This window comes from Halichoerus grypus, chromosome 3 (assembly GCF_964656455.1).
Source record: "Halichoerus grypus chromosome 3, mHalGry1.hap1.1, whole genome shotgun sequence".
NCBI classification, from domain to species: domain Eukaryota; kingdom Metazoa; phylum Chordata; class Mammalia; order Carnivora; family Phocidae; genus Halichoerus; species Halichoerus grypus.
In genome coordinates this window covers 187,825,759-188,402,474 of record NC_135714.1, presented here as the reverse complement: position 1 = coordinate 188,402,474, position 576,716 = coordinate 187,825,759, and the positions used below count along the sequence as shown (strand labels likewise).

Below are 576,716 nucleotides of genomic sequence, written 5' to 3'. Positions count from 1 at the left end.
ATTTGTGAATGAGAAAATGCATATGAAAGTCATTTATAATTTTATAAAGCGTAGCATTGGTAGTTCTGAATGGATCATGGCAGGGAAGAGGGAAGGAAGGATTAGAATCACTGAAGAATACTTTCCCTCAGATTGAGACCACAACACTGCACAAATATTGTATAGTGCTTCATGTTACAAGTATTTTGTATAGTACAGTGGTTATAAGCACAGACTGTAGAGTGAAAGTGACTAAGTTTGAACCTCAGCTCTGCCACTTCCTAGATGTTTGATTTTAGACCAGATTTAGACCTCCCTAAGCCTCCCCTTTTTCATATTTAAAACAAAAGTGACAACACCCACCCCATAAGGCAAGGGTAAGCACTCAAAGAAGTATGGCCTCTTTTTAAAGCACTTAGAACATTACCTGACACGCAGTAAGCCCTTGTTAATTGAATGTTATTATTCTTATCATATTGTACAAATTGTTTTTACCAGACCCATTAACCAAAGATAAAGCTTCCTGGCAATAATAGTCATAAAAGATCTTCGATACCGGGTTATCTATGAACAGAGTTTTGCTCAGTTACAAATGAAAAGAGCCAACAGTCACTTGTAATCTGAAGAGTACCTGGCTCTGCATAAGCATTGAATATGAAAAAGTTCAGGAGTCCAGGGAAAGTCAGGGTCCACTTTAAGCCATTTAGCCTTTTTTATGCTATTTTGAGAAGACCTGTGGGCTGAATTCCTTTCCCACTCCAATGGACAAAAGCAATGAGTCCACCAGGTTTCCAATTATAGAGCTCCCTCTAAAATTCCATTCTAGAATTTGCTCTGTGTGGTCAGAAATAAGTATTTCAGTGTGACATTCCTGCAGATTCTAAAATGGTTCCCTGTAGTCTGGTTCTGCTCTTGGAAGTCAACATGCTTCACACCTGATCTACCTCTCTTTTTCTCCACATGACAACAGAATTGGCTAGAGCACCCTCCCTACCACAGCTAAGGTGCTGCATGTCTGGGGAGAAGTTGTCCCATTGCTCCAAGGCATTCAGTTTGCATAGGCAAGCGTCTCTGATCATATACCCTCAAGGCTAACACTGCATTTTCAGGCTTAATACCTTATTAGAACCAATAGTACAGCTGCTTCCCTGAAAGAAATGATGGGAAAGCCCAATTTATAAAACATGTTTCATTTTGAAGTCTGTGGCTTATGGGCAACAAGGAATTAGCAGAAGCAACTTACAAAGCAATATCAAACTCACTCTGAATCTGGAGTTTCTCTTAAGGATTTCTACCTTTCCAGCATGCTTGAGGAAGTGAAGGACTACTTGTAAAAGTCCGCTACCTACCGGGACAGCAGATGTCAGCACTGTTAGAATTGATACATGCTGCGGGTGCTTTGCCCCCTGTTGCCCTCACACCACATGGATATTGTGCACCTGATCACTTTTAAACCTTTAATAGACACCTAGAATTATACCAACATAACAAGTAGATAAGGGTACAGTCTCTTGAGTTTTCTTACAGAAAGAGAAAATGATTTCCTAGGACTCAGGATTCTGTTTTTCAAAAGCACTCCCATCTGCCAAACTAATTAGCAGAGATCACCCCCATGTGGACCAGATGCACATCCTTTGTTTGCATTACATTCCTAAGATGTTCTTTCAGACAACATGCTTTCCCCTGATACTTAGGCAGAGAAGGCAATAAATAACTAGATGGTAGACAAGTCACATGCACAGCTAAGTGGTACATGCCCGGTCATCCTACACATCCCTCTTGAAAATGCTCCCTCCCTCCACCTTCCACTAACCCCACATTTAATAGGGAAACAATGGAGAGAGTAATTCTTATCCTCTCAATGATATACTCCTGCCTTTACTCAGCAACCCTGCACAGAACATCTAGGGAGCCAATCCATCACTCCTTCAAATACACACAGTTGGAAGTAGATAATAATATATATATCCAGTTTTTAATATTATTTAATAAATTGTGATTATCTTTGAAAATCAAGTTAAAGACTTTCTAATACAGATAATAAAAATAATTTCAGAATGCTGAAAAGTCAGTCAACAAATGCTGAGTTCCTAATATTTGCCAGGCACAGTGCTAGGCAATCGGTGTAAGCTATAAACAAGATGATCAGAATCCCTGCTCACATAAAGTGCATGGTCTACCTGTTGAATTTTCAGATTTTTTAAATGTATAAAAAAATTAAACCACATGCAGTTTCTTTTATTTTCATGTAACTGAGATTCAAAACTGCTTAATATTTGAGAATGTTTTCTTGTTACTTCCTTACATTTAGTGTATTGTGCCTTATAAGATCAATACCTAGAATATAAAAGAATACTTCTTCACCAGAGATGTGTAGTGAGCCATTCTAAATGTGACAGAATATCCCTGAAAATAAGCAGAGGTGACACAAGCAACTGTCCTTAACCCCTCTGATCAGAAATACAGGTCTGATAAAAAGAGGTGATAGAGGGACGCCTGGGTGGCTCAGTCGGTTGGGCGGCTGCCTTAGGCTCGGGTTGTGATTCCAGGCTCCTTGCTCAGCGGGGAGCCTGCTTCTCCCTCTGCCTGCCCCTCCCCATGCTTGTACTCTGACTCTCTCTAGCAAATAAATAAACGAAATCTTTAAACAACAAAAAAAAATTAAAAAATTAAAAAATTAAAAAAAAAAGAGGTGATAGATGGTACAATCTCCAGAAAGAAGGTACACATCTAGGACAGCCTTGTTAAAAATATAGACTTAGAAGTACTGTGATGTACTTTATGAGGCCAGCTCCAAAATAAAATTTTAGGCATGGCGCAGATATATAACATAGCTAACTATAATCACATAGCTACCAGGTCTTTGGGTTTTACAAGTGATGGTATTAAAAGAAAAAAATATATAGTCTTCCAAAGACCATTGGAAAAAGGACATTGTCTGGAAGGTAAGATGCCTCAGAGGCTCCTCAAAGTTTACCAGCTTTTAGCACTAGAGTTAACTCAAAGCAACAAGCCTTCACCTGAGTTTATCAGTAATGAGCACGCTGCATCAGGATATCAAAATGCAGTGATCTGGGTTACCATAGTTAGCCTAGAAGAGAAAATAGGGAGTCTGAGACCTAAGAGATAGACTTTGATTTTTATTCCACATTAACAACATTCAATCATTTATTTAGAAAATATTTAAGCCCTTAGGATGGGCCATGCACTGTGCTGGACACTGGGAATGCAACCCCTAACAAAACAATGTGCTCAAGATCCCTGCCCTGCTCTGTGCACCAACAATTATGGTAAGGCCTGGGATAGAGAAGTATGAAAAATTGTAATTGATAGATCTAATCAGTTAATCCAAAAAACAGCTCTACAGTATGGAGCCTGACTTAAACACCAGCGCAGTGGGCAATTGCTAGGTTTATCCATTCCTTGCTCACATATTACCGAGAGCTTACTAGATAACACACCCTAGATGGTATGATCTGAGGGGCAGCCTGAAACCAGTTAGCTTATAAATCCCAGGCCTAACCCCAGTGCATGAAGGTGTCTGGCTATTATTTCCCAACATTTGGCCTCCATTAGCCACCTCCAGCCACACACACCAGCACTCACATACCCAGCCACCTGCAAATCAGGAAAATATTGCTCTCACTCAGTCCCCCTAAACCAATTTAAAACCTTATACATTTGTCTCCAGCATCAGCCTCAATCAAATTGCTAAATAGGCAACATGGATTGTACTTTCTCATATTTTCCTTCCTCTGCTAGCCTGCCCAGACTCTGCCCCACTCTCCGGCTCCCAAGCTGGCTGCCCAGGCCCGGCGTGTCTACATTCCCTGTGCTCATCCATTTTTGTTAACCTCTTTCCTTCTTTTCCCTTCCTCCTTTCATTCCTTCAGAAACCTGCCCAAGATAATAGCTAGTTAATTTAGATGAAATTAAAGAATTATGCTTGACTTCTCCAGGTCATATATTTGCATTTGTCAAATGCATTCTCAGCAAGCAAACCTCCTCCAGTGTTCCACAGGTATTGCCTGTTTTAGCACACTACAGACAGTAAGAGTTTCCTTTGGGGGTGCCTGGGTGGATCAGTTGAGAATCCAACTCTTGGTTTTGGCTCAGGTCATGATCTCAGGGTCATGAGATCAAGCCCCACTTTGGGCTCCATCCTCAATGCGGAGTCTGCTTGAGATTCTCTCTCCCTCTTCCTCCCCCTCTACCCCTCCCCTCATGCTCAGGCATGCTCTCTCTCTCTCTCTAAAATAAATAAATAAATAAAATCTTTTTTTAAAAAAGTGTCCTTTGAGGGCTAGAAGAGAAAGTAAGTTGGAACAGAGGCAGTCAGGTTAGCAGTTAAGGGGACCCATTCTAGAAGCAGGCGATTGGCATCAGAATCTCTCCTCCAGTGCTCACTAAATTTGCCTGTTTAACCTCTCTGTGTTTAGTTTCTCCTCTGTGAAGTGGGAACCACAACACCTAACTCAGAAGGTTATTATAAATATTTAGTGAGTAAGTCAAAGACCAACACCATATGATTTTACTTATATGTGGAATCTAAAAAACAGAACAAACGAACAAACAAAAAGCAGAATCAGAGCTATAAATACTGAGAACAAGCTGATGATGGAGGGAAGAGAAGTGGGAAGAAGAGCAAAATGAGAGAAGGGGAGTGTGAGATACAGGCTTCCAGTTATGAAATGAATAAAGCACAGAGATCAAAGGTAGAGCCCAGGGGATACAGTCACTGGTATTGTAATAGCACTGCGTGGTGACAGATGGTCACCACACTTGTGGGGAGCAGAGCATAACACATAGAGGTGTGTTGAACCACTATGTCGTACCCCTGAAACCAGTGTAACATTGTGTCAACTATATCCAAATGTAAATAAGTACGTATATAAATAAATGTGAGAGGGTACATATAAGACACTGAAAACAATGCATGATACATAGTAAGAATGCAATAAATGCCAGATATTATGTTACCATTGGCAGGATGCACCATATAATTTGTGGCACCCTGTGCAGAATGAAAATGCAGGGCCCTTGTTCAAAAATTAAGAATTTCAAGACATCGACAGCAAAGCTTTAAATCAAGTGCAAGATCCTTCTAAGCATAGAACGCTGTGCAAGTGTATAGGTCACACACCCACTAAGTCAGCCCTATCAGGTCTAGGGCAAAACCATATTGCTGACCCTTAGATCTAGGAACTTTGTAGGTGAACATTTAGAAAAAGCCCTAGAAATCCAAATTTCTTTGCCCTTAGGAGAGGAGATGCTGGAGAGAAAAATAACTAGCACTTATCAAAAATACAAATAAAATAGCCTAATCCTAAAAAAAAAAAAAAAATCTCCAAGTAAGTTTTGCAATTGGCAATCACTTGAACAACTCTGTGATGAAAGATCTGGGATAAAGATAATTTATTCCGATATTTCATGAAAGCTGTTCTTCAATGGTAAATTCTTACCATAAATCCATGTTGGTCATATACTGTAAACTGCTGCAAACAAAAGCTTTTGCTAAATAAAAGGAACACTAGAACAACAAAGTATGTTTTAAGAAGTTTGAATTTTTCCTGAGAGTTTAAAAAACTGCAGCTCTTTAAATTCATTTATTTCTAAAGCCATATCCTTTACTGTTTAATTTTGTGGTTTAAATTGCCTGTCAAACCATAAGAAAATAGAGCCCAGATCCAGAGCTGAATAAACCAGTTTTACTTTCACATGCAATTATAGTTTTTTTAATCTTTTTCACCAGCTCATTTCCAACATCTTTTTATTTTATCACTTGTAATCAAATTCTCCACAATTTACTATACAAGTGTTATCAAATGCCTTCCATTTATTTTAAAGATCTAAATTCTGATGAAGTAAGACTACACGATCACTGCTGTAAATCACGATATGACAGTATCTTTCTGGAGGCTGAATCATCCTAACTAGTCCACTTTGTTGACTATCAGATTGCAAAATCATCATAAATCATATTCCTTTCTCCTTTTTTCTTCCACTTCACATCTTAGGGAAAACATATTCATTTTCCAAACTCATCATTTCTAGCAGTGTTCATTTTCAACCTTAATTTCCTGGCCAACCCTATTCATTCAGATGCCTTTTTTAGAGGTGGTATTCATCTGAATACACTACAGCCAGAAATTTTTTTAGAGCTCTTCTCATCTGCTATATAACCTCTGACAAAAGGTTAATATATCCTTATATATTCTTTGTTCCAAATCTCTTCCTATTCCATGAGCTTAAAATCATATTAAGGTAAGTTTAGATCACTGGAACTATGACTCTGTGCTATGCCCCTTACCTCTGTCCTTTTTTGGTTGATGCTGATGGTGTTATATTAATTTTCAGTCCCCAGAAATAAAAGTGGCATACTTAAAATTAAAAAAAAAAAAAAAAGAAAATGAAGGCAAAATATATAACTTTTTTAAACAAATAAAAACAGAATTTATTATCACTGGACCAAAATAAATAAATATATAAATAAGTAAATATTGTCAATTATCATATGGTTTCACTTATTTGTGAAACATAAGGAATAGCATGGAGGACATTAGGAGAAGGAAGGGAAAAATGAAGGGGGGGCGAAATCGGAGGGGGAGACAAACCATGAGAGACTATGGACTCCGAGAAACAAACTGAGGGTTTTAGAGCAGGGAGGCGTGAGCCCGGTGATGGGTATTAAAGAGGGCACTTCCTGCATGGAGCACTGGGTGTTATACGAAAACAATGAATCATGGAATGCTACATCAAAAACTAATGATGTACTGTATGGTTACTAACATAATAAAATTAAATTAAATTTTTTTAAAAAGGGGGAGAAACCAGGGATAAGAAGAGGAAAGGCAGAGGAAAGACCAGTCCATATAACCATATTTCATTTAATCCTGGACCAGAGGTGAGCAATTTTTGTTCTGAGCTCTCTAGTGGCCAAGGCAAAGAGAGAAAGCTGGTCAGTTACAGGATTAGTGGTGTCCCTAAAAGGAAAACAGGCCTGTTGTTCACAAGTGATGCATTTGTTTTAAAACTCTTAGCTTCTACAAAAATGTCCCCAGCTGCTATTAACTACTACTACTACTACATGACGGTTCGCATCATCATCATCATCATCGCCATCACCAACTAACATGGTGTTTTTCAAAGTAAATGTGAACTCAAGTTCATGGCCATGGTCAGAAAATTTTTAATAAAATAGTATAAAATAAAGCATAACTGAACAAAAAAAAATTTAAATATGCCTTTTACAGTTTCCTAAAAACTACACTTTGAAAAATGCACTTCTGGAAAAAAACTATTTAAAATTTTTATTTTAAAACAAACTTTTAATACAATTAGTATAGATGACATGATACTTTATGTGGAAAACCCAAAAGATTTCACCCCCAAATTACTACAATTAGTATGGAAACTTAATGTCCCATGGTTTGGGAAAATCCTTTCAGCAAGGTACTTTTATCAATAGACTATTTTGATTAATAATTGGAGGAACACACACACATTTAACTTCTTGGGTGCTATTGCCTTGGATGTTAGAGAAGTAATAATTAGGAGATGGTTTTAAAACCTTCCACTGCAATGTCCTTCTTTTTTCCACATAATTTTGAATGGTAGTGTCAGAGACAGGACTCTGGGGTCCATTAGGAGAACTGAGCCCTGCCCATATTCATACATAATACCCATTGCCCTCTTTCATGCAGTGGTATCACATCAGCTGTGAGATGATTTGTATCCTTGAATTCCAGGCCACAACTAACAGTAAAATGAATGGTTGCCCAGAGCTGGGCAGTAGGGAATGCATGACTTGGAGGAACATTGGCCAAGTAAGGAACTGAGGAATGTTGACCCACTTTCCCAAATATACAACAGAAGAGAAAAGACAGTTTGGGGATTTGAGTGGTTATACGAACATCTCCCACCACAACTCTGGGCTCACTGTGAAAAGGGCCACATCTTAGTCACCCTTAACCCCTAGCAGTTCTGAGCACAGGCTACATCCCATAATGCAAGGTCCAGTTGACCAAAGTAGTCAAGTTGGAAAAAGAATTGCTTCCAGAGTTACCAGTAGCTATGAAATGGTGAAGCATTAAAAGTTTAAACAGTTGCAGCCATAGGGGTATTTAATCATCATATACGGGAAATGCTGGAACATTTTCTGATGGGGCAACCTTTTTAGTTCAGCATTGACCTTGACCTCTGAACTTACCCCTCCCATCAACAACCCACAGAGCTCAGAAAACTGTCAGACTGCTAAAAGAGAACCAAGCAGACAGCCTTGCTCAAGGTATTTTCAAGATAAAGTGGTCAACTGTATTTTGTATGATACATTAAGTGAAATCACCCTCCTTAGAAATATTTAATAAAATATGCTACACAAATGAGTACATAGGGCATGATTCCATTTTGATGAAATTTGAGAACAAGCAAAGCTAATGTATATTGACAGAAGTGACAGTAGGGTTTGGGAGATGGCTGGGAGGGGAAGACACTGACAAGGGGCAAGAGGGAACTTTCTGGGGTTACATAAGTGTTCTACATCTTGGTTATGTTGCATGCATTTATCAAAACCCATCGAACTCTACCCCTAAGATGTATGCCTTTCAGGACGCCTGGGTGGCTCAGTCAGTTAAACATCTGACTCTTGATTTCGGCTCGGGTCATGATCTCAGGGTCATGGGATCAAGTCCCACGTCAGGCTCTGTGCTCAGCACAGAGCTTGCTTGAGATTCTCTCTCTCCCTCTCCCTCTGTCCCTCTCCCCACTCTCTTTCTCTCCCCCTCAGATAATAAATAAATCTTACTTTCATTGTATATAAGTTGTATCTTCATTAACTTGATAAAAAGCAGCTGCCTTTATTTAAATATGAAGTTTGAGAGCTTTCAGAAAACCATAAAATCTATACAATCGGTATCCAATGCTGGGATACACATAGGAGAACTATCCTACCTGGCTCAACACAGTACAAACAGAGGTCATACTGTAACACATAATCTAGATGACAAACTGTCTTTGCCATTCCTGGATCTGATTTTCATTAATTCCAAAGACAAAGGAATTCAAAGTTAACACCATACCCATAATGTAGAGTATATTCATTTAGTTGACTTGTTATGAATTTATGTTTATGTTTCCTGCATTTAAAAAGTATATATTGTTTTCCTTATATATTTTAGGTTCATTCATTCTGTTTCAACTAATCCTTCTACTGCCTTTTATTTTTATTTTTTTTTATTTTTATTTATTATTTATTTTTTGAAGGGGCTAGGGGCAGAGGGAGAAGGAGAGGGAGAGAGAGAACCTTAAGCAGGCTCTACCCTCAATGACCCTGAGACCATGACCTGAGCCAAAATCAAGAATCAGAAGCTCTATTGCCTTTTAAAATATAGAATAAGAACTTACATTATGGATGTCTAGACTAGATGAACTCAACTGACAATGGCATAATACTCTTGATGGTCAGACTAGGTAGATCTGACCAGCAGTACTCCTTAAAGACTGATATCTTGAGAGGTCTTGCCCCTGTTGGGGGATGATGTACTTGACTTCTGGGATAAGCCCAAAGCATCCTAAAACAAACTGCATGAACGGAACTCACTTGTCTCTAGGTAGAAAAAGGTTTTGTTTGTGGTTGTCTTTTTCTTTTAAATATGTCAATTTAATTCAAGCTATGGGCCATTCTTCACTGAGCATAGGACACAAGGAATCTTTCAGACGTAGCACAGTTCAGTGCAAAAGCATTGAGCTGACTGATCATCCAAAGCCTTGGGTTCTAATGCTGGTACCCCTTAACTGAAGACATTGCTTTCAGCAAATCAAGGAACCTCGTGAGGGCTCATCTATTAGGTGAATGGGAAAGGGATACACAAAATACAAAGAAAGATCCATTCTAGCTCTAAAAGTCTGCAATTCCATATGCAAAGCTACCAGAAGGTCCCAGACATCAGCTGGCCTCCGAAAGTTCCTACAGTTACAAAAAGGATCCAAGCCTGTTCAGGTCACATATGGACTCACAACAATAAAGTCCATATTCCTGGCCCTCAGCCGACCCCTGCTTTAAGCAGGACACCTCTAGAGAAAAAGACAACACATATCACAACTGCCTATCTGGAAGGGGATCTTCTGAATGGGTACCTCCTTCAACCATAGACCACATCCATCAGTAAACGTTTTACATAAACCAGCTAAAGGGTAGAACTATAGACCTCTACTGTTTTTCTACAACACATTTTCATGGTACAACCTAGACCATTGTCATCATTTCCACATTAAAAGTAATTATCAGTTTTGCTCAACGCAAGTTTAGGCCTTCATAACATCTGCAGAATTTGGAAAACATGTAACACAACTCGACTATATGGCTCCAGGTTTAAAGGCCATCCACAATATTCCTTAGGGAATCCATCAAGGGGTCATTTTAGCAAAGTGGCATTTCTATATTTGCTTCTCCTCTGTGTATGCTTATTTTCTTCAACACTGTTACAAAGTTTTCTTATGAAATGAGTTTAGCTAGAGTGGGTTGTTCTTTAATGGAGTAGACCTGGAGCTGAATGTCATAGTTGTTACTTCAGTTGTATTCCCTAAGAATTCCTCGGGTGCTAGGGACACACTTATTTGTGACATATTTTGATTTGTAGAATTGTGCCCTCCATAATTTAACGGTCTCAGGGCTTGAGTACAGAGAAAATACTCAGGAAATAGACATCATTTAAAAGGTGAGTTCACAGCCTGCTCTAAGGGTCAATAAGCTGGCCTTCTGCCAGAGCAAGGCAGGTGGAGAATTCCATGATATAGGCCTAGTAAGCCACATTCTAGAAAGAATTTTGAGAATTGTTATCTAGAAAATCCTGAATGACCTTAAATATTTCCTGTAATTAAGCACAAATGACAAGTTTATATTAAGTTTTTAAAGAAAGTACATGTTTTATAATATCTTCAGTGATTGTTTCTGCTATTTACAGAGTACTGACTTTGAACATTGAACTAACTTAGCTTAAATAGTACCTATTATAAGCAACCAGTGAAATATACCAATTGTACTCATATAAGGCACTTCAAATATACTTCAAACTGTGACTTTGAGTGAATGAAGAGTGGTTGCTCTTTGAATACTATGACATTTATAATTAACCTGTCAGAATATCTATATAAGTAAAAATGATTGAAAAAATTTGCCCAATACTCTGGCTCCAATAAAAAAAAAAATTGAAAAATGGATATTTTTATCTTTGTGTCCATCCATCTAATTACAAGTCTTAAAATGTGCTTTCATTCATTGGAAAATATTTATAGCATACCCAATGAGGGTAGCTAGGGAAATAGAGAAGAGTAAAACAGACATGGTTGCTGCCTAATGGAGCATATAGTCTAGTGGGGAAGACAGACATTAAAAAGAAAATCCTACAAATAACAGACACATTCCAGTCACATCTGATAAATGTTAGGAAGAGGGAAAAGTACATGAGAATATATAACGAAGGGACCTAAGCAGATGGCTGCTGGGGGGGAAATATTATGGAAGGAATCTTCGAGGAGTGACTTTTACCAGACATGAAAGATGAGTAATAGTTACCCAAGCAAAACATAGGCAAAAATGTCTCCAAGGCAGAGAGATCAGCATATACAAAATCCCTGAGTCAGACAAGAGCTTGGCTTGTTCAAGGAACCATAACAAGGCCAGTGAAAGTAACAGAGCAACGTGAAGCTAGAAAACTAAAGAGGGAAAGCTCAAAAGGGTGTAACAGACCATACCAAGGATCTTTTATTTTATATTAATTATAAAGGGAAGTGTTCATTCTGCAGTGTCAATCAGCTTGTGTCTAAGCTATATCTCTGAAAATACTTGTTCTCAGTTTTCTCTGGTCTGTTGTCCTAGTATTAACTGGTCCATCTGTTTACCGGTGTATTAGTTTCCCAGGGTGACCATAAAAAACTACCATAAATTGGGTGGCTTAACACAACTGAAATTTATTCTCTCACAGTTCTGGAGGCCAGAAGTCTGAAATCGAGTTGATGGCATGGTTCACCCCTATTTGGGGGCTCCTAGAGAGAAACCATCCTATGTCTTCTTCTAGTTTCTGGCGCTCCCCAGCAATCCTTGTCATTCCTCAGCTTTGGCAACATAATTTCATTCATCACATGGCTTCTCCTTGGGTATCCCTGTCTCTATCTTCAAGTTTCATTCTTACGAAGACACCAATCTGTGGATTAAGGGCCACCCTTATCCAGTATGATCTCATTTTACTTTGATTACATCTGTAAAGTCACAGGTACCAGAGGATATGATTTGACCCACAACTGGAAGGTATTGAAGGATTTTTACTGGAGAAGTGACATGATCATATTTGCATTTTACCATCACCTTGCCTATTGGAGGGAGAATGGATTGGAAGTGGAAGGGGGAGACGAATTAAGAGACCAGTTAAGAGGGTATTGTGTGCTCTGGGGTTTTTTTTTTTATAATAGAGTAGAATAAATGTTCTGAAAAATTTTTATCATATAAACATACAGAAATACCAAAGAAATATTTTAAAAGTATTTTAAATTTACGACTGAGATAGACATAATAATATAATTAACTTTAAAGGGGGTAGGAATGTTTAGGAGCCAAAAAAAATTGAAGCAAGGACTGAAATCCAGTAGTAGTGGTGTGATCAGGCATTTGCGCCAACCTCTGGGCCTGAAGGCTTGAGCTTTGTGTGCTGTATAGCGGACCGCAGGCAAGGCATTGTGTCAGCCCAAAGAGGGAGAAATTAAGATCTATAAGTAAAGCCAGGGTCCACAGAGTTAATTTAAAAAACACGTCCATCGCATTAAGGAGGGCACAAGTTGTGATGAGCACTAGGTGTTACATGTTAAGTGATGAATCCCTAGCAAGACTAAATCAGAGAGGGAGACAAACCATAAGAGACTCTTAATCATAGGAAACAAACTAAGGGTTCCTGGAGGGGAGGGGGTGGGGCATGGGGTCACTGGGTGATGGGCACTGGGGAGGGCACGTGATGTCATGAGCACTGGGTGTTATATAAGACTGATGAATCGCTGCCCTCTACCTCTGAAACTAATAATACATTAGTTATACATGTTAATACATGTATTATTGATTAATTAATTGAATTTAAAAAATTTTAAAAAGTGATGAATCCCTGGGTGGGAGGATGGGTTAGCCTGGTGATGGGTATTGAGGAGGGCACGTTCTTCATGGAGCACTGGGTGTTATGCACAAACAATGAATCATGGAACACTATATCTAAAACTAATGATGTAATGTATGGGGATTAACATAACAATAAAAAAATTAATAAATAATCCATGTTATTTGCTCAAAAAAAAAAAAAAAGTGATGAATCCCTAAATTCTACTCCTGAAACCAATACTACACTATGGGTTAACTAACTTGAATTTAAATAAAATCTGGGGGAGGGTGGAGCACCTGGGTGGCTCAGTCGGTTAAGACTTTGGCTCAAGTCATGATCTCAGGGTCCTGGGATCGAGGCCCACATCAAGCTCCCTGCTCAGCAGGAAGTCTGTTTCTCCCTCAGCCCCTCCCCCTGCTCATGTTCTCTCTCTCTCTCTCTCTCTCAAATAAACAAATAAAATGTTTAATAAATAAATAAAATAAGATCTTGGGGGGGAAAAAATGTCCATCCACTGACAAAAAGAGATGACAAAGAAAAATGTCATTCCTGGTCTGGACTCAGGAAATGAATGAATGAATGAATGAATGAACAGAAGTATTCCATGACAATAACCACAAGGTTGACGACATACTCCAAAGTTTGGGTTTAAAATGATACTACCTAGTAGGTCCAACAAAACTCAAACAAAGAAACTATTTTAAGTCACCCTGGGTTGGTTATACTTTGGAATGTCCAAGAGACACAAACACAAATTCTCTGCAGAAGGATGCACCCTCAACATTAACTTATGCACATAAAGCCCAGTCATTTAAACATGAGCTCAGTCTAAATATAAAAAACTATATATAAGAGTTAGCAGAACAAACAAAAGCAGCATTAAACCACAAAGTACTTCAGATATTAGAAATATAGGATATAAAATAAATATTTTCAATTATTCAAAAAAGAAATTGAAATCATAAAATAGGAACAAAGTACTACTTTTAAAAATCAGGATAATTTGAAAAAGAATCAAAACCTCTCAAATGAAAAATGTGATCACTAAAGTTAAAAATTCTGTAGATCAGATAAATAAACAATCATACAGAGCTGAGGACATAATGATTTTTTTAAAGATTTTATTTATTTATTTGAGAGAGAGAGACAGAGATAGCGACAGAGAGCATGAGTGGGGAGGAGAGAGGGATAAGTAGGCTCCCCACTGAGCAGGGAGCCTGACATGAGGCTCATTCCCAGGGTCCTGGGATCATGACCTGAGCCAATGGCAGACGCTAACCAACTGAGCCACCCAGGTGCCCCAGGATATAAAGACTTATACAGAAATTATTCAGAATGAAGCTCAGAGACATAATGAAATGCAAAATATGAAAGGGAAGTTAGGGGTGCCTGGGTGGTTCAGTCAGTTAAGCACCAGACTCTTGATTTCCGCTCAGGTCATGATCTCAGGGTCCTGAGATTGAGACCTGTGTTTGGGAACGTGTTTAAGATCCTCTCTCCCTCCCCTTGCTCTGAGCTGCTTCTCTGGTGCCACCCTGGGAACCTGATCCCTGAGGCCCTCCGGCTGCTGAGGCTAGGGGACACCCCCACCCCCCACTACCCTGCAACTCAAGCTGGGGAGATAATGGAGCTCTAAGTGCTGGTGGGCAGTATTTCTGCCCACCTTCCTTCTTCCCCACAACAGAGAAGACCAGCATCCCCACTGAGGGACCAGCTGTCCTGAATATTCTCCAGACTAGGCCTCTGGGCCCCAGGACCTACCCTCAACAGAGGACACTGAATCCCACAGAGCCCTGGGGTGGGAGGGGCAGGAGGGACAGGAGCATGGGAAGGGAGGCATTCCCTCAGAACTGAATAAAGATTGATGAGCAAAAAAAAAAAAAAAAAAAAAGATCCCCTCTTCCTCTCTCCCTCTCTCTCTGCCCCTCCCCCCTCCTCCCTACCCCTGTGTAGGGACATCCATGCACATACTTGCTCTCTCTCTCTCTCTCTCTCTAAAAAAGGAAAAAAAAAAAAAAAGAGAAGAAAGGGAAATTAAATTACAAATGAGCAACATGCCCAAGTTTAACAAATGTGTGATTTATTATTCAAAGCAGGGAGTAGAGAAAATAAGGGAAGCCAAAGATTCCCAAGTAGAATAGAGGAAGGAAGGAAGGAAGGAAGGAAGGAAGGAAGGAAGGAAGGAAGGAAGGAAGGAAAGGAGGGAGGGAAGAAGGAAGAAAGTGAGCATATCTAGGCATGTAGTGAAATTGCAAAATACTGAAGAAAAGGAAAAATCTTAAAAATAGCCAGAGAAAAGTTTATCTACAATGGAATAACAGTTATATAGAAAACAGATTTTTTTCAAGAGCAGTAGTGGATCCAGAACACACTGGAACACTATCCTCAAATTGCTAAAAGCAAATAATGACCATCTCAAGTTGTTACTCAGCCGAATTATCACAAAATAATCAGGGCAAAACATATGCATTTTGGGCAAACAAAAATCTGTGTTTAACATAATCAAACCCTCACTAAAGGAATTGCTAAAGAAAATACATCTGTAAGAAGTAAAATAATTCCAGAGAAAAGGTCTGGGATGAAATAAGTGATGGTAAACAAAGAAACTGGTAAATATAAACAAATGTTGAATATATAAAATAACAATTATGTAAATATACGGAAAAAGATGGAATCTAAATAATGCCCAAAATTCTATATAAGACAGGAAGAGAATGATCAGAATTAGGACATTGCTAGGGAGAACAGAGATTAATTTGGGTTTTGTTAAGATTAAGAACAACCAGGCAATAAATAGAAGGGGTTTATAACTTCCAAATCAATTTAGGGGGAAAGAGAAACGTTTTAAATCAAAAGTCAGTCAAAAAAAAAAAGGAAGGATGGGGCACCTGGGTGGCTCAGTTGTTAAGCGTCTGCCTTCGGCTCAGGTCATGATCCCAGGGTCCTGGGATCGAGCCCTGCATCAGGCTCCCTGCTCAGCAGGGAGCCTGCTTCTCCCTCTCCCACTCCCCCTGCTTGTGTTCCCTCTCTCGCTGTCTCTCTCTGTTAAATAAATAAAATCTTTAAAAAAAAAAAAAAGGAAGGAAAGAAAAGAGGAAAACACAGTCAAAGTAGGAAAAATATAAAGCACAAAATCAGATAATAAAATAAATCCAGCAATAAAAGAAATCATATAAAATATAAACAGATTAAAATCACCAATTTAAGAACAAAATTTTAGATCAAATTTTTAATTCAGCTCTAAATTACTTACAAGAGACATATTTAAAACATACAAGTCCCTTCCCCCACCAAAAACACTAAATTAGATGGTAAAAAGCAAGAAAGGGAATGAGCCTTCGTCAAGTAACTACTGTAATAGAGTCTCACATAATTTTGTGTCAGAGTGAGAATTTATTATTTCCATATTACAGAGTGGGGAACTAAGACACAGTGAAGTTAAGTGACATACTCAGAGTCATACTTGGTACTTACTTGTGGAAAAAGAACTTTCAAACCCAGTTCTGTCTATTAGCAAAGACTTGGCTCTAGCTAACTTCAGTACACTGCCATGTGAGACAAAAAGGTTTCCAATTTTCAGGTGGGGAAGGTGGTACTGGGCAAGTCCCCATGAAAATCAAGTAACAAGAAAAAAGAGAGAAAAATCTCTACTGATTGTCCCATTAATTGACTGTCAGTATATCTGGTTTGATTTCTTTGGAGCCGTAAATCCATAGGCTACTGAATACAGAAATTTTTAAACTGTAAATTCCTTTGTTTGTTCTCCATGTATTTATTAATTATGAATTATTACACTTTACAATTTGAAGAGTCTCAGATGATATTTTTTTCATCCTTTTTTTAGAAAGGTTTACATAAGGAGTTCAAGGTGCATGGTAGGAAATGGTCTAGCCCACTGGCTCGTGGCTAAATATTAAAATTGTCCTGGAAAACTGAGAAGAAAGCAACTGATGCTTCTACAGAGAACTTATCACTAAGGAGGAAAGGACACTTTACATCTCCTCCTCACCAATAAGCCATATTGTCTTTAATGGACTAGTATGTTAGCTATGTTTCTTCTAAAAGTCACACACATGTTGGGGCAGTAGGAACAAAGCAGGAGGGGAAAGAAACAGAATATAGCTTGATGCAGCTGGTATTCTCTTTTTTTAAAGATTTTATTTATTTATTTATTTGATAGGGAGAGAGAAAGCATGGGGAGGGCAGAAGGAGAAGCAGACCCCCTGCTGAGCAGGGAGCCCAGTGCGGGGCTTGACCCTGGGACCCTGGGATCATGATTGAGCCGAAGGCAGTGGCTTAACCGACTGAGCCACCCAGGTGCCCCATAGCTGGTATTCTAATTCCATAATGTAAAAAGCTACATTCATGTGATATTTCTGTTTCATAGTTGACACCTTGCATCTTTAACAAGGTTTAATTTGGGGAGGAGGGAAACAAATTATTAAAGTAATATAAAATGTAATACTTCATAAAAAAACATTTATAGTTTATTGCTGAATTTATAAAATTTTATCTTTTGTCTAAATAGTTGGCTAGCTGTCCTTTGTCCTGTGTGTGTGTGTATGTGTATGTGTGTGTGTGTGTCTGTGAGTATGTATATGGACAGAGAGAGAGAGATAGAGAATGATTTGGCATGATGTTCACCTTATGATTATTATTTGGAAGTAGTAGGATTTTAGGTGAAATTTGTTCTCTTCTTAACCTTTCTGTATTACCTGAAATTTTTAAAATGAGAATGTACCTTACTAAAATCTTTTAAAAGAAATTCAGGGTTATTGTAGGACATTTGGAAAATATTAAAAAGTATGAAAGAGAAAAAGAAGTAGCACTCCTAATTCTATTTGTTAACATTTGGTGTGTTTCCATCGCGACTGATTTGAATATTCAATTTGAACTTCTGCTTCTCTACATAAAGTGTTTTCCTGTGTCATTAACTATTTTGGGGTATTGGGGAGGGGATTCTACTCCAGTAGTTCAGATAATACAGAGATGATGGTGATCCGGTCTGGGTGATGAGTTGGAACACAAATAAATGAAGAAATCCAAGAATTATTTAGAGATAAAACTGACAGAACAAAGTGATGGATTTGATGTGTGTTTTGAAAAACTTTCAAGCTATATGTTCTCGTTCCACATACATCAAGGTCTTGCATGATTTTATAATAAATCAGGCAAAGAACACAAGAATAATAACAACTCATTGGAAGTACGTGAAAATTCCTTACAAAGTCATAATTTGAAATGTTGAGTTCATGTGCCAGGATATTTACCTAACAAGTCAAAAGAGCAGGTTTATATGAAGTATATTTTCTAATAATTTTACCCAACGGTCTGGAAGTCTATGTTCCATTCTAAGCATCACTAGAAACAATAGGATCAAAATAATACAAGAGGAAAAGAGACTTCTTTGGCGTATTTCTGTCTTCACTACGTAACAGTGAAGTCTATTAAAAACCTAAAACTAAAGCAAACTCATCTCCTCATGCTGCTCTAATAATTGTGTTTTGAAGGCCATTGGTATGTACTTGAAGTGTACTGTATTTTCAAAGCTAACTGACTGATTTATGAAGAAACACACATGTGGTTTTTTTTTTTTTTTGCTTCACAAAAGCAATCAAAAAGCACGTTTGGATATTATTAAACTGAAAAGATAAAATATTGCACAGGTCTGAAGAATTAATTTTAAAATATTTCTTTAAGATAAACAGCATATCAACTATATCTTAAATGTCATCACTTTGGATGACTGACTACAAAGATTTACAGACAACTGTATGGCTGAAAAGGAATTATTTCAGTCTATCTGTCAAAAGCTATTATGTTCAAAGACATGAGCATCATATCCATCCACTCTGTAAGCAGTGGAACCCCCACTGATAACAAGGGAGAGGTACTCTTCATGCATAATTCTTTGACGTATTTTCTCATCTAAAAATTGGTTCCAAAATGACCTGTTGCAGAGGGGAATAAAATCCTAGCAATCACAAGGAAGAAAGAAGGAACTGTCAGCATTCCACACTCCAGATTGTAATTCAGAGCTGTTATACAAGTCACATGCTGGTCTTACCAAAAATCTGTTCTTCACTTTTCTATACACATTCTAACATATCTTCACATAGTTTGAGTTTTTTGTAATGATATAAGAACTCTAAAATATAACCATTGGTTGCTTGTAGATACGTTATTAACCAAGTCTATGGCATTCAAAAATTAAAATATGTGGGCATGCATGTGATGAGTCTGAGAAAGGCTTCCACACCCTGCCCAGCACCCTGCCCAGCCAACCCTGTGGCACTCTGCTGACTGGCATTTCTCTGCAGGGTTGTTGCAAACACTCCAAGACCTTCTGGATTCCCAACTACAGCTTCTTGAAGAATTGCAGAGTTTGGCACTCTAGGCCACAGAGTTCTGCTCCCTCAGGTACTGAGCCTGGAAAAAGGTGAGGCAAGCTGTTCTTCAAATGAGGGAATAGAAAGGCATCCATGCAACTCATTGATAACCCTTTCTCCCCATGTAGAGGTCATTGGAGATCAAGCTCCAATAAACCCATATCCTACAGTTTTTTTTTTTTTTTATTCTACAAATATTTACTGAGGTTCTACTATCTAACAAACACTATTCTAGATATCAGGATAGAAGAGCAAACAAAAGAAGCAAAGATCTCTTTTTTCATGGAGACCTACATTCCACATTTTGGAAGTCCTCTACTCCCAGAAAGGAGTCGTTCCTTCTGCTTTAGCATCCAAAGAGACACGTGAACCCTTTACAAGAGGTAGGCCCAGAAAGGAAAATCAGAGCTCCTGGTCATAAATGATAACTAATAACGAAAGCTAAAATAGCTGAAAAATTATATTCCTTCTCCAAAGCTAGATTTCTTTAGTTTTAGTACACGTACAGCTGCATTTTTCTTAGGCAAACAAAAAGTATATCAGAGGATGAATAATTTGAACCACTTGGAGTGAAGTGTAAACAGTCTGGTACTTATGCTTAACTCTTCTGTTTCTTAAGAGGAGTTACCTGTGTTCATTACTTTGGAAGGGAAAAAAAAAAGAAAAAAAAAAAAAAAACGCTGTGTCACAGATGTTGGGAAAATAAGTATTATATTAGTAATAGAAAACCACAGTAACGTGAGGAATCATTCTCAGAAAGACTTTAAATCCTCTCTCACCTTCCAGCACATGGGAGGCCTACGGATCTTTAAAAATATCTGAGAGAAGGATGGATAATATCTCCTAGCACCTTCACTCTCCCACAAACTCAGGATAAAAGCTCAATGCTGGGGCTCCATCTTTCAGCAGTTTCTACTCATTTGTAAGAAAACAATGCTTTCTTTCTTATGTAAAGAATAAGCCTTGTATGCACTGTAAGTGAATTAATCTTGACATCTGATGAGGAATGGAAGCTACAGAGGCAAATTTGAAAGAAAGAATATTTTATTTTATAAGCTTGATTTGAATCTAAGCCTTATATTCATGCTAACTAAATCCAAGAATAAGGTTATTCAACCAAAACATAGCAAGGGAGGATCAGTTTTGAGTTTTTTCCTAATTATAAGGCCCAGCAGAATAATAATAGGGGAAATTTTGTCATGGAACTGGATCTTACACAACCTAGAGATAAATATGAAAACTAAGAATTACGATTTACTCCAATTCTTTTTTTAATCCCCTTCTCTTTTTTAACACATCTAGCTGTCTATATTATATATTCTCTCTATATATGTGAGCCATCCTTTTGATATATGTAGCCCAAATATTTATGTTATTTTTTTTCTATACATGCAAAGTGTTATATAAATATAGTGCTTATTTTTGTGGTTAGTAGACCTCAATAGGTCATTAAATTAAATTTTTAGATGACTCATTTGAGATAGCAAAGAAGTCATTCTTCAACACAGAAGCAGATTAAGATCACTTTGCAAACCTGATCAAAGATATCAACATTCAGAAACATTCAGAAACAAGGCTGATTGGGGAAGCAACAGGGATATTTAGTAACTTGACCACAACCCACAATTTGTGGGCCCAGAGCAGAGCCTTAAGGTAATTCACTGGGCCCTATGTAACTAGGATTTAATTCTTATTTGCTCAGAGCCTATAGGTTCATTCTTAAGAACAACACATAACACCCGAAAGAATTCCCTGATTTCTTGACCTTGGCATTGAACTGAAACAGTTATGAAGAAATACAGCATTTGCTTGAGCACCCTGAGAGGAAAAATAGGAGAGCATAGCTTTCCTGGTAAAGGACTCAAGAAGCACTTCTCAACTCTTCCTGTGAGCAAGGAAATCTCCCCAGAATGTCCAGAGCAAGAGTTCTCCCAAACTCTATCAGCTCATCCTAGGAGTTCACTGGATGCCTTCTGCTCAGTGTCATTAAGGTTTCCTCACACTTGGTGGTTCTGGCCCACAAAGATCCAGTATCACATACAACTGCAAGACACTCCATTCTGGGTGCAATCACACCAATCTCTCAATACAACGGGTCAAGAGTAGCAGATCTGCCCATCAATAATTAAGTATAGGGAGTAAATAAAATATATGGAATGGAATTGTCTCATTGTGTTGAAAATACATATAATGGTCTTTTTTAATCCCTTCATTATTTGGAATATAGGAGGTATTCAACAAATATGTTTTGTTAATTGGTGGATACCCAGTGTATCAGATCATATTATGCACAACTGACTTTATGACAAACATAACCAAGTAAATGGGTGCCATATATGCTTACCACTTTGAGTTCTGAACACTTCTTGCTTTTTTCAGAACCAATAAATGAACCACACAAGAAAAGTAAGTCTATCGCTTTACAGTAACCCTTTGTTTTGACCCAACAGAATATGATTCAATCTCATCTACCATTTTATTTACCAGACTTAACTTGATAGGTTTTGATTATTTCACAAAAAACAAACACTTCCCTCCCTTTATGATATCCAAAATAATGTGCCGTAGAGTCCAAAGGCATTTTCAAAAGGAAAATTCAGAGAATGCTTTGAGCTAAGAAACAGTTGGAATAAGTATGTAGCTCTCCAAGGCCACACACACACACACACACACACAAATACACACACACACACACGCACGCAAATGGCAAACCATGACCGAGAATGCAATGCTTAGTGTTTTTACTAGTTGACTTGTTACTTGATTTTATGTATTTAGGCTACATTCTGGATGTGTAGGGAAAGAACTCATCTTTTACAGATTTTAAAACATAATGAATACAGAGTCTGCTCTCTAAATAATCTTGTAACTTTATCATAGTGCCTATTTCACAGTTTTGATTTAAAGTTTCACATATGAGTATGCATATCCTTTAAAATTTTACTGAAAGTACATCCTTATGCATTATTTCCAAATGGCTTATATTACACTGAACCTTTTAAACTAAACTTCCTTCCAAGAAACTCTTTAGATTAAGATATCATTCTCCTTACATCCAAATTATTCAGCTAAAATTTCCAGAGATGTTTTTCCTTTGCAACTATATTCTTACAACCTAATTTTTAAAGTAATTTTCTCTAATTTATTTTTTCAAAAGCAAAAGTCATGATGACATAATATTGATACCAGACAGAGATTTCAAGTCTTTTTTAATTGAAATTTTTACTGAGATAATTATAGATTCACATGCACTTGTAAGAAATAATAGAGAGTCTTTGTTTATTCCAATAGTAACATTTTACAAAACCATAATACAATATCCCAACCAGTAAATTGACATTATATAATCCAGTCATTTCATCCAAATTTTCCCAGTTATACATGTACTCATTTTGTGTGTGTGTGTGTGTATTTATTGTTTGATACAATTCTATCACCTGAGTAGGTTTATGTACCCACCAGCACAGTCTAGAAACTGAATAGTTAGTTCCACCAATACAAAAATCCCTTACAATTTATTATTTTTCATTTAGCAGTCAGCTACACTGTGGTAAATGGAAGACACCAAAGTGTTGCCTGCTTTTTATGTGTTCAGTTATCACCCAAATGGGATTTTTCACAATAAGTGTCCATTTTTCAAACCATTTTTCATAATCTTCCATCTCAGAAGGATCTAGATTACAACTGTAATTTTTTTTAATCAAGTCTTATTTTCAGCAGACCATACTTGGCTGCACATCATCGTCAGAATGGAGAACAGCGACATTTTTAAGAGAGCATAAACTATGAAGTCCCAAGACTGACGAATGGTAGAGTCCCCAGCAAAGTGGATAACCATAATCCATATATTCCTTTGTTTTTGGCCCTGCTGCCATGTCTTCTTCTCTCTACTTCTATAATCTGTGTTATTCTATCCTCATCCTTACTTATTTTTAGGGAGATATTGACAAGTAAAAGAAGTCAAAATTGTTTACTTTGAACTCCTAACATCATAAAAATTTGAAGCCAAGGCCAGGAGTTGATACAGGGTAAAGGATACAGGTAATCAAAAAGAGTAGAAGGAAAGAAGGATGGTGGAAGGAGAATGTTATCAGCGACCATCCAAGTAATTCCACCTTCATGAAACAAGGAAGATTCTGGTACAGCAGTAGTTTTTAAAAGAGAGAGGATGGGGAAAACAGATCAGAACTGAGCATGTATATAAACTAAAACTTAAGAATATGAACAAAAATGTTTGTATGTTGAAGTTAAGCAATGAGCCTACATTGGAGCTCCTCAATCTAACACATTACAGACCACTCCACTGTCACAGGTACAGCTTATCCAGAGAGTGAACTGCACAGTCTCCGCACCAAGGGCATTCCTACAAGGTTCAAGGCCAGGATAGCCAGGTCTGGAAAGCTGCACTACTGGCTTATCTTAGCCAGTGTCCTTGGGAGGCAAAGCCATCTTTAAGTGATTCAGGATTGCATAACACACTTCATTCCTGGGATTTACCAAAAGCACCAACCTAAAGGGTACTTCTTAAAGTTCATTAGAGAGAGATACTCACTTCCCAGTAAGGGAAGGGGCTGCACAGTCCCACCATACATTCTCTGACTTAGACCTCACAAGAGATGCAATCCAGGGACAGATATCTCCTCTCTCTGAGTCATTAAAAATAAACCAAATGAAGTTTACCCTCTGAAATATACATTGTTTAATTGCAATTTCCACTACTGATACCCTTCTGTATCTCCTTAATTCTGTTCACCGACTAGATAAATTTCTACCAAGTACCTACAGTTGTGTAGTGAAGAGAAATCAGTGAATAATATTCAATAGCATTCTTTCTACAGCTTCATGTTGCATTGTATTTATATATGTCTTTTTAATTTTATTATGTTATGTTAATCACCATACATTACATCATTAGTTTTTGATGTAGTGTTCCATGATTCACTGTTGGCGTATAACACCCAGTGCTCCATTCAGTACTTCTTATCACATTTTTATGTGAATTATATAGTGTACCATGTGTTTTCAACACCCATGCTAAAAACTCCCCATGCTTCTTCCTCCTTTGCCTTACAAATTATTTTTTATGCTAACAAATACAACTAAAGTATTAGTCTATGCTAATTAACCCAAGTAAATTAATATTCGATGTTGATTTACCCAACTTTTTTATTCCATTCCAGTCCCATAGGAACTGCTACCTGTTGCAAACAAGATGTGTTCATTATCTAAAGAAGATAGATTGTCCCCCAATGGGTTCCTATCACACTTTGAACCTCCCAAATAATAGCACTGATCATCCTGTACTGAAATTGTCTTTCCACTTGTCAGCTAATTCCAGTATAACATGTCTGCAGAGTAAGAAATGTGTCTATTTTATGCATCATTGCCATCCCACTACCTGGAGTAAATACTCAGCTGTTCAGTGAGTGACCACAGGCCCTGTTCGTTCTTTATGCATGTCGTCTGGTTCAGACTGATGACACCAGTACACAAAATTATCCCTCGCCACTCTGTTGCAGAGAAGCTCAACCGTGCCTTACCACTCTTTGACCCCTTTCAATATCCTTTCCCAACTGCAGTTTTCTACTCCTTGAAAGCATAACGAATCACAGGACCTCTCTTTTTCAGTGAATTCTAAAAAATAATCACCTTACAAGTCATGCCAGGTGAATCTCATTAAGTTCTTTTGATGCAGTTAATACCAATTCATAAAAGAAAATGTCCTAAGTCTTGACTTTAACAATGACGAAAGATCAGGGACTTGTCTAATTCAAATCACAAAACTGGACCCCATCTCTTTTGCCATGAGCATAATGAAAGGGATTCAACTGGCTAAATGAAGGAAAACAAAAGGAAAGTTTAAGTAATGGCATATTAAATTTGTTTGGGGGTGGGGAGACTTTCTAATGCTATAATACAGGGATTACTTTTGAACTGGCTTTTCCCATCCTTATTAATGACTTTGGGGAGGAGAAACAAATAGCATCTTAATAACCTCTGCAGGCAAATGACAACATCCATCTGTGCAGTGTTGTTAACATTCAGAGCTGAGAAATGAAACCAAATAATACAGTCAGATTAGAAATGGAAGCAGGCAATAAAAATAAGATCCAGCCTAGTAAGCTAATATCTCTGTAGGGAATGTTATAAAACGCCTTTCTGTAATGGAAGGAAGGTCCTTGTGAAGGTAGAATAGTAAAAGAGACATAGAACTGTTATAAGAAACTAAAACAAGATTTACAATGAGTAATGACAGATTAAAAAAAAAAAAACCACCAATCAATGACTGAAGTGTGGGTGGTATAAATACAAGCATCTATTCCCACTTAGAAGTGGCATGGTCATCTCAGAAAGGACCCAGTGAATCAGCATCACTGAGTTATGCTTAGTTCTCAGGACTCCTGGTGAGAAAAAGACAGACAAACAAAGTAAATTTAAGAGGCAGAAAATAATGATAAAAAAAAAACCTCAAGGAATAATTTATATGGAAAGATTTGAAAGATCAGATCTGTGTCGTTTGCCTAAATAATATCTTTGGAGAGATAGAACAATCTCCAGATGTCTATAGAGTATACATATTTAAGAAAACATAAAAATTCTTTACAATGCTATAGAAAACATATGAAAATAAAGAAATAGAATGAAATTGAGGGAAAAAATTTATGTCTTTATTTGGATTTGGTAATAGTCTTTAAACAGACATGAAGCAAATTCCACCAGGGGCTAACTCTAAAGTCTTGCATTACATGAGATTTAGGGGTATTTTATGGCACAAAAGAAAATTAAGGATTCTTCCTTTTTCATAAATAACTAAGGGTACATTTCCCCACCTTTTCTTTTTGTACTAAACACCTGCGTTACCTAACCTGTGTTGAAAATGTGTGGAAAATATTTAAACCTCCATCCACACTCTTTTTAAAAAGATTTTACTTATTTATTTGAGAGAGAAAAAGTGAGCCAGAGAAGAGAGAAAGCACAAGCCAGAGTCGGGGGTGGAGAGGTAGAGGGAGAAGCAGACTCCCCGCCAAGCAGGATATCTGACGCAGGGCTCCATCCCAGGACCAGGATGATCATGACCTGAGCTGAAGGCAGCTGCCTAACCAACTGAGCCACCCAGGCACCCCTCCATTCACACTCTTAAAATGGAACATATAACACTTCTGTCTAAATATTTGTCAGTTGGGACCTCTTCAAGTCTTGGTACTAAGGTTGGCATTGATGTTAATGCAACCAATTTCCAACAAGCCAGGGGGTTACTAAGTCAGATAGAGAATTTACTGTATAGAACAAATAAAACTCAGACTAGAGAGGCAAAGAGTACAGGTGAAAATTTCCAGGTTTCTTCATTAAATTCTGCTTTACCCTAACTTTTTGACCCAAAGCCATGCAATGTACAATATGGCCCTAATCTTTAATCACTTGTATGCACTGAAGACATAACTAAAATAGATTCTAATAAAACCAGGTTTAATTTATGTGTCAAAATCTTATTTTTATACCTCCTACAAGTATAGGACCCAGTCCCTATTGTGAAGACATTTGTAGTCTTCTCACCTCTAATGATAGGGTAATATTAAGCAGAATCTTGGAAAAAGAGTGGAAGTGAGGTGATATCTGGTGGAAGAGCATTCCAGGAAAAGGGCACCACAAGTGCAAAGACCCTGAGGCAGACACACATCTTTGGTATCTTTGAGGATTGCAGTGAGAGAGGGGAACATGATTGAACTTGAGATCAGGAAAGTGTCAGGGAACAAGATGATTTAAGGCTCTGTCAGCTGTGGCAAGATATTGGCTTTTACTTTGATCTGGAAAACCACTGGAAGGTTTTAAATAGATGAAAAACATGATCTGTCTTATGTTTTAAAAGTCTTTCTCTAGCTGCTCAGTGAAGAATAAAATGCAGGGGGCAAGAGTGAATAAATGAGAAACCAGTTAAGAAGCTGCTATAAAGGGGCGCCTGGGTGGCTCAGTCGGTTAAGCACCCAACTCTTGATTTCAGCTCAGGTCATAATCTCAGGGTCCTGGGATGGTGCCCTGCATCAGGCTCCACACTCTAGGTGGGGAGTCTGCCTGAGATTCTCTTTCCCTCTCCTTCTGCCCCTCCCCCAGCTCACACACATGCTCTCTCTCTCTCTCTCTCTCTCTCAAATAAATAAATAAATCTAAAAACAAGAAGCTGCTATAATAATGCAGGAAAACAATGATGTAAAATGCAGTACAGTGAACTCAATGGATGTGGTGAGAACATTCTGAATGTAGTTCGACAGTGTTTGTTGACTGGAGTGTAAGAAACAAAGAGGACTCAGGGTGAGTTTTCTGGCCTGGCAACTGGTATCCTGGAGCTGACATTTGCTGAGATGGGGTAAGTGAAGGGCAGCACAGGCGTGAGACCTAGTTTAGGAGTGGCGGACCAAGAATTCTCTCATGGAAGTATAATGTTTGAGTTATCTATTAGTCTTCCAAGTGGTTATAAATAGTAGACAGTTGGAGATATGAGTGTGGAGTTCAAGGGAGCAGTCAGAGCTAGACATCTCCATTTGTGAACCTCCAGTACGTAGGTGATATTTAATGCCATCAGGCTCACCATGGTGGCTGAGGGCTGAGACCTATGATACTCCCATTAAAAGATGAATGAATTTGAATCTATAGAAATGATGATAAAATAGTCAAACACTGAAACTCTGCTCAGTTCACAGTAAAACAAAATTCCTATTTTATCAGGTTACTGAATGGCATTTAAAGTTCGGAATTTTAGCAGGGATCACAAATATCCTAAGAAAGGTTAAAGCCTAAGCTCAGATTGCTGGCCAAGACACTGCCTTTTATAATTTTTTATAATTTTTTATAATTATAAAATATTATAGCAAAAATATTTATGGATCCCTAAGTAATATTGCAACACACTCAATGTAGAGCCATTTTGTCTACTGGACCACTGTCATGGACCTATAGCAACAAAATAGATTAGAAATACAATCTGGGGAGACTGAAAAATAATTGAGAGGATAAGTAGATATGAAGCTTACAAGTAACACAGTCAACCAGAATCTGGCAGATAAGCCTGAGGCAGTCCCAATGGCAGAACAAGGCAGGTAGGCAAAACAAAAATCAGGATTGTACAAATACCAGAAAACACAATGGGTTGGGGTTCCAAAGTTCAATAAAACAGCCAGGTACCAGTCAATCAACTGAAGTTTAAACAAGGAGGAGTTGGCCAAAGGGTAGAGAGAAAGGCGTGGAGGTCTGCAACAGGAAACAGGCTGGTGCAAGTTATTTGATTAGTCTGGAGAGTAAGGTGCTTTTCTGAGGCTAAGAAAATAATTGGGAGCCAGAACATGGAGGACTATCTATACCATATTAAAGAGTTAGCACTTGATTCTGTATGTGCTGAGGACCTGTGCAAGTTTCTTAGCAAGTGAGTGGCATCATCAGGTTGCATCACATTTCAGAAAAAATAAATATAAATTGGTGAGAGACAGAGGCAAGGAGACCAGGTGGAATTCCTTACAAGAAATAATAAGGTTCTAAATTACACAGTGGCCATGGATATGGAAAGAGAGTAGACTTAAAAAGGCAGAACAAACAGAAACTAGAAGGGAGAGATACAGGAGGGGAGATGGAAGGTAGGAGACTCACAGCTTTCTGACCTGAACATCAAGGTAGAAATAATAGGGGCTACAAGAATAAAAGAAATAGTCCCAGGGATGAGGGGTAGGATGAATTGAGTTCCATTTTGCACAGAAGGAGGGGGAGAAAATTCTGGTAATTCATTTTGATCGTTTAAGCAAAAAAAGAAAGTAAAGAAAAAAATGAAGCTGAACATTATCGAAGTGACAAGAGTATTTTACAATGTTGAGGTATAGAAAACAGGCCCAAGAAAGCAAAACATTTCATGTTTCTCTTCTGGTTAACAAAAAAGAAATTTTCTTTTCTGTTAAAGTTTGTGGTAAACTATTGTTTCAATTAATAAAGGTAGGCAGGATAAGTATGGATTTTAAAATACAAATAAAATTAGTTGCCTCTTTGGAAAAGATGAGTCAGTATTTCCTATGGTCTTAAATCATCCCTCAAAATGATGGGCTCTGAGACAAATGCGATCCTATTTATTTATGTAGCCTTTTCCTTGATAGAGTAAAAATTTACACAAAATCTTACATCACAAAGACACTAATACACTCTATTGCTAATCTGCAGTACACTAAACGTACAAATCAAGGGAATTTTAAAACTAGTCATGCTGTTCTAATGGGAAAGATTATTCCAAAATTCTTCTGCATGCTTTAGAAAAATTTCACAATTAAAATCCCCGTATTTTCTAAAATCATCTTCTAATATTTAATAAAGCATATCTATAATACTAACAATTACCTAACAGTTTATAAGGTTTATAACAGTTTATAACATGCCTTCATTACTGCACCACATTTAAGAGAAGTCTGCATAGTCACTATATCCATACATGTGAGAAAACAATAGCTTTGTAGGACTGCATTTGTTAGTGCAAATCACAAAGCTTAGACTATTTCTGACCCCTGCTATAGGTTTAAGCCTGGGAATTGTTATTTGTTATCATTTTGTCCATAAATAAATCACAGAAGGAAAACCATCCCCCCTGGAAGCTTTGGGGTAGCGTAAGGTTCCAGTGCCACAGGCGAAGGGTTGTAATTTAGTTCAATCATGCATTTGTTATGAGAACTCTGACAAGCTTCAGGTCTACAAGTAAACTTGGCAACACAGAGAAATTCTGTGAAAAAAAATACTGCACACAAAAGATCACGCCTCTCTTCTCATTCTGAGATAGAAAATGTGAGTTTCCCAAGAGCTGATCTCTGAAGAGCAAATGAAATAGAAATTCCAAACGAGTACCTAGGAAGAACGTGTAACTAACAAAATGCCTCTTCTGTTGGCCTCATAAAATCAAGGTCTTTAGAGTTTCATAAAATCCAACTCATTCTTTAGGCAAACTCAAACAGCACCGCCTCCATGACACCTTCCCTGTTCCTCCCACCAGATACACTTGCTGACCACATCCCCTCTCCAGAACACATTGTACTTTCTACACTTAGACAGTAACTGAATGCCTATGGCCAGGGATTTTCCAACCCATTTTGTGACACCCACTACAATTTTCCTGCACCAGGCACACAGTAGATGCTCATAAACGTTGGTGGAACACTTTGAAACCCTGGAAAGCTAAGTAGTCATTCCAACATGGCTAATGATTTTTCAAAACATTTTGGAAGTTCTTTTGGAACTGATTTTTCAGATTTTTAAAATATTTCCAGTGATAGCAGGTCTTGCCCTTCAAGTTAGATCTTACTTTATTTTAGAAACTGTCAAAAGTCATGCAAAATCATGTCCACAATAGCCAAACTGTGGAAAGAGCCAAGATGTCCATCCACAGATGAATGGATAAAGAAGATGTGGTATATATATACAATGGAATATTATGCAGCCATCAAAAGGAATGAGATCTTGCCATTTGCAATGACGTGGATGGAACTGGAGGGTATTATGCTGAGCGAAATAAGTCAATCAGAGAAAGACATGTATCATATGACTTCACTGATATGAGGAATTCTTAATCTCAGGAAACAAACTGAGGGTTGCTGGAGTGGGGGGTGGGGTGGGAGGGATGGGGTGACTGGACAATAGACACTGGGGAGCGTATGTGCTCTGGTAAGCGCTGTGAATTGTGCAAGACTGTTGAATCTCAGATCTGTACCTCAGAAACAAATAATGCAATATATGTTAAGAAAAAAAAAAAAGAAGAAGATAGTAGGAGGGGAAGGATGAAGGTGGGGAAATCGGAGGGGGAGACGAACCATGAGAGACGATGGACTCTGAAAAACAAACTGAGGGTTCTAGAGGGGACGGGGGTGAGATGATGGGTTAGCCTGGTGATGGGTATTAGGGAGGGCACGTTCTGCATGGAGCACTGGGTGTTATGCACAAACAATGAATCATGGAACACTACATCTAAAACTAATGATGTAATGTATGGTGATTAACATAACAATAAAAAATTTTTTTAAAAAGTCATGCAAAATCAAGCCTGTAGCTCTGTACATTCTTCTTTCCCCCTTGACGCTAAAGAATAGTCCCTTTCTCTGCCCATTCCACAAACAAATGTGTTGAATGAATGAAAAAGTGAGTAAGTGAAGTAAGTGGGAGATCAAATTGTATAAGGGTATATTTATCCAAAAATAAGAGATGTGATTATCAAACTGCTATAATCAGACTCTATCCTAACCTTGGCAACCCATGGCTTTGACAACGAAGAGGAAAACGGACCAAGTCCCTACCTGCCCCTGGTACTCTAAAACTTTCCCATTTGCCCAAAGAAGATGCCCTTGCAGATGAGAAACTATGGTGCAGAGACCTGATCAGAAATATGGGAAGATGGGATGCCTGGGTGGCTCAGTTGGTTGAGCATCCAACTCTTGGTTTCAGCTCAGGTCATGATCTCTTGGGTCATGGGATAGAGCCCCACATCAGGCTCTGCACTCAGTGAGGAGTATGCCTGGATTCTCTCCCTCTGCCCCCCCCCCCACTCTCTCTCTCTAAAATAAATTAAAAAATCTTTAAAAAGAAAAAAAGTATGGGGAGAATTTGAATTGCCCATGAATTTGACTGGGACAGAAGAAATTAATCTAGGCTTAACAGGAAACAGAAGTTACTGGACTCTTGACAAGGCAGTAACTGCCATCCATCTTTTATATCTGCTATTTCCTCAGGCTCCAAATAACTCAGCACTAGAAACAGAAATACCTTGACCAGAGACCTCAGTCTAATGCCTAAGTGGCCTTCAAAATCATCACTTCCCATCTTCTGATCTACCTCACTTTCCTCCTAGGCCTTACAGGGACCTCCAGCATCATAGTTACCATTCCCTGGTTCCCTAACACCCAAGACTAGCTCCTCATTCTCTAGTAAACATCAAGCTTGACTGTGTCTAACCTCTGAGAGGTCAGACCTCATAGTAAGCCTTGATGAGAAATCAGGGGCAGGGAAGAAGGAAGGAGGGAAAGAATACACTGTACCAGATTCATATACATGACCACATTTCATCCACACAACAACCCTATAAAGTATGTGTTGTTGTACCAGAAAACTGAGGCTCAAGAAGCTTAAATAACTCTTCTAAAATCTTATATCTGCACTGAGAGCAGAGCCTGAATTCTAGACAGTTATGAGATCCTGAAATCCATGTTAGTCCCATGATATGTGACCCTAAAATGCAAACCAGTAAGATCAACTTCATCATTGGACTTATCACTAGCTTTGAAGACCAATTCAATAGAAGAATCATCAAAATACTTTTTGAGCAATTATAGTATCATCAGAATAAGTTGATAAATTTCCAGGGTAACTATTTGAAAGTCATTTGAGTTTTTTCTCTATATATGGAATCTGAGTAAGAAAAAAGGGATCTAAAAGGATGGGGGCACGGGGCTCTAACAGGGCTGAGCCTTACACGTGTCGACCAGAGTAGATAATGTTAGAATTTTCTCTCTCTTTTTCCAGACAAACCCAATAAAGATGTCTGTATCTGTTATCTAAAATCAACTTGGAAAGTTTGCCCCCTCCCACCTTAAGTGACTTTGAATAGAGAACATAATTCAACTTTAGTACTGACAGCAAAGTTATTTCTTTCAATGTTTTTATAATATCATTCAAAGCAAGTTTTTTTTTATTTTATCCTTGGCAACTATAAGCAGAATGTCAACAATGTTCAACATATTAGCTATATTAGAGAGAAAGCACAATGAAACTCTAAAGACCTTGATTATTGGAGCAATGAAAAATTCATGCTCTGCTCTAGTGGAGCAAAGCTTTGGCAGGGTTAGTGAGACGCCTTCAAAGTATACCAATGAATTTTCCAACCTGCTGTTTCAGATAAATGGTTTTCATTTTTCTGTTTGCTTGTGTTTGATAAGGTTACTGGATTGATTCAAGTTGTTTGCAACGCCTTGAAGGCAAAGGATGTTACAGCATCCAGTGTCCTCATGATTCACTATTGCTTTTCTTTCTTTTTTTTTTTTTTGCCTTTATTTCTGTTTTATTTTTGCATTTGGCAAATATATCCTATATAGGTCAAATTTCTACATTTCTGCATCCTGGCTGCCTTAAGGCACATATTGAGATATCAGAAGAAGAAAGGAATGTATAACAAAATGGAATCATGAAATGTTAGAGCTTAAAGGTCACTATGTTCAGCCCTGTCACTTTACTACATCTAAGAGACAAGAAATGACTTGCCTAAGGTCACACAGTGAAATAGTAATTCTTCTACGTCATTATTCTTCCTTGGAAACATTTTGATGTCTTCAGTATTATTGACATTTCCTTGGAAAGAGAATAATTTTTTTAAATGAAATCTTTTCTCCCAAGAGCCAGTGCCATATATCCTAGGCTTCCTGATGGATATGGTAGAAATGACGCAGTGGAGGGAAACCAGAAAAGGAGTATGGGCTCACCATGTGTGTGTGTGCATCAGCACACTACAGATGTGCCATTCAATTAGCTAATCCTATAACAGCAAAGATGCACCTAACCAGGTCAGTTTCTTCAAATTAAATATTGAGTCACTGTCTTCAAATAATTATTTCTTGAGCATCTACTTCATGCCAACAGTGTGCTAGGCTCTGTAAAGAAATAAATTTTTTTAAAAGATGTGTTTATTTATTTTACAGAGAGAGAAGGACAGAGCGGGGAGGAAGAGAGAGTCTTCTGCAGGCTCCACATGGAGCGCAGAGTCCGATGCAGGGCTCGATCTCACGACCCTGAGATCACTATTGCTTTTTCAAGGAAGGTTCTGGTCATAATACCTGAGATAGCAACAGAAAGTATTCCACTTTTTTCCTATATTAATTTTGCTCTGGAATAAGTAAATATAATTACCAAAAATGACCAGTGAGGATTCCATGTTGGTGCTTATGTGTGTTCTTTAACCTGTAAGTCGACCGCAGGAAGATCCCCTTTAATCCATGATTCCAAGGCTCAGGCCACAGCAGGACATGTATCAAAATACTGATTCTCAACTTGGAGCTGAGAATTCTAATAAGAATTCTATTTTCTCCATAATCATAAAATAGTATTATCATGGTCTGAGTTTTACATCCCTCCCCCAAATTTATAAGTTGAAAACCTAATCCCTAATGTGATGGTACTTTGAGGTGGGGCCTTTTGGAGGTGATTAGAACATGAAGGTGGAGACTTCATGAATGGGATTCATGCCCTTATAAAAGAGACCCCAGAGAGCTCAGTTACCACTTTCACTATGTGATGTGAGGACACAGTGAGAATGCAGGCCTTCACCAGACTCTGAATCTGCTGGCACCAGATTCAGAGTTTCCAGCCTCCAGAACTGTTAGAAATAAATATTTATTGTTTATAAACCACCCAGTTTATGGTATTTTTATTACAGCAGCTCAAACAAATTAAGACAAGTACCAAGAAAAATGTTTTGACCTCTTAAAATATAGATCTTTGGAAAGTAAATCCTTCTACTCTTCACATAAACAAATTGAACATTTTGAAGTAAAATTTATCCCTGGAACCTTCACTCTACCTTTATCCAGAGTTGACAGAATGGTGCATGAAGTTTTGTGGCTTTGACGAGTTTAGATACAGACATCTAAACCCATTGTTTCATGCTAATCAGAATACCAGCCATAGAAATCTCAAACGGGAAGACCATTTCTGCAGATATCTGGTCTTCTTCTGGATTGCAAATTTCAACTTTCTCATCACTGTGCCCAAGCTAGGAAAGCTATACTTCTCACACAAAGATGTTTTCTTCTGAATAATGACCTCACTGCTACCCTCCAAAAACAAAACAAAACAAAACAAATGAAAACAAAAAAACAACAGAAAATTGAGAGCATTGCTCCCTTCCTCTCTTTAGGCTGATTTCTGAAAAATGAAAGGTAAGAAATCAGAAAAGGAAATACTTGGCACTCGCATATTCAATATCTAACACTATGCAAACAGAGTAGAAGAGTTACAGAACAATGAAGGGTAAAATGGTTCCTTTGCCTCAGGAGTTTAAAAACCAAAGTCAGAAACTAATATAAAAATTTTGAATATATTCCAAACAAAGGGCAAAAACAAACTTGAGGGAAAAGATGAGAAACCAGAACTTGGACAAGTATTTCAGTGTGTACAAAGCAGTTCTACTGTGAGAGATCTCTGGAGCTTTTCAGTGTCCTAACAGGCTCTACTACATGGCCTTTTCCCCTCCCTGGAGAACCCTCCATGCCATGTCAGTTTCTTTTCCCAAACCCTTCCACCTAATTCATTCAAACAGAATATATAGAATGCTTAGTAGGAGCATTGTTTTAAGCAATGAAAATACAGCAATGATATAAAACAAAATATTTAAAAATATATACAACAAAAGTATTTACCCTCATTCAGATTACATTTTAGTAGGTGAAGACAGACCATCAATAAAATAAATATGTAAAATATATAATATTCTAGAAGGTGATAAGGGGTACAGAGAAAAATTAAGCCAGGAAAAGGGACAAGGAATGCTGGGAATGAATAGGTACAAAGACAAATAGGATGGTCAAGGAAGGTAGAGTAGGCAGAATAATGGCCCTCAAATACGTCTACATCCAGTATGACAAAAACGAATTTGCAAGTGTGATTAAGTTAAGGATCATGAGATAGAGAGATTATCAGGGATTCTGGGTGGGTTCAGTGTAATCACAAGGGTCCTTATAAGGGAAAAAGGTAGGTAGCAGATTCAGAGACAGGAGATATGACAGTAGAGGTTGGAGTGACAATGAGCCATGGAATGTGAGCATCCTGTAGAAGCTGGAAAAGATAAGGAAATGGATTTTTACCAAGAGAAAATGTGTATTCTTTTAAGTCACTGAATTTTTGCTAATTGGTTACAGCAGTAATAAGAAACTAAAATATAATGTCACTGAGAAGATTACATTTGAGCAGACTCGAAGGTGGTGAGGGAACCACTCTGCTGATATCTGGGGGAAGGGTGCAAACAGCAGAAGAATGCCCTCAGCAGAAGCATGCCTAGCCATATGCATGAAACACAGCAACAACAGGAGTGGGGTGAACAGGAGGAGGCAGAAAGGGTAGGTTGGGGCAGCTCATTTGGGGCCTTATCAGCCACTGTAAGCACTTTGGCCTATTCTGAGTGAGATAGGGAGTTTAGGAGGGCCTATGAATATTTATAGGAATTCTGAATGCTTACAACTAGAATAAAAGTGATGGGCTATTAAACCAATGGGGGCAGGAGGGTGGATGGATTCGTAGCATTTGCTGATTTCTCTGATGTAAACATTCTCACCATGCTTGACTTCAAACTACCAATAGTTTAACAACCAACTCACGAAATTCCTAAGTATTTAATTATCAGATTCAGTATGACATTGCTCATATGATCCCCACTTGTCAATTCCACACTATATTCCATCTGGGCCAAGCAATTTAGGAGTCAACTGGTGACAAAATATATAAGAAAGGACTCAATAAAAATCAGTGAGAAGATACCTGAGTTTGACAGATGCCAGATTCTAGAATCTAATTTCTCCTTATCTGCTCTGCTTGGTGATTAAATGTTGATTTAAAAAGAAGCACTTCTACTCCCATATCAGAATGTTGCCACCAAATAAATAGAAGACAAACTTTAACTATATTCAGTCTTGTCTATTTTTCATTATGATCAACAGAAACATTATCAGAGACTAGCTTCATGAAAGGAGATATTGGGTAAAAAAAAAAATGTTAATATATATTGGATCAATCAAAGGAGAAAAAGTAGATGGATAGGAAAGAAGGCAGGCTTGATGAAACCAATGAAGAAGCTAAACTTAGGAAGCCCTAGAGATAAAGGAGCTCTGACATAAAAGTATACAATCATAGAGTTTCAAGAGAGTGCCTAGTCTATCACTATATTTTACACTGTATTTTATATACACTGAAAGGTATGTCAAATGCAGACATCATATGTAGATTATGTCCTGGGAAAACATGATCAAGATAGCTCATAGCGACATTTCTGTTACAGGGACAGTCATTACCATTCTTTCTCTGGCATTGGAAGCCAATATGGAGCTAATCACAATTCCTGAATTAATGTAACTTAATACAGCCCAGCACCCTCACTTAAAACTTGCTTCTTCATTCAAGGGATAGATATACTAACCAAAGCAATCTACATATTCAATGCAATCTCCATCAAAATACCAACAGCATTTTTCACAGAACTAGAACAAACAATATTAAAATTTGTATGGAGCCACAAAAGACCCCAAATAGCCAAAGCAACCTTGAAAAAGAAAAGCAAAGCTGGAGGCATCACAATTCTGGACTTCAAGTTATATTACAGAGCTGTAGTGATCCAAACAGTATGGTACTGGCACAAAAATGGACACAGAGATCAATAGAAAAGAATAGAAAACCCAGAAATGAACCCACAGCTGTATGGTCAATTAATCTTCAACAAAGCAAGAAATAATATTCAATGGGAAAAAGTCTCAACAAATGATGTTGGGAAAACTTGTTAGCTACATGCAAAAGAATGAAACTGGACCACTTTCTCACACCATACACAAAGATAAATTCAAAATGGATTAAAGAACTAAATGTGAGACATGAAACCCTAAAAATCCTAGAAGAGAGCATAGGCAGTAAATTCTTTGACATTGGCAGTAGCAACTTCTTTCTAGATATGTCTCCTGAGGCAGGGGAAACAAAAAGCAAAATAAACTACTGGGACTTCATTAAAATAAAAAGCTTTTGCACAGCAAAGGAAACAACAAAACTGAAAGGCAACCTACAGAATGAGTGTAGTTATTTGCAAATGACATATCCGATAAAGGGTTAGTATCCAAAATATATAAAGAACTTACAAAACTCAACACCCAAAAAACAAATAATCCAGTTAAGAAATGGACAGAAGACATGAATAGACATTTTTCCAAAGAAGACATACAGATAACCAACAGACACATGAAAAGACGTTCAACATCACTCATCATCAGGAGAATGCAAATTAAAACTACAATGAGGTATCACCTCAAACCTATCAGAATGGCCAGAATCAACAACACAAGAAACAACAGATGTTGGCAAGGATGTGGAGAAAGGGGAACCCTCCTGCACTGTTGGTAGGAATGCAAACTGGTGCAGCCACTCTGGAGAACAGTATGGAGTTTCCTCAAAAAGTTAAAAATAGAACTACCCCACAATCCAGCAATTGCACTACTAAGTATTTGCCCAAAGAATATAAAAATACTAATTCAAAGGGATACATGCACCTCAGTGTTTAAAGCAGCATTATCTACAATAGCCAATCTATGGAAATAGCCTAAGTGTCCATTGACTAATGAATGGATAAAAAAAGAGATGATATATATATGATGGAATATTACTCAGCCATAAAAAAGAATGAAATCTTGCCATTTGCAAAAACATAGCTGGAGCTAGAGAGTATTATACTAAGTGAAATAAGTCAAAGAAAGACAAATACTATATGATTTCAGTCGTATGTGGAATTTAAGAAACAAAACAAGTGAGCAAAAGGAAAAAGAGAGAGAGAGAGGCAAACCAAGAAACATACTCTTAACTATAGAGAACAAACTGATGGTTACCAGTAGGGAGATGGGTAGGGGATGGATGAAATAGGTGATAGGGATTAAGGAGTGCACCTGTGATGAGCACCAGGTGTTGTATGGAAGTGTTGGATCACTATATTGTACAGCTGGAATTAATATAACCCCACATGTTAACTAACTGGAATTTAAATAAAAAGTTTTCATTCTTTTTTATGGCTGAATAATATTCCATTGTGTATATATACCACCTGTTGTTTATTCATTTATCCATCAATGGACATTTGGGTTATTTCTACATTTTGCTTATTGTGAATAATGCTGCTATGAACATGGGTGTACAATATCTATTTGAATCCCTGCTTTCAGTTCCTTTACATATCTATCCATCTATGAGTGGAATTGGTGAATCATATGGTAATTCTATGCTTTACTTTTTCAGGAACCAGCATACTATTTTCCACAGCAGCTCCACCATTTTACATTCTCACCAGCCAAGCACAAGGGTTCCAATTTCTCCACATCCTTGCTAACATTTGTTGTTTTCTGTTGTTTTTTTTAAATAATAGCCATCCTAATGAGTATAAAATGTATTTTATTTTAATGTCCCTCCTGTGATTCTAATGTGTAACCAGGAAAAAAAAAAAAAAGGCATGGGTCTGAGGCTCAATTTTTCATCTGGGTAAAATGAAAAATAAAACCTATCTTGAAGGGTTGATGTGATGATTAAATGCCCAATAAAAAACAATCAATAAATGTTGGTCCCTCTCTCATCCCCTCAGATCTCTACTAAACTTCCTCCCTCAATGTCCAGGAAAACTCTGTGAAGTTTTAAACTATGTAGATTTGACATAGGGCTGATTTTAACTTCTGTCTTGCTTTACCTATAGATCTTGCAACAGATGTCAAATGTGTCCTCGATTACATCTAAATAGCACTACACCTGCACCCAGCTTTCCTTTCAAATTAAGTATTCATCAGTTCTATTATTAAACAAACAAGGAGCAGCTGTAATGCTCAGGGAACCAGTGGGATTACACTTTAAAATTATAGCTCTGCCAAGAGTTTTAGTTTATTGAATAACTCCAAGTTCTCCAGTTAAATTAATAGAATACTCTGGTACCATAAAATCCTGAAATACTTGGAAAATAGAGGCAACAAAATATTTTGTAAGTAAAGCATACATGTATGACACCTTAGAAATACTTTCAGAAATAAGCAATGAAGTTGTTTATTTTTAATTAGTGTGTTTTCTTTCATCTCTCAGTCATAACCATGGCTTACTTCATTGGTTGAACACTCATTGCACATCCTTTGTGAAATGCTGAAGATCTGCAATAATCTTATCACTGGGCATCTGACAGAAAGCCCCAAGAACCATAAACCAATCAGTCAACTATTTAATATCTAAGGTGTCTGCAACAAAACACTGAATAATTGACTTGCAACAAAGCTAAAATCACCGGTGTTCAAGCTGGACCTTCTACAATGTGCTCCACAACCATGGATCAGTGAAATATTGGAAAACCCAAACCAGTTGTGGCTCACTGCTACGTGTTTATCCTATGGTGTCACAAGGTGGCCAATCAAAACAAAACAACCATATAAAGTGATTTTCAGAGCGAAGTCAAAAATTTGTTAAAACAAAGAAAACTTTTTGCAATTTTCAGTTTGCTCAAATTAAACAATTCACAGATTTCACATGTTCCTCTCCATAAACCAAAACTTTTTAAAGGTCAGCCTTAGGTAAAATTCAAAAGTAAACAGCTTCTGATCGGCAGGCTTCACCTCTCCATTCGCTTTCTTTCCCTTCTGGGTGCTACAGATGCTGTCAGTGAATCCATTAGGTGACTTAATGTACACTGGCCAGATGGGGAAGTTCTCTCTAAAGAACTAACACTTAGGCTGAGATCTAAAGCACAGCTTCTCAAATTTTCCTATGTACATGACTCACCTGAAGGCTTTGTTTTAGTGCAGACTCTGATTCATTAGGGCTAGAGTGGAACCTGAGTCCAAACAAGCATCCCCAAATGCCCATGTTGCTGGGTTGAGACACCATTTAGGGTAGCAAGGATACGAGGGAATACTAGCCAACAAGGGAGAGTGAGTGTATCACAGCTCAGGCAGCCCCGACTAGGCCAGCTCACAGATCTGAGAAAAGAGCAATGTGATTGAGATAGATGAGTGCTGGTGTGAGAGATGAGGCTGAAAAGGTAGATAAAAGCTGGTCAATGTGTTAAGTGCCTACTAGATACTAGGCACCAGGCTAGGCTCTGGGTAAACAGCAATAAATAAGGCAAACCTAGTCCCTTTATCCTTAGAGCTTGCAATCTACCAGAATTACCTTGTGGGTGGGAAACCACTCAAGATTTTTAAACAGAGAAGAGACATGATCTAATTGAAATCTTTAAAGTATCTCTCTGAATGGTCTGTAGAGAAGGTAGTGGAAGGGCACAAAGTTGGAAAGAGGAGTTTATGTTTGCAGACCAAGTGGGAGATGTCAACAGGGATGGCAGGAGAAGATTATTGTAGGACATGTTTTTGAGGTAGAACAGCAGAACTGGATTGCAAACAGTTATTGTAGAGGGTGGCAGGAACAAGGAAGCATCAAGGATTATTACTCCTTATTTCTGGCAGAAGCAAGTAGGTAAAAGAAGGTAATTTCTATGAAGAACAATAAAATTGGAGAAGAAATAAACTAACAGGAAGGAATAGATATAGGAAGAGGCATAAGTTTGAACTCAAGAGTTTTGAGTTCTGGTTTAGGGATGCCTATGAAAATCCAAGGAGAGGGCACCTGGGTGGCTCAGATGGTTAAGCATCTGCCTTCAGCTCAGGTCATGATCCCAGGGTCCTGAGATGGAATTCTGCATCGGGCTCCCTGCTCAACAGGGAGCCTGCTTCTCCCTCTCCAATTTCCCCTGTGTGTGCGCTCTCTCTCTCTCTCTCTCTCTGTCTCTTTGTCAAATAAATAAATAAATATAATCTTTAAAAAAAAAGAAAGAAAATCCAAGGGGAACTTTTAAGAAAGGATTTGGACATAATGTTTCAGCACTTAGCAGGAGAGGTCTGTAAGACAGGTTAATACTTGCGAGTCATGAGAATTCAAATTATATTTAAAGCCATAGGAATTAATAGGACCTTATTTCAAGCCTGAATAGATCGAGAAGAGGATGTAGAAACAAGCCCTGACGAGCTTCAACATTTACACTTTGGAGGCACAGAAGGAGGAGATGGGGGGAAAGTCTGAGTTAGCCAAAGAAAAGGAGCCAAGTATAGAGTCAAAAAAGTCCCCCCCGCAAAAAAGAGGATTTAAGCTAAAGGAAGAGGTCTGCTCTACTGAATGTTCCTAAGATCCCATTGGACTTAAAAACAGGAAAGCTATTGGTGACTTTATGCACTCACTTGTGTTCCCCCAAAATTCACATATTGAAGTTCTAACCCCAGTACCAAAGAATGTGACTAATGTGGAGATAGGGTCTTTACAGAGGTAATTAAGGCTAAATGAGGTCATGTAGGTATGCCCTAATCAATATGACTGGTGTCCTTATAAGAAGAGGAGATTAGGACACAGAGGGATGACAATGTGAGGACACAGTGAGAAGTAGCCATCTATGCCAAGGAGAGAGGCCTCAGAGGAAACCAAACCTGCAGATACCTTGATCTTGAACTTCCAGCCTCCAGAACTGTGAGAAAATGAATTTCTGTTTAAGCCACCCTGTCTGTGGTATTTTGTTACGGCAGCCCTAGCAAACTAATATAGTGACCTTAGCAAAAGTAGTGCAATGGACTCGGTGAAAGTGAAAGCCAAGTTGGCCTGGATAAAAGAGTGAAAGGAAAATGAGGAAGGGGAGATAGTAAAAGTGAAATATTTTTGAGGAAAATTTGGCATGAAGGAAGAGGACAGATGGCTTGGTAGCTAGAAAGTCATGCAGAGTCAACGGAAGGGTCTCTCCAAGATGGAAGAGAACATTTTTTAAATGAAAGATTTATATTTGCAGGCTGACAGAAAACATCAAGAAGGTGAGAGATTGAGATGTGGATGAGAAATGGAAAAACAATTAACAGAATCCCTGAAAAGCCAGGAAAAGAACAAACCCAGAGATTCCCAGAGGGATCTTTTACCAGAAAAAGGACACTTCTTCCATGGCCCCAGGATTGCAGAAGCTTACAAACGTGAGGTAATATTACACCTAATTACAGAGCTTTATGCTTTTCAATAAATTTGGTTGTACGTTATCTAAGACAGTCACTCTATGAATTAAGTGGGGCAGACAAAGCTATCTACATTTTGCATATGAAGAAATAAGGAACAGAAAGTTGAAATGGTTTGCTTGAGGTCATAAAGCGGGTCAGTCACCCTGTCAGCTTTAGATCACAGGGCTCCTGACATTATTTCACACCAGAAATGTAGACTGAATTAGATACAATGTCAGTTATTATATTTTTAAATCTTAAAAATTAGAAAATTCTTAGTAAGATTTTTACTTATTAACGAAGTATACATCAGAGGGTCAGCCCCTCAAAATGTTTTCTTACCCAAATCACAAAACACAAGGAGAGGTTCCCTTTTCTGCTTATTTGCATGAGTTAAATAAGCTCTAGGTCAAACAGAGGAAATTCAAGTAGAAGAAAATTATTTTGGAGTGATGAAATTAAAGCTAGCACAATAGGTGAACGGAGTTCTAATTAAGTGAAAAATGATGAAGTTCAAAATGAAAGGATTTCACTTTCAGGAATCTGAGATGGGGGGGCATGAAAATGACACAAAATCGGAAGCAGGGGCAGAGAATAGAAAAACCATCAATTAGAAAAGCTCTTCAGGGGCGCCTGGGTGGCTCAGTCGTTAAGCGTCTGCCTTCGGCTCAGGTCATGATCCCAGAGTCCTGGGATCGAGCCCCGCATCAGGCTCCCTGCTCCGCGGGAAGCCTGCTTCTCCCTCTCCCATTCCCCCTGCTTGTATTCCCTCTCTCGCTGTGTCTCTCTCTGTCAAATAAATAAAATCTTTAAAAAAAAAAAAAAAAGAAAAGCTCTTCAAATTCAAATGGACTATTAGAAGTATGGAATCCCTAAGACTAAAAACTCCAACTGGGAAAAACTCTGAAGAAAATGATCTCCCACTCCCATGAGATAGCAAACATGATTTAGGTAAAAAGCTTTTAGTTTTATGGCTGGGGAGGTAGCAATAAAGAAAATGAACTTCCTGCCAGGGATCTTTTTCAAGCCCTGCCAATTCCTGTGTCTGGGGAAACTATAAAGAATATCCAGCCTCATGTTAAAAAGAATTGCCACAGATCTCCAGCTTACCTGCATTCAAGCATCTGAACATCCATAAGCCTATTCCTAGCCCAGCCTGGAAGTGACAGGGCCAGGAGACCCTTTGCTGTTCTTCAGCTTCAGCTCCATTGTCTATGTGTCAGCAAACCAGGGCCATTGACAGTGGGTGCTAGAGAGACACAGACTGCTGAAGCAAACAGCTGATGAAAAGCAGAATCCTTTCTCTTTGGCAGCAATACCAATTCCATGAAGCATGTTTCTTTTGGAGCTTTCCAAATCACTTCAAAAGCAAGTTTTCTGGTATGGATCAAGAAAGCTAGGCAAACTGTCCCCAAGCACATAGCCACCAGCCAAGATATTGCTGAGGGAAGGCAGCTGGTGACCAATGCTCAGGCCACAGTGTGGTCCTTCTCAGAGCTGTTTAACTCCAACAGGCATGGAAAGCATTTGAAGAAAGCAGAGTTGATTTTTGTGATCTTGGTCTAATCCAAATGTGGCCAGTTCCCTAGAATCCTGGCACCACCCTCCCCCAGCCCCAGCCTGCTTTATGATGGCCTGCCCAGGCTCACTATCCCCAGACTTGTCTTTTGTCCCTGTCAAAACTGAGCAGTGCTGTGTCTGTTTCCCTTTGGACTATACAAATAACTAACTGATTCCGTTAATCTGTTAAGTGAACTTTTGTTAGCTAGGATGCAACAAGAAGTTACTCAAATAAGAGGACTGAAAGCTATCAGAAGAAGGGAGAAAGGGAAAGGACAAAAGCTGGGAAGGAATGTGTCTTCTTTAGCAGAACCAACAGTTCCAGTCAAGAAAATGCCCAGCTGGGTGTTTCACCTGATAGCCCCTAGCTAGGCGTGTCTCCCCTGACAGCCCCTATATGAGCCAGTTTGAGCTGGATTAGAACTGACTACCTGCACATTAGCCCCCCCGTAATTGTCCCAAAGTTACATTTAGCTCATTATAATACAAAGATCTCCTCCTGTGGGCGGGGTGTTCCACCATTTTTTGAGCATAGGATGTATGCTCCGGCACGTTGACACACTAAGTGTGCACATTTGAACCGGAGGTGCCTAAGTAAGGTCCTTAATGTGTGTGCAAGCTCCCTGCCTCCACCCCCTACGACACTGAATGAAAGCTTCCTGTACTAACCCTATGGGCAGACAGTGCTTTGAGAGCTATCTCCCTGTCTCCTAACTTACAACAAGTAATAAAAATTCCTTCCTTTCCAGCACTTCCTTGGGTTGTGTTCAGTTTGATGCACTCCAAGCAGTGAACCCCTTGAGTCTGGTTACACTTCTACTCATCGTTTCATGAACACTACCTACTGACAGGTTTGCTAACAATTACCAAACTCAGTTCTGCCTTCTTCAAATTGAACCAAGGTCCACTTAGGTTGAACAAACCTCTGAAACCTAAATGTAAGATCTGAGGTGGCTTTTCTTCATCTCTCTCTTAGTTCATTCTTTTTTTTTTTTTTAACTTGTCATAGAAATTCTTTAATTTAACCCAAAAGGGAAATTTGTATGACACTTGAACGAATATGGAAAGTCAACAAGACAAAAAATTTGGAGACAGTCTTTCAGAACCCCACAAATTACATGAAGTTTATCAATGAAACCCTCCCCCTTGCCTCTCTCAAGCTCCAAACCTCTATGTTCAGCTGCAAATTTTAAAGTGGTAGTTTTCCTCCTTGTGAAATCTACAGTCGACGATTAATTCCTGAAAACTAAGGACTTTGAAGAATCAAAGAAAGAACTCTCTGGTAAAGAGATGGCATAAATGTGGTGGTCTGGAGTTAGACAGAAGGGCTGCAAATCTCAGCACCATCTTTTCCTAGGTGCAGTTCTTAGTCTCTCTGAACCTAGGCTTTGTCATCTCTAAAATGGGACTAGTAACATGTACCTCAGAGTATTATTGTGAGGGTTGAATGTGAAGATACTCAAAATTATTTAATGGGCCAGTACTTAACATTGAAAAAATATTAATAGCCTTCCAAGCTCCCATCTCCAAATAGTGGGATTTCTGACAGACAAGAGAGGGTTCCCAGTGGTCCAATAGGTGGTGGTCTAATTTACCACAAACCAATCAGGAAGTCTGCCGTAGACCAAAATATCACCTTTCTGAAAGTCTAGAACTTGAAGAACAAGGGTGGGGGGAGGAATAATCAATGTCCTTACAAGAAGATGATAAAGGGTTTACTTCATAACATAATTCTTTCACCATACTTTTTTCTCAAAACTCCATTTAGATTTCAGTTCCACAAAGGAAATAAAATTTGTTATAATGGAAGTGATTAAGATGTTATTCAGCAGGGGACAAATTTCCCCATGATGTCCCTAAGAAGGATATATAAATAACACTTTATTACTACCCAGAGATTTTCCCCAAACACAGAGAGCGGTCTAATGAGCTGAGCTTAATGCTGGAAGGATTTTGTTACTAACGTGGTCTATTGCCAAAGCAGGCCAGAGACCTCCTCCATCTACTTCTCCCCAAACCCAAACCCAGTCTTAGATCTGGCCACTCTGGTATGAGAGGGCTGAACCACCTGTCAGAGAGGAGGACAAGGAAGACAGCCAGCCAGAGACTGGTCTCAATGATGCCAGGGGAACTTGCCTAAGCTTTGGAGTTTTTTTGTTTGTTTGTTTGTTTTTTTCCTATTTTTGATTGTATGTTTGGCAAAAGAGGAAGCCTTCAAATGATGCTTACACACTGACAATACCACAGAACTGGTTCTTATCTCACCATGAATATTAAAGATTTCAAAGAATTTCTTATCTGCATTATGGTGCCCTTTTCACAGATTAATAAGGCTGTTACCCAAAAAGTGAAATTTGAAATGAAAAGATGTAAGCACTCCCAGGGACTTAAAAAGTATTGTAGGAGAATGGTAAATAGGTCCTGGAATCACATAGACTTGATTCAAATCCCAGCTATACCACTTATTAACTGTGCAACCTCAGGCAACTCTCTTAAATTTAGTTCCTCTGCAAAATTGGAACAGTGAGAGTGGCCAGCAATAGGGTTTCATGTGGATTAAATTAAATAATGTATATAAAGCACTTAGCATTGGCTTTGTTCATAAATTCTACTATATGATTTCAAAGCACATGCTTTTATCAACAGTGTTATAAAGCCTCCTATAATACATTAAACTACTAGGAGTCTTGTGAGTGTCATTCTGTAAAAATTCTTTGAATATAATAGGGTAAAAATAAACAAATCTTCAGGGGAAATAGTCAAGTCTGCTTTGTTTTTAACAAGTCCAAACAGACAGTTGAGCAAGAATCAAGGCATAATTTTAAGTCTTTTTCTAGGAGCTAGATTTTTATCCAGGGGGCATTGGTTGTTACCAGATAAATGTGCTGTGAACTGCATGTTTGTGTCCTTCCAAAATTCATAGTGTGAAGCCCTAACCTACAATGGATGGTATTAGGAAGTTGGGCTTCGGGGAGATAATTAGGCTTAGATGAGGTCCTGACGTAGGGAATGCACAATGGGATTAATGTTCTGAAAAGAAGAGAAAGAGACTAGAGCCCTCTCAGCCATGCGAGGACACAACAGGACAGCCACCAGCAAACCTAGAAGCAGGTCTCACCAGGCACTGGATCTGCCTTGATCTTGGACTTCCCAGCCTCCAGAAATGAGAGAAATAAATGTTTATTGTTTAAGACACTCAGTCTATGAGAATGTGTTATAGCAGCCCAAGCAGACTAAGATCTAAGGATTCTCTGTTTTTAGAAATCCTATTTAGTTACAGTCACCTATCATCCTGAGATGTCGTTTCCTCCTTCTTCCCAAGCTCTTGCTCCATGGAGCCAACCCTTGAGCCCACATCTGAAGAGTTCGTCTCTGCTCCGGTGGGGTGCTTCTGTCTAACTAAGACAGTCAAAGAACGTTTGTTAATGAAATTAAACACCTCAGAGTGAGGTCACAGATCCAGCCAGAAAGCCCAGATTCTGTTGTCAGCGTTGTCCTCGGGATGCACATTAACACCATGTTTAGCACTGAGCACTGAACATTTAGCTATAACCTCTGGCCAGTGGCCCGTCTGTCTGTTCTGATGCTAGTCAGCCTACCTCCCAGTCGGCCTTGGTCTTCACTGAGTGCCAGGCCTGCCTTAGCCACCAGTGACTCCGTCAAAGTCAGAACATGATCTCCTGGCTCCCAGTCCAGGGGTTCCCCTCAACTCCATCAGTACATATATTCAGCAACAAGGCTTGCTTCATTTTCGTTTTCTCGACTTTGCTACTTCTTAGAACTCCACATTTCGAGAATCCTGACCTCCCCAACTTTCCATAATCCTATGGAAAGTGACACAACAAATAGGCTGCGTGCACGGTGCAAACAGAAGCTGATTTCTTTTTTCCATCATCTAAAAAGCACATAAGGTGGGCGCCTGGGTGGCTCAGTTGGTTAAGCGACTGCCTTCGGCTCAGGTCATGATCCTGGAGTCCCAGGATCGAGTCCCGCATCGGGCTCCCTGCTCGGCAGGGAGTCTGCTTCTCCCTCTGACCCTCCTCCCTCTCATGCTCTCTGTCTCTCATTCTCTCTCTCTCAAATAAATAAATAAAACCTTTAAAAAATAAAAAAATAAAAAAAAAAAATAAAAAAATAAAAAGCACATAAGGTAATTTCTAAACCAGCAGTAAAATCTATTTATAAAGAAAGCTGATTTGTTTTCTGCCCTTTCTAGCACACAGGTTCAATTTATTTCCTTACCATAAAAAGAGCCATTACTTTTTTTAAACAATCATAGTGCATTTTAGAAATGTTTTAATTTCAAAAAAAAAAATCAACTTACAAATTATAGTGTAAACAGCTTTCTTAAAATGGCCCCATTTTAGACCCAGTTTGCTGACTGATGATTTTGCTGTGCTTCAAGGCAGATGATTTCACAGTCATTGGGTATATAATATAATGATGTTTTTATAAGGCTGTTAGCATCCCTAAAAACATAATTATTATAAATGAAATTATAAGGGAAAAAGGGAAATCTATACTCTGACAATGCTCAATTGTGACCTAACTTATTGCTAAGCATTGTGTTTCTACAAGGAAAAACCCTACGCATTCCTTCTATCGGACAAACCTAATAGCACCCTAAGAACTAAATAATTATAGAAGAGAAACTACGGTAATTTTTTCGCGTTGTGTTCTTGGGAATCCACCGCCTTGTGTTACTAGAAAGGGAAACAGCAGCACCTTGTGGACAAATAAGAAAGTGGATACATTTTGCTCAAGTAGTATCCGTTTGTATTAAAAATACCATTTTTTAGGTTTGTACAGCCCTTTCTCCAAAAGAAGTACTGTCACATTTATATTAAAAGGACAGCATAGCATTGCTTATAGAGAGTTATAGATGATCCCCAAAATGCATTCAGGGGGACATGGACTTTCTAAATTCCAAATTTGGGTGGGAAAAAAATGATACAGATTTCTTTGAATGTACCCAAACTTAGAAGACAGACAAAAAAGCTCTAATCAGGCAGGTATCAGTGATGCCACGTCATGCAATTCCTAATTTATGGTAATATCGTCATCTAAAAAGCAAATTCCAGCAACAACGGCACAAAAGGAAAGGGAAGGAAATGAGAGCTCAAACTCCACCTCCACACTCCTGAACTCCTCCTCCTGTCCACCAGTCAACAAAGCCCCCAACCTCTGCTTTACCCTCTCAGCCCCACTCCCCTCCCTGCACCTGCGGTCCAGGGAACACTGACTGACTCCTCAGAACATTTGGAAGTCGTTTTCTAACCCAGGCGTGAAGGAACGCTGGTTCTCCAGCCCTGGGCTCAAAGCTTACAGTCGAGGGCACCTCTCTCTCTCCTTGTTGCTCTACCCCTCCTGTGCCACGTTCATGTAGCAGAAAAGCAAAACACCAAAGTGTATACCCTGACCTTTTATCTGTCCACCCTTTACTATCTGTTTGACCAAGTCCCAGGAGGGGCTGGAACTGGGCACCTCATCCAAGATCCAGGCAGTCCACCCCTATGGTCACATGCCCTCAGAACTTCCCACTTCTTCCACAGTGGAAGCTTTTGCTCCTCCTCCTGTCCAGTGGGAATTGCCCCATATATCATACCTTTAACCAAGACATTCCCCTCAGCCTGACTAAACTTTAGACAGACTTCTTCCTGACACCAGGCCCCTGACCTCCCTTTTCTTAGAACATTTACTTTAGAAAACTTGTAACTATAAATTCTTTCTATCCTTTTGAGACATAAATCATTTTTAAAGCCTCCTGCCAGTTTTACAACCCAGGAATGTCTTTCTCAAAGGATCTGGGAGCCAGGCCTTTGAAATGCAATCCTCATGAGAGATAGCATCCCTATCTCCCAGTCTCTGTGGGAGGGTGGGGACCTAACTTTGGTGGGTGCCGTACTCCAAGTTATAAAACTACCTCCTGTTACGGAGATACAAGAAAGCCTATTTTTCCTTTGGTTCAACCCAATTAGCAAACACAGATGGCCCACGATCTCCCTTGTACCCTACCTCTTAAAATCCCCACGACCCTTTGTTTCAGTGAAGTTGAATTCAGACTGGATCCTCAGCTCTCTCCCCTACTGCAATAGCCTTGCATAAAGTCTCCCTTACTGGTTTACCTTTGTCTGGTGCAATTTGTTTCTTTGACACTTCCACCCTAACTAAAATCTACAGTCAAATCCTGATAGAAGGCTATGCAGCCAAACCTGACTCTTGAATATGCAAACAGAGTCCTTTAGCATTTTAAAACCCATATCAACCTCAATAAATGGTTTCTCAGAATTTTTGTCTTGTTACAGGTTTCAAGTTCTTATTTTGGAATTGACAAGAAGAATACTTAATTTTAATAAGTTCCTACCTGCTTTTAACTTCTACTATCACAATCCTAATGTTTTCCATGGCAATGGATGCCTCTGGTGGAGCAAAGGAAATGTCAGAACAGAGCAAAGAAAAATCTCAGCAATATATTTCAAAAAGTTACCTTCATTTAACACGGGTAGCTTAACTTAACATTCCTATGAGGTAGATGCTATTATTATCCCCATTTTATGGGAAATTAAGATTTATAGTTTGTAACTAGCCAGCTTAAGTCACATAGCATGGTAGATATGGCAGGAACACAAAGAAGCAATGGTACTAGAAGTGGAGGAAGGAGAAAGGTTGGAGGGATGTATCTAGGTTTGTTAGGGAAGGGAAAAAAAAAAAACTAGGAGGAGCCAAATTCTTGTTAGAAAAACGAATGGTCAGGATACTGGGGACTCAGTAAGACAAAAGAGAAGGTGAATTGGCAGTAAGAAAAGTGAGAGTCAAAAAGAACAGGGACATTAGAGACCACAACACTGAGAGTAGTCTATAGCTTACTATAGAGTTAAGTTTATAGCCATGGGAGTGTGTAGCTCAATTGAAGTGAAAGTAAAAGTCAATGGAGGATTAAATTATAAAGCATAATACATGGCTTGACATATGGTAGATTCTCCAGAAATATTAATAACCTCAAGAAAATCAGGAACTTCAAGGCTACTTACAGATTGTAAGCTATTTTCATCATATTCACATACGTGGACATGTTAGTATTCTCTCTAACGGGGGAAATAATACAACAGCCTTGGTTACAGGCTATTAAAAGGATACCTCAGATCATGATCCACTAACCACAAGGTATTAGAATCACCAAAGCAAAGTATCTAGGGAAAAGTTGTGAAAGATTTTCAGACGGACCAGAGAGATTACCAGGTATCGGCAATGGAAAATCCTACCTTGTCTAGCACAACCTTTGGGGTTATCTGATTCTATGAGGTCCCTGGGTCTTTCTTGTGTTTGAGCTATTTGTAATTCTGTAAATTGCAGATCACTGATAGCAATACAAATGATTCTTGTCTATAGACATGCAAATGACTGACTTCTGATGAAAGTAGAATTAATATTCTTCCTCCCTCCACCTCACATCAAGAAGTCAGTTTTGAATCTATGGAAGCAAATCTATTTCAGTGTTCCTTACTGCCTAGATATATGTGGACCTTTCAATTCTCCATAGAACTCATTGTAGCATTTTATTAGATTGTTCATTAATTACTGAGCTAAATAAAAATCTTTGATAAGTGTTATTATATATTTGTAAGTAAATCATGATTACCCTCTTAAACAATTTTCCTTTAACATTGCTAAAAATGTAATTCCTGTTCCCCACTAAACCTACTGACTGAATTGAAATCTCAGCCTTAAAGCCCAAGAATCTTCATTGTCTGGGTGCCTGGTTGGCTCAGTCAGTTAAGCATATGACTTGATTTCAGCTCAAGTCATGATCTCAGGGTCGTGAGATCGAGCCCTGCCACAGGCTCCACACTGAGCTTAAGATGCTCTCTCTCCCTTTCCCTCTGCCCCATCCCATCTGTGCTCAATCTCTCTCTCTCAAAAAAAAAAAAAAAAAAAAAATCCTGCATTGTTATTAAGCTCTTCAAGTGATTTTTAGGCATACTAGAGTTCATTAATTGCTGAGGTCTATTAATATAATTCCTTAGGCTCCAATAAATTATTATATTTATAATTCTATCCTCACCAAGGTAAATTTTTAGCTAACAAAAATGGAAGAGACAATTTTTTCAATAAGAGTGGGACCGGTAATGGATAGATCAATCATACATTTCAGTTAAGAGGAGGAATCCTAAAAAACTATTACATGTATACCTATAAAACTTTTTAAACTTAAAAGCTACATGTGTAAATAAATTTGCCAATATTTTGATACCGGGTCAAAGCCTTATATAGATTCACTGGAGTTTCTTGCAGAAACCATGCCAATGATGTCTTGTCGCTGATTTCTAGCTTCACATTCTATAAAGTGAAAACTGGGACAAAGCAATCCAAGAACTGAGTCACAGATTTTACAGTTATTCCCATTTGTTTCCAGTTGTCTTGCCTACAATTTATTGTTTCATCTTTCCAATGCATTCAGCTTATTTTTCAGAGAAACAATACTCCTTTTATATTCATTTTCTCAGTTTACATAATATTTAATTAGATGATATAACAGCAGGAACAAATGACATAAACACATTTGGAAGCAAACACAAATGTGTTTTAGAAAATGTAAAAGTATATGATGGGAGCAGAAATATATGGGCATTAAGAGTAGATTTAAAAAAAAAAAGAGCAGCTCAACAGTTTTCAGCTTACAGTGGACATTAGTTAGTAGGTTTTACAGGAATATCAGAGAATGTTGGTTTACTGGGAAAATCAGTTAGTGGATATCAACTAAGGGAGCATCTAATATGTCTTAACTGCACCTACTGTGTCATAATTTGTGAAGGAGATACTCCAGGACAGGGTAAACCTTCCCTGAAAAGGGCCAGAGGATAAATATTTTAGGCTTTGCAGGTCACAAAATCTCTGTAGCAACAATGGAACTCTGCCATTTTATCAGGAAAGCAGCCATAGCACATGGCTATATTCCAATAAAACTTTATTTAAAGACAGGGGAACATTGCCTGATGGCCATGTATAGATTTTGCTCTTTTTGTACAATTTTCTAAATCAGCAGCTCCTAACCTTTTGCCACCAAGAATCATTTTTAATTCACCTCTTCTCCATTCCATGTTTGAAAACCCTTTTTTAAAGAAAGTATATTTATTTCTTTTGTTTCCTACTTTATTTTTAATTGATCAAAGACATACAGGATTATGCATTAGAGATTCTAGTCAATATGAGATAACCAACATTACTATACTCTGTTGACTGAATACTGAATAGTAATAAAGACATTCAGCCATAGTCTTTTAAATCTGTGTAGCTTTATCTAGTATGAATGTACACTTTGTTGACATTTTTTAAATATTAAATACAACTTTTGGTTATCGCCACACCTGACTTCCCGTTCTTACATTCAAGGATTCCTTAGGAGCTTGGGAAATCATGCAGACAAATAATAAATATGGACACAATGGACTTGAAATACGCTTTAGACCTAAGAGACATATACAGAACATTCATTCCAACAGCAGAATTTGTATTCTTCTCAAGCACACAAAACATTCTCTGGGACAGAGCAAACGATAGCTCACAAAACAAGACTTAGAAAATTTAAAAAAATTAAAATCAACTACCTTTTCTGACCACAATGGTATGACCACTAGAAATAAATACAGGAGGAAATCAGCAAAATTCACTAATTTATGGAAATTAAATAACATACTCTTAAATAACCAATGAGTTAAAGCAGAAATAAAAAAGAGAAATTGAAAATATCTTGAAGCAAACAAAAATGGAAACACAACATACTAAAACCTATGGGAGGCAGCAAAAGCAGTTCTAAGAAGAAAGTTTATAGTGATAAATGCCTACATTAAGAAAAAAAGAAAGATCTCAAAGAAAGATCTAATTTTACACTTTAAGGAACTAGAAAAAGAAGAACAAAGTAAGCCCGAAGTTTTCTGAAGGAAGAAAATCACAAAGACCAGACCAGAAATAAATGAAATAGAGACCAGAGAAACATTAGAGAAGATCGATGAAACTAAGATCTAGTTTCTTGAAAAGATAAATAAAATTGACAAACCTTTAGCTAGACTAATTTAAAAAAGGGAAGATTAAAATAAAATCATAAATGAAAGAGGAGACATTACATCTGATACCACAGAAATAAAAAGGATCCTAAGAATTACTGTAAATAATTATATGCCAATAAATTGGATGACCTGGAAGAAATGGCCAAATTCCCAGAAACATACAACTAACCAAGACTAAACCATGAAAAAAATAGAAAACCTGAATAGTCTAATAATGAGTAAGATTGAATGAGTAATCAAAAATCTCCCAGCAAAGAAAAGGCCAACGCCAGATGGTTTCCCTGGTGAATACTACCAGAAATTTAAATAATTAACACCAATCTTTGTCAAACTCTTAAAAAATTAAAGAGGAGGGAACACTCCCACACTCATTTTGTGAGGCCACCACTACCCTGATACCAAAGCCAGATAAGGATACTACAAGAAAAGAAAACTACAGGCCAATATCCCCGATTAATGCAAATGCAAAATTCTCAACAAAATATTAGCAAACTGAATTCAACAACACATTAAAAGAATCATATGCCATGATCAAGTGGGATTTACCTCTGGGATGCAAGATTGTCAACATACACAAATCAATAAATGTGATATACCACCTTAATAGAATGAAAAATAAAAATCATATAATCTTGTTAATAAGATGAAGAAAAAGCATTTGACAAAATACAACATCCTTTCACTACAAAAACTCTTAACAAATTGGGTATAGAAGGGACGTACCTCAAATAATGAAGGCATATATGACAAGCCCAAAGTGAACATTCTACACAATGGTGAAGTTTGAAAGTATTCCTCTAAGATCAGGAACAAGACAAGGGCTCCCACTCTTACCACTGCTATTAAGCATAGTACTTGAAATCCTCACCAGAGCAATTAGGAAAGAAAAAGAAATAAAAAGCATCCAAATGAGAAAGGAAGAATCAAAATTTTCTTTGTTTGCAGATGACATGGTCTCATATATAAAAAATAAAGACTTCAGGAACAAACAAGTTAGAATTAACCAATGAACTCAGTAAAAGTTGCAGAATGTAAAATCAACATACATAAATCAGTTGCATTTCTATACACTAAAAACAAAATATCTGAAAAAGAAAATTTTAAAAATCCCATTCACAATACCATCAAAAACAATAAAATACTTGGGAATAAATTTAACCAAGAAGGTGAAAGGGCTGTAAAATGAAAATGACAAGACTTGGACGAAAGACATTGAAGAAGACACAAACAAATGGAAAGATATCCTGTGTTCATGGATCAGAAGAATTAATATTGTTAAATGTCTAAACTACTCCAAAGCCATCTATAGATTCAATGCAGTCCCTGTGAAAATTCCAGTGGCATTTTTCACAGAAATAAAAAAAAAAATCCTAAAAATTCATATGGAACAACAAAATACCCTGAAGAGCAAAAGCATTCCTGAGAAAGGAATAAAGCTGGAGATATCATACCTCCTCATTTCAAACTATATTATCAGCTACAGTAATCAAAACAATATGGTACTGGCATAAAAATAGATATGTAGACCAATGGCATATAATTGAGAGCTCAGAAATAAACCTTTGCATAAATGGTAAACCAGTATTTCATAAGTGAGCCAAAAATACTTGATGATAAAAGGATATTCTCTTCAATAAACAATGCTGGGAAAACTGGATAATCACATGCAGAGAAATTAAATCAGACCCCTATCTTATGTGATTCACAAAAATTAACTTGGAAGAAATTAAAAACTTAAACATAAGACCTGAAACCATAAAACTTAGGGAAAACATAGGGAAAATCTCAACATTGGGCTTTGCAGTGACTTTTTGGGTATAACACCAAAAGCACAAGCAACAAAAGCAAAACAAACAGGTGAGACTACATCAAACTAAAAAGCTTCTGCATAGCAAAAGAAATAATCAACAAAATGAAAAGGCAATCTACAGAGTGGAAGAAAAAGATTTGTAAATCATATATCTCATAAAGGGGTAATATCCAAAATATATAAGGAACTCATAAATCTCAATAACAAATAAAAAATAAATAAAATCCTATTAAAATGGGCAGAGAAACTAAATAGACATTTTTCCAAAGAAAATATACAAATGGCCAACAGGTACATTAAAAGATGCCCAACATCACTAGTCATCAGGGAAATGTAAATTGAAACCACAATGAGATACCATTTCACACCCGTTAAAATGGCTATTATCAAAAAGACAAAAAATAGCAAGTGTTGGCAAGGAAGTGGAGAAAAGGAAATCCTGTGCCCTGTTGGTGGGAATGTTTTCCACTATGGAAAACAGTATGGAGATTCTTGAAAAAGTTAAAAGTAGAACTACCATATGATCCAGCAATCCTGCTTCTGGGTATATATTCAAAGGAAAGGAAATTAGTATCTTAAAGAGACATCTGCACTCCCATGTTCATTGCAGCATTATTCACAATAGCTAAGATATGGAAATAACTTAAGTGTCCATCTATGGATGAATGGATAAATAAGATGTGATATATACACACATACAAAATGGAATATTTATACACTGCAATGGAATATTATTCAAGCCATTAGAAAGAAAGAAATCTTCCATTTGCAATAACATGGATGTGTCTAAGGGCATTATGCTTAAGTGAAATAAGTCAGACAGAGAAAATAAATATTGTATGATCCCACTTATTTGTGGAATTTTTAAAAAAGCAAACTCATAGCAACAACAAATGGTGGTTATCAGGAGCTGGGAAGGTGAGGAAAATGGAGGGATGCTGGTCAAAGCAAACAAACTTCCAATTATAAGATAAATAAGTTCAGGGGATCCAATGTACAGCATGGTGATTATGGTTAATAATACTGTATTAACTCCTTGCAAGTTACTAAGAGAGTAGATCTTAAATGATCTCACTGTGAAAAAAAAGTAAATTATGTGAGGTGTTAGAGGTTTTATCTAATGATATTGTGGTAATTTCTCAATATATAAGCATGTCAGACTAACACCATAAACCTATACAATGTTGTATGTCAATTACATCTCAATAAATCTGGATGGATAAACAAACAAATAAATAAATAAATAAATATCGATGTTGCTGTGATGCTTTAATGAGAAACTAAAATAACTTTGAGAGTAGATTAACACCAACAAAAAAATCTTTAGGAGCCTCAGGATCTTAGATTGGAAACCATTGCTCCATGTAAAGAAATGAATGAAAAAAAAAAATGAAAGAGGGAGAGAAGAGGGATGAGCACATCCAAAATTGTAAATTAATCAATGGCAGTGCATTTTATTAATCAGTTTGTCAACTTTGGGGTACCAGATCCAACAGGATACTAACATGGATTATGGTAATACCACCTCTAGTAAGATTTTGTTTTAGCTCACTGACCATATTACCAATATCATCCTGAAATATTCTGAACTTCTGACTTAATTCTGTGAACAATTCTGTTAGCAGTCACCCTACATACTCTTTAATAGAAGGAATGGAGCTGGGAAGGGAAAATAATTACAGGAATAAAAATTGTTGTTTCTGGCTCAGGTGAGACAATAGTAAACAATCAATATTTCTTAAAGAATTATAAAAATCGGGATGTCAGAATAAATTCAATGTAACTATAGATATAAATTGAATGGACACTATTTACTGGTAGCAGGAGGATGTATAACAACTGTAGCTTTAATTTCATTAAATAGGGTTGAAAATTCACTGTAGCTTTGTAGCCCTTGTGGGCTACCTTCATGCATTCTGTTTTTTTCTCTTTTTTTCTCCTCAATAATAACCTTAGCTAATCCAGTTTTTAAAACATAATCTTTTTTTTTAAAGATTTTATTTATTTATTTGACAGAGAGAGACACAGCGAGAGAGGGAACACAAGCAGGGGGAGTGGGGGAGGGAGAAGCAGGCTTCCCGCGGAGCAGGGAGCCCGATGCGGGGCTCGATCCCAGGACCCTGGGACCATGACCTGAGCCGAAGGCAGACCCTTAACGACTGAGCCACCCAGGCGCCCAAAACATAATATTTTTTAAGATTTTATTTATTTGACAGAGAGAGAGTGAGCAGAGGGAGGGACAGAGGAGAGGGAGAGAGAAAATCTCAAGCAGACTCCCCACTGAGTGCAAAACCTGACTCAGGGCTCAATTTCAGGACCCTAAGCTCATGACCTGAGCTGAAATCAAGAGTTGGTCGTTCAACTGACTGAGCCACCCAGGCACCCCTAAAAACATAATATTTTTAGCAGACTAATGGCTTTTGACATAGTTGTCTACTAATGCCTATCAATTACCATAATCGAAGCTCTGTTTCCTCCATTCTTCCTTCTGCATCATAAATATTTGTTGATTTTTTTTTGTATCAGATCTAAATGTTTCTCCTGTGTTTATTTTCATCCAAAAAACAGAACAGGATTTTAGTAAAGTTGGTGCACTTGGTCTGAACCCAATGTAGACCTCGCTGCACTCATGCTGAAATCACTATTAAATGTAATCTTTTGCTCCCAGAAAACGGAGGAAGAAAGTACCGTCTGCCCTTGTCAAAATAAATTGTTTTACCTTGCTTTTAAAAAATCAATGAAGTAGTATATTCCTTCCAGCAAAATCAAGAAATAAAAATTTGGAAATGTAAAACATGCTGTTGAGTCTCTGCATAAGGATGCTAATAGAGCATAAATAACAACTTAAACTTTCGTTTCAAATGAAAGACAGTTTTTAAGAGGGGAAGGGTTAGTAATTTGTTAAAAGCCTTCAATTTAAATTGCTGCAACCACATGTAAGGATTTTCTTTCATTTAAAGCCTTTTACAAGAACACTTTAAAGCATAATTGGTTTCTCCCCTAAATCTAGTCCAAAGTCACCGTTTACAACTGAACATCAAGGATTTCAGGCCTGATTTTGAAGCTCTTGCACTTTACAAAATGCTCTTTGCAACATTAGATTTCTAACATTTTAACTTTTTTTTTTGTAGCAATAAGCTGCATTCATCTCTACCCCTACACACTCCTTTAATATACAATTTTTCTGAGTATTCTTACCCATCTTTAATTATAAATAAAACAGAAGTATATAATACAGTACAATACATATAGTATGTGTATAAATATTTTATCTAGTCATACAATTTTCCTTTAAAAAATATTTTATTTTTAGAAATTTGAGAACAGCCTTCTTCAACTACTAGCAATGAAAACATAAAAGCTAGGTCAATGTTTTCCAAATTTGCCTGGCTGTAAGAATCACTTTTGACAGTTGTCAAAAATACCTATTCCTGGGTCTCATCAATGATCTTCTGAATAAGAATCACTATGTGGGGGACCTGCGAATCAGTATCTTAAACAAATATCTGCTGCAGTTCTTATCAGTAAAGCTTGGAAAATCACACAAGGATCCCTGTCATTGAATAACCTTGAAAACTTGGAACGGTTACTAAAAAACACATGAACAGAATTTCAAAATCCTCCCTTTGCTGAAAACAGTGTTTGTTCACACCTCCTCATCCTCCTCATCAAGAACCTAGAGGACTTACATAACTCCTGAAAACCACTGACACCTGGGAGGATCTGGAAATGAAATTAATGAAGAGGAAAAGCAGCTGTTTAACTTAAAAACGGAGGGTGGGAATAGAAGGGAGAGTCATGAATTTATCTTAATTTCAGCATAAGGTATTGATTTGGTTCTACAAATGAAATTGGTCTCATTTTTATTTTCTATAACTATGTCCTACAACTCTGTGTATATACAGTGGCTGAGCAAGAAGGAACGAAATCCAGAAATGCAGAATGTACCATCCCTTATTTGCTTCCCATGCAGCCAAACAGTCAATAGCAAGCTGCTCTTACCTCTTCTCCACCTACTCTTTAGGTCAAGCCAACTTCCCGCCACACTGCTCTGCTGAAAATGCTTCCCCACACGTCACCTGTGGGTTAACTCAATGGCCTTCCTTCCATCCTATTCTTCTGAACATCTTCAATATTAAATAATATTGCTCTTTCTGGAATTTCTACTTAGTCTTGATTTCTATAATTTTACTGTAACCCTGTTATTGACTTCCTCTTTTATCTTCGTGTCTTCACTTTTTCTTTCTACCCCCTTACTATATGGTTCTATGGTTTAGTTCCTGCTCTTCTGGTCTCTCGACATTCATTCCCTCAGAGCAACGCATCCATTCTCTTGCTTTCAACATTCCTGCCAATGTGATGATAACCTATAATAATAACAAGGTTGGTGATAGTCACAACTGATATCTACTGAGTGCTTACTTGTGGATCGCAACCACTCTACATGAATTACACCATTAATCCTCATAACTCTCAGAGATACTATCACTAACCCTATTTTAAGAGATGAGGAAATTGAGTTTTTGCCAAATGTCACTTACAAAAGCCAACATGGGCACCCTCTCATCCTATCTCTTTTGTTCATGGCTCTGGGAATTTTTTCTCAACATGGACCCAGATTGTTATGGTATAAGAAAAAGGGAAGTAGTGTGAAAATATTGGAAAAGATGTGATACTAGTATACAAGGATACTAACCCACCAAATTATTTGCTATGTTTTGTTTTCTGAGTCAGTTTTGAGACGGGCCCATCCTGATTCTATGGTGCCACCAGGAATCAGGAGTTTAAAAATGTCTCCTAAGATTTCTGAAGCCAACTGGTCTCCACGTTTTCTACATTATGTAAAGAGTTGCGGCTTGAATAAGAGGGTTTTGGTATCACTTACACAACTCACCACACTGTTTTGTGCCAGTTTAGCATACTGATACCCAGTGTTGTGTTTGGAGTGGCCATCGTGCTTCTTATTATGATTGCAAGATGCCCTTCAACAACAACAATGGAAAACTTTGAAAAAAATGGAGGTATAAGACCTGGAAAATACACAGCACAGCTGGGGCCACACAGCAAGGTTATATGGGGCAGAAGGAGAGGGAATGGCGAGCACACAAGTGTGCACAGGCTGGGGGTTCTGCTTTTATTGGAGCCAGGGGTGAGGGCCTAGGGTTTCATAGGCTCACTCTTAGAGAATTTAAAACATGAGTGCGAATTTAAAGCTCAGGAAAAGAAAAGATAAGTGGCCCAAATGGTCAGTTATTGAAATCAATCAAGATCACAAAGGAGCCTCAGTGGGGTGGGAGGTGGCCTGGCTCTTTATTTAGTCTTATGGTTGGCAATGTGTTTATTTGAGATAACCATCTTTTGCCAGTTATTTGCATTACAAAAAGCAAAGCCAAGGCTCAGGGCTTACACGACATACGCGGGCACTGCAGAATAACCATCCTGGAGTACCGCTCTGTTCATTTCACCCCCTGAAATTTAATCCCTCGCAACTGGTTCCTGATTTCATGCAAATTTTTCAGCTACAAAATGACCCCACTTTGCTTTCTCAATCCTGGTTCCCACCACTGTACTCTACATGCCCTGCGCTCCAACCAACCGAGCCATTCACTGCTCCTTTCACAGCCCAGCACTCATCTAGCTCCTTGACTTTGTCCATACTATTGCCACCATCTTATCACCAAGCACACAGTGTCTTTGCAGAGATGGTTAATAAATAAATAAGGAATGGATCTCCAGTGGCCTCCATGATATGCTACACCCCTCCAATTTTCTTCCTCCGATTTTTCTACCACAAACCCTCCTATCTAATCAAGCCACACTCCTAAATGCTCCACTGTCTTTGTTATCCCAGAGCTACACTTCGGGCTTTAGAATCTTAACATGTTAACAAACATTTATGCAGGATCTACTTTGAGGCAGATACAGCATGGGGTGAAACAAAGATGAATAAGCTATTTATGTTTCTGCCCTGAAAAAGCAAACAATTAGCTACAGAATGAGAAGTGCAGGATGCTTGGGGATGGTGTTTTGGAGTGTTAACCCGGAAAAATATAACTTTCAGTTATTTTACTAGCAAAATGGGTTTATTAGGGAATAAAAGAATTGCAATTCAGGACATGCAAGCTATGGCAAAACCATGGGCAAGTCTAACAAACAAAGAAGAGGAACATTATTTTGCGCGGAAGAAGGAGGAAACTGGGAGAGATTATTCTGAACAAAATTCCATTGGGGGTAAAAAAGTCCAGCTGATGATGGTTTCTAAGGGCTGAGCTGCAGGGGTAGAAGATCTTGTAGGAGTATCTTGTAGCAGATACAATATACATCTTTCCCTTGCAGGGGCCTGTAATTAATGATTCTTTCCTACTGATGATTCTTCTGTTGGGGTCTGTAATTGACAATTCTTCCTGTAATTGAAGTTGAGTGGTAAGGCTTCACCTCCTAACTTCCTCTTCTCTCCTCCTTTCTCCGTTTTAGTGAGGTCTCCCTTTATTAATATTCACAGAAGCAAATAATGCCCCAGTTTGTCTTAAAGGTTGAAAAACCGTGCCAAGTGAAGAGCGTGGGAAAGAGGAAAGGGCAGCATTCAGGCAGCAGAAGCAAACAGAGACCATTCAAACATTCCCAGCCACTTAGTGTGGCTGGAACTAAGGTGCCAGGGGTTAAGTGGTGGGAAAAGAGGCCAGACTGTCAAGAGTTTATTAAGTGATGCCAGGATTTTCCCTCCCGAAAGTAATAGGCTGTGTTTAATAGATTTTAGATAGGGGAATAATCGGCCATTTCTCTAGAAAGATCCGTCGGGTAGCATTATCAGAGATGGTTTGGAAGAGGGAGAAAATGGACTCAGGGAAGTGAACTATGAAACTGTTGAAGAGATTGGAGCAGGCAGGAGAAATACTCAGTGACTGAGACTGAAAGCCTCTGTAGAGACCCATCCTACACAGACTTCTCTGCTTACATTAGTCTTCAACGTCAACCTCCCACCCCACCTCCACCCAAATTCCTACAGCGCTTGTGAAATCTGTGGCCCAAATTTATGCACTTAATTATATTTTCTTTTACTCCCTAGTTGTTTCCTGTACGTTACTCAAGTCTCTCTAGTTAATACAATAGGCGTTTATGGAATTGGAAGGCCTTGTAAATCGTCCGAGCTCCGTAATACACTCGGTCGCGCGGAGTAGTCAGGCCCAGCTCACAGCTAGTAGAACGGGGAGGGCTGATTAAATCGTCGCCCTTCTCCTGAGACCTAGCAGGAGGTACCTCAAGAATGGCTCCACAGCTATCAGGCCGTCTGCGTCCACCAGAGGGCGCGTCTCCCCAGGTTTCCTCATTTAGGGAAGCCCGAACGTTCAGTTCTCAAGAGCAAATGAACCCTGACGTATTGCGGCCCGCTGCAGCTGCCGTAGCCCCAGACAGTGCACAGGAAGTAGAATTCAAGAGTGGGCTGAAAAAACACTGGGGACGCAGTGGGGGCAAGTCCACTCCCGCGGTTCCGTACGCTTTCCGGGAGTCTGCAGTGTGAATATTTTGGGGCCTCCCTCGCCAGTTCCTTCTCCAGTGGAGGTATTTTGCCCTTAGCCAGCTCTCTTTATACAGAGTGTCCCCGGAACTATGGCCGAATACTCGTATGTGAAGTCCACCAAACTCGTGCTCAAGGGAACCAAGGCTAAGAGGTAAGGCCAAAGTTTGTGCTGGAGACTGGCGCTTTTCTGACAGCACTGCGTCTTCGCCTCCCCTCCCCGGTAGAGCGTCTCAGGGAAGCCTTAGAGGGCTGTTATTCCGGCTCCCAGCCCTGGGGCCTGGCTGCGCCTCACTTCCGGGCACCTGGACGGAGCTGGAGAGACAGGCCGCCGGAGACGCGCCTTCAAAAGGGAGGAGACGGGAGAGCGAGACCAGTAGCCCAGGAGCCACAAGTTTGGGTCCCTTGATAAGGCCCCCCTCCAGAGCCCCGCAAGGTGCGTCTGCCTTAGTCTGCTGATGCCATGGGTCATAACAATAACTTCCTTTATTAGGGATACTTATTTTCACCATTGTTTCCCTCCGCCGTAAAAAAAAAAAAAAATCCTTAATTTTTTAATACAATATGCAGATGTGGGTTTTGATAGGGATATGGGCTCAAATCTGGATTCCCACCAGTTACTTGTTTTGCAGTTTGTGGCAAGTTCGTTAATATCCTTGAGCTTCCACTTAATCATTCATTAGGAAAGATTAATGGTGCTATAAAAAGATTATGAGGACTAAATGAGATAACATGTACAGTAAGGAGAGCCAGAGGCAAGGAGACGGCTGTAGTGGTGATTTATGATTACTAGGTTTTTAGGAAAAGCTATCTGCGCACTCATATCTCCATCTCTCTCTTAACTGATAGATTTGCTCAGAGCTGATGATTCATACGAATGTTAAGCATTTCGGCCTGCCTCAGTGATAGCTTTTGGTACTTTTAGGTAAGATGAAAGAAAGTGTTAAGGAGCAAGCTGAAGCCGCTGCCCTTGAGAACTGCCTACGGGTCTGAATCACAAAGACGTTATCCTGAATAAATCTGAAACTTGTCTGAATTTTTTATTACTGAAATATAATACGTATATCATAAAATTTACCCTATAAAGTACAATTTTGTGGGCTTTAGTGTGTTCACAAAGTTCACCACTATCAAGTTGCCAAACATTTTCATCATCTCAGAAGGAAACCCCCTAATCATTAGCAGTCACTCTCCATTCCACTCTTCCCCTAGCCCCTGGAACCACTAATCTGCTCTCTGTCTATAGCAGTTTGCCTATTCTGAATATTTCATATAAATGGAGTCCTACAGTATGTGGTCTTTTGTTTCTGGCTTCATCCATGTTGTAGCATGTATCAATACTCTTATTTTTATGGCTAAATAATATTTCATTGTATAGATACACCACATTTTGTTTTTCCATTCATCAGTGGATGGACATTTGGGTTGTTTCCACTTTTTGGTTGTTATGGATAATGCTGCTTTGAATATTCTAATAAAATTTTTGTGTGGATGTGTGTTTTCATTTCTCTTGGATATATACCTAGGAGTAAATTGTTAGGTCATATGGTAACCCTGTGTTTAGCTTTTTGAAGAACCCCAAACTATTTTCTAAAGTGGCTATGCCGTTTTACATTTTCACCAGCAACACATGAAGGTACATGTCATCTCTTAATCCTCACAGTAACCTTAAGAGCGTAGTTAAATTATTATCCTCATTTTACAGGTGAGAAACTGACAGAGATTAAGTAAATTTTCCAAAAGTCACAGAGCCAAGAAATGACAATATCAAGATTAAAAAAGCAGTCTGGCTCCAGAACCTGTTCTCTTAACTATAACACAGTACATACAGGATCAGAAGTGACTTCTCAATATTAGAAGAGAGTATATCAGTGTAGAAAACTGTAAATCAATAATTCATAAATCTATGTACAGCTTAAAAGATTCTTCTAAGATTGCATCTTGTGATACTTAACATCAAATCAATATTTATAAACTCATCTATATAAATTATCTCCTGCAGTAAGAAAAAAAAGAGCAAAGAGAAGAAGAGAAAAAGAGAAGAAGATGAAGAAACTCAACTTGATATTGTTGGTAAGATTTCTATACTTTATTCTGAGAAAAGTTAACATTGGTTGAGCTGCCTTTAAAAATATTTTCCTGGTTAGGGATAAGTAGTTCAAAGAAAGTCAAAAGAACTTGTGATCTATACATAGTTTTCTTAAAGTGTTCAATATTATTTAAAGTTATGGATTCTTTTTATTGTCTGGCACAGATGTCACTGATGCCTTTTTTTCATCATCAGGACAAGGCACGGAGAGAAGAAATATAGCTCTCTGATTTAATAGATACTATCATTAGACTACTTAATATCCCAGAGATTCTGAACATAATTTTAAAGGCCTGATAGAGATAAATATTATTTAATTAAATATTTTTCACTAATTATTTTCTTCGAACATGTATGCATTTTTTAAAAGATTTTATTTATTTGAGAGAGAGGGAGAGAGCACTAGCAGGCGAAAGGGCAGAGGGAGAAGCAGACTCATACAGGGCTCGATCCCAGGACCCTGGGATCATGACCTGAGCCACCCAGACACCCCTGACCATGTATGCATTTTAATTGTACAAGCCAGTGATATGTATTGGCCTAAAGGAACAGTAAAAATAATTCACAGTAAAAATGATCATTTTGTATACTATGAAATGAATGAAAACCTTTTTTTTTTTTTAAAGATTTTATTTGACAGAGTGATATAGCGAGATAGGGAACACAAGCAGGGGGAGCGGGAGAGGGAGAAGCAGGCTCCCCGCTGAGCAGGGAGCCTGATGCGGGGCTCAATCCCAAGACTCCAGGATCACGACCTGAGCTGAAGGCAGACGCTTAACTGACTGAGCCACCCAGGCACCCCAAAATGAATGAAAATCTTAATGAAACGGAATAGAGCATCAAGATAGCCTGTAAATGGTACCAGAGATAAACTGACCCAAACACATTTAACCAGCCTGCTTTCTGATCCTTTCCACATCTATACTTTAAAGCAACTTTTTTCTCTTTTAAAACTTGGCCAGTTGCATTTTGAAATTTCATAAATTTTGGCTCCTTTATATTTTATATGAAATGGTATAAAGAATATTCTAGAAAATTTCACTTTTTTTTTGAAATAGCAAATCAACAATTCTAAATATTTTGGATAGATAGGTAGAGATGGAATTGCTGTGTCAAAGAATAGGTGGATATTTAACTGTGTAAGTAACCACCAAGAATTTTCTAAAGTGGTTGCACCATTTTATACTCCCACCAAGAAGTAATAAGTTCTGTTATCAGTCTTCCCTCCCACTCTGTGGTTTGATTTTTAATTTGCTTAAATGGTATTTTTCTGAAAGCAAAAGTTAGAATTTTTTTTCAATTATAATAAAATTCACATATAACATAGTATTAGTTTTAGGTGGACAGCAGAACGATTTGATATATGTATACAGAAGGTTTTAGTTTTTATAAAACCCTATTTATTACTTTTTTTCTGTTAAGGCTGCCTTTTATCTTCAGTCTAAGAAATTGTTGCTTAACCCCAAGGTCATAAAGAAATTTTTCCACAATTTCTTTAAGAGGCTTCAGTTTTAGTATTTACATTAGATCTATGGTTGATCTGAAATTAATTTTTGGTCTGGTGTGAATTAGGGGTCAAGGTTCTTTTTTCATTTTTTCATATTGATATCCACTTGTTCCAGCACCACTGTTGAATAGACTTTCCTTTCTCCATTAAACTGCCTTGATATCTTTGTCAAAAATCAATTGACTTTATATGGGTTGGTATAATTTTGGACTCGGTTCCATTGATTTGTCTGTTGTTCTGCTGATACATTTGTCTTGATTACTGTCACTTCATAATGTTTTGAAATCAGGTGAGGTCTTCAAGGTTCATCCATGTTGTAGCATGTGTCAGAATTTCCTTCATTTTAAGACTGAATAATAATCCATTGTGTGTATATACTGCATTTTGTTTATCCATTGATCTTTCAAAGAACACATGGGTTACTTCCACTTTTTGCCTATTGTGAATGATTCTGCTAGGAATATGGGTGTACAGATATCTCTTCAAGACTTTGCTCTCAATTCTTTTGAGCATATACCTGGAAGTGGAATTGCTGGATCATATGGTAATTCCATTTTTAATTTTATGAGAACTGTTTTTGCATAGTTGCTGTACCATTTTACATTCCCACGAGAGTGCACAAGGGTTTTGATTTTTCCATATCCTCACCAACATTTGTTATTTCTGGTTCTGTGATAGTAGCCATCGTAGTGGGTATGAAATGGTATCTCATAATGGTTTCAGTTTGCATTTCCTCAATGAATTGCAATATTGAGCAATTTTCATGTGCTCATTGGCCATTTGCGTATCTTCTTTGGAGAAATATCTATTCAAGTCCTTTGCCCATTTTGTGAAATGGGTTGTTTTGTTGTTGTTGTTGAGTTTTAAGAGTTCTTTATATATTCTGGATCTTAATCCCTTATCAGATATGTGATATACAAATATTTCCTGCCATTCTTTGTGTTGTCTTTTTACTCTCTTTATAGTGTCCTGTGATGCACAAAAGTTTTTTTGTTTGTTTGTTTTGGTTTTGTTTTAGAGAGGGAGACAGAGGCTGGGGAGGGGCAAAGGGAGAGAGAAAATCTTCAACAGGCTCCACGGCCTACCATGGAGCCTGACTCAGGGCTACGTCTCACAACCCTGAGATCATTACCTGAGCCGAAATCAAGAGTAAGATGTATAACCGACTAAACCACCCAGGTGGCCCAAAAGTTTTTCATTTTGATGAGTCCAGTTTGTTTGATTTTTCTTTTGTTGCTTGTGCCTTTGGTGTCATATCCAAGAAATGATTGCCAAATACAATATTGTGAAGCTTCTACCATAAGTTTTCTTCTAAGTTCTATAGTTTTAGCTCTTAAAATTTAGGTCTTTGATCCATTTTGAGTTAATCTGTATATATGAAATTAGGTAAAAGTCCAACTTCATGTAAGTGAAAATTTTACTAATTTTTTATTGGGTATAAAAAGCCTTCTTTTTTTTTTTTTAAGATTTTATTTATTTATTTGACAGAGAAAGACACAGTGAGAGAGGGAACACAAGCAGGGGGAGTGGGAGAGGGAGAAGCAGGCTTCCCGCCGAGCAGGGAGCCCGATGCAGGGCTCGATCCCAGGACCCTGGGATCATGACCTGAGCCGAAGGCAGACGCTTAATGACTGAGCCACCCAGGTGCCCCAAAAGCCTTCCTTATTTAGATCAATAGGAAATCTTATGCATTGTGATAGACTCAATTTTTAAAAACTCTGTTTTATGGAAATTTTCAAACTAATTCATAAGTAGAGAGGAGAATATAATGAATTTCCCATGTGCCTATACCCCCAGCATTAGTAATGATCGTTATTTTGCCAATCTTGTTTCACTTACATACTTTCTTACTCTGAGATAATATCCTATGCACAATTTTTTCTGGAGAATTTTAAGATTTATTTTATTTTAGAGAGAGAGTGCGTGAGCAGGAGGAGGGGCAGAGGGAGAGAATCTCAAGCAGACTCCCCGTGAGTTTGGAGCCTACTGCCTACTGCAGGGCTCGATCCCAGGACCCTGGGATCATGACCTGAGCTGAAGGCAGACGCTTAACTTACTGAGCCACCCAGGTGCCCTGCTCGCTCTTTTAATACATAAGAGTATATCATTATCAGACCTAACAAAATTAACAAGAATTCCTTAATGTCATCTAATATCTTATTAATGACTGATACATTTCTCCTTTAGTTAACATACAATTTAGTTTCATAATCAACAGTGAAAATCTGAAAGTTTTTCCTCTAAGATCAGGAATAAGACAAGGATACCTACTCTTGCTGCTTTTATTCAACATAGTATTGGCAGCCCTAGCCAAAGCATTTAGGCAAATACAGAAAGAAAGAAAGAAAAGGCATCCAAATCAGAGAGGAAGAAATGAAACTGTCACTATTGGCAGATGACATGATCTTATATATAGAAAACCCTAAAGACTCCACCAAAAAAACTGTTAGAATAAATGAATTCAGTAAAGTTTCAGGATATAAAATCAACATACAGAAATCTGTTCTATTTCTATATGTTAATATTGAAGTATCAAAAAGAGAAATTAAGAAAAATGATCCCACTTACAGTTGAGTTGTACCAAAGAGAATAAAATACCTAGGATTAAATTTAACCAAGGATGTGAAAGACCTGTACATTGAAAAGTATGACACTGATAAAAGAATTTGAAGAAGACACATATAAATGGAAAGATATTCCATGTTCATGGATCAGAAGAATTGTTAAAATACGCATACTACCTTGAAGCAATCTACAGATTCAGTGCAGTTTCTATCAAAATTCCAGTGGCATTTTTCACAAATAACAAACAGTCCTAAAATTTGTAAGGAACCACAAAAAAGCCCAGATAGCTAGCAGTCTTAAGAAAGAAGAACTAGGCTGGAGGTACCACACTTCCTGATTTCAAACGATATTACAAAGATAGACTAATCAAAAGTTTGGTATTAGCATAAAAACAATACAAAGATCAGTAGAACAGAACAAAAAGCCCAGCAATAAATTGATGCAGTAAACATAGGAGTGCATCTATCTATTCAAATTAGTGTTTTCATTTTCTTTGGGTAAATACCCAGTAGTGGAATTACTGGATCTTGTGGTAATTCTGTGTTTAATTTTGTGAGAAAACGCCATACTGTTTTCCACAGTGTCTGCACCAATTTGCATTCCTACCAACAGTGCACAAGGATTCCTTTTTCTCCACATCTTCTCCAACACTTGTTATTTCTTGTCTTTTTTTTTTATTTCAGCCATTCTAACAGGTGTAAGGTAATATCTCATTGTGGTTTTAATTTGCATTTCCCTGATGATTAATAATGTTAAACATTTTCTGTGTCTGTTGGCCATCTGTATGTCTTATGTGGAAAAATTTCTATTCAGTTCCTCGATCCATTTTTTAATTGGATTTTTTGGGGTTTTTTTGGTGTTGAGTTGTAGAAGTTCTTTATATAGTTTGGATATTAACCCCTTATTGGATATATCATTTGCAACCAGCTTTTTCCATTCAGTAGGTTGTCTTTTTGTTTTGTTGATGGTTTCCTTCACTGCGCAAAAGCTTTTTATTTTGGTATAGTCTCAAATAGTTTAATTTTGCTTTTGTTTCCTTTGCCAGAGGAGACATATCTAAGAAAAATGTTTCTACGGCTGATGTCAAAGAATCAGGAGGGATACTGCCTATGTTTTCTTGTAGAAACCTTATGGGTTCAGTTCTCACATTTAGGTCTTTGATCTATTTTGAGTTTATTTTTGTATATGGTATAAGAAAGTGGTCCGTTTTTCCCAGCACCATTTGTTGAAGATTGTCTTTTCCTCATTTTATATTCTTGCCTTCTTTGTCATAAATTAATTTACCATAAAAGTGTGGGTTTATTTCTAGACACTCTATTCTGTTCCATTGATCTGTATGTCTATATTTATGCCAGTACCATAATGTTTTTATTACTACAGCTTTGTAGTATATCTTAAAATCTGGGATTGTGATACCTCCAGCTTTATTCTTTTTCAAGATTGCTTTGGCTATTTGGGATCTTTTGTGGTTCCATACAAATTTTAGGGTTATTCTAGTTCTGTGAAAAATTATTGATATTTTGATAGAGCTTGTATTGAATGTGCATCATGAGTAGGCGGATAGGTGAATTGGGTGAAGGGGAATTAAGAGTACACTTACCTTGATGAGCACTGAGAAATGTATAGAATTCCTGAGTCATTATGTTGTATATATGGAACTAATATAACACTGTATGTTAATTATATTTGAATTAAATGAATAAAAGAAACCCATTTCTGTTTATGTAAATAGAGTACATAGTTTCTGCTCATTTTGTTTCTAATTTAAATTATGGTTAAGAATACTGTGCTAGACCATAAAAAAGAATGAAATCTTGCCATTTGCAATGTGATGGAGCTAGAGAGCATTATGCTAAGTGAAATAAGTTAGAGAAAAACAAATACCGTATGATTTTACTCATGTGGAATTCAGGAAACAAAACAGATGGACATAGGGAAAAAGAGAGAGACACACCAGAAAACAGACTCTTAACTATAGAGAACAAACAGGGTTGCTGGATGGGAGGTGGGCAGGGAGATGGGTTAAAAGGGTGAAAGGTATTGAGGACGGCACTTGTGATGAGCAGAGTGTTGTATGTAAGTGATGAATCACTAAATTCTATACCTGAAACTAGTATTGCACTGTATGTTAACTAAATGGAATTTAAATAAAAACTTGAAAAGGAAAAAAAAAAGAATACTGTGCTAGAAAGTCTTTCTGAAGGGATTCGTAAGAAACGGTATAATAGTCATTGCCTCTGGTAAGCAGTCATGGATGGCTGGGGAGGGAATGAAAGAGACTGTTCTCCATCATTTTGTGCCTTCACATCCACTGCTATTTTATATTTTGAAAAGAATGTAATCTTGATTGTGGGTGGTGGTCACCTACATATATCCACATACATACAAACATACAAATGAGTTTATGTAAAACTGATGAAATCTAAATAAGGCTCATAGTTTGTATAAAGGGTAGTTTCCTGATTTTGACATTGTACTATAATTATGTAAGATGTTACCACTGGGAGAGATGAGTAAAGGATATAGGCGATCTTTCTGTATTATTTCTTATAACTGCAAAATAAAAAGTTTTAAAAAATAAGTTATAACAACAAGAACAACAAATAAGAAACTTGTGTCAAATCTAAAATAAAAATTTAAAATATTTTATTTTTCAGGAATCTGGTGGACAGTAACAAACTTTGGTGAAATATCAGGAACCATAGCAATTGAAATGGATAAAGGAACCTACATACATGCACTTGACAATGGACTTTTTACACTGGGAGCTCCACATAAAGAAGGTCTGTGTCTAGTAGAAGCAATGGAAGGGAAAAGCCCATTTAAAGTATATATTTTATGACATTCATTCACTTAGGCCAAATTCTAACTAATCTCAAGTATATGCCAAAGGAATAAATCCATTGCATTTGGCTCTTCCTCTTTTTTCCTTCCTTAATATTTACCAATTATTGGCAAATCCCTCTTTCCAGTGTAAGCATGTGAAAACATTCTTTATAGTTCCAGAAGAGTATCAATTGAAATCAAAAGCAACATGAATAATTGAAATTGAAAGGGAATCCTAGTTGAGTCAGAGATTTGATTCCTTTATTCTTTAGACCTATTGCCAAAACTAACCTGGAGCATTATTAACAATTTGAGGTTTGTTATTCCTTCTAGCCCATCAGAATAAGTACTAATGAGATATGAAGCAATCAGAAGATAAAAAGCAGTATCTTTTAGTATGACTGTCCATCCCTTGAATAAGTTAAAGCATTTAGTTTTTTAAGTATTAAATGCTTATTTGTCTATCTACTGAGTGCATTTTAAAACACAAAAAGTATCTTATAAGTGAGTAAGCATCATGCTGAATTACCTATTAAGTATGTAAAACTAACACTGTAGTTATAAGAAGATAAAGTAGATCTTGATGTTCTAATCTGAATAATTATGATTATATCAAAATATCACAATATTCTTACATTTAATTTTACAAGAAAACTTCAATTTTATTTTATGTTAATCACCATACATTACATCGTTAGTTTTTGATGTAGTGTTCCATGATTCATTGTTTGCGTATAACACCCAGTGCTCCATGCAGTACGTGCCCTCTTTAATACCCATCACCAGGCTAACCCATCCCCCCTCCCCCCTCCCCTCTAGAACCCTCAATGAGATACCACCTCACACCAGTCAGAATGGCTAAAATTAACAAGTCAGGAAACGACAGATGTTGGCAAGGATGCGGAGAAAGGGAAACCCTCCTACACTGTTGGTGGGAATGCAAGCTGGTGCAGCCACTCTGGAAAACAGTATGGAGGTTCCTCAAAAAGTTGAAGATAGAGCTACCCAGCAATTGCACTAAAAGAAAACTTTTTTTAAAGCTGAAGAATATCTTTACGTGTATATTTGTAACAAATGTCAAATTTATTTCAAAATGTTTTTTCTCCTATAGTTGATGAGGGCCCTAGTCCTCCAGAGCAGTTTACAGCTGTCAAATTGTCTGATTCCAGGTAAGTAAGTTGAACTATAATTAATCACCTTTTATTTTTTTAATTTAATTTTATTCACTGGAGCCCCTGAGTGGCTCAGTCGTCAAGCGTCTGCCTTTGGCTCAGGTCATGGTCCCAGGGTCCTGGGATCGAGCCCTGCATCAGGCTCCCTGCTCAGCAGGAAGCCTGCTTCTCCCTCTCCCACTCCCCCTGCTTGTGTTCCCTCTCTCACTGCATCTCTGTCAAATAAATAAATAAAATCTTTAAAAAAAAAAATTTAAACTTATTCACTGAAAAATTTATATAGGTAATTAATTAAGCTAACTTAATTCCACAGACCAATTTTGATGTAAAAAGCAAAACAATCTTTTTGAAAGTATATTTTGTGACATTTTAAAAATATACCATATATACTGTATTTAGGTATTATTAAATTTCATTTGCAGCAACTGTGTCTTTGAAAGAGAATTAAAGCTCCAAATAAAAACATACACTATGATTCCTAGCAATATATAATACTAGGCTAGAAAAAAATGAATATTAGTAATGTCACAGACCAAATAAGAAGGAAGATCATGTAAAGAAAACAGACATAAGACAAAACCTGGTCTGATGTTGCTGTGATACGTTAACTCGTCAGAAGTCAAGATATAAACAACATATCTTGATGAAGTCCCAAAAGTTCATTTTTGCTTTTGTTTCACTAGCTTTTGGAGATGTATCTTGAAAGAAGTTGCTGTGGCCAATGTCAAAGAGGTTATTGCCTATGTTCTCCTCTAGGATTTTGATGGATTCCTGTCTCACATTGAGGTCTTTCATCCATTTTGAGTTTATCTTTGTGAATGGTGTTAGAGAATGGTCGAGTTTCATTCTTCTGCATGTGGCTGTCCAATTTTCCTAGCACCATTTATTGAAGAGACTTTTTTCCATTGCATATTTTTTCCTGCTTTGGCGAAGATTATTTGACCATAGAGTTGAGGGTCCATATCTGGGTCTCTATTCTGTTCCATTGGTCTGTATGTCTGTTTTTGTGCCAGTACCATGCTGTCTTGGTGATCACTGCTTTGTAATATAGCTTGAAATCGGGCAACGTGATGCCCCCAACTTTGTTTTTCTTTTTCAACATTTCCTTGGCGATTCCGGGTCTTTTCTGATTCCATACAAATTTTAGGATTGTTTGTTCCAGCACTTCGAAAAATGTCATTGGAATTTTGATCGGGATTGCATTGAAGGTATGGATTGCTCTGGGTAGCATAGACATTTTAACAATGTTTATTCTTCCGATCCATGAGCAGCGAATATCATCCTCAATGGGGAAAAGCTGAGAGCCTTTCCCTTAAGATCAGGAACATGACAAGGATGCCCACTCTCGCCACTATTGTTCAACATAGTACTAGAAGTCCTAGCAACAGCAATCAGACAACAAAAAGAAATAAAAGGTATTCAAATTGGCAAAGAAGTCAAACTCTCTCTTTTCACAGATGACATAATACTTTATGTGGAAAACCCAAGAGACTCCACCCCCAAATTACTAGAACTCATCCAGCAATTCAGTAATGTGGCAGGATACAAAATCAATGCACAGAAATCAGTTGCTTTTTATACACTAACAATGCAACTGTAGAAAGAGGAATTAGAGAAACAGTTCCATTTACAATAGCACCAAAACCATAAGATACCTTGGAATAAACCTAACCAAAGAGGTAAAGGATCTACACTCTAGGAACTACAGAACACTCATGAAAAAAATTGAAGAAGACACAATAAGATGGAAGAGATAAACAAAACAGAAGAAAGGAATATTATTAAAATTATTAAAATCAATAGAGAATGTTACATAGCCATGAAGACCAAAAGAATATTTTATTCACTATTTTTACAATCATTTTATAAGCTGACCTTTTTTATTCTCACAGTGCAAAAGTACAGAATGATACTTTGGGTAGTGCACACAGAAATTGAATTTCAGTATGCTGATAATTGGCTGCATCAACATGATAATGATTTATATTATACTATCATTAACCTGTAAATTAATGTAAAATCAGTCCCTTGGCACAAGGGATTGGTAAGCTAAAAGTTAAGAAATCATATTTTTTTCTTTAAAAAAAATCACATTATCATTCCTATGCTTTATTTGAGTGGCCAATAAGTATAGTGAAAGACTTATTTTTACAAGATTTATTTATTTACTTTGGAAAGAGGGAGTGAGCACTGGGGAGGGAGCAAGGGAGAGGGAGAAGCAGACTCCTTGCTGAGTGAGGAGCACAGAGCCTGACTGGAGCTTGTGGGGCTCCATCCCAGGATCACAAGATCATAACTTGAGCTGAAGTCAGACACTTAACCGACTGAGCCACCCAGGCGCCCCTGAGAGACTTTTAAAGAATAAAAGCAGAAGAAGAAAAATCAATAAATGCAAACTTCTTTACAGTTGAAAACAAAAAATATAAGCAAATGAGGAAAGTGTTTGCAACAACATTAACAGGCAGTGAATTTTTATTCTTTGTATGTACGGGATTCATAACACTAAGGAAAGCAGTAAGATACCAATAGAAAAATGGACGAAAAGATAAAAACTAAAAAGGAAGGGAAGTACAAATGTCACTTACAATGGTAAAAAATCAATTAAATAGGATACTATTTTTCCTGTATCTGATATTCTAATTTTTTCTAAAAAAGGCATAATGTTAATAGATCTATGGTGAAATGATACTCTCCTGATTTGAGGTGAGAATGTTAAGTTGATACAGATTTTTTCTGGAAAGCAATTTGATAGAATGTAATAGGAGCCTTATAACTACAATATAAAATTACATATATAGAACTACACTGTCCGATATGGTAGTCACTAACCACATGTGGCTTTTGAAAATGTGGACTGTGGCTAGCCTGGATTTCTATACACATACAAACATTATTTTTATGTTCCATATTCAATTTTCTTTCTCTCAGTTTTTAACATTTCCTTTTTGTTAATCTAAAGAATTGCCCTGAAATCTGGTTATGGAAAATACCTTGGTATTAATTCAGATGGACTTGTTGTGGGGCGTTCAGATGCAATTGGACCAAGAGAACAATGGGAACCAGTCTTTCAAGATGTAAGTGCTATTATTGTTCATAAAAGCTTCTTGTCAATGTAAGATACAGTCTTTAACAGTCAATGAGAATATATATTCCAAAAAAAAAACCCCAAAAATACAGAGTGCAGTAATATAACCCATTAAATTGAAGAAAACCAATACGAACTCATAACTAAAAAGGTCTTGAAAAACAGTGCAACACAGCAAAAGAAATAATCAACAAAGTGAAAAGACAACCTATAGGATGAGAAAAAATATTTGCAAACCATATTTCTGATAAAGGGTTAATATCCAAATATATAAAGAGCTGATACAACTCAATAGCAAAGAAACAAATAACCCAATTGAAAAATGGGCAAAAGACCTGACTAGACATTTTTTCCCAGAGAAGATATATGAAAAGCCAACAGGTACATGAGAAGATGCTCAACATCACTAGTCATTAGGGAAATGCAAATCAAAAGCACAATAAGGTATCACTTCCTGCCTGTTAGAATGGCCATCTTCAAAAAGAGATAAATGGTGGGAGGATGTGCAGAAAAGGGACCCTTCATGCACTGCTGGTGGAAATGCAAACTGATGCAGCCACTGTGGAAAACAGTATGGAGGTTCCTCAAAAAATTAAAAACAATTATTATAAGATCCAACAATCCCACTTGTGAGAATATATCCAAAGGAAACCAAAAAACTAACTTGAAAAGATATCTGCACCCCCATGTTCATAGTGGTATTACTTATAAGAGCCAAGATATGGAAACAACCTAAATGTCCATTGATAGATAAATGGATAAAGAAGTTGTGGTATACACATATACAATGGAATATTATTCAGCCATAAAAGATGAGTAAACCTTGCCATTTGTAACAACATGGATGGACCTTGCTAAGTGAAATAAGTCAGAGAAAGACAACTGTATGATCTCATTTATATATGGAATCTTACAAACAAACAAACAAATAAAACTCAGAAAAAGACATCAGACTTGTGGTTGGTTACCAGAGTGGTAGGTTTGGGGATTAGGAATTAGAGGAACAAGGTGGTCAAAAGGTACAAACTTCCAACTACAAGATAAATAAGTGCCAGGGGTATAATGTATAGCATGATTACTATAGCTACGCTGCTGTATGATATATAGGAAAGTTGTTAAGAGAGTAAACCGAGTTCTCATCATAAGGAAAAAAATTGTTTTATTTTTATGCTTTCTTTTTATTGTTAACTGCATGAGATGATGGATGCTAACTAAAACTTATTAAGATAATCATTTCACAATAAGTGTTAAGCCAAACTATTATGCTGTACACCTTAAACTTATGCGGTGATTGTCAATTATATCTCAGTAAAACTGCGGGAGGAAATAGTGCAACAAAAATAGCAGTAGTACATCTGCCCACCATAATTTCTGTCCACATAAAAACATCCCTCTGACATTGATTCTTAAAGTTCTGAGCAGTAAATTCAAAAGCACCAAAAGCTAGCTCTTGTATATTTTTGTATTTTCTAATTATGAAGAAATTTTTACTTAAAACACTATTATTTGAATAAATTACTATGCATTATATAATTTTTTATTGTCTTAAAAGCTAATTATTTTTCAAACAGAACTAAATCAGTTATAGCCTCAATATTTCTTTAAGGCCAAAGGAAACAATTCTATTTCATCTAGTTAGAATTCAGTCCTACTAATAGAATATACTAAAAATAGTTATGAGGTTATTTTTGAGTAGTAAGATTATAGGTGATTTTGGTTTTCTTTTCTGTATGTTTTTTTGATCTTCTATGTTTTCTCCAAATTCTTTTTACTGATTACTTTTACAGTTGGGGCTAAGGGGCAAAATTAATTTCATTCTCAAGACTTAAGAATTCTTTTGCAGTAGTCTTGTAACTTTTATATTATTTTGTTTGATATAGGGAAAAATGGCTTTATTGGCTTCAAATAGCTGCTTTATTAGATGCAATGAAGCAGGTGATATAGAAGCAAAAAGTAAAACAGCAGGAGAAGAAGAAATGATAAAGGTAATCATGACATTTTTCTTTCTTTTAATTTTTTCTCTTTCATTTTTCTATAGACTAATACATGTCACATATATGATGTGACTATATCTCTTAAAAATGTTGAATAATCATTTACTATCACTTTAAAGATGTAATGCATAGTGTTTTATATTATGCTCCGAATAAGCTTTATTATAAAAAGCTTAATTATAAATCCTATAACTGACAGCTTGTTTGTACCATGTGGTAGCGAAATTATTATATCTTACCTCCATGTATTAGTATCTTTTTCTGAGTAGTTCCACATGCTTTTTAGGACTCTGTTTCCTTTTTTTTTCTTGCTTGCTTTTTAAAATTTAACTTTTTAAATAGATATGTTCACATGGTTCAAAATTTTAAAAATACAAGCATATAAATTCATGACTCCCATCCTTCTGTAGCCTACCAGAGCTTCTTAATAAAAATATATGTTTATAATTTTCTACTTTTTACAATAAAGTTAGCCTCCTGCATGTCCTCCTTTAGACCTTGATTTCTTTTTTCCTTAATATTTTTATCTTGGAGATTTTCCCTTATCACTATGTAGAAAATTTTCTCTTTTTAACAGCTACATAATATTCCATTTTAGGGATAAGCCATAATTTATTTAATCAGTTCCTCATAAATGCAAATTTAGGTGACTTCCCATCTTTTGCCCTTAGAAACAGTGCTGTAACACATAACTTTGAATATGCATCATTCTGTAGGTGTGCTGGTATATCCGAGGATAAATTCCCAAAAACAGAATTACAAGGTGTATGATAAATGTTAGTCATAACATTTTTCAAGTACATTAAAAAAAAAAAAACAACCCACAAACCAAAACAGAAGCCAGTAGCTAGAGGCACTCTGCTGAATATGACACAAGCACTGTCTTCTTGAATCTTCATAAAGTTCCTGTGAAGTACCTATTAACTTCACCGACGAGGAGAGAGCCTCTGAGCCTCCTTACATCCTCACCTGTTGTAATCAGTCATGAACTCACACAGCTAGATATGAGAGAGACAGGAGGTATACCCAGGCCCAACTGACTGGAAACTACCATACTGCCTCTCAGGAAACAGGTCATTAGAAAAATGCTGGTGGATTTCTCACTTACCTAAAAGTATGATTTTTGAAGACAATGCAAATAAAGTGCAGTACTTTGCACTTTTATGGGAAAAATACAAAACAAAAACACCGCTGTATTTAATTACAACTGTTTTTATATGAAGTGTCTGTTAACATTTCCCTGGGTCTGTTTGGTTAGTCAAGTACCTGGAAGCTCTGAGCAGTGAATCCAGAACTCTTTCCATCTTGCATTTTACTTCATAGGCTCTGCTAGTCTATATCAGCTGTCCACCTTTATAGCCTATCAGGACACATTCCCTCCTGTCAAAAGTAGTACTGTCACAGGCCCTGGCCAGTAATCTTCCCAGGTCTGCTAGGACCCCCTTAACCAAACCTGTCACACAAGTAGCACTGGCACCTGCCTTATAGGTCACCACTTTTTTTTTTTTTTAAGATTTTATTTATTTATTTGAGAGAGAGAGAATGAGAGACAGAGAGCATGAGAAGGAGGAGGGTCAGAGGGAGAAGCAGACTCCCTGCCGAGCAGGGAGCCCGATGTGGGACTCAATCCCGGGACTCCAGGATCATGACCTGAGCCGAAGGCAGTCGCTTAACCAACTGAGCCACCCAGGCGCCCCAGGTCACCACTTTCTAAGCAGCCTTGGAATTGGACTCTGAGCCACAAAGATCACTTTGGAGATGTAAATCCTGTCCTCTGGGTTGCAAACTGCCAGTTCTTGGGGCCTGAATTCTGTCCCCTTCTTGCCCCACTCAGTGGATCGTAATTACTATATCAATTTATGGCATTGTGATAGTAAATATCTGTCACAATTTATGAGGATATAAGGAAGATTTAGAAGGAGTGGATTCCAATTAAGTAAATAAGTGAGCTGTGTCATGTTAAAAGTTTTAATGGATTTGGGAATAGCTGTGCAAATTAAAATAGCTACTATCTTAAACTTCCAGTGTTACAAAATAAACACTATCTATAGGGATAATTTGAATATTTACTTTGAGGCCAAAATTAATTAAATTATTGCCTAATTGCTCAGCAGGATCTGATCTATAAAATGTTTTTCAAATAATTTTGTCTTTTGTGTCTGATGCAAAGGCTCTAGAGAAACATAATAGCAATTTGTATAAATTATACATATATAAATAAAAACATATCTAGAGGGGCGCCTCGTTGTCTCAGTCAGTTAAGCGTCTGCCTTCTGCACAGGGTCATGATCCCAGGGTACTGGAATCGAGCCCCATGTCTGGCTCCCTGCTCAGTGGGGAACCTGCTTCTCCCTCTCCCTCTGCCCCTCCCTCCCCTCCCCTCGTGCTCTCTCTCTCTCTCAAATAAAATCTTAAAAAAAAAAAAATATCTAGAACCTTTTTCTGAATCTGATTGCTAAGTTGATTGTTTTCTTCATTTGCATAAGAAATTACCTAGAGGGTTCTTAGCAAATAAGTAAAGTGAGGAAGGGGAAGATATATGTATAACCTGTTGGGTTTTCATCTCCATTGTCCAGATTAGATCCTGTGCTGAAAGAGAAACTAAGAAGAAAGATGATATTCCAGAAGAAGACAAAGGAAATGTTAAACAGTGTGAAATCAATTACGTGTACGTATTCTTTCCCTTTTAGACCTTACATATTTGGCAATGAAGTACTTCTCAAGACACATAAAATAAAATACCCAAAGGACAAGAGGCAGCATAAAATGGACTCTAGGACAAAGAACTAAGCTGAATGCTTTTCTTTTCTCAGAGCTTCAGTTTTCCTAATTATCCTGCTAGCTTTCAAAGCTAAAGTCACTTGGATTAGTCTTTTCTCCGTATTCATTAATAGAATGACTATAGCTTATCGGTACATAATGCCAACCAAATGTTGTTCCATAGCCAGGATTCAGGACTCCAGCCAACACGCCTTAGTGGCAGTGGGGCTTCGTAGTCCTGCCCTTTGTGGTCCTCTTCATGGAGGAGGACTAAGGTCATCTTCGCAGTTGAAAAGTTGTATGTTTTGAAAGAAAGACAATTAGTTTTTTTTAAATAAATGAAAAACTTTTAAAATATTGTAAGTTCATGAGTAAACATGTATAATCAAAGTTTGAGATGATTTTCAAGAAGACATTTTCTTAACAGAAAGAAATTTCAGAGCTTCCAAGACCACAAACTTAAAATAAGTAAAGAAGACAGTAAAATTCTCAAAAAGGCCCGGAAAGATGGATTTTTGCATGAAACACTCCTGGACAGGTAGGTATATTTTTACTTATTTCCAACTATTTTCGTATCCAGTAGAAATGGCATATATATAACCAGTGTTCTTTTTCAATTATTACAGTTCTTAAATTTTTGTCTTGTAATTTGTGAACATAGTAATGTTACCTAAAAAGGACATAAGTCTGGGAAAAGATCACCCAGGAAACAATATCTAAAAATAGATTCCAAAAACTTAACAAATTTTTTTATAAGACATTGAGGTTTGACTGAAACCCCTTCATAAATTTAACATCATCTTTCTATAATTATTAGAACAGGGCTCGAAAGAAGTAGTTTAATTTCAAAATTCAGTGGGTTCTAGTAGAATAGCAGGTTCCTAAAATGAGATAAAAACAGATCAGTTTAAAAATTACTAAGTATAAAATGAAATAAAATTGAAACACTTTTATTAAGTTGAATCTAGAAGTGTGCAGGATTTTATCATAGCACATTATTAATATTTATCTAAAACTGTTCTTATTTAGGTAAGTAATGTCCTAGATGTATAACATAAAAAAGTAGGTAGAGAGGATTAGCTGTAAGTTTATAACCATAAATCAAGTAAGTGCCAGATTGAAAGAGAATTTGGTAATCTGCCACTCCTTCAAAGTCCTGTGTTGCAAAATTAGTCTTAAAACATTTCTTCACACTACTTGATAAAGATGCTTCATCATGTATATCCTGTTAACTAGTTGATCGAGTTGTTACCAGATGTTAGTAAATGATTTAAGAATTTTTCCTGCTGAACAAAGCATGTATTTAGTTTTAAGAAATTAAGAATAGGATGTAAAAAAAAAAAAAAAAAGATCAAGATATGGATGCAAAAGAAATAAGGCTTATGTCTTGTTAACTTTTATCACTCATGAAAATAGAACATTGCCACCCTGTTAAATAGAAGTTTAGGGCATGCTTAAATTCAGAGGCAATTAAAATTGCTATTGTGGATTAAAAAAGCTCTTAGGCAACATTTCTTAAAGATTATGAAAGACTTTCATAAGAATAGAATGCATTTAATATGAAACAACATTGAAAAGTTAAATTTTAGTTAAAATATTTTAATATAAGTAGTATGGCAATATAGTAATGAAAATGGAGAACACAATTTCTGAGTGTGAGTATATATTTAGTAGTTGATATATATGGAATGTTTTACATAATTTTTATCATTTGTCTTTGTTTAAACAGGAGAGCCAAATTGAAAGCTGATAGATACTGCAAATGACCAGAATTGTGTTTCTTTCTTCTCCTATTTGTTTTTTTCTGAATAAAATAATCAGTGGAAGTGTTTTTACAGAGCTCTTGGGCTGTTATGGAATTATTGCTGAACTAGTAGCTAGTTTAAATAAGATTAATCAAGTTTAACCGAGATTCCCCATGGGTGTACTTTCTAGTTAACTGCAGTGTTTCACATGGAATCGAAACAAAGTACACAGTGAACATGCCATAGAATTTTTTCTCTTTTCTAGATTTTCTGTCATAAAGTATGAGATGCTACTCTGTGAACCTTGTGTTTCCTATGCAGTTTATGGAATCTCTTATTGCTTTACAGTTTTACTTTATATTAACTTATACCATTGCTTCTTTTGGGACCTTTAAAAGGAAGTTAGAAGCTCCCACTCCAGTCAACAAGGCTTTGATTCTGCCTCCTAAATATTGCCAAATCACACAAGCCAAACAGATATCAGACAAAGTGGGTGGGAAAAGAGAAAGAAATCAGGTTTTGGCAGTGGGATGGGAACAGGAGAAATTACAAAAGAGCAGGTAGGCTCAGAACAGAGAATAAGAGTAAAATCGGGAAAATTCTCTACTTAGAGCAGTTTAGCCACAATATATCTGTATGTAATGTTTTTGTCCTCACCTGTAGAGAAGGACAGGATAGGATGAGAACAGAACTATTAAAGAGGTTCAGATACTACACATTGCTGAGGTCTGCTATTCTGAGACACCTTTATTCCTAGCCTATGTCTCTCTGAATTCCTAAACACAGTATTCCAGATGTTGTCTAACCCTGTGAGTGTTCCAGAATCCAGGTCGTGTATCAGATGCCTGGGCTTCATCACTGGAAATTCTGCTTCAGAAGGACTGAGTCTGGCTGACGCATCTCTATATTTTTACGATTCCCCATGGATGATGCACAGCTAGGGTTGAGACCTGACCTAAGGTGCCAGACCTGTCTAATTCTCAGCCTTTGTATTCCAGAGCTACACGGCCCTTCTACAGCAAGGAAGCTAAGCTACCAATAGCAACCTTATAAAGGAGCTCTTGCTGTAAATCTAGTCCTAGCTTGACATTCCAGTTCCAGTAGCTGGATATCTCCCCATATTGTGTTCTTCCTCCTCTGATCCTTAGGCTAGGCACAGGCTTACTACTCGGATCCCCCAAAGCAGTGGTTCTCAACCAGGGACTAATGTACTTCTTAGGGGACATTGTGCAATGTCTGGTTCTGACAGTTGGGAGAGGGGGTGCTACTGGCATTTACAGGGTTACAGACTAGGAATGCTGCTAAACATTCCACAAGGCACAGGACAGCAGCGCCCCCACAACAAAGAATTTTCCGGCTCAAGATGCTAACTGCCAAGTTTCTGACACCTGCCCTAGGACTTGTCTGTTCCTTGCTTTTGCCAGCTCCCAGCCCCTAAAAATAAACAGTTCAAATTCATATATATAAGAATCATCTAAGGTACCTGTAGATTTTCAAGACCCACCCTTAAAGATGCCAGCTTAACAAGTCTAGCATTGTTTCCTAGAATTGACATTTTAACTAGCACTCCAGGTAATTCTGAAACAAGTGATCTGATCTATACTTTGAGAAACACTACCCTCAAGAGATTGAAGTCTTGTCTCCAACACTAGCTCGGTACCTGAGACCATCTGCCAGCTGACTGATTTCCCTGGAACAAGCATTCTATCTGCCTCAATTTCTGAACATAGTGCATTCCTGGATTCCCTGTCACCATGCTCACCCTCATGCTTTCCCAGGTCTTGTCCCATTCCAGAGAGCAGAACTAATTACAGCTGTACAGGCTTGTGTGATCTAGGCAATATTTAGGAGGCAGAATCAAAGCCTTGTTGACTGGAGTGGGAGCTTCTAACTTCCTTTTAAAGGTCCCAATAAGAATCAATGACTACACAATGACAATTGTGAAGATACAGATTAAAAATATGCACTGCCTGCCCTCATGGAGTTTATGCGCTACTGAAGGAGGACAGCAATAAAAAATCACAGGTAACAGATAAGTGTTCCTTCCCCATTTCTATCATTACACTTTACTCCAACCCCCATTACAGCACTGAAGGCAGTCTGGCAGAATGACAGGAGTCAACAATAAATACATCGAATTACTGTCATCTGGTCCACATTTTTCTTCTTGTACAAAAGGATGTCATGAAAAACTTTGCTTAAAGCACTGTCAAAATCAAGATGTATTCTGATCAAGCATTCCCCTGATTTACCAGTCCAGTAGCCATGTCAAAAAAGGTTTTATATATAATAAAAACAATAACCAAAGAAAAAGCTCCCTACATCCAATTTTTTTTGACTGCTCACATTTCAGATTAGATAATTTCAATTGTTCTTATCTTCAAGTTCACTGACTCACTTTTTTACCGTCTCCAAATTGCTGTTACACACATCTGGTGATTTTTAAATTTCAGACATCCTTTTTCACTTCTATAATCTATTTGATCCTATTGTTGTTAATAGTTTCTATTTCTGCTGAAATTTCCTATCCATTTCTTTCTTTGTTTTGGGGCAGAGTTATAATAACTGCTTAAAAATCCTTGTCTACTGATTCCAACATCTGGGTCATCTTAGGGTCGGTCTCCACTGATGGTCTTTTGAGTATGTTTCTTCATATATCTGATTAGATTATATCCTGGACATTGTGAATAATACATCGTAGAAACTTGCATTCTGTGCTGTTGTTCTGAAGAATTTTTATTTGTTATGTTTAGTAGGCAGTTAACTTGGTTGATCTGAAGCTCCAAATTCTGTCTCCCCTATGGTGGGCAACAGCTGAAATATCTATTCAGTTCTTTTTGTTTTAGCTGGGCTTCTTGAAGTCAGCCCCAAGGATGTGGATTTCGGAGATCAGTGAGAGATTTGGGCAGTGTGGCTACAACCTTCTGTGAAACTCTCCTTTTCAGGATTTCCTTCTCACTTTCCAGACTCTTTGGTCACTCTGAACTCTGTACTCTGATTCCTCGACTAATGACTTAAGCTTTGTATATGAGTTTTAATTACTCTTAGTGGCACTGGGTCTGCCCTAAGTTGAAAAGATGTTAAAAATACGTTTCCCCTCTTACTAGTGATAACTCCCCTCAAGTTTCTGCATGTTTTTGGTCATTCTCCATTACCTTTAGATAATTTTTAATGTTTTATCCAAAGTTTAATTTTGTGTGTATGAGAGGGCTGGTCTAGCATAAGCTGTGCCATCTACCATTATCTGCTCAAACTCTCATTAGTTTCTTGCCCTCTCCTCCCCCAGTTAAGGACCTGCCTGGGCTTTCCTAGATACAGACACAAAACTCTAACATTCTCCAGAAAGAAGTTAATCATTACAATAAATTAATATATTCACACCTCTTAGGATAGGCCTGAATTCCGAAAATGAACTCATCATACCTGATGGCCCAGTACCTATCCAAATACCATGCAATTCCTGGGTCAGTCCCAGTCTAGATGCCAGTCAGTCCATGGCTTCAACTCACTATTCTAGCAGGAATTGTATTTTTTCAGTTATTCTAAACCCTTAAGACACAGAAGAACATATTAAAACATTCTATATTTCATTAACCAAATTAGTAAGATAGGACAGCTTTTATAACTGACTTTCTCTTCATGATACTTTTTTAAATGGCATTGTCATAATATTAGCCTGAGGGCCTTAATACAGGTAACTTCCACTGTAATTTTTTCAGGCTCACTCCTATTGAAATCCATTTCATTTAATGAAAAGATTAGAAACAAAATGTGGAAAAAAAAAAATTCCACAACTGTATTTCCCCTTTCCTCACCCACCTATTGGCTTAATTTATTTTAAAGTGCATATTTCATTAAGGGAACTTGATGGTTGTTAAGGCAGGTTTTGCTGTATGACATTTCCTGTTTACCTCACCCCAGGAAAATCTCTGACACAATTTGGTGTATTTCTGTTTAATTTTATGCCACTGGACTACTTCTCTTAAATATTGTTGAGGCTTATTTTCTATGATGGAGAAACAATATGCCATCTTTCCATTTAGCTTTGTGTTTCAGTGCTGCCCTTGTATTTAATAAAGGATAAATTTTCAGAGAGCATAGCCAGGACTTAATAAATTAAGATCTGCAGGTGTTTATTTTTCTTACCAGTTTTGCAAATCTAACGAGGTTTTGCAATCCTGTTCTGAGTGCTGCTAGTAGAGAAAAAGGGGTGTAGCACTACTTGTTAGTGTTTATTTTTCCATCATGCAATTTCCTAATTCTGGTCCTTAGAAACTAAGCGGAACTGTAAGGAGGAGAACAAAGAAAACAAGGCACACCTCATTATTCCTTTAAAAAGGTGAAAACCTAAATATAAGTGGATGCCAAGGTAAGGAATCAAGTCATGACTTCTATTAGTTCCCTAACTACCACCTGACAAAATTAAGTTGTACAGCTAGTCAATCACCCAGGGAGAAAAATAGGCAATGCTTTTAAGCTTCTGATGTCTTATTTATTCTTTTTCTTTATTATTCTTTATGCTTGTGTTAAGTATTAATACCTATTTTTTTATTCTGCTGCCAAATATATTCCACCAAGAGTTTTTTTGTTTGTTTTGTTTTTTATTTTTATTTTTTTTAAGATTTTATTTATTTGACAGAGAAAGAGAGACAGCAAGAGAGGAAACACGAGCAGGGGGAGTGGGAGAGGGAAAAGCAGGCTTCCCGCCAAGCAGGGAGCCCGGTGGAGGGCTTGATCCCAGGACCCTGGGATCATGACCTGAGCTGAAGGCAGATGTTTAACGACTGAGCCACCCAGGCGCCCCATGTTTGTTTTGTTTTTTAACTGGTAGCAGAAAAACCCCAGGGATATACCCAGGTTCAGGAGAACTTAAAATTAAGATAATAGTTTAGCAGCCCACCAGCATTCATTCAGCTTGATATTACCTGTGTATATAAAATGACTTTCTCAAGTGTGGTGCTTATTTAGGAAAGACCAGTGGACTTCAGACCAACCTAGGCTGTTCTACACAGCACCTCAACCCTAAATCCTAATTTAGATCAGCTTGCACAGCAGCAGGAATGTTTTTCAATTTTCTATTGTTGTGTAGAAAAAGAATTTCCCTATCTGTCTACAGAAATAGAACCTTCCTGCATGTTCCCTTGTTCTTCATTTTTAGTCCAAAAATCCTCTCTAGAAGGCCTCCTACATATCCCATCACTGCTGCTTCTACCTCTCCACCTGTGACTACCAACTTTGTTTTTTTGTGTTCCTTTTACTACTCTAACCTCATTCCACACCAGTGTGCCCTTTCCATAGTATAGGAAAATGGACAAAGATTTAAGCATTTAACAGAATGCTTCTGATCTTTTTCCACACTGAATTCAGTTCTCATTCCAGTGCATGCAGAGTGGGAGAATTATATACCATGGTCCCAAGTACCAGTTTAGAAACTTCTCATTAACCCCACCCATCAGCTCAGGCTTTGAAGCACATACCATCCATACCCATTACCACTGCAGTTCTGCACTGCTCTTCATCAGTGTCCTGACCCACCTGAAATCTGGCTCGTAGTCCTGTCTTTATGGAGTCTCCCATCTTGGTTTCATTGACTCCAGCATTCACACTATTGTGACCTTCCTTTCATCTGCCTTAAAAAATTTTGTCCTCTCAGCTCAGCTGATCTTTTACTCCATCTTAAATTACTCCACCCAGACCAGCTGGGTTAAACGTGCTTTTTGCTCCAGTGTCTTCCGAGATTGGAAATCCTGGTGTCGATCTCTGAATGACCCTCCAAGAGCATCCCTTTACCCAGTGCACTTTTCATTTAAAATGTTTTGAAATAGGGGCGCCTGGGTGGCTCAGATGGTTAAGCGTCTGCCTTCGGCTCAGGTCATGATCCCAGGGCTCTGGGATCGAGTCCCGCATGGGGTTCCCTGCTAGGCGGGAAGCCTGCTTCTCCCTCTGCCTCTCTCTCTCTCTCTCTCTCTCTCTCTCTCTCACTCTCATGAATAAATAAAACATTAAAATGTTTTGAAATATACTCTCTCAGTTCCAAGCCCTCTCTGTTAATAGATTTAATTTTCTTGTAGTTTTATTTCTAAATCTAATAAAGTATTCTTTTTAATACATTATATTATTTACTAGTTACTGCATTCATAGAACATAAAGTATCATTTCCCAATTCAATTTCCTATATAACAAATACATTAGCTCTAAGAAATTCCACATCTTGGGGCACCTGGGTGGCTGAGTCGTTAAGCGTCTGCCTTCGGCTCAGGTCATAGTCCTGGGGTCCTGGGGTCCTGGGATCAAACCCTGCATCGGGCTCCCCACTCGGTGGGATGCCTGCTTCTCCCTCTCCCACTCCCCCTGCTTGTATTCCCTCTCTCACTGTGTCTCTCTGTCAAATAAAGAAAATCTTTAAATAAAAAATAAAATTCCACATCTTGCCCAGTTCCAACAGTAAACAGGATCCAAAGTTTTCTCTTTAATATTAGAAAATAACTGATCAATTTGCTATGTGGTGTAAATAAGAAATGAAAGATGAAAAGTCATCTTACATGTCTAAGAACACATTCACTGTTCTTTCTTCTCCTCCCACCCCCATTGTTGCAACTTCTACCCAGGAGTTGAGGGGAATGGTGCTGATATACCAACCATTTAACTACACAGAGTCACAAACTAACAAGTACTAAATGCACTGACTTCTTTCTTTGTTCTTTTCTCTCTTTTTCCTGGGATTTTTCACCTCACTCATTTTAAACCCAAGGGAAGTGGGGGAGTTTGACCTTGATTTTACAAAACCAGGGCTTCTACTTTCAGTAGTGTGACAGCTTAGATACTGTGAATGGTGCTCCTTAATAGAACAACTGATACACTGGATAAAATATTTGCAAATATCTTTTGAAATATCACTCATCCACATAAAAGAAAGGAATCTATAGATACCAAACAAAGGGAAAGCAAGAACGTCCGAGGCCAATGAGTACCAAGCTCACTCTCACCTAAAAGTTTTTGCCAAATCCCAGAGACTTTGAGGTCTGGCTTCGACAGGAGCCCAAGAAATGGGATGTAGGAGACTGTATTCACCCATGAGTGACTAGAAAGGGCTATACCTTCAAGGATAACAGTGAAAGAGAAATAAATCTTATTGCACAAACAGGGGTACAAAGAAATGTTTTCTTTTCTTTGGCACTAAGTAGAGTGGAAGGAAAAAGAATCTTCCCTTGAGATGTAACCATAAGCTGGCTTCAGATGGGTTTGTGACTCAAAAGTCACACTACCTCTTATTTTAAAAGAAAAAAATTCAAGGAGATAATTCAATTTGAAATGGTCTCAGTTGGTTCTGTTTTTCTGACCTTAAAATAAATCCTACCAAAAAAAATTTTTCAAAGAAAATAAGCTCACAGTCGAAATTAAAAATACACAGAGAAACACAATACCATTAGAACAATGAGAAACAAGTAGAAAAATTTAAAAATACCAAACGTAGAATATAAACTATACTTAAATAAAACTCCAGAATATAGGCAGGAACTACAACATAATAAAAAGACCAAGCAGGGTGCCTGAGTGGCTCAGTCGGTTAAGTGTCTGCCTTCAGCTCAGGTTGTGATCCCAGGGTCCTGGGATCGACTCCCACATCGGGCTCCCTCCTCTGAGGGGAGCCTGCTTCTCCCTCTGCCTCTGCCTCTCTCTCTCTGTCTCTCATGAATAAATAAAATCTTAAAAAAAAAAAAGACCAAGCAGATATGAAAGAAAAAAAATAACTTCAAAAAATAAAAAACAATTAAAAATTCAGCAGGTGCATTAAACGTCAAAGCCAGAGAGAATTAATAAACTAGAATATAACTGAATAAGTGGCCCCAAGTACAGTTTACAGAGACAAGGAGATGGACTACATGATGAAATAAAGGTCAAGAGAGACACAGAACATGATGGAAATGTCTAATATATGTCCAATTGAAGTATAAAAAGAAGGTAACAGAATGGAAAAGAGGTAATAAAGGTAATGACTGAGAATTTTTGAGACCTCAGATCTTGGAATCCCAGTGAATCCCAAGCATAATAAAGATAGACACTTCAACACATCATGGTGAAACTGCAGAACTACATAGAAAAACGTTTCATCTTAAAAACAGCTAGAAAATAAAAGAGTAATCACCCAAACATATGTCAATTCAGCAGACTGCTGGCTTCTTACCAGCACATAGGAAGCCAAAAGACAGCAGAAGAGTATCTTCCATGAGCTGAGACAAATAATTGTCAACCTAGAAAGTTTCTTCCAATAGTAAGGCAAAAAAAAAAAAAAAACTAAAGCAAAATAAAGATATTTTAGAGATAAAAATTGAGAGGATTTATCACCAATAGATCATTATTAAAAGAAATTACAACAGAAAAAGTCTAGGCAGAAGGAAAATTATCCCAGAAGGAAGGTCAGAGATGTGAAAAGAAATGTCAAGCAAAGATATCAAAGATAATAATGGGTAAACTAAGCAAAACTGTATTAAAAAAAATACTTAATTTGTAAAAGGGATGTTAAAACTAAGTATTAGGCAAAAATAGCATGCTGTTGACAGTGACAAACTATTATAAGATCTTAGATTTGTTCAAGAGGAGAGGAAAAAAAATGTTAACTTTGTTAAGTAGGCAAATTAAAATACTTAGGGTACTGGGCACCTGGGTGGCTCAGTTGTTAAGCGTCTGCCTTTGGCTCAGGTCATGATCCTAGGGTCCTGGGATTGAGCCCTGCATGGGGCTCCCTGCTCTGCGGGAAGCCTGCTTCTCCCTCTCCTACTCCCCCTGCTTGTGTTCCTGCTCTCGCTCTCTCTCTCTCTGTCAAATAAATAAAATCTTTAAAAAAAAAATAAAATACTTAGGGTAACTAGTGAAAGAAGAGACAAAGACCATATATTCTCCAACAAAAAGAGGGGAAAAAATAATCCAAAAGAAATTTAAAAAGGAAAAGAAAGGGATGCCTGGGTAGCTCAGTTGGTTAAGCATCTGCCTTTGGCTCAGGTCATGCTCTCAGGGTCCTGGAATCAAGCCCCGCATTGGGCTCCTTGCTCAGCAGGGAGCCTGCTTCTCCCCCTGCTTGTGCTCACGCTCTCTCTCTCTCTAACAAATAGATAAAATCTTTTAAGAAAAAAAAGGAAAAGAAATTTAAAAAGGAAAAGAAAAATAGGTGGAAAGCATATAATATCAGAAATTAATGTAAAAATATTAGTCATCAAAATGTAAATTTGCCAAGCACTCCAAAATTTTTCCATCACATTTTTTATTTTATTTCATCTTATTAAAGATTTATTTATTTGAGAGAGAGTGTGTGCATATGCACATGTGAGTGGGGGAGGGGCAGAGGGAGAGAATCTTCAAGCCAACTCCTTGCTGAGTGCCGAGCCCGATGCAGGGACCCAACCTCATAACCCATGAGATCATGACCTGAACTGAAACCAAGAGCCAGGCGCTTAACTGACTAAGCCACCCACGTGCCCCCTCAATCGTATTTTTAAGCACCAAGCAAAAATTGTTTAAAGACACATAAGAATTCAGAAAAATCAATGAATGGAGAAAAGGTATTTTAACAAAAAAAAAATTACAGCTATGTGAATTACAAATTCAAAAGAAGTTACTATATAAATCAGGTTACTATATAATGATAAAAAGTCATTTCACTTTGAAGATAAAAATTCTAAACTGTACACATCTAATAACATCAAAATATATAAGCAAAAATTGAGAACTATGTAGAGAAACTGGAAAATCTACCATAGCATATAGCTCTAAATATTTAATAAATTGAGCAGATAAAACTCAGAATTGAATGGCATAATCATAAAATAAAAACTTAAGGATATGTGAATAACACTTTACATAAGAGAACTGATATTCTTTCAGACATTTGGTACATGCAAAAACTGGATTCCTACTTAGCCATAAAGTTAGAGTCCAAACATAAAAAAAGGGAACAAAGACCATATATTCTGCAAAATGCAGTGAATCATTTAGAAACCCTAAAAAAAAAAAAAAAAAGATAACTTATAGAGTTAACTGATACTTAGTGAGTAATGCCTCTTACCTATATAGAATTGCCTCCTTCAGAGTTTATGAAAGACTGCTAATTTCTTTACCATCTTCCAATATACTCACCATAAAAGAAATATATACCATATAGAGAAAAACATCAAAAATGCAGAAACTACTCCCTCTTGGAATATATATTATAGAAATTAGCACACAGCTAAGGAAGATAGAAAGTTGAAGCACAAATGAAGTGTTTTTAAAAGATAAATCTAAAATTTTACACATTTGGAAAATGTGAGACAGTCCTCAGAAGACAATTGGTAACTTCAACATATATATCTCGAACTTGCTAAATGGGTAAACGTGGGTAGCATTAACTTATTGTTTCTTATTTTACCACAGATGCATGGGAACTCCTGATGATGTGATACTAGTGCATAGGTCAGTATCTGGGAATTTCCAGTGTAGTACTCTTTTGAGGACTTTGGCAATGAATGGAGGAGAATGAGATTAGCAACGGGATTTAAGGGAGACTTTATTCTTAACATAGAGGAGATCTGAGTACTTTTAAATGCTAATGTCAAGAAGTCAAGAGAGAAGAAGAGGTTAGAAATGCAAGAGAAAAGGCATAATTTATAGGATGGTATCCTGAAAAGGAAGTAGAAGTGAGAACCTATAAGACAAGTGAGGAGATTGGACTTAAATAGGAGGGACAGACTCTCCATTGTGGCAGAAGTAGAAAGGTTAGGGATAGGTACAGATCTGTACGTAGATTTGGTGGCAGAGAACTGAGGTCGTTCCTTTCTGAAATTTTCTCCATGAAGAAGAAGATAAGGTAATCTAAGAGTAATGCAAGAAATAGTAGATGATCAAAGTTTTGGGAAGAGGATTTTGAAAGAGTGTTAAGGGACAGATAAAGTGCATGAGAATCATAGATTTGCTACATAGTATTAAGGACTAAGAAGATTTTTATAATGATAATTAATCAGTTGAGCAGAACTCAGCAGCGTAGGTGTGTGTGTACAGAAGATAGTCGTATTCCTCCAGGGTTGGGGTTTTACAGGACAGGTAATAAAAGAACAAAAAGCAAAAATCATCTCATATATTGGCAAGTGAGTAGTAAAATGATGGAACATGGAATCAAAGCTGGGGAGGGGAGGATGGCAAGAAAGCAGTGAGGCTGATGGATGGGAAGAAAGCAGACAGGCTGATGAAAGCAAAGACCATCAAGGAATAGGGGTAACTGAATGAACAATCTAGAGAGCTAGGAGGTCAATCCAGGCTCTAGATACAGCTGTTTGTGTGTAAGATAGGTGTCTTCCATTACAGTTCTTTTTTATAGAATATATCAGAATGATGGACTTACATATGGTTTTGCAATCTGGCCTGGGAATTTAGTGTAGTGGTTAGGTGTACTGAAATCAGAAAACCTAAGCATACTTACCCTAAGTCTCAGATTTCTCAACCATAGATGGGAATAATAACAGCACTTCCTTCATATTTGTATGGAAAATGCATATTGATTTCCAAACACCCAACTTAAAAACTTCTGGAAAAAATCCATTTGTAATTTGGTGATTCCTTTGGTGAGTGCAGTTATTTTAGACACCACTTGGCATATGATGTTAATGCAGTTCCTTTAATTTATTCAACAAATATTTGTTATTGAGTGCTATGATGTGTTAGACACTGTTCTAGGTGCTGAGACTAAGCAGTTAAACAAAAGAAAATCCCTGCCCTTAGGAGACAGATGCTAAACAAAAAGAAAACAGGTATAACAGCAGGTGGGGATGATGTTTGGAGTCAGGTTAAGTGGGGAAAAAGGAGGATAAGGAATACCTGTAGAGTCTTACATATGATGCTGTAGGAAGGCTCCCTAATAAAGGACCGTCTGAGCATTTGCATGAACCTCATTTCTCTCTGGGAAAAAACATTCTACACAGAGGGAGCAGTTAGTACTGTTTTTCAAGTGAAGCCTAATTGACATGTTTGAAGTCTGTAAAGAAGATGAATGTGGCTAGAGCATCATGAAAAAAGGCAAAGCTGGAAGGATATGAGATCAGAGAAGTGGCAGGTTAGCCAGATCCTAAGTGGCCTTGTAAGCCATGGTAAGAACACTGGCTTTCATTCTGAGTGAGGTAGGAAGTCATTGGAGGATTTTGAGGAGAGGAGTTACATGATCTGATTTATGTGGAGATTTGATGATGGGGAAAAGCAGGGATACCAGTTACAAGGCTATTACAATAATCCAGATGAGAGCAACCTGGACCAAGGCAGAAGTGGAACTGGTAAGAAATGATCAGATTCTCCATATATTTTGAAGGTAGAGCCAAAAGGATTTGCTGGTGTACTGGGTATATGGTAAGAAAGAGAAAAGTCAAAGGTAATTAACTATAAGATCTTTGGTCTAAGCAAACTAGAAAATGAAATTGCCATTTAGTGAGAGAGGGACCATGTGGATTGGGAAAGAGAAAATAGTTCATTTTTAGGCATGATAAGCTTAAGATGCCTATTACATATCCCAAGTAGATGATGTTGAGAAGACAAATAGGTATGAGTCTGAGTTCAGGGGACAGGTCTGAGCTGGTGACATGAATTTGAGAGTCATCAAACTAGAGAAGGCATTAATATCATGATATTGGATGAGAGCACATAGGAGTGAGCATAGGAAAAGAAGAAAAGACATCTGAAGACTGGGCCTGAGCCACCCCACATATAGAAATCAGTTGATGAGAAGAAACCAACAGAGAATATTCAAGATGTGCCAGTGAGGAAGAATCAAAAGACAGTGGTATTTATAAGCAAAATGAAGTAAAATTTCCAATGTCTAAGATACAAATGTGGAATTGGGTATTTGAGGTAAAATAGAGGCCAAGAACATTGCAAGAGAAGAAGTCAAGAAACCAGAGTACGAAGAGGATTGTTTTTTGTGGATATTGCAATCACCAAGAATATTGAGAATCATGGGGCGCCTGGGTGGCTCAGTTGGTTGAGCGACTGCCTTCGGCTCAGGTCATGATCCTGGAGTCCCGGGATCGAGTCCCGCATCGGGCTCCCTGCTCGGCAGGGAGTCTGCTTCTCCCTCTGACCCTCCCTCTCATGCTCTCTGTCTCTCATTCTCTCTCTCTCAAATAAATAAATAAAATCTTAAAAAAAAAAAAAAAAAAAAGAATATTGAGAATCACATTAGAAAAAGTGACAGTGAGCCAGGTGTGAAAAATCTCCAAGGGGTGAGGAGAACCAGGAGCCAGATAATCTGCAGTGTGATGGCACCAGCTTCCAGTTCAAGTCAGATAATTGTGAATATGTTGGATGTTGGTAATAATAGGTTGGCCATGTGAAAGTGTTGATGTTTGATTACTTTTTAACCTACAAAATTGGCGATTTCATATGGTTCAATCTAATAACTGAACATATATAAAATATGTCTGAATTGTGATTGGCTTCATAAGTTGATATATATTTATGTTAGTACTCTTTTCTTTTTCAGTTGGAGACTCCCTGAGATCAGGAATTTGTATTTTACCACATGTGTTTCTTTCATAGCACTTAGGATTTACTTGGTAGTTTCAGTTGGTCATGTAGTACTTTTTATACATAGATTATTACTAGAATTGCTACTGCTGACTTCTGTTGTCATTTCGGGGTGATAAGCAGTCTCCTCACCTTTCGAGGTGAAAACAATTGAGAAATACAAACAGGCATTAGATGGGGATCAATATCAGCTTTACTGCTGAGTAAACTGGAATAGAGAAAACACTTAGACCTGAGGCCCGTATGGGATCCCGAGTCTTTCTCCTCTGGAATGTATTCATGCAGTCAGTCCCTTGACAGATGCCAACTGCTTCCCAGGGGCACAGCCAGTTTCTAACATGGGGGGAGTGAACAGGGGAGGGTGAGGCTGGGCTGGGAGTAGCAGGCGCAAGTACTTACAAAAGGCTCCAGTCCTTGACTGCCTTCTCTCCACATCTCCCAGAGCCAGTCCTTCGTGATGCTTTCTTCAGAGTCTTCATAGCCATCATGAGAACACAGTGTTTTTAAACTTTGTTGGACAAGTGCCAGGTTTGGAAGATGTGGTCAAAGGCAGCAACTACTTCCCCTTTCACTCTTGTCACCCAGGGCTTGCTGCAGTGAGCTTATCACTGTGAGCAAGCAGATCTCACTGAGAGAGGCCAGGCCACATGTGTGCAGTGACCCTTCCAGCTATTTACCAATTAGGTAACGCACTCCTTTCCTAGGAACTTGTGGATTGAAGGAATTAAAGAGAAAGGTGGGTGTTTTCTCCCTAGAACATCTGATGGTAGATGCAGGTTTTGTGAAGCCTGAAGCTTCCATAATTTGGATAGTCCTCTTTAAGGAAAAGAATATAAAATTGCAAGTGTGAAATTAGGTAGAAAGTTTGGAAGAGGCCTGAGCAAGTGAAGGCCTTGAAACTTAAGCGTTATAGCTTTACAGTAAATCCTGTGCTCTTGAGAAGGTAGCGATACCTGTTTTAATATGGTATTAGACACAACTTGCAAGCAAACCATCTTGAACTAGCTTAAATAATAAAGACGAGTAGTGGCTCACATTAATGAAGAGTCCAGCTGTTGGGCAGGCTCCACCGTTGATCTAGCAGCTTAACAATGTCATAATGACCCAGTTTCTTTCCCTCTCTCCTCTGTGCTGTCCACAGTATCTATTCGTCCTAGGCAGGTCCCTTCCAGTCCACAGCATGAATGCCAGTAGCAGTGAGGACCACTGGCTCACATTTTCCTGTTAGAAGATAAGGACAACTGCTTCAATCATAGAGCAAAACCTTGAACTTCAAAAAATGGCCTGTTGGATTCAGGAGTCTAAATGATTAAGGTTGGAGCCAAGCACTGTGGCAAGAAGGATAGGGCAACCTTAAGGTTAGGCCAACCTGGGCCCACGTCCAGAGATAAGGATACGGATATGGCTCATCCAAATCATGTGGCTGCTGCATACTGGACGAGTGGAACTGAGGTTGGTGAAACATCTACAATATTAAACCAGAGGTGAGAGTATGGAATAATAATCTAAACGTACTGAAAGCTTTCAGGACACCCATCTGATTTACATTTTCCCTTCCGTCATCATTTTTCTCCACGATACTGAAAGCCCTGGGAAGGCATGGCCATTTGTTCACTAGTTACCCAGCACCTAGCATAAGTGCTCAAATGGATTGTGAGAATACATGAATTTATCACAAACTTTTGAGAAACAACTGGCAGGAACATTAAATAGGTATTATAAGGGCTTAGGTAAAAGGGAACTATATAAGAATATGAAATAACAAAAAAATTAGAGATTATTGGATTTGAGCTCAATTAAGTAATTTTCAGGTCAGAATCATGTCTTACCAAAGAAAGTGGAAGTAGGACAAAAGGATTTTTTTAAAGTGGCTCTTCAAACTAACATGCCTGAGGTGTCAGAGATTCAGTAAGACATCAAAAATATTTCACAAAGAAACAGAGATAAGTGCAAAGGGAAAGATAATTAAGATAATTATCTTATTTTGACATTAAGAAAGGACAATTATATTCAATGTGAGCACTAAGTTTGTAGTTGTGTAACAGAATGCCTTGAGCTGAATGTAATGATTTAACATGTTTTTCTATATACGAGTAAAACATAAAGCAAGTAAAATCCTTTATAGTGTGATAAAGTTACTGGAGGAAAAGTATTGTGTAACAATTTTGCATGACCTCTGATTTCCCATTTTTCATATCTTTTATTCTCTAGAGTCCTACTTGAAAAGATGGACAATAGTCTAAGTTTGGAATCTCAGATTATGTTTTAAAGTAAGCCCTTTTTAAAATTAAACAACTCACTGGTAAATGCTTCCAGTAAAAGGTTTATTTTTTGAACTGAAACATTATATTTCTTGAATTTTTGAATATTTAGTTTTATTAAAGCAAGCCATACCTGTTCTGAGTAATGCGGTGTTATGTGCAGTAGAGTTCATTTAGGGTGGGGTGGTTAGATTGCAATGATTTTAAATCAAGACTCCACCTCAGAAACCTAGAAGATTTAAAAAGGTCCACAGCTTGCCAAGAACTTCAGCTATTCTGATAAACAATTTGATTACTGGTGCTGAGTCTTGCACACTAAACAGGTTATCCAAGTCTTAAACTTGATGCTTGTTGTGAAGATAGTATTTGAATCACCCTTCCCACCAACATGGTTATTTGTACATTTAAATGTTATTTTCTGTGAATATGCCGGTATGCCACAAAGCATGGCAAAGTTTCCTATGATCACATGCTTCACCTTGACTTTCTGTACATTTCTAATACTTAAGAATGGAGTAGGAAAAATTATATATGTGTAAGAAAAAAATGCATAAAATGGTATATTTTGGAAAAGTAGATTTAAATTTTTTAATTTGAAAACAATCAACAGTATATAAAATGCCTTTGAAAGTTGAATGCAAAATTATGTGAAAATTGTGCCTAAGAATATTATGCCAAATGACATCATTTTTTTTTGCATAAAGAATGATTTTGCTAGACCACTTAATCACCAACAGACATCCTCTTATAGGGAAAAAAAATATGTTTGGTGACATGTTTAAAGTGCCCTCAGTAGTATTTAAAGTGAATGATCTTCAAACCAAATAGCTATTTATATACTAAAAGATGGGAATCCTCTACATCTGCACACTGATTTTAAGGTCCAAGATAATTCAATATATTCAAAGAATGAAGCCCTTTAAAATGGCTGGTAATGGCCTATGTAATCTGCCTTACTCACCTTTCCACTGGGACTTCATCTTTCTTTTCCCTCTCTTACTTCTTCTCTATCTACACTGACTTCCTTGCTATAGGCAAACATGCCAGGCATTCTCTTTTTTTAAACCTTTGTCCCAACTACTCCCTCTGCCTGGAACACTTCCTTAGACATCCTCCAGGAGAACTCCCTCACCTCCTTCAAATCTCTGCTCAGACTTCACTTTCTCAGTAATGCCAATCCTGTCCATCTTATTTAACATTGTGACTCTCCCCACTCTTGATCTCCCTTACACTGCTTTTTTTTCTACAACATTTCTCACCTTGTAACATTCTATATAAATTTTCTTATGTATTGTGTTTATTGTCCATTTCTCATCTAGAATGTAAGCCTCATGAGAGAAGGACTTTCTTTTTTGTTGCCTGCTTAACCCCAGTCAGTGAAGAAATGCATGGTACATTGTAGGCTGACAGTAAGTATTTCTTGAATTAATGAACATTTCTGTGGTCTGCTTGCTTCCTGTTGAATCAGGAATCACTTTAATCATGTGAGATGTTTCAAAGTCAAATTTCCTCAAAGAGAGGGTGAAAATGAGCAAAGAAAATCCCATTTAAAATGGCGTTAGGAAGCCCTGAAGAGGGACTTCTCACACACTACCACTTACCACCTTTTACGGACTCCAATAGGGAAAAGCTTTACCTGTACCTTCCACAATAGGAAGTAGCTTCCTTTACTACCCCAGTAATAGAAAGGAAGATTTCCTACTGTCCCAGCAACAACTCAGCCAATAAGAAGGCACCACAAGGGAACTCCTGCTCTCCTCCAGTGGACTCCAGATCCAAACAGCTTCCAACTTCCTCCTTTCTCTATAAAAACAAGCCCCTCTTTTTTTGTTCTCCCAACTTACCTATGGTTTGGCACAGTTTGAATGTCCCAAATTGCAATTACTCTGCTATTCTAAACAAACTTATTTTGCTGGCAAATTAACTGGCTATCTTAAGGTTGACAAGAAGATTGTTACCTAACCCCCCCAATAAAATTTTCATTTCCCGATCTGCAGCAAAAAGATTGATTTTTATAAGGAAGTAATAGAAATGGGTAAAATTATAATTTCAAACACACAAGAAAAAAAATAAATGAAGATTTTGGTGATAGTATGCTAAGTGTCATTAAGCATTAAAACTGCTGGTTCGGATGTCCTAGAGAGTCAACCAGAAACTACAATCTGGACGGAGGGGTTTCCTGTTGGACTTTTAAGTAACATCCAACAGGACGATCCTGTCCATGGAAGGCATGAATGGCAAGCAATTAAATCTATTTGTCTTTCAGGTGCAAGCTAAACAACACTGAATACATACCCTCCTCCAGGTTTAGCTCAGTTCTGCCAACCTAAAGGTTCATGGGTTAGATGAAAACACACAGCTGCTCCATGGCTGAATACATCAGTGAAGGAAAGTTTGCAGTTCTACCTGGTCATTCCACCTGTATCTAAGTCCAAGGAACTGAAACCCAAATTCTGTGACTTGTCAGCTCTGCGGTGAAAGCCTAAATGAGTAATTCGGGGCTCAATGTCCCTGGGGATTAGATTCCCGCCAACCCCCTCCCTGCCCCTAACACCTGAGCCCCTCCAGTGACTCCACGGTCTGGACGAACAAGCTCACTCACTTCAGGCTTGCTCTCCTCAGAGGACAAAGATGGATCGGGGTCGCGTGCTATGCCGCCGTGTTTTGAGACTCTTGTGAGCTGGGTCTGTTTCGTGGACATTTGACACGGGGTGGCCTGAGTGCACACCTCGCCCTGGGCCGTTTGGGGACGTTGCACAGGTGGCACCAGGCCCAGAGTGGAGCGGGACCTCCTGCCCCCATGTTGCCCGCGGCCGCCAGCGGAGGAGGTTCTGGGGTGCGCGCGGACGTCCACGGGGCACGACCCCGGGAAAAGTTCTTGAGCCCCACCCACCGGGGCGGGGCTCAGGCTCGGCCCAACCACTGTCCACGGGGAGAGGGGAGGCCCTACCAATATCACAGTCCTAACGCGAGCGCCGACTTCTATCCTGGGGGTTCCCCACTCCTTCCTGGAAGGCTTCCTCTTCCTGCCATACTTGTCGCAACACCGAAAGCCCCGTCCTAGCCTTCCTACCCCGTCTCTCCTGCGCCGCCCCCCGCGTCTCGCTTGGTGCGGTCCCGTGCCGCGGGTCACATGGCGGCGGGGCGCGGCCTGCTCCAGGCCCAGGTGGTGTTTCTCGCCGCGTTTGCCCACGTTCTTCGGAGCGGCCTTGCGGGTGGGACCATGCTGGGCCGGAGTCGCGTAACCTTAGTCCTAACCGTGGCTGTTACCTGTGCGTTGGCGCAGCAGGCGCCGCCGGTGAGTGAGCTCTAGGGGACGGCGCAGAGAGGGGCGTGCAGCGCAGAGGTGGCGCAGGTGCGGGTGGGGCGCGAGGAACAGCGGGTGCCGGGCAGCATCTTTCCGGGGGTCTGTGGTATACTGTGCGGGGGTGTGGGTGCAGAGCGGACTGCTGAACCCTGTCCCGGCTTGATTCCGTACAAGCTGGGACAAGAAAGCCTTTCAGGGAAATCCTAATCTCTCTACAATGCTGGTTGTGATTTGCACACCCCCAATTTGAGTGATTGCGCTTGTTCTACCAGTTCCAGGCTCGCGCATCCAGAACTGCTAAGAGAAAAAGTTCCAGTCGACTAGTGTACATAATTCAGTTAAGCGACGGACTGCTTGATGACTTTGGCATTCTCCGCCAGGTGACGAGGTGCTGAAGGAGAAGGTGCAGCCTAGACTCCTGAGGTCCCTGGGAAAGGCCGAGGCGTCCCCAGTCAGGGCAGTGGGAGCAGCCCAGACAGGCCCCGGTGTGGCTGCTGTGGCCTTAAACCCCGAGTCATGCGAACGCCTGTCCCGTGGCTCTTTCCCCAAAAGGAAGTCACAGGAACCCAGACTTGGTAACTGCAAGAGACAGTGAGTGACCAGCCAGAGAAGGAAGTAGATTCGGTAGGAAGATGTCTAGCCAGAGGTTATACTACTGTTTACTGAAGCATGCCGAAACTCAGGCCTCTGACACCTAGTCTGGTGCTCTTTCGTACTTCTCTTCTTTAAAAGCAGTAAGACTCCATTTTTCTTTGCCAACAGATCAGATAAATAGGAATCTGGGTGCAAATTAGATGAAGGTGGTCTTGAATAGCTTAGGTAGGGTATTGATAGTGGGAACAAGATATGCATTCTCTTACTTTTTTATTTTTCTAAGGAGAAATGGTCTAAGAATAAAATCATGGTGGGATATTCATTCATTCATTAAAACTGATGGGATATTAAGCAAATAAAAGCAGAATAAAATAGTATGTACAGTGATTTCAGTAACAGAAAAATACACAGTATGTACATGTAGACAAGGATTAGAAGGGTATAAGAAGAAATAAAATTAGTTTACTTTAGTGTGTGTAGGGAATTAATATGCTGTAAAGTGGTTGCGATTATGAGAATTTTAAAAGAATTTAACACTTTGATACCATAAGTGCCCTTCAGCCAGAGGCCACCAGAAAACACACCTGTAGTTGGACAAATTGAGTTTATTACTCTTTGCAGTGAGAAAGGATGTACACCATGGGCAATTGTGGGGCCTCTCAATAAAGGCATTTGGCAAAACTTTTTTCATGATTTGGACTTTGGTTGTGTGTTTGGGGGTAGGTCCAAGAAAGAGGGGGTTTGCTCTACACTGGATACTTTCAGAAGGTGGGGCAATTCTATGATTGGGTAAAGAAGAAACATTTATTTAGCAAGAGAAGGGGATGTTTGGTATTTTGTGGGTTGCACAATACCCTTGTTCTTGTGCTTAAACAGAGTCATGAAGTAGCCTTGCTTTGTTTCATTTTATCATGTCTCAGAGTAACCTTAATTGAGGTAGGTATTCTGTGAAATTGATTATATCCAACATGGGAACAGAAGTGGCCTGGATGTGAGTGTCATACCAGTTTGTAATAATATTGGGGTCTAATTGTGAACCTCCGAGCAGTTTCAGATGTCAGGATGCTTTTTTTTTTAATTTCTCAATATTTTTTCAAGTACGAGTTTTTAAAAAGCTATCTTTAGAATAACAAGATAATAGTTTTTTTTTTTAAGATTTTATTTATTTATTTAACAGAGAGAGACACAGCGAGAGAGGGAACACAAGCAGGGGGAGTGGGAAAGGGAGAAGCAGGCTTCCCGCAGAGCCCGATGTGGGGCTCGATCCCAGGACCCTGGGATCATGACCTGAGCCGAAGGCAAACGCTTAACAACTGAGCCACCCAGGCGCCCCAATAGTTATTATCTAGCTTAGTGGTTGTCAAAATCTAGTCTAGCCACTCATGTCAGTTTGGGAAGCTGTGTTCACAAGTCTTTAATGAGAGAGAAAAATGAAGGCATAAAACCAAAATTATTAATTTAGAATGTTGTTATTCTGATTTGATGGCTTTTCATTTTTTGTTGTTAAAGTGTTCTTTTATGTACGTGGGGTTTTGTTTGTTTTTTAACCTCCCCACATGGGAGAATAAAAATTTGGATTCTCTTGTGCTGGGCTTTTCTTAATATTTTACTCATCTGGAAAAAGCTGGCTGAAAAGGACCTTTGGAACCTCCCGGAAGTATAATGACCCCATTCTCTGACAAGAATAAGCAGTTTTTCACTTTGAATCATATGATAAACTGTGCGTATCCACATAGTAACAAAAGATATTTCAAAACTACTTTTGATAAATGTGAACAGTGAGGACTGGCTTTAAATTACAAACAAAAATCATTTGATTTGGAATGTGTGGGTTTTGTGTTTGAGGCTTTTCAGAATATAGCATATTTTAAGGGCTTCCTGAGTCATGCTTAGTTACTGATTTTATTAAAAGACCTACTAAGAGATGGTGCTGGCGGGGGTGGCACAAGAAATATCTGAAGAGGGAGATGAAGACAGTGTCATCCAGGGCTCTGTGGACCTTGTTAAGGCTTTTCACTTGAAAAAGATCAGTCTGGATTGGAAGAGAGCAAGGGTGGATATGAGGAGACTAGCCTGGGGGAGAAAACAGGGTGCAGGGTGATGGACAGGAGGGTGGTGCAGTGGAAAGGGAGAGAAGTGGATGGTTCTAGAGAAAAGTAGGAGGTAGAAGGAGCAGGAGGAAGGATTGGGTGAGTGCCGCAGTTGGCCCAATGGCGGCATCACTGCCAGGGAACACAAGAAGGGAAAAGTTGCAGGGTGGAAGAATGAGGATTGTTTTTATTCTGGGGATGTTGAATTTCAGGGGCACCAGGATATCCAGGAGGCGTTTGGGACTGGAGCTCAGAAGAGGGAGATGGGAGTCACAGGCAGACTACTTGAAGCCACTGGAGCAAGTGAACATTGAGCAGATAGATGACCTAGAAAGGGAAGAAGAGGATGAGGCAAGGGTTAGGGTACCTGCAGGTGTGTGTGTCAGGTAGAGAAGACATGGCAAAGTTTAAAGCCACAGCCAGAGTGTGAGAGTGAGCCTTGCAGAAGCAAAGTGGGACAGGTTCTCCCTGTGTTGGATGCCTTTGTGATGTCACGTGTCTGTTATACTTGGTAGTTGGAGGTCATTGGTCACCTTGGCCTGAGCAGTGTTGGGAGCAGAAAATAAGTTGCTGTAGGCTGGGGAGTGATGAGAAGGAGAAGAAGCAGAGTGGGAGAGATGACTGTTGTCAGTAATAAATCTGAGCAGATTCTGAAAAATGTGTGGAAATGAAACATAATGGCTCAGTAATTAATTGCTGAATCAAACTTATTTTTATGCATCAGGTTCTCATATCAGTAATAATATCGTTGACATTATAGCTCCTAGATCAGCTTTTAGCAATGATTTTTACAAAGTTTCCAAAAATCACATACACCCCTTCTGGTCTGGCCAGTATTATTGTACTGCATCTGCTTTCCCCTGGTACTCCAAAGGAAGGAACACAGAGATATAATCTGTTCACTTAGTCGACAGATACTGCAGGCCTACTGTGTGCTACATTATGTTCCAGATGCTGCTAACGAGTTAGTGATAGATACAAAGGTCCCAGCCCTCATGGAAGGTTTATTCCCATTCCTTTCACCTAAATATTCCTAGTTTAATAGAGTACCATCCCGTCAAAGGTCAGAAAACAAACTTTGCTTGCCCATTCGAGTTTGTTATATATGCAAGAAACATGCCTTACTCAATAGGTCTGTGTTTGCTCTGTTGTACACAGAGATCATTTTAAGAAACAAATCTTATTTAGAAAATAATTGTTGGTGAATTAAAGAACTAAAATTACCTTGCTAGAATTGTTTGACTTCTTTTCCGATGGTATGAATACTGGTGTGGGCTATATAACTTCAGATTACCTTTCATTACCTTTTTCTGACTATGTGAAGAAGACAAGGCCATAATGGCTTTCCGAACTTTTTTACAGTCTTAGAAGCATACATTTCATCGAAGTTCTCACTAACTCTGCAGGACACAAATATTCCCAGGAGTTGGATAAGTTATGTCATTTCTTTTAGGCATGGAGCATTTGAGTTGCTAATAGAAGAATTTTCACTTTCTGTTATTTTCCTAAATAAAGTGTGTCCAGTAGCTCTGCAATTTTTCTTAATGAATGGAGAGGAAATAAGACTGCTTAATTTCTTAAGAGGTTCAAGTTCCTATTAATCACTAGAATAATTAGGGAATTTATTGACCCAGAAAGTGTTTACAAAACATTTTACAGAGATTTTCACCACTTCCTCTGGTCCTAGGAAGCAGAAATGCTAGAGAGCAAGTGAGAGAGAGAGATTCTAAGTTGGTTGTGCTTTCCCCCTCTGTGACAGAGCTGCACAATACTCCAAGCCCACTATATAAACCTCTACCTATCATCTATTTATAATCTTTACTTATCATCTATTTAAATTTTTACCTGTCTTGATAAGGTTGTCTGTTATTAAAATTGTGTATAGTTACATTTGGAGATAGTAAGAAACTTTAAATAACAAATGAGCTTGTTGTAATTCCATTTCGAGTCTCTACATAGATTTTGAAGCTGTCTTCCCTCGTAGAAGAGTCCCTTGAAGGTGAGACTGCAGCTATCTCCACTCTACCCCCAAATCTAACGTCTCCGTTTAAAATGACTTTGGTGTTGGGGCACCTGGGTGGCTCAGTCGTTAAGCATCTGCCTTCGGCTCGGGTCATGATCCAGGGGTCCTGGGATCAAGCCCCGCATTGGGCTCCCTGCTCCGCGGGGAGCCTGCTTCTCCCTCTCCCACTCCCCCTGCTTGTGTTCCCTCTCGCTGTCTCTCTGTCAAATAAATAAAATCTTTAAAAAAATAAAAAATAAAAAAAATAAAATGACTTTGGTGTTAATACCTTCTGAGCACCTGAAATACCCTGGTCTTACACTGCTACCTTTAAAAAAATTCAGTCACATTTACCCTTTCCTCTTTCAGCCAGATTCTAGGTAGATGTCCTGACTGTACATGGTGTTTATTTTTTTTAAAGATTTACTTATTTATTTATTTTAAGAGAGCGAAAGAGGGAACACAAGCAGGGAGAGTGGGAGAGGGAGAAGCAGGCTTCCCGCTGAGCAGGGAGCCCGATGTGGGGCTCGATTCCAGGACCCTGGGATCATGACCTGAGCCGAAGGCAGACGCTTAACGACTGAGCCACCCAGGCGCTCCTGTACATGGTGTTTATGTTTATTGCCAGGTTATCAGAGCACAATGTTATTGGCCTCCGACTCCCACATATATGATGGCGAGGCTGCTCTCCCTTCTAGGGCAGGTTGAGTTCTCTTCTAAGACTTGAGAGAGCACTTTTAACGTCTCTCACATTGTCTCATAAGAAATATGCCTTGTTGTTTGATTTTTATGTTGGCTTTTGCACCCAGGCCATGCAGATATAATTATTAGGGACAGGTGAGCATTATTGCATTGCACTCCCTGCTGAGTTGATTCTAGTGATCATCAAAAGCCCTGAAGGAAATGCAGATTGTTCCCTATTAGGAATTAAATTGAGACATTGGTTTTAGTGCTATCTCTGTGGGAAACCATGTGAGAGAGAGAGCAGGGGAAGGAAGCAGAGACTGGTTCTTTCACCAGCTGTGTAACCTTCAATCAGTGATGGAGGTGGGCCTTGCATCCTAAACATGAGCCTAAAGTTCCTTGATAACTTGAAATTCAGTACAAGGACATAACTTGATTTTAATGAATTAAATCACATTCTAAACTAACCAAAAGTTCTGATATTTAGAAGAATTGTATAGTGGATAAGTTAGAATGCAGTAAAAGTTGCATTTCTAAAGTTAATAATTGCTCTTATTAAACGATGTCTATGGAAAATTCATAGTTGCAACTTAAGACTTTAAGTAGAGTGCTACTTTTTAGTGTCCATTTCTAACTTTGCTAAACAAGGACTGTGCCCTCCATCACAGTTATATGTTGTTGTCATTTTTTAAAAAGATTTTATTTATTTGAGAGAGAGAGAGAGAGCTCACAAGAGTGGGGAAGGGGCAGAGGGAGAGAAGGGAATCTTAAGCAGACCCCATGCTGAACACGACCCAATGTGGGGCTCCATCCCGCATCCCAGAGACCATGACCTCAGCTGAAACCAAGAGTCAGATGCTTAACTGAGTGAGCCATCCAGGTACCCCTTGTTGTTGTTTTTAATTCCAGCTACTTAACTTACAATGTAATATTAATTTCAGCTGTACAGTATAGTGATTCAATACTTGCATACATCACCCAGTGCTCATCACAAGTGCACTCCTTAATCCACGCCCTCCCCTCTGATAACCATCAGTTTGTTCTCTATAATTTTATAAAGAGTCTGTTTCTTGATTTGACTCTCTTTTTCCCCCCCTTTGCTCTTTTGTTTCTTAAATTCCACATATGAGTGAAATCATAGGGTATTTGTCTTTCTCTGACTTATTTCACTTAGCATAATAACTCCATGTGGTTGCAAATGTCAAGATTTTGTTTCCCTTGCTTCAGGAGACATTTGTAGAAAAAAGTTGCTTCAGCCAATGTCAAAGAAGTTACTGCCTGTGCTCTCTTCTAGGATTTTTACAGTTTCATGTCTCACACTTAGGTCTTTAATCTGTCTTGAATTTATTTTTGTGTATGATATAAGAAAGTGGTCCAGTTTCATTCTTTTGCATGTTGCTGTCCAGTTTTCCCAACACCATTTGTTGAAGAGATTGTGTTTTTTTCCCCATTGGATATTCTTTCCTGCTTTAACAAAGATTAATTGACTATACAGTTGTGTGTTTAATTTTGGGTTTTCTATTCTTTTCCATTGATCAATGTGTGTTTTTTTGTGTCAGTATCATACCGTTTTGATCACTACAGCTTTGTAATATAACTTGAAGTGCCTCCAGCTCTGCTTTTCTTTTTCATGGTTGCTTTGGCTATTCAAGGTTTTTTGTGGTTCCATATAAATTTTAGGACTCTTTGTTCTAGATCTGTGAAAAATGCTGTTGGTATTTTGATAGGGATTGCGTTAAATGTATAGATTGCTTCGGGCAATATAGTCATTTTTAAGTATTTCTTCTTCCAATCCATGAGAATGGAATGTCTTTCCATTTTTTGTGTGTGTCATCTTCAATTTCTTTCATCAGTGTTTTATAGTTTTCAGAGTACAGGCCTTTTGGTTAGGTGTGTTCCTAGGTATCTTATTATTTTGGGTGCAGTATAAATGGGAGGTTTTTTTTCCTAATTTCTCTTTCTGCTGCTTCATTATTAGTGTATACAAATGCAACAGATTTCTGTAGATTGATTTTATATCCTGCAACTTTACTGAATTTGTTGATCAGTTCTAGCAGTTTTTTTGCTGGAGTCTTTTGGTTTTCTTATATATAGTATATCATCTGAAAGTTTTTCTTTTTCCTTACCAATTTGGTTGCCTTTAATTTTACCTTTTGTTGTCTGACATTTATGGCTAGAACTTCCAGTAGTATGTTGAATAAATGTGGTGAGAGTGGAAATCCTTGTCTCATTCCTGACCTTAGGGGGAAAACTCTTGAGTTTTTGCCCTTCAAGGATGCTGCTAGTTGTGGGTTTTTCATAGATGGACTTTATAATGCTAAGGTATGTTCCGTCTGAACCTACTTTGTTGAGGGTTTTTATTGTGAATGGATGTTGTACTTTGTCATAGGCTTTTTTTGGTGTCTGCTGAAAAGATCATATGGTTCTTATCCTTTCTCTAATTGATGTGATGTGTCGTGTTGATTGATTTGTGAATATTGAATCACCCCTGCAACCCAGGAATAAATCCTACTTGATCGTGGTGAGTGATTTTTTTTTAATGAATTGTTAGATCTAGTATTTTGTTGAAGATTTTTGGCATCTGTATTCATTGCAAATATTGGCCTGGAGTTCTCTTTTTTTGTGGTGGTTTATCTGGTTTTGATATCAGGGTAATGCTGGCATCATAGAATGAATTTGGAAGTTTTCCTTCCTCTTCTACTTTTTAGAATAGTTTAAGAATAGGTAGTAATGCTTCTTTAAATGTTTGGTAGAATTCCCTGTGAAGCCATCTGATCCTAGATTTTTGTTTGTTTGGTTTTTTGATTACTGACTCAGTTTCTTTGCTGGTTATCATCAGTCTGTTCAAATTTTATATTTCCTCCTGCTTCAGTTTTGGTAGTTTATATGTTTCTAGGAATGTATCTATTTCTTCTAGGTTATCCAATTTGTTGGCATATAGTTTTTCACAATATTCTTCTATAATTGTTTGTATTTTTGTGGTGTGTTGTTATTTCTCCTGTCTCATTGTGATTTTATTTATCTGAGTTCTTTCTCTTTTTTTCTTGATAAGTCTGGTTAGAGGTTTATCAATTTTATTGATTTTTTTTTCAAAGAACCAGCTCCTGATTTCATTGATATGTTGGGTTTTTGTTTGTTTTTAGTTTTTATATCATTTATTTATGCCGTAATCTTTATTATTTCCTTCCTTCTGCTGGTTTTGGGTTTTGCTTGTTGTTCTTTTTCTGGCTCCTTCAGGTGTAAGGTTAGGTTGTTAGATTATTTATTTGAGATTTTTCTTGCTTCTTGAGGTAGGTCTGTATTACTATAAACTTCCCTCTTAGAACTGCTTTTGCTGCATTCCAAAGGTTTTGGACCATTTTGTTTTCATTTTCATTTGTTTCCATGTACTTTTTTATTTTCTCTTTTATTTCATGGTTGACCATTCATTTTTTAGTAGCATGATATTTAACCTCGCGTATTTGTGCTCTTTGCAGATTTTTCTTGTAATTGACTACTGATTTCATAGCATTGTGGTCAGAAAAGGTGCATGATATGACTATGGTCTTCTTGAATTTGTTGAGGCTTGTTTAATGGGCTAATATGTGATATGTCCTGGAAAGTGTTCCATGTGCACTTGAAAATGTGTATTCTGCTGTTTTAGGGTGGAATGTTCTGACTATATCTGTTAAATCTATCTGTTCCAGCATGTCATTCAAAGTACTGTTTACTTGTTGATTTTCTGTTTAGATGATCTGTCCGTTGAAGTAAGCGGTGTGTTAAAGTTCCCTACCATTATTGTATTATTATATTAGTTCCTTTGTGTTTGTTATTAGCTGTTTTATGTATTTGGGTACATAAATATGTACAGTTGTTATATCTTCTTGTTGGATTGTCCCCTTCATAATTATATAGTGTCCTTCTTTGTCTCTTGTTAGTCTTTGTTTTAAACTCTAGTTTGTCTGATAGGACTATTGCTACTCTGGCTTTCGTTTGACATCCGTTTGCATGGTAGATATTTGTCTATTCCCTGACTTTCAATCTGCAGGTGTCTTTATGTCGAAAATGAGTCTCTTGTAGGCAGTATATAGATGAAGTCTTGATTTTTTTTTATTCGTTCTATCACCCTATGTCTTTTGATTGAAGTATTTAATCTATTTATATTCAAAGTAATTATTGATAGATAAGTATTATCATTTTATTATTTGTTTTATGCTTGTTTCTCAAGCTTTTCTCTGATCCTTTCTTTATTTCTCTCTTTCATGGTTTGCTGATTTTCTTTAGTGATATATTTGGATTCCATTCTCTTTATTCTTTGCATGTTTATTAGTGGTTTTTAATATATAATTCCCATTAGGTTTATATATAACCTCCTTTGCATATGGCAGTCTGTATTAAATGGATGGTCCTTTAAGTTTGAATTCATTCATTACTCCTCTCCTCCCCAAGTTTTAGGTATATGTTGTTAAATCTTTTATCCTTTTATTTTGTGAGTTCCTTGACTGATTTTTTACAGAAATATTCATTTTTATTGCTTTTATGTTTCCTACCTTTATACTGTCACTTTTGGTCTCTCCTTTCTACTCTAAGAGTCCCCTCTAATATTTCTTGCAGAGCTGGTTTAATGGTCACAATCTCCTTCAGTTTAGTTTTTGTTTGGGAAATTTTTTATCTCTCCTTCTATTCTGAATGATAGGCTTGCTGGAGACAGTATTCGTGGTTGCCGATTTTTCCCGTTCAGCACTTTGAAGGTATAACATGCCACTTTCTTCTGGCTTGGAAAGTTTCTGCTGAAAAATCTCCTGCTGGCCTTATGGGTTTCCCCTTGTAAGTTACTGCCTTCTTTTGTCTTCATGTTTTTAAATTTTTTTCTTTATCACTATATTTTGCCAATTTAATTACAATATGTCCTGATATGGGTCTGCTTTTCTTGATTTTGATGGGAGTTCTCTGTGCCTTCTGGATCTGTGCCTTCTGGATCTGGATATCTGTTCTTCCCCAGATTAGGAAAGTTTTCAGCTATTATTTCTTCAAATAAATTTCCTATCCCCTTTTTTCTCTCTCCTTCTTTTGGAAGTCCTTTAATATAAATATTATTACACTTGATGGAGTCACTGAGTTCCCTAAATCTTTTCTCGTATTGCATATTTTGTCTCTTTTGTTCATCTTGATTATTTTCCATTCCTCTGTCTTCTAGATCACTAAATTCATTCCTCTGCATCTTCCATTCCTGATGTTCATTTCATCAATGTGTTTATCATTTCACTTATTGTACCCTTTATCTCTGCTATGTTATTCCTTATGTGTGTGTTAAGGGTCTCATTCAAGTCTTCCACTCCTTTCTCAATTCAGTGGGTATCCTTATGATCATTACTTTAAATTCTCTATCAAGCATGTTACTTATATGTGTTCAGCTTAGATCTCTGGCTGTGGCCTTGTCCTATTCTTTCATTTGGGTTAAGTTTCTCTGTCTACTCATTTTGTCCAAGTCTCTGTGCCTGCTTCTGTCTGTTGGGAAAGTCAGCATTTCCTGTTCTTGAGGAAAATGGCCTTATGAAGAAGAGGTCCTATAGTGCCCTGCCATATGGTGTCCCTTGTTCCTCCAGAGCCTGGTGCTTCTGGGAGTGTCTCCAGTGTATGTTGCTTGTGTTCTGCTGTTGTGTCCTGGACGCTTTATCTGTCAGGCCACTTGTCTGCAGAGGTCTCTTTGCTTCTTGTGGGCATGGTTTGGTTCCTGCCCTAATTGTAGTGCATTTTAACTAGGTGTGCTCTGGTCTATTTGTGAAATGAGACTGTTGCCACTGCAGCTGGAACAGAAGCTCTGCAAAACTCCCATGTCCGGATACTCAGTGTGAGCAGGAGTTTGAGCCAGTCTTCTGGGGGAAAGGAACCACTGTGCTGGGACTGAGGCAAGTGTGACTGGAGGGGGCGGGCAATGTGTTCCACTTGGTCTAAGCATGTTAAGTAATGAGTGTGGGTACAGGGCTGGTTCCTGAAGGTGGCCCTGTGCTTATGTTGATGGGCGTGGAAATGGCCAGCCAGTTCCTTTGTTCCTGCAGTGGTCTCTTCGTGAATGCTGTCTCTCTGGGATGTGCTTAGAGATGAACAAATAACCCCCTTACCATGGCCCCAGGTGCTCTTCAGATCGCTATTTCCACACACTCTGTGGATTGTTTGCCTGCGTTCTCTCCAAGAGCTACACAATGCTCTCTGGACTCTATTCCAGCCAACCCCTCTGATCTTTAAAACTCCAGGCTTTAAGCCCCACTAGTTTCCAGAAATTATGAAATTTGACCCCTCTCACTTTCCAAGGCAATTGCTATGGGGGTTTCATTTTCTGTTGTACTCCCCATGTGCTAGTCTGTCCCTTACCCTTCTCTGCGACCCTGCCTTCCTCCCCACTGCAGCAGTCATGATCTGTTTCTCTCCCATATCACATCTCTGCACTTCCTACCTTCTTCACTGTGGCCTCTTTTCTGCTTTTAGTTGTGGAGTTTGTTCTACCAGTTTTGAGGTCAATTTCTGAGGTATATAGGATGATTTGGTAGTTATCTAGTTGCATTCATGGGATGAGGGGAGCCTAGGGGCCTCCCACTCTGCCACCATCTTCCTGTCCTTGCTCTATATGTTGTTATTTTAAAATAATTTTAGATAATGACAGTTACAGACACTTAAATATAAGATCAGAGAATCATTCCTTGAAAATCTTCCACGTAAATGAAATTATGCAATTTTTAAATTTAATGTTTTAAAGTTTGTATCGAAGTGTACATAGTTAAAGAAAATCAAATGATATAGATAGGCTTCTGATGAAAATCAAGTTTCCTGGTTCATTCTTTCTACCCCCATTACCCTTCCCTAGAAGTGAATACTTTTAACTATTTGTACTCGGGTGATATTCAGGCAGAACCTGTGTTTACTATCATACTAGTTGTTTGCAGCTCAGTCTGTTTAATTAATTGGTGCTCATGCCATATTGGGGGCTAGAAGTTTTTATTCACTCCTGGTTATTTTTATGAATATTACTTTGATATGTTTATGCTTAATTTGTCTCAATCAACTTTAGGCATTGTCTACTCTAATACTGCAATGATGGATAAAAATTTAGCTTCCTTGGACCATCTTTCCTGCATCTCTTTTTTTTTTTTTTTTAACAGTTTTGAGATATAACTGATACATTATACAATTCACCCCCTAAAACTATACAGTTTAATGGCTTCAGTATATTCACAGAGTTGTGCGACAATTTCTCCAGTCAATTTTAGAACACTTTCATCATCCCCAAAAGAAACCTCTTATCCCTTAGCCCTAAACCTGAAACCTACCCCTCAGCCCTCAGTAATCACTTGTATACTTTCTGTCTCTGTGGATTTGTCCTTTCTGGACATTTTACATAAAGGGAATCATAAAATATGTGGTTCTTTGTGATTGGCTTCCTTCACTTAGCATAGTGTTTTCAAGGTTCATCCACACTGTAGCATGTAGCAATACTTCATTTCTGTTTATGATGGAATAACTTCCATTGTATGGCTATACCACATTTTGATCATCCATTCATCAGTTAATGGACATTTGGGTTGTTTCCACTTTTGGTATTGTGAGTAATGATGCTATGAACTTTTGTATTTGTGTAGATTTTTTTGTGTGGACACATGTTTTCATATCTTTTCAGTTTATACCTAGGAGCAGAATTGTGGGGTCCCATGATAACTATATGTTTAACTGAGAGAGGGTCAGTTTTCCAAAGCAGCTGCACCGTTTTACATTTCCACCAACATTGAATGAAGGTTCCAGTTTCTACACATCCACGCTAACGCTTATTTTATTATTATTATTATTGCCATCTTAGTTACTGTGAAGTGGTATCTCCTTGTGGTTTTGATTTGCATTTCCCTGTTGGCAAATGACGTTTGGCATCTTTTCATATGTTTATTGACTTACATCTTCTTTGGAGAAATGTCTATTCAAATCCTTTGCCTATTTTTTAATTAAGTTGTCTTTTTCTTATTGAACTTTAAGATATTTATATATTCTAGATACAGGCCTCTTATCAAACATGATTTTCAGTTTGCATAAATGTGAGGGTTTATTTCTTGGACTCTGAATTCTATTCCATTGATTTGTCTTTATGCTGCTACTGCAGTGTCTTGCTTACTGTTGCTTTTATAGTAAGTTTCAAATTAGGAGGTGTCAGTCTTCCAACTTTGTTGGTCTTTTTCAAGACCGTTTTGGCTATTACGTGTTCCTTGAATTGCCATATGAATTTTAGGGTCACTTGTCTTTCTGCAGAGAAGCCAGATGGGATTTAAATAGGTATTGCATCAAATCTGTGGGTTAGTTTAGTGAGTATTGCCGTCTTAACAGTATTAAGCCTTCTGGTCTATGAACATGTATGTCTTCCATTTATTTAGGTCTTTAATTTCTTTTTACAATGTCTTATAATTTCCAGTGTACAAGTCTTGCACTTCTTTGGTTAAATTTATTACTAAGTATCATATTCTCTTTGATGCTATTTTAAGTAGAACTGTTTTCTTAATTTCATTATCAGTTTGCTCATTGCTACTGTATGGAATTGATTTTGTACATTGATCTTGTATCCTGCAAACTTGCTGAATTCATTTATTATTTTTTAAAAGTTTTTAGTGGATTTGTTAGGGGTTTATATATATATATATATATATATATATATATATATATATATATATAAAATGAGAGAGAGAGAGAGAGATTATATCATATGAAAATAAGACAGTTTTACTTCTTTTCCAGTTTGGATCCTTTCTGTTTTCTTGCCTAATTGCTCTGGCTAGATACTCTAGCACAGTATTGAAGTGGTGCACGTGGACATCCTTGACCCATCCCTCTTTTTTCTACCTTCTCTTCATTTCTATATACTTTTGCATAGTCAACATCAATAACATAATTGTAATTGAGTCATTCATGCTTTGTCTGTATATCTCCTTTTAAAAAATGGGAACAGTAAACAATGTTTAAAGAAGTATGACTTGTAATGGTTATTGCTCAGTGCGCTGACTATATTTCCTTTTCTATAATTCTAAAGCCACAACTCTAATGACACTGAAAGAATATTCAAATATGTTTTCTATGACATTCATACTCATGACACGTTTTAGTTCGCTTCATGTTTATATCATGGCATTCTTGTACAGATTTTTTTCCTTGGAATTTCTATTGCTTTTCATTTTTTTGTCATTAGAAGAAGAAACCAAACCTATGCTATCCGGTTTTTTTTTTTTTTTTTTTTTTTTTTGAGAGAGAGAGAGAGCAGGGGGTGAAGAGAGGGAGAGGTAGAAATAGAATCTTAAGCAGACTCCACACTCCTATGCAGGGCTCGATCTCCTGACCCCAAGTCATGACCTGAGCTGAAATCAAGAGTTGGGTGCTTAACCAACTGAGCCACCCAGGTGCCCCCATTCTACTTATGTTATGTATATTATTCAACCTCTGATTTATTCTCTCAATATTTATTGTGTCCATTCTTAAAAACCTATTTAATTCCTAATCTAGCTGGGACCAATTTGTTTTTATTTGTACCATATTTTTCTGATGCTGCAGTTTCTTCCTGTAGTTTCTAGTTGTTTTTCTTTTGTTAATAAAGTCTGTGCTTCTCTTGTAGCCTCAAGTTCTTCCAGCCTTTCAACCATACAGTTTATTCTATGGAGTCCCGCTTTTTAGGACACCTGTTTCTTTGTGTCTGTTGGGAGTGTAATTTCTAAGGGTTCCCTTTACCGTGTATGTTGGAGCCATTCTTTTGGGATCCTGTTCTGTCTTTTACTTGGTTTACTCCTTTATTTTGGTAGAATATATCTTGAAGTAACTTGTTAAGAAATAATGTGTGGGAGGTACACTTTCTGTGTCCTTGCCATGACTTATAATTGAAGACTCCATTTAAATCCCAAAATTGATGAGTGCCTTGACCAGTTATAAAATTCTAGTTTGAAATTAATTTCCTGCCAAGGAAATGCTGGTGTCACTCTCTTCTAGCATTCATGTAGCTGTTGAGAAGTCTGATGGGTGTGTAATTCTTATTCTTTTGTAGGACCCCCCTCCCCTGCCCAGTGCTAGAAGCTTTTATGTTTTTTGTCTTTATTCTTTATGTCTGAAATAGCACAGTAATGTGTCTCACTGAAAGCTCTTTTTTTTCTTCAGTTATTTTTTTTTGAGTAATCAGTAGGCCTTTCCATTTTAAAACACATCTCCATTCAGCTCTAGCAAAATTTCTTATATTATTTCTTTCATAATTTCCTCTCCTTTATTTTCTGTGCTTTCTCTTTCTGGAAATCCTATTAGTCAGATGTTGGACCCCACATAATGATTTTATAAACCTTTCTATTTTTTTTTTTTCCTCCTGTGGTTTATCTTATTATTTTTCCTGTGTTTTTTTTTTATTTAAACTCAATTTAGTTAATATGTATTATTAGTTTCAGAGGGAGAATTTAGTGATTCATTAGTTGCATATAACACCCAGTGTTCATTACATCAAGTGCCCTCCTTAACGCCCATCATCCAATTATCCCTTCCCCTCACCCAACACCCTCCAGCAACCCTCAGTTTGTTTCCTAGAGTTCAGCATCTTTTATGGTTTGTCTTCCTTTCAGTTTTCATCTTATTTTCCTTTCCCTTCCCCTGTGTTCATCTGTTTTGTTTTTTAAATTCCACATATGAGAGAAATCATTATGGTATTTATCTTTCTCTGACTATCTCACTTAGCATAATACCCTCTAGTTCCATCCACATCATTGCAAATGGCAAGAGTTCATTCTTTTTGGTGGCTGAGTAATACTCCATTTTATATATATGCCACATCTTCTTTATCCATTCATCTATCAGTGGACATCTGGGCTCTTTGCATATTTTGGCTATTGTGGACATTGCTGCTATAAACATTGGGGTGCAGGTGCCCCTTCAAATCACTATGTTTATATCCTTTGGATAAATACCTTTCTTGTGTTTTCTATATATTTTTTTTATTCTAAGACAGATTTTCTCACCTTTACTTTTCTTTTTATTTCAGCAGTTACGTTTTTAATTATTTGGTTTACCTTTTTTCCATACCATCTTGTTCTTGTTTTATAGGTATAATATATTGAATTTTTCTTGAGGTTACTAGCAGAGTAATCAGGAATGTTGAAACTGATCATTATCTTATATATTTTTTTTTTTCCTGTTCCTTAAATTATTGAATATTTTTCAGTTAGGTTCTTTTTCATTTGTTTTCTTTGTGCCTAAATATTAGACTAGGAGGCCTTTACTCTCAGGCAGGAGTCATTCACCTTTTTTGTACAGGGCTAGATAGTATATCTTTTAGGCATTGTGGGCTAAGAGGCAAATCAAGGATATTATGTAGGTGTTATATATGTATAACATATATTTCCAAAAATTTTTTATCGATGAAAGTAAATTAACAAGTTGATACATTTTTTTGTAATATAGGTCTACTAATGAGAATTGATTTCTTATGGAAACTGGGATTTTGCTTATTGGGATTCAGGATTAGTGTTCCAAATTGATAGCAAATGTTTATATGTTATTCCTGATCTGCAATGAGATTTTACATAGTTCATCCTCAGCAGTGTCTTTTTGTATGGATAGTGTTGTAGGATGAGTAATAGCTTCCCAAAGATGCCCATGTCCTAATCCTGAGAAGCTGTGAATATATTCCTTTTGTGGCAAAGGGGACTTTGCAGATGCGATTTAGTAAAGGAGCTTGAACAGGGGACATTATACTGGATTACCCAGGGGAGCCCAATATAATCACAGAGATCCCTGTAAGAGGGAGGCAGGAGGCTAGAGAAAAGATGCTGTGCTCCTGGCTTTGAGGTTGGAGGAAGGGGCCACAAGCCAAAGAATGTAGGCGACCTCTAGAAGCTGGAAAAGTCAGGGAAACAGATTCTGCCTTAGAGCCCCAGAGGGAACACAGTCCTGCAGACCCACTTTAGATTCTGACCTCCAGAGCTATAACATAATAAATTTGTGTTGTTTTAAGCTATTACGTTCGTGGTAATTAGTTACAGCAGTCATAGGAAACTAAGACAACTAAGTGCTGCCAAATACATAAGTAAATGAGCATATGATTTTATTTTTTTTTAAGGTTTTATTTATTCATTTGAGAGAGAGAGCACAAGCAGGGGGAGAGGCAGAGGGAGAGGGAGAAGCAGATTCTCTGCTGAGCAGGGAGCCCCATGTGGGGCTCGATCCCAGGACCCTGAAATCATGACCTGAGCAGAAGGCAGCCGCTTAACCGACGGAGCCACCCAGGCGCCCCTTGACTGCCCTTCTATGTATGCCTTGAATTATCAGAGGTAACCTGTGCATAATTTCACTACCTAAATATTTTCACTTTAGAGTTTCTTAAACAGGTAACCGGAAATCTTAAAACTTTTACACAATCAGGTTTCTATGATGATATATGTTGCATTCCTGGTGCTATTATAATGCAGAATACTTTTATTAGTATAATAAAGTCCCCCCGAGCATATGATTTTTTTTTTTTTTAAAGATTTTATTTATTTATTTGAGAGAGAATGAGAGACAGAGAGCATGAGAGGGAGGAGGGTCAGAGGGAGAAGCAGACTCCCTGCCGAGCAGGGAGCCCGATGCGGGACTCGATCCCGGGACTCCAGGATCATGACCTGAGCCGAAGGCAGTTGCTTAACCACTGAGCCACCCAGGCGCCCGAGCATATGATTTTAAATGACTCTCTCTCTCAGGCACTTTCAGTTAATTTTTGGTAGGTAGGTAGTAGATGCAGGAGTATTGGCTGATAAGACAAAAGCAGAAGCAGCTGGTGTGAAGAAAGGAGCTCCTTGAAGAGGTTCCTGGCTCAGAGTGGCCATTATTCTGGAGGGTATTATAAGGACATTAAATGAGGATGAAAGGAGAGTCAAACAGGTCAGTAAACAGAAAATAACCCCATCCTGACCTCTGCATACAAAACTGCATATGGCATTATCACTCGGCAGAAAACGAAACACACACAGTCTCTTTCTCCTTCTCTCTCTTTGTTTCACACATACACAGCGCCTCCAAGGGTTTTCCTCTAAAGAAACTGAAAAAGTCGTCTAGGAAGAACCCGGGCAGCTTGTACGGCTGTCCTGCTTTCCAGCAGGGGCGGGCACCCCTCAGTCAGCAGGCCCAGGACAGCCTGCCGCCTGTTTTCGTAAGACCTGCGAGCGAAGAATGGCATTGACATTTTTTAAAAGTTGGGAGGGAAAAATCAAAAGAAGATTAATATTTTGTGGCATGTAAAAATTACATGGAATGCACATGTCCGTGTCCATCCACAGAGTTGTATTGGAACGTGGCCACGCTCGTGTATTTGCCCACCGTCCGTGGGTGCCTTGCGTGACAGCACCTGCCGAGCAGAGCCTGGGTGCAGGGCGCTTGTGGCTTGGCACACTGCAAGTGATAGTTGTGCAATTTTAACTCAGCTGCATTTTGAGTGCCACATGTATCAACGTACCATGTTATTTTAATCCTTCAAAAAAAATTATCAGTGCAAACCTATCATGTCAAAACACAAAAAGTGAACTTCAGATGTTATGCTCTCGAGGCAAAGTGGAGTATGGAATATCTTGGCAGTTAATTAGATAACAGAGCACGTCCAGCATTGTGCTGAAGGAATGCAGTACGTACCAACATTGCACGATTCAGGGGTCAGCACAGTATTCCCGACCTGTAGGAAAAAATGATCAGAAAAATAAGACAGTTTAAAAGAATATCTCATCACAGAATTTATTTACAAAATTTTTTTTTAAAGATTTTATTTATTTATTTGAGAGAGAGAGAATGAGAGACAGCACGAGAGGGAAGAGGGTCAGAGGGAGAAGCAGACCCCCAGCCGAGCAGGGAGCCCGATGTGGGACTCGATCCCGGGACTCCAGGATCATGACCTGAGCCGAAGGCAGTCGCTTAACCAACTGAGCCACCCAGGCGCCCTATTTACAAATTTTTAAAAGCAAAATGAGGTTGCAACCAAAATAAGTCTTCAAGTAGCTCATCTGTTAGCAAAGCAGGGAAAGGCATTTAGCCATGGTGAGTTAATGAAATCACATTTGATTGCAGCAGTAGAAAAGAATGTGTCCTGAGAAAATTTGTTGTGCACTGTTAGCCTTTAGATGAGAACGGCTACCTGGGACTTTGGTAGACACGTCCATATCAGTTGAAGAGCAAGGCAAATTGATTCCCAATTATTGATACTGAAGTTATTGATACTGATCAGTTATTGCTATTTATTAAAGCATCAATGCCAAGTTTGAGACTGAAGAATTAGTCTCTGTATATATTCTCATGGAACAACTGCAGGCAAGGATGCTCTCAAAGAACTTGAGAACTTAGTAATTCAGTAAGACCTGTAATGGAATCTGCTATTTTGTATAACAGTGGACAATGGTAAGAATATGTGTGGTGTAGACAAAAGCTTAGTTGGACAAATGTACAAAGCTTGTGAAAATGCAAGCTGTGTCCAGCTTGTGATTATTATAGTGCTGATTGGCAGGTACTTTGTGGAAAATATTTGAATCTGTCATGTGTTAATGAACCACTACTATCAACCATGAACTCCTTTTCCTCTTGTAGACTTAACCATTATCATTTCTGTGAATTTTTATAAGAAAGAGATGCTGAATATCCAAACCTCTGTATTACACAGGAGTTAGGTTAGCAGCAGTCAAGTTTTACTATGGTTTTTAAACTCAGGGGCTGAAAAATAAAATAAAAAAATAAAAAAAAATAAACTCAGGGGCTGAAATTTTTCCAAATAAGAACCACCCTCAACCACTGTTACGAACACTGAATGGCTTTGGAGATTAGCTTTTGCTCCCTTGATACTGAATTATCAAATTAATGCTATATATTATGTAATATGTTATATTCTAATATTTTAGAAATAGAGTTTAAATTCTGATGATTGAATTAGCTTCTGATAATCTGATGCTTAGTGCTGTTTCTTAGTGAATTGAGTCTAAAATAACAAGGCAAAACAGCACTTATGAGCAACTTTTACTGTAGTAAAGTTATTAGATCGTTAATGTTTGGATCACAGGTTAGGTCACGCTACATTATACACTTCTTTACTATAAAAAGTTAATACATTATGGAATGAATAAGTCACAGGGATGAAAGGCACAGCACAGAGAGTATAGTGAGTGGTATTATTAAAATATTGTATGGTGACAGATTGTAGCCTGTGGTGAGCACAGCGTAACATACAGAGTTGGTGGAATCGCTATGTTATACACCTGAAACTAATGTAACATTGTGTATCAACTGGTACTTAATTAAAAAAAAAGTTAAAGTAAGATGTTAGATCTCCATTCCCACACATTTTTGCTGCAGAAATATTTTCTGAGCTCAAACTATAGTTCTAGTAGTTTCCTTCCCTATTCCACCTTTTATTATGGATTTCTACTTCTTTTTAAAAATTATTTTACATTTACAATATTGGGTCTACAGCAGGAGATAAACATGCTTGCTATCTTGAACTAGGAATAAAAGACATCCTAAATCCTTGTGAACTTTTACCATTTCATGTTAAGAGCTGATTTTATGTTGCTACTAAGCTTCAACAGCTCTCCCTAAAACAGTCTCATTCATTCATTCACTGAGTGGTCTCAGTGTTGGGAGCCATTCACCTCCCGGAGCACAGGAGGTGAAGAGAGAAACATAATTTTAATGCAGGGTCATAACTATGGTAATGGAGATGTGCACAGATGCTGCAGGGAGGATGGGGGAGAGTATGACTGTTTTCATATGGGAAGTAGAGGAAGACTTCACAAAAAGACAGTATTTGAAATGGGTCTTAGAAATTAAAGTCCAAAGTTCATCAGGTGGAGAAATGGCATTTTAGGCCACTGGAACAGCGCATGCACAGGCAGGGAAGGGTCCGAGATTAGAGGACGTGTTTGCGTGTGGCCGTGCATGATAAGAGGAGGAGTGGCAGGAAAGGAGGCTGGGAAGGTAAAGTATGGCCAGATTATGAAGGGCCCTGCACAGTGTGTCCTGAAAATCTGGTTTGGGTTGTAAATCTCGGTTGCAGTGGAGTTGGCTCATGAATTCAAGTGACATCATACTCTATCAGGATTTAATTTACTTTTAGTGATATATCAGCCTATCTGACATAAACATTTCCATCTACTTTCTTAACATTTCCTCTTTATTCAGTATGTTTGCAATATAGAATCCAAATTATAGCACTAGTACAAATTGAATTAAGGCTGAAAATGCCCTTAAGTTTGAGATTTTACAAGTTTTCCTGGGAGCAAAAGACTTTTAAGAAGTAATGATCTGAAAGGGCAAATCACGCTTGATTTTGTTTACACAGTCTTGAACTGTTTTTGCAAATTGTTCAGTTTATTATTTTCTGAAACTTAATTTTCTTTGTTTTTTTTTTAGTGGACAGAAAACTGCAGAAAATCAACCTATCCTCCTTCTGGACCAACGTGAGTAAACATCAGATCTTCAAAACTGACTTTGGCCTTTGTGGAGACTTTTCCCTTATGTAATTATCTCATAAAAATGACAATAATGAAGAAAAATTTAAGTCATGTCTTCTATCCTGAGACAAAATTTTTTTTTTCTTCTGAGACAGATTTTTTTTTTCCAGGTCTGTGTGTTACATATTTGGCTAAGACCCTGGACAAATATTGAAATACCCCATGACTAAAATGCCCATTTCTAGTCTATCAAAATCAGAGAAAAAAAAAAGAATCTCTGTTCTCCAGTAAATTCTGTCAACTGCCAAGCATTTTTTCATCCTGACAAATGCAGAGCTGAACCATGACTTCCTGTGGTACCTGAATATAAACCACCAGATTATATTGGAAGAAAGTGTAGGGTCTTATATATGAAACCTTCAAGAAATAAACGCCTGGCATGATAATCAAAGCTGTCGAGAACAAAACAGGATTAAAAAACATAAGGGAAGGGCCAGTGTCATATTTTAGTGCATTTAATGTTAATATTTTTAATATAATATATGGCCTTTTCAAATCTTTTGTGGCTAAATGGGTTTATGAGAAAAGTTTAAGAATAGCCCACCAGCCCAGAGGATACAGAATGTGGAAAAGTAGAGAAAGGTGTAAGGAAGGGTAATCTTTTTTGCCCTGCTTTCATTCTCTCTGAAAGTAGCTTGCTGCGGGACAGGGGAAAGGAGAGTATAACTTTAAACTGTTAACCTTAGAAATAAAACTGCCAGTTGTTTTACCAGCAAACATGGGTTTACTTGGAAAGAGCAGAGAATTGCAATCCAGGACAAGCAATCTACAGCAAAACCATAGGGAAGCCTGCAGAACAAAAGAGGAGAACGCCTTTCTTCTTCCTGTGGGGGTAGTAAAGTGGTATCTAAAGTACTATCAACTTGCAAGGCTCCTTTCTTTCTGGGTTTCTGCTGGATTGCAAGTTCAAGCCCCATGTTGGGGGTGGAGCTTTCTTTAAAAAAAACATCTTCAAAAAAATAAATGAAAAAAAAAATCTTTCTTTAAAAGCATAAGTGATCAAGAGTCAAGTTTTCCATATCTAGTGGTTTTTCCCCTCAGTTCCAGGAAGGACCTTTCCTGCTTGTCATGTTCTGTGCAGGGAGGAAGGTGCAGAGCAGTTGGAAACCACTTAAAGCCATGTTTGAGTTGACGAGGAAGGTAGGAGAGAACACTCAGGCACTTCCCATCCAAAGTCTGTATCTTCTTAAGGTCTTAAGTGTTGGAGATTTTCTCAGAACATTGAACCAGCATCATCTTATTGGGTTCATTGTTTTTTTAAAAAGTTTGGTAGGGAACAAAATACAAAACTTAAAATAATTATGCAAAGCGGAAGAAGTAACAGAACTCCAAGTTGTATGATGGCTCTAAACTAGGACTCTAGGTCTAAAAGTAGCCAACTGAAATATTTATTGGCACTGATTCTAACTTAGGAGAGAGCTTTTCCCTGTGAAGGCAAACGTAGAGTCATATAGGCCTCCGGGAAGTCTCTGCTTGAAGAGACAATGGAAGCAGAATAGTGAACACAGCCAGGAGCACACAGTACATTTGTAAACGTACAGGACAGGTACATACTGACACTTTGTTAGTAGACCAGTGGTTTAATGCATGTAAGTAGTGGGAATTTTAGAATTGCTGGTAGGGCCAGACAGTTATTTGGTCCAAACCAGAGTCTCTTTTTATCAAGACAACAATTACTAGATTTTCAATATCGTTTCTCCCTTTCTAGAGTCAATTGTTGGGTATCTCTTGTCAATTTTTCTAAATAATCATCTGGGAGAACATTCCTTTGGACTGTGACAGAGGTTTGGCTATTGGTCTCCTTGAGAGCAGCATTTTTGATGGAAATACCAGTGAGGTGGTTTTGTTTGGCCTCCAGGAAGTGAGTCAAGTCTGGCACGCCCAAAAACCTTATTAATAGCGCTGCCGGCAAAAGTATGACATCTAGTACATTTTGGACATAAGAGCCATTTTTAATCTTATCCCCATTGGGGGTAAGGACATCTCATTGTTTCCATAATATTCCAAAGTGATGAACTGCCCCAAAAGCATACTGACTGTCGGTATAAATGTTTGTGGCTTTAGCCTTGGCTAAGGGACAAGTTTGAGCAAGGCCATATATTTCAACCTGTTGGGTAGAAATACCAAAGGTAAAGGTGCTGCCTCAGTGATTTCAAAAAGGAGTTGCGGTAGCATTACCACACAGTATTTACCATTTACATCCTTGAAATAAGAACGCTCAGGAAGTCATGAAAATGCTTGCCTTGCTTCGAAGAGTTTGTTACAAATTGTCGTGAGGGGTCAGAAAGTCCTCTCAACAATCATAAAGGGTATCATCTGGATCCGAATGTAGTCCTTGTTTGGAGATCAGATGCCCTAAGTATCAAACCTGAATTTGAGCAAACTGCTTTTTTTTTTTTTTTTTAACTTTGGAGATTTTTATATCCTTTTAAGGCTACAAATTTTGACAGGTGGATGCTATCTCCTGTGAAGAAGTTTGAGAAGGGGGGATAGAAAAGCAAGTCATCTACATATTTTAACCAAGTAGAGCCTTCCCAAAACTTTCTATCATCCCAGCTTTTAAGGTTTGTGAAAAGTAAGAGGGACTCTGTGAAACCCTGGGGATAAATATGATCGTCCAGCTTTATTGCTGTTCCCAAGTGAAAGCAAAAAGATATTGGCTATTCTCATCAGCGAGAATACTAAAAATGTACTGCATAGTTAAACTATGAAAAATTAGCTTTCAGTAGGAATGGATATCAGTAGCATGTAAAGGTTGGGAACAACAGGATGCCAAGGGAAAACAGTGGTACTTATTACTCTTAGGCCCTGGACAGACCTCCATCCTTAGCCACTGGGTTTTCTTACAGATAAAATAGGAATATTACAGGGGCTAGTGCAGGGGATAGTGAAGCCCTGAGCCTTATAATCTTCTGTTATGGGCCTGATGCCTCAAGGGCCTTCTTGATTTTGATTAATTCTGCAGAGGGGTTCGAGGGATCTATTTGAATCTTGATGGGGAGGTGTACTTTGGATTCTGCCAATATCAGTCGAGGATTTTGCCTGTGAAGGAGGTGGTAGTTGATCCAATAGTAGCAAATAATCAGTGTCTCTAGATGCAGCTCCAGTCAGAGATGGAGCAAATGAAAGATGTGCAAGGGTCATTTAATCCCCCTGGTTGGCTATTTTGATTACTGTTACCAAATTCTAGAATTATTTCCCCTTTGGGAGAAGGAAGTTCTGGCATGATAGTTCTGTGAGAAATCTTGGCCCCGTAAATGAATAGAGATGGATGAATTAAGGGGGAGAAAGGATGCATCTCTCTCAATAGGCCTAGACAAAAGGGAATAGGGTCAGAGATGGGAACCTGTTGAGGTTTATCAGAGACGCACCCCCTCAACTATTTGAACTGTTTTAGTGCTGTGAAGTCGAGACTGCTTTGAAGCAGTGGGGTTAAGCACGCAGAGCGTAGCTCTGGCGTCAACGCAGACAGGAGATTTGTTCCCAGTCTGGAAAGTGGTGTCTGCAGGTCACTAAAGAGGGAGGATTGGGATGAGCACCTTTAGCTCCTTAGGGCCTTGTGTTTGGGAATGAGGAGGAGGTTAGAAAGACTGAGTAAAGGGCTTACAGCACCTGGAGCACTTAAGTTTGTCCCAGCTTTTTAATAATTCCCTGGGTCTTTGCAATAATAGCAGAAACTGGAAGGTTTTTGGTTTTTTTAGGGACCTTCATTTGCCCAAGTTGAAAATTGAAAATTTTAGCAGTCCTTCTTTAGGTGACCCATCTAGGACGCAAGCGAGCCGGTTTGCCAGATTCAATCTGGAGTGAGTATAGTTTTCCATTTCATCCTGGTCCTTTTAAAAGACTCAAGGAGAGGGGCGCCTGGGTGGCTCAATCGGTTAAGCGTCTGCCTTCGACTCAGATCATGATTCCAGGGTCCTGGGATCGAGTCCCGCATCGGGCTCCCTGCTCAGAAGGGAGTCTGCTTCTGCTTCTCCCTCTGCCCTTACCCCTGCTTGTGCTCTCTCTCTCTTTCCCTCCCTCCCTCCCTCTCTCTCTTTCTCTCAAATAAATAAATAAAATCTTTAAAAAAAAAAAAAAGACTCGAGAAATATCCATGTTCAGGTCATTGTTGAACGTAGAGTTAAATGCTACCTGAGTGGATTCAGCATTTAAAGGGAAACCAGAACCTTCTTTAAAAACAATTTGGAGTTGATTGTAGTAGTCATGAAAGAGGTTCATCAGGCTTTTGTGCACAAGCCTGAATTTTTGTTTCCATCGACAGGCTTAGGAAAAGCTACTATAACTGCCCAGTGGATATTCCCTGGGAGTGTTCTAGTGTCTTGCCAAAAGTTAGGAGTCTGTTTCTCTACATGTCCTTCAGGATGTTCCTATCAGACTAGTTTCATCCAGTGTTTGGTCTGACCCTCACAAATAAGCATGTGGACTAATGGATATAAATCTGAGAAACTAGATTGGTAAGTTTGAATAACTAGGGTAAATTCTATAGCAAGCTTATGCGGGGGGGGCGGGGAGGGTGTCAGTCACTTTAGAAAATTCTTTATGGCTCGCATAGTTCCCTTAGTACAGCAAGCATAAGAAACTTGGCATTTCTGTAGATCCTCGGAAGACTCAACTTTAAAGAGGCAGGAGAAGGAGCAGGGAGCATTTCAGAGGAAAAAAAGGAAGTTCAGCTGTGAGAATAAAGGAAAGTAGCACTTGCCAGGTGTCTGGAAACAAAGAAGGTAGAGGAGGAGAAAAAGAGGGCTCCAAAGCCATTTAGACTTCTTTCACTTGTATCAGTTAATTTAGAAATAGTATTTTACAAAGAGGCAAACTCAGAATCCTGAAAGGATTCAGAAGCCTCAAGGTGCCGTCTAAAACAGGCATCCCATTTAGGTTTTTTTGTTTTTTAGTGGCTGTGCTTTCTAATTTACTTTTGGGTAAACCAAGTTTGGGGAGGTCGGAAAGTTCCCCATAAGGGCTATTGAAGTTCTAAATTACTTTTGGTTAACTCAGTCTATTTAGTTATAAATGCATATGCAGAAGGACCATAGTTTTTAAAGATAGACCAGGTGGAGCCCCAGTAGGGGCCTGGTACCCTCAAAGCATTTTGATGACTGGGATTCCATTTCGTAGACGTTTTTCTCAAGAGTAGAGAGAAAAAATGCTAAGTAGCACAGTTTCAACAGAAACAGCCTGTTTCCAGAAGGCATCAGACCAAAGGCCCAGTATGGTTCCAGCAGGAACAATCCAGTTCCAAATTGGAGTCATACCACAAGCCTCGTGCATATCCAGTGGGCACAGTCTGATCCCAAAATGAGTCAGTTCACACTGGCGGAGGAACCGTCTGGTTCCAGACGGGAGTCGGTACAGTTCCAACAGGAACAGTCTGATTCTGTAAAGGAGTCAACAGTTACTCTCCGATGAAACGCACACACACACACACACACACAGCCTTAAGACAAATCCCGAATAAAGCCTGGAGAGCTCGAACACAAAGAGAAGAACACAGGGAACACTTACCCTCCAGCCCCAGGATTGTCAGGAAAGCAGGGAGCCCAGTTGGCTCTGTGGTTAATCGGCACCTGTTTTCTCACCAGCCTTGGAGTTGTTGGGGGTTTTCTCTGGATTCTACTTCTGATCACCGAGTACTGTTAACCTTAAAAAATAAATCTGCCAGTTATGTTACCAGCAAATATGGGTTTATTCAGGAATAGCAGAGAATTATAGTGAGGGACAAGCAAGCTAGGGCAAAACCATAGGCAAGTCTGTAGAACAAGGGAGAGGAGCACTCTTTTCTAGAGGAAAAAGGGAAGTTGAGAAGGCTGTTAAAATAAGTCCACTGGAGTAAACTGGGAGTTGGAAGAGCTTCTCATTGGCCCGGCTGTTGCCAGGGCAACCTTTCTTCCTCTGCTGGAATAGTGAAGTAGTAGTTCAGGGTCGTATCAACTTGACAATGGATCGTGCATCACCACATCAAAAACTAATGATGTATTGTATGGTGACTAACATAACATAATAAAATTTTAAAAAATAAATAAAAAGAAAAGAAAAAAGAAAAAAAGAAAGGCAGCTTTCTTCCTGTTGGGTCTGCAGTTGGGCATGAGAGCTACCCTGTCTGCCCCCAACTCCAGTCTAAATGACATTTTCTTTAATTAATTTTCAGAAACCAGCAATATCAAGATCACATTCTTGATTTTTGTAGCATTCCAGTTATATATATATTGTACTGCACTTGCCTAAATTATGTATTCTAAATAGCCTCTGCCCCAGATACAGTGCAACTGTAATACACGAAATTCTTTCGATTTACTCACTTTCCTGTGGAAAAAGGCAAATATTTGACAGGAAGTAAGTTAGAAGTAATCAGTTTCTGTGTTATTCTAAAGCCAGTGTGCATTCCAGCCCCCTCTCTAATGGCTTGTTCTCTGGAGGTCTTCCTTTGTGTGAACACTGGCTGCATCTTGGTTTTCATGCCTTATTGATTACATGCATGTCTTGACTGGTCTCACTGCCCCAGTTCATTTAACACGTAATGAATACCTTCCATATTTAAAGCTTTTTTTTTTTTCCTACTCCCTTTCATGTTCACCTTGTGTGTGTCTATGAATTGGTAACCTGCAAACCTTCCCTGCTTGGGCTTTTAACTGGTTCCAGGCTGCTGAGTGTATGTATGTGATACAAGTGTACAAAGACAGGTGTACAAAACTCACATGTACAGATAAACACATTTTTCTCATATATATCTATCTATATTGTAAATACCTTTGTCCTGGTATTTCTCCTGGATTCCTTCCTACCTCCCTAGCCTGTTCTCTGCATAAAAATCTTCCATTCTGCTCTGATCCTTTCCTCTGAACTGTAACTGTGTCTTGGGATGTGAGAGGGGGGCGTGGTATTCATACACCTTTGAATGACAGCAGAATCCCCCTGTACATTATTTTTGATCGAGTGCCTGGATTCTGGAGGTATGCACAAGCATCTGTGAGGGAGGAGAGAAACAAACGCCTGTTTCTCCAGCCTGACCGGTCACATCAGGGCTGGAGATCAAGGGACTGACAGCTGGAGCACCCCTGAATCCCTCCAGATCCCATTAGCACTTATTTCCTGCTGCTCCCTGGCGCTCAGCCTCTGTCTGCATGTGCGTGTGTTGTGTCACTGGGACTAGTTTTAGAGCTACCTGTGGAGCCAGGTGGGTTCAGTCAGCTCTTAATAGTGACTGTGATGAGCTGAGCACAGCAGATGCTAAGTCGTAAACATAATGTAATGATGTTTATTGTTTGCAGTGACGTAGGAAAATATTCTATAGTAATGACTATTGATTGAGTACCGATACCGTGGAGTATTTTCTGTGTATTTCATGTAATCGTCACTGCCCTCCTAAGGTAGATACTATTTATTTCTCGAGGAAATTGAGGTACAGATGTTAAATACGGAGACATTTTAGAAAAATGTTTAGTGAGAAGTAAAATGTGGGATCATGGCTAAGCGTTGGTTATTAAAATGATTTTGTTAATCAGCTTCACAGTTCTTTCAAAGGATTGTGATTAGTGGAGGTGTTATTATAGAGAGGTTTTGGGGTCTCCCCATGCCCACGTAATCTAATCCTCTGCTCTACTGAGTTTATTTCCTCTCCATTTCTTCTTTGGAATCCTTGAGCCTACCCAAGGCTCTGGACTGAAGAAGAATCAGGAGATTAGGGTGGATGTGGGTTTGGGTTTTGTTGGATATTCTAAGGGGAAGAGCAGCTGATTGGAGTTCAGAAAACCTGTCTTAGGGCAATGCCACTGACGTGCAGAGCGCCAATGGGCCACTGCCTTACCACTGATCCTAGACATGGAAATCTGAGTGTGCGCCGGCACGGAGGGGAGGCCCTGTAATGGGATGAACCAGAATTTTTTTTTTTTTTGGAATTGTGGAACCGAATTTCGCATGTGACATTATGATCAGTCAGAAACTGAATTAATTTGTTTTTTGTTTAAAGATTTTATTTATTTGAGAGACAGAGCAAGAGAGAGAGCAGGAGTGGGGAGGAGAGGGAAAAGCAGGCTCCCCGCCAAGCAGGGAGCCCAATGTGGGGCTCGATCCCAGGACCCCAGGATCATGACCTGAGCCGAAGGCAGACGCCTAACCAACTGAGCCACCCAGGCACCCCTGAATTAATTTGTTTTTATGTTAAGCTTTTTTTCTAGGAATTAAGTATCATAGTCTTTAATATAGATATTAGCTCCTGTAACTCACACCAGCATGCACCTTGTGTTTCTCTGGAGCAGAGAAATAATGGAGCAAATGCTGGTTATTTTTATTATTAGTTTTACTAATAATAACATATATAAAAATATATATTTTTATATTTTAAATATGTATTTTAATATATTTTTAAATTTATGTTACTTATAAATATATAAATTTATATATTTATATAAATATAAAACAGTAATAGTTTTACTAATTTACTATTAGTTCTAAGCTGATAAATCACTGAATAGCACACCCTTAGAGGCTTAGTAACAAGAGCCAGAAGATAATGTTTCTGTAACTACAGAGAACAGTGGTAGCGTTCATCCACCAGAAATAGGGCCCAGCTCCAATGATAAAGGAGTGGACGTTGCTATATCCTCATAGCAGAAACTGCTGTTTGTCAGTTGAAGGGTAGGAAATTGGGGAATGCGTATGATTGGAACAGTGCTTGCGTTTGCACTGACTACAGAAGAATACGGAGAGAGAGAGCACGGCAGGAAGAGTCTCATGGCTGAGTGAGTAGAGAAGGTTCTTGAAACCAATCATGGGAAGCTAATACATGCTGCCACTTCTGGACGCTTGAAAGGTGACCGTACTAAAGCCAGTGCTAAGACTGATTTGGCAGTAGTGTGACTGTCTAAGAGGGAATTCTGAGACTGGGAAACCAATCAGAGAGAGGTGCCCAGAGCCTAGACTAAATCTCTGCAGAGATTTAGGAGGGCAAAAAAGGCAGATATTTTCTAGCAATGAGATTCAGATGACATGAGGCTCATGAGCCAAAATTCTTTCATTTATCACCAATTCACCTTGCCCTTCCAGAATGTATTATTCTAAGATTTCTGAAATTATGTGTGATTGTGTATACAACATAGGGCAGAAACACTAGCTGGGAAAATGAGCTCTTCTGCAAACCTTGGTTTGAGTACCAACTTCTGTGTTACTGTTAAGAATATGCCTCTAACATAGCCATCTCGATGTAACTGCCTAACTCCCATCAAAATATTGCTTTTTACATTTCACGATGCTACACCTCTCATTACAGCTATAGGGGTCCAGTTCCATGGTACACCATAAATCTTGACTTACCGCCCTACAAAAGATGGCATGAATTGATGGCTGACAAGGCACCAGCGGTATGCTGATTGTTAAATCTTCTATTTCTGACATTACTGAATATAATTGCATTTTTAAAAGAGCATTTCATGAAATTACACACCAAGTATTTTAAGGATATGATTTTGATATTTTTCTCCTGTTAACAACAGAAGAAATGATGCCATTTTTCTGTAGCTTCCTGGTCTTTTTATTCGCCTTTGCCTTTGTTTCTTTCTATCATCTGCCTTTTTCTAATTAATTAATAAAATGGCCTGTTAAAGATGTATTGTGTGTATATGTTAGATGAAAATATTTCCAAATAGCACTCTATTTAACTATGTATGGATAAATCAAAAGGTCTGTGTCTGTTTTCATTTTACCAATATTAATCTTAAATGTCAACATTTTTTATGTCTCTTGTTAAACAATTTATTTATTTTTCAGCTAAGGATTATAGTGAATTCCCTGAAGGATCTAGTAAATGCATTTGTGCCAAGTGGAAAAATTATGCAGATAGTGGATCAAAAGTTGGTAAGAAATATTATTTCCCACAATAAATTTTAAACATACACACATCCACATATAGACACAGAGTTCAGAAAAGGCTTTGGTATTTATTTAAAGGCATAATTTGACAACTTCTTCTAAGGAGCTTTCGGACAAGTTTGCATTTATTGTAGACCACTATCAAAACTTTAGAGGGACTTAAAATTCTGGGGTTTGGTAATGTATGAATAACAGGACACAAAATAGCATGGCAAATTTTGGCAATTAACTGCCCCTTAATTTTTTTTTTTTTAAGTATAGACTATTTACAGAACAGTGGGCACATATATATTTCGTCTGGCAGCATGGCATGTCCTTCCCCTTAGACATACAGTTGACCCTTGAACAGCACAGGTTTAAACTGGGAAGGTCCACTTAAACATGGATTTTTTTTTTTTTTAATAAATACAGTAAAGTATTGTAAATGTATTTTCTCTTCCTTATGATTTTTCTAACATTTTCTTTTCTCTACCTTTTTAAATTGTAAGAATACAGTTTAAAATACATATAACATAGAAAATGCATGTTAATTAACTATTGGTATTATCGGTAAGGTTTCTGGTCAACAGTAAACTCTTGGTGGTTTTGGGAGAGTCAAACATTATACGGGGATTTTCAACTCTACAAGAGGTGGGCGCTCCTAACCCCCGCATTGTTCAAGGGTCAACTGTACTTATATTTGCCAGTTCACTATTGAAAATTTGGGTTGTTTTTTTTTAAGTACTTTGCCTCTGTATCTCAGGACACAGATTTTTCTACATATGACCAAATGATATATTCTGCCCAGCTCTGTACTTCATGGAGTCCTTCAGTAGCTGTGACCATTGAAACTCACTGGGTTGAGTGTTTCTTGGAGCTCTGTATTTGCCAAATCAGTTCATTTTCCTCCTGGTCATGCAGGAAGACTCCATTTCTTCAGCTCCTTTTTAATTTAGGTGGAACCAGTGGAAAATCTAGGGCCTGGCCCTTGGAGCCCCCTAGAGATCCTCATCACCCTGTTTCGGTCATCGCTCTGGGACCCTCAGTGTTCTGCAGGGTACAAAGGATTGGGGGGGACACCCAGGGCATAGGGCAGATGTTTCAGCACTTATGACATTTGGGATTGGATAATATTTTGTTGTGGGGGCTGTCTGTGCATTGTTGGATGTTTAGCAACATCCCTGGCCTCTACCCACTGGGTGCACCCCTTCATTTGCGAGACCCAAAAATGCCTCTAGATATCACCAAATCTCCCCTGGGGATAAAACCACCCCTAGTTAAGGATCATTGAGTCCCAGAGACTGGATGCTCTAGGCATGTCATCCCTGTGACACTTGGACCCATCAGCCACCAGCTCTGTTCTCCCTCATATTTATGCTTTCAGAGTCTTTGATTGAGGGTCTCCTTCATGTTCATACCAACCAGACCTCCCCCACATACAGAGGTGGGCAGGAACAGCAGACGAGAGGCCCCTGCTGTCCCCAGACATGGCACATGCCCAGGATTGCATTCAGACAACACTGGGTTTTTTTTTTCCCTTAAACATTGGATTTTAAGGTTGGATCCATCACCTAATAACTATATCCTTTGACATGTTTCTTAAGCTGTGAAATGTCAGGTTTCTCATCAGGGAGAATACACTAATCATACATATTTTATATGGTCGTTGTGAGGATTAAGTGAAATACTGTCTATAAAGCACAGTGCCTGGATATGATAAGTGGTTAATACATGTTCAGTAAGTCATCTTTGTGTGTTAAATTGGCAGGAATATTCCACTTGTGTAATGCTTTGAATTCCTAAGGGGGAAAAGAAAATATGCTTAGGTCGCATGACATAAATACCAAGTCGGTGACAAATGAGACTTGCAAATTTTAAGCACATTATTTTATTAGCGAGAGGCTGTGAGCTTAAATTTTGATCTCACCTTTAGTGGAAACTTGCATTTGAGAATAAAAGTATATGTCCACTGGGGTTTTGCTCGTGTGTCCATTGTTTGCTCACAGACTGTGATAATGCATCTTAGCCTGGGAAGCCCATTAACTAAGACAGAAGGTTTTGTGAATGACTAGCAGACAGATTTGCCTTTATGAGTGTGGAAAAGAAGTAGTAATGAGGGTGCAGCGCCAAGGTGGAGGGTGAATTTGGGTGGAGATAAGGGGTGCTTGTTGTGATGTGTTTGCAGGCCATGTTAGGTCATCCAAGAGCAGTTTTTCCAGTTCCCTCTTTTTTTGGAGAACAGGGTGAAATATAAGGCAGGAAAAAACAGTCATAGATAGGTCTTGGCATAATACCTGAGAACAGTTGAGTTTAAGGGAATAAAAGCAAGAGTTAAGGAATGGGGGGCCCAATATTGAGTACTAGATAGAGTCTCTTAGAAATACAGGATGTAACAGTGCTTTATCCATGACTTTTATCACTTACCATGGAAGGGGCATCTAGAACATATTATATGTAAAAGAACCAAATCTCAAAGTAACGCTTTAGGTCAAATGATTGATAATTTATTTGTTTTCCAGCCTGGCCTACTTGGCAACTTTCCTGGTCCTTTTGGGGAGGAAATGAAGGGGATCGCAGCTGCTACTGAGATACCGTTAGGTAAAGTTCACTTTGCAGCTTTTATAAGATTTAATAACGCACTTTAAAATTTTTCTATTGAGGTATGATCTTACATACAGTTAAGTGCATAGATCTTAAGTATACAGCTCAGTAGAGTTTTTAAAATGCATGAATTCATGTAATCACAACTCAGATCAAGACACAGAAAATTCCAGCAATCCAGAATGCTCCATCACACCATCTCACGGATGGTACCGCATCCCCAAGTTAACCGCTTATTCTGACTTCACCATACATGAGTTCTGCCTTCTTGAACCTCCTGTACATGGTGTGAACTGTTGTGTCAGGTTTCCTGTACTTATCTAGAGTACCAAAATCGATCGATCTATCTCGAGTACTTATTTAGAGGTAGTATGCTACTGTATGAATAGGATGTTTGGGTGGTTTCTAGACTTCGGATATCAAGAATAAAGCAGTTATGAATATTCTTGTATCTGTCTTTGATGGACATGTGCACTCATTTCTGTTGGATATATACCGGGTTATGGGGTAACTGTGTTTTAGCCTTGTAGATTCTGTCAAACAGTTTTCCAAAGGAATTTTGTCCACTGACAATCAGCATAGTACAAGAGTTTTAGTTTCCTCTGCTTAATACTTCTCTACCTGGTAGCATCAGTATTTTTCATTTGAGCCATTTGGTTGAGTGTGTAGACTCCCATTATTGTGTCATTTGCTTTTTCCTGATGACTATAAGATTGTACAACTATTGACCTTTCCTTTCACTGGTTAGTGTTTCAGTTGTTTTTGCTTCTTTAAAAAAATGGTTAAAAAAGATAGTCTCTCTCCTTCCTTCCTTCTAAAGGTGAAATGTTTGTTACAGTTTTTTGCCCATTTTTTATTGGTTTTAAAACATTCTTTTTTTTCAAGTTTTTAATTCCAGTTAGTTAACATAGTGTTATATTAGTTTCAGGTATATGATATAGTGATTCAGCAATTCCATACATCACCTGGTGTTCATCCCAACAAGTTCATCCCTCCTTGATCCACCTGTCTCCTCTCTGGTAACCATCGGTTTGTTCTCTTTAGTTTAAGAGTCTGTTTTTTGATATGTCCCTCTCTCTGTTCTCCCCTTTGCTCATTTGTTTTGTTTCTTAAGTTCACATATGAGTGAAATCATATGGTATTTGTCTTTCTCTGATTGACTTATTTCACTTAGCATTATACTCTCTAGCTCCATCCATGTTGTTTCACATAGCAAGATTTCATTCTTTTTAGGGCTGAGTAATGTTCCATTGTATATGTACATACACACACACACACACCACGTATCTTCTTTATCCATTCATCATTCAGTGGACACTTCAGCTTCTTCCATAATTTGGTTATTGTAAATAACGTTGCTATAAACATAGGGGTGCATGTATCCCTTTGATTCAGTGTTTTTGTATTCTTCGGCTAAATGCCCAGTAGTGTGATTGCTAGATTGTAGGGTAGTTCTCTTTAATTTTTTGAGGAACCTCCATACTGTTTTCCACAGTGGCTGGACTAGTTTGCATTCCCATCAACGTGCACTTTTTCTCTACATCCTCACTAACACCTGCTGTTTCTTGTGTTGTTGATTTTAGCCATTCTGACTGGTGTGAGGTGATATCTCACTGTAGTTTTGATTTGCATTTCCCTCATGGTAAGTGATGATAGCCTCTTTTCATGTGTCTGCTGGCCATCTGTGTATCTTCTTTGGAGAAATGTCTGTTATGTCTTCTGCCCATTTTGTAATTGGGTTGTTTTTTGGGTGTTATATAAGTTCTTTATATATTCTGGATACTAACCCTTTATCAGATATGTCATTTGCAAATATCTTTTCCCATTCTGTAGGTTGCCTTTTAGTTTTGTTGATTGTTTCCTTTGCTGTGCAGGAGCTTTTTATCTTGATGAAGTCCCAGTAGTTTATTTTTGCTTTTATTTCCCTTGTCTCAGGAGACATATGTAGAAAAATGTTGCTATGGCCAATGTCAGAAATTACTGCCTGTGCTCTCTTCTAGGGTTTTTATGGTTTCATGTCTCATGTTTAGATCTTTAATCCATTTTGAATTTATTTTTGTGTATGGTGTAAGGAAGTGGTCCAGTTTTATTCTTTTGTATGTTGCTGTCCAGTTTTCCCAGCACCATTTGTTGAAGAGACTGTCTTGTTCCCACTGTATACTCTTTCCTGCTTTGTCGAAGATTAATCGACCATATAATTGTGGGCTTTCTATTCTGTTCCATTGATCTATGTGTCTGTTTTTGTTCCAGTACTGTACTGTTTTTTTATTTAAATTCAATAATTAACATATAATGTATTATTTGTTTCAGGGGTACAGGTCTGTGATTCATCAGTCTTATATAATACCCAGTGCTCATGACATCACGTGCCCTCCCCAGTGTCCATCACCCAGTTACCCCATCCCCCCTCCCCTCCAGCAACCCTCAGTTTGTTTCCTATGATTAAGAGTCTCTTGTGGTTTGTCTCCCTCTCTGGTTTTGTCTTGTTTCATTTTTTACTCTCTTTCTGTCTTGATCACTACAGCTTTGTAATATAACTTGAAGTCTGGAATTGTGATGCCTCCAGCTTTGCTTTTCTTTTGCAAGATTGCTTTGGCTATTCGGGGTTTTTTGTGGTTCTATACAAATTTTAAGATTGTTCTAGTTCTGTTAAAAGTGCTGTTGGTATTTTGATGGAGATTGCATTGAATGTGTAGATTGCTTTAGGGTAGTGTAGATGGTTTTAAGGAATTCTTTATATATTCTGGCTACAAGTCTTTTGTCAGATTATCTTCTCTGTGGCTTCAAGTCTGTGGCTTGCATTTTTACTCCCTTACTGGTGTCTTTTGGTGAGCAGAAATTCTTAATTTTAATGAATTCCAATTTAATTTAATGAAAAAGACTTTTCCTGCCACCCCAATTTTATTTTTGAGCTACCAAAGTGATAGAGTTATTATTTTAAGTAGCCAGTAGTACCTTGTTTTTTTTAACAAGAGAGATAATTCAGAATTTCTGAAAATCAATATTATTTATCAACAGAGGTGACGAGGTTTTTTTATTGTTTTTTACTTCTTTAAAAAGATGTAGGGGCACCTAGGTGACTCAGTCAGTTAAGCATCTGACTTTGGCTGGGGTCATGATCTCAGGGTCCTAGGATCAAGCTCCGTGTTGGGGTCTCCACTCAGCGGAGAGTCTGCTTATCGCTCTCTCTCTTCTCCTTGTCCCACTCATGCTCTCTCTCTCTCTTTCTCAAATAAATAACATCTTAAAAAAATGATGTAAAAAGATGGTCAGTGTACTAGAAGTATATTCTTGCAGCCTATATGAAAAACAAGTCTTTAATTCCTTTATTATGTAAAGAACCCTAGCAAATAAAAACCACATATAAATATCTCGAGAGAAAAATGGATTAAAAAGATTAACACATGATTTGTAATAAAGTAAGAGCAGAATCTTACCAAAATGGAAGTAAAATACACATTAGATTAGGATGGGAAAAAAAATGTTAAGCTTAACATGTTAACATGAATGTGATAAAGTGTACTGTATATCTTTAATTATTTAATTAAAATAAATTATTGTGTTTGCATAGGGTTGATACACAGAGTTAGATTAGTTTCGGGTACACACCATGGTGTTTCAGCACATCACTGTACATTGTACTATGCTCACCACAGGGGTAGAACACTATTAAAATACCTCTGGCTGGATTCCCTATATGCTGTGTCTTTTATTCCCATGATGTATGCCTGTTAATTAAATGCTTAGTGGTATTATTATACAGTTGTAGAAAAATATTCAAAAATTAAAATGTTTTAAAATGGATTTTCTTGGTAGCTCTGCACTAATTTTTTTTGTTTAAAGATTTTATTTATTTATTTGACAGAGCGATAGTGAGAGCAGGAACACAAGTAGGGGGAGTGGAAGAGGGAGATGCAGACTTCCCCGCCGAGCAGGGAGCCCGGTGCGGGGCTCGATCCCAGGACCCTGGGACCATGACCTGAGCCGAAGGCAGACGCTTAACCGACTGAGCCACCCAGGCGCCCTCCACTAATTTTATTAACAGTTCCTGGATCTCCTTTCTCAGCTTAGAAATATTGTCACCTCTAAAAATGTGAGCAAAACACATGTTCAGTATATAACAAAGAGCCAGATGTATTGTTATCATATTTTGGGGCACCTGGGTGGCTCAGTTAAGGTCACTCAGTGATTTCGGTTCAGGTCATGATCTCATGGGTCAGCTCAGGTGGCGATCTCATGGGTTGTGGGATCGAGCCCTGCCGGAGGCTCCGTGCTCATCTGGGAGTCTGCTTGAAATTCTCTCCCTATACCTCTCCCCCCACTCACATGCACATGCACTCTTCCAGACCCTCTCTCAAATAAATCTTTAAAAAAAAAAAGTTGTCATATGTTAGCACCCCCAAGCCAAATTAAAATGAAGCATATTGATGAAAAATTTGGACATCACGTTACAGTACAATTCCAATGTGCCTGGGTGTTCAGCTTGCCCAAACGGCTGACCCTTTGGGGGCTTGTTTGTGTGTGCAGAGTACAGGTTGGTGAGCTACTTCTACCTGCCCAGCTATGCAGGTGCGCTCACACTGGTCTGCGGACACATATACCACAGGAAAAACTCACACGTGGTGATTGTTAAACCTTTTCTTAAAAAAGAATTTTCTAACAATGTCCTGCTTCTGTATATTGACCAAGAAATGTCCTGTCTTTTCTCATAGGAGAGATTATTTCATTCAATGTGTTCTATGAATTTTTTACCATTTGTACTTCAATAATAACAGAAGACAAAGAAGGTAAATGTGCTGAGGGAGGGTGGGCAGTGTAAAGTACAAAGTAGAAGAAAAATCTAAATAAATAGAATTAGAACTTGTAATATCCAGGCTTACTCTTCAAATTCTGTGTATGTAGCATATAGTTTAAAGATCTTAGCAAATTTTTTAAAAGCGACTTTAAAACTGTCCTTATTTTGAGACCACTATAATGGCTATTAAAGTTTAATTCAGGGATGCAAAAAAACTTGGAAGAAGTGTTTCAGGACTATAAACATTCTTACCCTTTCAGCTAGTCTACCTTCTACTGTTCTTCATGATTTAGTATAAGTACTCACAGGGGTACCTGATTATCTTTATATGCATAGTGATCCTAGCCTTTCCTTGAAGCCCATAACAAATCTTGTCCCATCATTTCCCAGCCAAGGGACCCTGTGTAGACAGCCTCACTTTCCCATGTTTTTTTCTGGCAGGTCCCAGAATGCAAGGCACAGGATGATGTGCCCCGATTTACTGTTAATTTAGACCTCTCCTCTCAGTAGGAAGTCTGCCTGTACCTGACCCTTGAAGTGTTCAGCTGTAGGTAACAATTCCTGGAGGGAAGTGTGTTGGCAAGTCACATTAGGTGAGGCTAAGGTAGCTATGTCCAGGTAACTGTCAGTGGACCACAGAAAGACCACTGATCCTTTTCTTGTATTGTAATTTTACCTGGAACCCTGTGCTCTCAGATAATTGGGAGGGGATCTGGCCAATGTGACAGGCACAACAGTTTGATCTTATTAAGGCTTATGATATTAGGGTGCTGCTTAATTCTTACCGTTGGATTGAACAGTTGTGGATATCAATAAACCAGAATTAAGTGTCCAGCTTTGAGTTAGAATCCATTATGCTGTCATAACTGCTGCCCCATGTGTCTCCTTACTTTAAATTAGGTCATCTACTACATGGGCGAAACATGGATTTTGGAGTGTTTCTTGGGTAAGTAAAGAACACAGTGAGTATCAATCCTTAGGAAGAGTATGTTGTATTACATTGATGAAAAGTAAATCCCAAATCATGGCCAATATATGACCAGAAGTGAAGATACTAGATAGTTTTGAGACAAGCTGGGCAGGCACACTATTTGGGAGTCTGTAACTGAGTTGAACCTAGTAAACAGAAATCTGGAGCATGATTGAAGGCCCCAGATGCATGTCAGGCTTATTTCTTAGAAAGGAAGAACAGAATTCTATTTTACATCTTCTTAACATTCCTGAAAAAATATAACAGGGCTTTGTAATTAGAGACCTACATTTGAATCTGGGGTTTGTTATTTAGTAGGCTGTGTTGTATTGGGTTATTTAGCTTCTCTGAGCCTCTAGTTTTATCATATGGAAAACGGAGGGTAAAACCACTCATGTCGCAAAGTTCTTGTGAGGCTTGATCATTAATGAATTAGGGAGATAAAGCACCTGATATAATGCCTGGCCATGATCATTATATATTCATCATTATTATCATCATTGTTTTTAAATGTCACTGAAATTTGTCTTTTGTAGGTGGAATATAAACAATAATACCTGGGTCATAACTGAGCAACTCAAACCTTTGACAGTGAATTTGGACTTCCAAAGAAACAATAAAACTGTCTTCAAGGCTTCAAGCTTTGCTGGCTATGTGGGCATGTTAACAGGATTCAAACCAGTAAGGAATCTACTGTTACATCATTTTACAGGTAGCTCTGTGTCCTGATTTTACTGCCTGTGAAAGGTGGGGTCTAAGGACCTAAAAAAGAGTATGAAGCCCCAGTTCACCCCTTTGCACTTCTTGTTACCATCATAAGTGTGAGCTCACGTGGTAGAGAAGAGTAGAAAAGGGACGAAGGTTTGTTTCTGAACCTCTTCTGAGGAAAAAGCATGTGGCTGGATGTGGAGGGCTGGATGTGGAGATAAATCTGGCGTCTGGTCTTTAATCTGCCACTCAGACAAGTTAGGCATTTATTCTCTGCATTTCATTTTCCTTCTCAGAAAAGTGTGGCCAGTAACATTCCACCTGCTCATTTCACACACTACACATGAAGATATTTCAACTTCTAAAAGCTGTTAATAGAACATGATAGTATAGTTTTGACTCAGCTTTGCATCCCCCGCCCCCATCCCAGGATTCGCAACCCAGCATAAATACGAGAGGGCCTTAAACAGGATGGTTGAAGTTTCTGACCTCATTGCTTTGTCTTGTTTTCAGGGACTGCTTAGTCTTACGTTAAATGAACGTTTCAGTATAAATGGCGGTTATATGGGTGAGTAGAGTTCTCTTAAATGGGAATTTCATAGATGTTTTAAGAGGAAGGCCGGACTGTGTCTTCTGGTTCACAGTCTAACCTAACTGCAGGCCTGTGACACTGTGTTTGATTTCTTCCAGGTGTCATAGAATGGATTTTGGGAAAGAAAGATGCTATGTGGATAGGGTTTATCACTAGATCAGTTCTGGAAAATAGCACAAGGTAATCTGTTCAATTGCTTTATTATCAAATTTAATATTTATTCATTTTTAAATTATTTTTTGTTGGAGATACAAGAGATATAAAACATTATCTGAGTTTCAGGTGTACAACAAAATGTTTTGGGATTGTATATATTATGAAATGATCACCACAGTAAGTCTAGCTAACATCCATCACCACATATAGTTACAGAAACTGTTTACTTTGTGTTGAGAACTTTTAAGATTTACTCTCTTAGCACCTGTCAAATATACAATATAGTATTGTTAACTATTGTCACCACACCATACATGTTTCCAGGAATTACTTATTTTAGAACTGGAAGTCTGTACGTATTGATCCCCTTCACCCGTTTCTCCCACCCGCCATTCCCCACCTCTAGCAACCACCAGTCTGTTCTCTGTATTTATAAGTTTAGATTCTGCATGTAAGTGATGTCATAAGGTATTTGTCTTTCTCTGTCTGACTTCTCTCACTGAGCATAATGCCCTTGTGGTCGGTCCATCCATGTGGTCACAAATGGCAAGAATTTCCTTCTTTTTTTTACAGCTGAGTAATATTCCAGTAATATTCCTTTATCATATATCACATCTTCTTTATCCATTCATCTGTCAATGGTCACTTGGGTTATTTCCATATCTTGGCTGTTGTTACTAAGGCTGCAATCAACATGGGGCTGCAGGTATCTTTTAAAATCAGTGTTTTTGTTTCCTTTGGATATATTACCAGTAGAATTGCTGGATCATATGGTACCTTTTTTATTTTTTGAGGAACCTCCATACTGTTTTCCACAGAGGCTGCACCAGTTTACATTCCCACCAACAGTGTACAAGTGTTCCCTTTCTCCACATCCTCACCAACACTTGTTATTTCTTATCTTTTTGATAGCTATTCCAGCAGGTATGAGGTGATAACTCATTGTGGTTTTGATTTGCATTCCCCTGGTGATTAGTGATGCTGGGCACATTTTCATATACTTGTTGGCCATGTGTATATCATCTTGGGAAAAATGCCTAGTCAGGTCCTCGACCCGTTTTTAAATCAGATTTTTTTTTTTTTTTTTGCTATTGAGTTTTCTGAGTGTGATATTATGATTTTTTTTTTACAAGAAATATATATTTGGTCTTTGTTTCCATTTCTGGTTCACAACTCCCAAAAGCCTTATAATTTCCTAAGTGTTGAGAATGATAAAGGTGTCTTTTGTTATAGTAATGAGGCCGATTATTTAATCAGTCATGCTGATGTAATGAAGCTTCCATCAAACCCAAAAAGGAAAGAGTTTGAAGAGCTGGGTAGCTGAACACATAGAAATCTGGGGAGAGTGGCGTGCTCTGAGCACATGGAAGCTCCATGTCCTTTTCACATACCTTGCCCTATGCATCTCTTTATATGGCCATTGCTTCGTATCCTTTATCATATTCTTTAATAAACTGGTCAACATGTTTCCTTGAGTACTGTGAGCCACTTTGGGAAATTCACTGAAGCTAAAGAGGAGCTTGTTGGAGCCTACAGCCTCAACCAGTCAGCTAGAAGCACAGGTAATGCTTACAACTGGCATAATGGGGCTTAGGACTGGCATCTGAAGTGGGGGATGGGATGCAGTCTTATAAGTCTGAATCCTTGACCTGTGGATTCCAATGCTATCTCAGGGTAGATAGTGTCAGAATTGAGTTCAGTTCTTGGACACCTGCAGGGTTGGATGTGGGAAGCCCCCTCCCCTACCCCACCCCTATGTTAGAGTTGGGTCCAGGAATCATAAAAGAACTAGTTCTTTATATATTTTGTATATTAACTCTTTATCAGATATATGATTTACATATGCTTTCTTCCTTTCACTGGGTTGTCTTTTCATTTTGTTGATGGTTTTCTTGCTGTGCAGAAGCTTTTTAGTTTTTTTGTTGTTGTTGCCTTTGCGTTTGGTGTCAAATCCAAAAACTCATCACCAAGACTAATGTCAAGGACTTTATACCTTATATTTTCTTATAGGAGTTTTATGGCTTCAGGTCTTATGTTCAAATCTTTAATTCATTTTGAGTTGAGTTTTGTGTATGGTGTAAGATAGTGGGTTAGTTTCATTCTTTTGCATGTTACTGCCCTTTCCCAATTGTATCTTCTTGGCTCTGTTGTTGTAAATTGGTTAACCATATATAAATGGGTTTGTTTCTGGGCTGTCTGATCTGTGTGTCTGTTTTTATGTCAATATCATACTGTCTTGATTACTATCATTTTGTAATATAGTTTGAAATTAGGAAGTGTAATGCCTCCAGCTTTGTTCTTCTTTCTCAAGATTGCTTCAGCTATTTGGGATCTTTTGTGGTTCCATTCAAATTTTAGGATTGTTTGTTCTATTTCTGTGAAAAATGCTGTTGGAATTTGCATTGAATCTGTAGATTGCTTTGGGTCATATGGACATTTTAACAATATTAATTCTTCCAATCCATGAACACATTTATTTGTGTCTTCTTCCATTTCTCTTACCAATGTCTTATAGTTTTCAGTGTATAAGTCTTTCACCTCCTTCGTTAAATTTATTCCTAGGTATTTTATTCTTTCTGAAGCAGTTGTAAATGGGACTGTGTCCTTAATTTCTCTTTCTGGTATTTCATTATTAGTGTGTAGAAATACAACTGAATTTTTTATATTGATTTTGTATCCTGAAACTTTACTGCATTCATTTATTCTCACAATTTTTTAGTAGAGTCTTTAGGGTTTTCTATATAGAGTATCATATCATGTGCTAATAGTGACAGTTTTACTTCTTCCTTTCTGATTTTGATGCCTTCTATTTCTTTTTCTTGCCTAATTGCTCTGGCTAGGGCTGCCAGTACTTATATTGAATAAAAATGGTGAGAGTAGACATCTTTGTTTTGTTCCTAATACTAGAGGAAAAGCTTTCAGCTTTTTACCATTCATTGACTATGATGTTAGTCGTGGGCTTCTCAGATGTGGCCTTTATTATGTTAAGACATGTTCCCTCTATACCCACTTTGTTGAGAGATTTTATCATGAAAGGATGTTGAATTCTATCAAACGCTTTTTCTGAATCTATTGAGATGATCATATGCTTTTTATTCTTCATTTTGTTAATGTGGTGTATTACATTGATTTGTGGATGTTGATCCATTCTTGTACCCCTGGAATAAATACCATTTGATTATGGTGTACGATCCTTTTAGTGTATTGTGGTCTATTTTAAATTACTCATACTAAAATAGAAAAATATTTCCTAGCTAATCTTCCATTGAAGAATTATTTCAGAGTTTCTTAGGTTAACCTTTGACATTCATATGGAATTCATGTTGTGTGTGTGTGTGTGTGTCTGTTTAAATCAAAGAAATAAACTGATTTATTTAAAAAGTGCTAGGGATAGTGCCAGTATGAAGGGTACCTATTAGTTTTTCTTGATGTACAAAAATCCTACCCATACACAGAAGAAAATTTGTACAAAATCATTTAAACTGTTAATACCTGTTAACCTAGAAGTTATATTCTCTGCTGGTGCAGAATCTTGTAATAGCACTACGTCCAAGTGACCTAGAATAAATAGGTATCATTCCTGTTTTTAATGAGTTCACGAGAGTAAGATTTAGTGGCCTTTCTGAAAATCCACTTCAATTTCTAATAGCCCTAATTTTCAAGGTTACTTTCTATTCCCTAAGTCCTAGAAACAGTAATTAATATTATTTCTTCTTGATCAATTGTTCAGTAAAAGGCTTAGACAACTAGGGTGGAAGATGATGTTTTGAGGCCCTTTGGTTTGTCCTTTAGATTAGAGGGACTATTTCAGATCTCAGTGTTTCACCACATGGTGTTGGGGATTGTTCCTCCCTGAGCCATTGCTCACCATCCTTTTTTAAAAGAACATGTTTCTCAGATACTTGTGTTCCCTTGGTTTCCACAACTAAAAATTTTTCATTCCAAGTCACCTAAAAATGTTTACTTTTTTTTAATGTTTTATGTAGTTATGAAGAAGCCAAGAATATATTGACCAAAACCAAGATATTGGCCCCAGCATACTTTATCCTGGGAGGCAACAAGACTGGGGAGGGTTGTGTGATCACACGAGATAGAAAACAGTCTTTGGATGTATATGAGTAAGTACACTTGTTCACACAAAATAAGTAGAAACTAAAGCCTAGACTGACATATTTACAGGTTTAAGGCAGGAAGCCTAAGCAGAATTTCTCCTTTTGTATCTAGACTCAACCCCAAGCAGGACAGATGGTATGTGGTACAAACAAATTATGACCGTTGGAAAAGCCCTTTCTTTCTTGATGATCGCAGAACACCTGCAAAGATGTGTCTAAACCAGACAACCCAAAAGGTACATTCACAGTGTCATATGTAGAAAGAAATGGTGACCTTTAAAGAGTATCTTAGTTGTGGCATTTTTCTTTGGCCTTTGAAGAATTTATAAACTTCCTGGTGAGTATCTCTGGACAATCTGTACTGAGTTTTTGTTTTGTTTTGAATTGAAAGATCAAAATTGTATTGTACTTGCCTTTTTGACTCTAATGCTGGATACCATTCTGTGAAGCTGAATGACAAACATGCAAGAATTAAGAGGGCAAAAAGAGAGAGAAAAAGTGATATATTAATACCATTAACTCTCTGACAGTGACTGCAAAGGAAATTCTTTTAGGGGGATTGAGGGAGGTTGACTAAGAATGTCTTTGTTTCTAGTGACCCATTTGTATGGATAAGGCTGCTGACATCTGCATTTAACTTAATGAACTAAATTATTTTTATGTTTTAGAATATCTCATTTGCAACCATATATGATGTCCTGTCAACAAAACCTGTCCTCAACAAGGTATTTTTTTAAATATATATACTTTTAGGGAAGTAATTTGGTCCTGTTTTTATCTTTCCCTGTTATCTTGGATCAGTCAGAGCTAGGACCCCAAGTCATGTTCCACTTAAGGTTGACTTTTAAAAATGTTTTTATGTGACTAAAACAGTAACTCCTGGGAAAAGACAAACCAGTTAGTGTGGTTTGATGTCCAAATTGGTCAAAGTACTGTTTCCAATTTTACTTCCATGACATTTGAATTAAATGTAGCTTTTTACTTTTGATCTCCCCTGTCAAATTTCATGCTGTACACTACAACTAACACCTAAAACTCAGAAAGTCTGAAGTCTGTTTATAGACGCTTTGTGCCTGCATAGTTCCCCGCATTGTGTCAGAAATGCGGGAAGGGTAAGGACACCACAGCTGAGCTGGTTATAGTCCGCAGTCTACGCTATTAGGCTTTGCATGACTACTGTTTATACTGTTGAGAAGAGCTGAGTGTTAAAGCATTGCGGTGAAGCAGTGTACTACTCAGGAATGAGATATTGTAAGGAGCTGAGGGGATTCTCTCCTGAGCCTATTTATATTCATGACCTGGAATAATGGTTCTATTGAAGTTAGTTGTTTTAATTATCATTTTTTTACTTATATTCCTAAATGGTGAACTATAATTATTGTTATTAACTTAGTACTGTTTGCAACTTTGTATATTTAATGCCGTTTATATATAATTTATATATTATTTTATATATTAAGTAACCTCATAAAGCAATTTGACATGTATCGAAATTAATACAAGTCAGGACTTCTTAGAATTGGAAACATCCTTAAAATAAAAGTAACTTTTCTTTCAGCTGACTGTATTCACAGCCTTGATGGATGTTACCAAAGGTCAATATGAAACTTACCTGCGGGATTGCCCAGACCCTTGCATAGGTTGGTGAGCACACACCTGCCCCTAGAATGCTCTCTGTGTGGCATGAAGATGGGAACTCACATGCATCCAGCTGGTGCAGCCATCTGATCTTCCAAAGACCAAGACTCAGGGCAGTTTCTCGTTGAGGCATGAGCTTGTCTTTCTTATGTTTACAGTTCAGACTGTTTCTGCCATAACAGTTGATTGTTCTATTTACAGGTAACTTCTTTATGTACAAAAATCAATCATCTAGAATTTGCAGTTTCACTTCACTTTGACTTTTGGGGATAGGGATGGGCAATGAATCTATTATGGGACCTGCCTCCATAGAATAAAGCAAGATTCTTGGTGGGTGTTCAATCCAGCGCATCTGTACATCATGCACTTTTTCACTTTAATGCACATATTTGTATGATTTTCTTTTCCTTCTGGTTCAAACTGTTAAAATTAGCACACCATGGTCTTTGCTGTCTGTGACAGCAATGTAATTTCACTAATTTTGATTGGAGGGGGATGAGACAGACATTCAGCTGTGTAGTTCTCTTAAGAGGCAATAATACTTGAGCCTTTGACCCTGAGTAGGAGTCCTTTTTTGGGTTCATGAAGTAATTAATCCGTGTGCAAGGCGCCTTTCATACACAGAATTGACACGTTCCCTTTTTCATGATTACCTCCCAGTTAACTCCAGGCAGTTGTTAACTTCAGACATGGAATCCCAGGTTCTGTGAATTAACAGTAAATAGGCCAAAGCCTTGTGGAAAGTGAGAGGTGAACCCATAAACTCACATAAGTATCATTCACTTAATAATGTTTAGTTTATCTTTATGATCACTATGTATTTTTAAAAAACATAGTTACTAAAAATGTTTTTCAGAAATCAGTCTATTTATGGAAAGTGCTAAGAGAACTTGTTAACCTTTCAGACTTTAACTGTGAAATGCACCAGCTGGCCGAGACTGTATCCACTTTATTTTGTATGTTACTCGTATTCATGACGCTCAATAAACAGTCACTGGAAGTAGTGCGAGCGGTCTCGTGTGCTGATTCCGTGTGCACCCACGTGCTGGTTTGAGGGCGGGGCTCATGGGGGAGAAATCGAAGCTGAACACAGCGTCTGAAGTAAATTCCAAGGGTTGTGTAGGTGGGTTCTTCAGCTTAGGACTGAATGGTCACTATCTTACATGACTAGTCCTTCCACAGCAGTGTGCAGGTATCCAAAGGCTGTTTTTCCCCTGGGAGGAGATGCTTCCACAAAACTGTAGTGATGCTAATAGCATCTTAGTGAAGCAAGACGAATTACAAGAGGATTTGTGTTAAGATAGGATTTGACTTTTTAAAAAAAACAACCCTCGGGGTGCACGGGGCCAGCTCAGTCCGAGGAGCTGCAACTCTTGATCTCGGAGTCATGAGTTAGACCCAGTGTGGGGTGTGATTACTTAAGAATATAAATAAAATCTTAAAAAAAAACCCACAACTTCAGATTTTGTTCCCCTTATAAAAATGAAGTGAGGTAAACTTGTATTTTTTCTAAAGTTGTAGTCTTTGATATTCATAATAGGTGAGATGCTAATTGTTTTAGACCAGTTTCTCAGGACTACATCAGAGAATAGGGAGGAAATAACAACTGGCATTAAGATTTTAGGTAGTATTGCTTAGCGGTAAAAAAGCAGTTATAAAATAGGATAGAGTATAAGCCTATTTATAGATGTACTTAAGCGTATTTAGATACGCATCTAGAATATAGAAAGATGATGGGGAGGGTGTTCACCAAAATGTTGACAGTGCTTCCCACTGGAGAGTGGTATTAATTGCTGTTTTAATTTGGAGAGGACATTAATGTGATTGCAGTGTACCTAGTTTTACGGCACTTTGCTTTATTGTGCTTCACAGATACTGTGTTTTTTACAAATAGGTTTGTGGCAACATTGCTTCAAGCACTGTTTTCCAACAACATTTGCTCACTTTGTGCCTGTGCCATATTTTAGTAATTCTCACAAAATTTTAGACTTTTTCATTGTTCTTGTATTTAATATGGTGATCTACCTACCACCCATTTCCCCATCTCTCTCCCTCTCCTTGGGCCTCCCTATTCCCTGAGACACAATATTAAAATCAGGCCAATTAATAACCATACAGTGGCTTCTAAGTGTTTAAATGTCCATGTATCTATTGATGGAAACTCTTGCTTCCATGTGTTGGCTATTGTAAATAATACTGATAGAAACGTCAGGGTGCATGTTACCTTTTTGAATTAGTGTTTTCATTTTCTTTGGGTAGATAGCCAGTAGTGGAATTACTGGATCGTGTGTGTAGGATTTGTTTTTAATTTTTTAAGGAACCTCCATGCTGTTGCCCACAGTGGCTGCACCAGTTTGCGTTCCCAGCAGTTCTCCACGTCCTTGCCTACACGTATGTGTTATCTTTTTGATACTAGCCCTTCTGACAGGTGTGAGGTGATACCTCATTGTGGTGTTGATTTGCATTTTCCTGATGAGTGATGTTGAGCATCTTTTCATGTGTCTGGTGGCCATCTGTAGGTCTTCATTGGAAAACTCTATTCGGATCTTCCACCCATTTTTAACAGATTTTTTTTTCTATTGTGTTACTGAGTTCTTTATATATTTTGGATATTAACTAACTCTTTATTGGATATGTCATTGGCAGATATCTTCTCCCATTCAGTAGGTTGCCATGTCTCATTTTAAATCAAAAGCTAAAAATGACTAAGCTTAGTGAGGAAGGCACATAGAAAGCCAAGAAAGGCTGACAACTAGGGCACTTGTGCCAAACGGGCCAAGTTGTGAATGCAAAGAAAAAGTTCTTGAAGGACACTGAAAGTGCCATCCTAGTGAACACACGAATGGTGAGAAAGCAAAACAGCCTCACTGCCAGTATGGAGAGAATTTAGGTGGTCTGGATAGAAGACCAAGCCAGCCACGTTTCCTTAAGTCAAAGCCTAATCCAGAGCTTTAATCCTGTGAAGGCTGAGAGAGGTGGGGAAGCTGCAGAAGCAAAGCTGGAGTTAGCAGAGGTTGGCTCCTGAGGTCTGAGGAGAGCAGCCGTCTCCGTAACATCGGAGTGCAAGGTGAAGCAGCAACTGCTGGTGGAGAAGCTGCAGCTAGTTACCCAGAAGACCTGGCTCCGATCATCAGTGCAGGCAGCTACACTACACAATAGGTTTTCAGTGCAGATGAAACAGCTTTCTTTTGGAAGATGCCATTTAGGACTTCCATAGCTAGAGAGAAGTCACGCCTGGCTTCAGAGCTTCAAAGGTCAGGCTGTCTCTGTTAGGAGCTAATGCAGCTGGTGACTTTAAGTTGAAGCCAGTGCTCAATGACCATTCTGTACACAAAGACATCAGTTTACAACACGGTTTACTGAATAGTTTAAGCCCATGGTTGAGACCTACAGCTCAGAAAAAAAGCACTTCTTTCAAAATAGGACTGCTCATTGAGAACGTATCTGGCTACCGAAGAGCTCTGATGGGGATGGACAACATGACTCGTGCTGTTCTCAAGCCTGTGAACACCCACTCTGCCGCACAGGAACCAGGAGTGTTTTTACTTTGTCTTACTGTTTATGAAATGTATTTGTAAGGCCAGAGCTGTCCTAGACAGTGATTCCTGAGACGGATCTGGGCAATGTAAATTAAACCTTCGGGAAAGGATTCGCCATTCTAGATGCCATGAACAACATTCGTGATTCATGGGAAGAGGTCAAAATATCAGTGTTAACACAAGTTTGAAAGACGTTGATTCCAACTTTCAAGGAGGACCTTAAGGGGTTCAAGACTTCAGTGGAAGAAGTAACTACGGATGTGGTAGGAATAAGAGAACTAGAAGTGGAGCCCGAGGGGGTGCCTGGCTGACTTAGTAGAGCATGCAGTTCTTGATCTTGGGGTTGTAAGTTCAAGCCTCATGTTGAGTATAGAGATTACTTAAAAATAAAATCTTAAAAAAAGTGGAGCTGTGTGACTGACTGGACTAAACCGCTGCCACCTCATCAAACTTGAACGGATGAGGAGCTGCTTCTTATGGGTGAGCAGAGAAAGTGGGTTTCTTTAGATGGAATCTACTCCTGGGGCAGATGCTGTGAAGACGGTTGAAATGACAAAAGATTGAGAAAATTACATCAACAACTTAGTTGGTAAAGCAACAGCAGGGCTTGAGAGGATTGACTCCAGTTTTGGAAGAAGTTCTGTGGGTAAAATGCTATCAAACAGCAGAGTATGCTAGAGAGAAAGGAAGTCCACCAATGTGGGCAAACTTCATTGATGCCTTATTTTAAGAAATTGCCATGGCCAGCCCAGCCTTCAGCAGCCACCACACGTGATCAGTCAGCAGCCACCAACATCCAGGCAAGACCCTCCACCAGCAAAATGATCATAACTTGCTGAAAGCTCAGATGATGGTTAGCACTGGTTTCGTTTTTAAAGATTTTATCTATTTGACACAGAGCACAAGCAGGGGGAGCAGGAGAGGGAGAAGCAGGCTCCCCGCTGAGCAGGGAGCCTGATGTGGGGCTCGATCCCAGGACCCTGTAGTCACCAGACTACAGTATAGTGTAAACAGAAACTTTTATATAAAAATGCCCTGGGAAACCACAAAAATTTACTCAACTCACTGTATTGCAGTGGTCTGGAACCAAACCTGTAGGATCTCCGATGTATGCCTGTACTACTTTCACACCATCGAGTTGAAAAATCGTAATTCCAACCATCATTAGGTTGGGGACTGTCTGTACATTAATTAGGTATATAGGAGAGAACTCGAACTCAAGCTTTATAATGCAATTCGTTTCCAAAATATCCATATCATAACTTTCTGTAAATTGCTGGCCTGGGGTTGTTCTGAGTCTGGGCAGATGAACTTAAAACTTTGTATGAATCAAAGTATTTAAAGACATAGGATTCCCCTCTGTTCCTTAATGGGAAATGAGCCAAGCAGAGACACCAGTGATGCTGAGGAAGCAACCAGATGTATAAAGACGGCCAACATTAATGCAGTGACTAGAGCTCTCTGGCGAGAACAAGAAATGACGGCCCCTCTGGACAAGGCAACTGGGCAGCCATGTTTGTACCATGTTTGTCTCAGCCATATGTGATATCCAGAGCCAATTATTTCTCACGGGTCACGAACAAACCATATTAAGTAAAATGGGACAATAAACAAGAAACATGCCAGGCTAACTTTGGGTAAATATGAGAGTATTCTCTACATAGTATATGAAGTAGATACAATTAAGAAATAATAGACTACAGCTACAATGGAAGAAAAATGGGCTTGAGTTTGAGAAGTCTCCTCCCTGGCTAGTTGTTATGTCACTATTTTTTATGTCTTTTATTTTTTTTGTTTGGTTGGTTTTTTGTTCTGTTTTTTTACATTTAAAATTGTTAAATAAGCCATAATTCTGGAATAATTTCTAAGGCATAAATGATTGTCAGTTTAAATGAAAATGCAGTTCATGGTTGTATGGAGGATAGACATTTATTCACAGTGAAAACGCACGTACCCAGAGTGAATGTCACAAAATACAAAGAGTACTGCCCAGTCTGGTGAGCTCACTATTGTTAAGCATTCTGTCAACCTGCACAGGTTCTCTCTCACTCATTTTCACCTTTTCTCCCTTTTTTATCTATTACCCAAGTTTCACCTTAAAAATTAACAAATATTAATGCTTAACCTTTGAGCAGTAGTTACTAAGGGTAAAACAAGTTATCTGATCTTCAGCCCCAGGTATTTTAAAGCGGAATTATCTTCTAAAATAGAAAACAACAGTACATGACAGCAGCTATAACTTAAGTCAGTCAGTGAGATAAGGTTCGTAGGTGCTGGGAAAAGAACTCAGAAGTACCGGTCTTCCACTGGACCGAACTTTAATCTGCATGTAGAGAGACACGGCCGTAATATGTGTAAGGCTCGGCTTGAGTGCCAACATGAAATTCTCCCCTGTCTGTTCAGAGTCTAGAAAACATACAAGTATAGAACTTGAGTATACATATAATCTAATTTATTGTTTCAGTTTCCCAGGCCAACTGGGTAAGAATTCCTGATTCTGAATGATAGTTCTCTGAATAGGTTTTCTTTTATTAATGTTGGAGATCGATACCTCACATAATTTAAATTAATTAGCAATACAGTGAATGTCCTCATAGGGAAATTCCTCATTTAACACTCCCTGATTAGGTGTTATAATTTTACACTGAAGTATAATGCAACTAAGAATTTTAAAGGAATACCAACCAACTTCTTTTCTTATGCGGTATTTCAGTAAATTGTTAATAAATTTCAAATACTACTAATTGAAACTAATTCTATGTATTTTATTTAACAAAAAACCTGTAAGACTGTTAACTGGCTCTGTGAAGCCTTACTTGGGTATATGGCAAGTTTGCGATCTAAAGGTAATTCACCTTTTGAAAAACTGATTTACTTGGTGATAAAGATATCCCATAGATGTTTACTACTTAATACTTCATCTGCAAATCTGCTTCTCTGTTACCATACACAGAATCAACTGCTATCTCAAAACGCAAGTTTGTCTGAAGGTATGCAGAGCCTTAATATTCTGGTACATAAAATTTAGTTCTATAATCCCTACTTGGAACAGTTTGGTTTTTCACGTAAAATTAATCACAGTGTTACTTGTTTGTGCAGGAATACTCCCTAATTATATAACACCTTTTTTTTTTTTTTTTTTAAAGAACATGGCAACATAGATAGCAACTGAATTCTGGAAAATATTTATCTGATAATTATGTAAGTTCTAAGTGTTCTAAATTTACCCAATTTGAAGAGAATATTTATATTCTATAATAACTTCACCAATATCCAGGATACCTTTATAACTTGCCCTATTCTTGCACAGGAGTAAGATATGCAGGTATCTAGACCCAACAGCAGTAACACTGATATTATTGGGAAGCCTGGCCTGATGGCTGGTCTTTATATTAAATTCTGTATTTCTCTAACTCTTGCTCTTCTCTAAATCTCCTAACCACATTGAACAGTGACTTATTGCATAGCATTCAACATAATTTCCAAAAAAGGTACTTTACAGGTAAGTCCAAACTTTATTTAAAACTACATCTTAAATTTAACGATACCAAACAAAACAAGGGGAGAAAAAAGAAAAAATGAAGACAAAAGAAAAAGAAAAAAAAAAAAGAAAGAAGAAAAACAAACAACCCCACAGTGTATCAAGGCTTCAATCTGTCCAGAATTCAGTTTCTGATGTTTTAAACTGCCAGGGGCAGAAATTAGCACACCTATCAAGAATGCAGTGTCAAACTAATTTACATTTTTATACAGATCAAAACAGATGTTTATTTGGTGCCATGTTCATATATGCATTGACTATGTAAAGCGAGTCAGATGAGCCTCTGAAGACATCTCATACGCTTTGGGCTCCCACTGTTTCTGAAAAACAGAATAATTAATGCACTATAAATTACTGAATTAAGACATTACTTACTAGAATTTATTATTGTTCTCATACATTAAAACTTTTAGCATAAAGTTATAAAGTGAGGGTTTCTGTTTGAAGATGGCAGACTGAACAGATACTTCCTGTCTCTTAAAACTCCACCAGAAAAAAAAAAACTATGAAACTAACTAAATGCTGACCAAGAAGAGTGGCTATGAGGGAGAGCAGGCCTGGAGACAACAAATCCCTGGAATGCTCAAAGCAGATGGAGGTGCAAGGAAGGGGGGCGGGGCTCAGCCTGGACCCACTAGGAGGGGCGCAGGTGAGGTTCGTTGAAGGTTTGATATTTAGTCTGCCCTTCACCCATTTCTAGGAAAAACAAAAATTGATGAATTGATAAAGAATAACAAAAAGAAAATCTTTGATTTTGATGCAAGACACATTCTCCTCTGAGTGGCCCAGGGGTTGTGCTATTAGATCCATAAAGAAGGAAATCTGGGATTATCACTTGACTCTGCAGTGAGTCATGTTTACACAGAATGGTCTTCAGAAAAAGTAAAGAAGTTTTAACTATTACAGTTACAAATATGTGTGTTTGGTTTTATAACTTTAATGTAAGAAGATGAGTAAAACTGGGGCGCCTGGGTGGCTCAGTTGTGGAGCATCTGCCTTCGGCTCAGGTCCTGATCCCAGGGTCCTGGGATCGAGTCCCGCGTCGGGCTTCCTGCTCGGCGGGAGGCCTGCTTCTCCCTCTCCCACTCCCCCTGCTTGTGTTCCCTCTCTCACTGCGTCTCTGTCAAATAAATGGATAAAATCTTTAAAAAAAAAAAAAAAAAAGAAGATGAGTAAAACTGAATAGAGAAAGCAGAAGAAAAAGGGAGTGGCAGCTGAGTAATGACCAAAGTTGATGTTGATGGAACTATAAAACATATATATTTAAAATAACAAAGGTAGCACAGAGAAAAACCAAAAATAATAGTGAAAGGATAGGTCCAAATGCTCACTTTTCATAGGGAAGACAAGAGATTTCTGAATTTTTTAAATTAAGAAAAATAAGAATATCATTTAGAGATACAGAGGGTCTCATCCAAAGGAACTAAAAACCAATAGTTAAAAGAAATGGGCTCCCGCCAGTTTATCATGAATTCTTTTGTACCTTTCCTTCTTAAAATTGTGCTTCTGTTACCTTGCTAAAACTCAAGATTTTAAAAACATAAAAAAATTACCTGATAGTATCACTTTATAAATTAGGCAACAGATCTAGACTTTTTACAGAATTATGCTTCCCTTCCAATATTTGGATTAAATCTTCCAAGTACTAGTAGTGGATTTAAAAAACAAACTGATGGTATCAAGGTTCATTAATTTTTCAATATGATATGGTGTAACTCTTACCAGGTTCCTTTAGTGTCTGAGAATTCCCAGCTAATTCTTCAACCTGCATTTCACATAGTATTTCACCAGATAAATGGTTTTTCTGTTCTTCTTCTACCATTTTCTTTCTTAGATCTGCCTTTGGAATGAAGAAAAAACTGAAAATCAGTTTTCATCCCAGTAGTATTTGTCATATAAAGACAAGTTTAATTAAAGAGAGCAAAATACCTCTGAATATATTGTCAGTTTAAGTGGTAAATCTTCAACTTTCACAAAGTCTTCTTCATCAGATTTTTGACTTATGTTACCAGATTCTGCTTCCTGTAAGGTAAATTATATTTAATGAAGGCAATCCACTCTATCTCTGGATCTAAGTCTTTAAAGTCATCCATGCCAAGGATAAAATGGATTCGTATATACAAGTATACATCAGTAATTCTGTCCTATTTGGTTTTTTTCTGTGTTCAGCTCTATGAATAAAGCAAAGCTGGAGTGCACAGGAAGGGCCATGTACTTGCAGCTGTGGGGCATACTGTTGAGCGTTTCTGTCCCCATTTGAAAAAAGAGCCAGCTTATACAGGTTAAAGGAAGAAACAGTAGTTACGCTGAGGGCTAAAACATTCAGAAGAACAACTCTGGTTTCCTGATAATGTTTACGGAACACATCAGAGTGTATCCAGCGGAATTTACATACAGGCTTTCAGTATCAACTCCGTGGAAGCTGAGAAAGATGAGGTATGAATCTAATAACTCACTTTTGTGATCACTTCAGTGTCTGAAACTTGAATTCTTTTATTCTCCTAGTTCTCCTTTCTGATTTTTAATAGTATCATTTTACCAATTACCCAAGTAGAAACCTTAGATTTTTCCTCTTCTGTCAACATTTCTCACCCAGCTCTCTCATTAAGCTTGTACTTGGTTCCTGTGGTAAGGGAGCCTCCTAATGCAGCATCCTTGACAACAGCCATCAGTCATCAGATTCATCTTCAAAAACCATGACTTTGGCCATTTGACTTTCTTGCGCAAAGACCTTCAGTAGTGTCCCCTGCCTAAATTTCAAATTCAAGTCCCTCTATAATCAAACTTTAAGTTAATTTCACTTGACTGCCTCCTAGAGCAACTCTATGCACTCATTAAATTACAGTAAGAATAAGTCTAACAGGTAACTTTCAGAGTTGTAAATGCTAATTTCACTGTTGGTGCAGCCATCAAAATGGTTAAATTACTCTTTCTAGTAATGGTTTTGAAATATTATAGGCTTCCTTTCTGAGAAATTAGGAAATCATAATTGTAACTCTATCTTTAGGAGGAAAACTAATGTTAATTAAAAAAAAAATGAAACACTCTATTTAGATCTAAAAGTACACTGTTATAAATTCAATTTTTGCCAACAAGAGAAAGTATATAAAACAATCCAAGATCCAAAATATAACCTACATGCTATAAAATTAAAGTGAAACAAAAACATCCAGAGTAAAACTCAGCTTACCTACCTACATCCTAAGGTACAGATTTGCTACCATATATTTCCGTCATTTACGGTAAGGAGTCTACTGCTGTCACACCGTAAACTTTTAGGTTTATCAAAGATTTATGAAATGTTCTAAAATTGTTGAGATGTCAAGCCTGGGCACTGTAAGAGATTAATGATGATTCACACATCATCTGTTCGGGTCTGAACTTGAACTCTCTCAAGGTTGCCACCTAAAACTCAAAATCTGGGTCATAAACTTATAAAAAGTAGAACAGCTTTTAGGTTTTGATACATGATCATCTTAATTCACTATCACCCTACTGTTCAAGTGTAAACTAAGTTTAAGTAAGAAATTTTTTTTGGCAGTTTCTAAACACAAACACAAACAAACCTAAACACAGTCTGTGGTTTACAGACTGAAAATGTTAACCTGAAAAGGAAGAAATCCGCATAGAAATGAAATGTAGATGATACATACATAGTCATTCACTAACACCGGAGATTCAGTATCAGGACTTCCAGCCAGAGAGCTCTCAGGAGTTTCCTGAGCAGATTTAACTTCTTTGACTGTAGGCACCAAGGTTTCAATTTCAGTTAAAGGTAAAGGCAAAGGGTTAGGCTGTTTAGATGAATCAATGGTAGTGGGAGAGTCCTTCTGGACAGCGCTATTTAAAGGTTGCTCGTTTTCCAAGATATTGAGGTAACAGGGTTTCACAGGAGTGCTATCTTGGTCATCTGTCATCAAAAGAAAGTCTTAACTTTAGTGTAATGCAACAGTTGTTAAATTTCACTATTATACCAAATAGACAGTATGTATGAATGAGTAATCAAGACCTTTAAGACTCAAAAGACAACTACAAATTTTCCTTATCAATGATTCCTAAAACTAGTTGATCAGATTCATCTGGGGATGTTTTAAAAATCAAATTCCTGAAATCCACCCAATTTCTAATGAAGTATGATATTCATGAGTAATACCCAGGAACGGGTATTCGAAAAAAATCCCCCATGTTTGTATCTAAAGAGGTTTTCTTTGAAGATTTTTTCTGTGTGTTTTATTATTTGTCAACTTTTCTTGAGCAGCTGTTTGCAGAAACAAAGCCCTCGTGTTTTCTATAAAGGATTTAGGGGAAGAAGAAAAGACATACCTCAGGTCCAAAATACCTTCAAACTTACATTAGCTAAGAATTTAGATTTTTTTTTCTTTAGCTTTTAAGCACATAAAGGGCACTTTAAATAATCTTAAAATTGATTTCTTTAGATTTAGATTTCTTGCCTTTACTAGTAGTGGGTTCTTGTTCTGATGAGACATTTTTGCTTTCTCCTGATTTTTCAAAGCCATGTTGTAGTACCTAGAAGGAAAAAGTGATGTCTTAATAGCAGGGCCTAAAATATATGGCCATTATATAGGAGATGGTTAGGAGTGTATAGTGTCTGTCCAACCTGAGACCTTCATACAAGGGAATTTAAAAATATCTTCTGAAAGTGTTTCAAGAAGGAGGCTGTAGTTGAAACTTTAAGATGGCTAAGTAAAATGTTTCATTTTCTTCTTAACCTCAAAATAATAGAGAACTAGAGTATTATGGATTCCACTATTTTTTTAAATTTTCTTTTTTTTCAAATCAGACTCTATCTTGAAAGAAACTAAAAGATACCCATTTATATGTAGATGTTAAGTGAATGGAAGAAGAACTGACCAGGAGGGGAGAAAGATAAAGCCAAGTGCCTTCAGCAGCAGGAGAAAACAAAATCAGATTCACCTCATGCTTGGAAGAGGAATACAGTGGTGGATGAAAAGAGGGTGGTGCTGGTGGTTCTCTGAAGCTGTTAAAAGAAAATGCAAACATCGAGGTTCCCTCCCCCAACTTTAACAGAAAATGGGAGATTTTGGTAAAACTGAACTAGTGAGCCTCAGACCCGGGGGTTGCCACGGGTAAGGGTGGGGTGCAGAAAGCACAGATGAGGACAGGATAAAATGTCATGCTGAAAACAGAAGGATTCAGCCCAAGTCTGTATAGTGATGGGACCCTCAGCACCACTCCCACATCGAGCTCCTGAACACAGGCAGCCAAGGAGGTATAAATACCTCCTCCCCAGCAAGAGGAGAATGGAAGACCCTTCTTTGGAGAAACAAACCACCCCAGAGAAAAGACCAATAGGTAAAAACATTTGGGATTTTGTGTCAAAAAGCTATCTACCCAAGCGCCCTACAGTGAAACCCAGAACAACCCCAACCAGCTTTCTGGTGTATCATTTTTTAGCATTAACACTGAAGGTACCACAGAAATTTGAAGAAAGCCTCCATCCAGGTGGGTAAGAGAAGACAGTGCTTCTTTGAACTAATAGCATGCTATAAAAAAGTAATCAGAAAATAAAAGTCTTTAGAAATTAAAAATATGACATTCATGTAAGTTATTAGTCAAAGAAATCTCCCAGAAAGTAAAACAAAAAAAGCAAGGGGACGATAAAAGGAAGAGAAAAGAAAATCAGAAAATCAACCCATGAGGGGTAATAATGTCTGATAATATTAATTCCAAGAGGAATGAAAGGATAAAATGGTGGGGAAGCAATACAAAAAAAGAAAATTTACCAAAATAAAGGACATGGTTATTGACTGCTTACAGACCCAATGAGTACTCAGTATAGTGAATGAAAAAAGACACACAACAATGTCTATCACTGTAACACTTCAGAACTCCAGGGGGGAGAGCTCTAGTGTGGGCAAGAAAAAAGAATACAAAGAATCAGAACTGAAAAAGGCATCAGCCTTCTCAGCAGAGGCACTGAAATGTTTCAACATGGAAGAATTTAAGATTTTCTTAGACCTGTAAAGTCTCAAAATATTTATCTTTCATGCACTCTTTCTCAGAGAGGTACTAGAAATGTGCTCTACCAAAATGAGGCAAAAGGAGGACAAGACTGGATTCCAGAAACAGATGGAATAAAGAATGACAAAGGGGATTCCCAGGCTGCTAGCTAGTGAGCAGGTCTAATGAAGAGCAAAGCCAGGATGGAGCAGGAAGGACAAACTGACAAACGGGTACACGCAGAAAAGTCCCCTGAGACGTTTGTACAGCTGTTGTTGGGCAGAACAAAGACTTGGGTATGTGGTCAAAGAAAATCAGGCAAATAAAAAATGGAGACAATTATTAATTTCAAGTGAAAAAAATGTATGAGACTAAGCAATAAACAGTATTTGCTTAGTTCAACAGTAGGTAATATTTATGTAGTTTGTTTAGATCTACGGTTAAATGTAGATTTAAGCAAAAGATACAACTGAATGAGGAGGATAGGATTAATATAATTAAATGAGGAGTAATTAAGTGACCTAAAAGTCTTCACCTACTATAATAGGAAGTCAACAGAGAATGTCATACTATTCAGAAATACAGAGTTATGTAACCAAAGAAATCATACAAAGTGCTACCTATGGGACAAGATGAGGTGGAGGTAGGAAAGGGAATGATTTTTGTTATATACTGTTTCCATGTATGACTAGGAAATACATAAAGATACATGAAAAATCCAGATCTTCTAGGTAGGTTGACCCCCCACCCCCCAAAAAAAGATTAAAAGTGCTTTATATATAAGCATTGCTAAATATAAAAATAAACTAGTGTTTGATTGAGATTTCAGTAAGGATATTAAAAAGATTTGTTTATTCATGAAAACGAGAATAGGGAAGCTGTAAATTCTGACATCCTTAAAAAGGATCTGCCTTCAGGAGTTAAAGAAGATTGGGGAAGATGTGCTAGTGTGGACTGGGATACCTGATCATCGTGTTCAGCTTCTTCTATAGCTTCGGTGTTAGCCTGAAGTGAAGTCTGGACGTCCACAGGTCCCTCTTCAAATTCTTCTATTTCTTCATCCTCATTCTCATCTTCTCCACTTCCATAATTAGTCAAAGCCTGAGTTTCAGCTTTGGACAAGTCTAAGTTGATTAATACACAGTTTTTAGTAAATTTTCAGCACTAAATCTTAAGAGCAGCTACCATGTACTGCATTCCTGCATTGCCCAAGTCCTTTACATACAATATCTGAAAGCTTCCGAACAGTAGGCGGTAGAACACTGTGGTGCAGAAAGGACAGGGCATCTGGTCAGGGCCACACCAGACCGTTCAGAGTTGTTGGACACCTAACTCTACATTCATTACAATCCACCCAAATGTTTGGATAAGTGACCTATAAAGAGCCAACGTATAAACCCAGTACAGAGCCTTTACACTTACTAATAGACACCGGACATTCTTCACTTTCTTCATCTTCCTCTTGATCAGAAACATCCGATCTCACATTTTTGGGACCGTCATCAACATACATCTCAGATGTCTGAGTCTGCTTAACTGTTTCAGTTTCATCCTTGTCCTAGCCACAAATACACGTAATGAATTCCTTAAAATACATTTTAAAAGGTATATAGTAAGCTCATCACAAAAATAGTCATGATCTAATAAAAAATACAAAAAGTTGTTATTTTTAAGAGAAAATAAAATTTTGTCAGAAGAAAGGCCATTTGATGATAAAGCTTTCTCTCAAACATTAAGGTAAAAGCTATTAAAGTTATTCTCTTTTGTCCCAAAAGCATTGTTTTTAGGCACAAATTAATTAGCCACTTACTTTGTCTTCATCATCAATTTCTCCAACAGGTGAGCCATGATCTCCTTCAAGAATCCTTTTGGCCTATAAGCAAATTAAACAGAATTTAGGGGTGACCTTTCAGCATTATACTTAGATACTCAGTAACTTTAACAAATGCTGCAGTTTTTGACCACAGTCCAAAGAGTTGAATGCTTTTTTAGAAATGTAAATTCAACTCTTTCATTGAAATCTTTTAAATTAGCCAAAAATCAACATTGCTTACCAGACATCTCCCTGAATAATGAGCATCTCAAATTCACTAATTCCAGAACAAAAACCTTGACTCCTCCCTCCCCAAACCCCAGCCTCCTCAGTCTTCCCAATCTCAGTAAATGGCCCTTCATGTACCCCATGCACAAGTCAGACACCAGGAAGCAGCCTGGACTCTACCTGTATTATCCACATCTAAACCATAAGAATGCCTCATTGACTCAATCGTCAAAATGGATCTGCTGGTGCGCACTCGGAGCTAAGTCACATCATTTCCTACCTGCACTACTGCCAACGGTCTTAAAACTCGTCTCTGCTTCTATCTCCTCTCCTACAATTCTTATACAACATGGTATCTAGACCAATCTTTTTACTGCACATGAGATTATGTCCCTCCTCTATTTCAAAATTTCCCATGGGTTTCCATCATGCTTAGAATAAAATCAAATAGAAGGTCCTTACCGCTGTTGCTAAGGCCCCATAGTTTGGCCTTACCTACCTAGGTGACCTCATCTCCTACACTCTCACCTCTGATGAGGTGTTCCTGCTACCCTGGCCTTCTATAGGTTCTCCAAACTGCTCAATCCTGTCTCAGAGTCTTTGAACTTATACTTCTCTCTGCCTGGAATGTTCTTCCCTTTCATCTTCATTATAAACTCCTTTCTTGCCTTAGTTCATACTTCACCCACTCAAACAGCCTCATGAGACTGCCTATCTTAAAGTAGTCTTTCCAATCATTCATTATGGTTTTATCCTGTTTTATTTTCTTCAAGCTCTTGGCAATGACTGAAATGAACTGAAACCTATCTATGTCTAGAGTGAAAATATTAAGAAAAGTGTGAAGTGGATGGCTTGACTTTATCTACTTTAGATTTCAGGGAGAAGGGTTATCTCTTTCTGTTTTGGGTCTTGACGTGCCTTCTCATGATTAGAGAGTCAAGAGGAGGGAAAGGTCTAAGGGAGAAACCTTCTGGTATGCCTCAAGTTAAGGGGAAGAATCCCATCCAAGTTCATATGTGATCAAACTAATTTAATAAGGTATAAGAAGCTACTGAGATGTGCAACCAAAGTCCTAACTTGTAAACAAGCATGTGTGTTGGTTGGGGTGATAAATACACCTGGTAGATCTGAGATCTGTCAGGGTTGAAATAGCTACTGCAGACAGCTGGTCAAGGACAGGATCCCAGGCCTCCTCTCTTCTCTGGAGACGTGAGTGACAACAATGTAAGACAGCTGATAATTCCTGTCACCAATTCCTGTCTGCATTCCTGATCTTTTAGCCACTGCTGTCACAGCTGAGATTCAGTATGTGGCTAGCATATGTACTGATTCAGGTAATCTGATTAACTGCTATTACTTAGAAAATACGTTAGCTGAGGTCAAGTATGGTTTTAGTTAATAATGATCAAGCAATATATTTTAATGCTAATTATAACTACTCCTAAATTCAAAATGAATGTCATTTACCTCTTTGGCATAGGACTGTATCACTCCAGCTGCTTCTATTTTCCTTTTGCACCTCTGCTTGACAGTTATACTATTGTTATCCAAATCTTGCATGAGCTTGAAGAAAGCCAATTCATTAAACAACACTTCAGATATCTCTACGAGAAGATCTTCTCCACAGTCTTTCAGTTTTCTGCCAGCAAATTTTGCCAGTGAATCCTATTCAAAGATAAACCATGTAATTTTAAGATTATAGTAAACTTCAATGTGGGTAGAGCAATACAGAGGATTAACAAGTTTAAATTACAATACTTACCTAGGGAAAAACAATTTTATTATTTTTAGTATGAAAAAAGCTAAAATTAATGGCTAAGATTACTACACAAAGAGTAGTATTTGTTTTTTAAGATTTTATTTATTTATTTCAGGGAGAAAGATTGAGAGTGAGAGAGCATGAGCAGCTGGAGGGAGAAGCAGGCTCCCCACTGAGCAGGGAACCCGATGCGGGACTTGAACCCAGGACCCTGGGATCATGACATGAGCCAAAGGCAAACGCTTAACCGACTGAGCTACCCTGGCATCCCATTCTTTTTTTTAAAGATTTATTTATTTATTTTGAGAGAGAGAGAGAACGCATGAGCAGGGGGAGGGGCAGAAGGAGAGGGAGAGAATCTCAAGCAGACTCCCCACTGAGCATAGAGCCCTACATGAGGCTTGATCTCAGGACCCTGAGACCATGACCTGAGCGGAAACCAAGAGTTGGGACGTTTAACTGACTGAGCCACCCAGGTGCCCAAGACAGTAATATTCTTTAGTGATATTAACCTAAGTAGGAATCATGCCAGTCTCCTCTAAAGAGTATACAAAACGAAAAGAACAGGGCAGGTGATCATCCATAGATTTAGTCCCTAATTAATAGAACTGGTGGCCACAAATGAGTAAACCAGGGGATACATATTTACCACAGTGAGAAGCTGAGGTGCCCAGGAGGAAAATACGAAGTCCTCCCTTTCTCAATGTTAACATCAGAGTACTTTCAAGTTCCCCCATTTTATATAAGCCAGGCAGTCATTCTAATTTAAACTTTTTCTTCAGAATCAATTTAAAAGCACACGTTAGTCCTATTCAAGTTGAAATACAGCATCATCAAATAAATAAGTCAGCTATATTCTAGACATTTTTTATAAAACTGCATTTCTTTTTCTTCCTAAAAATATGGACTATGCATTTTGAAAACCAGCAAACAACTATGTTCTGTGTCTCCTCCCTCCAAAAAACCACCTCATCTAGCATAATTGTGGAAGAAGTGCAAATGTGGCTGCCTCATAAAAAAAAAAAAAAATTCACTGAATAGGTTTCTTAGAGAAAAAAGTAGAAGATAGTATTTTAAGCTCTACCTCATGAAAAATTTTCAGTAGTCTGGGCAAGATTTACTGTCAACTAATCTTTATTCTTCTCTAGGTCCCTTTGTGGAAAAAAAAAAAAAAAAATCAGGAATGGGATATAAGAAAAGCAGCCAGATTTTCTCAGAAAAAAATCTTACTTTCAAACTAATACTTTGGCATCTGTCTCAATTATGTAACAGTAGCCAAAACTGAGGGAGGATTGCATAGATCTTGAGAAACAAAAATATTTAATTATAAAGGATTTCTCTTTGAGCCTGATTCTAGAATGGAGTTCTTTCTTTCTGTAGGAATAAACTAACTACTTAAAGTTATAAAAACATATTTATCTAAAAATTATCCTAAACATTTTTAAACTGCATAACAAGAGAGATGTCTTACAGTCCTTATAGATTATGTGTTAGTTACAATTAGATTAAATAGAGCCAGCATGACTTAAAACCTATTATTGAATTTATACTTTACCTTAATAAAAACAAAATGGAAAATTATAGTGATGGAAATTTGCATCAAGCCTCGGGTTTTAAAAGTTATTATTAGACAAAGTGATAATACTTTCTCTAAAACCAATTTAAACACAGGAATAGGAAGTAAGGAACAGTTTTATGGGAAATTTTTGTAATAAAGATGAAAAGAAAAACATATTTCCTAGTTTGGAGTAATAATACACATCACTGAACTATCTCCATGGGAAAACAAATCAGTGTACTGAACTGTAAAGATGTTTATTATATGAAGTAAGGTATCCTTACTTAACAAAGGGATCCACCTCAGCACTATTAACATGCCACAGGATGTTAGTACCACCCACTTTCTGCCTGTGTGACAAATGTCTGCGGGCATTGCAAAATTGCCCCCAGTTGAGAATCATGACCTTAACATTAATTTAAAGTTACTATTACAGCCTAAGAAGTCTCTACAATCAACAGATGGTTTCTGGTTTCTAAAATTTCCCACACTGGAAAAAAATTATTTTAGAAAATATCATAGAATACTTCCTAAACAACAACCTTGAAATGTTCTTACTGGGTAGGAGAAAAATCAAGACAAAATTTTATTATAGTTTGGCTAGGCCTTAGAGATGAGAGAGTCAAAGGAAGACATAGGCCCTAATACAATTTTTTTTTTAAAGATTTTATTTATTAGAGAGAGAGAGAGAGCAGGGGGAGAGTGAAAGGGAGAAGGAGGCTCCTCACTGAGCAGGGAGCCCAATGCGGGGCTTGATCCCAGGACCCTGAGATCATGACCTGAGCTGAATGCAGACGCTTAACGACTGAGCCACCCAGGCGCCCCATAATACAATATTTTTTTTAAACCAGATAAAGGAATAATCTAAAAAGGTATTGAAATGTCATCCCCAATGGATACCAGAATGGACATTTATTTGAATAAATTGCATATTGCCAGAAAATGGCAAAAAAAAATCCCAACTAGAGGGTATATGTTGGTAAGTCATACAAGTATAAACTCTTACCTGTAATATACTTCCCAATTGTTTATGAAAGAACTTTACAAATTCTTTGCTCTCATCATTTTGCTGGGTGAGAGTCAAAACCATACGTCTTACTGAAGTTAGAAGTTGAGAAGAGCATACTTCATCCATGTGCTCCTGAGAAAAACCCTAGTTGATTAGGATGTAAACTTACCTATTGTTTAAAAAATATTAGTTCACATGAGACTTCTTTCTTGCATAGATGCTACTCAACTTTCAGATACATGTTTAGAAATATCTGTTCGTAAGAGCCAAACTCCTGCACTACACATGTTAAGGGGTTTGTACCTTTTGACCCACCACAGCAGGTAACAGCCGGTAAAAAGAAACGAGCTGATTCAATACTTTTCATTACTTCCTTCCTGTATCTTAAGGGGAACTACTCATGCCCTCGTCACCATAGTGCCTGTCTCCCCATTTGCAGTTCAGTTCATTCCAACCGCACTCTTACAACTCACCTCATGCATCTTCAACCTCCGCTTTCTCAGCCCCGTTCAGCATTATGGACATTCTGTGCAGTGCGGGAGGTTCAGCAGCACACTCTGGCCTCCACCCACTAGATGCCAAAAGCACCCTCCACCCTCCCAAGTCCTGAGAGCTAAAACTGTATGTAGACACTACAAAATGCTTTTAGGGTCAAAATTACCCCCAGTTGAGAACCACTGTCCTAACTTTCCGAACAAGCCTTTTTAGGCGTCTCCTCTTCTCCTTCATCTTCCTTTAGAAGCACGTGCAAACTACCTAATAATCCAAATCATGGTTCACTTTTGGAGGTGAGTCCATCGAACACCCACATCAAGTACCTCAAGGTTCTCATCCCTCTTCTGGGCCACTAAACTCATTTGGGCAGGTCTTCTAACCTTTACTCAGGCAAGCTCATGTTCTGGTTTTTTTTCTATAGAAATGTATGAAGTGAGGTGGCTAAACTAGATGATTTCTAAGGTTCCTTAAATTGAAGGAATTAAGTCGTTTTTTTAAAAAATCATGTGACAGAGCAGGCAGTTAAAAAAAAAAAAAAAAGGACAATAGTCCCTTGTCTTCAAGAGATCAAATACCAGAGGAAAAAGTCAGATACATGAACAATCAATCACTACATGCTATGCACTGTCCAACAGATGATACTTTTTAATTCCAGGGACTGTTTCTTATTTATCACCTGGCACAGTGGCCAGCTCACGGGAGACACTCATTACTTGCTGAATATACTGGTATCTTAGAAGCAGCACACACTAGGTTCTGCAAGGAGTTACGGCAGCATATTAGAAACAACAATTATCTCTGGAGAAAGGATATTTCTGCCAAGCAGAGAAAGAGTGAAGGAATTTTATATTTTCAATAATGACAACTTGTACAAAGGGCTGATATATGAAACTGCAATGGCAGGAACAGGAAATGTTGAGTAACCTGAAGTGAGTGAGTGAGTGAGGGGACCAGATGGAGAGTGGGGAGAGAGGGAGCTGGGGAAGTATACGAGGTCCAGTAGTGAAATCTCTTGAAGGCTAGGGAGTCTGCTTAGTAACATTCATTTCATGCCTACCATGACAAGCTGTCTAGGCAAAACATGAGGATCTGAATTAAGGTTATGCTATTGGAGAGAGGAAGGAAAAGTGACTGCTCTTAAAGGGAAAATCAATTTTGACTCACTGGTGATAGAGGGTATGAGAGTCAAGAAGTCTAGCTTAGGTGACTGGATATAATGCTGACATTAACAAAGAAGTTCTATGATCCTACCAAGAAAGTCAAGATTTGAAGTGAAATGAGACATAACAAAATAGTTAAAATCAGATCATTAGTTCTACTCATTTTGTTGGCCTCAAAAACTTTTTGAAATGCTAAATTTAGTAAGTGAATATTTATGAGGGGATATCAATTAAATCAGACACAAAATGGTAAAAGCAATAAAATCTCCTAACTGTAGATGACTGCATTCCCTAAGCATAAACCTAAATCATTTAGATTTTTTTAAACCTTAGAATGTAACTGTACATACTAAATAAATATTGCTAGCCGTATACGTAATTTTACCAAAAAAGACATGCTTAAGAGTATTTATTGGATCACTCATGATAAAATAAAAATGTAAAACAAAAAAGGCAACACTTATCTATGCCTAAGATGAAAGCAAGTAACCGCTTACATAGTTTAAGTCAACTCACCTGAAGGAATGGTTTCAAACTCTCAAATATATCTACCCATCTATCTACATGAACATATGCACATTCTTACAACTTACAGGAGGTGAGTACATATTTTACAAATAACGGGAAATAAATTTACAGAATAACTGATGAAACTGATGTGTTTTTAGCTTTCTTTTGTTTACCTGTTATTTTCTGAATTTACTACAGTGAAGTCTTTTGTAAGAATTAAAGAACAAAACGCAAAGTATTTATTTTAAAAAAATTACTGCTTACCTTCAAAAAAGGAATGACTTCTTTCATAATGGCTTTAATTTGCCGGTCCAGCTGCTGAGTATCAATTCTAGGACATGGGACAGTAGAAACTTCGCTTACAGGTTGTTGTGAACCATGATTTTCAATAGGAGTTTCTATTTTTAAAAAGAAAATGATTTGTTAGCAAAATAAACCCTGTGACATTATAAATACACATTTATTCAGAATTCTAAATATTAAAATCTGATGATTTTACGCTAATACAAAGGAGCATTTATGTAGTTTTAGCACCCTTAATGACTAAAAGAAAGTGGCAATAAAATTATTATATATCAGGTGGGGCTATACATTTTCTTTACATATGGAACTGTAGTTTCTGTACTTTTACTCAGCGGAAGAACACACCTTCTGAGTTAGTAACCGTACTCGTGGCGGCAGCACCATCCTCATCAAGAATCCTGCAGGTGCATCTTCTGTTTGGGCTACTTTCAGCCTCAGTCTTCATACGCTCGTATTCCCTCATTCTGGCTAATGCCTGATCTAAGTGAATCACAGTGTTACCTACATATGAAACAGAAACATTGAGAAAATATAAAAGCAAACTTTATCATGTATTCCTCACAACATATTAAAAAAAAAAAAACGTCTAACTGTAGGTAAGGAAAAGTAGCTTTAACAAGTTCCAGACACTATACTAGTTTGGTGACTTGGCATACATTACTCTCTTAGACTCTGAGGTCCATACTGATTTCACTAGTCATCATACTGCTTCATGTAAAAATAAATCCCAAGATGTCACCCAAATTCTGAGGAAAAGGATCCAACTAAACATAAGCAAGTAATAAGGAAAATGCCTAAGAAAGAGATTTCCCAGTTTTCCTTTGTCCACTTCAGACAAAGCTAGTGAAGGATTTTGAGGAAAAAAATCAGTAAATGAAACAAAACAGATAGGACTCAAAACCATTTGGTAACTCAGAAAGGGGGAATAAACTCAAGGGGAAAGGGAGATTTTTCTCTAAAATGATCAGTTTAGACTTGACAGGTATTTACTCAGAAGGGAGCTAGGCTTAGAGTCCATGACAGTCAGAATAAGACAAAAGGAAGACTTACTGCTTTGGTAAAAAGTGTGTATCTAGTAACAGGGCAAGGCTTGGCCCTTTTCTTTGTAGGAGGCCTTTGGAATTAATCTAAATCTTGTTCTCATCATATGAACAAACACTAGAATAATAGGACTTAGATCCTTTTATCAACTAAGTGCCCTGGAGGTCTGAATGATTGAATCTCAGTTATCTCTTGATAGGCTACAGCCAGGAAAATGAATCGGGTACCTATACATTTTTCTTTTCCCTACTCCCCTTTCCAAGTCTGGGACTCTGGGTTTTCTTCTTCCCCTTGAGTTATACAACCCTCCAAGCTTCTGTTTTACTAATGATGAAAAAAAAACAAGCGCAATGCATCATGCACATTCAGTTACCTGGGTTTCTCACTAAAGATTATTTTTGCTAAGAAATTTCAGTTATTGCAAATTATGAAGTGAATATTGTTATTGAAAATGTGATTGGATGAGGCCCTGATACCTCTGAATTTTTCCCATTAAGTAACTAGAAAACCTTAAAGGATGACCTTTCCCTTACAGGAAGGAAATTAACATTTCTTCAGCTCCTACTATACATGCTAGAAAATTCTATATATTTTTCAAAGAACATAGAGCAAGATAGGCAGGACTCCCATTTCCTTAGAACATGTAATCAGAATGATGAGATGATTTGCCAAAGGCTAAAGAGTTAACAGGAGATTCCTGACTTTACACTGAGAGACTTTGAAGTCCAAAGTCTTTCCACCACATCTTAGCTTTTTTGGACTTTTGTTTCTTCATCAATGTAATTCAAAGACTGTATTAAAGTCATGTTCTAAGATTATAAAAAATTCTGCTTACCTAGATCATCTGTTGCAAAAGGCTCAAAATTTGAAGATACAGACATGACACTAGCATTATCAGCATCATTTTGCTCACTTATTTTATGTGTTTCTCTCTCAAAGTTCTTCTCAAAAGTTTCCTAAGTTATAGTTTAAAAAAACAAATAAAAATCACTAATATTTCTTTTAAAAATTTTACGATGAATATTAAAAATTTAACATAGAAACTAAGTATTTGCATAAAACTACATACTTAAAATTGGGATATAACCGAAGTTATTAAAGGTTGAACAGTCACAGAGAACATTAAAATATTAAATAATCTTGCAGAACATACATCATTAAGTAGATGAAAATACACAGAGCTAGCTACTAATTAAATTCTAACTTGGAAAACTAAACATTTTAAATTATTTCTACACCCTCAGGGAAATTTTCCCATCTCCAAAGCCTAACAATTACTAGGACCTTACTATATCTGGTTTTATCAGAAGAAAAACATGACAGCATCATTCGTATTTTTTTTAAATGAACTTTATTGAAATATAATTTACATACAACAGTGCACCCATTAAGTGTACAGTTTGATGTTCTAAAAAAATATATATATACACCCATGTAACCACTTTCCCTAAAGATAAAGACCATTTCCATCAGCCCAGAAAGTTCCTTTGTATCCCTCTGTAGTCAGTCTCCACTACACCCCGCTTATAAGATTTCTATCACCACAAATCAGCTTTCCTGGCTCTAGAACTTGATATATAAATGGAACCATTCAGAATATACTCTTCGGTGTCTGGCTTCTTTTCTTTTGCTCAATAGGCTTCTGACATTAATCCATGTTGTCATGTGTTTCAGAAGTTCATTATTTCTGAATGGCTGAATAGTATTCCATTGTAAGGATATACCATATTTTGTTTATCCATTTATCTGCTGATGTTCCGGTTTGAGGCTATCGTGACTAAAGGTGCTATGAACATTAGAATACAAATGTTTTTGTGGACATATCTTTTCATTTCTCTTGGATGAATACCTAGAAGAAAAATCCCTTGGTCACATGCCAAGTTTAGGTTTAACTTCTTTTAAGAAACGGCCAAACTGCTTTCCAAAGTGGTTGTACAATTTTATAATCCCATAAGCAGTGTGAAAGTTCTAATCGCTCTACATTCACACCAACATTTCTTACTGTCAATCTTTTTAATTTCAGCCTTTCTAGTGCATGTGAGGAAATTTCTCATGTGGTTTTAATTTGCACATTGGCCACCATTTATAGATCTTTCTTTTATGTAGTGCCTGTTCAATCTCTTGCCCCTATCCTACCGAGTTGTTGGTCTTATAATCAAATTGTCAAAGTTCTTTATGTAGTCTGGATTTGTCATTTATATAGTCATTATCAGATATGTGTACTAAGATTATGTTCTCGTAATGGTGTCTTTTGAAAAGCAGAGGGATTTTATTTTTAATCAAGTCTAATTTATCATTTTTTTCTTTTATAGTTAAAGCTTTGTGTACCCTAAGAAATTTTTGCTTATGTTAAATCAAGAAGATTTTCTTTTAGAAGTTTTCTAAGTTTTAGCCTTTTCAGGACTTTAATTTCAAAATAATTTCTGTGTATAGTGTGATTAAGGGGAATCTCACATTCTAAAACTCATTTCACAATTGTGTTCTTTCTCCTAGCTATTAATCTTTTAAATTTTCCTCTTCAATTATGAAATGAAAGCTCTGTCTCTGACTAAAGGAAATTCAGGCATTACAGAACACATTTCAGGAAATGGAACCATTTTGTTGCTCCTTCAATTAAAACTGGAAGGTAGATGTGCCTTTGCCATTTTATGGCACATGGAATAGAAGATACAAAATGTTTCTTCTTCTTAAATTTCAATTCTTCATCCCCCCTTTGATTTATAATTCCTGGATGCCTACTTTTACTTCTCTCTTTCCTGGCCATGAAAGCTCTTACACACTCTGAAATGTGCCTATGCAAGCTCCATAAATGGAGCTCAAATGACCTTGGCCTGGGGCACCTGGGTGGCTCAGGCGGTTAAGTGCCTGCCTTCAACTCAGGTCATGATCCCAGGGCCCTGGGATTGAGCTCTGCATCAGGCTCCCTGCTCAGTAGGGAGTCTGCTTCTCCCCCTCCCTCTCCCTCTGTGATCTCTCTTGCTCTCTCTCTCAAATAAATAAATAAAATCTTAAAAAAAAAAAAAAAAAAAAAGACCTTGGCCTAGGAACACAAAGAATGAGAGTCTGTATCTGTCCAATATGGAAACCACTAGCCTGTGGTTATTTATATTAAAACTTAAAATTTAGTTCCTCGGTCCCATTAGCCACATTACAAGTGCTTGATAGCCCCATGTGGCTAATGGCTACCATTATTAGACAATGCACATATAAAACATTTCCATCACTGTAGCAAGTTCTACTGGACAGCACTGCTCTAGATGTGTGGGTAGGAACACTGGATGTTGTGCTGCTGATAATTAAATAGCATTAATAAAGGGAGGATGTTAACATTAATGACGAATTTAAGTTTTGGATGAAAAACTAAAGAACTGATTTAGTTATTTAAAAATAATACTAAGTAGAGTTATTTGTGCCAAGTCTATATGGTTACAGATTGAGTCTCTGTGTACCCCCCACCACCACCACCAAATTCATGTTCGAAGCCTTAACTCCCAGTGTATTAGGAGGTGGGGCCTCTGGGAGGTAATCAAGGTTTTAGATGAGGTAATGAGGGTGGAGACCCCTTGGTGGCATTAGTGCCCTTTTAAAAAAAGAGACACCAGAGCCATGTGAGGACAGAGAGAGAAGGTGGCCATCCGCAAGCCAGGAAGAGGGCCTTAACCGAGTACCAAATCTGCTGGAACCATGATCTTGGACTTCCCCACCTCCAGAACTGTGAGAAATAAATGGCTGTTGTTTAAGCCATCCAGTCTACAGTATTTTGTTGCACCAACCCCAAATAAGACACTTCCTTATTAAGCAGGTCAGTATCTTTAAATTTTATTTAAGTCTGCAGCAGTTATAAGGAAAAACCTTTAAAATCCTGTCAGGTTAACTTTATCATATATTGTAGCTCAATTTCCAATTTGCTATTGATGGTAAAGGCCAATGGGCTCAAATATTTTAAATTAACGAAGTAATACCATCTACATGAAATCTGGATAAACAGGGAGGCAATGGAGTTACGGGAGGCAGAGAAACCATTCATGCTCTCAGCAAGTTATTTCAGGGCCTAATAAACTTTAATGTAACCGCATATCACCTACTCATCTATACAGCCGGACCACTCTCTTCATCTTCCACAAAAATTGTATGCAATTTTCAATTAATTATAGAAACAATTACTTAATTTACATTTGACATTGTAAAGTGAATTAAAACCATATCGTTTTTAGTTTGTGTTCAGAGTGATAGAGGAGTTGGAGCCTAAGGTTTTAAGCAGAAAAGATCACTTGGGGAAGTACTGTTTTAAACATGAGCATAAGTTAAAGAGCAAGAATTCAGGAAAAGTCCTCAACAGTTATAAGGAAATTACCATACGTGAAAAAAAAAAAAAAAAGAAGACATCTTTGGGGGAAAAACTATCTTTTCAAAAAAACTTATAATGCTAGTATATCAGCAATGGGCAGAAACACAGTAATACTGCTTCCAACTCTCTACACAGAGCAGATATTTGCTTATCAGTTCTAGCACTCTTATCCCTGAAAATCCACATACTAGAGTTGGCATAGAAATGTATTTGCTATCCGAGAACCCCATAACATCTTTTATAATAGAATCAGGGTCCAAACCTTTAAGTAGTGAATTCCAAATACCTAGGCACATTACCTCCTCACTATCCTAGCAGTCTGCCATCCAGTCATTCACTGCCTTATGTGCTACATGGGGGCTATCTGGAGAACACAGATTACTGAGAATGCACCATTTTCCTCACCACTCTTTTCCATTCCCCAAGTTCCTTTACTTTATTCAAAATTTTCTTCATAAACTTGAATACATTAAAAATTACAATTTTTTTCCTGGATGACTTTCTTTTTGTCCAGGCTTCTCTTCTAACCCAAAGACCTGATTTATCTTGTATTTATTTATTTTAGGGCTCTGTGATCTGACTGCAGTCTGATTTACTGAATGTCTTGAACAAACACAACAAATTTTACTAAATGTCTGTTGTGAGTCAATTCCTATGATGGGCACCAGAAATATAAATACAACTATTTTACACCTTATAATCTATCATTTATACATAATTTCTGGTATTTGCTGACATATTTTAATTGAGTTTTCTACCTCACCTCAAAATAACGTGTTACACTTTTTAAGAAAGCTAAAAACCAAGTATCAGGTATATTCACAATGTATAACTACTTATTTAACTTCTGTTTACTGCATAGTGAAATTCTATCTACGTTCATCAATCATGATCAGCTTACATCATCAGTGGTAGCAAGGCTTTCACTGGGGGTAAGTTCTGAGTTTGATGCTATCCAAGTACCAGAATTTACTGACTTTACATTTTCTCCTTCTTTTTCATGGTTCTCAGAAATATGTCTGGATACTATGTCCTAAATAAGGAAATAAGATAGTTAGTTATGTAAAACATTTATTTTTTATCACCAATTTAAACACACAAGCAGACAGAAGAGCAAATGAATGTACCTCACCTCATGGGTTAATTATGAGGAAGAAATAACATTAAAGATAAAACACTAAAAAATTGCTCAGAGAAAGACTTTATCTAAAGGTTACTGAAGCCATACAAGAAGTTTTAAATAAAATGGCAAGAAAGCACATGAAAAACAGATCATAATACATATGGAACAGGATGTACTTCAGTCTAAGAAAGCAACCAGATACAATCATGAAGAAAACTGGTACCAGACAGAGTAGGAAAAAGAATGTTAGCTACCAGATACCTGTAATGCATATAAAGCCCTTTGTCTCAAGTAGTCTGTATTAAGGAGCTGAAGTTCATGGAAGAGTTCAATAAGAAAATGTGGACGAGATTCATTTTGAGAAATTAATGTAGCTACTTCAGAATATATAGTATCTCGCAAAGCTTCGAACATGGAAAAATCACTCCCGGTTTCTGGAAGATATAAAAGATCAGGAAGTTAACAGTGATAAAATACATTCCTGACAATTGCTATCACCTTGAATCATTATTCAGGTTTAAATAACTTAAATATCAGAACAGACTTAATTCTATTTTAGGACTTTTAAAGTAGAAAAAGAATCTTAAAAATTACCAAGATAAAAATAATCTCAAAAATATCAAAATATATACCATATATTAGAAATACTTAAATGTATGGATAATATTACCTAGCGTTACTCAGACCATACTTATTTCTCAAAAAAATTATCTGGAAAATTTTACACATTTCATAGGAATAATCAGTAGAAATCTTTCAGCACTTGAATGAAATAAACTAACTGCAAATAATTTTTTTTTTTTTTTTTTTTGCTAATATGAACTTTGTTACAGAAAAGGAAATTCATTTAATGTTTAGAATAAACTGAATGCTGGCAATAAAAGCTACTATTTTAAGGTCTATCTAGTCAGGTCTACTAATTCTCAAATCTCAGCTATCATGCTGTATTGATGGAAAATTGAACTTTTGAATATAACACAATATAGGTCAATTTTGCTACTGTCTTACTGCCACACTCAGTATAAGTTGGACCAGGCATGACCTGATGCACGTTTTCAGTTTCATAGAATCTAGACATCACTCAACAATTCTGCTATATATAATAGTTGATAACACAGAATTATCACTCTTAAAGGTATACAGTCATACGTTTATTTTTAAGAGTGCGAATTAGAAACTGTTCCCATTTTGAGTGCTCTATTTAAAAAAATCTCTGGGGCACCTGGGTGGTTCAGTCAGTTAAGCACCCGACTCCTGATTTAGGCTAAGGTCATGATCTCAGGATCATGAGATTGAGCCCCACATAAGGCTCCACACTCAGTGTGGAGTCTGTTTGAGTTTCTCTCCCTCAGTCCCTACCCCCCACTCCCACCCCTGCTCTTGCACGTGTGTGCACACTCTCACTCCCTAAAATAAATAAAATCTTAAAAAAAAAATCTCTAAGTAGTTCTTCTGGCTATCAAACTCTGTACCCTTTCTAGAGCAATAGTAGAACCATGGGTAAATACTCAGGTTCCACAAATATCTGTGACAAGTTTCTAAAAAAGAGAAATTAAAATGTTGAAGGTTTTAATATACTGTGATTTTAAATAAATATACAAAGATCATAAAGATTTAATTCACCTTTTGTAAGAGAGGGTAAGAATATGCAAAGGAAATGAGGCCTAATGAAAAAACTTCCTACTAACTCACATCTTGTATCTTAACATCTTCAGACCGTAATTTCTACAAGTGTAATAATAAATATGCAATTTCCCTATCTTGCCTCATTTATGACTATAAAATAAAATAAAATACTAAATTTCTCTTACTAGTTTAAAAATGTTCAAATGTGATATTATAAGCAGGAACCAAAACTATCTCTAGGAAATCTCTACTTAAAGGAAAAACCCAGATAAGAAGATATGATTTAATATGCAAACTTCCAATTTATACTATACTTTGACCAGCTAAATTAGAAAATGTTTATTATTTCAAAGAACAAAGCATATTTAATGACACCTGTCATACCTCTATATGATAAAATTATCATTCTAAATTATGTATAATTCATTAAAGATGAAATTATTCCCAAATAATGAATGATGCTGAATACATGCTTTACTGCCCACCTCCCCAGCCCTGCAATAGACAGGTGGAAAGTTTTTGCCAGTTTCTCCTCCTACTAAAATGCATTAGTGTAGGCTACAAAAATCCTTGATCTCAGTCAGGTTTCTCTGAATCCATCTTATTTTTATCCTATTTTTCAGAGTTCTTTTCTTTAGGACGTGTTACAGATATAATTCAAGTTTTGTCTGTGCTAGATCCTTGTTTTTTTCTTTAGATTCTCCTAAAGATTCATAACAAGCTTTTATTTTTCACTTATGTATAGTGCAGGAGGCATTCAAGAATATTTATAACTCTAAATCACACAAAACCATGTTTAAAGAAAATACATAGTGTAAAGCCAAAAACAGTATTTTGGAATCTTTGTAATTTTCCATGCATTTTTATTTATCATGGTCTTTGCATGTCACTGATTTTATTCAATGGTTTATTGGCTTATTTTTTTTTTGTAGATGTTGACTAGTAATGAAAAATAAGTACAACAGAAGTTACACACAATACTTAACACTGTAAATCAAAGCTAGGAAAAAATAACTATTTTTGTTTCAAAAAATATTAATGCTTTTATGCATTTAAGAATTACAAAATAACTTCAAATAAAATAATCAATTATAAAAAGATTTTCTATTATCCTTATGAATGTGTTGGTTATGTTACATACAGTAACTGAAAATGAAAACAAGAAAAGCAGCTAATTTTACCACCCAAGTAAAAACTACAAATGAAAGCCTTCAGAATTTTATATGAATTCTCTTTCACTTTTACAAACCAAATGACATATAAACACTAAGCTATATCTAAAAAAATAAAATAAAATAATCAGAGCAATAAAACTAAGGATATTTAAGACTAATGGAAAAAAATTAACAAAAAGTGGACACCAAAACTAAGCAGATTGTTACCTGGCGCTTCATTGCATGCATTTCTGTTAGACTGCTGGAGTATTCTCCTAGCATGTGCTGTAGGAAAGGGCAGACATAAGGATGAACAAAAAACGTGTATGAATAGTAAAGACAGGGTCCATAATATGAGTAAGTGAATTTAAAAAAAAAAAAAAGCAAATTTCTTTAAAACTGTTTGCCTGAACTGAAATGTTATCACAGGTATGGTTTATAATTTGTTTAAAAAATAATCTTATTAGGGAAAATATCAAAAGATTTGCTATAAACTTATATATAAACTTAATGTGACTGATGATGACTATCATAATAAACTTCTGCCATTCACTCGTAGAAGCGTACACATCAAGGTGAACCTCCCACAACTCCTAAGGGAGGAGAGGACTGTAAAATTCAATACTAGCAGTCATATATGCTACTCTCTAGTAATCACGTAACAAAAACTACTAGTCCATGCTATAGAGAATTTTAGAGTAATGATTAAAACTAAAAATAAGTCTTTTTAGAAAATGAATCTGTAAATACCCATAGGGTATATTTACACAAGGCAAGCATTTTTTAGTGCACCAAAATTCAATCATTGTATTTTTCTAAGTAACAGTAGTAAGGTCTGAAGTCCTATGACCAACTATCCATTATTTAGGTAACTTGATAATCCAATTAATTAATAAGCCTTTCAATTTAGTGCCCTTCCCCAACCTCCACCAACTGTTTACTCCTTGAAGATCTCACTATTTGATAAAGACAGTGAAAGGAGATAAAAATTGTAAAATTTTGGTAAAATACTGGGGTTATATCAGGAAAACTGATAGTTTTGCCAAAAGGATCCTAGACTTAAGAGAAGACCAGGATTAAAACTTCCACTCTGCCATTTCTTAGCAATATGACCTTGAGGAAGTCAGTTCAAAATACAAACAAATGTGATGTTTCTTTTCTGATTACAAAAGCAATAAATACTTGTTATGAAAGGTTTAGAAAATATAGGAGTTTAAAGATGATAAAATCACTATTAGCATTTTGATGCATTTTCTTCTAGTCTTTATTCATTCTGATTTTTTGTTTAAACATAGTTGGAATCACAGTTCAGACAACACTAAATCCCAGTATTTTTTTCATTTTGTTTCCTTAGCATAGATAAGTACAATTACTGAGATAAAGCCATGACTTTTGAAGCCTTCCAGAAAAACTGTACCAATTTATGTTACTAGCTCTTTATGATGCTGGGGAAAAAAAACAGGGATACTCTCTGACCACATTTCCTCATCTGCAGAATGGAAATAAAACCAATTCACAGCATTATGAGGCTCAAATGAGATGAGTAATTTGTTTTATTTGTAAATAGTAAAGCATAATACAAATGGTAGCTGCTACTCTCACTTTTCACCAAGGATTTTATTGACACCTGAGAATTGAGGGTCTCTATTTACTGCCTCCCTCCCCATGTTTCTTTGAGATGTACTTGCTCTTTATAAATTAGGAAAGTACCAGTAGTTAAAACAGTGGAAAACACAAACAACTCCATTCATTCATTCATTCATTCATTCAATTAACACTTAGTAAGTGCCTACCACGTGCCCAGTACCATGGGAACATTTAAGGCACAAACATGAGAAGGTATTTTCTGCTGCCAAGGGACTCAAAAAAGGTGACAAAGACACTTAAACAAGTAAATACTATATAATGTGATACGGGCAACAGAAGAGATTTACACAGGCTACAACAGAAACAAAAAAGGAGAAAGGGGAAATTATCTGAGCTTCGATTTGATGCAATTTCAGAGTTGCAGAATTAACATTTTGTTGAAGACTCCAGTAGAGAAAAAGGCTTACAAAGAGCAAAAAGGCCTCCTGCTGAGGTGAGAAACAGCAAGATAGCTATGCGAAAACTTCAGTTCAGTGCCATGGAAAGAGGCAACTTCAAGGCAGAGAGGGTAGGGAGAAAGAGTCTAGAGATGCAAGAAAGAGCCAAATCTCTGCTGGCCAGATGTTACATTAAGGCACTTGGACTCTCCCCTGTAAGCATGGTAAAGCCAAAGATTTTAAGCAGGGAATGATAGGATTTTACATCGAATTCTTATTCAGAGAAGATTTTCAGAATTTCAAATCAGCTCCAAATTAATTTCGACTATGATTTTTTGTTTGAAATTTCATCATAAAGTGTCAAAAGCTACTATCACAATATTAAAAAATATTTCCAGTTCACATTTCTTGGTATCAAGGAATGTATACTGTAATCTCTACTTATATAAAACCTTGCACATGACAGAAAAGTATGACAGACCAATGGCTTTTGAAATCTAAGATGAAGAAGTCCTTAGATTAAAGCAAACCAAAAAAGAACATACCTGAAGATATTTCTGTAGACCTACTATATTTTATTATTTTTTCCAGCTGCTCATGATTCTTTCTGCTGAATACTTTTGCTTGAACAGGCTCTTCAGTCTGGGCTGAATGTCTGTTCCTACTTTTGCAAGGTTCACATGTGCTAGACATACTGGCACTTTCATACCCTTAAGTAAAAAAAGTGACAACTGTTATCAGCTGCAACTAACTCAAACTGAAAGGGAAATTGATTTCCATAGTGCAATAGTACAGGTAACTCAATTTAGAATGCTGTATAAATAGAAAACAGTAAATACAATGTCTTGCAATAACCTTTGGCAGCATGGGGTAACAGTAATATATTCTAACACTTCATCGTCCTTTAGACACCACCTTCATGGGTACATCCCAACTCAAACTATACTGTAAGCCTTATATGACCCAAATCCTCTACTGGTCAGTCTCCAAGTTAACCATTTTTCAATATTAGGAAATACAAAAAAGAATCACATCCAATCTACATAAAATGTCCATAAAAGAGAGAATAATGGGCATTAGTCAGATATGTCTGCCTTCTTATAACTTGTGTGTAATAAGGACTCGATTTAAAAGGTCTTACCCACTCATAGGTTATCCACATATTCTACTAAATTTTCCTTGCTATATGGCACAAGTTTGGAGTTCAACTTTATTTTGTTTCACATGGATACTTGGTTATACCTACCCTATTCCCAATGAAACAAAATGCAACCTTGGTCAATATATTAAGTCTCCATATTTACTGAGGTTTATTTCTGGGCATTCTATCTGTTTAATTTATCTATTCCAATGCCATCTTCATTCTTTTAGCCATAGAAGTTTTACAGAATGCTTAAACATCTGGTAAGGCAAGTCCTATGTAGGCAGCTTCTTGGCTATTCTTAGATATTTGTCCTTCCATATAAGCTTTGATTTTTTTTTTTCAAATTTTAAAAACAGTCCACATGGATTCAAAATGGAATCACATTAAAAGCAGTTATTAATTCAAGAACTGGTATTTAATAATTTTACACAATTTTTAAAAACATCGTTATGTTTTTTACATTTGTTCAATCTTGCTTTGTGTTCTTCAAAAATATTTACAATTTTTTATAGATCTAGTACTTTCCTTGTTAAATTTATTCCTAAGGATTTCCCCCCCAATAGCTTTGGATACTACTATGGGAAGACTATTTCCCCCCGCTTCCATTCTACTGAGTGTTACTATGATAGAGAAAAATATTTGCATACTTATTTCATAACCAGCTGCTTTACTAACTTACTTTAGTAGCTATTTTCCAGTGTTTCCTGGGCTCTCTCAGAAAAAATTAAAATATCTCCCTCCTTTTTCAATATTTATGCCAATTATTTAATTTCTTGTCATGGTATTTTCCAAACAATGCTAGATAATGATGCTGGTAGAGAGGGAACCCCTGTTTAATTTCTAATTTTGATACAGATTATATTTGGAGTATTTTCATTTACAGTGTTGTTTGTGACTGGCATTAGCTAACTACTTTCATTATATTAAATACTAAATAATTGCCTTCTTTGGTGCATTTTACTTATAATTTTTATTAGGAATGACTTCAAATTTTATCTCATCTACCACTAAGGTTATATGACTTCTGTCCTTCAATTTACTGACATGAAAATTATGTTGACAGACTTCCTGATAACGAACCATGGTTACATTTCTGTAATAAACCCTATTGACAACAGTCTGATATTCTTTTTGATATACTGGCAGATTAAATTGGCTAATATCTTACTTTTGAATTTATGTTAGTAACTGAGATTTATCTATTGTTTTCTTTAACTGTTATCTCTCCCTTTCACCTTTCCCTATAAAGGTGTCTCATCTGTTTCATATGTTGTTTCTGTTGTTTTCCCCAGATAAGATGCTTGACAAGTGAAGGCTCTAGTTTGAATACAGGATTCTTGAGCTGCAGTACTATTTTTTGTCTGTGTATGGACATTATTTCACTTTCTTCTACTTCTTGTGTTGTCTGATGTCAGTTTGGTTCTTTCTCATTGTATGTAACTTGTTCTTGCACTCTGGAAGCTTATTAGATTTTTACTTTTTCCTTGGAATTAAGGAATTTTATTAGAATATACATAGGGGTATGTGTATACTTTTCTCCCTTGCCTCCTGGCTGGACAACAGTTAGCTGTTTTGATCTGCAGTCTCCAGTCTTTCTTCATTAAAGATTCCCCTTTATTATTACTTATTTAATTAGTGCCTTTCTACCTGTTTCTTCTTCCTTTAGTATTCCCTATATATCATATCTCCAAGATTTGTCATTAAGCCTCTAATCGTTTTCTTCTTGATTTTATCTTAGTACTTTCTGTTCTGTACAATGGCGTAATTCTTCCCCTCAATTTTCTAGGTCAGTAGTCTGGGACTTACTACCAGTCATCCTCTTTTCTGAACAGTCTAAACATTAAATGTGAAAATCATTTTTTCTAGTTCTACAACTCAATCTGCCTAAGTGTTATGATTTTGTTCAAGCGTGTATTTCCTTCAATAATAGCTTTTACTCGATTTTACCGTTCTAGTGTTCTGCTTCTTGTCTCCTCTCTGACTGCTGGTCCCTTTTACATGCATTTTTACATTCACTGGGCTAGTCAGGACTCATATCTACCCTTAAGGCTGGACCCAATTGCTGGGTAACTTCACTGCATGTTGACAGTACTCGGAAGTCTCATCCTATGGTGAAGCAATGTTTTCGCTAGCAAGTTGTCAGTCTCCCATCGAGACAGTAAGAAGCTGCTTCTCTTTTCAGTTTCCTCAGCTGCAAAGGCCAAATGCTCTCCCAGATGCAAGGTAGGGAGGATGCCACCCACTTGTTCAGTGACACCCTTTTCCATTAGTACCTTGAAGTGACAAAAGACTGCTATTCTTGGAAGGAAGGGAGGTGTCAAGAGGTGCATGGATGTTGGTCCTCCAACCAAGTTTTCTCCAAGAACTGTAGAACTCTGATCTTTGCTCCTGACATTCACTTAATGAGCCAACAGAACCTAAAGCCTTCCTACTTACATTCTCCAGACCACAACAGCTGCTCTGCTAATAACAAGTAGGTTCCCAATACACTGTCAATTCATTCTCTGTAATATCCGATCTGGAGTTAACCTTCCCTTTTTAAGGCCATCAATCAAGTTGGGACTTCATCATCTCTACTTGGCTTCCTGATTTCTTTATTGGTCTCTCAGACTAAAGTCTAGCCACTCTGATCCACTCTGCATGAAACTTACTGGAAAAAGAGCCCTCTTGGGTTATTTTTGACTTTCACATAAACAGGCCCAGCAATAAGGGTATACAACTGCCAAAAGTAATAGATAAAACAATTAATGAAGGGTAACGATACCTCTGAGTTACACTGGCTAGGCCAGCTAGTATAACACCACCACCACCACATGATGGTCATTAGCGTAAGGGCATGACCTCCTATCCCACTCATCACTCTTTGCCTGGCGCACAATCTGTTTTTCTCAGTACGAGTGGCAGGATATTTAGAAAAAATAGTACTTCTAGTTGTGTCTCCACTTTTGGGACACGGCTCAGCTGTGACCTCTGGTGGCACCCTGGAGACCTTGCATACATCCACACAGGCCACAAAGGTAAGGACTGAACTGCAGCTGAGTCTAAGTCTTGACAGAAGGCCTGATGATCCTCCTCCTGGAGCACAGAACACAAGAACATGGGAGGTCTGTGAGGAACTGCTACGTGGCCATTGTTCACCCGCCTCCCCCTCCTCCTGTAAAGCTGTCCTGAAGAGGTTCTTATCTCCTCCTGGGTTCTGATGAAATAGGAGACCTCGGAGACCTCTCCTTCTCACACTCTGAGGGGACACCTCCAGACTATGAAGTGGTCTGTAGCGGCAGCATAGCACCGGCTCCTCAACAACAGGGGTCCCAACACTCATGCTATAATTTCTAATTGTCACCTGGCCTCTTTTGTTTCAGTGTTCCCCTGGTGGCCTGTGGAACAAAGAACACAGGGAGTTGGGACTTCCAGCTACTCTTACTTTCTCCGCCTATGTAAATAATCATCTCTCTGAATCTAAAAAGGATTGTTTCTTTCCTGGCCACATCTGTCAGGCCTTGCCCTTCCTAACGCTTGACATCCATTTCATCTCAATCTTCATTCGTAAACAAGAGGAAAGGGAAGAGAAAAGAAATGAAAAGACTCAGGGATGGTTACAGTACATTAACAGTTCTATCCAATTTTCTAAGAAAAGAATGAGGAAGATCTAGATTATATGATCCCACTGCTCTCTGATAATAACAAAAAAAGAAATGGACCTGGTAGAGTGTAGCCAAATTAGAGGTCTGATACCTGAAGCACACAGAAAGGCAAGGAAACATGCTCAACTCAGAAAGTCTGAATTGGAATGAAAGTTTAAAAGATGATTATCACTATCACATAATTTGTAAAACCTTACTTCACATGCAGTGATAATTTACCTTTAATGTATATGTACATATAAAGACCTTCTAAAGATTAAAATACAATCTAAAGATTAAAATTACCATCACTAGAAACAAAGTTAAATGAAGATTTAGCATGCCACCTCTGAAAACTGTCCCCAAGTGCAAAAACATATACGAACAGTTCAGTCTAGTAAATCTGGGACAGCACAACTGGCTGTGCTGTGTCTCTTAAGACAGAAACTGAAGTCCCACCATGCTGGTCTATGTATCATATCTTACTGCCTTCCCCAGCTGTTCTCATCTTCTTTTCCTGCCTCTAAACTTCTTTTCATTGTTACTAAAGTTTGGAATGCCTTCCAATATTCTCTCCATCCACCTACATTTAAGACAAGTAAATATTCTATTTTCTAAGAAATCATGGCTATTCCTACCCCATAAAATAGCACTGGACTAGCTCAGTGCCTCTCAGACTTTAATGGGCATATTTTCATATTAAAACATCTGGAATCTTGCTAAAATACACACTGAAAAACAATGTGTATTCACTCAGTTGGTGGAAGGTGGGACCCAAGAGTGCATTTTTAATAAGCTCCCAGAGGATGCTAATGCTGTTTGTCCATGGTTCACACTTTGGATAGCAAGGGTTTAGCTGACTAATTTGATTTTGCTACATATTAGTTTGACTCTGCATCTATTAGATTCTGCTACCAAGTCTTTGATTTTTGTGTGTATTAAAGTAGGGCTCTCACTGACAGATGGTCTTGAATGCCTGTCGAACAAATAAATGTGTATTATGTTTCTGGTAGGTATTTTTTTTTTTTTTTTTTTTAAAGATTTTATTTATTTATTTGAGACAGAGAGAATGAGAGAGAGAGAGAGAGCACATGAGAGGGGTGAGGGTCATAGGGAGAAGCAGGCTCCCTGCCGAGCAGGGAGCCCGATGCGGGACTCGATCCAGGGACTCCAGGATCATGACCTGAGCCGAAGGCAGTCGCTTAACCAACTGAGCCACCCAGGCGCCCTCTGGTAAGTATTTTTATACTTAGAAGAGAGCACATAGATCAGAATGTCAATCTTTGCCCTGAATCAAAAAAGCTGAATTGTATATACAGAATCATAATTCCTCAGAATAAAGGGGTTTCAAAATTAAATATACCAATTTTTTCTAGGTTTAGGTAGTTATGGCCATTAGTTGGCTTAAGAGTTCCCTAAGACCCTGCTACTTAAAGTGAAATCCACAAACCAAGCTCAACGAGACATGGAAACCTGTTAGAAATACAGACCTTTGGGTCCCTACCCAGACAGAATCAATCTGCCTTTAAACAAGATTCCCAAGGAGAAACATTAAAGTTTAAGAAGCACCACCCTAGCACACTCAACTGGCTGAATGAGAAAATGACAGATAATAAGTATTAGTGTTTCTTCATTTATTCATATGACAAAAAGCATTTCTGTGGGGACAAGGTAATAGAGAAGAAGTTTGATGAGTTACCCAAGGGGCCACTCTCTAAACATGGCCATGGTTCATTATGTACTTAAATGTTCTCTGGTGGCACCGGGAGGAATCTTGGAGAAAGCAGAGTAGTTGGATTTTCAGTCATCTGAATCACTAATTTGCTAGATAATATCAGCTCCTCCCAAACCTATATAAATGATCGAATATTTTCAAAGATGATAACATGTGTGCTGAGAAAACTATCATCCCTGTTCAAATTTGCTTGTTTCACCATCAAATCAGATTCTTCAGATGAGAGTAGCAGTAGCCAAAGACATGAAGGATATATGAAGAACTGAAATGAAATGAAGGAGCAGGTATTCTTTCTTACATCCACAGTTTTCATCAGATTTTTCAAGTGTTTCATTAACCAAAAATGGCTAAGATGAATGCTGCAAATGTTTACAAGTCGATTTTTTACCACAGGGTTTCCTAGGACCTTCATATCCTTGTATATATTGGGAGCTTCCAAGAGAGAGTTAGCTGGTGTGTGGTGATTTTTCAAACTTTCCTGATTATAAATCTTAAATACTTTGTCCTTAAGCACCAAGTACAATCTCCTTGAACCCAGAACAACCTCTCAAAGCCATAGCCGAAAAGCATCCCTTGCAAACTTGAAGGAGCATCCTTTAATTCTAATATTCCAGATTCTAGTTAATAAAACTATTTTTACCTAGCATTAGACTTGAGTAAATTCTTCAAAATTCAAAGAACATCTTTTTTTTTTTAATGGCATGCAGTTAACACTATAAAAAGAACTTCGATAGGATATCCAATGACAAGATTCAATAAAAAATTCAATGGGTTAATGTTTCACCTTATTAACCAAAGTTAAATTCCTTAAGGACTAAGAGCAAACTTGTTTTAAAAGTGATTTCATCTATGATATTCAAAGACTGCAATGTAGTTACAGACCCAAATTTCTTTGAATGAATCAACCAAGGATGTACCAGAAGTCATAACAGAAGTGTTGGATGTAAGATTAGATGTAATACTAAGAAAGAATAACAGTAAAAATTGGACACTGGCAATTTTTAGTAACCTACAAGATTTGGAAAACATCTTCTAAGCTCATAGTAACCACACACATAGGAAATATAAGAAGTTTTAAGACCCACAAAAAGAATAAATGTCTTAAAATATCTACAACACTAAACCCTATTTGATAAATTTTGTATTAAAAAAAACTATAAAGGTGACTAAAAATAAAAATAACTTTATTCAACTAGGTCTAGAACAGTGCTTATCCATTTAGCCACAAAGAAATGAAGTATGTCAACATGCCAGAATAAAGTTACCAACATTTACACTGATCAATATTCAACAAAGTTTAACACTTACCAATATTTTTAACTCTGCTTTTCAGCTGAGTAGAATGCCTTTTCTTACTCTTTGATTTAGGAGTTTTATCTTTAGATGCCAGGCTGGCCTGTGCAGATGCTTTCCTTGTCTTGAATGTTTTGGTTACTGTTGTTGGATCCATTGGATCAGGCATGCTACTAAAGCTTTCTAATGACTCTTCATCAAACTGGTGTCTTCTCCGGCTAGTATCTAATTGATTTTTGCGATTACTATTTGCAATTTTCTCTACAGACACTGGAAATCCAGTCTTGGTAAATGGTTTTTCTACGTCACCTTCTTGGTCATATAACCACGGTGTCCTACTGTTTTCCACCTCCTCTTCGGGCTGTTTTTGATTCCTTACCAATGAAAATAAATTTTTATAGATATGACGATAGAGTTCTAGGCTTACTGGAAAACTGCAGATATAGTTAACAGATTTAGGCAAATAAAAACATCAACAGGCTATAAAAACACTTCCACAGAAATATACATCAAATATGTTAATATTATATAGCCTAATGTACTTAATTACTTTAAACTTTTTTGAGAGAGACAGAGGGAGAGAGAGAACCTTTTTTTTTTTTTTAAGATTTTATTTATTTGAGAGAGAGAGAGAGTACAAATGAGGGAAGAGACAGAGTAGACAAGCAGGCTCCCTGCTGAGCGTGGAGCCAGACACAGGACTAAATCTCAGGACCCTGAGGTCATGACCTGAACTGAAGTCTGACACTTAACTGACTGAGCCACCCAGACACCCCAGAGAGAGAATCTTAAGCAGGTTCCACACCCAGCATGGAGCCTGAAATGGGGCTCGATCTCACAACCCTGAGATCATGACCTGAGCCAAAATCAAGAGTCGGATGCTTAACCAACTGAGCCACCCAGGGGCGCCTTTAAACTTTAATCAGACCCTTCTCACTAAACCATTTTCACTGGCAAAAGTTGCAAACAAAAGATCTAGCACTCATGATGACAAAGAGTGGGAAAGAAAAATTCAAAAAAAGGATGGGACATACAAGGAAAAAACAAAACACTTGGAGGAATAGCTGAGAAAGAGTTGTATGTCGTAGATGGTTTGGGAATATACACAAATCTATGTCACTTAAAGCAGTTCAAATAGAACTGGAATTTGGTGAAAACAATCGTCCATGCAACTCGTAATTTATTCCTCCACACATTAAGTAGAGTTTAGTTGTGGTGGTCTGGTGTCATTCCAAATTTTATCTGCTGAACACTGACATCCTTTAATATGTTAATAGGTATTTACTGATCATCTAAGTTTGGGAAACAATAAAGTTAAACATGTCTGCAAGATTTCTCAAAACTTTAAACATGCTAATGTACTATACAAATGTCTTAGAAGGGAACATAGTGAGCAAGATGTCCAAAATTTTTATCACAGAACCTGACATGAACAATAGTGTTCTGAAGAACATGATTTAGTAGACCGTGACCTACAGGGTTCAAATTAAGACAAGATTAGCAAACCTATAGTCTACAGGCCAAATTCAGCCTGCTATCTATTTCTGTACAGCCTGAGAGCTAAAATGATTCTTTTTTGGGGGGGGAAAAAAAGATTTATTTATATATTTTAGAGAAGGGGGGAGGGGCAGAGGGAGAGGGAGAGAGAGAATCTCAAGCAGAGTCAGCACAGAGCCCAACTTGAGGCTTGCTTGATCTCACCACCATGAGATCATGACCCAAGCCAAAATCAAGAGTTAGACACTCAACTGAATGAGCCATCCAGGTGCCCCTAAAATGATTCTTACAAAATAAATAAATAAATAAGATAAAATAAAATAAAGTAAAATAAAAGTCTGGGAGGTCAACCATAGGATTCCTGGAGTCAAATACAAAATTGAATTCTTAGGTTTTGTTTAATCAAGTAAAAAAAAAAAAAAAATCCATGATTTAATAATTAAATAGTGCCAAAATGATTATTTAAGTGCTCCAAGACATGCCCAATCACACAACTGAAGAGAAAAGTAATGTGAATCTTATATTTGTAAAGGGCTTACAAAAGACAAAATCAAAGAGATACTTCTTACAGAAGAAGTACTAGGCTGAACTGACCTCTAATTTTTCATCCTTCTAAAAATTTTTTTTCTGAAGTAAATAACAGTAACAATAAAAAGACTATAGTTTTACCAGCTAGCTATCAAAATCATTTTCTGGATTAACACAATCATTGAGAATATTATTTATTTAGCTATAAAAACAGAGAATGATTGACCTGACTCAATCCAAATAGTCTTTTACACTATTTGAGTCAAAAATTTCATTTGGGAAGACTATCATATTAAAAAATAATAACACTGAGGAAAAAAACACGTTAACACTAAGAAACAAAGAAAGAAATCCTGACTATGACCGATAGCATCTATCAATAATCTGATAGTGCTCAACATTACATTTAAATAGGCCTAAAGAACTTATTCTAATCAGGAGCTATGAATCAAGGAGCCATTACTTTACAACTATCATCTAGTAGTTAATATTAGTTTCTCGCCCTAAAGTGAACTTAAGGACAGATATCAAATCAAGGCAAAAGACACTATATGGGTCAGGTCTTATCCTTCCACTCTGATCAAAACACTGAACTGTTCCTGTGTCACGGTTAGTGGCAGGTGTATGCCTGAGAGAGACCTGGTAAGGTATCAGTTTAATACTCTCAATGCTATGCTAACAAGCCAAACAATAACAAGCATCCTTCCTAATTGTGTTTTCAAATTACATATAATTAGATACAATCACAAAAGTGACGTTTAAGAAAAGAATGGATTATGTTCACAATTGAGTACCTTTGTTTTTCTGCTCCAATAGAAGAACTGCTTTCAAAAGGTTTTGGAAAAGCCATATATTCTGTTTTCCCTGAAGAATTCTGTGCTAATGGTTGCTGCTGTTCAGTGGGTGTAGAAATATTCTGAGAAAAATCTCCAAAATTAGAAGGAAATAAAGGGCTGAAATTCATACCTAATAAATAAAAGCAATGGGTAAGACAACAACAAAGAAGTACCTAAAGGCCTTAATATGATATTAAAGAGAGTTTTAATTAAATGTGCCGCTCAAATCCACCAAAACAAGTAACTGTTAAAATAAACTAACATTCATTTGTTCAATCACTGTTTACAGTTCAGCCCACTAGGTTTTTGGCATTGATGATTAAATAAAATAACAGGTAAATGCCTACAAGAGTCTGGTACCCAGTAATTTGGTGAATGTCAAGTACTATTACCTCTAACTTTTAGCTCTGAAGGGATGAGGATTATTTATTTATCTGTTATTTCATTTAATGCTCAAAACAACTCTATGACATAGGTATTATATTAATTTTACCAAGGAGAAAATTGGCTCAAAGATTAAACAGCTAGTAAATTGAAGAGCAGGTCAGATCTCACATCTGCACAATTCTAAAGCTTATGTTCTTTCCACTCTACTTTAACTGGGAAACTAGAATAGAACTAAATTCTTACCATACAGTGTCGTGTCAGATGTATTTGCAAGGGGCGACTAACAACTTGGTGGGGGAAAAGGGGTGAGAGAGGCTTCACAAAATTAGTTTGTGAAGAATGAATAGTCTTTGCCCAGGGCTGGCACAGGCATGAAGCATATTAGTGTAAAGGAACTGCATGTGCAATTTTTAATATTATCTGTTACCTAGAAATCTACTCAAAAAATGTTTGCTGCCAATATTCATCAGTGCTCAAGAACTAAAATGCTTGTTCAATTTGTTAATGCCATTGTTTTTATAATCCTAAGAAAATACACTGCTATTTTTATTGATTTATATTCAAAAAGCCTTCCAGCCCTCCCAACCCTTTTTCTCCTCCTGTATTCCCTGACAAACACTTTCAACTCCATCTCTTTCATGACTCACCTTATCTAACTGATCACCTAATTTATTCTACCTCTAGAAAGTCTTTTGAATTACTCCTAGTTCTGTACCCCTCCTGCCAATGCCTTAGATCAAGCTGTCATTCTTTCTCTGCTATTACTACAACAGCCTTCGGTTTCCTATTCACCAGCGATACTCTTAGCTCCTCTCTTGAATCTCTGCAACACTATTAATAGTGCGATATTCCTAAAATAGAAATCTCATGCTATCCCCCTGCTCAAAATCCTTCAATGGCCCCTGTGGAAGGCAAAGAAAGTCTAAGCTTCTTTGCACTGCACAAAAGGTCTCTGCTGCTCTCCGGCCATATCAATTACTCTTCCCCAGCTAAGGCCCTGATCACTAGCCATACTTAATGACCTCTAAATTCCCTACGTGATAAACTGTTTCATTGCTTTGTAACTCTAAGTGGTCGACTGATTGATTAGGAAGTCCTTTCTCCTCTAATATCCCTGGAAATAAATTCTGTTCATTATTTAAATAACATGCTTTCTGGGGCGGGGGAGGGGGAGACTTGCTGACAATCTCTTGCCCTAAGGAAAGGCCACTCATCTCAGTTGTACCACTGCTACCGCCCCCACGGCTCTGCACTGAGCACCTACTGACATGCTTAGCTTCCCCACTAGACTCTAAATGACTTTAAGTGTTCATTTTACTCATCTGAATCCCAGCCATTTATATGTCTCAGGACATAATGGGTGCAGGAAAAAAAGTCTGAATACAAGCCAAAGCTAAATAAAATTAAATCTAAGCCTAAGCTAAGCTTTGGTCTAGTCACATCCCCCGACCGCACAGTGCCTGGTGTGCAGCAGCCACGGCACAGGTTATGTCCCCTCTTCCTTAATAAACCGCTGCGGGATAACTCAAAGGTGTAAGACTGAGCAATCTTTCATAAGTAGTTGACTTAATTTCATTAGCAACCATTTCAAGCTTAAGTTTTCACCATAAAGAATCAATGTAGAAGAGTTCGTAATTTTCTCTGCATACACCTCCTACCATTCCAGAAGAGACCCATTAAACTCCATGCAAGAGACAAACAATATTCTCAAGCAGTCTGCATTTATTTATTTTCCTCTCAAGTTTTCACTTACCTGGTGCAAATGATGAAATATTAGTAAACCCGGGTAGGTTAAACAGATTTACAGGCTGTGATGGAAAGCTGAAAGGACAAAATAAACTGGGAGAAGAAGGATGTGATGCACTGCTGCCTCTTTCCTTGCTTCCAGGTTTTTCTGGGTGATTTTGCTGGCGCATAAGTTCATTTAGCATTTGTTTCAACCTATAAATATTTAAGAAGTCAGTAACTTACAAATCAGTTATATTACCTTCTGTTTGCAATACTTTCAGAAAAAATGATTCAAGAGCATGCAAAAGAGATGAACTGTTTTGATATTTACTACAACAAAGATCTGCTTGTCCTGCAGGCTTACTTCAATAACTTGGCCTTTGGAACAAGATTTGCACTTATCACTTTGACCAGATAAAAAGCATAACTATAAGAAACTCATACATTTTTGTTATTAAGAACTTTACCGAGATATAATTTACATACCATACAGTCCACCTAATGTAAGTGTGAAGTTGAACACTGAAAATTTTTAAAAACTAAAGTCTACAATATTAAAAGGGAACATCGGGCAAATCACTGTTTATAAAATTTTCGGGTATAGAGAATGTTTGAATATTCAATTTTGCTCATGTCCTTTTCTCCCAGAAGATAACTATAAAACACATGCTCAGTTTTAGCATTTACTATACAGTTTTACTGCTTCTAAGAAACAGATTACCTTTGCACATTATTCTGTTGCCATGTTAGCTGAGTATAGCACTGGTTCAACTGGTGCATTATAAAGTGTACTTGAGGAGATGCAACATTGCTCGGCATAACACTGTAAGGACCCGTAAGAAGAGTTTGTAGCAGACAAGAGAGCGTCTATGGAAAGACAAATTGTCATAATAGTTACTGGTGACTTGAGAAAAATGTGCACTGCTTCAAAAACAAGATATAAAAAATGTACTTTCACAGTAAACTTTACCTGCTGGTCTTGCATCAAAGTCTGACAAATGTTGACACTGAAATCAAGTTGTTTCTTTAGCTGATTAATTTGTTCTTGCCATTGTTCTTTCTCCTCTACATAAGAGAGTTCTGACACCCAACGAAGGTTCTCCTGACGCTGCATGCTGATATTCTGCTGTCTTGTCTTGGCTAAAGGACGGTAATTTCCATCTGCTGAAAAAGGCCGATTGTTCTTCCACCTAACACAGATTTAAAGCATTAGGTCATCGTATGTAATTATTTGGCTTTTTTTTTTTTTTTTTTTTTTTAAGATTTTATTTATTTGCGAGAGAGAGAATGAGAGACAGAGAGCATGAGAGGGAGGAGGGTCAGAGGGAGAAGCAGACTCCCTACCGAGCAGGGAGCCCGATGTGGGACTCGATCCTGGGACTCCAGGATCATGACCTGAGCCGAAGGCAGTCGCTTAACCAACTGAGCCACCCAGGCGCCCCTGTAATTATTTGGTTTTTAAAATCTGGCAATAAATCCTGATACCATGGTTCATAGACCAGTATTTTCTTAAGATCAAAGTTTAAGTTCAAAGGACTTCAAAAGTATGGAAATGAGGGGGAGATGGTGGGGGGGAGGGAATTCCAGATTTCTAGCCTTGTGTAATTATCATTTTTAATTTTTTCCCCTCTTTTTTTTTTACTTATGTCTTACACAGAAGTATCCACGTAATTCTCTATTCTACAAAATGAAAATATATATCACAAGCATTTTTCCATTCTTCATGCTTTAAACTTAGCCACATGACATTCCATCATCAAGTGGAACTACTTAACCATCTTCTATTCATGAAACATTTTTCACTGTTAGAAATAACAATGTAATGAATATTCTGTTGCTAGGTCTTTTTCAATACCTATGATTTTCAGTTTTGCTTAATTCCCTACAACAGAAGCCAAGATCAAAGCTTATGAATCTTGATTCAGTCTAGTTGGGATCTATCTTGACAAAACTCTTATGATACAATAAAAAATACATTTGGTCTTTGTCCCAAGTTCCAGCATAGAGCTCGCAAAACTCTTGGCATCTCCTGAGACCTGGAAGTATCTTTTGTTATTCATAATGGACACCTTTCAACCATAGCTAAGTTTATGCTAATGAGCCTCGGAGGCCCTAGACAACTTCATGGAGGGGGACTGGTCACTAAAAAAAAAAAATCAACCAGGTGTTTATAGGGTTGGAACTTTCAGCCCCACCTCCAACTTCAAGAGGGGAAGGGGCTAGAGTGAGTTTAATGTCAATGGCCAATGATTTAATCAGCTGTGCCTAGGGAATGAAACTTCCACAAAAACTCCTTACCAAGCTGCTTAGGAGAGCTTCTGGGTTGGTGAACACATTGAAGTGCTGGGAGGGTGGCACACCCAGAGAGAACACAGAAGCTCTGCACCCCTTCCCCAACCCATCCCTTGCCCTATCCATCTCTTCCATCTGGCCGTTGCTGAGGTGCATCGTTTGTAATAGGTAGAGTTCATGAGTTGTTCCAACAAATTATGAAACCTGAGGAGGGCTTGTGGGAACCCCCAAATTTTTAGCAAAGTCAGACAGAAGTGTGAGCACATGGAGACTTGGGACTTGCAACTGGCATCTGAAGTGAGGGCAATCTTGTGGGACTGAGCCCTTTACTTGTGGCATCTGCCCTAATTCCAAGTAGTTAGTGTCAGAACTGAATTAAATGATGACACCCAGTTGGTTTGGAGAATCAGAGAAGTGCTTAGTGTCACAAAGACCTGAGACTTCAAGAATCAAACAAGAAGTTAACACAGTGAAACTAACCTATTCTTAGTTTCTTTTACGTTGTAAGAGTTATGATTCGCACTGTTAGGAGGATACATAGAAAAGTTATCATTGGAACTGGCATCTTGCTCTTCTTCTTCCTCCTCTTCATCCGTCCGAACAACTCCTTCAGAAAGGTAACCATCTTCATCTCCTTCTTCATCCAGTGCACACTGAGTAGAACCTCCCCAAGTTGCCATTGTTCTAGAGATTAAGAGACAAAAAATAAGAGATCATTTTGGAGATCAGCTAAATACTTTACCATCTACTATGTGCCAGACATTGTACCATGTACATATGTATGCATATGAAACATGTTTGCCTGTTTATAAAATTTCACTGAATTCCACTGCTGATATGTGGAATATGTTTATTCTGCCTTCCACAAAACAATTCTTCAAATAAATTAAAATAGTAATTGTATCTCCTAGAACTTTTTTCCTAAACTAAACTCCCTCAGTTTTTAACTTTACCTTGAGCAACAGTTTTCTAGATCAGAGCTGTCCAAAAGAACTTTCTGCAATAGTAGTAATGATCTATACATGTGTATCCAACACAGTAACCACTAGGTACACATGGCTAATGAGCACTTAAAATGTGGCTGGTGTGACTAAGAAAATGAGTTATTAATTTTATTTAATTTAAATAGGTACATATAGGTAATGTAACAGCTGCTGCACTGGAAAGCCCAATCCTAGATCCATGGTTCCCAAACCTAGATGCTTACTATCAAAAATACCCAAAGAACTTTTCTAAAGTTCAGATGTGTGGTACTCAGAACAGAAAAAAATACTATAAATATAATTTGATAAATAAAGTGCATTTGGGACTTCAAAGCAGAACAAGTTCTTCTATGAGGAAGAGAAGTTTGGTGCAATGTTCCATAAATGCCATCTGAGGATATCAAAAGGTAAGGTCACAACAAATTTGAATTTCAAAATATTAGCTCTGAATACTCCCATACAGATAATTAACTGACATTACAGATGGCCAATTTTTTAGAAATATTCTAAATATGGAAATTTCAAATGTAAATCCTAAATTTTTTTAAAGCATTACTTTATTACTTTATTTTTATTTTTTGATTTTTGAGAGAAAGAGAGCAAGCATGCAAGGGGGATGTGGGAGTTGGAAGGGCAGAGGGAGAGGGAGAGAGAATCTTAAGCAGGCTCCATGCTCAGCGTGGAGCCCGATGAGGGGCTCAATTTCACAACCCTGAGATCACGACCTGAACTGATATCAAGAGTCGGATGCTTAACCGACTGAGCCACCCAGGCACCCCAAAACTGAATTTCCTAATCCTTAGGAAATTTACAAGACCAGTGCTCTAACCCCTGAGCTATAGGGCCTTTAGGAAATTTACAAATAGGGGATTCCTCATTTAAGTAAAAATGTGCTTCTTTCTGGCCTGGTATGTAAGTACTACAAAGTAACAAGAATTTTCACTTTTATAAGCTTAAAACTTAACTAAGAACATAAGGCTTATACACTCAAGAAAATCTATATCACCATTTGATCAAGTGCCTTGAGAAGTTACAACAGAAAATAGCTGGATTTAGTTAAACTGAACCACGAAGGTGATGATTTAACAGCAGCCTCAGTGAAACAGCAGATTTGAGCTGAGAGGGGAAATGAAGCTGCCCACTCTACATGCCTTAGGTAGGTGACATTAAAAAAAAAAAATTTAAACACCTCTCTTACTTTTCTGTTCTACTCTGTTGAGGCGTACACAGGTTCTCAGATCCATCACTTCTCAATGACACGGCCACGGGCGATGTAGTTTCAGCTAGACCCTGCCTCCTCTGATGTTCCGCCATCAGCGCTTCAAGCTGCTTTCTCCTCTGTCGTAGCTCTTCCCTTAACATCTCATGTCTTCGCATTTCTGACCACAGCTATTATTTTAAAAGTCAGAGTCGAGTTAGTATAAATATCTGGATTTGTTTTAGCCTTAAAGACTAAAATACAAAGACTTCTATTCTCACTCTATCCATTTTACACCAAGATATCCCATGGTGAAAATAGCATTTTCGTGATAAATAAGAAAAAATTAGGCATTAATACTTAATGAAAGTAGTGGCCAAATATTTAGAGAAAGGTATAATGTTTTCTACAAATCACATATAAATAAAAGGCCAAAGAACAGGTCTTTCTAACTGAAATGACTGCTGTTAGCTGCAACTATCTCTTAAATACAATTCTGCCAAATATTTCCTAATAATTTTGAAATTATTTTGAAAAGATCCCAAATTAATTACTTTTTGAAAAAATTATTTCCTCCCAACTAAAAGACACAAAACAGACTGCATTCAAAAACATGTTTCATAGATATTCAGTTTTCCTTCTTTAAGATGTGACATAAGACTTGGGAACAACAGGTACAATATATAATACCTCGTTATCTACTACTGAAGAATCTTCAGGCTCAAAACCAGATTTGCTTGTACTGGTTTCATTTCCATTAACAGCTGGGGTTGAAGTAACAGCTGGGATATATTTTTTTGTGGGAAAATTACCCGCACTAGTGGCTGACAGCTAAAAAAGGATTAGTAAAAACCATTATGAGGAATTAGAGCAATTATGTTAATTTCATAAAAGCAGTTATTTTACCATTTCTCTGGGGGCTGTAGTACCATATTTAATTTGTTATTATCAGACCTCAATTGCCATTATGATCCAAAGAAAGCCTGACATAAGAAAACAAAGATGAAAACACAGGGTAAAGTGGATGAGGAGCAGCCAAGCCTCAAGAACAAAAGAGACAAGAGGGATAAAATGCTACTGTGGAAAATTTCATATACTCAACCCAATTCTCGTATATATTCTTCCGGACATCAGACTAGGGAGAAGGGAAAAGGATTAGACAAAGTAGAAAAGGTTAAAAGTCTAGGGGAAAAAAAAAAAAAAACTGTTACAGAGAAACATCATTTGATGTGTTTCCCTTTCTTTGAAAACAAAACCTAAGGAATAAAGCTAACCAAAATATTTTAAGAAAAATCTCAAAAAGAATTGGGTGTTTGCTCTGTTAACTTTACTCCTACTCCTGATTACCTGATATGGTCAAAGATTACTCATTCTCTGTTCAGTCCCAAAGGGTACTACTTAATAAGCAAACTACAAATATTTTACTTAATTTCTTTAGGTAATTCATGATGCTTTATTACGTAATTTTAGGCCAATAAAAGATGGAAATGCTATTCCCTTAAAGGCAAAGCTGAAACCAGAATATTTTAATAGTTATGAACATTCATGTTCTGAATCTAAAGTAGCTAGCCCAACAGGTGAAAAAACAGAAGTAATCAGAGTCAATTCCTATGTGCTATCTTTCATAGTGTAAATGTACATCCCTAACCCGTTTCATTAGTTCATCCATTTTATTAATCCTAATATTGATATGAATGTGTCACCTCAGTACTAGAAAAGGTAAGAGTACTTTCCAATGACATTAGGTTTTAAACATCTTTTTTCATACAAACGGAAAGAAAGTTCCTAATTACCTGTAAGTCAGGACATGCCTTCTGCAATGCTTGAATTTTCTCTTGAATCTCAATCAGTTTCTTTCTTTCTTCCTGCAATTGTTTGAGTTCTCTCTGTTGCTGCTGTAGTTTAGCCTCATAAAATTTCTCTCTATAATTAAATTGACATTTGCAGACTCCAATAAATCTGATAGCATTAAGCATGACCTAATATAGAACCTAGGCAAGTAAGTACCTTCTCTATAATAAGCACTAAATTTTTATTAAATGAAGCTCATGAGCTTAACATACCTTGCCTTCTCATTTATTCCAGCATCTTTCTGTGTTTTATTGGCATTTCCTCTAGTATTATTTGCATTTTGTTTGTTGTCTTCTTCTGCTGGGTAGAAATCATCCAAATTTGAAGTATTGGTAGAGATAACTCCATGATCTGCTGCATCATCATCCTAAAAAGCATCATTAAAATAATCTTGAATTCTAAAGGCATTATCCAATTCAAAGCTTAAATACCACTATTCTGTAAAATTTACATGACATAAAAATTAGAGCAGTAGATTAAGTACATGATTTTTAGAGAACACTGAAGCTCGTCCTCTACCAATGACAGGAAACGAAGTACTAAAACAACAAAAAAGTACATTTATAATCTGAGCTGCCAATTACCCACTAATGACTCATGTTAAGTTGCCTTTTCTTATCTTGACCAGATACTGAGCTATTAAAGAACAGCTTTATACAGAATACGAAAAAGATCAAAAACACACCATCAGATATGGGAACTCTTGATACTAGATAATTTTTCGTAGAATGTTAACTTTTTTTAAAGATTTTATTTATTTATTTGAGAGAGAGAGAGAGAGAGAGAGGGAGAAAACACGTTAAGTGGGGGAAGGAGTGGAGGAAGAGGGAGAGAATCTCAGGCAGACTCTGCACTGAGCAGAGCCTGACGCAGGGCTTGATCTCACAACCTGAGCCAAAACCGAGTCAGATGCTTAACCAACTGAGCCACCCAGGTGCCCCTTAAAATGTAACTTTTACATTAATGATTTCAAATAATCAATGTCCAGTCCACTGTCACTTGCTTACAATTTTCTATTCTCTCACTTTGGTCTTTAGTTTGCCAAACCAGTGCCAATGACTCACAATACAAAAACGAATGAGAATATCTCACATCTGTCATGACTAATGGAAAAACAACTAAAGTTCTCAGCTTCCTAAGGGTAGGTCCCCATCTTCTGTTAAAATCAATGTATTTACTAAGGGGGAGAGGTTGTTGGGGTGAACTACTACATTTTTAAAAAAACATTTAACTCCATATAATTTTATATTTACTCATGCTTTCTCTGAAGACCTCAACTGAAACTTAAACCTTTGGAAATATCATTCTAATAAAACCTTAAAGAGTTAGAGCTGACTCAATTATAAAACTGGATAGACAATTTTAAGTTTGTAGATGGTGTTATCTGGTATTCTTAATTCATCTAAAAACTAGCCTAATTCATTCCTAATATGGGTAAGAAGATGGAAAAGAAACTGAGCTGGGATTCAGGAATAGAGAAGCTATAATTATGAAGCCTTTTCACATAATAAAAAGTGAAAAAATTAAAGTACAAGAAAAAAATACAAAACAAATCTGCCTGATGTTTCAGAAGGCGGTGAGAAGGTACCTGAACAACTGAGTATCAACTCTGACGCTTAAAGTAAGTGACTCAAGAATTACTGTTTTAACAGTCTTTTGAAAAAATCAAGCTGTACTTACCTGTACCATAGCAACAAGATCTTGCAACTGTCTTAGTTTCTGTTTTGCAGCCATAAGTCTATTGATCTTCTGTTCAAATTCAGCATCTTCGGGAGCCTCATCAACCAGACTGCTCCTATGACTAGTTAATGAAGCGCCACTGACTCCCTCATCTTCTGCTTCTTCCTCTTCTTCCTCATCATCTTCACCTTGTGCACCATGAATCCCCTGTTCTCCTTCTCTATTATAGTGACAATCTGCTAAAAGCAAGTATCAATGAAATCAATAATTTAATAAATTTAAGAAGAGTACTAATTAAAGAAAATCCACTTCAAAAAAACAACATGGCAAAATTATCCATCAATAGTCAATCATACCTAAAGAAGGAGGCATGTTCAGAGCCCTTATGTTGGCAGCAGATCTGTTGTTAATTTCACAATTAGAATTAACTGATCTCCCCTCTCTATTATTAGAAACACACTGAGCATTAGAATTACTATTTACTTCATTCCAAGTGGCAGCTACTTGTGGATTTCTAAAAGAAAGAAAACAGCCTGAAGTTATTTAAAGTAAAAAATTAAAAATTAAAAATTAAAAATCAAAGTTTTAGAACTGCTGATAAAATAATTCTGAACTATGAACATCGCTGGCTATTTCTCCATTTAAATTCATACTCTGAATAACTGGCTCTTGCTTTTCAAAAACTTCTGCTCTTTGGAAATTTAAGAAGAAAAACATCCAAAAAATCAAAGTTATACCTAAAAATAAAGAGGCAGGAAAATGTTAAGTTAGATACTTCTTATGACTTACTTGCATGTGATCCTAACAAACAACAAATTTACCAAACTACTGTACTCAGTGCTTCTCTATTTGTTTTTCTTCACAGGGCCAGTAAGATTACACTGGCCAAAATAGTAGACTTACACAGACTTACAGGAGAAAAGCTTAAATAAAAAGCAAGTAACACTCTATTGAGGTTTTTCTGCTCCATATTAGAAGCATTTAGTTAGGAGGAACATGTTAGAAAAACAAACTTCCAAGTTCTTACCGAATGTTAGTAACAGGTTCAGAGTTTTCATGTTCAGACTCATATTCTGACTCTTCAGTTTCTTCATCTTTTGTGTTTTCATTTACAGCATCTGTCATCATATCTGATGCTTGTTCATAATAATGAACCAATTCTCTTAGTTCATTCAATCTCTTTCGAACTTCATTTAACTTCCTGATAAACAACAGAAATGTATATATAATAACTATTTTACCAAAATAAAGCATGCGGTATTTCCATATAAAAGCAGCCAGCATGGACAAAATTCAGACCTAGTGCAATATCAAGGGGTGTGACTATAAAGTTAGGGATTCAATTTCAAGGATAGCTTACTCAATATCTCATCACTCCATTTTCTTATAATCTATTAGAGACAAAGGCATTAAAAAAAGCAGACTTGGTTTCTTAATAAATAGTGAAGTACTAAATATTCCATTTAAATACTACCTCTCAGGCAAATCAGGGATGCAGACACTATTAGACATTTACAGAAGGTTCTTAATCTGTAACACACAAGAGATCTATAAGGTGTATAATATGTTTACCCCAAGTATTAAGTTTATTGAGTTTCTATTAAGTGCCAGGAACACTGCCAATGTTTTTTAATCTGTAAAATACCTTTATGAACAGGTATATTATCCCTATTTTGCAGATGAAGAAACAGAGGCTTAGTGAGGGTAAGTTATTTGTCCATGGTCACACAGTCTTGTAAGATAGAATATCAGGGCTTTCTGACTCTAGGGCCTGGGCTCTGAATTTAGAATCATTTGAATATAAAAATCTTTTAATGCAATCCCACCTATTTCTAATCCTTTAGCTAGAAAATGGGAATGCATTAGCTCACAAAAATTACCTGTATTACAATGTCACATTTCTCTTGGACAACTCAAAGGATGCAGATATAACACACACACACTTCTTCTACCACCTCTTAAGAATATTTATCATATTACGTAAATTCAGTTTTTCCAGAATTTTCAACAAAGAAAAAAACCATAATTTATCCCCATTATTCAATTCTATTCTATGTAAACAATATTTGTAAAAATGTTTTACTGGAGTTTTTCAGTTGGATTTAGATGTCCTTCATTTTCACTCTCATTCTGAGAAACTAGAGAAGCAGCAGGATAAGGAACAGATGACGTGAAGCTATTGGATTCTCCATTGACAACTGGTGCTAAGCCTACAGGAACAGAGGGAGCTGAAGTTGTACTTCTCTGATCCACACTTCTTTGTGGAGAGGCTGAAGAAGGCACAACTAACAAAAAAAAAAAAAACAGTTACCATAAACAAACAAATATGGAATCAAACAACACTTACTCAGTTTGCTTACATATAAAAATAAAAAGTAAAAATCATTAACATCTTACATTCTGCAGCTTTAAATTTCAGAAACATAAGTGTATAATAGCCAGGGCACTTATTCAACCAAACAGACTTAAGGGAAAAAAAAAAAAGAAAAAGGAAAGACGAGGTGGAAATTGACAAAAACTATTATATTCTACCTTAAAAAGTAACCAGTATATTCTTTGATAAACCTGATTCTAGGTTAAGTTAAACAGGGCAAATGTGGGGCGCCTGGGTGGCTCAGTTGGTTAAGCGGCTACCTTTGGCTCAGGTAATGATCCCAGGGTCCTGGGATCAAGCCCCACAATGGGCTCCCTGCTCAGCAGGGAGTCTGCTTCTCCCTCTCCCTCTGTCTGCTGCTCCCCCTGCCTGTGCTCTCTCTGTCAAATAAATCAATCTTTAAAAAACAAAAACAAAAAACAAAACAAAAGAAAAAAACTTAGGGCAAATGTGTATGATGTACAGCATCTACAACTCTTTACAACCCTAGGGGTTTAGGCCCCAAAGAATGTTCTAAATCCACAGCTCAGAGTAATTTTATCTGGTCTCCAAGATGGAATTTTCCTTGTTCCAAAAGATAAAACAAACTTAAAGTAACTGTAGTACATTCATACCATGAAATACAACTCAGCAACAGAATTTTCTAATTAGATGATGGCTTATCTTCTAGAGTCTTTGAACTATATGTTAATTACTTTTCTGTCCACATGGATTAAAGATACCTTATGCCTTCAAGGAGAATGAATGAAGATTAAGAATCTTTGCACTTCTCAATCTCCATCACTTTAAAACTACTGTCATTTATCTCTTTCTCACAGGGACAACCATCATTTGTTGCTCATATTACAAATTGCTACAACTGGTTTCCAACAGTCTCTTTGCTCTATTCCTTAACTGTTCAACCTTTTGCTACTGCTTTCACACTGTTTCCCAGTGTGAAAAAAAATCATTTCTTAGAGTCATCAGTAGGCAAAGTGCTACTTTATCATGTATATAAAACTGACCACCAGGCCTTCAGTACAACTTTCGAATTTTAAGTTTTTCTTAGCTGTGTCCATCTGTATAAGATAAGCATTGGGGGGGGCATCTGGGTGGCTCAGTCGGTTAAGCGTTCGCCTTCAGCTCAGGTCATGACACCAGGGTCCTGGGATTGAGCCCCATGTTGGGCTCCCTGCTCAGTGGGGAGTCTGCTTCTCTCTCTCCCTCTGCTGCTTCCCCTCTGCTTGTGCTCTCGCTCTCTAATAAGTAAATAAAATCTTAAAAAAAAAAATAAGCACTGGGATTAGGTTATACTCTAGAGGAGGAGAGACTAGCAGAGGTCTGGGAAAAGAAAGGAGGATGTTTCAGGAAGAAATACTAAGGTTTTTGCGGGGGGATAGCAGAGAAATGAGATGGGTAAAGAATAAGGAACAGGGACTCCAGAGATGTTTTTCCTATCCCTTGTCTTTTCTTTAATAAGACAGCACCTGGAATGTTGAAGAATTATGACCAGCTGGAGTTGACCCTACTGATCAGTTTCCCATGCTAGAGCTCCTACTACTAACTGTTTAGGAAAGAGGCAAGGACCAGGCTTGAGAAGGTGTGAAGACAGCAAATGAGGACTAGCAACTGGATCTCAATCAGACAGAAGCAAGTAAAACATCTTGCGGCAGAAAAGGTGGTTCCTAAAGTGCAACTAGTATGACTATGCTCTTCCTATTCCTCCTAAGTGACCATATATTTCCAAAAAGTTATAAACTTTTCAGTTTATATAGTCTACAAGTTATAAACTATAAAAGTCATAAATTTTTTGCACTAAACCATACATACTATATGTTTTTCATGTCTTTTTTTAATAAATATTTTCTAAATCTATTTGATAGTTTTTAAATCAAAGTACCAATTTGGATTAGTTTTCCTTTAAGGGAAAATGTGAATATGCTAAAAAAATCCAGGAACATATGTTCAAGTACCTAATAGTTTACCTTCTCTTTTTCTTTCCCCTGAATTAAAATCCTACCTATTTTTCAAGGCTTAAGTTTATTCTTTACCTTTACTGAATTATAGGAACAGATCTCCCATCTATTTGGTTATCATCGTATATTGACTTGTTACTTAAAAACTATCCCCATGCAGGGCGCCTGGGTGGCTCAGTTGGTTAAGTGACTGCCTTCGGCTCCCGGGATCGAGTCCCACATCAGGCTCCCTGCTCGGCGGGGAGTCTGCTTCTCCCTCTGACCCTCCCCCCTTCATGCTCTCTCTCTCTCTCAAATAAATAAAATCTTCAAAAAAAAAAAACTTTCCCCATGCAAGTCCTATCTCTCCTCAAATATTGTAATTTTCTTGAGGAAGTATGAGTTCATTCATTCACTAGATATTTACTAAATTAAATATTGCATGCCAGCACATATACTCATGTGTCCTCTACCTAATACTGCTGAGCCGGCTTTACTTACATGATGAATTGTTCAGATGTTGATCTCGAAGTGTATGAAGTTCTCCAAGCAGTTTGTCCATTTTTTGTTTCTTTTCCTGTAATACTCTCATTTTGCTAAAAAGTTGTACTTTCTCATCAGGTAAGCGTTCTGAAACTGAAGGATTCCTGCTCTGGGAAACCTCCCTAGTTAATGAAAGACTTTCCGCTTGTCTTCTATTGTCTGGAACAGTTGGAGGCTTATTTAAAATAAAAAAAAAAGAAGACGACCAAGGCAATGAAAGGTTTGATTCTCATTTTAAAAACACATAAATACTCTTTATAAAAAGCAATAAATATTTGCCTAGATTGTGCTAGTGGGTAAGCATACGCCTTTCCAATTCCCAAACCACATACTATTTCCTGATGTGCCACTATAACATCTATATGGTTTTATGGACACATATTACTACACAGCGGTCTTGAATTCACTGGACTGAATTACTATCTGGATCTAAATTAAGTGCTAGAAATGTCTTTATAAGCCTTATATAAACTTATATAAACTTTCAAAAATCTCATTCTCTCTCTCTTGCCAGCTTTTTACAATCATCATAAACTTTTTCTTAATCTATCAGTTTTTCCTAGCACTTCTTTCCTATGATCCTCTATTAAAATTTTCAAAAATCCACTACGGCTTAGGAAATCATAAAATGAACACCATTGAGCTTAAATTTTAACATTTTGCCACATTTGCATCAATTCTTTTTTTTTGAAGAGAAATATAACATTACAGATATAACTAAAGCTCTATACATACCAACCCCCAATCTCATTACTCTCTCCAGAAATAAACACAATTACCATCATCACATGTTTATATATTATTGTACCTACATAAGATATACATCCTTCATGCATTTTTAAATATTAATCAAGCGGTATCCTTCCTAAACTTGTGTTTTTCATTTATTAACTCTGGCTCATTTACTGAACTGGCTATTTCACTCTATGCATATATCATAGTTTATTAATCCATTTTCCTGTGTATGGACATTTAGATTGTTTCTAGATTTTTGCTATTGACAAAACCTGCCATGAACATTCTTATATATATAAGAACGTGTGAAGAATTTCTCTAAGATGGGGCATTTGCAGGGTCACCAAAAAAATGTGCTAGATATTGCTAAATAATTCTACAAAGTGGTAGACCATATTCATTTATTTTTACCTGGTCAGCAGACAGGAGACATTGAATCTTCATACTCATTACAGTGAAGAGGTAATAATTCACCCTTTCTTATTCAAGGCCCATAGATTGAAATTTTGCATTTAAATCATTACTTACAAAGGTCACCAAATTGTAACACTTATTAATTCTGAAGTTAAACTTAAGAACTTTCTCCAAAATCGTTAGTAAAATATTTAAGGACATAGATTCAAATATAACTTAAGCTTTAGAGGTTATGACCATAAAGAATCTTTGAGAGGAAAAAAGAACATATTATCTAGTAGCATTCAAGGAGAAAGTTTCACTTATCACTGCACTCAATGTAGATTTTCCTCTAATTAAGTGTTTCTCCAAGTATACTGCCCAGACTACCAGCAGTGGAATCACACAGTGGGGAAGCCCACCTCAAATGTATGAATCATACATACTTTGGGAGTGAGGGGATCCCAATGATCAGAACACTACATTTTTATTTTATTTTTTTTTAATTTTTTTTTTTTTTTAAACAAAACGCCAGGTGATATTTATGCTACAGTGAAGTTCGGGAACCACTGGCTTAATTAATATGATTTTAAACTCAACTATACTAAAAAAATTAAATTACCTGAGAATCACGAAGCTGATTATGAAAACGCTGAATTAAATCATTCAGTTCTTCATTTAGTTCAGAGGTGATACTAACTCCAGATAGGCTACCTGTAGTTTCTGTTACAACTGGAAAGAAAATTAACAACTATTCATTAAAGCAAACAAATTAATACACTTTTCAATTTCTGAGAAGCTAAAAATAAATTCGGGGGGGGAAGGAATTTTAAAAAATCTTACCTAATTTAAAACTAGTTAACCCTCAGATTTACCTCCCAAACAATCATTTTAATAGAAATTTCCATCTAGGGGCACCTGGGTGGCTCAGTCATTAAGTGTCTGCCATCGGCTCAGGTCATGATCCCAGGGTCCTGGGATCGAGCCCCTCATCGGGCTCCCTGCTCAGCGCAAAGCCTGCTTCTCCCTCTCCCACTCCCCCTGCTTGTGTTCCCTCTCTCGCTGTCTCTCTCTCTGTCAAATAAATAAATAAAATCTTTAAAAAAAAAAAAAAAAAGAAAGAAATTTCCATCTAACCTGAAGACAAAGGGACACAGAAAAGTCTAATATAGTGATTCATCTTTTTCTGTCCCATCACTCGAGGAGGGATACTGCTACATTCCAATTAAGAATAATGACTCAATGGAGTAGGGAAAGGACAGGCCTATCAGGTTGGGTTGGGGGAGTGGCAAGGGAAAGTGGTTAATCTGAAAAAGCACAGCTGATATTGACAGGTCTCAATCCCCACCTCCCCCAAACAGAATCAATGCTCTAATACAGGGGCTGGCAAATTTTTTATAAAGATTCAGACAGTACATATGTTAGGCTTTGTGGAAATGGTTTTTGTCTCAACTACCGAACTCTGCCATTGCAGGGAAAAAGCAACCACAAATGATACATAAAACAAACAGGCATGGATATGTTCCATAAAACTTTAAACAGTGGGCCAAATCCAGCTGGCCATAGCTTGCTGACCCTTGCAGTAGAACAGATTATTTACTGAAGTAATTGCTTGTGATACAATGGAGACTACAAGACCATAGTTTTTATCTTCCTACGGCAGTATTCCTGAAGCAGTATTCTGAGGACAATTTTGCTAACGGGTTACTGCTCTACTACCCAACCACCCTGTGCTTATCCTTTCCAGCTCTAAAAGAGACACGGGCTATAAACTGTTTCTGTTTTAAAAGAAAATACTAGCTTTTTCAAAGAGAAATTAGAATTTCAGGGCTAAATAGAATCCCTTCAGCCCTGAGTTAAGTGCAAACTCTATTTTGAAAAGAAATTACAGTGTAGATTACTAACACACACTGCTAGTTGAGTAAAGAACAACTCTTTCCCATGACTATTACTTTGCCTCGCTTACATACCAGAATATTAAATACTATCATTCTGGTTTTTCATCAGCAATCTCATAAATACAAGAGAAAATGTTTTAAAATTACTAACCTAAAATTCTTTTTGAGATAATATAAAAAATAAATTTAATCTTAAACCTTTGTTCATTCTACTCCTGGTGTCTGCCTCATTATACTTTAAAGAAACAAGTTCATATATTCAGAAAAAGAAGACCTCTGACCTAGAATTCAAGAAATCTGATTTTACTAATATGTCATATAAGTATAGGCAAGTCACAAACTCTGTTAGAGCTCCTTCTCTCCCAAATGAGACTAAGAAAAAGCTCTGGAGACTAACCTACAATTTTGTGATAATCAAATGAGATGATATAAACATTAAGTATCTGAAATAACATCACCACCACAGGCATATCTCTGAAATCTAGAACTTGAAAAATATTTAAAATACTTTAAAGTCATTAGCCATTAACTAGTATGTCATTGTTTAAACATTTTGTTTTATTCTAAATTACCTATTTCCGAAATATAAATGTAAAAGCTAATGAATTCTGGACTTTACAAGGGAAAAATGTGTTGAAAATGTATATAATTATTACTGTACATATTATATATAATATACAATTATGTAATTATTACAAAAGAATAAGTTACTTGCAAGTCATACAGTTCCATATGAAAATGCAAAATTAAATTATGTATAACAGTGATCAGAGGGCTACGCCACTGGGCTAGGTGTGGATAGCAGCATAAATTGAGGAATAACAAGGTAACCTCAGTGAGGACCTAAAATAGAGAGCCCACAGGAAATAAATTATTAATAGACTAGGATGATAGACTAGAAAAGAGACCTTAGTTTTACTGAGTTTTAATAGGTAACAAGCTGTTTTCAACTTACTGAGAAATTAAACAGGTTTGAAGTGATGAAACAAACTATAAAATTAGACTCAATACTAAAGAATTCAATACAATTTCCACCTAAATGATACATGGCTATGAAGGAAGAAAGAAAAGTGAAAAAAACGTTTCTGAGTCTCAGGAAGACTATATATAGAACATAAATACCATTCAAAGGAACTGGTGTATACAACTGGGCACCTAATTGAAATAACAGAGCTACTACCAACATTAGAAGCTAAGGAAGCTCTACAAATTTATGCATTGTCGCCCTTAATGTTTTGACCTTTCCTTGGTAGGCAAGACAAGTATAGCAATCCCAGATGAATAAAGTACAAAAAGTTTGGGAAAAAAAAAAGAAAGGAAAAAAAAAAAAAACATTAAGAGCCCTATCAGTGTGAGGTACAAAAACAGAACTACAGCCTGTCCCTTTTACCTCTTAAAGGTACTCTCTGATGAAAAGGAGAGCGAGCTGGCTGTCTGCCCGGTACGGTATGATGGCCAGGAGTTGTCCCTGCAACCTCTTCTGCATAACCAGAGAAAAGCACAGGACAGGGTAAGCCTCATATGTAGGTTTCTAAACTAGTCAATATAATCAAGACCTGATCATATAATAACCAGCATCCACCTTGCAATACCATTATTAATTGAGCCTTACTTATAACAACAACAAGCTACACTGTGGCATACCAGAATCATCCATCACAGCAATAGCTTGCTCTGCTTTGTGCTGCAGAGCAAGAAGAGCAGCCTGTCTTCCCTGCAGAGCTCTCAGTTGCTCCTGCTGTTGTAACATCCTTTTTAATAAGTCATGTTGTTTCTTCAAATTTTCTATCTCTTCCATAGGCTCCTGCTGAGGATCTCTGGCCTGGAAAATAAGACCAACAATACTTATATCTGATTATTAAAATTCATGTTCCTGTTTCAACTACCAATGGCACAGTACAGACACAGATGATAAATTAGTATTAAATACACAACGGTAAATACAGTTTCAGTAGACTTGAAGAAAAAAAGAATAAGAATAAAACGATAACACAGAGATATCCTGCCATGTTGAGTTAGGTAGTTAGGTAATTTCACAGTAAAAAGATCATAAGCAATAGCTTAGCATGAAGAGGAATTAACAAAGAAAAAAAAAGGCATACAAAAAAGGAGGTCAAAAGGCCAAAAAGAGACACAGACACACACAGACACACACACACACACACACACACACACACACACACACACACACACACACACACACACACACACACACACACACACACGATCCAGACCTTATAGAAAAGGAAGAACAGATCATACCAGGTTAATGTCCTAAAAATATCCTTGAAGAAGGTCATTCTAAAAAACATTCTGCCCCACTTCTAGAAGTGATGTTAAAAAATACTAATAAAACAAAAACGAACCCACTATTTTCTAACCAAAGACAAAAATTATAGAAACACTTTTATTTGATAATTTGATGTAAGTGGCTTTCATTTACTTACATCTCATTTCATAAGCATAAAATAAAGCAGAAAACTTTGTTTTGTATCAAAGATATCATTATGTTTTCTTTTAAATTATGCTTATTTAGCTGAGTCTGAGAAATTAAATAGAATACTTTGAAATTCCCTCCAAAAGGTACCATTTTGCCTAAAGTAGACAAACAAGATTAGATAGATGCCACTTTTAAAAAATTATAAAATGTTAAGGATTAATCTTAAAACCAGTGAAATTTAACCCAACAAGAAAAAATAAAAGTCAATCAAGCAAAGAAACCAATTTAAATACAACTTGGGAAAAATAAAGTATAAGCCAAATTACATATGAAATGTATATATACCATATTGGAATTTTTCATCATTGATCTGCCTTTTTTAAAAATCTTATATTTTAAAAGTTTAAAGATTTTACCTAATATTTACAGAGAATATTTCTATTAACTTAGAAATATTTAGTCAATTTTAAACTTGCATTGCTACCAAATTTTGGTTGGGGTTATGTAGATTTTAAGTGAATAATCCCAACTACCAAAGTTATTAAGAAGAATAAAGAAGTTCAATAATTTCATTTCAAAGTAAAATGCACTGATCTACTTTCTCCATGTACATGTGATTCCTGGAAAAATTATGGAAACAGAGATGGCTCCACAGAGATTCCCTCCTGGGTGACACCCTTTATCCATACTCTGCAAAAATCCCTTCTCTTTACCTTCCCAAGTGAATAAGTATATGGCTCTAAATTAAATACTGGAAGAAAGTAAGATCAAATAAGGAAGTAGAAAGACTGTGGTTGGAATATCTGATGCACAAATCAGAGAATTCAGTCAGTGCTGCCTCTATCCTATATTGACTGACTAGACTTCATAAACATGGAAGAGAAGCAACTATCTTGGTCAAAGCAGTACTTATTAAAGATTTTCTGTTGTCTTGAATTTCCAAAAAACTAAAGCCCTTTTCAAATTAACTACTGTGTACTCAGTTCTCTCCCCAACTATACAAGTGGAGTTAAGCTGCTAACACTGACATTCATTCCTGTTAAAATTCATCTTCTTAGTTCTGGCTTATTTCAATTTATAATCCTCCCATCTCTCAAAAATATGTAGTTCACACTTCAAGGTAACCTTAAAGCTCTCTAATTTTAAAGAATTTACTAAATAACATTCTGGTTTTTTACCCTTTAAGAAGCAAACTTTTAAAAAGAACTTTAATCCTTGTTAGTCATATTTTCTTTTAGATTGTATTTACTTATTTTACTTATTTGAGAGAGGAGAGAGAGAGCATTAGAGAGCATGGGGGGGCGGGGAGAGGGAGAAGCAGGCTCCCAGCTGAGCAGGGAGGCTGAAGGGGGGGAGGGGGGAGGCTGGATCCCAGGACCCCAAGATCATGACCTGAGCAGAAGGCAGAGGCTTAACCGAATGAGCCACCCAGGCGCCCCTTGTTAGTCACATTTATTTGCAAAACTCTGACACTCAAATTATAAAGAATTCTGAACTATTTATTAAAGGAAACACAATTACCTCCAGACTTTTCACTAATCTAAAAATGAATTCCCAACAATTTTGAAATTAGTAGAGTTTATTACTGCTTAATAACTTTTGCATCCATTTAAGTAACACTTCAGGGGTGCCTGGGTGGCTCAGTTGGTTAAGCATCTACCTTCGGCTCAGGTCATGATCTTGGAGTCCTGGGATAGAGCCCCGCATCGGGCTCCCTGTTCAGCGGGGGAGTCTGCTTCTCCCTCTGACCCTCCCTCCTCTCATGCTCGCTCTCTCTCAAATAAATAAAATCTTTAAAAATAATAATAATAATAATAATTAACACTTCAAACTAATATTCAGAAAACCTGAGCTGAGGGAGGCAGGAAGGGACTACAGTCAAATATAAAAAAAGGGAAAATGAGAAAATGGAAATAAAAATACCTAGGATTAGAACATGCCAAGCAGATGGTGCATGGAATAGGAATCCAAAAGGGAAGCAAAGAATATATTAACCCTTCAAACACATAATTTCACTTAAACTTTGAGTCACCTCCAACAAGTACATTTTTAGTTTATGGATAAAAAAATTAACTTAGACATGAAATCCAAAGCTGCATACAGGTAACAGTTCAATTTCAGAAAATTCTGTCTTCCTTTCCTCTAGAAAAATGAGGTTCCTCCAATAATTTTTCATGGATCCAAATTTATTTTTGTAGCTGAAAAGTACTTCAGATAATATGTACTCCATTTTTTCATGTGAAAGGTGAGGAACTATAAGCCCAGAGAAGATAAAGCTGTGATTTAGCCCATATCACAGGGCAAGTTAGGTTCCTAAGTTCTAGGTTGGTGTTTTCCACACCACACTGCCTGCTCCAAAATTACATGCTCAGTAGTTTTAAATACAAAAGTCTAAGACACCATGTCTGAGGAAACATAGTCTGGTTTGGGAGACAAAGTTAGCCCACATGAAATAACTAGAAATGATGAAAATAATAGCAAAAAAAGAGTAGATAATATTTTAAAAAGCTTAATGAAGTCTCTAAAAGCCACAAGTGAATGTGCGGGAAAGAGGAGTATGGGAAAATAATGAGGGCACAGGTACTTGTGGAAGGCTTCTTTTTTAAAAACTATGCAAAGTGTCATCATGTCTATAAAATATTCCATAAAATGGATTCTGTCCTTGTAAGCAGCTGGAAAATACCAACCATTTCCTATCAAGCTACCACTCACAAGGTTGCTTTAAGCTCTGAATCTCAACTTTTTTCCTACTCTCCTAACAGAATATGACATCTTGAAAAGATGTTAAGTAGGGAATGAAGGTGAGGTAGGGAGAACACAATTCTGCATAGCAGAGGAAAAATAAAGTCAGTTGGTGAGAATGAGGAGTTTTTTCTAATAAAATATTATGAATAGAGCACTGATAGAACTACCCTAGGATGGCCCTAAGAATCAAAAGATTAAAGAGAATCAATTGGAATAAACTCCAAGAAGAAAGTTCAATAGAGAGTAATATTCACTTATAAGACTATTATTCAAGGAAAATGAAAAACAGAAAAATGTTTTTTAAAAGTAAATGGATCACCTTAGGAAAAAAAGAAAAGCTGGCAGATTTTACTGTTTGTCACTGTTCAGAAAACTTAAAGAGAACAGTAAGTTCCAAAGGATATTTATTGTGTCTCACACTTTTTCTCCAATGCTACTCATTTTAAAAATAATCAGCTATTTAATTTACTATTCTGTTGTGTTGGGCACCTTTCGCTTAATACTTCATAGTAAGATCATCTTAGTTGATTTCAAACTGTATCCTCAAATTCTTATGGGAGCCAGGGGAAAAAAAAAAAAAATACCTGCCAAAATACTTAAAGGTTTTGTCATTTTTAAGCAGCAAAAAGAAAAAAAAAAAGTGCATAACCAAATAAAGACCCTAGTATATTAATATAAGCTAATAAAACATAAGAAATTAGTCTAATCGATACTTATTAAAATAGTATTTTACTCTTGCAAATGGGTATGAGCACTTTCTTATAAATGCTTTTATTGAAACTTCTTTTAAGTGTAACTACACAAAGAGCTGTCTTTAAACCTTTCCTGAGTGCCTTTATGCAAATCATGGAAAATTCAGAGCAAACACTAGAGGAAAAAAACCAGCAGAAACATTACCAAACAAGTTAACTTTTTTGCTTAAGTATTTTTCTAAAAAAAAAAAAAGAATGGAAGGGGTTTCCAACAAGAATCAAAATAAAAACCACAAAAGAAAAAAAAAGGAAAAAAGGCACTATAAAAATACTTCATTCTTAGAAAGACAGGAAAGCTAATAGCTTACTCCATTTTCTTTTTCTTTAATGAATGACTGCAAGAATTAAGACAAAACTTAAAAGTACCACGTTCATACACGAATACAAATATCAAGAAACAAAAGGCAACTAATGGTTAAGGTTTAAGAATTTCTATTTTGAGTTCTCAATGGCAAAAAAAGAAAATGGATTAAGTCCTTTGTTAATGCAAATTAACTACAGCTGCCACATATAATCCACCGGGAGGAGTATAAGGAAGCAGAGAAAAATAAAAACACTAAGGGATAGCATTTTACTAAGGCAAATTACAGTATAATTAGCCGTGTTAATAGCTTATATATTTAAGAGTAATAGCAACAACAGAAAGGCAAATAAGGAAGAGGAAATGTGAACAAAAGAGGTGCTCATTTAGAGACTTCCCAAATTAATATTGTGAAATATACCTTTGAGGGAAATCCACGTTTTCGGCTACATTTCCTATTAGGCCTCAGTTCCCTGTCATTCTGAGGAGGTCTGTCACCTTTCCCTTTTGGACTTGTGGTAACGTCAATGTCTGAAACCTGTTCTTGTGAAGCTGAATTCCCTAGTTTGTCCTCAATGCACGGCCGAATTCTCAGACTAAAAGATGCCTCCTTTATTAAATAGTGTAGCATATTAATTTCTTAATACAAACTCCTGTTTAACATACAAGCCAGCCTTGTGAATAAATACAAAAAATTTACCAGTTCATCTCTTTAAAAATCAATCCACCCTCCCCCAAGTGGCAATAAACTTAAGACTTTTAGATTTCTGTAAGACTAGACTAATGCTTACTATAATCAAGTATCATTATCATATCCTAGGCAATTTCCAAACTATACAACTGGAGCACATTTTAACATTTATTCTGCTGTTATTAATATCAATTTTCATCATGTCATTTTATGTTATGAAAAAAATTCTCATCACAGTGAACACTATATATGCTAATATATAAATCAAAATAACCAACTATACCATTTCCCACCCCTCCCCAACAGAATTCCTTTACCCACATTCCCCAATTCCTCCATTTCTGCTGGAATGAAATGTGAGGAAAAAAATTATTCCCAGCACCACTGTAAACAGAAAAACAATTTCTCCACAAAAGAATCTATTTTCAACAGTTGTTTGGATCAAGCCCTCTGAATATCTATCTCCTGGTGAAAATAATGTAGGACAAAAATTCAAATTTCCTCTTCAAATTAGGAAGGGCAGGGAAGAGAAAGGAGGCAGGTAAGAAACTACACAGGTCAACACTAAACGGAAACAAACCCTCAAATTTCTCATGCTGAATGGTATTTTGGAAAGTATCTCAGAAACAAAAGATGGACATACATGGTTATCATTTCATAAGAAAAGCTTTACTGGTAACAGGTTTTCAAGTTTACTAATGCATGGTTATAGGTGCACCTGTTAAAATAAAAATGCTTAAAAGCATACTAGTTTTGAAGCACACTACCTTCTATGAACTAAGTTTATTTTACAAAGCTTTCCTCAAAGTTCTGTAAATTCCTGATTATTTTTCCAAAAGACATTATTTTAATAAATTTCATTTTGCAGAGTTACAAATTTTATTTTTCTCACCACAAATAAATCATAATGTAAATAATACCCCGTCCCAATTTCATCTCGATGTTTCAGTCATCTGGTTTTGCTACAGTTCAAAGCTAGCCCAAGGTATAAAAAATCCTAGTAGCCTTCAAATGAATCCTCAACAGCAAAAGAACTTGGAGATTTTTCCAAGAGACAATATACTTGTAGTAATGATATTTTTGTACTCCTAGCTCTTATACTCATGATGAATTTTAACTTTCCTAATGCTTCTTAAAATGAGTAAAGCTGTGCTTAATGAAACCAACAGAAAAACTGTTTCTGCAAGCACATCACAAATTAGATTTTTAAATCAACCATGAAAGTGTTCAATGTTAGTAAGTAAAACTTCTATACTTCCATGTTTTAAAACAATATATACAGCATTAACAATTTGAGGGTTTCTTCCCTGAAATATACTTTTCATTAAGGAATGCCTATAAAAAATATCATCTAAAAAATGGGGGAAAAGTTTAAATCTTCATTTCCAGCACTTTTAATTACCAAAAAGCCGCTTACCGTGGTATCTGAAGCCTCAGACTGCACATCTATGTTTAGCGATGTGCTCTCAGCTACAGAACCAGATCCCACAGCTGAATCTATAGTCCGAACATCCTCCTCCTCATTTTCTCTAGCCTGAAATATTTTAGTGGTATAAATCATACAACTATTAAAAAGGGCAATAAAATGTTATAATGGATGGCACGATTTTTTGAAAATATATTAACTCCTCTGGGGTGGAATCAGAATGTCATCAGTATATGTACACTAATATACCACAAAAATAACTCAACACATTATTGAAAAGGTCTAAAACTTACAAGGATTTTTTGGAGAAATTTCATATATGACTTTTCTTGTTCTTTAAGGTGATCTATTAGATGAGTAAGGCGCTCAACATTAGCAGATCTTTCATTTTTCTCTACAAGATCTTCCCGCATGGAACTAGCTTTAGTAATATAATCACGAATCTGAACTAGCCTGCTTACAATCTGCATGAAAAACATTTGGGGGAAAAAAAAAAAACATGAAAATAAACAGTATGTAAAACTAAGCATAATGCATTCCACAGCAACACTTCTACATATTTTTTATTTCACGTATAGTCTAGGTTTATCGTTTTACGTGCAAAAGATCTGAATCAAATTTAGAATTTAACCAAAACTTAACTGACAATACTAACAACTCCAATTACTATGAATTTAAAAATTTCAAAATTAGTTTTAATTTACATTACCCAAAAAATTTCACTTACAGAACTGCATGCCTTTAAACTACAATTTATGTAAATTTTTTCTAATGCTTATATACTATTTCCTTCTAAGTAAAAGTATTATACTTTTGAAGGTACTTTTCAAGAGAATTATATAACCATTTAAAAAAATTCTTACAATCTACTAATCACATTGCTTCAAACTCCTCTTTACTAAAAAAGTGGTACACAGCCTTTGGCAGGTAAACAGAAGCCTTAATTTGTAATACGCCATTTCTACAATCATTTTGGGTAAAGAGAAATTTACACGATACTGAATAAATCTGAGAGAATAATGAGGCGTGTCCAGAAGTACTTAGGTAAAATTCCTATGTGCATAACCCAATAAAACTTTCTTAATCTTAATATTCTACTTGGAAGCTCATGAAAGCAAAGAGCAAAACAAACATTTTTCACCTGGCTGCTCTCCATTGCAGGCTCTCCTCTTCCATCTTCTTCAGAGACTTGACAGTTTTGCAAAAGGTCATTACTTAAAGCAGAGGCAAACAACTCTTTACATTGTGCTGATCCAATCATTTCTCTCTTTGGAGGACTTATAGTGGCATCTTTGCTCTTGTTCGTATTAATCTGCATAGGCAAAAAGTTGAAGGGCTTTCGGTTTTCACTAAGCTGACGTTTGTTGTTAGCAGCTGTTGCTCTACCTTGAGAATCACTTCCAATGCTTCTCTACATATGAAAAAGAAACCAAATCCCACAAACATTAATTTTTCAATAATTAAAAAAAAAAATTCCAATGTTCTTAATCAGTTTTACCATCAGATATTGATTCAGGAAGTATACATAAACAGCTCTGTCCGTAAGATTCAAAAGATTCAAATCTATAAAAAGTCTTTTACTAAAATATCAAAATGTGATCAACTCGTCCTATTCCTCATTTTGTCAGACATAATTCAACTGATGAATATGAGCAAGATCAGTCTAAATGAAGTACTAGGACTACAACCCTATTTATAACTCACATTGCTAATCATACTTGTTCACCGATTTTGTATGGGCTTTGGACCCAATGAGTAGATCTTAATTAATACAAACATCAGCATTAGGATGTGTCTAGATGAAACACTGCCTGAAAAAGTGCTCAGCTCAGTGCCTGGTATATAGTCAATGTTCAGTAATTATAAACAGATGACTAAATGATGTGATCACCAGCACCATCATATCAGACTTGAACATACCTTTATGCATATTTGGTAAACTGTTTATCTCTCTAAAGCACAGATGTGACAATAAAACATTTGTTAAGAGTTCATTATCATTTCCATTTACTTTTAGTTCCAAATTTTATTTCAGTGATTATAATACCAACCACAGTTTTATTTTAAACTTGAGTAATCCAGAACATCCCACACTTAGCCAATGATAAATATTCTACACTGGATCTGCCCTTTTGCTTAACAGCAATCTTATTCAGTTACTAACATGTAAAATTTAGTTCCAGGATGAAATGATTTACATTAGTCACAGAGTATTAGTAATAAAGTCACAGAAGACTTGACCTTAGCAAGTCTAGAAATAGTCTTTTTTGCCCTCCACAGAACATAATACCACTGCCACTAATTAAAATTCTTTCCATATACACAGAAACTAAGAAAAAGGAAATAAAGAGCTCACTTTTTATTCTTAAGACAAATTATTTAATCCATTCCAAATATTTCCCATAGTTCTAACTTGATTTTTGAAAGTAATTCACAAACCTGATCTAAATCACTGAAGTTTATGCGCTGTTTAAGTTTCTCTAATTCGGCCTGCTCTGGAACGGACATCTGAGTCACATATCTACTATGTGGAAACGAATGTGGAGTCTTTGTTCTTCGCCTTCCAACTCCTGGTGAGGACTCCGGAGAAATATCATTAGTTACCCTTTTATCACTTTCTACACCAAACTTTTTCTTATTCTTTTCTGATGATTTATTTGCTTTCTTCTGTTGGCCACCCCAATCCTTTAAAAAAGTAAAGGCAAAAATTAATCTGGCCTCTATCAAACCAGGAAAGTAATTTGATATGCTTAAAATTTTTCAGTCTTAAAGTTAAAAATGACAAAACATTTTTCACGTAAACATATAGCCTTAGAGACAATTACTTACTGTTACTAATGTGTCCCCCCCGCCATTTCATCCAGCCTAAATTTCATAGACAGTCCTTCAGAAAATAGATTACTTTCTTATCATTCTTTAACAAACATAAATGCCAAACTCCAACCCTAGAGTCAGTCTGAATATTTTCAAAAGCATTTTTAAAAATGGTTCCCTCCTATTTATAAATTGGAGAGTGAAATAAATTATAGGTACCTTTACTGGCCTCCTTTAAAATCAGTGTGTATAAGACAGATTCAGAATCAACCTGGATTCTAAAGTAATTATTGTTATCTGAAGAAATGCTCACTGTGACCCTAGGCAATTTACTTAACTTCCCATAGTCTCAGTTTCCTAAACTCTAAAATAGTGTCACCTTTAAAACATAATTAAAAATAATATTCATAAAACATCTAGCACAGTGCCTAGCATATAGTAAGAAACAAACATAACTATACTTACTTTGCACAGGCAATAATGTATTACATAATAAGACCTTATATGAAATGACAAAAACGTTTCATGTTTTAACGGGAAAACATTCTTATTTACTTAGTTATACCCACATAACCTAAATCATTCAACAAAAAGGTCTATAAATTCCTACCTTATTCATATTGGAAGAATCATTTAGTTTTACTACAGTAAAACCTTTTGGGATATTCTCCCCATTTATAACACAACTCCCTTCTCTACAAGCTGTCCCTCCACCCCCATCCATGTGTGGGTGTTCTTGCCAACCTGTTGTTCTACTTACCCTACCCCTTCCTGGCCACAGATGATTGGAAAAGAGATGCATATCTAATCCAAATTGGGATAATCATACTTTAAAATTTTAAATTGGAACTAAAAGATAACTAGTCAGGATATAATTGTAGCGATAACTGAAAACTTTAGAATGAAGGGTCAGCCATAGTACACCACATGAACCAGAGAAGAGAGAAAGCTGGTCTGCGAAAAGAAAGTTGTGTTAAGCAAAGGCACTCAGAAGCAAAGAGGGCAGTGAAAAAGCAATTCTTGACAATTTTCTGGTTCCTTTTTCTAGTCCCTTCCTAAAACCCAGCTACAGTGTTTTAATTTGCTTAACTTATTTTCCATAAAACATCTTTATATACTTATAATAAATCTCCCTTTTGGCTTAAACTAACTCATGTTGATATCTGTTACCTGCAAACAAAAATGTCTTCAACTAATATAACAAATAGCCCAGGGTCATTTAATGTCTTGGCTAGCAAGAAAAAAATGTGTTTACAAAGAGTCTCATGAGTTTGATTTGGCTAAGTCAGGGGAAAGTTTCATTTTATCATTAGTAGTTAATGGATACACCATCAATAATAAGTTATCATACCATATTGTTGAGTCGGTCATCAACACCCTCATTGCTCCAGTTTGGTAAATCCTGATCATTCACACCTTCTTCAAAAGGACCTCCTCCTGTGGCCATCCTGGCTTTACTTAATTTTCTGCAAAACGAGTGAAAACTAACATTTTTAACACATAAAAACAAACTCTTAATCTTTAAATCATTCCAAGAAGCTTAGTGACATAAAAGAATCTCAGAAAAGTTGATTTTATGAAATAAAAAGAGGTAGTGTCAACCACACATCATAGACAAATTGATTTAGCTGCCATACACATATTATGATTAACATGAGTTAAGCAGCTGGAGTGATGGGAAAGGGAAGGAAAACTTCAAAATATCCACTATGTGTACTGGCCTGCATGCTTTCAGGCTATTTTATTTAATTAGTTGAACACAGTCCTAAAAGGTAGAGCAATGAGGTAGGAAAAAGTTATTAATGGCTAGAACCAAAACTGCTCTTAGGAAAAAAACCTAATGTTCCCAAAGACCTGGGAATTTGTTTTGTGTCAAAGTTCCAAGGAGCGCAGAACTGCTCTGCATGGAGAAAAGTTTGGTTTTAACAGGAATGTAGTGGTAAGCAAGATAAAGAGAAGGCAGAGAGAGAAGCAGGCCTTGGTCGGTGAATGGGCAATAAAAGCCAAGAATACAGTGGCCTAAAACATTTAAGAAGAGTGATGCCTATTGCTTTACTTTAAATTACACTGCTGCTACCTCACAGTTTTCCCTAAATCTTGACTAGTCTACCAAAGTCGCAAATTCTCCCCACTAAAAAAAAGAACTGAGGATTTTGTGAATATCCAGGAAGGTACTGAATTTCATACCTGGGTCAAAGAGAAGAGAAAAGAAAGAGCAATGGTAGAAGCAGACGTTCAGAAGCAGAGATGATCAGCAGAAAATGAGATTTCTACATAACCTTGTGGAGGACTCTGGCTTTCCACTAGGTGTGGAACTGCACAAGTTGGAGAAGGACTGAGCGAAAGAGATGGGCAGATTAACTTTATCTAGAATTCAAGGGGCAGAGAAAGCCATTAGACAGTAGGGTTATATTGGTTTCTGATTTTACAAATAACACTAACATTCAAAGAAGTTAGATAATTTCTCCAAGGTCATTCAGCTAAAAATGTCAAAAAGGAATACATATCCAAGTTATCCCATTCACTAGAGCAAAAAATTAAAAGCATTATCATCCACGACAAAGTAGGAATTATCTCAGATGTTTGAATGCTAGAATATCTATTAGAATAATCTATTAATAAATTCCAAAGAGGTTAAATTTTATCATCTCAAAAAAATGGTGATAAAATTCAACACTTAATTTGAAAAAATCTTAAAAAGTACAAATACACTTCCTTACAGTTATATTTACTATTATACTATTTGGTTTTTTTTTCAATGAGCACATATTAACTTTAATAATTTTCTAAGGAGTTGAAAGAAGTATATACTTTAAATCAATAGTCAACAATATTAAAATAAGAAATGAAGGACATCCCAAATAAAATAAAGATCAAAACAAGAATGTCACATATCAGTTATTTAGCATTGTTTTTAAAGTTCTATAAAATGGAAAAACATGCAACAGAAATATTAACACTGAGAAGACAAAAGGTGGTATTCTTAAACACATGCATTAAAAAACATAGAGAACTTCAAAATATCACCAACAACCACACAGAAAATATACTGCAGAAAAATGATGCCACTTAAAATAGTGACAAAAAAAGAAAACATCTAGGAATAATGTAAATTTTGCCCTAAATAAAGAAGCACCAGTAAACTATAAAACAATGTAAGAGAAAATTGTAAGAGAAAATTTGTAAGAGAAAATTTACTAAGTAGAAAAACAAACTACCTTCCCTGATGGGAAGAGAAATTTTATAAACATACCATTTTTTTTCTAAATATAGACTTAATGAATTCCCAATGGGACTCTTCATAGAATCTGACAAAACAAGTCAGTATAAAAAATTTAATATCTGAAAAATAAAAGCAGAAGTAGCAATAGAGGTTCGGAGAGTAGAAAACTAGTCCCAAGAGATATTCAATCATATTTAGTACTTATATGATTAAATTAGTATTAGCCCCCCCGCAAAATCCTGAAATATACCCAATTAGAAAAATGTAATGAAGAAAATTAATCACAGCTAACATCTATTTTGTTTACTATATGCCAAGCACCATGCTAAATATTTTATAAGCATTCTATCATTTAATCCTCATAAAAATACTATGATGTAGGATGATACAGGATTATTCACTTGATGGGACAATTTGCTAATAATTTTGAAAAAGATTTAGAGATTTAACAGCACTTCTCAACTAGAATCCTTCATCTCAAATACAGAACACAGAAAAATGATGAGTAACAATTTTTTTCAATTCTCCCAAGGATGGTACATACCCAGTACCATTCCAGACACAGAAGAGAAATTAATTCACAGTAAACAATAGATGCCTTAGAGCTTAATTCTCTCCCAATTGAAAAAGGCTGCCTTATACCATAACACCAAGATAGTAAGTAGATTAAAAATAGATCAGGAAGATTAAAAAAAATCAAACAACAGACAGACAAGAAAACAGGATGGGCTTTAAAAATCGAGATCTTACAAATATGGAATGCAGAAATAAAAGGGAAAAAGTTTAACAGATTTTATTCACATAAAAGTAAATCCCAAGTTTATGGAGAAAAAATAATAGTAATAGTAAATGACAAATCAGAGGGAAAATCTGAAAGAAATATGAAGTATACAGTCAATATCTTTATAAAGAATTTATGGGGAAAAACAAGAAAAATAAAAACACTAAAAAAAAAAAACCCAAACCCAAGAAAAGTAAGTAGAAACAGGCAATTTAAAAAGAAGTCAGTAAGCATAAAATGATAAAAATATTAACAATAAAGTTCAGCTGCAAATTAAAACAAGGGACTATTAAATTTGCTATATTACACATATTTCCTAATCCTGACGACAGCAAAGGGAAACTGGAACTCTCAGTCACTACGGTGAGAGCGTAAACTGGCAGAACCTCTCCGGAAAGCATTTGGCAATACTGTATCCAGAACTAAAATGGAGTTTTGACCCAGTAATTCTCTCTCTCCAGAGCTAATATAAGAAAACAAACTTAAATAGGGGGGAGGGGGAAACTATAATGCAGGAAATAGTTTATTATGCTATAATTGTGATAAATTGAAAACAAACTAAATGTTAAACCATAGGCTGGATGCTATTAGGAAACAGTACCCTTCAAAACATATATAATTATGAAGGCTGAACAATATTGCCTGTGTTTATATCATAGAGTATAAAAGAGGGAAAAAAGCAGTATGTAAAATTGCATGTAGATTAAAAAAACCTAAGAATATATACTAAAATGCTTGCATGAAAGCAACTGTTGGTTGTGGGGGTAGGAATGTGATACTTTTTCCCATCTTCTCATATATTTTTAGCAATACTTTGCATTGTTTTTTACACTAGAAATATATTTAAGAACTTTACAAAATAAGTGATACCCACAGAGAGGCATGTCCAATGAGCTGAAATGACGTTTAGATGAATCATTTTGCACCTATTTCCTAGATGTACCAATATAATTTATAATATTAAGGAACAGGCACTCCAAAAACTACATACGCAGTAGAGGCAATACCATCTTCAAAAGTACTAGAAGCTAACTGTAAAATATAACTTAAGAGTGGGAAGTTATTAAGGTATTCAAATAAAAACTCTTATATGCCATTTTTTCCTAAAATAGTATATACTATGCTTTCTATTAGTAGAGTAATAAAATTTACTTTAAGATAAATTAAAAATATATTTGGAGAGATAATGTTTTATATTTTATTTTTATATTATGATAAATTCCTCCTAAAATGAAGAGCTTCTTCTAAGAACCTATTTATAGGCTATATGACTTTGAACACTATTAAGGTAAGTTTTTAAAACAATTTAAAAACTATTAAAATTAGTTTGGGAAAAATAGGTCAAATCTTTAAAAAAAAAGTCTTTTTAAAGACCACTTACTATATAAAGTCTATTGAATTTACAGAATAAACAACTTTGTCTATAGTGACATTGTGATGAGATAAACACCCATATGAGGACAGAATATTTAGTAATAATAAGGATACCAAATGTGTTTAAAAGGCACACTCCTATACAAGTATTACTATGAAGCTAAAGAAATAATTCAATGTAGATCAAATCTCAAAATAGTAACAGCTGATTTATCTAAGAGGGTAAAAATCTCCCCCCATAAAATGTAGAAAATACAGGCAAGTATTTTCCTCTCCTTCATGCCAACCTCTCTAACCACCTCCAAGTCACCTTTAGAAATAGGTGCCTGCCTTCCAAATTTTGTTCTGTAGACACATTGTTATTATTCATATAGTTTTTATTATTATTATTTTAAACTATTATATGGAAAGACTTCTAATAATAAAATACTAAGTATGTGACAAGAAGACCAATTCAAGTAGGCTTCCAATGGCAGAATCAATAGGACTTGGTGACTATTATGATATGACAGTGAGAAAGCTGTTCAAGGATGAGTCCTAGGTTTTGAGCTTGAACAATGGGGTGTAGGGTGATACATTCACAGTGACTGGAAAAGAAACAGATTTTTGTTGAGAGAATATGATTAATTCAGTTTTAGCAATGCTGGGTTTGAGGTGAAATCTAGGCTGGAGATTTGTAAGTCATCTGCTCAGAAAAGTACTCAAAGTGGCACAGAAGGCATTGGGAGAAGAGGAAGAGAGTAAGACTGAGCCTGGAGGAACATTTAAGAGACAGGAAAAGAACACTGAAGAAGGTAGAAAAAGACAGGAGGGAAACCAGGAGTATGTGCTAGAAAAAGCGAAGGTGTATAAAGGAGGAGGATATCAGTAAGAATGCCAGATGTTACTCTGTCACATAAAAAAAAAGTACTAAGAAAGTGTCCACTTGGATATAGCAACAAAGAGGTTACTGATGACCTTGGTACAAGCAATTACAGCAGGCTGGGGAGGGTCAATCCCATAACTGTAATGAATTTATTGATAGGAAGAAGCAAAAATAAAAGAAGTCATTAGGTAATTTTTTCAAGGAATTAGTCTATGAAGGGAAGCAGACAGAGATGGGCATGAGGAAAGTTTTGTTAAAAGCATGTTTAAAATTTGTTGGCCAAGAGCTAGTAAAGGAAGATCTTGAAGATGCAGAAAAGAAAGGAGATAGTGTGTGGTCTCTGAAAAAGCAGTAGCAACTGGGACCCAGGGTGTTAAGAAAAATGATGGGCTTGGGGCGCCTGGGTGGCTCAGTCATTAAGCGTCTGCCTTTGGCTCAGGTCATGATCCCAGGGTCCTGGGATCGAGCCCTGCATCGGGCTCCCTGCTCAGCGGGAAAGCCTGCTTCTCCCTCTCCCACTCCCCCTGCTTGTGTTCCCTCTCTCGCGCTGTGTCTCTGTCAAATAAATAAATAAAATCTTTAAAAAAAAAAAAAAAAAAAAGGGGGTGCCTGGGTGGCTCAGTCGTTAAGTGACTGCCTTCGGCTCGGGTCATGATCCCAGGGTCCTGGGATCGAGCCCCGCATCAGGCTCCCTGCTCAGCGGGAAGCCTGCTTCTCTCTCTCCCACTCCCCCTGCTTGTGTTCCCTCTCTCGCTGTGTCTCTCTCTGTCAAATAAATAAATAAAATCTTAAAAAAAAAAAAAGAAAAGAAAAAGAAAAATGATGGGCTTTAGACAGAGGAACACCTCTCTCTTTGAACAAAGGGAAAGGAGGGAAGGATGGAAGCAGATGGGAGGCTAGTTAGATCTGTTGGTAGGAAGCTGAGGGAGTCTGTAAGTGATGTGAAGTAGAAAGGATTGATCCTTAAATGTGAGGGTGAGACAGCAGTGTCTGAGAGATGTGAGAAAAGTAAAGGAGAATGACTGTGGGCAGCACCAAGGACTCAGGCGAGAGCAGAGAACATTCACAGATTATCACTAATCTGCAATGTGAATTTTTTTCCCAGCAGTGTTCATCAGCCCTGGTAGAATACTCCACTGAATCCATCCAAGGTGGGGGATTTTGCCAGGCAGGTTTAATAGAAAAACAATAAAATGGAAAAGCTGAAGCCACTGGAAAACAAACAGCACAAGTCATAGATGATGGTATGGGAAGAACAGGGATAAAAGTAAAATTCTTCTACTTTAACCAAGCACTTCTACCCATGCTATGACCTACTAAACTAAGTTGAAACTAATTAGAAGTTTCATTTAGCTATTTTTGACAGCCCTATCTGGCTCCCTTATCTCGCAAACATACAAAATGCAAAAGTACTATGGCAATTTATAAACTTTCTGTGACTGATCTTTTTGAAGAAAATCCTGTCATAGGATCCTTACCATAGAAAAGTATTTATATATATATAAATATATACATATATTTATATACATATACTTTCCTATTACCACAGAAATACCTATGATTGACCCAAGGTTAATTTTTGAAATAAGAATATAAAGAAAAAACTAATCAAGTTAAGAAAAAACACCATTTTTCTAGAATCTTTAAAGTCAGATATTATCTCTGAAACGGCATTAAATTACTCCTAACCACCTCTGGAAATACCATCTTGACAACTGTAAATGAAGGTTTTAGAAATTACTCATCATAATAAAATTATGTAGGAAGTACAGTTTTTTTCTAAATATTTACTTAGAGTCACAAAATAACCAAAGGTGGTACTTTATGTACCTGTACAAGTTTTCTAAAGGTTGCATTATTTAGGGTATTTCTTTTACTAACTATAAAAATACCTGGTACACTGTTTTGAAAGTCTTCATACAGTGTCCAAATGTACTAAACACTTTTAATGGAAACTGAGAAGAAAATGCATAAGTATTTGGTTTTATGTGTTGTTTAGCCAGTTTCATTTGAGGAACTTCTCAATTTCTTCTCTGTGCTTAAGATGGTCAAGTACCTTAAAAAAAAAAAAACAACAAAAAACACATAGGATCTTTTCCATAGCACTTTCAATTTGAGACTTTCTAAAAATTTCAATTAATTTTTTAGAACGTAAGATATCTCTGTAAATACCCTCTTCTAATTAAAAAAACAAAAACTGTTAAGACATTGGGGGGGGATAAAAAGACGGCAACAAAACACAACACTATCTGAATCAACAAAAATTTTATTAGACCTCACTATGTACCAACTATTGCATTAGGTCTATCTTACGATATACTTACTCTGTGTAGAGCATTTCATATCAACAAATATACCCTTGCTCAGAGAAATGAGAACACGGAGGTCAATTAAATTCTGCTTGCTAAGACCTCTCCCTCCCTATAATTTATATTCAAAACCCACCGCGTCCTTGTCATGGGTTACATATAACACCCAAATAAATCCATAGGCCTGCTACCACCATCAACTTGGAATCTCAGTCTTCGCTACCAGTCCCATACTCACTGTTATCAGGTCTTCCTATCATCCCCTTCCACTGGACCAATACAAACAAACTTCCTATACATCCTCCATCTGTTCCCCAATATTCCTCCTACTTCTTCCGGTTCAATAAAATCCCAAATCCCTCTAAAAGCACTATTTCCTTAGCAATCCTTTCCAAAAGGGGTACTACTCTTCCCCGTCCCCCCCAGATTCATGAGGAAAGGATCACATTTATAGACCATTCTTATTTAACTAATGCTTATTAACCTTCCTCTTCTGAACAAATTAGTCATCAAAAATATCACTCTCCCTACCATGGGCACCACTTCCTGTTGTCCTCCCCAAGACAGTCTTGCACTTTTCTTGGTAATAACTGTCTCATGGTTTCACCCTCCACATCATTCCCTACTTTCCTGATTTTTCTAAGACTGTGAATTGAGATCCAACATCCCTGTCATCTTCTCTATTCCAATACTGTTTCACTCTGGACTGGTAATTTGTTCAAGATCCTGAAGTTCTGAAATCCCTTCTTCTGATCATAAGTCCCTGCTTCCTACTTCTCTCACTTCGTCATTCCTGCTGAACCTGCTCTTGACCCTACTGCAAACTTCCAGTCCCCTGGTCATTCTTCTTTCCAGGAATCCATTAATCCCTTGCTTCCTTACTCAACCCCAAACACAAACCCAAGTAAGTCATTCCAAAAATGCCTTGCAAGCATCCTTGACTTCCTCACCTACTTGCCCATTCTACCAATTCAATTCTGGATAAACCCCACTACCTGCTCTCTTTGCATCTACTCACAAACTGTCAAAGAGCAGAGAAATAATTATAAAATGTCATTAGCTATGTTCACTATTAAGGCATATTATACTGTATACACATAAATACACACTTTCAAAACATAGGTTTGCTCCATGAGATAAGGCACCTTGTCTGTTTTGCTCACCTCCATATCTCCAGTACTTTACAGTCATTAAGTCACCCACTGTAGGCACTCAATTAAACTTGTAAGATGAATGTATTGCTAGGCACTCTGCTGGCTTCTAAATGAATTCCTTAGTGCGATTATTCCAAACGCTTTCTATTTTTCCCAAGTGTCAAATACACTTGTCTCCTTTACAAATGGCCAAATCCTCTAATGAGAAAATCAAAGTCTTCTAAGGTGAGTTAACATAATTGCCCTATATTTTTATTCCATCTCATCCATCCTTCCTAACGTGTTAAAAAGAAAATTATTTTATAACTGGTTTTATAATTCTTTTTATTTTATTAAATGCCAGCTACATCACTCTAGTGTTAAGAACTCTACTACACACTCACATTTGACATTCCCTGATTCGATTTTTCTTGTCCTATTTGTCTTCCAATTTAAAAAAATACTGAAAAGTATAATAAAGATATAAATCAACTGCCAATCTGTATTTTCTCATGATAGCTGGCTTAGTTCATAAAGGAACTAAGGACCTATCTGCTTTCCTGGAAAGCGAGGATATATTAGACTATATTCTGAAAATAGGTTGTCTTAAAATTTTAACAGTGGAATTAAATTCAGACTCTGACACTCTTCCTAAAAAAGCAATTATTTCTAAAACACTTTTTAACAAAAATTTCTTCTGATCCTCATCCTTTAGTCATTTAATTTCTAAATTGTCCCTTAGCAAATAATTATTTAACTTTTCCCCAATAAACTGTCCTTGACTTTTTTTGCTGGTCAGAGAGCAACTGTACATAACCAGCATTTGACAATGCACTGTGCATAAAAACTAATGTTTAACTTCAGACACCTAAAAGAAAAAAAGCACAACTTCAGTCAACAGTATATGTAACAAGCTCAAAAGGTAGAGAAATTTGTGAATAAAAATTTTGCAATATCAATTAATAGAAAAGTTGTAGGAAACGACTTAAATAGATTTGGAAAGAGAGGCATATCCAGTAGCTGTTATAGGACAAATTCAAACTCAAATGGGCTGAAGAAATTCTGTGACAAAAAAACATTTCAAAGGCATTGTTTAAATTATTCTAGTATTTAATAATTAGGAATGACATGGCTCTTTTCTAGCAAAAGTATGAAAGCAGACCAAAGTGACATGCCAAAAAGCAAGGCACACAGGGCAGCAAACCCAGAAGGTCTGTTCACTAAATAGAGTGGGCTCTCAACCATGCACTGCTATGCTGATAGCAGTCTCTAACGTTATAAAGTCTTCCAACTATGATACAAAGAACAATAACATAGGGGCGCCTGGGTGGCTCAGTCAGTTAAGCGTCTGCCTTGGGCTCAGGTCATGATCCCAGGGTCCTAGGATGGAGCCCCACATTGGGCTCCTTGCTCAGTGGGGAACCTGCTTCTCCCTCTCCCTCTGCCTGCCGCTCCCCCTTCTTGTATTCTCTCTGTCAAATAAATAAATAAAATCTTTAAAAAAAAAATAAAAACCAAAAGCCAGAAAACAAAACCCCCAGAAAGAACAATAACATATATAATGATGACAAATTACCTGTTTAAAAACTAATTTTACAGTTCAGAAACGGCTCCTTCCCTGCTTCACACTTCAAAGCTGTTGCCTGCTTGTGATTTAAAAAAAAAAAAAAAAATCACTTTAGTGAATTCTTTACTTACACTATGAAGTATAAATAACAAATACTATATATATATATATATAACCTAAAATGTTTAGAAAAATGAACAAAAAAGGAAACATCCAACTTATCAATATTTTAGACTGGTTACTTTAATACTTTTGGAAAACAATGTGATATACTTAAATGTTTAAATCCTCCAAACTTGTAAGATTCTACCAAACCACAACGTGATCGATCAGTTAATACAGCTACTTTGGTAGGTAATAAAAATCGTTAACCCTAATTACCACGTAAAGATCCATGCCAAAGTTTACTCCTCATATTGTCATTAACTTTCTGCCACTCAAACTATCCAAGAACTTTGTATATTCAATGATTAAAAAACAGATTTACTTGAAAGCTAGCTACTTAAAAAAGTATAATAACCTTGTCACTATATACACACAAGGTTTACCTTCAGTTCAAAAACTCAGTATTATAATGGTTTCCAGGACTCTCACCAATAAGGTAAGAGGCAAAGAAAAGAGCAGGTGCACCCGAAGCTCTACAACACCCACTCCAGTAACCAGAGAATACCAGAAGGCGGAGTCTGCAAAGCAGTTATGGGGCGGGGGTGATAGGGGCGCCCAGAAAGCCCGCTTCTTCCAGCGCCAAAATACGTTACTCATAGGGCACAAGACGCAAACCTCAAACCGGTCAAAAAAGAAGAAAAAAAGAAAAAAAAAATCGAACAAGGTGAGATCCTCAGGAGTGGGCCGCAGGATGAAAAGTTTGGATGACCCGCCTCCCTAGCAGGGCCTACCATCCAATCCCCAAACACCGGTTTCTGCAAAGCAAGCAGTGTTTCCCGAATCCCACTTGGCATTTAGTTTTCCCCGTCTTAGGCCCTTTCTTACAGGACCTACAGTAGGACATGGAGAAGGGGAGCAATGGGGGGGGGGGGGGAAGAGCTGTTAAATTATCATTCCCCTCGCAAGTATAAGCCACCTCTTCGCCAAAGTCAGGAACGCCTCTCCCCCCCCCGCCTTTCTGCTCTAAGAATACCCGAGACAGCAAAAATCCGCCGCTCGCAGCCCAACGCAAAAGTCCTGTCGCTCCTCACCTGGCCTTCTCCACCCAAAAATCTGGACATCGAGAGCCCCACAGAATGGAATTTGGGGGGGGGGGGAGCGGGCGCCGTCACGTACGCTAAGGCCACTAAGGCCCCTTGCTATGGAGAACTACAGCCCTGTCCCTCGCGACCAAACCACAGCCCCCGCTCCGCTTCCTCCACTCGCAAGGCACATTCCCCGGGAGCACCCGAGACGCAGGGCGGCCTCCCCCTCCGGGCCAGAAAATGAGAGGGGCGGGGAGGCAACAAGAGGGTTCTGCAGTCGCTAACGCGTCCCTAGATGCTCACCCGGAGATCGCGTCGTTCGGCCCGAGGTAAGGGGCGGGCTGTCTGCCTAGGGGACCTGAAGCTGGCAGCGAGAAGACCCAGAAGCCCACGGAGAGGCGTGGGCCCGAGGCCAGGCCCGACAGGGTCAAGCGTCCCAGAGCCGTTGCTCTCCCGCCCCTGCGCCGCGCTGCCCTCGGTTGCCAAGGGCTGGGGACGCGCAGCATTACCTGTAAACGAAGCAGCCGCTCCTGCCAACGGTGGAGTAGCGGTCCGGCCCTACGACCCGCCACCGGCAGCGGTCCTCCCTTAGAGACCGCAGCAGCGAGCGCCCACAAGTTCCCTGGCTGCCTAGGGCCCAATGGCCGCCTTCTCTACCTTAGCGCCAACCGCCGCAGCCACCGCCATCTTAGGATCTCATTGTGGTGGGAGAAGAGGGGCGGGGGGACTGCAGAGGGGGCAACGCGCCGAGAGACTGCGCCGTCTCCTCGGCAACGGCCGCGCGGGGGCGAGAACTCGCCGGGGCGGGAGCCGCAGTGCGATCAACGCTCTAGGCTGGAGTCATGTGACCGCCGGAGTCTGTGGTGTCACCTCGGGCCCTTCAGCCTGGCGCCGCTTACACGAACGACCAACCAGAGACTACATATCCCAGAATGCCAATTCGAACCTGGTTTATAAGCGTCCGCGCGTCGGCCACGAGAGGGTTAACTACAAATCCCGGCATGCTGTGAACATCGCGGCGCTGCTCTGCGAGCTGGTGGCTCCGGAAGTAAGATTGAGCCTCCTCCTTAGCTGGAAAAACTGAGAAGACTCGTTCGGGTTTACTGTGTGGCTGTCAGCTCCAGCTCCTGCCGGAGGGAGGGGAGAAAGACCTAAGTCGCTCCTCTGGTTCTTGCCCACCCACATCCGGGTTACGAAGAGATGGAAACAGAAGGGCTTTTACGATCTAGTCCTGATTTTACACGGTGGAGATTAATCACGGGAAGTTAATTGGCTAAACCAATTAACCATATAGGTAGTCAGTGGGAGAATCCTAAATGTTAATAATGAACACCACCTTGGATTAATGTCCTACTTTTTGCTTGGAAGAACCAGATGATTTTAATCAAAATCTAGTATAGGGAAATTTTCTCTTAAAACTAGTCTCCAATTCTCTTTTGATTTATGCTCCCATCTCCGCGGTGGCTCTATCAGGGATGGTAAATTGACAGGTTCTCTCTTGGTTAAAAAAAAAAAAAAAATCAACTGAGTGAATCCTGAGATCTAATTGGCTTTATTCGACAATTCATGAATTGAGCAGCATTCCATCCAGCAAAGAGAAAGGAGATCCTTAGAGCTGTAGAAAGAATGTTTTTAAAAGCAGGAAGGGGTGGAAAAAGGAAATTATTAGCAAAGAATGCATTGTTTCTGGTAAGGGTGTCTTCCTAAGTGGAAAGGAAAGCCCTGCCAGATGGATTACTGACCTACTGATGACCAAGTCATTCCAGGGTGACTAGTTAAAGGTTATATCACTGGGGTGTTGAAACTGCAGTTAGGTTAGGTATTAAACCTTAGTTGGCTGGTGTGGGGTTTAGCACACATAACTCCATTTGGGGCCTATTTCCTTTTTAACACTCCTAACACACTGGGGGAAAAAAAGTGATCATGACTTTTAAGGCCTTTAGTGTGACTCCCTGAAAAGTTAAAACACCTTCAATTTTACTTGAGTGCAAGAGTATTCTATTTTTAGAAAGTTTGTAAGGTGAGTTTGTTTTAAGCAAAATAAGAGTAGAATGAATAATGGACATTTAGGTTCCAAAGCAAATTGTTCTCAATCACCAACAGATATTATTCAAAAAAGCAAGTAAAAGAATCCTATCTCAATACATAATTCAGGTAGATAAAACTCTTCCTGAGACTGTATTCAGATTCAGTCTCATTGAGATGATCTTTGACACTATCATATATTTTTTAGTGCATTCTGTGTGTCTAACGTTGGTAATTACTTAGGTAACAAAAACATAGTCCCTGCCCTTGAAGGGCTAATATTTTAGTGAAGGACTGAGAAATAGAATGTGATGTAAATAAATTCTGTTTTGTAAGAATACAAAGTGCTGTGGGAATCCACAGCACAGAGTGCTCTAGGCTCCCTTCTAATTCTACCACTCGATAGCTCTACAATCTTGGGCAAGTTTCTTAACCTTTCTGAGTCTCAGTTGCCCCATCTATAAAATGAGGGGAGGGAATAATATTGCCTACCTTGCAGGGATTTTCTTTCAAGAAGTATTTATTTTGTAGAAGGCAGAAGTTAAGCATTTTATTTGTTGTGATTTTCTTAATTCTCCCGACTATCCTGAAGAGATTGATCCCTCATTTGTTCCATTTTAGAAATGAAAGGTTAAATAAATCACCAAAATTCTGACAGCTCCAAGTGGTAGAGCCCAGGTGAAACTGAGGTCTACTGAACTCGTTGGAGGGATTTTTGATTAAATAAGAGAATGAGTGGAAAAAATTACTAGCATATGGGAAGGCCCCAAAATATTAGCTATCTTTATTATCATCACCATAATCATCATTTTGTTTATATATATATATTATTTTTAAATATGTAGAGGCTATTGTCATTAAAACAACTCAAATGATTCAAAATCATTACTTAATATGGTCATTATGCTTTTTAAATTTATGGTCTCTAAAAAATGTCAATACTATTATATCTGTTTAGTGGGGGGAGGAGCCTGAGGAATGTTTATATTAAAAAGAGATCCTCAAACTCAAATATGAGCATTACTGATCTTAGCAGAGAACAAGGGAAAGAAAAAACCTGAAAAACTATAAAATTATTTCAGATCTCCCAAACCTTAACATCTAACTCAGAAAATAAACCTTAAGCAAACGAATCCATTTAGTATCAGTAGTGTATGAATATGGCAAATAAATGATACCAACAGTAAGTGCTTTAGGAATTCAGAGAGAGAATATTGATATATTGCCTCAAAAATACTGATGGCACAGTTTCTGTGCAGAACGAAATTAGGGGCAACAGTATAGTGGAAATGTAGATGGGGAATGAGTGGTCTCTCAGAGATACATGTTGAAACTCTCAGTTTCCCATATTTAAGAACTTAATACGTGTATTAAACATGGGAGAGGAGGCCCAAATGGAAAGAAGCACACTTAAAACACATAGTACATCCAGAATTAGTGACGGGTAATGCAAAAACCAGATGGGGTGAAGTAGAGGATTCATATGGGATGGGGAACGGGGAGGCAAGAGAAGAAAGCAGGACTGATGAACACGTTTCTATGTGTTTTGTACAAACTGTAGAAAATCTTAAATGTTGATCCTGAAGAGATTGAGCTTTGTTCTGAGGATAGTGTAAAATCACACTGAGTCTTTAAAAGAAGCATTGATATAATGAAGTAGTTATTTTAAGACTTTAATCTAGTAGCAATGTTTAGAACAAACTAGGGAGAGCGGGAGATGAGAACAGGTGGTAACTGGCATGAAGTAATTAAGGCCTGGCCTAAGGTAGTAGCAGAATGAATCGAATCAAGGAGTTGCATTCTGATTGGTTGTCACGCTGCATAAAATAGCATTTTTATATTTAAGATGACACTGACCGGGGGGGTGCTTACAGTAGAACATTTTGTGCTATATTATTTATTTCTTTAATGTGTTCTGTGTTCTTTCTGCACAGGATTTAAGTAGACTGAGAGCAGAAACCCTGCCTTTTGTAGTTCTTTATTATCACAAATGCCTCGCAGAGTTCATTTACTGTATTTTGATACTCACGAATTTGGTCTTTGAAACAGTTTTTCGCAGTACCTAGTTTTAACCTGAAGGTGGTGATAGAACTTAAAGGAAAAATCTTTAGTGACCACTATACTATTATAACTGAATTTTATGATTGTTTTTATATGTGATTTTTATACACCCAAGAGAAAATTTGACATTTGTGTAAATTATAAAACACAATAATAAAAGAAACACTCAATAACCCACCACCTAAGCTAAAACGTAGAATATAATCAATCTACTTAAGGACACCTCGTGCTTTTCTCCAAGCTCATTCCCTTTTGCAAACATAAATACTATCCTGTATGATCTTGGTGCTATCATCCTTTCATTTTTCTCATATAACTATATGTGTATATATCCCAAAATAATGTATTGTTTGGTTTCATTTCTTTTCAAGCTTTATATAAATGGCATCATACTGAATATATTCTTGCTTGACTTGCTTTTTCATTCAGCATTGTTTCTGAGATTCATCCGTGTTGGTGGGTGGAAACGCAAAGTCTTAAGGGCAGAATGTAAAATTAATTTTGGAACATTTCTAGAGTTGAATATAAATGACATTATCTTTATTCTTCATATTAGCTTTGTGAGTAATTTGATGGAGGAAGGAACTGATTATATAAACAAGGGGTCAGTTGAAGAACTCTGACCTAGTTCTTATATTTTTTTGGTTAAATTTAAACACTTCTCTCCCTTCTTCATCTAGCCCAGAGTTTCTCAATCACGGCATGATTGACATCTTGGGCTGGATGATTCTTTGTTGTAGGGGGCTGTCCTGTGTGTTGCAACATATTTATCTGCATGCCTGACCTCCTCCCATTAGATGCCAGTAACACCCTGCCTCCCAAGTTATGACAACCGAAAGTGTCTTCTGACATTGCCAAATACCACCCACGCAAGGAGGGTAGGGTAGGGGGTGAGGGCAAAATCACTCCTGAGAAACACTGATCTAATCTTTGCATTGAGAAAATCATGTTACTGTGGATTTTTCTTATGTGCCTCTTTTGCTCAAAAACCTAAACTTTTGAATAATCAAATCAATTACTATATATAATTGCAACAACTAATTATATCAAATCTACATACATAAGTAATGTTTCAAGGCTCTTCTTACCTTTCTCCATTTTCCCCATATCTAATTACCTTGACATCTCTCATTACTGCCTAGTTCAGAATTTTTATGACTAAATTCCAAATACCTAATTGCTGCTCTCTAGACATACAATGTTAATGTTTATACCACTCTGAACTGGCCTTTCCTCCATAACCAGTTTGTGTCCTTTTCTTTCAAAAATCACTCATTCAATAAATGTACCCTTGTGGTTCTGACAATTCTAACTGTATTTGCATTTCATCAGTCTTAACATGGCTAAGCTCCTATAATTGCGATACACTATTTCTTATATATGCTTCTGTATATATTCTTGGGGGTCTATATATTTTTACCCTACTTTCTCTATTCATCATAAGCCAGATCAGAGCCACCATAGTGTAATCCTGTGTGGAATGCTTGCTTCCCAGGACAGCAAATTAGAGGGGCTTAAATAAAGGGATATAATAAAAAACTACAAAGAAAATCATCTATACCTTACTTCCTAGCCTCCCATCACCCCTACATTATATGATATTGAAAGTATTAAATATACACAGATTAGGTTAATTAAGTAGACACATCAGACAATTAGGTGGGAGGGTCCCCAAAATATGAAAATATAGGCTGATACAGATTTTGTTTTCTAATTCATATGAAAAATATTAGAAAAGTATGAAAATTAGGGGCGTCTGGGTGGCTCAGTCGGTTAAGCGTCTGACTCTTGGTTTCAGCTCAGGTCATGATCTCAGGGTCCTGGGATCGAGCCCCATGTTGGGCTCCACACTAAGTGGGGAATCTGCTTGAGATTCTCTCTCTCTCCCTATCCCTGTGTCCTACCCCAGCCCCACTCTCTGTCTCTCTCTCAAATAAATAAATAAATCTTTAAAAAATGAAAAGTATGAAAATTAGTCCTCAGCTTTTACTTTAAAAACCCTGTTATTGAAAATAAAATTATGTGAAATGAAAACTCAACAATTGCCATAGTTATAAGGGAGTAAAGTCTGGAATGAGTTTATAAAAGATGAACTGTGAGTCAGAAAAGTATCTTTTCTCACATAAATAAGGAGATCTGCAGGTGACAACTAGATCTGGTATATGCTTGCAGATAAGCATGGGCTAGTGAAGAAGTAGCCAATGTGATTGGGGTACAGTGATCTATATTAAATCCATTGTATTATATAGGGAAGCAACAGCTATATATGTTATAATTTTTGCTCTTTTACCATATAAAAAGGCTCCCCACACTGTATTTTTCCTTCTGTAAGAAAGAGTCTAAGGTAAGGGAAAAAAATGGCAAAAACGTGTGTGAATTCGGACTAACCAGGAAAGAGGTTAGAATGCCTTTCTTTACCACCAGAACACTAAATAATTTCCAGGGTTAAAAACTGGAGGATGTTGGGTGGCAGGATGGACAATCCAATCTAGAAAAGGAAAAAGGTAGGGGCGCCTGGGTGGCTCAGTCATTAAGCGTCTGCCTTTGGCTCAGGTCCTGATCCCAGGGTCCTGGGATCGAGCCCCGCATCGGGCTCCCTGCTCAGCAGGAAGCCTGCTTCTCCCTCTCCCACTCCCCCTGCTTGTGTTCCCTCTCTCACTGTGTCTCTGTCAAATAAATAAATAAAATCTTAAAAAAAAAAAAATAGAAAAGGAAAAAGGTAAATCCCTGACAACAGGTCCAACAGAATGGTATAGGGCAGGGATTGACAAACATTTTCTATAAAAGGCCAGATATTAAATATTTTAAGTTTTGTGGGCCACACAGTCTCTGTCCCAACTACTTAGTTGTGTGATTGTCGAGTGAAAGCAGCCAGGTGATATGTAATGGATGAGCATGGCTATGTTGCAATAAAACGTTATTTTTGAATACTGAAATTTAAATTGTATATGATTTTCCCATGGCACAAAATATTAATCATCTTCTGGGTTTTTCCAACTATTTAAAAATATTAAAACAGGCAGTGGGCCCAATCTAACCCATGGGCCATAGCTTGCTGACGCCTGATGTAGAGTACTCAACATGGAAAGTTTTTAGATAATTAATGAAAGATCGAAGGAGAAATTAGCAATGAAAGAAAATGCAGTTTCATTACTTTGCAGGAGGGTTATTTTACAAAGAATAGTTTGAACTAATAAGAAAGGGAGTATATAAAGCAAATGTAACTGAACAACATTTGCAGGTATTTTCTTATATATTGTGTTTCCCCATCCCATCCCCCCCCACTCCCCCCACCCCCCATCCTGGCTAATTGCAGCTGTGTGTTGCCTCCACGAAGGATTGTCACAGCCGCTAATACCAGAAACAAAGGATACAACTTTCAGACATAAGAGAAAAGATGAAAATCAGTCAGAACAGTTCTCACCCCTCATAATTTGCCTGTGGGGAAAGAGGAAGAACTGATGGGAAAATCAAAGAATTTTATGTTTTTCCTTGCATCTCTGAAAGGGAAGAGGAGGAAGGTGCAATCTGTGAGGATCGATGATCGAGGAGCACCTAGAAGGCTCCATGGCTCCAGCAGGGATAGGTGGTTTACAGTAACACTCTGCAGACTCACCCACCACAAGCCCAGGAAGTCACATGGCGCCCTGGAAGGAGAGAGCCTCTAACCATCTGACAAAATGGACCAAGAGTGAGATTAGGTCTCTCCAAGCCTATCAAATATAGTCTTGAAATCCAATCAGAAAAACAAGAGTTACATTCATCTTCCACATGTAAGTTTGTGGTATAAGAAACATACCCACTTTACTTACATAGTTCAAATGTCAGCTACCTGAGTGTTCCCAAGTCCTCAAAGCTGTTGGGGTAACCATATCTCCGTCATATATGGAGCAGGAAACTTAATTTCATATGCCGACATCTAGAATGCTTCAAGCTAATGTTTTTCTATTATTTCCTGCTTCTGCTGAATTCTTGATTTCTCTCAAGTCTAGCTTCTTTTGGCTGTCCTTTTTCTCCATCCCACATCATTCCCAAGGCAGAACACAACCTCTTTCCCTTTATTTTCTCAAAATACCATGGAAACAAGGCACCCCTGTGTGGTTTACTGCTTTCCACTGAAAATTCGCAGTTAACGGTATAAGATGGGGGAGGAGGAAGAAGAATTTATACTGCAGCAATTCGGACACCCCTGTTCTTTAAAGATCTTTGGACACAACGTGGCACTTCTCTCTGGCTGCCTCTTACCCAACTCCCTGTCATTTGGATGCATTCTTTCTTCACATCCTACTCCCATTCTCATCTCGTTCACTCCTCCCCTTTTACCCTTTTCCTTTTGGGTTACCCATGGAAACTCTAAATTCTTCATTAATTCTTCATTAACAGAACGATTTTGTTCTCTTAGTCTTGCCTCTAGCTTATCCCGGCTAGACCCACTATTAAAATTATGCTCTTCCTCTGCTCTGCTGATTAATATGACCCATTTCCTCAGCATGGAGCTCTAAGAGAGTTATGTCTTCTTTGAATGCTAAAATCAATTGCATAAGACTCTTCTCTCCCCTGATTAGCAGAAATTATAGGAAGAAACACCTCCATTCCCCTGACATCTCCAACCCCCAGTCATCAAGAATGGGTGGGGGGAGGGGTGCCGGTGTTGGTTAGGCGTCTGCCTTAGGCTCAGGTCATGATATCAGGGTCCTGGGATCCAGGCCCATGTTGGGCTCCCTGCTCAGCAGGGAGTCTGCTTCTCCCTTTCCCTCTGCCCCTCCTGCCTCCCACTCATACGCTGGCTCTCTCTCTTTCTCTCTCTCACTCTCTCAAATAAATAAATAATAAATAAAAAGAATGGAGGGGGGATGGCTTAGTTCTTAGGAGCCAGTCTTTAGTCCAATCCCATAGTGGAGAGAGGTACAGAGACCCTATCCAGTTTTACAGATAGGTCCTGTTTGTTGTTCTTGTTCCTGTTCTTTGTTAAACTGCCCTCATCTTGTCATTTTTGAAAACATTCCCACATGATCTGGGGCCATCATTGTCCTCTGCAGCAGTGATTCTGTTTCCGGTCTCTCAGAAGCTTCTCATGGACTCTGTGTGTGTGTGTGTGTGTGCATGTATGCGTGTGCGTGTGTGTGTGTGTGTGTGTGTGTGTTGGGTGGAGGAGTTGTAGGGCACTGAGAAGATGTGGAGACGAGGATTCTCCTTATAATGTTATGGCCCAGGTTTAGGTTATCCTCAGCCACCGCTGGCTTGGGCTTCCACTCTCTGTCTCTGATTAGCGAAATCCCTGCACAGGCTGTAATCCTGATGTAAGGCTGGGCAAACCCACTGCCTCTTATAAAGCTAGTGAAACACTGTAGCAAATGGATAAGAGCATGTTTCTAGGGCCAGATACTTCAGGTCAAATCCTGTTGTATGTGACCTTGAGCAAGTGGTCCCCCTCTTTATATCCCACTTACCTCGTTGACAAAATGGAAATAAAAATAATACATAACTCAAAGGGCTGTTATGAGGATTAAATGAATTAATACATGGCTCAGATAGTACCTGGCTCACAGTAAGTGATTTATAAATGTTTATACTTATTAAGTTTACAAAGAAGGCTTTGTGCTAGTATTAACTTGGGCCTCCATGTTTTCAGAATCCCATCCTGCACTCCCATTTTAGCATAGATTTCAAAACATTCACACCATACTCAATTGGCTTTAAACACAGGGACTACATGCCTGCCTCTGGAAACCCACACTGAGGCTGGATCACCACAGGAAAGAAATTGGATTTTATCTTGTTGACTATGGAGCACCACCAAACCTTTTTAAGTAGAAGAATGTTGTGGTCACATTTGTTTTTATAAAGATAACCACTTTTTTTTTTTTTTTTTTTTTTTTTTACTGTGTAGGAGATGGTCTGCATGTAAAGAAACTGGAAGCAGATTGATGAACCAGAAGTTACCAGCGGATTATACTAAGGCGATGAGGACATGAATTAAGGTGTCAGTGGCAATGGGGCTGATGAAGAGAGTTTGGCATTTAGAAGGTAGAATCAATAGGATTTATTGAAGTAGGAAATGAAGGATGAGAGAGAGGAATGATGTCTGATAATGCCAACCTTTGAAACTGGGTAAATGAATAAATAGTGGTTTTACAAACTCCTTATATTCTCTCCAAGGGAAGAGGGGAAGGGAAGAGGAAGACACCGTAATGACTTCAGCTGGAAGCTAGTGGGCTATTGGACGAACACTTTCTGGAGTTACAGAGACTTGGAGTTGGAGTTAAATATTTGGGAATTGATAAACACTAACATTAAATGGACTAGCAGAGGAAGAACAGTCCACAAAAGAAAGATGAAAAACTTGGGAGTAAACCCAGAGAACTAAGAGAGGGGTTTTATGAAAGCATATGAAAGAATAAGTTTTGAGGAAGAAGGAGCAGTCTGAGAATCAGTGAGAAACTACTATGAGGAAACATGCAGCCTTGTTATGAGCAGTTGCAGTCAAAGGAAGGGGTCAGGAGTCACTGGCTTTGGCTGAGAAGTTAATAGGAAGTGAGACCCTAGAGTCCGTGAGTGTAGATCGCCCTCTTTACAAAGCTTGGTGGAAAGGGAAAGAAAGAAATTGGAGGGTAGGTAGAGGCAGGAATAAGGGAAGTTTTCATTTTCTAGGGTTTAAAAGCATTAAGCTTGTTTACTGGTGAAAGGGGCAAGACTCTGGAAGGAAAGGGTGATGTTAAAAGTGAGAAAGGGGAAGGTAATTAAAGAAATGCAGTTCTCGAAAAGAAAGGAGGAGCTGGGATTCAGAGCCCAGGTGGAAGGAACATACTAAAACATGAGGAGTTAATACCTAAGAAGCAACTCTCCAGCAATGGGGGGCTGGCATTGGTAGATATATACCCCAGGGCTCTGGTCACAGGAGGGGGAAATTCTGACGTGGGTTTCTCAGAAGCCCAGTTGTCTGAGGCTATAGCCCACTCACGAGGCACCCTTTATTGGCCTTTCTTCCTGTTCCAAGTCACTTCACTACTCCTTCACTTATGCTTCCTGGAATCACCACTCAAATAAACTACTTGCATCCAAATCTTTGTGTCATCCTCTGTTTCTGAGGAACCCCAGTTTCAATCGATTGTGAGTTAGAACATTATCTCAGGCTTTCTGATTCCAGGTCTTGGGCTTTTTCAGTCAAATCCTAATTTATCATTGCCCAAATTCAAGTTGTAGCATTTTGCTTCTCTGTTTTTGTCTATACCAGTTGTGCTATATCATCGGATGAGTAGTCTAGCATAAGGACCTTCTCAGGAGAGATCTGTGGAAACTGTAGGAACTAACTGTCAACATGTGTCACTCTCCTTCACTTCCATTGTTTCTGAATCTGACCCTTCATTTTGGGGGATAGGTAGATACACTATATCTAGGTCTACTCCTTCATCTATGTCTAAAGTGACATCTACATTTTCATCTACATATATGTCTATATCGAAATCTATATATATATCCACATTTAATGAAAATAGGTATCAGCCAGGGCAGGACAGGGAGTTGAGATAGGAATAGGAACAAGGAGGTAGTAATGTATCAGAGCTCTTTATTGGTTTCTGGCTGGCTAATTTAGGCAAAAGTGAATTTGTTGGAATTTACTGGAGAATGTGGGACTCACAGAATCAAAAGACATCTGGGACATTGGGCTTCAGAATGAACAGGAATTAAGGGAGCTGTGGAAAGCCAAGTAACAGAAAGCAAGGAACAGAGCTATCATGTCATATCCTGAAGTGTCTGGCCAATATGCTGCTGGCTCTGCTCTTGCTGGGATGGATGGCCTTCCTTCGGTCTCTCCTTAAAGATGTAAATTCTCTGGAGAAAGCACTGACCTTCCTTTTCCCACTGCCCACCAGTGTCCCCGATGGGCTGAAAAAAGATCTAGCCATTTTGGCTCCTGCTATGGAAGTGCTGAATTATTCTCCCCAAAAGTTATGGAAAAGGCTCAGCTAGAAATAGAGCTGCTATTGGAAAGGAGGACTAGAAGCCAGGAGACAAAAGAACAATAAATGTCAACTGCAAATCTCATCAGGTAACCAGACAGGGCTATTGGCTGGGGCTGCTTACTGACTGCAGATGATATAGGACTGGCCATTGATAAGTGAATAACCATAAGAACCTTATAATCTAGGGCGCCTGGGTGGCTCAGTTGGTTAAGCGACTGCCTTCGGCTCAGGTCATGATCCTGGAGTCCCCGGATCGAGTCCCGCATCGGGCTCCCTGCTCAGCAGGGAGTCTGCTTCTCCCTCTGACCCTCCCCCCTCTCATGTGCTCTCTCTCGCTCTCTCTCTCTCTCAAATAAATAAATAAAATCTTTAAAAAAAAAAAAAAAAGAACCTTATAATCTAGAATGCACAAGAATCCTTGGCTGTAATATGTATAATATAATATTTAAAGGACAAACTGAGAAATATGGGAAAAAATGAAATAGGCTTTAGTAGTGGAATAAAATGATGCTAAATAAAATTACCTTAGAACAGGAGAATAATTATTGACATTTTGCTGTGTTTGGACCTACAGGTCAAAGTTGACTACCACAGACCTTCTGCAAAAAGCTTTCTGCAGGCTGGATGAGCACCATGGGCAAAGGCACAGAAGCAGAAAGTACAACTTGTGTTTGGGAAATGGCATATATCCAGTCTGGCTGGGGTGCAGGGAACATGAGATTGTTCAGATATTTTCTTGTGGACTTTAATTCTTTTAAAAGCTGAACAAATCTTTTTAAGACAATTACCTGCTTTGCAAAACAGTTTTTAATTCTCACTTAGCCTGTATGATCAGATACTCAAAATTTGACTCCGGATCTCACCGATCGAAGTTCATAGCTCATATTTTGGCCTCTTGTTCTCTTTTATTTTTTAGTAGTCACTAAAAGGAGTTAAAGAGCAACTGACATATTCGTACACCAATGTTCATAGGCATTATTAACAATAGCTAAAAGGTGGAAACAACTCAAACGTCCATAGATAGATGAATAGACCAAATGCAGTCTCTACATATAATGGGATATTATTCATCCTTAAAAGGAAGGAAATTCTGACACGTGCAACAACATCAACAAACCTGGAAGAAATTGTGCAAAGTAAAATTAAGCACAAGAGGACATCTACTAAATAATTCTTCTTGTGTGCGGTAGCTAGTGTAGTCAAATTCATAAAGACAGAGAGTCAGATGTGGTTGCCAGCATTTGTGGGCGAGGAGAAGGGGAGTTAATATTTAATGCGGACAGACTTTCAGTTTGGGAAGATGAAAAAATTCTAGAAATGGATGGTGGTGATGGTGGCGCAGCAATTTAAATGCACTAATGCCACTGACCTATACACTTAAAAATGGTTAAAATGGAAAAAAAATGGTTAGAACGGTAAATTTTATGCTGTGTATATTTTATCACAACTTTTTAAAAAGGCAACCAATAGTCTTTCTCACTGTGTCACCAAAAAGGTTCAGCAATAGGCACTCCTTAGGGTATCTGGACTCTGCTTTCCTCCCCAAAGCCAATGGGGAAATGGTGAAATACCACCTCCAGCTCTGCCCTTCATGGGAGAATTTGTTGCCCTGTTACTTGGTGTGTGTGGTCAGCAGTCAGGCCCTTTCGGGATCCTCTCAGCTGGGGTCAGCCACCGCCTGCCAAGGTCTCTCCCTTTCCTTGGGCAGCGCACACATAATGATCTTGGGGTAAGGCCCAGCCCTTTTGGCCCAAAGCAGGATACCTCTGATGGACCATTTTAGTTCTGACTGACCATTTTAACTCCACATAGGTTCTCCCTATCTCCAGTCCTTTCTCCTTCCTCTCCCTCCCACTGGGAGTGATCACAGACCACTCCCTCATAAACATCCTGTGCACAAAACTCTATCTCAGAGTCAGCTTCCTGGAGAACATAACCTGAATGGACAGACTTAAGTTCCTTTAAAAACAGAAAGAAAAAGATGTACAAAGGAACAAGGATGACAGCGGATTTCTTGTTTGAAACAACGTAAGCGAGAGGACAGTGGAGTAACCAAGATGCTACCCGCAACAAAACCCCTTTCAGAATCTCAGGCACAAATATTTTCAGATAGACAAAAACTAAAAAAAATCAATCACCAGCATGTCCACACTACAGAAAAAGTTAGTTTGAGAAAATTCATGAAACTGTATGCTAATGATTTGTCCACTTCTCCATATTTTTTGCTTTGAGGCATAGTTTATTAAAAAAAAAAAAAGAGCAGGAAGAGTAATTTACATTTATTGTGTTATGAGAAAGGGTAGCTTTCGTCTCTACACAATCTGACCCCTCAAGTCCTGGGTGCCTTAGGATGCTTTCATTCAGATGGCAGTTCAGTATCCCTCTAATCAATCCAATTATTTTTTTAAATTTTATCTAACTTCTCAAGATTTTCTTGTTCGCAGTGTTGTGCTGCTACAAGTTCTTTCATGATAGATTAAAGCAGAGGTTTCTGTTACCTTTATTGGAATGTGAAATTCTTGTTCTGCTAAAAGTGTGAATGAATTTGGCAATGTTAGAAAATGATTTTAGGAGCAGGGTATTGTTTCCATCTATACTCACTGCTTCTCTATCTCACAAATAATTATAGATTATTAAAAATCACTTTCCTCCTCCCCATCTAAATTAGCAATATCTTTATAAAACTATTAATTATCTGTGTGTATCTATCACTGCCTCACTCTCTATCAATAAAATCACACTCCCGATCTTGTTTCAAGACAGACGGAAACTAAAATTTATTGCACGTCTTCTGTGTATTAGGCCCCATAGTAAGCACTGTATGTAAAGTTACCAAGTTTGATCAGATTATCAAGTTTGAATATTTATAGTATATGCCACTACAGATATGGAATTTTATTGTTCCATGAATAATAAATGTTCCTGAGCTGCTATTGTATGGTATGTATATGCTGGGTGCTGTGGGTATAGAAATAAGAAAACAGGTCCCTGATCTCTCCCAGCACAGAGAGAAACTCCAGTACACAATATAGTGATGCACAATGTAAGTAAGACAAGTAAACATATAGGAGAACATGTGGTCCAGGTGGACAGGGCTGGGCATGGACAGGTCCCCAGGGGAGGCCTATGTCATTCCGAGAAGGTACATAGAAATTATTGGAATAGGCAAATAGAGTCCTGGAATATACATATACATACATATATATACATACACATTTACATACGTGCATACATACGTATATATACTCTCAATAATAACAAAAGGGCACATATAATGTGGTTAATTCATTGGTGAAAATAGTCAAGGGACATGAGATACTAGGCTTGTCAGGCATCTTCATTGAACAAGACAATCTTCTACTAAACTGGATGGATTCTCCTTTCTTTATTCTTTAAATTCCCAGATTGGGTAATAGAAGAATGGTGCATACTGGGAGCTTTCCTTACTTGTGAAAGTTACTGCAACAGTCATGTTTGGCAAGAATCTCTACCCCCAGATCCATCGTCTGTGGGCAAGAGAGTAGAGGTGTAGCCTGGATGTGTGGGTGCTATATGTCTACGTGTACTCTGAAATATAGGTGACTGGGCTAATCGGATTCTTTCTCCCAGGGATGTGGAATTTGTATGGAAAGACACAGGGGCTAAATTTCCATTGAAACTAAAACATTTTAAGGGCTGCCTGCTATGGAGTAAATTGAAGAATTCCTCTTGCTGAGGTTTTTAGAGCTGTTCTTATTCTGCCTTCCCTTGGCTTGTTTGCAGCAGCCTGTTACGGATTCTGTTACTTACCTCAGCATCCCTCCAATAAATCCAATTTTTTTTTTTTTTTTTTTTTTGCTCAAAATGGCTGGATAAAGTTTATTTCTTTAGCTTGCAAGCAAAAACAAAACAAAAACCAGTGTAAGTGAATTACTCTGAAATTGGCCCTTAATATTTCATAACCTTTCATTGCTGGAGGTAGGGACAAGGGGCCTACTCTAAAAGTTCTAGAATTTTCCCTCAATATCTCTAAGAGGGAAGCAGGAAAAAAGCACTTCAATCTTAGAAGATCACTTTAGTGTATATACTCTTGTGTCATGCACATGTGAATCAGATCCCTGTCCTTTGTTTTTGATGTAGTCCTAGTGATTGGTAAAGTAATCCAAGTATAAAATGTAAACTTCTTAAATGTAAAATTTTAAAAGTTTAATATGCCAGCTTCCGGTCTCAAATGTACATGCAGAAACATAAGTTCATCATAATGAGCCATGTGTGGGCTAACCAAAAAACGAAATCAGAATGTGTGTGTAATTGGGCACAATGAACTTTTCTTTTTCCTCAGCAGATGTACAGTTATTTTGAAGTGAAAGCAAGGAGCTATATCTCAGGGCATTATATTTAGGTGGTCTTATTTTTTCTAAGAAAAAATAATAAAAGGTGAATAAAAAATAAGAACAAATTTTAAATTCAAATATGCAATGCATTTTTGTCAAATGTATATTTTTAAATTCTCTGCCAGTGTCCAGAAATTTTGTCAGAATAGTTAACAACCCTGGGAATTCCACTTTTAGATGTGGTCATAAAAGTATGAATCATCATGTGTTTTCCAATTAGTTGGAGAATGTTTTAAGAGGAGATAATATTTAAAGAATCTAAAACCTGGGGGATTAAAAAAAGCACACATTGAGATTGGATTTATGTGGATGAGTGAAAGAGATTTACACCAAATTTATCAAAGAAAGCAGAGAAGTCATACTGTGAAGCAGAATGAAAAAAGACATCTTGTGTTACTGCCCATCTCTCCTATGTGTAAAGGCATATTTTAAAATGTGACTTTACTTAACATGAACTTCTGTTTTCTTTTTTTCTCCTACATATTTTTCACATATAGTTGAATTTCTTCTTCATGTGTTAAGTGTAAAAAATCTGTTTTCTGTTAGAATTTAACATTTATTTGGTTGCAATTCTTTAATGACATGTGATCTTACAGGGAGATTCTTCTTTAATAAGAAAGATGTTATTTTTTTCCAAGGCATATAATATATGCAATTCTGAAGTTCTTGCATACACATTGAAAGAAAAACAAACATTCCCTAGCCAGAGCTCTTTTTATTCTTTGCAGGGGGAAAAAAAAAATGAATAAGAAAACATCTTTTGCACTTTTCTGTGTTAGGGAACCAATTTAAACTTGGTTAGAGAGGGGAGGGGGGTGGGGGGATGGGTTAGCCCGGTGATGGGTATTAAGGAGGGCACGTACTGCATGGAGCACTGGGTGTTATATGAAAACAATGAATCATGGATCACTACATCAAAAACTAATGATGTATTGTACGGTGACTAACATAAGAAAATAAAATTTAAAAAAATATCATCCTTAAAAAATAAAGAAAGAAAGAAAGAAAGAAAAATTTAAAAAAAAATAATGCTAAACTTGGTTAGATACCAGAGGAAAAAAAAATCAGATAGACAAGAAACCTCTGAAAAGAAGAGTAGTGAATAAGCATTTCATTTTTTATCTTAACTAGTATGCAAGGAAGGATACTGTGCAATCTGAAGCTACACATTTTTGGGGATCTGTCAAATGTCTGCCAATATTACTTTTTATATGCTTCAAGTAGCGGGCCTAGGGAGCGAGCAGTCCAGATCTGAGCAAAAGAACACAGGATTCTGGGACAGAGTTCTCCAGGAAACAACTGCATTTGGAAAATTCCTTCTCAGGGATTTGGTTTTCCTATCTGGGATCCTGTAACAGCTGGAGTTCAATCAGAAAAGCAGAGCCTCTAGAATATATCAGGGATGACCTTATGCATTTGTGGGGGCTGGTGAAGCAGTCTCTAGATGCTGGAGCTTCAAGTATGCAGGGTAGGTAAGTGAGAAGGACAGATGGCCGCTGTAAGGGCAGCAGGAGCTGAAGCCCAAGAGGATGGACTGAAACCTATACCAGTTCTTACTGCCTCTGACCTTGGCGATGTTGGTGTCCCGTGGGAGCCAAACCCTTTGTCATGAACCGAAGGAAGACCCAGGGGAAGGCAGAGCACTGGTAGGCCTGACCGAAATCTTTTGCCAACAGGATGCGCCAACAGGTAGGCAACAGCACGGGAGAGTCACAAAGACGGCCGCCTTCGTTTCTGCCCTCCGGATCTACCATGAGAATCTCAAGCGTGGCTGCCCCTAGGGAAACAAAGGAAAGGGAGTTCTGGGAAATGTAGTTTAGCCTAGCCAAGTTGACATGTTACAAAGCCTCCCCCACTTTTTTCTTGGTTCCTTTCCTTGTCTTGCTCTTGATCTTTGCCCTTATTTTTCTAGATATTGTCAGTCTTTCTCAGAAAGGCTATGTAAAGGTAGTTTTTTTGTTCGTTTGTTTTACTTCTTGCTTGTCTGAATTGTCTTTATTCTATCTTCACACTTGATTGCTAGCTTGGCCGTGTGGGGTCCTGATTCGGAAAATATAAATTCTTAAGGCATTCTCTCTGTGGAAAAGCATGATGCTACTATGAGTCTCAGTTCTTTCTATGTGATTTCGTTCCTTCTGGAAGCTTTTTGTAACTTTTCACTATCACTGTTCAAATTTCCATCATGATGTGCCCAAGGAGTGGGTGCTTTTTTGTCATTTTTTAAAATTCATTGTGCTGGACACTAAATAGGCTCTTTCAACTTCATCTCTTTCATTTCTGGGAATTATTTTTCTATTGTTTCTTTGACAATTTTCTCTCCATTGTTTCCTGTGTCCTTTTTGAAAGTTCTATTAGGTGCATGCTTGACTCCCTAAATTAAACCTCTAATATTCTTATCTGTGCTCTCCTATTTTTCATATTCTTGTCTTTTTATTCTACTTTCTGGAAGATTTCCTTAAGTACATATTCAAATCCATTCAGTTAAATTTTTGGTTTTGGTTTTGGTTTTTAATTTCAACAATTTAATTTCTTTGGTGTGTCTCCCATCTCAACAAAACAAAACCTGTTCTTTACCCCACTTCCCCTTATAACAATAATACCCCTATTGCTCGGTGCCCCTCATACCCTTTGCACTAGCTGGTCTCTGCCTGGACTGCTTCCTTCCTCTCCTGTTCTAGGTATCCCCATTCCTCACTTTCAAGCCTTTGTTCAAATGCCTTCTCAGTGGAGCCTTTCTTTTTTTAAAAGATTTTATTTATTTGACAGAGAGAGACACAACGAGAGAAGGAATACTGTGCAGGGGGAGTGGGAGAGGGAGAAGCAGGCTTCCCACCAAGCAGAGAGCCCAATGCGGGGCTCGATCCCAGGACCCTGGGATCATGACCTGAGCCGAAGGCAGGCGCTTAACAACTGAGCCACCCAGGCACCCCTCAGTGGAGGCTTTCTTGACCCACTCTATTTAAATTTGCTTCTCCTTGCCCCACGCACTCCTTAGTCCTCTCCCCTGACTTATTTTTCTTCACAGAATATGATAGACGTCACTTTCTAACATATTGTATAATCTATTTATTTTGTTAAATGTTTACTTCCCCATCTCCCCTAGAATGTAAGCTCTATGAGGGTAGAGACTTGTCTGTTTTGTTCATTGCAGTTTCTCCAGCATCTAGAACACTGCCTGGCACATAATAGACCCTCAGTATTCTGTTCCTTGGTTCCTTCTTCCCGCTACCCTTGTTCTTAATATCTGTTTTTCATATGGGGGTAATTCTTCAAATGTCTGGTGATCCTTGGTTGTCTCTATGTGAAGCACCAAAAAAGTTTACCAAAAGCTAGCTTTATGTTCATGGGTGGAGTTTGTGGACTGCTGAGTTTTAATATATGATTAATTGGTGAGCTGGCATATCTGTAGAAGGAACCACTCTATTTTAGTATCATTAGTTTTTTTCTATGGGGCCACTCCATTTCTCCCAGGAAGAATTCTTATCTCCTGTTAAGAAATATAAGGGTGTCTGACAGCAATCTGTTTGAAAAAGGTGGTTGGGCACAGGATTTCTATCCATATTTTCATTTAACTTATGGCTCCTACCTTCCAATATTCCTGATATCCCCAAATGAAGTGACTTTCTGAATCAGATTCTTGTGGGAATAAATTGTAATAAATCGTAATTTCCTTCCATTCTCCCCAACTTTCAGAACAGTTTTGCAGACATCACAGCCTATTAAAGTCTTGTGTTGGGGTTTCAGAAAGGGGCTTATGACCAAGTCTAGGGTAGATTAGGGAAGGAGGAGAAAGTAGCCTTTTCCCACAACCACCACCTCCATTTTAAAATCTACCTGGTGGCAACAGCAGTATTTCAAGACACCACCATGGTCCCAGAACTTTAGGAGCTGGCCAGAAACAGAGCAACAGTTTTTTACATAATAATATGGGTCTTCCCTTATATAATGTTATGTATCAATTATATCTCAATTTTTAAAAAAGTTTTACTAGATAAAAAAAATACTAATACAGGTTTTCCAACTTGATAATTACAGTAGCTTTGTCACTGCTTAGAGCAGCAGGGGAGCTGTGAAGGGGTCCCTAACTTACAGGACTCTGTATCCAAGTCTCAACTCCAACCTAGTTGACTCATCTATTACATGTATTTATCAATATTGCCTAGTTATCCATGAAATCCCCTAACTTTGATATAGAATTTTAATCCTCATTATCTTCTAGGGAGGTTCCTTGTAGATAATAACAAATGAGCAAAGGAGAGGAATTCAGGGGCGTCTGGGTGGTGCAGTTAAGCTTCCGACTCTTGATTTTGTTGCTCAGGTCATGATCTCAGGGTTGTGGGATCAAGCCCACCTCTGAGCTCAGTGTGAGTCAGCTGGTCCCTCTCCCTATGCTTCCCCCCCCCCGCCCCCGCTTGCTCGCACATGTGCTCTCTCACTCTCAAATAAATAAACAAAATCTTAAAAAAGAGAGAGAGAAGAATTTAAAAGTGGGAGTGGGTTTTAGGGACTATTTGATCTGATAGCTTTATTTTATAAATGAGAAAAATTGAGGTTGAGAGAGCCATGACAGAGCATGAATAGCAATGCAGTTCTCTCAATTTTTAGTAAATTGTTTCCACTCCTTCAACTATACCATTCATACTGACATGGCATGGATTAATTAATTCAGGAGCTATTTACTCAGCATCCATTAATTTTAAGTTTTCACTAGTTATATAGACAATAGAAATAGGGTGATTCACTATAACATTGGTTTAGTTTTACTAATTTTAACATGCTTTTCTACAGAAATTTCTCAAACCTATGCTATGTGAGAACAAGTTTTGTATTCTTTGAGCACTCTGTCTGAGATGATATCTAAACCAACATTTTAGGAAGTTTTATTACCTTCTCCAGAGGAGGCTGTGTTAGTTGCCTGAATGAAGACGGTTCTTGATGACCTCTTTGCTTGATATGCTCCACTCTAAATATTTCAGTAAAAGACATGTTTTGAGTTTAAGACATGATCAATGTATTGAGAGCACAGGGTTTTGAAAGTTCCATAAAGGGTACATCTCCCTGAGTTGGGAATAAGGTTGGAAAATATAACCATCAGAAATATATGCTGGTAGTATACATGAAAGGATGTAAGATCAGTTGTCTGAGTCTAGCTCACAATGGGGCTGGGAACAGACATGTTTGCTGCTCCAGACTTGAGTGGACTGGAGATGGGGAGAGCTGGAATTAAACCTTCCCACTGGGACTGGGTCAGGTATCAGATAATGGGCAGGTGTCCAATCCAGCAGACACAATCCAGGGTTCAGAGGGTTTGGATGACAATTGTGCTGTAACTGATGTATGAATTGAGAGAGTTCTCTGAATAAGGTCTTCCAAAAGAAGAAGGAGAGAACTTGTCAGCGCTCATCTAATCCTGTCCAGGAGCCAGGGTGACCTGATCTTGGTGCAACTGTACCTGTTGTCCAGTGGAAATATTCTCAGGCCAGAGAAGAAAAGTATATCTAATTACTTTGAAAAACAAAAAAAAGCCTCTAAGATTACCCAATAGCCTTTATTCATGTTCTTTGTGCACCCAAGCTGCTTTTGACTTGCTCTCCAGGGTGATTTTGCCCATCCATGAGGAATCTTCTGTGCAAATTACTAAACAGATCATCTTACTAAACAATTCTCTTTTTCTAAATTAATGTGTTGGTTTTTCTGTTTTATATATCCCTTGAGAAACTGTTGAATGTAAGTTGGTTCCAAGGAAACTAATCACGCTTAGGGTAAGTGCATAAAATCTAACTTCTAGACAAACTAATTTAAGATGTCAGCCTTAATAATCTCACTATTCTGTTCAGTGGAGCTGTGTTAAAAAAAAAAACAAACTGTGCCTTAAAGTATGCATCCCAACCCTTCCGTTTCTGGTCCATCTCCTCCAACGCTGAATCCAACCTGCTCTTCTTACAGCGTTTTCTCAAACTTCTTTCAGCCAGTGATCTCAGGTCTCATCCTCATTTTATAGGTTTAGTACAGTTGTGCAAGTTCACAAATTTGACCTTTCTTGTTGACAATTCTTCCCCCATGTTCCATCAATGCACCTGTGGTCTAAAGGAATAATATTTCTCCTAGCAAGCTCTGTATCTGTCATACTTTCAGGGAACATTGACCCTAGATTCTGTCCTTATTGACTGATTAGATTTTTTCCAGGTTTTTCTTGAGGCAGTGAAGTCTGGTCAAGTCCTCAATAGACCACATTATCCATCTTTAATGGTGGGGAGCACAGATTCTCAGCCTGACTGTCTTTGAATCCTGGCTCCCCCTCTTGCTACTTGTGTGACCTTGGGCAAGTTACTTAAACCTTTGTGCCTTGGTTTCCTCATTTGCAAAATGGAGATGGTAACAATATCTGCCCATAAGGCTGCTGTGGCTGAATGAGTTTCTATATTTACCATGTCTGGCACATAAGTGTGCCACATGTGACAGCCGTCGTTATGGCTGTTGCTGTCCCTTCTCTGAGGAAGCGAGCACAGGGCTTATTAAATGCCTGACTGGGGAGAAGGCAAAAGGGATACAAGCAAGAAAAAATAGGTTTGTATTTCAAAATATTTCCATTTACCACCGAGGTAATTATCAAATCAGCCAAATAATCCCATACTTTTGTTTTTGACATTTAATACCAGCAGCCTGAATTCTCTATAATTGTGAATGTATAATTTCCACTCCCGTGTGTGTAAATCACTTTGTCAGGGAGGAAGACTTTTCCCTCCAATCCCTTTATGTTCTTTGACTAGTCTAATAATTAAATTAACAGAAGACAGATGAGCAGGAGAGCAACAAATTTTGTGTGTATGAGACCCAAAGACAGAGACCCCAAAGGCAGTCAGGCAGTTGAAGCCTATATGCCATGATGAGCTAAGGAGAAGCAGGTAATGATTTGGGGCTTCAAAGGGGAGGACGAGAAGTCACAGGGAGATGAGTAGGGCAAACGTTTGATAAACAAATGTTTGCCATGCCATGCAGATATGTCTTTCTTTTCTTTTCTTTTAAAAGATTTTATTTATTTATTTGAGAGAGAGAATGCGTGCACAGGCTGGGGGCGGCGGGTGGGGGGGGGGGCGGAGAGGAGGGACAGAGGCTGGGAGAAGAAGACACCCGGCTGAGCAGGGAGCCTGGGATCATGACCCGAGCTGAAGGCAGATGCTCAACCAACTGAGCTACCGAGGTGCCCCCAGATACGTCTTTCTGACAAAAAGTTCTCTTTGGTATTAGCTCCCTCCTGGTACAGACCCTCCATCTAAATTCTTTTAAGCTGTTAAAGGGAAGGTAAACAGCTCTTATTGAGTCTGTTGAGCCTTGATTGTCTTTCAGCTCAAAATAATCCACACGTCAAAGTGGCATATTTGGGGGACATGTATTCTGCTTCCCCCTCAACTTCAACCTGTTTTTCTTGCCAGTAAATCATCAGGATTAGCTTTTCCTTCATAAACTTAAAATTTCTGAGTGAATGGCAGGAAAATGTTTAATGGGAAGGTCAAACCCTGGCAATACTTGAGTGCAGAAAACAGCAAACAACAGAAAGAAAACACAACTTCCGTATTTTACTGGAATCTGAGTTAATAAATAGAGATCACAGAACAAATAGCAAACAAAAGCTTCAATTACATCAGAACGAAAAAAGAAACGATGAACCTGGATTTCCAGTCTGAAACTGTTACTCAACCAGTGGAGCTAACAAGTCGAGTGTTACACATTCGAAATTCCTCTAGAGTTTAAAACAAAAGGAACAGCTCGTTCAGGGTATAATTGATGCGTACAGATAAATTTCATAATTGCACCTCAGGGAATTTTTGTTTTTCTTAGATTAACTAAACTGACCATTTCATCTTGGCAATTATTAGCTTGCTACATTTTTTATAACTAAGAAAAATTAGGCTTCTCTCCATATTGTAGTTGAAATGACATTTTAACCCATATCTTTATGGTAAACTTTATTATCATTAGTACTATAAAACAAACCTTCAACTGAACTTTGGTTTTACTTAGTCTTCAAGTGAGCATTACTAAAGTTCAAGTACCAAAATTCTCCGGATGAGCACAAAAATAAGAGTTAAAAAAAAATCAGAGATGTATTTTCATGAAGATACATTATTAGATATTTCGTAAAAATTCATACAAATAGGAGAAAAAAAGAAAAATATCTGAGTACTGTGATTTGTCATTCAATATCCTTTTTTAGCTTTCCTTCCAGTTAAACTGATTTTCTCATTTATTTGTTCCCAGATTAAAGCCAAAATCAACATTGTCCCTATTTCTAATCAAATAACAGAGAAGCAATTACAAATTCTGGATGCAGTTAGAAGGTCCTGAGAGGCAGAGTGGCAGGACCTAGTCTGAGCTGTGTCTCTGACTCATTTTTGACTTCAGGCAAGGTATTTAACATCTCTGTACTTTTGACATAATTGTAATAATGCTAATAGATGTCATAGGTATGATATTAAGCATAACTCAGGAAACAACCATGAGCTCTTAGGAGAAGTCAGGTTGACTAGATAGAAGACCACCTCTGCAACGTAGAAAATAAACTTAGAATTATATCTCCTTTCCACTCCTAGCACATTTTGAATGAATTGGATGGGAATTTGATGTAAATAATAGGATTTGCACCTCTAATATACAAGATAGAAAATAAAATGGGCAATGTTAAAAAATTTCCATTTCAGAAGTAAAATCTTCAGAAATGCTTTTCTTTATTTCTATCTTTTGGGAATCAAATTTATTTAGCTTTTTAAGGCTTTCACTGAGTGTAAGTGCTTAAGATAAATAACAAAGATATTATTATATTCCATTTTCAGAAAAATGATAAAAAATTTGGAAGAAAATGCCTAAAAGGAGTCTCTAAGTCTGTGTTTATGGGTAAATTTTTAAGTAACTAGTCTTACATTAATGGTGTAGTCCATTCGTGAATGCTAACTTACTAAACATGCTTCTTTCAATAGCTCTTTCTTCTTATTTCTTTTATCTTGTATTCTTTCATGATAGCTTGCTTAAAACACCACTTTTTAAAATTTTTACATTAACATGTATTTTTGTTTTGTAATTGTTTTTAAAAGTTATATAACCATCTGTACAACTTTTCAGTTTAAAACTTAATATTTTTGCCTTTAAGTTTCTCTATCAACTAACTTAAAAAATTTTTTAGTGGGGAAGAAATTGGACTTAAGAGACTTAGAATAATTTATATCAAATAATATGGTACACCAAAGAGTAGCCATTTGAAAACTATTTTAGTTTTACAAAAATTGAAAGTTTTGAAACAGCCTAAAGCAAAAACATTATAAAAGAAATACAACTGTATAATAAGAATTAAATAATCTGATACCACTTTATCATAAACCAGATTTGCAAAATAATAATGGTTTACTATGATGAATGATAGAGACCAGACTTTCAAAGCATTTGAAAAGCCCAATACCTAAACATTTCTTCAACATTATAGAAGATGTTTAGAATTACAATTACAATGGGTGGGCGGTTGCCTGTGGGGTTTAAGCCGGGATTTCAGCTCAGGTCATGATCTCAGAGTCCTGGGATGGAGGCCTGTGCCAGGCTCTGGGCTCAGCATGGAGTCTGCTTAAGATTCTCTCTTTCCCTCTCCCTCTTCCTCTACTCCTCTCCCACCGCCCCACCCCACCCACCCCACCCACCCGCCTCGCGTGTGTGTGCACTCTCTCCCCCTCTCTCTCTCAAATACATAAATAAATCTTAAAAAAAAAAAAGAATTACAATTGGTCACTGAGGAATTTTAGATGACTTGAGATCTTCTCAGGAATTATTCTAAAGATTATCAAATTAATATAATGACTTTAAAATATATATTTGTAATGACATTTTGAAATGCCTTATTATTGAAGGAGCTGCCAGACTAGAGGCTCCCTCCTTTCTCTGGGAAAGATCAGATTTGATTATTTTAATGGCGATGAGATGGAAATTTCAGGACACCAGGAGACAGAGCCTGCCAAAATATTTTATTGGCCCTTTATTTTCTACCAAGCCTCATGTAAAGCACTATGTATACGTGTTATATAATCTCCCAGCATCTCCCAGAGCTCTTTCAACATACGCTGTCTCTTAGACAAGAGCCAGAATCAGACATAGATATAAGACCATAATTTGTTTTTAAAGCTCTTTAAGCTTTTAAGCTAGTTTATTCATTTCTGAAATAAAGTACTTGACCCCACAAATACAGAAGGGAAATTGATGAACCAAAGAAAATATACTAATTTCAACAGACAGCATAAAAGCAAAGTCTAGAAGGCACAAAAATTTCATGACTTTGATTCTTGACTCCCAAATTTTTCATCTGATAGCTGGAAGTGGATTAAAACAATGAAGATCTGGTTACTATCACATAAGAAAAATGAGACGTTATTTTCACTACTGGAACAAAAAAGGAAAAATCCCAATCAATAATCTGGCAAAATATATTGTTTTTTTCTCAGTCAGAAGAACAATTTGAATCAGAGTCACAAATAAATGGTATTATATCATACTGTTATACTCATCTCCCAGATTAATGTGAATATACTTAGTGAAAGTTTATTTTATTCCTTTAGCTAAATAATTTTCCCTCTCTGAGCCTTGTTTCCTGAAGTGTTGATGATGTTTGGATGATCTCACTTCCTTTTATTATAGTTTCACCATGTGTACTAGTCTCACGGGATAATGCTTCCTACTTCCAAAATCTCTTTATGTGTTTTTAAAAAATATTTTTATTTTCCATCTTCATTTTCTTTTGCTTGCTTATAATAAAACAAATATTCTTGCTTCTTATTTCCTGTAACATTAAAAAACTTCACATGTTTATGACTCTGCCATTAATTACATGTTAAGAAATTTCCATCATGTGGAGGGGTAATTTTTACTTTGTATGACTTGACTTTATGACAAATTTAAAAGTTAAATGACAAATAACCATAAAGGTACAAATGAGGTTTTTAAAAAATAGCAGCAGAGCTGTTGTAGTTCTGCTTGGGAAATATATTTATTACCAACTGAAAAGTATGAGTCAAACTTATAATTTATTATGAGATAGGTATGATAATAGTTGTAGCCCATTAAGATAGCCTAATTTTAAATATGTTAGGTTTTAAGTTTTTCATTATTTATTTGCTCTTGGGATTTTATAAATTCAAATATCTCTTTAAAACCAATATAAGCTAGCACACACCACATGTCATATTTGCAAATCAATACAAACTTTACAAAGACCATAGTTTATTAAATATTCTCAGTCATTGCTGAAGGAGGGGAGATGATGGAGGGAATCTGATAGGGACATCTAATAAATTCAGCAGACAAAAAGAATTTGGTGTTGGGCACCTGGGTGGCTCAGTTGGTCAAGCGTCTGCCTTCAGCTCCGGTCATGATCCCAGGGTCCCCGGGATCGCATCCCGCGTCAGGCTCCCTGCTCACCCGGGAGTCTGCTTTTCCCTCTCCCGCTACCCTTCCCCTTGCTTGTGCTCTCTCTGTTGCTCTCTCTCTCAAATAAATAAAATCTTAAAAAAAAAAAAAAGAATTTTGTCTCTAATAAACAATTGTAAAATTATAACAGATGCTGGGAAGTTCTGAAATTCTAACTTCGATTCATAAATTTTCTTCTCATCAATTCACCAACTATTTTGTTGAGTACCTGAACCAAGTTGAATTGTGCCCCATAAAGTGATACGTTCAGTGCTAACTCCCATTACCTGTGAATGTAACCTTATTGGGAAATAGGGTCTTTGTAGATGGAATCAAGTTAAGATAAGGTCATATTGAATTAGGATGAGCCCCAATCCAATGGGCTGGTGTCCTTGTCTGAAGAGGGAAATTAGGCACAGGGACACTCAGAGGGAAGACAGCCATGTGAACGTGCAAGCTGAGAGTGGAGTGTTGCAGCGCACGCCAGTGATGGCTGGCAGCCAGCAGATGCTAGAAAAGGCAAGGAAGCATTCTTCCCTAGAGGCTTTCAGAGGGAGCATAGCTATAGTGACTCCTTAATTTCACACTCCTATCCCCCAGAAATGTGACAGAATCAACTTCTGTTGCTTTAAGCCGCCCGCGGTGTGGTAATTTATAACAGCTGTATGAAACTGATACAGTACCTAAGTATCTACCAAGCACGGAGATATAGCAGAAATAAAAAGGATCAAGTCCTTCATTTCATGGCACTTATGTAACATAAACATATATAGGGGCGCCTGGGTGGCTCGGTCGTTAAGTGTCTGCCTTTGGCTCAGGTCATGATCCCAGGGTCCTGGGATCGAGCCCCGCATCGGGCTCCCTGCTCCGCGGGAAGCCTGCTTCTCCCTCTCCCACTCCCCCTGCTTGTGTTCCCTCTCTCACTGTGTCTCTCTCTCTCAAATAAATAAATGAAATCTTAAAATATATATATATAAAATATTTCATTATATTTGAATATATTTTTCAATTTCCTTAATGACTAGCTGTTCCTTTCTTAATATATTGGGTTGAACTGTAAGAAATGGCATACGTTTGAATGGTTTTGACCTAACAAAATGGCAATTTCATACACTTCAAATTAATACACATAATACATCTCTAGGCATTTGATTACTCTAGGTACTTTGTATGAGGGGAAACGTACAACATTTGTCCTTTTGTGTCTGGCTTGTTTCACTTGGCATAAGGTCTTCAAGGTTAATATTTCATTGTGTGTATATATCTCATTCTGATGATCCATTCATCTGTGGATGGACATTTGGATTGTTGTTCACACACTTTTTGTCTGTTGTGAATAATGCCACTATAAACATTGGTGTACAAATAACTGTTCCTATCCCTATTTTCAATTATATCTGTTTTTTACAGTATGGAGTTTTATTTTTCTTTTTAAAATGAGAATTTTAAAAAAATATTTACTTAAATAAGTAATCTCTACACCCAACGTGGGGCTTGAACTCATGACCCTGAAGTCAAGAGTCACATACTCTTCTGAATGAGCCAACCGGGCAACCCTCAAATTAGAATTTTTCAATCATAATTTTTTTTAATAAACAATAGAAATTTATTTCTGACAGTTGTGGGGGTGGGAAGTCAAGATAAGTGTACCAGTATTGTTGGGTTCTGGTGAGAACCTTCTTCCAGGTCGCACACAGCCATTTTTCCACTTATCTTTATTAATTTTTTAATTTATTTTTATTATGATGTACTATATGTTGGCTAACTGAACATAATTAAATCATAATTTTATCACAATTTTATATAGTACTGAAAAATATGTTAACTGAGAGAATTAGCAATAGTGTTAAAGTCTAGGGACAGTTGCCTCTTCTATTTTGCAAAAAGGTAACTCAGAAGATGGGCAATGTAGCAGAAAACACTGCCCTTGAAGTATTTATGATTCAAGTACGGAAATACTACATATATTTTATAAACAACTAAGACAAGCTCAAGTCTTGCATAGAGAGCTTTTCCTTTTTGATGACCTTGAGAGAGCACCACTCACCATCTCAGCTTTTCTTAGGAAAGATCAGCCTTGTTTCTAATGAATTATTAGAGAGAATCTTAAGCAGATTCAACACCCAGTGCCGTGCCACATGGGGCTCAATATCACCACCCTGAGACCATGACCTGACCCGAAATCCAGAGTCGAACACTTAACCAACTGAGCTATCCAGGCACCCCAATATAAGCTAGTATTTTAAATGTAATTCAATATATTTAATATAAGCTATATATAAAAGCATCTAGTGTACATTGCACCTGGCATTAAACAGGCACCCCATGTTTGAATTTTAAATGGTTACTAAGATCACAGAGTAAAATATCCATTTTCCTAAACTAAGTTGCTATAAATGGTATCACATGAATGTATAAAAGGATGACTCACTGAAAAAACTGGATCTCCAAGGGCTTAGGAGAGCTTTTCTGCAATGAGTTATTGAATGTGTTCTTGTATTTTGTCTGACTTCTTTGCCCATTTAGCTGTGTGATTTACACAGCACTCCACTTCTTTCTGTACATTTTGGTTACTTTGTTTACAATGTTAGATGAAAGGATTAAGTTGTAACAGATAAATTATACATCTTCATGATATTGTTTCTCTCTGTCTCTCTCTTTTTTTAATTTGAGAGAGAGAGAATATGAACAGGGGGCAGGGAGTGGAGAGGGGAGAGAGAGACAGAATCTTTTTTTTTTTAGTGTTTTATTTATTTATTCATGAGAGTCAGAGGGGGGGGGCAGAGGCAGGCTCCCCGCCTAGCAGGGAGCCCAATGCGGGACTCAATCCCAGGACCCTGGAATCATGACCTGAGCCGAAGGCAGACGCTTAACCATCTGAGTCATCCAAGTGTCCCGAGAGAGACAGAATCTTAAGCAGACTCCACACTCGGTGCAGAGCTGGACGCAGGCTTGATCTCATGACCCTGAGATCATGACCTGAGCCGAAATCAAGGTTGGATGCGTAACCAACTGAGCCACCCAGGCACCCCTTTAAGTGTTTCTCTTTAGACTGTTAGGTAAATGCAGATGCAGAAAGAAACTTAATATATACCTCCCTTCAGAGAGAACTCCTTTGAAAGAAACGCGCAAAATTTAAGTTTATACCTCTCCTGTGTACACGAATGAGGCTTGCCAACTGGTGGGCTTCTTTGGAGAAGGATCAGGCAAGGACAAGGCGCTTCTGTTGGAGAATCGCCCAATGTAAGCTGATCTTTTCTGTGAGCCTATTCATTCCTCCAGAGAGGAATCCCATGCTCTCTGGCCTGGAAAGTGGTGGGAGGAGTAGAGAGAGGGCTGCCTGGCTGCCAGGATAGAAGTATCCTGGTGGGGTGTGTGTGTGTGTGTGTGTGTGTGTGTGTGTGTGTGTGTGTGGAGGTGAGGGGGTGGGTGTTTTCAACCTGTAGAACAAAGTACTCTCCCCTGACCTCCCTTGTGCCTGTGGTCATGCTACCCAGAGCCTCTCTGGTTCAACCTTAGTGGAAAGTAAGCCTTGTTGTCTGATGGGGTGAGAGAAACAGTATTCATGACATGAACTGACAAGGTCAAAGAGAAAGGGAGGGGAGAAAACACCTGGCATGCAATGTTTGGGTGAGGTTTCGGTGAGAATCTGAGTGTCAGCCCATCGCCTCCAACCCTGCCTTCGAAGCCAGCTGATGCCTTCAGCCCTGCACCCGGCTGGGGCATTGCGGTGCAACTTAGTCTGCTTCTTGTGATGGTCCCCTTTGCTGCTGCTGGTTCCCCAGTTTTAGCAGCCCTGCCAGCTCCCCAACGTGCTTCTTACATCCTACAAACATGTTGACATTGCATGCCAGGTGTTTTCTCCGCGCCCTTTCTCTTTGACCTTGTCAATTCATGTCTTCTCCATTTTTCTTTACTCCTTTTCTAGTGGGGTTTTATGAGAAAGAGAAAATAAATGCATGTGTTCAATCCAACCAAAAGCCTCGACCCCCTTCCTAACGCTTACTTTCAAAAATACACTTAGCCCATTGTTTCCCCCTTGACCAGGATAAACATAGAGAAGGAAGGAGGAAGTATTGCCACTGCAAACAGACTAGTTTTATGGCAAGGAAAGGACATTTTCCCCTCTGAGAAAGAATTTTCCTTCCCAGGGGAAAATTTTCAGCAGAGACAACTAACCTTTCATCGGCATCGCTGTAACAAATTAGATGCTGGGCATACAACAATTAGCAAGGTGGGGCCTTTGCCTTCAAAAATCTTATTCTAAGCAGTTAGAGAAAGACATGCAAAAAACTGACCACTTGATAATTCCATTGCTTGGCACAGTGCCTGGAACAGAGCAGGCATGCAAACAATGTTTATTGAGTGGATAACTGCTATTTTGGTCTGCAAATATAGTATGGGGGGGGTCACAGTGGAGGAAGTAATTAATTTTGTCTTGAGGGGTGGTCTGGGAAAGTTCAATTTTTATATGTAATTACATATGGTTTCATGTCTACTTAATTTATATTGTCCTTAATTTCCATTTTCATAGTTATTTTCATTTCTTGCTTGAGACGCTGCGTCGCCGAGGCTGCCATGTTGATTCTTCCACAGCATGTAGCACAGTGCTGAGCAGAGAGCTGATAATCAGTAAGGGCTTGTAATGTGGCCATTCCCTCAGTTTGCCTCTGCTTCAATGTAGCTGTCTCCTCTCCTGCCAGATTCACCTGATGTTCCTTTGGAGAAGTGCATGACTCAGGAACAAATGAGTCACAGCCATGTTGATGAGTGAGGCCGATGTTTACAGGAGAAGGCCAAGCGGGAGGGCCCCCATTCGTCCATGCAGCCTGTTTCCCTGTGTGTTTCAGTCATATGTGGATCACGAGGCAGGCCGTGTGGAGTTCAGGTTAAGGGCATGGGCCGTCAAGGTGGAAAGCCCTCAGCTCAATTGCTGGGTCTTCCATAAACCGGCTGTGTGATCTTAGGGAAATGACTTAACCTCTCTGATCTATTCATTTGTAGGATGAGGATAATAGTACTTGCCTTAGTTATTTGAGAATTAAAGTAGATGCTTATAAAATACACAGCACAGTTCTAGACTTGTAGTAAAAAAATAAAAGTCAGTCAAGTAAAATTATATAGTTATATGTAGCAGACTCTTTATTACTCTCTGTAATGCATACATTTCACATACTCTAAAAACTCACATTCTATTTTACAGTGCTTCCCAAGGTGGCCATGCACGGTATTTGTCACTGAATTTAAGTGTCTTTCCCATTCTATAACTGTTTTTGTTAGCCTCAGAAGGACTGAGAACTAACTACTTTGTTATAATAGACTTAAAAATTTTTGTATATTAAGTCCTTAAATCATTGCTTCCCAAACTTTGCTGAACATTGGAATCAACAATGTTTTAAAAATTCCATGTACCTGACTGCCACCTTTAGACATTCAATTGAATTCCTGGGCGTGGAGATTTTTTTAAAGCTCCCCAAGTGATTCTAATGGGCAGTAAAGTTAGGAACCACCTTTTTAATTATATAAAAATTGAGAAAGAGGGGTGCCTGGGTGGCCCAGTCATTAAGCGTCTGCCTTAGGCTCAGGTCATGATCCCAGGGTCCTGGGATCGAGCCCCGCATCGGGCTCCCTGCTCAGTGGGGAGACTGCTTCTCCCTCTCCCACTCCCCCTGCTTGTGTTCCCTCTCTCGCTGTGTCTCTCTCTGTCAAATAAATAAATAAAAATCTAAAAAAAAAAAAATTGAGAAAGAGATACCTGAAAAGACCTAGTGGTCACAGGTTCTATAAGAATAAAAATAGGCTAACAAATAATTCAGTTGATTCCAGTTCTTTTCTGGAAACCATAGGTATAAAATTTGTTTGAAGATTATGCAAATATCTCTGCTCTTCTAGGCTCCTTAGCGTCTAAAATTTATGAAAAATCATCTCTGGCAGCACACAGAAGTTATTTGAGGATGAACAAAATTTTTCATCAAGACTCATTACTTCAAGAGTGATTTCATTTTATTTCATTTTATTTTATTTTATTTTGAGAGAAAGAGAGCATGTGCACAAGCAGGGTAGGAGGGCAGGGGGGAGCGTTGAGGGGAGGGGAGGGAAAGAGAGAGAATCTCAAGCAGGCTCCACACTCAGCGCAGAACCCAAACATGGGGCTTGATCTCATGACCCTGAGATCATGACCTGAGCTGAAATCAAGAGTCAGACTCTTAACCGACTGAGCCACACAGGCGCCCCTCAAGAGTGATTTTAAAAATAATCTCAAGAAGTGGTAAAGTGAATTTTCCTCTACAACTTTAAACAGAGCTTAAAGATTTATATCACCTTGGTAGCTTGCCTATCCATTAAGACATCAAGAAAAACAATGCATATCACATCCTATACTTGTCATTTTTTTCTTTCTTCTTTTAAAAATAAAAGCAGTCTTCCATATACAAAATGAGTTATTGTTCCTTAGGCACTTATCCTATGACAGGGTATCTAAAAGCATTAGGTCAAAATTGCCACAGTCCTGTCAAGTAGAAATTATGATTTCCATTTACAAATCAGGAGCATTTTAGTAGGTTGCCTGAGGGCACACAACTAGGAAGTGGCTCAGCCAAAACATGGAGCCTGGTCTTTGTTTTTACAGAGCCTTTGCTTTGTCTGCACAAGCAGCACATTACAATTAGGACACTCAAAGAGAGGCAGAGTCCCTTTATTTCTGCAATTGAACAGGTTCAATCCTACTTAAGGTAACAGAGAGCATCATTCTGTGTGAGGGAAGCATGGGAAAATCCAGGGGAATTTCCTTGAAGACTCTCAGACTAGAGATGGAGCTGCATCCGACATCCTGGATCACGTTGAACCTGAACCCAACCCATCTCGTGAAAAAATCACAGTAAAGAAGTTTATGAAATTTCTTTTGTTCTTGTAGTTGTTTCAGTGGGGAAAATGGTGAAGATGTTCAGTTTCATCCTTGTCACCACCATTCTGGTAATGGGCAGGGAAAGCTGGGTAAGCTCATTTATTTATGTATTTATAATACCTGCTTTGACCTGAATTTTCTTTTATTTTGCAGAAAACCTTTAGTAATTTGTCACTGAAAAAAAAATAACTAAGGGGAAAATATGAAAAAGGTTTGTGGACGCACCTGCCACATAATAGGCACTTACAAGAGACGTAATTTTTCTTTCTCAAAGTAAAAACTAGTCTTCACAATAAATAAGTAAAATCTTTTCGAATTTACTGGGGCCCATTTGGGTAGTTAAATAATGTTAGAAACTTAAAACTATCCATGGTAATTAAAATTGACCTAGGGTCTTTCCCAATATTGAGTTTTCCAATACTGAACACTGTTAGTGTAAACTGAACAAATTATTTGAAAGTAATTACAATGAACTCATGCCTTCCTCCATTCATAAATAAATAAAAGGGAGAAAATACTCATTTATTCAAAGTTCTGGGAGAGTGAAAACTCCTAAATTTTAAATAAGCTCACTAAAACTGTGCATGTGGTCTCATAATGATTGAAGATACTTGCCCTGTACCTTCAGCTATTTTTAAATCGCACACTGCAATTTATATTTAACTATATTTAACACTATCGCAACCAATTTCCACCTATTAGAAAGGAGCACAGGATTCCAGACACCATGAAATGTTCTTGCTGTTCATTTTTTAGACTGATGGGAATCAGAGAGCTAAGCAAATAATTCAGAGTAGAAAAATCAAGGAGTGTTGAGGAGAGAGCACCAAGAGCAAATAAGAAATGGTCCTCGAGCAATAGCCAGGGGAGATTCAGTGACTCGGACTTGGAAATAGGAGAAGACCTGGACCACCACTTCCCCATTCTCTTGCTATGGGACTTCCAGTTTGGGGGCTGAATTTCTATGTTCACAGTACAGGTCTTCATAGGAAGGGAGTGTACCTCTTTGTCCCAAATAGGGTGTCTAGCTGTGCTCTTCTGACCACCTAGCAGAGGGCCTGGAATGTAGCAGGTCCTCCTATTTATGGAATGAATATAAGGCAGTACATAAAGATAGGAACCGAAAGGCAATTGTAAATTGAGAAATCTGTCTGATGGCTGTTTTAGGAAATGATGTGTATAAAGGTAGTAGTGTAAAGCAATCACTCATGAAAATTTAGAATTTCTCAGAAGTGAACATTTACACTTATCATGGGAGATCATGACGTAATTTGCAAATAGAGATGTCAAGCTAAAAGTGGAAAAATGGCAAAAATTAGTCTTCTGTCCTTTTTCCCTTTTTTCCCCACTCTACCTCCAGTAACTCTTCCCACATCAAGTACTCAAAGCCTTTATTGAAGCTTCTAGTCTCAATACCTCTTCCAGAAGCCCCATCCCTGCAGCTCATCTTCCCAATTAATTCCCTACCATGTTTCCTTTCTCTTTGGAAAGTTATCAGACGCCAGCTTAGAAAGGAGCTGATAAATTCTCTTGCATCCAATATTCTTGGGTTTTTTGCTCTTTTAGAGAAGATAAATGACCTAACTGGAAAACTCAGCCTCCTCCCATCCCTTTCTGAAGTAATTGAGGGAAAAACAAAACAATAAGCAAAAAGTTAAAGTGACTTCACTAGAATTTGCACAGGTAAGTGGGTGAGATATTCAGGGATATGAGAGTCTAAACTAGCATCCCTTATAAAGGTGAACACATGTCATCAGATTTTAAGTATTCCATTAAATTTTTAAGACAGTAATGCCAGAAGGTCATTCCAAAGCCTTGTTTATTTTAGGGATTGACACACTAACAATGCAATGATGCCATTAAAACTTTACTGTCAGGAAAGCATTTGATGGCATCACGAAGAGACTGAGAGTAGGGATCTCTAACTGGATTTGAATCCTGACTCCTCCTACTTGCTGGAAAAATCCCTGAGCAAGTTGCCTCACTAGGGTTGAGACAATTCCTCCCTCCTGGAATCATTATGAAGATCGAATGAGACAAATTTAAGGCTCTTAGCTTAGTCATTCAGATTATTTTATATTAATATATAATTTTTTACTTTTTATTTTTTATTTTTTTTAAAGATTTTATTTATTTATTTATTTGAGAGAGAGAGAGAAACAGCATGAGAGGGGATAGGGTCAGAGGGAGAAGCAGGCTCCCCGCCGAGCCGGGAGCCCGATGCGGGACTCGATCCCAGGACTCCGGGATCACGACCTGAGCCGAAGGCAGTCGCCCAACCAACTGAGCCACCCAGGCGCCCTTAATATATAATTTTTTAGTTCAAGCACTTTACCGTAGCCATAATTACTTATTCTTCAAACAACAAATAGTACCAGAGTTTTCAAACCACTTTCTGGTTAGAATAATATTCGGAAATGGGAGTTGGGGACAATTTTTTTTTTTTAAAGATTTTATTTATTTGACAGAGAGAGACACAGCGAGAGAGGGAACACAAGCAGGGGGAGTGGGAGAGGGAGAAGCAGGCTTCCCGCCGAGCAGGGAGCCCGATGCGGGGCAGGGACAAAATTGAATCATTAATTTGTCCAACTTGTTAGGAGCTTTTATTTCCCAGTGAGAATGAGATGCACATCACTTTGCAGGCTCTTGAGAACTGTCTCCAGGAGCAGGCCCGGCTCAGAGCCCAGGTGCACTTGCTTGAGACGCGGGTCAAGCAGCAACAGGTCAAGATCACACAGCTTTTGCATGAGAAGGAAATCCAGTTCCTTGATAAAGGAGAGGAGAATAATGTCATTGACCTTGGAGGCAAGAGGCAATATGCAGGTCAGAACCTATTTTTCTTATGGGCTTCAGGAACTTATAATATACACCCATGTGTAATGGGGTTGCTCATTATTTGGTACTTCGGATTTTGCTAAAGAGCTTTTCCTATTCCAATAACAATCAACATGAAGCATTATACCAAATTTAAATGTCTTCTACCCCATTTTATCCTTTTCTCTCACTAATCTCTGCAGAGGATATTTAATACTAATGCTAAATATCTCAGAATTTCTATAGTTTAATGAGAGATCAAAGACAATAGATTGTTTACATACTGGTGTGCAAACAACAGATGATACTTGTGAAATTTTACAGTTGAGTTTTGTTTTTATTTGTGTATCATTTCTTGTTACATTTATACAGTTTTCCCTTCTGAAACCGTTATATGCTTTAGGGTAGTAAATAAGGTAATAGAATAAAAGGACAGGGAAAGAAAAAGGATCACAATTATTTAGGGAAATACAAGAGTTGTGTTTACATGTATATTTTATGGTTTGGTAATTTTCCTTTTGATTGGGTCAGTGTTCCCACCCGGAAACTAAATGATCTTAGACTGTCAACACATTGCGCTTATCACTGCACATAGCATTATTCCTTATAGAAAACTATTCACTCGCTTTCCTCCAGGCATCTTTTAAAGTAAACAAACCAGAGTTGTCAGAAATGAGGATGCCATCTAGAGCACTGTGTTCCTATGTCTGTTCTAGCTTCTCCCATGATGTATTATAATTTCTTTGTCTATGCATCTGTCCTGATCAATTAACCAGGCACTTTGTAAAGTCTGGGATGACGTTTCATCATTCTTTCTTCCCTCTTGCCTATTCAAGTACCTGAATATAATAGAGCCTTACATTTATGAATGAAAGCAAGGGAGTACATAGAGATAGGAAGCGCTAGATAAGCAAATAAAAGTTGGAAAATAGATCTGACTGTAACTGAAAAACTGTAAAGGCTGGAGAGATTCCAGGCTGATAGAATAAAGACATCTTTATTTTGTGTTTCTAAATATACTCCTCAGTGTAGGATATAAGGATTGTGAGAATTTTAGAAACTAGGCTGCAACAAAATGCTTCCTTCTTTCTTTACCGAGAACCTAATCTCTTTCTGGTCAGACTTTTGTCTAGGGGCTCCTGACATGCTGTTGTCCCACCACGTGATCCCTTACCCTTGATTCTTGGAGTCCAACTGCCCCTCCCCTGTTTAGGGATCAGAAGGAGGCCTGTGGTGGAGGGGTTGGAGGTAGCGTGAGGATGGCCCGTGGCTCTGTGGCGTGGAACAAAGAGGAACCAAAGACAGCTCTGGCAAAAGTAGGCTTGGGAAACAAAGGCCTGTCTGAGGCGATCTTGGGGGCAAAGAACCAGGAACGAGAACCTAAGGAGAGAACCACAGTGATGATTAGGCACGACAGTGAAAGAAGGCTCAGGAAAGCAATCAAACAAAAAGCAACATCAGTAGAAATTCCTTGAAGACTGATTCTGAGCCAGGGCTTCCCACTAGAATCACCTGGTGACCTTGTAAAATGCCGAAGCCAATAAAAGAGCCATGAAGGGTCTGAGGTTTTACTCTCTTTGCAGTCTAACAAGTTAGCCTGCCACCGTTTCATGGATGCCGGCAGAAGAAAAGAGACTCCCGGGTCAGGAGTCTTCATGTTTGTACCGATATCCCTTGCTTGCAAATACTTAAGGAGCAAAATGGCGTAATCCAGGTGGAGAATGTGCAGGCAGTGGGCTGTGTCACAGCTGAGGAACGCTGAGCTTAGGAAACATCAATCTTTTATTTATTATGGGTTACAAGCAAATTGGCCCAGTTTTTTCTCCTTTGCAAGAGACATTATTGTTATGAAAGTGGACAGAAAGTAACCTGTCATCCATCTCTATCTTCTAAGGTTGTTTACTATACAAACATCCCTGAAAAAATTAGTCCAGAACATGAACTCTGCTTACAAAATGTGCAGGAAGGCAATGACCCCTGGGAAACTGTATACATATAGTGCCTAGGTTCCACTCCAATTAAATGAGAATTTAGGCTGCAATTAAATGAGAACCCCTACAGGACTGAAAAGGGTTTGTGCTTTTGCTGATGGATGTGGATGAGATTGTTCAAGACCAGAATCAGGTCAGGCTTCTCCCCAAATTTCTTCTCACAGGCTGAGGTCACCTAGTAGAAGGCTTTGCTTCTTTTCAGGTAGGAGGTAGGGTATTGTGGCAATTCAATATCCTTTTCATTCGATGACGTTTGGGGCCTAATTATAATGTGGTCAGTTATCCACTTAGCAGGCTTTAGCTACCTATCCTGAGACTGGAAAATTTAAGATACAGATGTCAGAGTAGGATCTCAGTAAATTAATTAGGCCAATCATTGTTGATAACAGGGTTGATTCAGAGAAGGGGGTAACCAGAATGGCCAAATGACCATTTGATGACTTCGTCTTATGGGCTGAGTTGTACCCTCCCCATTCATATGTTGAAGCTCTAACCTCTAAAGTCTATGAATACGACTAAGAGATTAAGTTAAAATAAGGCCATTAGGATGGGCCCCACCAATCTGAGTATCCTTATAAGAAGAGAGGCCAGGGAGACTGGTGCCAGAGGAAAGACCATATGAGGACACAGCAAGAAGGCAGCTCTCTGTAAGCCAAGGACAGAGGGTTCAGAAGAAGCCAACCCTGCTGGCACCTTCTATGATTCCAAAAGGAATCATAGCTAATTCCAAAGGAAACACAGCTAATCTCAAGGTCAAGGAACTTGTGGATATAAGAGAAGTATCATTATTCCAAATTCCAAAGTAAGTTCAAAACCCAAGGTATGTATTCAGATACGATCTGAGCAGGTTGTGAACACAGATTCAAGTGTCCAGTCATGTCAGGAGGCAGGTGATTGGATGTTTGTTACAAGCACTGTGCAACCAGTCATGGGAAGAATGAGGTTGAGGAGCTAAAACTCCAATCCCTATGTCAGGAGTGCTGGGTGGGGACCTTGGGAAACAAGAAGTCACCAAGGAATAAGGCAGAAATCAGTTACTAGGAAATGGAAATACCAAGGTCAGAGGAGGACTGACTGTATAAGCAGGAGTTGGATGGAAGAGTCACATGGACAGTGTCTAGACGAACCATTATAGTGTGTGTATGTGTGTGTCTTATAACATTATAGCACATACAATAGGATAGATGATAGATATTTTCTTGTTTTGGATATAACATTAAAAAAAACCCCAGAAGTTAATAGATTTGTGTCATATTCTTCATATACAATAGAAGCATTGAAGCCTGGTTTCAAATTCCCACTACCCATCTTGCTAGCTGTAGCCTTTGGGCAAGTGACTTAACCTTTATGACCCTCATATTCCTCGTCTGTAAAATGAGAATGATAAGAATGTTTCTTTGTTGTAAAGATTAAGAGTTAACACATGTAACATGAGTACAATAGCATTTAGTACAAAAGAAGCACTCAATGAATGTCAGCCATCTATCCACATTATTATATACTCTCCCCCTTGTTTGCACAGGAGCAAGCCTCTTCACCCTACTCCTCAAGAATCCTGCCCTCTCCAAGGGACCAACATCCTTTCTTCTTTTAAGTTTCCTTCTTAATGTTGCCTGGTGGGGAGAATGACTATAGCAGGGTGAGCTCTTGCATTTCCCAGCATGGCCCTGAGTGGCCGCTGAGCTCATGCTGGCCTTTCTTTCAGCTTAGAATGACTTTGGTTCTCAGCTTTGAGCTCAGCCACCATTCTGGGACAAGAGGGAAGTCCATTTGGCAGGCTGTCATGTCACTTTGTGAAGCTTAAACATTCAGCCTTCCAACATGGCTTGCTTTCTGCATGATCAGAGAAAGTATTCACCTCATCCAGTTTAGTGCAGTATTTGTCAGAGGGCAGGAAATCTTGGCCTCACTCTAGTATTATGTAAGTATCCAAAAATCCCTTTTTGTTTTTTAAACTCCCATGAGCACAGAGCTTTCTAACCTTGCCCTTGCCTGCCTATTCTCCAGAGACTTGAGTGGGTCGAAACATTTTGAAAACATTATAAATACCTAGTTAATGTTTTACACCCTACATTGCTTGAACTTCCTGCTATCATAGTATAAGTTACATTTCCCCAAGGCAGGCTTCTTATTTCTAACTTATTTTTTATGAGCAATTTTGCTACTGGTGCTTTTTGATGTTTTTTTTTTTTTTTTTACTTGTTGGGTGTTTTTTGTTTTTGTTTTTTGCTTTTTTTTTTTTTTTTAAGTTGAAAGCTTTCCTCTGGATTTAAGTTGTGTTTGGTTTTTTCCTCTGGGAAGAAGGAAAAAAATTTTAAAAACACAAACTTGCAGTTGGCATAAAATAGAAACAAATAGAAAATGTTGGCTGCAAATGCTATATTCACAAAGTTTTCCAGAGGAAAAAGTTATAGCTAATCATTTCCATATTTGCCTGGAAAATAGTCTGAATCTTTGGAGTTTTTACTATTCAGCTCTTTGGTAGGAGATTATATGTAAGCAAAGCACTCCTTCCTTAACAAGGTTAAAATCTGCTTACTTTAATGAAAAGTGTTGTACAACTTACCTGACCACAAAATGTAAGCTTTTGAACAACACTGAACTAATTTTAGGTAATGCTTTTTTTCTTATTTAATTGCCAAAAAGGATTTTTTTTTTTAAGAATCCATCATGCATAAAGAATGGGCTTTTCAGGGGTGCCTGGGTGGCTCAGTTGTTAAGCGTCTGCCTTCAGCTCAAGTCATGATCCCAGGGTCCTGGGATCGAGCCCCGCATCGGGCTCCCTGCTCCACGGGAAGCCTGCTTCTCCCTTTCCCACTCCCCCTGCTTGTGTTTCTGCTCTCGCTATCTCTCTCTGTCAAATAAATAAATAAAAGAATAGGCTTCCAAATCTCAGAAATAAATATACAAATAAAGCCTAAATCATTACAAAGATGAACAACTCACCAAAGCAGTAGTACATGATTGGTCTCAACTTGGTGAGAGCTTTTGAAAGTGACAAAGATTCTTTATTTTCTTTTCTCTTCTATTTCATATTGCCTATTCTACCAATTTAATGCACAGTGTACTTTGCTTGTAACAAAACAGAGTTGTAGAAAATTTGGCATCAAAACAATGAAAATGAAGAAAGAACTTTAAAATATCTAACCAGGAACAGAATTTTTTTTTTTTAAAAAAAAAGGAAGGAAATTAACAAAATGATAAGGGTAAAACATGAAAGTTAGCTATAATGTTAAGTTATAGTATTTTTACTCAAAAGTCTGTAACTAGGTATTCTTCAGATCATCTCTTTCTAGTGGCCACTACTTCAACCAACCTTTAAACAGCTTCCTAGGCATCGAAACAAGAGTGAAGTCCATACTTGCCGTATTCTCTAAGTGTGTACATATCAGCCTAGATGAGACCCAGTGGCTATTAATTTATCCTACCCTCAAGTAATTTAAGAAATAGATATTACTTTTTGGTGACAAATTGGTACCTATGTTTGCTCCAATAGTTAAAGAAATATCATGGCGAAGAACATAGGGATAAAAGGAATAGCAGAAGCTTGCAGTTTTTAGCAAAAACATCTAAGAATGCATGGACTGTTAGAAATTTCAGTAGGCTAGTAAAAAAGTCTGTTGAGACTGGGAGGTTATAAGACTCTAACAAGAAGATTACTATTTTGAATTAATCTCCAGATGTTCAGAATGATTTATAATGCTCTAAGTCAAGATAACCCATATTAAATTATTTGTTCGAGGTTATATTTCTACTTTCATTTTAGCTTCCTAGGAGAGATAAGTTCTACTATTCTGTCAGATTAGGTTATAAATTCCAATTAAATATACTGTAATTAACTGAACATATGTAATTTTTTAATTGTTTTCCACAAAAATGAGAAATGAGAAACCAAATACCTCTTTTATTTTCATGATCATGTCAAGGAGTCAGATGATAATTAAATACTAGGAAAGGAAATAAGACTTTCCTAATATCTACTGGAAGATGTCCAAGATGCAATTTTAAAAAGCTGATTATCTGCACCATGTGTCTATCTGTCTCCATTAGTATTGAGTAATCTTATCCAGAGGCTCTCATGTGGGGCGGGGGGTAGAGGGGGGAGACATAGACATATAACAAATGTTACATTACCTTGTTTTGCAAACAGACTGTTCAGAGATTTTTAATGATGGGCATAAGCGCAGTGGATTTTACAAAATCAAACCTCTCCAGAGCCCAACAATATTCTCCATTTACTGTGACATGTCTGATGGAGGAGGATGGACTGTAATTCAGAGACGATCTGATGGCAGTGAGAACTTTAACAGGTGTGCTAATTATGACATAAGGACTTATTTGGAGTAGCATGTGTGAGATACATAACAAGTTAAGCCTTTTTTTATTATATCCTGAGGTCTGTAATTAGAATTTCACTCTCTAAGTAAGACTACTGAAAGTGCATTTACTAATGAAGAAAATGACAAAAGAATTGAGAAAAGGGTAGTTGGGAGGGGTGGGCACCTTGGTTACTACAAAGGTCCTTTTGGGTTTTGCTAAAATCAGCTTTCACTTTGTATTTTTTAGAGGCTGGAATGACTATGAAAATGGCTTTGGAAATTTTGTTCAGGAAAATGGTGAATATTGGCTGGGTAATAAAAATCTCCACTTACTGACCACACAAGGTAAGGTTTCCTGTTATCAAATTCACCTGAAGTACAATTAAAAAAAAAAAAAACACTAAAATGTTTTTCACTAAATCATAGGCAGTGGAACCAATTCAGTAACTGCTGTGTTTTGCAGACGGCAAGGATCCCTTTGGGGCAATAATCCCCTTTATACAATGTGGCCACTTAAAACTAGGACCAGAGGCAAAGAAACTAGATCTTCACTGAGGGTGGGAGATTTTTCATATATTTATTTTCTATTTCCGGAAAGGAAATGGAATGTCATCATCCTTCTTTTTTTTAATGCCTCAAGTTCCTCGAAATATCTATACTGGGTCAGCCATCCGTTGCCACAATAATAGTATGTAACAAACCACTTCAAGATTTACTAGTTTAAAGTCAGAACCATTTATTGTGGCTCACAAATGTACAAGCTGGGGGGGTGGGGGCAGTTTTGCTCACCAGGGCTGCTGATCTCGGCTGGGCTTGCTCATGGCTCTGTGACCAACTTCCTGGTCTGCGGGAGGCTGGCTGCTGTAGGTTGGCCTCAGATGGAACGATTGGGCTCTGCTCTATACCGTCTCTCGTCTTCCAGGTAGCCAGCCTGGACTTGTTCTTGTAGCTCAGGCAGAGTTCCAAAAAAGATAGGGCAGGTACGAAAGTCGCTTGAGACCTAGCCTTAGAACTGGCACATGGTCATTTTCACTGCCTTGTCCTGGTAAAAACAAGTCACTGGACCAGCACATTTTAAGGGGAGAGAAATGGACTTAATGGAAGGAGTTACAAAGTCGTATTGCAAAGGTTGAGACAAACAATCGGGGCATTGGGGTTGTTTTTGCAATCAAATACCATAATAAATGTCCCTGTCTCCATCCCCCTCAGCTTTTATTTTGAGAAATTTCAAAGATACAGCAAAACTAAAAGAAGAGTCAACCTACCCCTAGACTCCAGACTAACATTTTACTGTTTTTATTATTTTAACCACGTATCTATCCATCCACTGAGCCATTTTATTGACACATTTCAGATTGAAGACATCTATACAATTTCCCCTGTGTGTTATGTACTCGCTGGGTATCTTCTACTAGGGTTCAATAATTGTCTAAAATATCATTAGTTTGATGAATTTTCCAAGCTTCTCTTTCCCATGTTCATTTACTCCAGCTCATTGCCTTCCTTGCCTCAAATGTACATCTGAGAATGTAGACAATCCCACTCAGATCTGATTCAGAATGTTTTATAAAAGGCGATTGTATTGCTCAAGAAGGCATGCTATATCCCACTGGCAATGCACTAAACATAAAAGCAAGGCTTTGCTTCTTTCATCCAAGTTAAGGAAAGTGATTAGTGTTTCTATATTCATAATTCATAAGTTGGATTATAACTATTGGGATCTTTGAGACACCAGAATAATAGCTAGAGAAGATAGATAATCCTTTAAGCCTGATACTTTCTTTGCTCGTCCTTCTTGTGATCAATGCTCTCTAAATTTACGTAAGATTTCCCTTCCTTCAATGTACTTATTTTCCTACTTTGGAGTGTTTTATGATAGATATATAATACTTACCATACCTGCTTTTTTTTGCACATTAATATTTATCTGGTTTCTTATTCAAACTATGAAAACTCTAGGAAGTAACCCTTGGCTCCTTCTAAATACACAAAGTTCAAAATTATTTGTCAGATTATTATTAAATGCTTATTTACCCAGATGCATGTTGCCAACACATCTCCTTCCCCTTCATGTTTTAATTGGTGTTCAGGCTCCTACTCTCATGACAGCTAAAAGTTCCAGGCTTCACAATCACATATCACGTCATCCACAGGAAAACCCATGCCTTTGCAATTCTTTAATTGTGAGAGCTTAAGGCTAGTGAATTTCCTCTGAAAATAGCCTTGTCCCCATTATGTAAGTTTTGACTGGAAATTTTGCAATAACATTAATTTAGAAATGGTCTGTAATTTCATTTTTATTTACTTATTGACCATAAAGATGTTAAGATGGTTACCTGAAACATTGAGTCTGACTTTGTATCTCTTCGACAATGCAAAGTATTTTATAGGAGAGTTAACTCAGCCTACCTTACCGTCCTCATCCACTTGACAATCTCGGCTCAAATAAACTTTATGGCCTTTTGATAAGATTAGAGGGGTCTCTCCCAGAATCCCACAGTAAAGAGCTCCCTGGGAGGAAGAGTCTGTGGGGCTAGAGCGCCAAAGCCAAAAGAAGCCCACACTCCTCCCCACTAGTAAGGACCAATCCAGCATTCCCTGTCCGAAACAGTCCTGAGCTTGCTTCCAGGACCTGCTCATGCCTCTTTTCATCTATCCCCTTTGAGAAGATTATGCCACTGGTGTGCACAGCCCTAGGCCTGAGGGGAGGCAAAGCAACAGCTTTTAGTGTGGGTATAAAGAGAGCCTGCATGTGCAGCCTGCAATGTCCACAAATGCGGACAAGGCCCCTTTCTGCGCATGATGGAGATAAGAGATAGGGATAGGAAAAGAGGAGGCAGACCATACACGAGACCTGTGTGATGGGGTCCAGAGCGTCTCTCTCCCTGGGCCTCCATGTTCTGGCTTGGAACCCCAAGGAGACTAAGATACTAAATTCAAACCCGGTCTTACAGGTCATTGTGAAGTTTTATTTATCAAAGTAGGAGGATAGAACATACATTATCTAACAGTTTGATGTATAACTTTCTGGTTCCTGATAATAGTTCTGTTTTTCAAAAAAGAATAGTCTTTGTGATTTACAAGTGATGGGACAATGGAGAAAAGAAGATCACTTGAAGATACCAACTAGTTCAATTATTGTTTACTTTTAAGATCAACATTCTTACTGAAAGTAAGAAAAAGAAGATAAATGTTTAAACTTCTTAAAACTTCTATTTATTCTTTCATTGTTAGATTTTTTTTTTTCCCCGAGAGAGAGAGATTGAGACAGAGCATGTGGGTGAGCAGGGGGAGGGACAAAGGGAGAGGGAGAGAGAAAATCCTAGGCAGGCTCCATACCCAGTGTGGATCCCAATGCAGGACTTGATCTCACGAGCCCGAGATCATGACCTGAGCTGAAATCAAGAGTCAGACGCTTAACCCACTGAGCCACCAAGGCACCCCTCATTGTTAGATTTCTTAGTCTATTAACTAAATAATGACTTATTTTCTGTTGTTCTTTGTCAAGTAAATTGCACTAGCTTTTACCTGTGATACATCTGTAGAAAATTTCCACCTTCAATATTGTGTCTCTGGCTATTTTCAAGTAAAACACACAATAAAATGTTCATGTTGTAAATACAATGGAGTCACTGCTTATTCTTTGAAAACTGACTCATGGCAGAAGGAAATGGTTTAAGTAAAATAGAACCATGAGTTGTTTTTAAACTTCAATAAATCAATGTCATCCCACACATCAGGAATATCCTATAATTTCTTGCTTGTTTTTTTTTTTTTTCAGGAGACTACACTTTAAAAATCGACCTTGCAGATTTTGAAAAAAATCGCCGTTACGCACAATATAAACTTTTCAGAGTTGGAGATGAAAAGGTACTCAAATTTTCAAATAAGTAACATCATGAATTAATGTGTAAAATACAAACCCTAAAGTCAGTGGAAACAAAGATAGACAGTAAGACCTGCTCTTTTGTTTATTAAACATATTATTAACATTACCATTAATTACTAACACTAAATTAACACATTAGAGTGACAACTGATAGTGGAAGTTGCCTCTTTTCCTTTAGAATTCCTATGAGCTGAATATCGGGGAATATTCTGGAACAGCTGGAGACTCCCTTGCAGGGAATCTTCATCCTGAGGTGCAATGGTGGGGTAGTCACCAAAGAATGAAATTCAGCACATGGGACAGAGATAATGACAACTATGAAGGAAACTGTGCAGAAGAAGATCAGTCTGGCTGGTGGTTTAACAGGTTTGCGTTTTATAAACATAGTTGTGATGGCGTTGATGATATCTCACTAGTGGGCATTAATTATAACATGTGAGGTAATGTTGTCTTCTTTGTAGTATTGGTATGATTAAGTAATCATCCTTATTAGAATTCTTCAGGGATGAAGTATTTTTGAAGATTTGTTCATTGTGTGCATTAATAAAGCTTGAAAGGTGTTATAGAAATAAATCAAATTACTACTTATGCAAAGATTGCTTGCAAACTGAATGATGGGTGAGTTATCATAAACAGTTGGCCACAAATTGACATGAAGATATAGGGAGGATTTATATAGGAGAAATATTTTCAGCGTTCTAATAACCAGTTTGGTCTTCACCTTCTCCTATTATATGAAATGGCCATGTTCTTTTTGTAATTTTTTCTATGTAAAACTACTTTTTGATCACTGTGACTTCCCTTAAATCATTGAATCCAAGCTCCTCCCAATACAGAAATTTCCTCTACAATATTCCTGACACCTAATTCCACCCTCTGGCTGAATACTTCCATGTTACTTTATCAGCTAGCTCATTCCATTTTTTCAATTGTACTCAGTTTTTCCTTTTATTATCTTGAAATCTGCCTTCTTATATCTTGCCAGATTTTTTTCTCAGTAGTTAATAGAGCAACTGTAATTCCCTTTCAACAAAACCCTGCAGGCAATGGGTGAGAAGATATTTATTGTATTCCTCAATATTTTCTCTTCTCTGGGCCAGATAGTCTTGACTCATTTAACTGTTCTCCACCCAAGATGGTTTCCAGATAGCTCCCTTTGTTGTAATTACAAAGTTTAGGCAAGAATGGAAACTTCACACAGTCTTCCTTAAAAATAACCTGATGGGTCTGCTGTGTCTGCAAAGCAGATGTGCTCCAACTGCTAGGTAGTGCACAGGTTTTGAATGGCTTTTCTCTTTAGAAAACAAGGACCACCTCAAAATGTCTGGACATTTAGATTTTCCATTATGGAATCTTTAGTAAGTGAGCGTATCTGGAGCGTCAGATTTTCCATATTATTGAAGATTATCCATTAAGTTCCACAATCCAAATTTTAACCTTATTTTTGTGATGTAAGTACTTTCAAGGCATTTTGCAATCCTCTATCTTATTAAGTGGAGGTAGACAAGGCATATGTTAATTTTCCCTAAAAGCATGAGAGTCCTCCCTAGGAACATCAGCTATTGTGATGTGCTGATTTTAGAGTTGTGGATTTTATGGAGAGACAGCTAGTTGTAGGTAGTGTGGTGTGTCAAGTTGACACTAAGTAGTTGTAAAAACAGGCCATCTTTGTCACTTTCTCTTCCTCCTCCTTTTTCCTCCCCTGTCCTTCTAAGTTAGCATTATGTAAAAATTATCAGCATTATGTAAAACTTATCCATAATTCCCTAAGTTGCAGGATCCCTTAATGTTTGATTTTGAACAGAAGGCCATATATAGAAATAACATCGCTTCTCGGCCTTTTGGCTAAGATCAAGTGTAGAAATAACAATCATTATCAGTTAACATTACCATGAACCTACCCCGTTGACTGGTTGCTGTTGTGTCTAAAGGACAACCAGCAACATATTAACATGGGCAAATAAATGATTTACTTGACTTTAGATATAGGGGTTCAGAGATGACAAAGAAAGGCAATTCAGTAGCTGCGGCTGCCAAAGAACCCTTCATTATCCTTGAAGCCAAAGGAGATGATAAGTGTACAGGTGGAAAATCAGTAACACTGGAGGAAAAGTCAATTGTTCCAGAAGCTTGGTGCTATTTCTACCAGGCCTCCTATTCCTCTTGTTTAAACCTATCATCCTCTTCCTCCTTACCCTCTTTGTTTTCATCCTAAAGTCTAACTTACATGAAATGTTGGCACTTCAATTATCCCTCACCTGCAAGACGTTCTTTCTCCACATAGCAAACCAGTCGCTGAGTGTGGCTGTCTTCTGTCTTCTCTGCTTTGCTCGTGCAAATGCTCACAGCTACTTCTTCACCGACGGAATCCCAGCCATCTCCCTCCCCATCTGGTTACAAGTTCAGGCTGTTTCTGAAACGGAAAGGTGCTGGAAAATCGGTTTCAGAATAGCTAAGATTTTTTATGCTGACCATGCAGTCAGTTTTCTTAATGGGATTCAAATCACAGAACCAATAAAAATTGTATATGTAGTAGATGCCTCTAGGAAAACAGAGATAGGCCAAAATATATATTCCGGAGGCTCAGTGGGGAGTATTTTTTTTTCTAACATTACTTTCCACACAGTTTTAAAACCACAGTAGGTTTTTGATACTTGCCGAGTTAACATACATGGTTTCAGTTACATACAGTTAAATTAGGAGACTGTCCGGATGGTGAGCAAGAGCAAATCACTAAGCTGGTTAAGTGAGCCACGCCAAAACTCAGCATCTATGGATAAATTATATGCTTTTTTGATTCAATAATCTGGGTACTTTCCATAGATTTTTCAGAACTATCCCTTGTGAATGTTCTCCTTATATCCTATTATCTGCCATCTGTTCATTTCAATCAAGAAATATGTAGCGACTCATTCTTAACATACACAGTAAATTATCACATAAGCTTAGTTATCCATATCGGGGCAAAATTTATGGGTTTTAAAGGAGGAAGTGGGACATTTTAAAATTTATGATAAGCCAACCAACTTATCTAGATTGGAATGATATGTGTTAAAAAAATAACTCGGCAAATCGGACAAACGATTATTGGTTAATTGCTGGGAAAACTTTAAATGGTGGTTTAGGTTTTGTTTTCCTACCCTTGAGGTTAAAATAATGGACATGTTGGCGATTTTTAAAAAAGGGGAGGAAGGGAGTTTGCAGTGAAAAGCTAAGTCTTGGCAGCGGATGGATGAACACATACGAGCAAATGATCCAGGGAAGATGGCAAGAGAGCGCCCTGCCCCACCTGGTTTTGTTGACCCTGCTTGCAAAGGCCCACGGTGATGAGGTCATGTTTTTGTTTGCTTGTTTTCCCTTTTTCTGTGTAAAAGCGATTAAGAACAGAAATGCTTTTTTTACAGGACACTACAGGTGACCTGGGCTGTATCCTGAGACTGGGTATAGCACTAAAATCCATCAGTTGAAAAAACCCATCTATTGTAGAAATCTCCTGGCTTTTGGAAATTAATCAATATTCTCTTGTCTGAAAAATGGCAGGATTCATAGTAAAAATGTTTTTTGTTTTTTGTTTTTTGTTTTTATCATCTGCTAGCCAATAAAAGGGTTTCATAGGAAGGCGATTTTTCTAGTCTGACTGTTTTGTGTTTATTTTTCTTCCCACTAGGTGTCACTCCGCAAACCTGAATGGCTTATACTACAGGGGTCCCTACACGGCTAAAACGGACAATGGGATTGTCTGGCATACCTGGCATGGATGGTGGTACTCGCTGCAATCTGTGGTTATGAAAATTAGGCCAAATGATTTTATGCCAAATATTGTTTAATTTTTCCCTGGTGGGCTTTCTTTCTGTAATTCATCTAGGTTTAACGTGATTTGAAAAATAGCTCTTCTGCACATAGACGTGCTTATAGACGGTAATTGTTATGTGTACTACTTTTCATTCCTACTTACCTTGATTACGTAATGAACTGTCAGTGCAGCAAATATGTGTATTCTTCAAATAAATATAGATTATTGAATTCCTATGTGCAGAACATTATGAGAAGCGCTTATGTTGAACAAAACATAAAAAGCACAGAATATATAACATGTCTTGGGTAAATACATGTTAAATTAAGTATACATGCAGTTGAAAACACACATGGAAAAATAACGGTAAATAACGGATTGCCAAATCAACCGCATAGACAACAAATATGAGTTAGAATTTGAATTTAGATCTCTGACTACAGAGCTGGAACTCATAAACACAATTTAGGGTCTTAATCACTATAAAACATTACCCTGTATTTTTAGGATGTTTGTGTAGGTTCACACTTCTTTCAGAAGCCTCATTTTAATCCGTACACCAGTCCTCTGAGGTATTGTTACCGCCCCCCAATAACAGAGCTGAACATTTGTCGATCTGAGATTTTGTGACTGCTCAAAGTTACAAAGCTAGTAAGCCAAGGAACAAGCATTCAACTCCATTTTCAGACTCAAATTCTGATCCCAAATCCAATCTTTTGCTACCATGTTACAGCTTCTTGTGGATAGGACTTGGATAGGTGAGATGGAGGGAGAGAACCTTTCAAGTGAAAGCAAAAGTATGAATAAAGGCAAGAGAGTCTAAAAAATATTTGAGTGCCAACTGTTCAAGCCCAAGTGAAGCTCATTTTTTTAAATCAAGACATGAACTAATCAGAAAAATATAAATAATTTTAAAAGCTGGTAAGTATAAAGGAAAAATACGTTCCTGGGGAAGGTATAGCAGGGGACCTGACCTGGCTTGGTGGGAGGGGATCAAAAACTCTTCCTGGAAGAACTAAATTTTTGAGTGAGATTTTTAACTGGGTGTATGTGGAAGATCATTGCAGGCTAAGGGAAACCTTGTATAAAGTACACAAAGTAGGAAAGTATGGAAAAACAAAACAGGTTAGAGAGGCAATGGAGTTTAGTGATCTTTAAATCCTTAAACCAAGGATTCTGCCACCTGATAGCTGTGGGACCTTGGGTAAACTACTTAACTTCTCTGAGCCTCAGCTATCTCATCTGTAAGATGAAGATTATGATAGTATCTGCCTCACAGGGTTAGGTTGGGGATTATACAAGTATTTCAAATAATGCCTTGCGCAAAGTCAGCAGTGAATGAGAACTATGTGATTATGAAGTGAAGTAGGCATTCAGGGACAATAATAACAGATATCTTGAATAATAGGTCACATAAAAATCTTAAGTTTAGTTGTACTTTATCCTCTAACCAGTGTTTCCTGAAGCAGTGCTTCTCAACCTTTAATGTCACACGTATTACCTGGAGTCTTATGAAAATGTAGACTTTGATTTGGGGCTGGGGCCTAAGGTTCTGGTTTTTAAACAAGTTTTCAGATGGTGCAGTTGTTGCTGGTCTCAATGCTGCTGCCCACTTTGAAGCAACGATGTAGGAAACTGAGTTCTATGGGATCGTTATAATACAGGAAGAAAAGGGCTCCTTGATCAATGACTTTAGGAGATGATCTATCGAACAAAATTAAATAGATTTCTTCTTTTTAATATTCTACTCTGCCTTCTGAAGTTCTAAGAGGAACATACTGTAGTTTGCAATTTTATATCTAGGTCTAGTATGGTCAGCTGCTAGGTATAAATCACCTGATTATGGCAGTCCAAACAAATAGGGATGCGTTCATCTTACTTAACAAGAATTCAGAAGGTAGAACACTCAGTGCTCTGCAATGTGGAGGCTGGCATCTCTGCAAATCACTTTGCTTTTCCCTCAAAATCACAGGTTGTCCACTGCAGTTGCTGCTTCAAGTCCGTGTCAAAAACAGGAAGAAGGGTGAAGGGTCAACAGACTTTAATTTATGCCTTATTGGCCAGACTTGTGTTACATGGTCACTCCATCTGGAAGTAAGATCATGAAAGAGAATACTGAATTTTATAGCCTTTAGAACACACAGGCAAGAAGAGTGTCTGTTGTGCCTCCCGGATGTTCGTTTCTTTAACGCAGTCTTGTGGGAACACTGTTTCATACATCAGACTTTGGGAAGGTATAAATAATGGGGCACCAGTGACAATTTTAAATATGGGTATTATTTGCTCAAGTAGTAGCCTGAAGAATTCACACAATTAGGAGATCAAAAGAAGAAAAGTTTTTAAAGGAGGAAAAAAAAATGATTCCCCAGAGAAGTGGGAGGGTAGCCAAGCAAGTATAGTGTTACATAAATCTCAGGAGAATAGTTTTTCAATGCAAAAGGAATGATAAAAAAAATTAATGCCATAAGAAGATGAAAGAGAAAGCATTTGAATGAAAGACCACTGGATTTAGTGATAATGTTTTTTTGTGTTTTTAATTTCAGTGGACTAGGGGAAGAATAGCCAGAAGCCAGAAAATAAAAGCAGTTAGAATAAAATAGATCATTTGAGGAGTTGAGATATAAAAGAGGGAAATTGGATGGACTGGTTTACCTGAAGCCAAGATATGAGGAAGACCCCAGTCTAAAATAATGTCCTCTGAAATTTCACCACTAAGGAGTTACTTATTAGGCTTTATGACTTTTTTAAAATGCAAATATGCTTCTAATTTATAGCAGCTGATTACACGTTAGGGCCAATAAACTCATGAGTGCTTTTTGTGTTTTTTGTTTTTGTTTTTAATAGAGCAAAGCATAGAGAAAATGCAAGAAGGCTGATTGCCTGACATGGGTAGAGGGGTTTCTACCAAGAAACAAAAAAAAGTATTTTTTTTTTTTTTTTTTTTTAGAGAGGGGCTATGTTCCTGAAACCTGAAAGTACCAACTTCACAAATTTGCCCAATACCTAGAATTTCAGAAAGGCTGTGGATCATAAAATCAAGATCCATCCACAAAGCCCATAATCTATCCTTTGGCCAGGACAAAATTAGTTGGGGAGAAAGACAAGTCAACCTCTAGGAATTACACCAACCGATAAACAAGATGGTTTAGCCTTTGGCTATTGCCCAAGGAGATTACAGTCAGACTGTCAGGAATTTAAATTTCATCTTTGCCATTTTTCAGGTGGCAAATTACATCTCTGTGCTGAGTATTCTCATCTCTAAAATGTGAATAATAATACAGCTATCTCACAATAATATAGCTATCTATTCTCATGTCTAAAATGTGAATAATAATATAGCTGTCGTGTTGCGAGGATTAAATGAGCTAATACTGCACTGGTCACATGCAATAGTCCCCCCTTCTCCACCGTTTCCACGGCTTCAGTTACCTGCGGTCATCCACCGTCTGCAAGCAGACGGTCCTCCTCCTGAAGTATCCTCAGGTCACTAGCTGCCTAACAGACATCACAACAACTAATCTCATCATGGAGGCATTTTATCATCTGACAGCATCTCAGGAAGAAGGCTGAGTACAGTGCAACAAGCTATGTTGAGAGACCACATTCATATAACTTGTATTAAACTCTATTGTTATAATTGTTCCATGTTATTAATAATTGTTGTTAAGCTCCTACTTTGCCTAATTTACAAATTAAACTTTATCCTAGGTATGTACGTATCAGAAAAAACATAGTCTGCCTAAGGCTGGGTACTGTCCACAGTTTCAGGCATCCAGTGGGGGTCTTGGAACTCACATATACCCCATGGATTAGGGGGAAACAACTGTACTAGGTGCTCTGTAAATATTTACTATGATGATGATGATGATGATGATGATGATGATGATGGTAATGCTAATAAAGAAGAGGAAGGTAAAAAGGAATATGGCAATGGTGAATCGGAGTGTTCTGTGACCTTCACCGAGGGTTGTAGGTGTAAGAAGAGAGGAGATGGTCAGAGGTTTTCCAGATAAGATAGATAAGATAAGAGAGCATATAAAATGAATTACGACTCTGGGTAAATTCTTCTTTACAAGCTCAGCAGTTCAGGTTCTTAATATTACTGGGATTTAAAATCCTCGAACAATAACAACAAACAAACCAAAAACTAGGTGCCTGGATGGCTCAGTCGAGTAAGTATCTGACTCTTGATTTCAGCTCAGGTCATGATCTCAGAGTCGTGAGATGGAGCCCTGTGTCAAGCTCCGTGCTCAGCGGGGAGTCTGCTTGAGATTCTCTCTCTCCCTTGGCTTCTGCCCCTCCCCCGTGCTCTCTCTCTCTCTCTCAAGTAAATAAATAAATCTTTAAAATCCTCATAAATTAGGGGCGCCTGGGTGGCTCAGTCGTTAAGCGCCTGCCTTTGGCTCAGGTCATGATCCCAGGGTCCTGGGATCGAGCCCCGCATCGGGCTTTCTGCTCCCCAGGGAGCCTGCTTCTCCCTCTCCCACTCCCCCTGCTTGTGTTCCCTCTCTCTCTCTCTCTCTCTCTCTGTCAAATAAATAAATAAAATCTTTTTAAAAAAATCCTCATAAATTAGAGGTTGACACCCGTTGTAGAAATTGTCTGGTCCCATGGTCTCTAGAATGAGCCCAGGGGAGCCTTAGATATTGACAACATGCCTCAAGTTCCTTGCAGGGACCAGGAAAGCCTCCCCTTTTCTCCTTTCATTTGGATGTGGCTCAGTTTTTATCTATTGTATATATTTGTGTTCCACGTAATACTCTGTGATTTTTTTGTTTGTTTGAAAAAAAGAAGAAAGCTTTCATCTCTAAAAAAGGGTTTGGACTTCTCCCCTCATTTTATAGATCAAGAAATTTCCTGCATTTTTCCGACGACAGGTATTTCTGGGAAGGACTCTGTTACTCCCCTGATTAAGATGAATTAACAAGCATTGTAAACCCAAGGCTGTACTCTGTGTTCTCACGAATGTTGGCACTTCATTTAGAATACCGCCTTAAAAAGCATATACACCCAGTAAAAACTATGCTCTCTGGTGGGCAAGCCCAAGACAAGCTGCAACTTTTCAAAGAGGATAAAAGAGGGAATTAAGCCTTCAGTCATAAGAAGCCAACCTCCCGGAGAAAATGACATAGGGTATTGTCTCCTTAACTCCTGGGGTGTTGGCAGCGTTTGCAGTTTCTAGGCCTTTCTAATTATAGATGTGCCCTGTAACGTGGCCGCCACCTGTACCTATAATACTAACAATGTTCAGCACTTAACATTATCAAAGACTTTCCCAGCTTGAACTAATTAATTCATACAGTTCCAACCATCTGGGACAGATAGTGTTATTGCCCAGCTTTAAAGACACAGAAAATTCCAAAAGAGGTTTCTCCAAGGTCACATAGCAATTGGAACGGGACCGGGAGTGTATTTTACAAGTACGAGCTTTTTATGTTCATTAGAAGGCGACAACATTACACAGTTTAGATTCAGGGGTAATTTGATTTTTTTGTCTTCAGGGTGCTAAACAGTTACTGCTCTGTTCAATACTAGCTCACTCTGGTTTCTTTTGCAGCTTGTCTCCCGAATGGAATGGTTAGGCCCTTAGGAATTACCATGCACGTCAAAATTCTTTGGAATACCAGGTAGTTTTGGAGCAATTAAAGGTAGCTAACATGAACCAGCTGTTCAGCGCTCTTCCTTTCTTCCTCTATTACACCTGTCGTATCTCTTTTCAGTTGAGTGATATTAGAACACAGAGCTCTTGAAACGTAAAATGAAACCTCTGAAAAGTCAGTTATAAAGGCTTCTCTGTCCTCTTCTGGGAGCCAACCAACTGATTCAGATTCTTGGGAAATCGCACATTCCTCAAAGAAGGTCCTTTAGAGATAATACAAGCTTTTTCATCACTGGTTTTAGAAAGATTAAAAATAGACCATGTTTCCCTAGTTATGCGAAAGTTAAATTTGAAACAAAGCACTAAGTAACTCATGGGTGGAAAATCACCACCATTCCCTTGCAGCTTTTCTGCTGGTCTAATAGTTTGATTTGAAAGCGTATTGTATCCTCATGTATTTATACTCATGGTGAAGAGGCAGGAAATCACATACTTGGAAAATATATATATATGTAGACCTTTCCAAAAGGTCAAAAGCTGTTAAACTTTTATATAGGCAATGATTATGCAAAGTAAGCAATGTCAAGTGAAAATAGTATCTGAACAAGAGTTCCATGTTGACTCAGACCAGTAGGACCAGCAAAGAAATTATTCTGAAAGTTTCCAGACCAGCATAGAAATTATTCTGAAAGTTTTCAGAATATGTAAGGAAATTTATCACGTTCGCCTCACACAGAATATGTAAGGAATTTGGTGAATATGATTAAGAACTTTTTCTAAATAGGGATCTTTTGAAACCCAAGTTCAAAGAACATCTGCATATTGTTTGTATGTGAGTCAGCATGTAGTAGGATGTGTAACTCAGAGGAACTTGGAGTTTGGAAGGATAATGTGTTTTACTCTCAAGGCTGTTTTCAATATCAAGTTGTAGGTCTGACCCACTTAATTTTTAACAAGTTCCATAAATAAGTCTGATTCACCCCAAACTTTAAAGGTCCTTGGTGTCATTCCTCAGCACTCTTGTCCTTCAGAGAAGCTGAGCAGTTTGATATATTAGTTTCAGTTGAAGGATAATCTTCCAGGATAAACCTAAATGTGAGAAAAGTTTATGTGAAAAGTTCAGATCTATATTCTCATACAGTTTTCTGAAACAGAGCAAGAAAACAGCTATGCCGGGCGCCTGGGTGGCTCAGTTGGTTAAGCAACTGCCTTCGGCTCAGGTCATGATCCTGGAGTCCCGGGATCGAGTCCCGCATCGGGCTCCCTGCTCAGCAGGGAGTCTGCTTCTCCCTCTGACCCTCCTCCCTCTCATGCTCTCTGTCTCTCATTCTCTCTCAAAATAAATAATAAAATAAAATCTTTAAAAAAAAAAAAAGAAAAGAAAAGAAAACAGCTATGCCATGGTGATCACAGTATGCAGCTGGCTCTCAGGTGTGCTACCCAAATTCTTGAGCAACTCCTGAGGATCAGGTGGCCTGAGGCAGGATGCTGAGACAGCTGGGAAGCTCCCCACGCTCATTCCTTCAGTCAGCGCACCGGGATCGGTCGGCCTGCCAAGGGGCACGATGTCAGCTATCCCTCTCCTTGTTTCATAATTTAACAAAATACTCATTCCTGGAGCTCACTGATGACTTTATTTTTTCATAAGAAAACATTTATCAAAGCTGAAACAGGGGTGACACACCACTTTTCTTTATACCGTCTTCTCCATCATCCAAAACTTCCTGAAAGAGCCTACTTAGAGACTCAAACTTTTCCATGCTGGATGCAGGCCCAGAGAGATTTTTTGTTGTTGTTGTTAAGAGTGGGGCAGTCTATTTGGCCATTTTTAGTTTTGCTTTTTTTTTCCCTTATATCCGTAAATAAAACCTGTCCAAACACACGCTTCCATGCCAAGATGTGACAAGTCCTCAATAAATAATTCTTTCTGGGCCAGACAGGGCTTTAAAAGATAAATATTTAAATGTTTAAAAATAAATATTTGTTCATTTTACCTAAAAAATATTTTGTTCAAATTTCCTAAAATAACAGAAAGAAAACATAAGGAGCCTTCTTACATATTAGGAGGGGATTTTACACAGTGGTTGATGGAGAAAGTTTCCAGAGGTGGCAGGATATTAAGACACTCTTCTTGGCTTTTTTTTTTTAAGATTTTATTTATTTATTTGACAGAGACACAGTGAGAGAGGGAACACGAGCAGGGGGAGTGGGAGAGGGAGAAGCAGGTCTCCCGCTGAGCAGGGAGCCTGATGTGGGGCTCGATCCCAAGACCCCAGGATCGTGACCTGAGCCGAAGGCAGACGCTTAACAACTGAGCCACCCAAGCGCCCCTTGTTTGCTTTTTTTTTTTTTTACCACTGGTTTTTATTGGCAGGAAAGGGGGTACCAGACCTGAGGTCCTTCCTAGGGTGGCTGTGAGCTGGGTTCTGTCATCTTGGTAAGACACTGCAGCCACTGTTTCCAGAATCGAGTACAGTTGAGGCCTCTTCTCCCTGTCTGCACAATGTGGGTTCTAGCAGGGAGATGGCCCTAATGGCCCAAAGACAGCTTTATGGGTCTGCTCCCGCTCCCTCCTGGATGGGAAGTTAGAGTGGCAAAGGACACCATCCATAGTCAAATTTCTTCACAGGTCACATCCTACGAGAATCCAGGCTTTTTCCTCTCCTTTGTCCCTTCCTCGGTAGGGGCCCAGCCTGGTGAGCTCCCTAGACATTGGCTGAGGGGGCCTTCATGTTCCACCACAGCTTGACATTCTCTGCCACAGCCGCTCAGTCTTCAGAACAGCTCCACGCGTGGGCCTGGGGACAAGTTCAGTCACTAGGAGCTGGTCTTGGGCCTTAGTCCTTCAGGCAGATTCTCTCTTCTACCTTCTCACATGTTGATTCACCAATGCCTCATAAGGTAATAATAAGGAAGGGCTGGAATGTCTTCCCTTCCTTCTCAGGTAATGAAAATGCCCTTCAAGCAACAGCTTTATTTATTTTGGTTCTAACTTTACTGTTGGGAATTTCTGGACAGAAAGGAAGGGAGCTTTGACTGGATGCACCCTGTAAATCATATCAAAGACATGGATGCCTCCTTTTTCAGCGTTCCATGTCACTTCAGTGCACACGAGAGCTCATTGTCAGAACTTGTTGCAACATTTTCTATTAATTATCACTTGAAAGTATTACTCTCAAAACTAAGCCAGAAATTGAATGTCAACTTTGCAAAATTGAATAGAATTTAAGGTCTTGAGTAGCTGTCCCTCTGTGTTCAGTATAGCAGTTGTTACCGAAGAATATTTATTGACCGGGACGCCTGCGTGGCTCAGTCAGTTAAGCATCTGCCTTTGGCTCAGGTCATGATCCCGGAATCCTGGGATCAAGCCCCGCATAGGGCTCCCTGCTCAGCGGGGAGTCTGCTTCTCCCTCTCCTGCTCTCTCTGGTTGTCTCTCTCTCTCTGACAAATAAATAAATAAAATCTTTTTTTAAAAATATGTATTGACCAAATAGAATAAAATAACTAAGAAAAAGTATGAGGTAACAAAAAAAAAACCACAGACAACATAAATAGAAATAGAAATAATCTTCCAGGCCCCCCGTGTTTAGTTTAAGGTCAGATTCATTGCAATCTCCTGAAAGGCATGCTTGTTCCCTAAATAAGTTTTCTTGGTCCAGACTGTTGGATGACATGTAACTGCCAAGGCGGCAGAATTCCCTGAAAGTTTCCAGTATCAGGTTTCCTTGGAATGGGCCCATACATGACTCAGTCTTCTAAAGCTGATGACTTTGCCATGGTGGGTGCTGACCATCCACTGTAAGCCATCCACACTCTTACATAATGTTTCTAATGGTTGTACAGTTGGAAATATACATAGGGCATACCCTTGACAAACGTTTGTGTTTAATAATCCCTTATCTTGATGTTGATTAGATCTAAGTTATACAACCTTCCAGCTGGATGGTTTGGTATAAGCAGAACTCTAAGAAAGAAGATAGGCGTATTCATCTCTGTGCACCTCTTCTATCAAAATTTTCATGTGACATTATGGGACAGTGATCTTTGTTAACTACAGTTACCTTTAAAAAGCAGTTTATAAAGGAATTGATTCAACATTTATTTGGCAATGTGTTTTGAGTAACAGATATGTTATTAATCACCACAATAAAATAATGAAAAATTAACCTATGCAGAGTTCATAGTCGAATGCAGTAACACAATAAAATAATTAGACTAAAGTAGAATCAAAACACAATAAAAATAATTAGAATGCTTTTGTACTTTGTCTTACAACAGTAGTCTGCACAAAATGCTAGGGAACTTCCAAAGGATGAGCTACTAATTAGACCTGAATTGGGACTGTGAGTTAGATAGAATTAATATATGTTATTCACAAAGATGATGTAGCTACCAAAAATAAGCAAATATGATCTTGGGGTCCATAATAGAAGTATAATATTTAGAATTAGAATAGTATATATAGGTAGTGACTACTTTGGACTTATCCAACTATTTATGGAATATTGTGTTCAATTGAGGGCCAAAATGAAAGGATATTAATAAACCATAAGCTGATTCAGAAGAAATCATCCACAGTGAATAAGATGAGTAATATTTAGCTCAACTGGTATATCCAGAGAAAACTTTAGGAGAAACATGCTAGCAGTCGGCAAATATGTAAAGGATTTTTATGAAAAGATGTATTATGTTTATTGCACAAGACCTCAAGGGTAAAATAAATAAATTGATTAAAATATATGATGGATGGAAACTGAAAATATGCCAATTTTGGCTAAAGTTAAAAGAATATCCCAGAATCAAAGCTATATAAAAGATAAAATAATCTGTCTCTTGAGTTCATAAGATTGCCATCATCATGGGGTTTACTTAATTGAGGCTAGACCTTTTGTCGACAATATTGCAAATGCACCCAAGCATTAGTTGGGTAGTTAAACCAAGGGACCTTTTTTGTCTCTCCCAAATCTTAGATTTTATGATTTGGAGTTGTGGTTTTAATAGTACACATTATTTCCAAGGCATAACAAAGTAGATGAGTGTTCTTTTAATCTCTGCCTTTTGATTGTCTTATGACCAATGCATGACACTAGTGGGTGATAAATGAATCACTTAGCAAGTGACAGTCTTTTTTTTTTTTTTCTGTGTATGGCTTCGTTCTTTCTTTTTTTTTATTTTATTTTATTATGTTATGTTAGTCACCATACATCATTAGTTTTTGATGTAGTGATCCACGATTCATTGTTTTCGTATAATACCCAGTGCTCCATGCAGTACGTGCCCTCCTAAATACCCATCACTGAGCAAGTGACAGTCTTAACATACTATGCTAAGGTCTTGGTGGTTAATAATAAGGTCATTCTCTACCACCCAGAGTATCTTATGATTCAAAACTATTGGGGGGAAATGTACACCAAGAAACAAACAAATGAAGTCAGCATGTTGATGTTGAGCAAAGGCTGAGAGAGAAATAGCGCCAAGAGGGGCAAATCATGGAGCAAAAAGTATAAGAATCCTTCAGCAAGAACAGGAATACAGCTGACACTTAACACGGTGTTTACTAAGTTCCAGATGCTGTTCCTGGTGCTTCATTTCTGCTTACACATCAATCCTCCAAACAACCCTATGAACTAGGTTTTATAATAATCATCCCCTTTTGATGAATAAAGAAACATAGGCACATAGACGTTAAGTAATAATGCCTAAGATCACATAGCTAGTAGTTGATGAACTGGGATTTGAACCCAAGCATCCCAGCTCTAAAATTCACACACTTAACACCTATATAAAGAATCTCTAAGCTGAGGAGGAACAAACAAGTAATAGAGGAAGAAAGAAGTAAGGGCAAGCGTAAAAAAAAAAAAATACTAAGGAGAAATGAACTAGCAATTCCAGTTTTTTAAATTCCACTTAAAAAAGGTAAATAACCATTATACATGAATGTTTTATTTAAAATCGGGGAAAATGGGAAAATTTTCATAATGAAATCCTAATTCTCCTCTGTTGGAATCATTTTAACAAATTCACTTTTGAATGTCTTTTTGGCACTTGCCAATTGCGACTCATGGATCTGACCTAACGCCCCAGTGATACAAGCCTGAAAGGATTCTCTTTGCAATTATCTACAGGGACAAAGGAAAGAAAGCACCTCTTTTAATCGCCATCTGTATACCAAAGCCCAAACTCAGTCAGGAGGAATGAAAATTCAGGCACACTCGGATGCAGAGCAATTAAAAAAGATTACGTCTTTCACGTGGCTGGTGGTAGGGAACAGTAGAAGAAATGTGCAATATTCAAATGCTATTCCACCCTGTAAGCATTAATCTGCACCTGCTGCTATGGGCCAAGAGAATATAACATTCAGTCCTTTCTCTGGATCCTAGATATTTCTCTCCCATGAATTTGGTACCGGCAGTGTTGAGTGAGGGAAGAGCTCACAAAAATTCTTTACTATTTTTATTTTTTTTAATTTTTTAAAAATTGATTTGACAGAGAGAGACACAGCAAGAGAGGGAACATAAGCAGGGGGAGCGGGAGAGGGAGAAGCAGGCTTCCCGCCGAGCAGGGAGCCTGGTGGGGGCTGGATCCCAGGACCCTGGGATCATGACCTGAGCCGAAGGCAGACGCTTAATGACTGAGCCACCCAGATGCCCTCTTTACTATTTTTAATGTGCTGGCCTTGCAAAAAGTTTAAGCCAATGTGCTCTGCAGAAATTTTAGCTTCTCCCTCCTACCTACATGGCAGGATGTATCCTTAAGCCTGAGGGTAGGAGTTGACTGAATCCTACCTTTACCAGTTACATTTGGTGTGTTCCACATTAGTTTTACAGAACGCAGTATGATACACCAACATGTTAACGTTTGTAGAGACATCTCAAAATTTTTACTTTGGTAAATGTAACCTTCCAAGCAATTTCTAAAAGTTTGTTAATTGAAATCTTGTGGGATGTACCTTAATCAAACCCCACCTAGAGTCACTTCAACAATAAGCAAATGAAAGTCCAAAGTAAAAACCCAATTGTTACCTCTAATTCAAGTCCAAATGTCCAATCTGTCTTACTGTATGAGCGAAGAGGGCAGAAGGATGGGAAGGGAGAGAAGTGGCCCACAGGGAAGTCTAGGAAACATCTAAAGGCATCTGCGGGTCTTAAGCATGTGTCATTTATTTATACAACTTGTATTTTAGAATGTGGAAAACCATAAAATCTGACAGAAAACCCCTAATAAGAGTCAAAGCTAAGAATTTGTGGTCAGTAGGGGCGCCATGTGGGAGAAAAGGGTGGGAATGATTCCATTCCCTCCTCCTCCAGATTCTGACTCACAAATTTAAAGCAATTAGAAACAAACATACTCAACAGAAAGAATATTGACTGTATATTAGTTATTCAATATTCTCCTTCAAATGTTCCAGTGATGCAAAATGCTATGGGTAAAGTGTAACATTGCCATGTCAATTCCATATTTTGCAAAGTCAGCTCTGGATCTTTCTGACTAGATTAATATTCGATACTTTTTCAGTCTTTTACTCTTTCCAGAGCTAGAAATTATTTAGCGTGGCAATATATATTTCGTAATATTAATCAGAGAGATTGGTTTTGTTTTCCTTTTTATTGAGGTGTAACATATATCCTGTTAAGTGCATAAACCTTAATTGTGCATCTTGATGAATTTTCATTTGTATTCACCTGTGTAACAACCACCTAAATCAAGATACAGCATATTCTAGCACCCCAAAACTCTGTTGTGCCCCTTCCAGGCAATTATCACTTCCCATCTTCCAACATTCAACACGATCACTATCTTAATTTCTATCACCATAGTTTTGCTTGTTCACGAACATTTAAAGTTATATATATGTGTGTATATGTATGTGTATTGTGTGTATGTATATGTATATATGTATATATACATATACATAGAGAGAGAGAAACCAGTAGAGTAGGTACTTTTATGCCTGGCTTCTTTTACTCAACATTTTGTCAGTGAGATTCACCCAATTTGTTGCATGCAAAGGTAGCTCATCCCATTTTATTGCTTGTAGGATATTCCATTGTATGAAGATACCACAACTTACTTACCTATTTTATTGGTGAGCATTTGGTTTGTTTTCAGTTGGGTTTCTTATGAACATGTCTACTATAAACGTTCTTAAGACATTGCTAAGTATGCCTTCCGGTGGGCAAAAACATGAATTTCTCTCATGTATGTACCTGGTTCATAAGGTAGGCATATGTTTAGTTTTAGTAAATTCTGACAATTTTTCAGAGTGGTGTTTCAATTTAAATCTCCACTAGCAATGTACGAGAGTTCTACTTGATCCATATAGTCACCAACAGTTGGTATCATCAGATGTTTTGTTTTGTTTTTGTTTCTTTTAATGTTAGCCATTCTGATGGGTATATAGAGGTGTCTCAATCTGGTTTTAATAGGCATTTTTCTGGTGACTAAGAGGCTGAACATCTTTCATATACATACACCATTATAATTAGTTGGATATCCTCTTTCAGAATGTGCCTATTTAAGTCTTTTTCCCATTTTAAATTTAGATGTTTATCATTTTCCTAAAGACTTTCTTTATATATTCTAGCTAGAAGATCTTTGTTGGATGTAAGGTCAGCAAGTATTTTCTCCCAATTTATAACTTGCCTTTTCACTCTCTTAGTGGTATTTTTTGATGAATAATTCTTAAAGTTAACAAATGCAATTTATTAATCTTATTTTTGTGGTTAGTGTTTCTTGTGACTATTTAAGAAATCTTGGCCTATAGCCAGAGGATGATGAATTTCTGATTAAGTACAAAATATAAAAAGGATTATCCTATCATTCTGAATTTATAGTGCTTGATTGTTTAGTGGTTATATTCTAAAAGATAATAATTTCTATAGAAAAACAAATGAGCTAATGAAGTATTCCTTTTGATTTTAGCTAACTAAATGTTTAGAAACTATCTGACATTCTTGAAGTCACTTCCATGTCTCTGTCAAAAGATAAGAGATAACAAGTGTTGGCAAGGATTTGGAGAAGAGGGAACCCTTATGCACTGTTGGTGGGAATATAAATCAGAGGTTCTGTGGAAAGCAGTATGGATATTCCTCAAAAATTAAAAAATAGAACTACCATACAATTTAGCAATTCTCCTTCTGGGTGTTTATCTAAAGAAAACAAAAACATTAATGTGAAAAGATATGTATATCTCTGTGTTAATTGCAGCATTATTTATAGTCAAGATATGGAAACAACCTGTGTCCAATGATGAATGAATGGATAAAGAAAATGTGGTGTGTATATACAGTGGAATATTATTCAGCCATAAAAACGAAGGAAATTTTGCCATTTACAACAACATGGATGGAACTTGAAGGGATCATACTAAGTGAAATAAGTCAGATGGAGAAAGACAAATACTATATGATTTCACTTACATGTGGAATCTGTAAAACAGCAAAACAAAAAGCTGAGCTCATAGGCACAGAGAACAGGTTGGTCGCTGCCAGAGGGAGAGGGTGGTGGGTAGAGGGTGGGAGGAAGAAATGGGTTAAGGAGGTCAGGGGGTACAAACTTTCAGTTATAAAATAGGTAAGTCATGGGGATGTGATGTACAGCATGGTCACTGTACTTTTTTTTTTTAAAGATTTTATTTATTTGACAGAGAGAGACAAAGCGAGAGAGGGAACACAAGCAAGGGGAGTGGGAGAGGGAGAAGCAGGCTTCCGGCTGAGCAGGGAGCCCGATGCGGGGCTCGATCCCAGGACCCTGGGATCATGACCTGAGCCGAAGGCAGACGCTTAACAACTGAGCCACCCAGGCGCCCCCACTGTACTTTAATAATACTGTATTGCATGTTTGAAAGTTGCTAAGAGAGTAAATCTTAAAACGTCTTATCACAAGAAAAAAATTTTATAACTATTTCCAGTGATAGATGTTAACTAGACTTATTATGGCAATCATTTCGTAATTTATACAAATATTGAATCATTAAGGTTGTTGTACACCTGAAGCTAATATAATGTTATATTTCAATTATGCCTCAATTAAAAAATGTTCAGAAAAAAAATTTACCAGGAGCTAGGAAAGAGTGTAATGCCCAACATAGAGATGTGGCCTAGATTTAGCAGCCTTCTACTCAATGATCTTATGGTACAGTACTACATTGTGCACACACACACTCACACTCACATATTATGCAATCACCTATGCATATGTGTTTTCCTTACATTTGCAATAACTTATGTCACAGCAAAATATTAAAAAATAAAAAAACCCAGAAGGCCATTTATACGTTGGACTTGGAGAAGCTCCTTAACGTCTCTGGGCTTCAGTTCACTGTCTGGAAATGAGGATGATGATAATAGCACATATCTCATAAGGTTGTTGTGGAGAGTAAATAAATGAATGCATGTAAAGTACTTAGTAAGAGTCCAACAAATATTAGACGTAGTTATTACCATCATGGAACACCAAACTTGGGCTAGTTATAATGATGCCCAGTTTTACTTTTATTTTTTTTTAAAGATTTATTTATTTATTTGGGGAGGGGCAGAAGAAGAGGGAGAGAGAACCTCAAGCAGACTCTGCACTGAGGGTGGAGCCGGAAAGAGGACTCGATCTCAAGACCCTGAAATCACGACCTGAACCACAACCAAGAGTCAGATGCTTAACCGACTCAGCCACCCAGGCACCCCTGTACCCGGTTTTAGATGAGGACACACTCTGAGAGAAGTTAAGCTTATATGACCTTAGCAGTAAAGCTTGCCTTTAAGCCCACATCTATATTTCATGGGCTTTCGATTCACCATGTGAAAATTGTAAATTGTTGACTGGACACTGAGCATTGACAGATCTGAATTTGGGCAAAAATTAATGAGAAATAAATACAAGGGGTACCAAAACTTGTCACAAAATTCTTTGAGTTATGCTTTCTATGTCATTTCCTGTTAGGAGAAACATTTAAATAAATCATCCTAAAGGGACTCTCATTTGTTTAAACTTGATGCAAAGCTTCTCGCTAGCAGAACAGCATCTTATCTGTTATTGCGTGATTCATAATAAATAGCTCAGTGCTGGGCATGGTGTTGATTTATGGATCACTGAGAAGACCTTAGAGAAGCTAGTTGCCTAGACATGTTATCTCTAGATCCTGTTACATTTTAGACTTCTAAAGTTTTGCTTATGTTTTCTATAGTCTGATTTCTAACTCATCACACGTTTTTATTTCTGCTTTGGAGCTTGAAGAGGTTTTCTACGGCACTGGCGATCATCACTGATGTAGCTGATAGGACAGTGATTCTCAAAGTGTGTTCCCCAGACCAGCTGCAGCATCACCTAGAAACTGGTTTGAAATGTAGATTCTTGGGCCCCACCCCAGAACCTGTGAATCAGAAACTCTAAGGTGTATGGCCACGCATTGTTTTTTAACAAGTCCCCCCTGGTGATTCTTTTTTTTTTTTTTAAAGATTTTATTTATTTATTTGAGAGAGAGAGAATGAGAGATAGAGAGCATGAGAGGGAAGAGGGTCAGAGGGAGAAGCAGACTCCCTGCTGAGCAGGGAGCCCGATGTGGGACTCGATTCCGGGACTCGAGGATCATGACCTGAGCCGAAGGCAGTTGCTTAACCAACTGAGCCACCCAGGCGCCCCCGCCTGGTGATTCTGATGAATGCTAAAGTTTGGGAAGAATGTGCTGGAGAAGGTTTACTAGCTTACCCAATTAACTATGTGATGTAAGTTGACTTATTTATTAATAAATTGAACATCAGATGTCCAGAAACCATGTCAAGGATAATCATTTTATTTGCAGTCATTTGATTTAATTTGTTTATCCACTTTTTGGACTATATAGCTAACATGAATCAAATTTTAAGAAATACAAAAGAGCATACAAAGAAATCTCTCCCTTACACTCTTGTGTCCTAAGGTGAACCATGATGAAGTTTCTTTTGTGTCTTTCCAAGGTTATTTTATACATATTCTAGCAAATAGGTGTGTTCCTTCCTTGATTTCTTTTTTATGTAAAGTGTAGCGCACTCTATACACTGTCCAAATGTAGCCATCTTTAATAGCGCTCAACGTATATAGTTTCAACATTAAGTTTTGTGGTCTTTTCCATGTTTTATAAAAGAGGGTATGCTTTATAGAAACTTCTTAAAATAAGGATTTGTTTTACATTTACATGCTTCCATTAAACAAATTCTAATGCCGTGCACTAACAATATCTTTTTACTTGATTTTCAAATATCCCATTTAAATGATCAAATATATAGAATTATCATCATCACCAGGTATTATTTCTCCTATGTCATGTCCAAAAAGCTCAACCTTCTACGAATGTCAAGGCTTCATCATATATAACCGATTTAGTTTTCAGATTTAGATTTGAACCGTGTGTTACTCATTCAATAATGCTGGAATTTATTCCAAAATAATGCTGGAGGCCACTTGCTTTTAGCTTCCTACTAAGAATTATATTGAAACTCCTTTTTGAATTTTCTTTTCTGTTCTCCCATACCTGGCATAATGCCAATTCATTTTTTACTAAAAAATGCAGCCATATTCTCTATTCTTTTCCCAATATTGCAATCCTGGCACTTGATCTCTGCAAACAATTATCTGGTTTCTTCAATTCTCCTTTTAATATTCTTTAAAGGAGTTGAAATATTTAAAATAGCCCTCTGGTCTGTGCAAAAACGTTCCCAGCTGTCTCAAAATATGAACCAAATTATACCAAGGGACTTATCTCTTGAAAATAAAGCCTACAGGAATGGTTCTAAATTCTCTAACTTTTAATTCAAGGCCTGTAATAACTGCCTTTTCACAGATATCTCCCCTCAGTCTGTCAGCTCAATAAAGATTGTGTTATTTTTAGTTTCTTGAGTTTTGTTGGTGTATTTCTCTTTCCATGGCCTCGTGAAGGCCATTCACCATGCTAGCCTGTCAACTTGTTTGCTACCCATATTTCAAGGTTCCACCATGTGACTGAGATGCCCCTGAACCCCTAACAATACTATGCTTGTTTGTAAGTGGGCATATTTTATCTTACTGGGTTTTATAACCACCTTCTGAGATAAAAGTTGTGAGCGTCCTTACCCCATGTTACCAATAAGGAAATGGAGGCCTACAGGGCTTAATCCTTCTTCTGGACTCCTCTGTATTGACAAGCTGCTCCACACACTTGTTACTCATTCTACGCAACTTTATAATGTTATCTTTCTATGCATGTATGACTTGTCATCACAGCTCAATTTCCTTAAAAGCACACAATTTATCAGGCTGTCCTTGGGTTCTCCCCGCTGTGACTTGAACAGGAAAGGAACACAGTAAATATGAGTGTTCGACTTATTAGAATCAAAGAATCATAAAACTTGGAGCAAAAAGGGATCTTGCAAATCACTTAATGAATATTTGTATGTCTCAACAGGTTTGAGGTTTGCCTAGCCCTGGAGGTAAGAGATACAATGCCCCTCATTTTTATTAAAAGATTTGAGATTAAAATTACTTTAGTTTTAAATAAATGCTGACATAGAATGGTATGAAATGTGAAATTTAAGTAAGTTTTAAGATGAAACATGAAACTTCAAAGAGACTCCAGAGAAATATCAGAACTATAATTGGCTGCTTCAGGCTACCCAGACTTCTAGGGGATAAATCTTTTTTTCTCCTCTGTAGTTGGTGCTATTTCTACTGAAAAAGTTGAGAAGCATAGAGTGCGATGTTAATTGAGGCCTGGAAAGGGTAAGCAAATTGCCCCAACTCACACATTAACTCATCCAATATTGATTCAGCATCTGCAGCTCAGTGTGCAAACACCAGGGCCAAAATAATGAGCAAAACAGACAAGGACACCCACCTTATAAAGTTTGTATCTAAGTGGGGGTGAAGGGAAGAGAGAGTCATTAAATTAATATTCAATGTGGGTAACCCACATAACCAGCCACTCTCTTGGTTAGTGCAACAGAACATATTAAGTAAAAACAACTCAAATCTTTATTGCAGACTTTCCAGAAAATACCCAAGGGAGAGTTCATTCATATTGCACAACAAAACCTCTTTAGCATCTTTTCCTGTACCTTACATTCTCAATATGGCTTTCAGCAGCTGGCCACTGACAAAAAATTAACTTTCCCAATGTTCTTCCTGATCTTCAGCCTTAACAGCTCCTAGCACTTTGGTCTCCTACCTCATCTCTCTTCCCATCTATTCTTTTTTTTTTAATTTTATTTTTAAAATTTATTTAAGTTCAATTTAATTAACATATAGTATATTATTATTTTCAGAGGTGGAATTTAGTGATTCATCAGATGCATATAACACCCAGTGCTCATTCCGTCACGTGCCTCCTTAATGCCCATCACCCAGTTACCCCATCCCCCCACCCACCTCCCCTCCAGCAACCTTCAGTTTGTTTCCCATAGTTAAGAGTCTCTTATGGTTTGTCTCTCTCTCGGTTTTCATCTTATTTTTCCTTTCATTCCCCTATATCCATCTGTTTTGTTTCTTAAATTCCACATATAAGTGAAATCATGTGATATTTGTCTTAGTCTGACTTATTTTGTTTAGCATAATACCCTCTAGTTCCATTCACATCACTGCAAATGGCAAGATTTCATTCTTTTTGATGTCTGAGTAGTATTCCATTGTATATATGGAATATATATATATATATATATATATATATATATATATATATCTCACACCTTCTTTATCCATTCCTCTGTTGATGCACATCTTCTTCCCATCTATTCTATCCTCAAAAATGAAGCTACCTTCTTATAAGAGATTTCAGTTGTTGTGGTAGTGGGAAAAAAATGTAAGACGTCATGAATTGATTTTTTGTACCTGTCACTTTTTTAATCCGCACAGCATGGTAAATGTAAAAGTGCAAACTTGACCTAGGCTGGGGAATTAGGGCAGACTTCTTTGAGAAAGGGACCCATTAAGCTGAGCTCAGACTGTTAAAGAAGTATTAACCAAGAAAAGGGGTAAGAACATTCCAGGCTTAGGGATCACAGCCAATTAAATTTCTTGTTGGGAAAAGCATGGAAATAACAAAAGGCCATTGTGGCTAGAATACAAGGTAAGCAAGTGAGGGGAAGAAGCTGGAGAGGGAGGCAAGGTCCAATTTTGCAGGGCCTTGTGGACCATATTTAGGATTTGGTCCCTTTCTCTGAGAGCAGTGAGAAGTTATCAAAAGGAAGAAGGGCAGTAATGGGATCAGATTTTTATTTTATTTATTTATTTTTTTAAAGATTTTATTTATTTATTTGACAGAGAGAGACAGCGAGAACAGGAACACAAGCAGGGGGAGTGGGAGAGGGAGAAGCAGGCTTCCCGCTAAGCAGGGAGCCCGATGTGGGACTCGATCCCAGGACCCTGGGATCATGACCTGAGCCGAAGGCAGACGCTTAATGACTGAGCCACCCAGGCGCCCCTGGGATCAGGTTTTTATTCTGATGCAAAGAACTGATGGAAACTAGAGATTTGGGAGATTTGCAGGTAATTCTAAGTAGACTTCTGGTAAATTTAAGTCATGCCAGAATTGATGAAAAAAAAAGTAAAAATTCAGAAACTTGGGGCACCAGGGTGACTCAGTCGGTTAAGCATCCAACTCTTGATTTAGGCTCAGGTCATGATCTCAGGGTTGTGAGATCAAGCCTCGCATCAGGCTCTGTGCTGAGTGTGGAACCTGCTTAAGATTCTCTCTCTCTTCCTCTGCCTCTCCTCTTTCTCTCTCTCCCTTTCTAAAAATAAAAATAAAGATAAAAAATAAAAATAATTCAGAAGTTCAGACTTAGTGCTTGATTGGAAATGGGTGCTGAAGGAGAGAGATATCAAGGATAACGTCCAAGTTTCTGGCTTGGGCAACTATATGGATAATAATAGATGTTGAAATAGGAAATTCTAGAAGATGACCAGCCTTTGTGGAGAAATTTTAAAGGTTAAAACGGCTTGATGAGATGGAAAAAAAAAAAAAATAGTGATTTTGCTCCAGCAGTCATGAAGCTTCAGAATTTTTTTACTTATTCTTGCTTGTTTTGCTTTATCGTTTTATCTCATCAATAACCACTTGAGAAACACATACAAAGCACGAGTTTACTTGGCTATTTTTTTTCATTGCTTTCAAAGAATGATATATACATTGTATCATTTAGTAAAATTGGTAAGAAGCAGTTTTGTTCTAAATTTCATATGTTGTACTGGGAAATGTAAGCATAAATATTATCTATGTTCTACATAAGAGATGTTGGGCTGTCTATCACTGTATAACAAATCACACCAAAACTTAGTGGCTTAAAACAACTATATTATTCTATTACTATTTTTCATGATCCCGGGGGTTGACTGGATGAATGTAGCTAATTCTTTAAAGTTTCCTTAGTCATATGTCTGGCTGGAAATATTTGGGCTTTTGACTGGAATACTCACATAAGACAACATGTTAGCCTTTCCATGTGGCTAAGCTTCTGCGCAGCATGGGAGTTGGGTTCTAAGAGAACTACCAGAAGCTGTACTGATCTTTACGACCCAACCTCAGAACTCATGTAGCAAAACTGCTGTACTCAAGGCCTGCCTGGATTCAAGGTAAGGGAATACAGTTCCCACCTCTCAACGGGAGGAGTGACAACGCCACTGTAAGATGAGCAGGTAGGGTGGGAGATGTTTCTGTAGCCATCGTCCATCGTGGGAAATACAGTCTGCCACAAGAGATAAATGCGGTTGGAAATAACCTCTTCTCTACTGGCCAATGTCTACAACAGAACTTGGCACTGAATAAGTATTTGCTCTGTGAATGAATAGGTAATTAGAATAAGATATACAATCTTCCCAAACTGATTCATGTTTATTATTTTTCACAATAAGCTAGGGCGCCTGGGTGGCTCAGTTGGTTAAGCAACTGCCTTCGGCTCAGGTCATGATCCTGGAGTCCCTGGATCGAGTCCCGCACCGGGCTCCCTGCTCGGCAGGGAGTCTGCTTCTCCCTCTGACCCTCCCCCCTCTCATGTGCTGTCTCTCATTCTCTCTCTCTCAAATAAATAAAAAAATCTTTAAAAAAAAAAAATAAGCTACTTTTTTCTAGAATCTTTCTTTAGTATAGAGAGAAGTGAATTAATGGAAAAAAAACTTAAAATTGAATAATATTATAAAACTATTAGTTTAGCTTTGACATTTTTCTTCAAGATTCTAATTTCTATGAAATAATTCCTAAATTGTTATAATTTCAAATATTTCATTTCGTTTTGTGGCAGAGACTGAGTAGTTAAAATAGTGTTTTAGGCTTAGTAATGGCACTCCATGTCTTAATGCTCTGAACCTGTGAATTCTCCTTATATGGCAAAAGAGACTTTACAGATGTGATTAAGGTAAGGATTTGGGGAGGAGGAGATCAGCTGGAAGATCCCAGTGGGCCCTAATGCAATTTCAAGTGTCTTTACAAAAGGGAAGCAGAGGGATATTGGACCACAGTAGAGGAAAAGCCAAGGCCACTGAGTTTGGACGAATGCAGCCAGGAGAACAGGAGAGCCTTACAGCTCCTAGAAGTAGAAGAGGCTTGCAAGAGAATCTCCCCACGGCTCCCCACTGATACCTTGACTCCAGCCCCTTAAGACTTACTTTGCACTTTCGACCTCCAGACTATTGGAGAACAAAGTTGTGTTCTTGTAAGCCATGAAGTTCGTGGCAATTTGTTACAGCAATAACAGAAAACTAATACTGTCAATAAACTAGTGAAATGGAAGAAAAATAGTTTGCATTTCAAATAATTCAAACCTATATGTTCTTCTGCTGACATAAATAGGAGATTGATATGGTAAATTAAAATGCTGAATGAAGATTATGCATATTAAAATGAGTATATGTGGTTGTAAAAATTTTTCTTTTGAGACGGGTAGTATAGTAATTAATCTTCATTTTTTTCAAGTTGTAAGTTCCTGCCTTTAAGATCTTAGTTATAGTTTTAGTGATGTCTTTCTTATGTTCCAGCTCTAAGACTAAGACACATGGGCCAAGAGTTACATAAATATACATGGCCACATTTTGCATAATGTTTTATTTTAAAATAATTTCAAACTTACAGAACAGTTGCAAGAATAATACAAGAAGAAAAAAAAAGAATAATACAAGAAACTTCTGTAACCCTTCACCATATCCACTATCTCCATTTTGTCCCATTTGCATGCACATGATGTGCACACACACACACACACACACACACACACACAAACACACTCACACCATTGTTTGAACCATTTGAGAGAATTGGAGACATTTTTCTCCTTTACCGTCAAATACTCATGTGTATTTCCTAAGAATACAGACACTCCCTTTCATAACCACACTCAAAATTTCAAAATAAAGAAATTAAACTTTGATAAAATGCTATTATCTAACCCAAAACCCAATTCAAGTTTTGCCAGTTGCCCCCAGAGTATTCTTTCATAGCTACTGGTTCTTCCATTCAAGCATCCAATCCAGTAACTCTCAGTGCATTCAGATGTCATAGCTTTGAGACTTCTTTCCTATGCGACACTTCCTCAGCCTTTCTTGGTCGTCCCTCACCATGGCACTCTTGACAAGGGCAGGCTAATTATTGCGTACAGTTATCCCTCGGTTTGGGTTTGTCTGGGGTTTCTTCCCAGTTCGGGTTTGACGCATAATACCAAGTGCCTCAAAAAGTGTATCTCAGGGCATCAAATCAGGAGTCACTTGATGTCAGGTGGTCTCAGTGTTGATGATGATCATTTTGATTACCTGGTTAGGGTGATATATAGGAGGTTTCTCCATGATCAAGTCACTACTGTTTTTCCTTTTAAGTGAATTAAAGAAATTTGTGAGGAGAAACTCGGAGACTCTGTAAACATACTTTCCTCTCCGTACTTCCACTCATGGAATGATTTCTAATTCCATCATCCCCTCAGTGTTTGTTAGTCAGCATAGTAGAAAGAGGCACCTCTTCTATTTCTTTCTTTCTTTCTTTCTTTCTTTCTTTCTTTCTTTCTTTCTTTCTTTCTTTCTTTCTTTCTTTTTCTTTCTTTCTTTCTTCTTTCTCTTTCTTTCTTTTTTCTTTCTTTCTTCTTTCTATTTCTCTTTCTTTCTTTCTTCTTTCTCTTTCTTTCTTCTTTCCTTTTCTTTTTTTCTTTCTTTCTTCTTTCTTTCTTTCTTTCTTTCTTTCTTTCTTTCTTTCTTTCTTTCTCTTTCTCTTCCTTCCTTCCTTCCTTCCTTCCTTCCTTCCTTCCTTCCTTCCTTCCTTCCTTCCTTCCTTCCTTCTTTCCTTCCTTTCCTTCCATCAGTATGGACTCAAAACTTAACTTTATTCAATAGGTTCTAATCCATTACCATTATTATATTAATGTTTAATTTGCCCCAGTGTTGGTCAGTGGGAACTACTTCAAGCCAAATTCTAAGTCCTTTTGATTTGTGCTCATCTTATTTTGAGCATATCTTTACAGATACAGTAAGATGTTCCTGACTCATCTTGCACTTTTCTTGCCTCAATTTTGGAACCAGCATTTCCCCAAGGAATTCAAATTCTATTTAATGGATAAAAGGTAATTAGAAACAATGATCTGGGTAACAGGTGTGCTCTTTGCTAAAAGCTCTTCTGGGCCTTGTGAGCGGCCATATCTAGGAAATTATATACACATGTACATACACAAATACATGTATTTAGATTTATTTCCACGTCTCTAACTGCTACTTTCTGTATCAGTAGCTTAGTCAGTTTGGGCTGCTATAATAAATTACCATCTTAGACTGTGTGGCTCAAACAATAAGCATTTATTTCTCACAGTTCTGAGGCTGGAAATCCAAGATTTGGGTGCCAGCATGGTCAGGTTTTTGGTGAGAACTCTCTTCCTGGTTTACAGACAGCTGTCCTCTTACTGTGTCCTCACATGGTGAAAAGAGAGGTAGCTGGCTTCCTGGCTTCTTCTTATAAGAGCACTATTCTCATTCACGAGAGATGCATCATTATGACTTAATCACGCCCCCCACCCCAAAGCTCCACCTCCAAATAATATCACATTGGGATTAGAGTTTCAACAATGAATTTGGGGATGGACACAAACATTCAGTCCATTATAATGTATAAATATATGTCTAGATATGAAAAACCATGAGTTAATATTTGTATCTCCAATCCCAACCCAATAGCACAGGATACACTTCATTCTTCCCCCTTTCAATATTTCCAATTCTCTTCACCAAAAATAAGAAACCCGATTTTCATTATCCTCAATATATTTATACACTTGCTCAAGTCTAGAATACACAGAGAGTAGTTTTGGAATTGCTAATCCCCTGAGAAAAGCAAACCTACTAGAGTTAATGTTTGTTTTGGGTCCTTTGTCTTTGAGGTAAAATTTCAATGCCATGAAATGCACAAATCTTAAGTATACTGTCTTAATCTGTTAGGGCTGCTGTAAGAAAGTATCATAAACTGGGTGGCTTATAAACAACAGAAACTTGTTTTTCACAGTTCTGGATGCTCGAAATCCAAAATTAGAGTGCCAGCTTGTTCAGGTCCTGGTGAGAGCCCTCTTCCTGCTTGCAGACTGACTTCACACTATCCTCACAGGGGAGAAAGAGGTTAAGGGCTCTCTGGGGTCTCTTTGAAGGGCACCAACACCATTCTTGAAGGCTCCACTCTCATGACCTTATTACCTGTCATAAGCTCTACCTCCTAAAAGTATCACACTGAGGGGTAGAATTTCAACATATGAGTTTTGGGGGAACACAAAACATTCATTCCATAATATACGCAATTTGATGAGTTTGGACAAATGCATACTCCCATATAATCTACACCCCTATCAAAATTTAGAACATTTCCTCACCCCATAAAGTTCCCTTGTACTTCCTCCTAATTATCACCTTGCCAGAGACAAAAATGCTCTTCTAGTTTTTTTTATCCCAGATTTATTTTTTCAGCATAGATATTTTAACCTATTCAAGAAATTCATATAAGTGTCATAAAGTTCAGCAATTCCACTTCTGGGTATATACCCAAAGAAAATGAAAACATCAATTTGAAAAGATATATGCACCCCTATGTGCACTGCAGCATGATATATTATAGCCAAGATATAATACATAGTAGCTTAAGTGTCCACTCATAGATGAATGGATAAAGAAAATGTGGTACATATACATCTATCTCACTATCTATGCACACACATACACACACATATATAGATCTCTATATACACAATATATACATATATACACATGCATACACACGTAATGAAGTATCACTCGACCATAAGAAAGAATAAAATCTTGCCATTTGTGACAACATGGATGGATCTAGAGACCACTATGTGAAGTAAGTCAGACAAGAAAAGACAGATATTGTATGATTTTACTTATATGTGGAATCTAAAAAAACAAAACAAATGAACAAACAAAGCTAAACAGAAACAGACTCATAAATACAGAGAACCAACTGGTGGTTGCTACTGGGGAGAAGAACGGGGGATGAATGAAATAGGTGAAGGGGACTAAGAGGTACAAACTTTCAGTTATAAAATAAATAAGTTACAGGGATGTAATGCACAGCATAGGGAATATAATCAATAATACTGTAATCACTTTGTATAGGGACAGATAACTACCCTTATCATGGTGAGCATTTTGTAATGTGTATAAATGTTGAATCATTATGCTATACACCTAAAACTAATATAATATTCTATGTCAACTATACGTCAATTTAAAAAAAATCATACAAGTGGAATCATACAGTGATACACTTTGTATCTAGGTTCTATTTTTCACTGAGCATAATGTCCAAGATTCATCTATGTTTTTAGGTATTCTTTTCTTCTGGATAATTTTCCAGTGTTTGAATATACCACAATTTGCTTACCCAATCACCTATTAATAAGCATTTGGATTGTTTCAGTTTTTGATGGCTATGAATGTTCTTGTTCATGCCCTTTTCATTCTTCTTTGGTAAATAGGAGTATAGTTTCTGAGTCATAGGGTAGATGTTTGCTTAACTTTAAAAAGAAATTGCCAAATCTTTTCTAAGTGGTTGTACCATTTTGCAATTTATGGGAGTTCCACCACATCTTGGCTGATACTTGGTATTTTTAGAGTTTTTAATTTTAGCCATTCTATTGGGTATGGAATAGTATCTCATTGCAGTTTTTTAAAAATTTTATTTTGATTCCATACAGTTAATACACAGTGTTATATTAGTTTCAGGTATACAATATAGTGACTCAGAAATTCTATACATTACTCCTTGCTCATCATGATATGTGTACTCTTAATTCCCATCACATAGTTCACCCATTCCCCCACCCACCTCACCTCTGGTAACCATCAGTTTGTTCTTTATAGTGAAAGGTCCGTTTACTTGGTTTCTCTCCCTCCCCACCTTCCTTTGCTTACTTAATATTGCAGTTTTAATTTACATCTCTCTGATGAACAATAATATTGAGCACTTTATTGTGCTTACTTGACATTCATAAAATTTCCTTTGTCATGTGTCTCTTAAAATTTTTTATCAACTTTTTTCTTGGATTTATGTCTTTTTTTAAAGATTTTATTTATTTATTTATTTGAGAGAGAGAGAGCAAGTGTCCGAACACACATGCATGCACATGAGCAGGGGGAGGGGCAGAGGCGAAGGGAGAGGGACAAGCAGACTCTGTGGGCTGACTGCAGAGCCATAATTGGGGCTCCATCTCAGGACCCTGAGATCATGACCTGAGCCGAAACCAAGTGTTGGATGCTCAACCAACTGAGCCACCCAGCAGCCACTTGGATTTATGTCTTTTTATTATTGAGTTGTAGCACTCATTCTAAAATTCTGAATAGAAGTCCATTGTCAGATATATTTTAACATACATTTCCCAGGCTGTGGTGTCCTATTCATTTCCTTCAGTCTCTCTCGATAAGAAGTTTTTAATTTTTAATTTTGAGGAAGTTTAATTTATCAATTTTCTTCTATGTTTGTTTCTTTCTCTGTCCTATCTAAGAAATCTTTGCCTTCCTCCAGGTTTTGACAATATACTTATGTTTTCCCTTTAGAATCTCTATAATTCATCCTTTACATTTAGGTTTGTGATTTATCTTGAATTAATGAGGTAGAGGTTACAGTTCTTTTGTTTTCATGTGGATATTTAGTTTTCCAAATAATTTATTGAAGACTTCCTGTCCTCACTGAATTGCTTTGGTGCCATTATAAGTGTGACTTTATCATATAGTTTGGAATCCAGGAGGATGATAGCACCAGCTTTGTTCTCTTTTCTCAGGATTGCTTTGGCTATTCGGGGGTCTTTTGTGGTTCCACACAAATTTTAGGATTGTTTCTTCTATTTCTGTAGATGGGCACCTTTGTCCAAAATGAAATAACCATATAGATGTTGGTCAATTTCTGCTCCTTATTGTATTCCATTGATCTATTCTATTGCTAATATTACACATCTTGGTTACTATAACTTTATATTAAATTTTGAAGCTAAGTAGTCTAGATCTTCCAGGTTTGTTTTTTTATTTCATTATTTTGCCTATCCTAAGTCCTTGGCATTTCCACATAACTTTTAGAATCAGATTGTCACTTTTACAAAAGCATCTGCTGTGATTATGGTTAAGACTGCAGTACATTCCCAGGTCAGTCTGGGAAGAACTGACATCTTAATAATATTGAGTCCTCCAAAACATGAACATTCTGTATCTCTATATTTATTTAGGTGTTATTTAATCGCTCTTATCAGTATTATAGTTTTTAGCATTGAGGTTTTGCATATCTTTTATTGAATTTGTACCTAACTATTTTATGTTTTTAATGTTATTGTTAATGGAATTACTTTGATTTCTAAATTGTTTACTGTTAGTACACAGAAATACCTTGATTCTTTATACTGACCTTATATCCCAAAATCTTGCTAAACTCACATTTAGTTTCAGTACCTTTTTTGTAAATTCCCTAAAATGTTCTATATAAACAATTATATTACCTGCAAATAGGAATCATTTCCCTTCTCCCTCTCAATTGTTATGTCTTTTATTTCCATTTCTTGCTTTACCAATAAAATAGAAGTAAAGGGAGAATAGACATTTTTGCCTTGTTTCCGTCCTTAGGAAAGGAGCAGTCATTCACCATTGAAAGGGTCTAAAATATGCTGCTTCCAAATATGTCACTTTGACATAAGTATTATTTTGAACTGAAGGCACCTGAGAATCAACAGATGGAAGAAAAATCCTCTGCCCTCCCCTTAACTGCCTAAATGCAGGACACAAATTTCCCTTTGTGAAGGTGTCATTGGCATAAGCTTCCTCCCTCCCCCTACCGTCTCCTGAACCAGGATGAGGAGAGCAACTCCTACCAACAGAGAGAATGGAGGGCCAGTACAGAGATGAGGCTGCATAAACAAACTTTACTAGAATATTCCTTATCTCAAATTAGTTTCTCCCATATATATCCTAGTTACTTTCCCACCATTTGTCAGCCCTGGAAGCCCAAACCTCCTTTCCTTTGTCTAGTCACTTCTCCATATTATTTTGCCTTTTGTTAAAATGGTGTATAAGCCCCGAAGCCTAACCACTTCTTTGGGTTTTCTTTTCTGTGATGCTCCCATGCACATAAAAGTGTTAAAATTGGGACGCCTGGGTGGCTCAGTCGTTAACCGTCTGCCTTCGGCTCAGGTCATGATCCCAGGGTCCTGGGATCGAGCCCTGCATCGGGCTCCCTGCTCAGCTGGGAGTCTGCTTCTCCCTCTCCCTCTCCCCCTGCTTGTGTTCCCTCTCTTGCTGTGTCTCTCTCTGTCAAATAAATAAATAAAAAATTAAAAGAAAAAAAAAGTGTTAAAATTGATGAAATGTGGAAGGCTTTTCTCCTGTAATCTGTCTTTTGTTAGTTTAATTTGCAGGACCCAGTCACCAGCCATTGAACTCAAAAGGGTAGAGGGAAAGTTGGGTTTTTTGTTTGTTTGTTTGTTTCCTACATCATCAAGTATGATATTAGCTGAAGGGTTTTCATAAATGCCCTTTATCAAGCTGAGGAAGTTCCTTTCTATTCTCAGTTTGTTGAGAGTTCTGTCATGAGTGTATCTGCTTTATTATGTGCCCCAAACTCTGTCCTTTAACTTTCTAAGTCATTAAGACTATATTTTTCTACTTGTGTTCTAGCCACTCTGCATCACAGAAAATGGGCAGTGTCTTCAATTAAAAAGTAATGCACAGTACCCTTTTTCAAGAATTTACTTCCCTCTAGTTTCTACCCACTTTTGGTCACTTTCCAGGGCCTTCAAATAGACATTGTTTAATTTTTTTCTTTTTTTCTTTTTTTAAAGATTTTATTTATTTATTAGACAGAGAGAGAGAGAGAGAGAGCACGAGCAGGGGGAGTGGGAGAGGGAGAAGCAGGTTTCCCGCCGAGCAGGGAGCCCGATGCGGGGCTCGATCCCAGGACCCTGGGATCATGACCTGAGCCGAAGGCAGATGCTTAACGACTGAGCCACCCAGGCGCCCCTATATGTGGATTTTTTAAAAAGATTTTATTTATTTATTTGTCAGAGAGAGAGAGAGAGAGAGAGCACAAGGAGGGGAAGCGGCAGGCAGAAGGAGAAGCAGGCTCCCCACTGAGCAAGGAGCCTGATAAGGGACTCGATGGACCCTGAGATCATGACCTGAGCTGAAGGCAGACACTTATCTGACTAAGCCACCCAGGCGTCCCTATACAGTGGATTTTTTTAAAGCACACAGAGAATATAGTATCCATTTAGTAAATATTTTGGGGTTAGCTATGATAAAAGAAAATGACACATCTTAAGCTAATAAAATATTATATCTCAGTTTCATCTCCATTAAACTGGAAAAAGGAAAGTGATTATTACATGTATCCATGGATTTGTTCTCCATAAAAATAATTGGCCTCTCTTAAATATTTACCACAACAAACATGTGATTAACATATTTGGGATTGCAGGGGTTACTATTTTATTTAAATCCACTTTATGGGAGATAAGACATTTGTACTAAAACCAAAGAGGGGCTCTTCATCGGAACCTGGATAAATCTGTGATAACTGTCCCATAAGAAAAGCACTGGGTCTGCTTGGAAGGATTCTATAAATCACAAGCTCGGGTTTAAACCAATTGCAAGTAAATCTTGATGAAAGGACTTCTCAGTTAAATGAAACTATTTAGTTCTTCCTCAAAGAAGGCAAAACTACACCTGAAGCCCTTGGCTTTAGGTCTTGACAAAGACTCCATTCTTCACTGGTTGAATAACTTCCTTTGAAAACAATTAAAATCATGTCTGGTAAAAGAATGCAAAGTTATTCTGTTTCTTATTTTAATATTCTTGTAAATAGAGTTCAGTTACAGTTCAGTATTGTTTGAGGTCTTCATTAATAATGAGAGTACAGACTAGATAAAAAGATCTAAGTTCTAATATTCCACTTTTGAAGCAAGAAGAAAGAAAAATACTTGCCAGTCATGGAGTAAACCTAAGTATCTTTCAAAACTATTGAACCTACTGAAAGCTTTTCCTAAGGACAATCTACAATCGATATAAAAGGCACTACAGAAAATGAATATTTAATGATCGACAAGCCAATATGCTGAATGTGAGGAATAATGGCTTGGGAAAATAGATAGAAGGATTTTGTTACATTGGAGGATCAAATGAATTACAATTAGTCTAATGATGAAACCTTTTAAGTCTTTGCTTTATGGCTGTTGTCCTGAAATTCTAGTCATGGGTTTATTATAAATCCTATTTTCATGGTCCACTGAGCTTCTCCACATGCACGCAGATAACACAAACTCATTATTATCCACAAAAGGTTCATGAACCTAAGATTAAATTTAACTTTATAATTATTATTATTATTTGGCTTATCATTTTTACTTCAGATACAAAACAGAAGACATATTGACAGCCTACAATGTTTTTAAAAAGCTGTTTCGAAGACCTCTCAGCTTCCAGTTCACCTTCGTCTCTGAATGAAGGATAAGGAATAATTCCATCAAGCAGCAACAAATAAGTCTAACAGGTCAGGCTGATCTGGAAACAGTCAACCTACAAAAGGCTTGAAATCAATCCAATTGGAAAAATTTCCCCCTTTAAAAGCAATGGCTTTTTAGTTCATTCCCTTAAAGATGAAATGGCCAGTCCTTTTATTCCATGAGGATTTTTTTCTGGAGGTTCTAACCTGTTTTTCAGAGGGATCCACTCAATTTCCTCAACGCCTTAGGATTATTTGGGCCTAGTGAGTATGGTGTCTCTGTGCCAGTTGATGAGTCAGGGAATAAGGAAGGAAATGACTCAGTGTGTGTGTGTGTGTGTGTGTATGTGTGTGTGTGTGTGTGTGTGTGTGTGTGTGTGTGTGTGGTGGAGGAGGTAGCTATGAAAAAGCCTCTCTTTTGAATCCCAGAATATGTTTACTGTATTATTATTCTTTTGCTCTCCCTAAGTAAGCTTTTTGGGGGGTATGGGTCTACTTCATCCTTTCAAATTCTATATTCAACAATTCATTGTTTTGACTTCTTGGAATACTCTTGAGATTTTCAGTTCTTACTTTTCTTTTTTTCACACTAGAAAAATGAATGAGGATATTTATAAATTTGGGGCCAAGTTAAAGCAACCAGCAAATATAAATCATCTGAACTATTCTTAAGGCACTGTCACTTTGGAACAGTTAAGCAAGCTGTGTAACCTAGAGTAATTTATTTGACTACTTTGTGCCTCAATTTCTCTATCTATAAAATAGAGCTTAAAAATAGTACCCAGTAGATAGAGTATTACAAAGATCAATTAAATTAATAGATATAAAAACACTTAGAACAATGCCTGGCAAACAACAAGTGTCCTATAAATGTTACACATCATTATTGTAATTGTTGCATTTTCTTTTTAAAAAATCTAACGAACAGTGTTATGCCATTTATGTCAATCAAAATCCTTTTCTGATATAAATCAATTATATTTCTATATTTTTATATAATTTTGTAATGTGATCATGGGTTCAAGCTCTTTTGTTTTACTTTATTTCATACAAACATATCCATGCATTACATCTTCCAGTTACTTGTCATTCTAATTTGTATATAGTAATATATGATGGTTTTACTTACTTAAATATTTTTTGGCATTTGAACTAATGCTAATTTCCCCCATAACAGGTAATGCTTCACTGAAAATTTTGATATGTTAGTTTTCCTCCATCAAGACAGAGGGAATGGGTAATGGGTCAAAGAACATGTTGTAGATTACCCTGAAGGAAGATGTAGCCATTTTGTATTTCTACCATTAATATATAAAGTATACCCTCTGCCTCTTCCCAAAGACGTCAAGATTGGGTTTTATAATTTTTAAATTTCTTTCTTTAGTATGTTTGTCGGGGAGATCTCACGTTGGCTGGGTTTGCCTTTTTTTTTTTTTTTTCATTTTCAATACAACTGTGATTTTTTAAAAACATGATGATTTAGTTTAAATTTTTTGAATGTACACTTTTTGACCATTCATAAAGTGGAAAGTGGTTACTGACTTACGTAATCATTGATTTTTCTCATATATTCTTTCTCTTGAGAGAAATCTATTATCAGATTATGTCTGTAGTATATTTTACTTTAGAAATTTTCCTTTATAATATTTTTATTTTATATTTCATTGCATGAAAATTAAAAGATCTAAAAACATGTTCAATGAATCTATCATATTCCTGGTAATAACCTTCATTCATTTCTCCAGTGATTAGAAGTGCATGTTCTCTCCATCTGGGATAAATAAGCTACTCTTCAGTTTTTAAAATTTCTTTTACTCTTTGATACAGCTGGAATTTATTGTAGCGTTTGAGTCTCATGTGTTTATGTATCTAAGTGATCCCTTCCAACTTGTCAGCCAACTATTTGGAAGACAATGTATTTAGCGGTTATCTCTTGCCCTATGTTTGTTTTGTCTCTGTTCTAGGTCAAGTTCATGTTTCAAAGTATGATAACTCAATTCCATATGATTTTGAACAGTGTATTCAGTTTTCCAACTAGGCTGGATCTAGGCTAGGCTGAGTCTACCTTTATTACCTATGAACATGTTTTGATATTGCCATCCATTTACTTTTCACTAGTAATTCTCATAGGAATTTTAGTTGTACTGCAATAAATCTATATATTAAAATAAAAAATATTGGTGTCTTTACTTAGTTTCTATAAATAAACATATGGCATAGTTCTTTAGTTATGTTTTTAATTTTTTTCCATTAGGATTTATTGATAAAAAATACTCTGTGTTTCAAATCAAATTTATTGCAAGGTATTTAATGCATTTGTTGATATGGTGAATTCTGTTTTCTAGTTGTGTATAATGACTAGTTTTTGTTTGATTCCACTGAAATTTTAAGTATGCAACCATGTAACATGCAAAGTCAGATCTGTTCACATTCTCTATGTAGTGATAGTGGTGACAAGATTACCTTATTACATCTCTGTTTTTTGACTAAATTGACCCAAGTGTGAACTGACTCTAACATTTTTTTGTTAAGAGATCTTTAACAACAGACTGTACAATTGATCCTGGTCCTTTTCATTTTAAAATTACCATTAGAGTTAAAGTTGTGTATTATTTTTGAGCTATACGTTTGGGACTGAAGCACAAAAGCAAATCTAACACAGAACTAGGAAGAGTTATAAAGGTGTAGTTGTTTGCTGCTTGTAGGTCAGACTGACCTGGTTTCTATCTTAATCCTGTATTTATTAGCTGTGCAACATTGAGCATTTTTATAATCAGACTGGGTTTCAATTTTATCATTTATAAAGTGGGTATAAAAATATCTCCTTAAAAAAAAAAAAAAAATCTCCTTAAGGAGCACCTAAGTGGCTCAGTCAGTTAAGCATCTGCCTTCAGCTCAGGTCATGATCCCAGGGTCCTGGGATGGAGCCCCACATAGGGTCCCTGCTCAGCGGGAAGCCTGCTTCGCCCTCTGCCTCTGCCGCTCCTCTGCTTATGCTCTCTCTCTCTCTGTCAAATAAATAAAACATTAAAAAGGCACCTACTTAATAATCCAATTAAAAATGGGCAGAAGATATGAATAAACATTTTTCCAAAGAAATATAGAGATGGCCAGGGATGCCTGGGTGACTCAGTTGGTTGAGTGTCTGCCTTCAGCTCAGGTCATGGTTCCAGGGTCCTGGGATTGAGTCCTGCATCAGGATCCTTGCTCAGTGAGGAGTCTTCTTCTCCTTCTGCCTGCCATTCCCCTGCCATTCCCTTCCTCCCTCTGACAAATAAACAAAAAGTTCTTAAAAAAAAAGAAATACAGAGATGGCCAATAAACACATGAAAAGATGCTCAACATCACTGATGCTCAGGGAACTGCAAATCAAAACTGCAATGAAAAAATATCACAATGGTCAAATATCACAACTGTCAGAATGGCTAAAATCAATAACACAAGAAACAAGAGGTGTTGATGAGGATGTGGAGAAAGGGGAACCCTCATTTACTGTTTTTGGGAATTCAAATTGGTGCAGCCCCTCTGGAAAACAGTATGGAGTTTCCTCAAAAAGTTAAAAATAGAAGTAACCTATGATCCAGCAGTGCACTACTCAGTATTTACCAAAGAATACAAAAAGGCTAATTCAAAGGACTACATGCACCCCGATGTTGATATCAGCATTATCTACAATAGCCAAATTATAGAAACAGCCCAAGTGTCCATCAACTGATGAATGGATAAAGAAGATTGGTACACACACACACACACACACACACAGGAATATTACTCAGCCATAAAAAAGAATGCAATCTTGCCATTTGCTAGACATGGCTAGAGTTAGAGTATAATGCTAAGCAAAATAAGTCAGTCAGAGAAAGACAAATACCATATGATTTCACTCATATGTGGAATTTAAGAAACAAAACAAACAAGCAAAGGGGAATAAAGAGAGAGAGAGAGAGAGAGGCAAACCAGGAAATAGATTCTTAACTACAGAGAACAAACTGATGGTTACCAGAGGGCAGGTGGGTGGGGGGATGGGTGAAATAGGTGATGGGGATTAAGGAGTGTACTTGTGATGAGCACAGGGTGCTGTATGAAACTGTTGAATCACTATATTGTACACCTGAAACTAATATTACACTGTATGTTAACTAACTAGAATTTAAATAAAAATTTTTTTTTTTTTTTTTAAAGATTTTATTTATTTATTTGACAGAGAGAGAGACAGCGAGAGCAGGAACACAAGCAGGGGGAGTGGGAGAGGGAGAAGCAGGCTTCCTGCCGAGCAGAGAGCCCGATGTGGGACTCGATCCCAGGACCCTGGGATCATGACCTGAGCCGAAGGCAGACGCTTAACGACTGAGCCACCCAGGCGCCCCATAAATAAAAATTTTTAAAAACCGTCTGCTTAATAGGGTTGCTATGAGTAATGAAAAATTAACATATGTAAAGTGTAAAATGCCTACATAATGCATGGTACACCAGCAAGAGGTTGTGGTGATCATTAGATGAAGTCAAATGAAATAATAAGTATGGAAAGTACTGGCAAAATATCTGTATTTGTATTGAGGACTATTTAATAGTCCTCAAATAAAAGCTGGTTGCCTTCTGCTTTTTTTGCTTTTCTTTGTCTATGGTTCCCTTTTAGCATCCACAAGGGGCTTATACTAACCTGTCTAAACATTTTATTCTCTGTGCTGTCAAGGAGCGTGCGCCATACAGGGCTTCTGGCAGTGAAAATCTTCCATTTGATAGTCACTTGTGCATGGAAGATGAGAGGTCATCATTTCCGAACTTTCCAATCCCCACATAAAAACAGACAGAGGAGCAAGGACAGCAAAATTCAAACCCATGGACAAGATCTATAACAAAACTAGATGACAAGGTATGTGCACGAAGCTCAAAACACTAGTAATTGAGGAAAGGTACGGACAGCACAAGAGCTGGGTGGTATCACCAGCTCTATAGTAGAACACAGACGGAAGCCGTGAGGCATTGAGAGATCTGAGAATCCCCAAATAGCCAAAAAATACTCACACGAAAGCTTGGAGGTTCCATTTGAGACTAGCAGCTGAAACTGGAAGAAGTTTTGCATACCACAATGGCAGAGGAGTGCAAAGTGTCTTGGGGAGCACAGTGAATGTTCAAAGCTAATCAGCCAAATTTCCGGTCCAGGACAAGCACTGCACAGAGGAGAAACTTGTGAGAAAATCATGCTAATTAAGTAGAACAGGGACAATAGAGACAAAAGAAAGAGAGGGTCCACATGAAAGTGAGGAAGTGACTCTTCAAAAGATCTCAGAAAGTAAGCTGCTATATTTTTAAACACTACACAAAAGCAACAAAAAAAAAAAAGACAGCAATACAGCTGTGAAATTAGAAAAACTGTCTCAAATCCTGCCTTAAATCCTTTCCCAAAGTTCAGGAAAACTATTTCACATAAAAAAAATTGAGAAAAAAATTATCCAGGTTAAATCCCATACAAAATTATGATAAGGAAAAAGAGAATAAGAAATTCTAGTTCCACAAGCAGTGTGCTGGCGTCAACCCTACAGGGCTCCTTCTCAGCACGTGGCTGAAGAAGAAAGAGAAGGGAAAGGAAAGGGGAAGAGAAAGGAGAAGAAGGGGAAGGAGGAGGAGGAAGAGGAGAAGAAGAAGGAGGAGGAGGAGAAGGTGAAGGAGAAGGAGAAGAAGAAGGGGAAGAAGAAGAAGGGGAAGAAGAAGGAGAAGGAGGAGGAGGAGAAGGTGAAGGAGGAGGAGAAGGAGGAGGAATTGAAGAGCATCCTTACAGTGACAAAAATGCCAGCAAGGCACACCTACCGAAAAGATGAAAACCACTACCTACTATTTCAACATGAGCTAAAAGACATTAAAGAAATCATACAAGATATGAGAGAGTAACAAAAATGAGAATTAGAAGGGGCGCCTGGGTGGCTCAGCCGTTAAGCGTCTGCCTTCGGCTCAGGTCATGATCCCAGAGTCCTGGGATCGAGCCCCGCATCGGGCTCCCTGCTCTGCGGGAAGCCTGCTTCTCCCTCTCCCACTCCTTCTGCTTGTGTTCCCTCTCTCGCTGTGTCTCTCTCTGTCAAATAAATAAAATCTTAAAAAAAAAAAAATGAGAATTAGAAAACCTCAGAAATGAGGTGCTAGAATCAAGGAAAAAGTCAGAAGAAAAAGGAAAATCAATTCAGAAATTAAGAGTACACTAAAAGTAACACAAGAACAAATAAAAACAAGAGATATGCCTTAAAAAATAGAAGATGAAAGAGAAAAAATTAAAGGAGAAAAGTAGAAGGAAAAATATTAAAAGGATTTGAGAGGGAGAGACAAATTCAGAGACAGGCAAAGTAGATATAACATATGTTTAGTGGGAGTCTCTAAAGAAGAAAACCAAAGCAAGGAACAGAATAACTACCAAAAAACCCCCCAAAAACGAACAAACAAACAAAAAAAACAACCCATAATCAAGAACACTTTCCTGAAACGGAAAAAAAAATTGAAACTTTGAAAAATTACATTAAACATTTGTAAAAAAATTGACCTAGAACTAGCAATATCGATATATATTATAGTTAAACTAGATTTCAAAGGGAAAAAATATTGTGGACATCCAGGCAAAAAAGTCCACTTATAAAGGAAAAAAAAATCAGATTTGTTATCAAACTTTTTGACAGCAATGATTTAGACAGAACAAAATGGACTGACACATTTAAGATAATCAAAGAATAAAATATGAGTTGAGGATTTTCAAGGATAAAGGTTGCATACAAAATGTTATTGCTGTGATCAAACTCAGGGATAGGGCTCCCATGAGCACTTGCTGAGAAATCGACTTGAGAACAAGCCTTGGACAGCCATAATGTTGAGACATACAGACATATGAATTAGGGGGAAGCATTAAGCACACACATACACAGGTGTAGATGTATAGGTATGTGTGTGTATGGTAGTACAGCTGGACTAAGGATGTGTGAGAGTACAATCTGTAATGGCAATACACTTGACAGTGTAGATAAAATACAACTATTAACATGGAAAGATAATAGGGATAGCAAAAACAAAAAAAAATTAGTTGTTTTCAGTCACCTTATGGGAGCTGGTATTAATGGTGTTATATTCTGAGGGCTTGTGTGTGTCTACCGTGTGATTAAAGCAAATTAATAATTGTATAATATTCTAATTCTGTTACTTGGAAACCAAGATTCTCAGTGTGGAAAGATTACACATGGTCTAGGTATAGAAATAGACAATAGGTAACAGATACAGGTATAGAATATTGCCTAACTCTGTCCTAGAAATAGTGACTAACCTAGTATCAGTGAACTTCTTTAATACCCAGATTGTGGGTACCTTTTGCCACTGAAAGAAACCAGCTTTTTAGAGAAATGGCTAACTCCAAGTCTGGGTCAGGAAGAGAATCCTGGAAAATATTGTCATCTCAGGTAGCAAGGAAGTTCTTAAAGGTGACTAATATTATGTGATGAGACCTTAGGAGCCAACTTAAAGAGTTCTCAAAGCCCAAAGATGAGAAAATTTAATAACTATAATGGGTTGAAATACATGAGTTCATAGTTGAAACAAAGACAGTGACCCATTTAGTTACCTTTGTGGGATTCCAGGGAAACAACTCATTATTTTATTAAACTGGTAAACATAGGGAAAGAATTGAGTATTTTTCCTGTCTTTCTTATATGAACTATTCCACTGGGTAATTATATAGTACAGGAAGGTATGTTTCTTGTTATAGAAATATTCCAGCTAGGGGCACCTGGGTGGCTCAGTCAGTTAAGCCTTCAGCTCAGGTCATGATCCCAGGGTCCTGGGATAGAGCCCCATGTCGGGCTCTCTGCTCAGCGCAGAGCCTGCTTCTCCCTCTGCCCCTCTCCCTCTGCTCATGCTCTTTCTCTCTCTCTCTCAAACAAATAAACAATATCTTTAAAAAAAAAAAGAAATATTCCAGCTAATAAGTGATGACAAAATGACTGAATTATTAATACCATTCTTTTTCAAACTCTAATGAAATCCTGGATGTAGGCATTAAGTATTGATGCCTGCTAACATCACAAAAAGTGAGTCAATCAGATATTTTATACCTCCTGGTGAAAGAACATAATACCATCAATGAGGTATTCTTCCCTCAACCAAAATCCAACCTGAATCTGACCAAGCCTGTAGGCCCACCCACCAACTATCAGGAGTTAGAGCAAAGGAACATCGAGATACAAGCAGCAAAATTCAGACTGGGAAACTCTACCGGTCCAATGATCCCATTTCTTCAACAAATACATTGCAAAGAGAATTGGAAGTGGGGGAACAGGGAGGGCGAGAGAGAGAAAGAGGGAAAGAGAACATAGATATTAAAATAAATATTAAAAAATAGGCAAAACTAAGCTAGAGTGTTTAGGAATGGGTACATGGGTGACAAAATTATAAGGAGAAGCAAGGAAGTGATTACCACAAAAGCCAGAATGTTTACTATTAAGGCTGAAGGAAGGGGTCATTATCAGGAGGGTGCTTGGCAACATTCTATTTATTTCTTGACCAAGGTGGTGTCGAGATGTGTACCTTATAATATTTATGAAGTTATGAGTTTGTTTCATGCAGTTTTCTGTGTCTGTGTTGTATTTTACAACTGAAGGTATGGTATAACAAAAAATATATTTGATCCTAGTTCCCGGCACACAGCTCCTAAAACCCTTTGAATTTCCCAAGTGGTAGGAGTATCTTTTGTCAAAAGATGCCCCTTTTGAGCACACCTGAGTCTATGCTAACAAGGTGACTTAGGATGGAACCCTTAGAGAGCCTCAGGATAGGGCTGGTCACCAGAAAGACCAGGTGATTAGAAGGTTGGCACTTTCAGCCCCAGCCACCGACCTCCGGAAAGGGAGCTGTGTGCGCTGCAGATTAATCTCTATGAAATTTTTGGGCAACAAGTTTTGATTAGCTTTCAGGTTGGTGAATGCTTCCATGTGCTGGGAGGGTGGCAAATCCCAGTTCCATGAGGACAGAGGCCTCTGCACTCTGGACACTTCCACACCTCACTCTACGTATCTCTTCATCTGTTTGTTCTCCTGTGTCCTTTATATCTTTTATCATAAACCGGTAAATAGAAGTACATGTTTCTCTGAGTTTTGTGAGCCTCCCTACAAATTAATTCAGCCCTAGGAGGAAGTCCTGGGGATCTCCAATTTATAGCCAGTTGGTCAGAAGCAGAAGTGACACCCGGGACTTATATTTGGCAACTGAGTGGAAGCAGTCTTGTGAGACTGAGGTCTTCACCTGTGGGATCTATCTGAGAACCGAGTTAAATTTGTAGGACACCCCGTCAGTGTTCGTGGAGAATTGAATTGCTTGTGCTGGGAAAAACACACTGAAGAAGGCTAAAAAAAATCCAGCCACGTCTTTCTGGACACAAGGTTTGAACTAGTTAAATTAATATGTAAGTGTTGTTTCCAGGTATATGTATTTTAATGAAAACCTGTTGAAGTTTACTTAGAATGCCAAACTGTTAAAATCGGTAACTCTAGGTGCTTACACTAAAAGTGGTATTTATTTTTGCCTTTCAATTTTTTAGCAATGGAAAATTCTTCTACACTAAAGACCATTGACAGAAATGGGATCATTTCTTGGTCCCAGAGGCTATCTGGTAGGGTAGGGGAAGAAAACTTGAGAACTTCTATCTAGCTATCTGTCTGTGCATCTATATTCTTAATCTTATTCTTTTCTATTTTTGTGTATAGTTTACTCTGTTCATATTAGTATTCTAGTGCTATATATAATTTACAATTAAGTGAATATTGGGAATGCATACTCAATTTTTTTTTTTAATAGATAGGGAATTACAAGCAGAATGGTTTAGAGGCCACTGGTCTACTCACTTGAACAGTTCAGGTGTGAGCTGAAGGTTGAAATGAGGAGGCAATGATGTCTTGGGAATGCAAGTCTTCCGTAGCCTCAAGTTCATAGGCCAATGGGAAGGGAAATGAGTCTTATCAGTAATTCCGAACATGAGCTCATACACAAATCATAAATACATGGATAATAAGTCCATATTTTATCCTTACAACATCCCCATGAGATCTAACGAACTAATTTTATAAAAGAGAAACAGAGATCCAGACAAGTCAAATCAATTAAAACATATTTAGGTGTCAAAACTAAATCTTCTAACTCCAATTTGTGTCCTTAATTTTGGAGTGATAATGGTATTTTTTTGTTGTTTGTAGTAGATGTACATTCCTATTTAAGATTTGTAGACAATAATTTTTTTTTCCTGAGTTAAACAACAAATAACAATTAGCTGTGGGTTTCTAGAGCAGATAATCAAATTACAAACTACTGAGGATTAATCATAATTTTGTAGGTACTCAAAAAGAGATCAGAAGTATACTTAGCCAAAACAGAAAAATCTTTGGTGGTGTTAAATTACTGTCCTGGATCAGCAACCTGACTTCTCAGTGTTCCAGATACCCAAAGGGAAGATTGTCTTACTTTCTGGTAACTAATCAGGCACTGACTTACAATGTTGGCACATTGCAGTGTGTTTTAGGCAAACATAGTGTTAGCCCTACTCACTGTTTGGAGAAAATAATGATGATAATATTTTCATTGGCTCTTTTCTGAATTGCCAGCTTATGTTTAGAAGAGTGATTATATTCTGAGGAATGCTTGTGTAAGAGCATGAAGGCTAATTGCTGTTGTTCATTTAGTTTACGGCTCTTCCTACCTAAGTCATTATGGTTTGCAAACATTTGTTAGAATTTAGAGCACTAAATTGGACACATACCATTTGCATACCATTTGCATGGGGGAAGATCTCAATGTCAAGTATGGATCAGGAGGTATGAATCAAGACCAAAAGTTGCAGAAGGAATGCATGAAGAGTCAATCAGTAGATCAGGCCTGGATGCTGGGTACCAGTCACGATGCATCAACACTGAACCCGTTAGGCTTCATGGATGTGCATTCTTTGCACTCTTTTTAGAGGATCACTGATCAGTTAGCAGGGCCTAAGGGGGATGGTGGCAAAATGGAAGGCTTCTCTCAGCTCCCTAAGGGCAAGAAAACAAGGCCAGAGGCAAAGTCAAAAAGTCTAAGTAGACTGTGATAGTCTCAAAGGTATGAGACTTCAAAGCCACAGACTTGTTATTATATTTGTCATGAAGCAATAAATACTTTGAAATTGAAAATACATCCCCTTTTTAAAAGGAAGACTCCGTCTGATTGGAGCAAAGATTAACCAATTCCAAGTGTGACACACTTGTGATTCATTGTCAAGCGTAGATTACGGACACCAGTAGTTTCTTTAGTCATGGCATTTTAAGCACTCAAAGTAAACATTTTCAATGTGGTTGCATAACAAACTGGTGGTGCTATATTTTTCTTGATTTCTTCCTAATATGAAGAGGTCAAAAGTAGAACTGCAGAACAAGTTGTTTGTGTGTGAGCTAAGATAATTTTGGCATCATGCTATAAGAATGGTTCCTTCTACAGAGTCTATAAATGGAATAGAAGGTCTGTTGCAGATGCCTTCCATAGTATGGGAGGATGAACAAGTTTCTCAGATGCTCTCAGATCGTTCTCATAAGAGGAAACTGTACTTCCTTATTATTGCTACTGCTCTGAACTTGCAACAGGAAATTTCTTTCTTGAGATACTTGATTTACAAATCTGCAGACTTCTACACAAGAACATTCCTGCTCTGATAGTTACCCTTCTGGAATATTGATGGGAGAGTCTACTCAAGTCTCCAAGTCCACTGGGAAGAAGGATGGATAATTAGAAACCCAGGAGTTATTTGTGAGTAAATCAAGACCATTTGCTGCTCTCATGCTGTTTTCTTGCAATCATTCCTACAGCGAGTCAGTCCATGTACTTGACCATGGATGTCTTACTATCTTGGGACACAAGAATTAAATGTCATGTGGCTATTTGCAATATATATTTTCTCTCAACAGAAATAGGAAACAGGTCATCAACAGTGTCACAAAATTCCGGCATTCTGGGTCTTTCTCACTTCTGCAGTTCTTCAGCACCTATCAAATTCTTGGCCGACTAGAAAACTTCTGGAATGTTGTTTAAAACAACTGTGTCTCACTCTGAGCCAAGGGGTTTGTGGACATGTTAGAATTTTACCATGAGCATATCTGACTTTCAAAAGCATATATGAAAGAACTGCTATATATACAAATGTCTATTTATAGTCAATCCTTGATCCATTGTGCTGTTATAAGTCTTGATTGACATTGGCTTGGTCCCAGACTGGGTAAATATTTTTGAGTTGAATTTTATGATAATACTTTGGTTTTTATTCAAAGCCATTATGAAAAAGAAGCACATAAAGTTTCTTACAGTATTATGTACAATATATTGTTGTTTTCCATCCCGGATGTCTTGATCTGAAACATGAGTGAAAAATTTTCTCTTTGTAATTAGTGTTAAGAACAGCTTTGCTTCCCTTCAAGAACTATCAGCCCATTTTGCAAATGGCAATTATGTAACTGGTTGGGACACTTGGCTACTCAGTGGTTTAATTTGGTTACTCAATGGTATGTTTACTTACCTGTATGTTTTTCCTTGGATCCTAGTATATACTTCTAAATATTTATTTTTTAAAATTTACTGTGCCTGTCTTTTGGAGTTATTCAAACCCCTCATTCAATGCAATGCTGGTATAAACACATATAAATAAGCAAGAAATTTTTTAAAAAGGATCGAGTTTGGGAATAAAAATGATGCCATGGAATTCTCATGGAATTACTTCCTCACTACTTAAATCAATGTGCTGGAGTTTCCCTTTTGGGAATTAAGCCTGGAACTCCTTTTTTCATTTCTATTGAATGCAACTTGGGGAAAATTAGCTGAAAGCTCTACTCCAGGGAGATGTCAATGTTAATAAAATTCTAAGGAATTTGCTGTCATCATTTTTTTTAAAGATGTTATTTATTTATTTGAGAGAGAATGAGAAAGAGAGAGAGCACGAGACGGGGGAGAGTCGGAGGGAGAAGCAGGCTCCCCACTGAGCAGGGAGCCTGATGCGGGGCTTGATCGTGGGACTCCAGGATCATGACCTGAGCCGAAAGCAGTCGTTTAACCAACTGAGCCACCCAGGCACCCTGTCATCATTTTCACCATAATGACAGTGTGTTAGAATTTTATGTACTGAATACTTTCTTTTTTAAAAAATTTTTTGAATACTTTCTTTTTAGATAAACTAGAGAAGAAATAGTTTGAAAGTATCAGTTAAGTATTTTTGTTTTTTCTCCCCATTTATGTATGAGAAATTTTCAATTTATTTTATCTGTAAGTGAAATTAGTAGGGAGAGAATTTTAGTCATTCTTGATGGCAAAACTTCAAGAAGTGACGCATTTTAAAATATTGGAATGGGTAGTATTATTTACACGGTTCAAAATTCAAAAAATACAAAATTATATCTAATGCAAAATTTCTCTTCAAACCCTGCCCTCCAGCTGTCCAGCTTCCTTCCCAAGATGCAACCAATCTTAGCAGTTTCTGATATGTCTTTTCAGAGATATTTTATGCTTATACAAACAAATTTATGTATATATATATACACACATATTTCCATAGAAGTGTATATAATTCCCCCTTTCAATAGAAAAATGTAGCATACTTAGATAATTGTTTTTCATTCTTTAAAAATTGTGCACATAATGTATCTTGGAGATCATTTCAGAAGAGTACAAAGAGCTTTCACTTTTTTTAGGTTTTTAATTACTAGAACATAGAGCAGTGCTTATTAACATTGCCATGTAACACATTTGTTTAAATGAAAATTTTCTTTTAGTTTGTTTTTCATTTTTCTTCATTCTTTTCTTTTTTTTTTTTTAAAGATTTTATTTATTTGACACAGAGAGAGAGACAGCAAGAGAGGGAACACAAGCAGGGGGAGTGGGAGAGGGAGAAGCAGACTCCCTGCTTAGCAGGGAGTCTGAGGACCTTGATCCCAGGACCCCTCCTCCGCCCATCATGACCTGAGCCAAAGGGAGACACTTAACCGACTGAGCCACCGAGCTGCCCCTCTTCATTCTTTTCTTAAGCCTTCATAGGATGTCATTTATGGCTGTTTCATAATTTACCAGTCCTTTATTAATAAACATCTATACTTTTTTTAATCTTTTGTTACCATAAACAATGCTGAAATGGATAAGCTTATACACATCTACCATTTCTTGTGTGTTGTAAGATGAATTCTTAAGTGTAGACTTACTGGCTCAAAGGACATGTGCATTTATAATCTTGTTAGGTAGAATGAATTGCCCTCATTGGAGCCATTCTGATGTACATGCACATCTGCACTGTGACTGAGTGTTTCTCCACTTTGCCAGCACACAGTGGTTATCAAACTTTCTAATCTTTGTGGTTCTGATAAATGAAAAAGTGTTTTCTCAATGTCGTTTTAATTTGCATTTTTCTAGTGCAGGAAAAAAAATATGCTTTTTTCTTTTAAGAACAAATGACCCCTAAGTTTTGTGGAGTATTATCTGACCCTTAATACTGTTCTTCGAGTCTGTAGCAGGTTAACACTGGAGTTCAGAGATCAAGAACATGGCAACATGCCCAGGACCAAGATGGAAAGAAAAGTCAGCAGGTCCCATTTCAAGCATATTTGCCTTGATAAAGTCCCTGATGATGTCCCTAGAAGGTAACTTCTGTTTTTATGTGCATGCAATTAAAAGCTAAGTTTCAGATTCCCAATGACCACAAAAGTTGCTTCTCATTACTTAGGAGAGGTGTTTTTTGTTTTGTTTTGTTTTCCCTTTGCTTCAATCTATCTCTTAGAAAAATGAAGTAAAACAGGTTCTATATTTATGGATAAAACTAAGCCACACAATAGAACTGTAGGGGGTTGGACCAAATCATCTGTGTCACATGAGGGTTATAAAGATTAAATGATATGTTTAACACTAGGACTATTCTGTTTAGGAAGGAGGCATGTTGCTAATTAGCATAATTGCCTCATGACTTGCAGTAACTGTATCAGTGCATTTGTTTTTCTGATTTTTGTTTGTTTGTTTTGGTGCTTTTGCATGAGAATCATTCAATGGTGTTCAGTGCTGTATCTCTTTAAAAATAATCATATGCCTTTTAAAGTCACAGATATGTTAGTTACATGTCTGTCTTTGCAACAGGTTCTTCAAAAGCAAGTTGGCATGCAATACAATAAAAAGACAAGATCATGAGTTAGGCCAGATGGGTTTGCACTAACTCTCACTAGCTGTGTGACCCTGAGTAAGTCCCTTGACCTTTCTTAGCTTCCATTTCTTGAGCTGAAATATGGAGGTAATAATCTGACCTATTTACTCTGGGTCTTGTTGAGGAAATACTGGGACATTGTAATGTGAAAAGGCTTTGCAACTGTAAATGGCAGTACATCTGTTAGTGGATCTAATGTTGCTAGCCTAGAAAACTTAGTCAAATACAATATCCTCAGATTAATTCTCTGAAAAAGCCTCTCTTAAAATGCTTTCAGCAAATCCAAACCGGTTAATTATCATTATTATTTTTTTAAGTTTGGGCCCAGGTTGTCTGACACTTAATGGCTCAATAATCTTACATCTCTCGTAAGTGGAATAGCATCTTCGGAAAAGCGCTGCACTAAAAATAGGTCTATAGAAGAAAATATTTTATGAGCCTAATAGACAGCTATGGATGAAATTCGTTCAGTTTAGCAAAGAAGAAGGACTTCATTTGTGTTTAGAGAAGAGTGGATCGGGCCTCGTTTATCTCCCTGGTGTTGTATTCTTTCCACTTATTCCAAGATAGCAGCTGGAGCTCATTTCTTTAACCTTTAATAGGTGTTCGCTAATAAACTTCTTAGTAGTACGAAGATAAAACAGACCAGGAGTCGGACACTCTGAGGAGACAATCAGTGCTGGTTCCTAGCAAACCTCCGCCCTGATAATTCTGCAACCGCCCCACTCCCTACCCCCACTCCTGGCCCGCCCTCGCTGCAATGCCCCACGGCTAGCTGGAAGCCAGAGAGCTCGCAGGGATAACACAGGAGGCGAGAGCCGGAGTAGGCAGAACTCCAGTCGCCCTCGGGGACCTGCGTGGTCTGGGGACGCGCGGGTCAGCCAGGTGCGCTGGCAGCAGCCGCGGGGCGCCGCGTTGCACGTGGCAACAGGTGCAGCGCAGTCCTGGGCTGACGCCCGGGGCCTGGGGCGAGTCTGCATTTAGCCCGGGAGCGTGCGGGGCTTCGGGACCCGGACGCGGGAGCGCCAGAGGAGGGAGCGAACTGGCTAGTCGAACCCGCCAACCTGCCGAGTAGAGCCGAGCGGAGCGCGGCGGGAGTCTCCCGGGCCTGTGTTCCGAGGTACAGCCACGCTTACCAAACTTTCAAGTTTCTCGGGGCGCAGCCCCCCCCGCCCCTTGAATGCCGCCTACCCTTTGTCTCCAGCAGCGAGGTGCAGACTGGGGCAGCTTGGAAGGGGTGGCAGCGAGCGAGGTGGGTAGAGGCGGCGGAGCTTTTCTATTTACAAGTTTCCCGAACTCCCCGCCCTTGCTCCACCCCCAGCGGCTGGAGAGGCGGGGAGGCTGGGGCGCCCCAGCCTCGGGGTTCCCGCCTGGCAGCTGCAGCCGCCGCTGGCGTGCGGGGGTGGGGTGAGGGACGAGCCGTGTGTCCCCAGGTGCAGACGTTGCCCGCTGGGCACTGATTGCACCGCGGGTCTCCCGGGTGGGCCTGGAACGCCTCCGCCGGGGATCCGAAGGGCGCCGGGGCTCTCAGTCCCTGTTTCCCCTACTCTACGTCTCTGCTCCCGGGAGGAGGAGAAGGAGGAGCTGCGGGTAAGTGCGGAGTTGAGAAGAGGATTCCGGCCGCCTAGCCTGTCCGCGGTGGAGATCTAGGGCTGGGGGGGGGGGGGGCACGAGGGGGGGGGGGCGGACGGACGGGGACACAACGTGAACGCGACCGTCACGGGGGACCGAACTAGCTTTGAGGGAGGGGGCGGTTATTCCAGGGGCTTGGGTGCCAAAGTTGGGGGAGAAGTGGGGAGACAAGCCCACAGGAGCGGAGGCTGCGGAGATCGGGTCTCACGTGGGGTCAGCGCAGCTGGTGCGGCAGGGACGGATGCGGATCGCAGTTAGCTGTCACCTTGAAAGTGACCGAAGGGGTTTACAGTAGACGCAGACTGACAGGCGTATGCTTGCAGCCGGAAGCCGCCCACCGAATACTTGACCTGCCAGGGCCCAGCAGTCCCAGCCTTCTCCCGTTGCGGTTCGCTTGGGCCCATTCTCAGCATAAGCAATCAGGGCTGAAATGTGGCGTTAATGAGGTTGCTGCAATTCCCAAGGTCCTCCCGTCCCGTGTCTTACTACTTCCTGCGGCTTACTTGTGCTTTTCTAGCTCTCTAGAAAAATCCACTCCTAAGTCAAGTCACCTGATTGATTACTACTCTGCAGTAATTATGGGACTTATTACCTTAAATTTTTTTCTCCTTTTTCAAGACGTACTCTTTGCAAATAACTAAGTGATTGTTGACTTTGACTTAGCATAATTTATTTTGGAGTAAGAATGGAGAGATTAATTCTTCATTTAGCCTCCATCAAGTTTGACCTACCCTGTTAACTACTATTGACTATTTAGTAGTTTGGGTGCTAAGAAAGGAAATCCAGCGTGTTTTGTTTGTTTGAATAAAATCAAAGTTTTAGGCAAAACTCAGGGAATGACAGGGTTTATGTTTTGCCAGGTGATGGGATTTTAGTCATCAGCACAGTAAATCCTTAGCCCTGGGGTGGGGGGTGGTGGAGGGTGCGGTGCAGGTGTTAGGAGTGGAGGCAAGGAGGGAGGGGAATAAAAAGGAAATGAGTTGCTGCTTCCTTAATGACCTCCTTAAGGAGTCTAGATACACCCAGATAGCAGTGTGTGGTTAACCCGAAGAGAAACTGAAGAATTTGGAAATGCAATACAGTAGACCAGCTTCTTTTTCAGGGATAATTAGGGCAGGGAATGATGGACAATTTAAATTGAACCAATGATGCCTTATTTGCATAGTGCTTTGCAATGTGTAGGACACTTTTTTTTTCTTCAATACACTATTCCATAAGGAAAGTTATACAAAGAAATGATTAAAACTATTTATCCTTAAAAAAAACTTAGTGGAATTGAGTTTAAAATAAAACATATTATTTACTTGTGCCAGCTTTTCCCTCTTTTAAAAATCAGCATCATGGAGAAAGGAGAAAATAGTGCTTGCAGAAGATCTGCACCTTTTAATTATGTATTAGTAATACATGGTTACAATTTTGGATAATTTCATAGGGTTATAAAATTCTAGCTAGATTTCTTTCTCTGTATTTGTTATTAGACGGAAGCATTTAGAAGGCATGTCCCCTAATAGCCTTCCTCTGTTGGCCTTGTTCCATGTCTGCTTGCTGTGTAAAAATGGGTAGATTCAGAAAAAAGTATGAATTAAATAATTCTACCACCCAAATATAATCACAGTGTTTTCTTCGTGCTTGTTAATGGATTTATTTTTTTACAGTTACTCGGTTTATACAGATATACTATTGCATACTGTTTTTTTTTTGTTTTTTTTTTCCTGTTTAATCTGAGGAAAAAGTTTGCAGGTCATTAAGTTCTCTAAGAGTCTTATTTTAGTGGCTACATAATATTTCATTATATAGAGGTAAAAAATTATAAGCTGAACTTTTATTTCCAAGTACTATTAAATATATACTGTTGCAAGAAATATCCCTCATAAAACTTTATCTACAGGGCCTATTTCCTTAGAAGGAGTCCTTGAAATACAGTTTTTGGCTCAAAGATCTCTTGATAGAGATGGACCATTTGCTTTCCAAAAAATGTTTTGCCAAGTATGATCCCCACCAACACTCTGAGAGTATCTGTTATGGTATTCTTGTTAATGTGGGGAATCATTCCTAAAAGGAAAAAGAATTCTTCCAGCTTTAGAGGTAAACAGTGCTTTGTTGATACCTAAATTTCCAGTTCTTTAATTACAAATCATGAATACCAAACAAAATTTAGTTATTTTTCATTTTTATTCCTTTTTTTATGACTGCAGTGCCATTTTTTTTTCTACTGGGATATTAGTATTTTTCTATTAGAACTTTTATGGATTGATAATAAACTTTTACATTTCATATTACAGATTTTTTTCCCCCCCTGATGTCTTGGCCTTATAAAGACCAATACCATGAGTTTATAGCGGTTTTGACTTAGAGGTGTTCTATACTTTAATGTAGCCAAGTCTGTTGACTTTCTCAAAAACAAAATTAACACTTCTGAATCATAGCTTAAGAACTGAGTAACAGTGGCAGACTTTTAAAAGAATCTCCCCTCCCCTCCCCACCAATTCTGAGTAAGATTCCTTTCAAATCCTTAGAACAACCTCTATATCCTGGAGTAGAGACCATTGTAAACCAGATTGGGTTTGTTGATAAGGAATAGTTCTGCATGGTATATATCATTAGGAACAACATTCTTCAAAATCAGAGCAAAGTTTTAAATCCCAGGGAATAAAAATGTTTCAGATCTGTTCTATGATTATGTAAATGTGATTAGGCTCACTATACATTTATTTTTTATTTGTAGTAGTGTCTTGCCAGATTGTACAATCATTATTACAGTTCATACTGAATTGTTCTTTTCTTGATGTCTAGACAGATGTATATGTAGTTTAAAATTTTTCCCAAATTTCCAACACTGTTTACAGATGAAACTATTTGAAGAGGTGGGGGTGGGGGGTAGCCGCCTGATTTCCCAAACTTGAGTTATCTTTCCATACTGTGGAAGTTTAAATATACCCTGAGGACTTTTAAAGGCTTTGCTGAGCGAGTTCTCCATCACTTAGGGCCCACAAATAAGCCACCAGACCATATATGAGCCCCGAGGATAAGGTTGGTGTGTGCTGCATGTGTTTTAGGGCATGTAAAAACGAGCCCAAACTTTCTCTGGAGGCAGGTGAGCCTACCAGGAGGTGACCTGCCCCACTTGCCTGGTAGGGACCTGGACAGTGGTGGCTGGGGCCTTTGGAGAGGTGAGGAGTGACAGGATGAGTGTGCTGCAGGAAAAGGATTAGGTCCTATGGGGTGTGACCAACAGCCTGAAATTTTTTTCTTTTTTTTAGAAAAGCCTGCTTTAACCAGGGTTTCCCATACTTGACTTTGGGAAATCGGTTATAACCAGTAACTGAGTTCGACTGGCAACTACTTCTTCTAAAGATGTATTTTTCTAAATCAAGTTCATACAAGATTGTTCTGATGATAATTTTCTTTTTTAAAAGAAAGGGCTGCAATATTATTTGAAATCAGAAGTTATTCCTCTCTGTGGGCATTTATCCATGATATTAATGCATGACTTTTTCTTATTCACTTGGCTCAAGATGAAAAAGACTTTTCCATTTTGGGGATGACAGATTTGGGAGCTAATCTTTACTATGTAGATAAATACAATAAAACTTCATTTTCATACACTCTAAAGTATTTTGCAATTTGTGATTGCTCTGATGTATAATGTTTACACAATCAAGGAAGTGTTTGCTCAACAAAGAGAATAATAAACAAGGCTGAATATAGAGGTGTTAGGTAAATAGCTTTCAAGCCCTTCAGAATTCCATTTTTGCATATACATCTTTGATTCCAAAACAGCTTTAGGTATTCATTAAAGCTGGTAGGTTTTCCGTAGTCTGCAGTGTAAGCCCAATATTGAAGAGAAAATATTTAAAGATAAACTGTATTTACATTTGCTAAGGCTTATGTCTAAGCTTATGAATGTTCTGTGTACATATTACTTGAATGAGTAAAAATAGAAAGCACACATCCTACCATTATTCTCACATAGAAATTTTATTTCATTTTGAAGTTGTAAAACTAAATAGGTTTAAAGTCACTTAGTTTCTTTTGAGGAGACATGTTTACTTTTTAGTAGGGTTGACTCCATTCTTTTTGAGCGGTGAAAGAAGATCATGTGCAGGTCATAAGCTTCTCAAACTAGCTCAAAGGGCAAAGCGGTTGCTGGGAAATTACTTTCAGGTAGTGTTAATTTTGCCTGAAATTGTACTGATTTCATTTTTCAGTAAGAGTTGTGCTAAGTGGGAGGGCAGGTCTGGCCAGCTTCCCACTGCGTGCGCACAGAAAAAGAAAGCTCAGATTGGGAAGAAAACAGACTGCGAAGACCTCAGGCTTAGGGGTAAGATGCCATGGAGAGGGGTTTAAAGCCATCAAATTCCTTATTTTCACTCTTTTAAATTCTTGTAAATATTTGTACCTTGTCAATTTATATTTACACTCAATGCAAAGAAAATGAAGTTGGCACTGATGTTCGTGGGCCGATCAACCATGATTGAGCTGACCTTCCACGATTAACTAAAACATTTCAGGACATTTGTGTTCTAAATTGGCATTGAGAAAGCAATTCTTGAGAAGAGTGGGAAGGAGATGTGTAAAAGTATAGTCTTGTTTAAACAGGTGTTTGAATACAAGTAGAGCTTACATAATGTCTGTGGCTGTGTTTGTTGGAACAAAATTTGAAGCCTATATAGAGCTTTATGTAATGCAGCTTTATAAAGGAACAAAAATAGAAGCTTATACCAGCCATATACGAGCTGACATTGAAACATAGACTCAGGGGTGCCTGGGTAGCTCAGTCGGTTAAGCATCTGCCTTTGGCTTAGGTCATGATCCCAGGACCCTGGGATCGACTCCCACGTTGCGCTCCTCGCTCAGCAGGGAGCCTGCTTCTCCCTCTGCCTGCATGTGTGACATCTTTGGTCATCTAAAGACTCTTCGTCCTTAATCAGGGATCACGATTACTCTCAGAATTGTCGCGAAGCAGGATGCTTAGCACTGCAGTCTAATTTCACTTATTTGCTCCGGATAATGTTTTTAGCGACCTCTTCCAACGGGTTTTTGTTAAAACTTGTAAGCGTCTGGAGGATAGGGTCTAAACCTTATGTTGGGTACATTTGCACTTTTATAATTATTTGTACCAGATGGAGCCTGGAATAAATCATCTAGAGCACTAATGGCATGAGAGTTTGAAATTCTTTCCTCCGTCAGTCACAGCTACTAGAAGGTCTTTTAAGCCAGAGACGATAATTTACTGACTGCTTTTCTAGACTCTCCTCTCTGTCCTGGCCCTCACACTTCCCCACACCCCCTGTGGTAGCCTCAGCCAGCAGACAGAGGCCACTCCACAGGTGGCCCTGTGTCCTTCCGAAAGCTGGTGCTATTAGGCGGTAGGGTAACCTGGAGTTGGAAGGTGTGAAGTTTGGTCCTCCCGAGTTAGAATTTTCTTTTATTACTAAGTGCCATTCTCAGAACATCTGGCAAACCCACGTGCAAATACTTGTACGGAATTAATTCCACTTGTGCTAATTTATTACAGTCTCCATTTTGTGCAGATGGTCACAAGTCGACAATTTCTCTTAGAGACGTGGGCTGTTTCTCATTTAGAGAAATATGTATTTACGTTTTAAAAAGTAATTCAGATGAATTTTCAGTCTGGGGTAGTTGTTTCTCTCATTGCGTTTAATGAGATTGTTTCAGAGTAGTTTTGCATTTCTGTAAAACTTTGATGGCCCACAAGACTTGCTGGCTTTTGAATTTGATTCTGTATTCCTAAGAGTTGACTTTTTATTTAAGGCTTAGAAACTCCTGGTAGTGCATTATGGGGAGATACTACCAATGGTAACTATGCAAAGGAATTTACTAGTACATTGTACTTCCAGTAGAAGGGGACTGTGTCTATCAATAAAATGGAAATGGAGATAGGAAAAATCCTGCATTTCTCTTTTCATGAAAAACTTTAAATGATTTTATATTGCAGGTATCACTGTTAGGTTACAAAATGGTTATATATACCTTGTTATGCCGAACACTTGAAATTTGAAACCTTATAGGTACATCAAATGAAAATTATTTTCTACTTAAATGGTGTTAAGTACAAGCCTCCAGGGCAGGGTAATGCTTTTTTTCTTTCTCTCCTTTCTCTTGTTTTATTTATTTTTTATTTATTTATTTTTTTTATATATAAGATTTTATTTATTTATTTGACAGAGACACAGCGAGAGCAGGAACACAAGCAGGGGGAGTGGGAGAGGGAGAAGCAGGCTCCCCGCGGAGCAGGGAGCCCGATGCGGGGCTCGATCCCAGGACTCTGGGATCATGACCTGAGCCGAAGGCAGACGCTTAACGACTGAGCCACCCAGGCGCCCCATCCTTTCTCTTGTTTTATTAAGATTGGAATAATAAAAGAGGTATTTCAACATTTAGCTAGATTTTGCTCACCCTGATGTCCAGTGTGAAACCTTGGAGACATACTTTGTTAATAGAAATGGAAAAAATGTTACTGGGATCCAGTACGTTTGGTACCAGAATATAATGGAGAGTGCACAGACTTTAAAACAGGACCACGCTGGGCTCACGTCTGAGATCTTCTGTGTTAGCTACGTGGATTCAGTAAGTAACTTTCTTCCTTTTGCACCCCTGTCCCCTCATCAAGACGGTGGGGATGATACCTGTTGCTTGGGGTTATTATGCCACTGTGCCAAATATAGGGCCTCTCTTCTGATTCATGGCTAGGAAGTTTTATTTAATTTCCTTAACTGAATTTTGAGAGGGTGGTTGCTCGGGCCCACTGGTGCTCTCTGCTGGGAATTAAATTCCAGGCACAGGAGCCTGATCATTTTTCTTCTTAAAAAGAATTGGTTTATACCAGTAATAGTTGAGAATATTTATTCTTGGACTTCAGCTTTGTTACCTTTTGGTTTTCTGTAGAGTTCAAGTTTAAGGAGCTGCTGATATGCGTGTGCGCGCGCGTGTGTGTGTGTGTGTGTGAGAAAATAGAGATGAAAAATCCAGAATTGCCTCAGTGTATGTGTGCACGTGCATGCACGCACACACACATGCATGTGATTAAAATTACAGTGAAATAATAACTGTGTTTTTGGATAGTACCTTGTAAATAGGACATTAAGGACCTTTCTGTTCAATTAGCACACCAACCTGTGAAGTAGAGGTCTATCTTATACATGAGGAAGTTGACTGGAACTATGTGGATAAATGTTTTGTATTATGATGAGTGAGTTCTAGAACCAGGACTAGGATCCAGTTCTTCTCTCCTGGTCTATACCACACTCCTGGTAGGATACTGATACTTGACTAGTTTTCCTGCCATAAAGAGTAATCACTGTTGTGAGGATTTTCTTCATATTGGTGCTGAAGTGGGGTCAAAAGCATCACTGGTTTGGGTATATAACATTTCAAATGACGTTGCTTGGAATTATGGCGTGTTATTTTTCCATCTTATAACTGCAGAATATAAAACAGTGTTAAATCCTGTAAGCCACTAAGATGAGTAGCACAAATGGAAAATTGATAGTTACAGACATTTCTGTGACATTTCACCGTTTTTACACTGCTTCAAAGAGAACCAAATGAATTTTAACAGTCCTCTGAATCATTTGATTGTACAATAATATATTGTAAAATGTACCCATTTTACAGGTAGCACCCCAGGGTCATGTATGTTGAACAGGGACTAATACTTGTTTTTCTGAAGCACTTTTTTCTATAGAAATATTGAATCCTATTTCCTTATTTTAAGCTACATGGAGGCAGGTAATTCTTTGGCAGATGGAGTTAATCCCAGGTAGAAATTTAACTAGGAGGTGAGGCCTGGTGTCCGTCAGAACAGGGAAGAGAATGTCCCATAAAACCACAGTTACACCCTGAGTATCAGTCATGGTTTCTAGCCCTAAAGGTCAACGGTTCTGTGTTACCAAAATGACTTCTAAGGAATGTATGATGTTAGGACTTGACAAGTAGGCCATTTTAGGGAGGTTGGCTCTTTCTTCCTTTGGGCTGCCCCTAGGAGTTAGATCTGTACATACACTGACCTTCTGTGAAAGAACTCCTACTTGCCAGTGGAAAGCCTAACACAGGTAATCATTTTCCAAGTAAAAGGCACAGGAAGTTGATGTTTAATAAAGGTTGGGAGATATGGTGTGAGGTGCCAACTTGCGTAACCACACACACACATACTGACATTTTTCAACTGGTCTTGGCAGGATTCAGATGGAAAATTATTTCCTTTTTGCCAAGTGGACTTTGAGGAGATCCGGCAACTGTCTGAATGATTCTAAACAAGGAGCTGCTCATGGGCATTTAATACCTTGAGGGAGAGAAGTCATTTTAGCTTAAATCTGTGTCCTGTGTAACCAGTCTACCCCATTTCTCCAACAACCTGTGCTACCTTTTGGGTAATTCCTTTACCTAGCTGTGTACAATTTAGAAACAAAAGAATGCAGAGTCTTCACATCAAGTTATTTCTTCAGGCAAACTGTAGAGTCCCTGACAGTGTTCTTGACAAGCATTGTGTGCGAATGGTGGTATGGTTTTAGTTGCTTACTTTTATTGGGGCAGCCCTTTCTGTATGGCCTCAGTGGTACCTGGAACTTAATCTTACTGTTCTTGACTCCTACTTCTTACCGATTCTCATGAAAAAGCTGAATTTATGATGGAATTCTTATCGGCAAGATGATGTAATCTTGACAAGAACAAGAATGTAATTTTGTTCACCTCTCTATTAGGAATACTTAGAATAGTGCTTTTATTAAGGTGCTTAAAAAGGTGTTGAAGGAATGCTGACCTAGACTAAGAGCTAATATTTTAGATTCTCAGAGGTCTCTTGGTTTGAGACTTTAGGTACCTGGTTTGTGGTCCTAAACTGCTTTTCAAAGTGATTGTTTAGGTCTGGGGCTATAGTGCCCTTCCAGGGTCATAGACAGAGACCTACTCCTTTAGGAGGGTCTAGGTGAATATATGCAGGAGCTAACAGTGAAACGTAAAACTGTGTAAGTCAGCTTTGATGTCCACAAGATCAGACCAAAATGGTAGTTGGTGTAGTAACCATGCAAGATTTTCACTAGGGTAGGAAGGATTAGTTGGAAAGTAGATTCTAGAATAAGAACCAGGAAAAACATCTTTAGTTCAAAAATGAGTTAATAGAGGTGTTTGGGAATATACAAACTGTTTACTGGCCACATGATAGGTGAAAAATAAATTTAAGATTTTATTTATTTATTTGACCGAGCACAAGCAGGGGGAGCGGCAGGGAGAGGGAGAAGCAGGCTCCCTGCTGTGCAGGGAGCCCAATGCGGGGCTCAGTCCCAGGACTCTGGGATCATGACCCAAGCTGAAGACAGACACTTAACTGACTGAGCCACCCAGGTGCCACCCAGATTTTTTAACTGATATAAAATTAAGTACCATGCAGTGCACCTAGGTTAGGTGTACAAATATGAGTCTTGACAAATAATTTCCATCTGTGCAACCGTCACACCAGTCGAGCTCTAGAACACGTCCATCCCCCCGGAAAGTTGCCTTGACTGAATGAACAAGTTGCTAAGTTCTGGTCCTAAAGTGAGGGTGATAATAAAGCTTGTTTCACAAGGTTATTGACAGTATAACGGTAGCAACTAACAATGGTGGGTATTAGAAAGTTTCCAAAAATTTCATTTAACCTTAAAACAACCCAAAGAGGGGCGCCTGGGTGGCTCAGTTGGTTAAGCCACTGCCTTCGGCTCAGGTCATGATCCTGGAGTCCCGGGATCGAGTCCCGCATCGGACTCCCTGCTCGGCGGGGAGTCTGCTTCTCCCTCTGACCCTCCCCCTTCTCATGCTCTCTCTCAAATAAATAAAATAAATAAAATCTTTGAAAAAAAAAAAAAAAAAAAACAACCCAAAGAAATGGATTGTTTACTGTTGCATCCATTTTTACAGAGGAGGGAAATGAGGCCAAGATGACTTTTGGCTTGTTCCAAGCAAGGTAGGTAGCTCAGTAGCTGAGGCAGTTCTGCAGAGCTGGGTCTGTGGCGAGCAAATGTTGGTTGACCTTATTAGCTATGGGAAGGAAGGGGGAAAGAGACCAAGGGTACACATTTGAACTGGGTTCTAATGTCCATTGTTACTTATGAACTATGTTTCTTGGGCAAGATCCTCAACTTCTGGGAAGATCTATAAAAGAGGAAGAGGCCTAGGAAGTCATCATGGGACCAGTCTGTGCTATGGGGCTGTCACCTGGGAGACAACTGTGAGAACACTTTGGGGACTTGGAAGTGCTGTGTGCTGACATCCTTATCTCTGTCCATGGAAGAGATAGCTGCCTGCTCCCCCCTCCTGGCCTCACACACTCGGGAGACTGGGCAGACAAAGAGGGATTGACGGTGTGTCAGAGAGAGAGTCCCCACGTGACAGTCTTGATGGGCCGAACACTGTGTTTACACAACATTTTCTCTCACAGGTCTCTTTGACATTCAAAGCCTTAGATAGTTTTCTAGCTATTATGTCAGCCAACCTCCATAATATTTTAAGTATCCTTTCTCCTGTTGTCCTTCCAGATTTTTGGAGGGGAAATGTTACTAGTTGATAGAATCTGAAAGGCTCAGAAACACTCACCTGCCTGTTCCTCAACCTCAGTCCAAGCTTCCTCTTCAGGGAGCTACACTCCATCATTCTCTCCATGTCGACACCAGTGGAGTCCATCCTCTGGGTTCCCTTAGGCTGGGTTCCACCTCTACTTTTGCAGTTTTTGTAATTATTGACTTGTACTTTCTTGTCTTAACTATTGGCTCTTTGAAGGCTCCTTAAACACGGATTGTCTTCACCATTGTGTCCCTAGGAGAGCAGCCTGCATGTGGTAGGCAAGTAATCAGTGTTTGTTGAATGAATGGAAGTTCTTGTAGTAAAAGGTCACTTCAAAGCAGGGATACAGAAACGGGCAGGGTGGTGCGTGAAGTACGCGACCCCCCACTTTCCTTCTCTGGGACTGCTCTAGTGCTGTTGTAGGGGATTCCTTCTCTTGTAGCTAATTGGAGGTTCTGAATATTAAAAAAAAAAAAAAATCTCCTGCTTGAAAGGCTTTATTATTAAGGGAATAGTTGTAAGAAAATTGGTAAGATTTGGAGCGCTAACTATAACATCTTGCATTTATATAATGGTGGGAATAGAATTTTTCTAAACTGTAAACGTGAATTAAGTTAAATCACACAGATATTTTAGGTATACAAATTAGAAAGTCATTATCCCAAAGGAGAGCTGTTATTTTAATGTCTGATTAAAATACTTTATACAGGGATCAGAATCATTTAGAGAAAGGCATGAGTAGACCCTGAAATTCTTAACTTAAAAAAAATTGGGCTGTTGAACTCCACAAATATTATTTGGGTGAACATGGGTAAAACCTTTCCCTCCCACTTCTAAGTTCGAATCCTCTTGTATCCATTTCTACCTTTAAACTCTGGGCCAGCCGGTCATGCCATCAGGGCCCACCTATCTGTGCAAATGGGAGCAGTGGTTCTGGCTTTGGTCAGTTGGAGATTTCTTGGCCATAACTGAGCCACAGATTGCCAGTAAGGATGGAATTCTATTACTGAATTATTCCTTTTGAGCATTTATTGCTGAGGGTGGTTACTTGTAAGTATCTCTTTTGATTGACTTTGTGCTATTGATATTAAAGGCTGTTGCAGTCAGGCTGTGATGTAATTGGTAGCCAGACTTGGACCCTTTTCATGAAGCTAAAGACTTTACACTGAACATATTAGCCTTAGATAAATAAAGCCAAACAAAGCCCAATTTGTGAATTTCCTAATTTTTCTATAGCACAACAATTTGCATATTCAGTGTCTTTAAAAAAAATACCATCTATTCCTCCAAGTCTATTGAGGACAGATTCTAAGATCCCATAGGCTCCCTCTTCCTATACTCCCTTCTGAGAAATACAAAAAAAAGTAGCTAATTTTGGAACAGTGAGATTTTTGTTCTGCTTATGAGGGTAAGGGAGGGGACTTGGCTGGGTTTCTTGCTTCCTGAGGTCTGTGCTCTATTTCTTGTTCTCCTGGCATATTCCCACATTCAGCCATCCTAGATCGCCAGGGTGGTTGGAGAGGAGACATCTGACAGAGGTGTCCTCACCTTCAGGGCCAGAGACTCCCAATAAGCAGATGTCACAGCCAGAACCAGTGAGTGAATCTTTACTCCTTGGTTCCCCCTCTGAATCAAGCTTGTCTTCTCAAATACTAGAGCCAGTGTGTTGTCCTTAACATTTTCATGAGGTCTTCATTTGCTGTTATCAGGAGAAATCTGGAGAACAAACCTTTTTGATGCTCTCAACCTAGGGGTTCAGAAAAGATGGACCGTTCTTTACAAAATCCAAGTTGGGGGATGAATGAAAGCGATTAATTTTGATGTGACACGATGTCCTTGGAGGAAAGGTACACAATGAAATATATGAATGTATTTTTCCTCCATTTTTTTGTATGTGCTCTCCCTTGAAATTTCAGTTGCCAAATATTCAAACCTAGTTTGAGGTTCTTATGTTTCATTTTAGTAGTGAGCTGGAAAAACCAACCGAACACTTAACTTGAAATTTGTCTTACTATAGTTATCTTTAATAGAGGTGAAGCAGTGATGGTGTAGAGTTCTAACATCAGATATATTTAGTATTTCTGGTGGGCCTGTACCAATTATAGATGTTGTAGTATGTGGTTATATTTATAAATAGCACAAGGAGATACTTTTATTATGCCATCTTGGTATATTCTTTTTTTTGAAAGGTGACTAAAATTTTCTTTGAATATTTTTATCAATACCTACCTCTTTCCAAGGTTAACAAATCCAAAATCTCAGTGTTGTTACTGGACATGACATTTAAGGGAAAAAAAAAAAAAAATCAACACTGAATAGCTTTAAATTTTCTAGCATGTGGGTTAAAACTCTCAAAGTAGGAAATCTCAGCTTTGTTGTTTTTGTTTTTGTTTTTTCCCCCTGATGAAATTATGGGTACTATGGATTGCATGTCTGGATTGGGAGCCCAGCCTTGGTTGGGTCAAGTGAGGGCAGTGGGTGGGTTGGGCTATAAAGGTCATGACCCTGCTATGCGTGGGAGGGCATTATCCTTTGTAGCCCTTGGGAGATTCTTGCAGTGGAGTGTTGTTAATCCCACTGGGACTTGCCTGGCTTCTGAAGGGTTTCTCACTGCCTCATGATTACCTAGGGCCAAGTTAGGAATCAGAGAGGGGCCGCTGGCCTAAAAATAGTCACAGTTCGGGAGGAGGGCCTGAATGGCAGGGCGCCACCGCTCCCTTCTCACTGCCAGAAGATGGTGCCATAAGGAGACGGTCAAATGGGGAGCGTGTGCGTCCGAGGACAGGTGTGAAAAGTGTAGAGGAGAGTGAATAAAACTTTCTTCCTGGCTTCTAGAGGGGGAGATAAACATTTTAGAGATTGACTTTCAGAAACCCTTAGAGACAGTAAAAGCAAATATGGGAGGTGATTCTTTTTATGAGGTTGGGCTTAGTGGGGTATATTTCTAGATGTTTCTAATTTGTAAGAAAACATTTTGTATTTAATGTCGGTCGCAGATTGTTGAGGAATGGAAACCGTGATGTGCCTTGTTTCCCATAGTGCCCGAGAACACAAAGTGAAGCATCGTTTGAAAACTTGAAGGTGACAGGTCATTTCAACAAAGACAATTTTTTAAATTCAAGTGTAGTTGACATACATTATTAGACTAGTTTCAGATGTACAACACTGATTCAACATTTATATATTACGAAGCAACCACAGTAAATCTAGGTAACATCTGTCACTATACAAAGTTGTTGCAATATTAACTATATTCCCTATGCTGTACATTGCATTCTGTGTCTTCTTTTATAACTGGAAGTTTGTACCTTTTAACCCCTCTCCCCCATTTTACCCCTCTCCCTACTTCGCTCCCCTCTAGCAACCATCAGTTTGTTCTCTGTATTTATGATTCTGTTTCAGTTTAGCTTTGTTTTTGTTTTTTAAATAACACATATATGTGAAATCATTATATTGTCTTAGTCTGGCTTATTTCACTTAGTATAATACACTCTAGTAAAAGGCGAAAGATTTATGTGATCTGAAGAGAAACCAGAGTATCTCGAGGTCCATCTATATTGTCACAAATGGCAAGATTTCAGCCTTTTTATGGCTAAGTAATATTCCATTGTATATACCCCACATCCTCGTTATCCATTCATCTAATAATAGACACTTGGATTGCTCCCATATCTTGGCTATTGTAAGTATGCTGCAATAAACATAGGGGTGCATATATCTTTTCAACTTGGTGTTTCTTTCTTGGGATAAATACCCAGAAGTGGAATTGTCGACCGTATGGTAGTTCTCGTTTTAATTTTTTCCTTACCAACACTTGTTATATCTTCTTGATACTAGCTATTCGAACAGATATAAGGTGATATCTTGTGGTTTTCATTTGCATTTCCCTAATGATTACTGATGTTGAGCATCTTTTCATGTGTCTGTTGGCCGTCTGTATGTTTTCTTTGGAAAAATGCCTATTCAGGTCCTCTGCCCATTTTTAAAATTAGATTGTTGCTCTTTACGTACTGACTTGTAGGAGTGCTTTATATATATTGGGTATTAATCCCTTATTGGCTATATCATTGCATATATCTTCTGCCATTCAATAGGTTGCCTTTTCATTTCATTGATGGTTTCTTTTGCCGTGTAAAAGCTTTAACTTGATGTGGTCCCACTTATTTTTGCTTCTGTTGCCCTTGTCTGAGGGGACAGATCCCAAAAAAAAAAAAAAAATTGCTAAGGCTGATGTCAAAGAGATTATTTCCTATGTTTTCTTCTAGGATTTTTATGGTTTCAGGTCTAATGTTTAGGTCTTTAATCTGTTTTGAGTTTATTTTTATGTATGGTGTAAGAAAGTGGTCCAGTTTCATTCTTTCAGGTGCCCAGTTTTCCCAGCACCATTTTGAAGACTTTTTCCCCTTGTATGTTCTTGCCTTTTTTGTCACAGATTAATTAACCACATTTATTTCTGGGCTTTCTATTCTGTTCCGTGTGTGTGTGTGTGTGTGTGTGTGTGTGTGTGTGTGTACACCATACTGTTTTGATTACTATAGCTTTGTAGTATAGTTTGAAATCTGGGCACATTATGCCTTTAGCTTTGCAAGATTGCTTTGGCTATTTGGGTTCTTTTGTAGTTTGATAAAAATTTTAGGATTATTCTAGTTCTGGGAAAAGACACTATTGGTATTTTGATAGGGATTGCATTGAATCTCTAGATTGCTTTGGGTTGTATGGACATTTTTAACAATATTAATTCTTCCAAGCATGAGCTTGGCATATCTTTCCATTTATTTGTGTCAACTTCAATTTCTTTTATCAGTATCTTATTTCAGAGTACAGGTCTCTTACCTACTTGATTAAATTTACTGTGGACCTATGCATTTTAAACTGAAGTTTCTGGAAAGATTATTTAACATACTAACAACACTTCGGATACATCTGGTACACATTTTATGTTGAAGTCATATTGGTTAGAAGAAATTGCTGTCTGAAAGTGATAGACGGTCTTCCATTTGGTAGCTGTTTTCTGACTGGGTATGATAGATTCAACACTTAGTATTTATTTTCCAGTCTCCTTTTCTATTTAAGGTGAAACCAGATTACTTCAGATATTTAAAATATCTGTGGTCAAAAGACCAAGAGCTTTGTTTTCCCTCCCAGCCTCCAGGGTGACTGAGGAGGTCTGATGAGATAAGAGGTGGAGAGTATTTTGTTTGAACTCATTGATTTAGGGATGGGTGCTTATTGATTTTTTTTTTTTTTTTGAAAGGATTCTTTCACTGCATCTGAGCGTTGATTACTAAGTTTAAGTAATATTCTCTGATTTAGGGGTAGCAGGAGGACTTGCTTGACTTTGAAGATATTTCTTGTTACCTTCAGTGCAAAGGCTAATGTGTTGCTAATTGTTGTTCTATGTGAGTTTTTGTGTCCTGAGGGCCCACAGAGGACTTTTGAGAGGGGATTTGCAATGAGCTGAGTTACAATGCAGAGAACTCCTTCTGATTGCTTTGTGGAGAATGTATTGTAAGGAGGCAAGAGGCTAATGATTTACTCAGTCCTTCAGGGGAGAGAGATGAGTATCTTGGACCTGGAGTAATAGTGAAGGTGAGAAATAGTTGCATTTGGAATATATTTTGAAGGCGGTGCCTATTTTAATTGCTAATGAGGTGGTAGGGAAAGAGGGGAACAAGGCTGACTGCTAGGTTTTTGGTGTGATGATCAGCTTGGGCTCCTAGAGGCATCTTTTATTGAGAATAAGGAACACTGGGGCAAGAAAGAATTTGTGAGTCAAGAAGCCTGGAGTTCTTTTAGAGGCAGGAAGTTTGAGATGCCTGTTAGGTATACAGGGGCAAATGTTGAATTAACAGTTGGGTCATCAAATCTGGAGCTTTAGGGAAAGATCCGGGCAGTGAGATGCTTGTGGGGCTTGCCATGAAACAGAATGTATTTAAAACAAGATGATGAGTGTAAGAAGAGAGGAGCTAAGGGGCAGGAGCCATGAATTACTCCCAACATTAGGAGGTTGGTCAGAGAAGCCAGCAGAGGAATTTGCCAAGGAGCAGTCCGTGAGTTGAGGAGGATTAAAGCTAGGGGAGTGCCTCTGAAGCCAAGTGAAGGTGGTGTCTTGGGGCTCGAACCCTATAGTGGAAGAGTTTTGTTTACCAGAGGACACTTTTGTTCACTTTTTGGTAAGTAAATGTGTTTAGTGATCATTTAGAATCTTGATAAGCTTGAGGAAACCATGGTAAATTCAGCCAAAATTAAAAACAAGCACAATACATCTCTTGAAAACACCAGAACATGACATTTAATTATCGTTAGGCAGTCTCATTGCAGGGAACTGGATACATTCTGTTAATCACTTTTGAAATATCAGCAGTGGATGGAAGAACCATAATACTCTTTGAGGGCCCCCCAAATCCGCAACATTTTTTTTTGTATCTGGCCACTGCCCATAGTGCTGTTTTGAGAGCTTCATTTGCTTACTTAGGAAGCCCCATTCTACATCATATCAAAATATTAAAATATAACCACACTTCCTGCATTTAAACAGTTGAGTTGCTATTGAGTTGTTAACTGTTGATATACTAGTACATCTAAAATCTTTCCATGCTTTTTCTCTTCTCTGCTCCTTATTCCTCAGGTCTCCGCTAAACATGTGACTTGCTCAGAGACCTTCACCCTATAATAGCAACAGGAATGCCTGTGATTTTCTTCACTGACTACAATTTCTGTTTGTATAGTTGTTTGTTTTGTTCACTGTGTAGTAGCGCCTAGCAGAGTGTTGGGCATATGTGGGCACCTAATAAATGTGAATGAATGTCATCCAGTATTAGAAAACAGGTGCCTCAGTAGCTTTGGTTTGGTTTTCAAGCTCAGTGTCTTTATTTTTAAGTCAGATTGGCTGAGGTATCCTTTACTTACCGCAAAAATTGCCTTTTTAGGTGGGCAGTTCTTTGAACTTTGGCAAATATATCGTCAGCCACCATCAAAAAATAGAAATTTCTATCATGCAGTTTCTTTGTGTCCCTTTCAGCCTCTCTCCCCTGACTCCCAGGCAAACGCTGATCTCAGTCTTTCTTCATGGTTTTGCCCTTCCAGATACTATGTAAAGAGCATTACATGCCTTTTGTGTCTGGCATCTTTCACTTAGAGAAGTATCTCAAACACACAGGCTGTTGTTTGTATCAACGGTCTACCTTTTTCTTGCCAAGTGGTATTTCATTGTATGGATGTACTTCAGTTTTTCTTATTCAACCACTGGTGATGGACATTTATGTTGTTTCTAGTTTTTGGCGATTTATTAGCTTTTCCTTCCTGGTCTTAATTAGTAGACAGGAAATTAAAACGGCAATAGTGACCCACAGCCACAAACCCCTATTCATGTCTACTGTTTTCATTTTCCCATGTTTTTTTCTATGTGTTTTGCATGGTAATACTACTAAAACACACATTTTGCCTAGTTTTATAAACTGCATATTTTTAAAATGGTTGCATTTCATTGAGTCACTCTAATTTTCTAATCCTTGGTGACATTCAGATTGTTTCTAAGTCATCACAGTTGTAGAAAATGTGCTAACCATCATCTAAAGTGTTCCTATGATAAATTCTTGGCAAGAGTTTAAGACTCTTAATTTGAAAGTAATGGAAATCAATTCAAGCTAACCGGGGCAAAAAATGGATAGGTGTTAAAAGGGTATGGAATATTTCTCAGAAGTTAACGTCAAGGACATTGTCAGGAACCAAGTCAGGTCGGTCGTTCTTCTTCGTTGTTATTTCTGCTTCTCTTGGGGCTTTGGTAGCATTCTCTTTGCAGAGACTTGTTTCATCTGCTCCAGGGTGCATGACAGGAGGAGACTAACTCCACAGTGCTGGGATTTATGTTTTCCAGTCCAAGGACTTCCACAGACACACTCTGCCTGACTAGCTATTTCAAATCCAGTGGTGGGGGAGAGACAATCTGACCACATTGGAGGTAGTCGTCCACACCAGGACAGTTCACTGTTGTTCATACAGTGGAGCCCAGCTCAGTAAAAAGGAGGTGTTCTCAGAGAAAGGGGGTTCTTGTAAACTAATCCCACACTCAGACGTTACCATTTAAAGTAAGGTTACACAAAATCCATTTTATGACTATTCAAGTTGCTTTTCAAAAGGGTAATTACAGTATGGTCTTAGGAGAGAGTTGGGAGTATTACATGTATCTATTTTTTTATATTTGTATTTACATATTAAAAATCATTTAGGTACCTGTTTCCACAGCTCATATACTAAGATTAGAATAATACAGAGAAGGATTAGCATGGCCCCTTCCCAAGGATGACCCGCAACTTCATGAAGCATTTTGTATTTTTATAAGCTAAGTCCTGGTGATGTAATGTACAGCGTAGTGACTATAATTGATGATACTGTATTGCATGTTTAAAAGTTGCTTAGAGGATAGATCTTAAAAGTTTTCATCACAAGCAAAAAAGAGTTGTTTACCTCTTCTTGGTTTTGATCCATCCCCTCTGAGTGATGTTTAATGGATAGCTAAGAAGATCTGATCTAGTAGCATTTATTGAATGCTTGCTTTATGTTAAGCATCGTGTCTGAGACTTCTGTAAATACAAGGAAGTTTATTAGACAGCTCTTATTCTTGGAACCATGCAGTCAAGTTGAGATTTACTTAACCCTGGAGGAGTTTCTTATTAAGTGGTCCTTGAGTGGGAATGTTCCATATTCAGGTAGTTGTGTCAGTCTTTGTCTGGAAATAATATCAATATGGGTGCTAAATGGTTCAGTAAGAACGTCAGTACCTTGATTTAACTATGCAATGCCTGCCTAGAAACCTGTTCCTAAGTTGTGTGACCCATTGTGGGGTTATGTATCTTGTGCTCACTTTAAGTTTTAGGTCCTAGCTGGAGTCTGGAGTCCCCTAGCCTGGCCAGGCTGCTTTACCTGGAGTCTGCTTTATCTGGACTCACCCAGTGACTATCGGCAGGTCCCCCTGTGCGTCCGAGTGCCCCCTTCTTAATTTTAAACAACTCATATGTGGTACATAAGGAATAGTGCAGAGGACCACAGGGGAAGGGAGGGAAAACTGAATGGGAAAGAATCAGAGAGGGAGACAAACCATGAGAGACTCTGGACTCCGGGAACCAAACTGAGGGTTACAGAAGGGAGGGGGTTGGGGGGATGGGGTAACTGGGTGATGGGTATTGGGGAGGGCACGTGTGGTGATGGGCACTGGGTGTTGTGCACAACTGATGAATCGTTGAACACTGCATCAAAAACCAATAATATGCTGGGTAATAGAACATAATAATGAAAATAATAAATTAAAAGAAACTAAAGAAAAATAAAAGTCTTTGTCCGCAAATGCACTCTGGTTACTGTCATAATCTTACCCTTCTCTGAAATCATTTATTTTGTGACTTTATGTTGATACAATGAGAATTTTAATGAAGATTTTAACAGTGAAACTTGCCAAGTTAAGGTATCTGTTCACGTGTATAAGTGGATTCTTCGTATGTGATGGTCTAACTCAGAAGAGCTTCTCCCTGGCAGCTGGGTTGTACCACAGTGGTCAGCATGATGATGCATGCTAGAGTGTAGACCCTTCCATTTGTGGGTTTAATATTTGAGATACCAGATAGTTACAAGGCAGCCCCAAATTCTAAGATACCTAATACCGTATTTTTCTCCTATTCTGTAGATTGGGAAAGTTGAGGTTGCAATGAAGTTATGCTATTAGCTCTAGCTCTTCTGGTTTGTGGTTTTGATTTGTCCGTGGTAAAATATACATAACAAAATTTACCGTTTAAACCATTTTTAAGTATACAGATCAGCGGCATTAACTTAACTCATAATGTTGTGTAACCATCACCACAATCTAGTTCCAGAATTTTCCATGAACGCAAACAGAAACTTTGAACTCATTAAAGGGTAATTTTCCATTCAGTCTTCCACCAGCCCCTGGTAACCTCTATTCTACTGTTTGTATGAGTTTGACTATTTTGGTACCTCAAGTGAGAGGACTGCTACCATATTTGTCCTTTTGGTCTGGTTTATTTCATTTAGCATGTTTTCAAAGTTTATCTATTATAGCATGAGTCAGAATTTCCTTCCTTTTTTATGGCTGAATAATATTCCATTGTATTTATGTACCATATTTACTTTACTCATCTGTTGATGGACACTTGGATTGCTTCAACCTTGTGGTTATGAATAATGCTGCTGTGAACATGGGTGTACAAATACCTGTTCAAGTCCCTGCTTTTGGTCCTTTTGGGTATATACCTAGGAGTGGAATACAAGGTCGTATGGTAGTTCTATATTTAACTTTGTGAGAAGCCACCAGATCGTTTTCCACAGCTGCCGCATCATTTTACATTCTGACTATCAATTTGAGAGAGTTCGTTTCTTCACATCCTCACTAACATTTTGATAATAGCCATGCTAATGGGTGTGAAATGGTATCTCATGGTTTTGATTTGCATTTCCCGGAAGACTTTTGATGTTGAGTATCTTTTCATGCACTTATCAGCCATTTGTACTTGTTCTTGTTAGATTTTATTTTATTTGAAAGAGAGAGCACAAAGAGGGGGAGTGGCAGGCAGAGGGAGAAGCAGGCTCCCCTCTCAGTGGGGAGCCTGATGCGGGACTCAATCTCAGGACCCCGGGATCATGACCTGAGCTGAAGGCAGATGCTTAACCAACTGAGCCACCCAGGCACCCCGGAGAAATGTCTTTTCAAGTCCTTTTTCACATGATGTTAACATTTTGAATTAAATTTTCTGTTCCTTGGTTTCACTTCATAGTCCTATATATTAGCTTTCTTATTGTGTATTAAGAAAGTTAGATTGAGAGTGGGGAGGAAAGTTTTCATTTTGGTGGAAGATGTTAAAAAGTGACAGGTTTTTTTTTTTTTTTTTTAAAGGATAGATTTATTTGAGAGAGAGCATGTGCGTGCGAGTGTGGGGGAGGGGCAGAGGTAGAGGGAAAATCCCAAGCAGACTCCCCACTGAATGTGGAGCCTGACATGGGGCTCAATCTCACAACCCTGAGATCAGACCTGTGCTGAAACCGAGAGCTGGACACTTAACCGACCCAGGCGCCCCTGACAGATTTTATCTGTTGAAGCCAAATTTTGCTCTTGGTGTTTTCAGGTTGGCTGTGTGCTCCCATGCACGTGGACCAGGTAGGAGACCACCTGTCTAACTGGAATGAGGAAGGCCTGAAGCCTTATGTCTCGTTTGGGATTGTAAAGGGAGGAGGAGGAAGAGGTAGGGTGGAGAATGAGATTCCTTTCTCTTTCATCTCTTTATATTTTAGAAAGACAGAAACTTTCTCCCATTTTTTTTTCCACCCCCCCCCCCCCCCAGTTCCTCCACTCTCTTCTGACTCCTGAGACTGAAGATGATGGCGGCCAGAGTCAGGTAGCAAAGTAGCTTCTGTCATTCTCTTCCCTGACTGTGTTTTTTTCCCCACTGACACAATGCCCTACCCGGTGTTCAGCTTCTTGGTCTTTATACATACGTATAGTATGTCCGTATCTTAGTGGGAGATGTACTACACTTTAGTTTGGGGGCTAGCCTAGGAACCTAATCATCATTAGCATTTCTCTAGGAAAATGAATTTTGAGTTAGAATAAATTTCCAAATGAGCTTTGGAGGATAACGTGCTTGTAAGCTGGGGACTGCCTGTCCCAGCAGTATAGCACAAGGGTGTGTGATGAGGTGCTTGGGGTTGAAGGAGGACACGTAGTTGCAGGGGCTGTGGAGTGGGTCAGACCATGGGCTTTGGAATGAGCAGGTTTACATCTGAATCCCACTTACATATTGTGTGCTTTGCGCCTAAGTTTCCATCTTGGAAATTGTAGCTGTTGATACACATGTATGTGGGTACGGTGTCTGCATGCTGGTTGACTCCAATCAAAGTGATGAGGGAGATGTGAGAGTTTTTCCCTCAAAGTCCCTTCTGCCTGTTTGTGCCACATCAAAGTGCAGCATCTTACCTAAGTTTTCCTTTGTGCAGAAAGGGCACTGATGTAAGCACTGGGCCTTCTGACTTGCTTCCGGAATCTTCCGAGCACGTCCAGGCTTCTGTGATAACTGGAGCAGGCTGAACTCTTGCAGATCCTTCCCTCACTGCTGCACGTGGACTTGGTCTCTGGCATCCTAAAACGTTTTAAAAGTTGGGTTCAGAGATGTTAATTTCCAGTGATGTTGAATTCATTATTATTTTTGCTTCTGGGAGGATTTCTAGTCTTCCTGTATATTTTATTGTGTAACTTTTTTCTCTTGGGTCTTCACTGACATGTCTGGGAATAAAGAGATAAGTTTCTCAATCTAAGTTAATTTTTCAAATCAGGTAGAAGAAAGGAGGGAAAGTTCTGAGTGTGTACTGCACATGCCTAGGGAACTGGAAGAATGATTTAGTTTCTAGTAGGTAGTTAGCCTTTCTCAGGAATGTATTTTTGGAGGTTGAATCTCTTTTTGAGATTTTTTTCTCTAACATGGATTAAGCAGTCTTGTACTATAATCTTCATAGTTCCCGTGCCACTACTTTTTCAAAGACCTGTGTTGATTTTTTTTTTTTCCTTTCTACCTCTCTCCCTTTGATTATTTGTGATGATTGGCAAGTGGTTGTGCAGTTTCAGGAATTGGGAGCACTGCTCTGGTTCTTTACTCCATTGAGTAATCAGATGTTTTCATGCCTAGATCATCTTTATCATTGAGAGATACCGGCTTAAAAAATGTGGAACATAGGGTGTTTGGTTTGGGGCCTACGTTATCTTTGTAGAAAAACGTAATCTGTCTTGAGACCCGGTAGAGGACTGAATGTCCTGCTCCTTATCCTAATTGGCATCAGCGATGGTGGCCACAGTGCTTTCCTCGTATGACAGTAATGCAGATGAAGCTGGCCTCAGGACCAGATAATTCTTCTCAGTGGATGCACATGGCAGACATAATTATGAATCACCTTATCTCCTTTGTGGTGTAGTCACTGGAAGATAAAGAACAAGAGGGATTCGGGTTTGGGTAATACAAGGTAAATACTGACTCTTGTTTTCATCTGCAGCTTTGGGACAGACTATTTAATATGTTACATTGGTGTAGCATGCCTTTGGTGTCTTTTTTTTTTTTTTTTAACAAGTTGTTTTCTGTAGGTTTGTCTCTAGTTTGTGCAGGTTTTCCTTTTAGTACGTTGGATGTTCTCAATGCAGGATTCATCTGTGACTCTGTGCCATTTCCCCTAAGATAATTGAATGCATGGTGTTAAAGAGGATACAAATTTGCTTATATCCTAAATGCACCCTTAAAGAGCAGCTGAAAATAGAGTTGTGATCCTGGTTCTGTCTCTAAGCAGTTGTATGAACTTGGAAGTCCTCAGGGCTGCTCTACTTCAGGATTCTAAGGGCACTGTTAGCATCCTTTTTAATTTAAGTAAATGGTCCTGCTGGGCTTCTTTTCTGTAGAATGCGGTGTGAACGGTGACCCATAGAGTCAGGCCACAGAGGCGCTACTAGAAATCCTAACTTACTCCCTGGACCACTGGTTTTTTCACAGAATAAGGTTGGGTAGAATGAACTCGGACGCTCTGAGTGCTGGGAGAGGCGTCCATCATACGTGTTAGCCCCTCTTCCATGACTGGGCCCCGTTTCCAGGAGAATTGGAAAATTATTTTTGTTAACAAAAGTAGCGTTTTATTTCCAGAGAATTGACGTAGTCCTTAACAATAGCATTGCTCTAGGAAAATGAATTTTGAGTTAGAATACATTTCCGAATGAACTTTGGGAATCACCTGCTTCTCCGTTGGGGAACCGTGCACCCCAGCAGTAGAGCTCAGGGTCATGTGTGACATGCGTGGGGTTGCAGGAGGACACGTTCATGCAGGGGCTGCGGGGTGGGTCAGTGTGCGGGCTCCAGCACGAACAGGTTTGCACCGGAGTCCCACGGTTGGAGTGTTTGACCTCATGTGTAGACTTGCCATGTCTTGTGTAGACTTGTCATGTGCAGTCCCTGCAAGACTTGTCGGCATGTATTTCGGGTCTCTGCATGGGACAACCTGTTGTTGGGATTTGAAAGGCATTCATTTTTAGAGCCTGTATTGACTATGGGGAGAAGTCACAGCTTCAGTGACCCCAGTTACTCGTAATGTAAAGAGCGGTAGCGCTGGTCCAAAATGCTGATTAAATGATTTCTAAATCTTCCGATTTCAGTTTCTATGAAAGAAATGTTGATCCAAAAAGTACAATCTGTAAAGGGTGGGTTTTACTCCATTGGAGCGTAAATATTTTTAATATTTTGGTATTTAGATAAGATTCCCAAGATGATTATAAATATTTAAATAATTATGAAGCAAATTTATACATAGGTCCCTTATACATAAATCATTTGATAATCTGTGAGCACTCAGAATTTCCTGAGTTTAAAGGCTATGAAAATCGTCAGAATTTTTAGTATAGGAAGCAATATTCCTACACTGATAGAAAATGAGAAATCAAATTGTACATAGATTAATAAGGATTCCTATTGTGATGTAGATCCATACTTAAGATGTTTCCTTCTAAACTTTTTTTTTTAATTCAAGTCACTGGAATATTGTGGGTTCTTTAATTAAGAAGCAGTCACCCAGCAACGGTGAATGCTGATGTAATCTGACAAGTCAAAGTCCCTCCTATTTGCAGAGATGGTCCGGATAGACCAGTAAGTTGCGTGTTGTATAGAACTTTGTGTTTTTGTTTTGTTTTCAGTCTTACTGTAAGTGATGTACAATATAGCCAAGAAACGTCTGTGTACAAATTTTCCTCCTTTAAGCTTCAGACAAGTCTGTGATGTTTTGTTGGCAAAGAGTCCGAGGAAAATTCTTTAGTTTGGGGCTGGGGAGAAGGCATTACACTCAGCTGTATTACTGCTACAAGACCCAGCTAGTCTTTGAATAACCGTGGTCTCCTGAGAGGATTCATTGAATGGTCTGGTGTTTGGATTTCTTTTAGTCTGCTTGCAGTTTCTGCTCTGTGAAAAAGACAGTTTCTTATGTACAGCCACAAACTATTTGGGGACAAATAACTTGAATAAGACCTCTCAATTTCACAGCTGTTGATTTTAATATTCTGAAGAATGCAGGTAAATTACCTTGATACAACTGATTGAGGGCATTTAAATTAAGCAAAAACTCCAGAGTTAAGTTTTAAAAGTGATAATTTTTTTTTAAATAAGCTACTTTTAAAATCTTACATACTTTTCATCTCCTTAGATCTTGTGTTATTTATATTAAAACATCCCTACTTCCGCATAAATTCTAGAATATGTAAAAATGCAAAGATTATTATGAGCAAATGTGAGTACACTCTTATTTTTTGGAGAGGAAGAGAGTTAAGTGTGTTGTGCCATATTTTGTGCTTATGTTGTCAAATACCAAAACTCTAAGCAACATGTAAAAAAGTTTATATGTTGTTAAAACAGACTATGGTCGTTTTATGGTTATGTATGCAGTAGCATGGAGTATGATAGAAAATTATATGTACTTTAGTTTACTATGTACATCTGAAATACCCAGATGGTTAGTGTTTTGGTTATAGCTCTGAGGCAGAGGGGGAGGCTCCTGCGTAAGAGTAAGTGAATGAGGCAGAATGGGAGGGAGGGGTAGAAGAAAACTTAGAACTACTTGAATATTTAAAATGCTTTGAGTATGTTTGACCTGGCAATTTGCCTTTCACACTACCTTAGCAACAAGATAGGAGGATTGGGAGAACACTTATTGATGCTATCTTATGATATGTTTAAAGAATATAGGATGTCCTGAAACATAATTGTTTGTAAAAGGCAAATGTTGAAACATTTTACTTAGTGAAATTACTAAGCTTGCAGGAATGCGGTTTTAAGAATTTGTGAACATGTGGGGTCGTCCACATGCTGGTTTTGAGGTTTTAGGAAATTCTGAAGCCAGAAAATCTTGGAATAAAAGTAGATTTTTGGAATAAAGTCCAGGAATCAGAATTCTTGAGCCTCGGGGTGCCGGGCTCAGTCGTTAAGCGTCTGCCTTCGGCTCAGGTCATGGCGAGCCCCACGTTGGGGTCCTTGCTCAGTGGGGAGCCTGCTTCTCCCTCTCCCACTCCCCCTGCTTGTGTTCCCTCTCTCACTGTGTCTCTCCTTCTCTCTGTCAAATAAAATTCTTGAGCCTCAGTAGGTCAGTGAATTGGTTTTGTGTTGACTTTTTTTAAAATTAACATAATGTATTATTTCAGAGGTACAGGTCTGTGATTCATCAGTCTTACATAATTCACAGCGCTCACCATAGCACATGCCCTCCACAACGTTCATCACCCAGCCGCCCCATCCCTCCCACCCCGCTCTACTCCAGCAACCCTCAGTTTGTTTCCTGAGATTAAGAGTCTCTTAACTGTTTGTCTCCCCCTCTGGTTTCATCTTGTTTCGTTTTTCTCTCCCTTCCCCTATGATCCTCTGTCTTGTTTCTCAAATTCCTCATATCAGTGAGATCATATGATAATTGTCTTTCTCTGACTTATTTCGCTTAGCATAATACTCTAGTTCCATCCACATTGTTGCAAATGGCAAGATTTCATTTTTTTTTAAGATTTCATTTTTTTGATGGCTACATAATATTCCTGTGTGTGTGTGTGTGTGTGTGTGTGTGTGTGTGTCTATGTCTATATATATAGACACACTACATCTTCTTTATCCATTCATCTGTTGATGGACATCTAGGCTTTTTCCACAGTTTGGCTATCGTGGACACTGCTGCTATAAACATTGGGGTGCACGTGCCCCTTCGGATCACTACATTTGTATTTTTGGGGTAAATACCCAGTAGTGCAATTGCTGGATCGTACGGTAGCTCTATTTTCAACTTTTTGAGGAACCTCCATACTGTTTTCCAGAGTGGTTGCACCAACTTGCATTCCCACCAACAGTGTAGGAGGGTTCCCCTTTCTCCGCATCCTCGCCAACATCTGTCGTTTCCTGACTTGTTAATTTTAGTCATTCTGACTGGTGTGAGGTGGTATCTCATTGAGGTTTTGATTTAGATTTCCATGATGCCTAGCAATATTGAGCACTTTTTCATGTGTCTGTTGGCCATTTGGTTGTCTTCTTTGGAGAAATGTCTGTTCATCTCTTCTCCCCAGTTCTTGATTGGATTAAGAAGTCAAACTCTCACTCTTTGCAGGTGATATGATACTTTATGTGGAAAACCCAAAGACTCCACCCCAGAACTGCTTGTGTTGACTCTTGAAGTAGGCTCTAGGTAGGTGCTTTCCTTCAGTGGTGGTGTCTTTGTCATAATCAGCTAGGGGCCTCACTCTTTCTAGGGCCCTAAAAGGCTTTTAATTGCATAGTGTGAATTATCTAAGACTGATTGTACTATATGGTTAACAGAGTAAGTCTGTTTTGAAATGCCAGTTCTCATAAAAATGTGACCATAGGCTTAAAATAAATTTTATTTACCACAAGATTTAGACAGACTATCAGTTAATTGTTTAATCTTTACTCGTGTAAAAATAGTTATTTTTCCCTTGGAGGATTCTTTTTTCTGGGATGTTTGTTATCAGTTTTGAGTACTTTGGTATGCCATCTGTCCACTACCACTCTTTGTTACCTGCTGGTGGTCTTATAACTGGGGTGGTATTCTTTGTGTTTTGTTTTGTTTTTTTTGTTTTGTTTTTGGAGGTGAGGGGCTTATATCTACTTTTATGATACTTGGGAACACTCGATTGTTCCTACAAAAATATTCTAATTAGCAAAATGCAGGGCCTTAGAGATATTTTAAATACAAACCTCATGTGCTTTTGAGGGTGGATGAGGAAAGAGAATGATACATTTTTGAGGTGATTTTAATTGTTTTACCATGGCATAAGCAAAGTTTCTCTGATAGAGTTCATAGTTGAGTAGTATTTTCACTTAAAAACTCTTAAGTCTTGGTGTTTTAGAAAGAAGTGAATTACTTTCCTTGAATGACTAAACTAAATAGCATCTGTCTCTAAGCTTAATAAGCCTTTTAACCTAGATCCCTTATTTGTTCTTTGAACTTTTCCTTTATTATTGCTCGGAGTGGGAAAACAAAAACCTTTTAGTTTAAACAAACTAAAGAAAAAAGCATAGAAAGCCCTTGGATTTAAGCTTTTAGTATAAATTACCTTTTGTATCTACCTAACATGTGAATATTTATGCAGCTTTCCTGTACTGTCTGTTGTAGTTCCTTCTTAAAATATTAATGTAAGTGGAACAGTCTTTTGAAATAATGTTTTATTTAACACTCGTATGTTGGGCACCGAGTGTCTGCCAAGCTTTCTGCAGCTCCGTGCAGAAAACACAGAGGTGAGCCTTTAAGCTCTGTCTGGGGTTTCGTCTCCTCCCACCACTGTGTTCAGATCCATCCCAGCAATTTGCTGCCCTTGGTCTTTCCTCATTGGGACATCTTTCACACTTCAGCCAAGCCAAAGTGTTCGTATCCATTTTAACAGTGTTGGCAGACTCCTGTTGTTCCCAGAATAGAATGCAGAACCTTGAGCTTACCCAACTGCCGCCCTGGATCCCTCCCACGGCCACTTTGAGCTTCTTACTCTTTCCAGTCAGTGTGGTCATTTCAAACATCAGAGCCAGTACGATCTCTTCTGATAGAATTGCCTGTCTTTCTGTCTCTACTTGATATTTCTCCTGACTTCGTTTGGCACACGTAAATCTCCATTCAGTCATGGTCTGTTGGTTACCTCTGTTGTATATGGATCTTTTCTCTAGTGAGGCACTTGCCTTGCTATAAACGCAAGTGTTCCCAGTCCAGTCCACAACAGTCCTGGCCCCTAACTGTGCCCCGGCATGTGGTCAACATCAAACACATGTTTCAGACAGTATCCCCTGGTTGTATTCATTTTGTAATTTGAACGGTGCACAGTTTTTGATTGAATACAAACTGGTCCAAGATCCAAAAGCCCAACTGTCATTAATCACATGTAAGATGTGAACCATTCGAAGAGTTTTCTTTATCGATAAGTAAAACCAGACTTGAAATGAGCTTGAATCGGGTGCCTGGGTGGCTCAGTTGGTTAAATGTCTGCCTTCAGCCCAGGTCGTGATCTCGGGGTTCTGGGATCGAGCCCCGCGTTGGACTCCCTGCTCAGCAGGGAGTCTGCTTCTCCCTCTGCCCCTCACCACGCTCGTGTTCTTTCTCACTCTCTCTGTCTCTCTCTCAAATAAAATCTTAAATGAGCGTGACTGATGATCTTTATGAAAACAAACTAAATTTTTTTCTGTTATCAGAATGGTTCACAGTGATCCAGGAGCTTTCCTTAAGGTCTACAAGCCCACCGCCATAGTTGTCATAAATAGTGGATCTGTGGCTTAACTATGTAGGGACCATCTTCTCCCCTAAATCTAGCCAAGCACTTTCAGAATATAGATCTGAGTTGGAGACATCCTGGTTTCTAGAAAACCTCTGTTAAAGTGTAAATAAATAATCATGGAGATCTAAGTACAAATCCATTCTCTCTTAAGTGAAGAGCAGTGATCTGTGGAGGGAGGCATTGGGTCTGTGTTGAGTGTGGCGAGATGGCCATTTGCCTCTCAGTCCCTGTTTTCCCCCCTCTTTTATGTTGATGGAATCTTGAGTGGGGTACAGCCTGTATTGGTGTCCATTTCCCAGCCTGCCTTGCAAACAGGTGTAGCCATGTGGTTAGGCTACCGACCCTGGAGAATAGAGTGCTGTTAGGGAAGTAGCTTCCATACTTGTTGCCTTTACACCCTGCTCAGCAAAATGCAGAGGGTGCTATTTTGGGCCATAGGTTGAGGTCATGCACAGCAGAGGAATGAGAAAGGTGGAGCTGGGGTTTCTGACAGCTGGGTCACTTAATCCTGGACAACCTATGCAGACTTCTCCATGAGACAGAAATAAAGTTTGGTCTTTTGCCACTCCAGTTGAGGTTTGGTCTCCTTTGGCTAGACTTTGAATCCCAAATACTATAGTATGCTTTATGACTTTGGACAGGGAAGGTCTAGACCAGGAAAGTAAGAACTGCCTAGAAACATGGTACATTCTCTGGAGTTGTCAGAGATTTGGTTAATTACGGTCTACAAGGATTTAATGTTGGGTTAGTGTTAAGATTCCATGGATCATTTTTAAGGCTTCCTCTAACCTGAGACTCAATGACTTTGTTCAGTTTTGTGTTAATAAATTACCGTATTTGATCATTTCTAAAATAGACGTTTCCACACTGGAATGTTTCTGATATTAGAATGTGTTTTTACAAGACAGCCTCTTAGCTTTGGCATATAATCAGAGCAGAATTTGACATGTGACCTGATGGTCCATAGGCATCCCCCAAAGTAGCTAGAATTAGTTGCAGAAAAATGTTGAAGCATGAATACTGGCTTAAAATGAGCAAGGTCCAGTAGCCAACCAGGATTCCTAGTCTGAGCAATAGCTGAAGAAGTGACTCGCTTCAGGTTCAGAAAATGGCCACTTGCAGCTCAAGTTTGTAGTTTCTTCATGGAGCCCAGTTGGTGGTCTCTCTTGGCTTCAGACCAGGAACAGCTAACCTGTTCAGGATGTAAGGAGGAACTAAGAGCAGCCTGATTTGGTAAGAAGATTCTCTGTGGAAGGAGAAAACAAGATAGTGAAGGTTTGAAACAATCCTTTTACCTGATTCTTTAGTTTGTTCCCTATGCTCAGAGTTAAGACAAGTACTGCTAGAATGATTATAAAAAAGAAGAGCTCATCCTTTACTCTCAGAGGCAGTCTTTCCCTCTCCGCTAATTTTATTTACTTCCATATATTAAATAAAAATGACTGTAAATATTGGGTCTCTGTGACCCAAGTAGTATACAATTTTAATTTTTTTGTATTTTTTTCCCTATTTGTTTTCTTTGAATATTTGGCAGAAATAGTTCACATTCTCCAAAAGCACACTCAGATTTCTCTCCGTTCTGTTTTTCAATTGTTGAAACTTTCCAGTGTGTACTAGTTCTCTGTTGTTCCTGGAGACGTCCTTATTGGACCTCTGACTTCCTGCTGCCAAACGGGCTGTTTGCCATCCAGGTGTAGGACACGGGGTCACCCAGGTGTTGCCGGGGGATTCCTTTTTCCTTGGTCCTCTTGGATGACACTCATACCTGGTTTAATTCCTGTTTCCTGGATGACACTCATACCTGGTTTAATTCCTATTTCCTGGATGACACTCATACCTGGTTTAATTCCTGTTTCCTGGATGACACTCAGACCTGGCTTAATTCCTTATTCTGGTGGCTTTCATTCTTAAATTCCTGAGAAAGCATGAAAGAGCTAAGACTGAGGCTTTCTTTGCCTGAAAAATCCCTTTATCAACACTCCTATCTGATACATGGTTTGGCAGGATTGGAATTCCAGTCTGAAAACCCTGTTTCTCTCAGAAATTTGAAGATAATGCTCCGTCTTCTAGCTTTCAGAATTGTAGCAAAGTTTGTCATTCTGATATCTGGTCTTCTGTGTGTCCTTTTTTTTTTGGCCTCTGGAATGTTTTTCAGCATAGTTGTTAAAAGATGAGTACAAGACCAGACTGCTTAGCTTTGTCACTTCCTAGCTACGTAACTATGGCAAATTATCAAACTCTTATGCCTCAGGTTCTCATGCGTACAATGAAGATAAAAGCACTGTATCACTCTGAACAGTTGTTTGTGGATTATATGAGAATTCATGTAAAGCACTTAGAAAAGCTTTTTGTGCGTAAGATTCATATTGGCTGCTATTAGTTGTTATAATCTAGCTATTCTAAAATATCACAGTGATACACTGTGGTCAGATCTTGTTCATTTATTGTGTAGAACAAACAGTGCACCTCTTTATTTTGGAGACTTTGTCCTTAGCTCCAGGAAGAATTCTTGGATTACTTCTTTGGTTATTTCTTACCACGAATTTTTTTTTTTCCTTGTTCGGTTAACAGTATCAGTTGAATGCTGGATCTCTTGGATGAACCCTTAATTAAAAAAAGAAGAAAAGAAAGCCCTTTTCCTTTTGTACTCTTTGGGTGTGTGTGTCTTTTGCATAAATTCTTAAACTATGTCTTTTAAAAATTTTTAATTACAGCTTTCATGTGAATTTCTGAGCATTCTTATTCTCTTCTTATATTACTTAAAACATCCTGCTTTTGCATGAATATGATAAATTTTTTTCGAGATAGTAGTGATCCTCTTCCTTGCCTGCCTCAATTTTCTCTGAGAATTTTTTTTCTTGTTTTCTTTCATATCAAAGAATGTCCTCAAATATTAGGTTGATGCTTGGCTTCCTTTTTAAGATTGAGTTCTCTGGACTCAATTTTGTTTCTGCCAAGAACGATCCTCTTCTATTTTGCCTGGCTATCAGCCTGATTATAAGCTTATTGTGGAATGGCGCACAATTCAGTATGCAGAAGAATTTCATTACATTTCCCTGTATGCACCCCCGTGCCTTGCTCTCAGCCTCCCCTAGATCTAGTAGCTCTAAAGTTGGGACATCTAATCAGTTTCTTCTGAGATTATATAGCTGTTTACCGAGTGGGGGGTAGTTGTCTAAATATACAGGGTATTGGTAGGTACCTGGGGGGGACGGGATGTCCAGTGGATCCTTAGAGTTACAGGCGATCTCCCTGTAGAGGCCCTATTTCTCTCCACCTTCTGTTGTTCACGTGTCCAATTCCTGGGTCATTCTGGGGTTCTGTGGGGTGTTCTGCCTTGCATCCTGTGGTATGTTCTCTGTGACCTTGTTTGACCTCTCTGTAAGTCATTCCTGGTTTCAAATATTGAGGTTTGTGGTTAAAGTGTCATATACTATTGAATTCTTTTTGTTTCTTAGTTTTTTTAATGCAAGAATACAAATATTTGAATTTATTATAATGACTTAAAATTAGGAAGCATAAGTATGCTTGCAGCATATTGTTTTAACCTTGTGGCAAAAAGTGGAAAGAGGACCTTCCTGTTTTAGGAAGTATAGGGAAAGGTATTACTGTCCATTTTTTGTTACAGAATGAAACTGTTTGGAAGTGCTATTTTGTTCATAACATTTTATCATAACGTTATCACTTTTGTGTGACTGTGCATTGCACTCACTAAACTACCATCATACTCAAGGTCAAGTTTGGCATTTGAATCCTCCATAGCCGTTGGTGAGTTTTAAATGAAAAAATTTGTTGAAACTTTGAGTGTAAGTGGGAGTCTCTTTTGATGTTTATTGTTAAATTTATACCCATTGAAATTCTAAACTGAAGTATTAAAACGTCTTCTTGCAAACATAATAAATCTTAAGGACCCGAGCTGTTGACTGATTTTCCTGGACCTGATGGAATATCAGGACCTCCATGATTGGCTTAGACCAGTCAGAATGTACCCCTGAGCTGGGTGGCATTTTTTCCCTAAATTACATGGACTGGGTGGACACCTGTATGAACTCAGGTTTCTGTCAGCAGGGAAGAAGGGCAGGATGCATAATAGGTAAGCACCTTGTAGGGGCTGCTATGAGATTAGAAGTTACAGGAATTTGGAGGCACAGGAGCCCAAGGAAGGCTGTAGCTGCAGAAGGAAGCTGAATGGAGGAATGGAGCCTCTTTGTGGCCTTCAGATGGGTGGGATTGATACATTTTCACATTTCTTCCGTGTCTAATCAAGGAAGGGGATTACTTGCGTACTGGGTGTCCTTGCGTGTGGTACTCTGGGGACACTGAATCACCCATCAGTTGCCAAGTTTCTGATCTTGTCCTTAAAATTGCAGATACTGATAAAATTTGTTTTTGCTGGGATGCCTGGGTGGCTCAGTCAGTTAAGTGTCTGCCTTCGGCTCAGGTCATGATCCCAGGGTCCTGGGATCGAGCCCTGCATCGGGTTCCTTGCTCAGCGGGAGCCTACTTCTCCCTCTCCTGCTCTCTCTGGTTGTGTGTGTGTGTGTGTCTCTCTCTGACAAGTAAATAAAATCTAAAAAAAATTTGTTTTTGCTAATAAAATATGCTTTCAGTTTTATGGTCTTGAACATCTATACCAAACTTGAATAAATTCACTAAAATGGCGCCTAGTGTAAACTCTTCTCATATTGCCTCTAAAGTCAGAATTAGGCTTTTTTTCACAAATACTAGCACGAATATCTCTTTACTAATACTATATGATGATTTTATCACATAGTTAACTTCTGAGAATTGATGGGGAGGATTTGTGAAAACCAGGAACCAATTTTTAGTGATATTTTTCATGTTTGTTACTAGGCAATTTAGGAGTCTTGTGGTACCTGGTTTTAGGATTGGGTGTCTTAATCAAGATCAATATTGACTGTACCCAGAGAGTTGAGACTACACTGTTTTTGCATTAATTCACTTTGCTGAGTCAAGAAAAAAAAATAGAAATATTTATTTATTTATTTATTTTTAAAGATTTTATTTATTTGACAGAGAGATAGCGAGAGCAGGAACACAAGCAGGGGGAGTGGGAGAGGGAGAAGCAGGCTTCCCGCGGAGCAGGGAGTGCGATGCGGAACTCGATCCCAGGACCCTGGGATCATGACCTGAGCTGAAGGCAGATGCTTAACGACTGAGCCACCCAGGCGCCCAAGAAATATATTTTTAAATGAGGGTATAATGCAGGTGATTGCTTGCGCTGATGCAGTAGAGAAGGGACTAGAGCAAAGGTCAGCATACTGTGGCCTGAGGGCCAATTCTGGCCCACTGCCTGTGTTTGTTTTGCTTTGTTTTGGGTTTGTTTTGTTTAAGTTGTTAATTGGGCCATGCCCATGCTCATTCGCTTACTAATGGTCTGGGGCAGCTTTTTTTCCACAATCCCTGAGTTGAATAAATGCAACCGAGACCGTATGGAGCATAAAGCCTGACATACTTACTGTTGGGCCCTTCCTGAAAATAGTTTGCCAACCCTTGGGCTAGATTAACATGAAGATTTCTTGGAAGAAGCAAACTTAAGAGGATTTAAGAAAATAAAAAAGGAACAAGGAGGTTTTTCAGTGTGTAGGAGATGCATTATGAATTACTGTTTGATGGGTATAATTTTCTTCCGTATCAGTGCAAGTACACAGAAATTACCTTTTTTCCTGTTTTTAGATGTTACTAGCCCGTATGTCTGGACATTCAGTATAAGAGGACAGGGCAAATGGAATGAGCTACTCTTTGTATCCTCAAGAATTTGTAGATCTTACGGTTTTTTTCCTATTTAGGAAGTGCTGATTAAAGAATCTTTTCTTTTGCCAAAATGAGATGACTAAGATGATGGAGTTCTTAATGATTACTCCTTTCTTTCAAGGTAGTTACGGTATTATTTAAAAATATAATTTGCTTCTCCCCCTTGCCTCCCCGCACCCCCCCCCAAAAAAAACCCTCTTAAAAAATAGGCTCAAATACTAATTTAATTCTTGTTCTCTTGGAGTCCAGAATTGGTAATTCTGATTGGTGGACAATAATCCTCCAAGCAGTGATTCAGGGATCCAGGCTTCTTTGATCCTGTGGTTCTACCTGGTTCCCCTGTGTCCAGCTGCGTAAGGAGGGAAAACCTAGGGAGGGTTCTCTGTGAGTTTTATGGTCCAGGCCTAGAAGGGGTACAGTGTCTGCTTACATTCTGTTGGCTAGAACACATGGCATTTACCTGCAGGAGAGGTAGGAAAACGTTGTCTGTGTGCCAGGGGGACAAAAAAAAAAAAAAAAGGAAATGGATTTTGGTGACCAGCCAGTCTCTCCCACAATTACTGGTCACTACAATCACCTTATATTTTGAAAGCAATCAGATACTGGTGACAGATAGAAGCCTTCACTTACTTTTTATGTTTTTTTCCTTTTTCTTCCCTGAAGACTGTGAATCCCTGATAAGTGATTTCAGCTGAAGAGGTATAGTTTGGGCAGAGGAACTGTAGTGTCACTCAAGGCAGATTTTAGCAAAGATCCTATTTTGGTATGATGTGCCATATACCGAATATTGACATAATTACCCCATGTTAACCTTAAAAGTGAAACTGCCAGTTATTTTTACCAGCAAAAGACGGGTCTATTCGGGAATAAAAGAGAATTGCAATCCAGGAGAAACAAGCTGTGTCAAAACTGTAGGCAAGTCCAGGGAACAAAGGAGAGACCCACTTTTTTAAGGAGAAAAGGGGTCCGTTGGGAAGGCTGTTCAGAACTGAATGAAAGTCCATTAGAGGAAACTGGGTGTTCAAAGTGTGGTGGCTTCTCCTTGGCTGACCTGTTGTCCCGGGAATGGGGAAAGCCACTCTTCCTCTGGCTGGCGTGGTAGAGTAGTACATGCATGCAAGGTCACGTACATCTCTTCCTGTAGGATCTATGGCAGTAGGGCATGAGATTTCCCCCTACCAAAACCTCCTGACTTCATTTTAGTGAGATTTCCCATTCCTGATTTTCCCACCTATAGTGGAAAGGAATTCTTATACCACCTTAATGCTTGGCACAAATATTTTCAGTTCGCCCACCACTGGGCAAGTGGTAGGATGGTGCTTTCCGACTTTGCTGAGATTGAGTATTGTCCTGTGGCCTGCTTTGGTGAATGGTGAGCACAAGTAATATGTGTCACGGCTTGGCAGGAGCTTTGAGTGAGTGGGCACTTGGCTGTGGTCCTTTCCCAGTGTCTGGAGATGGTGGAAGTTTTTGTTCAGATGAAGACTCCATCAGCCTGACTCTGTGGTTGACCATGGGTATGAGCAGGGCTCCCAGCCAAAACCCCTGGGCATTTGCATTAAACCATTGAAGTTCCTGGTGGATTTTGCTCTGCGCCTATCCTGAGGGGTAGAGGGTAAGTGTTGGTGCTTCGAGATCTTCACCCCTCTAGCATTTAAGGATCCAAACTAGCATCATATTTATAATAAAAAAAAGGTAAATCTCTATTAATTTCTAATAGTGCTAGGCATTTGAACTATTCGTTGCTACCCATGTAGGCATCTCCCAAGGTAAAGGTACTTCGGAATTTCTACCAAGATTTTCACCTCATTTTTTTCCCCCCACTGATGCTTATCTTTGAAATGAAGGACTGTTTTAACTTTGGCTGCCTTTACAAGTGGTGAGAGTGAGAGGGCTCTGGAGGGAATCTTTTTTTTGTTTTGTTTTTTTGGTTTTTTAAAGATTTTTATTTATTTATTTGAGAGAGAGAGAGAGAGAGCACACGAGGGGGGAGCGGGAGAGGGAGAAGCAGACTCCCTGCTGAGCAGGGAGCCCGATGCGGGACTCGATCCCGGGACTCCAGGATCATGACCTGAGCCGAAGGCAGTCGCTTAACCAACTGAGCCACCCAGGCGCCCCTCTGGAGGGAATCTAATCTTTCTTGTCACTGCCTGTGCAGCTGGATACAGGTGTGGGTGAGGGGAGCAAGGATGGAGATCTTCTCACCATCCGGGCAACCTAGAGCAAGAAATCACCTTCTCTGAGGGGGTTGGGGAAGAGTAATTACTGCTCACTCAGCCCATTAGAGGAGAAAGGATTGACTAGGGACCATGGCTGCAGCCAGAGGAGATGTGGTTTCTGGCCTTTAGGGCCCCATATGCAATGCTGGCTGTAGTTGCTGTAATTCTGGGGGAAATGGCAGTACTCCTGGGCAGTAGTCATGTTCCATTGTGGGTTAAAATGTCGTGTAGAGGCTCTCTGGGATCCGAACAATTGTTTAAGTGTAATTTTTTTTTTTTTTTTAAATAATGGAAACTGTGTTCTGAATTCTAAACAACCAACTCATAAAAGGACTTGAACAATGCACTAATTTTCTATGAAGGGAGTTGTGCTAGTTTGTAACAAAGCACCACAAAATGGGTGGCGTAAAACAACAGAGATTTGTTCTCCCAGTTCCGAAGACTGGAAGCTCAAAATCGAGGTGTCTGCAGGGCTGTGCTCCCTCTGAAGCTTCCAGGGGAGGATGTTTTTCGCCTTTTCCTCACATTTGCTGGCTTGTCAGCATGACTCCAGTCTCTGCCCTGCCTTCACGAGGCCAGCTGCCCGGTGTGTGTGTGTCTTCCCATGGTATTCCTCTGTTTCTTCTCTTTCTATAAGGACTGTAGTCATACTGGATTAGGGCCCGCCCCAATGTCCTTATCTTAACTTGATTACATCAGTGAAGCTCTTCTTTCCAAAAAAAAGGTGACATTCATAAGTGCTGAGGGTTGGATGTCAACATATCTTTCTGGGAGAAACAGTTCAACCCATAACAGGAGTTGAAAAATATCTCTGCTCCAGTGTACTATTTTAAGTCCATCCTGCTTCCCAGAGAGGAGGAAAATAATCCCCTAAATCATGACTTTTACAAAGTGGACTAAATAATAACAATAACAAAGATTAATTAAAAAATGGGCAAAGGACTTGAATAGACATTTCTCTAAAGAAGATACGAAAATGGCCATTAAGTACCTGAAAAGATGCTCAGCATCAGGAATCCTTAAGCAAACTTAAGTCAAAACCACCAGGAGATACCACATCACAAACAGTAGGGTGGCTCTTATATTAAAACAAGTGTTGATGTAGATGTAAATAAATTGGAACTTCGCATTGCCGGTGGGGGTGTACAGTGGTACGGGTGCTGTGGAGAATAGTTGTGATTCCTCAAAAAATTAAACATAAAATTACCATATGGTCTAGTAATTCCACTTTGGGTATATACCCAAACGAATTGTGAGCAGGGTTTTGGCGATAACCATCCACTGATGTTCATAGCAACATTATTCACAATAGCCAAGGGGTGGAAGTAATCTAAGTATCCATCAATGCATGAATGGATAAACAATGTGGCATATACATACAATGAAATATTATTCAGCCTTAAAATGGAAGGAAATACTGACACATGATACAACATAGATGAACCTTATGTTGAGTGAGAAAAGATGGTCACAAAAGGACAAAATAATTGTATGATTCCTCTAAAGAGTAGTCAAATTCATAGAGACAATGGTAGAATGGTGGTGGGTAGGGGTGGGGTGAGAGAATGGGAGGTTATTGTTTAATGGGTACAGAATTTCATCTCACATGAAAAATTCTGGAGATGGATGGTGATTGCCCAGTATTGTTAATGTACCATTAGATAGCATTAAGTACAATTAAAAATAATCTTATGCAGATTTTACCAAAATAAAAAAAGACAAGTTGTAGATTTAAGATAAGAATCAAAGAAAAATAAAACTATGTAAAACTCACTGACCCGTCTAATAAGTAATACCCCTCTTCTCAATCTAGGTTCTGGCCCATTGGAGAAATAGGACAGAGTGAGGTATCTGGCCTTTGCACAATCAAGTCATCTCTGTTGAAGGCTATTTGGGAGGTGATAGCTTGGTGTGAGAGATCAAGGAGCTCCTTAACAGCACACCCCAGAATTTGGTCCTCCTAGTTACCACAGGGCTGCTCTTGGAGGTGCAGAGTGCTTCTGTGCTCCCATGGTCCCCATGGGCTGACTTCTCCCCAACAAGACAGTTGGGGGGGTGGCGCTCAGCCAAGCTTGGTCTGTTTATTCTTCCCAAATTTTCTATTCAGATACATTACTGCACTTCTTTGGGCAGGATAAAAAGGTCAGATTGAAGCAAAGAAGGGTATACTGAACTCCCCTACTAAAAGAAGCATCAGGTGTGGGGGAAGAAGCCTTCACCTGAAACATCCCTACTTCTTGTTCTCTTCACATATCCCGCTTGCAGGTTGGCTCATGGTTAACCAGCGCCTCCTGTTCAAGAGGTTGCTTCCCAGTGAAACCACGGTCCCTTTGGGTGCTCTTCTCGCACTTCTCACTGGCAGTGGAGATAATGACTGAAGGCTCTGGCGGTTAATGACATCAGTTCCAAGGCCACTCTGTGCCCAGGGCTTAAGTTTGCTTTCCTCTTTTCAGTCTCGAATGATCTACAGCCATGTTTTCTTGCATAGCTTTTTAGAGGTGTGTCGTGAGATCCAGTGACACAGGTGCCAGGAACATAGTGATGCCTAAGTTTGAACATAATTTTTCCCTGGGAATGTGACAGTAGAAGTTTAATTGTAGAATGTTTAACTTTGCAAGTTCAAGTCCAAATACGTCAAAATCCAAAGGAGTTAAAAGTTCAAAATAGGGCGCCTGGGTGGCTCAGTTGGTTAAGCGTCTGCCTTCGGCTCAGGTCGTGATCTCAGGGTCCTGGGATCGAGCCCCGCATCGGGCTCCCTGCTCAGTGGGGAGTCTGCTTCTCCCACTTCCTTGGTCCCTTCCCCCCCCCCTGCTAGTGTGCTTGCTCTCTCTCTCATTCACTCTACACTCTCTCTGTCTTAAAAAACAAACAAAAAAATTCAAACTAAAATTCTCTTATCCCTTTCATACATTCATTAATTCAACAAGTGCTTATTGAAAACCCACTCTGGGTACTCTTCTAATCATTGGGGATATTTTGGTGCATAACCCTCTCCCCGCCCCCCCCCCCCCAACAACAACAAAAAAATCCTGCCTGCCCTCCTTGAGCTGACTTTCTGGAGACTTCGAGGTAAAAAAAACAATAAATTCCAATAAGCATATCTTTACCAGGTCCTGTCAGGCTAAAGTATTCTTGAAGCCTGGGTGGTGGTTTGTTGTTCTGGAAGCTATAGTCTGGGCTGCTTCACAGGAAGGGCTGCCTTTTGCAGTCTCTGAGGTTGTGCTAGTTCTCAGGCCCCCCGTGTGTGAAGAGGACACAGGTGATCACAGAATAGTCTTCTCCCCTTCCCTTTGCCCCCAAGGCACATTTTGAAAACAACCCAATCCCCTAACCCTGAAATAGTAAGCAGGGAAAAAGTACATTCTTTGAACGGGGTTGATTGTGTTCCTGAAGACCGCCGAGCCGGTGCCACGCCACGTGGGCCCCTGCCTTGTGCCACCCCTTTCACTCTTGGACCCGCAGCCATTTTCAGTTTCTGCCCCAAGAGCTACTTCTACTGCCTCTTGCTCTGGATGTACTTACAGCTAAGAAACCCGACTCCTGAGGAAGATTGATCTCTAATATTTAACAATCCAATCAAGAGCTTCTTGGGGACACTTTGTTGTATAGGGGCGTACACACACGCCCGCGTGTGCGGTATTGTGATTCTTGAGTCCTTGGAAAGACCACGTGGATTCCAGCTTCTCCATCCATTAGTACCTTTTTTTTTTTTTTAAAGATTTTATTTATTTGACAGAGACACAGTGAGAGAGGGAACACAAGCAGGGGGGAGTGGGAGAGGGAGAAGCAGGCTTCCCGCTGAGCAGGGAGCCCGATGCGGGGCTCGATCCCAGGACCCTGGGATCATGACCTGAGCCGAAGGCAGACGCTTAACGACTGAGCCACCCAGGCTCCCCCCACCAGTACCTTCTTGTCCTCAAATACAGAGTGGAATTTGGGTGACTTCCTAGCCTAGCATTGCCTATCAGATCTATCACTAACAACTGAAAGCTGGGAACATTGTAGTTTTCTGTAGGGCACACAGAAATCTGCTTTGCTGTTTTAAAGCCAGAAATACTGTGTTGACCACCAGTGTCCTCGAGGACCTGTAAAGACGTTGTTGCCCGGAGTGCGGGTGTGTCTCTCCCTAGTGCCTGCCGCCCGGCTCTCTGCTGTCTCGCTGGGCTCACGTGAAGCTTCTGCTGTCTGCCCCCACCTGCCAGGGTTAGTTCAAGGTATATCCATGTGGCCTGCGTGAAAAGGCTGACTGCTAAAAGCCTTTGCTTGTGCCAAGGGCCACGTGGCTTTATTTTAGATGTGCAGCCCAGGCCTTGTTTTCTTCCAGTTATGGACTTGCACAGTCCTCCTTCCATGGAAACGGCCACTTACCAACGGACAGAGTTGCCCTGAGCTGGAGTTTCCTACTCAGATCAAAAGGATGTATGGTCTTAAGCTTAAAGTTTCTTGCCCCGTCTGTGCTATTTAAAACCATCATCCTCACTGAAAAAGTGAGCTGGTTGCAGGATAGAGGCTGCAAACCTCCAGCATGGAAAAACGTGACCTGTGATTGAACCGAAGTGCCAGCTACCTTGCTCACGGCAGAAGCTCAGGTTACTCTACGAGTGTTTTGCTCCTGCAGATGTTACTCCTTGCTGATTTCTCATGGTTTGTTGCTTTGTATAATAGATTTACAGTTTTGAGAGGGCCCAATAAAGAATAACTCCTTTTCAGGGAGCCTGGGTGGCTCAGTCAGTTAAGTGTCTGACTTCGGCTCGGGTCATGATCTCAGGGTTCTGGGATCGAGCCCCGTGTGGGCTCCCTGCTCATTGGGGGGTCTGTTCTCCCTCTCCCTCTGCCTCTCCTCCCCCCTCAAACTTGTGCGCTTGTCTGCTTGCTCTTGCTCTGTCTCAAATAAATAAAAGATCTTAAAAAAAAATAATTCCTTTTCAAGAGTGCTATTAGGAGTGGCTGAACTGGTTGTTAAAATATATTCCCTGAAATGGTTTGTGAAAAGCTACTTCCCCAAACCCCATATGCTTCTTTGGGTTGCTGCAGCCACCGCAGTCCTTTCTGGATGATTCTGTCGACGTCCCCTGCGGTCCCACACCCGAAGGGTAAATGCCTCGCTCACCGGGGCTCGGGCCTGGAGGACTGTGCTCCGGCGGGGTCAGCACATGTTCCGCATTGGCCGTTAACCATTATGAGTATTCGTGCCTTTTTTTCCTCTTTCTGGTTATGAGCCATTGAACAAATATATATATTATAATGAACAAAAAATATAGATAATGTATTACATATAATGTATTACATATAATGTATTTTATATGTATATATATATATAACAACTGACAAGATAGGGTTGGTATTCCTGACTTTTCCCTTTGCCTCAGGCTCCAGTATGGCTCGAAGGGGCACTGTTACTGATTGTCTTAAATTAAGTGCCACTTACCTTACCCCAGTCCTTGCCCAGCTAGTTCTTCCCAGATTTACAGAACCCATTAATCACTTTATTTCTCCTGGGTGGAGTGAGTGAAAGGACAGAACAGGGCAGGAACATTACACTAACTGAACTCCCTCCACATGTGGATTTAATCTTTTATTTATTTATTTATTTTAAAGATTTTATTTTTCAACAGAGAGACAGCTAGAGAGGGAACACAAGCAGGGGGAGTGGGAGAGGGAGAAGCAGGCTTCCCGCTGAGCAGGGAGCCCGATGTGGGACTCGATCCCAGGACCCTGGGATCATGACCTGAGCCGAAGGCAGACGCTTAACGACTGAGCCACCCAGGCGCCCTCCACATGTGGATTTAGAAGCAACATTCTCCATGACTGTAAAACTTTCCAATTCTCTATAGATGGGAATATTCACTCTCAGAGAGGAAAGGACAAAGTCTACAATAGGGTTCAGAGGTAAGGGAAGTCTATCCCTAGTTAGGATAACAAGTTTTACAGTTGGTTGTGGAAGTTGCTGGCTTGGACAGTCCATGAATTGTATTGATCAGCTTGACTAGACAGGCATTCTTTTCTCAAAGCTCTCTGCTACATCTTTGTGGCTCCAAGGGTGGTCCATGGACTAAGAGCTTCAGCATCACCAAGGAGATGGAGAGACATGCAGAATCTCAAGCCCCAACCCAGACCTACTGTGAATGGATCTGCATTTCTTCACAAAAGGTCCATTTGTATGTAACGTCCAACTCCGTTGTGACACTTCCATAGCCTTTGTTTTGAAATCCATTAAACCAACGCTAGCTATCCTCCTGTTTAAATGGCTTCGCTGGCAGTCCTTATGCTCTTAGGAAACTGACTACTTGGTATGCTTGTTCTTGGTTCTGAGGGGTAAGATGTGCTTTACTAAACTCTGCTGGAGGAGGCTGAATTGTCAAAAGGTAGGTTGCAGGAGCTAACTTAAGAATTCAAACGTAAACTGGAAAATGGTACTATGATGAGGCTTAGGGGTAAAACTTTTAGCACCTTGAACAGTTGGAACAGAAGGGAGAGTTTTATGAATATGTCAATAACACATGCTGATGATTTTTTGTTCGTCTGTATTTTTCACTTAAGAATAAAATAAAATTGGTAGCTCAGATACTGTACATATGTCATCTTTTCTGTTTTAAAATAAGTTCAAGACCAGGTATACTCTGGGTTTTGAAGCCTAGAGAGTTTTAGTGCTATGATTTGTGATTTCATAAAAACTTTAAGAACTGGTATGATTCCATGATTTGAAAGCTAAGAATTGATATGGTTCTGTGATTTGAAAGCTGTAAATTATAGCTGTGTTTGTATTCAAATCTTACGACTGGTTTGCCATATGTAGACACAAATAAGGAGTAAAATTAAAGTTTTCTTATGGCTATAAAGTACTGAAACTAGTTTTCACATGTGACTTCTGGAAACCTTTATTTCATAACTACCGTATGAGGTAGAAAGTTTATCTGTACTAAGTTCAAATTGCTGAGTTAGCATTATAGGTAACAGGAAGATGTAAAAGATACCTACTGATGCCTCTACTGAGTTTATAGTTCAGTCGGTGAATAAGGCACACAACTATTTTATAACCTAGTAGTAATGTTCTAGCAACCAGTTTGGCCAAGTCATGTAGTTTGTCTTACAGTTGGTTTTCTCACTTGTAAAATGAGGATGTTTGAATTAGAACTTTAAAATATTTTCCAGTATTAATATAATGACAGTGAATTCGATTCTGTCATAAGGACTTAATTTATATAATGATTTATCTTTTTAGATATGTCTGTTCAGTGTAATAACTGATGGAATTTCTACCTTTGGAGAATAAACAATCATTCTTCTTAAGCTAAAATTTAGAAAGTAATCTTATTTTTTCCAAAAGTGTTGAAATAGCTCAAATCTTACACTAGTAGTTCTTTTCAATGACCATTTCTTTTGGTACAGATTAATTTTTAACCTTGCAAATCATTGTAAAAATGTATATTTTGGTAACCTTTCTATTCAAGAGGAGCTAGTCTATCATATTCTCAAATCTTAGTAAGTAGGGAATTTGTTCTCTCTCCTCCAAAATGTTCCCTGAAGAAGATCTCTTCATCTTCCCAAATGGCATTCTTAAAAAGGAAACTTGATCATTCTACTTTGTTCTGGTAGATAATGCTGCTAAAAGATAACTTGAGAAATTAACTCTTTAGGTGAGAATGATTTATTCCAACTTTCTTGCCTTTTTTCTTTTTTCAAACTTTTGATTTTGCTTTAATAAAAAACATTGCCCAAATAGTAACTTTGAAGGTGTCACAAATGATATTGCAATTATAGAAATACAAAGACGTTACTTCATGGCTAGGGTGAGATTATCAAAGAATATGAGTCCAGTATGTAGTAGAAACTTAGGTACTATTCTTTAAGTGGGAGAGGAATGAAATTGGCCATCAGACAAAATGGCTGACTTTCAACTTTTTTGACAAAGTTCCTGAGGGAATCCTGGTCAACCCTTTCCTGACCACGGCTTTATCTTCATAGTGATGACTTGAAGCTGTTGTTTTCTTTGGTGAATGTTGATCTTCCAACTATTTCTGGAACTGATAATCTTAAGAGTTTTTTAGTATCCAAATCTTTGTACCACAAATTCTTTACTCTTAGCTACTAAGGTAGAAAACACTTCTGTAAATTTATTTCCTATCAAAACTTTGCTGGAGTACTTCTTCTCATTGCATTTTTTTGGTGGTATATATATATTTTTTAATAGCTTTGCTCACCTGGTTTGGTTGTTCTTTGTGAATTAAACAAAAAAATCGTAAGCCCAAGTATACTAAGCAGTCATGTGAAAGTTGGAGTGGTTGATGGGTTCTTTACATTTTCATTACTCTTCGTAAACTACTGGCTTGTAAATCTAAAACACTTAAACTTTAGTTGAATTTGGGCGCCTGAGTGGCTCAGTTGGTTAAGCGACTGCCTTCGGCTCAGGTCATGATCCCGGAGTTCTGGGATCGAGTCCCGCATAGGGCTCCCTGCTCAGCGAGGAGCCTGCTTCTCCCTCTGACCCTCCCCCCTCTCATGTACTCTCTCTCTCTCTCTCTCATTCTCGCTCTCTCAAATAAATAAATAAAATCTTTAAAAAAAAAAAAAACTTTAGTGGAATTTCACAACTATTAGAAATGTTTTTATACTATAATGACCTGGAAAAATACTTGGGGAAAATGCTGAATAAAATACATGAACTTTAAAAGTAAAAAACTCAGGTCATATATTTATTATGTGCATATATTAATGTGTATATATATTATAAAGAATCCTCCCCCCCTCCCCTTTCACCTAACAATTTGGCAAACTAGATCAAGAGCCTTAAAAAAATAATTTCTTTGGCTTGGTAATGCTTGTATTTCTAGGAAGTTTTTCCAAAGGAAATAATCACAGGTAGTCAAAGATTGCAAAAATGTTGAGTGTTATTTATGAAGGAGAAAAACTGTAAAAAAACTAAATGTAGAATGTCCGTATCCCATTAAACATTTGTATTCTGTTCATTTATTTTATTTTACTTATTTTTTTTTAAAGATTTTATTTATTTATTTGACAGAGCGAGACACAGCGAGAGAGGGAACACAAGCAGGGGGAGTGGGAGAGGGAGAAGCAGGCTCCCGGCCGACCAGGGAGCCCAATGTGGGACTCAATCCCAGAACCCCAGGATCATGACCAGAGCCGAAGGCAGACACTCAACGACTGAGCCACCCAGGCGCCCCCTATTTGTTTATTGTAAAAATAACTTGAAATGCCTTGACATATGAACCATTTATTCCGTTTTTATCAGTTTTTTTTGTTGTTTATTTTTAAATAATTTTTTATGTACTTTGGAAGAAGGAGCTCAGGTAGTAAAACTCCTTAACTGAATCTAATGACTGTTTATGTAGACAAATGACTTCTATGATTTCCATTAAAAGCTTCTGTTTACAGTGCTCATATCTTTTTATACCAGAATCTCTTAAATGAGTATTGACTTTCATGGAAACAGACAAATGTAACATATTTACTGCTTTTTGAAATTGTATTTCACACATGTAAGTCTAAAAAATGAATAAATATACTTACTGATTTCCGTATTTAGCTTGAGCATATTTTATACCCCAGGAATAAAAAAAAATTGTATCTCAGAAAAACTTTTATTAAGGTGGTAGCCACACAACTATTACTTCAGTGATTTGTTTATTCACTTAAGAGCTATGGTGGAAGGGGCGCCTGGGTGGCTCAGTTGGTTAAGCGTCTGCCTTTGGCTCAGGTCGTGATCCCAGGGTCCTGGGATCGAGCCCCAATCAGGCTCTCTCTCCCTCTTTCCCTCTCTCTCTCTCTCTCTCAAATAAAATCTTAAAAAAAACAACTACGGTGGAAAAACAATAAGTAACTGATATTATCCATCAGTATATAAATCATACAGCCTTGTTTTAGGATTCAGTCTCCTTTTGAGTGTGTGTGTATATGCACACATGTGTATATGCACATATGCATGCTATTGAGCTGAACATTGCAGCCTTTGCCTCCCCTCAGTAAAGGCTGGTTTCAGGATGCATGGCCAGAAACACACAGAACACTGTTAGTGAAGATACAGATCCTTTCAGTTCTTCCATGGTTCCTATTCTTCTGTGTATTTAGGTTACTGAAGTTTCATTACAGAGAGAGGATTACAAAATGGAAAAATGAGATCTCTTAATTCACAAATTTACAGGTTACAGAATGCCATTTCCCCCCCTCATGCATGTTTTATTTCTTTAGGACAGAACAGTGACCTCTGATTGACATTTAATACCAGGATTAGAAATTCAGTTCAAGTGAACGTATGTCTGTGACTTATTTGCAGTCCTCTCTTGAGCATCGGCCCCTTTTTAAGCACTTCAGTCTGACCAAAAGCATAATCAACTCTTAGTTATTTGCAAAAATCATTGGATTTGAAAGCTTTAATGGGTTGTTTTCAGTGATGTTTTTTAAGTGTACAATTCAGTAGTATATTTGTAGTATTGTGCAAGCATTACCATAATCTTTAGAACATTTTCATGACTCTCAAAAGAAACACCATCCTAATTAGCCATCACTGTTCATTCTCTTCCCTCATACCCTTTCTCAGCTCCAGAGAATCACTAATCTACTTTGTCTCTATAGATTTGCCTATTCTGGACATTTCATGTAAATATAATGCATAATAGGATGTCTTCGATGACTGGCTTTTTTCACTTAGTATAATATTTTTAAGTTGTAACACTGTATCCAGGTTGTAGATGTCTCAATACTCCATCTTTTTTCTTTTGCTGATTGTTAATTCTGTTGTATGGGTGTACATGTTGTTACTTATTTGCCAGTTAATTGACATTGACTTCTATTTGGCTATTATGACTAATGCTTCTATTAATCATGTACCTTTGTACAAGTGTTTGTGTGGGCATATGTTTTCATTTCTCTTTAGTAGGTACTTGAGAGTAGAAATCCTGTGTCATGCAGTTTAACATTTTTAGGGACTTCCAATAGAGTACCACTTTAACTATTAAGAATCAACTTTTTTTTTTTTTTTCAACTTTGAAATACGTTCGAGAAAGAGAATGAAAACGGCATTGGCATTTCTCTTTTCCCTACATCTTGATTGATCTTCAGCTCATTTGTTGTGTTTGACAGGTCTGTCTAGTAATCACTCTCCATGGAAACGATAAGGGACCCTTCTGAATATGAAAAGGCCTTATTACTAATTATGTTGGGACAACAGGCATAAATTGGGACTGTCCTCAGCAAATTAGCACCAATGGTTAACCAACAAGAAGGGAAGGCTGTTGTTAGATTGAGCTTCCTTCCCTCGTCTGACAAATAAGAATCAATGGGAATATGGAGGCGGTATCTCAGCTGTGAAGTCAGTCACAGGGGCAATTTTAGCAGTGTCTCTGTCTTCTGTCCCATTCCCTTAAATGAAAAAGCATCTTTGAAAGGAGGTGTTACTTGAGCTAAGGATATCTTTACTCCTATCCACAGGTGTATGTTCCAAATACAAAAATAAAGTGATTGAAATGAATCAAGCAGTGACTTACTAATTTTAATACTTACTTGAATTGATCATTTTATTTCTTCCAGGGAACAACCAATCATTACAACTTCAAAGCATCTTAGAAACTTTCAACTGTGCTAAAACTTGGACAGTTTTTCCTTTCCTCTCATTTGAAAGGATTTAAAGAAGAAATAAAATGGCAGAGTTTTAAAGTTAAGATTCAGGATGAATGATGATAATTCAGATGAGAAGACAGAAGATGAACTGCAATCCTTATTTATCAGTGATAAAAATGGAAACACATATGCATACAACCAAAAATCACCACACACACAAAACTCTTCAACCAATAATGTGAATTGGAATTCTGCCAAGCCAGATGAAATGGTGGTTGATTATGAAACCAACTCTGCTGTGGACATTGATGAAAATCTTGCTTCAACCCCTCGGTGTGTGGAAGTACTTGATCAGCAGAAGTCTTCAAATGAGTTGATTGGTAAGGAGGTGTTCGATATCCGTAAAGATTCCACATTTCAGTCTTGTGCACATGTTCTAAATACAGAGGAGTCCAAGTACCTGCCTAACAAATGTCATTCCCTAGAATCATTTCAGGACCAGAGTACTGAGACATCTCTGCCTTTTGTGTGGAAATCCAACAACGATGATTTGCACTCTACAGACTATCCTACCGCCTTGGAGCTAAACCAAACATTTGACATGACAGTGGATCATGTTAACTGCACCTTTATAACCCATCATGCCATTGAAAAGAGTCAGTCTCTGCATACCTCTGGAAATCGGCAGCCAACCGGCACGAGGGGTGGAAATCCATCTTTATCCTGTTCCATTCATACATCTTCACATTCTGATAACATACACGTGAGAGAAACAAATTATGATCAAGACAGCTTTGAAAACCCACAAGCCACAGAAGCAGAGGCTCAAGACACAACTTACACAGCATTTTCTGATGTGATGCAAACTGATGTTGTTGTTCCAGATACTGGCATTCAGTGTCCATATTCTTCAGGACAGGTCACCAGTGACTACACAGATGGGTCACAGCAAAAACTGGTTGGACAAAAAGAGATACAAGCTCATACGCCAGTTTCTGAGGGCATGGATGTTCCCAATGGGTCTGTATTACAAGAGTTCTTTTGTTTATCTAAAGATGAACCGAATAGTGAGACACATTCACAGAGCTCATATGGGCAAGAGAAAATGGGCCAAAATCTAAGAGAAACAGTGTCCTATTGTCTTATAGATGATGAATGCCCTTTACTGGGGCCAGCTTTTGATAAAAATGAAGCCCAAGTGCTGAACCCAGAACACGAAGTCACTGTGGCTGAAGACACACCAAATGCCTTTAATGAAAAGGATTTAGAAACCCAAAATCGTACCACTGAATTGATACTGAGTAGCCCACCAGGACAAAAGATGGCTTCATCAGTTGAACTGAGTTGGGATGCAAATGATATGGTCATTAGCACAAATAACCCAGTTTGCATGTCAACGCCAGTCCTAGATTCCCCAAATGCAACCTTTTCTATTTCACCTATTGAAGGGACCAAGAAATGTAGTAAAGTGGAGAAGAGTCATCGAGAGCTTCGAAATTTACCAAACTTGAAGGGGGCACCTATGAACATGTCTAAACCTAATCTAGGAAAACTGACAACTAAAATGAATACCCCTGTAGGCAGCAAAGTTAGAAAAACCGAAATTATAAGCTACCCAAGACCAAACTTCAAGAATGTCAAAGCAAAAGTTATGTCTAGACCAGTATTGCAGTCCAAAGACCCTGCTTTATCAAAGGTCACACCCAGACCTCAGTTAAGCAGTGCCTCATCACCCTCATCAGGGTCTTCCTCAAGACAGTTGACAGCTTTGAGCAAAACACCAAGGTCTGACTTGAATGCAGATACAAAAGCAGAAATCCTAATTAACAAGATGCATAAGCAGCAATTTAATAAACTCATTACCAGCCAGGCTGTGCATGTTACAACTCATTCTAAAAATGCTTCACACAAGGTTCCAAGAACAACATCTGCCATGAAATCGAATCAGGAAGATGTTGACAAAGCAAGTTCTAATTCAGCATGTGAGACTGGGTCCGTGGCTACCTTTTTTCAGAAGATCAAAGACATACTCCCTGTTAAAATGGAAAGCACAGGATGTTTGGAAATAACATATGGTTCCACCATCGATAGGATTAGCCCCGAAAAGAAGGGTGAAAAAGAAAATGGGACACCTATGGAAAAACAAGAGCTAAAGAAGGAAATTATGAATGAGACCTTTGAATATGGTTCTCTGTTTTTGGTAAGTGAGATTTTTCCTTGCTTCGGTGAAGGGTGGAGGAACCTGAGAGATGTACTAGCCATTGATTAACACAAATAGTCAATAATATTGCAGACCTAGCTGTGCAAATTTGCTTTCAGGTGTTAATATATTATTCAGTTATTCTTTGTCTTGTAAGTTGCACACTTTAGAGTGTTAATTGGTTACAATATAGGAAAACTGCATATGGGGAAAAAATACAGTATTTTGTATTGCATACCAACATTCCTTTTAATAAGGTGAAAGAACGAGTTACTTTAATATTGTGGTATAATTAGTTATTTGAAGTTAAACATCTGCTTATATTTTACACTTACGAAAAAGAGAAAGGTTTGTTTATGAACTTTAAAATGTGTTGGGCCACATTTAAGAAATGGCAGGGCTGGAGAGAGCTAGTAAACAGTATCAACATAAAAATAACTCCTGGTCTCTTCTGGAGGAAGCTGCTCTGGGAAGTGGAGCCCTCGCCTATGTAAAGGGGGGGTTGGAGATTCTGCCTCTGATCAGCCAATGTGCATTTGGTCAAATAGTCTTTGACACCCAGAGGTGAAAGGGTTAGACTAGTAGAAGTCTGAGGTCTCTTGTAGCCCTAACCTATTGATTCCTGATAGGTTAAAATAAACAAACCCCTTTTATTCATGTACAGTGAAAAAGCAGTCTGTTGTCTATAGCACCTGTCACATATTTGGGGTGTGTGTGTGTGTGTGTGTGTGTGTAGGGGGGAGGAGGAGACTAGATAGTTCCATTTAAGCAAAAAATTCACATGCGGTTTAAAGATTGTTTTTCTTTAAACATACCTATATTTTTGTCAACAGCATGAAGAAACTAGTTTTCTGAGTTTTAAAAATGTTGGTCAGACCATTCTGGGGCTTTGTGTACTTGTCCTTAGCACTGATTTTCACAGTAGGGACTTAACATTTTGACTTCTGGCCCCACGTAGGCTTTCCTTGGGCTTCCGTCCTCTGGGCCAGGAATGGAGCTGGGTGCCAGGTTGGAAGGCAGATGTGAGACCTCTGCGTTCTCTGTGGAGGGCTCATGTCTGAGAGGAAAGAAGCACGTAAGGTGGAGTAAAGTGTTGAAGGGCTGTTTTAGAAGTGTTTTGAGGGTGTGTGAGGCAATTGTCAGGTCCTTTTTAGGAGATAACTTAGGAAACACTGGATATTCCTGAGCTGTATGGGTTTAGAGATGTTTTGGCTTTTCTAACTTTTTTGGGGGAACAATGGTACCCACACAGTGATGTCTAAACTAATGCCATTGCCTATTTCAAAACTCCGATTTTTATTTTTAAGTTCTTTTCAAGTCAAATGTCGGGAACTTGTTTTATATCATTTATAATTTGATATTTTGCCAAGTGAAATTATAACCTCTGGTAATTCTAATCAACATTCTTAGTTTGGTGTTTATAGATATACATAAAAACAATACATGTATTCCTCCTTGATTTAGGGGAGGCTTTTGTCATGTATTGACATCTAACGGCCAGAAAAAACGAGCATAAGGTTTCTCTAAAAAACATTTGCCATACATATAAATTGGCTGTATAACTTTGAAATTAAAAGTTTTTGTGTGCGTTGAGTAAATCTTAGGCTTTCGATCTATACACATGAGACATAAAGCTGTTTTTCAGGCTCCTGTTGGAGCCAGGTGATAGAATCATCAGGTTGAAATGGATCCCAGGATATCTTGGGGAAGAAGCGCTTTTCATTTCTGGAATCTTGCGTAGGATTCCCATATTTTCAGCAAGACACTAATCAAATGGTTTTTTAAAAAAAAAAAAACACCCTCATTCTTTACCCATGTCTTAAATGCAGTTCCCTCCAATAGCACTGGTTCACCTCTTACACATTTTTTTTTTTTTTAAAGATTTTATGGATCTGTCAGAACACGCGAGCTAGTGCACAAGTAGGGGGAGCAGCAGACAGAGGGAGAGGGAGAAGCAAGCTCCCCGCTGAGCAGGGAGCCCCATGCGGGACTCAATCCCAGGATCCCGGGATCATGATATGAGCCGAAGGCAGGTGCTTAACCGACTGAGCCACCCAGGCGTCCCATCACCTCTTACACATTTTCATGTTATCTTGGGGAAGGGACAGGGCAAACCATCACAGGCCACGGCTCTGCAGAGAGCTGAATGAGTAAACATTGCTTCGTGCTGATTCAAACTCCCATTTCTTGGTCACTTAAGCAGTACCCAAAGGTTCTAAATCTGCCCTCGATCTTTGATGAGACAGTGCTGGAAGGATGTTAATTTTCATTGTGCCCTGTTGGTCTGGGGCTAAATTAGGCCTTGAGTTTACAGAATTCTTTTTTTTTTTTTTTTTTTTTAAGATTTTATTTATTTGACAGAGACAGCCAGAGAGGGAACACAAGCAGGGGGAGTGGGAGAGGGAGAAGCAGGCCTCCCGCGGAGCAGGGAGCCCGATGCGGGGCTCGATCCCAGGACCCTGGGATCATGACCTGAGCCACCTAGGCGTCCCCCCCCCTTTTTTTTTTTAAAGATTTATTTATTTTAGAGCGAGAGCATGTGCACACATGAGTGGGGGGAGGGTCATAGGGAGAGGAAGAGAGAGAGAATCTCAAGGAGACTCCCTGTGGAGCATGCAGCCCGACGCGGGGCTCGATCTCCATTCATGACCTGAGCCAATATCGAGAATCGGACACTTAAGCAACTGAGCTACCCAGGTGCCCCTGAGTTTACTGAATTATTAAGTTGCCCACAATCTCACTGTTGTTTAGTCAGGGTTTATCCAAAACTTCAGAAAGTTTCTTATTTGGAGGAAGGATTTTGATTTTAATTTGATACAAGTTGAGTATAGCTACCTATTACAGAGGTTCTTTAAGTGGGATAGTGTATTAGCTAAAGGGGCAGTGAATCACCTGAAAGGGAAGGAATTGATCCTTTCTTGATTCCTGCTCTGGATCACTGTGCTCAGGTTTTGTGTATATATGTCATTACGTTTTCCCTGTAATATTCCGGTGCTGTATACATTGTCAGTCACTCTTTCCAACAACAGTGGGCCAGTTGTTAGCCACATTTAAAGGCTTCAGAAAGGCTACTTAAAACACACACAGCTGGTAAGTAGGAAAACAGACTCAAACCACGGGCTCCTGACTGGAATCCTGGCCCTTTCTGCTTCATACACCACAGGCTTTCAAAATTTTGCAGAATGTTGGCTTGAAAGGCAGAGTAAATCTGATTTAACCAGCTTGCAAAAGTAAATCTTTAACAAAAATGTGTTTTACCTTTTAAAAGGTTTTCTCTAAGGGATAACCTTAGCCAGCTTTGTGGTAGAGGTAGAAGATTTTGTAGTTTGTGTATAATCACAGGCTTTTTTCTGGCCAATTTGGTGTAGTTCTCTTAGGATATTGCCTTATTATTATTTTTTTAAGTAACCCTGTAAACACTTTAAGCTATCTTAATTCCAGCAGAGTTAATACACGTGTTTTATTAGTTTCAGGTGTGCGGTATAGTGATTCAATAATTCTGTGCATTACTCAGTGCTCATCATGATAAGTGCACTCCTCATCCCCATCACCTCTTTCACCCATCCCCCATCCACCTCCCCTCTGGTAACCATCAATTTGTTCTCCATAATCAAGAGTCTGTTTTTTGGGGATGTCTGTCTCTCTCTTTTTTTCCCCCTTTGCTTGTTTGTTTTGTTTCTTCCACATAGAATGAAATCATATGGTAGTTGTCTTTCCCTCACTGACTTATTTTCACTTAGCATTATACTCTCTAGCTCCATCCATGTCATTACAAATGGCAAGATCTCATTCTTTTTATCGCTGAGTAATATTCCATTGTATATATATGCCACTTCTTTATCCATTCATCTGTTGATGGACACTTGGGCTGCCTCAATTTGGCTATTGTAGATAGTGCTGCGGTAAGCATAGGGATGCATCTGTCGCTTTAAATTAGTGTTTTTTGTATTTTGGGGGTAGATATCCAATAGTACAATTACTGGATCATAGGGTATTTCCATTTTTAACTTTTTTGAGGAACCTCCATGCTGTTTCCATAGTGGCTGTAGCAGTTTGCATTCCCGCCAACCATGCACAAGGGTTCCTTTTTCTCCACATCCTCGCCAACACTTGTTATTTCTTCTGTTGTTGATTTTAGCCATTGTGACAGGTGTGAGGTGACATCTCATTGTGGTTTTGATTTGCATTTCCCTCATGATGAGTGATGTTGAGACCCATCTTCGCATGGGTCTGTTGGCTATCTGGATGTTTATTGGGGAATGTCTGTTCATTTCTTCTGCCCATTTTTTAGTTGGATTATTTGTTTTTTGGGTGCTGAGTTGTATCAGTTCTTGATATATTTTGGATACTAACCCATTATTGGACATGTCGTTTGCAAATATCTTCTCCCATTCCGTAGGTTGCCTTTTAGTTGTGCTGTTTCCTTTGCTGTGCAGAAGCTTTTTATTTTGATGTAGACCCAATGGTTTATTTTTGCTTTTATTTCCCTTGCCTTAAGAGACATGTCTAGAAAAATATTGTTACTGCTGATGTCAGAGACCTTTTTGCCTGTGCCCTCTTCTAGGCTTCTTATGCTTTCATGTCTCACATCTAGGTCTTTAATCCATTTTGAGTTCATTTTTGTGTATGGTGAAATATTCTTTCCTCCTTTGTTAAATATTAATTATGTATTTGTGGGTTTATTTCTGGGCTCTTTATTGATCTCAGTGTGTCTATTTTTTGCCAGTACAGTACTGTATTTATCACTACAGCCTTGTAATATAACTTGAAGTCTGGAACTATGATACCTCCAGTTTTGTTTTTCTGTTTCAGGATTGCTTTGGGTATTTGGGGTCTTTTGTGGTTCCACACAAATTTTAGAATTGTTCTAGTTTTGTAAAAAAAAAAAAAAAAAATGCTGTTGTATGTGTTGTTTTTTTTTTTTTTTAAAGAAAAATTTATTTGAGAGAGAGAAAGCATGAGCAGGGGGTGGGGCAGAGGGTGAGGGAGAATGTCAAGCAGACTCTTTGCTGAGTGAGGAGCCCAGTGTGGGGCTCGATCCCATGACCTTGAGATTATGACCTGAGCCAAAACCAAGAGTCCAACACTTAACTGACTGTGCCACCCAGGTGCCCTGCTATTGGTATTTTTTCACTGTTTTGGGTAGTATACACATTTTAACAACATTTGTTCTTCCAATCCATGAGCATGGAATGTCTTTCCCTTTCTTTGTGTCATCTTCAATTTCTTTCGTCAGTTTTATAGTTTCCAGAGTACAGGTCTTTCCCCTTTTTGGTTAGGTTTATTCCTAGATATTTTATTATTTTTGGTGCAATTGTAAACATGATTGTTTTCTTAATTTCTGTTTCTGCTGCTTCATTATTGTATAGAAATGAAACAGATTTCTGTACATTGATTTTTGTATCCTGCAACTTGATTAAATTCATTTATCAGTTCTAGTAGTTCTTTGGTGGAGTCTTTAGAGTTTTTATATATATTATCATGTCATCTGAAAAGAGTGAAAGTTTTACTTGTTTCTTACAAATTGGGTGCCTTTTATTTCTTGTCTGATTGTTGTGGCTAGGATTTCCAGTACTATGTCAAATAGAAGTGGTGAGAGTAGACGTCCTTGCCTTGTTCCTGACCTTAGGGGGAAAAGCTCTGTTTTTTTCCCATTGAGTATGATGTTAGCTGTAGGTTTTTCATATATAGCCTTTATTATGTTGAGGTATATTCCCTCTACACCTACTTTGTTGATGGTGTTTTATCACGAATGGATGTTGTACTTTGTCAAAAGCTTTCCCTGCATCTATAGAAACAATACAGTTTTTATCCTTTCTCTTGTTTCCTTTTGTCTTCTTGATGTAATGTATCATGTTGATTGATTTGTGAATATTGAACCACCCTTGCATCCCAGCAATAAATCCCACTTGATTGTGGTGAATGATTTTTTAATGTATTATTGGATTTGGTTTGCTAGTATTTTGTTGAGGCTTTTTGCATCTATATTCATCAGAGGTATTGGCCTGTAGTTCTCTCTTTCTCTCTCTCTCTCTTTGTGTGTGTGTGTGTGTGTGTGTGTGTGTGTGTGTGTGGTATCTTTATCTGGTTTTGATATCAGGGTAATGCTGGCCTCATAGATTGAATTTGGAAGTTTTCCTTCCTCTTCTATTTTTTTGGAATAGTTTGAGAAGAATAGGTATTAACTCGTCTTTAAATGTTTGGTAGAATTCATCTGTGAAGCCATCTGGTCCTGGACTGTGTTGGGAGTTTTTTGATAAGTGACTCAATTTCTTTGCTGGTCATTGGTCTGTTCAAATTTTCTAGTTCCTGCTTCAGTTTTGGTAGGTTTCTAGAAATGTATCCATTTCTTGTAGGTTGTCTGATTTATTGGCATATAATTTTTCACAATTTATTGGCATATAGTCTCTTGTGTTTCTGTAGTGTTGGTTGTTATTTCTCCTCTTTCATTAGTGATTTTATTTGACGCCACTCTTTTTTGGGGACTCTGTCTAGAGGTTCATCAGTTTGGTTGATCTTTTTAAAGAAATAGCTCTTGGTTTCATTGATCTGTTCTATTGGATATTTTAGTTTCTATATCATTTATTTATGCCCGAATCTTTATTTCCTTCCTTCTGCTGGTTTGGGGTTTTGTTTGTTGTTCTTTTTCCAGCTCCTTCAGGTTTAAGGTTAGGTTGTTAGGGTTGTTTGAGATTTTTCTTGCTTCTTGAGCTAGGCCTGTATTGCTGTAAACTTCCCTATTAGAACAGCTTTTGCTGCATCTCAAAGATTTTGGACCATTGTGTTTTTATTTTCACTTGTTTCCATGTAATTTATTTCTTCTTTGATTTCTTGGTTGACCTGTTCATTGTTTAGTAGCATGTTATTTAACCTCCATGTATTTGTGCTCTTTCTAGTTTTTTTTCTTATGGCTGATTTCTAGTTTCATAGTGTTGTGGTCACACAAGATGGATGGTATGACTTTGATCTTTTTGAATTTGTTGAGACTTGTTTTGTGGCCTAATATGTGCTGTATTCTGGAGAATGTTCCATGTGCACTTGAAAAGAATGTATTCTGTTTTAGAGTGTAATGTTCTGAATATATCTGTTTAATCCATCTGTTCCATTGTGTCATTCAAAGCCATTGTTTCTTATGGATTTTCTGTTTGGATGATCTGTCCATCCACGTAAGTGGGGTGTTAAAGTCCCCTGCTATTACTGTATTGGTATCAATTAGTTTCTTTGTTTGTTATTAAGTGTTTTATGTATTTGGGTGCTCCCTTGTTGGGTGCATAAATATTTATAATTGTTATTTCTTCTTGTTGGATTGTCCTCTTTATTTTTATATACTGTCCTTCTTTGTCTTTTTACAGTCTTTGTTTTAAAGTCTCTTTTTTTCCCAATGAAAAGATTGCTACTCTGGCTTTTTCTTTTGACTTCCATTTGCATAATAAATGTTTCTCCATCCCCTCACTTTCAATCTGCATGTGTCTTTAGATCTGAAATGAATCTCTTATAGGTAGCATATAGATAGGTCTTGTTTTTTAATCCACTCTGTCATTCTGTGGCTTTTGATTGGAGAGTTTGGTCCAGTTACATTCAAAGTAATTATTGACAGATTATTGCCATTTCGTTACTTGTTTTGTGGTTGTTCTTATAGTGTTTTTCTGACCTTTCACTTCTCTATTTCATGGTTTGCTGGCTTTCTTTAGTGATATACTTGGATTCTTTGTATATCTGTTACTGGTTTGCTTTGATTTGTGGTTAACATTAGGTTTGTGTAACATCTGCATATAGAGGTCTATATGAAGTTGATGATTGCTTAAGTTTGAACCCACTCTTTACTTCTCCCACTGTGTGTTAGGTATGTGATGTCATATTTTACATCCTTTTATTTTGTGAATCCCTTGACTGTTTTTTAAAGAAATACTTATTACTTATTTTATATTTCCTACTTTTCATACTCTCACTTATGATCTTTCTTTTCCATTCAGAGTCTGCTTCAGTAATTCTTGTAGGACTGGTTTAGTGGTCATGAACTCCTTTACTTTTTATTTCTCTAAGAAGCTCTTTATCTCTCCTTCTATTCTGAAAGATAGCCTTGCTAGATAGACTATTCTTAGGTGCAGATTTTTCCCTTTTAGCACTTTGCAGGCTGGAAGGGAATGGCATGATATATTCAAAGTTTTTGCTAAAAAATCTGCTGATAGCCTTGTGGGGCTTCCCTGGTATGTAACTGTCTTTTTCTCTTGTTGCTTTTAACATTCTTTATCACTGGGGTGCCTGGGTGGCGCAGTTGATTAAGCATCTACCTTTGGCTGGGGTCATGATCTCAGGGTCCAGGGATTGAGCCCCACATCGAGCTCCCTGCTCAGCAGGGAGTTTCCTTCTCCCTCTCCCTCTACTCCTCCCCCTTGCTCGGTGCTTGATCTCTCTCTCTCTCTGTCTCTCTGTCTCTCTTGCTCACTCTCTCTCAAATAAATAAATCTTTAACAAAAAAATCATTCTTTATCACTACTTTTTGCCACTTTAATTACTGTGTGTCTTTGGTTTGGACCTCCTTGTATTGATGTTTTTTGTGGGGATCTCTGTGCCTTCTAGATCTGGATATCTCCTCCCCCAGATTAAGGAAGTTTTCACCTATTATTTCTTCAAATAAATTTTCTCCCTTCTTCTGAGATCCCTATATTGTGAACGTTATTACACTTGATGGAGTCCCTGAGTTCCCTAAGTCTCTTCTCACTTTACATAATTGTTTTTTCTCTCACTTACTCAGCTTGATTATTTTCCATGAACTCTGTCTTCCAGGTCATTAATTCATTCCTCTGCTTCCTCTAGCCTGCTATTTATTCCACAAGTGTATTTTTAATTGCAATTATTGTATTCTTCATCTCTGACACGTTCTTTTTTTCTCTGTGTTAAGGGCCTCACAAATGTCCTCCACTCTTGTCTCAAGTCCAGGGAATATCTTCGTGATCATTACTTTAAATTCTCTATCAGGCTTATTACTTATCTCTGTTTCGTTTAGGTCTCCTGCTATGATTTTGCCCTGTTCTTTCATTTGGGACATATCCCTCTGTTTCTTCATTTTGCTAGCTCTCTGGGTCTGTTTCTGTGTGTTGGGAAAGTCAGCTACGTCTGTTGCTCTTGGAAGCAGTGGGTAAGGCCCACACTTTAAATAACAAGGTCATGTTGGTCCGCTTCACAGGGATCTCTCAGCTGCCTCCAAGACCAAGCCTGCCTGGGTTGCTTCATAAAGTGCGTGCAGGTGGGGGCAGGGTGCTGCAAGCTGTTCCCTTGGGTGCCCTTCTGCTGGGATCGTGTAGCCTTTGTGGAGACTGGAAGGCCAGCCAGGGTAGCTCTGGGAAGTATGGAAAAGTGAGGTCTTGGTGCCATAAGCTGTAGGCACCATTCCTTCTCCACAGGGGACACTCAGCCACTGTGGAGAGTGGGGCTGGCCGTGGCCGCTCCATGAAGTGCATCTGCATAGGGGTGCAGTTTTAACAAGGTGCATGCAAGGGAGGTAGGAGATGCGGTCTCAGCAAGGTTGGGTGGGCTTCTGAAGGAAGGAAACCACAGCACCAGGACTGAGGTAGCCTAGCTGGAGGGGGCAGGGCATGGTATAAACAAGTTTGGAAGTGAGTGCTGGCTGTTTCCTGAAGTTGGCTTTGTGATTATGCTGGGGGTGGGGGAGGGAAATGGTGCCCGCCAACTCCTTTGTTTCTGGAGAAGTCTCTCCGGGAACTCTGAGATTAGTAACTAACTTTCCCTCTTGTATACCCCAGGCATTTTTCAAAATGCTGCTTCTAAGCTGTATCTCCTCAGGCTGTTTGTTCTGCAGACTCGTTAAGGGTGAGGACTCAGCTTCCTATAGCCTGCCCTCCAGTCTCTCCTTGACTGCCTGCTGATTTCTAGCATTCTAGGCTTTAAGTCCTGCTGGTTATAAGAACTCACAAAATCAGCCCTTCTGATTTTCAAAGCCAAATGCTATGGAGATTAGTATGCAGGCTCCTTGGTGTGATAGTCTGTTTCTTGCTGTTCTCCTGTGTTTATAGCTCCCTCCCTCTGGTATCCAGAAGTTCTGTGTTTAGCTCTCCACCATGTCTCTGACCTTCCTACTCTCTTTAATGTGACCTCTTCCTCACATTTAGTTGTGGAGTTTGTTGTGCTAGTCTTCAGGTACTTTTCTGGGTTATTTGCACTGATGTGAGGGTTATCTAGTATATGTAGGATGACGTGAGTTTAGGGTCCTATTCTACCATCTTCCCTGGAAGTCTTGCCCTATTAAATTTTTAATTCACCTGGTAGATGAATGCAACTGTCGGTAGCGTGGGGCTTTACATATCTGTGTTGGAAATTATCTACTTATGACTTATTAAAGAAGGGTACCAGTGGTGAATATGCAGCATAGATGTTAGGAGTGTGGACTTAGAGTTACCTATGCTTTCAGATGAGCTCCATCATTCACTGGGAGAATGACATCGGGCAAATAACCCAGTCTCTGTGAGACTCAGTTTTTCTTTATGTAAAGGCAGAATACAAATACTAGCTTACAGTGTTGGAATTTTTCCTTGAATAAAGCTCAGGGTCTCGTTTCCTGTATGTAGAATGGGAATACTTATTGGCTGCCTATTGTGTACTGTATATGATGGTGATTGTAGGGATGCAGAAAGGAAAGATACCACCTCTGGTCAAACCTCATACCTGGTGTGGTGGGTAATATCAGAAGATAAACCAAAAGGGGATGTTAAATATTAAGTTGGGAGTATGTGTAAGCTACCGGGCTGCAGAAGGTGGGATGGCGTGGTGGCAGTGGGGAGGGTTGTCAAGGACAGCTTCTAGGAGAGCTATCACGTTAGCCACTAGCTGGAACTCCAAGGACAAGCGTGAATGGGAAGGGTATTCTGGGAAGAGGAAATAACCTCTACAGAGATGAAGAAACATGAGAAGATACTCTCACTTAGGGGACTCCAGGGTAGTGAGTATGATGGGAGCCAGGGGTGCAGAACTGTGAACATTAAGGAATAAGCTGAAGGAGATAGCAGGGGTTGCTAGATCCAAAAGGGCTGGGTGTGCCTTGTTAGGAGTTGACTTTATCTGGAAGACGGAGGGAAGCTGCCTAACCCAGTTTGGCCTTTAAGGAGATTACCTAAGCAATGGAATGGAATGTGAATTGGAGTGGAAGCTGGTGAGCCCAGAAATCCTGAGGATGTGGTTTCAGTAATCCAGGGAAGAAATGATGCAAGCTTGTGCTAAGGTCGATGCAAAAGGAAAAGAAGACTGTCAGGAGTTTAGGAAGTAAAAAAGGAAGCACCTAGAAATAGCTTTCATTGTTTATGTTGGGTGCCTGGGTATGTTGTGGTAAATATGGGAAGAGATAAGTTTTGAGATGGGTGGGTAAAACTAGTTTAAAGTTAGATACTACTTCATATACTTCTGGAAAATGGGGTATGATAAAAGTAATAACTTCTAGGGTTATGAAGATCAAATGAGTGGAAACATGTATTTTGAACTTAAAGTATTATTCCGTAAGGGTCATATGTTGATCCGTAAAAACAATAATGTGATTAATCTTGGCATTGCTAGGCAGAGGTGCCTGAAGAATGCTAAGTGGACAGGTAAAGAAAGAAGCTAAATACATGGGAAACGCAGGAGAGTGCTGGCTAGGACACGTCGACTGCGGATACAACAGGGTGTAGGTGGCGGTTGAAACAGTGGACGAGATCACCTGGGGAGAGCATATCGCAAGGAAAGACCAGGGTCAAGTTTAGGACCCTTGGGACAACTAGAATTGAGACAGGATCCAGAGGAGGAATAACCAGACAGATAGAAGGAAAACCAGGAATGTGCTCTGTTGGAGAAATCAAAGAAAGTTGGCATCATCAGCATCCGATGCCGTAGGACACGGGCTACAGAGAACAGATTGAAAGCTGTAGCTTGACTTCAGCTTGTGGCACTGGTCATCTTGGGAATAGTTCCACTGGTGGGCACAAGAGACGGATCATGATGGATTGAAGACTGAACTATGAAGAGGTTTAATTCCTTCATACTAAAAATGAAAATTAAGTATCCATCTGGCATATCTGCTTAGACAAATTGTTGCATTGACATAGTGCCGCAAGGAAGTGGTATGAGGAAGGTATGATCGGGATTAAAATCTTAACTATTTTTTCACAGGGTTCTGCTTCAAAAACTGCAGACACATCAGGCAGGAATATATCCAAGCCTGACTCCTCCAATTTGAGGAAAACACCTGGTTCAAAAGCCAAAGCGGGGCCTTCTGTTTCCTGTTTGAGGAGGAATAGTGACAGTAGAAATCTCAATTCTGATCGGGCCTTATCTCCGCAGAGGATCAGGCGTGTGTCCAGTTCTGGTAAGAATAGAAGAAATCAGTTGTGCCTTATAGCAGTTTGTGAATTATTTGAATGTAAAATTAGGCCTGTCAGAAAGCAGAAAGACAGGTTTTGATTATAAAACTAACACATTTTGTCACTACAACATTTAGGTTCTTGTGGATCAGCATGTTACGTAGGGAAGGGAGAAAAAGTCATAGACACAGCTCTGATCTTTGAGCAACGTAAAGCCTAGTTAGAGAAATAGGTGCATAAAACAACTAAGTTATTAAGAAAAATCATAAACAGTTGGGTGCCTGTTATATACAAATTTCACAATTAGAAATTTTTTTAATAATAGTTAAGCGTTACATACGAGACTCATGGTGGGCCCTCACTGTGTGAAAAGAGATTAGTTTTTCCTTGAGTTTTACTGAAAGGTGTGTGGTAAGTTTTCAGGGATATAAGAGTGACTAAGAAGTTAAACTTTGCTAAGATGAACTTTTATTTACGTTGGTGTATATTTTAGAAGTAGTAGTTTCGAAGTCCTGTCAGGTTTATGAAATTTGAGCGCTTTAAGAGTAGCTATTAAGTGTCTTACTAAAAATTTGGCAGATGGACAGACTTCTCTGGGTTACAGATCAGAACAGGAAATGGAAAAGTCAGCCTGTTTCATAGAGACTAAGAAAAAACACTGCTAGCCATTCCAGTTGACTGAGAACACTCTGCAGGGAACACCCTTTATTTTAACAGGTACAACCTTGTGTGAATTAAAGGCATGCCTGATAGATTTAGAAGTAAGTTCTATAAAAATAGTGACTACTGTTGAATGGTCGGGGGGGGCGGGGAATACCTCTAGAATGATGTGTCAACACATGTGAGAACATTTAGCAGAAACTAACAAAACCAGGCAGATCCCAGAGGATCTCATTACTTCTCTACACCTTGATAGTTTCGGGTTTTATTTTCTAATTCTATTTTGAGGCCTCCTGCGTGAGAAACCTATAATGAGCAGAAGTGTTTGAAGGGTGATTTGTTTGGATTCAGGCCTAGCATTAAGATCCTGAGGCTCGGAGGAGCAAAACCAGGACGAGGTATGGGTGGGAGGAAGAGGGATGTAGCACATTCCACTCCCATCCCTGGAGGAGCTGAGTGGGAAGAAAGAATTCACTTGAAGTCTTCTTCATTGGGGAGAAAACCGGAAGAGGAACAATGATCCTGATTTTAGATATTGCCACAGTTAGTGAGTTGAGGCGTAAGTGAGATCAAAGCTTTGGTTCTTAGTGTTGATGGCAGGGTAAGGGGAACGGTGGTTGCTGGATGATGGGGAACTCCCTTCCTGTTTGGATGTCGGAGCGCCTGTGGCTTGGTGGAGCTGTGGAGCTGTGGCCACTAGCATGGTGGCCTCTAGGTGAGAGGCTCTGTATTCTAGTAATGCCCTGGCGCCAGGGAGCTACGCAAGCGAGGTGTTTCCCTACCCTGGGCCTCACCCTTGCGTTGTGAAATGTGAGGGTTTGAGAATGTCAGGACCTGTCAACTTTTACACTCCTTATCTTTCTACGGGCACTCTGGGGGCTCGCCTAACTTCCTGAGCAGTGGCTGCTCCTAGTAAGATTCTCTGGACCACAGGATGCTCAAAACCCAGAAAACCGGAAGTGCGCGTACTCTCCGGAGATTAGGCCGGTCCCCAGGACATGCAGTAGTCCCCGGCCCTCCGGGGTTCTGCTTTCAACGATTTCAGTTAGCCGTAGTCAGTCATGGTGCAGAGGCAGGTGATCCTCCTGATGTTTTGTTACAAAATCAGTAGTAGCCTAACACTAAATCATAATGCCTAGGTCATTCACCTCAATCCATCTCCTCGTGCATTTTATCACCTCACATTATCACAGGAAGAAGGGTGAAGATATTTTGAGACAGACCATGTTCACATAACTTTTATTATAGTATATTGCTGTAATTGTTTTATTGTTAGTTGTTGATCTCTTTCTGTGCCTCATTTATAAATTAAACTTGTTCATAGGTGATGTATGTGTAGGAAAAAAGCAGTACACACATAGGGCTTGGTCCTGTCTGTGGTTTCAGGCATCCACTGGAGGTCTTGAAACGTGTCCCCTGTGGTTGGGAGGATGGGGGGCGGGGGTGCAACTTTATCCTCAAAAATGGAAATTTTTTTATGTAGTTCAGTTCCACCAAAGAGTTAAGCATTTTTAAAGTCCCCTTTCCGTATACTACAGAATATCCTGCCTTAAGAGAAAAGTAGACCTGTTTACTCTTAATGAAAAGCCAAGCACATTTATTTAGCTTTTATTAACCTGTATAAAGAAACTTGATAACTAAGTTATGTATTCAGAGTTTTCAGTCTGAGTTATAAAAACTAAGTTTTCTTTTACCTGGTGGTTTTCTGTATAGAAATGGGAAAAAAAATTAATGTAACCAGAAACTTCATGGATTCACATTTGAGTTTTTATTTGAACTGTTGGAAGACTAACTTGATTATGCTGTATTTAAAAAAAAAACAAAAACAAAAAACAGCAACTAGCTTGTTTGGATGCTCACAATAAATTGAGAGGTGTTTGTTGTGGGGGACAGGAAATTTAATCACCACAGAGTTAAAAGTAGAGCATAAGATCAAGGAGCAAAAACAATGTGCCTTTAGATCACTGCGAGTGTGTTGCCATAGTACAGTACAATGAGGTGTTTGTGCGTTAGAAAATTGAAACCAAATGGACATCCTCTGTACTCTGTATACAAAGTTACTCTCCTGAAAGGTAAGCAGCTGGAATGTTCCAGCCGACTGGGGTTTTCAATAAATCCTTTCAGAGAACTAAGTAAAAACCCAGATCTGGACTTGAAATAGCCATTTTCTTGAAGCTTTAACCTGAGTATGAGAAAGAATTGTGATTAAACCCATTTTACTTGTCAAAATCTGGAAATGATAATGTACAGCATGATGACCATAGCCCATGGTACTGTGTGATCTGTATGAAAGTTAAGAGAGCAAATCCTCACAATCCTCATCACAAGGAAAAAAAATTTTTTTTGCTCTTTATTGTGTCTGTATGAGATGGATGCTAATTAAACTTACTGAGGTCACCACTGCACGGTCTATGCAAGTCAAGCCATTATGCTGTACTCCTTAAACTTACACAGTGGTATGTGCCAACTAGATCTCAATAAAACTGGAAAAATAATTTTAAAAAAACAGGAAATTTGTATGAAATCAGATTATGACTGATGACAACAAGGCAGATTCAAAGTATCTTTGTTTAGAGTATATGTGTGTTTTAACCACTCCAATTAAATAAGATGAGATTGTGAGGAGAAGTAGGATAATAATAATTATAATGCCAATGATAGCAGCTAAACTTACAAAATACTTACCAAGTTTTAGGCTCTGTCTTAATCATTTCATTGAGTGCATTTAATCCTCGCAGTAGTTTTGTGAGGCTTATCTTCATTTTACAGAGGAAAACATCACACAGAAATTAAATAATTTGTCAAGGGTACGCAGCTAGCAAGTGGCAGAGGTAGGATTCAAACCAGGCGATAGGGCTCTGGAGCCCATTCTCTTAGTCTTCACATTATCAGTCTAAAGAAATACTCTTGGGGCACCTAGGTGGCTCATTCGGTTAAGTGTCTGCCTTCGGCTCAGGTCATGATTTCGGGGTCCTGGGATCGAGCCCTGCGTCAGGCTCCCTGCTGAGCATGGAGTCTGCTGCTCCCTCTCCCTCTCTCTCTGCTCCTCCCCTCTGCCTGTGTGTGCGCTCGTGCTCTCTCTCTCTCTCTCAAATAAATAAAATCTTAAAAAAAAAAAAAAAAAACTTTTAGTATGACTATGAGTTTTGAAAAATTAAAAGTCTCACACTCAACTGAATGGTTTAGAAATTGGCATTTCTCTTCTCAGGCCCTTGGCTTACAGCTCTCTGTCAGTTTACCGTAATTTAAAAGATGCTACATGGTTATTGCAAATTAATGCTGCTGAGTAAGTTACTGAATAGTTAAATACTTCATGATTCATTCAGTCATCTTCAGACCTATCAGCCACCCTCTTCTGAAGGCAATACTAGTTCTTATCAGGCTTTAGATTATGAATGTGTGTTTTCCTTCATACAGAGCTGTAATTGCCCTTCCAGTGACCAGCCTGAGCAAGGTAGGATTACAGAAGTAGGACAGAATACACTCCCCGCCCTGTGGATCATGTAACCTACCTGGGGAGGGCGAGAGCTTGTTTATGATGCAACCACAGAGCAGCACAAAAAGGGTGTATAAAGGGTGTGGAAAGGCCCCTAAGTGCTTTAGGACTCTGGGGAAAAAGAAGAACGTTCAGGGGTTGGTCTGATTATACCAGAGTCTGAAGAAAGACCTCATGAAAGAAATAGTCTTTAGTTTTTCTGGAGAAAGAAAAATAACATTTCAAGAGGATAAACCTTTGCTTTAATTCAGTTTATTGTGGGTTAATAAAATAAATGCCTCTCAAACCAGGAGTACATCCCAAACTTGTAATGACTTGCCTAGCATTATAGGTTTCTGAGCTTTCTTGCTAAGTTGTTTTTTCCATAGTTGTTTTTTGTAAGCTAATTTTGTCTATTTCATGTTAAAGGGAATTTAAAATCATTTCGATTCACTTTTATATCACTTCAGTCTTTTCTAGGTGAGAGTTTGAGAGAAATAGCTAGCAAAATTATGAGAAGGATACTCGCTATACATTCTTAAAAACCAGAAATCATCCCCTAGTAACTTATTCTAAAAGCTAACTTTAACGTGTTGGTTTTGATGCTTCTATATTTGCATGTAATTAAAACGCTTTTTAAAGAAGGTATCTCAAGTTTTCTTGGCATAAAAATAATAGCCATAGTAATGTTTTTGAGCACCAGTGATGTCATGCTCTGTTCTAAGTTTTCTAAATCCCTAATTTCATTTACTTTCACAACTCATGAGGTATAGACAGGTATACTCCTCCCACTTCTGCAGATGAGGAATTTGAAGTTTTAAAACCTTAAGTAACTCGCACAAAGTGACACAGTTCATAATTTGTGGAGACAGGAAACAGAACAAGCAGTCTCTGTGCTCTTAGCCTCCATAAATACACCCAGGAGTCCGACACACTGACTTCCTCACCTAACAAGTGTCTGGTGAGTACCTGCCTGTGCTGGGAATGAAGACAGGCACAAGACAGATACATTCTTGCCCTTGGCGGAGCTTAAATTCTAGTCCGGCGCCTCAGAAAATTAAGTAAATGCTGAGAATGTAAGATGATAAATGCTGAGAAAGGCAGTGAAGGGAGTTCGATCTTAATATCAGGTGGTTGAGAAAGGCCTCGCTGAGCAGGTGACAAATGAGCCGGTGCCTGAAGGCTCAGGAGGGAGACATTAAGACATCAGATGACAGGCCTTCCCGGGGGCAGAGCTTACGGCAAGTGCAAAGATGGAGGTGAGGCAGCACGGAGAGGGGGTTGGGGGTGTGCTTGAGGGACAGGACGCTGCCCAGCGTGTGCGGTGGGAGGCCAGCGAGCAGGGATGAGGCCAACCAAGTGGGGTCTCACAGCCACCTAGGAGACAAGGGTCTTCTGTTTTATTCCTTCCTGACATGATCACTGCATTCTCAATCATTTTACAGGCATTCCACTCAGTTCTTCTCACTTGGCAAGTAATTCTGGAGAAGATTATTTTCTAGAATGTCCCATGCATGAGGCATCATGGGTCACTAGCACTTTTCTCTTACTTTATGAATTCAAGAAAAGTTTTGAGAGCCTGCTATGCGCCGGGCACTCCACGAGATTCGGAGAATACAAACATGATGAAATAATAGGCCCTTGTCATGATCTCACTCGCTGGAGGCTGAGCTGGAAAGGGGTGTTGAAGCACATCATTTGAATGCAAACTCTTCATTTTTAAAACTGCAGCTGACTTGTCCTGGCCTCTGTGATATTTTGCACTTATTATGCTGTACTCTGATTATTTTTGTACATGTCTGTCTCCTGAATTGTGAGGTCCATAAGGAGAGTCCAGGTCTTGGTTATTTTTATATTTTTCGGTGCTCAGTACAGTGTACCTGTTACACAACAGGTGTTTAAAAATGTTGTCTGGCCTGATTTGAATGGAGACTTCTGTGAAGTACTGTGTGTCCACAGAGAAGGGAACACCCCTGACTGGGCCTAAGGGCAGACTGGAGAATAGCTATGACATTTGAACTGGCCTTGGAATGTGCCTGTAGAAGTTTGCCAGACATGGAAAGTTGCTGGCATTCCCAAGGGTGCAAGCGGAGAGTTATGAAAGGGTATGGTGCGTGTGGAAACACTGAGGGCAGGTCGGCATGCCTCGAACAGACCGAGTGTTGGGGTAAGTGATGGATGAGCCCCAGGTACGGTTGAGGTCGATCAGTTCTCTCACAGTCAGTCAAGACACAAACTTATAAGAGTTGTACCAGTGTGTGGGAAGAGGAAGCAGAGTGAAAATATTAAAAATGTTTCGGAGGAAGAGGGTCTGGTCAGCTTCTGTTGGTGGCGAACAGTCCCATGTCTCCTCAGTTTGCTTGTTGGGCGGCCATGAAGTGAGACAGAGAAATAGAGTAGTGAGCAGAGGTTCTCAGGAGGAGACGGATGGGTGTTGTTGGGGGCATGTTGAATTTGAAGAGACCGAGAAGCCCCTCAAAGGGTGTGTGGATGTTTGAGGTTTAAGACCATCAACATGTGTAGAGAGCAAGGAAGCCTGTAGGAGAAGAGCTGATAAAGGTCAAAGCTGCAGGGATGGCTGCCGGTCAGCTCCTGGATGCATCGGAATGCATCCAGGGCACAGGCGAGGAAGTCTGAGAAATAGAGGGGATGCAGTAGTGTGTCCGTATGGACCCACTCGGAGATGAGAGAGGGAATTTTGAGAGTCAAGTGTCAGAGTAGCGGCTGTGCATAATGGACTGGATAGCTTCTTCCTTTGTATTTGCCAGCTCACTTTGCTGAGGTTTGGTGATGTCTTTGAAGGGAGTTGGTGCAAAATCTGTTCACTTGCGTATTTTTGTAACCTTAGAGAAGGAAATAAACCTAAGATGACCAGTTTTGAGTCTCAGTGACCGCATTGTTCAAAGTAGCTCTGCTGATGAACCTTGGCTTCTAAAGAGCCAGGATGCTCACCATGTGCCTTTTCCCCACCGTGGGTAGGAGCCCTGTGAGTGCGAGGTGAGCTCCTTCACCACCAGATAAATAAACCTGTTGACAACCTATGAAGACCCTTGTTCATCTTTGTATGGCAGCTGGGGAAAGGATGCAACTCTTCCACGTCTTGAGTTTATTATACCTTTAGTTGTGGGACACGTGTTCCCAGGGCCATGACTGTGGAAGTTGATTTTGTTTCACACACGAAGCAGGAGACGTTTTGTGAACACACTTGGAGAGGCAGGTATGGACAGTATCACATGAACACTGGGCTTCTGTGCAATTCAAGTCCTTGTGAGAACGTTGCTTTGTGGGATGTTCTTGCTTCTCTGTCAGATTACCACCCTCTTAATACTTGCTGTTTTTGTTGTGACTCACCTGTACTACCATGACTTGATTTTCGCATTTACTCTTGAGTTTAAGCAAATGGTGCTGGTTATGCGGAGTTGTTTCTTGTGCCCTATGAATACGACCTCGTCTTGGCTAACTCAAGAACGTGGACTCTCAAAGTCACATTTGGCAGTACATAAATGTAGAGGGTTACTGAAATTCTGTGTTCTGGAAGATAATTGATTCACTTGACATTTTAGGAGTGTATACTGTGCAAGTCGTAGTCAGACCCAGAGGAATTATGGGATAAGTAAGACATGGTGTTTGCCCTTAGCTATTACCAGTCAACTAGGAGAGGTGATGAGTTCATCCCTCATCACATGTCCTTAGGATATTTTAAGGGAAAAAAAAAAAAAGCTGTAGGATTTCAGAAGAAGGTAAGATTACCAATACCAAAGTTTACAGAAACTCTTTTTTGCTAGAATAGAGGTAATTCTATAATATGATTGAGGTACACCTTTACAAATGTAGGTACCAGTCTTGGTTTAGTGTTGATGCTTTCTGCTATTTAATTTTTGCCATCAGGATCCTAGAACTACAACTAAGAAGACTACATCTGGATCGAGGTAATTTTTAGGACCTAGCTGATATACTAGGAAGTAGAAATGAAGGGACAGTTGGGGTTCAGAGTATGGAATGTAGAGATTGAAGACTGAGTCAGTAAAGGTAATTGGAAATACAGAGGAGGGTGGTTGGGCAATTAGGACACAATCCATTGATGTTCTGGTAGCCAACAGGCAGAAGAAGTCCAGACAGAGCCCGGGTGTCTGAGTGTCAGGAAAGGAAAGGGAGAAACATGGTCTCAGGCAAGGTAAACCTTATTTTACCCCTCCTGGATCTTGAAATTAACCAGTTAATTTGGATAGCTCATCAGGTTTCTGCGGCCCCCTTCCCAGTAGGCTATTTTTAAAAAAGATTTATTTATTTTTGAGAGAGTGTGTGCACACGAGTGTGGGGAAGCGTGGGGGAGAGGCAAGGGGTGGAGAGAGAATCTCAAGCAGACTCCCCACTGAGTGTGGAATCCCACATGGAGCTTGATCCCACGACCCTGAGATCCTGACCTGAGCCTAAACCAATAGTAGGACAACTAACTGGCTGAGCCACCCAGGTGCCTCCCTCCCCCAGTAGGCTATTTTGAAAGTATAACCCTTTCAGTGAAAAGTGGAAAAGAAAAAAAAAAATCCCCCTTAATCTCATCAATGCCAAATAGTTTTTGACTTCACAATTAATAATTATTCAGTGCCTTTTCTTTTTGCATTTCTCATGTATGTGTGCTTAAATATATTTAATGGAGGCAAACAGTTCCTCCTGTTTCAGAAACCCACACCTAACAGACAATCACTTAATGAGTTGATTGAATTTTCTTTTTCATTTAAAAGGTGTGGTTCCTACTTTCCTAGATTCTTACCTTCTTATTCTTTAATAACATGATTTTAAACGACCTTGTAATATTTCATCATCGAAATGTGCTGCCATATATTTCTTCAGACTTCTTTGAACATTAGGTTTTTGTTTTTTTTTTTTTAAAGATTTATTGGGGGCGCCTGGGTGGCTCAGTCATTAAGCGTCTGCCTTCGGCTCAGGTCATGATCCCAGGGTTCTGGGATCGAGCCCCGCATTGGGTTCCCTGCTCTGCGGGAAGCCTGCTTCTCCCTCTCCCACTCCCCCTGCTTGTGTTCCCTCTCTCACTGTGTTTCTCTCTGTCAAATAAATAAAATCTTTAAAAAAAAAAAAAAATAGCGAGAGAGCAAGCACGAGTGGGAAGGGCAGAGGGAGAGGGAGAGAGCATCTCGAGCTGACTCCATGCTGAGCACAGAGCCTGATAAAGGGCTCAATCTCACCACCCTGAGATCACGACCTGAGCCGAAACCAAGAGTCAGACTTAACTGACTGCGCCACCCAGGCGCCCCTTTGTTTTGTTTTTATAGTGTGTGAAACAATTCTACACTGAAGAACTTTGTACATGAGTATAAGAGCTGGTCAGATAAATCCTTTGGATACATTCCTTTCGATGGAATCAGAGGGTGTGAGCATTTTTAAGACTTGATACATGTTGCCAAATTGCCCTTCAGAAACAGCCTACAGTCAGTGCTACTACTCTGAGTATGTAAGAGTGTTTCCCAACACCCTTGCCAGTATTTTGACATTGCTAACACTCTTTCCAAATATTTACTGTTGCAGAAAGTGCAAAAACGGTATCTTATTTTAATTGGCATATGCTTGGCACTCAGATCTTTATTGAATAAGTGTAGATTCAGGGATCAAAGTGCTGAGGTACAGAAGTGAATACAAGATTAAAACATGCCCTCCTTGAAGTTACATTCTGGTGGGAGAGACAGGTAATATATAGGATGCTTGATAATCTAACGTACTAAAGAGGGGGGACATACTAATGCAGAGAAGGAGAATATGAAATGTTGGGGGTTGTTTTTGTGAGAAAGAGAGAAATTTTGGTTAGTGTGACCAAGGAAAGGTGGCTTTTGAGTAAAGGCTGGAGGGCATCAGTCATGGGAGTATCTGGAGGAAAACCGTGCCAGTCAGAGTGGAGAGCAAGTGGAAAGACCCTGCGGTGGAGCTTTACTGATGTGCTCTAGGAAAGCAAGGAATGGGGTGAGGAAAAGTTGAAAGAGACGGTGAGGTTTGACAGGTAGCAGAGAACCAGATCATGTACCGTCTTGAAAATCCTAAGGATTTTGGCTTTTAACTAAAGTAACTTAAATTTTGATGAGTTGTTCTGATACCTGTGTAGAGAATACATTGAATGGGGGTGAGGGCTGGTTCAGGGAGACCAGTGAGGAAGCATTGTTACAGTCATGGCGGGAGATTGTGGCTTCTTGGGCCAGCGTTGTGGCAGTGTGAACGGTAGTCAGATTCTAGATAGGCGTGTTGAAAGTGAAGCTGACAGGATTTGCTTAGATGAAGTGAGAGCAAAAGAGCGGAGTCAGAGATGACTCTACACACTTTGGGTGTGAACAATGGAAGGATAATGTTGCCATCCACTGAGATGGGGATGGATGGTGGTGGCACAGATGTTAGGATATGGATATCAGGAACTAAGCTGTAGAGATATTAAGTTGAGATGAATAATTTGTAAGTGAAGATGTTGAGTAGAAAGTAGGATACAAAAGTCTAGAGTGCACAGAAGTTTGGTCTATGAATATAAATTGGGGATTTATCAATATTTAGATGGTATTTAAAGCCACTAGACTGGATAAAACCACCAAGAGAGTGTGCAGAAGAGAACAGGTCAAGGGCACCACTGGGGAACTCCCTAGAGTATTCCAAAATACCTCTGGGATACTCCTAAATTTTAAAGGGCTAGGGAGATGAGGAGGAATCACAGAGGAGACCAAGAAGAAACAGCCAGGAGGGTAGGAGGGAAGTCAGTCAAGAGCATTGTTCTGGAAGCCAAGTAAAGAAGACCTTTCAGAGGAATCAACTGCATCAGATGCTGAGAGAGGAGAACATGGTAGTTAAGAACGCCATTTGGTTTAAACCAAAGGTTGTGTGTTTATCAGGAAGTCTAGAGGTGGTTGGTCTAGGTTTGGTGATTCAGTAAGGTCATCTTTCTGTCTTTCCACTCTTCTTGACTCACCATGTTGTTTTGTCAGTGACTTTTCAGTTAAAATGTCACTAAGAGATCCAAGTGCCAGTTCCTCCTGCTACTGTGTAAAAGGCTGAAGGTGAAGGACAGCATGCTAGAGTCAAGGCTTTCTCCTGGCATGCGTGTCTACCTTTATCAGGGAGGAAACCTCCTGTTCAGCACCTTACCCCCCTAGCACTCATGTCTTTAAGTCTTACTGGCACAGACCAAGTTGCATGGTCACTACAACTTGAAGAAAGACTGGGCATGCAAGCATTAGGCTTTTTCAATCTTTCTGTAGTGTGTTAGCAATGGAAATGGGGATTAGGGATGACAGTTGGGGAGCCAGGAAAGATGCTAGACACAATAAGGTTAAACATTTTAAAAAATTTTATTGATTATTTTTATTTACTGTTTTGTTAAGTGCTTTTGCTCCCTTACGTTTTGAGCCATACAACTCTTTGTTGATTTGATATTGTTCATTGTCCTTTGTCTTGGGTTTCATTATTTGCCTTTTTGTATATGGTGATTTTTAAAAATTTTTCCAGTTTTTATATTTTCAAATACATGTTTTCCTTTAATTTTCCTATGTTTTTATGCTGGACAAGACCTTCTCTCTGAAAGAGACTGATCTATATTTAGTTATTATGGTTAATTTGTCTGGTTTTGTTCTAAACCCTTTATAATCCAATTTTATTTGTTTATGGTGTGTGTGTGTGTGTGTGTGTGTGTGTGTGTGTGTGTGTATGGTAGGACTCCTGGCGAATCTTTAGGTAACTTAAGATGTGCCAGATACTATTCTAAGCATGTTAAAAATGAAAACTTACTTAACCGTTAAAAGAAGGTATAAAATAAGTATCCCTGTAAGCACACCCATTGTTTCATATGAAAAATACAGGCACCGAGAGGCTAAGTAACCTGCTCAACAGCCAGTGTGTGCTGGAGCTGGGTTTATTTATTTATTTATTTTTAAAGATTTTATTTATTTGACAGAGACAGCAAGAGGGGGGAACACAAGCAGGGGGGAGCAGGAGAGGGAGAAGGAGGCTTCCCGCGGAACAGGGAGTCCAATGCGGGGCTCGATCCCAGGACCCTGGGATCATGACCTGAGCCAAAGGCAGACGCCTAACGACTGAGCCACCCAGACGCCCCTGGAGCTGCGTTTAAAACCTAGGCAGTCTGGCTCTGGATTGTCCACTTTTAATCACTACATCATACATACTGCTTCTCAAATTTTATTTTTTTTAATTCAGTTATTTTAATACAACAAATAAATGTCTTATCTGAAAAAAATTTCCCTTATCCTATTCTAAATTTTTATATTTCTGGGATTTATACCCAGTTCATTAATCTGTCCATATAGTTTTATGCCAATAATAGACTATTTTTATTTTATAGTATCCTATAGTAACTAATAGCACAACTTCCTTTTTTTTTTTTTACAACTTCCTTCTTATTGAACTTTTTTTATTGTGATAAATATGTTATATAAAATTTACCATTTTAACCGTTTTTTAAGCGTGTGGTTCAGTGGTATAAAATAGATTCCTTTTGTTGTACAAGAGTCACCATCATCCCATCTCCAGGACTTTTTATCTTCCCCAACTGAAACTCTTGATCCATTAAACACTAACTCCCCACTCTCCATCCCCCCAGCCCCCGGCAACCACCATTCTACTGTCTGTCTCTGAATTTGACTACTCTAGGTACCTCACGTAAGAAGAATCATGCAATATTTGTCCTTTTGTGAGTGGCTTACGGAATGTCTTCAAGTTTCGTCCATGGTGCAGCATGTGTCAGAATTTCCTTCCTTCTTAGGATGGAATAATATTTCATAGTATGTATGCACCACATATTGTATATCCATTCATCTGTCAATGGACACCTTGGGTTGCTTCTAGCTTTTGGTTATTATGAATAGCATTATGGCATAGGTGTACAAATACCATATGGACATGGGTGTACACAGATCCTCCTTTCATTTATTTTGGGTATATACCCAGAAGTGGAATTAGTAGATTGTATGCTAGTCTCTTTTTATTTTTTGGGGTGGGGTGGGGCACGGCCATACCATTTTCCGGGGTAACTGCACCATTTTACTTTCTACCAGCAATGCACGGGGTTCCAAGTTGTTCACATCCTAGCCAACACTTGTTATTTTCTGTTTTGTTTCTATAATAGCCATTCTAATGGGGGTGATGTGGTATCTTACTGTAGTGTCGATCTGCATTTCCCTAATGACTAATGATGTTGAACATCTTTTCATGTGCTGTTGGCCATTATGTATTTTCTTTGGAGAAAGGTCTATTCAAGTACTTTGCCCATTTTTTTTTTTAATCAGAGTTTTCTGTTCTTCAGCTGTAGTCATCTCATGTTTATGTTCCTGAATTTTTGGCTATTCTTAGTTACTCTAAACTAATTTAAATTGTTTTTTAAAAGTTCTCCCAAATCCCACTTTAAAATAATCACATGTGGATTTAGATGGGAATACCATTCAATTAATATATTAATTCAGGGAAGAATTAACATGTATACTTACTTATTCAAATCCTTTATGTTCCTCACTTAAAATTTTTTTCCATAATATCAGCACTTTTTGATTTATAGAAATAGTGTATGCATGTCCATGTCTCCATGTGCAACTACTTTTTATTGCTAAAGTAAAGGATCCTTTTTCTGTTTTTCCTGCTACATCGAAAAGCTGTTGATTGTTTTACAGTATTGATTTTGTAAGCAGCTTATCAGGTTTATTTACATAGTTTTTAGATAATAACGCTATATGTTGAAGCTAAATTTTCTAACATCTACATTAGTATTAATGAGAGAAGTTGGTCCTTTTGGGTTAAGTAAAAATGAACCTGCAGCCACAGTTTGGAGTATAATTTATTTCTCCCATAACTTACCATTAATTTTTTTTATCCCTTTGGGTAGACTTATGTTAGCTTTATAATAATTCCCAGCTACTGTAGATAATTAATGTAAAGGTCACCTTCTCTATAGAGTTGTGCTACAAGAACCCAAGTTATAATTATAGCTGTAACATACTCTCATGTATTTTAACTATGTCAGATTGGCATTTTCTCTTCCTGACTAGTTAAGGACCCTGCCTTACTGATGCTTATTATATTTTATAAAACACAATAATTTATATTTTGAGCTGTATAAATGAATGTGCAATGTCTGTATTCCAGACTGGCCTCAGTAGTTGTTTTCTTGTCCAGTGAAAATCCTCGCGGCCTCTAGCGCTGGCAAGTGCACTAGCCTCCTAAGCTCTTCTCCGATTTCAAACTTGATTGCGAACTCTACCCTGCTGGTCGCTCGCTGGTCACTTATGCACACTGCCACCCCTTGATCAAATTCGGGGGGGCCAATGCCAAGAAAGCTGCAGTCCCCCGCCTTCTCCATCTTCCCACGACACCCCCTCCCCCCGCAGCAGTTAAGGGCTGATGTTCTTAGCCTGGCATTTCATGCCACCCTGAACGGTGAACTAGCTACCTCTCCAGCCTCATCTTTTTCTTCCCCATGATGCCTGCACGCCTAGTAAAGCCACACAAACCACAATCCTATTAAAAAACTTTTAATGAGATACTACGTATTCTCTAGTATTCATAATTATTACTGAAAACATTTGGTAGCGGTTTCTATAGTAGAATGTCAGGTGTTTCTAGCACCCTATACATTTGTGCTTTGTGATTACCTTACTTTGCAGTTACCTTACTATGGAGGCAAGTAAATACTTGTGTAGCATAACCCCTCCTGGGAATCCGTTGTCTAGATTTTTATTAAGATGATCTGTGTCTTCTAATAAAGGTAAAATAGTAGTTAAGGTTTTATGGCGGTGGGGGGGAGCTTTTTCGGCCTTTTGGCTAAGATCAAGTGTTGTTGTCTTGTGGGGTTTTTTTGTCAACTCCTTGAAACTTCTTCAGAACACTTTAATTTCATCAAATTTAAAGAATAGCAGCTCGTTTTGTTCAATGTGGAATAATCTCATGAAAAACATGTTATAGCTGAATTTATCCTGGTCTGGTTGAGAGTTCAGAGAGAAGAACTAGCTTTGACGAGTTGATGTTTCTGTGGCCTGGGAAACTGCTCTCATTACTTTGAAGGCGTTTTGCGAGCTTGTGGGACTTACCTGCTTTCCCAGCCTCTCCTTGAAGCACAGGGGAGGCCAGGCCGGAGCTGAGAGAGATCACTACATACCTGTGAATGCCCTGGGAGCTTTCTCCCGGCCAATGAATCCTTTAACATAAGTGTCAGAACAAAGGAGTATCATTCAGGAGTTCATTCTTCAGCTTTAATTTCCAGTCCTAGGAACACACCATTATGGTCTCATGAAGAACTTTCTAGTAGCAAAGGGACTGTTCTCATCATAACCATATAAAAGCATCAGTTAAGCCATTGATTTCTGTGTTGTTGTTTTTCTTAGTAAAATTAACAGGATTGAAGAATACCTAATGTTTGCAGAGGAATAAAAATGATTAGAATCTATTTAATTGTTGATCCACTTTATCCTTTCTTGGTTTCTTTATCTGTTTTGAACATCTTTCTTAGTTTCTTTATCTGTTTTGAACATCTTTATCTGATTAAATATTTGACTCCAGTGACTTTAATAGTATCTATTACTGTTTTGATGTTTTATGTTAGCTTTTGTGATAAAATATGCTTATTATAAAAAAATTCACATGGAGTAATAAGCATATAAAGGGGAAAAAGCATATAAAGGTGAAGGGAAAATTGCCCATTTCTGCCTTTTTCCCTCATTGTTCCTTTATGTCCCACTGTGCTGCATTTCATAACAACCTCATAAAATTCTGGCATATCTTGTAGAATTTTTCAGTATATAGGTAAGTATGAGCTTAAAAAAAGAGGGTAATATTAATATATTTTTTCCACATAATACATCATTTTATTAGATTTTTAGTTTTACAAGGCATTCCTTAATGATGTTCTGTAACGTAAAGTACATTTAATTGGATTTTCCAAGGTGGGTATCCGAGTACATTGCTTGTTGATGAAGCCATACTTCAAACTCAGTAGACTCTCTGTGTGTTACTATCTAAGGCTAAGTGCAAATGCTATTCCTTCCATGTTTTCCCTAGACAAAAGATGGTAATAATTACAGGGTCAAAACAAATCTGTTGTCTCTGTAAGATTCTGCTAACAGCATAAGCTTAAAATAAACCACCACTGAGGCCAGTAATGCATCTGCAGGTAGATCTTAAATCTTGATGGTTTATGTCTGGGATAGGTTACGTGCTGTGAAGCGAACGGGTAAATACTACCCCTCAGAACTGTAAGAGCAGTCCTATAAGGATTTCCTTATTTAAGAATTTGGTTCTCAGGTTACTCAGTCTTTCAGCCCAATATTGCCATGTCTTACTTTTCATATTGGTTATGATGTATATGGTTTACTGCTTCTTTATATGAAGTCCAATTATGGGTACTTGAGGTCAACTTTGCTCTTCAGTTAAACATGAGGACTGTTGGTGGAACAGTGGAACACCTTGGTTGTATCTCCACTGTGTTTACCATTGCACTAGGTGAGCCCCCTTCTAAAAGGAGGAGCTCAGGTGGCCTCCAGCCTGATGCTGCTTTCCTTCACCTGATGCTTCTGTTCTGCAGCCCAGTAGAGGGAACTCTGGGCTGGTGGTAGCTTGCCTGACTTCCCGGCATCACTGTTATTGCTTAGGTGTGTGACCCGAGGAAGCCATTTAATCACCCAAGTAGCGCTCTCATCTGTGAGCTGGGAATAGTAATGGCAGTGCTGAGTTTCAAAGGAGTTAATTCTGTGGTGAAGGAGGCTTTGTTCAGTACCCTCAATGCCCAGGAGTCAGACTGATGGTCAAATGGGGAGGACTTTTGCGAGGAACTACAAGTTGCCATTTCGTGGAGGGGGGGGGTGGGGCTGGGTGGGAGGGACAGTGAGCCTTGTGAATGGGGTAGGGCAGGTCATGGCAATCACAGATAAGCTGGCGGGGTGACCTTGCTTCTGGTGTCTGGCTGTATGTTGGAATCAGAGAGGGTGCAGGTCTGTAGTAATTCTGAGGTACACTGAGAAATGTCTGTAAACCCATGATGCTGTCAGAAACAATGCTATGAAACATCCCTTTCTGAAAAACAAGTTGAGTTTCCAAACTTGTTTAGCCTTGACTGTACTGTGGCTGTAGCCCAGAAATATTCATCTGTTACTTGCTCAACCTTGCTCATTGTTTCCGAGGATGAGGACTCATTATGTTTTTTTCTGTCAAGGGGCCATAATTTAGTAACTGTATATTCTAAAAGATCAGTTTTTCTGTACCTCCAAAAGCAAGTAAAACTGGTGGCTAAATGTAAGTTTAAAAGGAGACATTTTTATAGTCCTTATAATAATTAGCAAGTAATAGATATTCAAATATTTGTCTCCTTTTATCTAGTTAATAGACTGTTTGAAGAGTCCCTTAATATTAACAAAGGACAAATAAGCTTGTAAAAATTAAGTGTTTAATGCTTCAGTGAAGATGAGAGAAGGCATTATCAAAATTTATTTACTCCTGGCCTTTGAAAAAAAAATTTAATAGCTATTACTATCATCTGTATAATTCTACATCTATTTTTTTTCCAACTTGATTGAGATCTAATTTGACATTTAAAGTGTACATTGTGGTGATTTGATGTAAATTATAGAATGATTTTAGTTATGGAGTTAATTAACATATCCCTCACCTCACATATTCTCTTTTTTTTGAGGACATTTAAGTTCAACTCGTAGCAAATTCCCGTGATCTAATAGTCTTATCAACTATAGTCACCATTTTACATTAGTTCCCCAGACCTTATTCTTCTCACAGCTGAAAGTTTGTCCCCTTCCACCAACCTCTCCCCATTTCCCACACTTTCCTCTTGGCCTTACGATAAAAATTCATTCCGCAAATATTTATTAAATCTCACTCCAGGGGCGCCTGGGTGGCTCAGTCGTTAAGCGTCTGCCTTCGGCTCAGGTCATGGTCCCAGGGTCCTGGGATCGAGCCCCGCATTGGGCTCCCTGCTCTGCGGGAAGCCTGCTTCTCCCTCTCCCACTCCCCCTGCTTGTGTTCCCTCTCTCGCTCTGTCTTTCTCTGTCAAATAAATAAAATCTTTAAAAAAAAAAAAAAAAATCTCACTCCATGCTAGACACTTGGCTAGGGCGTGAGGGACAGAATGGAATCAGGTCCTCTTCCTGTTCTCAGGGACCTTAGAGAGTAGTCCGAGAGCCCTACTGAAACAGATGCTGTCCTGGAAGCAGGTGTGGGTGTGGTGAAGGGGGCGTGGCCCATGGCACACACGGGAGGGTGCCCTGGCAGGAGCGAAGAAGTTCTGATTCTCAACAGTGCTTCTCATGCTTACGTGTATTCGAATCACCAGGAGATTTTGTTAAAATGGAGGTTGTGATTCAGTAGATCTGGGGTAGGGGCTACAAATGAGTGCCAAGGATTTGAAAGAACGGTCAGCTTTGTATTCACCAGGCAAGATAGGGGACTAGATGGAAAAGAGGCTAGTTCATTCACAAAGATGGACATAAGCAGAAGAATAGAGTAAAAAGGCCTGGAAAACTAAAAGTAAGGGGTGTGTGTTTGTAGGGATGAGAGCATGGCAAAGCATCATGGGGGAGAGGTTGATCGGAATCAGTCCTAGGACTGCCATTTACACCTTTAAAATTAAATATTAAGGGGATTAAAAATAAGATCATCCTATAGATAATGGGGAATCACAAATTTTAGACTGGGTCATGACCTTTTTTTTTTTTTTTCATGTTCAGGGGATCAACATGATGGACTTGGAAAGGGTGGAAGGACAGCACTTTAGGAGTCTAATACAGTTGTTGAGGCAAAATATAAGGGGGTGAAGAGGATTTGTAGGATTTGGATTGAGCGGAAGAAGATGTCTTTGAAAAGAAGCGATGTGCCTCATGAATTAGAATAGTACTTCCGGGTGTCAGAGAGGAAACTACTTTCATGGGAGCAGAGCACACAGCAGTGTAAAAGAACAGCGTGTGAAAATAAGCAACGGGAAACCTCACTAAAATGAGATTGGAAGGTTGGGCAGGGGGAGCTCTCCTGCCCTACAACCACTCTGTCTGGAGCAGGACCAACAAAAAGACTAACTTGCAAGCAGATACTACTTGATTATCCCAGCAGGCGGAAGGAAGGCTTCCTCCTCCCCGCCCCCCCACAGCAACCCAGCCAATCAGACACCGTCACAACTCAGCCAATGAAAAGCCACTATACTTCCAGCTCGCAGTTTACTCCAGGGGACTTTTTATTTGTAACAGCCTTCCCAATTTCCCGCTGCCCTCGCCTATTCCCGAATAAACTCGTCTTTTGCGAATAAACGTAACCGGAAGTTTGAGTTTTACAGTTAATAAGTACAAAGATAAAGCTGGAAATAGGTAGAACTTTAATGTGGGTGATTTTAAATACCAGGTCTAAGGAGCTTAACCTCGTTTTTCTCTATTAAGATGAAAATTTTATGAGCAAAATCACTGAACTCCTGCAAAGCAATGAGCCTCACTTCCCAGAAATATTACTTCACTCACTTACAGGGCCATTAGGAATATAGGACACCATCGTTTTCGTGTGAGTTCTTTTTTCAGCTCTTCATATTTTTCAGTGGTGTAATACCCTTAGTATTGAGAGTCTTCATGTTAGATTATATGGGGATGTGGGGACAATTCCAATGTTTTGAGGCTGGGAAAAAGGAAAAATGGATTTATAATTAGCATAAGGGAGGAGGGTTTCGAAGTGTCGAAATTGAAACATTCAGCAAAGAATTTAAAATGTGAGTGGCATTGGTATTCAGAAAGAGGATAAGTCTGCAAGTGAGAATTTGGGATTCATCCAAATGGGTAAAGGTTAGAGTAAAATAAATGAAGAAGATTCTGCAAGAGAGAAGTGTATGAAGAAAGTTGTAAGGATTGAACTTGGGAAATGCCCATAATCAGGTAGCAGGTGTGAGCATCAGGACTGTGTGATTTCAAATGTGCCAGAGATTATGAAGCATACGTATTTCATTGCTAAATGGGAACACTTGCAGCAAGAGAAGTTTGAAGACCATTTTAGTTTGGCAAAGGAGTCAAGATGAAGAGGTGAAAAAAATAATCCAGTGCCACCTGGTGGCAAGCATTAGGCATTTTTTAAATGAATTTTTTTTCCTCCTCAAATTGAATTATTCTTTCTGTTTGGTTTTTAAATTTTCATCTATTTTTTTATGTGATAGCCTAGTGTGTGAATGGACTAGTTTGTTTACTTTTTAATCAACAGTATGAGCGGAAGTCAGAGCTCTGATTCTTAACTTTGCCCGAAGCCCCTGTGTCACATGGCTGTTTTGATCTGTCTCTCTGTTACACAAGACCTGAGTTAATTACTCCAGCTTACAGTTTACAGCTACCCTTAACATATCCTGATGGTCTCATCATTGCCTCTGCTCTTCTGCCTCTAAGTCATCAAAGATACAAAAAACACGTCTACGTGAAGATTGCGTGATTCCGAATATTCAGTTTGTATTTTGACTCAGTAGTTAGTGCAGGAGATGAGGTTTTTAAGCTTAAAGCTTTCAAAATAAAGTAGAAACTTTTTTTTTTCTTTAATCCCAAGGAAAACCTACATCCTCAAAAAATGCACAGCCATCTCGAGTGAATTTGCTTAGACCACTTCCTAAATGCAAAGCATCTTTGAAAAGTTCTGCGCTGAGGAGGACGGGAAGCACCTCCTCTATTACCAGCACCCACAGTGATCTGAGCACTTACAGCAATAATTGTAAGTTGGTCTTCTGTCTAACTTCTAGGATCATTGCGACCATAGGTATAAGAAAAGACTAATGTGCTACAAATAATTACTAGAATTTTGATTCTGTGATTTAGGGGAAAATAGGAGCACTGCTTCTCCTGTGGACTTTCTCAAAAAGTTTGTCAGGAAAAGCAAATTCTTCAAATGACACTCTTTTTTGATGAATGCATATTCAGTGCTATGAAACACTGAACTATTTATGTGTTGAAGGTACCTGGCTTTTTTTTTTTTTTTTTTTTGCATGGAGAATTCTAAATTGTATCATTTGAAGCAATGGTGTTTTTTGGTTTGTTTAAGGAAGGAAAGCAATCTAGGGGCTATTGGAACCCAACTGGAAATCAGAATAGAGAGAACTTCAGTGTGATTTGCTTTATGAAAGACTATATTTTGTCGATGTATGTTTTATAATCTTATATTTTGGATGCTAGAGTCAGTATAATATGACTAGTATAACTTCAAGCCTAATTTTAAGTAATTTAAACTCAATATTTCTAAAGTTTTTAGTTAAGGTAAATTCTGTTTTCTGAGTGTAAAATGGGTAAATTCATTGAGCTATCTTTTTCATTCGAAAGACGTATTTGGTCTAAGTATTTGCTCATTTCCTTTCTAAATTTCCTCACACCATCATTGACAGATTTATTAATTTGAACAGCTGTGGAGTGTCTGCTGGGTATGGGCACCACGATAGATGCTGTGAGGGATATGGGATGTAAAAGAAATGGCCCTGGGCGCCTGGGTGGCTCAGTTGGTTAAGCGACTGCCTTCGGCTCAGGTCATGATCCTGGAGTCCCTGGATCGAGTCCCGCATCGGGCTTCCTGCTCGGCAGGGAGTCTGCTTCGTCCTCTGACCCTATCCCCTCTCAGGTGTTCTCTCTCTCTCATTCTCTCTCTCTCAAATAAATAAATAAAATCTTTAAAAAAAAAAAAAAAGAAATGGCCCTTATCTAAAAGGTGGTTGAAGAGGATATTTACCTGGATAACTAGAATGCCAGATAAAATAAGATTATTAAGCGTGAGGTGGAAAGGAGGGAAGTTCTCTGCTTTAAGGAGGGATCAATTTGTTTCTTTCTGGTGCTGGAACAAGGACAAAGTGGAGTCCTAGTTATTGAACCTCTGGGTGTGGAGCGCTATTATAAGGTTGCCATAAATTCTTCCTTTTTTTTTTTTTTTCTTCTTTCTCAAATACCTTCAGCCACTGCCCTGATTGTGTATATGAGGTGAGCGAGTGAGGCTCAGAGAGGTTTTCGCTGGCCCAAGGGCACTCAGCCAGCATGGGACAGAATTGAGAGTGTGATTGTGTGGAGGAGAAGGCTTTGAATTAATGGCCGAATTAATGAGCACATTTCCGAGAGGTCACTTAGCAGCAGTAGCTTGTCTCACGTGATAGTAAGTAGCTGTGTCCTGGAAACTTTGTGAATATTAAAATGTGTTACTTAAAATTAAAAAGGCTTATTATCCGCTTATTGTTTCACTTTTAAAGTTGTGGCATAAAATAGGAAAGGTTTGCATGTAGCCAGGAATGTTCTGTGGATTTGAAAAGGGAATTCACACATGTATTATTCTAAGGTTATTTCCCTTGCAGCTTTCTCTGTTTGCGGTGTGAATTTTAAAAACAAACTGCCAAAGCAGAATCACCAGCGAGCTCTCCGAGAGCCGTGTAGCAACGGAATTTGTGACCCTTGGAAGCAGACACGTTCGGTGGTGGCGCTCTCCAGCCTTTTCCATTGACAGCCATGTTGACTTGGCCACCGTTTCAGTACCGTGTCTGACTCTCCGAAGGAGGTTGTAAAGTGCTTTTGTCCGTTCCTTTTTGTCTTGTAACAAAGGGGTTTACCGTATACCCACAGAGGCTGCCTAGCGGTGGATGCGTCCCTGTTGCAGATTAAGCATTCAGATCAATGAGTCTTTTCTTACTTTGATTTGCTAGCTGGTTTAATCTGTTTTGTGTAGTGCCTTGGAGCTTCCAGATTTTTTTTTTTTCCCTCCATTCTAATTCACTAAGAGCAAGCATGAGGGATAGGAGAGTGAACATGGCTGCAGTTTTTCCTGCTTAAGATTGCTTTGATCTTTTTAAATGACTGTACCAGGAGGATTTCGCAGTTGTACAGAGACGGATATTTCTTCAAAAATATTTATCAATTCTACACTCACCCCACCGGCTGGTTCAGAGAGGCACTATGATGCTACCTTATTGACACTGCTGGTCCTGGGATCCTACAGCCTTTGTATAGTTCCTTTGTTAGCCACGCTTACTGGGAAAAGAAGTAGGTCGACGATTTCTGGTTTGATTGTTTTCTTTGTAAGCATGCTTAAATTTTATTCAATAAATTGATTTAGCATCTCTTGATTGTTATTTTTATAACTTGTAATTTGTTGATTGTACTATTGGCGTATTTACATATAAGTTGTGAATGGTTCTAAATAGAATCAATTTTATTCTATATTTTCTGTGTTTTCAGACTTAATATAATTCAGTGGCATTGTGGACATGCCGAGTACATGAAATGACCTTATTATTAAAGACTGTTTGGTCTCATTTCTGATTAAATAAGCAGTAGTTTTGTGTATGTAGCTTATAGTTGTATGAGTATAGAAAAATATTTTCCTAGAATTAAAACATCACTTCTTTGATTATTTTACTCATTATATTCAAAGATATTAAAGATGCATACCTTTTAAAGATTACTTTAAGACGTGAAAATCATTTTGAACTGAATTTTTTCCTATTTCTGATAATGATGGGTCATGTGAGGAAATCTTTTGATAACCGTTTGGATTCATACTGAGTTAAGCATTTAAACCCCTTTCAAGAGTGTGTTCTTGCTTTGCTGCTCATTTCTTTGTATTTGCACAGTAGCTTCTCTGTCAAATGTGCTCGTGCATAGAGTTTAAACATTCATAAGCTCTCCCAGACTCCGCTAAAGTCCAGTTTTTAAGATCATTGGATAAAAATATATATTGTAGGTCTTGAAGAGAGTTGATGGTTTGAGGGCCATTGTGTATGTGTGGAAGGAAGCCTTTAAGTGAGTGTGTAATTTTGCCCCCTTACCGAATGTGAAATCCAAAGGCTTCCTTCTTCCCGTTTGGCCACACACACACACACACACACAAATATGTTTATTTTTGAGAGACAGATGGTGAGGGGGGGAAATGCAAGAGATGCACACTAAAGCTGTTTGTACTCTTTTGGAATTTAGGAGAACAGGAGGGTAGCTAAAGAAGTGGAGTATTCTTGACCTTGGCCTTCATGGCCAGCCCTGGCTTAGCTGGTGTGATACATAGAAAAGGGCGTTCACCTCAGACTCCTCCTAGTGTTCCTGCCAACTCATGGGAAGGTGGATGATCTTCCACTGTCTTAGCCTCAGGATCCTTACCTGAGGAACAGGAGGGCAGTACTACATCATCTTAAAAATCCTTGTAGCAAAAATGTTTCTGACCACTTCGATTTCCTTCACTACAATAAGATGGTGTCTAATAGTTTGGAAGGTGGGTGTTTGAGTTGTTGAAGTGATCAAGCTGATAGAAGGATTCCTCTTATTTACCCGCAGGGTGATGGCGGGTGAGTACTGTCTCACCTGCCCACATTGGTCAGTTGGTCAGAAGTACCTGGAGTAGATTGTTGAAAGGTTTTCAGGCTGCTTCCAGGGTCGGAGCAAAAGTTTGTGTTTGACTAGTGATGTCTGCCATAGGTAAGGAAGGGGATGCGAGGCAGTGGATATACTCTGGCTCTGTATCACACACTTAATACTTATGTACATCCAAATAGACTATTAAATAAGAAAATGCTATTATCTAGACTGGCATTAATTTTGTCTTCATTTTTGCAGTGTTTTTCTGGGTGTATATAGGAGACATTCTTGTTACTACCCAGTTGAGTAACTTTGGTTTTGGAATTTGGAAGTGTAGACTTCAGTAGTGACTTGATTTCAAGTCAGGTGGGCAGATGATCTGGCACAGTAGGTAGCCTTATACAGATTGACAAAAAGAATTCCAGAAATAAGCAGAATGTTGGCTCTGCATATATACATAGCTCAGTAAACAAAACTAATGCTAGCCAGATGCTAGAATGTAGTATGAAATGTTAGTTTGCAAATAAGTCTGGAACAATGAGAAGCCCTTCTGTAATAAGAAAATAATTTCTTTTGCCTAGGCTTCTCTGAGAATCTCTTTGTACTCTCTTCAGACTCCATTATCTCTCTTATTCTCTTTCACTTGAATCACACTTGGGCTACGGGGAAATGAAACTAAGGATTCCGGAGAATCTATTTTTCTGGCATAATTGAAGCCCCTAGAACCAAGGATCACAACAGAACAGGGGCAATTTTAAATTGTTATTACAGCTGCTGGGACCTGGGCGACCGCATGTGGGATATCACATATTGACTCTTCAGACAGACTGTCGCCCAGGGATCGTGGCCCCTGTCGCACTGTGCTGAGGAGAATTTTGAGGATGCCTGTGGCTTCAGTGGGACTCTAATAGAAAAACCTACAGTTCTTCCCTCCTCTATCGGGAAAAGCCAGTCCTTCCTTCTGTGTGTCTCCTTGACTCTCACACTGGTACCCCACTCACAACACTTCACTCTGGTCACCAGCTGTGTGGCAGTTTCGACCACAGCAAGCTATTCCTTGGGTGGTCTTCAATCCTGACACCATCTACTGGAGATGGCAGCAGATCCCACAGGTTAAGGGCTCACTCCTGCAAGACTGGCCCCAGCCCCCTTCGGATGCCAGTCACAGGTCCAGACTGTCAGCTGTACTTCTCACCAACCAGCTGTAAAGGGGAGATTCCAACGGCTCCTATCTTGGGTATGATAAATGTGCTAGGGCCGCACGCAAAACTGAAGTAAACATTTACTTCCTAATAAATGCCAAGCTATTATAAGAGGGTGTAGCAGAGGATACAGGTAAACATCCAGATGGAATTGATGCATAGAGCAAGGTGTGCGGGAAGGGTGAAGAGTGTGCATCCCTTCTGCAGGTGTGCACCAATTCAGAAGCTCTCCCATCTCCATAGTTGGAGTTTTTTATGGAGGCTTCCATAAAAGGGCATGATTGGTCCTTAAGTTCATTTTTAACCCTCTGCCCTTCTCAAGAAAATGGAGGGCGGGGCCAAAAATTCCAGGAGTCTAACCATGGCTTGGTCTTTCCAGTGACTAGCCCCCATCTGGGAACCCACACAGAATCACTTCGTTAGAACAAAAGATACTCCTGTCACCAAAGAAGTTAAAAGGATTTCAGGAGATCTGTGCTAGGAAATGGGGGCAGAGACCCAATATATATTTTCTATTATCTCACAGGTACTGAGTACCATATTTGTTTAGTGAGGGCCCTGTGAGAGCATGTGTACCATTTCCAAACTTGATTTTCAAACCCACTCATTTATATAGAGAGAGATGAAGGGACTCGTAGCCAGGCAGTGGCCAAGTCAGGACCAGAACTCAGAGATAATGGATTCCATTCCATTACTTGAAATTATGGGCACTTTTTCCACCAAACAGTTTATTATTTGGATATAATAGCTCTGGACAAGGGAAAATTTAGATACCATCAGGATACCCAATCAGCTGCCATGGTAGGAACTGAAATAGAGGGCAGGAGAAATATTTTCAGGATATCATGCCTCATACAGAAGTACATCCTTCAAGTGGGGTTTACTAGAAAGCAACGCACCAACAGAGTATTTAGGGGATTGAAAGATGGGTAATTGTTGGTCATAAAAGTGTGTGCAGCTCAGCATAGTTTGTTCCCACCACTAGTGAACTGGGAAAGAGTAAAAGTGGGAAGTGTGTACAGTAGATGATCAGAGAGATAGAGGGAGTGTGTGTGTGTGTGTCTGTCTGTCATTGTACCTGGTCAAACTCAGAAATTTTATCCTTGTATATGGATTTTGACCCTTCCATGTTAGGAAGTTGATGATAGATCTGGTGCTGGATCCAGTGTTTATGCTGAGCCTGACAAGTGGCATTTTGTTTCCGGGACAACACCTCCTGTCTGTGTGTGACAGAAAGCCAAGGGACAGGAGTATTGTGCCTCGTGAGACTTTTGTCTTGTGCTTTAGTGAAAAATCCTTTTAGTCTGTTCTTTGGAAACTGAAGATCCTTTGTTTTTAAAGCTGAGAAATGAAAAGTATGAATGAATTTGGGATCATACGATTTTATATTAGGTCTATAAATTAAACTCAGTTCAATTTTTCAAAATCTGAATAGGTGACTTATTTGCTCCTGATGAATTTAAAAAAATGTTTCAAGAAAAGTAAGACTGAAATCCAGATTGTCAGAATACATGGTTAAGACTTTAATAATATCATTTACTTCTTTTGAAATTTTGATTTAGCAAAAGTAAAAATGCAAATTGAAACCCAATATTCATTTTATATGAAAACCTAAAAGATATGCTCTATAAAATTTTGCTTCTGTTAAGACCGTGAAGTCCTTTCCCACCCATCCTTAAAAAAGTTATGTTGAATTTTACAGTAGTAGTCTCTTCAGTACTATCATTTACATTAGCTCCCTGTAATTTTCAGCTTGACAAAGACCAAGTCTTTGGGTTCTGGGGAAAGAGAATTGGAAAGAAGGTAGGAAACTGACAGAAATCTCTCAGTAGGAGGGAAGACTGTGTTGATCTCACCTAATATGGGAAATGTTATATGGGCACAGGAAGAACGAACAGATGGCTCGTTGTGGAGTGATTTGACATAGATCAGGGAGAATAACAGCATGTCTTTACAGGTTTAACTGACATCTATAAACACTGTTCTAGGAGTTAGGGTAGTATAACCTAGTGAAAAATTTCTGTCTTTATATTTATAACATAGTTATACATAAGGTAGACTCTCACCCTTTTCCAGTGTGAGGTGAAGAAAGGAATCAAGGTTGGTAATAAAGAAATTTATGATTATGTGTTGAGTATTAGAATAGAGCTGGATGCTTAGAACTAGGAGTTGAACATCATTGAGAAACAATAAAAAAAATCCAGTTTGGGTTGGTGGCAGGGGAATTAATCTTGGGAACCAGGCAGTGAATGAGTACACCTGTAGATTTCCCCTCTGGCCCAGTGGGTCTGTGGTGATATAAAAATGCCAGTGGTTTGTATGGTTAGCAAGGGGACATGGATAAAAAGATTAACTTTTATGGGGAAAAGGGACCAGAAAACTTTCCAAGTATTTTCTTTTTTTTTTAGATTTTATTTATTTATTTGACAGAGAGCGAGCACAAGCAGGGGGAGCGGCAGAGGGAGAGGGAGAAGCAGGCTCCCTACTGAGCAGGGAGCCCAACATGGGGCTTGATCCCCAGGTCCTGGGATCATAACCTGAGCTGAAGGCAGACGCTTAACCAGCTGAGGCACCCAGGCGCCCCTCCAAGTATTTTTGTTTGGATTTTTTTTTCCTTGGATATGAAGAGAAAAGGACCAACTGCTGGGTTTATACTCTTGAGTGTTGTGTAACGTGGTAATCTCTTAGGAAAAGCCAAACAGTAATGCTAAAAATCCTTATAGGAGCTAAGCTTCTGGGCAGTGTATTTTTTCAAAGATGATTCAGTTATAGAGAATGGTGAATTTAGAATGGTGTTTTAAGGAAATGCTGATTTTTTTTTTCCTTAGGTCATTACTGCTAATTTTTTTTTAATACCACTTAACAAGGTTTGCAGTCGTTTGTTTCGATCTTTACATGCTGGTACTATTTTTCTTTTTCCTTTTTTTTTAAAGATTTTATTTATTTGACAGAGAGAGACACAGCGAGAGAGGGAACACAAGCAGGGGGAGTGGGAGAGGGAGAAGCAGGCTCCCCACTGCGCAGGGAGCCTGATGCGGGGCTCGATCCCAGGACCCTGGGATCATGACCTGAGCCAAAGGCAGACGCTTAACAACTGAGCCACCCAGGTGCCCCGCGCTGGTACTATTTTTCAAACCTTCACTATGAGGGTTTTGATGCTTCTGAGATTTTAAAATGTAGACTCCCCCTGCCCAAAACACTGAAATAAATGATGGTAATGGTGTTACATTCCTAAAGTAGCCACAAAGCCCACTTAACTATACCTTAGCAGAGGAACACTATTTCCTAGGACCTCATTATGGATCAAATACTCCTTCAGTGAAAACATAATATGAAAATGCATTCTCCTTTGGAGTTCAGAGTGTAGGAAACAAGCCCTGTTCCTTTCCGTGTCCTCTGCCCTTTTCCCTGCCCCAAAAGACAAATACAAATCTTAAGAATTCTACAGAAGGTTTGGTTTCCCTTTAGAATCCAACGGGAAGCCAGCCATAAATGTGAAGAGGAAATGCACAATTTTGGAAGAACCTATATAAATACGGGCTACACAGTTGCCTCAAGCAACTGAAAGACACTTAGTTTTTGTATGTTTGTTCTGATACTTAGTTTTTTGATGCTGAAGGGCTTTGGTCATTACTGGGCAAAAGCAGAAATAAGAGTAAGCAAACATCTACTTCAGGCTTTGCTATAACTGTTTCTCCATGGTTTCAGATTGTGGTTCTGATAGAAATCAACCAGTTGTGAATGATCACCATTATTTTTTTAAAGCTGTGTCCTTTATTCTGAAGTCTCACTGTCCATTGACGTGCTAAGTTTGTCTCCTGAGTCCTAATGAAGAACCGGAGGCAAAATCAGGGACTGTAGCAAAATGGCAGGTGCCCTTTCCAGGGTTCATGGGCCTGTTACACTTAATTTTTCCCTCTAACTTTGACCCTGACATGTTTCCTGGAAAATATTGTAGGTCTGCTTCTGCAGCAGCGCCCTTGGCCTAGTTAACTGTAGTGGACTCAGAATTTCAGAGCACAGCCTAAGCAGAGTTGGCGAGCACCACAGTTTCTCCAAAAATTGTTGAGTCATTCTTTTAGTGCCTGGAAATGATTTGTGTTTTCTTTCTGGGAGGATTCCCATGTGAGTAGAGAGGAAAGATTGACCTGCCACATCAGAGGTGGTTTTCATTATTTAGGTGGGATTTGCTTTTATGTGTTCACTTTGGGACTTAGGCACCTCTGTTCCGGGGCAGATGGGAGAGTTTTTACCTCCTGGCTGGAGCAGGGGAGGAGCAGAACCAGATCTCAGCTTTGTAGCTACCAAGGAATTTGTGTGTTATTGTTCTCACATTAGTAGCACAGCTGGCTGCCTGTGTTTATTATTATTATTATTATTAGCTTATTGACACATCTGCCCTGTCCTCGTGGAGATGGATGCTCTTCATCGCTGCACCTGGGCATGCTTATTACATGGCACGGGATGGCCATAGAATTTATCTTCCAACTTTTATTTGGGATGAAAGTTCAACTGGACAAGATACATCAACTTGGATTATGCCAGGATGTACAGTCACTTTGTGTTTTTTGTTTTTTGGGTTGTTTCTTTTTTTTCCATACGGTCACTCTGGATGTAGCATTTACCTTGCATCTCTGCGGACAGGAGCTGCATGTCTGGCATGTTGTAGGTGCTTAGTGAGCACTTACTGATTCATGAAGGAAGGAATAAGTTTGGAAAATTGATGCTATATTTATCTATAAAATGAAATGTACTCTTCTCTCTTATTGCAGCTAGTAATGCTACTGTCATCAAGTATGAGGAAAAACCTCCCAAACCAGCATTTCAGAATGGTTCCTCAGGATCCTTATATTTGAAGCCTTTGGTATCCAGAGCTCATGCACACTTACTAAAAACTCCTCCAAAAGGTATGTTCCTCATTGCAGAGAGTTAAATTTTGGCAGCGAGGTTCATAGGACTTTGAACGGTTATTTACAAAGAGTCTCTCTGAAAAAAGACACATACTACATTTTTACCATAAAGGGTATCTTCTGAGAGTCCGTAGGTTCTGTAGTGAAAACTTGATGCCCATAAATCAAGAGATAAAACACAGGTATAAGGTAAAAATAAATGAGACTTCCAGAGTTAAATTATTCTAAGATAGGGATCTAGAACCATGAGATAGAAATGAATAATTTACTTCCCACCTTTGGTCCAAACCATGTTCTTTTTTTTCTGTTCTTTCTCGTCTCCCTCTTTGTATTACTCACTTAGTAATTGCTTTGGCTATGAAGAACTTGCAGGTTTACAAAATGTGTGGTATATACTTAATATACAGTGTTTTCATGCAGCTTTATCACCAAATCTGAAGTGGATTTTCAAGCACATTAGAAGTTGGATTCGTGCTTAGTGAATTGAAAGACTGCTTAACTGAAAGAATTATGAATGAGAAACTTGAAATAGAATATGTGACCCATATTCGAGGTGGTGTGTGTTAGTTTTTTTAAGAAAAGTATTTTATTTACACTATTAGTAGATCTCAGCTACTATAGTTACTCTGGGATATAACCATCTTATCAATAACAGGAAAAGTATTTTCCAGTATTTCAGTTTTAACAGAAGGAAATTGCTTAGTTACAGAGTAAGAGACAACTAATGATTTTGGCAGGTAGGGGGGAAATAAAAAATATGTATATCCCTTACCCTGATATCTAGGTTAAGATATAGCTAATGAATTTTCTTGATTTCTATTAGTCATAAAAACAAAGGAAAAATAGATAGCAAATATATTCTTAATAGACAATTTCAGTTAGAAGACAGGAGTTAATGAAAACAGCACAATGGTTTGTGTGAGTGAACTGATAAGGAGACAAGAGAAGTATGCAAAACTGGTCAGATAACATATTGTCAAATATAACACGAATATCTGCCTCGATGACACCGTTTACAAGCAGTCATTCGACTTTCACATAATTCAGATTTACCTTACATTCAAGGGAAATTACAGGTCAGTAGGTTATGCTCCTGAGTTGTAGTTAAGAACCCCTTTTTTTTGGCCTGTAAGAATTAGCCTTTTTATTTTATTTTTTTTGAAGATTTTATTTATCCATTTGACAGATATCGAGAGAGAGCACCAGCAGGGGGAGCAGCAGGCCGAGGGAGAGGGAGAAGTAAGATCCCCGCTGAGCAGGGAGCCCGACGTGGGGCTCGATCCCAGGATCCTGGGATCATGACCTGAGCCACCCAGGTGCCCCTTAAATAAGTTTCTAATGCATCACATTACCCATTGCTGGAATGACATTCTTGCTGGAATGACATCAGTATGTAAATCTGCAATTTTTATTGATGATGATACAGCCCCGGCATCTACACATACACCAGTAACTGAAAAGGGATGTCAAACTTTGATGCTAAATAACTTCCAGAGAATTGGAACTCTGTGATTCCACTGATAACGTTATGGAATAGGGAACTCCAGTTTTCTAATACGTCTTGCTGTTGAATTTGCAAGCTTTTGTATCACAAACATTTTACTTGAGAGGGGATGAATGATTTTCATTTATAATGGCCACATATTTTTTTTAAGGATTTTATTTATTTATTTATTTATTTATTTATTTATTGAGAGAATGACAGAGAGGGAGGGAGCACAGTGGGAGGGGCTGAGGGAGAGGGAGAGAGAATCTCCAGCAGACTCCTAAGCATAAAGCCTGAATGGGGCTTGATCTCATGACCCTGAGATCATGACCTGAGCTGAAACCAAGAGTCTGACACTTAACCAGCTGAGCCACCCAGGTGCCCCCCTAATGGCCACATATTTTAAGAGATTATGGTCTCTGTGAAATTCTACAGATAGGTAGAATGTGGCAGCTGTTCTAACTAGTAATCTGCAGATGATGATGCTCTAGAAATGACCATCTCTGGTCAAGTAGAAGCGCTCCTTGTTTTCTTCTAGTGACTTATCTTTGTAGCTCTGTACGTATTACCACTACTTGTATTTTTGGTCAGATTTATTAATGTATAATTGACAAATAAAATTGTAGTATGTTTGGTGATTTGATATACATACACATTGCAAAAGGATCCCCTGGTTGTGTTTCATATTGTGTCAGTTTGGAGAAGCAGCTTCAGTATTCTTTCCATCCTAGCTGAATAGCAAGTGAATTGGATTTAATGCCTGGCAATTTAGAAATCACACACTAGGGACTGTCTTTCATAAATACCCTGCCTATTTTGCTTTGTCAGCTGTGGAATGACATCAACTGTGTAATATGGGTGTAAATTCAGTACTGTTAACATTTGCACTCCGGCTGTTCTTGACTGAAAAAATACTCTAGTTTTCCTATCCTATTTAATTTGTGGCAATGAATTCATATCACCCTTAAACACTCATCCTGATGTTATTTGGAATATCATTTTATACCTAGAATATACTTGATAAAGTTAATTGTATTTCAGTGGTATTTCTCATCTGGAACCTAAAATTTAGATAATGGATTGTTTTTGAAAATATTTTTAAATGGCTAATTTTTGTGTGCTATTTCACTCAAAATGTGTAATTTACAAATATTTCTTTTGTTTTTTAGGCCCCTCAAGAAAAAATCTACTTACAGCTTTTAATGTGGGTAAGTGACAACTTTAAATATGGAGGGAGAAAAAAAGAATCTTTCTGTAAAGTCATGTTATCATTGCAAGTATTTAAATATATTTACAGTGATTTTTTTCACTATTTGGCTTAAAACAGAATTTCAGTTGTGGCACAAACTTAGCTGCTTATGGCTTGGACCAGCATAGGCTAAAACTTGGTCAGCATGATTAACAAGCGATCAGACACAAAAGGACATTTTATTAATAACAGATAATTTTAGTTTTTTAAAATGATCTTTTTAAATGTGATCTAAAATGGAGAATATGCTTTTTTCTACAATAAATGCTCTTTTAAAATTGTATAGTCTTCCATTGCTAAACCTCAGCATCAGGTTTTAACACCTTTTAACGGTTCAGATTAACATTTTTCTGTTCTTTTTTACACTTCTGAACAAACTTGCATCGGTTTTTAAAACAGCTTCACCCATTTGTAGCACAACTGGGAATTTAAAAGTTTTGTCTCTTGAGAAGCCATAAAGATTCATGAAATGTATTCACTACAGTTCCTGTATTTGATCTGTAGCTAACCAGCCCCCATATATTACTGCATTGTCTCACTTAATACTCATTTATAAGACAGTTATGTGGCTTCTAAATGCATTGAAGATTAGACCAGCAATTTAAAAGGGAGAAAGGACTTATAGCACATTGACTACAGTTTATCATTCTTGTGACCGTGTTCGGTGCTAAGGGTACAATAGTGAGCCAGAGATGAACAAGGGCCTTCTCTTCAGGAAGCTAAGCAGGAGGTATAAGTTTGTGAGGCCCTGTATTTAGGAAGTAATTAAAGAAAGTAGGGTGGATATATTAATAAAGGTAATAACTAATATCCTTGATGTTTCCAAGCTATGTCCAGTTTCTCAGCTTAATCAAACAGGGATGTGTGAGGGAATTATATCGTAATTGTTAACCTTTTGTAAGTTCTTAAAACTAAGGAAGACTCAACCATCCAGAGTGATTTAAATTCTAAAGGTTCCCAATAACCTGAGTTTGAATATATTTTTACTAAATCTTTTCTAATTTAAAAAAAACACAAAAACTATTCTATACACATTGAGATTTTTATTTTCTTTTGTTTTAAATTTCTAGTACATCCTGGTATTTAGGAGAAAAAGAGATCTAGCTAATATGCTGTAGAGTGATTTTATGTTAGAAAATCAGATGACCTTTAATAGGAAGCTAGATGAACTCTATTTAACTGAGAAACTTCCAGAATGTTTTCCGAAGTGACTGCACCATTTTACATTTCCACCACAGTGTATGAGGGGTCTAGTTCCTTCACATTCTTGCCAACACTTGATTTTATCTTTCTTTCTTATAGCCATTTTAATAGGGATGAGGTGGTATCTCACTGTGGTTTTGATTTGCATTTCCCTGATGGCTAATAGTGTTGAGCATCTTTTCATGTGTTTATTGGCCATTTGTAGGTCTCCTTTGGGGAAACATTTATTCAAATCTTTTGCCCATTTAAAAATTATTTGTATTGTTGGCATTGTGGGAGTTCTTTATATATAACCTGAATAACCAGATCCTTATCAGAAAGATGATTTGCAAATATTTTCTTCCACTCTTTTCACTTTCTTAATAGGGCCATTTGAAGCACTAGTATTTCCAATTTTGGTGAGGTCCAGTTAATTGATTTCTTTCTTTTGTCACTTAAGCCTTTGTTGTTGTTGTTTTAATTGAAGTATAGTTGACATACAGTATTTCAGGTATAGGATACAGTGAACATTTATATACATAGCAAAATGATCACAATAAGTCTATCACCACACAAAAGTATTAAAATATTATTGACTATATTCCCAATGCTGTACTTAACATGCCTGTGATGTATTTATTTTATAACTGGAAGTTTATACCTTTTAATCTATTTGCCCATTCCCCCACCACCTTTTCCTCTGGCAACCACCACTTTGTTCTTGTACAGTTGACCCCTGAACAACATGGGTCTGAACTGCGTGGGTCCACTTATGCATGGACTTTTTTCAATAAATACAGTACAGTACTCTAAATGTGTTTTCTTTCCTTATGATTTTCTTACTAACGTTTTTTCTCTAGCTTACTTCATTGTAAGAATATAGTATATAATACATATAGCCTACAAAATGTGTGTTACTACACTGTTTATGTTATCAGTAAGCTTTCCAGTCAACAGTAATCTAATAGTTAAGTTTTAGGGGAGTCAAAATTTGTATACAGATTTTCAACTGAGGGGGAGTGTCAGCACTCCTAACTCCTGGATTTCTCAAGGGCCAGCTGAATTTCTGAGTCTATTTGTTCATTTCTTTTGTTTTTTAGATTCCACATGTAAGTGAAATCATATGGTGTTTGTCTTTACCTGTCTGACTTGTTTCACTTAGGGTAATACCCTCTAGGTCCATCTGTGTTATTGCAAATGGCAAAATCTCATTCTTTTTTATGGCTAAGTAATATTCCATCATGCATCTATACCACATACTCTTTATCCATTCATTTTTCGATGGACACGTAGGTTACTTCCACTTGGATATTGCAAATAATGCTGCACTGAACATAGGGGTGCATATATCTATTCAAATTAGTGTTTTCATGTTCTTCAGATAAATATCCAAAAGTGGAATTGCTAGATTGTATGCTATTTCTATTTTTTATTTGTTGAGGAACCACCATACTGTTTTCCATAGTGGCTGCACCAGTGAACATTCCCACCAATGGTGTATGAAGGTTTTCTTTTCCTCACATCCTCACCCATACTTGCTATTTCTTGCCTTTTCAGTAAGAGCCATTCTGATGGGTATAGGGTAATATCTCATAGAGGTTATGACTTGCATTTCCCTGATGATTAGTTATGTTGAACATCTTTCCATGTATCTGTTATCCATCTATTATATGTCTTTGGAAAAATGTCTATTCAGTTCCTCTGCCCATTTTTTAATAGGACTCTTGGTTTTGTTTCATTTTTGGTGTTGAGTTGTGTAAGTTCTTCATATATTTTGGATATTAACTCGTTATTGGGTATATCATTTGCAAATATCTTCTCCAATTCAGTGTGTTGCCTTTTCATTTTTTAATGGTCTCCTTTGCTGTGCAAAGCTTTTTAGTTTGATACAATTCTAATTATTTATTTTTTCTTTTATTTCCCTTTGCTGAGGAGACAGATTCAAAAAATTGATAAGACTATGTTTTCTTTTAATTTTATTGTTTCAGGTCTTACATTTAGGTCTTTAAACCATTTTGGGTTGACTCCTGGTAATGTTTTGAATAAAGGTGATGACCGTGGGCATCCTTGTCTTAGTCCTGCTCTTAGAGGAAAACTTTCAGCTTTTTACTGTTGAGTATGATGTGAGCTGTGAGTTTGTTATATATGGCCTTTATTATGCTGAGGTGTATTCCCTGTATAACCATTTTCTTGAGAGTTTTTATCATAAATCGATGTTAAATTTTGTCAGGTGCTTTTTCTGCATCTATTGAGATAATCATTAGATATTTATCCTTCATTTTGTTAAGGTGGTGTATCATGTTGATTGATTTGTGGATGTTGATCCACCATTGCACATCTGGAATAAATCTCACTTGATCATGGTGTATGATCATTTTGATGTATTGTTGAATTTGGTTTTCTAACATACTGTTGAGGATTTTTGCATCGATGTTCACCAGGGATGTTGGCCTGTAATTTTAAGGCTACTGTTTCCTTATTGATTTTTGTCTGAATGATACCTTCTTATGTAAGTGGAGTGTTAAAGTCCCCTGATCTTATTATACTATTGTCAATTTCTCCCTTTATGTGTGTTAATATTGGCTTTGTCTATTTAGGTGCTCCTATGTTGGGTGCATTGATGTTTATAATTTTTAAATTGTTTTTGTTGGATTGATCCCTTTGTTATGTAATTCCCTTCTTTGTTAGTCTTTATTGTAAAGTCTACTTTGTCTGATATGAGTATTGCTATCCCAGTTTTCTTTTTGTTTCTATTTGCATGGTATATTTTTTTTTATCCTTCACTTTTAGTATGTGTGTCCTTAGGTCTGAAGGGAGTCTTTTGTAGGCAACATATAGATGGGTCTTGTTTTTTTCATCCATTCAACTAGCCTATGTCTTTGATTGGAGCATTTAATCCATTTACATTTAGAGTAATCATTGAGATGTATGTATTTATTGCCATTTTGTTGTTTTTGTAGTTCTTTTTTGTTGCCTTCTCCTTCTCTTGCTCTCTTCCCTTGTGTTTTGATGTTATTCTTTAGTGTTCTGTTTGGATTTCTTTCTCTGTATTTTTTGCTTATCTCTTATAGGTCTTTGGTTTGTGGTTATCATGAGATTTATATATAACACCCTATATATATAGCAATTTATATTAAGTTGGTGGTTACTTAAGTTTGAACATTTTAAGCACTATATTTCTACTCCCTCTCTCTCAGTGTTTGATGTACTTGATGTCATATTTTACATCTTTTTATTTTGGTATACCTGATATAATTATTGTGGATACAATTGATTTTATTGCCTTTGTCTTTTAATCTTTATACTATTTTTATAAGTGATTGACCCACTATCTTTACCATATGTGTGCTTTTACCAGTGAGAGTTTTTTTTCTTTCATTATTTTCTTCTGGTTATGACCTTTTCTTTTTTTTTTTCCTTAAGATTTATTTATTTTAGAGAGCGAGCATGTGTGAGCAGGGGGAGGGGCAGAGGGAGAAGAAGAGAGAGAATCTCAAGCAGAGTGCAGAGCCTGACACAGGGCCAATCCCACAACCCAAGATCATGACCTGAGCCAAAATCAAGAGTCGGACACTTAACTGACTGAGTCAGGTACCCCATGACCTTTTCTTCTTAAAAAGAGGTCTCTAATATTTCTTGTAAGGCCAACTTCATGGTGATGAACTCCTTTGACGTTTGTTTGTCTGGGAAACTTTTTATCTCTTCTTCAATTCTGAATGATAATCTGGCTGGGGAGAGTCTTCTGGTTGTAGAATTTTTTTCTTTTTGGACTTTGAATATAGCATGCCACTTACTTCTGACCTGAGGTTTCTGCTGCAAAGTCAGCTGATAGTCTAATGGTGGTTCCCTTGTATGTAACTAATTGCTTTTCTCTTGCTGCTTTTAAGATTCTCTCCTTATCTTTCATTTTTTAAAAGATTTTATTTTTAAGTAATCTCTACAGCCAACATGGGACTTGAACTCTCACCTCCGAGATCGAGAGTTGCATGCTTTACCCACTAAGCCAGCCAGGTGCCCCTCCTTATCTTTCATTTTTTACATTTAATTATTAATGTGTTTTCTTGTCAACCTCTTGGGGTTCAGCTTGTTTGGGGCTCTCTGTGCTTGCTGGACCTGGATGTCTGCTTCCTTCCTCAGGTTAGAAAAGTTTTGAGCCATTATATCTTCAAATAAGTTTTCTGTCCCTTTCTCTGTCATTTCTCCTTCTGGGACCCCAGAATACAAATGTTAGTATGCTTGATATTATCATATAGGTTTCTTAAACCATCCTCATTTAAAAAATGTTTTTTTCTTTTTGCTGTTGAGCTTGGATCATTTCCACTCTTCTGTCTTCCAGATCACTAATCTGTTTTTCTGCATTCTATAATCTGCTGTTGATTCTCTCTAGTGTGTTTTTCATTTCAGTTATTGTATTCTGAGCTACAGTTGTTTTTTTTTTAAGTTAGCTATCTCCTTGTTGAAGTTCTCCCTCTGTTCCTCCATACTTCTCTTCTGTTAGATGCATTTATGAACATTATTTTGATCTGTCAGATAGATGGCTTATCTTTGTTTCATTTAGTTCTTTTTCTGAGGTTCTGTTGTTCCTTTGTCTGAAAGATATTCCTGTCTCCTTGTTTTGCCTGACTATCTCTGTTCGTTTCTGTGTATTAGGTAGATCAGTTATGTCTCCTGGTCTTGAAGGATTGGCTTTATGTAGAAAGTGTCCTGTGGGGCCCGGAAGCACAGTCCCCCCTGGTCATCAGAATCAGGCATTCCATAGTGTCTCCTTTTTTGGGCTTTGTGTTCATTCCTCTTTCATTTGATCACTACTCTTGTGGACAAACCAGTGGGTAGGGCTGGTCCCCCTCCAATTCCTGGCAGGAGCTGCTTTAGCAGGGCATCATTCTGTCTGAGGCTGCCTGCTGGTGTTGCATGTAAAAGCTTCTTGGATCGTGGGGCGAGACTGGTCCCATCAGGGTTCTCCTGCTGGGTGAGGTAGGGCTGGAGACACTTTGTCTTCTGTTATGGGTGTGTTGAATATGGTACATCCACAGAGGAGTGTGGGGTAGGGCAAGTGGTGCTGGTAGTATAGATGGAGAGTGTTAGAACTGGTACCCACCAGTGTTAGGCCAGCTAGACAGGAGGGCAAGAAATGGCACCAGCTAGCACTTCTGTCATGGAGAAGTTCCTGCAGATCCCTGCTCCTTCAGCACATACCCTAAAATTAGTCAGCAAATCTCATTCATGTGTGGCCCAGGTGCTTTTCAAACTGCTGCTTTGCTATGTCTCAGAGCAAGTAAGTTTGTGCACAGGCCTTTTGAGAATGGAGTCTTGGTTTTCTGTAGCCCTCCAGTTCTCCCAGAGTTCAGCCTCATTGATATTCAATGAGGGACTCGTTTCCGGGTGCCAGGCCCTCAGGGTGGAGGTGCCCAATGTGGGGCTTGAACCCCTTGCTCCTCAGGGAGGATCTCTGGTGCTGTGATAGCCCTCCTTCTTGTGTATTGTTGTGCTGGAGGTATGGGTCCCGTAGAAACTGTGTCTCTACCCCTCCTGTCCTTCTTGATGTTGCTTTTCTTTTATAGCTTTGTCTGTGGACGAGCTGTTCTGCTAGTCTTGAGGGCATTCTCAGAGAGTTGTCGTATATGTAGTTGAAGGCTTGATGTGTCTGGGGGAGGAGGTAAGCTCAGGATTCTCCTACTTGGCCACCTTGATCCTCTCTCTGATTCTGATGTTCTGTGGAAGAAGCCATTGATTGATGCAAGGTCATAAAGATTTATGCCTATATTTTCTTATAAGATTTTTATACTTTAAGCTCTTAGACTTAGGCCTGTGATCCATTTTAAGTTAATTTTTGTAAATGAAATAGAGGGTCCAGCTTCATTCTTTTACATGTAGATATCCAGTTGTCCCAGCACCATTTGTTGAAAACACTAATCTTGGGCGCCTAGGTGGCTCAGTTGGTTAAGCGACTGCCTTCAGCTCAGGTCATGATCCCAGAGTCCTGGGATCGAGTCCCACATCAGGCTCCCGCCTCAGCGGGGAGCCTGCTTCTCCCTCTGACCCTCGCTCCTCTCATGCTGTTTCTCTCTCGCTCTCTAATAAATGAAAAATAAATAAATAAAATAAAGATTTAAAAAAAAAAAAGAAAAAAGAAAACACTGATCTTTCCATCGTTGAAATGTCTTGACACCTTTGTTAAAAATAGTTGCCTATAAATGTAAGAATTTATTTCTGGACTCTCAAATCTATTCCATGGATCTATGTGTCTCTCTTTGCTAATACCACACTGTTGCTTAGTGTGGTATATAATAAGCTTTGACATCAGGAAGTGTGAATTTTCTAACTTGTTCTTTTTCAAGATTCTTAGGCCTATTCTGGGTTCTTTAAATTTCTATATGAACTTTTGGGTCAGTGTCCATTTCTGCAAAGAAATCAGCTGGGATTTTGGTAGAGATTGCATTGAATCTGTGGATGAATTTGTGGTGTATTGCCATTTTTACAATATCAGGTATTTTGAGCCATGAATATGGAAGGGCTTCCTTTTTAGTTAGAGCTTCAGTTTCCTTCAATAATTTTTGTAATTTTCAAAATACAAGTTTTACAGTTCTTTTGGTGAGTATTTGTATGCAACTTTTCTATGCTTTGGAAGGTGCTGTTGATATTGGTCACAATAAAAGTGCTGGTTAAATAAATCTAATATGCCTGTCTTAATCTCAATTAAATGTGAAACATGGAAAGGCATTCTTCATTCATGTCTCAAGTCTATAATCATGTAAACTGTTATATAGGATATTTTTTTCTGATAGGCATTGTAAATAATCCCAGTATATTATCCCTTTTCTACAATAAACTATTAGCATTAGACATTTTTCCTTTTCATAATGTTGGACTGACATCATGCCTTATTTCCAAAGCATATCATTGACCTTTGACATTATCAGTAACCCTTGACAAGTATGGTTATCAGATTGACAAATTAACTCCTGATTAAATGAGAAAAGAAGTGGAAATTATGAATCATGTTGTGGTTTTCTTTGGCAAAGCCTTTATCTATGGAGCAGAAATGAGGTATATGACAGAGACTTCCTGTCTCCAGTTAACCCTTAATAATCAATGTTGTAATAATTGCAGTGGAGAAGATGTATTTTAAAGGGTCTTCATTGCAGTTTAATTTCGATTATGTGGCATGAATATGCATTTTTTCAAAAATCATAAACATGACTTTTCCATTTATTTTCCTAGTTGATGGTTACCTATTTAAGACTAACCTAGTATTATGATGAGCCCACTGAGGAAAAGTCAGTGTGTTGGCTTTTAGAGAAATAGCTTTGATGTTAACTTGTGTCGAAATAGCCAGTGACTTGGGGTGGATCATGTAACCTCTCTGATAATAGTTTCCTGTGTAATTGAAATGATTGACCACTAAGGTTTCTCCCTGCTGTAATATTCTATGACTGCAAAGCACCTTGACTTTCTTCATATTCTGCTTGCAAACCGTCTTTTAGATGGTACAGAAGACATTGTTCCACATACAGATACGTTCCTCTAAGCATTAAATTTTAAATAATTGTACTTTGGCTTTGAGATAGTTGTTTTTTAAGCACAAATAGTGGTGAAGATTAATCTGACCATCTCTTCGTATTCTTTTGCTGTAGTAAAATGGTCACTTAATTGTAGCAGTTTGCTAAATTCTAAAAAGTTTAGCTTATATATCACCCCTTAGTTTTTTTTTAATTTTGTGATTTTAAATAAATTCAGATAACTGTCTGTCCTATTTTGTTGCTTAACATGAGTAATCACTTCTATTGACATTTAGCATATGCAGAAACTTTTAACTATTCCTCTTAAATATTTGAGGTACCTCTATCACATATACATAAATGATTCTATGATTGGGCAATTCTCACTTGGGAAAGTTGGGGGAAATTTCTTGGGATAGATTCTTGAAAGTAGTTTAAGGAAATCAAAACCTATGTATTTGTAGTCATTTCACTCAAATAAGTGAATTGTTTTCCAAAAGCCCCATATCCCTTTTATACCATGATTGCAACAATGTTGGCTTCATCATACTCTGGTCGACAGTTGGGAATTATTTTTAAATTGTGGCTAATGTAATAGTTGAAAAGTATATGTCCCTGTTCTAGCTTAACTTTTCATCAGTTACTTCAAAGACACTTCCATTATTTCATAAGACAATAAAGAGGAGTAGAAAGAGAATAAACTTTTGAGGTGTTGAATATTGGTTTGAATCTTAGTCTTGCCACATTCTGCTTGTGTCCTGACCTTAGGCTGGTTGCTAAGCCTCTCCAAGTCTCAAATTTCTCATTTGGGAATATGGGAATGTTCTAGGAATAATTCCCAGGATAGGAGTAAATTTGACTTCATAGAATTGTTGTATAAAAAGCTTTCAAATGGTAGCCACTTCTCCTACTAGGGATGGTGATGATGAGAATCCTTTCCCATTGTTCTTAGGATTCTAGTGGCTTATTCTGAGTTCTTTTGCAGGATGTTGAATTACTTTAAATCCTTAAAGCAAGCAGGAAAAGCCACTTAAAGTCAAGAACCATCCTCATGGGGTCTAGCTGCTGTAATTTATTTAAAGAATCTGATGCTAAAAGATTTTGGCCAACAGTGATTCTAAATAAAACTTGGTTTACTGTTTATAAGGAAGATGTCACACATACCACATACTATAATTACCTTGGTTCTACTGCACATTAAAGCTGTTTGGGATACCAAAGCATGAGAGATGTATTTATCCAGCCCCCTGACTGTTTTACACGAGATCATCAGACTCAGGAGCCATGGTGTCTGCCTTGGAACTAGAAAATGCACTGCTCCTTGCATACCCATTTATTAAATACAGCACAAGAGGATAGGGTTGCTTTTAGTACCCCCGCCCCCCTGCCATTTCCAAGTGTTGGGAAGCAGTTGAGAGTTGCAAGCCTGCTCTGATGACGTAATCCTGGTGTAGCCAGCATTTCCCCTGGTGAAAAAAGGGATGAGCCTGTATTTCAGTGTTGGTTTATGATTATAACTTTTATCATACTGAAAAAGCAGATTTTGTTTTGATATGTGATAAATTTAGGGTTTCACATCAGGGAAAAGTGTAGATTATTTAGCAAATCTTGTTGGGACAAAGGCTATCTTTTCAGCAGAAGCTAGGTTCCTACTTCACACACTACATGCAAAAGTATTCCATATTGATGGAACCTTTAAACAAAAAGTAGAGTGATAAGAGCGCTAAGAATATAGACTTAGATAGAAAAGGCCTTTTTCTAGGAACATTAGTACAAAAGAAAAGATTAATAATTATGACAACAAAAGTTTTAGACTTCCCTTTTGTCAAAAACTTTGTAAATGTGATGGATGTTAACCATAAGTAGATTTATCGTGGTGATTATTTTTCAATCTATACAAGTATTGAATCATGTTGTACACCTGAAACTAATATGTTCTCCATCAGTTATGTCTCAAAAATTGTAAATAGTATTAATAGCAAACAACAAACTGGGACAAGATATGTAACGCATTTATTCCAGATAGGACTTTTTCAAACCAGCAAGTAAAGATGACCCTGCAATAGAAATGTAGATGGACAGACACAAAAGAAAAAGTATGAAGGGCTAGGAGACCTGAAAAAGTTTACAAGTGGCCAATTAAAATAATGTGCTCTCAGTGCTTGTATGTTTTTAAGAGTAATACCTGGTATTGGTGAATGAGTGAGGAACAGGTACCACATACATATTACTGAGGGTATATAAATTATAACAGCCTTTCTGGAGGCACTATGGGGACATAGAACAAAAGTCTTCTACCCAGGAATTCCATTTATCAGAATTGTTTAAAGGGAAAATACTGATTTTTTTTTTTATTTTTTGACTTTCAGAATTATTTAGAAAGAAGGAAAATTGGAAACAAACTGAATGATTTAAACAGCACCTGTTTAAGTTCAACCACTTGTTTAAGTTATGTTCACTGACATTTCATTGACAATTTTAAAGCCATTAAAAAGCACTATAGAGGGTTAGCTAATGCCTTGGGAAGATAAGTGAGAAGTTTTTAAGTTTACTAAGTTTATTAATCTTGCATTAAGTTTAAAAATTGGTTACAGAGCATTATGATATATAGGTGATTTAACTTTTTAAGAAATATTCTGCAGTGAAGATGGGTTTTTGTTTTTAAAAACATTTTACATGAGTAAAACAAAACATCTTTCACTTTTTGGAGACCAAAGAAATAAAAGGCAATGTCACTGATCTTGGAGAACTTATAATCTTTATGGGTAGGTGGAGGCTAAAATTTTTTATAATTGTTTTATGTGAATTTTAAAATAGTCACAATATAGGCATTCTTCTTCCTACTAAGGAAGGGGACATTATGGAAAAATTGGACCCTGAGTTGAACTTCCTACGATTCGAACAGAGATTTGAACATAAGAGTAACGATTATGAGGCATAAAAATGAAGAAAATGTGGCAGTCATGTTGTGTTAGGGACAGTAGGAGATAGACATTAAGATGGATACACCTGGTGTAGGAGTTCTAGGGAAGATTGGACAGAGATGCCTGAATCCCTGGTTTAAATATTAATCTTCTGCAGATTCTTCATGATCATTAGTAGTAAATACATCAGGCCTATAAGCAGCCCTGCACAGCATATGCTTGAATCCTATCTAGAATGATAACATCACTGTGTTCTAAATTGAGTCTGATTAAGCACCCATGCGTGCACACACACACACACACACACACACACACACACACAGTTCTACACAGGCCTCAGTGGAATCTGTGGTTCTCTGGAATATACTAGGATACTATAACATATTGACCTGCTAAACACTTACATCATCCATATCACATCTTTTTCTTTGTTTGTATATTAAGCCTTACTAAAGACTCTCCACAATTTTTATTGTTTTTTTATGTGTGTCATTAATAGAAACTCTGCTTAATTCTGTACCCTTTTTATAAAGCGATTCTGTCACTTCAACTTACTTAAAAGTCGAATTTTTTGGACTATGTGATCTTTATTTTAAAAAGGGGGAAAATAGAGAAACCTATGGCAAAGAAATTGAAAATCCTGCCTACTCCAACTCAGCGTTGCTGACATTTTTTTTTTAATACTTCAGTATTTTTTCTTGTTCTTTAAAATTGGGATCCTACTATACATACAATTTTATTTTTTTAAAAATTAGAGCATGCGCACACACATGAGGAGGGGGGAAGGGGCAGAGGAAGAAGCTGACTCCCCATCGCTGATTAAGGACCCTGGGATCATGACCTGAGCCGAAGGCAGATGCTTAACTGACTGAGCCACCCAGGTGCCCCTGTCCATACAATTCTAAATCATGGTTTTGTTTTTCCACTTGACATCATAACACAAGCTTTGCTGCCCCTCATAAAAACTCCTCTTATTCCTAATTTTTATACCTCTAATAACATTTTTTTTAGGTAACAAAAGTTCCTTAAATTTTTCTTTACTGTCCTTGGTGATCTTTAGATATTCTCTTCAATTAGGACTTTGTATAATAACAAAGATGGGCACTTCAGGGACTTCTCCTCTACTTGGTGTAACTTCAGAGACAACAGCTAGTACACAAGTGATTACTGACCAAATAGGTAATCAAAGGAACCTATTTGAGCCAATTTTTAAATCCGTGCTTCCCTGTCCACCCCTCCCCAAAGTATATATGCTATAAAAATAGTTGTAACTCCCTACTAACCACTCATTCAGTTATTTAGAAGAGCGACTCTATATAAAGTGTTTAGGGGAGTACCACGCACGCGGGTTCTAAGAGTTGGCTGTTACTATTCATGAAAACGCTCACTTGTGCTAGCTTGCCACCAGGGGGCAGACTGTGTTGGGAAAGAAGTGACAACCCGGCGGGAGCTGTTAAGTCTTATCTAGTACACCTTTCGTTTGTGTGCGTGCGCGCACGCGTAAGTACGTGTACCTGACTGCACAAGCAAGGACTACTCTCTGACTTCTGACTTGCCGACTAGCACTGCTACTTTTTATTCTTACAGTTCCTTGTTCTGCTGTTTAAAAGGACCATTAGCGACGTTTACTTCTGTTATAGGTGGTATAGCTTAGTATAAAGTAAAAACTTGAATGAATGTGATGAGTGGGTGGCACATTGCTAATTTCTTCTTTTGGGTAGTCTAGGCTAAAAGATTTCCCTTTGAACCAGGATAGCCTAGAGTTTGCTGTTACTTCACAAGCCAAAAAAAAAAAAAAAAAAAACGAACAAAAAACTGCATGACATCTGAAATGGGGTGGTATCGGGTCTGTTTTTAACACCAATATTTAATTTGATTCTATTTAGGATTGTAATGCTGATTGATATTTTAGTTACAAGTTTTTTTTGGGGGAGAGAGTGGCAGGAGGAGAGGTGGTTATGACATACTCATGCAGAATCTGGAAAAAGGGTGATTGTTTAACAATAAACTGATAAAGTGAAAAGGCAACATCTCAGTGTAGTTTTCTTTAATTCCTTGGTTATTTGTGGTTCTGTTGCCATGGGTGCGGTGTGTTTTCAAGATCCATCCTGTGTGTATCAACAAGTTGTATCTTTCCCACAGCTAACCCTTGATAGATACTTGGGTTTGTGTCTCTTATTGACAGCTTCTAAGATGATAGGCTCCAGAGTTGAGGAAGAGGGAGAAGGAATTATTCAGAATGTCCTTTCCTGCCCATCTTCTTCCCTCTTCACACCCTAAATGTTCTGTAGACTTTCTGAAACCATTGCTGCCCCCTGTACTTCTTAATAGCATTTAATACTTAAGGTTATTTACAGCTAACATTTTCTACATTTATTTCTAAGTCCTGTTTTCTGAGGAAATCTTGGAAACAAACATAGATCCTTTTTTGCACGTTTTCTTTTTTTAATGGAAAAAGGGTTATTGGGTTATTCCTGATTATTAATATTACCTTTGCTTAAGTAAGCATGTTGTGGGGTACTTTTCTTACATCCACACCTTCATCTTCCTTTAGTTTTTGCCATCATATTTTAATGTACTCTTACAACTACCAAGATAAACATTTAACAGATCCCAATAAAACAGATCCTAGCTTGTTCCTAGTCTCAAAACATTACTATGAGAGGCCACCTGATTTTCCGTAAATGCAATTGATAAAACAGTTAAGTGTCTTCTTGAAAATGTGGCCTGATTAATTTTATTCCTCTGGAACTATTATATTACATCTGGTAGAGAAATTGTGTTAACCTTTTTTGTTGATTAGTGAGGTCCTCAGAACATGACTATTAAAGTTGAACCTTTTATCAATCTGTCACTAATAGAAGTTTTATTAAAAACCATACCTGGGAACATCTATTACTTGAAGCCATTTTATTTTTTTTATTTTTATTTTTTTTAAGGATTTTATTTGTTTATTTGACAAAGAGAGACACAGCGAGAGAGGGAACACAAGCAGGGGGAGTGGGAGAGGGAGAAGCAGGCTTCCCGCTGAGCAGGGAGCCCGATGTGGGGCTCGATCCCAGGACCCCGGGATCATGACCTGAGCCGAAGGCAGACACTTAACAACTGAGCCACCCAGGTGCCCCTTGAAGCCATTTAAAAAAAAAAAAAGTGTATCCGAAGTATTGGGTTTATATATAGATTTACATGCAAAATATTTGAAAAAAATGCCCAGTGTCATCAGTGTGAATATAATTAAAATTTTAAAAATCAGAATATAGATGACTGAAAAGAAATCTTAATTTTCTCCTAATTCCTAAATAAGCATTCAGTGCTCAAAGTAGTTAATTTCCCTTAGCAATCTTTCAAGTAGTGAGAGAATTCGTGACCTTATTGGTTGTTATATAAAGCTCCTAAGACCACCCACTTTCTCCTCCCCTTTACCATCTCTGATGAAAACCATAACAACCCCTAAGCATGTACAGTGTGATGTAATTCAGAGGCTGCTTACTGCTGGATCTGCTTACAGGAGATTTTAGTCAGAGGAAGGGTATTGTTTTGGCAACATCTGGAAGTGAAAACGGAAGCCAGGAACATTTGGATAGCTCTGGGTTTTTTTTTTTCTTTCCCTTTTGTGTATGTGCAGTGGAATGACATTTGCTATGTAGGCATGTTTTCTCCCGCTGTTATTTCTTGGCTTTGAAGAGTACTGAGTTTACAAAGACAGTATGTGATAGTCCCTGGAAGCTGTTTCTTCTGTGAAATCTTTTCACCTGCTCTGAAGACATGTTGTTGTCTCCCAAATTCTCCTTATCCACCATTCACGTACGACTGACTGCCAAAGGATTGCTTCGAAACCTCCGACTTCCTTCAGGGTTTAGGAAAAGCACTGTCATTTTCCATACAGGTTTGTCTTGCATACATCTCTGTTGAGTGGTGCATGGGGGACATCTTGATTAACTTGCAGCTGCTTATCGGAAATTTTCTAAGGAGATACATACTTGAGGAAAGAAAGCTCTGAGAGAACAAGGCTTTCTTTGGAGAACTAGGCATTTTGCTCTTAACATTTCAATACACGAGCGTCTGATAACTTTGATTCTGTTTAAGCAGATGTGTGTTTGTTTTGTTTATAGAGAGCAGAATTTTTGCCTTGGTGCTCCCTAGCTCTTTTCTGACACGAACAAGATCTGTGAAAATCAACACCTGTTAAATTACATTTTACTTCAGATGATTTTGGAAATAGGACGTGTGTAAATTAACATTGCTCTCCTCCTTCAAGGAGGAGATGAAATGAGAGGGGTTCTATAGTTTTTCATTATGTACTTTCTCAGTGAGATTATGATAGCTTAGCTTAACATGCTGAACGATTTCTAAGTTCTAAATATTTCCAAAATTAAACATCCTGGCAGTTGTGGAGAGGTAAAAAGTGAGCCACAAAACCAAACAAAACTTAAGTTTTCCCAGCTTCCTAGTGAAAATGTTTGCAGTCACAAAAGACTGCCTTTGTATTCTCTGTGCCTAAGATGGAAGTAAATGCAGTGAATATTTTAGGCATCTGTAGACCTGCATGCTCACTTTTAGGGGATTCAATTAATTGCCTCACATTGTTCCCTTTTGTTCCAGATAATAATTGCAGTTATGGTAAATGATGTTGGTTTTATGCTGTAAAAACAGGTGTGTTATTATATTTGATTCTGGCTGGTTAGTGTTGACTGTAATAGGACTGTTTGAGTATGTAAATAGATTTTTTTTCTTGTTTCTTATTCATGTCAGCCCTGATGTGTCTTGTTTTCCATCTCTGTCCCTAGTGATTTTTTTTTCTTTCAGCTGACTGTTTTTAGTTTTCCCAGAGGCATCTCCCTTCCCTCGTGGGATATCTCTCATTTTTTCCAGGACCTTCTCATGTTTCATAACTCCCCTTGACCTGTCACTGAAGTCTGCCAACCTTTCCCTCGGCCTGAGCTGGCAGCTGAAGGTAAATGAGGTGTTAGAAGCCAGAACAGTGGCCCTCTCTCTCCAGGCCTAAATGCCTCTGTCATTTTTTCTACCTTAAAAAAAAAGGTGAAGAAATAAAAGGGTGTCTTGTATTTGCAATAACCTGTATGATCTAAAATAGCTCCAGATAGCTTTTAACTTTAAAAAAAAAAAAAAAAATCTGTGCTCCAAGTAAAAGAGAAAGTCAAACTGTACAGAGGTTCTACAATTCCAAGTGAGCCTGTGTCTTGCCCAGGCCCCCTGCCCTGAGGCCACCACTCTCCCCGGTGCTTGCAAAGCCTTCCAGTAACTTGCTCATCCTATGTAAGCCTGTGTAGATGTTTATAGACTCTTTGGTTATAAAGGAATGGTATATTATATATACTCTTCTATAGCTTGCTTTTTAAAGTTAATATATCTTAGATTTTCATGTTAACACATGTTTATCTACCTCTGCTTTTTAATAGTCATGGGGGCCGTGATCTATTTAACCGATCTTCTTCTGGTGAACATTTTAGGTCGTTTATTGTATTTTCGTGAAGCAGATAAATTTCCAAGGCAGCTTAAGCAAAAGACAAAAGACTTTTATTATCAGACTTTGACTAATAGTTGCTATTTTAGGTACCTTTTGTTTTTGGAATTTCTGTAAAAACACTTTGCAACATTTGTTTGGCTGTAGTGAAATTTTTGGAGCCTGTGTGCACCTAGAAGTGATCTAGTTTACCTTCTTTGACACCAGGAAGTCAGAGGCCCAGAGAAGTGAATTAATGTGCTCAAGGGCACAAAGGGGCAGAAATGGGATTAAAACCTGGCCCCTCTGTTTAGAACTCTTGGCTTCTAGATTTTCCTGGCTGCGACTTCTGCTGTAATTCTGTTAGATCTGGTGAATAATAATGATGAAAAAAGAGGTGGTTTTTTTTTTTCCCCCTGTGTAGGAAGCATTTAAAAATTATGTAAAGACTATAATTCTACTTATCCCCAGTAAGAATCTTTTGTGAGCTTATCCCGTATTATGTAATTTCAAGGTCTGAGACATTTCTCAGTGAAATGGATACTGAAGTCCCTGCATGTAATCTTATGGGCTATGAGCTGTAACTCGTGTTTGTATTCTTAATAAAGTGAGTGCTGTTGGCCTTGGTTGCCAGAGTGGCAGCGTGGGATTCTAGAGCTAGAGTAGTGGCTCAGTGTAAAAACAAATAGAGATTTAAAAGGGTAGAGTCTTAGGTTCTTAAAACCAATTAGTCGTGGATAAATGAGGAAGAACAGTGATTCAACTGTGACTGATGTTATAGGGCAGGATAAAGGAAAAACATGGTGTCATGAGTATTAACTGAATTTGGGCGATAAAGGGAGAATGAGTTTAGATAAGATGAATTTTCAGGTGTCATACATCCAGGGTTTTTAATCTATAGCCAGAAAAATTCATAGCATTTGAGGTTAAGGGGACCTCAGAAGTCATCTCACCTGATTCCTTTATTTTGTAGCTCTGTGTGTTACTAGCTTGGTTACTAGCAGAACTAAGGCTACAACCCCAGGCTCTTGGAATCCATATCTAGTGCATGTGACTTCTGATCTCAGGGTTGTGAGTTCGATTCCCATGTTGGGTGTAGAGATAACTTAAATAAAAACTTAAAAAAAAAAAAATTTGTTTAAAGTAAGCTCTATGACCAGCATGGGGCTTGAACTCAAGACCCTGAGATCAGAAGTTGCATTCTCTACTGACTGAGCCAGCCGGGTGCCCACTTGCACCTTTTTCCAGTCTTTTACATTGCAGGATTTATTCATTCATTTCATAAGTGAATACCTATTAGACACGGACTGTGTGCCAGGTTCAATGCTAGATGCTAAAATATAACCAGGACTAAGTCACACATGGCTCCTGCCTGCACACAGCCCATAATTAAACAGAACGTCAAGTGATTACAGTAGGACATGGACTAGACAATAGGCAGCTCCTAGCAGGTAAAGCTAACTTTATCGAGGTCTTCCAGAAGAAGTGCCGGTTAAGCTGGAATCTCAGGATATGTGGAGTTAGCCAAGACACAGAAAGTGCTCAAGGCGAGCATACAGCATGGGAAAGCCTCGAGCTAGGAAGAGGATGGCTCCTTCAAGGAAACTAAAGAATTTTAATATGTCTGAGCATAGAATGTAGACAGAGAGGTGCTAGCAAGAAGGAGGGTGATCACAGGGACCCAGGCGGACCAGGGCCCCTTTATTGAACCCCTATATAAGGGGACACTGTGTGCTCCAGTACGTTGTTCTTGGGTGGCACCCCTTCCCAGAATGTGTTGTCGAATCCAGGAGGTCGTGGCCTCTGTAAATAGGGGAAGACAAGGAAAAGTGAATTTGTCAGCATTCTGAGTGATGTTGCAGGATGTCAAGCACAGATGAAGATCTCCACGTCAGGGAACTGCTAATCTTCTAAGAAGTCCAGAAGTGATTTCAGTGGCTTGCCAAAATGCTGGCAATAGTCTCTCTTGCCAAAATAGGCAGCTCTATTTCAGAATTTTGCCTCTGCGTATGGGTTCTCATTTTATAACGAGTCATGGAAGGAAAAGAATCTTCTTAGTTGAAATATTCCTTACCACCAGTTTTATTAGAATTCAGTTTCTCTTTCAAGCTGGAGATACCTGTATTTATTATGAAAAGTACCATTTTGAACCTCAAAGAGTTAATATATTTTTTGATTGAAGTGAAGGCAGTTCACTGCACTTGGATTTCTTTTTGCTGAGCTAGTGAGATTAAAAGTTATTATGGGGCGCCTGGGTGGCTCAGTAGGTTAAGCTTCTAGCTCTTGATTTCTGCTAAGGTTTCAGGGTGGTGAGATCCATCCCTGAGTCATCTTTCATGCTGGATGTGGAACCTGCTTAAGATTCTGTCTCTCCCCCTCTCTCCCTCTGTAAAGAAATAAATGAAAGCAATTATAGCAAAGGGGAGGGGTGTAGTACATATATACTGAGGAGGGGCAGAAGGATTGTTATTTTTAGAGAGACAGTGGTGGGGGCAGAGGGTGAGGGAGAGAGAATGTCAAGCAGACTCCCCACTGAGCGCAGAGCAGAATCAGGCTCAATCTCAAGACCCTGAGGTCTTGAGATCATGACCTGAGCGCTCACCGACCGAGCCACCTTGGCTCCAGAGGAGGGGCGGAAGTATTATTAATGGAACAAGATATTTACTTAAAGCCACACTAAAGAGAGTCATTTAGACCGTTCAGTAAGAACGGGGCAGAATACGAATAAATTTGTTTAATTAGAATGAAACTCCCCAAATTATGTTTGGTATTCATTTTTGAGGCTGTAAAGAATTGCTTTTAGCTGCAGTTTGAGACAGCTTAACTAAGAAGTAACTTATTTGTTTCACCTAACTTGTTTGTTTCACCTACAGTGTTGTTCAGTGGCTCAGCAACGTCAGGATCAACATCTCTATTTTCTTGGCTCCCTCCTCCTGTTGCCTCGCGGTCTCACGATTGCTGCTCCAGGCAGGAAAGAAAAAAAAAAGAAAGAAGAGAAAGGGGTGGGTGGGTGGTGCCAAATCACAAAGCTTACGTCTCATTGGCTAACTTGCAGTCACATGACTGGCTACCTGCGCGCGAGGCTCTGGAAGTGAGTGACTTCTCCATTCTCAAGAGCATGCAGGTACAAGACAGGTTAGAGCCTTTTGATGGTATCTGACCCAGCGAGGGTCAAACCCTTAGTTCTCAAAAGCTGATATTAGCTGCTTAAAAGTAAGGGGAGTATATCATTTAACAAGCCTGACCTTGCAACAGACTTTGTTATTTTTTTTTTTTTTCTCTTTCATAACGTGGATGGGTTTTGGTAATGATTACCTATCTTGTAATTATTTCAATTAAACACTTTGAAGTCACTTTGGACATATAGATAAGTATTTGATTTTGATGTTAAATGAAGTAATTTTCAGTGATAATACATTGAGAAAGAATGTCTCAACTCGACATATGGCTTTTATATATTTAAAATGTGTTAAAGGTTAATATTTTTATTCGTACATTTGTGGTAAGTATTGCCAAGGTGACGCTAAATAAACTTGAATTTCTCTTTTGTTTCTCACACTACGAAATTCAGAAGTCAATGAGGCCATTTTAGAAGGCTTCCATAAAAAAACAGATGTATTAGAACTTGTGTGTAAAAAGTTAAAAGATTCAATCATTTGTAGATTACAAAAGACATCAAAGGGACCAAATTCAAGAATAACAGATGAGAGACATAGCCTTCCACCACTCCCTTGGTCCTGTACTGTGAATCCACATTCTTCTTTCGGCTTCCTTGAAAGCAGGCTTGAAGATCTTGCTGGCCTTTTGCCACACTGATAAGCACTTACTGAGAACTGATGTTGTGAATGGCGTTAGGCTAAAAACATTTGTCATAGATCGATACTAAGCTCCGGTCGCTGTGGCGGTCTTCGAGCCACAGCTTTGCTATGACACTAAAAAGGGCCATTTTGTAGTTAGAGCAGTCTACTTAAGAAGGCAGTGTTGTGTTAAACCAACTTTCATTCATAATAGGTAATGTTTTGATAAGTTTTTTTTTTTTAAGGATTTTATTTATTTATTTGTCAGAGAGAGAGAGAGCACACAAGCACGGGGAGTGGCAGGGAGAGGGAGAAGCGGGCTCCCTGCTGAGCAAGGAGCCCGATGCAGGACTCGATCCTAGGACCCTGGGATTAGGACCCGAGCCGAAGGCAGACGCTTCACCCAAGTGTCCCATGTTTTGTTAAGTTTTTTAAAAGTTAGATGTAACTCACATGTTTCACATAGCTGAAGTTTTACTACACTAAGTTGTGTTTTAATGTAGGAATCTATTTTCTCCCAAACATGGAAAGTACATCATACATTACAGTTTGGAGTTGGATTCAGGATAGGAAAATTGCAGTGTCTTTCACCAGGAGCAACTAGAGGAATATGGCAAGAAAATTTAGTAAATACATAATTAGAACAATTGAAATATTCTGAGAGAGTTCTGGTTAATAGAGAATCACCCTATAAATAGTACAGATTATAATACTTTGTCTTAGCTCTAAAACATGTTTTAGAGCTAAAAATGGTTCATTAACAGTATATGCACATTATTTATTAGGTAAAAAGATGTCGATGTGGCTTTAAATCTTTCCGACATTGAGCATCATTTTTCTGTGTTCATCTTAGGTGATATGTTGAGTTATTTTAGCATGTGAGAATCCTTTTTATAAATAGCAATTATCTAGCTCTTGGGAAAATTAAGACCAATAGAGCTTTCTTTTGGGTGAGAGACTTGCCTTTTTCCCTTTGTTCTCTGGTGACCCGAGTTTGAGGCACCTGTCTCTTCAATTTTTTTTCTTTAACTGGTTAGTATTTTGATCGAATTACCTTCTCTTTTTTATTGTTTGTGTCATAAAAATTTCTAATGTTGGTTGTTTTAATTAGCTGTTTTTCATTTCAACTGGAAGATAGTCTGTGGTCTGTAATACACATTTTTGACCCACTTTGTCACAGTTGGGCACCTTTTTCCCCCCACATTTAGGTCTTATGCCTGCATGTGCCTGGATTCGGTCATGCTGTTTCCCTGGGTCTCCTGTTTTTTCAACATAGGATTGCAGCAACCCAGATGCAGGGGTTAGGGACATTATCTGTGGCTGTGAGTGAGCACTGACCCACAGGGGATGGCCTCACGGCACAACGGTGACCTCACGTGAGCTGGCTAGCTCGAGATGTAAAAGAGAGGGGATAGCGTTCAAAAATTCCAAGCTAGCAAATGCGCTTGAGGTAGGAACTGCAAAGCGAAGGGCTTCGTAGACTTTTTGGTCTTGTTTTGGAATCTGTTCCTAGTGGTGACAAAAATGTTGTTCTCGGTGCTGCATTCTTCTGTGTGTTAAATTAAAAAGGACACCTTGTGGGTGTATGTCAAAATTACTGAAATCAAAAGAACTGCTTGGTGTAAGCGGGCTCTGGGATGTCAAGCAGGTTTTTAGCTGCCTATTCATTTGGGTAAGTCAAAATGATCATTAAGACAAAAACAAAAAACAAGTCCACATGAAGGCTAGAATTTAATATTTTCGGTAATTTGTTTAATAATAAAGGGGGGGGCGCCTGGGTGGCTCAGTTGGTTGAGCGACTGCCTTCGGCTCGGGTCATGGTCCTGGAGTCCCGGGATTGAGTCCCACATCGGGCTCCCTGCTCAGCAGGGAGTCTGCTTCTCCCTCTGACCCTCCTCCCTCTCATGCTCTCTGTCTCTCATTCTCTCTCTCGCAAATAAATAGAATCTTTAAAAAATAATAATAATAATAATAATAATAAAGGGGGAAAAGCCAGTACCAATGACTGCTGTCTTGAGAAACAGCATCTCATTCACATTGGTGGGAACTTGGTGGGTGATATATATTTTATTCCTTTCCTTGTGCTCTGTGAAAAGTCCTATCCAGTTTGCTCATCTACAGTGAGTATAACAAGAGATACTTGTTTCCTATTTAGGTTGAAATAAAAATTCAGATTTTTCCTCTATTTTTGGATGAAATTTTGATGAAATTCCACTGTTTCTGATGAAATTTTGATGTTAGATGATTACAGTTAAAATATTTACATTCAGTATCTTTGGAACTATTAGTGTTACAGGCCTAAAATTGTAGTACTTGCAAATTTTTTGCTCTGTTCCATTTTTATGCTCTTTTAGTCCTGAAATTCATAAACTTAACATTAAGGTGAACTTCTAGATTTTTTAGAGAACCAATAAATCGAGGGAGGTAATATCTTCTTAAAAGTATTCCTGGATGTAATGAATTTGTTTCCTTTGTAGTTAGTAGTCCATTTTAAGAACATGAAAGATCTGCGTATTTCCTGCCAGCTACATGGAAAATGGTTATAGGTCAAGTTTGGAATTTTTTTTTTTTTTTTTGAGGAAAAATTGCGTAAGCATAATTATTCTGAGATGGGAGTTTTTAATATGAATATACCTTCTGTTCTGTAATCTGCTTTTAAAATTTTAAAAAGAAAAACCCTTTTACATGTAATACAAACTGTTGCAACAAATTCTGACTATATATAGTAATGACAAAATATAGTATTGTAAAATTTTAAATGCTTAGGTGTCTTAAAGTCTTACCCTCCACCCCAAAGAGAATTAACTTGGGTAATTTTAAAAGTCTTAATATCATTTTCGTGAGCTTGAATTGTTCCATGTAAATAAATGCCATACCTACCTAGAATAGAAAAAATTGTATGTGGCTTCTAAATTGTGATTACTATTAATTCTTTCAGAGTAAACAAATAAAGGAACACTATAAAGGTTTAAATAAATTTAAGGTAATAAATTGATGACATGAATGACAACTTAAAAAAACATCTTGGTGAGATGATACAGATTACCAGGGATTTACTAGTCCGTTGATACAAGTAGGAAGTATGTGTTCATACATTTGCATTAGGGGCAGTATTCAGGACAGTAGCAGATAAAGAGCTGATTGCTCCTCAGGAAAATGACACGGTGGATGATTAAATTTGGAGAGTATTATGGAGCAGGTGAGTCTAGAAGGGATCCTTTTTGGAGCCTAAAGAGCAGAGTGTCAGTGTCGTAACGCCTTCCTCACTGTGTCCCACGCCAGACTCTCCCTCTCTCCGCCCTCGCTCTCATCCCCACATGCTCATCTACTCCTCTTGTGTTATTTCCTAGCTGGAAACTCATGACTCCTCCCAGGCTCCCCTTGATCGAACTGGTCAGGACCCCTGTTCTGCCTCATAAACACTGTTTCCTGCCTGTTCTCACTGCCACAGACCCATGGCTTCTCTGGGCCTCCCTCCTGACCTGCCCGTGCACCTCTCCTCTCTTTCACGGTGCCCCCAGACCCCTGTTCAGTGTCGCCCTCTGCCACCTCCATGATAAAACCTTATGTCACCCTGACTGTGCTTCAGCCACCTTGTTGTGCTTTAACTCTGGGAGTACACAGGGCGTCCATACCCCGGCGCCTCTGCTGGCCTTTACTCCTTATCTGTCTGCCAGATGTGCAAATGCCCATGCAAACTCGGCCTCCTGAACCCTTTGCTGACTGCCCCAGATCTAGGTGTTTCTCCATCTGGACTCTCACCACACTCTCCACGCAATTCTGTCAGCTAATGATCAAATCATATTGCCATTGCTGATGGCATCTCTCTCACTGATGCATGCAAGTTCCTTAAGAGCAGGGACCAGTTTGTTAGAAGCACATCCAATTGACATTTACTGAATGAACAGTAGTCATTTGGGTGATTGGTTATAACTGGATCCTCCCTCTTATTAGAACATGTATTTCCCAGTAGTTTCCATTTAATGCTTTGCTTCCGTGGGATATCTCAGGGTAAGCGCCCATCATCCAATGCCTAGGAAATGAACTGAAAGAACTTATGTAGAGATAGGTGTCCCTTTTAAGGGTTTTAGGAGTGCTGGGTCAGGTCAAGGAAGAAAGAATAGAATCGGTTGTCTGTCCAGAGCACTGGCAGAGATGGAGAGGGCCCTCACCAGCCCATTAGTTCATTACCTACATTTTATTACCTCACACATACTAGTTTTCAGTGCAGATAGGTGGATTCTGTGAGAACTGAACAGGAAGAGATGAATACTAGGGAACCACGATTCAGCCAAGATGCCGGCGGTCTTCATGCATGCCTGTCCACCACCGCCTTCCTCTACATGCCTCCCCTCTCCCCCACAGGACACCAGGACAGGTCCTACCACCACCCAGCAAAGTTATCATGGGAGATTTCGAAAAATACTTAGTGACCAAATGACAAGGTCAATAGGTATACAAAAAAACTAGGCAAGGTTAGTTATTAAATGCAGTGTATAGTTTTGCATTTCGTGGAAGCCAAGGCAAACTATTCCTGCAGGTCTTGTCTCTTACTTGACTTTACCATTTGGAAAGGCTTGTTTGGCCTTAAGATAGATGTGTCTTCAGCAGGTAATAGGTTGGTCCACGTCTTAATGGTTAAGTTTTTCTCAAAAACCTTTTTGTCTTGACTTGGGGATCTATATGCCTGAGTGACTAGAACCTGAAAAGGGGGCCTGTTCCTCTTTACCCAACTACTTTCTTCAAGATGATGATAAATAAGTTTATTAGACTAGTTTGAAATTTTATTAAATTGAGGTTTTGGAGTAGAAGGAACAAAGATAACAAACAGTGTTATCCAATTGTTTTCAAGTAAGCACATGTCTTTGATTCATGACTTTTGTTTTCCTGATGGAGGTTTCAATTTCATTAGAGTAAGTCCCAGGACGATTGGATCAGACATGATATTGGTAATTATCTTGTTGACAGATATCCAAATCTATGTAGAAGGTAATATGCAATTTTAAGGGTTTCTGACTAAGTTGATTCTTTGAAATCACATGTCCTGTTAATGGGTATAATAAATTATATTTTTAAATACAGCTGCATTGCCAGAATGGTAACATGTTAAAAAAGGGGACATGGGCAAATTTGGTTCATATTTTAATTTCCTACAAATCATGGTTCCTGTAGGACTTAAGGGAAACTATTTTTTAGTATTATGAAGTACCCTTTTTATGAGCATTTTGGCTTTGAGCATCATTGGAGATTTTTGCGTCATTTCTGATCTTCAGTTTGGCCAGGAGTGAGGAGGGGGGGAAGATGCTCAAACTAGGTCATCAGCTACCATGTGGCACAATTTTGTCCTTAGGGAGCACAGTATATGGAGCAGAAGATTGAGGTCACAAGTTGATTTTCCAGCTCTAGGTAGAGGGCAGTCTGTTTGCTTATTTGCTCTTATGTTAAATTTTGAAGACATGTACTCTTAGAAGGATAGTATGTCAGTGTTTTCTTTCCTCCTTAAATGTAAATGTATTTTGAGTTGTCACATATGACAAAACCTGTATTATTTAGATTTTTGTCTCTATTTCCCAAGGAAGAAACATGGATTGTTTTTTTGTAGCTAAGTGTTAACAATTTAAGTGCTCAGAATTTAGTTTAACCACCTTTATTTTTTTTTAAAGATTTTATTTGTGAGAGAGAGAGCGAGCACGTGTGCATGAGTGAGCATGAACAAAAGCAAGGGGAAGAGGTAGGCAGAGGGAGAAGTAGGCTCCCCGCTGAGCAGGGAGCCCGATGCAGGGCTCCATCCCGGGACCCTGGGATCATGACCTGAACCGAAAGCAGATGCTTAACTGACTGAGCCACCCAGGCATCCCCAATTTAACCACCTTTAAAAAATACTTTTCTAATTTTGAAAAGGTGGTATGTTTACCCCATGATTAAAAAGTATAGAAAATATATTAGAACACCTTGTATCTCTCTGGTTCCTATTTTCTGAAAAGGTAAACAGTGTTAGTACTTGTATGTGTATTATGCAGTAATTTTGTTATGAACTTACAAGCAAAATGGAAAATGTGCTCTTATATTTTCATCATCACACGGCAGAGCATTCTGTCTACAGTGCTCTTTACTGTGGTTTTCTCATTTACAACAGAGCATGTCCTAGTTCTCCGTTACAACTGTGATATTTCACTATATAAATGTACCATAAGTTTAACCAATCTTCTATATGGACATTTGGGTTGCTTTTTGATCTTGTCCTTTGCAAACAAGTTTACAGCGGAAATCCTTCAGTTAATGTCATTGAATTCCCATGTAGGGTTCACAATAGGATAAATTCTTGCTGACCAGCTATAAATTCACTAGTTGATGCTAGGGTGTGTTAGAGAAGGCTTATCATAAAGCTTTTATTGTTTTTAAACGTCAGTTAAAGTTATGCAGACGGACATGACCAGAATTGTTTTAAATGTTTGGATGAGATTCTTGGTGGGTAGCATGGAAAACTGTATCATGGTGTACAGGTCAGACAGTTCCAGTCACTACCTGAGGCAGAGCGGCGCTGTGTTCTAGGGGTGGCGTTTGAGGTCTTCATGGCTGGATAAGTAAGAGCGCATGCTGATACGAGGGGCTCCCCTCTTGAAATGCCAGGTCTCCAGCCATTAAGAAAGCCAGAGAGAAGGACAGCTTTTCCTGAAATGCAGGTGCCACCCTCCTCTGCTTCCCTTGTTAGAGTCAATGCCTCAGCCCTGCAGCTGCAGGTGAAACAGTGACCAGGCAAAGCACAGATGAAAAGCAGCTAAGCACCAAGAGCCTTGCGCGACTGGGGTGCAGTCAGACTCGGGCACTTGATGCTTTCCAGGGGGTACCGTAACAAACACTACTTACTGTTCATTCTAGCGTGATCTTAGCAGGATTCCTACTACAGTGTTGGGTCCTAGAGAACTTTCTAAACTTTCAAAGAGTATACATGTCCTGACACTGTTAACAGTTCCAAAATATGGAGAAGAGGACTTTTATAAATACAGATGCCACTTTGTTACGAAAAGCCAAAGCAACCAAAATAGAATAAAGGAAATGTATAGTCACCAGTCTCACTTGTGGACCTAAGCCAAACGAATCCTCAGCAGCAAACTAGGGAAGAGCTTACACTGTTGGACTGACATACCTGAAAAAATTAAGTTTGTTTTGGGGGATGGGGTGGGGTTGTGAAATGGGTCAACAGGGTCAAAAGGTACAAACTTCCAGTTATAAAATAAATAGGTCCTGAGGATGTAACGTACAGCACAGGACTAGAGTTGATAATACTGTATTGTGTATTTGAGACTTGTTAAGAGAGTAGAATTTAAAGTTCTCATAAGAAAAAAAAAGGTAGCTATGTCTGGTAACATGTTAACTAGACTGTTAGGGTGATCATTTCCCAGTATATACAAACAGTGAATCATTACCTTACACATCTGAAACTAATATGATATTAAATGTCACTTTTACCTCAGAAAAAAGGGGGAGGGATTACATTTCAGATGATTAAAAAAAGATTAAAAGAAAAGAATATGTCTTAGGAATTTGAAGCCACTGTGGCTTAAAAGCCTTTAACAAAATGGATCGGGTGGGAGGATGGGCTATCCTGGTGATGGGTATTAAAGAGGGCACGTTCTGCATGGAGCACTGGGTGTTATGCACAAACAATGAATCATGGAACACTACATCAAAAACTAATGATGTAATGTATGGGGATTAACATAACAATTAAAAAAACTGGAAACAAAACAAAAAGGATCAAATTAAATAGAAGCTAGTAAAAACCATAATGGTTTCAGAGCCTAATATAGAATCAGCAAATCCCACTTGTATTTCCTAAACACTTCAAAAACAGTGTGGACAGATTCTTAACATGATGTAGAGGTATTATTTTAAAATCTATATACATTGAGAAACATAGTTAATCTTAAGCCAAGATAAAAATAAAGCTATCTACTTTAAAATAATGTTAGTAATGGAATTGACCGGGGCGCCTGGGTGGCTCAGTCGTTAAGCGTCTGCCTTCGGCTCAGGTCATGATCTCAGGGTCCTGGGATCGAGCCCCGCATCGGGCTCCCTGCTCCGCGGGAGGCCTGCTTCTCCCTCTCCCACTCCCCCTGCTTGTGTTCCCTCTCTCGCTGTGTCTCTCTCTGTCAAATAAATAAATAAAATCTTTAAAAAAAAAAAAAAATAATGGAATTGACCATTTAATAAGAAAAAAAGATAATATCAAGTAATTTATCCAAACAATATTACTAGCAAATACTTTATAGTAAATTGTAAAAATGTAATACAGTGAAAGAAATTTAGTTTATACAAAGAAACCAAACATAATATATAGCTATTGCCTCACTTTGGAATAAGAAATAATTTGAAGGAAAATATAAAATCTGGTGTTACAAAAGGAGTACCTATATTTTGAACCTGAAGGTGGAAAAACAATGTTTAATAAATTTATCTCCCTATGAAATAATGTACTAGAACCTGACTAGTGAAATTCATCTGGAAGTCTCAGTAGGCAAGAATTTTAAAGAATGTTTTCTTCAAAAATGTTAATATAAAATACTTATATCTCAGATTTTGTAAATTATAAACTAACAGTTTTAAAACTCTAATATTGTGTTAAATAATAAAGTTAATTAGCATAGAAATTCTAGAAAGAGAATCAAACATTGTTAAGGGATTCAAGGAATGATCAACTCAAAGCAATCTATCAATAAATAAATGATTATTTCAGTTAAGTATTGGTAGGACATAGAGCAGTGATGTCAGGAGAATGCATTTATATCTGCAGTATGTTACAGGAAATTCTAGATGGTCAAAGAGTTAAAAGCTGTTTTTGGATGTTCTGTTTGTATAAAATCATATAAAACTATAAACACATAAGTTTGTACAAACATATAAAACACAGATGTTTATCTACATGTAGGTTTATTGAAAGGAAGAGTTACCAAATAACAGGCTTGATATAATAAAGTAACATTTTATTACAATTACTGCATAAATGATTGTTTTTAGTTTTATATTAGATCTCCACCCCATCTCCACTTTCCAAGGTGGGTGACAACGGTAGAGAATGGGTGTTGGAGGCCTAAGTTCTGACTTTGAATCTGTCCCATAGATGCCATCGCACATAGGCAAGGTCCTTCCCACCCTGGAACCTCACTTTCCCTATGGAGAGTTACTGAGTGGATGAAAGAGGGGAAAAATGAGAACTATGTAATTATTATAATGTTACATGAGAAATAGAACTCCTAAGAACCTTTTAGGAAATGACATGAAATAAAGGAATACTAATTTCAGATACTTTGACAAACTGTAAAATATTTAGATTATTTTTCATTAATTAGTTCATTAATATGTGACTCTATAAAGTTCTCCCTTCAGGACTTTAATATTAGGACTATGAACTTGGTCGCTTTCTTCATGTGCTTTGGAAATGGCAGTTAGTACTAAACAGCTATTAATGATTAGTAAGAAAGACTAATGGACAAATACTTTCCCCTTCTCTTGAAGTATTTTTATTTATTTATTTTTTTTTAAGATTTTATTTATTTGACAGAGAGACACAGTGAGAGAGGGAACACAAGCAGGGGGAGTGGGAGAGGGAGAAGCAGGCTTCCTGCTGAGCAGGGAGCCCGATGCGGGGCTCGATCCCAGGACCCTGGGAGCCAAAGGCAGACGCTTAATGACTGAGCCACCCAGGCACCCCAATTGAAGTATTTTTATTTTTTTTTTAAGATTTTATTTATTTATTCGTAAGAGACAGAGAGAGGCAGAGGGAGAAGTAGGCTCCCTACTGAGCAGGGAGCCCGATGCGGGACTCGATCCCAGGACCCTGGGATCATGACCTGAGCCGAAGGCAGATGCTTAGCCATCTGAGCCACCCAGGCACCCCCGACTGAAGTATTTTTAAAACACAAAAGATACTTTAGTCATTTTAGAACAGTGAATTATCAAGTATTAATACAAATATGAATTGTTTAACCATAGAAAGTACCATAGAAAATGAGAGCCTTCTCCCCCCCCACCACCCACTGTATTAAAATAAAGTATATTTTAAATATACTTTAAAATAAAATATATTTTTATTTTAAAGAATATATTGAGTGTTTTTTGTCATTGGTTCTTGGAGCATGAATACTGAGGTTTGTTTATTTTCCTTCAAGAAATTAGTTTTCCTCCCCCCTGAAAAATTGGAGAAAATAATTTCTGTCTGTAAAATTTTCTTAGGTTGGTTTGTTATCACAGAATATGAATGTCATAGGGAATGCCTCTGAAAACAAGGGAACATTTTTTTTTTCTTAGTTTCTTGTGTCTTTTTCTTTTCATGTTTTGTTTTGATTACTTGGCCTACTTACTTCAAGAAGCTAAGCAGCTTGTTTTGTGTTCTTCCAATTCTGTTTGATATTTAAAGTGACTGAGGCATTTGGAATCGTTCCAACACTGAACAGTTTTTCATTTAAAATAGAGTAATTCCCAGGACACCAGGGCATAGATAGTGAATAATCACTTAGCACAGCATCTTAGTTGGATTTGGAGTATTAGCATGAGCTTAAAAAAAAAAAAAAACCACAGGCCATTATTAGTACTTGGAGAGGGGAAAAACAATAAAGCTTGTGTTTCATAGAAAACGGAAAAGGATAGTCAAGAATATAGTACTTTTAGCAGCGAACTTAAGGGGCAAAATATGAGTAGATTTTCAATATATGTAATGATTTATTAGAGATTAGGAAATGACTCATCAGCAGTACAAATCCTTGTAATGACCAGGCCATCAGCAGGAAAGGATGGGAAGTTTGTAGAAAATGTGTAGGAGGAAGGAGAGGCATTGAAAGTCCAATCACTTGTGTTTTCCTTTCAGTATATGTGATCACAATACAGAGTCAGAGGACTTGTCACAGTCACATTACTGTACCAATTTACCTAGAAAATCAGAAACTACCATATGAACATTATTTTGCACGCAGTTTTCATGTTTCTGGATTGCTAAATTCACACGTAGTTCTCTGCCCTATGTAAATCTTTTAAAGTCAGAGCTAAAGACCTTGCCTGTGTTTATAAATTCCAAACATCTATATATTTGATTAGTTCCTGCTCTGATCCATATGCTTTCCTTATGTAAACATAGCTTAAATGCATTTCTGTGGCTTGTCTAGTTGGTTTTGAACCCAGGTGGTAGTGATTATAAAAATTAAAATCTCATATTTTCCTATGTATACTTATTCCTTTTACAGTTGAAAAGGGCAGGCAAAAGAATCCCAGAAGTTTGTGTATCCAGACACAGACGTCTCCAGATGTGCTGTCCTCTGAAAAAACACTTGAATTGGCTCAATATAAAACAAAATGTGAAAACCAAAGTGGATTTATCCTGCAGCTCAAGCAGCTTCTTTCCTGTGGTAATATCAAATTTGAAGCATTAACAGTTGTGATTCAGCACCTACTCTCTGAGGTAAGGATGTCTACCCTCGAAAGAGTCTTTTCTCATTGAGGTGAGAGGCGCAGGAGGGGGGCAGTATTCACGCTTTTGTCTTGGGAATACTTTTCAGTTAATGAATGGTAAGAGCAGATATAATTCACCCAATTATGCTTTGTCATCTCACTTGATACCTGAGTCACTCTCTAGAAATTTGGGATTGAAACATTTCTACTACCTTCTTTTTGTTTCCAGAATCACTTAGACCAACAACGGCATAAGATAATTGTTATACTTTATACGCCTTCAGCGCATATTAGCATTATCAGTTTTTTAACTTAATTTTTTGTCTAACTGTACACAGCTTTCTGTATTACCTTTAATTTAATGCTTTGAAAAATGAGATTGATTATATTTGTGGGTCAAAGAACACTTCTGAGGTAACTCCCAGTATGGGTCTGGGGACTCTTTGAGAATTTCCGTCCATTCCTAAAATAGTTTGTGGTACAAATGCAAAACAGATTTTCTTTGCTTACTTATTCTTCCCTGACATTCTCCAAGGATGTTAGTTCAGGGACTAGTTAAAATTCATTGAGAAAACCAAGTTTCTGTGAACTATGCTACTGGCCTAGCAACAGAAACTGCAATTATCTAAGGGGAAACGCTGGGATGAGATCATAGTTGAGCTCTTTAGATATTTTTTTGAATATTATTTGAGAGAGAGAGTGCGCGCGCACATGCTTGAGCTGGGGGAAGGAGCAGAGGGAAAGACTCTCAAGCAGACTCCCTGATGAGCAAGGAGCCCAACCCAGGGCTCGATCTCATGACCCTAAGATCATGACCTGAGCCGAAATCAAGTCAGAGGCTTAACCCACTGAGCTACCCAGGCTTTTAAAATATTTAAAATATTTTTAAATCATAGTCTAAAAAGATGGGTATTACGTAACATCTCGAGAAGAAAACTGTTCAATTTGCTTGTTCTGTAGTTCAGTTCAATCCAACAAACGTACGTTCCTTTCCTACAGAAGCTGCTGGGATACCGTTACCAGTCTGGGGCAGGGGAGCCGGGCACCTGCTCTGTGCCTTCGCAAGTTACCAAGCTAATAGACAGTTAAGATCAATATTTGATGAACATTTTACAGCTTTGTCCAAAAAATTGCTTTGAGAGGGAGATGGAGACATTTACCTAGTTGTTATTACAGTAGTATGTAGTCCTCCTGTTTCTCTTTAATATGTAAGGAAGGAATTGGAAAGCTGGCTTATATAACCAAGTAAGCTAAATTGGAAACGACATAATATTAAATGTAGGAAACAATTTGTCTATTTTGTGATAAACCAATTATCTTGTTTTACTATATTAGCCTAACCAGCCTCTCGTTCAATTCCTTTCTCTCCTTTCCCTCCCACATGAGATGAGTCATCAAGTGCCGTGAGCCCTCATCCTGCACTGTTGCTGCCCTTCATCCCCTCTTTTCCATTCGTACTGATGCCAGCATTGTTCGGATTCTGCATAACTGTCCACTAGATTATGATAACTTCCTTTTTTTTTTTTTGATTATGATAACTTCTTAATTAGTCTTTAGGCTTGCACTGTCTTTACTATAATCTACCCCAAGCAGTGCTAACAGATTCATCTTTCCAAAGCATTCCACTCTGCTGATTCAGACCTTCAGTGGTTTCCCCATTGTCTGCAGCTGACCTGTCCAGTATGGTAGCTACTAGCTTTATGAAGCTACCGAGCACTTGAAGTGCCGTAAGGCTAAAATAAGATATGCAGACAAGCATTAAAACCATACACATGGATTTCAAAGACAGTATGAAAAAAGGGTGTAAGATACCTTGTGAATAATTTTTCTGCTGACTATATGTTGAAATGATAATATGTTGGATATACTGGGTTAAATAAAACACATTAAAATTTAATCTTTTAAACTTTTAAGAAATGTGGCTACTAGGAAACTAAAATTAGATACATGGCTCACATTATATTTCCTCTGGATGACTCTGGGGTATAACTTGGAGTGTAAGACTCTATAATTTGGCACGAGCTGCCCTTTTAAGCCTCACCTCACTGCCTAGCTGCTCCATATAATTAGTGAGGTAGAGGAGAAGCAAGAGGGATATAATGTGTGTTGAATATTTATGAAGTTCTAGACATTCTTACTTATTAAATCTTGTCCAAAGACACAAGTTGGAATTTACTAGGAAGAAATTGGAGGCATAGAGCTGTTAAAGTGAGGTAGAGGAGAAGCAAGAGGGATATAATGTTTGTTGAATATTTATGAAGTTCTAGACATTCTTATTAAATCTTGTCCAAAGACACAAGTTGGAATTTACTAGGAAGAAATTGGAGGCATAGAGCTGTTAAGTAACTTGACTATCAGCAGACACCTATTTAGAGGAAGACCAGGACTTGAACCTGGGTCTCGGACACTAGGAACTCAAAATCACCTATGAACTTCTTGTGCTTTTTCATCCTTGGTTCAAATACCATTACTGGGCTACTGCCCTTCTCCCTAATACCTACATATTCAGCACTTAGAGTAGCGTCTCATCACTACCTGTATTTGATTCACATGGATTCATTATACAAACAACCAAGCGGTTGCTTGGTTAATGCAAATTAAATAGAGCAGGCAGGCCTGCCTTCCATGCCCCTCAGTGGGGAAAGGCCCAGGAGGGGATGTGAGAGGAAAGACCAGTTTCAGCTCTTCCTTTGGTTCCTAAATCCCTCACATGGCATGAACCTTCCACAGTCCGCATGATCCTGGTGTTTCAAGATACTTTTTTCCCATACAACCTGGCCTGCAAACACAAACCAAACACTCTTATCAGATGCTCAGTTGGAGAAGGAGTAGATCGAACACTAAAGGAAAAACCTCACTTGATTGGACATACTGACAGATGGTTTCATCAGTCTACAACAGGGCAAACTCTTACTGAGTTTCTGGGATACTTTCACTGTATGTGAATTTCATCTTGCCCCTGATTTAGGTTTTAATGCCCATGTAATTGTGACTCCATTGAATTTCTTAAAATCCTGCTCAAAAACTCCCTCCTTTAGGGGCACCTGGGTGGCTCAGTCCATTGAGCATTTGACTCTTGGTTTTGGCACAGGTCACGATCTCAGGATCATGGATCCAGCCCTGCATCTGGCTCCACGTTTAGCAGGGAGTCTGCTTGAGGATTCTCTCTCTCTGCCCCTCCCCCTGCTTGCACACATACACGCACACATTCTCTCTCTCTCTCTCTCTCCCCCTAAAATAAATAAATCTACAAAACAAAACACCTCCCTCTTGTATTTCCTGGTCCTTCTAGCTGTATGTTCTGTCTACCTTCTGGATTCTAGGAGCACTTAGATTTCTCTGTCACTCTCTACCTTATATTACAGATAACCATCTTCACTCATTTTGCTTTTTAAGACCAGAAGCTCACTGAGAGCAGGACCTGTGTCTAGTTCTTTCTTAGGAAACCACGCCAGCAGCTATGGCAGGGCTTTATACATAACAGACATGCAGTCTATACCTGAACGAACAAATGAATGGGGAGGATGGAATCCCAGATGTAAAGATGAACATATAAAGTCGTTATGTAAATGTTCTTTGCTCTTTATAACCAATCAGCAAATATTTACTGATTGGCTAATGTGTACAGGGCACTGTTATAAAACAGTTAGAAAGGAAAGACATAACCAGGGGGAAAGTTAAGTAATTCTTCAGAACAATTTTCCTCTTAACCCTTTGGTTCTCTCATACCATTATAGAAGTGATTGATTGATGTACAGATAGGTAGATGTAGATGGTAGATGTAGACCGATCTATATATACATATATACCTTATTCCTAAGTTTTTCTAAATGGTTTTAGAGCATTAGAGTGTGGATAAAAAGGATTGATTATAGGGAATCCTAGAATTATGACTTACCCTTTTGTTGCAAGTCTGTTTAATAATGATAATTCATTATGTATAAGTTCTAATAAGCATCTCATCAATCTGGAAACTAACACCACACTTTCTCTTTCCCAGAGGACACACTATTGCTAGTTTTAGTTTGTTCCCATTCTTGGTTTATCTTTGCATAGTTGTGCAATGTTCTGTACAAACAGCCAAAGTGAAATCCAACCTAAAGTGGTACCCAAATAAGGTGAATTTGGAAAGACAGTAGCAGTCTACTATAAGTAAAAATGTCTCAGAACAAAAAAGAGTGGACGTAATTCATTGTGTGAGTGGTGGGGAGGAGGTCAGAGATACACACATCTGAGCCATCAGACATGGCTCTTTTCTGCAAAATCCCCCTGTGCTGTTGATGCTTTTCAATAGCTAACAAATTCAGGCCCACTGATGGGACGGCAGCCAGAGACTAAGTGCCTGTATCCCGGGGACTCCTAATTAAATTATAGTGAATCCATTTTTTTCCTTGGAGGACTTCATATATTTAATGCATGCATAGAAAAGCATATTTCTATCCAGATACCTACCTCCCTCTTTTTTTCACATTGTGTGGAATTCTGCTTGTTAAAATACAAAGAGGATTAAATAAACTTGTTATGTAGATATAAAGAGTTTATCATCTAGGACAGAAACACTGATTTAGGAGCAGGTGAATAAAAAGAAACAGGCAGTCAGTATCTAAGTGACAGAATGTGTTTTTATCATCTACAAGTGAAGGATAGGTATCTTAAAGGACAAGCTCCCAAAGAGAGTCAGGCAGAACCTGACACTATGGTGCGGACACTGTAGTTGGCATTTCACATAGGATTATATATAAAGCCCTTGGTTTTTCCATTATTCTGTACTGCTTCCCCCCAGATGAGGTCATCTGCCTTGAATGATGACTGGAGAATTGAGCGTGGACATTTTAGGTCTGTCTAGGTCCCGAGCTTCTTTAAAAAAAAAAAAAAGATTTATTTGAGAGAGAGAGAGAGAACAAGTGGGGGAGAGGGGCAAAAGGAGAGGGAGAGGCAGACTCCCCACTAAACAGGGAGCCCGATGTGGGGCTTGATCCCAGGACCCTGAGATTATGACCTGAGCCAAAGGCAGACACTAACCAACTGAGCCACTGAGGCGCCCCGGTTCCAAACTTCTTGAAGGCAAGAACCATGTCTTAAATTTCTTTCATGTTTCTCCCAGCATCTGGAATGGTCCTTGATTAATTGGTACAGAGCAGTCATTTGCCAATCAATTTAGAAAGATAAATGTCTTCTCTAGGCTTTGGGGGGAAGGAGACGGTAACTATGATTGACATTGAGGTTTATATAACGGGTCAGGTAAAGACCACACATTCCAGATTGTGGAGGTGGGACACGCATGGCAAGTGTGACTTGAACAGAACGAAGAAGGAATTGGGAGTCTAAACAGGAGCTGGATGATTGAGGTTCTTGGAACTAGGGTAAAGTTTCTTTTTCATGTACTCCATGGAATATTCTTTTTGAGTGAGGGCATTTCTGTGTACAAAGAAAATGGGACATGAATCTAGCAGCCCTCTGCAAGGTCGTATGAAGGGTTGCTTTCACTACTAGTGCAGGAATGAATTGGTGGAGATCAGGACTGGGGTGGAGGTAGCACTAATAGAAAAAGTGTGATAGATTCAAGGCACATTAGGAAGAACTGACTGACTTTGGAACAACCCATTTAGACAAAGAGTCAAGGATGACCTCACGCCTTTCCTGTCACCGTGTACTTGGAGTGCCCAGGTTGGCTTCTGGGCATTGAGTACAGGAAGGTTGAGTGCAGGAGAGTTGGGCGAAATGTTCACATGGACTGAAATTCCTTATCCCCAAAATCTCTTTAAGAAGCCAAGAGATCACGGGGTATGTATTTGTGTTAGGATGTAAACATTTTCACAAAATTACCCCTGGAGACTATATCTCAGCTTAATTTTTCGGTCTTCACTTTTCACATTCGTGAAAGTTTGAAAAGTGATTTAACTTGCCAGCTTTGCTTTCTCCTAACAATTTAACTACTACTGGAAAGTGAATTTTAAGTGAGTTCCTGAATATGTTGCAGGATTGCTTATGGGTATTAAGCTGTCTTTTGGTTTTCTTGACATTGAGTGACAAAGCTTGCTGATACTTATTGAACTAGATTGCTAAGCAAACAAAATTAAGGCTTAAGTTCATGAGACCAGGAGAAGCATGTAATATATGTATTTTTATATGCTTTTCTCCCAATTTTAATCCAGGTTGATTTTCCTCAAAGTTTAATTTCTACATTAGAAAACTCATGACTTGTTCATTTTTTTAAAAACCTGGACTCACTGATTTGTGATTTCAGAACAACTGAAGACTGCACTTTAAAAATCAAGCATTTAGAGTTAATGGCAAAAATGTACTCAGTGAAGACGTGTTCCTTAAATTGCAGTCACTGTTAACTATCCAATATGACAGCGTGAGCACGTTGTTCGTTAACTTCCTCAGCTCTTTAGTGAGAGACCCCCCCACAGAGTAAAAAGTAAACGCTTTAGAAGATGTCTGATCTCCAGCTCTCAAATCAGCATTTCACACTTTCCCTTTAAACACCAGTGGACCATGTTTTAAGCTTTCAGATTAAATTTCGCGGCAAACACCATTCGTTTCATTATAATGTCATTTTAAATTGTAAGTCACAAAACACACTTGGATTGTTGTTCACCTAGTTCATAGGCTCCTTTACTATACAGGTTTTTGAGAACAAGTTTCTCTTTTCTGTTAGTAAGTGTGATAATCTAATGACCTCAATTAAAGAGGGGGACGAAAAAGGCTCACAAATCTAAAAATAACTCCATTATCCCGGCAGAGAAGGTCAGTTTTTCTTTCCACTGTACCAGCTGATATTTAAGTAAGTGGCCATCGATCAGTCTAATGTCTGGCTCTCGTTTTTCATAAATGAAGGGCTGTGGCTTTAAGTAATAGCAGGCTGCTTGTGCCAAAGGCAGAAGCTGCAGAATCAGCTTCTGCCAGGAGAGAGGCGTACGGTAACCTGCAGGACGTGAAGTAGGGCTAACTGAGGACCAATGGCGCTCCTCCCGGTAGAGCTTTGAATGTAGGCAGACCCGACTGGTGGGTGGTGTGGCCACCTGTGTACTTCTTGGACAGGGCAGGGGGTGGGGACAGTTGGAGACAGAAGCTGGAAAATGGGCTGCTCCGGCAGCAAAATGTGCCTCTATCCTCCATGTGCAGCAACAAGGGTAATTAGTATTTGCTTCTAGTGCGTTTCTGGAAGAATGTCAGGGACCGAGGCAGAGGTTGTCTGGAATTGGGGGACGCTTTGAATGACAAGCAGTTCTTGTCTGCAGAAGACTGGATCTCATGATCTCTGCAATACTGTGATCAGGATGCGGCGGGAGCTCCGTCTTGGGTGATCCTAGTGAGAGCATTTTCAGGGAGCTTTGAATTCTTCCTTTTCCTTAGTTATGCCCTGGTGGTAGGGAATCTACCTTTTAAGAGACTATTGCTGTATTTGTGTGTGTGTGTGTGTGATTGCTTTGAGTTGCTGGTAACTTGGAACTTGTTCTTTTTTGCAGTATAAATAATAGCTTTTTTGATATGGAAGCAGTTGCCTGATTTTCTTTGATTTGTTTCTCTAACATCTCCTTACAATTATAGCTGATCCCAAATATATAATAATCCTTAGAAAAAATAATGTGGAGCTGAGTAAAATTAGTTTAATTTTGCCTTTTTTTAAAAGGATTATTTTTTGCTGTTGCTTTATAACAAACTTGCATCTTCCTTTTAGAAGGATTGACCTTGTAACAAAACTTTTTTGTTTGCAAATACAGGACAAAGTGCATATAAGTGCGTATGTTTAGAACATTAAATATTTATCTTAAACTGATTAGTGCTTTATTGCCCTTGGAGGAGGAGAATGCATTAAATCTTAAGTATGCATTTGCTGAAAGGTTCTGTGGATCAGCAATGAAGCAGGGCTCAAAGTAAATATTTTTAAAAGTGCCATGCAGTGCCTCAAATGAAAGTTGCACGAGGACCTGAGAAAATAAAGATTTTTGAAATATGAATTTCCTTAACAACTAAGGGACATCTGTGTTTTCTTAACAGCACAAACTGTTAGCCTAAATGATTCGTATCTTGGCGTCTCCCTTCTGAGTCTCATTTTCCTAGTGATAACAAATGTGTGCCTTACTGAAAGGGACCCTCTTGAAAACATTAGTAACTTGATGTGTGTTTTCCGCAGCGGGAGGAAGCACTGAAACAACACAAAACCCTATCTCAAGAACTTGTTCACCTTCGAGGAGAGCTAGGTAAGAGCTTTTCTTTCCCCCCCTCCCACCCCGTAAGTTTTACAGGACGAGGGGACGACTGGAAAATTTGGTTTCCCTATCTGGAGTTGCATGCTGCCAGTGGTTAGCTGTCCCACACTAGTATCTGTGCAAACACTTAACTATCAACGTTTCTTCCGAATCTTGGCAGCTTGACCTCAAGTTCACAGAATTCCTGGCACTGATCTAAGCCTAGCAGAGCTTCTGATGACCAAAACATTGCTCTCCCTGAAGACAGGGACAGAGTGACTTTTGTAATTGTGTGAGTTCCTGTTAAATAATCCCGTCAGATTTTTTTCTGAACCTCTTTCCATATTAAAGAGTGGTGAAAAAAATTCCTTCTCCGATGACAGTAATTACATTACATTCCCTCCGGGCCCTTTGCGAGGAGTGAGTATACAGAAAAGAAGGATGCTGTGCATCCAGGGTAGCCTGTCTGGAGAAGGCGTCTTCTGTGCTCACGTCACAGTTTGAACGGGGCTGATGGTGAGTAAGGACCCAGTCGCACTGGTAGCCGTGTGTCTCTGATGTCTGTAGCACCCGCCACCCAGTGCTTCTGTTCCCAGGCTGAGCTCAGTTTTGGTTCTTGTCTCTCCTGGAAGGGTCCTCAGGGTTCATGCAAGAGAGACAATACTGCCTCACTCCTGTGTTGGAGTGAGCCATACCTTGGGATCCCCCTGTCTGCCACGGGCACCTCAGCCCCAGAGGATCCGCTTCCTGCTTTAGCTTCAGCCAGGTCTGGAGTTGTTCATTAAAAGGCTCAGTTGCTTGCCCTTTGCAATTTTCTATGCATGCTGACAGCCTCCTCTTAAAGTGAGTGGCTCTGTGTATAAATGATGAAAAAGCAATAGCCAGAGACGAAGATTGTGTTCATCCAGTTCTAGAAGAAACTGCCCATTTTTCTTTGGACAAGACCAGAATTTTAATATTGTCAATATAGTTTGCTGGACTTGAAGTTTTTCCTCCCCTGCCCCGCCCCCCCCACGAAGGCAAAGATCAAATAGCAGTGAATATGGGGCCTCGGCTTGTCTCTGTGTTCCTCTTCCATCTTCCCCTCTCAACGGGAGGCAACCCTAAACTCCTGGCTAACCCCCCAGGTTCTTAATACCTAGCTGGGGCATCATTTTCTCCTGACCTTATTTTAGGCTATGGAAATGAAGAACTCTTTATAGAAAAGTAATTTTAGGACAGATGGAACTTCAGGACCCCAAAGACTTGCGAGTTCTAGGGAAACAGTTCAAGGAGACCACAGCTGAGAAACAGGCTTCCAGCTATAGCATTCGAGGCTTTCCACCATGTTAACTAGACTGCTGTCCTTTTGATTACCCAGATGACCAACTTAATTTGCTTTTGTCTGTGCCTTAAATAACGTAATGGATCTAGAGTGAGCAGGTCAGGAAAGAGGCCTTTGTGTGTGTGTTTCAGAGTTCATTACGACCCAGTGGAGGTGGAGATGAGCCTACCTGATGGTTCACATTTCAGCCTCTCCCCAAGATGAGACAGAAACGCCAGCAGAACAGTGTGCTCATTCATTGCTGCTTGAATGGGGGATCCTCTTTTTACCTCTTAGCGGAGAGCACAATGAAATGATTCGAATGGGACCCAGGTCCTCAGCACCTCCAGTTGGTCACAGCCCGGCAGGAAATGGCCCGCAGTTTGTACCCATTCTCCCCCTTTTCCCTCGGTGATAAGGAGAGTGTGCCCTGGTGTGCTTTCACCGTCGCTGGCCAAGTGTCCGGATGCCGCGCTTGGCCTGTGCGTAGCGTTCGTCGCGCAGGTGGGAGCTGGGTGAACCCGGAAGCAGAGGACTCTTGTCAGGGGAATGAGTGAGACGATGGTGAGAACATCAGTCAGCAGAGGGGACACACGGGGAATATGTCCGTGCTCCTGTTGCACGAGGTAGAACTGCTCAAGGAACTATGGAAAGCATTTGGGGAATGGTTCCAGTCCCGTGAGGGGAGAGAAGAGAAGCCTTTACATAGTTCTTCTGATGGAACAGTCCAGGAGGAACACTCCGAAAGCTGCCGGTGGGATTGTTCATAGCATGAGCTGAGATGGAAGACGATAGGTTACATAGCAAAGTTGGAAATGGCAGTTTTAAAATGTGACGCGGTAGTGTAGAGTGGTTAGACTGTGTGGTCACGCTGTCCGGGTCCAAATCTTCGGTAGCTGGGTGACGTAAAGGCAAGTCACATCACAGGTCTTGAGTCCTGGTTTCATTCTCTGTCAAATGGCACTAATAATTGTCTGCTCAGGGGTGGTTGTGAGGATGACATGAAGTCACTCACTGTAAAGTGCCTAGCACCAAGTGTTAGCTCCTACTAAATAGTAGGTATTCACATGGGTGCAGTTTGCAGCTGTTCTCAAGAAGAGAAAGAGCTGCTGCCATCAGCAGCATCCAAGTATCTACCATTTCTCTCCAAAATAATGGGGGGCTTTTGGTGTCACTCTTCCCCGGGGTACTGTTTCTTTCTTTCTCTATGAAAATTGAGGCAAGGTTCCCAAACTAAGAACTGCAAAAAATAAATAAATAAAGGACAGCTGAAACTCAGGAGCACTGAAACCCAAGTAGAGTCTGTGATAGTGACCTTCGGAATCTAACTGCCTCCAACCATCTGCTCCACTGACTGACTTTCCTCTTGTCTCTCCTGGTTACTCTGACAAGTGTCCTCTACTGCCAAGTTCACCCAGCTGAGCTCAGAACAAAACCATGAGGCTCCCCCCCTCCTCCAGGGAGTCCTCAATACTTTACAACCATGTATTTATTATATCTTGTGTTTCCTTGTTGCCTTCAGATGGTAAATTGCTTCATTTCAGAGATTCTTTTCTCCTTACTATGGAAAAAATATATATGCTTTCCATTTTCACAAGTGATTGATAAGTATTTATGGATATTTCAAGTATTTGAGGGTTGGTTTCTTTTTATTTAAGGATGTTGTGCGGAAATTAAAATTGCGAAGTGAGAGGAAAATAGCCCATAGTTCCAGTATCCCTGACAGAGCTCTTATTTTTACATATTCTCTTGTCTTTGTTTATATGAATATATATGACTTCATATCTTGACTTTTTTATGAAGGTATGACTTACATACAATGGAGTGCTTATTGACAAACACATATACTAATATGACCTACACCTTTATCAAGGTATTGAAGATCTCTGTCCTCCCAGAAAATCTCCTCATGCTCGTTTCTGGTAGACGACACCCCCCCCTTCCCTAGAAGCAAACACTGATTTTTATGATGTAGGTTATTTTGTGTATTCTAGAATTTCATAGAAACATACATTATGTTCTTGTTATGTCTGGCTTTTTTCCACACAGCAAAGTGGTTTTGAGATTCATTCATGTTATTTTATGTGTATTCTGATCTGTTCAGCTTGTGTCAAACACTTTTCCATATTGACTCGTAGTCGTCATTATGGTTATGTTGAATGACCTGGGAAAGTCTTAGTGGATGTTGCTTGATTTCACTCATCCCTTTAGTGTTGGAGTATAGCGAGGGTTTCATTGTCTGCTGTTATCCCATCGATTCCCCTGGCTTCAACTACAACCTATAGGGTGATGATGCACAGATTTATTTTTCTAGTTCTCTCCTTCCCAAGCTGTAGATGTGTTTTGCCCAGTGAAGAGCTGCCTCCAGGAGAGCCAGTCTGGTATAATCAGACCTTTCTGACTCCCCAGCCCCTTGCTTCCTGAACACTCTGCAGTGTCTTCTCATTCAGACCTCTTTTCCTCAAAGTCTGTTCATCATCTTCTGCAGTGACGTCATCACTCACTCACCACCTAAGCTAACAACAGGTGACACATGCTTTTTCCTCCAACTTCTACATGATAGCAATCTGTGTTCTAAGTATCGCTTGGATCTGTCCCTCCTCAGCCTTCTGGCTACTATTGTTCTAATTTAAGCCCCATAATTGCTCACCCCAAATATATTCCAGTAGTCACCCAACAGGTCACCTTGCTCCAGGCCTGCTTCTGTCCTCCCCACATGCTACCAGGACTGTATTTAAAATAAATCTCACATCTGTCCTCTACTGGACATTTTTAACAAACATAAATGACTTCATTTGGGCTTTGGCAAAAAGTCCAAATCACTATAGCTGCCATGTATGTTTTGACTGGAACTCTCAGCCCAACTTCAGGATGGCAGGACACTCCTTTGCCTTTCTTCACACTTCTTTCAGCTCCTCACGTCTAGCCATGGGTCCATTCATACCTCTTTGGCACATGATATCCTCTCTGCTTGAAATACTCTCTTCTTTTTTACTGCTTTTCTATTTTTGCCTCTTAAACTCCTCACTAGCTACGATACCTAGCCAAGTCCTAATTAAAATGCCGTATCATCAGTTGAGTTTTACCTAATCTTTCAAGCAAGTTAATCATGCCTTCTACTGTGCTCTTCAAAAAACTCTGTTTTTAGGGTTGTTTCTAGACCTCCTCTCACAATCCAGAGCCGTGAGCCCTTCAAAGGCGGTATCTCCTTCACGTTTGCAGCTCTACCCACTGATACCTTGTGCCTGGCACTTACTACCTCAGTGAATGAATGACTTTTATATTGAAGATAGTGACTAGGGAAAGTTGGGTTTATCCTTATAATATTCTAATACTCAGTGGTTTTTGTGTATAAATGTTTTCCTACAAACCATTTAAAAATAACATGCATGTTTTTAAGAATGAATAATAATAAAATAAGGTGAACTATACTTCTCTTGGAAACATTTCACAATTATGTCTGACAATGCCAGTTAGATCATCATGAAAGTGTTGGCCCTTGAAATAGATGACAATTCAATTTTAATGGCCTGTATCCACAGCAAGCATTTGGCCTCTAAGATGGGGAAATAAGCATATCATTCTGATTTTTTTTTAAGAGTTGTGTTGGATCAAAACCAGTATAATAGAGAACCATAATTATGATCTTCAGGGGTTCCTACTGTTTTTTGTTAATGTTAATCACTAGAATCACATTTTTATCTAAATGAAGAAAAAGGTATTTTTATTTCAAGGTTTCTAGCCATCAGAATTAATAGCTAATTTACACTTTTTAGGGCTATTTTTATTTTTTTTTAATCCTACTGAGACTTAAATATCTGCTCAAATGAACTAGATTTCAAAACCTTGAAATGCCTTTATTAGCAGGCATTCCTATAAACTTAATATTGTTTGCACTGAACTGTTCGGACAATGCACATCTTTTTTATACATTTGTCCTAATTGTTTCTATTTAACGACACAAATGGAATTTGAACCCTTAATTCACTAAGACTAGTTGATTGTTTTTCTGTGTGCATAAAAATTATGAGCTGGGTATGACAGTAACATCTATTGAGTGCCAAGTCTTTCCCGACAGCAATATTCAGCTCTAAGTCTACTGGTTAGTATTTTATTAAAAGACAGGAAAGGGAAGGGAGGGAGAGAAGAAGGAAGGAAGGAAAAGCAACTGAGGCTTAAAAGTGAAGTAACCTTCCTAAGGTCAAACAGCTAGAGAGCAAAGTGCCTGGGTAAGGACCTAGGATTGGTAAGTCCAAACTCCTGTTCATGGTAACAGGGAAGGCATGATGAAAATATTTGAGAGGTCACAAAATTATGTGATATAAACACTCCTTTGCATTGGTAACAACTTTTGGAATCTTTTTATTCGATTCCGGAGTTCAAGAAGTGCTGTCAGATTAAAATAGGACTTGTTATTATCAGTTAGGGAAAAGGGACTTGGCTCTGCCAGAAGCAGTTTATAAATTGTCTAATCAACACTTAACTGGTGTCTATGAACTTGAGGCTCCCGTGCACCTTGTGGAATGTGTTAATTCTTTCATTAGTTTTGTCTACAGTTATGATTTAACAGCCTATGTATTCAAAGTAATTTTTTAAAACTCTTTACAGTTAAGTCACTTTGGAGTTGCAGAATTCCAGAAATGGTTTTTGAAGTGGGCTTTCATGAAAAAACTGCTAATATAATGAAAACCAACTGTAACCCAAAAGAGAATTCTTTCTCTCGCTGAGTTGATCAAAGATGGTTTTGATACCACCTCAGACTCAGCCCGTTTGTCCCCACCCATGGCCATCCATCGCAAATTCAGCCTTTGGCTGGCTGTGTCCTTAAGTAAAAGGTCACGTTCTGTCACCGGTATAGATACACGGTGTTACCAAGAGTATCTGTTCTGAAAGCCCGCGGAGTCTTCTTCCTTGTTCTGTTCCTTGTTCTAATCTGTCCTTGTCCAGTTTTGATAGGTTCAGTTTTGAATAATGTCATTTGTCCAGAACGCTGGTTCTCAGACTTTCCTGTGTAATAAAATAGACCAGGTTAGAATGCTGATTCACAGTGCTGACTCAGGTGGCTTGGGAACGGAGCCCAGCAACGCACTTCTGATGACCTTGCAGGGTGATCATCCTGTAGGTGCTCCGTGGAGTACACTTTGACACCGGACTCGTTGTCCAGAATGTTGTTTCTTTTATTTAAAGTATATAGGAATGAAGTAAGCACAGTGAGAGAGTACACAGTAATGCCAAAAAGCACCAACTGAATTGAGCCCGGTCTTGTACATCGGCTTCCAAATGAGCATTAAATTTATTGTTTTGATTTCACTGTGATTTCTTTAAAGTCCTAATTGATTTTTCTCAGGCCTGAAGCTTAGAATATTATGTCAGTTACTCAGCCAGGCTTGCATCTCTGATCCACTTTCATGCCTAAATATTTTCATTGGTCCATGGAATGTTGCTGTTTTGATTATGAGAGCATCTGTTGTGCAGCATGTCGTTGGCCAGTAAGTTGAAAAACAGCAAAGCCTTTTCAGACTTGTATTGGCAGGGAGACCCAGAGGCTCCGTGGAGGCCCACCTGGCACCTCTGTACCCACATTGGCTGGCTGAGCCAGATCATCTTCCCCCATTCAAGTAAGATTCTGTCAGGAGAAATTGGGGGGACGGGGTGGGGGGGGAGATCTTTTTTTTTTTTTTTTTTAACCTGCCTTATCTTATCTTGCAGTCTTTCTAGCTTCCACAAGAGAACAAAGCCTTAATACTCTCAGACATCCATTGCATGTATGGATTAAATTCTCTCTTACGCATCTCAAGTTGAGAAAATAGCCATGAGGATCAGGTTCTGGGCTCTGTGCTGTGGAATCTGCATTGAAAATCTTGAGCAGATTGGCATCCTGGACCCAATTCTGCCCCTTCAGTTCCCTTGCCAGTAAAAGGAGATTTAAGATAATCTCTTCTATTAACTCAAAACACTATTATGTGAAATCATAGGCGGGAGAGCACTTTGTAAAGCACGAACTGTTATTTTAAAAGGATACTGGTATGAGTTATGGGAGAATTGAGAGGGCAGGCATTTTGTAAAAGCAAATTCCTAGTAAGTTATGATTAGTGAGAGGTTTTTGAAATCAGTTCATGTTGCTTCACAGAATTCCAAGAGCAATCAGACAGCCATCTGTAGCTCATTTTGAAATTTAGAAGACTGTTGTCTGCCGCATGACTGCCAAATTTCTCGGTCATATGAAAAAGTAGTACCTTTCGGAAAGAAAAACTGGAGCTCTTACGAGTCGATGATCATTCCACAGACAGTTTGTGAAGACTTGGCTCTGCCACATCCTCACCAAACGTGAAGGTTAGCAGAGCACGTGGTGTTTGTTGCTGCCTTGCTCACCAGGAAACTGATGGGCAGGAAGTTGGAAATTCCCATCGTTGGATAGTCTAGGTCCCTACGCTTTGGTTTGTAGGCTACTGGCCTCTCTACCGCATAGCGATTCACTTCTTAAAAATGGCATCTTGATAACTTTATTCATGTATATCACCTTCTTCCATTTTAAATAGATGAGACCCTGATTTAAGAGAGTTACCTACATAGTCATTCACCCTGGGAGTGTGTCACGGCCGGATATCCCTCGGTCGAGTAAGAATAATATTATGAAGTAATTATGCTACTATGGTAGAAGATCGTGTTCCCGTTCTTGGTTCTGTGGCTGGGGTATAGGAGAAGTAAGATAAAATACATATCTGTTTCCCCTTTACTTTTATACACAGTTGGGAGCATTTATACATGCATTTCTGCACTTTGTTTTTCCACTTAACAGTTCTTAAAGTTCAATACATATAGAACTTTATCAGTCTTTTTAAATAGCTGTTAAATTGTCCTATTTTTTGGAAAGCATTCCATTGTTTCTATACACCACAATTAATTTAACCAGTTCCTTCCTAGTGGACATTAGGTTGTTTCTGATGTTTTGCTGTTATGGAAATGCTCCAGTGAAAAACCTCAAACGTTCTTCGTTTTATATATGTGGGAATCTACCTGTATAAATTCTTACTAGTGGAATTGCTGGGTCAGTGGACTATGCAGAGAAAACGTGACAAGCCAAAATTGAGGGACAGTCTAAAAATACCTGACTCCAAAACTGTCACAATTATGGGGGGTGTAGGGGGAAGACCCACTCGCAGACCAGAGAGGACTCAGGAAATATGACAACTAAATGCAGTGCGGTATCTTGGATGGGATCCTAGAACAGAAATAAGGGACAAAGTTGGGAGTTGAGTTCATAATACTGTACCAGTGTTGGTTTCTTAGTTTCGGCGATGTCCCTTGGTAATGTGCAATGTTAATGTTAGGGGAAAATGGCTGAGAGATATCTGGAAACTATTCTCTCTTTACAGCTTCTCTGAAGATCGAAAATTAATCTAAAAGATTTTTCTTAAAAAAGCATTAGTGGAGGGGCGCCTGGGTGGCTCAGTCGTTAAGCGTCTGCCTTCGGCTCAGGTCATGGTCCCAGGGTCCTGGGATCGAGCCCCGCATCGGGCTCCCCGCTCAGCGGGGAGTCTGCTTCTCCCTCTCCCACTCCCCCTGCTTGTGTTCCCTCTCTGGCTGTCTTTCTCTCTGTCAAATAAATAAAATCTTTAAAAAAAAAAAAAAGCATTAGTGGAAAAACTGGTGAAACCCAAATGAAGTCTACAATACAGTTACTAGTATTGTTCCAGTGTTAAAACCTTAATTGTGACAAATGTCTCATGATTATGTAAAATGCTGACATTTGGGGCAGCTATGTGGAGAGTGTATATGAACTCTGTGTAATATCTTTGTGCATTTTCTATAAATCTAAAATTATTCCACAATTAAAAGTTTTTTTAAAAGCAAGTATACTTCCCTGAGAAGTATCTGCTTTCTTTTCCTTTTCAAATTTTTAGTTAAATTCTAGTTAGTTAACACATAGTGTAATATTGGCTTCAGAAGTAGAATTTAGTGATTCATCACTTGCATACAACACCCAGTGCTCATCCCAACAAGTGCCCTCCTAATCCCCATCCCCCACCCACCTCCCCCCATCAACCCTCAGTTTGTTCTCTATAGCTAAGAGTGTCTTACGGTTTGTCTCTCGCTCCTTTCCCCCCCCCCTTCCCCTACGTTCATCAGTTTTGTTTCTTAAATTCCACGTATGAGTGAAATCATATGGTATTTGTCTTTCTCTGGCTGACTTATTTCGCTTAGCATAATACCCTCTAGTTCCATCCACATCGTTGCAGATGGAAAGATTTCATTTTTTTGATAGTGGAGTAATATTCCTGTGTGTGTGTGTGTGTGTGTGTGTATACACACCACTTCTTTTATCCATTCATCAGTCAATGGATATTTGGGCTCTTTCCATAATTTGGCTATTGTTGATAATGCTGCTATAAACATCAGGGTGCGTGTACCCCTTCTAATCTCCATCTCTGTATCCTTTGGGTAAATACTTAGTAGTGCAATTGCTGGGTTGTAGGGTAGCTCTATTTTTAACTTTTAGAGGAACCTCCATACCGTTTTCCAGAGTAGCTGCACCAGTTTGCATTCCCACCAACAGTGCAAGAGGCTTCCCCTTTCTCCTCAACCTCACCAACATCTGTTGTTTCCTGTGTTGTTAATTTTAGCCATTCTGACAGGTTATGAGGTGGTATCTCATCATCGTTTTGATTTGTATTTCCCTGATGATGAGTGACGTTGAGCATCTTTTTATGTGTCTGTTAGCCATCTGGATGTCTTCTTAGGAAAAATGTATTCATGTCTTCTGCCCATTTCTAAACTGGATTCTTTGTTTTTTTGGGTGTTGAGTTTTAGAAGTTCTTTATAGATTTTGGATGCTAACCCTTTATCAGATATATCATTTGCAAATATTTTCTCTCATTCTGTAGGCTGTCTTTTAGTTTTGTTGGTTGTTTCCTTTGCTGTGCAGAAGCTTTTTATCTTGATGAAGTCCCAATAGTTCATTTTTGCTTTTGTTTCTCTTGCCTCCAGCGACATGTCTAGTAAGAAGTCTCTATGGCCAAGGTCAAAGAGGTTGCTCCCTGTGTTCTTTAGGATTTTGATGGTTTCCTAGCTCACATTTAGGTCTTTCATCCATTTTGAATTTATTTTTGTACATGGTATAAGAAAGTGGTCCAGCTGAGAGAAAGGAGTGAAGGTGTCCAGCACTAAAAGCAGGTGTCTGACTTCCCAGGTGACCAGAAAGAGAGAGGGACCCAAAGCAGGCAAGAAACACTGGACACGGGCATCTCGTCTCCCTCATAGCTGGTGCAGAGAATGGGAATGCTGCTTGAGGAAGGGTTGGCACCCACAGCACGCCTACCAGAAGCACCTAGAGAAAGTGTGTCTGTACAGTTGGGGAATGAAGTCCTCTTATTTTCCTATTTATCTTTCCTTTCTGTCACAATCTCTTATGTGGCATCATGAAAATTTGTATGATTTCCATGTGACCTTACCTCCTCCTGTTTTCCTTTTTTATATTTTATGTCCAATTTAGATAAAATCATCTAAAGGTTGGGACATTCTGTTGCACCCAGTGTTGAGAGCAATAGGAGTAGGAAGTGAAGGTTGGAGCTGGGTGGGTACTATAGTGCCCTGTCATATGTGTGTGTGTATATATTTATCTTTGAATACTCGACAAGCAAGGCTGCTTTTTAACTGTCACATTTGGTCCTGAAACCCCAAGCATGTCTTTGAAGACTCTTCAAACACATTTGAACTGGTGGACTTTTGCAAGGCCAGGAATAATAGTAACAGCAACATTTATTGCTTACTGACTCTGGTCAGGCAGTGGGTCAGGTGCTTCTCATGCATTATTTTATTTAATCCTGCAGGGTAGGTGCTAAGATTCTCTCCATTAAAAAAAAAAAAAAAAAAAAAAGGAAATGAAGGCTTAGAAAGCTTAAGTAATTTGCTCAAATCACATGGCCGGTAAATGCTGTGACTGAGAATTGAACCTAATTATTCAAGCTCTGTTCTATTAAGTCATTTATTTATGTTCCTGAGGATTAAAATATTTTGGGTTGTCTCATGATGAAGCATGCTACCCAGATACGAAAGTGAAGAAAGCTCTGTATCATTTCAAAAGAATATTACAACTGTAGGGCCATGGTTGTGTGATGTTTTTCTCTGTAAACAGTACATTTACCGATCTCCAAAGGGAAATGGGTCTCTACGAGATGGAGAGAATACAAATCTATCCTCCTCCTCTTAGAAAAGGCCACCAGGACTAATTAGGTAATGGCTGTGCTTTTGCTTCTCGGGGATAAGGGGCTAACGGACCCAGGATGAATCCAGTTCTGTTTTTCAGAGGTTATAATTGACTGTGACAGTGGGCCTTTTCTAGAGGTCATCCAAATAATTATATGAAAAGGGAAAGTGTCGAGCATCTCACCACTTTTTCTGAAATATTTTTTCCTTGCTCAGTTATGTATGCTTAAACTATGTTGTTCCTGTTCTGTCGTTGGCATGGTTTGTCCCAGGGTGAAAATGTCAACTTCTATTCTGTCTCACAGCCTTGTGCTCTAGGGCTGATCTTGTAAATGAGTTGGTTTCTTTCTTTCCTAATTCTGAAAACTCTATTTCTCTTTCTAAGGTGGACTGCTGGGGACAGCTTTTGCAGTTTACCAGTGTGTGTACAAAAGTTACAGTTCTTCAGCTCTTCTCTAGGCAGCGGTCTGTTGGCACCCTTCGTCACAGACAGGCTTTCAGTAATCGCCCCACAGAACAGATTACTTTGGACAAAAAGATTGCTTTGTACTCTGTGGATTTTGCATTTGTGCCATAACACCTTGAAAACCCTATCACCTAATACTGTGAAAACTCCTTGCTTACTTATTCAAAATCCTGCAAGATCTCCTATTTTGTTTTGGCTTTTGTTGGCTGCCTGATGAATTGCCTGAAAGTGAGTGGAATTCTGGAAAGTAAGCAAGGAAGAGACAAGGCTGAGCACAAGGAGTACGAGCGAGCGGGGTGGCATTAGAAATCGCTCCTAAACTGTCATAAGCACAAGGGAAAGTCCGTGACTAAAGCCACGGGGTCACATCCATCACCCCCCCCCAACAGTGTGTGTCTGGCAGAGAGGAGCACTCAGAACCCTTGAGGCGATGTTTACATGGATGTCCTTTAAAAAAGCATTTCAAGAGTCTTTATGCCAAATAAAAGTGTCCCTTCAGGAGCCCAGGCCAGTTAATTCGAAGTAAAGCTGTTTGTGTGAGGGATGATTTCAGCCCAGCTGTTGTCCACACAGCACACCAGGCCCGTAACAGAGCAAAGGTCTGCGCACAGCTGCGGGCTGATGTCACCGCCTGGGGCTGGGCCTGCGCTTTGGACTGTCGTACTAGCAGCGAGCGGTACATCCTCCCTCCCGGGTCTGACCCATCTTTCCCTTCCCTCCCCTTTGCCTTCCCTTCACCTCGCTCACTGGCCAACAAAACTTAAATACTTTGAAGCTTTGTTTTCTTTTCTTTTTTTTTTTTTTTAAGATTTTAAGATGTTAAGATTTTTTTAAAGATTTTTTTTTTTTTTTTTAAGATTTAAGATATTTGAGAGAGAGACTGAGCACGAGCAGGGGAGGGGAGAGGGGCAGAGGGAGAAGTAGGCTCCCTGCTGAGCGGGGGAGCGCAATGATGTGAGGGGGGCTCAATGCAAGGGGGGCCTCCATCCCAGGACCCTGAGATCATGACCTGAGCTGAAGGCAGACGCTTAACGGACTGAGCCACCCAGGTGCCTTTTTTTTTTTTTTAAACAGGAAACGCCCTGTCCAGTGGCTAATGTAAGAGGATTTCCATCTATTCTATTTGATTTTGAAGTCTGATGCACCATAGATATACATTGAAACTGACGGTTGTTTCATTACAAACGTGTTAAAATTCGGCAGGTGTAGCATACTGTTAACTTCATGTAGAAGATCTTCTAGCTTTTGGTTCACTTAGACATTTCTGTCTCTGATAGGAGCATTCAGATGGGCTGGGATCATACTATTTCTTTTTTTTTTTTTTTGGATATTTGAAATTCCAATGGAATTAAGTGAAAAGGCTGTATGAAACCAAAATTGCCCTAACTAGAAAGTTGTTTGATTGTATTTATTTATTTGAGAGAGAGTGCTTGCATGCAAGCACTCACTGGGGGGGGAGGGGGGAGAGGGCAGAGGGAGGGAGAAGCAGGCTCCCCACTGAGCAGGGAGCCGGATGTAGGGCTGGATCCCAGGACCCAGATCAGGACCTGAGCCCAAGGCAGACGCTTAACCTACTTGAATCTTTTTTTTTTTTTTTTTTTTTTGTACCTTTGGTAAATAATTAGTACAATAAAAAGGAAAAGTAAAAAGAGTGTTGCATGACCATCAGCATAGTCATTATCTTTCACTAAATTCTTTTAAAGAAAAGAAATTAACTTCTAAAATTTAGTCCAACAGGACTGAATTTGATGATCTTTATAATCTGGCCTCCATCTACCTTTTTAGGTCTATCTCCCATTGTTCTGCCTTGTGAATGTTCTAGTTCCCAGGGCACGCTGTGCGGTCTCCCACCATTGGCTTGTGGTAGAATAGTTGTCACTCTCAGTATCAGAATGGCATTTTCATATGGCTCAATTTTAAAAAACTGCTGACCAGATCAAAACCACAGTGAGATGCCATTTCACACCCACTAGGCTGGCTTAGAAAAAAAGAAAATTAGTTTTGGTGAAAATGTGGAGAAATTGGAACCGTTGTGCACTGCTGGTGGGAACGTAAAATGGTGTAGGCATTATGCAACACAGTACGGTGGTTCCTCAGATAATAACAGAATTACCATTAGATCCAGCAGTTCCGTTTCCAGGTATATACTCAAAAAGAACTGAAAGCAGGGACTTGAACAGATGTTTGTGCACCCATGTTTATAACAGTAGCATTCACAGTAGCCAAGAGGTAGGAGGCAACCCAAGTGTCCTTTGACAGATGAATTGATAAACAAAATGTCCATTGACAGATGAATCAGTAACAAAATGTGGTTTATACATACAATTGAATATTATCCAGTTTTACAAGGAAGGGAATTCTCCCACCCACTACAACATGTATGAACCTTGAAGACCTGATGCTGAGTGAAATAAGCCAGGCACAAAAGGACAAATTCAGTATGATTCCATTTATAGGAGGTACTTAGAAGAGTCAGATTCACAGAGAAAAGGTAGCAGTGGTGATTGCCAGGGGAGGAGGAGGGAAGAGGGATTGAGGAGTTACTGTTTAATTAATAGGGAGTTTGAGTTTTGGGGGAGAAAAAGTTCTGGAGCTAGATGGCAGTAATAATGTTCGCACAACAGTGTGAATGTGCTTAATGCCACAGAACCATATGCTTGAAAATGATGAAAATGGTAAATTTTATGTTGTATATATTTTGCCACAATTTAAAAAAAAAAGTTTGTCTTAATCTGCTGACCGAACCTTCCATACCATACTCGCTGGATGTCAACTACTTTGAGGGCCATTTATTGGACCCTTAGGTACTGCCCTGTATTGTTCTCCTCAAAAATATAGGTCTTGTCTTCTCACTTAAACAATGAGCCTCCCAAGGAGAGGCTCCATGTTGTTTCTCACCAGTTTCTGGCCCAAAAGACAGCTGGGTGGGGTGGGAGAAGCCCAGGCTTTGGATGCAGATCGTCAGAATCCAGACTGCTTACCACAATCCAGTCTTCTGCCACTTACTTAGCTATGTGCTTATAGGCAAATGATTTACCCTCTGTTGGTTTCCTTGTTCATTTAGTAATAAGGTTCTCACAGGACTTCTGGAAGGGTTGGATAATGTGTAGGGAGCCCCCATTCTATACCAGTCACTGACTAATAGGTTTTTTTTTATGTTCCTTTCCCCTTTAATAAATATTTGTGGATTTATTTGAATTTTAATGGTTCTCTTTAGCAGACACTATTCTTGTCATTATTCATTATAGTCCATTTTGCCTCTGAAAGAATCCCAATAGGGGACATATGACTAATACTTCTACTACCACATGGCATATTCCCAAGAAAACAAGTCTACCTCATTGTTGGAAATTCATCCCAGGAACCAGCCAATCTCATATTACTTAAGTAGAATGATCATTAAGCTAAACTCTCCTTTTCTTTGCCGTAAAACTCTTATTCCTTCTACAACTGCAGAAATATATATTCCTTACCAAAAGAGAGGTAAGGATTCACAACTGACTTACGAGTACTCATTTTATATTAGTCCATGGGCACTTGAGGATATTGAGAACATGCATCCTCCTAACAGAGTATCACTCATTTCACCTGTTTTGAATGTCAGTGAAGGAAGGCTGGAAAAGGCAAAAGTCAAGCTTCCTGAGAAATTATAGAGATCTTCCAGGATAAATTATAGTGTGGGTGGGTATGCATTTATGTGCAAGTTCTGCGATGTATTATTAATCATTATGTGTTTTCAGTAGTGGTGGTGAAGAGTAAGATGCTCCGATTTTAAATTATGCCTTTCAGATCACTTTGCCTTTAAAGATAATCACCTTTTGATATATTGTAGCTTTTAAAATGTTTTTTTTTTTTTCTAAAGTTGGTATGCTCTGGTTATTTGTGTTCAACATATTCTAATACTTTGTTTTTATTAGTGTATTTTTGAAATCAGCTTAAATTAAGACGAAGCTTAAAATCCATTTATTTCTTCTCTCTGATCTTCCCTGTTCCCTCTGTGTCTTAGCTTCTCCCTACTGGCTGGCCACCCTTAGAGACGCCTCGGCCAATCAGAGCCTCCTCTCCTTATGGCCCCTGCACTGATTGGTCAACACACAAAAGGGTGATCCTCCCTTGGAAACCTGGTTTTTCTCAAGTACTTCTGTTACTTCTTGCTAGGTGGTTGTGTGGGGGGTTTTGTTTTGTTTGTTTTGTTTTGTTTTGTTTTTTTGTTTGGTTGCTTTGGTTCTGTTTGTTGTTTTTTTTTTTTGTTTTTTGTTTTTTTTTTTGGTTTGGGGGGTTTTATTTTGCTGCCAGCGACCATTTCCTCTTGTTTCTATTTATTGTTCACTTTTATACCATTACATTTGAAAATCTGGTCAAGAGAGAACGAAGTACTCTGAGAGTACTGTGTTAATATTTCCAGAATCATCACAGCTATGCGTGAATGTGATGAATTTAGGAATTTCGCAGATGAAATATCTTTTCCCTTTTTTTATCTCTTTTCAGTCACTGCTTCATCTACCTGTGAGAATTTAGAAAAAGCCAGGAATGAGTTGCAAATAGCTTATGAAGGATTTGTGCAGAAGCTAAACCAGCAGCACCAGACTGATCTCTCAGAGCTAGAGAATCGGCTTAAAGAATTTTACACTGGGGAGTGTGAAAAGTTCCAGAATATTTACATTGAAGAAGCAGAGAAGTATAAAACTCAATTGCAAGAGCAGGTCTGTGCTTTGGAGCCTGAGCATGTTCTTGGTCATGGCTATTTATTTAAATTCTAATTGTTTGATGAGGAACTTCCTTTGAACTTCTCTTTATTTAAATAGGTGAAAAGGGGTTTTTCAATTAATTTTTTTCTACGATCAAGTAAGAGTGAAAGAAGGGACAAAAAAGAAAGAAAAGTTAAGGAAAAAAAAAAACTTTATCGTACTACCTGGAAGTAATCCCTTTGTGAGCATTTTGATGTTACACTGCTAAATGATTGGTTTGCATTTCTTCTTTCTTAAAATGACAATAACCCATATTTTTCATGTAATAGTATATCATAAGCTTATCTTTAATTTTCTTGCTTCCTTTTAAAATCAGTTCTCCATTTAGTAAGTATTTGTTGAGTGCCTACTGTATGCCTGGCATGAGCTAGGGACTGAGGATATAAAGACCAATATGACAGGTGTGGATTGTACGTGGTCCTGTCACTGTGAAACATAGCCTCATTCCTTATGATGGGCCGTTTGCATCAGTGAACCGTGGAGAACCTGTGTGTTGGTGTTCCTGAGGCGGAACAGAGTGGAGAATTGGGAGGGGCAGATCCAGCTTGGCCTGTTCTTTCCATGTGTTGGGCAGCCTTTAACGTGAATGCATGCTTATGTGTCAAGTCTCCTAATACTGTTGCTTATTACTCAAGACTTTTAATTTTTTGTTCTTTTTTCTTCTTCTAGTTTGACAACTTAAATGCTGCCCATGAAACCTCTAAGTTGGAAATCGAAGCCAGCCACTCAGAGAAAATCGAATTGCTAAAAAAAACCTATGAAACCTCCCTTTCAGGCAAGAATGCTTTTTTTTTTTTTTTTAAATAGAATCAGATCTAATGGAACAGCGTGGTATGTTTTAAAACGGAAATGATTTGTAACTTTCCCTTCCAGAGAATACCCTGTGGTACTCAGTTTGGAGTGTTTTTGCTTTCTTTTTGCATCGTTCATTGTTAGCAGATGCCCTTTTCCCCTTAGGATGCAAATAGTAGTTTGTCACAAATGCCAGCCATTTCAGAAATAGGATGAACTTTTAAAGAACGTAAAGGCCTTTTTGGTAGTAGTAGTTCTTTACCACTTGAAGTCCTGGGAAGTTAAAAGTGTTAGTTTGTATCCTGGCCACAGTAAAGGATAGATGCTCAGCAACAACTTGCTCACCAACACTCTTGCACTACAATGATGTCGTGAAATGGAGGTGGCCCTGGTTGGAGTCAAGAAAGAATATTTTTAGAATTATTTTATCATGATTGGAAAGGCTGAAGTAGAAGGAAAAGAAGGAGCCATTTCTTTAAGAACACAAAGGATAGCGGAAGTTGTTATGCTAAGCTCCGTGCACCCCAGAGAGAAGCGTGTGGACGTGGGCTGAGAACGGGCGGGCTCACCTTTGGCAAAGGCCTTTTCTCATCAGAAAAAGAGAGTTGTCGTGTGAAGTCAGAGAGGACAACATCGAAAAGTGACTGGCCCAGGGTTGATATTTAGTAAACATTGTCCTTCTTCCTTCCTGCTAGGATTGGGTTTAATTTTAGACTTCTGTTTGGTTCATGAAGAGCAAATGGAAAAGCACACGGGAACTCCAGAGCACGGGGGTGAAGGCCAGTGTTGGAGGCGCCCTCCCCTGAGGAGGACGCTCTGTTTCCGCTGGCCTCTGGGGGCCTCTGTGCTCTCCATCGTGAAATGGAAATATCTGCCCTACTCCCCTCATAGGGCTAATTTGAGAACAGATAGCTTAATTCTTATAAAAGCATCTTACAAATATAAAGTAACATAGTCCTCCTGCTTCATAATCAACTCTTAGATCTACCTGCTTTAACAGCCGTAGAATAGTGATCGCATAGGATGTGATTGCCTCCAAAAAAATCCCTTCTTTGCAGAAATCAAGAAAAGCCATGAAATGGAAAAGAAGTCACTTGAGGATATGCTTCAAGAGAAGCAGGAATCGCTGGAGGTGGGTCAATCTCACTTACCCCCACCTCCTCCCCCCCCCAGATACCCGCATTCCTGAGGTTTGTGTGGTTTGGGTCATGTTTCTGTGAACATTTGCTGTGTTTCTGGTGTCTGCTTGCTAATTTGTGCTCCACATTTCATTGTTTGTTTTAGAAACAAATCGATGATCTGAAGAGTGAAAATGATGCTTTAAATGAAAAGTTGAAATCAGAAGAACAAAAGAGAATATCAAGAGAGAAAGCAAATTTAGTAAGTTGTGCATGCTTCTCCATCACTACGGAGTTCTCTTCTGCTCAGCTGCCCGTGAGGGTCAATGATACGGGTTTGGACTCCTTCCATATGTTGCAGAGTGATTTTTAAACTGGCTTCTTTGTTTACTGGTAGCTTTTTAGAAATCCTAAGAACTGACATACAGATGAAGCCCCATACATTGCGAGTGGTCTAAGCTGATAACTATGGGCAGATAAGAAAACTGTCAATGAGGGTCAGGGTTTCACGTGAAGACTATGGTTTTGTTTTGTTTTTTAAACTAACTGGTATATTGAGGGCGCCTGGGTGGCTCAGTTGGTTAAGCGACTGCCTTCGGCTCAGGTCATGATCCCGGAGTCCTAGGATCGAGTCCCACATCGGGCTCCCAGCTCGGCAGGGAGCCTGCTTCTCCCTCTGACCCTATCCCCTCTCATGCTGTTTCTCTCTCTCTCAAATAAATAAATAAATAAAATCTTTAAAAAAAAAAAAAAAAATTAACTGGTATATTGAAATATAATTGACATACCATGACATTCACCCTTTGTTAAATGTGCAGTTCAGTGGTTCACATGTTGTGCATTGGTCACCATTATCTACTTCCAGAACATTTTGTCACCCCAAAAAGAAACCCTGTACCCATTCCTCCCCGAACCCCCAAAATCCCCCAGCCCTAGGGAATCACCAGTCCACTTTCTGTCTCCATGGATTTGCTGATTCTGGACATTTCGTATAATTGGAATCATGTTCTCTTGGCCTTTTGTGTCTGGCTGCTTTCACTCAGCTTATGTTCTCAAAGTTGATGCATATTGTAATATGTGTAGGCGCCTCATTCCTATTTATGTTTGAATAGTATGTCATACGGGCAATCCTCACTTTGGAAAAGTACAAATTTATCTCATAGGCTCAACTTTCTCTTGCAACTTGTATCCTTATTCACCTGGCCCCCACCTTACTTTTGAGAAAAAATTTCTGTTTCTGTCTTCAGTACCACCATTTTCCTTCCACATATTTGTGCGTGGGACTGCAGAAGCAAAGTTCTTTTGCTGCTTAAAATCTACCAGCTTGAAAAGTACATGTGCTTGGGTCTCTCAGTGAAATCTTTTGAGGATGTCTTTGGACACCCTCTAGACATTTGAATACAATTAGTTGAGATGAGGTCATAGCCAATGTTCAACGCTATTTATTCTTGAAGGTTCTTAGACAAAGCAACGATTTCAAAAAAAAAAAAAAAAAAAAAAATCTAGACTTACATGCAGGGTGTAAACCTTACAAGTGGTTCCAGGAACAGATTTTAAAGAGCTTCCTGGAACTGCAGCAGCTTTTGAAAACTAACAGAAACAGATTGAGGAAAGCAGGGCTACCTGAGGCCTGACCCCCTGGGGGAGTGTACCTGATGCTGTGGGAGAGCGCATTTGAGGAAGGCCCAGGCAGGCAGAGAAGTCGGCAGAGGTGCGATGGGAACAGGGCTGTGAATGCTCAAAGCTTAAAAATGGACAGAGTAAATGATACTGTCTCCTTTTAACAAAATGAGATATGGTTTTCTTTTTTTCCCCTAAAGATAATAGATCCTGTGTCAAAGGGTGAGAGTATTGGAGGCCTATGAAATTTGGAGAAGAGCCCTGGATTTGCAGGCTTGGGTGTTACGCCTGCCCCGGCCCTTTCCCGCTCTGCCATGTTCCCTGAGCCAGGGCCCTGCATTGTGGAACTCACTCTCTCCTGTGGAGTGAGGGCTTTGAATAAGTAGTCCTGAGAACCCCTTCCCTGATCTTCCCTAAGGCTTGGTCCCGAGCATTAACCACTGCCCAGGAGTATAGTTTGGGTGATCTACCCCCGCTGACGCTTGTCTGAGAAAGTCCCTCATTAAATCTGATCAGCAGATTTATACGTTTTGGATGGTTCACTTGGATTTCCAGAAAAAAAGGAAAGAGTCAGGATTCCACTCTGGGGGTGTGCTCTAAGAGGATGTCTCCCCTTATGTAGTGTTTATTTTGGACAGAATTTCAGTGCATGTGCTGTATGCCATATAGCGGTCAGGTGTCACAGAATAAAAGAGAAGTACTGGACAGCTCAGTATAGTCTCCTCATAATAAAAATCCCAAAGACCAGGACATTGTTGTCACTTGGTGGTTTTCCAGAGAGCCCTGTAAATGCACTGCCTTTTCATTCCTGGTCAGTTACTGACTTGGTTGGCAGAGAACAGTTCCCTTTTCTCCCTCCAAACACCAGGAAAGGACTTGTAATGGCCTCATCTCTAGCCAGAGTTGTTTTGTATTGTAAGCAATGTTTTTGTTTTTTTTCCTCTTCCAGTAAAATATTTGGTGTGACCAATATTTTCCCTTGTTAAGTTCCCGATAAATGAGTGAAATGTTTGTTTTCAGAGATGAAATGTCTTATTTCATTCTTATAACCAAAGACTTTGAGATTACTGTTCTCTTAACCCTTTTTTCCACCTCTTCCCCTGAAGCTGCTGTAAGAAGGTTAGAAGTCTCTAGCTACTTGTTTGCCCAATTTCTAAATCTAATCAAAGACTCTTTCTATTAAGAATTTGACAATGTGTGGTTAAATAATCAGAGCTGTGTCCTGCTGTGTCTGTTCCAGAAGAACCCTCAGATCATGTATCTGGAGCAAGAGTTGGAAAGCCTGAAAGCCGTGTTGGAGATCAAGAACGAGAAACTCCACCAGCAGGACATCAAGTTAATGAAAATGGAGAAACTGGTATGTTTCTTCAGGGTTTTACCCAGTAGAACAAAGACTGTGGCATAGGAACTGGGCTCTGAGCTAGAGCTGTGGAGTTGTTTTAACTGCTACTTAAAGTGCTTAGAAATGTGCAGAAGGTAACAAGAGGCTACATTTTCTTCTGTGGGTTTGCTCCAGGCTTATTTATTGCTGCCTTCTGGAACTTTTTTTTTTTCCCCAAGGAACACAGAAAGCAGCATTTGGGTCCTTGGAAAAGCCACAACAAACAAATTAGGCTTCTGTTTTAGGGTCTGTGAATCTTAATGCATCTAAGAAGAATTTTGAAATCATGTAAAATCAGTACTTTAAATATATCACCAACTCTGGGCTGGTGTCTTATGCCCCAAACAGTTAAATGTGTAAATGAATCACATTAGGGTAATTCAGTTTGCTATCTAAATTCTTAATCTCTCTCATGAATTAGAATGTGATGGAAGAGTCATGCTCTCATAAAATTAATCTGGTTGGACAAATGCAAACATTATGAAAAATATGAATGAGGTGGAGTTTGTGGCCTCTAGGACAGAGCACCGGCGTCGGCCAGTGACAAGTTCACCAAGAAGTCTGTGTTCGGGTGGAGCGCGGCTGCTGGGAGCCAGAGTCTCACCAAGCGGACAGGGTTTGGCAAGGCAGCTTGAGTGATCCCAGCCATTGCTGTACTTGGCCCTTGACTGTACCAGCTGCCTCATTGTGCCTGTCCCTTGTCCCCCAGTTATGAGTGATTCATTGTTGAGTGACCGAGTGCCTCATTCAAGCCCCAACCAGCTCTGGACAACAGGGAACCTGGAGGCCACTCTTTGTTTGCTTTTTTTGTTTGTTCGGGTTTTGGTGTTTGGTTTGATTCAGTTTTCTTCTAGAGACACCATTACCTCACTGTGGAGGGAGGTAAGGGCTAAGCCCCCATCTGGATAAATGGGCACTTTGAATTACCAGGCAATTGTGATTTTTTCTTTTAAAGGAAGGAAAGAATTCTTATGGTTTATTAACGGGCCTAACCTAATATAGATACCAGTTCCTGCCGAAGGTCAGCCTGTCCCATCAAGCCTGATAACTCAGCTAATCTCACAGTCATTGGTGATGTAGATCACCCTATTAATAATTTGTTGCCCCATGTGCCATTCATGCATCCAAACTTTTCAAAATACCATATACATGAAGAACAGGCTCTGCTATAAAATTAACAACACATTGTAATTATTGTTGACCCATTAACATTTTTGTTTCTTGCCATGCCGGAGAGGTATCATGGTATTAGTTAGCATTGAGTTGATATAACAGGTAAACCCATGGTTACTTTATCTATAGGCATACCTCAGTGAACGATATTTTGGGTTTGGTTTTAGGTCACCACAATGCCAATATTGCAATAAAGTGAGTCAAATGCTTGGCTTCCCAGTGCATATAAAAGTCTGTTAAGTGTGCAATAGCATTATATCCAAAAAAAAAAAAAAAAAAAAATCAATGCACATACCTTAATTCAAAAGTGCTAACTATCTGAGCTTTCAGTGAGTTTTAATCACTAATCACAGGTCACCATAGCAATTGTAATAATATTGAAAAAGTTTGAAATATTTCCAGAATGACCAAAATGTGTCAAAGACCTTGAAGAGAACAAATGCTATTGGAAAAATAGTGCTGATAGACTTGATTGACATGGGGTTGCCACGGATTTTCAATTTACTTAAAAAAAAAAATCTGCAAAGTACAAGGAAGTGACATATAATAAAATGAGGTATGCTTGTATTCGTAAGCTCAGAGCCTTTGTAGAAAATAAGACTCGTACAAAGCAAGGAGGCTTTCTCAGTTCGAAAGCTTTGGTATGACAGCTAGCTCTGCCAATGGTTAGCTGTGTGGCAACACGAGGGCTAGTTTCCTATAAAAGGAGACCTTGGATGAGATAATACTATCAGGCCAATCCCTGCCCAGTCTCTCATTCCAGATTGCCCCACATCATGTGTTATTTCGAATTCCTTTATAATTACTGGAAATACCAAGGCTCCCTTTTTCTTACAGTCTCATTTTCGGGAAAGTTTTTCCACCTGGCGGACTTGTTCTGAGCACTTTCTGGATAATAAGAAATTTTAAGAACAGTAGGACTCCCAACCAAGAGTCGTAGTCAGAGTGGATTAGTCATACATTGCAGAGACCGGGATTAGAATTAATTCTGACAGAGCTGTCATGTCACCACCTCAGCAAGTAATCAATCTTACCTTTAGAAAGTAATGGGATGTAATCAGCTCTTCATCATGTTAAGTGATTAAATGTCTTCTGGGATTTTATCCTTGAATCTCTCCCCTGATCAATTTGTTTTTCTTGAAAGTTCTCCAGCAGGAGAACAAATGTTTCTCCCCCTGAACTGGGGAGGGAGGCTTTGTGTAGTGAGTGCTCCTTCTCTCAGTTGGTGCTCCACAGAGCTTGGTGAATGGGCGCTTTGTGTGGCCACCCGAGGTAAATGCTACAGAGAAACTGGAAACCACGTTTAAGGCCATGGTAGACATGGCCAAGAATGGTCAACTGTTGGCCTACTATGAGTTTTCTTCAAACATGGGGATTTTTTTTCTCCAGACTTGACTATAGGAAGCTGAAGTGCAGGCTAGCCGCTGTTGTCATTTTACCACCTTGAAACTGAAAGAGGTGCACGCGTGCGCTCGCACACACACACACACGCATTCATGTTGCCCTGGGCGTGGGGCACCAGTTCTTGGGGGGGGGGGGGTAGCAGTTCTAAAACAGCGTGACAGGGAGCAAATCCATTACCCCCTGGGTGCGTCAGTGGCCTGGCAGACACTTGTAAAAATTATATATCCAATGCACTGTTTTGCTGCTTTAGATTCTTTTTGCAGCATGCCCGTATGCAGATATTTCGATATACTACTAAACCTTCCTTAATTAAATCTCTTCAAGCGTGCTGGTGTCAGGAATGTGCCTAAGGGAATGAGGGGCTTTATTTTTTAATGTATAAATGTTGGCATTCTCGTTTACACCAAGGTGGACAACAACACAGCGTTGGTTGACAAACTGAAGCGATTCCAGCAGGAGAATGAGGAATTAAAAGCTCGGATGGACAAGCACATGGCGATTTCAAGGTAAAAACGGTCCTATTTTCCCTGAGCTCCTCCCTTCCTTGAACGACGAGTGTTAACTTTCTTACCACACTGCACCCATGGTGGGTGGTTCAACAATGTGGACAATAGGATTGGAGCCAGTGGTGTGGACCACTGTGGTCCCTGGCGGACTGATGCTGAGAATGCTTTCAGAGATGGAGCAGCACAAGACCCAATAGGAAACAGCCCCAAGCATAAGACAGTCATCAGACATGGAGAAAAGCTGTGGTAGGGTCACCCACCCATCTATGAACTCACCCCCAAAGGTACTTTTCCTTGGGCTTACGCTCACACTCCCAGCATTTCTCCAGCAGCCCGGCCCCCATGCCCAGCAGCCCTGGGCAGGACTCCCTTTTGTTCCAGAGGGATTGTTTCGGGGCTCAAATTTTTTCAAGTTCTTTTGAACTCAGATCCACGTGGTCTGTGGCTCTTTTTTTGTCTTCAAGGCAACTCTCCACCGAGCAGGCCGTTCTGCAGGAGTCACTGGAGAAGGAGTCCAAGGTCAACAAGAGACTGTCCATGGAGAACGAGGAGCTGCTGTGGAAGCTGCACAATGGGGACTTGTGCAGCCCCAAGAGGTCCCCCACATCCGCTGCTGTCCCCTTCCAGTCACAGAGGAACTCCGGCTCCTTCCCCAGCCCCAGCATCTCACCCAGATGACGCTTTCTGGAAGCTGGGAGACTGAAAGCGTTTGTACAGGTCTGCGGGACTGACCCTAACCACGCTCATGGGCACGAGCGCTACCGTAGTGGACGCGTGATGACCACTCTGGAACTGGAGAGTCGCCGCCCCCGAGGCTCCTTAGGAGACTGGAACTCTGGAGGAAGACTTGGACCCCGTCCAAGAGCCTCCTCCCCAAAGATCTCAGAACGGATCTACACGGACACTGTTGCACAAAGCACTTAAAGAACAAGAGGGTCTTGTTCATTGCCTTTTTCACCTAAGCATAAGGGGAAAAAAACTCTCAGGGGCCTGTTAAGATAAAGATTTATAACCTTTATAATGTTCTTCACCACAGACACCTTCTTGTGATTTTTATTTTGGTCTGACTGGGGATGTATGAATGAAACGGATGCACAGAGTGTCGGGTCTGATGCTGCCTCCTTTGCTGTGTATTCAAAGTCAAATGCTGCATATATCTGGGTGTGTACTAATCAAATAATAGTCAGTGTATGCACTTCTGCAAAAGCCATAGAAGGAGGAATGATCGTCGCTTGAATTAAGATTCTCGACCACCAACTCAGCTCAGCCCTTGACCGTGGGAAGCGGTAATGACAGGAAAGGCTTTGACTCGTCCACGTCTCTACAGCTCTGTACCCTTCGGGAGGAACTTGTTGGCAGTCTTTTGGTGTTTGGCAACGTCACTTGAAACTAGATTTTTTTCCTGTAGATTTTTAACGTCCCCATGTGAACCTAACAGTCTATTTTCTCAGGCTGTGTGCAGATATAGAACCCTAATTTTTCTAAAAATCTGTATAAAGAAAAAGGGCAGTACCAGTGGATTTGCTTCTGCCTTATTTTTACCTTGATCTGAGCTATTCCCACATATTGAAACTATCTGCTCTCCCATTATCCTCATTTCCCCTCTTCCTCTTCTCCTCCCCTCCTTCCTCCTCTTCACCCATCCCTCACTGCCCCACCTCTCACCAGAGCCACAAAAGCAAGCCTTCTACCTCCTACCTACTTTCCTCTGGGACAAGGAATATGCTTTTCCAGAGCCAGCTCATCATCAAGGTGCCAAAACCACTTTCCAAATAAACCAAGGCCTGGATCTCCTAGTGCAAATTTTGGGAAACCCTAGAGAGAATGAAGAATAAGCCATTAGCTAGTAGAACGAAGTAAGGTAGGATTGCGTGCTTATTGATGAGTAGGAGCAGCCTGTTTAAGGCAGTGATGTGGTATTTAGTAAAACATTTGGGGAAGAGAATGCTGTTTCCGTGTACCCTTTGAGGAATCCTTCTGTCCTTGAGAAAGGAGCAGAACGGTCAGTTGATGAGCGGAAAGCAGGGCATACACAACTCCCTCCAAGCTGCATTTCAGTTTCTTTTCAGAACTTATTACCTCCCCCCATTCTAAGACTTTGAGGGGGAAGTAGAAGGAAGAACTGTGGCTTCCTCTCCCTCTCCCTGCACGTCAGTGTTTACTAACCTGTGTTGATGTCCCGTGGCTGTACACGTAACCGCTGTAGTGTAGGAACGGATTCGGGACACTAGAGGTGGATATTCGAGTCCTCATTTACATGTACACTAAATAATAGCAAACTAATCTTCATGCTGCATGGTTGTTTTTATTAGTGATTGTGTCCGAAGCCTTTAACCTCCAACAGTTTATTATGTATGTAACCTTCCATGTTTGCTTCTGATAAATGGGAATATGGGCTCACTGCCACCTCCTGGAATAGCTCTCTGCTTGCCCTTCTGAGTTGTTTTCAATGCCATTAGCCAAAGTTGGGTTTGCCATCCATCTCCTACACATGGGACATCTTGTGCTGTTCCTTGCTGTCCTCCATACCATTTAGGTGTCTGGGGGAAATCAATCTTTTACACAATTAATACGAAATATCTTCAGAGAATGGGAGGCAACAGGAGAGTAGATAGGAAACGAAACAGAGAACTTTAAGATTTTTTTTTCAAACCAAATGTTTTTCACGTAGGATGCAAAATGTTGGCACGTCATGAAAATATGGATGTGTAAACTGTAGTTGTGCTCAGTTTGTAGTGATGGAAAGTGTATTTTACTTTGATCAAATAAATAATGCTGGAATATTCAATGTAAGAATTGCAACCTCTGACCTACTCCATCCTCCAAAGTGTCACCCAGTTTTTAGCCCTTCTCAAGACCCAGGTGACCATCTGTCTCCTCCCCAGGAGCTTCCAACGCAACGACAGAATTAGTCACAGGCTGGAATCAGGCTCTCAGAGCTAGACTTACAGGTAAGCTTCTCTGAATTCCCAGCTATGTGTGTTGGGGAAATTTTGACTGATTTTAACAATTTCTGCTATTTAATATTAAAGGTAAGAAAATGGGAACAGCTTAAGTCTAAATATTTTTAAAGATGGTAAAAAAGCCTAAATGAACTTGAGTCTTCCTTGATCTGGAAATCTAGTTTATATTGAAAGTTAAATTTTTAAAAACACCTACTCTAGAATGACTCATCATAGGACTTTGAGTGCAGCAGCTTAAAAAGGCAAGTTTATGTAATTTTTTGATACCTTTGTATTGTATTGTAGATATAGTCGAACCATGGATTACTCCATTTTTAGATCCTCATGTGTTGTAGGTGTGATATCAAATAGAATCTTGGGTAGTGACCCAAACATTGCTGCCAACAAGTCCTTCTGGCTGTACTTCAACCTAAAAAATGAACACTTAGCTCATTTTGTATTTTTTACAAAGACTTGCTCATTTAATAGAAACGAGGCTATAAAGTTAATATCGATGCTTTTTTTAATTATAAAAAGTAGAAATGCATGTAGATAGGTAAGCAATCAAAATACATGCTCTCTGTTCGAGGAGTTAACACTTCTATTATTAGACTGGATGACTTCCTTTTAGTTTGGATGTCTGGGTCTGACTCACAGGGCAGGGGGTGGGGTTTGGCACTTGACATCAGCCTCTGGCAAAGCATTAGTCAAAAGAACCCCAAAGCGGGTCATGGACACAAATGAACTTTCCATCAGTTCATTATACTTCATTTGCCAAGTCAGGAGAACTCAACTGTGGTAGCAACTGTAGTCTCCCCTTGGAGATTCTGAGCGGTGCAAATATAATATCCTACATCAGTGGTCTCAAAGTCTTCGATTGTCATGACGCTCTGGGAGATTCTTGTGGTATGCCCCAGTCCTCTGTGGATCAGCCTCCAACTGTCTTGAATCGTCACGGGCCTTTCATCCTGTTGAACGACACCCCCATGCACTGAAGCACAGCAGCAAGCTGCTACAAACAGCTCGCATTCACCCAACACCATTGGGTGTTGTTGTCAAAGTGCGAAATACGTACTTACTAAAGACTATTTGGTATGCAGAGCACAGGGGAGCTTTTATGCTGTATAAACATTACACCATTTGGTACGCTCTTTCTGCTCTTCCGTATGTGGCTACTTAATATAAAATTTATTCTTTTGGAACTCCCAAGAATGTGGAACTGGTATTAGGCAAAAAAACATGGATAAAAATTTCCACTGCTCTCCTCTTCACATTGCCCACTCAATAGTTCTTGGTCACAGAATTTAAAAGCAAGTGTGAATGAAGAATAAGAGCTCCTCATTGTTCAGATTTGGGGGAGGGAGAAGTAGAAATAGTCAAATATGCCAAAGGACTCCAGTGGGGAGAAAAGTTGTACCCTGAGGGTGGATAACATGATGCCCTAGATGACATAACTCCCTATTTCTAGAAAGTGAGAGGGTCACTTTTAAGATGCTTCATCCAACTTCGGTGATAAGAATGTAGTGTGTTCTGGATTAGTTTAACATAACTGTAATATGACCAGTATTAAAAATACCCTTTCTGCTCGTAAAAAAAAAACAAAAACAAAAACAAAAAAACAACTTGCAAATCACGGATGTCTTCAAAGTGTGACTGACAGCACTTCTTAAAAACACGTACCTAGTCCCAGGAAACTACTTTTCTCCGGGTAGAGTTATTTTCCACCAACCATAGTAGCCAACACGCTTCTGGCTTATGGGCTGTGTATGTCTTAGGAGGCCAAATCTCTTCTGGCAAGGAAGGGGTTATTCCATGGTGGTAGCAAAGCTGTTTATTTTAGTGAGCAAAACAGGCACGGGGGCTAAATGTGAGCTTGTTGCTCTTACGGAAAGTCTATTTTAAAATACTCTCTGGCTTCACAGCACTTTTGCCAGGGCCTAGGTTTATATGCCCACCTGGTGGATGTCCTCACCACAGGGTAGAGTTTGCACTGCTGGAAACCAAGTGGCCTCCAACTGACCCAGGATTGGGGGCGGAGAAAGAGGGAGGCTCCCTCCTTTCCCTTCCAGGTCTCATCCCTGCTTAAGGGTTACGAAGAAAAATAACCTATGATGTCGAGGGTATGCTGAACTGCCTAACGGAACCCACTTCTTTTCCTGTCCTTGGAAAACGCCACTTGTAACTATACTGAAATGTCTTAGAAAACTAGTAAGTCTGGGCCCATACCATAGTTCCACACATTGGTTGCACTTAAGTTCAGATCTCTTCACTTAGGGGTGGGGATGGGGGACAAAACCATGAGCTGATAGAGCTGGCTGGGACGGGGGCACAGCCCTTACCTTCTGTCCTGGATAGATCCACCTGAATTCCACCTCAACGTCAGGTTCCCCGAGGACCGTGCAGAGGACACTGATGTCATCCCCACTTCTCACTTTGTTTGAGGATGCCAAGATGGTTGTTGATGGAGGGCCTCTGGGAACTGAAAGGAAGCAGGAGATGGGAAAGGTGAGATGGAAATCCACGAGTATGACCTTGAAGACAAACCTTGAGATATGTTCTGTTCTTTGAACAAAGCTGTAACATTTCTGCCTGCCTTCCAGCTTCCCAGCCAGCTTCAGGCCTAGGCTCTCCCACCACTTCCCGTGTCCTTTGAGGCCTCCTCTCTACCTTGACGGTCCAGAATGGGGAGCTCATCCAGGACTCCCAGGCCCAGCCATTATATTTACACTAGGAGAGGAGCTAAAAGTTCTGGGAATAAGAAGGGGAATAAAAAAGTTAGGGGAGAAGAAGGTGTGTGGAGAAAGAGCAAGCAGAAGGTAGAGAAGGGGCAGACTGGAAGGAGGGCAACTGAAGGGGTAAAGAGGAACAGGTGGGTGTGTGGCTGTCTCCTCAGAAGGAAGAGGAGAATGTGTGAATCGAAGGAAAAGGACATTCCGCAGGAAGGGCCCAAGTACTACATCTGTTGGCGGTCCCTTCACAGCACTGCAGAAACGTTTCTTCACTGGGGTCAGTTCACTCAAGGGATTTTCATGGCAGCCTTGAGCAAGGCAATGGACTAGGAGCTGGGACTACAGCAGCCAACAACCCAGACATGGTCTCTGAGCCCTTGGGACCACTCTTCGTGGTCTGGGAGGAGGCAGACACTAAGCAAGTAATTGTACGGTTTATGTAAAACGTGAGTTGTGTTAGGAACTGTGAAGGAGAAGCCCAGCACGTTCTAGAAGCTCAGAATAGTCTGACAAGCAAGAAAGACTTCCCTGCTTGAGGGAACACTGTTTGAACTAAAATCTGAAGGGTGAGCTTAACAGGCATGGAGGAAGAAGTAGGGAGGCAGCCACGGCCTGGGAATCCCAGTGTGCAGAGCCCCCACCGTGAGGTGGACGAAGGCCAGGCAGGCCACAGGGTAGGGAGAAGGACAGAGGCTGGTCCAGCAAGGCCCTTCAGTCTACTGCAAGATTCCGACTAGAGGTCTAAGAAAAGTGGCAGCCTACTAAATGGTTTTAATTGTAATTATCATCAGCTATGGTGTGGAAGATGGAGAAAGAAAAAGGGAAATCAACTGAAAAGAGAGCTGCATTAGTACCAGGAGGAGAAGATGATAGTTTGAACTTCTCTTTTGCAGTAAGGATAGGGAGAAATAGGGCACGAAAAGTAGGATGTGAAAATGATTTGATGGAAAAGGTGAAAAGGCCTGGGAAGGAGACAGGACTGTCAGAGTGACTCCCAGTGCTGGGCCGGCACATGGGTGACAGTAGTACCATCACTGAGACCGGGAAAGCCGAAGAACCAGACCCTGGAGGAAGACCTGAGTTCAAGGCAGGGCCCGTGAGGCATCCAAGTGTAGATATCAGGTGGACGGGCAGACGCCTGAAGCCGGCACTCCCAGGTCTGGGCCACACATACTCACCTGGGAGTTAGCAGTGAGCAGATAGGAAGCAGAGCATGGGTATGGCTGAGGCTGGCCAGGAGGAGAGCAAGGCATGAGAAAGAAGGGTGTCCTATGGACCTCCACCACTGACAAGCTGGAAGAGGCAAAATGCTGACAAAGCAGAATGAGAAAGCGGGGGAAAATCAGGAAAACTTGAAACCAGGGAAGAGGCATTTCACGTAGGTGTGGTAGAATCTAGTAGGACGGAACAGAAACTTGTCTACTGGATTTGATGGCCTGCGAGTCTCGAGTCCCTTAGCAAGAGCTGATTGGGTGGGACACTGAGGAGAGAGATGAGCATGTAGGAGGGAAGGAAACACAGGGAATGGGGAGCATCTTTCAGGGCATTTGGCTGTGATGGGAAAGAGAAGACCTTAGCTGAAGGCTAAGGATGGTCAAGAAGGGTTGAAAGTTACTTGGCAGCAGTGTTACTTGGGGGCCATGGTCTACTGAGTAAGTCCCAGGGCTGAGAATAAGAGGCATCGAAGAGTCCAAATTCTCATCTCGGAGAACTGTTTGTTGGTGGGGCCACTCACGCCTCTCCAGGGCTGCTCAAGCAGCAGCACTGCAGAATGACTTCTCCCCCCCACCCCCACAGACCACTCCCCCCAATCACAGAAGAGTTCTTGGAGGGAGAAAAGTTACCATTGAAGGACTATGGTACATGAAAAGGAACCATTTCTTCCACTCACCTAAAGGGCCTGGCGAGGGGGGGCTTTCTGTCCCGGAAGTCAGGAGAGGGAACCCCAAGAGAATCACTTGTTAAGGAAGGGGACACCATGTTATTCTGCAGTAGGAGATCTGCTTGCTGGCTGCACCTGTGCCACCAGCCCAGAGCTGGAGAGCACTGGGAGTGATGGTATATGGGGGCCGCCAGGGGCACAGGAGACCCAGACTGTGTCCCTGCCGTAAGTTTCTAATTCTTACATGCTCCGGAGTCAGGGGAACAGAAGGACATGGAGACGTCAAGGGCTATATCCTTTCCAAGACCACACTGCAGATCAGGGCAAAGAGGTACGTGTGAATAGCAGAGGCCTTCAGCTGAGGGTCCAAAAGGAGGATGGGGTTGAATCTGACACAGGCGAACACACCACAGGGGCTGCTTAGGGGTGAATTCCTTATCATCCATGGCAGGATGTTGGAGCCACCATCTGTCCCATTGGGTTCAATGATAAGCCAGGTCAGTAAATACTACCAAGAAACAAATGTCTCTGGGCTGTAGCCTCTCCCTTCTCCCCCAAGGCCGGCACCAGAGCAGGGAGAGTGGGGGAGGTAGACCGTCTCCCTCCACCACTAGAAAACCCCACTCCAAGATGCTGGAGTCACCAGTGCTGCCTGTATGCTGGTGGACAGAGCAGGAGAGGACTTCAGCTCAAGTGCGGGGTTAACAATGTTAAATGAACAGTGTTAGAGACTAGAATGAGACTGTCTTACTAACCCGAAGTGCCTGGTGGATGTAGAGTGACTGAGATATCATTAATGGATCTCACTACCCTTAGGAAAGCGGGTTTCAACATGGCAGAGTTGAAGGAAGTAAAGAAAAAGGTGTTTCATATATGAATCCACTGAATTGAAACTCCTCACTAAAATACTCCCAGAGACATTTGATTCACATTAAAAAATAGTTCCATTTTAATGGAGAGATTTGAGCATACTTCAATTGTGTCAAGAGTGGGAAGTGAGGTCAACTGGAAGAGACTGAATTTACCCATCCATGGGATTTTCCAGTAGCTCTCATCATGGAGAAAGGGTATAGTCATGTTCTCTAGGGTGGCATTTCCCTGGACAATGGGAGAACAGGTGAGGGGCAAGGAGTTGAGGGCACCAACAGAGAGCACAGCAATGTTGAGCCCTGGACCCCCAGCTGGGTGGGTGGGGAGGGAAGGAGGGCACTGGAGAATGTGGGGAGGAGGGTGGAGGTGAGGATGGGCATAGAGGAGTCACTGAACACTAAGCAACAGTCTGAGCAGGGATGAGGCTGTGCGTGGAGTTGGACGTCTGATTCAGTGAGTGATTCTCAAGTTGGGGCAGCTGTAGCTGAGGACAGGTTGAAGTTGCAGCTGAGGGGAGGGGTGCCTGAGGTAGAAGGGATGAGGTGGTCAGTGAACCAGGCCTGATGAACTCCAAGTGGATAATGACGTCATCCAGAAAGTGAAGAGACAAGGAGGACAATGAGCCAACGAGGAGAGTGACTGGAAAGGAGAAGAGAAAGCTGGTGGAGCCACGACACTCAGAGGAGCAGAGGTTCTTAACAGAGGATGAGAGGATGAGGGTGAGGAAGTAAGAATGGGCACAAGAAGAACTTGACCTTGAGTTGGGGAAGGATGGTGCTCTTAGGAGACCACAGATTTTGGTTACAACAAAGAGGATGCTCTCATCAGAGAGGAAAATACTGGAGAATTGCTGATCCATCCCACAGAGGTAGTACCAGAGTGAGCAGTGGATGAAGGGAGACAAGAGGGGTTGGGTCATGTCAGGGCAATTCTAGAAATGGCAGTACAGTAGAGGAGCCTTTAAGAACAGCAGTCTGTGCCTCCTAATTTCCATCCATAGCTGGGAACATCAGTACCTGAGACTGACTAGCTGGAAGAGATTAAACTCTAGGCAGTGGTAGGAGCGGGCTTACCTTCCACGTAGAGCAGTTGGTACTTGACCGAGATCTGAGACTTGCCCCCAGCCTCCGCCTTACAGTAGACCACCCCCTGGTGGTCAGAATGAGGTTGCAGATACACAAAGCCTCTCTTCACATCATAAACAATGTCTGTTCCATTAGCCGGGATTTCCTTGGCAGGGAACTCCCTGTGGAGGGTGACTTTGGCCGACAGGACAGTCACTCGACAAGGAACCACAGCCTGTCTGTCTGGGTTCAGGTAGACAACATCGAAGTAACTGGAAGAAGGTACAAAGAGTTCTCCTTTCTCTGCAAAGGGAGAGATAGAGGTTTATTTATTCTCAAGAAACAAGGTAAGAGTGCTTTAAGAATTTTTACATTCAGGGCACAGAGAGGGAACTGGCAATATACTCAGATACTAAGTCCTTATGCATAGAAAAAGCTAGTTTTTAATGCTTTTCCTTTTTTTGTATAAAAGATTTCACTTCCCATCTCCTTAAAGGAAACAGAGAGGTATTAGGTAAATCAGGCCCATGAATTAGCTCACTGAGGAAGCAGGGAAGGAGACTGATTTCCTTATGTTAAGAGCAATTTTACCACTTGTGAACCATCTGTGTCTCTGGAGAAGTTAGCCCCAAAGCCTATGCTTGTAACTGCCCATTGGGAACGGTTCCCCAACACAGCAGAGCCTCTGAGAGGCCCAGCCCAGTGAGGACGCCGGCACCCTCACCTGTCCTTACTCGCAGCCCAGAGGACCTCATTCCTGCCAAGGTCAGTGGAAAGGGAATTAAGTAAGGACAAGACGAGAAAGCCACCAGTCTCAGGTTCTGAGCTCTGCTTGTCTAACACTAGGCTGGGGAATTCAGTCAGTTTCTTATAGCCTCCTGTTTTCCCTGAAATCACTCTCCCTGTACTTTAAGTTCTACATGATGGCATTTGATCTTACAGAAATGAGAGAAACAAGGACTGGCTTGCCCATACGTTCATTCCTTAGGATAGTCAAGGGACTGTGGGTTAGGGTTTTATTTTTGGCATGGCACATTTAATCCTGTTTTCTGGATGATTCTGTGAGGGAATATTACGGTAATTGCTAAGAGAAATCTTTGAACTTAATCATACTCCAACAATTGTTAAATTGTTTCCCATGTTTTCCCTACCATGTTCCTGAAACAAATAATTATTCTTGGCTTTCTCCTTCACTAGCCCTCTTTGTGCCACAGTCATATGATATTTTTAGGGTGGGGACAGAATTCCTAGACACAACATCAAATGTTTTCATGGGCCAAGAGTTCTTTGGCTATGAGTGCCAAGTTCACTGACATGGAGGTCTTTCCCTGGCTCTGAGATAAAGAGGGAACATGTCATGGCTCAGTGAGTCTCCATCTTTTCCAAGGCTTTCTATCATGCTGGGGGATTTGTGCCACCTTCATGATAAATTGACTTTCAGGCTTAGTTAAGGGGCATCTTGGTCAATGTTGTATCTAAAACCCACACGTTCACACAGAGTTAAGTCTATATATGGCCTTGGATGTGTCAACTTAATCTCTGTGTCTCCACATCCCTATTTGTAGAGAGAATAGTAAAGATAGCTTTTGAGCAAAAGCCTTTAAGGAAAACTTCTGATTGGAAGATTTAGAAGCAACTTTTATTTAAAGGTTTTGTAGAGGAAACTGAACCAATAAACAAAGCCAGTAGAATAAGTAAACAACCCAAATTCCAGAACACAAAAATGTGGTCTTACTTCTTGTACTATAAAACAGTCTTTGAAAGAAGTGACCACACCAGTTGCTTTAACAAACAGAAAAAACATATTTGTAATTAGTAGATCCGATCTACCAACAACAACAAAAAAACTTCGCTGAAGTTCATTTAAAAAATTTTAGATTACATGTGACCCCTGCAAACATGTTTGTAGCTACTCAAGTAGATGGCAAGCATTACTTTAAGAAAACTAAACACATGGAAATTCAGATTTCCAAAAAAAAAAAACCCTAAATAGGCTATAAATTAAAATCCAAATGTCAACAAATTCCATATTTAGTAAAGTGTTCATTAATGTGGTTTTACTACATATAATTGGTGCCCAAGCCTTTGCTATGAGAAAGCTGGTAAGGTTCTCCTCCTTGACCTGGGTGGTAGTTACATGCGTATATTCATTTGAGGATAATTTACTGAGCTGTATACTAATAATTTGTGTAGTTTCTTTGTAAATATCATACTTCAATAAAATGTTAGGGAAAAAAACCCCTCTGATAGCGCCCCCCCATAAAGATTACATATGTAGCAGTTGCTTAATCAAAAATTGCACAAATTAACAACAGTCAAAAAGAGGCTTCACAGTGTTTGCAATCAAACTCTGGGAAACATACAAACATAATGAATGCCAGACGTTTCTCTATGTGGGTAGCGGGGAAGCATATGTTCTGAAAGAATCAGAGCCAGCAGCAGGAAGCTCAGCTTCCGTAACAGCTCATCTTGGTTTTGCAAACCCACCCATGCCTGAAAAGATAAATGCTAAACCCTTTACTGAAAATCCAACTGGTCTCTTGGCTTGGCGTTGAGAAAAGAGAAAATTATACAACACATTAGGTCATGTCCCTTTTTGATCCAGGTTTCTTTAAAGTTGAAGTACATATTTTAGCCTTCCTGTGACTCACTAGAGAGCTTCCCATAAATTAGGAATGAGGACCTGGCTCCAAAACTCAAAGAGAGCACTTAACCCTAATGGGACATTCTGCTCAAGGGCAGTCTTCCGTTCAAAATCTCAACTCAAAACCCAGTATTTTAGGAAGATGTGATAGTGCTAATCATGGCAAGACATCTTCATTCTGCCATGTGAAATATGGTATCAGTTCTTGTCCAGAATAACAGGCGCTAAGGGCACGTGGGCAATTCTGTGCAGCACATTCCAGAATGAGAATCACAAGGGATTACCTGTGAACAACTGTTAGCAGTTCTCCTGACAACACCAGTTATGCTAGCTAGTGTCTTTCTGCCTGTTTATCAAGCTACCCATCACCTTGTCCTAGAAATGGATCAGGGCAGTAAGAACATTAGATCCTCGGCCAGAAAAACAGGAGTGGACTCTTTCTCCCCACTACCAGTCATGGAACGCTGAACAAGTCACCTTGCCCTTTCAAGTCTCAGTGTCAGCATCATAATTTCTAAAACAGAGATGGTAAAGTAGCTTCTACTTATTTCCTGAGGGTGTGGTGATAATGAAATGAGATACACGTGACTCCAAAATCTCAAAGACTCTGCTCACGCATCTTCTTGCTATGTGGGAGGGAAGGGAAAATACATGAGATTTTTGCTAAAGCATTCACTAATGGCCAGGGCCTAAGATCATCTGGGTCACAGTGGCTAAGTCAGTGTAGGTCTGAAAGGTGGAGGGACTCAGGATGTAGACAAAGCTCACGAAAGCCCCTGCCTAGACTCGAAGAAAACATTCTGGCTTCACCCGGAATGCCAAGGCCAATGGCAGCACCAGGGAGTGGCATTTCTAAGATTCCTGAAAGCTGTCCCTCACCTCTGAACCTGTTGGAGAGAACATCATGCCCCAAACTTCAGAGTGTAGACAGCTCTGCTGAGGAAGGAGACCGGCAAGCTATTTTGCAATGCCTCTTTCTCCAAGAGCAAGTTTCACCTGGCAGAAACGTACCCGACGCCGCTCAGAGGCTTCCCTCTGACCTGCGCATTTTCAGGCACCTCACTTAGCACAGGGATGGGGCTGAAGCCACACGGGCCACAACCTTTGGGAATCCTGCCCCCAAAACTTCAGCTCACGCTACTCCTAAGGACAAATGTGAGGGGGCCTGTGGCTAAGCCTCCTCTGACTAGGAAGCCTCCAGAAAAGAGGTCATCATGGGTCCTGAGAGCACAGTGACCAAGAGTCTGTCCAGTCGAGCTTTGTGTAGTGACGACCATGTTCTCTGTCTGCAGTGGCCAGGAGGACGGCCACCAGCCACATGTGGCAAAGGGGCACTTGAAACCTGGCAGGTGCCACTCAGAAATGGAGTTTTAAATTGATTTTAAATAATTTCCATTTAAATCTAAATAGTCACACACGGGGGCGCCTGGGTGGCTCAGTTGGTTAAGCCACATGATTTCGGCTCAGGTCATGATCTCGGCTCAGGTCATGATGTCAGGGCGGTGAAATCGAGCGCTGAGCATGGAGCCTGCCTGAGATACTCTCTCTCGCTCTGCTCCTCCAACCGCCTCCCCGGCTTGCACACATGTGCTCTCTCTCTCCAAAATAATTAATTAATTAATTAAATAATAATAAATCAACATCCACCCCTGTTCGGTGGCTGCCATATTGGACAATGCAGGTAGAGACCCTGGAATCAGACTGGGTTCAAATCCTGGTACCGCCACTTACCTGTACGACCTGAAGGACGTATTTCATCTCTCGAACCTCTACTTCCCCATGAAAGCAACAGAAATGATATTAGTGCTTAGTCTGGAGGCTTCCTGTGAGACTTTCACGCAATGACTGACATAACCTGACAGAGCCTGGCCAGCAGGGGGCGCTCTCATTGTCATCCTTAGATACTTGGAACCCTGAACTCGGGGCCAAGTCCGGAATTCTGAAGGCTCCCACCCATACCCCCAAACAGTTTACCTGTGAAAACGACGTAGGTGGAGCCTGATCTGGTCTCGTCCCTCCTGCAGAGGTAGCCGTGGCAGAACTGCCCCCAGCAGCTGAACTCGCCCGTGTCGGCCGCCGTGGAGTTGACAAGCGTCAGCTGGCCATAGCGCTCCTGCTGCTTCAGGCTGTCAACGAAAGCAGAGCCCGCTCACACCCGGCCGGGGGCCTGGCAGCCCGCGCTCCCGGCCCCGCCGGCCCCGCGCCGAAGTCCCTGGTGGCTCCCGGCAGACGGCACAAACTACTACAAGCATGCTGGGGGCAGAAGTGCTTGTAGGGGAGGGGAGTCGTCAGGGGGAGAAGCTGCTTCTAAAAAGGAAGCAAATAATGACAATTATGTTTTATAACTAGAGGGCATTCGGGAGTTCCCCGCAGTAACATCACTGGTGCGTTAGCCCCACAGCCACAGAAACTCCGTCAAAAAGCCTCGGGCAGGTGTTTTGCTTTCAGCTTTTGCTTCTAATGAGTTCATTTAAGCAGCATTCAAGGGGCGCCTGGGTGGCTCAGTCGGTTAGGCGGCTGCCTTCAGCTCAGGTCATGATCCCGGGGTCCCAGGATCGAGCGCTCCCCCCACCCCAGTCGGGCTCCCCTCTCAGCGGGGGTCTGCTTCTCCCTGTGACCCTCCTCCTTCTTGCGCCCCCCCCACTCTCGCTCTCAAATAAATCAATAAAATCTTTAAAATAAATAAATAAACAGCAGTCAACATGAATGAAAGCATCCAGCACTATCCTGTATGCAAAATCTCTTGGATCAACAAGGCTAAATCTCCGAAGATAAGCTTGGAATCGCTAAGATGCCACATTATTATAATAAAAATAAACACTTTCCTCCGGGGGGAAAAATGCGTGGTAGCTACGATGCCGAGCCCCAGTTACACAGCCTACGTCTGGTACAGTATTTAGAACTTTGGGGCATTTAACTTTTCCTCTGGCCTCACTTTTGTTTTCTCATTTTGTAGCTCTTGTATTTTTGTCTTCTTGCATGTGAATATATTTGCAAACTGCTTCAGTTCCTTCTGCAATGAGGAGAGACATAAATATTAGCACTGAACACTAGTATTAGCTGATTGTAATGGTAATGAATTGTATCGCATTGTGACAGGAGTACAGATGTATCATCAATGCAACAGCTGTTCCCCCGTGGCTTGTGAGCCTCCGCATGTGGGGAATGCCAGAATAAATGGTTTTAATCTGAGGATGCATCTCAGATATCCAAATGGCTCACCCCTCTGAGAGCCACATACTTTTGATGTAGTTGAGAGTCTCCTGTTGTATTTTGCAGCAACATCAGTGCGGTCACCATGTTAAATTTAGCACACAACAAAATGTCTGGTTGGTTGGTCCTAAACGCAGCCCTGTTCTGGTTCATCACTGAATAGCTGCTTTGCCCACCAGTTCTGCCAAGAGGTGCCTCCGAACTCCCACTCCATCAACTGCCTCCTCTCAACTGAACGGAAATCTCTCCTCCTTCAGGAAGCTTTTAATTAGAATCAACTCTCGCTTTCTCCTAGTGACGTAATTAGCTCCCTTGTTCTCTACCCCTCAGATGCTCATGGCTTCCTGTTATTGCAATGGATGGTACAAACTTTGGAGGGCAGGGACTGTGCCATATTTGCTTTATATTCCCTAAGCAATAAATCTGGGCAGAGTACACAGTAGAGATTTCCTAGAAATGAGTGCAGTGAAATGGAATCCACAGGATTGGAACAGGAAAGAATCTTAAAAACGCATCCATCCAGTGATGTATGGAAAAAAGAAAAAAAAAAGAAGAAAAAAAAAAGCATCCAGCTCCCAGCACTGCAGATGAAGAAACTGAGTCTCAGAGAGAACTGACTTTCCTGAGACCCACAGCTGGGGGACACGGAGTCAAAAAGTTAAGTCAATTAAGTATATATGGAATAGCCACTCATTAGATAAGCAAATGCATGCAAAGCTCTGCATGCCACACCAGGTTCACTGTATTATTCTAATTATAGCTTAATTACATATAATTGCAGACTAGTAGTAATTATTGTGAAAACCACTACAACAATGACAAATAATACATGCCCAATATTGGAGATAGCACAGCAAATAAAAGAGTGGACCTCAAAGATACTACAATCCAGGTAAGGGGGTTAAGACTAATGTACAGGGGCACCTGGGTGGCTCAGATGGTTGAGCCTCTGCCTTCGGCTGGGGTCATGATCTCCAGGTCCTGGGATGGAGCCTGGCATCCCATATCTGGCTCCCAGCTCAGCAGGAAGTCTGCTTCTCCCTCTCCCCCTGCTTGTGCTCTGTCTCTCTCTGTCTCTCTCTCTCTCAAATGAATAAATAAAATCTTTTATAAAAAAGACTAATGTACATGAAAGGATCAGAGACTAACTGAAGGGGTATTCACAACAAGATCAGTAGGAATTCTGAAAAGGGGTTCATCCCTGTGGGTTGAAGAGGCTGAAGGCAGCTTTGAGGAGGAAGTGAGACAAGCTGGCCTTTTAAAGGTGGGGGTGGGCGAGGCAGGGGAGTGAGCTCACTTGCTCAGGAAATCACAGCCCCAGGAGGGCTGGGACCCACCCAGTCTGCTCATTTTACTGCACTGCCCTAGCCTGAGTACCCAGTGGGTGGAAGGCACTCATTACTGATTGAGGGATTTAATACATTCGTCACAGAGGTGACAGAGGGAGGGGGTTGGGAGTCATGGGGCTTAGAGTTGAGAACGGACAGCAGGTTTGGAGATGGAATGTGACAGCCCACCTTAGCCAGGGCAAGAGTGAGGAGAACAGGCATGGGAGAGGCAGGAGGAAGAGGGGGAGGCTGAGAGCCTGTCACTGTGGTGAACAGCCAGGCAAGTGCTGGGCCAGGCTGGCTGTTGGCAGGGGAACGGAAGTAAATTCAAGGCCTGTTTTCTTGGGGGACATATATGACCGACTGGGTATAAGAGGTGGAAGAAAGAGAGAGGTCAGTCATGACCACTTCATTTGTATTTCTATGTGTCAGAAAGAACGGAGCTTTAACCAACTCAGATGGAATCACTGAGAAGAGAAAGGAGATTAGGGTAGGCAAAATTGGAGATTTTGCATTTGTGATGAAGTGTGGGTCATTGAAGTGTGGATGTCAGTTGGATGTGGCAGTTGGAAACACGAGCTGGAGCACAGAAGAGATGAAACAGCACTAGATTTGTATTTGGGGGGGGGGTGGTGCCTGGGTGGCTCAGTCATTAAGCATCTGCCTTCAGCTCAGGTCATGATCCCAGGGTCCTGGGATTGAGCCCCGCATCGGGCTTCCTGCTCTGTGGGGGGCCTGCTTCTCCCTCTCTCTCTGCCTGCCACTCCCCCTGCTTGTGCTCTCTCTCTTTCAAATAAATAAATAAGTCTTCAAAAAAAAAAAAGATTTGTATTTGGGGGAGTCATCTACAGAAGAGTAAGAGGTGAAGCTAAGAGAAAGAATGAACTTAAGAGAAAACATAGAAAAGAGAAGATTGAGGACAAAATCTAGAGCCAGACTGGGGCCCCAACAGGAAAAGAAAATGTGGATAGAAGAGAGAAGAATCAGCAAAGTATCATCAAGGAGAAGGATTCAAGAAATGGATGCTTGAAAGCATCAGATGCCTTTAAGAGAGATTCATGACCACAGACACACACACACACACACACGCACACACACACACATTTCATGGGGCAGAATGAAAGTCTTTGTCAATGACCAAAAAGGTAATTTCAGTTGTGAGGATACAGCTGGCTTTCAGCAGATAAAAACTGGAAGGTGGAGAGAAAATGGAGGTCGGTGTCTTCCTAGGTGGACCAAAATATCTGACCACATTCCCTATAGAGCTCAGAACGGGGGTACAAAATCAGTGTGAAATCAATAAATGTCCTGAGCACCCTCTGTGGACCCAACATTCGCTAGCACTGTAGTGACAGAAAGTATAAGATGCCACTCCTAGCAGGAAAGTAATGGGGCACATACAAATTTCGCACTTGGGAATAACCCTACCACCACGAAATCTGCATGCTGTATCTTTAGCAGGATTGGGGGTGGAAGGAAGGAAATGCACTGGAAAACATTTCTGGATTTTTCCACCCCCTCTTGTATGCAAACAATATAAAACAGGAAACAAATTATTTAGCAGGATTACAGTTTAAATGCCTGGATTTAAAATGTCCATTTCTTCTAATGGTTTCACATAGTCCAAGCAGCAGGCTACCCAAAGTGGTGGACTCTGACCTAAGGCCTCTGGGGATAGAGTCTGCACAAAGAAAGGGAGACAAGGATTCACTGAGCCCTGCAAAGAACTGGGAGACACCTCACATAAGGACTCTCCCCTTCTCTTATAACCACTTAACAAATCCCCAGGAATGGAATAGTGGATGGTGTAAAGTTTGGAACAAAAAGAGGTGCCCAAAAATTATATTTAAGACAAGGAGAATTTACCCTAATTGGAAGCAGCTCTGAATATCCCAGCACATCTTAGCCTAGGTCTTTCTCTTCCATACCTGGTCCACAGTGAGCTCGATGTTGGACAAGTCCAAGTTTCAAAGAGTGTTTAAAATTTAGGGCTGTGGGGGCGACTGGGTGGCGCAGTCAGTTAAGCATTTGTCTTTGGCTCAGGTCATGATCCCAGGGTCCTGGGATGGAGCCCTGCATCTGGCTCCCTGCTCGGTGGGGAGTCTGCTTCTTCCTCTGCCCCTCCCCCTGTTCCTGCGCTCGCTCTCTCTCAAGTAAATAAATAAAATCTTCAAAAAATAAAAGTTAGGACTGTGTGTATGCCTTCCGTTAGGGTCCCACGGCCTTTACAAACAGTCCATTCCCATCAATGGAGGCTTGAAGCTTCCAGCATGTTGCCCAGCTTACTCTCTTCTGGGTGGGGGGCGGGTAAGGCTATGTCATGGGACATAGAAGAGGAGGCTGACAGCTCTCAAAGTTAGGGACAACTGTGGATCTCACCTGGGGCAGTGACCAGGTAACGATGGTGGGGTTCATGCTCCTAACCTTTCCCTAGCCTTGACAAGCCAAGGGCAGGAGGTAAACCCTGGATTACAAAATATTAGTTATCAGTCCCATAAATGTTTAATAAGTGCAAATTAAATGGGAGGTTCCAAAGTGGAGAATAAGGGACACAATGTTATCTAAATAGCTTCCTGCTCTCAAGTTCCCCCTATACAAAATGCCATGGAAGTCCAAGGAGGGTAACCAGGAAAAGCTTCGGGCCTGAGAGAGTTTTGGGAGCAAAGAAGGATTTCAACATACACAAAGTAGCAGGCCTGCATTCTAAGGGAAGGAGATCCCCTGAAAACAGACAAAAGGCACTTTGGTACATGGCAAAGAGATGTTTGACTGGAACATGGGTGGACAGAGGTCTGTGGTGACAGGCAGCAGTCCCATGAGGCATAAGATCATGGACTTTGGAGCCATACTGATTGGATTCAAACCCCACCTCCACCAAGACCTTCAGACTTCTTACCTGGAGCTCATGCCTTCCACAGTCTGGCCACATCTACTTCTTCAGACTTAACAATAGCTAACATTTAAGAGTACGAGGCATTGCACTAAGCCCTTTGAATAAGTTCAAGACTTAGAACACTTACACAGAGTAAGTGCTTAATACATTTTGGATAGTGCTGTTATGATGGTCCTCCAGTTCTCATGACCAATTAGGATGGAGGTATTATTTTTCCTCTTTTACTGATGAGGACACTGAAACTTAGAGAAGTATCTTGTCCACTGTTTTCCAACTGGGAACAGTAGAGCTTCTAATCCTAGGGTCACAAAGACTCAGCTTACAAATGTTTGTAAATGAAAAGGGCATGGATTTCTATCCTGCTGAAATAAAATGAACCAAAGGAATTTTGACTAAGAGATGGTACCTCTACTAGATTGCAAATCCTATTAAATATGGACACACACATACCCCCCAAACAAAAACATGGAAGATCTGGTTAAATTAGCTGAGTAATATTCGTGATACCCCATTTTCTATTTACATGGCTAATTAACAGTTCAGTGAGTAATTGAAGGGAACAAGGGCAGGAAAACAACTAGTTATCAAACATCTACTATATAATGGACAGCACCCAAAGCACACATTACTTTTTCTCAATCACATGAGGTGGAGATGATCAAACTAATAATAATAACTAAAACTTAGGTAGTGCTTAATATGTGTTAAGCCCTGTTTTAAGCCCTTTATAGATTTTGACTGATTTCATTCATCCTCATAAAAGCTTTGTGAAGTAGGTGCTATTATCCTCCCCAAGTTGTAGGTGAGCAAATTTTGGCCGAAGAGGCTAGGTAACTTTCCCACGTAAGTGTTGGAACCACAGGAGAAGAATTTGAAGGTTAGTTTAAATAATGTTCCCAGAGCCACTCAACTATCAGAACCCAGATGTTCTGCATTGGAGACCATGTTGTCCCCATTGACATAAAACAGAAGCATAAGGAGTAAGGGAAAAAGATGCAATCCAAAATCTTCCTCATTCAACATTCACTTCAAAAATTAATTATTTAGCTTCTACTACATGCAAGGAACTATGCCAAGCATCAAAGGAGATACAGATTCATGCTTGTTCATATTTCAAGTGTTTGTACAGGGCCTTGTGTTTAAGCTTCTTTTTAAGAATGTGTCAGAAAATAATTGCTCCATGATATTCTGGGAATGGAGCCACATCAACAAAATACAAACCCTGGGAAACAGACAGCTGGTAAAACATATCAGAGTTTCACAGTTTATGATTTTTTAAAAGAAAAGATGATGAAAAGAAATATGTATGAGAATCTAGTAGAGAACCAAATATGCAAAATGAGGAACAAAGTGAATACAGTTTCAATATCAAAACCTAAGCAGAAATATCCCTCCCTCCTTCTTTCTTTCCTTCCTTCCTTCCCTCTCTTCTTTTTTCTCCCTCCCTTCCCCCTCTCTACCCCACCTCCCTCCCTCCCTGGCCCCCTCTCTTCTCTACCTCCCTCCCTCTCTTTCTTTCTTCCTCCCCCTTCCCCCCTCCCTCCCTCCATCCCTCCCTCTGTATGTTTGAGGACTATCCAAGGACTTACTCAAAACCCTTGCAATATAACTACCATATTTCTATGCTAACAACAGATTATGTTAATTTACGTGAATGGGAGTCAAGACTTTCTACTACAATGACTTATGCCAGATTCTTCTATATTTTTAAAAAAGAAGTAATAGGAGGGGATCAAGTTGACAGAGGAGGAAAACTCTGAGCTCACCTCCTCTCAGGACACAACAAAACTGCAACAACATATAGAACAACTATCTCTGGGAACAACTTGAAGATTAGCAGAGCAGCTCCAAAACAACTATAGATATAAACAAAAAGCCACACTGAGATAGGTAGAAGGGTCGAAGTCATGTTCTAGTCAGGACCCACACCCCTGACACAGTGAGGAAGTACTCCCTGAGGAGTGAGGGGTTCACGCTCCACATCAGGAAGCTCAGCCATGGGCACCCGAAATAGGAAGACAAGCCCCAATAGTGTCTTGCTTTGAAAACCAGCAAGGCTTAATTCCAAGAAAGCCAGAGACTATAGGAAACCCAAACTCCATTTTTAAAGGGCTTGCACACAAATTACTCCCACTGAGACCTAGCACAGAGGCAGCAGTTTGAAAAGTGCCTGGGTCATGTGTGAGAGAAATTTAGTGACTAATTTTAGTGCAAGGACTGGAAGGGCAGGGATCTGTAGGAATTTTATCTAGAAAGGGAAGTGCTGGTAGGTATCATTTTACTCTCCCTCTATCTACCTGGCCCAGCACTGGTGGGCGCCATTTCTGACACATGCCATCTACCTTGCTAGCACCACTCACCCCACCTCCACATTCCCCCTGTGGACCCACCTGACCAGCAGATCCCCCACCAAAGTGGCTGCCACTCTGCCCTACCCAGGAGGTGGGCTTGGCTAGGACTGGTACACCCCAATGTGACTTCCAGTATGCCCTGCCACACTTGGTGAGCAACCTTGGCGTGGACCATCACCCCTCAAAGTGAATCACATCCTGAGAAGGGGGATCCTGCCACACACACCAATGCAACCACGCACACTAGCATAATTACAAATCACAGCTGGTCCTCATAGCTAGCCAAACCAGGGGCCATCCCTGCTCACCAGCAGCCCTGCAGTAGGTATAACCCAGCCATAAGAAGGTGCATACAGACCACACGGGACACCCCTGGAGTGCCTGGTTCTGGTGACCCTGGGGGCATTGCTCTTCTGGGCTCAGAGGACACCTACTACATAAGGCCACTCCTTCAAGACTGAGACATGGGTGATCTACCTAATACAGAGAGTCAGACAAAATGAGGAGACAGAGGAATATGACAGTCTTAGAAAAAGAACTAAATGAAGGAGAGATAAGCAATCTACATAATAAGGATTTCAAAGCAATGGTCATAAAGTTGCTAACTGAACCCAGAAAAATAATGGATGAACACAGTGAGAACTTCAACAAAGAGAAATAAAATATTAAAAAGAATTCATCAGAGCTGAAATTTAAAAAAATACACTAGAGAGAATTAACATCAGATTAGAGGATGCAGAAGAACAAATCAGTGATCTGGAAGACAGGGCAGTGGAAATCATCCAAGTGGAACAGAAAAAATTTATTTTAATAAAGATAGGTTTTTTAAAAGATTTTATTTATTTATTTGAGAGAGAGAGTGAGTATGAGAGAGAGAGAGAGCACACAAATGGGGTGGGGGGAGAGGGAGAAGCAGACTCCCCACTGATCAGAGAGCCTGACGCGGGGCTCAATCCCAGGACCCTGAAATCATGACCTGAGCCAAAGGCAGACACTTAACCAACTGAGCCATCCAGGGGCCCCTTAATAAGGATAGCTTAAAAGACGTCTAGACAACATTAAGCATAAAACATTCACATTATACAGTTCCCAGAAGGAGAAGAGAGAGAAAAGGACAGAAAACTTATGCAAAGAAATAATAGCTGAAAACTTCCCTAACCTGGGAAAGGAAACAGACATCCAGGTCCAGGAAGCAGAAAGAGCCCCAAAGAAGATGAACCAATGAGGTCCACACCAAAAAGTTAAATATAAAGAGAGAATCTTGAAAGCAGCAGCAAAAAAGCAACTAATTACAACCAAGTTACATACATCAGCTGATTTTTCAGTAGAAACTTTTCAGGCCAGAAGAAAAGGACATATATTCAGAGTGCTGAAGAAAAAGCCTACAATCAAGAAACTCTTTCTACCCAGGTTATAATTCAAAATTGGAGGAGAGGTAAAGAGTTCCCCAGACCAACAAAAGTTAAAGAAGTTCATTACCACTAAATGGGTTTTACAAGAAATGTTAAAAGGATTCCTTTAAGCAGAAAAGAAAATGTCACAGCTAGAAGAAAATTATAAAAGAAAAAATATCAATGATAAAAGTAAATGTACAGTAAATGTAGTGGATCAACCACTTATAACGTTAGTATGAGGGTTAAAAGACAAAAATAGTAAAATCAACTATACCTACAATAATTAGTTAAGGAGTATACAAAATAAAAATATGTAAAATATGATGTCAAAAACATAAAATATGGCAAGGGAGAATAAAATTTAATGCTTTTAGAATGCGTTCAAACTTAAGTGACTTAGACTACTATATACATAGATTGTTATATACAAACCTCATGATAACCACAAACCAAAAATCTGTAACAGATTAAAAGAGAGAGAGAGAAAGGAAACCAAACATATCACTAATTAAAATCATCAAAACACAAGGGAAGAGACCAAGGAAAAAAAGGAACAGAGAAGAACTACAAAACAGCCAGAAAAAAAATGGCAATAAACATATACCTATAAATAATTACTTTAAATGTTATTGTACTAAATGCTCCAATCAAAAGACATAGGGTGAGTGAATGTATAAAAAAAAAACCAAGACCCATATATGTGCTACCTACAAGACTCATTTCAAATCTAAAAACACATACCGACTGAAAATGAAGAGATTTAAAAAAGACATCCCATGAAAATTGAAATGAAAAGAAAGTTGGCATAGCAATATTTATATCAGACTTTAAAACAAAGACTATAACAAGAGACATAAAAGGGCATTATATAATGATAAATGGATCACTCCAAGAGGATGTAATGATTGTAAATATCTATGCACCCAACATAGGAGCACCTGAACATAAAAAGAAAATATTAACAGACATAAAGAGAGAAAGTGACAATAATACAATAATATTAAATCACTTTAACATTCCATTTACATCAATGGATAGATTATCCAGACAGAACATCAATGAAACATTAGACTACATAAACTTCATAGATACATACAGAACATTTCATCAAAAACAGCAGAATGCACATTTTTTCATGTGCACAGGGAACATTCTCCAAATCAGATGACATGTTATGTAACAAAACAATTATCAATAAATTTAAGATTGAAATCATATCAAGCATCTCTTCCAACCACAACAATCTGAAACTAGAAATTTTCACAAGAATAAAACTCTGGGAAAGAACACAAATGAGGCTAAACAACATGCTACTAAATAATCTGGGTCAATGAAGAAATCAAAGAGGAGATTTAAAAATACCTTGAGAAAAATGAAAATGGCAACACAATGTTCCATAATCAATGGGACACAGCAAAAGCAGTTCTAAGGGGGCAGTTTATAGTGATACAGACTACCTCAAGAAACAAGAAAGATCTCAAATAAACTATCTAACCATACATTTAAAGTAACGAGAAAAAGCATAAAACCCAAAGCAGTAAAAGGAAGAAAATAACAAAAGAACAAAAATAAATAAAATATACACTTAAAATAATGGAAAAGATCAATGAAACTAAGAGCTGTTCTTTGGAAAAAAGGAAACAAAATTGATAAACCTTTGCCAGACTCATCAAGAAAAAAAAAAGAGAGAGGGCCCAAATAAATAAAATCAAAAATGAAAAAGGAGAGGTTAAAACTGACACTACAGAAATACAAAGGATTAAAAGAGGCTGCTATGAACAATTATACACCAATAACTTGAATAATCTAGAAGAAATGAATAAATTCCTAGAAATATATAGTCTTCTAAGACTGAATCAGGAAGAAATAAAATATCTGAACAGAATGATTACTAGTAATAAAATTAAATCTGTAAAACAAAAACTTCCCAACAAAGTCTAGGATCAGACAGCTTCACAGGTGAATTCTACCAAACATTTAAAGAAGAGTTAACAGTATACTTCTCAAACTATTCCAGAATAATGGAAGAAGAAGGAATGCTTCCAAATTCATTCTACAAGTCCAGCATTACCCTGAAAACAAAACCAGACAAAGACACTATAAAAATAAAACTATAGGCCAATATCCCTGATGAACACAGATGCAAAAATCCTCAAGAAAGTAACAGCAAGCCAAATTCAAATATACCTTAAAAGAATAATACAATAATTCCACTATAGGAATAAATCACAGCTACCTATCTGCTTACTGCAGCAATGACTCAGATAGGAAAAGTGAGAGATAACCTGAAATCCTAACAATAGGGATTTATTAAACATATTATGGTATTATAGGCATCACACAGAAAAACACTCATGATATGTTAGGGAAAAAATTAATCATAAAACAGTTTATACATGTTGATATAAATATTTTACCTATAAAAATAAAACTGGAACCTTACACCTAAAGGGGCTAGGAAAAAGAACAAAGTACAAAGCCTGTAGAAAGAAGTAAATAAAAGATCACAACAGAAACAAATGAAATAAAGATTAAAAAACAATAGAACAGATCAATGAAACTAGGAGCTGGTTCTTTGAAAGGATCAACAAAATTGATAAACATTCAGACAGACTGATCAAGAAAAAAAAAGAGAACTCAAATAAAATCAGAAATGAAAGAAATAACAACCAACACACCAGAAATACAAAGGATTATAAGAGAATTATGAAAAATTATATGCCAACAAATTGGACAACCTAGAAAAAATGGATAAACTCCTAGAAACATATAACTTTCCAAAACTAAATTGGAAAGAAATAGAAAATTTGAACAGACCAATCACAAGCAAAGAAATTGAATCAGTAATCAAAAAACTAACAAAAGTCCAGGACCAGAGATCTTCACAGCTGAATTCTACCTAACATTTAAAGAGATCATACCTATTTATCTCAAATTATTTCAAAAAATACAAGAGAAAGGAGAGCTTCCAAATTCATTCTATGAGGCCAGCATTACCCTAATACGAAAACAAGGCAATGACACTACAAAAAAAGAAAACCAAAGGCAAATATCTCTGATGAACATCAGTGCAAAAATCCTCAACAAAATATTAGCAAGCCAGGGCGCCTGGGTGGCTCAGTTGGTTAGGCGACTGCCTTCGGCTCAGGTCATGATCCTGGAGTCCCGGGGTCGAGTCCCGCATCGGGCTCCCCGCTCAGCGTGGGGTCTGCTTCTCCCTCTGACCCTCTTCCCTCTCGTGCTCTCTGTCTCTCATTCTCTCTCTCTCAAATGAATAAATAAAATCTTAAAAAAAAAAAAAAATATTAGCAAGCCAATCCAACAACATATTTAAAAAAATCATTCACCATGATCAAATGGGATTTATTCCCTGGATGCAAGGATGGTTCAATATATGCAAATCAATTCAACCTGATACATCACACCAATAAAAGAAAGGATAAAAAAACTTGATCATCTCAATAGATTCAGAAAAAGCATCTGACAAAGTATAACATCCATTCATGATAAAAACTCTTGTAACAAAGTAGGTTTAGAGGGAACATATCTCAACATAATAAAAGCCATACATGACATCACACAACTAATATCATACTGAATGGTGAAAAACTGAGAACTTTTCCTCTAAGATCAGGAATAAGACCAGGATGTCCACTCTCACCACTTTCATTCAACATAGTACTGGAAATGCTAGCCACAGCAATCAGATGAGAAAAATAAATAAAAAGCATCCAAATTGGTAAGGGAGAATTAAAACTTTCACTATTTGCAGATGACATGATTTTATATATAGAAAACCCTAAAGGCTCAACAACAACAACAACAACAACAACAAAAACCCTACTAGAATTGATAAATAAATTCAGTAAAGCCACAGGATAGAAAATTAATACACAGAAATCTGTTGCATTTCTCTACACTAATAATAAAGCTGCAGAAAGAGAAATTAAGAAAATAATCCTATCTATAATTCCACCAAAAATAATAAAAAACCTAGGAATAAACTTAACCAAGGAGGTGAGAGACCTGTACTTCCAAAATTATAGAACACTGATGAAAGAAATCAAAGATGGGACAAACAAATGGAAAGATATTCCATGCTCACGAATTGAAAGAAACAATATTGTTAAATGTCCATATTATCCAAAGCAATCTACAGATTTAATGCAATCTCTATCAGAATAGCAACAGCATTTTTCACAGAACTAGAATAAATAATCCTAAAATTTATATGGAACCATAAAAGACCCCAAACAGCCAAAGCAATCTTGAGAAAGAAGAACAAAGCTGGAGGTACCACAATCCCAGATTTCAAGATACTATATAGTTGTAATAATCAAAACAATACAGTACTGGCACAAAAATAGACATATCGGTCTTTGGAACAGAACAGAGAGCCCACAAATAAGCCTACATTTACATGGTCAACTAATCTATGACAAAGGAGGCAAGAATATCCAATGCGTAAAAGAAATTCTCTTCAACAAATGGTGCTGGAAAAGCTGGACAGCTACATGCAAAGGAATGACTTTGCAAAGGAATGACTTCTTACACTATACACAAAACTAAACTCAAAATGGATTAAAGACCTAAATATGAGACCTGAAACCATCAAACTCCTAGAAGAAAACATAGGCAGTTATTTCATTGATATCAGTCATAAAAACATTTCTCTAGATAGGTGTCCTCAGGAAACAAGCAAAAATAAACTATTGGGACTACACCAAAAGAACCACCAACAAAACTAGGCAAACCACTGAACAAGAGAAGATATTGCAAACGACATATCTGATAGGGGATAGATCCAAAATATATAAAGACCTTATACAACTCAACTCCAAAAAAACAAACAACCTAAAAAATGGGCAGATGACCTAACTAGACATTTTTCCAGGGAAGACATCCAGATGGCCAACAGACACATGAAAAGATGCTCAGCATCACTAACCATCAGGGAGACGCAAGTCAAAACCACAATGAGGTATCACCTCACACCAGTAAGAATGGCTAGAATCAAAAAGACAAGAAATAACAAGTGCTGGTGAGGATGTGGAGGGAAAGGAACCCTCATAAAGTGCTGGTGGGAATACAAATTGGTGCAGCCATTGTGGAAAACAGTATGGAGATTCCTCAAAAAATTAAAAATAGAATTACCATACCATCCAGTAATTTCACTACTGGGTATTTACCCAAAGGGGGGAAAAAAAAACATTAATTCAAAAAGATGTATGCATCCCTATGTTTATTGCAGCATTATTTACAATAGCCAAGATATGGAAGCAACCCAAGTGTTTTTATCAAGAAATGAATGGATAAAGGAGATGTGGTATATATACAATCGAGTATTACTCAGCTATAAAAAAAGAATGTGATCTTGCCATTTGCAACAATACTGATGGACCTAGAGGATATAATGCTAGGTGAAATAAGTCAGAGAAAGACAAATACCAGATGATTTCACTCATATGTGGAATTTAAGACATAAAACAAATGAAAAATGAAAAAAGAGACAAACAAAAAACAGATTCTTAAATACAGAGAAGAAACTGCTGGTTGCCAGGTAGGTGGGGGATGGGTAAAAGAGTGAAGGGGATTAAGAATACACTTATCATGATGAGCACTGATTAACATACAGAACTGGTGAATGATTACATTATACACCTGAAACTAATATAACATGTTAACTATACTCTAATAAAAATAAAAGTGAAGCTGGAAGATTCTATGCTATAGTGTTAACAGTGTATCCTGGGACTTTTAATAACCTCTTCTTTTTACTTATCTATAATTTCTAACTTTCTAAATTATATAAGCGTGAACTATTTTATAATAACAAAATCAAAACTATAACAAAATCAAAGCAACTTAAACCTCATACAAAACTTTAGAACAGATACTCTATAAATGTGTGATCGTGGTTGGCTCATTTGTAGTTTAAAAATCTGGAGGTGAGGTTTTTTTTGTTTTGTTTTGTTTTTATCATGTTGCCTTTCTAGCCTGTGGATTCCAAAAGGCAGGAGCCGTAGAAATTTATTTGGAGACCCCCAAAATCCAGTATATTATTTTGCTCTGATTTAAAAAATTACTGCCAGTTGGAATGCAAAAATGACTGAGGGCAGAGTGACTTTGTTCTCAAATCTGCTTTATTCCTCCCGTGCAGGTATTCCTGTCCAGGCTATGCCACCTCCCTGGAGCTTATACCTGGCTTCCCAGGCTCCTGGATCTCATTCAGCCTCCCCTCTCACCTGGTTCCCACTCTTGGCTTTGCTATTTTTTTCTAATGGCGCCACAACTCCATCTGTCACCCAGACTGAATCTTGATATCAACGACTCTCCATGTTGTTTCCATTCCCTACCTTTTATCAACCAATTGATCCTTCTAGTAAAATGTCTCCTCTAGCCCCTTCAGATGCACTACAAAACTGTCAGATATACTTTCCTAAAAACCATTTTATTATTACCTCCAGCTTTACAGTTAACAGCAGCCCCCAGAGCAAAGCGAGTCAAATGCGGTCATCTTGGCTTGGTATTCAAGTCTCCCAACACCTCCATCATTTACCCACCTCTCCACACAACCAAACTCCTCACCTACCCCACACACACTGGATTCTTTCCATCCCAGTCTTCCAGCCATCCCTTTCCCACTGAAAGCCTCTCTTATTTGCCATCTGGCCTAAACCTGGTTAATTCTTCAGAGTTGTATTCTTAGAAAGGTCATTTATGTTCAGTGGCATTTGTAAAATGGTGATATTAATAAGCAACAGGCCCAAAATAGAGTCACTTAGGTTAAGTCCCACCAAGACTTTATACCTAAACGAACTGTAATTTCAGCCTCTTCTAGGAGTGGAATTTTCAACCGATCAATCTGGAACTTCCTGATCAGCACTAATGAGGTCATCTGTATGATAAGAACTCCTGCCATTCCCCCTAAGGAAAGGTGGCCATGCTTGAAACAATCCTTTCTCTTCTTTTGCTAATAATGTCCTTGTCCCCACCCCCCTCATTTCTGCTTATAAAAGCCTTCCATTTTGTACAACTCCTGGGAGCCTCTTCTGTTTGTTACATGAGATGCTACCTGATTCATGGATATTTGAACAATTAGATCTTTAAATTTACTTGGTTAAATTTTTGTTCTTTAACAGATTTAGTGGCAGCAGTAGGACTGACAGAGACTTCTGTTGCAGGATTTCTTTCCCTTTAGCACCCACAGTTCTTGGTCACGTCACTTCAAAGAATGAAGAGGTAAGCCAGACGAAGAGTGGTGGGCGGCAAAGCAAATTTAAAGCAAAGTTTATTGAGCAATAGTACAATGCTTCCAAAGAGGGAGGGGACCCGAGGGGGTTGCCAATTTGGCATTTAAATCTAGGGGTTTTTATGGGCTCTTTGTTGTGGAATGTTCTAATCTGATTAACTCTCCAGGTACCTGTCACCCAGTCAGGGTTTTGTCCACGAGCTCTCTACCTATCAGGTAGTTGTTCATGTGGAAAAGGGTGGAGGGCTCCTTTCAGGGTGGTTTTGCCTAGCCTCTGGAATCAAGACAGCATGGCCACCACTGCCCTAAGGCCACCAGATCAAGCTCTTTGTTTAAATATCCCACTGGCTGTTGAGCTGGCCCCCTGGGCCTGGATTAGGACACCCAAGGCCACTCCCTTCCTTTCTGTCACAAGTTGTAAGTCTTCCCAGTAGGAAGACTTAAAGCTAGGACACTGAGTAAAGCCTGGAGTAACAGGATGAGCTCTTTTTCCTTCTAAGGGTAGTTTTCCTCAGGATGGGGCCCCTTGTCCCTGCCTACCTTTCTCCCGACTATCCTTCATTACTTCTAGCAGCTTTGGGGACAACAAGATACACAGGTGTGGCAGCCACAGACACTTTGAGTTGTCTTTCTCACCCTTTCTGAAGGCTATGGGTAAGTTCCTCTTGGTTCTGAGCTCCCCTCACTTTGCGTCCAGCTCCTGATCTAATTGGCTTTCCACAGTTCTCTATAGAGCCCTTGGTTCTATTCCGAGATTCCACACTGAGCACTGTTGGGGGCAGCTGCAGTTCCCCATTTGTTTGGAACCAGTCCACAGTCCCCATTTTTAGATTCTACTGGTTCAATCCTTCCCCCCATCCCCAGACTCCATATAGGGAACTGTTGGTGGTTATCAGCCACCGGTGGACTAGGTCCAACCTAAAAACTGGACTGGGCCTAGGAACTGTGCTTTCAATTGGACTGGGTCCAATTTAAAAACCAAACTGGGTCCAGGATTGGGTCCAATTTGGTCAGAACTGAATCCAGCGGGAGGCCTCAGTGAATATTACATAAAGGCTAGCTGCTAATGGAAATCTCAGGAGTCAAAAAAGCTGCAAACATTGGTAAGCATGGGTCCAGCATTTAAAGGTTGTTAGAGCACATGTACCTCAAGAAGACTCTTGTGATGGACTCTTAGGTCCTCTTAGGTGTGTGTGTGGCTCTGGGAAACTCTAAAAGAAATGGAATCCTTCAAAGAGTTGAGCGTGCCACCCTCCGGTACACCTATGATTTTATGTTTAAGAACTATCATCCTGGAAGCTACAGTTATCTAGCAAAATGGCAAATTTTTACTAAAAATAACCTAGACTTGCAGTAGCCTTTATGAGGAACATTTCAACTAGACACGATTGCTTATTTAAGAAATGTACTTAACAGCAGGGGATCCCAAGTTGAACAAACAGAACAGGATGCCTACTTTAATTGGTATGCCTCCAAAAGTCTTCAAGACCCCAAAATAACTTCATTAAAAGACCCATTACTAAAGGCTAATGAAAAATTAAAGACACAAGAGGTACCTAAAGCAAAAGATGATAGGATGGATGTGACTCCCACTTACTCTCATCTTTTTTTTTTTTTACCTGAGTACTCACATTTTACTAATTCTCTATCTGAACTGCCTTTTCACTCTGAAGAGACTATTAGACAGTGACCTTTTAAAATAAAACTACTTGAGGTTGCAGACAAACCTCCTCAGGTATCCTTTGTTCCTTGGTCAAAGACTGAATTAAGGGCCATAGTTGAATTTTCTAAGCCTAAGGAGGAATTCCAAAAGTTTTTTGAAGAATTTAGAGGCATTATTGGGGCCTGTGTCCTCCGGGTGCCAGATCTTTATCAGCTTGTACACATGTAGGTAGGACCTGGGAACACCCAAAAGGGATGCAGGAAGCAAGATGGCAAAACCCTGAGGATGATACCTGATATCCTCAATCTTTAACAACTTGGTGACCAGAAAAACCTCAAAAAATACCAACAGAACTTTTACAAGCCATTCCTAGAATCTTCCCTGCCTTCACCGAGTGGTCTAATATCCAGACGTGCAAACAAAAAAAGATAAATCTGTGGCATACTTTAAAACCCATTTGGAAGTCTTTTTTCTATGCCATTCAGGGTTCCATACAATAAATAAGTTCACCCAGCCTGCGCTAAAATGAGAGCAAATAGGAGGCCACCCACCTGATTGAACTCATGTCTCAGCAAAGCATTTTATTTTTTATTTTTGTAAGTAGGCTCCACACCTAGTGTGAAGCCCAACATGAGGCTTGAATTCAGGACCTGGAGATCAAGAGTCGGTTGCCCAACCTACCAAGCCACCCAGGCACCCCTAAACTAAGCATTTTGAAAGGACCCTGGATCAAGGTTGCATGCAAAAAATCCCTACAACCACAACAGCAGCTCCAAGCCCAGAGACCCAGAACAATACCTGTTAGGGGTCCATCAAAACACTGGTCCAAAGATTGATGCCTCCACTAGGATCAGCTGGGAGGAACACTGAAAAAGAGGCTGTTCTTAAAGGTCATATGCAAATTCTTATTTGAATGCCCTTATACCTACTTCTAAAGGAGGGTTCCCATATAGAACCTCCCACAATTGATGGGACTCTGAGGAATTTGTCAGTAAACTATTACTATGGTAATTCCCTTAAACAACCATGGGGAAACTAAAATTAAAACTAACGGGAAAACTTGCCAAATTTTAGCTGATACTGGAGCTATGCTTTCTACTTTAAACCCTATCCTCATAGGAGAACAAATCCCTCAGAGTAAAAAAGGGGTTTCCATAGTGCAGATATCTCATAAAGTTCAGAGAGAATTTTTATCTCAACCAGTACAGATGACTCCGGGACCTTCGACTGAAAAACATTCCTTTTTCCTATGTGGTACAACCCCAGCCAGTCTATTAGGTAGAGCTCTTTCTAAATTAAAAGGGCTAATCAATTTTATGGCCGATAATGACCTCACCTTAGAATTTCCTGACCAACCTGATCTTTTATGTTCTCTACGTTCTGTCTTTGTCATGAAAGAGGAAGAATTACAACAAAAGTCCTCTAATTGATTTGAGGTGCTCAAAAATCTGTGGGCTACTTCTAATATGGACACTGGAAGAATAAAAAGTGCAGAATCTCTAAATATTCAGATAAAACTAGACCTCTCCCGAAAGTATCTCAATATCCATTAAAGCCTGAGGCGATACAAGGCCTCACACCCATAGAGGAGACTTAGTCACCCAGGGGCTAATCATACCCTGTAGGAGTCACTGCGATAGGCAGATCTTGCCTCATAGGCAGGGATGGTAATTTGTCTAGGATTTGGGAGCCATTGATAAGATAGTTACTCTCCCAATAGTTCCAAACCTGGACACCCTGCTGTCCCAAGTTCCATCAGACTTGAAATGCTTCACTATTGCAGACTTCTGTGAAGTCTTTTTCAGCATCCCTGCAGACACCGAGAGTTAGTATCTCTTTGCCTTTACTTGGAACAATAGACAATCTACCTGGACAGTCATGCCTCGAGAGTTCGGTGACGCCCTTTCTTACTTTCTCAAGTTCTTAGCCAAGATGTAAGTCCCTTCCAGTTCCTTGGGAAATTGACCCTTTTAGAATATGGAGATGACCTTTTGCCTTGCTCAGTTACCAAAGAGGCATCCTTAAGAGACTGCATTTACTTGCTGCAATAGTGAGCTGAAAGGACACACCACCTCTAAGGAAAAGTTACAATTCTCTCCACACACTGTTCATTACCTAGGTCATGATCTAAGTGCTGAAGGAATTCAGCTGTCTCCAAAAAGAATTAAGCTAATCCAGGAATTTCCTCGACTCCCAACCAAGCAAGAGCTTCATGGATTTATGGGCCCGGCTGGTTATTGCAGATTATGGGTTCCCAATTTTTCTCTATTAGCTTCCCCACTCCATGAACTTATGAAAATTTCCATCCTTGAGTCCCTTCCTTGGGACGACAAACACGAGCAGGCTTTTACGAGGCTAATACGAGCGCTGTAAGAACAACCTGCCTTGGGGCTCACTATTCAAAAGCTTCCACTTTATTTGCACAGGAAAGGGATCATCAAGCCCTGGGAATGCTCACGCAAGAACATGGTAATAAACATATGCCAGGTGCCCATGCTAGCATACAACCTGATTAAGTCATTCATGCCTACCTCGCCCAGCTGTCTTAAGGCTATAGCCACAGCTGCGAAGTGAGGGGAGGACTCGGCAGACTTGACCCTAGGAAATGGCGTTTATTTGCAAACACCACACACTGTCCAAAGTCTTAATTCTGAATGGATTCAATATTTCGCTGTAAGGAGATTAGCTTCCTATGAGATCCCTCTGCTTTTACCACCTACTCTACACCTTACACACTGCAACATCCATAATCCTGCCATGTTACTACCTGTACTTGAGGAAGACAAGTCCCCTAACTGCAAGGTAATAGTGTCCCATTTTGTGACTGCTGATTTATGAGATCTCCCTCTAATCCTGATCTAATTTTGTTTGTTGATGGGTCATACTGTAGGAATGAATGAGGGAATTTGCAAGCTGGTAATGCTATTACTATGACCTACTCAAAAGGGGAAACCTCCTGCAAGCTAAAATCGCCCAACAAGCAGGGCTTCATGTCCTTACCCAAGCATGCCGATTATTGGAAGGACAGACTGTTGATATTTACATGGACAGCCCGTATGCCTTTGGGGTTGTTCATGACTTGGGGATGTTATGGCAATAAAGGGGTTTTCTTACATCTTCCCCGGGACCCCATGGAAAAATGAGCAACAAGTAAGTAATCTTATTGCTATTCTTTTACTTTCTGAAATTGTTGTCATCAAAATTGAGGCTCACACTAAAGGGACTGAACCTGAGTATCAGGGAAATGCCCCAGCCAACTTTCATGCAGAGGCAGCACCAAAAGAATCTAGAAAGATTGTAGTACATGTTGATCAAGTCCATTCTGCTTTTGCAAAAAATGACCCTCCATCACAGTTTTGCCATCCTGAGGTCTTTGTAACATGGCAACAGTCTGCTCCTGAGCTAGAGAAATTAAGATGGGTCAACAATAACTCTTAAGTAAATGACCAGTTGGGACAATGGGAAACCCAGGATGGCTCTTGGTTCTTCCTGGCTCCCTGGCAAACCTCATTTTTTAGTTTGTGCATTTCTTCACCCACCATAGTGCATTTAGGTGACTCAAATTATGAATCGACATTAGGTAGCGATGTTAGGAGTGAGGTGGACAGTTAAGTAGTCAGGCCAGGGTCCCCGACAAGAAAATATGGAGTGAGGACAGCTAAAATAAAATAGCACTGACATCCTGTTTTGCAGCTTAGACAGGACCACACTAGCATTCTGCTCTGCAGCCTTTGCAGAAATGACTTCTGCAAAACGTCCTAACATGAGACAATTAACTACAAAAGCATTTGCCAATATCATGGGCAAGGGGCAGTTAAGACCTAAGCCCCCAGATGTCAGCCAAAAAACACCATCAGCATGTGGACAACATTAACCTAATAGGTAGACAGATACGTGACCAAAGCCCTGATTGGCACGACTCAGCACACACTGATTGCTTAAGATAGTTCCACAAAAGAGCTCTTAAAACCTCCTAAACTTAGAAACTGTGAGGGCAACCCACTCGGGTCCCCCTCCCTGGCCGGGAGCTTTGTACTCTTGCTCAATAGACTTTGCTTTGCTGCCCAGCACTCTTTGTCTAGTCTACCTCTTCATTCTCCAATGCGCCGTGACCAAGAACCTGGGCACTTAGGGGACACACAAATCCTGTAACAGGGAGATGTCGATAAAACTACCAAAACAGTCTGCCAGCACTGTCTGACCTGAAAGGTCTGTGATCCTGGAAAAACTACTTTTGCTCACAGAGGCTTCAGACTTCCTCCCTTTGAACAGCTTCAGCTGGCTTCATTTGACTGACACTTAGTGTGGGTTATCAATATGTTCTTGTTATTACATGTGTGTTTTCCAGATGGGTTGAAGCCCTCCACTACTGCAAAGCAGATGCCCTCACAGGGGCAAAGAAACTGTTAGAAAATGTGTTTCCCACTTGGGGTACACTTTCCACAATCTCCAGTGATTGAGGTACCCACTTCATTGGGAAAAGCATACAAGCTTTAAGGAAAACTTTGCAAATTTCTTGGAATTATCACTGTCCCTATTATCCTCAATCATCAGGCAAGGTCAAGAGAACTCGTGGGATTCTCAAATTTAAAGTTTCTAAACTTTCCAAAGCTACTGAACTCCCCTGGCCTATGGTATTGCCTTTGGTCTTGCTGACCGTTCACAGAAGATCCTCTTGAAATATAAACTCACTCCATACAAGACAGTCATTAGCAGACCAACGTCTACTGATATACAACTTCTTCTGATCCCTTGTTCTCTCATGTTAGTATGACCAGCTACTGTATGTCTTTAATGTTTTATGTTCAAGCTAATATCAATAAAGAAGCTTTCCTGGATTCCAATTCAAAGGATCCTGTTGGTCATAGTCTAGAGCCTGATGACTGGTATCCTGGAAGTGTCAGCAGAGGAAGACAGTCTTTGAGCCTTGTTGGAAGGGACCTTACCAAGTGCTTCTGACCACTGACACTGCTGCAAAACTAGAAGGTACTGAGCCTTGGATTCATATCTTACAGCTAAAGGAGGCTCCACCTGATGTTTGGCCCTGTACAGATGCCACACATGAAACTGACAAGGAAGAGAAGTAGCTGACATTGAAGTAGACTACTTCTGCACAAGACGCCAGATCAAGGCTTCATACTTTAACTCAACAAGAAGCCCTCTCTCCTTTTTCTTTATTCTGTCATTGGCCTGGAAAGACAATGCCCTCATCTATATCTCCCAGGGCACTTCTAATGGGGTCATCTTTCAGATTGCTAGATTTGTCATGGTCTAAGAGATCGCCTGGTCTTCCCTGTGAACACTTTCTCTATTCCCAATGTCACTACAAACTACAATTGACCCACCTTAGAAGTATGTACCCAGTTAGACACATTTTCATATGTGAATCTTAGTACATGTGTACCCCCACATTCCCATGATTATCCAGATCAGATTTGCCCCCACTGATTTCAAGAGATCTCACTAGCCCACCTTTGTGAGGCACTTAGGATGACTTTTTATTTCAGGATAGGAGATTCTCTTCCCATATGCACTAAAAACCTCACTGACCCCTGGCTTAGGAATAAACACAAATGAGAATATGATCAGAAACCTCTCCTTAACTCTTGGAGACACTTCAAATTCCATTTCCAAGACACTAACGGCCCAGCAAAGATCCTTAGATTCTCTGGCCAAAGTTATTCTTGGTGACATAATTATCTTTCAGCTGAGCAATAAGGTGTCTGCGCTGTGGCCAACAGCACCTGCAGATCTAGGTTAACACTTCTGGGGAAGCTGAAACTCATTTACATAAGATCACTGAGCAAGCCACTCGGCTTAAAAGGAGGACTCCTTCTACAGGGGTCTCCTCCCTTTGGTTTGGGTCCTGGGGACCATGACTCCAAAGTGCACTCCAAACTTTGGGAATTATCCTGCTTGCAGTTATCATAATAATCTCTCTGGCATGTTGTAGTCTCTCAAAAGCTTTAAATGCATATTTGCAGTCACTAATGACCAAGTAAATGTCTGCTTAAGATTGGAATGACAAAAAAGGAATGAAGAGGATGATTGACTAAAAAACTGTGAGCCTGAAGTCATGACCTGTGAATATCACAGAGATTCAGCAAAAATAGGATCACCAACAGTTTTGAGAACTACAACGTGGTAGCTGAGAGTGGTGCTAATGCCTTCAATCTTTACCCTGTCTCTCAGGCTGAGTTTGACAAAAGAGGGAATTGTTAAAAAGAAACAATAGGCTCAAAATGGAGTCACTTATGTTAAGTCCCATCAAGACTTAAGACCTAACCTAACTGCAGTTTCAGTCTCTTCTTGGAGTGGAATTTTAAACCAATGAATCTAGAATTTCCTGATGGGCACTACTGAGGTCATCTGTATAAGACCTCCTGCCATCCCCACTCAGGGAAGGTGACCTTGCCGGAAAAATCCTTTCTTTTCTTTTGCTAATAACTTCATATCCCATCCCATTTCTGCCTATAAAAGGCTGTCTGCATTTTTATTCTTTAAGGAGTGGCTGAGAGCATGCATTCAGGAGTCAGATTTCCTTGGTTCAAATCCTGCCTCTACCACTTACTACTGGCTCTGTTAGAGTAGACAGTTAGGCTTTAACAGGATACCTACAGGTCAGCAACGGGAAGTCATGGCCGGCTCTCCAGAAGATCAGAGGCCTTTCCTGGCAGCACTCCACAAGAAGCCGGATCAAACCAGACAGGCCCAAGATGGCGGATGCCATGACAGGAAACCCTTGACCAAATTAGGAAGAAGTGCAAAACTCTGCTTCCCTGCTCCAATAACTACTCTGGCCCCAGTTAACAACTGTTGATAAAAGCTAGAAACCCAAACCCTGTGGGCACAACTCTTGCTCTCACTCTCTCTCTCTGTCTCTCTCTCTTGAGCAGTCTCGTATCTTGAAAGTGTACTTTTCACTTTAATAAACTTTCCCTTTTGTGTTATTCATCCACTCTGCTATGTTGCATGTCTGTCTTGGAATTCATTCTTGTGACAAGATCAAGAAAATTTGCCAACTCCTTTGAGTCTGTCTGGGTCGAGTCCCCAAGTCCCAGAATCTCCCCAGTTCACCTGGTAATAGCTCTGTGACCATGAACAAGTTACTTAATCTTACTGTACTCAGTTTCCTCATCTGAGGCATGGAGATAATCATAGCCCCTACCTTGTAGGGTTATGAGAATTTAATGAGTAAATGTATGAGACTCTAGAAGGATGTTGGCATAGCCTAAGTGCCCACACACGTTAGGTGCTATTGGTGCGGCCCCAGTACACACTGATCTAAACTTCTCACACCCTACACTTAATGCATTTCTCACAGAGTATCTGCAGCATGTAACTTCCAACTTCCTATTATTTCTCTTGAAATGATCCCTTCCCAAGCAGAAACTGTGTTTGTCTATGTCCCCCATAGCCTTCGGCCTGGCATAATGCTGTGCAGATGAGAGTTACGGGTGACTGAGTCACACAGCCAGTTAGAGTCAGAGCTGGGAATGGACTCTCTTGGGAACAAAGTCTGGCATGCTTTCCACTGTGCACTGGAAAAGGAAACCTGTGTATTATTTCCAATACATAACCAAATTCTGACCACATGTGTGACTGAGAGGAAGTTTATGGGTGATGGTAGGAGATAAACTTAGCAGATGTGCACTCACCATGTAGTGAAACTCATAGAAATAACAAATCACTGTTGTCATGTAATTCTGACCAGGTCATCTTTTAGACTTAGCAACCATATGATTCTGAGGTATAGGGGTTATTTATGTTAATAATTCACATTACTATATTTCTGGCAATTCTAATCATACTAGGTAGAGCAAGCCAGCCCATCAGCACTTCTCTGAGTAGCATGAAAACAAGATCCCCCAGCTCTGCTTAGCTCAATGCTCAAGGCCACATCTTTAGGGAGGAATAGCCCCTGGAAGAGGAGTGGCAGAAGACAATGGAGCCAGCCTCCACCACCCTTGTTAGGAAAACAAGCTGTGGGTTACTAATGTGCGGGCATACAGCCACAGTGAGGGTATTATGGCCGAGTTATAATAGTGAATGCAGAGCCCGTGGGCCAGGCCCCATTCATACCCTGCACAAGGAATTCACAGCAGAGAGAGATCCACCAAATCTCGCATCTTGCTAACATTTTCAAGGTGCCCACTCACACTCATGCCACTTGGACGGTGAATCTGGACAAGCCTGAAGAAACAGACTGCCTTCTTGAGACTAGAGGGGCGTTGGGATTTGGATTCAAGCCTAGTTTACTTTTACTAAAAGCTGCACAAACTTGAAAAACCCCTTAACCTCTGTGGGTGTAACCCAATCATATATAAAATGTAGGATCCGGGCTGAATCAGTGGTTCCCCAAGCTGATGGCATAGGCTGATCCCTTGGGGAGGTTTTATGCTCTGCTTTCCACATCTCTCCATTTTATCCTCAAGGCCAGTCTCCTGCATTCAAATAATTAATCACTCAACGAATTAATCTGCCTCTCTAGCCCTTGCTGACAGCTACCTTCTCTCGTTCCCATCAGTCCCCGCATACTCACACTTGACTACAAACTGTCCATAGTTGCTCTGTTCTTATATATGGTATGTATGTCATTTATCCCACTAGTTCAAAAGCTTCTGTGGTCTGCACCACTTCTGTTTGTTTGTTTTGTTTTGTTTTGTTTTTTTCACATATGCTTTCCTGACACAGTGGACTATCTTTATAAATTAGGCTACCGGTAATTCTATCTGGCACGTACTCTGCTCAGCTGAACACCTATTAGTCTCACGCTGTGACACACGTGCCCTAGTCACCCCTCCTGCTTTTATACATATGGTTGTGGTCCGCTGTCTTCCCCTGGGATGGCCACCAGCTGATCACATATCTTGTACCATTTCATGAGCCACCTATGTAAATAAATGTATACGGGCATATTCTCTCATGTCAGTTTTGGTTGGTACACAGGGTTCCACATCTTGCTTTGTCCCAGCTACTATGTCAAGTTCATAAAGAAGAGCAAGGTTCTAATGAGGAAGTGTGACCTTGGACCACCTGACCTCCCCTCCGAGGCAAGTGAGGCATCATGGAACCTGGCTACAAAGAGGTAGGGTGGGGTCAGAATTAAGGCATTAAACTGTAGGATGTGATCTGAAAGGCAGAATCCAGGGCAAAGTCAAAATGAAGCCCAAAAGACCATCTGAACAAAGGGTCTGCACAGTAAAACACCAAGCAAGGGGAGGGGAGAGGATCCCGAGGCCCCAGGGCTGAGTGAACAGTTTGGGAATGTAGGACGGTAAGAGGTGACAGCCGAGGCTCTGGGCAGATTCCCGAGGGCTGTGACTTCACACCTGTCCCCCTGCAGCCAGCCGCTGTGCCAGAGGATGCTGCTGTTAGGGGGGCCAGGCCCGGAACCTGGAGGCAAAGCTCTAACATCTCAGTTTAGCTGGTTTTTATAATGTGCCATTCTATACAGTTATATACCCGTGAACATAAAATGGCCCATTTTATAGTTTATCCTTTATTCCCCTTTTCTTGCTTCCTCTTCTGATATACCTTTCAAAATGGTTTTATTTACATTTTGCATATTTAAATACTTGGCAGAAGATGATCATGCTACGTTAACACCCATTTTCAGTTTTTGCACATTAAATCCCACATCTCACATGTACATACATTTTTTTTTTTTTTGTATGTGGTAGGTATACATATTTTTTAAAGCAGGGTTTCATTTGTAAAATACAGGCAATCCCTTAATGTTATCCTATAAACAATGCTCCATTTTGCAACAGAGTCTCCAAAATTATCATCAAAAGTAGTGCTGGGATATTCCTATAGTGTCTTTGGTTTGATGCATTAACTCAACTTTACTGTAATCTTACTATATTTTAATACTGTGCAACACCTCTGGCATAATCAAACCCAGCCTTATCAGAATGCTCAAGAAATTAAATGTTTTGGTTAACAAAACATTCTTTTTAAATAAGAGCAAGAAACATTTTCCCCAAAACTGCGTAATTCACTTCAACCCATTTCTCCACCTTAATGCCTAGTAGACTGGGGGTAGCTGGATCTTCAGGTACTCAGTACTGTGAGTCTGATGTCAGTAAGCACTCCACAGCATTACAGACATCTAGAGTGGGTACAAGGTTGAGATAAATGTCTACAACAATTTTTAAAAACAAAATTCCTGAAAAACTGGCTGTTTTTCTTCTACAGTCTTCTGAATAAAAATAGCTCATCTTTATTGAGATGGCTTACTGTGCATGCCAAGCTTTACTTGCATGACCTCATTCTATCCTGACAACACCACAATGTGGCTGGTTCTATTATTGCCCTCCCCACCCATGTCCTGAATGGAACAGAGCTGTGTTTTTCTGCAACCTGAACACTGTCAGAACATCTAGTACACCCAGAGAAGTCTTGTATCCGGCCACCCCCACCAATCCATCTCTGGGGAAATGGAAGGCCTGGCACTGGCGCCATTGAGTCTGGGAAGAGAGAGCTGGACAAGCTTTTTTTTTTTTCTTCTCTCTTTTGAGTAGGCTCCATGCCTAGCAGGGAGCCCAGTGTGAGGCTTGAACTCACAACCCTGAGATCAAGCAAGACCTGAGCTGAGATCGAGAATTGGATGTCTAACCAACTGAGCCACCCAGGCGCCCCAACAATTTACTTTTAATTCAACTGTTTTCTGCAGTAGAAATCAATTTGAAGGAAAGCATCAGAGTTTGGCTGCAATATATGCTTCTATTTCCCACTGCAAATTGGACCCAAAAGGCACATCCAGGTAAATCCAAAAGCCAAAGGAGAGCCCCAGAATTTTCATGAAACCTCATCATTTGTTCTGCTCAGAAAATAAAGCAAAAGGAGCTTTGAAGTGAGTTTGAATTAAAAAGAAACCTGCACAACCATATGAAAGTACTTACTGCCTCTGAACTGTATACATCAAAATGGTCAATGTAATTGTAACGGTCAATTTTGTGTTACATTTATTTGAATAACATAAATCAAAGAAAAAAAGACATCTTGCTCAGTGCACTAGAATATTACTCACAATATTTACCAAAATCTGTGCAGATTCCTTCTCGACAGTGGGATTCTGCTGTTTATAAACACTTCTAAACATCCTTCTCTTTTTCTTTTAAAATGTCCTCCAGACCACGCTCCTTTGAGACGCTGTAAAGGATTAGATTGGCCTGGCGCCAGCAGTCTGCTTGGGCTGCTCTCTTGTTGTGCTGTCTGTGGGTGGAGTGAGCTGTTGCCCACTGTGGTGGAGGGAGAACCCAGATGCCCTCCCTTCTTTCTGGAAGCTATTTATTGTTATCAGAGGCATCAGCCATCAAAGAGATCGCCTGTGCCCCACCCACTCCTCCCAACTTGAAGTTCTTGACTGGAAAATGCTAACATCCGACCAGACACACAGAAACATCCTGAAAGACAATGCCTGGGCCCTGATTTTCTAGGGAGGAGAGCCAGGGTTTCTTTATGACCACGTCAGCCCTGCTTGTTTTTTTTTTTTTTTTAAAGATTTTATTTATTTATTTGAGAGAGAGAGAATGAGAGACAGAGAGCATGAGAGGGAGGAGGGTCAGAGGGAGAAGCAGACTCCCCGCTGAGCAGGGAGCCCGATGCGGGACTCGATCCCGGGACTCCAGGATCATGACCTGAGCCGAAGGCAGTTGCTTAACCAACTGAGCCACCCAGGCGCCCAGCCCTGCTTGTTTTTAAGGCTCTGACGGTGCTAACAAGCTAGCTTAAATCTACAGCGTCTGCTTGTTCTTACCCAACACTGACTTATATTTAAGCCATCATCTAGGCCACCTATCCTAAGTTTCTTATTTTCTTCCCTGGCTCAGCACTGTGCCAAGATTCCCCTGCTCCAAACTCTGAACGTGTATTATGAGAGGTATAAAATGTTTCCAGAAAAGATGGAAATGGGTTATGTTGACTGCCTAGTAGAGGTTGATCAGATGGTCCAGAATATTCTTATATTCATGTTTTTTTATAGTATCAACAGAAAAAAAAAAGCATTTTTTTTTTTTTTTAATTTGCAAAGAAAGCTTAGGTCCAGAATATATCTGTAGACCCCAGTTTGTGGAAAATGGGTGTGAGGTGCATGGAGGGAGAGTGGGTACACCTGACACTGGGAAGTGATGTTGTCTTTCTCCTAAAGGCAGTGAGGAGTAATACCCCTCACAGTGTGGTGTATATATCCCTCTGTACTTTCTATGTGTGTCTGTTTATGAAGGCTTTAAGTCAACAGCTCATAATGCCCTTACATTTCCCTCTAACTTCCTCAGCATAACTGACAAGGCTCTATGCAGGCTGCCTCCAGCTTACCTCCAGCATCATCTCTCCGTGCTCACCTCCTCTCTGCTCCACTACCTCGGGCTACCCCATCTTCTCCCACCACTCTCAATGTTCCCGGTGCTATGCTCTCTCAGCTCCAGGCAATGCCTTATGCTGTTCTCTCCTTCTGGAGCTTTCTTATATTCTTCTTCTATCCCCTTCTTTACCTGGTTAACTCTTATCCTTCAGGTATAGCTTGAGTTTTCTCCTCTCTGACCCTGTGCTTCTGCTAACAAGGCATTCACACAACTATATATTAAAATTGCTTATTTAATAGGGTATTTCCTTATAATTAAAAGCTCTACGGATATAGACGTTGTGTCTATCTTGGGCACCATTGTAAGTCCAGCATACACCTAGCATTGGATCTTGAATATCATAAATGCTTAATAATAACAACAACAACAATAATTGTTGGAAAAGAAGAACAAAAAAAATTAAGGGAGGGTGGCAGTGGGAAGACGGACAGTCAAAAAGCAGGTGAGCAGGAGGGGGGCAGGCAGAGGAGTCAGGAAACAAAACGGTCAATAAATGATACCAAATACAGTCAGAAAAATATCCTTGCTGTTTCCAATCTCAAAAGAGAGTGGAGATCTATGTGATCTGGGATGCACTGAATCTGGAATTAAAATCTGAGTCAATTTCAGCACCTAAAAATACAGAATCTTCACATTACTATTAGCCCCTAAAGCACCACCTAAACTGTTCAAGTGCCCAGTGCTCTGGGAAGACTCAGCAGGACTCAGCACTACCCATCAATTTATCCTGGTGTGGGCACATGAGCTTACCAATGCCCACCCTTTTTTTATTTGTTAGGAAACTGAATTCTAGATTGCTTAAAATATAACTGGAAACTGTGACCACTGAGTAGCCTAAAAGAATGAAAGAACCATCAGCACAAATGTGCCATCATTTTTCCTAACCGGTCTTCCTTTGAAATGTTTCTTTTACTGGTGAAAGGAAGAGAAGTGTAACGCAGCTGAAACCTGCCATCTAGTGGGCCTTCTAATGACATGGGTTCGCCGATGTGAAGGGAGCGAGCATCACAGAACAGGAGGCCTGGAAGAGGCCCACAAGCACACCTCATCTCAGGTCATCCTTGGGGGTGGTCAACATCCACCTTTGAGGATGAGGGATCATTTATGGCCTTCTGACAGAGCTCTTCTTTCCAAGTAGTCCAAGGTAATGTTTTCACATTCTGATATCCAAAAGGTTAACAGAAATCAATGTGAAATTTCGATCACTTTCAATTCAAAGCTATCCTAGCAAGAAATCAGTGCCCCCTTTGGAAAAGCATATAAGTTTTATTAGTTTTATTTCTGTTTTGAGCCTTAATTTTAGAAATCAGATTTATAAGTCAAGTACCCAAAAAACTAAAAAAAAAAAGAGAGAGAGAGAGAGAGAGAGAGGGAGGAGGAGGAAGTGGAGGAGGAGGAGGAGGAGGAGAAGAAGAAGAAGTAGTAGTAGTAGTTGTGGTCGTCGTCAACAACAAATCTATCTTCCCTGAAGCTACTACCTCTGTGAGGCCAAGAGTGGTCTTTGGTCTAAATGTGTCCCGTAAGACATAGCTCAGGGCACTTGTGCAGAACAGCAGCTCCATGTTGGGAACCAGAAGGCCCGGGGTTTAAGGCTCACGCTGCTGTTCACCCATTGTCACTCAGGACCAGCCATCTACCTCCCACGATTCTCAGTTTCCTCATTTGTTAAAAAGAGGCACTTAAGCATAACAACTACTAAGGTCCCTTTGATCTCTCAAGTTCCATGAACTTGTTCCAGAGTTAACAGGTCTCATGACCCCAGGGGCCTGATTTTCGACCCACTCTATGCTCGGCGCCCAGCACCATACTTGCACTGAGATACTGATGGAGGGCCTGAGTGTACTGGTGAATAAGCAGATGCCACTTCTGCCAAGCTGACAGCCGAGTGAGGGACACAAATATAAAACAGCAATTGCACCATTGGTGATGCGGGCTTCAGTGAGGGTGTGTAACTGGGCCTAGCGGAGGGCGGGGCTGAAAGGACGGGACGGGCCTGGGTCTGAAGATTGGTGAGCAGCTTTTCCAGTATATGCCTTACAAGCAAGCAGACCCAAATGGGCAAAGGCCCAGGCAAGAAGGAGACTGGCCCATCTGGGCATCAGAAAGAGTCCCCAGAGCCTGGGTTGTGAACAAGAGAGTGAAGTGAAATGAAACAGGAAGGAAAGGCAGAGGCCACATTATGCATGGCCTTGTGGGCCATATCAGGAGTTGCAACTTAATTCTAAGAGCAACAGAATTGCTCTATCAAAGGGCTTGAAGCAGAAAAGTGACAGGACCAGATGTGCTTTTGTGAAAGATCTGACTACTGTGTAGAAGATGAGGTCAGGTTCAAGATTGGATGCAGAAAAGCTAGTTACAAGATTACACTGTAGTCCATGTAAGAGACAAGGGTCATTGCTGCCATCGTGGAAAGAAGAAGGAAGATGCAAGAAATCACTGAATAGCATCATTTGGGCATCCAGTAGTAGTTGATTGGATGTGAAAGTAAAAGGAAAACATCCAAGATGATTCCAGGCTTTTGGTTAAGGGCAACTGGGTAAAATTAGTGCCATTCGCTGAACTGAAGGACACAGGAGGATGATCAGGTGTGGAGAAGACTTATGAGCTCAGTTTCAGATAGTTCAGTTCAGAGAAAGTCTCAGGCAGTTGAGCAGGCTGCTGGAGAGTCAGATCTGGAGCTCAACAGAAACATTTAGGTCTGCCATATGATCAGTGGAGGGCATTTGGTAGCATCTAATGAGAAGAGAAGACACAGAACCAACATTTAATGTCTGGGAGAGTGGACGATGAAGAGCTGGTGAAGCAAACTTCAAGGAGGGGCCCATGAGGCAGGAGGAAAATTGGCAGAAAATGATGCTGTGGAAGCCAAGAGCAGAGCATTCCCTTCTGTTGAATGGACCTGGTGGGGCAAGTCACATGGGGATTGAAAAGAAAACTCTGTATTTAATGACCTTGACCTTGGTGATTAAATGCATGCAGGAGTCAGGTGGTCTAGGTGGAGGGTGATAGGAGAGGGCAATGGAGACGATGAGCGTAAAGAGAGACTCTTCCAAGGGGCCTGGTTCTGAAGGTGAGAGAGGAAGGTAGCTGGAGGACACACAGGGGCTAAGGTGGGATTTCGTAATATGGAGAAGGCTTATGGAAGGGATCCCGCCGAGAAGGGGAGGTTAAAGATGCCAAACAGGGAGGCAATAACTGATATCTCAAGGCTCCCGAGAAAGCACAGAAGAGTGAGATCCAGGACACAGGCAGAGTTTGACCTTAGTCAGGAGGAGGAACCCTTCCTCCACTATAACTGTCAGAGTAGGGAAGGAAGGGATGTAATAAGATGAAGTCGAGGCAATCCAAAGGCTCCAATTTCTCAATAAATTAGGTAAGAATTTCTTTAGCTCAAAGGAGAGAGATGGAAAAGATCAGAGGTTTAGGAAGAGAGAAAAAGTGAGCTCTCTAGAGAAATCTATCTAGCATTGCCAGACACAAGTGAAGTGACCACCGTCTAATGGCACCATCCAGCCAGCTGCATGCTTTTCTCCACCAGTGTTCAGTGACCAAGTGTGGGCAAGAAGAAGTGGGTGAACAGGTTCATCTGGGGCCAGAAATTTCCAAGAAGGAATAAAGGAAAAACAGAGGACAACATAACTTACTTAGGATGGATTCAAGAGGTTGGTAGAAACAACAGACCCTAGAGTCTAATGAGCATAGGAGGGGACAAGATGGATAAAGAGGGAGAAGTTCCTGGGGATGGGGGTGGGGGTGCAGCTGACAAAATGGCTCCATAAGGTGAAGCAAGTATAGGCTCTGAGACAGTGGGGATGGATCCAAGGTGGCACAGCACCCTAGATATAAAACATATTCATATTTTGTTATCACTCTCCCCCCCCATAGTCACAGTGCACATGTCTGCACTAAGTGTATTTATCTTTGAACGTTGAGTGAACAAATGCATGCCCAGGAAATGGCTTCTGAAATGATCATTAAACCCCTAGGGAAACCAAAAACTGTTTCCTGAGTTTTGGTGTGTGTCGGGCACTCTTCAAGGTGCTGGGAATCTGATGATGAACCAAACAAACATGGTTATTGCCCACAGTGGCTTACATTTTCATGGGGGAAGATGGGCATAGGCCCCAGATTACAAAGAATTGATCAATTAAATGAAAAAGGAAAGAGGTGTACCATATTTTCTGGATCTTCTATATTACAACATTCTCTGATAGGAGTCTCGATCAGAATTAACTGTCCCAAAAGATCACCTGATGATCATGCTTGAGAAATGTACACTGCTTAGTAATGATTAGTTGCAATTTATTGAACATTTGCCATGGGCCAGGCAGCACTTACATTAGATAATATAATCTCCATATTCCAGATGAGGAAAGTGGGTTCTAGGCAAACTGCTGATCAAAGATCACTTTGCTGGCTAGTGGTAGAGGCAGGATTCAAATCTAACCATGCCTCTGCCTGACCTCTCTGTTCCCTAACCCGTTCCCTCTTCTGGTCAGAATCTTGATGGACAAATGTGGTAGCATTGTGAACTTTGTTCCAGAAAGCTACCAAAATTGCTTAAAATGACCAGGCTTTGTTGGAAGCGCACCTGGAGAACTTCCAAACCCAAAGCTGTCAGAACACTAGTAAGAACTCATTCCACAGGAAAATAAAACACAAGATGAATACTTCTCCTCTATCCAAAGGTACCACATTCTGGGAAAGATGTCAAGAGTCACTTTGTTGAATCTCTGGTGTCAAATAAATCGTGATTTTGTTGTTGTTTGAAATAGAGTTATGACTAGATGTTTTTCACATTTTTCACATTTTTTGGTAAAGTCCTTGGGGGCCCACATCTGTCTTTACTTTCTTAAAAAGCCCTGACTCTGCTTTGAATACAATTTAATGTTACAAAGTCAAAATTGGGTTTTTTAGCTCTTAAATATTTCTCTTCAATTCAGATTCATGTTCACTTTACTTTGAGTCCTTAAGATATTTTCAAACATATTGTGGCTAATACAACTTCGAAAATACTTCTAGAAAATATTATATCTTCAAGGGCCAAATCATCTAGCTTTAAAATATTGTAAGTCAAAGATTAACTGTTCAGAATGATTTAAAATAGCTCAATTCTGTTTTTTTGAAAAAGTGTGTAAATCTCACTTTAGAAATTAAATCATTTAAAAGGTAGTAAATGGTAGTAAATCTTTCCAGATCTGTCCCAAGCAGGGGATGCACACACATACTTTAATACATACATACAAACACACACACACCGCTCTTCATTCAACCCAATATTCCTCAAGGAAAACTCTACACTATTACATCTCCCAAAGCCAGAAGAGTATCTTCAGAATAAAATATGAGTCTTAATACAAGAGGTAGAGAGATGGAGAGATACTACTTGTATATATTTCAATTTATTTATTCTCTAAGGTGTATGTGTGTAAGAAGGGGAAGAAGATTGTCTAGTCATCCAATAGCTAAAGCTAAATGCCAAGGACTCAGTTAAGCCCTGTGAAAAACACAGATTAAAAAAAAAGGAGACACAAGCAAAAAGAGTGATCAAAAGAGGATGCACCCCGGGATATGGGAAAGCGAACCCCAGGAGGTGGGACCCAGCCTTCCCTGAGAGAGCCACACGCAGGCTGAAGTTAGCCAGGTGAAGAGGGGTCTCGGAGGGAGCAGGGCACATTTGATAATCTTACAGGAGCCCAGGCTAGTGAAAGCAGAGATACTAATCTAGAGATTAGAGGTGACGCTAGAGAGATTCTGAGTTCAAGGAGGATCTCATCAGCCAGGTGAAAATGTTGGACTTTATCCCCAGTGGAGCCCTACCCGTTAAGTAGGGGAAAGGCATGTTCAGATCCACATTTTTAAGACCTCAGCCCAGCGGCAGTGAGAAGGAGCCCAGGAGGACATCTGGGTGTGGTTACTGGGGATTGGAGGTGAGTGGCCACATTGTGGTTGGACAGGTTCACGGATTAAGAGAATGTGGGGGCATGAGGGGAGTTAGGGCTGGGGGAGGCAAGGGTGCTCCCCAGTTGAGTGTCCCAGCCGCTGAGTACATGCCGGTGTCCTGGAGGGAAGGGAAGATGTGCGGGGGTGGAGTTTGTGTGGAAAATGAACCTGTCAGGAACACACAGAATTTTTGATGCCTGAGATGCTCATTCTTTCTCCATTCAAGTCATTCCAGACAATATCCTGCATGGATTCCTTTTCCTGAATCATATGAAGAAAAAGCTGGAAAGAATCTTAGAAATCATGTAGCTGGATCCCCTTCATTCTGTGCATGAGAAAATGGAGACCCAGTGATTTCAGCAGACCCCCCTGCAAAGATGCACTGGACCCCCAGCCCCTAAGGCCCCGGGGTCCTCCCAGGACCCACTGAAGTGTGGTCCGTGTTCTTGTTTTTTTTTTAAAGATTTTATTTATTTATTTGAGAGAGAGAGAGAGAATGAGAGAGAGAGAGCATGAGGAGAGGAGGGTCAGAGGGAGAAGCAGACTCCCCGCCGAGCAGGGAGCCTGATGTGGGACCCGATCCCGGGACTCCAGGATCATGACCTGAGCCGAAGGCAGTCGCTTAACCAACTGAGCCACCCAGGCGCCCCCGTGTTCTTGCTTTTTAACACTTTTCCTAAGCATCACCTTAACCACTTTTCCTGCGCAAGAAACACAGGCTCCGGAAGGTACTCATTCCAATGTGGCCCTATCACCAGCTGAGGCTCTGAACATGAACCTCACATACTCAGGAAAGTAAACACAAACCAGAAGCAGTTGAAAAGTTCAAAATCAGTTTAAGTTGGCTTCTCCTCAACGTGCTTACAGGCATCTCCTGTTAGGTCATTTCGGTTTTCAATATGATTACATAAAAAAAATAACAGAAAGCAGTGATTGGGCTCATTATTTTTACGGTATGAATTCTTCAATATCTATGCATCACGGTTTCAATTATTTGTCTTTTGGCTTCCTATAAAATGTCACCCTTTTAACCCATGTGGATAGTATTTGCAATAATTTAAAAAAAAACTGGACAAAGAAATAAAATCTATGGCTTTTGTTCATTGAGCTTTCATTTTTTTATAGGCTATTAGCGTGAAGTGGTGGATGGCAGAAACAATGCAATATTTAACACTAAACCCTTGACCAACGCAAGTAAAAATAAATAAATAAATGCTCACCTGAGGCGAGAGTCCTTAAAGGTGTCAAGATAGGTGGGATAACTCCATTCAATCTTGTTCCCTTTACATCGGAGCTCTAGAGTTTGCCCTGCCGTCAGACTCAGGGTCGCAGCAGGTTTCTGGAAGCGGCCTTTATCCAGCATATGTATCATTATAGACTGCGTCTTCGGTGTGACATCAGCTGCGTCCCTGTCCTTTATTTTAGGAATTTTGGGTTTCACCTTTTTGTTGGTAGGCTTGATTCTATTCTCTCCCGGCTCCTTTGGACGCTTGTTCTTGGGAGGCTGTTGGTCAGTAACTAGTACAAACGTGAGGAGAGAACAATGCACTCAAGTAGTAACGAACCAGAGGATTCCACACCTAAAACAGGCAAATTTTTGAAACTCTTCTCCTACATGAAAATTATTTTCAGGAATAATCATTATTCTCTTGGTTTATTCCTTAGTTGTAAAACAATAGTCACTGAGAGGGAAGATATTTCAGTTTCAAAGATTTTATTCAAATTCAGCAAAATATTGCACATATGAACTAAAACTCACACTTACCAAACAACAAGACTATTCCTTGTAGTTCACCCTGTCTCGCAATGTCTAAGGGGTCACAGAGGAGGGCAAAGCCCTTCAAAGGCGCTCAAGGCTGTTTCCCATCCTTGCGGTCGCGGGGCTCTCATTGATCATTCTGAATTTACTGTTTAAATGCAGGAATATGTCATCTCCAGGGAATGCAGACACAAACCGAACCATAAGCACATGCAGAAGAGTCCAAACCACTACGAACTCTCTCCTAGATGAGTGTGCACAGTGGAGTCTGTGTGTACCTGGGTGGACAACGTCCATATATAATACAAAGCATAGGAAGGAGTAAGTCCTAAACCTGTGCTCATTTATTTTTTACTTTTTAGTTTTAGTTTTTAGAGATTTATTTGAGAGAGAGAGCACGTGCATGAGCCGGGGGAGGGGCAGAGGGAGAGGGAGAGAGAGAATCTCAAGCAGACTCCCCGCTGAGCAAGGAACCTGACAGGGGGCTCATCCCACGACCCTGATCATGACCTGAGCCAAAATCCAGTTGGCCACTTAACCAACTGAGCCACCCAGGGGCCCCAAACGTGTGCTCATTTAAAACTTCCACATAAGTTATTAAAAGCTCAACAGAAACTGTAGCAATGGTTTAGAACTTAGCCAACAAAATACTTTGGGGTGAAGATTATTTGATCACCGACACTGTTGATAATTGCTGGCAAAGGGTGATAATAAAAAAGCTGACCTACTTTGAGTCCATTTTATTTCTGTTTTTCCTTTCTCTATAGACAGTTCACCCCTTATTGCCTGCATCCAGGGAGGAGGGCTCTTGCTTCCCTTCCCTTGTTATGCCTCTGGGCTCCAGAAACCTCAAATGTCCCACATGCCTGCACAGCCTTGGACTTGTGTCCACCCAGCAAGGACAAGAAGAAAACCATGCAGTTTCAGTTTGCCCTTCTGCCTGCATGAACTCAAGGGCAACCTCACTATATACCCACAAAATTACCAAATGTCCCAACTTACAGGGTCCTGAGAGTCATTTAGGTAAAATTCTCATGTTATAGGTTTAAAAAATTAAGGAGACCCTGAAAAGTTAAGTTGCACACAGCTGCTTAGTAGCAGAATGTAAGAGTAGAATTCAAGTCTTCTGACTCTTATTCCAAGTGCTTATTTCACTATACATAGATAAATATCCTGTATATATTTTGAATAGATAGCCACACAAAGCTTGGCCAACTGAGGGAATTGCAGAGCCAACTGAGGGAATTGCAGGAAAAGTGATAAATCAGGAGAAAATCTTTTCCTTTTTGATGTATTTATTTATCTAATAATACCCTGGTGTACTTAAGACTTGGGGTGGTCAAAAGTACGAAGACATTGAAATTGGGATCAAGAAATAGAAAAAAGGTAAGAGTTGCGAGCTCTTATACCAGTGGGCCAGGCAGGTGACCAAACAAGGTAAGCCAAGTGGGCCTGGTGAGGCCATGCCCTCCCTAAGGGACAGCTCCTCCTGCTTCAGGAGACCCCTGTTTAAGAGAGTACATGCCCGCACTTGCTGAATCTGATACCTCAAAGGATGGCAGAAATGCAGATTTCCTGATTTATAAATATCAGAAACTCAATTTTCAGAAACTTCATGTTTGAATCCCTGAGGTTAGAAGTCAGGTAGTAATTTTCCTTGAAGGGGTGAGAGCCCAGGAGGGTACATGAGGGCAATGTCCAGGAACATTCTCTCTTGATCTGGGCTAGTTACAGGCGTGTGCACAGTTTTGAGCATTTCATGGAGCCATACTCTTACGTACTAAAGATTCAGCTGATCTGGACTCAACTGTGTTGATAAACTTGGCTTCCTTTGCATGTTGCCCTTTGCCCTTTGAAACAGGAGCCATTTAGATTCCACTTTTAGTTCAGCTGAGCCCAGACTCTGGAACCAATCCCACTCGGAACCCAGTATCAATCAACATCAACTCCTCAGCATGCTGCCTTCTTTGGGCTTGTATGTCTTGGTGCCTAAGCCCTGTTCTTTTCCATGACTTCAGGGCCAGTTGAGACCCCTCCTTCTTTCCATAGGTCCGAGTCTCTTGTTATTTCCCATCCTTCCTCTACTCTAGCTTCTCTGGGTCATGGGCCCTGCTGAACTTCTTCAGTCCTTCCAGGGAGCAGAGCTGTGTTCTTGAGCACCAGTCTCCAAGGCGAGTCCCCAGGGCCTGCTATTGAACCTGCTGTTTGCCAAGTCTCCCCCTGATCCAGCACATTTGGCTTATTTACCCCCAAAGTTCTAATGACAGAGGAGGGTGGGCAGGGGCACACATGCACATATTTCCCCAGCCTTCTAGAAGGAGAAGCACTGTAACCACTGGGGACATATTGGATCAACATGAGCACGCTAATCCAGCAACATCAATTGTGAACATAAATTTCAGTTTTGCAATAAAGGAAAAATCACAGTACTTTACTTAAGGTAGAAAATTAAAGTGTACCATTAGACATCCATCATCTGTGCCCCACAGGTATTTTGATCACACTGTGCCTGTGGGATTCATGGACTTCTGGGTTGAAGTCTAATTTGATGTATTTTCTTTATCATGTAACAGGAATCCAAGCTATCAGAAAGGACCACAACTTTCTGCAAATCCTATGGAATTTAGACAACCAGTGCAACTCACTTGACTTCTAAGCTCTCAGATACTGTGGGACTCTATTACTCAGGAACATTAGATTACCTAATTATGGATATTATGCATCCAAATGTGGTATTATCCCTGCAAAGTAATCTGACTTGTTCACCAAATAGACATATCAACTGATCTAACTGTATAGTTGGTCCAGCTGCCTGACTGATGGAATTGGTCCATGGTTTGATAAAAATGACAGCCAGCCTACCGACCCCATAAGGCATCCAGACAGACCTGGGATTGAGTGATTCCCAAATTCCATGTCTAACTTCGTAAAGAATATGACTTTTCTACCTATGTAAATTATTTTCCTATGGTCTAAAAAATCATATTATAGATAAATAAAAGTGAAAGCCCATTACCATTACATTTTTGAGACGATAGCATAGTAGTATATTTTACAGAGAAATAGGTGGTAAAATTCACAAATCATTAAATGTCATTATTGACTTCAGGTCCTAGCTGTCACTTACTAGCTGTGTGACACTGGGAAGTTATCTATCCTCTCTCTCAGCTTGTTCATCTGTAAATTGAGAATTATATGTTTTTTTTTGTTTTTTTTTTTGTTTTTTTTTTTTTTAAAGATTTTATTTATTTATTTGACAGAGAGAGACACAGCGAGAGAGGGAACACAAGCAGGGGGAGAGGGAGAGGGAGAAGCAGGCTTCCCGCGGAGCAGAGAGCCCGATGTGGGGCTCGATCCCAGGACGCTGGGATCATGACCTGAGCCGAAGGCAGACGCTTAACGACTGAGCCACCCAGGCGCCCCAGAGAATTATATGTTAATAATGACTAACTCATCAATTGTTGTGGGGATTAAATGAGTTAATACGTTTAACATACTGAGAATAGTGTCTGACCCATAGTAAATAAGTGCTAGCTAAGTGCTACTTGCTATTTTGTGGTTGTCTTGTGACAATGTCTCATGGTGATCTCCATGATAAATTTGTAATGGAAACAAAGCAGTTATTCTTCTTCCTAATTTACAGGTGAAATAATTGAGATCACAGATGCCAAGTAGCTCACCCCAGGTCACTAAGAAGCTAGCAAAGAAACAGACCCTTGGATGCCAGGTCTAGAGTCTTCTCTGGTTCATGCTATTGTCTTTTGATTCACTTAAAGACATGTTGTAACAGTTTCTTTCCTTCTTTCCTTCTTTCCTCCTCCCCTCCTCCTCCTCCTCCTCCTCCTCCTCTCCCTCCTCCTCCCCCTTCCTCTCCTTCTCCTTCTTCTTCCTCTTCTTTTGCACAAACCTCATGCATAGCACCCTTGTCTAAATGGTTTCTTTGTGTGATATGCCCCAGGCTTTGACAAGAATTTCCAAATCAAACAGAACATGATTCCAGGAAGAAGAGTACAAACTTCCTGGAAGGGCTGGTTTTGCTTTTCCAAGGCATACATTAGAATCCCTAAGTGAAGAGACACTGAAAAGCCTGTCTCCAAAATAAATGAATAAATGTTATAAAACAAGAAGTAAGCAGGACAAAGGACTGTAATCCTTCAGCACTAATTGAGGATTGCAATCAAACCTTTAAATAAAGGTGACCTATTAACCTCTCTAATTCTATAGAATTATGTTGGAGGAGTTAAAAAAGAAAAAAAACAAATTCACTAGCAGAATCACTGACAGCTGCTCAGAGGAGGACTAGATATGAATACAGTCATTAATATAAAGATCTGTAGCTGTTTGCCTTTTTTTCCCCATGGACAGTTAAGGATAAAGGTCTGACGTGAGGGTCACATGAAAATAACCACACTATAAATTTGCTGAGTAGCTCAGGGCTTCCCCATTGAGTTATATAAACTGATGAACATGCTCTACTCAAATTTTTTGATTCCTCATGAAACACCCCAGAAGAATACATACACTTCCCCAAGAATGACGCTGAGAAGGTGGGAAAGCAATGACACTTGGGAGATGAAAATGTAAAGATGAGAGGCTTTCCTTTCCCTACTCGCTTTGAGAACCCCACTCCAAAATACCCTCCTACCATTTCTTAAAGTATCATTTTCTTAAAATAGCAATTTCTAAGAATAAATACTTCTACTCCAGGACAAAGATTTTACTTTGACAGCTCCTGCCCAACTGCACCAGGTCGGTGGTCTCTGCCAGGACCAGTGCACCCCCAAAGTGACTCCCACATGACCAGCCTCACCCAAAAGTATGCCCACAGCAGCTGTGTTCCAGCCACAGCAGGAAGGCACCTGCAGCCCACGCGAGGTGACCCTGGAATGTGTGATTCTGGTGACTAAGAAGGATAGCACTTCTGGGCCCCACTGGACACCCTTTACATGGCACCATGTTCTTCAAGACTGGAAGATGTAGCTAATCTACCTAAAACATAGAAACAAACACAGAGAGAGAATGAGGAGACGGAGGAATATATTCCAAACAAAAGAACAAGACAAAACCTTAGATAGAACTAAACAAAATGGAGATATAAGCAATCTATCTGATAAAGAGGTCAAAGTCATGGTCATAAAGATGCTCATTGGACTCAGAGAAAGAATGAATGAATACAGTGGGAACTTCAAAAAAGAGAAAGAAAATATTAAAAAGAACCAATCAGAGTTGAAGCGTACAATAACTGAAATAAAAAATACACTAAAGGGAATCAATAACAGATTAGAAAATGCAGAAAAATGGATCAGTGATCTGGAAGACAGGGTACTGGAAATAACACACAAGATTTAAAAAAATAAGAATAGCTTAAGGAACCTCTAGGACGTTAAACATACTAACATTTGCATTATAGAGTTGCCAGAAGGCATAGAGAGAAAAGGAAAGAAAATTTATTTGAAAAATAATGGCTGAAAACGTTCCCAACCTGGGGAAGGAAATAGACATCCAAGTTCAAGAAGCACAGAAAGCACCAAACAAGATGAACACAAAGATGTCCATACCAAGACACATTATAATTGAATGTCAAAAATTAAATATATAGAGAGAATCTTGAAAGCAGCAAGAGTAAAGCAATTAGTTGTGTACAAGGGAACACCCAAAAGACTATCAGCTGGTTTTTGAGCAGAAACCTCACAGGCCAGAAGGGAGTGGTATAATATATTCTAAGTGCTGAAGGAAAAAAACTATAATCAAGAGTATTCAACCCCACAGAATTATCATTCAAAATTGAAAGATAAATTTTCCCAGACAAACAAAAGTTAAAAGGGTTCATCACCACTAAACTGGCCTTATAAGAAATGTTAAAGGGACTTTTTAAAGAGGAAAAATAAGAGCCATAAGTGGAAGAAAATTATGAAAGAAAAAATCTCACCAGTAAAAGCAAATGGAATAAAGAGAGTGGACCAACCACTTATGAAGCTAGTGTGAAGGTTAAAAGACAAAAGTAGTAAAATCAACTATATCTACAATAATTATTTAATGGATACACACACACACAAAACATAATATGATGTCACATACATAAAACGTGGGGAAGGTAAAAATGTAGCATACTGCTTTTAGAATGTGTTCAGACTTAAGCAACAGTTAACTTAAAATAGATTGCTATATACATAGGATGTTATATATAAATTTCATGGTAACCAAAATCAAAAACCTAGAAAAGTTTTACAAAAAAAAAAAAAGAGAGAGAGAGAGATTTCTAAACATAGCACTAAAGAAAGTCATCAAATCTCAAGAAAGCAAGAGAGGAAAAAGGGAACAGAAAGAACTATAAAAGCAACCAGAAAACAATGAAAAAAATGGCAGTAAGTATATAGGTCAATAATTACTTTAAATGTTGATAAATGCTCCAGTCAAAAGACATAGGGTAAGTGATTATATTAAAAAACAAGACCCATCTCTATGCTGACTATAAGAGACTTAGTTCAGAGCTAAAGACACACACAGACCAAAAGCGAAAGGATGGAAAAAGATTATCCATGCAAATGGAGATTAAAAAAAAAAAAAAAAGACCTGGGATAGCAGTATTTATATCAGACAAAAGAGTTTGTTTATTTGAGAGAGAGGGAGTGTGAGCGGGGAAGGGAGGGGAGAGGGAGAGAGAAAATCCCAAGCAGGCTCCATGCTCATCACCCTGAGATGATGAACCGAGCCAAAATCAAGAGTCAGATGCTTAAGTGACTAAGCCACCCAGGGACTCCCAGACAAAAGAGACTTTAAAACAAAGACTGTAAAAAATGGCAAAGAAGGGTATTGCATACTGATAAAAGCATCAATCCAGCTGGAAGATATAAACATCGTAAATATCCATGCACACAACATGGGAGCACTAAATACAAAAGCAAATTTTAACAGACCTAGAGGGAGAATTTCACAGTAATGCAGTAAGAGTAGGGAACTAAAACCCTCACTTATATCAATGGATAGATCATCCAGACAGAAAATCAATAAGGAATCAGTGACTTTGAGCAATACATTAGACAGACAGAATTAACAAATATACAGAACATTCTATCCAAAAACCACAGAATATACATTCTTTACAAGTGCATATAGAACATTCACCAGGACAGATCACATGTTAGGCCACAAAACAAGTTTCAGTAAATTTAAGAAGACTGAAATATCAAACATCTTTTCTGACCACAAGAATATGAAACTAGAATTCAATTATGAGAAAAAAAAAAGCTAGAAAAAAACACAAGCATGTGGAGGCTAAACAAAATGCTACTAACCAACTAATGGGCCATTGAAGAAATCAAAGAAATAAAAAATACCTAGAGACAAATGAAGATGGAAACACAATTTTCCAAAATCTATGGGTTGCAACAAAACAGTTCTAAAAGGAAGTTTGTAGAGATACAGACCTAACTGAAGAAACAAGAGAAGTCTCAAATCTAACCTTACACCTAAAGGAGTTGGAAGCGAAAAAAAATAAAGCCCAAAGTTAGTAGAAGGAAGGAAATAATAAAGATCAGAGTGAAAAATAAATAAAATAGAGATTAAAAAAAATACAGAACATCAATGAAATGAAAGCTGGTTCTTTGAAAAGATAAAGAAAATTGATAAGCCTTCAGCCAGACACACGAAGAAAAAAAGGGCCCAAATAAAGAAAATCAGAATGAAAGAGAAGTTACAACTGACACGACAGATATACAAAGAATTGCAAGAGACTACTGTGAGAAATGACATACCAACAAATTGTACAACCTAGAAGAAATGGATAAATTTCTAGAAACATATAATCTTCTAAGAATGAATCAGGAAGAAATAGAAAATCTGAACAGATTACTAGTAATTAAATTGAATCAGTAACCAAAAAATCCCAACAAACAAAAGTCAGAAACAGATGGCTTCACTGGTAAATTCTACCAAACATTTAAAGAAGAGTTAATACCGGGCACCTGGGTGGCTCAGTTGGTTAAGCAACTGCCTTCGGCTCAGGTCATGATCCTGGAGTCCCTGGATCGAGTCCCGCATCGGGCTCCCTGCTCGGCAGGGAGTCTGCTTCTCCCTCTGACCCTCCCCCCTCTCATGTGCTTGCTCTCTCTCATTCTCTCTCTCTCAAATAAATAAATAAAATCTTTAAAAAAAAAAAAAAAAGAGTTAATACCTAACCTTCTCAAACTATTCCAAAATACTGAAGAAGGATTGCTTCCAAAGTCATTCTATGAGGCAACTATTACACTGATATCAAAACCAGACAAACACTACAAAAAAAGAAAATTACAGGCCAATATTCCTCATGAACATGGATGCAAAAATCCTCAACAAAATATTAACAAACCACAATCAACAATACATTAAAAGTATTATACATCATGATCCAATAGGATTTATTTATTCCAGGGAATCAAGGATGGGTCAATATCGGCAAATCAATCAACACGATACACCATATTACAAAATGAAGGATAAAAACCATATGATCATCTCAATAGATTCAGAAAAAGTATTTGACAAAATTCAACATCTGTTCATGATAAAAACTCTCAACAAAATGGGTATAGATGAAATATACCTCAACATAATAAAGCCCATATATGAAAAACCCACAGCTAACAACATATTCAATGGTGAAAAGCTGCAAGCTTTTCTTCTAAGAGCAGGAACAAGACTAGGATGCCCATTCCCACCACTCTTATTCAAAACATTACCAGGAGTCCTAGCCACTGCAATCAGAGAAGAAAAATGAATAAAAGTCATCCAAACTGAGGGGCACCTGAGTGGCTCAGTCAGTTAAGGATCTGCCTTTGGCTCAGGTCATGATCTCAGGGTCCTGGGATGGAGTCCTGCCTCGGGCTCCTTGCTCAGTGGGGAGTATGCTTCTCCCTCTGCACCTCTCCCTTACTTGTGCTGTCTCTCAAATAAATAAAATCTTTTATTAAAAAGTCACCCAAATCGATAAGTAAGAAGTAAAATTGTCTTTATTTGCAGATGACATATTATATATATAGAAAATCCTAAAGACTCCACCAAAAAAACTACTAGAATTGATAAATGAATTGAGTAATGTTGCAGCATACAACACTAATATACAGAAATCTGTTGTGTCTCTATAACACTAATAAACTAGCTGAATGTAAATTAAGAAAACAATCTCACTTATAATTGCCTCAATAAGAATAAAATATTTAAGAATAAATTTAACTAAAAAGGTGAAAGACCTACTCTGAAAACTGTGACATTGATGAAAGAAAATGAAGATGACAGAAAGAAATGGAAAGATATACCATGCTCATGGATTACAAGAATTAATATTATTAAAATGTCTATACTACCCAAAGCAATTTACAGATTCAGTGCTATCCCTATCAAAATATCAATGCATTTTTCACCGAACTAGAACAAATAATCCTAAAATTTGAATGGAACCACAAAAGACCCTAGAAGGCCAAAGCAATCTTGAGAAAGAAAAACAAAATTTCAGGTATCATGCTCCCAGATTTCAAGTACACAACAGAGCTACAATAATCAAAACAGTGTGGTACTGGTACAAATAAGACAAACAGATCAGTGGAACAGAATAGAGAATCCAGCAGTAAACCCTTATATGGTCAATTAATCTATGACAAAAGAGGTAAGAATATACAATGGGGAGAAAAACAGTCTCTTCAAGAAATGGTGTTGAGAAAACTGGAGAGCTACATGCAAAAGAATAAAATTAGACCACTGTCTTACACCATATACAAAAGTCAAATCAATATACAAATCATTATATAAAATCAGAATGGATAAAAGACCTAAATGTAAGACTTGAAACCATAAAACTCCTAAAAGAAAACAGAGGCAGTAAATTCTTAAACACCGGTCTTAGCAATATTTTTTTGGATCTCTCTAGAAGCAAAGGCAACAAAAGGAAAGATAAACAATTGAGACTACATCTAACTGAAAAGGTTTGCACAGCAAAGGAAATCATCAACAAAAGGAAAAGGCAACCTGCTGAATAGGAGAAGATATTTGCAAATTATGTATCTGATGAGGGATTAATATTCAAAATACATAAAGATGTTGTACAACTCAACACCAAAAAAACAGTCTGATTAAAAAATGGGCACAGAACCTGAATAGACACTTTTTGCAAAGACGACATACAGATGGCCGACAAACACACGAAAAGCTGTTCAACATCATCAACCATCAGGTAAATGCCAATCAAAACCACAGTGAGGGACGCCTGGGTAAGCATCTGCCTTCGGTTCAGGTCATGATCCCAGGTTCTTGGGATCGAGCCCCACGTCGGGCTCCTTGCTCAGTGGGGAGCCTGCTTCTCCCTCTGCCCGCCACTCCCCCCTGCTTGCGCTGTCTCCCCTCTCTCTCTGACAAATAAATAAATAAAATCTTTAAAAAAAGGTTTTATTAAAAAAAAAAAAAACCCACAGTGAGAGATCACCTCACACCTGTCAGAATGGCTAAAATCAACAACACAAAAAAGTGTTGACGAGGATGTGGAGAAAAAGGAACCCTCGTGCACTATTGGTGGGAATGTAAAATGGGTGCAGCCACTATTGAAAACAGTATGAAGCTTCCTCAAAATATCTAAAATAGAAATACCATATGATACAACAATTCCACTTCTGAGTATTTATCTGAAGAAAATTAAAACGCTAATTCTAAAATATATATATACACATCTACATTCATTGCAGCATTATTTATAACAGTCGAGATTTGGAAGCAACCTAAGTGTCCTTTGATAGATGAAGGGATAAATATGTGTTATATATAACAACGGAATAGTACTCAGCCATAAAAAATGAAATTTTGCTATTTGTGACAACATGGATGGACCTAGGGTGTATTACGCTAAGTGAAGTAAGTCAGAGTTAGACAAACACTGTATTATTTCACTTATATGTAGAATCTAAACAACAAATGAACAGACACAACAAAACAGAAGGAGACTCATAGATATAAGAAATAGTCTACAGGTTACCAAAGCAGGGGAGGGGGCCAGGGAACAGGTAAAATAGGTGAAGGCGAATACGAGGTACGAACTTCCAGGTACAAAATAAATAAGTCACGGGATGTAAAGTACAGCATAGGGACTATAGTCAATAATACTGAAATAACTTTGTATGGTGACTGCAGTCATGGTGGTGAGCATTTCATAATGGATATAAATGTGGAATCACTATGTTGTACACATGACATTAATGTAATACTGTATGTTAACTATATTTCAATAATAATAAAAACCTTACTTTGAAACATTCTTTACAATATTCATTAGAACAGGGCTGATTGCTCTCTTTTTTAAAAATATAATTGATATATAAGTATCAGGTGTACAACATAAGGATTCGATATTTGTGTGTATTGTGAAATGATCACTCTCTTTTCGAAGCACTCTATTTGCCTGGCTCCTAAAACACAGCGCTTTGTTTTTGATTTTTTTGTTGTTACCAACGTCACTGACGACTCCTTCTCAGTCTGTTTGGCAGCCCTTCCTTTTCTTCCTTGCCTGCCTGACCTGAGTCCCAGGGGCTTAATCCTTGCAACTCACCTCAATCGTTTACGACACTCAATCTCTAAGTGGCCTCACACAGCCCCCTGGGTACCAGCAGCATTTATATGCCGAGACCTGCTGCCTTGTCCTCACCTGACTTTGCCTCTAAACTCCAGATCGGAATATTCTGCCGCTTACTCAGCACTGCCACTTGGAAAGCTAGTAGGCATCTCAAACTCAACGTGTCCAAACTGACCTCTGGAGGTCCCTTCAGTCTGGCTCCTTCCCCAGTGTCCCTTTACCAGTATATGACAACTCTATTCACCCAGCTGCTCAGGATAAAAACCTCAGAGTCACACATGGTTCTTTCCTTTCTCTCCTAGGCCACATCAAATCCAACAGCAAATCTTTTCGGCTTCATAGAAGCCAGATCTAGTCTGTAGGGAGAAGTGCCTACATCCACCGCGGCCACGCTAGACCAAGCCACTTGGCACATAAACTATTAAAACTGCTCCCTTTGTAAACTCCCAACTTGCTCCCTAGCACTCCTACCTTTGAAAACTTCGATCACATCATGGGCAATCCTCTGCTCAAGAACCTCCAGTGACTTCCATCTAATTTAGAATAAAGTCCGGAGTCTTCCTGTGCCCTACTAGGCTTTGCCATTTCCTGTCTCCCACCTATCGGTTCTTAGGCCGCACTGGCCCCCGTGTCCTTGGCCTGCGCGCCTCTTCTTCCCGACACCTGCTGCATGTGCATCCTCTCTCCGGGCAGGCCTGACTCTCCTGTCCAAGCCATGCTTTCACTTCCCTCCATGGCCCTTCCATCCTCAGACTCTGTGTTACATGTTGACTTGTGCCCACAAAAAGGCACAATGAAGTCCTACGCCCTGATGTGGTGTACCCCCTGGTGTGACCTTATTTAGAAATAGGATCTTGGCGGTTGTAACCAAGTTAATATGAGGTCATTAGGGTGGGCTCCAATCCAATGTACTGCTGTCCTTATAAAAAGAGACACATGGGGTGCCTGGGTGGCTCAGTCGGTTAAGCATCTGACTCTTGATTTCGGCTCAGGTCATGATCTCAGGGTCATGAGATCGAGCCCCGTGCTCAGTGGAGGGGGAGTGGGCTGCTTCAGGATTCTCGCCCTCTGCCCCTCCCCCACCCACCCGCTCTAATAAATAAATAAATCTTAAAAAAATAAAAAGGGAGACACACACAGAGGAAAATGCCACGTGAAGTCAAAGACACATAAGGAGCAGACCACCGCGTGCAACAGAGATAGCCATCTGGGTGGTTCAGCTACAAGCCCGGGAGCACGAAGGACAGACAGCCACCAGCAAAAGCCAGGAAGAGGCAGGAAGACTGAGTGCCACAGAGGCCGCACGGTCCTGTGGACACCTGGATTTCTTTTTTTTTTCTTTTTTAAATTTTTTTATTGTTATGTTAATCCCCATACATTACATCATTAGTTTTAGATATAGTGTTCCATGATTCATTGTTTGTGCATAACACCCAGTGCTCCATGCAGAACGTGCCCTCCCCAATACCCATCACCAGGCTAACCCATCCTCCCAACCCCCTCCCCTCTAGAACCCTCAGTTGGTTTTTCAGAGTCCATCGTCTCTCATGGTTCTTCTCCCCCTCCAATTTCCCCCCTTTATTCTTCCCCTCCTGCTACATTCTTCTTCTTCTTTTTTTCTCTTTTTCTTTCTTTTTTTTTTTTTTCTTGACACCTGGATTTCTGACTGCTAGGCTCTAGAACTGGCTGAGACTCAACTTCTGTTGTCCTAAGCCACCTGCTTTGTGGTACTTTGTTTCAGCAGGCCTAGGAAACCAATACATCCTGGTTATTGATTCTTCATGCCGCTTAGCCCTTCCTGATATTTTATCTTTTCTTGTCTGTCCACTCTCTGTCCTCCCCATTAGATTATGGGCACCACAGAGTCAGGGCCTTTCAACCCTGTGCAGGGAGATGCATCAATCCTCAGGACTCACTCATCTGGGTGGCACATGCCCAGTCTCTCTGTTGTCGTCAGACTTTTCTCGTTTTGGGCTCTAAGGATCAGAGATTATTTTGTATGTCAAACATATGGGCCAAGATCCCACATGCTTGGAAACATTACGGTGAGAATTTTTACAATTCTTTTTTCGTTATAACTAATTTTTATACTCCTTTTCCAAGGAATACATTGAGACACAAAAATACTAGGGTCCTGGTTGAGGAATCATGGGCCATGTCTCCCTCCCTGCCTCCTTCAAAAATCTGGCTGCTTTGTCTGCACATCACAACAACCCTCGGCAGTCCTCCCAGAGCGAGAACCTTCCACAGGATACAAAATAAGCCCACGTGAGACTGAAGATCACATTAGCATTGACAAAGGCCTGGGGTAAATTCAACAAAACAAGCAACAAATCCATTTTTATGGATCTATTAAATTAAATATTATATATTCAAACCAAGTATTTATGTAAATATTTATGTAAATGAAATATTGGTAAGTGCTTGTGATTTTATATTTTATGGAAAAACAACACCACCATCTGAGGAAACACAGCGGCACGTATTCTATACACATGGTGACAAGCCGGTGCGCCGCGCCTGACCCTAAGGGGCTCTCCGGCTGTGTATTACCTGTCCTCCTGCCTCACTTTCCTGCCACCTGAGCTGTGTGTGCGCTTCGGGCTCCCACTCCTCACGAGAAGAAATAACACTACTTCTAAAAACGTAAACAAAGCTTTCCAGATTTAGGCAAGGCAACCTTCACTGGGGTAGAGCAGATGTAGAACCAATATGTGCTTTCAGGGAAGCCTTCTACCATTAGAAGACCCTTTCTAGAAATGATCAGAAAAGCACAAGCCAAGTCATGGGCCTTGCGTCTGCAGTGTGTGTTTTGGGATGGACAGGGTGCAGCATATTCCAACCTGCCCATCAGAGATTGGCGCTGGAAGGGCTTCTGTATGTGCCTCTCTCTTTGGCGGGTTCCTGGCCCAGCCAGCCACATGATCCTCAACAAAGAAAAAAACAAAAAAACAAACAACAAACAAAAAACAAAGACATTCTTAATAGGTTTAGGAAAACAGTTACATAACTTAATGAAGCAGATTTACTTTTCTCATTATGGAATCAATAGTTTCTTGATAACTAGTCTATGTATACTTTTAAAAACAAAACCACAGTACTAGTAACACACCTAAAATATATCAATTATTTCTTTTAAACTAGCCTTCGTGCTCAACTTTCTCTGATTGGCTCGTAAAGTTTTATTGTTTATATGAATTGCATTTGACTTAAACAGATGCTAACTGATTCGGGCAGATGTTTGTAATCATCTTCATAGTCTGGACACATATTGGCTGGGAAGGATCCGGGAGGCAGTGGGTGAGCCTGCCTCCTGACCCTGGGAGGGAGGCATCGTGGGTGAACTGTATAACCAAGTGAGTGGGCTATTTGAAGTTATTTTGTCTGGCCATCTCCTGCCCTATTAAAAAAAAAAAAAAACCAGATTCTGCATTTCTGACACTTGAGCAGTCACATTCAAGGACCTGCCAGGAGGCTTTTAATAGTGCATTTTACAATGTGACCTCGTGCCAAGCAGAAGCTCCTGGTGCAGAAGCATTGCCTACACTTGATTCAGCAAGTCTCTGGGGCTGGAGGGTCCTCACCTCAGGTTCAAGCCCAACGACCATCTTGGACTTTGCAAACTAGACTGTGGTTTTGGGGCGCAAATGCTTCCATTTCATGGGGAAATACAGGAACTGCTCAGGATTGAGTAGTGGATAAAATGTGAGCCAGGTTGAGGTGGCTCCAGAGTGAGATTGCGTAACAGCAAAAGCTGCTTTCAAGCAAAACTAAGCAAAAATCGTGTCTGTAGCTGAGAAATTCCACAGAAGGTTCCAGGATACCAGGATGTACCCATGCGCCAAATGTACTGTACAAATAAATAACACTGTTTGAATACTGGGGCCAACAACACAAATGCTAAAGTCATATATAAACATAGATATAGATACAAGAATACACACACACACACACACACACACACACAGCCTGACTCTGGTTGTGAGTCTAAACAACAGGTTGAGCCCAGGACAGGCACACACTCAAAAAAATAAAGAGGCACAAGGGAGCCCATATGCTCTACAAAAATGCACTTTCTTCATCTTTTCCCAATCAGTTAAGAAGTGTTAACAGCTGCTGGTTTTTGATTAGGTAGATCTTGCAGGATCCAAGCCCAAGGTCGTATACGAAATAAATCAAGGACTGCAGTTAGGAGGAGGACACTTCAAATTTTGCCAAAGATCCAGCAATTGCCTTGCCTGGGTGGCACCGCCCTCAGAAGCGGAGATCGGGGAGAAGGCGCGCTCCCGCCGCCACCTCCCAGAAAGACACGTTGACACTGGGGGCTGGACCAGGCGCTGGCGGGGGATGCTCGATTTGCCCGCCAAGGGCTTTCGGGGAGCGCTGGGGCGGTCCTAGTGGGGACCCTAAGGGAAGGGGTAGTGGCCACTATTCCCAGGGGAGCTCCGGGGAGGTGGAGAGGGGGTCGGAAGAGGCAGGTGCACCGGGCAGGGCCAAAGCCAAGCCTTGGAAAGTCAAAAGTTATAAAAAGAGCTGGCTGGAGGACTGTCGGCTGCGGGAGGGCCTCGGTCGGGGATCGAGGCTAAATGAAGGCACAAACTGGGTAGTCCCCGCCCAGGGTCACTCACCTTCCTCGAGCGCTTCGTGCACGAGCAGAAGACCAAGCAGCAGCCAAAGCTTCATCTTCAGGGCAAAGGGCGCGCGGGCAGAGGTGCTGGGACCGCGGCCGGAGGAGCACCCGACGGCACAGGGCAAGGGCAAGGGCGCAGGGGAGAGGCGGCGGGCGAGGGGCGTGTCGGGGCGGGCGTCTGGGACGCCACAGCTGGAGGATTCTGTTTCCTGAGGTGGTAACCAGTTTGGGGGAAAAGTTGAGTTTTTCTTTTCTTTTTTTTAAATTCTGTGTAATGTGACCTCTCCTGCCCCCTGGCGGAGCAGTGGAGAGAGGCGCTTTTTCGTGTGCACTGGGGAAGGGCTAAGGGCAAGATGTCAATTACAACAGTCATTCCTAGAATTTCTCCATCTGTGCGTGTCATCAAGTTCACGGACTTCAACGAGGCCCCGTGTAATCCTGCAGGTGCCGATGGGGTCATGTTTAACCATAATTATCCAAATGTCACCAGCACTCTCAGGCAGAGCTGGAATGCTCTGTAAAAAGTGCCCCCTAAATATTTCTGTTTATTCCCAGGTCCGCCACTTGCACTAACAAGACCATTGCCCTCAGCGGTTTTTGCTGTTGCTCTGTGTCTGGCCAGAGATGGGCTCTGCACCCAGCCCTGTTCCTGCTGGGACCGGCCGCGGAGATGTTAGAACCCTGGGGCTCCCAAATGCGGAAGCTGGCCTTCCATCAGAGGGACCCACAGCAGGCCAGCTCCTTCCTCAGTATTCCAGCAGAGCTTTTGGAGAAAGCACTCAGGCCTTTTTATTCAGAAGTCCCATTGCCTTACACGACACTCAGTTGGGTGTGCAGGAGGGACTGTGCCAGAAAAGAGTTCCAAGTAACAGCATCAGTGCCTCTGGCCCCCCAACACATACACACACATCTTTCCGGGGCACCTGGGGACTCAGTCTGTTAAGCGTCTGCCTTCAGCTCGGGTCATGATCCCGGGGTCCTGGGATCGAGCCCTGCAGCGGGCTCCCTGCTCAGCAGGAAGCCTGCTTCTCCCTCTGCCTGCCGCTCTCCCAGCTTGTGCTCTCAGTCAAATAAATAAATAAAATCTTTAAAAAACGAACAAACAAACACATCTTTCCTTCTGATTCAAAATCAGCACCTTGGGCTTCTTTTAAATGTACTATCTATATTCTCTCAGGAGGCTCCTCAATTCTAGCAAACTCTTCCCCAGCCTCTTCAGGTTAGGAAACCCAGAGAGGTTCGTTGGTGCTCCATGGACCCTTCTGTGAGCTTCTCAAAGCATGCTGAGGAGGTGATTAAAAGGAAAAGGAAATAGTTTTGCAAACCAACAGATCATTAAATGCTACATGGTCTAACATATGCTACTAGTAGTGGCAAAGTTCAGAGGGGTGAGCAATCAGTGCAGGTTGGAGGAGTGATGGGAACTCACCGGCTAGGGCTCGACTTTGGCAAACAGAGGAGGGAGTGCAGGGGGCCTTGGCCTGTGGTCAGGAGAGCGTGGACCAAGGCACAAAGCAAGGCCTGGCTGGGTAGTGCCGGCCGGCCAGGCTGGAGGGGTAGCTTCGCTGTGGGAGTAGTGTGGGGAGGAGACTGAAGCAATAGCGGGGGGACGGGGGGTGTGCGGGAGGCGGGCTGTGGTGGGTTGGAGGATTTAGCGTTAATGTGCCCCTCTGCAGAGAGGGTCATAGGTTTCTGAGCTTGCAGACTCCTATGATCCAAGCAGCTTGCAGGTACGTTCCCCCAGGTGAGGAGCAGGGTCTGGACCTCTAGCCCACTTCATTCAAACGTTACCATTCAAGTGAGCTTGATTCAAAATAACAGGAAGGGGACGTCTCCCTCAGCACTGAAGGCATGAAGCTCAGCACAAACCAGTGCTCATCCGCCTCTTCATGCCGGAGGAAGCAAGAATCCCACCTACTGTCACCAGCTCTGGGGCCCGCTTTGCTCCTTGGGGGCGGTGGAGAGAACAGTTGCCTGGGAATACGGGAGATCAGGGCTCAGGTCCTGACACTGCCACAAGCTCTCCACTCCTCCCTCAACTCCCTCCGCCTCTCTAGATTTGGGCTCTCTCCTTGGTAGAGGCAGCGAACTAGATGATTATTTCCACATGTGTTTACAAGGTGTGTCCTATTATGACGGCGGAGACCTCATTGCTATTTTACAGAGTGGATCCTAGCGTGAAGACAAGCATTTGCACCACCATAATGGGATGTGTCTCCTTCTGGGGAGCACACACAGGAGTGCCAAATCTGCCCGGTCTGCCCCCACGGAGATCCCTTTTCATTCTGACTCCATGACGCTGACGACTTCACTCTTACCCAGTGTTGGAGCCTGGGTTCAGTCTACACCTCCTGTCCCCCACTCCCCAGTCTCCAGGCCCTGCCTGGTCTACCTGCTGACTGCATTAAAGGCCACCCCTCTTTGCTGTCATTCCTCGCTCCACAGCCTCCTAGTTGATCTCCCTGCCCCTTCTTCTTGCACCCCAACAATTCCAGCAATTACATCTATGTGCGAATGATACTCTAAAAATCTAACCCAATTGAAACTCTTCAAAAGCCCTCTGGGAAGGCTGGGACAGCCAAGTTCACGGCCCTGCTGGCCTCTCCAGCTGTCTCTCTCGGTGCCACTCTCTGTCATGCCCTCCACACTAACAGCACACTGCCCTCGCCCACCCCCAGCCATCATTGTGGGTCCACTGCTCCTGTGGTTCCCTCCGCCCCAAATAGCCCCCTCCCCTGTTATACACCTGCCTGCCCTCTCGCCACACCCCAGATCCTGGCCTCCCCTGCCCTCCAAGACTTGGCTCAGATCTTGCCCCCTCCCAGCTGGGCTTAGCCCTTCTCTGGTAATGAAAACTTCTATCATAGCATTTAGAACAAAAGGCAGAATTTAGCCGTGAATCTGGTTATGCTTCTTTCCCCTGCACTATTCTATGAGTTCGAAGGCAGGAATTGTGTCTTATTAAATTTTGTATTCCACCGCCAGTTTCTGGAAAGTAATAATAATTTGTTAGGAAATTACTCTGTTCCAGGCAGTGCGTAATCACCGTTTCTTGTTGATCCAGTTGAAGGTTGAGGATTGCCTGGAAGCCTCAGACTCCAGAAGAGTCCAGATTCACTCAAGAGCTCTTTCCACCAGCCCCTGCAGCTCGTTGACGAGGAAGAGCGAGCAGATGGCCCCACACAGGAAGAGAACTTGCATTAAGGAAGAGCTGCACTCAGTTGTTCCACCTGTTTTCTTTTATTTAAAGAAAAATTTTTTTCAAAATTACTCAACACACTTAAAAATACTTAAAACCTCCACAGACTTATATAGGACAGAAAATGATAAAAATAATAAAAACGCCTTTTCTTGTCCCCTACCCTTCCTGCTAGCTATGAAGTATTCCAGAGGCAAGATGCACCATAACTTCACTGTTACCCTGTTGATAACTAGTTTGGTTGTTTAAAAAACTCTTGTACAAAAAATACTGCAGGAACTATTGTGATCCAAATATCTTGATGCTCATGAATATTCTATAAGATAGATACCTGGAAGTGAAATTATTCAGCCAAAGGCCGTGGTATTTCATATTTTTGGTGAACGCTGCCAATTCTACAAAGCTGTCCCTGTCGACAGCCAATTCTGCTTTCCTTTGGAGCAGCCCCCTCTCCCCCCAGTCACGCTAGTCAATATTTACAACCTGGGGTGGGGTGGGGTGGGGTAGGGGTCTCGTGCTCTTTTTTTAAGAAAAGATTTTATTTACTTATTATTTATTTGAGAGAGAGAGCACGAGCAGGGGAGGGGGTGGGAGGGCAGAGGGAGAAGGGGAAGCAGGCTCCCCACTGAGCAGGGAGCCCAGGAGCCGGAGGGGCTCAATCCCAGGACCCTGGGATCATGACCTGAGCCGAGGGCAGAGGCTTAACCAACTGAACCACCCAGGCGCCCCTCATTATGCTCTTTTAATTCCCATTCCTTTTGTTACTATTGAGAATGAGCGTTTTATCATGTTTTTTTAACAAATGGTCTTTTTTTTTTAAATTTATTTATTTGACAGGGGGACAGTGAGAGAAGGAACACAAGCAGGGGGAGTGGGAGAGGGAGAAGCAGGCTTCCCGCGGAGCAGGGAGCCCGATGCGGGGCTCGACCCCAGGATCCCGGGATCATGACCTGAGCCAAAGGCAGACGCTTAACGACTGAGCCACCCAGGCGCCCTTATCATGTTTTTATTAGCCACTTGTATTTGCCTATTTTTGAAAATTGAGTTATTTTTATTATTGTCTTACAATAGTAGAATCTTAATATATTCTGGTTCGTAAGCTCTTGGGGTGTTATACATATTGCAGACATTTTCTTCTAATCCTTTTCTGGTGTTTTAGTTTTGCTAACGGTGCCTTTCTGCAAACAATTACAACCAATGTTTAGGCAATTACATTTTCAGTAACTTCTCTCATGGCTTCTGGGTTTTGTATCTCCTGAGGTAGGTCTTTTCTGCCTCCAATTATCCAACTAGTTTGGTCTTTTAGACCCAACTATAATCTTTTCTTTTTTTTTTTTAGTATCACAAGTTAGAAATCTAATTTTATGTGTTTCCAATTGGATGGTCTATGTCACATTATTATTTGTTAAATGATTGGTCCTTTTTCCATCTTTTAAATAGGCTTTTCGTGTATTAAATTACATATGTACATGGGTCCATTCTGTTTTATTCTATTGATCTCTTTATTTATACCTATAGAAATATCAGACTGCTTTAATCAGTATTGATTTATAGCATGTTTTGCCATTTGTTTTGGCCCGCTTCATTGTTCTTCTGTTAATTACCATTGTACATTTTCTCTTCCAGATGAAGTTTGGAATCAGCTTGTCAATCTCCATAAAAACTTTATTGTGTTTTGATGATGATTGCATTGAATTCATGTTTGGGGGAAGAATGGTCATATTTACAATATTGAGACTTCCCACCCAGGAATGTTATAATATTAGCTTTCAACTTACTCAAGTCTACTTTTATGTCCCCATTATATTTTATAATTGGTTAATGCTGGTATTAGGACAACAGTTTTAGAATTCTGCATCCCCAGGTATATATTGTGTCAAATACTCTTTTGCTAAATGTTGGCTACCTAAATGTGTGTGTGTGTGTGTGTGTAACTACATAGTTAACGCTTATTTAGTTATAATCACATAGTTATATTTTTCCATGTAAGTCTTGCTTGTTAACAACAAGCAATAATAATAAGCAAGGCTTATTTCTTATTTTTGCTTGTTTATTTGTTTTGCTATTATGAATGACTTTCCCCCAGTACCTTGTCAAATTGGTTAACTGGTACATCGAAAATAATTTTGGAATTATTTTCCAAAATAATTTCTTATTATTTTCTTTCGCAGCCTCTTCTCCATCACGTACACTTTAGATAAGTTTAGGTATCTAAACTTACCTGAAGTCTGTGTTAATGGGCTGAACTGTGTTCCCTCCTCCTTCCTAAATTTAAATGTTGAAGTCCTAACCTCCAGTATTTGGAAATACAGTCTTTAAAGAGGCAATTAAAATGCAGTCATTAGTGTGCCCGGGAGGCTCAGTTGGTTAAGCGACTGCCTTTGGCTCAGGTCATGATCCTGGAGTCCTGGGTTTGAGACCCGCCTAGGGCTTCCTGCTCAGTGGGGAGCCTGCTTCCCCCTCCGCCCCTCCCCCCTCTCATGCTCACTCTCTCTCTCTCAAATAAATAAAATCTTTAAAATAAAATAAAATGCGGTCATTAGGGTGAGTCCTAAGCCAATATCACTGGTACTCTGCTAAGAGTAAACATAGACACAGGCACTGAGGGAAGACCATATGAAGATATCAGAAGACAACCTCCTACAAACCCAGGACAGAGGCTCAGAAGAAACCAACCCTGCCAATGCCTTAATCTCAGACTTCTAGCTTCCAGAGCTGTGAGGAAAATACATTTCTGTTGCTTAAGCCAGGAGTCTGCGTTACTTCATTATGACAGCCCTAGGGAACAAATACTCTACTAGGATGGGAGCAAAATTTACAAGAAATATAGGGGCTTTTCCAAGACATGTAGCTGCTTAATCACAGGCTTATTATCCTTGAATGAGACAATCTCAGGATGACTGAACTTGAAAAATAAAACTGCCAAAATTGTATTTTTTATGGGTTGTATTTCACTATAAAAACCCATTTTCTTCTTCTCTAGGGTGAGAAGGAATTTTATTACTAAAATCTCTGTTTGCCTTGGTCTTTTCCATTCTTCCTCCAACAATTGCTGGACTATTGGCCAATCAAAATAAGCATTTTCTTACAGCATTTTCCAAGTCCAATACAGCTTGAAGCCTGGTTTCCTAAGGCATGATTAATTTTTGTGTGTTTGTATCTGATCACCTTAATGGTCACCCTCTTATTAGTCCACATAGCTTTCCACTGATTTGGGGGCTTTTTAGATAAATGATCATAGTACCTGCAACACCCACTTTTTCCTTCTTGATTAGTTGCTGCCCACCTGCTCCCTCCACCTCACGGTACAGCAACCTCTAATGCTGGTCACCCACGGACCCCCAACCTCACGAAGCACAGAGAGCCTCAGGGATGGGACAAATCCGGGAGTCCCAGCCTTCCCTAACCATCAGATACTGCCTGATGGAGGCAGAGGAGAGGTTGCAAACACAGCAATGGCTTTTTAAAAACCAGTGTCCAGGGAAGCAGTGTCACCCTTGGGAGGAACCAGCATTACTTGAGGGACTGTGCGTTACTGCCTGTCTCTGAAGAGCTGGTACAGCAGCCCCCAGCTCTGGCTTAACAAATGACAAGCTGGGGAAAAAAGGAGGAGTGGCGGAAGGGACGAGCAAAAATCAGGAAATGGAAGAGAGAAGTGAGTGGGATCAGGGGTGGGGAGCGGGCTGCCCCTGGAGACTTAGGTCTAGAGAAGCATATTCCTTCCAGTTGTCTAAAAGCACAGATGTTACACAATGTGTGTCTCAGGGACACAGAATCAGCACTCACTTCAGGTTACCAGAGTGAGGTCAGCATTTCCATTACGATTTCCTTGTTGGTGAGTTATTTTGTATGTTGCACGTTCCTTGTAAATCTTAATTTATAATAGTTGTCTATGACTGCTCTGTCCTGAAAAATCTCCCTCCTCCTCTGCTCCCTCTATTCTTGCTTCCCCCTGCAAAGTGGTGAATAGCATCAGGAATTTGTTAGGTAAGCCAAAAAAAAAAAAAAAAAAAGTCCAAAATCAGGACATTTCATTTCTCATACTGGTCTTCACTAACTATAGAAATACAACAGGGACACCTGGGTGGTTCAGTCGGTTAAGCGTCTGCCTTCGGCTCAGGTCATGATCCCGGGGTCCTGGGATCAAGCCCCACATCGGGCTCCCTGCTCAGGGGGGAGCCTGCTTCTCCCTCTGCCTGCCGCTTCCCCTGCTTGTGCTCTCACTCTCTCTCACAAATAAATATATACAATCTTAAAAAAAAAAAAATACAACCAAGATGAATTTTTAAAAATTTTTAAAATTTTTTAAAGATTTTATTATTTGTCAGAGAGAGAGAGAGCAAGTACAAGCAGAGGAAGCTGCCGGCAGAGGGAGAAGCAGGTTCCCCGCCGAGCAGGGAGCCCCTTGCGGGACTCAATCCCAGGACCCTGGGATCATGACCTGAGCTGAAGGCAAATGCTTAACCGACTGAGCCACCCAGGCGTCCCGATGAATATTTTTTTAAATTAATGTTTCAAGATTTTAGCAGAAGCTAACCTAGTGGTTTTAAATACCGCCCTGAAAATCCAATAGAATGCCAATCATTGTTGATGCTCCCACGGCCACTCATCAAGAGACACATAGAGATCCCAGAAATTTGGTTTACTTAAAATAGGTAAAGCAAGTAAAAGTATTTTCCTAGCTCCAGGATATAGCATGTATTGCCTGTCTATTGGTAACAAGAGCCTTTAAATTTAGGCTAGGGGAAGAGAGGTGACTCTAAGCTAAAATGTAAGTGACTTAAAACCTCCATCCTCTCCTTCCTTTTTCTTTATTTAATGGTAAACTATCAACGATCCTGTGCCCATTTGTTTTCTCCTGTTTACTTGCTCTACATGCTCATTTTCTGAAAGTGTCTTCTATCAGTCATTTACAACTTGGTGCCAAGTCAATGTTTCAGTTCCAAGAACATTGGCATCTTAAGTCTGATTTCTACCAGGGCAATGAACCCCTTGGTCCTTGCTTGAAGATATGTCAGACATCAGTGCACAGATGGAGGAAGATTTCGGAGATCTGGAGACTCAGCCACTGGGAAACATCTGTTCCCCATTAGTATAGTACTTTGGGTTAAGGGATCCAGAGCCCAGAAGCAAGCTTGCTCCCCATCAGGGAGATATGGGCCCACTTTGAGCTATAGAGTGCTCCTGGGTAGTACAGTCGGTCTGGTTTGTCTCTTCATGTTGGCTGCTCCGGTTTTATTTATTTTTATTTTTTATTTATTTAATTATTTATTATTTTTAAAGATTTATTTATTTGAGAGAGAGAGAGAGAGCGTGTGCACACATGTGTGTGAGCAGAGGGAGGGGCAGAAGGAGAGAGAATCCCAAGCAGAGTCCCCACTGAGCGCAGAGTCCAACCAGGGCTCCATCCCACTGCCCTGAGATCATGAGCAGAGCCGAAACCAAGAGCCGGACACTTACCCTACTGAGCACCCAGGCGCCGCTGGCTGCTCCGGGTTTAGTAGAGGGCGACAAGGATTCTTTACCCAGCGTTTACTGGAAAAGTTCAAGTAAATCAGTATTGAGCTGAGTTTCTTTCTGGATAGTTTCACCCCTACTTTGACCTACTCTCAAAGACAAACTGAGATAATGATAATGCGTTATTTTTGTACGTCTTTGAGATTTTTTTTTCTGAGATATTTTA

General features: G+C 39.1%; 7 protein-coding genes, 1 long non-coding RNA gene and 1 other non-coding gene across 57 annotated transcripts; 6 read left to right on the top strand and 3 right to left on the bottom strand.

Moving 5' to 3' along the window:
- The first annotated feature begins 64,120 nt into the window (after positions 1-64,120).
- On the top strand, positions 64,121-100,925 carry FRG1 (FSHD region gene 1). 6 transcript variants are annotated; one of them, XM_078069736.1, is made up of 10 exons: positions 64,121-64,394; positions 66,243-66,313; positions 73,059-73,184; positions 74,339-74,396; positions 77,359-77,473; positions 79,365-79,469; positions 82,055-82,146; positions 82,666-82,776; positions 94,391-94,429; positions 97,479-100,925. In XM_078069736.1, the coding sequence occupies exons 1-10, from the start codon at positions 64,333-64,335 to the stop codon at positions 97,636-97,638; spliced, it is 939 nt and encodes a 312-aa protein (XP_077925862.1). In that variant the 5' UTR covers positions 64,121-64,332; the 3' UTR covers positions 97,639-100,925. The 6 variants fall into 6 exon arrangements, with proteins under 6 accessions (XP_077925862.1, XP_077925864.1, XP_077925867.1 ...); XM_078069738.1 differs by having other exon boundaries at positions 64,124-64,394; positions 98,664-100,925; XM_078069740.1 differs by lacking the exon at positions 64,121-64,394 and adding an exon at positions 64,419-64,676.
- Positions 100,926-102,250: 1,325 nt separating this feature from the next.
- ASAH1 (N-acylsphingosine amidohydrolase 1) lies at positions 102,251-151,372 on the top strand. Of its 2 annotated transcripts, none has more exons than XM_078069735.1 (14): positions 102,251-102,273; positions 124,853-124,899; positions 134,219-134,309; positions 134,716-134,802; positions 137,316-137,394; positions 142,110-142,184; positions 143,093-143,138; positions 143,699-143,843; positions 144,384-144,438; positions 144,561-144,642; positions 148,605-148,736; positions 148,843-148,966; positions 149,399-149,455; positions 150,289-151,372. In XM_078069735.1, exons 3-14 carry the CDS (start codon positions 134,289-134,291, stop codon positions 150,376-150,378), a joined length of 993 nt encoding a protein of 330 aa, XP_077925861.1. In that variant the 5' UTR covers positions 102,251-102,273; positions 124,853-124,899; positions 134,219-134,288; the 3' UTR covers positions 150,379-151,372. The 2 variants fall into 2 exon arrangements, with proteins under 2 accessions (XP_077925861.1, XP_035965120.1); XM_036109227.2 differs by lacking the exon at positions 102,251-102,273 and adding an exon at positions 102,799-103,081.
- A 4,445-nt stretch (positions 151,373-155,817) lies between these two features.
- PCM1 (pericentriolar material 1) lies at positions 155,818-236,567 on the bottom strand. 31 transcript variants are annotated; one of them, XM_078069709.1, is made up of 44 exons: positions 236,354-236,566; positions 234,664-234,733; positions 231,538-231,701; positions 224,754-224,868; positions 223,028-223,273; positions 221,730-221,900; positions 220,882-221,052; positions 220,580-220,696; positions 218,893-219,081; positions 213,878-214,055; positions 213,624-213,713; positions 210,958-211,067; positions 209,166-209,382; positions 206,440-206,641; positions 205,384-205,557; positions 204,713-204,870; positions 204,357-204,595; positions 202,889-203,043; positions 202,619-202,748; positions 201,516-201,656; positions 200,826-201,016; positions 199,125-199,328; positions 197,323-197,542; positions 197,074-197,219; positions 196,378-196,565; positions 194,196-194,367; positions 191,392-191,750; positions 184,127-184,291; positions 181,786-181,842; positions 179,039-179,211; positions 178,556-178,687; positions 174,142-174,262; positions 172,611-172,766; positions 172,227-172,360; positions 169,795-169,929; positions 166,939-167,136; positions 165,241-165,303; positions 164,853-164,988; positions 164,394-164,554; positions 161,900-161,975; positions 161,102-161,358; positions 159,378-159,470; positions 159,171-159,288; positions 155,818-156,313 (listed from the first exon to the last, which is right to left on the bottom strand). In XM_078069709.1, the coding sequence occupies exons 4-44, from the start codon at positions 224,847-224,849 to the stop codon at positions 156,153-156,155; spliced, it is 6,600 nt and encodes a 2,199-aa protein (XP_077925835.1). In that variant the 5' UTR covers positions 224,850-224,868; positions 231,538-231,701; positions 234,664-234,733; positions 236,354-236,566; the 3' UTR covers positions 155,818-156,152. The 31 variants fall into 31 exon arrangements, with proteins under 31 accessions (XP_077925835.1, XP_077925826.1, XP_077925830.1 ...); XM_078069700.1 differs by having other exon boundaries at positions 221,730-221,999; positions 236,354-236,565; XM_078069704.1 differs by having other exon boundaries at positions 204,357-204,592; positions 221,730-221,999; positions 236,354-236,565.
- On the top strand, positions 236,485-246,098 carry LOC118551632 (uncharacterized). The gene is made up of 2 exons (XM_078069734.1): positions 236,485-236,892; positions 245,821-246,098. Exons 1-2 carry the CDS (start codon positions 236,485-236,487, stop codon positions 245,836-245,838), a joined length of 426 nt encoding a protein of 141 aa, XP_077925860.1. The 3' UTR covers positions 245,839-246,098.
- A 14,477-nt stretch (positions 246,099-260,575) lies between these two features.
- FGL1 (fibrinogen like 1) lies at positions 260,576-287,646 on the top strand. The gene is made up of 8 exons (XM_036117507.2): positions 260,576-260,675; positions 270,620-270,699; positions 273,253-273,433; positions 279,566-279,725; positions 279,982-280,079; positions 283,516-283,604; positions 283,802-283,989; positions 287,291-287,646. The coding sequence occupies exons 2-8, from the start codon at positions 270,637-270,639 to the stop codon at positions 287,448-287,450; spliced, it is 939 nt and encodes a 312-aa protein (XP_035973400.2). The 5' UTR covers positions 260,576-260,675; positions 270,620-270,636; the 3' UTR covers positions 287,451-287,646.
- LOC118551629 (uncharacterized) lies at positions 283,998-336,430 on the bottom strand. Its single transcript, XR_013446659.1, has 5 exons — positions 336,360-336,430; positions 330,738-331,002; positions 329,830-329,904; positions 324,989-325,134; positions 283,998-286,036 (listed from the first exon to the last, which is right to left on the bottom strand). It is a non-coding gene; the product is annotated as an uncharacterized LOC118551629 (long non-coding RNA).
- Positions 335,948-502,115, top strand: MTUS1 (microtubule associated scaffold protein 1). Of its 13 annotated transcripts, none has more exons than XM_078069689.1 (16): positions 335,948-336,288; positions 386,223-388,452; positions 400,609-400,804; positions 421,489-421,650; positions 431,224-431,358; positions 434,017-434,055; positions 454,039-454,167; positions 466,200-466,414; positions 474,548-474,614; positions 491,066-491,280; positions 491,995-492,100; positions 493,176-493,249; positions 493,402-493,497; positions 496,096-496,212; positions 499,222-499,319; positions 499,784-502,115. In XM_078069689.1, exons 2-16 carry the CDS (start codon positions 386,362-386,364, stop codon positions 499,995-499,997), a joined length of 3,954 nt encoding a protein of 1,317 aa, XP_077925815.1. In that variant the 5' UTR covers positions 335,948-336,288; positions 386,223-386,361; the 3' UTR covers positions 499,998-502,115. The 13 variants fall into 13 exon arrangements, with proteins under 13 accessions (XP_077925815.1, XP_077925817.1, XP_077925814.1 ...); XM_078069691.1 differs by lacking the exon at positions 335,948-336,288 and adding an exon at positions 336,518-336,758 and having other exon boundaries at positions 496,099-496,212; XM_078069688.1 differs by lacking the exon at positions 335,948-336,288 and adding an exon at positions 336,518-336,758.
- On the top strand, positions 355,588-355,693 carry LOC118551644 (U6 spliceosomal RNA). Its single transcript, XR_004925174.1, has one exon. It is a non-coding gene; the product is annotated as a U6 spliceosomal RNA (small nuclear RNA).
- A 651-nt stretch (positions 502,116-502,766) lies between the features above and the next one.
- Positions 502,767-568,068, bottom strand: PDGFRL (platelet derived growth factor receptor like). The gene is made up of 6 exons (XM_036085013.2): positions 567,833-568,068; positions 551,076-551,373; positions 513,425-513,576; positions 508,816-509,109; positions 504,601-504,740; positions 502,767-503,229 (listed from the first exon to the last, which is right to left on the bottom strand). The coding sequence occupies exons 1-6, from the start codon at positions 567,885-567,887 to the stop codon at positions 503,041-503,043; spliced, it is 1,128 nt and encodes a 375-aa protein (XP_035940906.1). The 5' UTR covers positions 567,888-568,068; the 3' UTR covers positions 502,767-503,040.
- Between the last annotated feature and the right edge of the window lie 8,648 nt (positions 568,069-576,716).

Coding starts and splice junctions, on each gene's coding strand:
- FGL1 (XM_036117507.2), top strand. CDS start 270,637: ATGGTGAAGATGTTCAGTTTCATCCTTGTCACCACCATTCTGGTAATG. Junction 270,700..273,252: donor TAATGGGCAGGGAAAGCTGG/GTAAGCTCATTT, acceptor ATCACTTTGCAG/GCTCTTGAGAACTGTCTCCA. Junction 283,605..283,801: donor TCAGAGTTGGAGATGAAAAG/GTACTCAAATTT, acceptor CTTTTCCTTTAG/AATTCCTATGAGCTGAATAT.
- FRG1 (XM_078069736.1), top strand. CDS start 64,333: ATGGCCGAATACTCGTATGTGAAGTCCACCAAACTCGTGCTCAAGGGA. Junction 64,395..66,242: donor AAGGGAACCAAGGCTAAGAG/GTAAGGCCAAAG, acceptor TATCTCCTGCAG/TAAGAAAAAAAAGAGCAAAG. Junction 77,474..79,364: donor GGGAACCAGTCTTTCAAGAT/GTAAGTGCTATT, acceptor TGTTTGATATAG/GGAAAAATGGCTTTATTGGC.
- PCM1 (XM_078069700.1), bottom strand. CDS start 224,849: ATGGCCACAGGAGGAGGTCCTTTTGAAGAAGGTGTGAATGATCAGGAT. Junction 213,714..213,877: donor TGCTGTGATGGATGATTCTG/GTATGCCACAGT, acceptor CTGGTTATGCAG/AAGAGGTTGCAGGGACAACT. Junction 181,843..184,126: donor GTCTACAGAAATATCTTCAG/GTATGTTCTTTT, acceptor CCTTTCCTACAG/CACATGCTAGGAGAATACTC.
- ASAH1 (XM_036109227.2), top strand. CDS start 102,917: ATGGCGGCGGGGCGCGGCCTGCTCCAGGCCCAGGTGGTGTTTCTCGCC. Junction 103,082..124,852: donor TGGCGCAGCAGGCGCCGCCG/GTGAGTGAGCTC, acceptor TTTTTTTTTTAG/TGGACAGAAAACTGCAGAAA. Junction 148,737..148,842: donor CAGTCTTTGGATGTATATGA/GTAAGTACACTT, acceptor TTTTGTATCTAG/ACTCAACCCCAAGCAGGACA.
- LOC118551632 (XM_078069734.1), top strand. CDS start 236,485: ATGGCCGCCTTCTCTACCTTAGCGCCAACCGCCGCAGCCACCGCCATC.
- PDGFRL (XM_036085013.2), bottom strand. CDS start 567,887: ATGAAGCTTTGGCTGCTGCTTGGTCTTCTGCTCGTGCACGAAGCGCTC. Junction 551,374..567,832: donor GCACGAAGCGCTCGAGGAAG/GTGAGTGACCCT, acceptor CGTTTGTACTAG/TTACTGACCAACAGCCTCCC. Junction 503,230..504,600: donor GGATCTATCCAGGACAGAAG/GTAAGGGCTGTG, acceptor GTCGTTCAACAG/GATGAAAGGCCCGTGACGAT.
- MTUS1 (XM_078069689.1), top strand. CDS start 386,362: ATGAATGATGATAATTCAGATGAGAAGACAGAAGATGAACTGCAATCC. Junction 421,651..431,223: donor GAGCACTTACAGCAATAATT/GTAAGTTGGTCT, acceptor CTCTTATTGCAG/CTAGTAATGCTACTGTCATC. Junction 493,498..496,095: donor CAAGAGAGAAAGCAAATTTA/GTAAGTTGTGCA, acceptor TGTCTGTTCCAG/AAGAACCCTCAGATCATGTA.